The 544,538-nt window shown below is 38.2% G+C and overlaps 3 protein-coding genes and 2 long non-coding RNA genes across 10 annotated transcripts; 2 read left to right on the top strand and 3 right to left on the bottom strand.

Annotated features, from left to right (window-relative positions):
* Positions 1-20,903: 20,903 nt before the first annotated feature.
* Positions 20,904-314,956, top strand: COL24A1 (collagen type XXIV alpha 1 chain). Of its 6 annotated transcripts, none has more exons than XM_084874405.1 (61): positions 20,904-20,999; positions 21,441-21,570; positions 32,392-32,453; positions 50,753-52,095; positions 60,087-60,140; positions 62,742-62,795; positions 69,225-69,278; positions 73,520-73,573; positions 87,732-87,776; positions 92,101-92,154; positions 93,302-93,346; positions 99,669-99,722; positions 102,329-102,373; positions 112,680-112,733; positions 115,110-115,154; positions 121,198-121,251; positions 121,329-121,373; positions 121,615-121,668; positions 123,099-123,152; positions 127,957-128,010; positions 143,423-143,476; positions 151,294-151,347; positions 152,789-152,833; positions 157,862-157,915; positions 159,279-159,323; positions 177,499-177,552; positions 178,498-178,551; positions 179,891-179,944; positions 181,592-181,645; positions 185,951-186,004; positions 186,307-186,351; positions 186,470-186,514; positions 192,512-192,565; positions 198,875-198,928; positions 204,327-204,380; positions 205,072-205,125; positions 206,455-206,508; positions 207,023-207,130; positions 219,511-219,564; positions 221,327-221,434; positions 224,589-224,642; positions 225,184-225,237; positions 226,354-226,410; positions 237,695-237,748; positions 245,961-246,014; positions 246,127-246,180; positions 258,358-258,411; positions 259,528-259,635; positions 273,816-273,923; positions 275,829-275,936; positions 276,029-276,082; positions 276,649-276,711; positions 280,698-280,751; positions 286,544-286,579; positions 293,835-293,870; positions 293,974-294,000; positions 301,835-301,900; positions 302,518-302,686; positions 306,880-306,989; positions 309,770-309,985; positions 313,199-314,956. In XM_084874405.1, exons 2-61 carry the CDS (start codon positions 21,515-21,517, stop codon positions 313,343-313,345), a joined length of 5,115 nt encoding a protein of 1,704 aa, XP_084730531.1. In that variant the 5' UTR covers positions 20,904-20,999; positions 21,441-21,514; the 3' UTR covers positions 313,346-314,956. The 6 variants fall into 6 exon arrangements, with proteins under 6 accessions (XP_084730531.1, XP_084730530.1, XP_084730529.1 ...); XM_084874404.1 differs by having other exon boundaries at positions 20,908-21,003; XM_084874403.1 differs by lacking the exon at positions 20,904-20,999 and adding an exon at positions 21,128-21,241.
* LOC311617753 lies at positions 274,777-287,961 on the bottom strand. Its single transcript, XR_014794179.1, has 3 exons — positions 286,840-287,961; positions 275,961-276,119; positions 274,777-275,428 (listed from the first exon to the last, which is right to left on the bottom strand). It is a non-coding gene; the product is annotated as an uncharacterized lncRNA (long non-coding RNA).
* An 8,385-nt stretch (positions 314,957-323,341) lies between the features above and the next one.
* Positions 323,342-332,950, bottom strand: LOC311617756. Its single transcript, XR_014794182.1, has 3 exons — positions 332,882-332,950; positions 330,452-330,581; positions 323,342-323,385 (listed from the first exon to the last, which is right to left on the bottom strand). It is a non-coding gene; the product is annotated as an uncharacterized lncRNA (long non-coding RNA).
* Positions 332,951-333,085: 135 nt separating this feature from the next.
* On the top strand, positions 333,086-388,808 carry ZNHIT6 (zinc finger HIT-type containing 6). Its single transcript, XM_084874436.1, is given in 11 exon segments — positions 333,086-334,083; positions 335,190-335,255; positions 336,522-336,628; positions 336,714-336,799; positions 345,294-345,397; positions 362,690-362,758; positions 366,835-366,915; positions 368,645-368,722; positions 381,187-381,311; positions 387,885-387,914; positions 387,917-388,808. Coding segments are annotated over 11 exon segments (1,617 nt in total). The 5' UTR covers positions 333,086-333,268; the 3' UTR covers positions 387,973-388,808.
* Positions 388,809-441,808: 53,000 nt separating this feature from the next.
* CCN1 (cellular communication network factor 1) lies at positions 441,809-444,760 on the bottom strand. Its single transcript, XM_084874431.1, has 5 exons — positions 444,426-444,760; positions 443,927-444,137; positions 443,217-443,573; positions 442,891-443,102; positions 441,809-442,773 (listed from the first exon to the last, which is right to left on the bottom strand). Exons 1-5 carry the CDS (start codon positions 444,486-444,488, stop codon positions 442,471-442,473), a joined length of 1,146 nt encoding a protein of 381 aa, XP_084730557.1. The 5' UTR covers positions 444,489-444,760; the 3' UTR covers positions 441,809-442,470.
* Between the last annotated feature and the right edge of the window lie 99,778 nt (positions 444,761-544,538).

A 544,538-nucleotide genomic window follows, 5' to 3' on the forward strand; every position in this document is an offset into this window, starting at 1 on the left:
AATTCATCATGTTCCCATATTCATATTTAATAATCATAAATAAAACTATAACCATCCATAAGCAAACACAGGGAGCAGTTGTCTTTCGAAGTGCTGGCAAGTTCTTTTATTCATCTTTCTGGAACCAAAGTGTTTTGGCCACTATTCTGTGAGTCTTTCAGCAGGCATTATTTATAAGAACATCACAGTTATTATTTTGGCTTATTTTCCCTTAAATATTTGCAGCAGTTTTTGAGTGGGGTATGCCTAGCTTTTGACTTGGAAGTCTAAAGTAGCCTCATGTATTTCTTGTTAATAAATTCAATCAGTCCTGGAAACCTCAATTATTAAACAAGGAAAAAATCTCCCAGGAATTTGTTAATTCACGTTGTTTTCTGATGAAACAGTAGGGTTGTTTTTTTTTTTTGTTTGTTTGTTTGTTTTTTTTAGATATTAAAAAAATTATACTCTTAGCATGGAAACCAAATCCTCAGCAAGAAATGAATCCCTCCTGAGTCATCCAGACAAGTGGTTGGCTTGCTTCTGACAACAGTCCCAAAGGCTGGGCACTCACTTTCAACAAAAGGAACCATCACCACCCCGCACCCCCTACCCATTTTTGAACAACTCTAATTTTTATAATGTTTTTATTTTGAGCTGAAATTGTATCCCTGTTGATTTCACCTTCATAAATGTTCTTTCTTATTCTTCGGTAGGCCCATAAATTTTGGTGTTTCTTATAAATAAATGTAATTTTATTTCACCTACTGTTCTTGGGCAATCTGTGGTTTCAGGATCCACCTACGCAGTGATAAGTATATTTCAAGCCAAGCTCATACTGAGCTCCAGGTCACTATATTCAACCACCAACTAGATATATTCATTTGGGTGCCTCACAATAACTTATATTCAATTCATCTAAATCTTGTTTTACCTTTCTTTAGACTCCTGAATGAAAATAATAAGTATTGGCAATGATGTGGAGAAATTGGAACTCTTGTGCACTCCCTGTAAGGATGTAAATTGGTGTTGCCACTGTAGAAAACAATATGATGGCTCCTAAAAAAATTAAAAATGGAACTACCATATTATCCAGCAATCCTACTTCTGGGTATATGCTCAAAAGAATTGAAAGCAGAAACTCAAGCAGTTATTTGTACACCCATGTTTATAATGGCATTATTCTCAATAACCAAAAGGTTGAATCTACCCAAGTATCCATCAATGGATGAATGGAGAAACAAAATGTGGTATATACTGGTACATACAGTCAGTTAGCCTTAAAAAGGAAGGAAATTCTGACATATGCTACAACATTGATTAATCTTTAAAACATTATGCTAAGTGAAATAAACCAGTCATAAAAGGACAAATACTATATGATTTGACTTATATGAGGTACTTAAAATAAGTATATTCGTAGACATAGATAGTAAAACAATGGTTTCTAGTGGTTGATTGGAGAAGGAAATGTTAATGTTTAATGCTTACAGAATTCCAGCTTGGGAAGTTGAAGACAGTTCTGGATTGGATGGTGGTGATGGTTGTACAACAATGTGAATATACCTAAAGCCACTGCACACTTAAAAGTCAATTTTATATTAAATGTATTTCACTGCAACTTAAAAAAAATAAAATAAAGATCCTATAGAACCCAATTCCTGGCTATTTGTTCTTTTCTACTAATCCTTGCTCCGGCAACCCTGAATTACTTGTAGCTTCTCAAACATATTAGGCTCGCTCATGAATCAGTGCTTTCCAATCTGCTGCCTGATAATTTTATTTTCTTTATGGTAGTCACTGTTCAAATCTAGAGTGATTTGCCATCACCCTTGTTTGCCTGGAATTGAAGGGTTTTCCAGAATTTGGAACTTTCAGTAATCAGAGTAGGAAAGTCTGAGGCAAAGTGGAACAAGATGGTTGCCCCACTTAAATCACAACATTATATTATTTCCATATCCTTAATATCAGAACTTTATGATACCCTGGGAGACATTTTTTCAGGTTTATATCTATTTATTAATTAACATCCCTTGAGTAATGGCTTGTGTTATCATAAAACATATTTCTCTCTCTTCACCATTAGAATATCATAAAAATCTAGTCCAGTGTCTTGTTAAGATCATATACACTGTATTGAAATGTATTCCTGACCCTGACCAGGTAATTAAGTTGGTTAGAGCATCATCCCAATATGATAAGGTTGTGGGTTCGATCCCTAGTCAGGGCACATACAACAAAGCAGCCAATGAATGCATAAATAAGTGGAACAGCAAGTCTCTCTTTTCTCCCTCCCTCCCTTCCCTTCTCTATCTAAATCAATAAATTGGAAAAAAAAAGAGAATGTATTCCAACACTTTTGCCAACCTGTCCCCAAAGCAAATTAGATTAGTCTGTCAGATCTTGGTTTTTATGAACTTACACTAGCTTCACATAGTCACAGCTGTGTGTGTGTGTGTGTGTGTGTGTGTGTGTGTGTGTGTGTGAATAATTCTTTTAATTAACCCCTCTGGAACATTTCCTTGAATCAACATTGATTCACTTGTAAAGGAATAGAATACTTATCCTGGTACCTACATTGTTACAGATTTCCTAGATTTTAAAAAATATTGAAACCAATATAGGGAATGAAATATTTTCTTTTTTCTGACCATATTAGATTCAGAGGACAGTATTAAGCAGTTCCTGTGTTACTGAATATGTCTCTCATAGCACAGACATGGACTCTGCCTGCTAATACAGTACTTGGTGAACTGCCTGAGTTGGAAGCAAACAAGCTTTAGGATTCATAGGAATGTTTATGTCATATGTAAGCTAGCTATGTGAACACACATTCATTGGTAGGGATATAAATACAGGTCTTGATTAGTGGTAAATCATCAACATTAAAACTATAATTGCTACCATTTGGAGGGTTTGGAGGCAGATGTGTCTCAGTTTAAACCAATAGCTCTATTAATTGCAGCTTTTATTTTGTTTCCAAGTGAAAATAGGGATGTTTCTGGTTATCTTGGGCTTATACCATGCAGCTAGGGAAGAGCCTCTCCCCCACTCCCCCAGTGTGAAAGGATAGTTTGTTTCTTACCTGCAAGGTAAACTTCATAAGAGTTGCAACAACTCAACACCAAACAAGCAAACAATCCAACTACAAATGGCCAGAGGACCTCAACATGGCCAGAGGACTTCTCCTAAGAATACATACAAATCACCAACAGGTATATGAAAAGATGCTCAACTTCACTAGCTTTTAGGGAAATGCAAATGAGAACTACCTCACACTGATTAGAATGGCTATTCTCAACAAGTAATAACAAGTGTTGGAGAGGTTGTGGAAGAAAAGGAACTCTTATTCACTGCTGGCGGGAATGTAAACTGATTCACTATTGAAACAGTATGGCAGTTCCTCAAAAAATTAAGAATAGAGTTACCATACCAAACCCCTTTTCTGAGTATCTACCAGAAAAACTTGAGAAAACATTTATTTGCAAAGATACATGCACCGCTATGTTCATTGCAGCACTATTTCTGGTGGTCAAGGCATGGAAACCACCAAAATGTCTTTCAGTAGAGGACTAGATAAAGAAAATGTGATATATATATATATATATATATATATATATATATATATATATACACACACACACTAGAATACTACTCAGCCATTAGAAAAGATGAAATATTGCCTTTTATGATAACATGGATGGACCTTGAGAATATTATGCTAAGCAAAATAAGTCAGTCATAAAAAGCTAAGAACATAAGACTTCACTCATATATGGGATATAGAACTCAAACTCATGGACTCAGATACCAGTATGGTGGACCAGAGGGAAGGGAACGGCGGTGCAGTGTAAAGGGTAAAGGGGCCAAATATATGGTGATGGCAGATGATTGACTTTGGGTGGTGGGTACACAATATACAGATCATGGGTCACAGAAATGTACACTTGAGCCGGGACCGGTTTGGCTCAATGGATAGAGCATCGGCTTGGGGACTGAAAGGTCCCGGGTTCAATTCCGGTCAAGGGCATGTACCCTGGTTGCGGGCATATCCCCAGTATGGGGTGTGCAAGAGGCAGCTGATCGATGACTCTCTCTCATCGATGTTTCTAACTCTCTATCTCTCTCCCTTCCTCTCTACAAAATCAATAAAATATATTTAAAAAAAAGAAAAAAAAGAAATGTACACTTGAAACCTATATAATCTTATTAACCAATGTCACCTCAATACATTAAAAACATTTCAAAAGGTCAGTCTTTTCATTTCAAATAAGTTGGTAAGAAAAGAAAAAGTTATTATTAGTTTAGGGATGTCCATTTTAAAAGACAGAATATATATGATGTATGTATATCTATATCATCTTTCTTATCTATGGTTTTTATTTTGAAAATAAATTTTAAAATTAAAAAAAAATTAAATGAAAAAATATAAAGTTTAAATTACCAAAATGTTTTAAAATGATAAAAATGTAAAAATAATAATGTTACTACTATTATCACATCAGAAAGACCTGCATTCCTAATGTGACTGTTACTAATTGTCTCTGTGACTATAGTTTTGTCTTCCAATCTGTTTTATGATTTTATAAAATTGGGATTTTTATAGACTTCAAGAATAGTTAGTAAGCGAAATAAGCAATCAGAGAAAGACAAGAATCACATGATTTTACTCATATGTGGAATCTAATGAAAAAAGTAAACTAATGAACAAAATAGATCCAGAGATGTAGAAGCATGGAACAGACTGTTGAATCTCAGAGGGAAGCCAGGGGAGGGTGGTTGGGAAGAGATCAACCAAAGAACCTGTATGCATGTATGCATAACCCATGGACACAGACAATAGGGTGGTGAAGGCCTGGGGTGGGGGTGGGGGCGGGCTAGAAGAGGTCAATGGGGGTAAAAAGGAATATATGTAATACTTTCAACAATAAATAACTTTTTTAAAGGATGGTTGGGAAGCGGTGACATTTACTGAGCAAGTGCTATGTGTCAGACTGTTTGGCACCTCACATGGATTATTTCATTTACTCTTCATGTTCACAGCACCCCCATGAACATGAATAGCAGTATTATCTTTATTCTGCAAACAGGTAAACTGAAGCTGAGAGAGATTGAATAAGGTACCTGAGATCCCATGGCTTCTAGGTGGCAAAGCTAAGATTTGATCCATACTGAGCTAGGTCCACTCCATCTTATTGCATATAAAGGCCTACAGTTACAAACTATAGACCTACCTGTAGAAATGTAAGTACATGAAAAGATCATTGGTCCTCTCATCCAGAGTGTGAGGGAGTTTCACATTCCTGTGTACTTCCTAAAAAACCTATATGAGTTCACTGATTTCTTTTTTTTTTAAAATATATTTTATTGATTTTTTACAGAGAGGAAGAGAGAGGGATAGAGAGTTAGAAATGTCAATGAGAGAGAAACGTAACCAGCTGCCTCTTGCACACCCCCTACAGGGGATGTGCCCACAACCAATGTACATGCCCTTGACTGGAATCGAACCTGGGACCTTTCAGTCCGCAGAACGACGCTCTACCACTGAGCCAAACCGGTTTCGGCAGTTCACTGATTTCTTAAGCACCAGGGTTTGTAGAATCTTTCAGATTCTACATAACAAAGGAGATGTTTATATAATACTAGAGGCCCAATGCATGAAATTTGTTCAAGTGGCTAGGCCCTCACAGCCACTGTGGCCACCTTGGCCCTTGCAGCCCCTGCTTTGTCTGGAAGTTCATCCGGATTGTCCTTCAGCTATTCAGCCAACAGATCTAATTAGCATATTATGCTTTTATTATTATAGATTAAAATCACCACCCATTATTTACATAACTGTGCTCAGTAACACAATATATTTTAAAGAAGCATTTCACACAAAACATATCCATTCATGATATTCAGGTGCTACTTAACTTTCACATTATAAAAACAACCCTTGGTGCATTCTGATCTATAAATTTAAAAGTTCTTCCTTTTATAAAATGCTGATCCAAGAAGGAAAATTTATTTTAGCTACTGTTGCCCAGTGCTGTTTCTCTTGCATTTTATTCAAACCAAAGATTTTTAGGAAGAACATCCATCTTCCCTGAGAATTAGTCTGGTTCTCCTTGATGAAACACTAATTTTTTCCATTTCTTATATTTCCCAAATGTTTTCTGTCCACATTTAATATTGCTTTAAACAAAGTAATGCCATGTATTATACTTTTGGGCTGGCATTATAATAGAAATCTAAATACTTTTTCCCTTGAATATATATTCCAAAATATATTGATCTGATCCTAGGCTACAGACATATTGTTTAACACATTGGATATAGTAGTTATGAATGTGGGAAAATTATAAAAACTAACCTCTGAGAAGAAAACGATCAGTGATTACAGCGGGCAGAGACTATCCTAAGTCCTTAGTTTTGAGACAAGTTAGATATCAAAGTTTTCTCTAGCTCTTTTTTTTTTTTTTTTTTTTCATTTAAAAAATTCTAGACAACATTATGCTAAGCAAAATAAGCCAGTCAGCCGAAACCGGTTTGGCTCAGTGTTAGAGTGTCGGTCTGCGGACTGAAAGGTCTCAGGTTCGATTCCGGTCAGGGGCATGTACGTTGGTTGAGGGCACATTCCCTGTAGGGGGTGTGCAAGAGGCAGCTGGTCGGTGTTTCTCTCATCGACGTTTCTAGCTCTCTATCTCTCTCCCTTCCTCTCTGTAAAAAATCAATAAAAATATATTAAAAATTAAAAATAAAAAAATAAGCCAGTCAGAGAAAGGTAAGTACCACATGATCTCATTCATTTGTGGAATATAATGAACAACATAAACTGATGAACAAAAATAGAACCAGAGATATAGAAGCATTGAACAGACTGTACAACCTATGAGGGAAGCTGGGGGGTGAGGGGGTAAGAGATCTACCAAAGGACTTGTATGCATGCATATGAGCAAAACCAATGAACACAGATATATGGAGGGAAAAGGAAACTCATGTAATACTTTAAACAATAAAATTTTTTTTAAAAAAATTTATTCAGTATTAACACAAACTATTTCACTAATTTAAAGAACTTTTAGAAATGCTATAGAGTTTTTAGACATGTCTAAAATTTCTACTGAGGAGAGAAATGATTTGTATGTCATCCAACTAAATACTTTCATTCTAAATTACTTCCTAAATTAAAATGTGGAAATAAGAGCTAATTAGACTTAAGGAGCAGCAATGAAAAAAAAAAAAAAAAAGAATTGGTTCTTGAGTCTCATCTCTTTCTCTGTCTCTGTCTCCCTCTGCACACATACATACTCAAAAGGTGGCAGGGAAAGACTATTTACTTAATAATCTGTATGCAAACACTACACAAAATAAATTAGAAGGGGAAAATGATATGATTAATTCATAAGACTAGTGTAAGTTTTAGTGTTTGCTTGAACAAAATGGGAGACATGTAAATGTTAAAGTCTAAGAATTGTGTGTCAATAATTTTAGAAGGTACAATTGAGAGAGTAAATTTAGAAAATTTCATCTTAGAATTCTTGCCAATCTGAAGCCTTTGAGATCTTTGAATAAATAAAAGTGTGGCCAGGTTGGAACTCTTATTTTAGAGCACAAGAAGGTCAAATATAATTATTTGGATTCATTTTCCCTATTGGATGATAGCCAATGGAATCAAGTGTAGTTATACTGAGTCCTGCTATTAATCACACACTCTTTTTATTTTCAGGTCCGCTGGGAAACAACTGTGGCAGACAGATTGGGCTGGAACAGAGAGAATGAGAAATAGGAGTGCCCTTTCCAAGCAAAGACCCAGATAAGCCTCGAGAAGGAGTCATGGACAGACTGACCAGACAAATGTAGAAGTGTTTGAAGCTAAAAACCTAAGGATTTATTTAATGGGGAAAGAAATATAATACCCACCATAATCTTTGACAAGAGTCATTAAATAAATAGTAATTCTTCTTAGGCTTGAAAAAAATTGTTTCAGTTTAAACCTTCTTTTAAAATGTTTATTTAAATGTTAGAAGATGTGACTGGGGCAGGAATGGGAGTCAATGGATGAGAGTGGGGCATGCAGAGGCTTACAGGCACTAACAATGTCATATTTCTTATGTGGTACTGTTGCTTTATTATCCTTTAAATTTAACATACACACACTGCAATGAACACAGGAGTCATGTATTCTTTTGAATCAATGTTTCGTGTTTCTTCGAAGTGGAATTGCTGGGTCATAAGGCAGTTCATTTTTTTATTTTTTGAGGAACATCCATATTGTTTTCCACATGGCTGCATCAATCTGCACTCTCATCAACAGGGCATGAGGATTCCCTTTCCCTCAACATCCTCCAACACTCCTTTGTTGACTTACTGATAGCCATTCTGACAGGTGTGAGTTGATATCTCATTGTGATTTTAATTTGCATTGCTTTAATAATTAGAGACATTGAACATCTTTTCATATGTCTATTGGCCATCTCTTTGGAGAAGTGTCTGTTCAGGTCCTTTGCCAGATTATTTGTTTTTTAGTATTGAGTTATATAAGTTTTTAAAATAAATTTTGGATATTAAACCTCTTACCATATGTATCATTGGCAGATATATTCTCCCCTACAATGGGTTTTCTTTTCATTTTGTTGATAGCTTTTTTCTCCCCACAAAAAAACTTGTTAGTTTGATGTAGTCCCATTTGTTTATTTATTTATTTTTGCTTTCCTAACTGAGGCGATATATCAGAAAAAATACTGCTATGAGAAATGTCTGAGAGTTTACTGCCTATGCTCTCTATTTTTTTTTTTATGGTTTTGAGTCTTACAATACATTTAAGTCTTTAATCCATCTTGACTTAATTCTTGTGTATGATCAAAAAAGGTAATCTAATATTTTTTATCCAATTTTCTTCACATCATTTATTGAATAGACTACCTTTACCTCATTGTATGTTCTTGCCTCCTCTGTCAAATATTAATTTACCATAAAGACATGGGTTTATCTCTGGGCTTGCTATTCTGTTCCTTTAATCTATGTGTCTTTTTATCCCAGTACCATGCTGATTTGATTACTATGCACTTGTAGTATAGTGTAATATCAGGTAACATAATTCCTCCAACTTTGTTCTTCTTTCTGAAGATTGCTGTGGCTATTCAGAGTCTTTTGTGGTTCCATATATTTTTTGGACTATTTGTTCTAGTTCATTGCAGCATTATTTACAATAGCCAGGATTTGGAAGCAGCCCAAGTGCCCATCAATATAAGAGTGGATGAGCTGCCAAAGCCGGTTTGGCTCTGGATAGAGCGTCGGCCTGTGGACTGAAGGGTCCCAGGTTCGATTCTGGTCAAGGGCATGTACCTTGGTTGCAGGCACATCCCCAGTAGGGAGTGTGCAAGAGGCAGCTGGTTGATGTTTCTCTCTCAATGATATTTCTAACTCTCTGTCCCTCTCTCTTCCTCACTGTAAAAAAATCAATAAACTATATTTTTAAAAAAACAAAACACAGCAGGTGTTATTTAAAAAAAAAAAAAAGAGTGGATGAGTTGTGGTTCATTTATATAATCATTATATTATAATGGAATACTACACAGCCCTAAAAAGGGAAGGAAAGCTTACCATTCGCAAAAGCATGGATGGTCCTGGAGATTATTATATTAAGTAAAATAAGTCAAATACAAATACCACATAATTTCATTTATATGTGGAATGTAATGAACAAAATAGTCTGACAAAGTAAATAGACTCATAAACACAGAGGACAGACTGACAGCTTTTAGAAGGAAGGGAATATGGGCATCTGGGTGAAAAAGATGAAGGGATTAAGCAACAACAACAACAAACACACACACACACACACACACACACACACACACACACACACACACAAATCCTTATAAAGCACAGAGAACATCATGGTGATTACCAGGAAAAAAAAAAAAAAAAAAGGCAGGTGGGGGGGATGTAGAAGAGAGTAAAGAGGAGATAAATGGTGACAAGAGACTTGTCTTTGGATAGTGAGCACAATACAATTTACAGATGATGTATTATAGAGTGTACACCTGAAGCCTATATAACTTTATTAAACAACTAGAGGCCCAGTGCATGAAATTCATGCATGACATGGGAGGGGGGGAGGGGGTGTCCTTCAGCCCAGCCTGCACCCTTTCCAATCTGGGACCCCTTGAGGGATGTCCTACCACCCGTTTAGGCCTGGTCCCAGTGGGATCAGATATCCCTCTCACAATCAAGGGCTGCTGGCTCCCAACTACCCTCCCCTGCAGGCCTGATTCCCCCCAATTGCCCTTCCCTGCAGGCCTGGGTCCCCCCAACTGTCCTCCACTGCAGGCCTGGTACCCCCTAACTGCCCTGCTCTGCAGTCCTGGTTCCCCCCAACTGCCCTCCCTTGATGGCCTGGTCTCTCCCAACTGCCCTCCTCTGGAGGCCTGATCACCCCCAACTGCTCTCCCCTGCAGGCCTGGTCCCCTCCTAATGCCCTCCCTTGCTGGCCTGGTCTCCCCCAACTGCCCTCCTCTGATGGCATGGTAAACCCTTACTTCCCACAACTGCCCTCCCCTGCAGCCATCTTGTGGTGGCCATCTTGTGTCCACATAGGGGCAGCCATCTTTGACCACATGGGGGCGGCCATCTTGTGTCTTGGTGTGATGGTCAATTTGCATATTACTCTCTTAGATAGGATGTCACCCTAATAAATTCAATAAAAATTTTAAATAATTACATACACCCATGATGTACTCTCTTTCAATGATATATTTTTTATAAAAAATTTTAACATTAGGAGATGCCATTTAATGTGCCCCTCCATAATCTGTTAATATAATTAAAACTATTATTTAAAAATTATTCTATTTATATTCATAGGACAGTATCACATTTTAATTAAACCATACAGCATTAACCATTTAATGGACTAGAACTTTGTCTTATGAAAAATGAGGAAAATTGCCAGAGGAGATTCAGGAAGAATAAATCTGAGTAGAAACATCTACCTGTTATTCCCTTAAATGATACTATAATAAAAGTTCTATAAAGGAATTTGGGTGGGGATACACTTAAATATTTAGAAAAAAAAAATGTTTCTTCTCAAACCAGGCTCTCTCCTCTCTCCAACATGCTACCCATCTGGTCTTAGAAGCACATGGTTTGTAGCAATTATTATTTTTGTTCATTTATTGTTGACAATATTACAGATGTTCCCCATTCCTCCCTCCTTTGCTTCCCTTCACCCAGCCCCTGTCCCACCCCTGGCCTTCACAACACTATTGTGTGTTGTCTATGTCTATGGGCTATGCATATATGCATATATGTTCTTTGGTTAATCATCCACTCCCCATTCCCTCCCCAAGAAGTCCCTAACTTTCAAAGGCTAACTCCAAAGTACCAATTTTATTTTAACTTCATATGTACATTTACAAATTAGTGGGCTCTCTAGTAATGCTGTAGCTTTTGGAATTCATTCAGAAGGTGTGTAAAATGGAAAGGCTGACAGATTGTGAACTTGAGTGGTATGAATGGTGCTTCTGTAACATTTTACTGCATAGGCATGATGCCCAATGTAACAAACATCCTTGTGGCCATATATTTTTAAAAACTTCAACACACATACACATTTGAAGGGCAGATCAAAATAAAATAAATACTTAGTGAGATAATCTAATTAAATGTATATCCCTTTTATTTTATATTGTCTGGTATTTGAACTCAGGTTATACTAGTCCCTTGGCAATGACCATAAAACTGATTAAGGTTCCCTTCCAGAGAAAGGTGAGTTGCTTTCAACTTGATTAGTAGCTTCTGTTTTGTTCACTTCACATATGAACAATGCAAAGTCTGTGCTAAACAGTGACAATAGTGGACTATGACACAGGAGAATGAGGAACAGGTAAGTGGGCTAGCAGAGATAAGTAATTAATAGACAGTGGACTCTTCTTAGTTTTTGGTACTTCCAGGCTTTACTTGGTCAGGTAAGCTAGGCAATAGTAGGTGTAAAATGATAGAACTAGATCAACCCAAAATTCTTCTCAAAGGGAATGTAGTTGGGTGAGATTGGAATGGTGCATTCTTAGTGTTATACAAAATGTGGTCCCAATGAACCAAAAGTCAGAACGAACACTCCTCCAGCACATGTGGCTCAAAGCACCTCGGAGAACCTGTGCAACCACATGGATGAAAACACATGATGTCCCTCACTCCTGGACCAACATAGGAAGATCATTCTGTCTACTGTTTTAGATTTACATTTGAGTAAATTCATGAGACTGATAGTAAAGGACAAAACAAAGGAAGAGAGATACTAGCATGAACAGAGGGTAAGACAACAGTGGCAGCAAAGAAGAGCAGCAAAGCTGAGTAATAAGAGAAAATCCATACTGGATCAGAACTGAAAAAGTGTCTTAAATATCTACGGTAAGGATTTCCATTAGTTTTCCTAGTGAGGAACGATTGAGAGAATTTTATCATTTGTAAATTTGTGGCATATAAAGTTAGCTATGTGACAAGTGTATATGATTCTCTTCCCAAAGTGAATAGTAAGTCATTTTTATGAATGATGTTATCATCTTCTCAAAGTCCACAGTTAAAGATTGGCTTGAGGCCCCCACCTAGTTATTACAGCCAGAGCAAACATCCCTGATTATTTAAAAAAAAAAAAAAAAATTTGTCTTTGACTAAAATGCATCTGTTTTAAACCCCAAAGAAATCTTACCTTCCTGGACCCATATTTTAAAATGAATGAAGTTTAAGCATGTATCTGTCAAATGTTTCATCAGTTCCCAAGGAATCGTGGCCATTTGAGCTATTCCTACATAATAAAAGGCTAATATACAAATCGACTGAACAGTGGAATGACCAGCTGTTATGATGTGCACTGACCACCAGGCGGCAGACACTCAACACAGAAGCTGGGCTCTCCCACCTTCACAGCAGCACTAAGGATATCTAACTGCCAGAGCAGGCCTCAGTCTGACATCTCCCAAGGGCTTCCTGACTGTGAAAGGGCACATGCTGGGCTGAGGGACCCCTGCCCCTGCCCCCGAGTGCATGAATCTCATGCACTGGGCCTCTAGTGTAAAGCAACCTTTCAAGTTGTTCCAGTCTAATGGATAGAGAAGAAAATCATACTAAGTCCAAATTCCCCAAAGATGCTCTGTGTTCTTTCCAGCCTCATGCCTATATTGTTGCCATTCCAACTGCAGGTCCCTGACCTCAGGACAATGGCCTTTCATACCTCCATGCTATTGTCACCCTGAATTGGTTTGAACTTTCTCATCTACTTGAAAAATACCTACTTATTCTTTTTTTTTAATTAAATATATTTTATTGACTTTTTACAGAGAGGAAGAGAGAAGGATAGAGAGTTAGAAACATCGATAAGAGAGAATCACCGATCAGCTGCCTCTTGCACACCCCCTACTGGGTATGTGCCTGCAACCAAGGTACATGCCCTTGACCGGAAATGAACCTGGGACCTTCCAGTCCACAGACCGACGCTCTATCCACTGAGCCAAACCGGTTTTGGCTATCTACTCATTCTTAAAGATGAAAACTTTACATCTTTCCCACTCACTCTCAGTAGAAGTGTGTACTATCTCCTTTGTGCCCCAACTGTTCTATGTCACCAGTTGGCAATTCTTCCTTTTTCTATGAACTGTCCAGTTGGTTTTTCTTACTAGGTTCTATCCCTAGCAAGTTATAAGCTCCTTAGAAGTAGTAATTATAACATAGATATTCATAACCCCAGGTTTTAGAACATTGCCTGATATCTAGCAGGCACTCAACTCTTTGTTTAGTTGTTCATTTATGTAACACATATTTTAGCATGGAATTTAAACTAAGGCACAATTATTTTTCAAAATATTGCCTCTTTTGTTGCAAGAATCTTATTCTAAATTATGAAAAAGTTTCTTCCATTTCTACAGCTCAAAAAAGACTGTTACCATTAGTTTGTTTTCCTTTTTTTGAAAAAGTATTGGAGCTATAGTCACTTGGGAGTAATTGGAAAATATAAACTAGAATATCCCATGTTGAATTTTATAATGTTATTAGTAAAGTGAGAGGACCTTGGACTAAAAGTACTGACAGAGAACCATGAGTATGAGTTGAAGACCTTATGTGAGACCACAGGCCAGGCCAATAACCATACATGGTCAACTCTTATCTGACTTTTGATGATACTATTGCACCACTGGTTTCTATTAATTAGGTTCTCTGTTTAAATCTGTAACATGTTGTATGAGCATTCATGTCAGATATAAGAAATACCTGACATACATCGTTGGAAAATTGTAGTGGTGATTTCAGATGGAGAAAATAAACCTAATTATAAAAGAATGAAAGGTATAATGAGACATGAGAGAAGCAAGGTATTTTATTTGGCCATGTATTGTAATACTTCCAAATAGCAAATATTAGTCAAATAAATTCTAAAGGAAATGGGCATGCCATATCCTGCCTTACATTTGAAATTCAAAATTTTGATATTTCCCCCCCATTATACTTGTATTCTTACCTTAGCCTCCTCACTCCTAAGTAACCTAAATATGATTCCATAGATATTCAGGAAGATGTTGGCTAGTTTCTGTGCAACTTTTTCACCTAATTATGAGTTCTCTATTGTTCAAATTCCTTTGCACCTATCCTTTTCAAGAATAAAACAATAATCTTCCCCCTTATACTACATTAAATTGAAGAAAGTAATAGAGAGGGTGTCCCCCCCCCCAAAATGTATACACATTGTAACAATTGATAGTTCAATTTGAAAATGAAATGTTTTTATTTATTTATTTATTTTTTAAATTTTTATCTCAAATTCTTTCACTAAGCATTATTCTTTTTTTAAAAAAATATATTTTTATTGATTTTGTACAGAGAGGAAGGGAGAGAGATAGAGAGCTAGAAACATCGATGAGAGAGAGTCATCGATCAGCTGCCTCTTGCACACCCCCTACCGGGGATATGCCCACAACCAAGGTACATGCCCTTGACTGGAATCAGCTGACGCTCTATCCATTGAGCCAAACAGGTTTCAGCTGAAAATGAAATGTTTTTAAATAAACCCTGCTTTTATAATTATTCACAGTTGCGGGGGCCTGATGTGGTGGGGGCCAGACATGGCAGGGATCTCCCTTTTCCGCATCCTTCTCGGAAAGAGAGATGAACAAGTCCGTTCTAAGTGGAAGTGGCCAGGGATTGAGTTAGAAATAAAGAGAGAAGACACAGAGATAGATTTTAAGCTGGGAGCTGGGTGGGCCGCTATCTTGTCTGCTGGAGAGGCAGGAAGACAATGACAGCCCCTCCCAGTGCATTTATTTTATACCCCCAATACCAGGAAGTAACACCAACTTATTTGCATTCTTAAGTAGGCCCTAGCATGCCTGAATTTACATACCTAGTCCCGCCCCTGCCGATACCTCGGCTGATATGAAGGCCAACCTGACAACATGTCCACCATCTTGAGGAAACATGTTCCCAAGGCGTGGCTCTGCCTACACAGTGATGATCATTAAAGAAAATTGACCATGTGCCTTCCCAGGCGGCCCTCTACATCTCACCCTTTTCTACACAAAGTATGCGTATACATTTTTTGGGGGGGGACACTATATACAGTTAAGTAGAAAATTGGTCTTAGAAGAACTGAATACAAAAAACACTAAGTTCATTTCCAGATAGAGACTTGCAAATCGGTCAGTTTGTAATTTCGAACATAAGTTAAAGCCTCCTAGGAGACCATCCCAGTAGAGGGCCCCAGCTTGCTTTAACACGTCATGGAGGAAAAAATCACAGGGAGGTTTTTAAGACAAACGTGCAACATTACATTGAAAATGTAGTTTCCCCCATAGCATAACTATGCAAGTATGTATATATCTAACTACCTATCTGGTTTTCCTAGAATCTTGATCAATTTATGGATCCGCCTTTCTCTGGTTACATAAAATCATTTTAACCCATTTATTATATATTTTTTTATTCTTCCCTAGCATATTATCCATGTTAGTTATTCCAAACCATCTACACATTCCTCAGGAGACCAATCAACTATCTCTCTTGGTCTTAAAACTTTTATTAATTCTTTTTCTTACTCATATAAATAACACATTCTTATTGTAAAATATAAAAATGAAAAAGTAAAAAGGGATAAAAATTTAATTTATTATCACCAATTTCACTAGCCAGAAGTTATTTTTATGCTACTATTACTATTATGGTATGTTTCTCTTAAATCTTTATTCTATATATACATTAGTATATAATATGCACTGTACACACACACATATTGTATTGCATTATATTTTACTAGGGGCCCAGTGTACAAATTCATGCACCTTGAAAAGAATCATGTGCTGCAAGGCTGCAGTGGGTCCAGGGGTGGGACTTGGCCCATCCTCTGCACCCCCACCTGGCCCCTCCTGCCTCAGCCCCTGGTCCCCTATCTGCCAACAGCACTGCTCTCCCAGCTGCTGCTCCCAGGAACTGAAGGTGCAAGCCTTGCTTGCACCCTCTGACTGCAAGGAGCAATCGGGGTCAGTGCCAGCAGCAGGTGTGAGCGGGGCCAGCACTGTCAGCTGGTGTGAATGGTGAGTGCTGGGCCCTATCGCCCCTCAAAAGCGGGGGGATGTGGAGAAGCCCTCAGGGGCAATTGGGGCCAGCAGAGGCTGCTTGCACCCCCAGATGGAGCCACGCGATCAGGACTGGCACTGGGTGCTGGCAGCAGGTATGAGCAGTGGCTCTCGCGCCGGCTGTGGGTGCGATTGGCGGCTCTGGTGTCAGCAGCAGGTGTGAATGGAGCCTTCACGGGCAGCGGGTATGAAAGGTGGCTGACAGCCTCTATCTCCTCTTAGGACTTCTCCACCTCCCTCTGCTTCTGAGAGACGATCGGGGCCAATGTCTGCCACTCGCACCCGCTGCCGGTGCCGAGTGATTGGGCTGGTATTGGGCACCAGCAGCGGGTGCGAGCGGGGCCGGAGCCAGCAGCAGGTGTGAGCACTGGGCAGGACCGCAGCGTGCGGGAGCAAAAAATTTTCAGTAACTACTAGAGGCTCACCCTGATGACAGCGACTGGTGCCCCACCTTGGTCTGACGCCCCTGCTCCTCTGCTCCACTATCCTGCCACGGCCGACGCCCACCATATTCCATGCTCTATCGCCTACTGCCAATGTTCCTTATGCACATCATAGCAACCAGTTGTTTGGTTGTTCTACCATTTGGTCTATTTGCATATTATAGTTTTGTATAGAGAGATTGTATATAGTCTCTCATCCTGTTTTATTTCTTGAATTATTTAAAAAATGTTTCTGCATTAGGAAATATTCTTCAAAATATTACTTTTTTTCACAGTTGCATAACATTACACTATATGAATGTACCATAGTTTATTTAGAAATAGAATAATATTGTGATAATTTTATATATATATATATATATATATATATATATATATATATATATATATATATGTTTTCATGGGAGAATCTGATTATCTTGCTAGAATATATTATTAGAATCAAAATCACTGATCAAAAATTGTAGTATTTTTAAGGCTCTTAATCCATATTGACAAATTTCTTCTAGTTGTACCTAATTTACACTCCTCCAGCTAATATGAATACCAGCTTCACTCTACCCTGATCAACATTGGATGCTATACTTCTAAAAAAAATCTTCGTCGTTTGCATATATAGATGCATATATAGATGACATTGGTTATAGGTTTCAGGCATACAATTCTATGATGCATGATTTGTATATTGCATTGTGTGCACATTACCCAAAGTCAAATCATCTTCTGTCACCATATATTTGCCCCCCTTTACCCCCCTCCCTTCCTTCTGATAATCATACTATTGTCTGTGTTTATGAATTTCAGTTTTATATCCTACATATGAGTTAAATTATATGGTTCTTAGCTTTTTCTGACTTTCTTAGCACAATATTCTCAATGTAATATTCATGTTGTTGCAAATGGCAATTTATTCTTTTCTTATGGCTGAGTAGGATTCTATTATATGTGTGTACCACATGTTCTTTATCCAGACCTCTATGGAGGAATACTTTGGTTGACTCTATGTCTTGGCCACCATGAATAATGCTACATAAACATAGGAGTACATATATATTTGTGAATTAATGTCTGAGGTTTTAGTTTAGATACTTTAATTTCCTTAAAAGGGTACTATTTTAACTTGCATTTCTTGAATTGAGTTGGTTAAATATGTTTTGGGCCAATTTTATTTTTTCATATGTAAATTGCATATTCCCTTTGCCTATTTTTTATATTTCTATGTTTAGCTCTTTTCTTACTGATTTACAAGAAATATTCATCTATTGTAAATCTTGACATTCTATAAAAAATGACATTCAGTGTTTGAAAATATCCAGATCATGAAGTGACTAACTATCCTCATTTTCCTTAGGCTCAACTAAATCTCGACGTCTCCAGTTCATCTATCTTGATCAATTTGATCTATGATAATGTCCACCATCCTACAAAGACTACAGCATTTAAACTTTACTTTGTTTATTTTTTACTGAGTAAATACCTCCTCTCCCCCAAACAAAGATACCCTGTTTGAGGGTATGTATACCCTTTGGCATCTTCTGCATGATAAGGGTTCTATTAACCCTAGCACCTATTCTCTTCTCCTACTAAAGAACCTGAGGTACATTTAAAAATATTTTTTATTGATTTCAGAGATAAATAAAGAGGAAAATAGAGAATCATTGATCAGCTGCCTCCTGCACGCCCCCCACTGGAGATGGAGCCTCCAACCAAGGCATGTGACCTCCTGGTGTATAGGTCCACACTCAACCACTAACCCACAAGGGCTGAGCCTGAGATAATGACCCTATTTCACACAGAATTTAAATATTCAGACTCAACATTGTGAGTAGAAAAAAACAAATATTTTTAATCCTTAAGTGATGGGGAAATGTAGACAGAGATTAGATGAGTTACTTAAGATCTGCTTAATTTTTATTTATTCTCTACACCAAACCAAAAATTATCCACTCTTCTGTAGTTCACCAGTAGTCAAAAACAGAAAAACTGTAATTTAAGGCTATTTAAGAGTGATTATCTTCCCTTAGTCTTGGATTTCTAGGATTCCAGGAAGCTGTGGCTATTTGCTACAAAAATCGGTAATAGTGGGGGAGGGTGAGAGGGATTTTACAGTGGCTAGGCTTGGCTTGTACCACCTTAACTAAGAGATCAAAGCTAACATCACCAGTAATGAGACATATCAATATATGTATACCTGATATGATGCCCTGAGAAATGCTCAACGTCACTTCAGTGGTATTTATGCTTAAAAATACATACCTGAATCTAATCATGAGTATCTATCAGACAATCCAAATTGAGAGAGCTTCTACAAAATGACATCATAAAAGACACACACACACACAAAAAGCACACAAAAAACCCCCCACACAAACAAAACAAAAACCAGGAATTTCCACAGATCAGAGAAGACAGAAGAGACATGACCACTTTTAAATCTTTTTTGTTAATTAATTAGTTAACTAAATACAGTGTAGGATCCTGGATAGACCCTGGATCAGACAAAGGACATTTGGGCAAACTGACAAAATTTAAATAAGACCTTTAACTTAGTCAATAGTATTGTAGCAGTGCTAATTTTCCGTTTTTGTTAATTGTACTGTGTTTATTTATGCAAGTCAGGGGAAGGATATACAGAAATTTTCTGTACTTTTTTGGTAACTTCTACATAAATCTAAAATTATTTCAAAATACAAAGTTGAAAAATAGAGGAAAAGAAGGATGAATTAAATTCTATAAGTTGGAGAAAAAGTCCCCTATATTTTTCGTGGAGAAAAAGAAAAAGTCCCCAATTTCAAGAATCACGTCAATCATTTCCATTCACCACTATGGTCACTTTTAGCTTTATATGTGTGTAACATAGGACGCCGTTCAGCATGTGGAAGAGCCACTAGCTGTTGTTGGAGAAGTTATATTCCGTGGTACACAGCAGCCACTCACTAAACAGACATGCCAAGTGCTGACAAGGATGAGCAAGATAAATAGATCCTGGTCTCCTGGAGTTTCCAGTCTTATTAATAAGGAAGATAAAAATCAGAAATTATTAGGGTTTTTTTTTTTTTTTTTTTTTTTTTTTTTTTTTTTTTTTTTTTTTTGCAGAAATTGGAAGATGGGCTTCTCAGTGTGAAAAGGCTGTGAGAGAATGGGGACTTATGTCAAAAAGCGATTTGTTACAGAAATTGGCTGTGGTGTGTCAGTGTGCTGTTGATGTGTAAATGCAGATCATTAATCCCTGCTTAAGAGGTTGAAGGGCAGAGGCAGAAAGCTGGATCACAGGAGAGAAAAATCACTAGAAAGTAGTAAGGGGGCGTAGACTGAAAGGAAAGCCTGGAGAGGAGGAAAGACAGAAATGGAAACCGTTGCAGTCAGTTTATAATATGATATAGGCCACAGCATCATTGCAAAAAGAAAAGAAAAAAGCAAGAAAGTTGGAGAATTGTGAGCTAAGATTGATTTCAGGTGTGTGTGAAGAGGACAGGGAAAAAGATTGGGGATGGGAGGCACTTAGGAGGAAAACATCAAATTGGGGACTGCTGACCATGGGAATGGTACACGGACACTTCCACCCAGGGAGACTGATCACCTACAAGGTTCAGAAACGTCCAGGAGGAGGAAGGACAGCGTGGGAAGCGGAACCTGGGCGCTGTGCCTGCGCGGCCTCGTGCTCACCCTCACCGGGGCGCAGGGCTCAGGGGCGTGCGGACCCCGAGCCAGAGAGATGGGCGCGGAGGGGGGGGGGGGGTTACGGGGTGGAGGGTGTGTGTGTGTGTGTGTGTGTGTGTGTGTGTGTGTGTGCCTGTGCGTGTGCGTGTGCACTGTGTTTGGTGATGTCATTGCAACTCGGGGAGCGATGAAATTTAACACCGGCCGGATTCGCTTGGCTCCTCTTCTTCCCGGGGAAGCCGCCGGCGGCCGCAGTCAGAGCTGAGCGCCCGCAGTGGCCACCGGCCCCCTCGCACCCGCTCGGCTTTCCGAAGTGGGTGTGTGCGCTTGTCTGACAAATATTCAGGCGCGGGTTGTTTCCAAGGACTTCCCCGCCCCCCTTCATCCCCTTCCCTCCCCCTCCACCCCCCGCCCCCCATCCCTTCCTCCTCCCAGGCCCAAAGCAGAAGACTCCACTGGAGTCACAGTCGCCTTTGAACCGCCAGTGAACTTGAGGGGCTGCGCTCGCAGCTGAGCTGCCGCCGCCGCTGCCGGCGCCCCGCCGCCCGCCCGCCCGTGAGGTCCCCTCCTCGCCCGCCCTCCCGGGGAGCGCTCCCCCGGCTCCCTGGTTTCCCAGCCAGGGAGCTAGGAAGTCTGTCTGCCCTTTGGGTGCTGTTTCTCTCCCTCCCCATCTCCCCCCCCCCCTTTTTTTTTGTTGCTGATGCGGTTGGGAGCATCGTTTTCACGTGATTCTGTTCTCCTTTTCCACGGACAGTACCTGCGCCCTCAGCAGAGCGGAGCCGCCTTCTGTTTCCGTTAGCGCTTCGCTGCCCGGACAGATGCATACAAATGCATTTGGGAGCCCACAGGACAAGGCGTGGAAAGGTCTCCCACACGGCAAACGCGTGAGTAGCCCACCCGCGGGGCGGGGGTCAGAGCAGCCCCTCTCCCCACCCCCGGGGACTCTTGCTTTTTTGGCACTTTTTGACACAGTTGGGAGCCGCGAGCAGCCCTGGCATCTTCTTCCTCTGGACTCCCCAATTTGTACAACACCACGTTTGAGAGGAAGTTTCCTGCTGGCGGGGCTCTCCGATAGTTTATGCTTAGAAAAGATCCTGGGGCTCCGGAGGGAACGCTGGTTGGCCCGGGTCCCGACGCGGGCGGCAGCGGCTCCCGCAGCCCCGGAGCTGGGCTCGGACCCCGGCCCGCCCGCCCGCCCGCCCGCGCTCCGGGCCGCGGCGCGCGCCCTCCTTCCCTTCCCTCCCGAGGGGCCCTGGCGGAGCTCCTGCCTCCCCGCCGGGCTCCTCCGGGCTCCGGCCCGGGATTGCCCGGGCGTTCGCGGGGCCCTGGGCACCGTGCGCTCAGCCCGGAGAGGGGGGCACGGGCTTGGGGCAGGGCTGCGGGATGGGGAAGGAAGGGGGTGCTCGCAGAATGCTGGGCATCAGGGCACTGCTAAGCCCACGGGACTCAGGCAACTGCCTCTGGTCCAACACACGCGCTGCACATCTGGGGCCGGGGCTGGGGCTGCGCTGGGAGCACTGGCTTGTTTCAGGGGAAGGGGCTGGGCGCGGGGAGAGGGGGGACTGCTCCTCACCGGGGTTGTTCACGGGGACCCTCCTGTCTGCACCCCGCTTCCTCTTTGGGCGCCGTACCTGCTCCCCCCTCCTCACTGGGGAAAGGAGCGTTGATGGGGAGGAGGGTGCATGGCCCTGGACCCTCTGGAGGAGGTCAGGGTCAGTGGGTTGTGCAAGTTTGTTCTGGGCCCGTGGGCGGAAGGGACGAGGTGGCCGGTCTTCTCCGCCTCCAGGCTGCCCCAGAGGAGAGGAGGTGGGAGGAGGGCAGGGGGCGGGACGGACAGGGGCTCCCGGGGCGGGCGGAGGCGGGGTGCGGGGAGAGCCCGCCTTGTGGCAGTGTTTGTATGAACATGTGTTTGTATGAACATGTGCTCGCCAGCCGCGTGCGCCCGGCCCGGCGGGGGCGGCGCGCTCTGTCCTCTGACCCCGGCTTCCAGGCAGACAGGGATGCGCCTCCCCACGTGCGTGCGGCGAGGTGGAGACGCGCGTCCAAGGAGAGATGCGCTCTTCCAGTAGCTTTCCCAAAGAGGCTCACACAGGTCCCACCGGGTGCCCAGGCTTGTTTCCTGTCGCTTCTCTAGATAAAAACTCCTTTGCATAAATCCGCAGGGAAACCTAGGCCGGGTGCGGGGCGGGGAGGACTCAGCGGACCCTTTGGGATAGGTAGCATCTTCTGGCTGATTTGGAATCCGAATGAGGCTCAGACTCCTGCAGGTCCAGAACCCAGGAGCGGCTGGGTGAGGCCCTCCATCTAGAAGCTTCTCTGTCCATCCCTTGCTCTCCCTGCCAGCTCCCCCTCTCCCGAGGGCTTTCCCATGCCATTGAGCAAGGCCTAGCGGCTGACTAATATTCCCCTCGGTAGTGACCAACCTTGCGGATTAGAACAGATCTTCTGCTCCTTGGCCTCTCTGTCTTGTCTGGTTTACACTTCCCTTCCAGACGCTCCCAGAAAAGGCCCTGCATAAATTCTTGGGCAGTTTGGAGTTTGTAAATTGGGTCCAGATGATTGGGGGGAGGGAGGCAGAGTAACCAAGCAGAATGGATTACACCGAGAAACTTCTGAGGAAACATTAGACTATGTGGAAAGGGAAAAGGAACCCTTGTGGAGAGATGTTGGGGTGGGCCGCAGATCCTGGGTGCTGATCTCTCCTGCCTCCCAGAGGGTCTCTCTGCTAGGGTTCTTGCAGCCTCTTGGACATCCAGTTTGTTCCATTCCAGTTGCTGGTGGGGGTGTGCTGAACCAAATTAAGGGTACTCAAGGTTACATCAGATTGCAGCCCCTCACAGCTCCAACCACACACTGCAAGTGGGGGAAAACTATTACTGATTGAGATTGAAAATATCCAATTTTCATAAAGAATTTAGAGTTCTTCAGTTTGAAAACACATGCGCATGCCACACACACACACATCATACCAATAAACCCTACATGATGGAGACTTGGGAGAAGCAGCTACTAAGCTAATAATAATGTCAGGTCGCTGAATTAAACCTTAGAGTCCCGAATAAAATCCCTGATATTTTAAATATTCACCATCTTTTTGTGGTGATATTTTCCAAGAGAAGGAGCAGTATTTTGTTATTTATTTATTCATTTAAAATCTTTATTGTTTAAAGTATTACATACCGTGTTTCCCCGAAAATAAGACATCCTCCGAAAATAAGACCTAGCTCATAGAAAGATAAGACATCCCCTGAAAATAAGACCTAGCACAACTTTGGGAGAAAAAAATTAATATAAGACACTGTCTTATTTTCGGGGAAACAGGGTATGTCTCCTTTCCCCCCCCCCCCCATTAACGCTCTCCAGCCCATCTTCCCCCAACCCCCAGGTCTTCAACACTCTATTGTCTGTGTCCATGGGTTGTGTATATGCACACAAGGTGTTTGGTTGATTACCTTCCACCCACTTACCCTCCTCCACCTTCCCTCCGAGATTCCACACTCTGGTCCATGCTTCCCTATCTCTGGATCCACTCTGTTCAGTTCATCAGTTTATTTTGTTACTTAGATTTCACATATGAGTGAGATCATGTAATACTTGTCTTTGACTTACTTACCTTACTTAGCATGATACTCTCCAGGTCCCTCTATACTGTCTCAAAGGGTAAGAGACTTTTTTTTTTTTACTGCTGCATAGTATTCCATGGTATAAACGTAACTCGGCTTTTTTATCCACTCATTTACTGATGGGCATTTGGGCTGTTTCTAGATCTTAGCTATTGTCAATTGTGAGGGGCGTTATTTTAAAATCACTATTCTGATTAGTCATCCAAAAACACTGACAGTTTAAAACTGGATCCCTAAGGACATTTATGTCATGGTGTTGCTTTCAGATGGGTTACTTAATGTGAACTGTGGAATTAATAAAAAGGAAACTAAAACCAAAAGTCAGTGTTAGATACATGCATTTAACATATGATTGGAAGGTCTCCCAGGCAAGTATGATACTAAAGGGTTTCTATAACCAAAAGGAGGGTTGGATATAAAAATCTATTTCCTAGCTGGTATGAAATTCTGTTTTTTAAAATTTGCTTGGTTATGTTTGTATTCAAGTAAATGTTTCAAATTACAATTCCTCAGGAAGATGAATTGTAATTTATGGACAATGATTTTGAAAGTTGTTTAGACATCCTACTTGGTAGCCTGTGAAATTATAGGGAAAATATAAATTTTATTAATGAGAATTAGAATAGCCGGGCTAGTTTTCTTGCCGAGCTTTTAAACTATAACTTATTTTACAATTTGTAATTCTGAATGAGAAGACCATTTCATTTTCATTCTCATAAAAAGCTAATATTATTCCATTATTCACTCACTCATTTATTCAGCAAATGTTTACTGAGCTCCAGTTATGTGCCCAGCATGGTTCTAGGCAGAAGGGATAGAAACACAATTGCTACCCTCCCAACAAGCCCATTTTAGTATAGGAAACAGAAAATGAAACAACCAAGTTTAAGAAAATAAAATAAGGTTATATACAAGAGGACACCTAGCCGTCCCAGGTAGGTGGGAAGAATAGGGAGGGATAATACTGGAAGGAAAGGCTGACCAAAGGAAATTAAATCTGCACTGAGACCTAAGTGGAAAAGGCGTAGAACTTTCCAGACAGAGAACAGTAAGTGGCTCAAAGGTGAGATAGCACAGTGCTTTTGGGGGCCTGAAAGAAATGGAGTTGCTTAGAGCAGTGTTTCCCAACCTTCTCTCATGATGAGAATCACCTGGTGGAGTTGTTAAAACACAGATTCCTGAATCCCAACTAAGAAGTGCTAAACTAGAATTTTTGGGAACATATAGGTAAAATTGTATACTTAACTAGTGCTCTAAGACAGATTTTATATATAGAGCACTAAGTTAGGTATGCAATTTTACCTATATGTTCCCAAAAATTCTAGTTTAGCACTTCTTAGCGCTGGCTTAGAGCACACATTGAAGGGACCTGGATCTGGAGAGAAACAAAGAGGAAATGTAAAAGGCCTTTAAACCAGGTTACTTTCTTAGATAAGTAAATGGAAGTCAGGATGACCTGACTTCTTGATGTTGGGATCAGGGTGCAGGTGGAAGACGCCAGGGAAGTTATATATTGTACTTGTTGAAACTCAGTCTACCTGATACCAGTAGATTTATTGACTGGTGTAGTCATTCACTTAAAAATATTTATTTAATAGTAGTATATGCCCAGAATTTTGCTAGGTTAGGCAGCAATCAGTTTAACAATCTCTGTGGTATTATGAGGACAAACTAATTTCAATGTAGTTTCTTTTTTTTTTTTCCTTGCTACTTATTGGACTTTCTTATCACTTGAAGTTCTTAAGCATTTATCTCTCTGTTCCCATGAATTGCTTGCATGCTTGGAATTTAACCAAAACTTCTAGTATGCTACACACTGGATTAATTATACAAATTCCTATTCAGTTGAATTGATATTCCAAGAAATTTATTGTATATAAGTTACGGACACTTTATTCCTTGAATCATTCAACTGCATCCCCAACTGCTGGGATGAGAACTGTTTTTCAGTTATTTGGGGAACAGAGGACAGAAATTTACTATTTCTGGATCTTAGCAGCTAGTAAAGAACAAAATCTGTAAAGCTGTCATGAGTTAGAGACGTTTTTGGCTTGTAAGCCTAGTGTGGTGGAAATTGTTGAAATTATTGATGTACATCACATGTGTGTGTTTTTCAGATTAGTTCACCCTTTCCAGTTGGTTTAAATGAAAATCACCAACTCATAAAATAAAAGTTTCCTATTCATAGTGTTTCAAAAGTCATTCTGACCAGTATAAATCCAATCGATGTAGGAATGAGCATTAGTAGTCTGAAGATATATATCAAAATACCTGAGGGTCTCATGGGTACCCTAATCAAAAAGATGCCTGGTGTTCCCAAAGAAACTTAGACCCTTCCGATAAAGAGAAAGTTTAACAGCTCCAAGAATTGTTTAGGGAAGATGCCTCGGATGGCTATTAGTTCCTTAAATACTCTGATTTTGGTCTTTGGATATCTATTTCTGACTTGATCCCCTTTTAGGCCTCACCCCTCAAACATCTGGTTATGTTTTGACTGTGGCTTATCTCAAACTGAAAATGTGGCTAACGGACCAGACATACAGAGTATCTAATATTTTGTTAGATATCCTCAGATATTAACAACCTGGGTTATGATTTCTGAACCTTTATTGAATGTTTGTTACCATATTATTCTTTTAGACCTGGTTTGATTTTGTTAAATGTCGTGAGTATATGTACTCTGTTACTTTATATTAGTGACACATGCTCCAGAAATACAAAAAGTGAGCAAAACAGATGTGCTTTGACTATGTGAAAAAAAAAATTTAATACACTAATTAGGCTTTTTCTTAGAGTGATCTAAGCATATGGACAAATTAGAAAACTTAGTGCACTATTTTCATTTAGTTAAAAGAGTCTGACCAGAACTGTAGTAAGACCTTTCTATATTTGTGGTTAAATAACATGATTTTATGCATAATTTATATAACATCATGCTCTATAATTTTATATTTGTCCTCTAATGCCAGTATAATAATACACATGAATTTTAGGGTTTTATATTTAGGGTGTACAATATAAAATTTATATTATGACATTGAATCACAGAATATTGAAATGACCTGCCTAGGGTCACACAGTGAGTTACAAATAAAACCAGAATTAGTCTTTTCACTCCTAGTCTAGTGTTATTTTCTTAACCATGTTTTTAAAAGCTATATTTTTATTGCTTTTTAGAGAGAGAGGAAGGGAGAAGGTTAGAGAGATAGAAACATTGATTAGAGAGAAACATCATTGGTCAGCTGCCTCTTGCACACCTCCTACTGGGTATCTTGCACACCTCCTACCCAGGCATGTGCCCTGACCAGGAATCAAACCTGTTCATGGATTAACATTCAAGCACACTGGTCAAACTAACCATTTTTTCCCCCAAAAGCTTAATATAGTTATAAATTTACTGGTAATTTATTGAAATACTGCAGCATGGCTTAGCACTATATGTACAGGATAAGGAGAGTAGCATAGAGCAACTATGCTGCCCTTGACAAGTCTATCACTACCCTTAATGTGGAAATATTTTTAGTTTGTAAGTAAATGTAATATTATGGGGATCAGGTGTGCAAAACCAAACAAATAAACAAGGCCAGCCCAACTCGATATTTCCCAGAAAGCTTGAAACATTAGATATCCATTTTATGCAGTGATGGAGTGTGGCTCTTTATCACTGATTGTCAGTTAAGCTTGATATAGTCTATGTGTTCCCACTCAGAGATGAGAAAAACAGTTAACATGGAAAAAAAGAAAAGAAAAGAAAAAGAGGGCTTCCACTAACACTAGTTAACACTAGATAACACTATCATAGCAGATTTTTAAAAAAATTATATTTTCTTCTTTCTTTGTTTTCCCAAGAGTTAAAAAAGATTAGGTCTATAGGGAAAAAATGAACAACTCATTGAAGATGAAAATGGTACTCATTTCCTGTTTAAAAATATCTACTAAGTGTCATTGTCATGTAAGAAATGGATAAAAGGTGAAGACCTGTTACTTGCTCAGATATTTGCTTACAAATTATAAAAGGTACAATGCATATAGGCTATAATAAAATTACAATTAAAGCATCAAGAGTACAGAGACAGAGGAAAGAGCCAGTCCTCTTTAGGAATGATGGGAAATTTCTTGGAACAGGTGCTGTTTAAATTAGGCTTTGATGAAACCTAACATCTTGACAGGTGGAAGCTGAGAGGGCATTTCAGGCACTTACACAGTCTGTCCATGGAATAGAGAATAATGTAGGATGGCTGGAACTTTGGGGGTGTCAGGTGGAGTGGGATCTATATTGCTAAAACAAGAAAGTTGGAGCTGAATAAGGGCCTTGAACACCTGGTGAGTAATTTGACTTTTTCTGTTCTTTCTTATTTGGCTGTTAGTTTTGGGCATAATCAGAAAAAGATAGATAAAATCAGTCATTGATCCCCAAACTCTCCATTACTCACCAGTTTCAGTACAGAGATACACTTACCTAGGGTATGGCCAACTGATTCGTCATAATTCCCTAAAATCACTTGGTTAAGGGATGATGTGGATATGTGCATATTTTCCTGTCTCACTTCAGGAATGGAATTCTTAACGTGTGTAGAAAGAACTGTATTTTCTAGTTTTCTCCCCTAAGGTCATTTGGTAATTCCATGGGGTGGCTAAATTGCAAAGTGAATAATGCTGGTTGTTGTACTCTTCATTAGTTATATTTATTCTAACTGAAAAAATGCCTGTTGGGTTGTTAGGAAGGTCTAAGTGAGCTAGATTTCCTTGGGCAGGTGAGACGAGCTTCTTTTCACATTCCGTTTTCTACTAAAACAGCATAATTCTGATGTGCTCTCCTTTAGTGACTGTAATCCTGAGGCACTCATAATGTCACTGATATATATCTTGCCAGTTATTTGTTGAAAATATAAACTTGAAAGGAAAAGAGCTTCGTTATATACAAATACTAGATCGTATTGGAATCCATCCTAGAGAACCCAGAGAAATCATTTTAATCTCCGGCAGTGTACTCAATTTTATTTGTACATTAGAATCAGCTGGGAATTGTTTAAAAGACCCTGTACTATAGACAAATCAGAATCAGAATCACTTGGAGTGGAGGTAGGACTGGCAGGAACCAAGTATTAGGAGTTTTTAAAACTGTCCAGGTGGGTCTACTGTGCAGCCAAGATGAAAAAGATCCAAAACGTGTGGGCCTTGCATCACCCCTCCAGTGCCATCAAAGACAGAAGAGCGGTCCTCAGAGTGTGATCCCAGTTCAGGGCATCAGCACTGCTGGGAACTCATTGTTAATGCAAAGTGTTGAGCTGCACCCCAGACCTAGTGAGTCAGAAGATCTCGGGGTGGGGCCCAGCAATCTTTAGCCCGCCAGGTAATTCCCACGCACTCTGAAGTTTGAAAACCACCAATACAGAGCAGTAGAAAGGATTTTTTTTTTAATTAAAAATCTTATTTGTGTCATGATTTATAACATGATTTAAGCAAAATTACATTTAAGTATATTTAAAGTACAATGTAACTATAAATAGTAAATGGCCTAAGATGCTTTTCTTAGAGTTTGGAACACACACAATCTATATTAGAATTACTTAGTTGAAGATCACATTCTGAAGATCTTCTTCAAATTTATGAATCATCTCTGTGGCAAGGCCCAGAATCTGCATTTGTCATAAGAATCTCAAGTGGTTCTTTGGTAAACAGGCATTTGAAAAGCATTGTTCTAAACGGATGACACCCTGTCTGGGAATATTTTATAGGCTTCATTAAAATATTGTATATGGTTCACTTATTTGCCCATATGAGTTGAAATTTATAACCCTATCATTTAAAAATGGTGCTCTGAACTGAGTATAACTATAGAATGTGCATTTTTCATTTACTAAAAAATGATTAGTGCCATTTTAATATAAATGTTATTTCCTTTATATCAAGGAAAATAGTATAATTTTATATTATGGTCTCACTTTGTAAAAGATCAACTTTCTTAGATTAAGAGGCTCTTTTTACTATTGATAGTTGGTAAAGGTAAACAATTATTGTTGATAATAGACAATGTACCAATTACTACTAATATACCAGAAACTTAATAAAAATTAACTTTCAGAAGGCTCTGTAATCACTCCTTGCAGAATAGTATTTTACAGAAATGTAATTTGAGGAATTCCTGGGTTAGAATACAAAGCAGAATCAGGATCTATAATTGGCAAAATTGAAGTAATAAAATATTGTTGTCAGCATGCTCATTAATTTTTAAAATCATCTCTGTGATTTTTCACTTGGGAAGTAGATATAGCCAATTCTGAGGACTATTCAACAAAATGTGGTTATACTGAAAAAAAATCACAAAATATTTTTACTTAGTTAATCTATATAAATGAAGATTTTGATTTGCAGTGATTGGGTATTGTGCTCACAAATACTACTAATCAAAATGTTCATGTTGTTATCTATAGGCCATTGCTATTTTCAGAGGCAAAGAATCATGCATCTAGTACAAGTGATTTGAATATGATATTCAAATGGCTTTTATTATAAATTTCATTTGAAGAATAACTAGTTGCATCAATCTATGGTTAAGTGACTATAAGTTGTGCTTATTTTGTGTAAATTTCTATTACTTTGTATAAATTGCATGTATGGTAATTTAACTTAATGTAAAATAACTAGAGGCCTGGTGCATGAAATTTGTGCACCAGGGGTGTGTCCCTCAGCCCAGCCTGCACTCTCTACAATCCAGGACTGTTGGTTCCCAACTGCTTGCCTGCCTGTCTTCCTGATTGCCCCTAAGCACTTCTGCCTGTCAGCCTGATTACCCCCTAGCCACTTCTTTCCCAGACTTATTGATGCCAAAATGCTCTTGTGCCAGCCTGATTGCCCCTATCTGCCCTCCCCTGCAGGCCTGGTCACCCCTAACTGCCCTTCACTGCAAACTTGGTCCCCTTCAACTGCCCTCCCCTGCAGGCCAGCGTCCCCCCCAACTGCCCTTCCCTGCAGGCCTGGTCACCCCCAACTGCCATCCCTTGCAGGCCATCTTGTGTCCACATGGGGGCAGACACCTTGTGTGTTGGAGTGATGGTCAATTTGCACATTACTCTTTTATTAGATAGGATAGAGGCCTGGTGCACGGGTGGGGGCCTGCTGGTTTTCTCTGACGGGTGTCCTGAATCAGGATGGGGGTTCCCTTGGGGTGTGGGGCAGCCTGGGCAAGGACCCTGTGGTGGTTTGCAGGCTGGCCACATCCCCTGGTGACACAAGCAGAGGCCCTGGTATCTGGAATTTATTTATCTTCTATAATTGAAACTTTGTAGCCTTGAGAGGAGGCAGGGAAGGCCAGGACATGTGGAAAGCTTGGCTTCCTCCATTGCTAGGAAAACCTAAGCCTCCTGCTTGCTCAGTGGCTGCAGCCATCTTATTTGGGTTAATTTGCATACTTGCTCCTGATTGGCTTGTGGGTGTAGTGGAGGTATGGTCAATTTGCATATTATTCCTTTATTAGATAGGATATAACGATAATAATAATGTCACCTACACATTTATTGAGTGTATCCCATGTGCCAAGTACTATTTTCTGTGCTTATTTTCTGTGAAGTTTTCCAGTTAATCTTCAAAACACCTTCTGAGATAGATTTAATAGATTAAGAAACTGAGGCACAGAGCAATAAAAAGTGAATAATGTGCCCTAGCCAGTTTGGCTTAATGGATAGAGCATCAGACTGAGAACCAAAGGGCCCGGGGTTTGATTCGGTCAAGGGCACATACCTTGGTTGCAGGCTCCTCCCCAGCCTGGGCGCTGAGAAGGGCGTGTGCAGGATGCAACCAATCGATGTGTTTCTCTTTCATCAATGTTTCTCTTGTCTCCCTCTCTCTTTTCCACTCACCCTAAAAATTCAATGGAAAACTATGTCAGGTGAAGATTAACAACAACAACAAAAAAAAAAGTAAATAATGTTGGAACTTAAATCCAGAACCCTTGTCCCCAATTAATATGAATATTAAAATACTGTGTAATTAAATAATAGCTTAACTATTAATCTTGTACTATATAATTTATAGGTTGTAGAAAGTCCAACTAAGTTTTCCCAATTACTTTTCTTTTCTTAGGAAACTGCTTCCTTTTATCGTGCTATGTGTGGCAGGGGCTGCTGTTCATGCACAAGAACAAGGTAAGAAGGTCACTTTGATGCATATTTGCTTATAGAAAAATTCTGCTCTGAGCAAAAGCACATAAATTTAAAGTCATCATCACCTTAAATTCAACAGTAAATAATAAAAAATTCTACCCAGCACAGTGAGATTGTAAGGATGAAGAAACCAATGTTGGGAGGAAATATGACCTTTAAGAAATTTCTCAGATCTTCCATCTGTAAAATTGCTTACATTTTTAAGCAAACTCTCTATAAAAGGGAAGTTTTGTACAGTAAAACGGCTTTGCTTGTGACTTCATGGTAAGTGGGAGTTCTTGGGGGTGGCAAACTGTGCCTGAGTTACCTTTGCACTTCTTGAAATAACACAACCACATACTAAATGTTCCCTCTAGATTTACATCATTAAGAAACAAAATAAAATTTGCATACCAGTGGGCTTGGGATTTCATTTAATTCAAATGAAGAGGTTAGGAAAATAGTTCAATGTTTTGTTTTGTTTTTGTTTGCAAGCTAGTTGCTCTGGAAATATGGTGATAAGAGTTTCAGGAATCTGTACCCTCATTTATTCATTTATTAAACAACATTTTAAAAGTATCTTCCATTTGCCACATAAAATCCTAACTGCTAATATAATTGAAATATGAATAAGATAACATCTCTAGCCCAGTCAGTGTTGCTCAGTGGTTGAGTGCTGACTCATGACTCAAGAGGTCACCAGTTCGATTCCCATCAGGGCACATCCCCAGTAGGGAGCATACAGGAGACCATCAATCCATGTTCCTCTCCCATCGCTGTTTCTAGTTCTCTATCTCTCTTCCTCTTTCTCTAACAAATAATAAAAACATTCTTTTTTTAAAGAGCTAAAGCCAGAGAGAAAAACCCTGAAATTGTGTTGGATCTACAGGTAATATCACTATGCCCTCCCTCCACTTTTTTCTCTTCAGCCTTTTATCACCAGAGTGGCCAATTTATTCATTATGACAGAACTAACTCTTCAGTTCAATGAACCACTTGTGAATTTAGTCAATCAACCAAATAACTGTAAGAAAATGATAAGTAAACAAAGACAAATAAATGAAATACATGTAGGTAGAGAGAAGGCACAAAGGAAGGAGTGGTGCTCTATCTGACTGACCAAACTGAAAAGTAGATAAATACTCTGTCAAATAGTACATTGTTGAATTAAAGTGTCTTGAAAGGCATTTTGTAATTCTCTTTCATGGGGAAAAAGTATGAGCTGACATATCACATGTAATTTCATACAATATTATTCTTGACTGTCATTTCTGATACTTTAGTTTGCTTCAAGTAGTCATGAAGAGGAGAGAAACTATATCTCTTAATTTCTTATTATTACTATTATAGTTTCTGAAATTTATTATGTACCAGCCACTGTGGTAGCAGAATATATATTTTCTTCACCACTACCTCATTACAAGTTTTTTTTAATAGTTATGCCCATGATAGAACTTCTGAAACCAAGATTAGGGAGAATAAAAGTAACTATTCTAAGGGTTACAGGCTAATAATGGAAGAATTAAGATTTGAGATCAGGTATTTTGACTGTAATATCTACAAATTCTTTAAAAAGGAAATAGGGTAAGTATTATAGATAAAGAAACTGAGGCTGAAAGAAGGGTCTTGTCCAGACTCAGACAGTTAAGAGTGGAATCTATGTCCATCTCTGTCAATAACAACAACAACAAAATTTCACTATACAGCCCCTTGCATCACAATTGCCACCATCTGGTATTAAGAGTTTAATAATTTACAAAATGTATCATAATTAAAATATTAAAAATCCAGGCAAAGAAAGATATAAATACTAGTAAAGGTGAATATTTGTGAATAAAGTAAATGAAAGATACCTTTCAACCTTAGGGTTTTATTTGTCGAATACAATATGTACTCTTTCATTTCAGGGTGAACATCATAATTATTGGTTTTTTTTTAAATAACCATAAACTTTTATTGTGAGTTCTTAACAAGAAGAACATCTTTAAAAACTACTTTGACTTTAGAAAATTGGATACTTTTGAGCATAAAAAAGAAATGAAAATAATAGCATGCTATCAGAAATGTAGAAGTACTTTTTTTCCTAAAATAGATTTTTTTGTAAAGTTGACATCATACAAAAATATAACATTTACTCAGGAGATTAGAAAAACATTTGCAGAGAAGTTGTGGTTTTATAAATATCACAAATATTATTTGTAACCTTAATTTAATACTGCTGAATATGTCTATTTGAGCTAATGACAATCCCAAATTAGACTTCTCAGAAATAAATATATTTATACTTATGAGAATTTTTGAAACTTAAAAAAAGTGTCAAAGTAATACAAGTATGTTTTTATTTTTTTGTTAATCCTTACCCAAGGATATTTTTCCAATAAAGTTTAGAGAGAGTGGAAGTAGATAGATAGTGAAACATCAATGTGAAAGAGACACATAGATTGACTGCATTCCAGGGATGGAGTCTGCAACAGAGGTACGTGCCCTTGACCAGAATTGGACCCAGGATGCTTCCGTCTGTGGGCTGACTATCCGTTGAGCCAAACTGGTTAGGGCTACAAGTATATTTTTATAAGTCAAGTTTTATTACAAAACATAAAGCAACAAATAGTATCCCTTGATCTTACCCACTCCTTCAATCCTTTACCCAAACTCTCTTTTAGCACCTCTTAGCTTTAACCACCATATTTCTTAATAATATGTTTATATGTTATTTTGACTTCCTATTTATGATAGTGAAGTTTTAACATTTTTTATACTATCATATGCTTCCTTATTCCCACATCCTTTCTGTTTCAATATAGCTTTATCAAAGTTTTTTGTTAAATTAATAGTTATATTTTACTTTACTATGACCATGTATTTTTTTTTTACACTGAGCCATGCACATTCATATTTTCTTTCCTGCACAGTATTTTTTGTTTGTTTTGTGTTCTGTGTCACTATCACTAATACTTCTCAGCTACTTCAAAAGAATTCTAAAATTTCTTTGAAAAATACTTTCCAAACATACACCAAATACTCTAATCACTTTTATTTTTATTTTTTTACTTTGAGATAGTTCATCTGGAAGCTAAAATTCTCCGGTTCTACTATGGATTGATAGTCTCTACATTTCCTGTAGAGTTGATTTCTTTCATCTGTGTTCTAGTCAGTGTCTTGGAACTCAGATTTTTTTAAAAAGAAACTTTATTGTTGAAAGTATTACATATGTTCCCCTGTTTTTCCCCATTGACCCCTTCTTTTCTATTCCCCCAGGCCTTAGCACACTATTGTCTGTGTCCATGGTTTAGTCATATATGTATACAAGTTCTTTTGTTGGCTTCTTCCCATCCACCCACCCACCACCAGATTTTTCTTTTTCATCATCTGTTTTCTTATTTGAGTGGAGTGTAACACCCAATAGCATTCTGAAAATGTGTACTTAGGTGGTGCATTTTGTACCATTGTATTTCTGAGAATGTGTTTATTTCACCCATGTGCTTCAGGGTAGTTTGGTAGAGTATATAACTTTAGGCTGTAAATAGTTTTCTTCTCTCAGAATTTTAAAAACTTTCATCTGTTGTCTTTTGGCTTTTCATCTATTGAAATCTAATATTATATGAATTCTTGATTCTTTGTATATGAGCATTCTATTTTCCTCTTTAAACCCTTACCATGATCTATTTGTCCTTGATATTTTGAAATTATAATAATGTACCTTGGTACTGGTCTTTTTCAGTTTATTGTGCTGGGCACACAGTAGGTCCTTTCAATGTGGAAACATCTTTAATTTTCTTGTAATTTTCTCTTGTCAGTTCTTTATCTCTGACATTTAATTGTGCTTTCTGCAATTGGTCAGATATTGGATCTTGTGGATTGAGCTCCTTATTTTTAGCTTTTATCTTCCCATCTTTGTTTTTTATTCTATTATATATTATTTCCATGAATCACTATTGCAAACATTAAATTTTTTTTATTTCTGCTGTGTTTCAATTTTTAAGAGTGTTCTCACTTCAGTTGTTACCCCCCTTTAAAAAAAATAGGATCTTGTTCTTTTTTTGTTAACGCAATATCTACCCTGCAGATAAGAATAAATTTTTTTGAATTGTTCTTCTTCCTGTACTGTCTTTGTTTTTATTTTTTAATTTTTTATTGTTTGAAGGATTACAAATAGTAGTACATATGTTTCCTTCCCCCTTCCCCCTTGACCTCCCCCCGCGCATATGCTTTCATCTCCCCACCTCTACCCCTGTGTCTTGTATCCATTGGTTATGTTTCTATGCATGCATACAAGTCCTTTGGTTGATCTCTTACAGTGCCCCTTCCTCCCTCTGCCCCCAACCTCCCTTGCCTTCCCTGTCTTCATTTTTTACACATTTTAACTTTTATGTTGGAAATGTTCTTTATATCTCTGTTGTACCTGTGTTATCACTGAAAAGTAAGGTACTAGAAATATGCATGGAAACTCTGTTTACATGCATAGGTTTGTTAACTGCTGTATTTTACAAAGAGGGTGATGATGTAGGTCTTATCTGACCATCATGTTGTTGGACCTCAAATGTCTAGGGCTATACAGTTTCCTTAGAGACGAGTCCTTCAATATATTACTTGTAGAATATAATCATGGTTGCCACTGTTATTGAAATTAAGTGATATAAAGAGTGATATTTGGGGTTCTATGCCAAGCCAACTCAGCCAGTTTGAGTGAGCCTGAGAGGGGGTGTTGAAGGATTAAGAAAAGACAAGAGAATAATGTTGGGCCTGGGTGGAACGTTGTCCCCTCTGATGGAGAGCTTGCGACAGCAGCATAGCCTGTAAGCCGAATCTTTATTTTATAGCCAGATGCCATGAGGCAAAGTAAGGTCATCGTCAAGATGTTTACAACATTCTAGTGGGTTTTGAATCTACTCAATTACATGCACCTGATCAAGCTTAGTTTACTTGCTGCACCTTCCACAGCCTGTATCACTCAGCCAAGTGGGACCACAGGTTCGGATCATAGGCTCAAGCACAATTATAGCCAAAGGCTATGTATATATTAATAGATATACATAGCCTTTGGCTATAATTGTGCTGGTAGGGCTTTGCCCTCCAAGCTGGGACTTGCAAGTGGCTTTGCCATGAGAGGACTGAGCCCTCTCATTAGTCTGAGACTTGAACCTGATCAAACACTGTAGCAGCTCTCCACAAGGTCCAAAGAGGGCTGTCTCACCAGTTAGTACGTATAGATTTTACGCAAATCCCCTTATTCGAATTATGGTGCTTCTCTTCTATATTCTGCCATGATTGTTTTGGTGTTTCTACTTAAGGGTTCTGTTACGTTCTCAAAGCTTCTTATTTAGACTTTCAACCCTCCCTTCTTCCCTCATTTGAAGCCCCAATGCCTCTCTCCTGATACCAGTGATTTGGTGCCTTCAATTTTTGAGCCTTTTCAGGAATTTTCTATGTGAATTTTCCTGCCTGTCGTTAACACCCACCTCTGTAAGCCCTAGGGTTCAGTTTTTTTTGTTTTTTGTTTTTTTCCAGCTATGGTAACTACTTCATTTGCTTTTCATCTTTTAAAACTTTGTTGGTATCTCTTATCTGCTGTCGTCTCTTCTTACCCATTTACTTTGTCCATGTACTTTGAAACCACATTTCCTTGTTCTCATTTTAGTGAGATTTTTTAAGACTGAGCAACCGATAAACATGTTACTTGTCATGCTTTTAGTTATTCCTTTAAGTTTTAACACAGGTAAGAAAACCACTTTAACTATACTATTAATAAATATAAATTTTGTTTTTTGTTTTATAACCACATTTTAGATATAACTTAATGAATCGATGATTTTACTTCAAGAAAGAAATGAATTCTATAAAGCTGTTTCCTGAGCATTTGACAGATATAGATCCCTTTTCTTATCACATACAGTCTGCTTTCCTTAGCGCTCTGCCTCTGTTGGTGGGCTCACTGCCAGTGAGATTGGCATAGCTGCAGTGCCTCTACATGATAACTTACACCACGCGAGATGTGGAGCTCATTCTCAGCACACACAGCTCTCTCAGGTTCATGATCCCAAGGTATGAAAACCACATGTGTGGAAATCCTTATGTGCAGAAATCCTTATGTGTAGAATACTCGTCTCCAGAAGGGTATTTCCTGTGAAAATTAATTCAAAATGTGTTTATTGTTAACAGAGGAGCAGCTCATTCTAGCTGCAGTTACTCCAAGTATTTTCTGCCAAAACCCATCATGGACACTTAATTAAAAATTTCAAATGTAGGTTAAAGCTTCATTTCTCATTTTATAAATAGGTTTGCTTTTATGTCTTTAACCAGAATAGATGCTATTTACATTAATAATAATTGAGGGATGTGTGGGTGATCTGGCTGCGACATCTGTCACCCCATTGATCGCCAGATTTAATTTGGCTGATCTGGCTGGCTAGGTGGGTGTCCCCCTCTTCCCTCACTGATCCCTGTGTGTCCCTATCCCTCCCAAAGCTGCGTGCTCAGTGAAAGGGTCAACCTTCCCCCCAGAGGAGAGGACCTGTCTTTGGCCAAGGGTATACGAGCAGCCGCACGCCCCTACTAGAACCTCCAAACAAGCTCTCAAGAATAATTTAAAGTCACAATTTCCACTTTTTTACATAACCAGAGTGACAGCTGTCCTAAAGCACAGGTGCTCTGCAGCCCGAAGCCTAGGTTTGTGTCTAGGGTCCCATGCTTACTAGCTATGTGACCTTGAGCAAGAACCTAAAATATCCCGAGCTTCATTGACAGCAACTCTAAAATAAAGATAATCATAGTTGTTCAAATATGGTTGTTGTGTGTATCAAATGAAATAACACATGTAAAGTGCTCAGTGTATGCCTGTTACACGAGGAACATACAATAAATTTTAATAGAAAGAAAAAGAATACTTCAGATCCTTTCCCCCTCGATATACCCATAATACTGAAAAAAATAAAATAAAAGAGTTGGTTTTGAATAACATTCTTTAGTTTCTTAACTCAGTGAGCTAGCAGCCAGGAAGTCTTAATTCTGGCAATGACCAACTATTGAGATTTGACTACATAGAACAATAGAAAGTAGATTTGGGGCAATTATCTAAATAATTTAGTCAATTTGAATAAATGTACAAGGAAAAGAAAGTATATTGAAGCCTGTATAATCTTTATTGTTTACAACACTGGTAATTTTATTTTAAATAATCATTTTTTCTTCTTCTTTCTTTCTTTCCTACAAGCTAGAAAGAATATAACTTTTGGGGCTTTATTGACCTGAATATATGAAAATTTTTAACAAGGAGGATTAATTAATATTAAGTGCTATGTTATATTAATTTAGTTCTTTAATAGTAAGTTAACACTGTAATTTATTAAACTCTGCTAAGTGTTATTCTGTAATTTTATTTTAAACTGGGTAATTTTTTTTAAAAAAGTCTTTTAAATGATCAATTACTAAGAAATGTAAAAAAACCCCTCACATTTTTGAGGGGTAAACTTAATACTTTCCTTGTTTCTCCTACTTGCAATAAAATATTGCTGGTATTGACAGGTAAAATGGTTCTTTAGTTTTCTTACTTGTAAAGCAAATGTTACCATTGGTTCTTCTGTATCTATTTTCTTTTCTTTTTTCTTTTTTTTTTTTAATGTCCATCATTTTTTGAAAATATATTTTATTGATCCTTTACAGAGAGGAAGGGAGAGGGACACAGAGTTAGAAACATCAATGAGAGAGACATCAATCAGCTGCCTTCTGCACACCCCTTACCGGGGATGTGCCCACAACCAATGTACATGCCCTTGACCGGAATCGAACTTGGGACCTTTCAGTCCACAGGCTGACACTCTATCCACTGAGCCAATCTGGTCTCGGCTCTCCTGTATCTATTTCTTTAGCCATATGCTATCCTCTACTACAGAGTCAATTATATACCAACTGGATTTAGAGTAAAATACAAATACCTGAGTATGAGTCATAGTTTTATTATATGCTGAGACTTGATTTCTCCTTCTTCCCCCTCTCTCTTTCTTTTACCCATCCTCACTCACTTCCTTCTTCTCCCATTTTCTTTCTTTCTCTCCTTCTACCTCCCTCTCTACTTCCCTCTTTCCTTAATTCTAACTAGTGATAATAAATCAATGCTACTAACTATGCAAGTTTCAAATGAAAGACAAGCAAGGTTGGAAAGCATTAGCCTTGTGGGCTTAAAAGATTGGTTTTAATTGCACACTAAGAGGAACTATTTGCCATTAGAGTATAACAAAACAACAATGAACAAAAATTGCATTGAAGGCTTTCAGAGGAGGTAACACTTGAACTGAATCTTATGAGTAAAGTTGTCATGAAGGGATTTACTTAATGGGGCTCTGAAAGAACAAAATTTAAGTCACAGATAAGCATTGATATGGTAAGAAATTCAAGGAAAATCAGTATTAAGAGTGAAGAATGCATGGAGTGAAAAGATATATCATTAAAAAGTTCAGTATATAAGGGCTAGTGTAAATTAGGATGGGAGTCCCCAAGACCATGATTACTCCTTACACTAAATGCAAGTTTGAGGGTCCCCAAAAGCACCTTCAGGCTCAATAATTCTCTAGAACAGTGGCTGGCAGACTGCGGCTTTTGAGCCACATATGGCTCTTTGGCCCCTTGAGTGTGGCTCTTCCATAAAATACCACGTGCGGTACACACGTACAGTGAGATTGAAACTTCATGACCCATGCGTAGAAGTCAGTTTTTGGCTCTCAAAAGAAATTTCAGTCGTTGTACTGTTGATATTTGTCTCTGCTGACTAATGAGTTTGCTGACCACTGCTCTAGAAGGATTCATGGAACTCAGTGAAATCTGTTATACTCATAGTTATGGTTTATTACAGAAAAGGATACAGATTAAAATCAGCCCAAGGGATAAACCCCTGGGGCAGGTTCTGGGAAAGTCCCACATGTGGAGCTTCCAATTGTCCTCATCCAGGGAATCATGGCCAGTGCCAACTTTTCCAGCAAAACTATGTGACAGTATGCATGGAATATTGCCAACGGTGAAGCTCATCTGAGAACTCTTGTACAGAGTCTATTTTTGGTTAGTCCTCACCCAATGACATATTTTTATTAATTTTTAGAGAGAGGGGAGGGAGGGGAGAGAGACAGACACATACACACACACACACACACACACACACACACACACACAAAGAGAGAGAGAGAGAGAGAGAGAGAGAGAGAGAGAGAGAGAGAGAGAGAGAGAGAGAGAGAGAGAGAGAGGCATCAATGTGAGAGAAATATCTATCGGTTACTCCGGTACATGTGATGAACCCACAACCTTTTGGTGTGTGGGATGATGCTCCAGCCAGCTGAGCTACCCAGCCAGTGCTTGTCCAGCATCTTTGCTCAGGCTCTGTCATATAGACATGGTCAACTGCTCATGTAGCTGATCTCAGTCTCCAGTCCATCTGGAGGTTGAACTGATACCACATGACCCAAAGCCTTCACCATAAATTACATTGTTAGACAGTCTGGTATGGCCCAAGGCCCCCAGGTAAACCAAGATATTTATCAGGCAAGACATTCAAGGGCTTATAGATTCCTTCCCAGAAGCTGAGGGCCGAGACAGGACTGTTCTTTGGGCAAGTTTAAATTCTTTCTTAAACATGTGGCATGTGGGATGGGGTGGCATACAGGAAAGGGTGGAAAATAAGGGTTTGAAAAAGTGGAATCAGGAGGGCAGGGGAGATAATTAGGGCACATCTTTAATATTGTCAACAATAAATAAAATAAAATAAAAATTTTAAAGATGGGGGCCCTAATGATTCACTCACATTACAGTTTTGCAATAAGGCTACCAACTCACAGTTATAAGTGTTAACTTAAGAAGTTATAACTCCTTAATTGTGTTAATATGCTCACCCTCATAAACTATATCATAGGAACACACACAATTTCATGCAAAAATGCAAAAAATTATTTTAGAATGAAGTAATAATCTTTTAATCATGGAGTGAGAGTATAGAAAGTAGTAAAAATATTTTAAATATATATATATTGATGATTTCAGAGAGGAAGGGAAAGGGAGAGAGGTAGAAACATCAATGATGAGAGAGAATCAATGATCAGCTGCCTCCTGCATGCCCCACACTAGGGATCAAGCCCGCAACCTTGGGCATGTGCCCTGACCCGGAACCTTGACCTCCTGGTTCATAGATCTATGCTCAGATCAACCATTGAGCTGTAATGGCTGGAATAAAGTAAGACAAAGTGGAATAAAATGAAAAGAAATGAAATCAGAGAGGCGAGAAGGGAACTGATAACATAGGTTTCACACAGCATGTGAAGAGTTTGGGTTGTATTTTTAGTGTAATAGGAAGCCATTGGAGAATTTTGTTCAGGAGAGTGGCATGATATAATTTACACTGTGAAAAAATTACCCTGGCAGCTGGTGGGGTCATGGGCTCTTCACTGAGAGAGGCACTAAAGTTAAGAGCAACAGATTTTGGCGGAAAATATGTATATTGAGTTGGAAGTGCTTGTGGGACATCTAATATCCACTGAATAAATTAAATAGGCAATTGAATATGCAAGCCCAGAAAGGAGGTTTTGTGAGTCAGCATGTGTGGTTACTGAAACCATGGTTTGGATGAAGTCATTAGGCTTGGTGTTCACAGTAAAAGACCAAGGCACTATCTTGCTAACATCATGATTTATTCTACATATCCTGGTAAGAAGCAAATAGGTGAAGGAGATACAGTCAGTTCTGCTGTTAGTAAGGTGCATTCCTAAAATTGTGACACTAGAGATTGGTTCTGGAGGACCACCTCTACTCAAGTTCTGGCCATGGGAAAATTGTTTAAATTCTCTGTGACTTCGTTATCATAACTGTCCAATGGGGTTTATAATAATGCCTCCCTCCTAGGGTTTTTGAGAGAATTGTGTGGCTTAATACAGTAAAGTTCTGTGACTTGTGTTTGGTACATTGAAAGAATTTAATAAATGCTTCTATTATTCTTATTCTTTTAAAAATAATGCAAAACACTGAATAACATATCTCATTGATAATCAACCTAGTTTAAATGGCAACTGATTTCCTTAGTGTCACAAACTGGATTGATTTCATGGTTAGGGCTCTTCATGAAACAAGTAACTTATGATAGACAGCTAAGTATTTTCCTGCTATATTCATTGGTTAAAGTAAATATCTAACTTTAACATCAAATTTGCAATTTGGTGATATTCAGGGCCAGGCCTAAATTAATGTTAACGAGTTTGTTCTGAACAGAAGCCTTTCTTTTTCTTTTCTTTTTTTTCTTCTCCTGTGATCTCTACCCACTTTCATCTGTGCCTTCTATCCTTAAGAGTTCTCTACTTCTACTGTCTTTTCTATCAACATCTGCTCAAAGAATTTGCTAACCATATTCACACCAAGATATGAAAACTTAAAACTAGAATAATAATTAAATTTTACCTCCAGTACTAACTCTGATGGCTACCTAGAGAATCTTCCCCATTGTGAGATTTCTGTGGTTAAGGGGAGGCGGGGAGATGGTAACCCTGCTGTGGTTAATGAGGCTTGCCAAGGGAGATGTAAGGTGGTGTGGAGAATACAGTAGCTGTGAGGCAGCATGGTGGGGCCAAGATGGTAGACTTTGAAGTTGGACTGATTTGGCTCAAATCTATTTCTATTATTTATCAGCTGTGTGACCTTGACCAAGTTATTTAATCTCTCTGGGCCTCAGATTTTTTTAAATCAAGTATTAACTTGAAACCATGAGATATTATAATACCACTTCTGTTTATGAATATCACACACACACACACACACACACACACACACACACACGCACACACCCACAAAGGGGATGAAATGAAAAACCTGAAAACTCCATTTGCAGCAAAACCAGGGGACTGAGATAATATGCACACTCCCAAAATATGCTGAGAAAAGCAGATGATATTGACTGAAGTGAATAGCACAACGTCAGAAAGCATCAGCAAAACCAAACTTCCTAAAGGTGGGGAGCACGCCCTGAAGAACATAACCTTTATAAAGCCCTTCCACAAAACAGATGCTACAGGACCTGGGGAAGACAGAAGCTTCCCAGAAGGAAGTACAAGAAAGAAGCACAGATAATAGCTAAATGGCTCATGGCGACAGGTTTCAGAAAATGCAAAAAATCTGTCTTGAGGTGAAGGATTTACTCTGAAGTGTGTGTGTACCACTGGGAGTAGGTACAGGGGAAGGAGAGTTAGGAGTTGTGAGCAGGGCTCGCTGTAGAAATCCCCCTGGACTAGGCTTGGTTCAGAGAAGTAGGGCTGTATCTGGGAGCCATTTGAGAAGGAAACGGGTAATGCTGAAATGGAGCCTTTAGGTTTTGAGATTTGAAAGGCATGGCCCTTTGGCTTCTCTCCACAGCATCCTTGTTGGGCTATGCACTACTAAGTAACTACAAGCATGTGGCACAGAATAAACAGAAAGATACAACAAGGTATAATGTAGGTAAAAGCAGCAAAAATTAGAATGCGCACATAAAAATATCACCTCTAGGAAGGAAGATCAAAAAGCAAAATATAAGAACTCAGAAAAAGGAAGAGATGGCAAGGTATTAAAAAGGACATGAATTGTGAGCTTGTAGAACACAGAAAAGAAGTCATAGGGAAAAATACTTTTTATAAAGCAAGATAAAATTGGGAGGAGCACAAAGAGATTCTACATTGTAGGAAACAAAGTACAGATAGAAATGAGAAAATCAAACAAATGGGACTGGAGATTAAGAACATATTTTAAAGGATTACAGCTAAATTATAGATAAAGAAGACAGCATTAGAGATTCAACATAATCATAAGAAGAATTTTTGAAGAAAACCACAACTATAAAATGGAACAAATATTCAGATATAATACATGAAAACTTTACTGAAGTAAAAACCAAAACAAAGCACAATAAAACTTGAATCCTTACAACAAATGGGCATACTATGTTCCAGGAAACATTTATCCAGAATGGCGAAAATGAAACCATATCTTAATAAAATCACTGTATTTAAAAAAGATTAAGAAAAACTCTTTTGGGCATGCTGTTAAAAAAAAAAATCAAGTCAATTAAAAGGAGGAAAAAAAAAAAGTTGACTTCCAACTTTTTTATTCTAACATTCGACACCTGAGGATGTAGTATCATATCCACAAGATAGTCAGGGAAATAGCGAAATAGCATACCAGTAAAGAATTTTTATCTAATGAAACTTAAGGTATAAAGTTGCCAACAAACAATTCTAAAAAGTCAAATATTCAGGAAATATTCCCATAAGCTCTTCTTGAAGAAACTAATAGAGGATAAACTTCAGCAACGAAGAAATGACTAAGAAAAGGACTCCCAAGACTGCCTCTATTTATTAGAAGGCAACGTGGGAACAGAACAGAATATAAATGCCAGGTGGACTCAGTGTAGGAATGGTACAACTACCAAAAAATAGGAGAAGAGGGAAAAAAGGAAGGAGACTGTGTTTGCTGATTAGCTCAGATGTAATAGCTGGGAGTTAAATAATACTATCCAAAAATTACAAATCCAACAAAAATACTATAAGAATATTTAATAGTAAAAAGGTAAATGCTAAAAAATGTAATTCTATTGACTAATAGTAGATGGTGAGGGAAAGGGAAGAAAAGGAAACATTGTTTATAGGAAAGAAGAGATACGTACAAAAAGAGAGGGTTAGTGGCATTGTAAATTTGTTATTTTAAAGTTAACCCTTATAATAAAAATACAAAACTTTCTAAATCTCAAAAGAACTACCTACAATAACAAAGCAAAAGAAACAAGCACACAGTAAAAGACTTAAAAAATTAAAATGAGAAAACAAAGTAATATGACATTAAATAAATCATCACATCAATAAATGTAAATAGACTTAACTTTGACATTCAAATTAAGAATTTTAGATTGGATCACAGAATAAATCAAACTCTTTACTCTTTACCTAAAGCATAGTGTTTCAAAGTAGGTGAAAATAAAAATATGGACAAAGATATACCAGACAAATGCAAACAAAAAGAAAGTTGAGAAAAGGGGCTTTGTCTTACTACCAGATAAGAAATTATACTAAAAATATTGTAAACCACACATCAAAGTTATTTTATAATTCTAAAAGGTGCAATACCCAATGAATAAATGGTTATATTTTCATAATATTAATAAATGCATTAAGATTCTATATTCATCAATATTCATAAAGCTATGACCACATAAAATAAAAGGTGAGATAAGTGGTAAGGCACTATCTTTACCTCTTAGTACATGACAGATTTTAATTGTATAAAAATAAATAAGGATATACAGGATATAAATAATAAACAGGAATGTCCACCTAACTGATATTAAATTCTATACCCTGAAATACCTTTGTAAGTGCTTTTCAAACACCATTTATTATGCTGTTTCAAAAATAGAAAGTGCAGATTAGTTACTATTATCACAATGCTATTAAGTTAGAAAACAAACAAAAAAAACCCTTCTAACTGGAAGTTTTTATTTTTAATTAAATCATTTGGGCCAATGGGAAAATGCACCTAAAAGTTATATAGTGTCTAGAAAAAAAACTGAAATGAAAATACTATATATCAAAATCTTTAGGATACACCTAAAGCAATACTCAGAAAATTTGTAGTTTCAATGCCATAAATAAAGAATTAAGTACTCATCTTCAGAAATTAGAAAAAGGATAAAATAAACCCAAAGAAAATAGGCTAATTAATGAATATAAATTCATACATTAATTGATGTATAGAAAAAATATAGATATAATTATACTGGCTTAAGAACAAAGATAGCAAAATATCTAATGCTGGAAAATTATATAGGGACCATAGAAATAGGAAAACTAAAGGAATTATTAGGGAATATTACATGAAGAAAATCTGGGTAATATATTTGAAAGCCTAGAAGAAAGTGATTACTTCATAGAAAAATATAAATTTCTAAAATTAATTTAAGGTGCAGTTGAAAATTAGAATAAATCCATTAACATTAAATTGGGAAAGTGAGGAGCTATCAATGAAAATGCCAACTTAAGTTTGGTTTTATCTAACTTTTGAGGGGAAAAAAAAGATAATTGTAAAGATATTTAAACTTCTATGTCACAGAAAACAATTAAACTTTAATGTTGTAGTTTGATAAAGATAATATAATAAGAGTAAAACCACAGACCAGTCAGTCATAGCTCATAAATATTGATACAATGATTCTACTTAAGTTTTTCTTCAAGAATCATAGAAATGTACACATGAAAGCTATGAATCTCATTAGCCAATGTTATCCCAATAAATGTAATTAAAAATAAGTAAATAAATAAATAAATATAAAGAAGAAAGAGAATGGTAGCAAATATAACAACATATTAACATTTACTCTAGGTGCTACATATAGAGATTATCTATAATGATAAAAGTGTAATATGCAAATCTACCAAATGGCCAAGCAGTGGAGCGACCTTCTGGACTACTATGCTATGACACCCACTGGTGTCAGGCCAGTCAAGATGGGTGCGATGCAATTGGTCAGGGGGCCCCACCATCGCTCCACAGAGGGAGGCCCGGGCGACTGGCCAGCAGGGCAATCGATTGGGAGAAGCTCCGCGATGCCCCAAAGAGGGAGGCCCAGGCTACCTGGCAGTGCCACTGCGGCTTGTGGGCGGGGCCTACCTCTGTGGGGACGATTTATCACAGGGCTCCTGGACTGCAAGAGGATGCAGGTCAGGCTGAGTGACCCTCCCCTCCCCAAGTGCACGAATTTTGGCCTCTAGTATATAAATATTTTTGAATGTTTGAAATATTTCCCAATTTATTTAAAAAAGCATATCTCTATTACAAAAATACTCAAGTTGCTCAACAAAATATTTAGCAATATTAAAAAATATGTAAAGTTTTAAAATTATACTCTTTCCAGAAATATTTTCTTTTAATAGAATCAGAAATTTGAGGTAATAGGTAGCAGAGATTTTGTTAAATGCAAGGAGAGGTTTTCTTTGAGTAAGGAGCAACCCTTGATATCATACCACATAAGTATGACTCCTCCTTTGTGTAACAATAGCCTATCTGGCATCATTCACATACTGTCTGATTATATATACTTTAAGCACTATTATTTTTACAGTAGCAGTGTTTCCTCCAAAGTTTACTTCTCACATTGAGATACACATACCCTTTGAGGCAGGTCGCATTGGGCAAGAGTACCCAAAATCACAGACTAAGTATGGCATATGTTTCAGGAGAATACATTTTTCTTGAAGGTTGGGGATGGGACTAGTTGACTCTGATAATTTATGCTTTATGCTAAAATAAGCATAGCCATATTATGGAGTAAAATTAAAGTTTTTCATAAATATAATTATAAAAACATGAGAAGTCAAAGTTGTGTGTGTGTGTGTGTGTGTGTATTATGGGGCCTCTTTACAATATTGTCCCAAATCCCAGGAGAAGCATATAATTTTAAACTGCTGTTAGGAATATTTTGGTGGATAAGTTTGAGAAACACTCTCATTCAGTATCTTAGGTATTGATTTTTGTATTTTAAATACAAACATTTATAACTTTTAAAACTATTATTAGATTACAACTATTTTATAAATAAGTTTTAATTTAAAACACTTGTGTGTTTTGTAAAGCACTCTAATGAGAAAAACACTTTAATTGTATTGCTAGATTATGCAAGAGGGATATTCAGTAATTATTTAATTGTTGTAGATAGTTGGGCTTGGCTTGGCTGTGACATTTGCCATTATGTTTGCTGTTTGTAATAATCATAAATTATCAAATAGCTCCCAATTTCCTGTAAAAGAAAAACTAAGATGATGCACAAAGTTCCTGGATAATCTTTAAAGGCTTTTCTTTTTCCTTACTTAACATAGTTATGAATTATAATTATTTTACATTTCTTGGAGATGATTATATATGTACAAAGATACAGATGGCAGATTTATTGCCCAAAAAATAATAAAGATCATATGGCTGACAAAGCTGTTCTATATATTTAAAAAAGGACTAATTATGCTTTACAAATGGTATTTAATTTTTTAGGACTCTAGATATAAATATTACATGTAATTAGATTTCTGGTGGGGAAAATTCATTCATTCAGAAATTATAGAACTGTTTGCAAGGCAGGTATAGTAGATCTCCAATAATGAATCAGACATAATCTGTCTTACCAGAGTTTGTAATAAATAAGGAAAGGTAAGCAATATACAATTAGTAATATTATATAAAAGATAAATCATGAAAGGTAAGCAATATACAATTAGTAATATTATATAAAAGATAAATCATGAAAAATCCCTAATCACATAAAATCCATATTATAAAAAATATATATATATAATAAATATTGAAAAAGGGTCTACGGATTGTATGAAAATTACTATGGAGGACTGAGGAAAAAGTGGGAGAGAAACCTGGAGGGGAAAAGAAAGTATGGCAATCACAAGCAGTAGAAATTTAAGTTCACTTGGACTTAAAGTGAACTTTAAGTTCTAGGAGATATCAAGGTGACTGAATACTTTATGTGTAACATGCACTTAGGGAGAACTGTTATGTGACTTGTAAATTCTCAGGTGGTTAGAAGGGGAAATGGCTTGAAAAATTATAGTTCAAAGGACTTTGTGAATTTAATTTATTAACTGATTTTCAAATTACAAATTTCTTTTTGTATATTCCCATTTCTCTTTAATATGAAAGTCATCAAATTCTCTAAGTTCTAAATTAAAGAAATAAATGATATCTGGAAATATTTGAGCATGTATATTCATTGGTGTAACAAATAAGATTCCTAATTGATTGGAAAAATGAGAGAACACTTATGTATTGTATTAATTAAATTTCAGGTTTAGGGATATTGAGATATGTGTTTGTGTGTGTGCATGCATGTATTTTTCAAATTATATAGATTAAAGGCTAATATGCAAATAAAAGGCTAATATGCAAAGTGTCCTATCAGGAGTTCGACCAGGAATTCAATCACTCGCTATGACATATGCTGAACACCAGGTGGCAGCATAGAACAAAGGAAGGCCCCGGTTGGCAGCCAGAAGGCCCCAATTGGACCTGATTGCCGACCAAGCCTAGGGACCCTACCCATGCATGAATTTTATGTTCCGGGCCTCTAGTAAAATATAATGTTTCACTCACCCTCTTGTATCCTTCGTTACTGGGAAATTAGTTATGGATAGAGAATGCTTATTTTAGGGATTACTATTGATATAGACAAGGAAGATTTTCTCATACTCAAACATTTATATGAACACATAAATGCGTAAGAGTAAGATTCTTTCTCTTTTTCTGTCTTTAATTTCCAGGCATAGATATTCTTCATCAACTAGGCCTCGGAGGCAAAGATGTAAGACACTCATCATCAGTGACTGCTGCACCATCATCATCTACACCGCTACCTCAGGGGGTCCATTTAACAGAATCAGGTGTCATTTTAACAAATGATGCTTACATTGAGTCACCACTCAGGAAAATTTTACCAGTTCACTTAGAACAGCCACTTACAATATTAATTGGGCTACAGTCACATAAAGTAAACAATGCATTTCTCTTCAGCATTAGAAGTAAAAATAGACTGCAATTAGGAGTTCAGTTATTACCTAAGAAAATAGTGGTACACCTTGGAGGAAAGCAGTCTATATTTTTCAACTATAGTGTTCATGATGAGAGATGGCACTCATTTGCCATCACTATTAGAAACCAACTGGTCTCAATGTTCGTGGAGTGTGGAAAGAAATCTTTTAGCAGAGAGACTCTTTTGGAACTCCAAACATTTGATTCTAAGAGTGTGTTCACCTTAGGAAGTATGAACAATGATTCTGTCCATTTTGAAGGAATAGTATGTCAGTTGGATATTATTCCTACTGCAGAAGCATCTGCTAACTATTGCAGATATATGAAACAGCAGTGCCGTTCTGGGACAAGCCTTCTTCCTACAACTATTGTACCTGCTAAGATACCAGAAAATGCTCCCTTGCCTAAACCATTTGGTGAACATATACTGTCAGGAGAGACACTTACCAAAGGCAGAAAGACTCCAAATATTATCAGCAATGAATCTGCAATAGCATATAAACAACAAGAACACCAGACATCAACTTCTCTTCACCCAGGGAATGTCTCTGATGTGGATCTTGAGAGCCAGGGGATTCAGGACAAAGAAATAATCACAGAGGAACATCCTCAGACAAATCTAAGCCCATCAATGACCCATTATCTCCTCAGGGAGGCAAGAACAGATACCCAGGAGAAATTTAGTTCTCTCTCAAATGTGTCCAGCAATTTAACACAACATAATGATAGAGTCACTGGGCTGATTCTGTTTAAGAAGATGTCATCTATTCTTCCACATAAAAAACAAGATGCAGTTATTAATGGCAAGAAGGCTATCACAACAGATCTACAAACTAATGAACTCATGGAACTGCAACAGATTTTAAATACAACCTTGTATAGCGTGACAGATGAGCCATCTGTGGATAATCACCTTGATCTAAGGAAGGAAAGTGAAGTCGATCCTGATGCTACTTATCCCATTGAAAATAGCTATGGAACTGAGCTTTATGACTACTATTACTATGATGAGGATCTTAATACAATGTTCAAAATGGAGAGTCTGAGAGGGCCCAAAGGGGACACTGGACCTCCCGTAAGTTTTTGTTTTTTTTTAAATGTCTTAATGTACTAACTTACCATATGTTTCAAAAAGAGTTCTCTAGATTGAACAATATATAACAGATCAGAAATGTCTCCAAATGTAACTTGGCTATGGTGATTGGGTTTTTGGTTGCTATAATATATCCAACCAGAATACAACCCTGGCTCAAATATTGCACTTTTTTGTGTGTGGTTTTTATTGGCAGGCTGAAAAGGTTACTTAATTCTGGTAAAGTGGTGTAAGCTATATGTTTTTCTTGTTCAGTTGAAATTCAACCAGGAATTCAACTGCTAAATATAGACCAGCAACCTTTATTTAAAAACAAAACCAAACCATACGCTTAATGCATAGTCATGTTAGGAGAAGGATATAAAAGTTATAGTTGACCAAAGAAAAATATATCAATTTAAAAACCTTTTATAATAGCACAACAGTGCCAAATGAATTAAAACAAAGTGCAAAATTTGTTTTAAATAGATAAATTTGTAGTGAAACATTGACTGGGAAAAAGAAAACCCTTATCATTCTAAATGTAATATTTTAATTGCCATGAAGAGTAACACATTTCATTTAATTTTTAATGATATAGTCATTTTCTATTTCTCCTATATAATAAAAGGCTAATATGCAAATTGACCAAACGCAGAATGACCAGTCACTGTGACATGCACTGACCACCAGGGAGCAGATGCCAGGCTCATGGCTGGCAAGTGCAGCGGAGGTGGCAGGAGCCTCTCCTGCCTCCTCTGCAGCACAAAGAACCCTTCAGGGATATGTCTGGGGGGAACTGGCCTAAATCAGCAGTTGGACATCCCCGTGAGGGGTCCTTGACTGTGAGAGGGCACAGACCAGGCTAAGGGACCTCCACCCTTACCTCCAGTGCATGGAGGTCATGCAGCGGGCCTCTAGTGGATTAATAAAAGCTCCATCTACTTACGACAAAAAACAATTTGTCAGCCCATCAATCCATTCAATGGAAAATCCAGCCAAGTCACTTCATAATGTATAAACAAAACTATAAGATAATAGACTGATTTTTTGAGCTCTGAAATTCTTTTGTTGTGTAGGTACAATTACAGATGTACATTTGAAAAAAAATTTAAATAATTTGAAACTTATTTAAAGCTATTTATAATAACATTAGAAACATTGTTTTTGCTTTTCATATTTGTACCTTAAATAATCAACCTATATGTCTTAAGAAATTAATTTTTTAATTGTAAGAAGACCTCAAAGTATTTATTTGATGAGAATAAAGTTTATGTATTTGGTTTAGTTCCAGAAACCACAGAATGTAGAATGGGAGAGGATGATGCCAATTGCTTAGCTTATTTTTCCTCTGTGGTTATTACTTGAAGTGATTTGTTAGGTATTGAGCAACCCCTATTATAATGAATATTTAAAGGTTTTAAAATAAAATTGAAATAGTATATTATTATAGAGAAATAAACTCTTCTGAGCTATGACAATTACCAACATAATGGGAAGTTCATGTTAAGCAAATGGTTATGGAAACAATTCTTCAGAAAAAGTCAGTATGATGAGATGAACATTAATCTTTTCTATAAAACCCAAAATAAGTCATTTCAACATTGGTAATTGAAACAATAATACTCAACAGATATGTAGTCTCCACTATGGGCAAAGCAGGAACAGAGAGTATGCATAACATAGTCACTGCTCAAAAGGGACTTAGATTTTAATAATGGGTCTATAAGAAGTACATTCATAACTACATCTCATAGTAAAGTAAGATAAATGCCACTGAGAGATACAAACTAAATGTATGGGATACATACAGTCAAAGATAAGGAAAATATTTTTGAGAGTATCTCTATGAAAGTTCACTTAAGGCTGAGCTATTCAGGATAAGTTCTTGTGGACAAACTTAGTTATAAACTAGGCTTCGAAGAATAGATAGACTTTGGTAAGTGAAAGGGACTAGTATATTTTTATATAGGAAAAAAAGAGCTATCATTTATTGAGTTTTTATCTTGTGGCTGACACTTTGCATACCCTTTCCATTCATTATCTTATATTAAAATAACTTTGTAAAGTTGGTATTCTCATTTTTTTAGGTGAATAAACTAAAGTACCAAGCAGTTAATATACTTGCCCATCCCACATTATTAATAACTAGATGCCTGGTGCACAAAATCTGTAGAAGGGGGTGTGTCCCTTAGCCCGGCCTGTACCCTCTTCAATCTGGGACCCCTTGGGGGATGTCTGACTGCCGGTTTAACCCAATCTCGCAGGGATTGGGCCTAAATTGGCAGTTGGACATCCCTCTCACAATCCGGGACTATTGGCTTCTAACTGTTCACCTGCCTACCTGCCTGATCTCCCCCTAACTGCTCCCCTCCCAGCCTGATTGATGCCTAACTGTTCCCCTGCTGATATAATCACCCCCAACTGCCCTCCCCTGCCATGACCCGCCTCCTCTGCCAGGACCCACCCTCTCTGCGTGAGGTGACAGAGACACCTGGACCGGCCTCCTCCATGCTGTGGGACCCCCAGGCCTCACCACACAGAGTGGCCACCAGGCCCTGCCTCTACTGTGTGCATGGCCATCTTATGATGGCTATCTTGTGACGATGTGAGCGTGTGACACCACTAGGTTATAATTAGTATAGATTGATAGAGCCAGGTTTTCTGCCTCAAACCCTTTTATAATGCTAGGCTGAATAATGTTAGACAAATACAAGGCCCAACCTATATTTCAGGTTGTGGAGAGTTTTCATTGTCAAACTGATAATTCTAACTTCCTCTTCTCAATAGTGAATTTTGTAGGCTTCTAAGTAGACATTACTAGGAATTCAGTCTGATAGCAGTGTTTAGACAGAAAATTTCTGTTATCTTGATGTTACAAGACTAGAACATTAGGGTGATAGCAGTGAAAATGCAAAAGAAAGGTAGGATTTAAGTGATATTTTAAAGGAAAGTTCAACTTTGAGTATCCTATTCCAGCATAGTGTAGAAGACTAAAGGCAGATTTTAGAAAGCAAAGGATAGATTGAATGGTGGTAAAATGATGAACTTTGTAGGACTGTTCTACTGTTTCTCCACGTGGATGTTACTGTGAAGTCTGAGGGCAGCCTGATTTCCTACTCAGAGGTGACCATTTCTTCCTCTGTATCCCCATGTAGTTATTTACTTTTCTTTGAAGTTCAATAAGCCTATTAGGTCCTGTGTCAGTTTTTTCTGGTACACTTTGATGTGAAGATTATTTTTCTTTATAGTAGAAAAGTCTCCCCTTATGTTTTCAAGCATTTTCCTTTTGCATTTTTCTATGTTCTTCTACAGCAGTGTTTCCCAAAGTTTTGACATATGTGTACCCCTTCTATAATTTTTGTAATGCTGAGTACCCCTCGTACTCATGAGAATGTAGAATTAGGCGCAGCTAAGCACGGTGCAGTGCATATCCCCACCAAACTCCGGTGCAATACGTACCCCCACCAAACTCTTCCCATACCCCTGGGGGTATGCATTCCACACTTTGGGAAACACTGTTCTACAGTAAAACCACTATGCATATGTTGAGTGTCCTTTGTAATGGAAGTATTTATCTTCTCTATAATCATGTTTATCTGTTGCTTTCTTATTTCATTCTGTGTGGATTCAGTTATCCTGCATCCATATTTCTTTATTCTTTTTTTTTTTTTTTTCCAGTTCTTTTTCATCAGTTTTTATTGCCTCTGACATGGCTTTCATCTGTAACTAGAGGCCCGGTGCACGAATTTGTGCATGGGTGGAGTCCAGCCAGCCCCCCATGTTTGAGGCCAATCGGACTGGCCAGGGGGAGGGGAAGCCAGAGGTTGGCTGGCCAGCCCTGCCCCCCTGGTCAAACTCCTGGTTGAGGGGACAATTTGCATATTAGCCTTTTATTATATAGGATGGTCTCTTTTTATTCTTTCTTAAGCTCTTCTGGTTCACATTTCATTACCGTGGTTTTACTTTTATCTCTTGTAACTTTCCTTTAAGCTCTTCTTTTAGAGAAAATTGACATTTCTAAATTCTTTGAATCTCTAGTGAACTATATGCCTGAACCCTTTCTCTATTGCATAGAGCAATTCCTCCCATGAATGTTTTTCCTCCACTTTTAATTTATGTTTCTGTCCTCACACTTCCCCTCACCTTGATATCTATGCATAAGGCTTGTTCTGGGTTCTTCCTAGTTATTAGTCATTTTAAAAATGAAGATTACTGTATCTGAGCTGCTATTTGTTTTAGAATAGTATAGGTACATGTGAAAGGAAGTAATGTGGAATGGTGCACAAATTCAAATTTAAATGCCATCTTATATTTAGTTTGTCCTCTACCAGAAACACATCCTCCCTCATTTCATGTGCAATTTGTTGTGAATCTCTTTGTATCACAGGCTCTCTGGGGAGAAATGTGATGATTTCTGCTCTTGTCTTTTAGCTCCTAGAAACCTCCTGAGGTTAGGAGATTTGGTTGTAAATCATAAACATGACATGTTCTTCCAGTTAATTTGTACCTTCTTTACTTTTGGCTGTTTGGAACTGGGTCTTTACTGAGTTATGAATTATATATCTCCTGTGGGTTTCCCATTCCTTTAAAACTCATCATTGTAGTCAAAGGATTGTTGGAATGAACTTTTAGGACTGATATACTTTTAGACATCTGTAGCCTGCCCAAGATTTGAGGTCTAAGAAGGTTTTCTGCTTGTTTTATGTTTTTGGTCATCTCTCAACATCTTTTCTTACACCAATGTTTCTCAGTATTTGGAAGATAATCTTCATATTTTGTGGTTTGTGGTTGTGGTTCCTTTCTCATTTTATTGGAGATGATGTTTTCATCTTTTGATATTTTTTTTGTTGTTTTCAGTGGGTTTTGAGGGAGGGAGGAAGGGTAGTTTAAAAATCTTCTTTCTTTACATCTTTAATGTAAATTCTCTAGTGATTTTTTAAAACATAAACCAGATCATGTCATTTATCTGCCTTATCTCTTCAGTGGCTAAAAAATGAAGTACTTAGAATAAATCAAAGACTCTTTTTCATATCCTGGCTAGTGTGGCTCCAGTTGGTTGGGCATTGTCCTATGCACTGAAAGGTGGAAGGTGTGATTCGCGGTCAGGTCACATGCCTGGGTTTCAGGCAGCAGCTCTGGTCAGGGTGTGCAGGAGGCAGCTGATCAATGTTTCATTCACATTGATGTGATCTGGCCCCTGCTTACCTAAGCAACCTCATCTTTGTTCCATTTTTTCTTACTTTCACTATAGCTTTCTTTCAGTTTTTTAATAAGGCTATTTTTGTTGTTGTTGTTGTTTTGTTTTGCTTTAATTATATCTTTATTCATTTTATCTCTATATTGTAGAATATTATTTTATCCTATTCATCTTTTAGGTCTAACTTAATACTTCCTCAGAGAAACTTTCTCTGGTACCACAATATAAATTAGATGCATTATGTCAATCTCTCACTTGGTTGCTTTTTTTTCCCCCTTCTTCATAGCTATGTAAACTGTATAATTATGTGTTTATCTGTTAATATGACTTTTTATCTAGACTGTCAGCTCAGGAGCACTTGATGCTTACTAATGTTTATTGAGTGAATAAATGAATTTAAAAAGGAATTTGAGATGCAGAACAAGAAATTTTAGATGCAGAACTTCTAAGATTAATTGACCAGGCATTGCTATCTCTTGGAAGTATTGGTGTAGTGAATAAATTGCCTTACTGTAATATTACCCTAGTAATAATAATAATATTATAAGTATACTAAGTGCTTGCTATGCCTCATACATACTCTATAGTTTACTGGTTAACTACTATATATCAAACATAGTCACTGGTATTTTATATAAAAATATTTAATGCTCACAATAACCCTGATATGTAGTTTTTATTATCAATATTTTAAAGATGAGGAAACTAAGGTTAAGAAAGTGCAATGGACGTGTCCAAGGCCATTTAGCTAATAAATAATTGAGGCATAATTTGAATCTAGGTTGAATGATTGCAAAACCATTGCTCTTTTAATTGAATTATACTTTCTCTTAATAATCAGTAATCTGAAATATAAAGTGCTTTTTCTAATATGTAACTTTATTTATAGAAAATAATTTATTCTCCTCCAAAAAGTCATGCCATATAAAATTACTTTGCTTCTATGGCCTCTAGAAAGTGCCCATTTATAACTAGGTCTCAAAGATTTGGAAGTGAAAATTGTGAAGATAAGTTAAAATCTATTTTATCTAGTGCTTATTAAACAACTCAAGTATTTTAATCACAATATAAAATGTACTTTTACTCTCCAATATCTATTATTAAATTCTATGTCAACTGCCTTTACAATATGAATGAATTGCATTTACTTTTGTCACAAAGTAGTGTGATAAGGCAATAAACCAAAGTACAGTAAGATATTTGTTTTATTTTCCACTTCATTTTTCATTTCTTAATTCTTATTTTGGGGGATACCAATTCAAATCAACAGCTTTTAACTTCTGATTATAATAGTAGAACCAGAATTAATTTGAAAAGAATTTTAATTTTTAAAAAATGAATTTTTTTGGTGGGAGCTAGTCATCTAATAATAGCTCTTAAGACATTTGAATGGCTCAGGAAGGAGAATTTCCTCAGTTTGGAATTGACTATAAATAATACTTCTACCTCTACATTATGAATTGCATGAGAGACTTTTTTTCAAGTTAGGGTGTACGAAAAGAAAAAAAATTAAATTAAAGGAAAACAGACAGTTTAACATATATAAAGAGCATTAGAAAACTGAAAAGTGACTGTAATATCAATAAAGAAGCAAGTTTCAAAGAGAAAAATCTACATAAAAAGAGGAACATTAGGTCATGCTACTTGCTAATGTTAAAGGTAAAGCTAGTATTTTAGCATTGATATGTCTAATTTTAAAGCTCATACTATTTTTATTGCAATAATGAATGGTTATAAAACAAAAAATGTGTATGGTCCATAGACACCAAGAATAATGCCATTTCAGCAGAGTGCTCAGTAACAATGAAATGAATGAACAGATGAATATGTACTAACCACATCCAATTAACATTTATTCTTCCAAAATTGATTATTAAAGTAAGTAAAAAAGATGACTTAAGGCAGTGGTCGGCAAACTCATTAGTCAACAGAGCCAAATATCAATAGTACAATGATTGAAATTTCTTTTGAGAGCCAAATTTTTTTAACTTAAACTATATAGGTAGATACATTGTTATTAACTTAATTAGGATACTCCTAAATTGGCCTTTGCTAAAAACTCAAGAGGCCAAAGAGCCACATGTGGCTTGTGAGCCGCAGTTTGCCGGCCACTGACCTAAGGCATTATATGAGAAAACAAAGAAGTAATTTCCCATTTTATACATTTAATCACATTTAAAGAATCCAGAGCACTTAAAAATTCTATCAGTTTTTGCTTCCATACTTTGTTTCACAAACCATTTAACTCTATCAGTGACCTCCTGGTATGCTGTGCTTTGTGTAAGGCAGATTTATTGCCGAATAATCCTAGAAGTATCTCATTATAACAATTTAACACATTACACATGTCCTTAGTGTAAGTCTTTTAAAGGAACGTAAAATGGTCAGTGCTTTAATTTCTCATGGCAAGCTTCTTTTGAAACGTGTTTGGAAAAACCTGTCATTGTTGGTCTCCAAACCCCAGATTGAATTCCTCTTTCAGTAGTAAAAGTAAATTTAGGTAAAAAACTCACCCACAAAACTACTAGTTATGGTCCCTGTAAAAAAAACAAATACAGCGCCTGTAACCATAAGTCGTAGACTTCCTGATGCCATTTCTGGCCAGATTAAAGGGGACACTTGAGTTTCAACTCTCAGCCCTGCTGAGTAGGGTTGAGGGGGATTCATGTTACTTTGAAATCATCATCAGCTCGTAACTGGGGACTGAAAAAGAGCCCTAAGTTGAGATTGTTAATGGAACGTGTGAGAAAAGACGTATCTATTATGCCTAATGTCTTGGCCTTTGTGTTCCCAGGGTCCACCTGGTCCAGCAGGCATCCCAGGCCCCTCAGGAAAGAGAGGCCCGCGGGTGAGTAGATGGCTTCCAGTCCCCACATGCTGTTGGAATTAATAACTTTCCAGTACGTTTTTTCCTAGTATTGTACAGTATGTACTTCCCTTGGAAACCTGCCTGGGTCTTCAAACTTAGCCGTACCTTTGCCAACTGGAGAGATGCTTAGGAACACGTGTGGCTTGTTTATCTGAGTATAAACGCCCAGCCAAAGCACTTTCTGCGCACGTGCCCAAGAAAGGTGGTCACATTCGTAGATTAGTGGCTGTTCGGGTGCTACTTGCAAAGTTACTCTCAATTATAAAGCAATCTCACCTGTAGTTGACAGTCCAAGATGGAGCTCCCTTACTTTGAGAAATGAAGAGGAGTGGGCTGCCTTAAAATAGTGCATTCCTGGATTACATAGTGGAAAATACTGGAGCTATTGACTAGAAAAATCGCTGTCCTGAGGAAAAATGCGGCCTTAAGGATCAGCGGTGGTTTCTGACATTACACAGGTCCAACCAAAGATGCATTGCTCTGTTAGAATTAGTTTCTTTCAAACTGAAAAACAAATGTGGGCTTTTACTGACGGAAATTCTTCAAAGAGCAGAAAAAGAAGCATGTCTGTGTTACAAAGACAAATGCAAATGGCCGTATAGAATTCACTTTCTTTCTAGCCTGATTTTTATCCTAAACACAATGTTAAGAAAAATCACCCTAAATATTACATTAAGTTACCCACATTCACATCAAACTCTTGTCCGTATGAGGGGAGATGAAGGCTCACTGGGCTCCAGCGGTTACTTACTGTTTCTCTGCCCTCGATGACCTATCTCACTCCTCCCAGAATGACTTCTAAAACCTGCTTACTGTCTCCTGCCTGGAAACCATTCCGCCTTCCTCGTTTTCTGTCAGGAGAAGCTGGATTCGCTTCTGTGAGGGACCCAGAATTGTATCCTCTCTCCACTACGAAGACTGTTCCCCCACACCATGACCTTCAGTTTCTGAATTCCCATCTTCCTTATGTTACAGCACTTTCCTTCCCTAATTTCCATCTTTCCCCCCCATTTATTTGTCCAACCCTCTTCCTTTAAGGAGGGAACAGTATTTCTCTTCTCAAGGCTAACAATTACATTTGTGTTCCTAATTTTGTCTCCACTCAGTTATTTAACTTAAAACTTGTGACTGTACATTTCTTCTCTCCATAGGTTTTATTTCATTTGACAATGGCCAACAAATTCTCCTAGTTTTTAAAAATGCCAAACTTTCACTGATATTCATTTTTTCTAAAGTTATTGTCCTGGCTCCCTTTTGTGCTACTAAGCTTTGTGAAATAATAGTTCATATCCATTGCTTTTATGTCTACAACAACTCATTTGTTACTCCCCACAAATTTTTCTACCTACTTTATCAAAATTTATTTTTTTGCAGGTTATAAATGGCATGTGTCATGAAATCTAATCTTTTTTTTCTTTTAATGTCAGTCTTATACATATGACTTCAATATTTGCATTGCTGACAGAAATTCTTTAATGCTCTTTTTAATTCAGAATTGGAAAGACAGATAAATAAATATTTATTAACTATATATTATGTGCTAAGTAGAGATATGGCTGAAGAGCACAGGTGGATAGCAAACCCAAATGAATATGGGAGGCCTAGAGATCTGGAAGCCTTTGTGGAGCGAATCGTAGATCATCTTATTGGTTAAGTTTTCTCATTTCTAAGGGCGAGTAAAAATAACCTCCTTGTGGGGTTGTTGTAAGAATTAGAAATAAGAAATATAAAGTGTTAATACAATTACTTGTACATAGTACGTACTCAGTAAATAGAAGTAATTATTAAATTCAGACTAGCAAACATCTATTGGAAGGCTAATATGTGCTAAGTACTACATTGATAATATTTATTGATAGAACAGTCTCTTTTCAAATAATTCACAATCCTAGAACTAATCAGCACGCTTCATAAGGTAGTTAAAATGGGAATAAAATATTTAAGTAACAGATTGGTACAGTATAAGAAATGTTTCAAAGCAACATATAATTAATTGAAAATGAATTTTACATACAGCGGTTTCTATGGAAGTTAGTTGGAGAGAGAATCACTTCCTGCTGGTGTAGCCAGGATTTAAAAGTGAGGTGGGAGCTCAAAAGGATTTGGGTAGGTAGGTGTAGGGGGAAAGATTAAATGAAGTAACTCTTTAAGGCATATAAGGCATATGTAATAGCACAAGCAAAAACCTAGGTGCACAAAGAGTTAACATGTGTTGAGAGGAAAGTAATAAAACAATTGAACTTTGTTATTTTTAGGCTTCTTACTCTGCAGGGCTTTTAGAAATAGCTCTAAGCAATATGGCTGTAGATAGGGTAGGTACCTGAGGGAGATAAACACCTCAAGGCAATGTTCTGAAGCAAAAGATAGAAAGGACACTTCTGTAATTAGTGTAGCTCAGACAAAAATATTCAAGTTCTCAGAAAATATAACAGACTTTGTAAAAAAAAATGAAATATTCATTTTAATGAAATTATAGTTTGGAATATTATTTGAATGTTAGAATAAACACTGCCTGTTATTTATATCTGGTTTATATCTGGATTTATCCTAAGCATAATCTGACTCTCTTACTATTTTCAGGGCATACCAGGACCACATGGGAATCCTGGGTTGCCTGGATTACCAGGTCCAAAGGTGAGTGATTACTAGTGAGTATTACATGATTTTCTTGACATTTCAGATAGTCCTTAACTTTCAAAGACAATCTTGGGACAATGAGGATCTCTGTTATGTCCAGAGCATGATATTTGGTTCTTTAACAGGATTATCTTAGTTTAGCAGACAGCTAGATTCCTCCAAAGGCCCACTGCACTTGAACTCACCTGGTTAGTGATAAAGTCAGGAGTGGACCTGCTTTGACATTACGAAGTCTTTATTGTCAAAATATGATGGCAATATGTTGAAACCTTTGAAATATACAGATTTGGAGTTGAGTGATTTACCTTAAATCAAGGCCATTTTAATGTGGTAATAAATACTGAGGAAATAAAATATTATTCATGTCCCTGTTCCTTACTTCCCTAATATTTTCACTTGAAAAAAGATCTGTGAGGATACTTTGATAGGTGATTGAATTTTTATGAAAACAACTAACCTGAAAGCCTATCTATCACACTGTTATCTATCAGACTACTATCAGGATAGTAGTAGGAGCATAGAAAAAAGGGAATATTTCAGGCTGTTACCCTGAGAGGAAGTATGGGGATAGAGATCTAACTATATGTTATATATGTAAAATGTATATGTATATAAAATAAATCCCATAAAACATATGGGATTATGTAAACATTAGAGTCTTGGTTGCCAGTAACTTAATAAATTTCTTTTTAAGGCCATTAATAATTCCTCTGCTTAATAATGATCACACTCTGAAATGTACATGCAACCATAAAGAATAGAGGTTAAGAACATAGATTTTGGAGTCCAAGAAATCTGGGTTCAAGTTATAGCCTTCTTGGTTTGAATAATAGAAGCAAATCACTTGCTTGCCTTTTTAAAGCTTCACTTTCCTCTTCTATATATTGGAAAGCCTTGGCCAGTGAGGGTCATTTAGTTGGGAGTGTCCATGCACTGAAATGTTGCTGGTTCAATTCCCAGTCAGGCACATGCCCGGATTGTGGGCTCAATCTATTCTTTGTAAGGGGGGTTGGGGGGCGGGAGCATGCAGGAGGCAGCAGATCAATGTTTTGCTGTTACATCAATGTTTTTCTCTTCCTCTCAACTTTCTCTTTCTAAAAAATAAGTAAAAATATTAAGAATAAGTAAATAAAAATGGGGAAATCATAGTACACCCTCATAGGATGGAAGTGAAGGCAAATTAAATTAATGTGAGTAAAGCACTTACCATGACATTTTCATGCCATGAGTATAATGATTATTATTAATAAGTAATAAAATAGCATACAGCTAGGATAATTGAAATTCATATTTTCTAAAGCTTCTCATCATTGCTAATACTTTCTTTAGTTCAATAAAAATGCCTCAAAGAGGAAAAGACTCTTTTAACTCAAGCTGAAGATGTAGCAGCGGGAGGAAAGACAGATGACCTAAAGAATCCCTAAGTTTGCTTTGTAATGTGCGATTCCTGCGTCCTTCAAGCTTCTTGTGAGGAACTGAAAGATATTTAGTTAAAGTAGCTATAAAAGCCCAGCACATGCTTCTCCACAGGTCTGAAGTGCCCGGGACTTACAGTCCTGCCAACAGCCTACAGGAAGGAAGGCAGAAGTGGGCCAGGGCAATTTCCACATGGATTGTATAATTAGTTATTCAAAACAAATAATAAATATGGAGAATAGGGTAAGGAGGGATGAAAATATAGTGGAGAGTTTTTGATTTAATTGACTTCTTACAATGTGAATACATGTTTAGGAGATAGTATTTGAAAAGATAAAGAACTTTGTATTAAATAAAAATTTTGATTGTCCCAAGGTTAAAAATGGTGTATTTTTTAGTATTGATCAGTATGAATATGTGTTTTTGGTTAAATGATCTCATAAGATGAAAATTTGAATATCAGGATTTTTCTCTCCAATATTCTATCTAGTAGTAGTGTGGATATGATTTTGACTATAGTTATTCACTAATAAAATATTTTTATGAATCATATATGAGGAATTTTTAAAAATCTACTTTTGATTTTAAAGCAACTACTTAGACCTCTTGGAGACTTAATCTTATAAATCTGAATATTAAAATATTAAAAATAAATTCATATATAATAATTTTAAAACATGATAATTATGTCCAGAATAGTCCAAACAGCCCATGATTTGTTTTAACTATACATAACTGAACATTAGATTTGTGACAGGTGTTAAAAATTACCACTCTGTTTTAAAGGCATCAGATAAAGCTTGCAGTGTGTAGTTTTATAAAACCAATTTTCCTAGATATTTAACTTTCATTTTACACTAATCAGAATTATTGCAACAGTCAAGCTTTATACTTTATAATCCTCTTAGAATGTTTATACAAGGCAAGGAAAGAAAAGCAGATTACATGCTCTTGACAAGAAATTTTGACATATAGTCACAGGATTTGATTTTCCTTCAGGGAATAAAGGTTCCTTTTAAAAATAGGAGAATTTAGAATATATAGACAATTCCAGTTATTTTTCTTTTCTCGGTTATTGTTTAGCAAGAATAACATAGGTAGGATTATTGACCTTTAAGAAAATTGTATAAAAAGTCATCTTGCCACTCACACAAGGAATCATCTGTCCATTTCCAAAGGAGGTTACCTGAATCTGTAGAAAGAGCAAATTAAGGCAATTGCAAATCTGAAAAGGTTTAACTGAAAGGGGAAATGTGACACATTATGGAACCTTTTCACAAACATATTAGAATTAATGTGTTTTATTAAAATTGTTAGAATCAAAAGGTACCTCATCAGTTAAATAATATGAAGCACATAAAATACTTGGTAGAATGCTTGTGCATATACTTAAGAAAATAATTCTCTTTTCTTGGAGGAGCTACTTATTAAAGGGCTAGGCCAAAAGATATGCAACTTTTACTGAAAATACCACATTTACTACTTGTTAAATAACTCTTGTGGCTCTTATGAATGAAAATACATTAAGATAATATAGAAATATGCTGTATTGATTAAGCTATTTTAAAGATTATAAGGTATTTATCATGTCCCACTAAAGTAATATGGCTCAAACCCCAAACTATTTCCCTAATGTGGCCAGCTGCTGAAATTTATGTTCAATTCTTTCAGCCTTCTGGTTTTTGCTTTCTGCTGAGCTCTTTGGAATCTATCACATGTCAGGATCAGCCAAGAACTGAAGAGAGTTTATATCCAGGTTTGGGGGGAAACTGCCCTCCCTCTCTTCCTCTTTCTGTGCCTTCCTTCCTCTCTTCCCTCCCTCATTCCTTCCTTCGAATTTTCTCCTTCAATTTATGGTCATTCTGGGAGTCCCATACTCTGTCCTCTGACACCAATAGCCAAAAGATCTTTGGTTTTCTGCTTGAATTCTAGCCACTCTGTGAGCTAAAAAAAGATAGGAAGTGTTGGTTAGAGAGTATACTTATGGAGCTTGTGTGATTATCAGTAATGTTGAAGTTTAGAATATTCAGGTGATGCTACCTCAAGATCATGCTACTTAGTGTTTCCTTTATGGTACTCTCACAATTTAGCTCATCCATACTCTGAAATTTTTAGTTTGAAATTCTTTTCACTGAAACTTTGCAGCTTTATCAGAAATTCATTCAAGAGTTGTGTTGCCTGTTTTTCAAGATGGAAATAAAATTTATTTTAATGATTGTCTTTAGTTTTATTTTTAACATTAATATTTTATAATCTATAGAGAATTTGATCCTAAATGTTGCCAGCTAATTTAGTATGTACTACTACTACTACTACTACTACTACTACTACTAGATATTACTACTACTACTATTTTTACAGGGGATTAATCCAATTTCAGAAAGATTAAATGACCTTTCCAGTCTTTTCACTCCAAATCCCACTGCTCTTTTCATCATATAATCTGATAAATCTGTCCTAACATGCTAGTGAGTCTAATACCTTAGGGAGGTTCCCTACCTAGACAGAGGGACCTCTGGAGAGCCAATAACAACCCAAGGAGTTACTCTGATAATGAGGATTTTAGACTCTATAGCAGCTCGGTGGGATATGTGGGACTTTGGGATCCTCTGAGTTATAAAATGTGCAGACAACTTTCTTTTATTCACACTCAAAAGGATATATAGCTTTTATAGCAAAAGTCATGTGGTAGTAAGGAGAAGTCAGTACTGTAGGTCAAAGTCAGTTATGATTAATTAATTTATAAGCATTATATTTAATTCCAAGGAGGTCTTGAAAGCCAATCAAATGTGACTTAAAGTGTGTCTGGAGTTATAGAATTAATAGAAAATGAGGGACTATGTAAGTAAGTGATTTTGGAGCATTCTCCTTCAATGCAGAGAATATGCCCTACTTCTTTGACATTTTAGGTAAAGTTGGCATGTTCCATAATCTTTGCTGCATGCATTTTATACCAGGATTAACCCACAACCGGCCAGGTTCAAAGCTGACTTCATGCTGACTTGCAGTTCTGGTGCTAGAACACGAGTTAATTAAATACGCAAGCTTATTTGCTTGGTAATAAAAGAGATTTGACATGTAGCTCTCTAAATATGTTGCCCAGTCTACAAAGCTTATGAATAAGAGACAGTTCTCCCTTTAAATCTAATTTTGATTGCTTAATTACTTTTCCTACTCTTTTGTTGTTGTTTGTTAATCTTCATCCAAGAATATTTTCTCCCATTAGTTTTAGAGAGTGAAAAGGATGGGGGTTGGGGGTTGGGAGGGAGAGGCAGGAAAAAAAAAAATCGATGTGTGAAAAACACATCAGTTGGTTGCCTCCTACACTTGCCTGAAACCCAAGTATGAGCCCCTGACTGGGAAATGAACCCAGACTGATGCTCTAACCATTGAACTACACGGGTCAGGGCTTTCCCACTTTTTAAATTTTTAAAATGGAGGATGAAATGTCAAATTAGTGAAAGATATAAGAAATCTAAATGAAAATGATATTAAGAAAGTTGATACATGATAGAAAATTCAGATAGGACCTAAAAATAAGAATGTTTAACATGAGTTTTACTGGTATAAGTAAAAACATCAGCTACGAAGGATTTTATTATATTCAGATTTCTCAAGGGCTATTATTTCTTAAGTTCTTACCTCAAATCAGTTGGTTAGGTGTTATAATAGAAGCTTAAACTATGTTAAAATCAATAAGTAATATTTTTATTTACTAGACATTGTGATAATGAGAAAGAAAAGTGATCTGGTTTGCCAATAATTTTCCGAGCAATCTTAACCAATTCAATTAATCTTTCTGGATTTCATTGCTTCTTTATCTATAAAATTTGATTCATTAGATAAGCTCTTAATATCTCTAACACATTCTAAGTATATTATCTTTTTTCTCTTATGAAGAGCTGAGTTTTTAAATTCTGAGATATCACTAAAGCCATTTCTCATCTTCCATAATCTTGTAACCAGTCATCTGAAATTATAGCCTTAGAGGGGAAGTGGTGATGGCGATGAAAGGGAAGAGGTCAGCCTGGAAAATAACCTTTTCTTTAAAAATATTCTTCAACTCTAGAATATAGGCCTCTTTGCCAGTGAAGACTCATTTCTCATTTGTAAAGTGAAAAACACTTACTGTTGAATGTGAATGACTTTTCTTTTGGTTGTCCTTCTTTCATCAGTCAGTTCTAGTTCTATTGGAAAGCACCCCCGTGAAAGAAGACACGTCTATTTTCCTATTTTCCGTAGAGTTAAAGTAGCATTTAGAACTCTCTAGGAATGGAAAAGCATGATTAGTTGAGAATGGTAATAAAATCAGAATTTGAATTAGAAAGAATCTCTCAATTGTGGCCTCTTATTTTATGAGGTGTTTAATAGTTAGAAAATGAGGTACTTTGGTAAGTAATCATAAGAAAGATTAACATTGTACCAAGAACTTGGGTTGAAACGTAATGTCATAGTTTTCTTAAAACATAAAAGATAAAGATTACTGGAGTATAAAAAGTACCTATTTTTATAGCAGAATAAAAACGATTTTGGCAATTAGAGGTATTTTTGGTTTATTTTTTATTCTAAAAGTAATATATGTATATTGCAAGATTTTAGAAAATATTTAAACTTGAAATGATAGCTAAAAATTTTATGAATTATATAAGCAGGTTTTTTTTTTTTTACTGAAAGTAACTAGTGTATCAATGCTTAAATAGAAACTAAGCGCAATATGTCACAAAAATGGAAAATTTAATAGAACCTTTACATAGGTCCTTTGAAGAAAGATGATTCAATATTAGCATAACTTTAGTAAATAAATCAGCTATGTCTGGGAAATTTTGAGGAATCTTTTTCAACATTTAAGCATAAAGCTAAGAAAAATATACATTAAAAATATATAATTCATGCCCATCTCCCTTTAAAATAATTTAATACCATGTAATGTGTATAACTTCTGCTACAAATGAAGACATGTAATATATGTAATCTATACTTCACCAAGTGTTTCATAACTGTTTTATCTAGGGCCCCAAAGGAGATCCAGGATTTTCCCCAGGTCAGGCTACCTCTGGACAAAAGGTAATTATTTATTCCTGAAATAAAATCATGGTAATATATGTCAAGCATTTAAAAATTATCTCATCTTTTTTGAGACTTTACTTGTTATCAGACAGGGAAGATATTCTATGTACTAAAACCCTAATATGCAAATCAACTGGACAGCAGAATGACCTTTGGAATGATGGGTTGCTATGATGTGCACTGACCAGTCAGGAGCAGCTCCTGCATTGAGCATTTGCCCACGAGAGGGAGGCAATGGGCAGTGGCGATTGGGGGAGTGGAGCTGCCCCGAAGGTGGCACCAGGCTGCCAGCCAAGACGGGTGCCAGCAGGGACCACCACCCCCAATTGTCCCGCCTGCTGGTCACCCCGAAGATGGCCCTGATCGTCAGCCAGGCCTAGGGACCCTGTCCTACATATTGAGAACAGTCTCTTAGATTTAAAAATTAAAGCCTGGCAATACTACTCTAACACTGAAAAAACAGGATGATGCAGCGATGAAATGCATGGACTCTGGCTTGCACATTTTGTGATCAGCCCTGATTCTGACACTAACAAAGCCAATTACTTAACTTCTCTCTGCTTCAGTTTTTCCACCCAGAAGATGGGGGAAATGGCACTACTGCCTCAGAAGGACCATGTTATGTGCTACTTTTTAAAATCAGGGCAAAAAGATGTAGCTGCCCATACAACAGCAAGATGCCTTTCACCTGTATGAAAAGTATGGTCACTGGTGCATACAGCCTCCCAGATTGCGAGAGGGATGTCTGACTGCCGGGTTAGTAGGCCAGGCTGAAGGAACCCCCCTCCCTATGCATGAATTTCATGCACCGGGCCTCTAGATGCATTATAATAAAGGAAAAATATTTGATGAATTAAGTAAATATTATCATTAACCTCAATCTTACCATTACATTTTTTTTAGTATCTACAGTGAACTGCCATTGCACTACCAGCTAAATTAGGGATGAGTGGGGCAAAAAATTAGAACCAGTTATGATCCTAACCTCAAAAATTTTACTGTTTATATGCATGTACTTACTAATACATAAATTCCAGTGCCATTTCACAACTTTTTGTAGGATAGTTCTATATACTTTTATTTTAAATCTCACAGAAATTGTGCAGTAATCATAATTATCTTGTTTCCAGTTGAATTCAGAGAATTTATGCAATTAATCTCATGGATAATAAATGCAGAGTTAATGATATGTCTGAGTTATTTGACTTTTAGTCTAATATGCTTTTTATTTTATCACAATGCTCTCGAACACACACACATACACACACACACAAGTTTAGGTAAAAAGAAACTAATGTTTTAAAGTAAAGATAGCAATACATTTTTATTAGGAGGAGCTTACTGCTTTCAAATGCAGATAAATACACAATGAGTCTTAAGGAATACATCTGGAAGCTTTATTTAGACAAGCACTTGATGAATGTGATACAATTAAAGGATGTTGATGTTTATGTGGTATATATTCACAAACTTTTAAATCCCTGAATACTTTTGGTGGTTCCTGGTTGAAAGCTGATCTTTTACATGGCTTACAAAATCTTTTAAACTTAAAAAATATCACATCATATTAATGGACTTTACAGATATACTAGTACTAACAAGTAAAAGAAAAAACGATAATTTAAAATCTTAAGGACTTTCTTATCTCAGACGTTTCACTTCTGGTGTTTTGAGAAAATGAAAAACTACTGCTTACAACACCCCCAGAGTGATATGTTACATCAGCCCAAATGAATGGATACAGTGCCTTAGGGCAAACTTAGGTGCCCCTGGTGGCTGAAGTGGCACCTGAATTAAATTACATCAAGGGCCAATAGTAATGGAAGGGTGCTTCTTTATGGCAAAGAGTCCCTCCTTATGAAATATTATGAGTAAGATATGAGTAAAGCCACAACTATTGATATGACAGGTACCAGTGATATGTACTTTAAGATGACAAATTGCAGAGAAATAGATAGAATAGCTTAACCTCCTATCTTTTCTTTCTATGTATAAACAATGCTATCAAATATGATGATGTGTAAAGTTTGGAGAAGATTTTAATGACAGTTGAGCTGACTGCTGCTTAGGATATCTGGGCCAAATTGTTAAAACAATAAAACATTTCAAAGTGAAAAAAAAAATCTTAAGGACTTTATTGCTGTAATGGAACTGAGTTCACTGAATCTAAATACTTTAGAAAGGGAGTGGGAATTTAATTGATCCCTTAATTATTACAAGGAAAAAATATGCAGTCCAAGAAACAAAAATGCTATCTTTTAAAATATCTACATTTAATTTCTTACTGAAATTTCAGAAATGAAGAGTTCCACTCTGTTTTGGTCACTGCATTAAATAAAGTCCTCAAAGTAAGCATTTAGGTGGCTTCTCTGTACAAAATATACTGTGGTTCAGAATGTGTGCAGTATTTATATAGAATACAGACTGATTCAGCCTGAAAGTGGGGTCTTGGAAGTATGTCAGTCTTTCTTTCTTTCTTTCTTTCTTTCTTCTTATTCTTTTTTTTTTTTTTTTTTTTTTACTTTTTGAGTCACTTATATACTAATTGTGGATAATACTAAAAAGGAGAACTAAAATAAGATATAGAATTTAATAGCAAGTTACCATTGAGCTTTAAGTGAAATCCATCTTTGAAAACTAAGATATATTTCTAAAATGGTAAAATTTAAAAACAACTTCTTAGAAATTATATTTACATTAAATTGGGTTCAAGTCAGGATATTAGTAATATGCATACAATATGAATACAAATAAAATATAAATATTAAATCGGTGGGTGTATAGGGGCATTGGGAAATGAATTCTATTTAGCCGTTTTTACAATAAATATTTGCTAAATAATGAAACAATAAAAGCAAGGCAGCTAGACCTTCAGAATGTAATACCCACTAAAGAATATCTCTCATACTGCATAGATAAGTGTTTAAGTCCTTTTGGGATCTCATGGCAAGCAAAGATAACTTAAATAATGGTAATTTTTCCTTTTCCATAAGACATGTGAGATATTATTCTAATTTTTCAGATAGAAAAACTTTGAAGGGGAATCAAATAATCCACCCATGATTAGAGCCAGTAGAAGGAGATGAGCTCCGATTTCCTATAGCAGTTTTCTGTTTCCTCTACCACAGTAATAAATGTAAAATAAACCTGTATCATCCTAGAGCAAATGGAAGACATCTGAAATCATTGAGAAGGTGCATTAAAATGAATATTAGAACAAGTGGAAAAGCACTCCATTGCTAATAAGTAGAAACATCCTTTTCTGACTGCTTAAGTTGATGACATATTAAAATAGACAATGCACTAAAAACTAAACAGAGCATAAATAGTCACCAGGGGGTTTATTTGGATGATTACCTAAGTATTCTTTTTTCCTTCAAACACCATATATATGTAAATAAGTATATACAAACTTTTGCCAGTAAATTGCTGCAGTGGAAAAGGGAAAGTGAGGGAGGTAAGGAAAAAGTGCACCTGGAGAAAACAGGTATAATATTACCACTACCTCCCCCGCTCCATTCCTTTTTAACAGGCTTCTCCCCAACTCAGTCCCGCCCACTTCACCCCTGAAATCACTGAGAAGGTGCATTAAAATGAACCTTACTACCCCAAGATGGGCTGGCAGCCCTCATGGGAGCTGGGGGAGGAGGGAACCGAGGGGCCTAATTGGTGAAGTGTGGTCTGTTGGGCCAAACACAGGGCCCTCCTGGTCATTTTCCACTGTAGTTGCGCCTCAGTAGTGCCTTTGCAGGGAAGGCGTCCTTGCAGTTCCGCCAGGGGAAGTGCCCCTTTCCTGGGGAACTATAGAAAGGCAGCCCTGCTCTCCACAGGTACAAGGTTGCACCTGGGAGACCCCTCTGGCTATAGGTCCTTCCCAAAAGAGCAGGACAGATGCTACATCAAGTGCTTGTAGAATTTTAAAGTAAACTTTAGTTTTTAAAACACGGTAAACCTTGGAACAGTGGGAATTGCGGGGGTAAGTTCATTCCTAGAGAAAAAGGTGCAGGACCTCGGAGGTTGGGAAGCGCAGTCCAGGTTTTCAGCATTGGATGAAAAGCCCCGGGAGCTTCAGAAAAGCTGTCAAAAGTTCTCAGAAACAACGTGGAACTTGAGTCAGATTGTGAAGATCAGAAATGAATGCAGTTAGGATCCTGATACCCAAGATGAAATCCTGTCACAAGGGAATTCTAATTTTCAATCCTCTTCTAGGCCATTGAACCTCTGTGTTTTGTTCCTAGGGTGATCAAGGCTTGTCTGGATTAATGGGGTCCCCTGGTGTGCAAGGTGATAAGGTAAGATGCGGATTTACTTTGACAGAAGGTGTCCTGGCTCTAAGAGCTCTTCCTTTCCTGGGCCTCATTTGGTAGTTGAGCTTAAAGCCAATGTTTTAAATTTCTTTTCTCAGCAGTAGGAATTAGGATGCTGTCTTAATCTAGGAAAGTGGTGCCCACAAAAGCCAGGGTTGAATGAAAAGGAAAATAAAACACTTCGGTTAATGATGAGAATGTCACTGGTAGAATATGGAAGATGTTTTAAAATATATTAGGCAAGAACATACTTCTGAAAATTTTTTAAAAATATATTTTATTGATTTTTTACAGAGAAGAAGGGAGAGAGATAGAGAGCTAGAAACGTCGATGAGAGAGAAACATTGACCAGCTGCCTCTTGCACACCCCCCACCGGGGATGTGCCTGCAACCAATGTACATGCCCTTGACCGGAATCGAACCTGGGACCTTTCAGTCCGCAGATCGATGCTCTACTGCTGAGCCAAACCGGTTTCGGCACTTCTGAAATTTTGAAGTCACTTTTTAAGTTTCATATGTCCAAAGGAGTTACATTTGGTTATAGGTAATATACTTGGCTTTTTTTTTTTTTAAAAGGAGTTCTTATTTTACTAGGAAATAATAATCTGTGCCATGATATATATACAAACGTGAAGCCTGATGGGAAGGGTGGAAGTGAGAATTGGGGATGGCTACTATAGTACGGTAGTCACACCTATATGACTAAGCATTCTCTGAGGTTAAAAGAAAATCTGGCACAGCTATCCTAATTATTTCATAAAATATGTTGTGTACATTTTCTTGTATATATTCAACTTGTTCCTCTCAGTACATTGAGTTGTTGATTTTCTACAGGGGATAAGGAAGACATAACATTTCTTTCTAAACTATTAAGAGCCCCAGGATATTGGAGGGCAGTATTTGACATTATATGGATGTCTAAATACATATTATCATTAGCTGTGTTGGTGTTTTAGTGTGTCATATTTCTTCCCTCTTGAGAAATTTGTGTTGGAGGTTCAGGCTCTGGTTACTTGGCTCAAATTCCATCTGCTATTTTCTGGTTCCCGTAAACCTTGGGTAGGTTGCCTAACCTCTCTAAGCTTTAGTTGCCTCATCTTTAAGATTTGAAGATGATACTACCCACTTCATAGGGAGTTCTTAAGAACGTGGAATGAGATAATCCATACACTATACTGCCAGACAAATAGCAAGCCCTTAATAAATGTTAACCATCAGCTATTTATCTGGTTTGGGAAAGGATCCTGACCTTGTTTGTTTTTCTTCAAAACCCTTGCTAAGGGCTGAATTGTTAAATGATGAAAAAGGCTGTGATCTCATGGGTAGTTTTCCTTCCCTGACCACAGCACATAACAACACACCATTATTCTTATGGTCCTCAGACTAGTCTTCATCCTAGATGGTAATTAGAATCTGATAACTTTTTTGAGGTTGCTGGTTGCTCCCATGGAGACATGAAACTGCAGAGTGATCATTTCTGACAGAATTGGTCATGATATACAGTCATGAATTTGCTTGATTAATGCTGCTTAGCATACCTCCGACCACTAAGGATATCTCTGAGGAAATTGTACTGATGAAGGGCATTAAACAAAGAAAATCTCATAATACAGAAATTATCTTAATTATTCATTTGATATTAAGTATAGTTAGTTCACCCTAAATAATAACTTCATATGAGAGAAAAACAAACTAATTATTAGTTTCTCAGGTTAGATTATGCCTATAGCTAATGAAATTAGCAACCCAGAAGGAAAAATGCTAAGTAAAAGTTGTATGATTATTATATAGAGGAGGATATTTATAAAGAAAGTTTTAACAGACTAATGTTAACCACTAAAGCAGATTATCATTTGAAACTTGAAATTGTATTCACTTAAAGCAGAATATGTTAGCTTCCAAAGCCCTCCGCACATAATATATGGATCTTGTCCATCAGTATTTTAAAACATTATGAATATTTCTGTTTATTCTTTATAAATCTAGTAAAATGAAACAACATTAATTTAAACAAACTGGGGGGGGGGAGGATTGTGCATCTTTCACAGATGCCTTTTTCTGCAATATGATTTTTAAAACTGGGCTTTTATTGTTAACTCATAGAAATAGATCCTATAGAAATCAGGGACATTGCTATATTATCAATTATCAGTTGTAGCTGAATTTTCTCTAGGGAAGATTTAGTTGAAGGGACTTAGAAACTAAATTACTTCCTGGTAAATGAAACATCCATGGTTTACTATGATTTGAAAGTCATTCAGGACAGTGTTGAAATATTTGAGATGATTTTGTAGCTTTTTCTGAGAATGTTTTCTCCTTTTTCAGAGGGTCTATAGTGGAAACTATATACAGATTAAAACACACACACACACACACACACACACACACACACACACACGTATTGCCAGCAAAAGGACATAAGGATTCAATCTAAGACTAAGCTGATTTTCCACGCAAGCAGGCTTGGAACAAGTTTTATCACACTCTACGTGCATATCTTACTTTGATAGGAATGTACAATAGAAATACATTCAAAATGAGTTTGATAGACTCTTCCTATTCTTTATGTGAAAGGGGAAATGTTATTGGGTAGAATGTTTAGGTAAATTATTAGCTGTTTATGGAATTTACTAATTTTGATTCATTTTTGAACTACCGAGGTCATGCTCAGATTTACTTTCTGCAAACAGGATCTATACTAGTAGAACCTAGAATAACAGTTCATATTAACTATAACCTAGAGACTCCTATTCATTTGTCATTTCAGTTCTAACCTAAAATGGTAGGTGAATTCTATAGTCAAGATAAGAAGTTGAGTTATTCATGTTGTGAAATATCTCTGATAAGCCCAAGGGAGTTTAAGAGAATTGTTCAGAGTAACTTAGAGTTATGGAAAGATTCAGAGATAAAACTTACTGATACTGAATTCACTGTGCATTTAACTGTCCTATTCATATTATAAGAGATGGATAAGGTACTAAGGTTTTGATTAGTATAAAGTTTCTTACATCTTTTTATTTGTTAACTATTTTCTGAATTATTATAACTATGACTAATAATATTAATAGTTGCTATAAAATTTTGTGCAGTGTTCCCGTCTCTCTGCAGCTCTTTGAGATTGATGCTACGTTCAGTATATTATAAATAAGTGGAGTATAAGAGTTAAATAACTTATCTAAGGGCACACAATTATTAATTAATACAATTAAGACTCAGATCCAGGCCTATTTGACACATGGCTGTGCTGTTAATAACTCAGAGTACTGTTTCCTCATTAATTAATTAGTTTATTAAGCCAACTTTTGTTAGATGTGTATTTCAGTATTCTGACTGTCTCAAGAATGTATGCAAGAGGAAATAAAAATTTTTTTTTCATGAAAGCTAAGGGAAAAATATAGTTTTGGATGACAGATAATGATGACTTCATTATTCTTTTTCTCTGGAAAAGGAATAATTCTAATATAAACTATACTCAAGTAATATTTAAAATGACTGCAAGAAAGTTGTGTAGATAACACTAACAACTCTTGAAAACCATTGAGATAAAGAAAAGATTAATATGAAAACTGTTTTGAAAACTAGAATTAATATTGAGTCAAAAATAATAAAGCACGTAAATCAGCAGCAATATTTTCTTTCACTCTTCAATAGTTTTTTGGTTTGCTGCTTTCTTTTCCCTCTTTTATCTTTCTCTCCTGGACTTAAAAAAAAAAATCATTATTAACTTCTTTAACAAGCAATGTGCCTTCTCCAGATTGGCATGCTACATTGTCTCAATTTACCTACCTTCACATAACTCTTATTTTCCTGGGAACTGAAGGATGTTTCACTTCCCACTAAGTGTCTCAATTTGTGCCAAAAAGCAGATATGTTTGATCCAGAGTGTGTGTTGAATTGGATGGAAAACAAAAGTCAGAATTCTGAGTTGAGACTCCAGATGGATTTTAAATTGGTTTTTAATATAGCTGATCAGTTGCTATATTAATATTGAAAGTCTGCCATTTAAAAGTGTTAGAATATTAACAGTGCTTTCAGTTGGAGCAATTATTATTATTATTTTTTTTTGATCAGGGGATAAGCTAGATGGGAGAAGTTAAGCATATCTTAGCATGAAGGTATAACTCATAGAGCTGTTGTGAAATAATGCACACATTTTTAAAACATATTTTTATAAATAATGTATGGCAGTAATTTTCTGCATATCAAAAATACTGACTACTATGGTTTTAGTAATAATTATAAATACTGTGAATTCTTATTCTATTTTGGTGGAAATATTCAATTATTTTATAAAGTATTTCCACTACATAAGAAGTGCACCATCTACACCAGGGGTCTTCAAAGTACGGCCCGCGGGCCACATGCGGCCCGCAGAGGAGTCTGATCCTGCCCGCCAGGTTTTTTGGGCAGTGAGCGCAGCCGAGGTGTTACAGTAGGAATTAGTAGTTCATATAGTCCGGCCCTCCAGCTCTCTGAGGGACCGTGATCTGGCCCCCACTTTAAAAAGTTTGAGGACCCCTGATCTACACTAATAAAATAGTAAGATGCAAATTAACCATACCTTTGCTATGCCCACCAGCCAATTAGGAGTGAGTATGCAAATTAACCTAACAAATATGGCTGGTTAATTTGCATACATGGGCGCTGAGCCACAGGGGCAGGGCGGGAAGCTTGCATCATCACCATTGCAAAGACACAGAAGTTCCACACCACCCTGGCTGCTCTGGGCCTCTGGACAGCATGGGAAGGCAGAAAGGCGCTTCTGGCCTGAGCAAAGGCGGTGCCAGCAGCCAGGGGAAGAAAGGCCCGTTCTCCCACGAATCTTCCTGCATCGGTCCTCTAGTATCTTTATAAAGTTGAAAAGGAATCAAGTGGAATGCACTATGATTTATCAGTCACTCAAAAACTGTTCAGCTTTTCATAATCTGTCTAAAGCACATGTGTCAAACACAAGGCCCGCGGGCCAAATCCGGCCGGCCAGGCCTTGCAATGTGGCCCGCACCGCGCTGTCATCACTGCACTCCACTGTCAGTTTATGACATTGTCAGTTTATGACTGTTCAGTAAACCATTCGGCCCGCGATTTAGGCTGGATTTTAGATTTTGGCCCCTTCTCTGATTGAGTTCAACACCCCTAGTCTAAAGCAAGGACAGTATGAAGGAGCAACATTAGTAGTGAGTGTTGATGACAACAACAATAAAAGTATATCAGGATTAGAATAACATCGGTGTCTGTAGAGAGAAATAAGGAGAATACTATTTTTTCATAGTTAATTCTATAGATGGTCCTCTCACCTGCCCATTATCCCTGGGAAAATCTGCGGAGCCATGTTTCATTTGGGGCTGGTTCCCAGTCTAGTGCAGGACTGACAGGTTAACACAAATGCTGCTGCTGAGGGGCTAGGCTGTCACCACTGTGACCATCTTCTCTGCAAGCTGTCATTCCCACTAATGACAGGGGAAGCTGAGAACAAGGCAGCAGAGTACTGAACTCCCCACAGGCAAGCCGGCGGTTGCCAAAGTGGTGGGATTTGTGGGACTTTGAAAACTTCCCTGTGTCCAAAGATATTTCCTTTAGGCTGGCTCCTCTGATTGACATTCTAACATTAATGATAAATGCATTTGGCTAAAAGTCTCTTAGTTTCCAGAAGTTCTTTAACAATTTTCCATGTCCTCAGAAAATGTTGTCATCTGTCATGTAGCACCATTCTGAGGATTAGTTTATTATACTGTGTTTCTCTGTGAGCCCTAGCTGAAAAAGACAATAAAAGCTGATGGGACCAAAGTAAACACCGAGTACTACTGAAAGGAGGTTAGTGGGTCAGTAGGGTGAGGAGCTGGGGACATAGGTTTGCAACAGTCTGTTTTGTGCATGAGGGAAATATGTGCCAAGAGAGAGGGAGGTGTGTGAAATAGAGAGGTTTGTATTATATTCATTCTATGTCTCCTCAACCTCTGCAGTTATTTGGGATCATTCTTCTATTCCATTTTGTAAAAAATATAATAAAACTCCTTATTCTTATGAATTTAGGAAAGTAATTGCCTTGCTTCAAGCAGTGCTTGCATTACCATGGTTGATTTTTATTTCATTCTGAATTCTTGCTTAGAGTTTCTTTTTTCAGTCAGCTATGACCATCTTCTTACAATTTCTCAATGTTGCCATAGCTTTCCCTGGTTATTTTGGCCAAAACAATATGACAGGCCTTTCTCTGTATGCCTCAAGGCATTGCTTTAAGGAGTCCTGCAGTATAGGACAAACGTAACAGATACCTCATCTGTAAACTAACGTTATTACATTAAAGAAAAAGAAAATTTAATATTGGCTTTCAGACAGCAGTGCAGTAGCAGCAGTTTAAAGGACATATATGAATGATTTAAAAGTCCTGAAGTGCAGCCCTGGCCAGGTGTTCCACTTGGTTTGGAGGTCGTCCCATACACCAAAAGGTCGTGTGTTTGATTCCCAGGCAGGGAACATATATAGGTTGCAGGTTTTATCCCCAGTTGGGGTGCTTATGGGAGGCAACAGGTCTGTTTCTCCTTCACATCAATGTTTCTCTCTATCTGGCTGGCTGGCTGTCTATCTTTCTCTCTCTCTCTTCCACTTCTGTAAAATTGATAAACATCCTTGGGTGAGGATTTAGGAAAAGGCCTTAAATACAAGGGCTGTACTTTATTCACTGCGGTATCTCAGACTAGTATCTGGCATATAGCAAGCACCTATCAGTGAATGAATGAACATCGGTGTTTCAGGTTTAATTGACTGTGCCCTTTCACCTGGTCCTAGTGGTCATCATTTTTGTTTCCCTATATAAATATAATTGACAGAATTTTTAAATTTTGACAGAAGTTTTTAAAGGTCACAGAACAATTATAACTTTTCCTATTTTTAAGATTGCTTTGCATGGCTTCAGTTTGTATGATCAGTTTTATGGTTCTATACTGCCTTGCAAAGGAGGATGGCCTGCATGTAATGGTTTTATTTGTATCTTTTTTACTCCTAAATATTTCTGATTTTGATTCAATTGCATGTCCTCCCCTTTTTTGTCCTGTATACCCACCTATGGATAACATACTTGTTAAAATAAGTATTAAAATTAAAATCTCTATATTAAAATTAGATTCTAAGCCCCAAATAATATTGGCATTCTTGGTAAGGCAAATTTCTAAGAACAAAAATTGAGACAAATCTATAATTTATTACAATGGGTTTTTAATCTGTTCTAGAGCAGAATTTGTAAATTTTCCTATCAGCTTTTTTTCAATACATCTATTAGAAAAAAAATCTTATTTTATTATTTATGGGAAACTTTTTGTTATTCATCCTATGTTGGTATAGAAAACAGTAACTTCCTTCTTTCTATCTTTCCTTCTCTCTCTTTTAAAAAAAATAAATTTAAGAAAGAGAATCTGACTTATTTCTATTTAGATAAAACTCGTCATTTCAGGTGCTCTTATAGGCTACTGACCAGACTTTGTATTGGCCTCCCTTTGATCGAGTGCCTGTTAGGCTGAGGTGGAGTAGGAGAGAGCTCATGGAGAAAATATCATGACTGTTTGGTGCTGTTCCCTTACCGGAGTCTCTGGATGAGGAAGAATCCCTTCAAGGAATTGTGCATACAGAAGATAACATGATTAACAAGAGTAGTTCACTATTATAAAGTGCTTCTGGGAAAGGTTCAAGAAGAAATTATACCATCACTGCATTGTTTCACCATGGGCTAGGGAGAGAAGAAACGCTGGTCAAAAATCACATGGTAGCCAAAGAAAGAAAAGTATTTGGCTAGACTCATGAGTTCACAGAAATAAAACTAAGTAAGTGAATAAATAAAAACATTTAAGAAATAAAAGGAAAAGGAAATAGGCTTATAGCAGAGAGTTTGTCTACCTTTGTGCCTCTCACCTGGCTCCTCATTCCTCATCTTCCTGGCACTCTCCTAGGAGCTGTTAGCTCCCACCCTCCTAGACATGCTATCCCATCCCAGGGAGCCACCACCACTGATTGAGGACATGTCTCATTTCCTGTTACAAAAAAAGAAAACAGCTTAGCTTTGCGTATATTTTTACTAGTATTTGTAGAATCTTGCATAACATTTGGACAACTGAGAACAATATGTCTCATTTTGTAATTAGGCTGATGTTCAGTTATCTTAAAAAATGTACAAACTCAGAGCAAAATTCAGCTAAACATTGGGTATATTAGATGCCATTGTTAAGTGTGTAACTTCAATACTAGCATGATTCATGAAATATAACTCCTTTTGTTAATGGCAAACAGCACCAGATGTTAGACTGTGGTCCTTGAGTTTGGCTAAGAAAGATTCAGAGCCAAGAACTCAAATGTAACCAGAAGTTTATTTAGAAAGTCGCAGAGGTAGAAGAAGTGAGCCAGCTGGGCTGTGTGGACTCGGGAAACAAGTTACAGAGGCAAAAGAAGGAGAGAGAAAGGTAAAGAAAATAAGGCTGGGGGAAGGAACGGGGACATACTCCAGAGAGGACAGAAAGAAGGAGAAAAGGGAGTGGGGAAAGGTGTGGGCATGCTCAAGCACCCACATGGGATCCTTTGTCTTAAGGGGTTTTATCTGTTTTCCAAAGGCAGGGATTTTAGGGGAGATCTCAGGGGAGGATTTCAATAGAATATTCATCAATTTTCCAGGTGTGTCCTTCAGGGTGTGGTCAGTGCTAAGGTGGAAGGTCGTTAGTAATTGCATCTGGTCCTGAGGACAGCTACATTGCTTCATCTGGTTTTACTGCTTTTCTGGGCCTAGAGCGGAAAGTAACTGTGGCCTAAATGTTATCTCTAGTTTGACTAAAACCCTATCTCTGTGGTCAACAGATCTGAGCCTTTGTTCTTAAGATTATTTGATTCCAGCCAGAACTTCATTGTCCTGAGGGCTTATTGCTTAAGGAAGTGTTCATACAAGGGCTTGTTTGGGAGTTGTATGAGGTTCTTCTCCAGGTTCCCTTGTTCCTCCTCTAATGGGTTCTACTACATGATTAGCAACATGACTGGGGAGAGGTCAGGGGAGGATCTAAACCACAAGATAAGTGATATGAAAGGTCGGGGCGGGAAAGGGGGGGGGGGCGCTCTAAACTGAATGACCAGAAGTATACTCAGTTTTGTCAGTTGCTAGGCAACTGGGGCTTTCTGCCCTGGTTATTCTGTTCCTGGCCTATCCTTTCCCCCCCCCCCCCCAAGATCTTTGTATTTATTTATTTTTTACATATTTTATTGATTTTCCCCCCTCCCTCCCTCCCACACATCCCCTCCCTCCCCAGAGTTCCATGTCCATTGGTTGTACTTGTATGCATGTATACAAGTCCTTCAGTTGATCTATTATCTCCCCCAGATCCTCCTCCCCTCCCCGCTGAAATTTGACAATCTGCTTGTTGCTTTACTGTCTCTGTATCTATCTTTTGGTTCATCAGTTTATAATGATCTTTATTATCCACAAATGAGTGAGGTCATGTGGTGTTTCTCTTTCATTGATTGGCTTATTTCACTCAGCATGATGTTCTCCAATTCCATCCAGGTTGCTGCAAATGATGAGAATTCCTTCTTTTTTATGGCAGCATAGTATTCCATTGTGTAGATGTACCATAGTTTTTGGATCCAATCATCTGCTGATGGGCACCTAGGCTGTTTCCAAATTCTGGCTATTGTAGATTGTGCTGCTATGAACATAGGGGTGCATATATCCTTTCTGATTGGTGTTTCTAGTTTCTTGGGATATATTCCTAGGAGTGGGATTACTGGATCAAATGGGAGTTCCATTTTCAGTTTTTTGAGGAAATTCCACACTGTTCTCCACAGTGGTTGCACCAGTCTGCATTCCCACCAGCAGTGCACGAGGGTTCCTTTTTCTCCGCAACCTCGCCAACACTTGTCGTTTGTTGATTTGTTGATGTTGGCCATTCTGACAGGTGTGAGATGGTACCGCATTGTTGTTTTGATTTGCATCTCTGGATAATTAGTGACTTTGAGCATGTTTTCATGTGCCTTTTGGCCTTCCTTCTGTCTTCTTTTGAAAATATTCTATTTAGGTCCATTGCCCATTTCTTAATTGGATCATTCACCTTCCTTTTATTTAGTTGTATCAGCTGTCTGTAGATGTTGGAGATTAAACCTTTATCAGTGGTGTTATTTGCAAATATATTCTCCCACACCGTGGGCTTTCTTGTTGTTTTGTTGATGGTTTCTTTTGCTGTAAAAAAGCTTTTTATTGGGTCGGCAGCTAAGTAATTGCGGGTTTCACACATATATGGCTTCAGTTGAATTTTTAGGTTTGCAGACGTAGTAAAATGTAAAACACATTTTGTTATTTGATAGTTGGCTATTCAGCTGTTAATCAGTAAAAAAAGTTTTTTGACCTGTTTTGTAGTTTTCGTTTGGCGTTCGTTGAAAAATGGAAAATCAAAAGGAACATTTTCGTCATATTTTGCTTTTTTATTTCCGCAAAGGGAAAACGCATTGCAAGCTCATAAAAAGTTATGTGCTGTTTATGGTGACGAAGCCTTAAAAGAACGGCAGTGTCAAAATTGGTTTGCCAAATTTCGTTCTGGTGATTTTTCACTCAAAGATGAAAGACGCTCTGGTCGTCCAGTTGAAGTTGATGACGCCCTAATCAAAGCAATAATCAATTCGGACTGTCACAGTACAACACGTGAGATTGCAGAGAAGCTTCATGTATCACATACATGCATTGAAAATCACTTAAAACAACTTGGCTATGTTCAAAAACTCGATACATGGGTTCCCCACGAACTGAAAGAATCACAGTTAACGCAACGCATTAGCAGCTGCGATTTGCTAAAGAAACGTAATGAAAATGATCCATTTTTAAAACGACTGATAACTGGCGATGAAAAATGGGTTGTTTACAACAATATCAAGCGGAAAAGATCGTGGAGCAGGCCAGGTGAACCAACTCAAACAACATCAAAAGCTGATATTCATCAAAAGAAAGTTTTGTTATCAGTTTGGTGGGATTACAAAGAAATTGTCTACTTTGAACTCTTACCACCCAACCGAACGATCAATTCTGATGTCTACATTGAACAACTAACGAAATTAAACAATGCAGTTGAAGAAAAGCGGCCCGAATTGACAAATCGAAAAGGTGTTGTATTCCATCATGACAATGCAAGGCCACACACATCTTTGGTCACTCGGCAAAAATTAATGGAGCTTGGTTGGGATGTTTTGCCACATCCACCATATAGTCCTGACCTTGCACCATCTGATTACTTTTTGTTTCGATCTTTACAAAACTCCTTGAATGGTAAAAATTTCAATAATGATGATGATGTCAAATCGTACCTGATTCAGTTTTTTGCTAATAAAAACCAGAAGTTTTTTGAACGTGGGATTATGATGCTGCCTGAAAGATGGCAAAAGGTCATTGATCAAAATGGGCAATACATTACAGAATAAAGTTATTTAGTTCCATGAAAAAATTGTCTTTGATTTTCTTTTAAAAATCCGCAATTACTTAGTTGCCGACCCAATATTTTGATGTAGTCCCATTTGTTTATTTTCTCTTTAGCTTCCATTGCCCTAGGGGTAGTATCAGTGAAGAAGTTCTTTTGGCATACGTCTGAGATTTTGCTGTCCTGGCCTATCCTTTCGACTCTGCTCACATCTATCTAACTACCTACTGTATCACTTTTGCTAATTTGTCTTGGTGGTCCATAAGGTTTGAACATATTGATAAGAATGAGGACAGCCTGCATTCAGACAACTATAGCATATAAAGTGAATAGAAGGGCAGGTTACTTAATTATTTTTTAAAAATATATGTTTTTATTGATTTCAGAGAGAGGAAGGGAGAGAGAGAGAGAGAGAGAGAGAGAGAGAGAGAGAGAGAGAGAGAGAGAGAGAGAGAGAAGAGAGAGAGAGAGAGAGAGAGAGAGAGAAGCATAAATAATGAGAGAGAATCATTGACTGGCTGCCTCCTGCACACTCCCTACTGGGGATTGAGCCCACAACCCAGGTTTCTTTCTGATGCATGGACAGACACTCAACCAATTGAGCAACACCAGCCGGGCTCAATTCTTGATACATCTAACTAGCAAAACAACATGAATTCACCTTACCATCATGATTGGTCAAATCATTTAATTTCTCAGACTTCAGTTTTCTTATTTGTAGAAATGACAAAAACACTTACTTCATAGAATTGCTATAGAATTATGTGAGGCATTTGGAAGTAATTGGCACAACATCTGGCACATATTAGCTCAATGAAATTCCTTTAGATCTTCCTCCACACCCCGCCCCCTTTTTCCTTTCTCATTGCCACTTCTCTGACCTCTGTCTAATGGCCTAACCAAAGAAGTACTGAGCTCCCAGATGATAGGCCTTTTCCTTTGTCCTCTTCTTGATTCTCTTACTCCCTTGTTAAGAATATGCTTACATGTAACTTATAGATAACACAAAAGCCTTTGTCTTTAAATTTGTTTTCTTACTTTTTCCAGTCTTCTCTCTATTTTCCAAGAAACTTCTCTACTTAAACATTTTACTGTTAAGTTTAACATCTCAAAAGCTGCTTAAATAATTTCCTTATTTTTCAAATAGGCACTTCTTCTAATTTCCCCATTGCCTAACCAAAGCATAATTTCCTTCTCTAACCCATTAATTCAAGTTGATATGCCTTCAGTGATTAGTTCTGAATAACTCTTTTCATTCCATTACTTTATATCTGAAATGTGAAAAATTTATCTTCTGTTTGCTGTATATTAATTTGAAGTTTTTATACTTTTAAACTATAATTCATTTTAGGTTTTTGAGTTATAGTTTGCCTAAAATCTTAAGAGGTTTTAAAAAAAGAAATTTTATCCTGTTCTTTTATATACTTCAAAATCTGGGTGTAGGTTGATTCATTGATTGTTGACTAGAGCTATACAAACAAGCTCCAAAATATGTCTTTATTTCTTTCTTCCTGTTCTTTCTTTCTGCTTCCTTCATTTTGCTTACAGAAAAAAATCCTCCTAGAGGATAAAAGATATTTGTGGAGAGCGGCTACAGCGTTTGGACAGTTTCAAGCCTCAGAATAATAAGAGGGCATGGTCCTCTCGTGCACATGCAGGTCCCAGCTTGGAGGGCACAGCCCTCCCAGCACAATTATAGCCAAAGGATATGGTTCTAAGCTCAACCTTATGGTCTGAACCTATGGTCCCAGATGGCTGAGTGATGTAGGCTGTGGGAGGTGCAGCAAGTGTGCCAAAACAAAGCTTGATAGAGTTCTCAGGTGCATGTAATTAAATAGATTTGAAACTCACAAGATCATTGTAAACATCTTGACCACGCCCTTGCTTTGCCTCGTGGGATCTGACTATAAAATAAAGACTTGGCTTACAGGCTGTGTCACTGCCTCTCCATCCGAGAACAGTGTCCTACCTGGCCCCAGCTACATTCTCTTGTCTGTTTTCTTTAATCCTTCACCACCCCTCCTCAGGTTCTCCACTGGCTATGCTGGATGGGGTTCAGATATTATCTATTTTTTTTTTAATCTTTGGGTGTTAATGATAAAATTAATACTTAATATTGGTTCTATTATTTGGAATTTTTGCTACTAATTTCATTTTTTAATTGAGGTATAATTGACATATAACATTTGTTATTAATTTCACAAAACCCCTTTTGATGAACTTGTGAACAGGCTCTTTCATTTGTCTTAGCTCATTTATGGAGTGTTATGACAATGGAATTAGATAAACTGTGTGGATGTGGTCCAGTTTTTTTGATAATTACAAACAGATTATGTCTTAGGGCATTTTATTTTAGCATTAATGAACTAAAACCAACTTTTGAAAAGGTTTAGCAAAATGTAACAAATCCATTGCTGGATTCCAGCCTTTTATAAAAGATGCTTCTCTTTATTCTATAGTTTGCTATCACTTTAGTTGATAATGACAAATAATTCAAATAATACTCAAAGTTTTTAAGAATATTAATAAGAATTTATTTAATAAAAATGTAAAACATTAAAAAGATTAAAACTTTTAAGAAATAAATTAGTAAGTATTGCATTAATATTGATGAGGAATCTGTAAGTTGGGGTACAAGACAACCCAGAAACTGGGTTTAGTGATTTGGCTTATACAGGTTTTCTTTTCATAGCATGTTTTCAATTTTTCCCTTTCAGGGTCTCAAAGGACATCCAGGCCTCCCAGGACTCCGAGGTGAACAAGTGAGTACTTTGTTTATAAAATGGTATCTTTCCCAGAGAGAAAGACACCCACTAGGGAACTTCATTAAGAGATTTTCCCCCATTCCACCGGAACTGGTTTGGCTCAGTGGATAGAGCATCGGCCTGCGTACTGAGAGTTCCCGGGTTCGATTCTGGTCAAGGGCATGTGCATTAGTTGCAAAGAGAGAGAGTAAAAATATTTTAGTTTTGGAACTACAGTATCTAGTTTTTAATTATTCCTTCTCTCTCCCACCAGAAAATATTATGTCATTATGTCATTAAAACATATTCTATTTCTCATTTTCAATGCAGTGTGTATTAGCCCTGTATGAACAATGCAGTGACAAGGGTAGGAGATTAGAAATGAACTAGGGTGGCAGGTATGATTATTGGAAATTCAGCAGAGGGCCTCAGGAAGCCCTAACAGGAGCTCCAGAAAGAAATGTGATGGGGACTGTCACTTGAGAAAAAGATACAAATGAAAACATAAAGGCAACTTTCTATTTCATATGTGTTAAGTGGCACAGTATACAATCTTCAGTCCCTTAGGCACAATTTTTCAAGATTGCTAGTTACTATACATGGCAAGCAAAACATAACAGATGCAATTTCACTTTGCAAAAGATTAAACAATTACTGAAAATCATTTTAATTTTTATGGGTAAAAATCACAAGGTTGGAAGAAAATATGAAAGGGAAAAAATCCCTAAAATGCTGCTTTGGCAGAAATGTGAGGATTTCAATGAAGAAAACTGAATATTTCACAAGAAAATGAAAAATTGAACTTGTGTCAGTACTGGCTAGTTCTCTCATAGCTGCTTTATAACCTAGTACTGTTAGTGTGCATATTATTGTTCTATGAGTGTCATGCTTTTTAAGAATCTAACATCATTTGTAAAGGTTGAAAAATGTATTTTGGAGTCAGTTCTTACTTTCTATTTTAATTATTTTCAGAAAAAAGGAAAAATTTGATAATTGTGAGGAACAACTAAAATCATGTTGCATTTAAAAATGCTGCAGTCGTTAAGAAGAGCATAACTAATTTACTGGGAGACATTCATTTATGGAGAATTTGTAAATATCTATAAATTGGTCAGCAAACATTTGGAAAAGTATTTATATAATCTGTGCAAGCTCTAGTAATAAGAGCTGTCATTTATGGAGTTTTTATTAGTTGCCAAAATGTACTACTTGATAACTACAATCCGTAGTGGTATAGTGATTTATTGAATTTTTCCATATGTTAACTAATGTAATGCTCAGCATCACTAAGAATTATGGCAGTTACCTCCACTTTTAAATATATTCCAACACTTCATTCTGTTTTATCCACACGATCATCCTGTGACCTAGAGATGCACTGAGATGCAGGGAGGACCCATGGAAGCAGAGCTGGGACTTTCCATGGAGTCTGACTGACTCAGAGCATGTGCCTTAATGCTCAGAGCGAGAAGTGAGAGAAGTGGGATGGGGCAGGATTCTTATTCCTAATTACCCCCCTGAGGCTATAATATATTTTGTGCCTAAATTCCTCCATTCAATCTAAAGATTTAAGTGAGCCATTTAAAAAAAAAAAAAAAACCACACATTTTTTTTAGTGGAGAGTAAATTGAGTTGTAGTGTTCGTTTTGAGTTTCTTTTGAGCTCCTGTGGTTACCACAGTGATTTTAGGGTACGGTTGGCTTAGCATGTATTTATGCCATGTAAGACCAAGTTGAAGACTTACTTGTTTACTTTATTTGCTGCTATTCCAGTAAAGAGAAACTTAGCCATTGAGTGGAGTACTTTTTTATTTTATTTTTTTATTTCTCTGTACATCTGGAATGTGTTAGCTCTCTGCATATAGCTTTAACACGTTCTATAAAAATCCATTCACAATCAGATTTCACTTATGTCTTAAACAAAAAGATTGCTTTTAACTGGGGTCAGTTAACCTGATTAGGCTAGGAAAGGAATGAAAGAGATGGTGGGATGTTGGCATTAGTCACATAGTGAACTACAGAATAAAAACAGCATTTTTAACTTGTTTCATTCATTCCTATTGGCATACCTAAATACAAGGTTTTATGTGGGGCATAAACAAGCAGTTGTAAATAGACTGGAACAAATCTCTTAATTAGAGGGTTTTCCTTAGAGCACTATTGGAAGTTATTTGCACTTCAAACCTATACTAGAAACACTTTGTCTTATTTTTCTCATCTGTAAAATAGGATAATAATACTTACCCTTAAAGAGTTTGTGCAGATTAGGTAAATATATATATTACTTGAAATAGTTCCTGGCATGTGATAGGTGCTCAATAAATGTTATTATAGAAGTAAAATATCGTGCATTATATGTAATATTAATAAGGTAATATCTAGTACATAAATATGGTTTCTAAAATGAATAGGATATAATATTTTCACTTGTAAACATGAATTTTATTCTATAATTGTCAGAAGACCACTGTTCATTCACATTCTGTTAAATTGTCCATTGTCATATATATATACACATATATATATACACATATATATATATGTGTGTGTGTGTGTGTGTGTTTGTGTGTAATAAAACCCTAATATGCAAATCAACCAAACAGTGGAACGACCAGTTGCTATAATGCACACTGACCACAGGAGGCAGATGCTCAACACAGGACCTGCCCCCTGGTGTTCAGTGTGCTCCCACAAGGGGAGCGCCACTCAGCCAGAAGCTGAGCTAACGGATGGCGAGTGCAGTGGTGGTGGCGGGAATCTCTCCCACCTCCACTGCAGGCAGGCTATAAGGAGCGAGGCATGCCAGGCTGTGAGAGCCCCGTACTGTGAGAGCCTCAGACTGCAAGAGGAATGTCTGACTGCCCACTTAGGCCCAATCCCCTGGAGGTCATCCCCTGAGGGGTCCCAGACTGTGAGAGGGTGTAGGCCAGGCTGAGGGACCTCTCCCCTTTCCCCCATTGCATAAATTTTGTGCATCAGGTTTCTAATATATATATATATATGTTTATATGCATGTATTTATGCGTGTGTGTGTGTGTGTGTGTGTGTGTGTGTATGTTTATACACACACCAAAACTTGTATCTGGGTTCACATCCAGGTTCTGCTACTTACTGTGGCATCTTGGGTAAGTTTCACAGCTCCCCTGTATGCTAGTTTTTTCATATGTAGAATGGAAATAGTATCTCTAAAGTACTTGGTATGGTGATTGGCACATAAAAATGTGCTTGGTAAATGGTAATTGTTGGAGTAAGGGAAAGAAGGGAGAGAGGAGGGAGTGAAATGAAACAATAAAATTGAGAAATGGATTCTTAGAGAATTGGAAAGAAAGATATATTGGAAACCTACATGTCTAATAGAATGGTATGGCAAACCTTCCAACTATGATTTTCTATTCTTCGTATTTTCTTTGGTCTTTTCTTTCTCTAGAGTTTTCAAGCTTTAGGAGTTTTATAGTGTTTCTATACTTAAAATAGAGGTAACACTTCTATTTCAGGGCAAATGGGCAAAGAGCTAATGTATTTTATTATCTCTTTTACAAACAGCTAGCAATAAATGAATTTTACATGATAAATAAGATATCTATGAATTTTACCCTTGCTATCACCATATGAGCTAAAGGCAACTCAACACACATTCTTCTGGCATTTCCTTGTTTCAAGAATTATTTAGTAGCCATAAACTCTGAATAAACTGATGAATGAATGAATGAATGAATGAATGAATGAATGATGTGTAAGTGAAAGAAAATGAAAACAAGAATATGTTAACATTAGGAAAGTTGAAAAAGTTCGTGTTGAAGTTCACTGACCCATTGAGTCTTATGGGGCTTATGCTCAGAGAGTTAAGACGAGTTGCCTTTTCATTTTGTTGATGGTTTCTTTTGCTGTGCAAAAGCTTTTTAGTTAAATATGGTCCCATTTGTTTATTTTTTCCTTTGTTTCTTTTGTCCAAGGGATATATCAGCAAAAATATTGCTACGAGAGATGTCTGCAATTTTATTACCTATGACTGAGACAAGAAGGAATTCAATTAAAAAAGATAGTGGTTATTAAGAAATGTACCAACTCTTTCTCTATAATAAATGTCTTCTTTATTTATGTAGTGCTGGATTTTTCTATCCTTCACTTATTATTATTAGTTTTCAATGTCTCATTTAGGTTCCTAATCTAACAGTTTTATTTTTATTTAGCAATTTGGGCTCGTCTTTATTTCAAGCAGGTGATTTCAATCAGTATTTTTATGAGGAAAATTTTCTTTCCAAACTTGGGTATTATGAATGCATCAAGTTTATTTCCTTGGGCTTCTTTTGACTTTGTTGTACTTTATTTATTTTTCATTTCAGGGAATTCCAGGATTCACTGGTAATATTGGTTCACCTGGTTATCCTGGCAGGCAGGTGAGGTAACTATATTTATACTTTTCCTTTCTTGTTTGTCTTCATTAATATAGTGTATGTTCTGATTTTGAGAATTAATGTTCAAATGATAATTGGTTTATTTTTTTAATAATGAATTACTCAGAGCAAAATAATTTCAAAATTAAAACTGTAAAAATCCATCAAAAATTTTACTGCAGAAAGTATTTTTTAAAATGGGGTTGGGGTGTAAAGCTATTTGATGTGATAACTTTCAAAATTAAAATGCTCAAGGGTCTAATAAGATCTTAAAATAGCCCTGCTGCTGATTTTACAATACTGCCACTAACGAAAATGAAGTAATGGTAAGATTTTTGTATAATAAACATCATTTTTAAATTACACAGTTAAAAAACTTGGGATACTGTTGGCAGTGCTATATATGCCATTACCTAATACTTTAATCTGAACTAAATTTAATTTCTGTATATGATTTTGAAATGCATTCTAATCATTTTATACTTATTTCCCTCTAATTTCTTACTTCGTTACTTCATGTAGACTAATAGTAGAAATGAACTATTACCCTAGGTCTTCATGAATTGATTACTGGCTCTTGAAATTAATTATTCATTCATTAATTATACATTTATAATATATTTTTTATTATCAAGAATGAGAGAAATAAAACTGCCAAAATAATCCATTAGAAAATTTAATTTTTTTGGTTTTTAAAAGTACATGGAAGGCATTGCATTTAGAATCTTACCACTAAGTGATGATTTATGTACTATGAAAAATATAACTATACTGTAAATACTCAAATGTATAAACATTGAAGTTAAATATTTATTTATTTTTTAAAATTTTGGGAATATATTTTAGATAAGTTAATTACAAGTGTTTTAAAGAACATAGTTTTCCAATAAGAATAATTTAATTAAGAATATTTTTTATATCTGATGTGTTAATTTACTTTATTTATGCACCTAAAATATTTTTGCATATAGATTATGTACATTGCCTCTTTTGGTTCTGAAATTATAAAATTCTTGAACATATATAGTCTGCATTAAGCATACAGAGTTTGTGAAAATGACACCTCTTTATATGTCCTTCCTATTAATCTATTTATAAACAACTCTAAAAAGTACTGCAGTCTGATGATGATGTCTTTTATTCACACTAGGGTCTAGCTGGCCCTGAAGGTAATCTAGGTCCTAAAGGTGTACGAGTAAGTAACCATTTTCATCTTTGTTAATTATGCATGCATAATAGTAGAATGAAATATATAAAATACTTATCATTTTCACTCTTTTTAGGAACTTTGAATGTAATGCAAGTTTAGCCTAAAAAAGAATTATACTTGTTCAATAGATATTTTTTTCTATTAAGGCCACAGAAAGTAGTCTTATAGTAGTAGGTTTTATATCATGTTGATAATTCTTACCTCATTTACATCATTTTGCTAGCTCCTAGAAAAATACCTGGTGTGTTAGGATATGCTCTATAAACATTTGTATTATTATTTATATATAATCATCTATAGAGATAAGAAATGATACATAATGAAGAGACAAAGAGATTCATATTAGTTTAAGGCTGAGATAATATGACATAAAACAATCTGGAGTAGAGAAATATCTGCAAAGAAAGAAATAAACCTATATCAAGAACATATCCCTTGCTCTTCTAAACCATTAAAGGAGTTATTAACCACTTTTAATCATTAAGGAAGTAAAAAGGATTACTGTTATATGTTATGTAATAAACTATAAATTAACACCTAGATGGTTCTAGGAAATATTAGTAAAAGTATACTAAAATTTTGTTTTAAAATTTCTCCATTTTATAATCAGTTGTTTTCCAGAATCTATATCTGTTGCTTATATTATTTAAAATACTTTTGAAATAAATGCATGAAGTATTTAAACTTTTAAAATTCTTAAAACATTTTCAAATACTTTCATATGTATTTTCTTCTTTTATTTTGCTATCAATTATATAAAGTAGGAGAACAAGCATATTATCTCCATTTTATAATTTAGAAAATAGTAAGCTAAAGAATTAATGTGATTTGGCAAAGTCATAACTGGCCAGAACTAGAACCAAATCTTCTCACCTTAGCTACTCTCTCTGCATATTCAGTGCTATCTCTACAATTCCATAAATGAAATATATTGGGGGAAAGCCATGAATTTTTATTAGAAGCTATACTGAAAGTATATGTTGACTTGAATTCAGGAAATAAGAAAAGATTAAAGTTTAAGAACAGGGACTTCGGAGTTAGGTCTGCTTTCTTTCTTTCTTTGTTTTTTCCCCTTAAATTCTCATTCCCTAGATTTGTGACTTTAGATATAATTCATCCCTTCTGTTTTATTTGTTTAATCTTATTAAATGCTCATAATGAAACTTACCTTTCAGGTATTTACAAAAACTACCTGAGCTTAATATTCTTAAAGCACAGTACCTAGCACATAGCATGCGTTTCCTAAGCAGATTATTATATTACTAGAGGCCTGGTGCATGAAATTTATGCACTTGAGGAGGGTGTCCTTCAGCCCAGCCTGCCTCCTTCAATCTGGGACCCCCCAGGAGATGTCTGACTGCTGGTTTAGGCTTAATCCCAGTTGGACATCCCTCTCACAATCCAGGACTGCTGGCTCCTAACTACTCAACTGCCTGCCTGCCTGATTGCCCCTAACCTCTTCTACCTGCCAGCCTAATCACTCCCTAACCAATTCGCTGCCATCCTGATTGATGCCTAACTGCTCCCCTGCCAACTCAATTGTTCTCAACTGCCCTCTCATGCTGGCCCAGTCTCCCCTAACTGCCCTCCCCTGCTGACCTGATTACCCACAACTTCCCTCCCCTACTGGCCATTTTGTGGTGGCTATCTTATGACCACATGGGGTGTCCATCTTGTGTGAGGGCATGATGGTCATTTTGCATATTTCCTTTTTATTGTATAGGATTATTGAACTTCGGAGTTTCTCCTGTGCATGAGCTAATAACTCCAAGACATGTTATTTGGCATATGTGCTTCTCTCTAACTGAATTTTCTCATCTTGCTTCAGTGATTCCTATAACTCTTAATTCTTCTTCATGTCATCTTTGTATTGTATTATACATCCTTTTGCTGTTGCTCCCCCCACAAACACTTTTGTACTGAAAATTATTGTCTAGGTTATAACCATTTTTAAATTGCACTTTTAGGTTTGGGTGGCCAGCTTCAAAAAAGGATTTTGAAAAGAAGAATCCTATATAATAAAAGAGTAATATGCAAATTGACCATACCTCTGCTACACCCACAAGCCACACCCACCAGCCATGCCCACCAGCCAATCAGGAGCAAATATGCAAATAAACCCAACAAAGATGGCTGTGGCCATGGAGAGCAGGAAGGAAGCTTGGATTTCCCCAGCAATGGAGGAAGCCAAGCTTTCTGCCTGCTCTTGCCATCCTAGGCCTCCAATCAATGCTACAAAGTTTCAATGATGGAAGATAAATAAATTCCAACAAAAATGACAGCAGCCACAGAGCTGGAGAGAGCAGGAAGCTTGGTTGCCTCTGGAGATGGAGGAAGCAAAGCTTTCTGCCTGCCCTGGCCAGTCCAGGCTACAAAGTTTCAATGATAGAAGATAAATAAATCCCAACAAAAAATGGCTGCAACTGAAACCAGTTTGGCTCAGTGGATAGAGCGTTGGCCTGCAGATTGAAAGGTCCCAGGTTTGATTCCGGTCAAGGGTGTGTACCTTGGTTGCTGGCACATCCCCAGTAGGGGGTGTGCAAGAGGCAGCTGGTCGATGATTCTCTCTCATCGACGTTTCTAATTCTATCCCCCTCTCTTCCTCTCTGTAAAAAATCAATAAAAAATATATTTTAAAAAAATGGCTGCAGCCATGGAGTAAGCAGGAGGCTTCACTCCACTCAGGGCTACAAAGTTTCAATTGTAGAATATAAATAAATCCCAGATACCAGGGCTTCTGCTTGGGTTACCAGGGAGAATGCCCAGTCTGCAAACCACCATTGGCTCCTCCCCCAGGCCACCCTATGCCCCAAAAGAACCCCCACACTGATCCAGGACACCCTTCAGGGCAAACCAGCTGGCCCCCACCCATGTACCAGGCCTCTATCCTATCTAATAAAAGATTAATACGCAAATTGACCATCACTCCAACACAAGATAGCTGCCTTCACGAGTTCAAAGATGACTGCCCCCATGTGGACATAAGATGGCCACTACAAGATGGCCAGAAGTGGAAGATAGTTGGGGGGGACCAAGCCTGCAAGGGAGGGCAGTTAGGGGTGACCAGGCCTGCAGAGGATAGCAGGGGCAAACAGTCAGGGGAGCAGTTAGGCATCAGGCTGGCAGGGGAGTGGTTAGGTGGTGATCAGCCTGGCAGGCAGAAGTGGTTAGGGGCAATCAGGAAGGCAAGCAGGTGAGCAGTTGGGAGCCAGAGTCCTGGACTGTGAGAGGAATGTTTAAACGGGCAGTTGGACATCCCTCGAGAGGTCCCAGATTGGAGAGGGTGCAGGCTAGGCTGAGTGACACCCTCCTCTCCCCATGCATGAATTTCGTGCACTGGGCCTCTTGTACATATATAATCTTTTCTGATTGATTTAACTTTTAAAATGTTCTTTTGGGGTAGTAGGAGGAAACAGGAGAGCCATTTGTCTAGGTCTCCCATTCACAAATGGTCTCAAATTTAGATTTAAAAAAATATTGTTGAAATTACATACATCCCCTTTTTTCTCCCACTGACTCCTTCCAGCCCACCCCTACCCTATTGTCTGTGCCCATGGGTTATGCATATATGTATGCATACAAGTTCTTTGATCACTTCCTAACCACCCACCCTCCCTCACCTTCAAATGTAGATTTTTGACATTAAGACTAAATATATTGTAGTTAAAAAGACTGAAATAACAAAAACACACTGAGAAATTAAAGGGAATATCTTTTATTTAATTTGTGTCCTATTACTGGACTATGCCACATGTAATCCACTTTAAGTTAATATTTTTATAAATCGTGATAAATGATCTTCTGACTGGTACTATTATTTGATTACATTAATTGTTGTTAAGATGATTACTTTTTAAATGTCAGTATTTAAAGAAGACCATTATTTGTAACCTTCATTTGGCCTTTCTTTGAGTATAGTATGCTGGCTGCCTCATGGAATTAGACGTGTGTAGGGCCACTCCTGATGTTTTAATTACCCTGTTGGTGACCAAAATTACCTCCAACTGGATATACAATCTTCAGCTCCAAAAGCAAAAGCTTATGTGTTGTTATTTTTTTTGTTTTGTTACCGTATTTTTTGGACCATAAGACGCACCGGACCATAAGACGCACCAGTTTTTAGAGAAGGGAAATGAAGAAAAAAAGATTCTGAAACAAATAGTGTCCTAAAATATTTTATGTGCATTAAAACCCAACATCACAGTCATAAACACATGTAATCAACCCTGTAAAGTAAACAGCAGCATTTAGAACCATTTTAGAGCCGGGCAAGCACACAGAGACCACACAGAACCGGGCAAGTAAAAAAACTTTTTTTTTAAAGTATATGTGTAGGCTATATACTTCTGGGGTGGAAAAAGTGCGTCTTATGGTCCGAAAAATATGGTATTTGTTTCATTACACACTAAACTTTAGCTTAGTAATAGTGTTTTGAGAATGACTGTAAACACCTGTATGATTTCTTTGGTGGGTGTTCCTTACATTTTACAATTCTATTAGAATCAGTATAGCATTTATCAAAAAAACCTTTATGAAATTACTATGTAATTACTCATAACATTGTTTCTTTTAAAATCTTTAATGTAAAATATTGTGCTTGTACCCTAAACAGGCTATGTCGAGTAGAGGGCTGACTTTTCAGCTTCCGAGTTCTCAATGATTAGTTCATCAATATGTGTATACCAGTTAGGGTGTCTTTCTTTTATTTATAAGCAAAACTCCAGTTGAATACATTAAGGCAAAGTTAGTTGTTTTTAAACTTGAAACCATCTGTAGCTAATGATTCTGAACATACATGCAGCTTGTCATCATAATCCTAAATATTTAGAATTAGAAATAATTTCAGATGCTTTATTTTAAAACAAACCTTCCTCATTCTCTAGATCCTTGGCTTTCAAGGAAACAAATTTCTTATAAGGGTGTTCCTAATAAACTCTGAACTTCTTGAGGGTACTGATTCTCTTATTCATCTTTATAATCCCTGTTCCTCACACACGTGGCACTAAAATAATGTTTTGTAAACCAGTGAACCAGACTGATATTTCTTCAAATTTGACTGTTGAAAGAGCCTTCTAACAGATTTTCCTACAGTCCTTCTAACAGATATTCCTTCTAACAGATTTTCCTATGTTTTCTGTCTTAAAAGTATCTGTATGTTGTCAACAGATTAATATTTTGGAAAAACAACTTGCAATCAGGGAATTACCATAATTCTCCAAAGCCAGTTGCTCCCAGTTTAAAATATAGTCTAAAATTCTTAGCCTAAAATTTAAGGTTCTCCTTAATATGGTCTCTTAACTATTATACATTTTATCTATTAAATTGGTGAAACAAATTATTTGTCACAGGTGAGATACGTTAGGGTAAAGTATCTCTCATAATTATGTATATGTCCTCCTTGTTTCTCAGACCAATTGGAATCTTCCTGAGGGCACAGTGGGTCGTTGCCCTTATTCAAAGCGTCTTGCACTTAAAATTCTGTCAGTTATCATTTAAAAACATTCTCTGATCTTTATTATATCCCTGTTCATTGTAACTATTCTTGTTGGAATGTTCTTTCTCCCACCTCTTCTTATCAATATTTTACCTACTCTGTGGGCCTATCTCCAGTGCCTCTCGTTTGAAACCTTCTTTGAGTGTCCTGACCTCCTGCCACTTTACAATGAATCTCTTCCTCCCCTGTGCTTCTTTTTTTGGTACTTGTTATAGTTTTTTGATACCTCCATCTTGCTTAAATTTTAATTGAAAAAAAAAAAAAATATATATATATATAATGTATTTTCTGCCCTCTATAAAATTCAATGAAGAAAAGGATTTTGGTTGTGTTGTGTGTTTTTTAAATATATTTTTATTGATTTCAGAGAGAAAGTGAGAGGGAGAAAGAGACAAGCATCAATGATGACAGAGAATCATCAATAAACTGCCTCCTGCAAGCCCCCTACTGGGGATCGATCCCACAGCCTGAGCCCGAAACCTGGGCATGTGCCCTGATCGGGAATCAAACGCATAACCTCCTGGTTCATAGGTCAAAGCTCAGCCACTTACCCACACCAGCTAGTGGATTTGGTCTTGTTGATTTTTATTAGCTACCATGTCCTAAGTTATGTTCCCTACTTTTTTTTTTTTAATTAATGAAAAGATTGACCTATAACTTCTGGAAGAAAAGCAATAGGGTAAGGGAAACATTCATAGTGTTAAGCTGTATATTATAATTTCACATTGCTGTAAAGACATTCAAGGATCTCTAATTTGGAATTACAAGGTGAATGTCTAAATGAAATAATATAGATTGTTTGTTTACTTTCAGGGCTTCATTGGTTCTCCTGGGGAAGCAGGACAGCTGGGGCCTGAAGGAGAGAGAGTGAGTACGTTCTACATGACTTTTAGAGAGATGTGCACATGGTGATGTGCGGCACGGTCAGAGACTCCTCTGTCAGGCAGGTCATCCTTCTCAGTGGTACACATATGGTGATGTACAGCAGGGTCATGAACTCCTGTGTCAGGCACATCATCTTACTAAGTAAAGCAAGCCAGGTTTAAAACAAATCACCTACCAGAAATATAATTAGATTCTCTTAAATGTTACCAAATTTTGTTTTAGGAAAGTAAATGATACAAATATATATGGCTAACTATTTTGAAATCAGTTAAAAAAAAAAAAAAAACACCCACAAACTGAAATATTAAAATCCAATTATGAAAATTGTATTTTGTAATTCATTACTCTTTGATTCAAGTATAAACTCTTAGCAGGTCTTGTATTTCATAATGCAATAGGCAGCAAATAATTCAGGAAATATATTTTTTGTTGCTTAATAATGAAAGATAGCTAACCAAAAATGTAGGCACTTATAAATAAAGATAGAATATTTGCAAAATAATGTTATACTTTCAAAAATTAATCAGATATGTACAAAGGCCTAGTATTCCAACTTCATCTTATGTAGTTTTAAATGCCATAGCAGTACAGTGATTTCTATTTGCATACTTTCATTTACATTGTTAATATTAATTGAAAAAGTGAAATTAAATAATAGCATAACACAAGGTTTGAAAGCAAAGAAAGTCAAATTTTAAATATGACTTTCTTTGCTTTCAAACCTTGTGTTATGCTGATATTATTTAATTTTAATAATATTTAAAATTTAGCATTTAACTCTATTATTACAAGAATGCTATTGAAGCCAAAATTGTCCTTTCTGAAAACAAGTGAAAGTAAACCAGATCATTCTTTGCTAGATGAATTTTCAAATTTACAGTTTTTCAACTGAGTGAGTTAAATTGCATTTTCTTGTTATTACTTGTGAATGCCCTTCCAAAAAAGAAATATTCAAAATTTAAACGTGCTGTAAAGGCAATCAAAAAATGTTCATTAGTCTTTGGTGAGATGAGGTGAAGATTTACCTTTGGAAAACATACAGGCCATTTGTTTCACTTGTAAAAAAAAAACCTTCAGCATGATCCCAACTAAGCTACTCACCTGCCTTGTGATACAGCAGTCTTGTAGATGATGTTTCCAATCCATCATGCAAAGATCTGAGCTGCTCCTCATTGACCCAAAGAGGTATAAACAGTTCACATTGTTAATTACTCTGCTGCTCATGATACAATTCTTTCCTGACCTTTTGGCATGAACTTATTTATAGTAACTGATATAGTAAATCAAGCCAAAGTTATGTCATTGCAAAATATTACCATCTTAGATTTAAGGATCCCAGTGTTGACACTGACCTTCAATAGGCATACTGCCTGCAATCATATGCACTAGTTTTGACCAATCTATATGAAAATATTAAGACCCTTACAAATAATAAATATAAGTTCATTTTGTGATATTGTGCCTACCACTTCCTAATATCATTTGGCTACTTAAAATTCTGATTAAAACCATAAATGATGCAACTAATGAGGTTGCATCATTACTATGTTATAAAACATGTAAGTAGAGAAAAGCAGAAAAAAATAATGTGCTAATCACTCCTGAAAATAAATGGAAAGAAAAAGTCCTTTTTTGAATTTAATAATATATATAATAGTTATTTATGAAAAATATAGACTGAGTAATAATCTGGCCACTAAGTCTATATTAGAGTCCCAAAGCATGAATTTGTGCATGGATGCGGTTTAGCCAGCCTGACCAGGTGGAGGGGACATGGGCAATAGACTGGCCTGCCTGCTGGTTGAACTCCTGGTCAAGGGGACAATTTGCATATTAGCCTTTTATTATATAGGATATACACTGAGTGGCCAGATTATTGTGCGTTCAGAGATCATAATAATCTGGCCAATCAGTGTATATTTATTTATGAAAAATGCCAGTGAGACATGGAGACAGAGAGGAGGTACTTGGCCCTTAGGTGTGGAAAATAAGACCTCCCTGTTGTCTGGTTGTGCCAAGTTTGGTTGTGTGCCTACCTGTGGACAAATAACTCTCACCTGAGGAATGTCGGAATTCCATTTGGAAGTACAGATGGGATGGATTCCTGAAGGTGAAGAAAAGGGTCTGCTTCAGTTACATTAATACACTGAGTGGCCAGATTATTATGATCTCTGAATGCATAATAATCTGGCCACTCAGTGTATAGCCTATATAATAAAAGGCTAATATGCAAATTGTCCCCTTGACCAGTTCGACCAGCAGGCGGGTTGGCCAACTGCCCATGTCCCCTCCCCAACTGGCCAGGCTGGCCGGATCCCACCCATGCACAAATTCATGCACCTGGCCTTTTTTATGCGCACACACACACACACACACACACACACACACTGAGTGGCCAGATTATTATGCATTCAGAAATCATAATAATCTGGCCACTCAGTATATATTGAAGCTTTTCTGAATATCTCACCAATTTAAAGAACACTTTATTTCTCTCTTTGGCACATTTCATTAATGTTTTAGAAAAAGTATCTAGTTTAATAATTTATTCAACAAATATTTCTCCTATTTTATTTTTTATATTCTAGGGTGTTCCTGGGATTCGTGGAAAGAAGGGTCTTAAGGGAAGACAGGTAGTTGAATTCTTGTTTCCAGAGGTTCAGTTAGAGCAATATAATCTAATTACATGTATGTTTCTCACTTTTTTAAAATATGAATGTGGTTATTCTTGTCCACAATCCATGTCATTCAACCCAATTTAATTTTTGCTACTTTAACAATCTAGCAAATACTACTTGAGAATGTGAAGGAAAATTTAGATTAAAAGTAATTTAAAAATTAACACTTCTAACCATTTAATGTACCTTCTCCCCCATAACAAGGGGCTAAAATGTCACAGAAAAAAAGACTAACAATTTAAAACATTAATGATAACACTATTCACCCTCATGGTTTAGAGGTTTTTACAGGCCTGCTTCCAATGTTAACTGAGAAACTACTTTGTTACAGCTTGTTATATTTTCAGGTTAAAAAAAAAATCAATGAAAGTGAATTTTTCCAGATAATGTAATACTTCTGAGAGATGAGTGGACATTTTGACATCATCCAGTACCCTATTTAACCAATGTGGTTCAGGGGAACAGCCTCAGGTTATCCTGGCTGAGTCAGTACAGCTAATCCGCCACCTCCTTTTTACATGCGCTGTTTTTACTACTATTCAAAGATACTGACTAGGGTGAGACATTCTGTACTATACTGTCCTCTAGTCCAGTGTTTCCCAACCTTCTCTCATGATGAGAATCACCTGGTGGAGTTGTTAAAACACAGATTCCTGAATCCCAACTAAGAAGTGCTAAACTAGAATTTTTGGGAACATATAGGTAAAATTGCATACCTAACTTAGTGCTCTGTATATAACATCTGTGTTAGAGCACTAGTTAAGTATACAATTTTACCTATATGTTCCCAAAAATTCTAGTTTAGCACTTCTTAGTTGGGATTCAGGAATCTGTGTTTTAACAACTCCACCAGGTGATTCTCATCATGAGAGAAGGTTGGGAAACACTGCTCTAGTCTATGAGGAAGAAAACTGCTTTTCAGGATACGCTTCCTAAAATTTGGTGTATATAAATAAAATCTTGATGATAATGATAAAGGATTGCATATCTCACCAGAATGTTTAAATTGTTTTAAAGCATTTTATCCTTTAAGCATTGGCAATAGTTCTTAAAAGTAGATGTTAAAAGAATTGCCCAGAATCACATAGTTAAAATTGGTAAAGTCAAGAATTGAGCACAGCTCCTCTGAATATAAATCCAGGACCCTTTTCCTTATTCCCTAGGTATTTCTGCTGACTGTCTTCTACTCATTGCTTAGAAGAGCATTATATATTTTTCCTGTTTTTTTTAAGACAAAATATGATTAAAAACTTATTTTAAAATTTAACTTTAAAAGCTTTAATGTATTAAGATTTAACTTAGCAAACTGTCAAAGTATAAATAATAAACCAAACATTTTTTTCTTGCACTTACATTCAACTTTAAGACTGATCATGTAGCAACAACTGAACTGTTACCATTCCCATCATTGCCACTGATTGTTCTCAAGCACTGTGCTGTTTTGTATGGCATCTAATCTAATTACACTCTACTTTATTTCAAAATGTTAAAATGTAATTTATTTATGTTTAGCCCTCAAACACAAATACTTCTCCATTTATTATGTTAAATATTTAAATTAAATGTGCAAATGTAGGCTGTCTCAAAATTGAGAATAGTTAAGTTTATTTTTATTATTTTTGTGCTTAAATTTTTTTCTCTATTCTGTGCTTAAATTTTTTCCATTCTTCTCTTATCAAAGTATGCTGTCGTAGAACAAATTAAGTTATTTATGTCACTATATAAATTACTTCAAATGTTTAAAATATTACCTTACCTATTAGCAATTATATTTTAAACATACTTTAAGACAAATTAAGTAATCTGCAATGGTTAAATTTTAGGGATTGGTGAAAAAATATTTTCTCAGCTCTTTTGATATGTCAGTTCAGTAGCTCCCAACTTTACTAATGTCACTGGTTTTATATAAATAGTAATTTCATCTTGGCAATATATAGGTAGTATCTAGTTTGCTACTCCACTATGAACTATAAAATTATTTATGGAAATTTATAGATAACTTTTGGGTTTCTTGCACCAGGGGGAATTATAAAATTATCCAACACATGCTATTTATTTCAAAAGAGTAGTTAAAAAAAAAACTGGAAAATCAGTACTCGGTTCTTTGTTTGATTATACACTTCTTTTTATTACAAAATCTGTAAAATTTTACTGATTTAAAAAATGTATGCTTTTGTAATAGATTTAGATCCTTAGAAAAAATTATACTCACTATAGACTGATTCATTTGCTTCTCAGCATAACCATTATGGCTGGTCTCATTTTCAATTCTTATAAGTGTGTTTCTTGTATCACATGATCTCACACATCTAGAGGAAATATGAACAACATAAACTGATGAAAAAAAAAACAGACCCGGAGACAGGGAAGCATCAATCAGATTGTCAAACCACAGAGGGAAGGTAGGGGAGGGTGGGGGAAAAGGGGAGAGAGATCAACCAAAGGACTTGTATGTGTACATATAAGCTTAACCAATGGTCACGGACAAAAGGGGGGTGGGGGCATACGTGGGGAGGGGTTTGAGGTAGGAATAGAGGTATGAGGACAATTATGTGATACCATAATCAATTTTTAAAAAAGAAAACTTATTTGAAGAATACATGTATCCTATTTTTCCTAAATAGTGTTTATAATAGAAAATTTGTCTGATGCTATAATATATCATGTATACTATATATACTTTTTTTTGTCTTTGCCACAAAATGATTTGGCCATGTTTATGAGGAAATTGCTGTGCTTAGAGTAAGATACAGTTACAGCCGCAAGGAAATTATGCCAAGGCTGACCTCACAGACAATTCCAGAATATTAGCCTATGTGTAAGGCTCCCTTATGTCCTGTTCATTTTAAGTAAAATCATCTTCAGATAGCTTTGACATTATGTAAGGGCAAACATATGGGGTATTATGCATTCTGAGACACTTGTATTTGTCAGGTTAGGTGATTAAAATCCCAGGAGAAGAATGGTCTCATTGCTGTTTAAGTAACAGTAAAAACAAAATATCGTTTGATATGTCCATTCTCTCTGATGTGGAAAATATTAGTTATGTGGAATTCAAATGTGCCATTTTCTCTTGGTAATCTATTAAACCATGTGTACTATTTGTTGTTATCTGTAAAATAGACATTCCAGTACAGAAGCAGAATTAAGGATTCCAGGCCTCCATAAAAAATGGTGACAGAAATGCATATTGCAGTAACCTAGAAAGGTCGAAATACGAAAGTGCCTTTATCTAAGACACTTTTGGCTATACAGATGCCAAAGACTGTTACTTCCAGTTTTCTGCTATTTCAGAACTATTTTTAACTGTGGGCTGATGCTTGGTTAGGCTACTTCTGCTCTGTGGATCCTACATTATTTAATTTCTTTAGTATGAATTTGTGAAAAGATGCATTTTATTTTCAGCATTACTCCCCTTTAACCAAATTAGTCTTTTTTGTATTTCAAATGAGCTTGTTTCCTCAAATTTTAGGTAGCTAGAATTATTAGTCTTATGAACATAGAATATTATGATTCAATTTTAAGTAATTATTGTTACATAATTTATAGAATAACTGTAGCACTTTATAGATAACTTTTTAACACTTTACACTTAAACTTTTTAAAGTTGCTGAAATTAAGGCCAGAAACTGATAAAGTAGATTACTTCCCTTTTTGTATTATGTATAATATGGAACACTCTGACAGTCAACATAGTGAAGGTAATAGGCATAGAAAACTTCGAAGTCCAAGTTCAGGTTTTTCTAAATTTAATCAAGGTGAGCTTTTTTTTGGAATGCTGAGTTGATTTCTAACTTGTATACTAAAGATCTAAATTTGATATTAATACTTTATAAAACATTTAAATGTATACATATTGATATTATGTTATATATAACATAATCATAGAGGAGTGGTATTTAGATACTAAATACCAGTGGTATTTAGATAGTATTTAGATACTATCATATCTAATATGGTAGTAGAGTAAGTAGAGTATAGTTCAAGAGTAAGTAATATTATTAAGCTTAGGTTTTGAAAGATGTTGCTATAAATCATATATTTATATAGCTGGCCAAATGGTCACTTATTTCCCTGAGTAAACATTAAGCATGGAATTAAGTAGTTGTGAGCCAACTTCCTAGTAATGTCTGTTTTTTTTTAAATAAAATTATAGGTTCACAAGTAAGAGATATCTGCTCTTAGACACTATAAACATTAATATGAATGCTCTTGAAAATGGATACATTCTAAATAACATATTATTTTGGTTATTCAAGAGTTATTTATTATTTAGCCTCATACTGGTATTTTTAAATTTAATGTTTGTATTAAAAGTTGTTTCACATTAAATCTTACTTCCCAGAAAACTTTTCCCCCAAAATAAAACATTGTGTTTATTCAGTATTTAGGAATCGAGTTGATATTTGTAACAAAATTTGTTTTTGTTTTCAACAGGAAGACCAGGAAAACTGGCTTTGTTAGGAATTTGGTTTATTTTAGGATGAAAATAAGTATATAAAAATAATTATATTAGCAATTTTTTTTGTTCCTTGATCTTAGATTGTTGCTATTTGAGAATTTCTTTATAGCTTGTATTATAAGCTATTTATGATTTCAAGATCTTAATATAAAGTACTTACTAATCACTATAATTATGTTTAAAACCTCATGTAATCAATTGCATGTTAGTCAATAATGTGTACTCATGCTTTTGGATCTAAGATAATAGTTCTTATCCCTTTCTACATGCCCTACATTGGATCAAAATCTTTATGGTCAGTTAACACTAGAGGACAGCCAGAGGGTTCTAGATGCATTCATTCAGTAGAACCAGCCTTTGAAGATGAGGTAGCCCAGGACACTGCTAATTCATTCTTTTCACAGACACTGTCTGCTAAAAGAACTCAAATCCTTTCTCCAGAGATCTATCTAAATATGGTAGTAGACAACCTTTATTAGTCAGACCTCTTTTTATTTATTCTTTAATTTTCACCAGAGGACATGCTGCTTTTTTTTTTTTTTTTTTTTTTTTTTTTTTTTTTTTTTATTGAGTTTAGGAAGAGGCGAAGGGAGAGGGAGAGAGAAACATTAATGTGAGAGTGAAACATTCATCAGTTGCCATAAGTACTCCCGCTCCTGGGGATTGAACCTGAAACCTGGGTATGTGCCTTGACCAGGAATCGAACCCATGACCTTTCTGTGTATGGGATGATGCTCCAACACACAGCTGCACTGGCCAGGGCTGATCAGAACCTTTTGAACACCGTAGAACTACTATTCTATTTTATATGATTTATTGTCTTTATTTGAGAAGCTTCTTGGAACATATCCAATATGAGTCAGTTTCCTTAAAAGCATAAAACTATCTACTGATTTATAATAAAAAAGAAGAATGCTATTTTTAAAAAACAGGGGAAGAACAGAAAGAAGATTTGTATGTATGTGTTCACTTCAGATTTTATATATTTACATAATTCCCAGTAGCTTCCTTTCTAATTTTTAAACTTCATCCTGTAGTGCCACAGTCAAGGATATTTCTTTCAAAGAGCATTTTACAGGGCTCCCAGTTTGATTGAGTCATTACTCTCTCATTCTGTTGGCTATGCATATTTGTACGGTTCCATAGACCCAAAATATATGCCAGAACTGACTTGCCTGGATTGAATATAAACATGAAATTGGAAACTGGGACTTTTACTTCAAACAACTCTCAAACTGTTGTCAAAATATAGAGGTTTTAGTCATGGCTGGATTGGCTCAATGAATAGAGCATCGGCCTACAGACTGAAGAGTCCTGGGTTCGATTCTGGTCAAGGGAACATGCCTGGGTTACGGGTTCAATACCCAGTAGGGGATGTACAGGAGGCAGCTGATCAATGACTCTCATCATTAATGTTTGACTCTCTCCCTTCCCCTCTGAAATCAATTAATATATATTTAAAAATATAGAGAGAGGTATCTCCCCCACCCCCCTTTTCTCTCCCTGGAAGAAGGTGCGGGGGCTTGGGTAGAGATGGACAAAGAGGAGGAAAGTGGGGACATCTGTAATAGTGTCAACAATAAGAACAAAGTTAAAATAAATATTTTGTAACAAAAAATGTTTTTCAGACATGATAGGAATAGATTATTTTTAAGAATCATATTACACTTAAAGTTTTACAAAGAGAAAAAGTGTTTTCTTCCTATGAAAATCAAAATATCACAGCCTTACAAGAGTGGAAGCATTGTAACTCTCAGCTGTGTTCTAATTCTAGAAAGGAGTGTCTCCTCTTCTCTTCTTACACATCCTTCTGTTACAAGACTCTATTTAAAGGAAACTGTATTTTGGCTTCTAACTCCAGTGTTAGAATTTCAGGATATAAAATCCTTCTGTTAGACATCTGTTATTAGTTTCTATCTTTAGCTCAAGAGCATCTTAAATTTGTACTGCACAGTAGTATTTCAAATACATACATTTTTATGGAAACTTTGGAGATGGTGTTTTTTTGCCTAAGAAAAGGTTGTATTTAATTCCATCATAAAGTACTACTGTTGCTTGGGCATTAGGAAAACTCATTAATTTTTCAATGATTCTGTCTCTTTCATGAAAAATATATTTTCTGGATTCTGTTTTACTGGGTATAGTAACTATATTTGGCTAACTATAGCTTAACAAGAGCCCAAGACATTGAATTAAACATACTTTCAAGTTTGGGACAGGTACTGAGAAGAGGAACAATTAATGATGTACAGCTGGCATTTTGGGGGAAGGCTAAGCGGAGCTAGTTTTCATAGTTCTGCGAACAAGTGGAAATTCAGCCACACAGTTATTTTCAGGGCAGATACATTAAGAGAAAATGTGGAGAATCTTGTAGGTTATCAAAACCAGGAATGTGATCACCAGGGGGAAGATGATAAATGCAGGAGCTGCTGAGCTGCAGAGACTTGGCAACTGTGGTTCTCTGGTGATGTACCCAGAACCAGAGAGGAGGATGCCAGATTCCAGGGTGCATCACCTGAGAACCACCTTCTTGTAATCCAGGACCCCTCAGGGGATGTTGGAGCTGATTTGGCCCAATCCCCACAGGCCAGGCCTAGGGACCCCAGTTATCTTTATAAAATAACATTTTCTAATTGATCCAAGCAATGAGAATATATAAATAGTATTATGGATAGCACAGAAGCAATAATGCAACTCTGGCATGTCCATTAGAAGATATTACCTTTGTGAAATTGGCAAATTGGGCAAAAAGGTAAAAACTCGAACTTTCCTATGGAAGATACTCCTGAAAATGGCCATTGCATCTTAGTCGTGTGAAGATATTTCTAGGAGAGCAAAGTTTGATTTCAGTTAATGGCTATAGTTTTCCAGTAGATACATATGAGAGGAAACTTGGTATTTTATTTTGTAACACATTCTTTCAAGTGGAGAAAGAAATTTTATAAATTGCCTTTGTGTTCTAAATTCAAAGAACGTGTTTTGTCATTATTCCATATTTCACAATTAATCTTTAAGATCAACATGTAAGGAAGATAAAAATAATAAAACAAATGATCTCTAAAATAGGAAATTAAAAATGAAATGAAATGCTTAATGGGTAATAAAGTGAGAGGAGAAATAATACATAAAACTTTGAAAAGTAGATATTATTCAGTTCAACTAAATTGTTTCAGGGGCAAAGTCAATTTGAACTATGTATTTATTATACCAGAGGCCCAATGCACAAATTCATGCACAGGTGGGGTCTCTCAGCCTGGTGATTGGTGCCAATCTTGTGGGAGAGGGAGGGCTGGCCAGCTGGGGGCCCTCAGGAAGTTAGCTGGGCACAGGAGGTTGGCTGTGGGAGCACACTTACCACCAGGGGGAAGCTCCTGCATTGAATGTCTATTCATTGGTGGTCATTGCACATCATAGCAACTGGTTGACCAGTCGATTGGTTGTTCAGTCGTTTGGTTGCTTAGGCTTTTATATAGAGAGATTGTTGAACTACTGGAAGAACAAGAGGTTGAAATTAATATATAATTGTTTTTATGCTGGATCTAGAAAGTAAAGATTTTATGGTAAGTGGAGAACTAATCATAGTTCTCTCCCTTTTCCCTTCTCCCTCTCCTGGGTTTGGGGGTGGGGTGAGGGAGAAATCGGAGTTTTGTGTGAAGACGAACTGGAGAACAACTCTTCTTTCTAGATGAGGATGTGGGCTAATCAGTCCCAGATAGTGATACATCCTCTAGGCAGTCCTGAGTCCCCAAAGCTGTTTTTAGCAATCTGACTACTTGTTTAGATTGGTTGTTTCTTCATTTCTTAAGAAGACATTTCCTGAGATATAATCCATATATCACAAAACTCACCCTTTTAAAGTATACAGTTCAGTGGTTAGTAGTAGATTCAGAGAGTTGTGCAGCCATCACGTTAATTTTAGAACATTTCCATCACCTCAGAAAGAAGTCCTGCACTGATCTATTAGCACTCAGTACCCAATTCTCCACCACACCTCCAGCCCTAGACAACCAGTAATCTGCTTTCTATCCCTATGGATTTGCCTATTCTGGACATTTCACATTAATGAAATTATGCAATATGTCCCTCCTTCTTTATTATTTCACTGAGGTTTCTGGAAAACCTACTTACGATCTATCTAAAAAGTCAATCACCTCTTTTGTTTCAGATTTTATTGCAGTATTTTTCCTCTACTTTTTCCATTACCTGTACATTATAAATACTTTCAAATACCCATGTTAGCTCTTACTGAATAGAATGATGTGTTGCAGATTTGTGAACTTGTTGACAACAGAATTTGATTTCCAAGGACAGTGAAAATAAAATGCCTGCCTGAACTTTAACTGACTTTGAAGAGAGTATGGCTACAATATGTTTTACTGCAGAGATGGTTTTTGCATTATCCTCTGGTTAAAGAATAAGAGAAACTATTTCTAGTTAACTAAGCCTTAGAAATAGCATACACTTTCCATTGTTAAAACATCTTTTTATTGATTTTTTTTTTTATTGATTTCAGAGAGGAAGGGAGAGGGAGAGAGAGAGAGAAACATCAATGATGAGAGAGAACCATTGATTGGCTGCCTTATGCAATGCCCTACACTGGGAAATAAGCCCACAACCCTGGTATATGTCCTAACCTGGATTCAAACCGTGACCTCCTGATTTATAGGTTGATGCTCAACCACTGAGCCATGCCAGCTGGATTATTCCATCTTTTATACTTAGCCCATTCATGTTTTACTAGTGATCTAAGGACTTTTGCTAGTCTGTTAAACATATAATAATTAATACTGGGTTGCCTAAATAGATTGTAAGAATCTAAAAATTAGTTTATTTTTTGTTAGTCTTAGACATTTTAAAAAAATAAAAGTGTTTATAATAAGTCTTATAAATCATTTTGTAAAGTAGCCTTTTCAATCTAGTGGTAAATCCTTAGAGAAAAACTGTTGTATATAAAATAAGAGTAACTGATTTATATTATAGTGGAATTTGTAATGAGTAGAGTTTTAGTCTTATCAATAATTTCACAATGTAGATTCTCAGTAGGCATCTGGGAAGCTTAATTGTCAGGGGCACCACATTTTGTCTCTGCGGTATTTATGCGCATAATGCCTTTCCCCAGTGAAACTGCACTGCACTGGCTTTTTACTTGTTGCATTGCATCTTGTGTTGGGAGTTAAAGGAGTCAGTGAGGCAGAGCAGAAAGAGAGCAGGCTCTGCAGTCAGACCGACTCCACCCAGCTCTCAGTCTAGAGGCTGCAGGTGACTTCACCCCTCTGTGCTTTGATTTCCTCAGCTGCAAAGTGAAAATATTAGTACTCGTTGATTTAACCTGTTGTGAAGATGAAACGAAGTCATCTGTATCCAATAATGTGAATAAGGCCCTTAACACATGGCAAGTGTGCTCAGCACATGCTCAGTAATATTAGCCATTGTGTTCTCCGTGGTGTGGGTATAGGAACAGCATGAAATAGCGGTCTCTGTGCATTTTTCAGCTAGAAATCTTGGTTATGTTTCCTCTCATTCAATGATTCTTTGTGTAATAATGAACAAATTTCTACTTTCTCCAACATAGCTTTCTGTATATGGTTATGGGGCATGTGAAATAATATTTTTAGAATATGAGAATATTGTACTTAACCAAACCAATGAAGTGTTAGGCAAAACAAATACACATTTTTGTTGCACTTCCATAAGGATTAGAAACTAAATATCTGTAAGTAAATTCCTTATCAGAAAGCTAAATTGAATTCTTTATCTATTTGGGGTTTAACGACATTCCTTTCTCTTTCCCTGGGCCAGGGTTTTCCAGGTGACTTCGGAGAGAGAGGCCCCGCTGGTCCTGATGGTAGTCCTGTGAGTAAATCGTGATGGCCTAGCTTTGCAACCTAACAGCACTCAGACTGCACAGCAGCTGTGCTTTCCCTCCTCAGCACCACATTCATGAATAAGCACTTTTGGTCAGACGGTTTCGATACCACTGTGCACATTCCAATTTGTAATTTTACAACATGAGGAAATAAGGAAAAACTTTTAATGAATAAACTGTATCTTGAGAGATGATTGTTGAAATTATTTTGACCACATTAAATGTTATTGCTCAAGTAAAATATTTGAAATATACAATCACAATATTAACTTGTGTATGTATAAGAGAAAGGAGCCTTGCTAGTACATGAAGTTACAAACAAGCTACGAGTAAAATTTGTGCTTTTAGTGATTGCTCTTTTATACTCAAATGTGTCATTAATTAACCTTTTGAGTATTTTATAGAGAAGTCTTCTCTGAAACCCAGATTAGGGAATCACCATTCTAAAATGTGTTATCAAAGAATGATGATCAATTACTACTTTTTTGACACTAGGTAGAAATACTTTCACTTTTTACCCTCAAAAAGTATCCAATAACTATCTCCTAATTTATGCCATACACACATTTTTTTTTCCATAGAAGTTTAAGGTGAAATTAGAATCAACCATAAAATCATTAAAGCCTAAATGAGGTATAGTTTCAATATTTAGACAGATAAATTACTAACATTTATGCTTGAAATTAAGTATTTGAAAATATTTTTTTATTTCTTTTTATAAAGTATAGCTATATTAGCTTATTTAGTGAATTTAATTAAAAGTTTTACTTGTTATAATGGTGTCGTAAGTACAGTGTTTACTATCTTCCTTTTGTCCATGATTCTGGGGAGCTTCCCATTTCAAGCTAATATAGTAAACGTTATTTATTTATTTTTTTAATACCATTTATGTTCAATCATGCAGCACTTAATGACAGGGATGAGTTTTGATATATGCATCGTTAGGTGGTTTTGTCATTGTGTGAACATCATAGATGGCACTTACACAAACCTAAATGGTACGTGTACTACACACTGAGGCTATGTAGTGTACCACTGATGGTGTGTGCGGTTCGTTGTTACTGGAATGCCATTATGAGGTACATGACTCTATTTGCATAACTAGTGTGCAAGTGCACTAGTATAATATTAGTACACTAATATTTTTGTCAGTAAAATGTACATAAAGTTTGTTAGGGTTGGACTCCTACAATATTTAAAACTTTGCTTTTTGAAATCTGTTCTTTGTTTAAAATAAAATGCTTCTTGAGGAACAGTTGAGCCTTTAAAGATCTTTAAAATGCAAGAATAAACTGGATAGTCTCAGTTTATTAGTTTATAATTCTCTATAGTTTATACTGTACTGTTGTTTAAAAACAACCTGAATTCAGTCAAAGTTTTCCGTTGATGACCCGTTTTCCCCAATGAGCCCTTCCAGCCACCCTTCAACAATAAAGATAAATTTAAAAAATAATTTAAAAACCAAAACCCCAAAAAATAAAGTTCAACATCAATTTGTAGGTAAAAACAAAAAGTTGGAATCCAAAAAAATGAAGTATTCTTCTTGAACCTTGTACCATATAAATAATGTACCATTGCCATGGAGTGGATCAAAAATTATCATAAAGATTGAAATGTGTATTCAAAAGGCCATCACAAAGACCCATCACTAATCAACTGGAAACCTTACTGTGGAGAATTTAAAATCTCATTTGAATAATTTAACAATGTTGGTAATTTCTTGCATTTTTATAATGCTTTATGAAAAATTTCAAAATCTTTTGTATATATGACAATTTTAATTGTGATCTTTATACCAATGAGAACAAATATTCCTATTATATAATGAGAAAACTCATATCTAGAAAATTTAAATAATGTACTTCAAAAGAGTTGATAGTTTTTTCTTTTTAAATTAAATTAAATTTATTTTTTTTTCTTATTGATTAAGATATTACATATGTGTCCTTATCCCCCATTGTGCCCCCCACCCTGAGTTGATAGTATTTTAAATCATCTGAAAAGGATCTTTAACCTATAAACTGACCAATATATAGATTAGTTATATCTATAATGCTGATTACTAATGGGATTTATTTCCTTTATTAGATATATGGGAGACAAAGAGAAATCTATATCCTAGGCTGGTGGTAGTTTTGGCACCCAAAGGCATGGAGCCAGAGCACTTTTGAAGAAAATAAACTGCCATCAGAGATCTGTATTTCCTAGGAGGATGCATAAGAGTAGGGAAGTTTTCAAAGTTAGCTGCAGAAGTCAAAAATTGATATAATTTTTTTCCAATAAATTTTTGTCTTCATCTTTAGAAAATATGCTTAGTATTTTGGAATCTTATCTAACCAGTTATGCACATTTCTTTTACTTAGGGACTTGTAGGTAGCATTGGTCCTCCTGGATTTCCTGGGCTTAGAGTGAGTATCAAATATCATCCTTCTCATAAAATATTTTCTGTGTATTTATGTTTGTTATCTACCTTGTTAATGTGTGATTTTCTAATGTAAATTAGACCAATAGTATGAATAGAAATATTAATTATACTTTATAATAAGCTGAAATAAATTTCTACAGATATATGTGTACATATGTAGTTATGCCTGTCATTAAATGTTATTTAATCTAGAACCTGTCTCTTTAAAGCATAAGACATAGAACAGCCATTTCTTTCTTTTGACATAGTCTTTCTGATCATCTACTCTGGATAGATGCATATAGTTATGAGCAAAAAGACATGGTAACTGTAGACTTTATTTATGGAATAAAATTGAATAAATGCTTAGGAAAACTATCCTGAACAAAAGGTAGGAGCTGGACTTCACCAATGCCATTAAACATTTTAATATCAAATGTATTTATTATACTAAAAATATACAGAGTGGCCAGATTATTAGATTTTTGAACGCATAATTATCTGTGCATGAATTTGTGCATGGGTGGGGTCCAGCCAGCCTGGCCAGGGGGAGGGGACATGGGCAGTTGGCCAGCCTGCCTGCTGGTCAAACTCATGGCCGAGGGGACAATTTGCATATTAGCCTTTTATTATACAGGATATACACTGAGTGGCCTGATTATTATGCATTCAGAGATCATAATAATTTGGCCACTCAGTGTAAGTGGTATATTGTTTGTCCACTTAATCATGTTTTATATAGTGATTTTAACTCTGATTTTCATGGGGGTATCTGATGTATGCAAAGCACAGTTTAGTATAAGCTGATCTGTGGAGGCCAAAGCAATGTAATGCAGATATGTAGCTTTCTGGTAATTTTAGATTATTCATTAGACAACTATATATAAATATCTTCATAAATATATTTCTCACAGCCAAGCTAACGGTTAATGACAGAGATATGAATTGCAGATATTACATATATATATATATATATATATATATATATATATATATTAACATTCAATTGAGCTAAAAGCAAAACTGACATACTTTATGAAAACAAGGAGCATAATGAAAATAGAATCTTAAAAGTAATTGTTTATATCCATATAAACATAGGCCATGACCATGGGTAGATATAAGATTTTCCTTAAAAATCAATTTAGGACTTACTCTAACACATGAAGTAGATAATTAAGACTCTGGAGTTCTATGCCATAAATTATGTATATCTATGGTATTTTTACCTTAACTTTAACACTAGTCTTATGACTCCAATTTAATGGTTTTTCCCCCCACCTTCACTATTCCAAGGCAGAATAGTGAAGGTGGGGGGAATATCAGGAGTTCAGTTATTGGAACTATGGTAACAATCAACATAACAAGTTTGAACTTGCCATTTTGGATGGTGAGAGTATAGAATTGAGAGTCAAAGAACCTGAGAAAGTCTAAGACATTTAAACTGTTCTCTTTTATGATTCTAATATAGTATGAATAATAACAATAGCAGTAACAGCTCACTTTTATTTAATATTTTCTATGTGTAATCCCATGAAAAATGTGTTATATCATTTAATTCTTAGAACAACCTAAGACCACTTAGCTTATAAGCGTTGAGCCTGGATTTGAAGCCATGTGATCTACATCTAGAGTCCAAAATTTGCCCATGGTGCTGCACCAACTTCTTAAAACTTTCATTACCTTAAAATGTATACTACCTATCACACGCGATTTTATTAGGCTTCATGGGTTCTATGTCAAGGTGGAGCCCAAAGGACCTTTTTCTTTTCTTTTCTTTTCTCAGAACTTAGAATCAGGTTAAACCTGTAGGTGGTAGTCAGTGGCCTTATCAATAGGAGAGAAAAGGAGCAGTGGAAGGGAATTGGACTCCAAATACTGGTCATGCCTTTATTTAACCTGTTAGCATTATGTTAGTTAGCTCAAAAAATGCTGTTTGTACTCTTAAGATTAAGACCAAAATCCTTAGTGTGGCCAAAAATGTCTAGACTTTGTGTCTTGTCTGCATCTTGAGAACAGTCTGTGCACTAACAAAGCTGTTCATTCCCAATTGTCATGCAGCCTGCCCACTAGATGACCTTTACACGGATTTGTCTACCTGCAACCATCTACCTCTACTTTTCTTCCTAATGGTTAACTCATTCATTTTTCAGGTCCAGGACGGAGCAAAGTGTTTGACACATAATAGTGCTCAGTAATTTTCTGTTCTTTCTCTTTCTCCACTCACCCTTTGGTAAATTGGAGAGCTTCTACAGAAATTAAAATTGCTGATGACATTAACAATCCTATATAATAAAGAGCTAATATGCTAATTAGACTGAACAGCAGAACAACCGTCTGGACTACCTTCTGGACGAAGCCAGGACTGTGAGGGTCAGCCGAGGCAGGCGGGGCTGTGAGGGCCAAGCTCCTTGCATAAATTTTGTGCTCGGGGCCTCTGTCACCTTTATAATCCTCATCTCTTCTACATTGCTATAGATGGTGTTATGCACTTTGCAAAATACTTTCTCATACATATTTATAAACTACATAGAGAGGTATTACTACATCATTTTTATGTTTATTGCATTTTAAAATCAAAATAATATGAGCATCTACTATGTATCAAATGCTGAATAGATGCTAGGCCTAAACTTGAACAAATTAATATTCCTGCTTTTGGCAACAATTACAATCTAATGGCATAGCAATGAAAATGAGCAATATCATACAACATGATTGCTGCTATTATGGACTGAAATAAAGCCACTGAGAAAGGAGCAGTCTGTGCTAACTCAGAGATTCAAAGTTGCTTTCACAAAGGAGACAACTATTTAAGCTGTGTCTTAATTTTTTTTTTTTTCTTCTCAGAACTATATAAGATTGTGCATGAGTCGGGCCGAGTAGAAAAGGGCTTTTGGAAAGAAGAACGCTGTTTAAATGCACAGAGTGGGGAGGAATGGAATGTTTGGGAGATGGAAAGTAGAGTAACAGGATTGTAGGCCAGGAAGTATGGAGGGATGTGAGCAGAATGGAGGGAAGTGACATTTGAAAGGAAAAATTACAGAACTTTTGTATTTCACAGTAAATATTGATAGTTTATTGCTTGCCCAGAACAGTAGCCTCTGCTTTATGTCTCAGGTGTTCCCTCCCGGCAAGTATAGTTTCTGACAAGCGATGATACTGATTTTTCTAAATTATTTTTTTCCATGTAGCTGGTTGTCATTGTCATTTACTTTCTTAGTTAACTGCAGTGATTATCTTCTGTGAGTGTTGGTGGGTATGGTGGAAAAGCCCTATGTGGAACTTACAGTCTTCCCTGCAATGTGCTCACTCATATGAACTCTAATTGGCCAGTGGCTGCTCTTTTCATATAAAGAACCTAACCCTAGTGGGTCTCTCTATTCTTTTACTTAGCTTGACTGAAAATTTTCCTATTTATTTATCACTGTGTGGAGACTCTGTTGCTGTACCCCAGACACTCTTAGCTAAGCTCCCATGCATGGAATTATTTAGTCTGTCTACTTCATCTTCTCATGGAAGAGAAGGGTGGTAGGGAGGGAGTGCTGAAGGACCTTAGTTTATCTTTGTGGGACAGAAAACTGCTCTTAACTTATCATGGATATCATTCAGAAGACTGTCGTTTCTAAGGAGTAGGATTTTCTACAGAACTTGTGACATGCCAACAGAATATTTTGTTTCTTAGAAATTTCTATACCCATACCACTTTACTTTTTAATTTTCTATTTTACTAAGACCATTATAATGATTATGTTTTTTTATATTTTCCAAAACTTACTATTATTTTGTGATTTTTAGGCTCATTAAAAAATTAAATAAGATAGTATGCATACAACATTACATTTATATGAAGATGCCAGACTATTCAAAGGAATAAATTTATTGAAATAGAAGTTAAGAATATTATATTGTCTTAGAAAAAAAACAATAGGACAATAAAGTTATTTGTTTATAAGATATTTCTTTCCATACTTACACAAATCTAAACAGAGATGTTTATTGAATTTTTAATACTATCATAAGTTTTAAATCTGTGAACTTTGAATAAACTAGCCTCTGTACTTATAAGAATACTTTTTCCTATTGACAGAATTTGTCAATGGTGTGTTAATATTGTATATCTATTTATTAAATTGTAAAGTATTACTCTTTACCTCTCACATTTCTATACATTTCAAGATTAAAGATGTTGGAAATAATTTATCTTAGATATATTTTATAGATTTTAGGACTCCCCCAAAAGTAAAGATGTCATATTTTCTATTCTGAAATTTGTATTGCATAAATGTAGACTATTAGAAGTGCTCTATTATGTTGGGAGATAGAGTTCTAGAAATCACTGTTTTTAATTTTATTTTTAAAGTTGATTACTTCCTCTAGTTATCAGTCTATGCTTTATTTTAAAACTATTATGTTGAATCTTGGAGATAAAAAAAAAAAATGAGTAAAACACACTTCTTCTCTCCCAGAGTGCATAGATTAGGAAGACAAAAGAAAAAGTGTAGTGCAATACACTCAGTGATGTAGAAGAAGGGCATTCCAGTAGGAGTAACCATATGTTCAAAGGGTTGGAACATGTGATAAGAGAGAGCATTTCAGAGAAAGGGAAAGAGTCCATTGTGGCTAGAATGTGGGATTTGGAGGAGGGGGAAGTAAACGGGAAGCAGGGACAAATGGAAGGAGATGACACCTAAAGGGCTGATAGACCCTCGTGAAACGCAGGTGCACAGGCAATGGCCACAGGCACTCATGAGAGAAGCAGAGCTAAGAACCATAATAAGGAACAAAAAAAAGAAAAATACCACGAGAGACAAACAGAAAGAGTGAAGCAAAAGCAAAGACAGTGGGGCAATAAGCAAAAGGAGTCAGGGGGGAAAAATTAAAACATAGCAAAAGGCAGAGAGAAAAGAACAAAGTAGGAGGAAACCAAACAGGGACAAATGAGAGGCCAGGGTGGGGCAGTGGAGAGTGAGAAGCTGAGACAGGATAGTTAGGGTCCAGGATGCTATCCTAAGAAATGTGGATTATAACTAAAAGGGGCAACATTCTGCCAAAACCGGTTTGGCTCAGTGGATAGAACATCGGCCTGCACACTGAAGGGTCCCAGGTTCAATTCCGGTCAAGGGCATGTACCTTGGTTGTGGGCACATCCCCAGTAGGGGGTGTGCAGGAGGCAGCTGATCAATGTTTCTCTCTCATCGATATTTCAAACTCTCTATCTCTCTCTCTTCCTTTCTGTAAAAAATCAATAAAATATATTTTTTTAAATAATAATAAAAAATAAAAGGGGCAACATTTTCAGGATTGTCACAAATGCACCTTTAAAAATTTATTAACATTTTGAAATCATAAAAGAGAGGTTAAACCAACATCGTCTTTCAGGATGGATGATGATATGGTAGCAGGCACAGAGAGGTGGCAAAAATGAAGGCACAGAGACACAAAAATTATATGTGATCCCCAAACTGTCAACAGATGTCCATCATTTTATCAACTCTTATTTTCAAATACCCTTATTGTTGCTATTGTCCTTTGTCTTTTAAGATGCCATATTGAAGAAGTTTTTCTAACTCTCTTGCTTGCAAGAGATAATAGTGGTTGTTATGTTTTTAAGGAATCTTGCATTGGAGCATTAAACTAAGAACCTTGACATTGGTGACTATATCTTATTCATATTATTCTCACAAATGTTAAAAAATGGTAAATGAATGAGCTAAGCTCAGAAGAATAAAGATGTTATCTGGTTGGAAAAAATATTTCAAGCTGAATGTCATGGACATTAAGTATTATAGGAACTAAAGGAAGAGAAGGATCCTTGTGAATTAGACCACTCTGAGAAGGCTTCAGGAAATAGGATGGACTTTACTAAAGTTTGGAAGATAGATATAACTTTTAAATATGGAGAGAGCAAGAGGTTGTTGAAGAAGAGTGCACATGTGCTTAGTGAGATAAACTGTTCTCTCTTAATCAATTAATTGATTTTACCATGTTCACTTTCTTATCTTAGTGGCTATGTAATGATACCTTTCTTTGTTATTGCTTTTCAGGGCAGTGCTGGCCTAGTGGGGCCAATTGGACCTTCTGGAATTCCTGGCCCAAAGGTATGGTTCTATTTGCCTAATGGATATTCACCTTTCATGTCTCTATGATGTCACAAAATATCGCTTTCATTTTTTAGGGTCTTTCAGGGAATAAGGGCGTTCCTGGAATCAAAGGTGATAAGGTGATTTAAATATTTACATTATCATAGAGATAATTTCTTATCGCATGCCTTTTTTTTTTCTTTTGAGCCGACATAACTTATAAACTATTTCATTTTAATAAATGGGCTCACATCTGTACTATCAATTATATAATTTTTCTCAGGAGTAGGAACATTGAGAAATTATTTTTTGTGATTAATATTTGCTTTCTTATAATATTCCATGTTTGCAAACCTTGTCTCTGTGAAATGTGCTCTCCAGGGGGAACAAGGCATGGCAGGGGAGCCCGGAGAGCTGGGGTATCCTGGAGACAAGGTAAGTGGTTCTTCCCTTTAGTTTTAAGCCAGAGAGAAAGGACAGCTCTTTAAAAAGAGTGTTCATTATTTGAACCAGGTGTTTTTTTGTTAGGATATGGCATCGATCTGTTTTTACATGTCTTGTTTGCAACCGTTTGCTCACTTTTAGAATATTTGCATGAATTCTTTTTAGTAGTTTATAAACACAATCATGTGCTGCTTAATGACAGGGATACATTCTGAGAAATGCCTGTTGGCTGATTTCCAACCGAGGTAGGATAGCCTAGCGCTTCTAGGCTCCAAACCTGTACAGCATGTTACTCTCTAAAAACTCTAGGCCGGTGTAACACAGAGGCCAGTATTGGTGTATCTAAACATACCTAACACAGAAAAGGTACAGTGAAAATACAGTGTAAGAAATGGAGCACACCTGTGCTTACCATGGATGGAGCTTGCAGAACTGGAAGTTGCTCTGGTGAGGCAGTGAGTGAGTTCTGAGTGTCTGTGAAGGTTTGGACATTACTGTAAACTACAGGGCACTTTATAAACATTGTGCACTTAGACTGCACTAAATTTATTAAACAACATGAGATTAAATCAAGCAGAAGAGGAAATAATGCAATCAAAGAGATTCAGTAAACAAGATCTATGCAGCTGCTGGTGTAACATGTATACTGTTGTATAGCAAACCTATTTTTTTGTAAGTAGAAAGAGTTTACTTTAAAATAATGGTTTAATGTTTAGTATAGTAAATACTTAAACCAGTAATATAATCATTATCAAGTATAATGTATTGTACATAATTGTATGTATTATACTTTTATATGACTGGCGCACAGTAAGTGTGTTTACACCAGCGTCACCACAAATGTGAGCAATGCATTGTGCTACAATATCATGATGCCTATGACACCATTGGAGATAGGAATTTTTCAGCTTCATTATAATCTTACTAGAGGCCCAGTATATGAATTTCATGTACTCAGGGGGTTGAAGGGGGGTCCCCTCGGCCCAGCCTGAACCCTCTCTCAGTCCAGGAGCCTTGGGGAATGTCTGACTGCTGGCTTAGGGGAGCAGGCCTAAGCCGGCAGTCAGACACCCATAGCACTGCCTCAGAGGCAGGAGAGGCTCCTACCATGACCACTGCCATCTCCAGCAGGGAGCCTGGCTTCTGGCTGAGCGGCACTCTCCCTGTGGGAGCGCACAACCACCAGGGAGCAGCTCCTGTGTTGAGTGTCTGCCCTTTGGTGGTCAGTGTGTGTCATAGCGACTGGTTGTTTCGCTGTTCGATCAATTTGCATACTAGCCTTTTATTATATAGGATGGGACCACTGTGAATATATGTGATCTGTTGCTGACTGTAACGTCATTTTGGCACATGACAGGAGAGGCACATCTGCCTTTTGAGTATAATAGCTTTTCTCTCCCCACTACTATTCCTCCTTTCAGGGTACCACTGGTTTTCCAGGACCACCAGGCGTGAGAGGGAAGCCGGGACCTTCAGTAGGTTTGAACTTTGCTTTGCTCTTTCTGATTGAGGGAATGCACACCACGGCATGAGACTTGAAACTTGGTGGTGTTAGCAGAATATAAAAAGTGTATATAAGCCTACCAGGCTGGGATTTTCTCTCTTCAGTTTTAGCATATATAGCTAATCCCTCAAGTTTTCCATCCATATGTGTAGACTTTTGGGTCTCACCTTCTCCAGCCCCTCAGGCCAGAACCAAAATTCTGTGAGCCCTAAAGATTTTGATTGATTTACCATTAAATTAAACAATGGACTTTTAAGCCAGAAAGTATAAAGTACCTTAAATAATATTTTAATTTTTTCAAAATATCTATTTGATTAAGAAATATTCTGAACAAAAGATAACATGTTCATCCTAATAGGACTCAACTCTCTTTTGAGTCCAAATATTCTAATTCCTTGTTTTTTCCTCCCCACCCTTCTGTATCAATTAGTTGAGAAAAAAGAATACTTTATATTGTGGTTAACATGAAACCCAACAAAGGATAAAACTAAAATTACAATTATTTAAATGAAATGATTAAAACCTGAGTTAAAATCCCTGCATGTTAAAATCACAAAAATTATCATAGTTAACATTTACTGGGTGTTTACAAAGTACCAGGCACTAGTCTAAGAATTGTACCTCTAATTTAATCCTTACAACAATTATGTGAAGTTGGTACTATTATTATTCCTATTTTATAGTCTAGGTAAACAGAGGCACAGAGAGATAAATCACTTGCTCCAACTCCCACAGCTCCCACAGTTAGGTGGAAAACCTAGTTAATCACTTAAGTCAGAGCCCATGCTCCTAGCCGCTGTTATACTGCTTTAGGATTTGACATTTTGAGATTTAGTATTCTAATATTGACTACCACTCTTTGAAGGTGAAGATGATTGTAGATAGAAATAAATGGATGTAAAATTATAATTTACTAATACAACATTGTAATACATGCAAAAAAGAGTGTTGTTTTCCTAATTCAACATGTTTCCTCTAACTCCACTCTCCCTCACAGGATTATTTTTGCAACAAAAGAAGCAGCATTAAGTTACAGAGCTTTATATGCCACATTCTTTATGACTTATATCAGTGGCAGCATTTCATATACACCTCTCAGGTATTATTCAATCTAAAGAACAATATTTGGCATCTAATTGTCAAGTGACATGTTAGTGATGAGCTTTACTTTTACTAGCTCATCACCCTGGACCCAGGGTAAACCTGGTCAGCCATGTACCCAGCTTGTGCCCCAGAGTCCAATCTCAAACTCCAAAGTACATAAGAGCCATGAGCATGAGAACAGGTCATGAAGCTAATAATAATAATAATAATAATAATAATAGGTAGCTTCCATTTTTCAAGGGTAAGTCTAAGTCACGTAATCTGGCAAAATGACTTTTCATTTTGTATAATGTGAGGGTTTTCTAACTTTTGATAATAGTAAAAGGAAGTGGTATAGCACATTTCCTAAGGCAAATACTAAATAATCAGTGATACCAATATAGTTTTCTTATGCTTTACAATTAGGTACGTGGGAAAAATGAGTTAAGTATCTTGCATATATATTAAAAAAAAACACACTTTTTAATATTTTCTTACTCTTTGATTCAGTTTATATTGATAACACGTTTATGGGGATGGGGGAATCACTGATCTGAGAAGCAGACTTAGATTTTAGTCCCAGACCTTATACTGACCTTTCTGACCTTGGCATTTAACCACTGTGGAATCCAGTTTCTCGTCTAAAATGAGAGTCAGTCTATTTCATAGTTAAGGTTCCTTAAGTCTGTGACTCTTTGATATTTTCCAATCTTAGCAATAGTGCTTATTAATATTTCTCTAGGCCTAGGTAAAGAAAAGGCAAAGAGCCTATTTCACCTTTAACACATTGTCTTAAAACCCGTAAATTTTATTTTTTTTCCTGGAATAAGTCACTAGAAACTCTAACGTGATTCTTTTAGGGCAGTGATAACAGGGGGCATGAGATGGTGAGGCTCTGGTTGCTCATCTTATACTTTTCTGTACTATTCTAATAAAAAACTTTTTTAATGTCAGCAGGGATTACTTTGGTAGGTGATAATGGGCCATCTTTTTTTAAAATATATTTTATTGATTTTTTACAGAAAGGGAGAGGGATAGAGAGTTGGAAACATCAATGAGAGAGTATCATCGATCAGCTGCCTCTTGCACACCCCCTACTGGGGATGTGCCTGCAACCAGGGCACATGCCCTTGACCGGAATCGAACCTGGGACCTTTCAGTCCGCAGACCGACCCTCTATCCACTGAGCCAAACCAGTTCCAGCTAATGGACCATCTTTTGTTTTAGCAAATCTTTGAAAAATATATATCAATATTTCAGATTGAAGATAGGGTAGAGCCGAGACCAGTTTGGCTCAGTGGATAGAGCGTAGGCCTGCGGACTGAAGGGTCCCGGGTTTGATTCCGGTCAAGGGATGTACCTTAGTTACAGGCACATCCCCAGCAGGGGGTGTGCAGGAGGCAACTAATCGATGATGCTCTGTCATCGATGTTTCTAACTATCCCTCTCTCTTCCTCTCTGTGAAAAATCAATAAAATATATTTTTAAAAAAGAAGATAGGGTAGAGACTTATGATTTAATATTTGTAAAATAACATTGTCTTTAGACTCATACTTCAGCACTTGTTTGTATCTTATTAATATAAAAAATTATAGAGGTTTGACCTGGAAACTTTCGCTAGTTATGGAAGGAAAAGCACCTGTTTAATGAAAAATTGCATTCCCAGTATCAGCTATCATATTAGTAACAAACTATACAAGTTAGTGCTTACCCTCAATCATGTGTTTACTATTATAAAAAGAATGCCTTTTATATTTGTTGCTTTTGATTTTATGTTATCTAAGATTTTGCTGTCACTGATATTGTTTCCAAATGGATCTAAATTGTAACATGAAAGAATATTTTCAAGATTAAAAAAAAAGTCCTGTTTTGGAAGGTTTTTTTCATCCTGGAATAGGAGCACCTTTGCTCTGCAAATGCTTAAAAACTAGAGAAAACTACCACTTAGAAGGTGTTAAGAAATGTTCTTTCTTTGAAACAGATAAAAAATTATGTTATAGTATATATTATACGCTTTTTATTTTTAACTAGAAGTTGTCATTTATAGAGGTTTACTTAATCATTACTGAATTATCTAAAAGGGACTTGAAAATTCAGTTTTTATAAATGAGAATCGACATTCAATGAAACTTGTAGTTCAGGTATTTTAAAATGAAAAAAATGTATTTGAATAACAAATACAATTATTTCAGTATTTATGTTTTAAAATATCCGGTTGTCAGTCAACTTTTCTGAAAACAAAACCCTATGGTAGAATGCTATTTTTTCCCCCTCAAAAGCTTGTATATTTAGCATCTTTTTTGGATGTGGCCACTAGAGGGCCCCAGTGAGAACTCAGCTCCATCTCTAAGAAAGGTATTGTCATTTCAAGAATTTAAGACTCCTAGGTACTGATGATGATGGATTGTGAGTTTGTTTATTTAGGAGGACTTAACTGAACTTTGCCCACTATTTTATCATGTTTATCTATACTCCATCGCAGTAGTTGTATGGTGTACTGTTTGATATCCAGATACTGCAGCACTAGATGAGTGGATGTAGTACCGATGAAACACTGCTTTACTTCTGGGGCAGTGGATGAACCCATATTGCAATTGTATATAATCTGGGGCCTAGTTAAGTCCAATATAAACTCACGTACAAATTTAATATAACAAATATAATGAATTCTATAGTTTTTTCTTGTTTAAACGAAGATATCAGTCTGCTGGCCTCTCCCGTTCTGTGGTTTTGTCTCTTGAGAGCATTGCTACCCCTCTCTGGTTTCAGGCTTTATCCACATTTCTCTTTCCTCTGACCTTTCTCTCTAGCCCCCATTCCACATTGTGTATCTGAATGTCGGGAAATGACTTCAGAGCTAGTGAAACCAAATCCTCAAATCTTTACTTACAGGATCAAAATAATCTAGAGACTCTGTGCTTCATCCAGGAAAGTGGGGAGGATGTGAAGGGAACACTTGATACTCATAGACGTGGTTCGCATTTACCGAGTGTTTCTATGTGCCAGGCGCTGTGCTTAGCCCTTTACTATATTACCCCGTTTAAACCTCACAGTGACGGTGTAAGAATGTTAGTAATGCTATTATTATTATTATTATTATTATTATTATTATTATTATTCCTGTTTTATTGATGAGAAAATGGAGACTTGGAGAAATTTAGCAACAGACATTTAAATCCAGGTGGCTCTGGATTTCTTAATCAGGACCCTCCAGTGTCAAAGGAGAGAGAAGTTTTCAGAGACAGTTCTAGGACTGTGGTTATTTATGAAAGCAGTTCTTCATCTACATTTCCCTACACAGTTGAGCCAGAATTTATTGCCCTATCTCTGGGTAACATGCGCGCGCGCACACACACACGCACACGCACACACACACACACACACACTTTTTATTTGAATCCTTAAATCATTAAATTGTTTGTATGCCTAACACTAAAGAATAAATGTACATCACATCCAAACACATGTTATTTAAATACATTTTCTTCAGCCATGGTTACAAATTAAGTCTTTCTGAATAGTGGTTACCACTTTGTTTGACAGTATATTAGTGTTGTTTGCTGAAATGTCATTACAACTTTATGTGGCATAATATATTGAGTGCTGTCTGCTTACCATGTGTCTTTTCCCCTTTTATATTGTATTCATTAAATTAATGTTTATACTTTTATTTTCTCCCTATCCCATTTCAGGGCAAAGTAGGTGACCCAGGACCCCAAGGACCATCTGGCTCTCCAGGACCAGAGGTAAACTGTTGGTGGGAAGATGATAAACATGGGAAAAAATAGTAGATATTCAATTTGCTTGATAAAACATGTTTTTACATAATACGCTTTAGAAAGGTTCTCTTAAAGGTCACATCTTTGTAAATAGTCTGGATTAAATGTTTTCTTTTGTGTCAGGAGATATGTGACAGTTACCCCCTAAAAATAAAAAAAGAAGATATCATTAGCCACATTATAGTTCTGATTCTATTTGTTCTGCACTACTATTAATAACACATACTTAGGGCTTGTAATCAAATTTCAGGACATACTAGTAAACTGCACTGAATTTTTAATGAAAATGCTTCCAGTTTTGCTATATGCAGATCTAATTTGGATCCCATTGCTTAGAATACATACAAAGAAGTCTGTGGTACAGACATCAAATTTGCTGTGTATTCTTCGAAATTTTGACTTCGACTTAATGCTTGGCTTGATATTCAGTGGCTTCCCACCCCCACCTCCCCACCCCCAACAAGCCTACAACGTAGAACATAGGCTTCTGAGGTGAAACAGTTGAGTTTTTAAAAGTCACTTAATGAGTCAAAGAGATACAGACCCCAGGGAGCTAAGGCTCCTGAAGCTCACTCTAGTTCAGAAATATGTCAAAATATATATTCATACAGGTATTCCCCCAAAATGTATACACACTTTAATAGCTGGCAGCTCAATTTTGAAAATTAAATCTATTTAATTAATTCTATTTTAATAAACACTGCCTGTATTCAAAACAGGAGTATACATTTTTTGGGACAACCTATATACACATACTAGTAGAAACACACAGATCCAATTCCGAGTCATGGAGTCAGCAGTGTTTAAAAATTCAGAAATGAATTTTTGGCTTCAGAAAACATAACTCAGAGCAATAAAGTTCCCCCAGTGTCACAGCCAGGGGCATTGCTTCTAGGAACTCTGTGCGGGTGCTTTCTCACTCTCTGTATAAACCGTAAAATCTATTTACTCCACAGCTGTCTTTCAGGGTTGGCTGGTTTCTTCAAATGTCTCTTCTTACTTATTATCAAATTTAAAACACATTGTATATTGATAGTTCAAAAATCTAAAGAACTGCATTGTGTGCCTACTTTTATTAATAGGGTGATGCCAGGAGGTAAAACACAGCTTATATGGATGTCATCATCCTGGGAAGAAGGAAGTTGTTATGAATAATTAAAACAATTATTAGTAGGTCATTAAAACAGTAATTAAGAGACTAATATAAGTTCATATCTTTTAGGAGCCTGCATTTAAAAAATCATTTCTTATGCAAATCTTCCTGGAATGAACCGTCTTTACCTGTCTTCTCATACTGAGGATACGGGACCTAATATATCTTTTATTCTCTTTGAAGGCTGTTGTTATTCTCAACATGGGTTGTCCTGTTGTAACTTCATTTATAGATGGTATGCACACGAGGAAGGATGGTGTCACCTCCCTGCTCTTAGAATGGTTTTGAATCATTTTCTTTTTTTTATAAAGTTGGGTTAAAGGATACATGGGCCATGACTTTACTTGATACTCGGTCCTCCTGCAATGTTCCTTTTTCTCTGCTGCCTTTGAGACTCTATGACTTACAGTCACGATTCACAGCATTATTGCATTGTCTTTGCCCTCTGCACCTCTCATGCAAAGTCCTGAGCCCTGACTTAGCAAGTCTGTGACCATTTGTCCTCCTCACCTGTATTACATTTTCTCATGTGGCTGAAGACATAACCTATGCTTTATCAAGAATTGATGCAAGATTGTTTTGGGAAACAGGGCTTTGTCCAAAGATTGTAACTTCTTCTTGATCATAGGAATAAAATATGTAGGCAATCATATATTAGGCAACACTTTTTATCCAACATTAGGCTTTGAAGAGAATTGCAGGTCCAATAATTTAAATCAATATGTTTAATGTTATAGCAAGCAAGGAAAGTTTCTACTTGTACAGTATCTGAGTTTCCTCAGATAAAAGGTCTTAGATGTTTTGCTGAATTTAGACTGTATCCTGTAGGCAAAGATGAAATATTTTTAAGCAAGGGAAGGAAATGATAAGACTTGTGTGTTTGACTTATGTGTAACAAGAGCTAAGGTAAAAGGGGAGAGAGGGAGAGGATACAAGACTAAATGTTTTACTTGCTATACTTGCATATTTGTTTTTCAATATAAACTTTACTATAAATCTATCTAGTTTCACCAAAAAATATTGCTATTATAGTTATTAGGTTTGACTTATATTTATAAACTAGTGGCCCGATGCACGAATGAAGATATGTGCAAGAATGGGCCTTTGTTCCCCTGGCTGCCTTTGTTCTGGGCCTTTGTTTCCCTGGTTACCCTGGCACCACCTTCTGCCTTACCACACTGCCCAGAGGCCTGGAGTAGCTGGGGTGGTCACTATGGCTGCTGGATTTCAGAATATGGAAATTAACCATCCATTTTTTGTTGGGTTAATTTGCATGCTCATTCCTGATTGGCTGGTGGGTGTCATGAAGGTGTGGTCAATTAGCATGTTACTCTTTTATTCGGTAGATTAATTTAGGGAGCAGTGACATATTGAATCATCCTCTCCAAGAACAATGTATGTCTTTTATTTAAGTCTATTTTTGTATTTTTCAAGAATGTTTTAAAGTTTTCCTTATATGGGTTTCTGTACATTCCTTATTAAACTTGTTTCTATTTTATCTTTGTTGTTGCTGCTGTAAATGGGGTTTTCTCTATCATTCTATTTTCTAAGAGGTTTTGGTATAGTATATGAAGATTATTGATTTCTGAACATTATTTTTACATCCTGCTGCCTTAATGGTTTATTATCTTTGAGTTAGTTTTATTACTGATTTTCTAAAATTTTGTAGACATGCTTTTATGTAATTTTTCTAATAGAGATCATTTTAGTTCTTTCTCAATTCTCACACCTCTCATTTATTATCATGTCAAATGGCATTGTAGTACCTCAAGTACAGTGTAGAAGAACTAGAAGTAGTGTGCATTCTTGCCTTGCTCCTGATCTTACTGGAAATACTGTGTTTCATTATGAAGTAAATGCTGGAATTAAATGAAAACCTGCATATATTTTATCATGTTAAAAATATTCATCAATTCCTATTTCTTAGTGTTTCTAATAAGGGATGGTTGTTATACTTTGTCAAATTATATATACACATAGATGTCAAATAGTTGTTATGTTTTCAACATCTGGGATGGTAATCATACTTTTTTCTTTTAGATCTATTTATATAGAATATTATGGTAAAGGACTTTTTATTTTTATATCATGAATATTTCTTCATAAATTCTATATACTGATTATTTCTATATAATGAGTATTTTCTATTTCATTAAAAATTTTTACTTGATCATGATCTATTATTTTTTAATCTAATGCTAATTCTACTAATATTTTTATTCTACATCAATATTTATAAGTGATATTGACCTATACTTTTATTTTTTGTACTTATTGATTAGGTTTAGGTATCAGTGTTACATTTGTTTCGTCAAAATAATTAGGAAGCCTTCAGCTTTGACATAACTTATGAAACATTTGGACTATCTTATCTGTGGGGCTTTGGTGGAATTCCTCTGGGAAGCCATCTCAAATGGAAGCTTTTTAATAGGCAGTTCCCTGATAAATTTCTTCTGTGGAAATTAGCCTGTTTAAGCTTTCTATGCGGTTAAATGTTATTTCCCTAGATAATGATCTGTTTCATCTAAGCTGTCAAATTTACTTTCAGATAAACCTACAACATAGTCTCTTGTGATTTTTTAAAATTTAATGATTATTTCTCACGCTTCATTTAAAAATTAAAAATTGTTTTTTGAATACTTTTGCTTTTTCTTTTTTTCTTAATTAGGCTTAATTCAATTTTTCTGTATTGCTATTTTTCTCAAAAGAATTCTAAAAATGTTATCTACATGGCATCTTCTTTTATCTTTATTATTTCCTTGAGCTTCTTTTGGTTTATGTTGTTCTTTTTATTTAGAGTTGGAATTTAATTTATTTATTTTCATTCTTGAAATCAAGTGCTATGGCTTTCCCTCTGATCACTTTAAACATATACCCCGTTAAACAGACTGATAGCTGTGAGAAAAGATGGAGGTTGGGGAACTAGATGAAAAAAGGTGAAGAGATTAAGAAATAAACACACCATTTATATAACACATAGACATAGGCAACAGTGTGTTGTTAGCCAGAGGATAAGGGTTGGGGATAGATAGAGGTAGGCAAAGAGTAAAGAATGGAAAGAGACTTAGCTTGGGGTGGTGAGCACACAATGCAGTGTGCAGATGATGTTGTATGGAGTTGTCCACTTGAAACCTGTATAGTTTTATGAACCAATGTCACCCCAATAAATTCAATGAAAAATAAATACATAAAAATTTTTCTGGAGAAGAACCAAGATGGTGGCATAGATAAATACTGGAACTTGCTGGCTTGCACAACCACATCAAAACTACAACTAAAAGACAAAACAGATATCATCCAAAAATCACAGGAATTTGTACAACTAGAAGGAAAAAGAAAAGTACACTGAGCCTGTGGGGAGGTGAGGAGATGTGGAAGTGCAGAGGTATAGAGGCGCATATGGAAAAGGGCTGGCAACTGGGTGCACTGTTGTCTTTTTCAATTGGGAGGCAGATACAAGCTCCTGACTGCTCTGAACTCCAGTTCCAGGTGAGACTCTGGGGACCAGACTCATATGGGGAGAAACTGGACTGTCTGGCATTAGGCCAGAAAATGAGGGCAGCTTTCTCTCAGAGGTGTTTACAGTGATTGTTGTTCCTTCACGGTGCCACAAGGGGACATAGAGATCCGGGGACCTCTTTGGGGCAGGGCTGATGGTCAGCCATTGTTGTTTTCTCTACTCTGGTGATTCCCTGAGTCCCCGCCCCACCAAATTTATAACCCCACCCAAACTGTGCCCAGAGGCTTTTGCATATGAATGAACTGGCCTTTTGCAATCTAAAACCTAACAAACTGTAGCTGGGTCAGAGAGCCCCAGAGTCTCCAAAAGAAGGCCCAAGGCTCCACAGCAGGTTGCATTGCTTCACAGCTGGGCCTCATCTGGGCACCTCCAAAACCCAAACAAAGAGGAGGAACCTATAGATCTCTCTGTAGCTCCTGCTGGGTGGCCTCAGGCAGTGGCTTACTTTGCACCTCCTTGGAGATCCAAGAACCAGTGTACCCAGAGGTCAGAGTGAGACCATCTAGATTACAACTCTTCACATCCATAAGAGATACACTCGGGCCAGACTTAGTGAGTGCCAAAACCCCACTGAAGCAAGTCTTGCCCCATAAGGGTGTCTCCAGCACAGAATTTCTCCTATTGTAGACACAACTAATCCTCACAACCAATTGGCCTAGAGGTCAATTCCTCCCAGTGATATCAACAGCAATCAAAGCTTAACTACAAGACTGCGCACACAGCCCACAAATGGGTGCACCAAGAGTGTCCACCTTAGATAACTGGGGAGGCTGAGCCACTGGGCCCTATAGGACACCTAGCACACAAAGCCACTCTATCAATACAAGGAAGCAGCCAAAATGTGGAGACAAAGAAACAGGTCACAAATGAAAGAAATGGAGGAAAACAAATTACTGGATATAGAGTTCAAAACCATGGTTATAAGGTTACTCAAGAATCTTCTAGAAACCTCTGAGAAATTTAGTGAGACTCTCAAGGATATGAAAAAGGACAAACTAGAAATTATGCATACACTGACTGAAATAAAGAATAATATACAGAGATCCAACAGCAGACTAGAGGATTCCAAGAATCAAATCAAAGATTTGAAATATGAAGAAGCAAAAAACACCCAACCAGAAAAGAAAAAAGACTCCCAAAATATGAAGACAGTGAAAGGAGCCTCTGGGACAACTTCAAGCATACTAACATCCGAATTATGGAGATGTCAGAAGAAGAGAGAGAACACAATATTGAAAACCTATTTGAAGAAATAATGACAGAAAACTTCCCCCACCTGGTTAAACAAATAGATTTACAAGTCCAGGAAGCACAGAGAACCCCAAACAAAAGGAATCCAAAGAGGACCACATCATAATTAAAATGCCAAGGGCAAAAGACAAAGAGAGAATATTAAAAGCAGCAAGAGAAAAACAGTTACCTACAAGGGATTACCCATAAATCAGATTTTCAGCTGATTTCTCAATAGAAACCATGCAGTCCAGAAGAGAGTGGCAAAAAATATTCAAAGTGATGAATAGCAAGAACCTATAACCAAGATTACTCTACCCAGCAAATCTATCATTTAGAATTGAAGGTCAGATAAAGAGTTTCACAGAAAAGAAAAAAGCTAAAGGAGTTTATCACCACCAAACCAGTATTATATGAAATGCTGAAGTGTATTCTTTAAGAAGAGGAAGAAGAAGAAAAAAAATGTAAAGATAAAAGTTATAAACAATGAAGTGACAGCAAATACATATCTATCAACAAATGAATCTAAAAATCAAGTGAATAAAAAATCTGACAAACAATTAAACTGGTGAATATCATAGAATCAGGACATAGAAAGAAAGTGGACTGACTATTTTCAGGGTAAGGGGATGTAAGGGTGCAGGAAGAGACTGGACAAAAATTCTACCCCTATGGATGAGGACAGTGGGGGTGGGGGGTATTAAGGGCAGAGGGTAGGGTGGAGGGGAGCTATGGGGGGGGGGGAGAAGGAACAACTGTAATAATCTGAACAATAAAGATTTTTTTTAAATTTCCATACTGGTTCTTTCTTAATAAGAATATATGGAAAATGCCATACAGTAATCTTTTCTATGTCTTTAAGCATAGTAGTATCAGTTTTGAGCACTAACCCCATGATTTCTCCCAATGCTAACAGCAAACCATCTTTGAATGTGGTTGCAGGATAGTTAGAATGTTTGTTGATTCAACTGTTAACCTCCCTTTAATACAGAGATTATCAAATAGTTGAGTTTTGGATGATGTTCTTCATAAATGGGGCACGTTGTTTACTACAAAAATAAGCTGAAACCAGTAATCACAGAGATAACTGACGTAGCCAAGCAGTGGGTCCTCTTTTCCACCAGGGTGTTCTTCAGTAGAGACAAAACCAAAGTTCATTTAAAGAGTCTGCTCACATCAAGCAAAAGCATGTTTCTAAATGTCCACTTTAGCACCTTGATTGACTTAACTGAATAGGCCAGCCTGTGGACAACTACATGCTTAATAGGTTTCATTCACTTAAACCTATTATTTTTTGTTAACTTTTACCACTTAGGTTTGGTGGAGGAACTTGGTATTTTTATTTTATTTTTTTTAATATATTTTATTGATTTTTTACAGAGAGGAAGGGAGAGAGAGAGAGAGCTAGAAATGTCGATGAGAGAGAAATATCGACAAGCTGCCTCCTGCATCCTACCGGGGATGTGCCCCAACCAAAGTACATGCCCCTGACCGGTATCGAACCTGGGATCCTTCAGTCCGCAGACCGAAGCTCTACCACTGAGCCAAACCGGTTTCGGCGAACTTGGTATTTTTAGTTGTTATTCAAGAAGTGGTTATGAAAGAAAACACCTGATTAAGCCAGTCAATAAACATTTATTTCTTGAGTTCCTATTGTGTGCATAGCTATACCTATTAAACATGTATATTATATACAACAATATATTAAAGAAATTTGTAGTCTAGTTGGGGGAAATAAGATATATATATATATATATATATATATATATATATATATATATATATATATATATATAAAATGACAAAGGTATTATATGAGAGTTAAATGAGTCGTCAGATTTCAGTGTTAGTAGAGAAAGTAACATGAGGTAGAAGAATTAGGGAAAACTGAATGGAAAGGATGGGTCTTGAATTAGTTTGTTGATAAGTAAATGGCAGGAAAAGGGGAAGGCTTTTCAGGCAGGGTAAAGCACATGAGCAGAGCCTGAACATGTAGGTAATATGCATGTTGGGTTTACAGAATAGTGAATAAAATATAGTATCTGATATAGATTCCTAGAGTTGGTATGGAGTGACATATAAGGTTGTAAAACTAGGTTGTGCCAAATTGCATAAGACCTTTGATTCCAAGCTGTGTCCAAGGCAGAGTATTCAGAAGCTCAGTGGTCAGGCCTAGTATCATAATTCTTGTTTTGTCAAAAAGAGGTGGTGAGCATATTTTTGAAAATGCCCTCTTAGGTTACATCTTTGGCACCCAGTATCTACAATACATCGATCTTTCTTCCCATTTCTCCAGTTTTTAAAATGCGTCTGATAATATAGCATAGCCACCCACACACTTGAAAATGCATTCTCCTTATGCAAAGTAGGATAACCCAATGTACTAGTCAATTATTGCTAACAGCTTCAAGGCCAGCTTTTTGGGGTAAGGTGCATTTTTCTCTGTGAGTCCTAGATATAGGAATACATATCAACTAACCAGTATATAATTTTAGAAAGAAAACAACACAGCCACAAGATTCGTTCCATTTGGAAACAGAAAGTATGAGAAACAACATAGAGTGGCCCAGGTCTGTAGCATTTAGGACAGTAGGCAATTGATACATACCACTTTCTCAAAACAATATAAGTCAACTTTTAAAATCACCAAACTTACCACTGCCTGGCACAAACACACACACACTGAAAGGGGGACATTCTGAGATAGTCTCAGAATATACATTTTATGAAGCCAGGGAATGTTTTTGTTCTGTAGCCCATATGTTCAGTGCCGAGAACCATGCCTGTCACTGAGTAAGTCCATGTTGAATGAGTGGATTGATATGATTAATGAAGACACTCATTAGAATTTGAAATGAGACACATACAGAGACACCAAGTACCTAAAATGATACTTATCCAAAAGTAGGCCTCAAATCATAGTCATGCTATTACCCCCAAAACAATTTGAAATCTGAGCTTCGCTGATTTTTATCTGGGGACAAGTTCTCTAAGGATCTTCAAATGGTTACTAACTGTTGTCTACCAAAAAGCAAATGATTATCAAAAACATGCAATACCAATGACCTATTTGTTTTATAGTTTTTTTGAGGCATAATTTACAAATAACAAACCGCATACATTTATACAATTTGATAATTTTTTATATATGTATAACTTATGAAACAGCCGCCAAAATAAAAATAGTGAACACATTTGTCAAGCCACAAAGCTTCTTTGCAATCTTTCTTTTCAGGCCCTCATGTTCCTCCCTTCCCCAGTCTACTCCTGATCTGCTTTTCATCACTCTAGGTACAAACCTACATATCAAATAATGGTCAAAGTAGTTTATTTAAAAATTATAAATTTAATGTAATATTATGAAAATTTCCGTAAAATAACAGTGGACTTTGCAACTGCGTTGTAGGTTCTTTTAAGAGTGACTTCAAACAATATGTGAATACTATTTAAGCAAAGTCTTATTTAGCACAAGGAGTATATGCTTGCATCATAAGGAATTTTATTGTCTTCGCTGTTGTGGATTTTTCTCTGCTGAGTTTTTAGGATCCAACATATAAATGGAATTCAGCTGTACTATATGTTTTGCTCAAATCATTTGCAAAGATTTTCAAATATATTGTAATGGAAAAAATCTGTTTCTGATGGCTATTTAGATCTAAAACAGCAAAAGAGAATGAAAGGGAGCCAGATACCTAGATGAATTATTTATTTTGTATTTACTTTTTTAGAAGCTCGTTTTCTATTTTTGGTTTTCTCAGAAGATGGAACAGTTCCTTAATTTGCATTTGTGTGCTGCCTTGTGCTAAAGTTTAGTTTCTATAGTTTACTGGGAAAGTGAATTTATTACTTTCACTCTTCACATTTTTTTTGGCATTAACTTTTGGATGGGTTATTCTCACTCAGAAAAGGTAATTTAAATCTTTTTTTATTATTATTACTTTCCTACTGACTTTATTACTGAAATGGTATGTATTTCCACAAATGCTAAAGAACAGATTTTTATGATTATTTTTTTTTGGGGGGGATCTATGTTTCATACTGAATTCTCCTCTTATAGGTCCTTTCTCCCTCTGGGTGCATTCTTTGTTGTTTGCATATGTGAAATTTCAGTCCTATATATAGAAGCTATGATTGTTGGCATAGGCTTTTATTGTTATTGTTGTTGTTGTTGTTGTTTTGGGGTTTTTTTTTTGGCTTGGTTTCTCAGGGGGTAACTTTTGAAACTGGGTAATTGAAAATAAAATTATTCAATTTGTTTTTAATTTGGTCATCAATTCAGGCCATCAGATATTTATTCAATATGTTGAATGCCCAGCACCAGATGAGGCTTTATATAGCTTCTCCCTCTAGCAATTCATAATTTATTTGTTGTCCTATCTTAAATGATTTGTTAGTTTTATCTTTTCTTAATATGACTATTTTTCCAAAGGATATATTCATCTCTACTTTTTTTACACTTAAAAAACTACAAAGAAGATAAATTTAAGTCAAACCATATTGAATTCTTGTATATGTAAAGCAAAATGGGTATTAAAAAATCAATGAAAATTTAAGGATTTAAATGGCCTAAATTCCATTCTTAGCTATAATAACCAAACTTTTTAAAGCTGTCTTATAAAATATTAGAAATGTTTAAATTTCTCAAAATAAATAATCCAAAATCTGAACTTTACTCATTTACTCTGGGGGGAAATTCAATGAATTGAAATTGTTACAAACTCTTACCTACCAAAAACATATGATTATCTAAAATACCTGATACTAATTAACTTTCTTCACAGCTTTATTAAAGTATAATTGACATACTGAGGTAGTTATACTATAAAATAACTAGAGCCCCAGTGCATGGATTCATGCACCAGTGGAGTCTCCTGGCCTGGCCTGCACCATCTCGCAATCTGGGACACCTCAGGGGATGTTGGACTGCCAGTTTCACCCAGATCCCCACAGGCCAGCCTGAGGGAACCCACCAGCGCATGAATCTGTGCACTGGGCCTCTAGTATGCATCTAAGACATTTGGTTAATCTCTTTCCACCCTTCCTCCTCCCTCTTCTCTCTGAGATTCATCAGTCTGTTCTATGTTTCCATGCCTGTGCATTAAATGTTTGCCCCCTGGTAGTCAGTGCATGTCATAGCTCCCGGTTGAATGGCTGAATAGTTGAATGGTTGTTTAGGCCTTTATATATATAATATAAATATATAAATTGAATATATTTAAATTATGAAATTTTATAAATTTTCATGTATGTATAAAACATCACCAAGACCAAGTAGTGAATGTATCTGTCAAATCCAGCAGTGTCCTTGTTCACCTTTTGCAACTTCCCCCTTCTGTTTTTCCTGCCCCTCACCTTTTCAGACTACCACTGATCTACTTTAAGTCAGTATAGATTAATTTTCACTTTCCTAAAGTTTTTATGTAAGTAAAATTACATAATGTGTAATCCTTTATAATGTGAGTTCTTTTACTCAGCATAATGCATTTGAGACTCATCCAGGTCGCCGCAATTCATGTTGATTTCATTTTACTGATACGCTATTATTACTTTACACATTAGATTGCTTTGTGGATTGTTTATCCATTTGAACTATTTCCTTTTTCCAAAGGGTCTATAAATCTCAATAGAAAACAGAGCCTTTACTCCTGTTGCTAAGCACTAATGTGCTTAATATATGCCATAGAGCCGTGGTCGGCAAACTGCAGCTTGTGAGCCACATGCAGCTCTTTGGCCCCTTGAGTATGGCTCTCCCACAAAATACCACGGCTTGTGCGAGTCTATTTTGAAGAAGTGGCGTTAGAAGAAGTTTAAGTTTAAAAAATTTGTCTCTCAAAAGAAATTTCAGTCGTTGTACTGTTGAAATTTGATTCTGTGGACTAATGAGTTTGCTGACCACTGCCATAGAGCATTGTACACTTACTTTATTAGGGCATTCTAGCTTCCAAACTCCTGACTACTATACTGCCAGAATAATAATAATAATATTTTGATTTTTATAATGTCCCAGGAAACTAATGGAATCTGCTAGTGCCTTTGGTTCCCAGGTTTTGCTTTAAAAAATGCATGTGAATTAGTCTCCAGCCTTTAGCAATTAGAGAATAATAAAGCATTGTTTTTACTGAAGACAATGCTGAGTCACTGTTCCCTGTGCAGTAAACAGATGTGAAGAGTCCAAAAATAGAAGACACATTTTTACTTATTACTTTTCAAGCTTCCTTAGGTTTCTACTTCTTGATAAAAATCTATGATTAGAATATTTCTGTTAGGAAGGCACCAGATGCAGCATATAAAATCAGTATATAAAGATCATTTGTGTTTCCAAACACTATTAACAAACTATCAGAATGAAAAATTAAGAAAACAATCTTATATAATAAAAGGGTAATATGCAAATGGACCGAATGGCAAAACAACCAATCAAAACATAATATGCTAATGATATGCTAAGGCTTGTTCAGCTGCTCACTATGATATGCACTGACCACCAAGGGGTAGATGCTTTGACTGGTAGGCTAGCTTACTGCTGGGGTCGGGCCGATCAGGACTGAGTGAAATGGGCCAGACATGCCCTGGAGCCCTCCTGTGGTCCCTCCCCGGGCCTGATCATGCACCAATGGGGTCTCTCAGCCTGGTCTGTGCCCTCTTGAAATCCGGGGGATGTTGGAGAGCTGGTTTCAGGCTAATCCCACAGGCTGAAAAACAGTATGAAGTTTCCTCAAAAAATTAAAAATAGAACTCCCATTTGACCTAGTCATTCCACACTAGGGATGTATTTTTTCTTTATTGGCTGGAATTCATTTGCTTATCTACTATTTGATTAGTAATTGTATAATATATATAGGAAAGTTATATCATATATATAGGAAATGCTTGATTCTTTACTGTTGTTTACCAGTTTTCATAATAATGAGTTGGCTCCCTTTCCTCTTCTAAACATACACAGGTATTTTCTCTTGTTGTATCATTATGAAATTATGAATTTAAACATATCTGACATATTTTTATCCATTGCAATTCTTATTCTTATTGAAGTTCATATTGTTTCAGGTCTGGCCAATGGGATCCTCTCCAAGCTCTTAGAGTTCTTTTTTTAAAGTGTATTAATATATATTTTATTATTGATAGTATTGTATCTCCAGTTTCTGCCTCTTTTCCTTCCAGTCCTTCCAGCCCCTACTGAGCCCTCTCAGGTCTTCACCCCTTATTGCCCGTATCCATGGGCTATGCATATAAGTATATAAGTTCTTTCATTTATCCCCATCCTCACATTGAGGTATGTCAGTCTATTCCATGCCTCCCTACAGTTCTTTTAACAGGAGCTAGCGTTCTTGCTTTCTGATATGACAGGGTATGCCAGACTCATCAGAAGATTGGATAGAAATTACTAGTTTTTCCATGGGGATGCTCTGAATCTGATTGTAAACCATACCCAATTGCGGAAAGTAGCCACCAAGTATGTTGTCCCTTTTCAAAAAGAAACAAGTCAGTCATTCGACAACAACAACAAAAATCTTATTTTTAGCACTAGTTGTGGAGAATATGAATGTTAATACTACATAAAACTGCCTTCAAGGATTTTACAATCTGACAAGGAAAACAAAACAAGCCAAAACACTACATAAGTGACGTCATAGGACCTAGGATGGTATGGGAGTTCTTACAAGGGACCTACTAACTCAAGGTATGGGGGTCAAAGAAAGATTTACAAGTAAAATATTATTCAATCCTTTATTTAAAACATTAGTCTTCCAGCTGAAGAAAGAATGACTTAAGACAGAGAAGGCATAAGTGAACCTGATTTCCTTTAATTGGAAAAGCAGTCAGCAAGTCTCTATTAAACATATTCTATTCCAAAACTTTCAGAAATTTGATTTTGTGATCAGTCTTTCTGTTACCACTGCCTTTTTTTTTTTCCTGCCAGAAATGTTCCCTATATATATTTTCTACAGGGATCTGGGTTTTAAATTGGAGTCAAGGCATTTCTTCCTTAATTCAGCCTGGATGAGTCAGTATCCTTTCTTTCGATTTTTCTTTCCAAGAAGAAGGTTTCAGAATCAACTTTGCTATTCTCTTTTACTTGTGGAAGTTTTTATTACCAACATATTGATCCTTGCACTGGACTACCTTTTCTAGCCTACATTCACTGGACCCTCCTTTACTTTTAAAGATGCCAGTTCTTGAACTTCTCTGACTTTCTATTGCTTTGTCCATGTCCACAGGAAACACAGAAACAGCTTTATCTATAAAATTAATATAAGTAAAATTGCAACCCTTAGCTTATTATTATTGAAACTGGTCATGATGAACAACAATCTAATTCATTATTTCAGCAATAAGATTAATCTAATTAGTTTACAGTAACATTGTAGGCCCTTTCCCAGCACAGAGTTTATTTAACATTATAGTATATCTCTGTTTCTTAGGCTAACTATTTTAGTCTACTAAAGCATAATTTCCAGAAAGGAAAAATTATGATTCTCAGGCAAATATGAAGTAAACATGGGTGAGAAATTTTATTCAACTCATTAATTAACGATGGTACCAGTAAGAGGTTAAGATGAATTCAATGAGCATTTGAGGATATAAGTATTTAGAGACATACTAGAGGCCCAGTGCACAGATTCACACACCTGTGGAGTCCCTCATCCTTGCCTCAGCTCTCTCACATTCCAAGACCCCTCAGGGGATGTTGGAGAGCTGGTTTTGGCTCAATCTCAGCAGGCCAGGCCAAGGGACCCCCCCACCAGTGCACAAATCTGTGCACCAGGCCTCTAGTATGCATATAAGATCTTTGGTTAATCTCTTCCCTCCCTTTCTCCTCCCCTCTTCCCTCTGAGATTCATTAGTCTGTTCCATGCCTTTGTGTTGAGTGTCTGCCCCCTGGTGGTCATTGCGCATCATAGCTACTGACCAGTTGACCTGTTGGCCAATTGCTTAGGCTTTTACATAGTACATATAGATATGAGAATAAGAGAATAAGATAGTTGAGTTAGGTTTAACACTGATTAAAACCCTGTATATTAATCCATAATCTTTGGGGTTATTTTTTTTTCTTCAGACACTAGTTATTTATACCACTACCTAACAAAAATTTATCAGCTACCATGAAGTTAGTAAACAGTACATCTTTAGGTAGCTCTGAGTTTTATGTGGCATTGAAAGGACCTCTTACAGACCTTTTGCTTTTTTCCCAAGTTGTAGATGACTTTTTGAATAAGACTTCCACTCCCTTAGACTGCATTAGAGGTCTGAGAATTGTTTGTGAATGCCTGATATAGCAAGCTCTGTTTTAGTATACTTTGTAAGTTTAGTATTCCCAATGTTAACTGCCTAACAATTAACCGTTAGTATTGAGTTTTTGAGGACTACAAATTGTTCTAACTGGACATGAGAGAAAAGCAAAGGGAGTTTTTATATGCTTAATAGATTGAAAATAATCTGCTATGGAATAAACTTTTCATTTTTATGTTCCCTAGGGTTTTCCAGGTGATATTGGCATTCCTGGACAAAATGGCCCCGAAGGATCAAAGGTAAAAAAAGAAAAAAGTATGGTATCTATAGTTTTCTAATCTATACTTCAATGAATTGCTTAAAAAATACATTAGGAAATCAGAACATTTCTGGACATTTTTGAGCTGTCTCAGGGGAATTTAATAAACTATGTACATCTTGTTTCAAGATAATCAGGAAATAGTTTGCATGTCTGGTTCTTTTGGTGCCCTTTGTTGAGTTAGAGTATGTTATCCAATTTTTTTGGTTCAGGTCATTGAAAAACTCTTTTTCTGGTTTAGCCTAAATTTAAATTAGGATGGCAGTATTTGAAAAGCACATAAATCATTGAAAAAGTATTTTTTAAAGAGATGAAAAAGACACAACTAAAAAGCCATAGTATATAATAAATGGATGTAAGTGTTCTGATCGCTAAAACCCTTTAGTGCTCATAAAGTATCCACAGATTAAAATAAAAGAAAGCCTATGATGTGCTAGAATTGATATAGCATGAAATGTCTTTTTAAAAACACTAAGCATTTTAAACTTCCATTTCAGGCAAATATGAAGTAAACATGGATCAGAAATTTTATTTAACTTATTAATTAATGATGGTACCAGTAAGAGGTTTGATAATATATATATATATATATATAATTTTAATTTTAATTTTAATTTAAATGCCAAGCTTTGTCAAGCAGGCTGACATAGAATAAACATTATAATAAATAAAGTATTGAGACAATAAAGATATAGAATGATAAGAAAGCCTGAAGTTTGGAGAATTGTCAGGTTATGAAGTACAGCTGCTATAGAAGGTTATCAGTATGAGTGCAGAGGAAGTTATGGGAGATGAATCTAAAGGATATCAATATGGCTGTAGTAGTCCCTTGTTATCTGCAGTTTTGCTTTCTACAGTCTTATTTACCCATGGTCAGCTATGGTCTAAATTATTAAATGGAAAGTTACAGAAATAAGCACTTTATAAATTTAAATCGCATGATGTTCTCATTAGTGTGATGAAATCTCACGTGAATCATCCCATTGTGGTGATGGTCAAGCAGGCCATGCTGGGTGATGCCTGCAGGCTGCACTTCCCTGCTCCCAGGTCGCTGAGGCCCTGCTGGGTGCTGCCTGCGGCCATGCTTGCCTGCTCCCCAGTCACCATGCGATGGCCAAGTAGGCCATGCTGGAAGCTGCCTCTTCCCTGCTGTCAGTCTCCATGGAAGCGATGAGGTTAATTCGCATACTCATTCCTGATTGGCTGGTGGGCATCGTGGAGGTGTGGTCAATTTTCATCTTTCTTTTTTATTAGTGTAGATATGGATAATATGTAATATGTAATATTGTATGAGTATAGGGTTGGGGGACTTAGATTACTTTTTAAACAAGGTAGCACTTAATCAGACATGATGAATGAGCAGGAATTTGCAAACAGACAAGTAAGATGTATGGCATTCAGGGAAAGGACACTTGTGAGAAAACAGTTGCAATAAATATTTGGAACATATTTATACTAAAAGTTATTCATTGTTTATGTGAAACTCAGATTTCACTTGGCATCCTGTATTTTATCTGGCAACCCTATTGGCCATCTATAAACTTTCCCTATCTACAACAATGTTTGCCCTTTCTTTCTCTTTCCATGGAAGAATTCCTCTTTCTCCTGAATGTTCAGGATCTACATGTGTTTTGCATCAAACACTCTCTTGACTCCTGAATGACCTCATACCATCAATTACCACCTTTATTCTGATCTCTGACTCAAAATTTCCTCTCTTTGGCCTTAAAATTATTTTCACTGCCAATATTGCAGTTTAGGCCCTCTTTATTTTTCACCAGGATTAGTGTAGTAGCCTGCCAAGTGTTCCTTCTGCCTCTAGTCTGGCATTTCTTCAATGCTACTTCCAAGTTGCTGATGGAATAATGTTTGGAAAGTATAGATGTCATCATGTCACTCTTGTGCTTAAATCCTTCAGTAAACACAACTTCTTGTATTTCTTTGCTTTTTACACAAAGTTCCCTGTAGTAGAAAGAGTACACGATAAACTGATAACAAGTATAGTATAATAAATACATAAACCAGTAACATAGTTCTTTATTATAATTATTAAGTACTAGTGGCCTGGTGCACAAAATTCATGCACAGGGGGAGGGGCATTACCTCAGCCCAGACTGCACCCTCTCCAATTGTGGACACCTTGGGGGATGTCCAACTGCTGGTTTAGGTCCAACCCCACAGGCTGATGGACATCTCTCTTAATCTGGGACTGCTGGCTCCTAACTGCTCACCTGCCTGCCTGCCTGATTGCTCCTAATTGCCTCTGACTGCCTGCCTAATTGCCCTCCCCTGCTGGCCTGATCTCATCCCCAATTGCTCTCTCCTGGTGGCCTAATTGCCCCAAACTGCCCTCCCCTGCAGGCCTGATTGCCCATAACTACCTCTGCCCCCACCACCATGGCTTTGTCCAAAAGGAAGTTGGACATCCAGAAGATGGTCGGTAGACCTGGTCTAATTACCATATTATCCTTTTATTAGTATAGATAGATTATATAAGGTAGAATTTCTTAAATGGGAGGAAAGCCTTTTTCAGCAGGAGGAGATGCTCTTGGCAGACAAAAATACGTAATCCCTATATCTGGACTGATAGCCAGCCATATGCACTATACTGCCAAACCTATCATTAAAAAATTAAACTGCTTTCTTACATCTTATACCAAACAGCTGTTGCTCTTAAAACCCCTCCTCAGCCCAGACCTTAGGTTCTGCCTTTGCAGTTCACCCAGATTAGGTTCTGATTGGTTGGTTTTTATGCCAGTCAGAATAAAAAGCTCCACCTCCTAGACAGCCATTGGCTCCTCATAGTTGACCTAGATTTGGTTCTGATTGGTCAGTTTCTATGCCAATCAGTGTCTCCGGGCCTATCTCTGGGCCTGATTAGAGAGGTAGGGCTGATCAGTAGCCCCTGTGGAGGCCTGGAGAGAAAGAGAGGCACAGCTGCTGGCCAGGCCTGGAGAGAAGGAGAGGAAACAGCTGATCAACAGCTGCCCCAGAGGCTACAGATCAGACCCTGCTTCTCTTTCCAGGCCTGATCCTCAGCCCCCTCAGCAGTCGATGCTAGGTGGCCACACCTGCAGCAGCAGTAGTCAGTGCTGGTTCACCACGGCAACCCAGCACTGACTGCAGGACTGACTTTCGGTTGGTCGAGCCTTTGGTCATTTTGGATGTTATGGACCCTGGGTTTTTATATATTAGGATTATGTACTGTGCATAATTGTATGTGCTCTATCTTCATAGGGCCGGCAATGCAGCAGGTCTGTTTACACCAGCATCACCACAGATACACAAGTAACGTGTTGCACTCTGACTTCAGATGGCTGCGGCAGCATTAGGCCATAGGAATTTTTCAGTTCCAGTATAATTATATGGGACCACTTCCATATACATAGCTTATTATTGACCAAAACATTTTGTGGCACATGATATAGATTTATCATCACTCTTCTGAAGGCATTATTCCAGCTAAACTGTTTACTGTACTAAACCATGCCATGTTTCTCTAAATCTCACAGAGCTCTGCATGCTGTTCTTTCTTTTAAAATATATTTTATTGATTTTTTACAGAGAGGAAGGGAGAGCGATAGTGAGCTAGGAACATTGATGAGAGAGAAACATCGATCAGCTGCCTCCTGCACACCCCCTACTGCGATGTGCCTGCAACAAAGGTATATGCCCTTGACCAGAATCGAACCTGGGCCTTTCAGTATGGGGTGTACAGCAGGCTGATGCTCTATCCACTGAGTCAAACCAGCTTCAGCATGCTGTTCTTTTTGTCTGGATATTTTTCTACCTTCCTGTGCCCTACTTTATTAGCTAACACCTTCACATCACATACCACATTGTCCAGGGAGCTTTCCCTGTTCTTCCCAAATCTAATGAAGATAATCTTTCTCTGTATTCCTGAAAAAACAATCTATCAAGCACTTATCTTTATGTATATTATAACTGCTGGTTTGCTAATATATCTATATCAGACTGTAAGATTTTTGAGAGAAGAGACTAATTGATTTTATACATATCACAATTATCACAATATCTATAGCACATAATAGGAGCACAATAGATATTATCTGAATAGATTACTGAATATTAAAAGCTCAGGAGTAGGAGCTCTTTTGAAGGGGAAAAAGAAGTTTAATTCTAGGTATATTTAGTTTGCAGTACCTTTTTGACATCAATGCAGAAATTATCGCTAATAGTAAAAAAAGATGAAAAGTAGAAATAGTAGCATGAAGGGAAGCTAAGATAGAGATGTAGTATAGAGAAGGGAGTTGTGAATTTCTTATGTCTAGTGTTAGTCATTCATCTACTATATACTCAGGAACTTGAACTTGATACATATATAAACATGTTTATTTATTTATGAATTTTTATTAGCATTTATTGAGTTTATTTTATGTGTTAGTACAAATACTAAATGTAGATTATAAAGATTTTCAAACCATGGTCCATCTCCTGGATAAGGTTAAAATTTAGTGAGAATTTTTTTTTTTTAACCAGAAAATGTTGTAAGACTTGCTATATAAAGAGAAATGCTGTGGGAGCCCAGATAATTGAGCAAGAGAATCTGTCTTGGGAAATTGGAAATTACTTCAAGAGGAAGTGATAATTGAACTTAATGTTTTTAAGTCTGTATACCACAATAGGTGAAGTATTGATAGTGATCTTTGAAACTTCCTTCCCATCACTTCCTCTAGTCTTAGAACTGCAGAGCTTAAAAATGGGACAAAAGACCTTGAGAGCCAGATATTTTCATGAAACCCAATGATTGAATTTCCAATGAGTAATAATTATTTTGTGAATTAGTTTGTCTATCACCTCATCAGTACCAACAGCATTAGACTAATTTATACACATAACTGAATTTTAAAATACTATCTAGAAGATATAATTTTATTATCAAAAGAACCAGAATAGTTTAAAAGGAGAAAGATATAATTTTATGTTTTGTAGGTTGAGACAAAAATGCTTTTGTCTCTCTTCTTGGTCCTTACTTGTTTGCCTTGAAATTGTTTAGAAACAGAAAGGAACAACAAAGCCAAACACACTGACCCTGTTAGCATGAAGTGTTTCTTTAGTTGTGTACACTGTATCATGGAAGCATCCTTAAACTGACTTTATTTTTATGTACATGTATTGATTGGGAAGTAGGCTATAGAAAGTATTGTAGTCATCAAGAAAATAATGTCCTGTCCACTGTACTTGAAATACATGTTTGCCCTATTTACAAACAAATTTGGTTCTTCCCAGAGCAATTTGCTATCACTTTAAAGAAATCTTTTATTTTTTTCTTCATTTTCTGCCAGTTGACTAAAAGACTAAAACTATGATTAGAAACTTGTGTTAATTATGGTTCTATTAATTATGTGTGTGTTTGTGTGTGTGTGTGTGTGTGTGTGTGTGTGTGTGTAGACACAAAACATACTTCAGCAAACCTTCTTGTGAGGTGAGCTATCCAATTTGGAAATATGCTTTCAAGTATCCTATAACATTAGCAAAACCACATCCTTTTTTCTGCAAAAAGTGACTACCCAATAAATAGTCTGTTTTACAGTAAGTAGAGAAATTATTTGTTGCTACAATGGTTTGTATTGTTACTTTGGGTATGGAAATAAGGATGGTAAAAGGCTGTCATTGTCTATTACATAACATCTCTGATAAATTATTAGAGAAAACCAATTATTAGAGAAAACCTGCTGTGTGTAAGGGTATGTTACAGAATATATAGAAATAAATTTACATTGAATTATTAAAATATGTGTTTATCTGGATAGAAGTGCACTAATTTGGTAAAAGGAAATGCATAACTCTGGATATTTCCCTGAGATCACCTCAATCCAGCCTTAAAGTTAAACGGGCAGTTGGACATCCCTCGAGGGATACCAGAGTGGAGAGGGTGCAGGCTGGGCTGAGGGACATCCCCCCCCTGCCCCCGTGCATTAATTCCGTGCTCCTGGCCTCTACTATGTTAATAATAGGTTAAGGCTGCTCAACTGCTTGCTATGGCATGCACTGACCACCTGGGGGCAGACGCTCCAATCAGTAGGTTAGTTTGCTGCTGGGCCAACTGATCGGGACTGAGCTAGATGGGCTGGACTCGCCCTGTAGCCCTCCTATGGTCCCTCCTCTGATGGCCAACCTCCCGCATTCCTCCCCAGCCCTGATCATGCACCAGTGGAGTCCCTTGGCCAGGCCTGCACCCTCTCACAATCCACGACCCCTCAGGGAATGTCAGAGAGCTGGTTTGGGCCTGATTTCACAGGCCAGGCTGAGGGACCCCACTAGTGCACAAATTCATTCACTTGGCCTCTAGTTTTGAATAAAAGTGGTTAGAGTGAGCATCCTTGCTTTGTTCCTGATTTTTTCAAGAAAGCTTGCAGTTTTTCACTGTTGAGTATGATATGAACTGTGGACTTTTCATATTTGTCCTTTATTATGTTAAGGTAATTTCCTTCTATTTTTAGTTTGTTGAGGTTTTTATCATGAAAGATTATTACATTTTATCAAATGCATTCCTGCATGTTATTTTTGTTCTTTATTCTGTTAATATGGTATATCACATTGATTTTAATATGTTAAAAAATCCTCATACCCCAGCTATAAATCCCATTTAATTGTGATGTATGATCCTTTAATGTGTTATTGAATTAGTTTTGCTAGTTTTTTTGTTGCTTTTTTTTTTGGGGGGGGGGGGTGTTGAGGATTTTTGCTTCTATAATCATCAGAGCCACTGGTCTGTAATTTTTTTCTTTGCAGTGTCTTTATCTGGCTTTGGTATCAGGGTAATGCTAACTCCATAGAATAAGTTGTCTGTAAGAGTTTGAAAAGTATTTACATGAATTATTCTTTAAATGTGTAGAATTCTCCAGTGAAGTCATCTGGTCCCAGGCTTATTTTAGGGGGCGAGTGTGGGGAGTTGATTATTGATTCAATATCCTCAGTAATTATAGATCTGTTCAGATTTTGTATTTCTCTATGATTCAGTTTTGGTAGGTTGTGTGTTTCTAGGAATTTTATTTATTCCTTCTAGGTAATACCATTTGTTGTTATGTAATTGTTCATATTAGTCTCTTATGATTCTTTTTATTTCTGTGCATTAGTTCTAATATCCCCTCTGAATAAGAAAAATGTTGCCATGTTGAGAAAGATATATAGGGTATTTTCTAAAATAAGAAATTTTTTTTTAGCTATTTCAATCAATTTTTATTTACGAGTATTTGATTTTTAAAAACATGCATTTTGATTCTCAAAAGATTTTCTTTTAATTTTGAAATTTCTAATCTTGTTCAGATTGTTAGTTTATTTTGTAAATTGCCCTCTCCTTTTACCAGCTTGTATCATGAAGGGAGATTATTTGAAGAGCATTTAGTATATGAATGATTTATTCCAGACTCTGTTGGTCTCTTAACAAATTAAAACATTATATATCCCCTTTATCTGTTTTCAGATTTTGTAAATCCTTTATTATGTATTTATTGTACTATTATCATATTAACAGTAAGACTTATTGCTTTAAATTTAGAAATACTTTTTCTGAAAAAGGTGTCTCATTAAAGGGTAATACACTGGGCAGATGATTTGAACATTAACATACTGTTTAAAATAAGTTTATCCTATGTTTCATAACTTTTTGTATGCTCTGTAGTTTTCTGCTCATCTACCCACTCACCCCTTTTGATAACTTCCTACTGGGAAATGAATGATTCTAAATAGTATTGCCAATCTCCAGATTAATGCTGATTGAAAATATTAATTGAGCTAAAGTTCTCATTATGTGTGCTTATGTTGTTTTTATAGGGAGTCATTGGAACTAGAGGGCCTCCTGGACCTCCTGGCCTCAAAGGAACTCAGGTATGGAGGAAATATCCAATCAGCAATTTTTTGTTTAGTCTTTCCCCTTTTAACTTTTATGGGACATTGGTTTTTGCTTAAAGAAAACATTGCTTTAGTGTGGATAACTTTTGCTTTGAGGATTTCAAGATACCATTTTATATAATACTAGCAGTTATGGGATGGGATTTGGAATCATTCTGCAGTATTCATTAAGTGATTCATGTCAGTGGTCTCCATGGAACATCTGGAGAATCTGAACCTAGAATCTTACTCATACGTAGTAAGATTTATATTTACTATTTGTGTCCATTTTACATTTGTGACCCAAAAAATTATGTTTTTATTGAATTGTGAATCGAGCAGTGTTTTTTAACTAAATAAGAATATATAATTCTAGGAAGGTCTGTATATATTCTTCAGATATGGTAATATAAACTTTTGTTTGAAGGTGAAAAATCAGTATATTTAGAAAAGATGTCAATAAATGGAAAAATGGAATAAAAACTGTTATTACTTTTTTATTTTCTTAAAGAATAAGGTATAAAAATTTAGCTTTAGGAACTTCTTGGCCTGGCTAGTATGGCTCAGTCTGTTGGTGCATCATTCTATGCAAGGAAAGGTCTCGGGTTCGATTCTTGGTCAGGTTATATACCCAGGTTGTGGGTTTGATACCTGGTCGGAATGTATATGGAAGCTATCTGAATGATTCTCTCTCATATCAATATTTCTCTTGCTCCTCTTTCTCTCTCTCTAACATCAATAAAAAATATATCCTCGTGTGAAGATTAAAGAAAATTATTTTTTCTATGTTCCTCTATTCTCTATTCACCTCTATAGTTTTTATATGCACAGATTTTACATTTTATGAAATTATAACTAATTTGACCCTAAGAATATTGGACCTATAAACTATTCAAGAAGAAACTCTGGACATTAACCCCATTTGGGTATGATTCTATATATCTTTGTATCTCTATGGCTTAAGTCGGAAATAATCTCAAAAACATATTTGTTGAATGAATGAAGTGCCATGTACAAACATGTCCTGTACCAATAATTTTAAATATACAAATGCATATTGATTCTATCTATTAAAAACTTAATTGAGTTCCTCTCTGTATCATAGAGATATTGAGTCCAAAAAGGGAAAGGTAATCCTTAATTCATGGTCTTAGTGATTCCGAATCCTAATTTTGTGATACTCTAATCATTTTCACTGCTATTCACTCTCATTTTTCTATATGTAACTTATATAATCCACTAATTTAAAAATAATCCAACAGCACATGTCTCTTTTAGAGTAGAGGTGGGGTTGTCACAGAAAAAAATAAAATACAAAAAAAATCACAGAAATATTTTCATCATGCCTCAGAATGAGCTTCAGATTTCAAAATAAATAGAATAGGATTTGTATTTTTAATACTTATTTCAGGCCATGATATGTTCTGATTTTTTTAAGGGAGAAGAAGGACCAATGGGACCCATTGGAGAACTGGGGCCACGTGTAAGTATCATATAAATAATCCCCCCCCCCCCAAAAAAAATAAGGGGACATATGTAATACTTACAACAATAAAGATTTTTTTAAGTGCTCCTCTTAAAATAACTATTCTGTGACTGTTTTTCAATAGCACCAAATTTTATTATAGCAAAGGATAAAAATGAAAACAAACTATAGCCCAATAATTCTCCCAAATAAAATAGGCCTATAACTGGAATCTTCCATGGATATTTTAAGTGATATTATGCCTCTACATATTTATGTATTCCTTCAGTGGTCTTATGATCTTAGTAATTTATGTAAATTACTTATAAACTTTAGCTCCCTAACGTAATAGGGAGCTAAAAGCCTTAGCCAGTTTAATAATATTATCGGAATTTTTGTTTTCTAAATATGTATGTCAGTAAAATTATGGAATGTTAATAAGATATATTTTCTGCCAACTTTTTTTCAGGTAATGTGTGATAATATATGAATTACTTTTTTTCAAGTTTTGAAAATGAATTCTTTAAGAATCACTAAAGTTACATTATCATGATGTAATTAAGTTATGCACATCATACTTATTTTAAGGGGCATTATTAGACTCACACAAAATACATCTTATTCTTTTTTCTTAAGAACACCATTCAGGTTCTTAAAACATTTAAGGAGATAACAACCCGTTATTTTGCACACTTTCCTCACTGCACATATAAGTATATATACTGCCATTATTTCATTGGGGGAGAATTTTTTTTTTAATTTTTTTGGGTGATGTGAGTTATATAACAAAAACTCTATTGTTATTTGAGTCCAGTATAATTGAGCTTAAAATTTACTTCCCTAGAAAACAGGGGAACCATGTTCACCTCTTTTCTACCCAGTCTTAATACTTATTAGTATTGTTGCTACAATTGGTTGAAGATTAATTTAGGGCTAGTATTGCTCTCTAAGAATGTCACGTGACATCATCTCTAAGCCTAAAAACAACCCTGCAGGATATTGTCTGCATTTTTAGATGGGAAAATAAGATCTTAATATTATAATTTTAAAATTATTTATTGTTTAAAGTATTACAAGAGTCTCCTTTTTTCACCATTGACTTTTCCCCCACCACCCCCTGTCCCAAGCACATGCCCTCACCCTTCTACTGTCCATTGGTTTTGCTCATATGCATGCATACAAGTCCTCTGGTTGTTCTCCTACCCCCTCAGCTGTCTCACCCCCTGCCTTTCCTTATAGGTTGTACAGCCATATTCTTAAGCATAGCATGTTCAAGATAAATCTAATATGACAGAACTCACACAGGACCAGAAGTGATGATTCCAAGCCTAAAGTACTTGATTTTAAAAAGACTGTAAATCTGCTAATATCAGATTCCTGTGATTTGTAGATGTATAACTATTTCTTAATATATTGCAGTGCCTAATTATCGCATTATTACAGATGAAAGAAATATTATCAGTAAAGCCTTTTCCAGTAGTTTGAATAAAATATAGTATAATTTTTTGTAAATGTCATAGACAGAGCTAATAATTCATATTCTTAATGATATTTTTTTCTGTTGTATCTTCAAGTTTATTAGAAAGCAATTGATATTTAATAATAATAGTATGATTTTCTTATTCTTTATTCTATTTTGTGCTCGGTGAGAAACCACTAGAAATTTTCAAGCAAGGTAGAGGCAAAAATTAGAATAACCTAAGTCCTATGTATAATATTAATTAGCTAAAATCTTTAGATGTAGTCAAAGTGGAATGAGAGCCAGGGGGTTGTTTTGTTAGTTGTATTTTAAGAAAGAAAAATAAGAGAGTATTTGTTAATGAGTAAGAATAATAAAATCCAAATCTACAATGCCCAGTACCATGTCAGCAAACTGCTCATGACCCACATTTGGCTCTTTGACCCCTTGAGTATAGTTCTTCCACTAAATACCATGGCCTGGCTGAATCTATTTTGAAGAAGTGGCGTCAGAAGAAGTTTAAGTTTAAAAACTTTGACTTTCAAAAGAAATTTCAATTGTTTTACTGTTGATATTTGGCTCTGTTGACTAATGAGTTTGCTGACCATTGGCCTAATAGATATTATAATTTAGTGTTCTATTTAACTATTTAACAATCTCCCCCATATTGTTTCTACTCCTAGATTTGCATTTGTCACACACATTAGTTGAGACATAGTGATATCCTTAATCAAATCTTGTATAATCAGACCCTAACCAGTTTGGCTCAGTGGATAGAGCATCAGCCTGTGGACTGAAGGGCCCCAGGTTCAATTCTGTCAAAGGAATGTACCTTGGTTTTGGGCACATCCCCAGTTGCAGCTGATCGATGTTTCTCTCTCATTGATGCTTCTAACTCTATCCCTCTCCCTTCCTCTCTGTAAAAAAGTAGATAAAATATATATCTTTTTAAAATCTTGTATAATCAGGATCAGTTATTATATATTAGAAACACATACTATAGATTAATGCCCACAATATCTGGGATATTGACTTCCTCTCTTTCAGTGATCTTATCTTCTCTTTTAGCTACTAATTGCTATGGTCATATCCTTTACTCCATCATTACTAGTAACAGCAACCTCTCCTTATTTTCCATTTCAAATTTCTCACTGCCCAATCATCTGCTTTCTTTCAAGTACATTCTTTCTTGTAAACCACCCCAACATTACCTATAGGAACTTCAATCCAATAACCCTATTGCCATTCCATTATTCTTTATCTCTGCCCTGACTTCATAGCATTTCTCATCATGCTTAAAACATTATAATTATCCCTTTGGTTATATTCAGAATTCTCTTTCCATACTCATTTACTTTTGCTTATTTACATTATTATTTTACTAGAGGCCCAGTGCACAAATTCATGCACTGGTGGGGTCTGGCCTGCCCCTCCCCCCATCAGGGCTGATTGTGCAGAGCTGGCGTGGAGGAGGGGGAATGGGGTGGGGGGGAAAGTCATAGGGGACAGAGCTGGCCAGAGGGAGGAGCCTCAGGCAGTTGGCGGGCTGGCCCCGCCCGCTAGTAAAACTTCTGGTTGAACTCCCAGTTGAGGGGACGATTTGCATATTAGCTTTTTATTATATAGGATACTTTCTCTTTCCTCAACTTGATTTGTTTCTTTCTTGTTCTCATACTTGGCTCTTTATCTTGCATCCTAGTTCTCTGAGAAGATTGAACTAATTAGAAGAGTCCTTCCCCAAATGTCTACCATAGCTTCTATTCACTTCCCTGTATCTATGCCATTTTACTCTGCCTTCTCTTCTGTATTGTGGACCAATTTTCTACCAAAGGCCAAAACCTCCTCTTGCTTACTGCATACATTATCCTCTTGCTTATTGAAGAACATTGATCTAGCAATTCTCCCCCTCTCTCCTGCATTATAATTTTGTTCCTTCTAATGAATCAATCCTATCAGAATATAAATATGCCATTATTTCTTTCAGCTTAAAACCAAAAATAAAACTTGTATTGATTCCAGTTTTCCTTACAGGTGTTATCTTTCTCTACTTCCCTTTTCAGTAAAACTTCTCAGAAGTATTGCCTATATATGCTCTTTCCAATTTTTCTCCTCACCCTATCTACTAAGACCATTCTTGTCCCAAGTACTCCAAAACAAAAGATGATTTTATGGAGGTCATCATTGACCCCTTTGTTGCTGAATTCAGTGATCATTTCTTAATCTTCATATTCATATCAATACTTAGTCTTCAGAATTTTATTAGATCAGTATCTCCTTCCGGAAATACTTTCTTCACTTGCATGCTCTTCCTCCAGATGCCTTGGAAGAAATTTTGCATATTTGTCTAATTAATTCAAATTGTAAATTATGGAGTGTCCCAGGGCTTGGTTTGTGGATTGCTCCTTTCTATATATATTCAGATAAACTGGTCCAGTCTTATGGCTTTACATACTATCAAAATGCTGGTGATTTTCAAAATTGTATGTTTAGATCAGAACCTTCTGTCCCCTGAACTCTGGACTTGTGTTACTACCATGTGATCTCTCCACTTAGATGTTTAACAAGACTATCAAACTGATAGGTCCAAAACTGAGCTTCCAATTTGCCCTCCAAACCTGTTCTTGCAACGATCTCCCCATTTTATTAGGTCCCTTAGTCAGATTTATAAATCTTGAGTTCATTCTTGACTTTTCTATTTTTCTCACCTTTCTTACATGACCTGTCAACAATTCTTGGAAGATCTACCTTCAAAGTGTATACAGAATCTTGCCACTTCTCACAGCCTTATTCTCTGTTACCACCTGATCTGTGCCACTGTCATATCTCATTTGAATTATTATAGTAGACTCCTCTTTGAACTCCCCATTTCTCCTTTTGCATTAAATTGATCCTGTTAAAACTTAGATCATGGCACTTCTCTTTTCAAAGCTTGTCTAAGGCTTCCTGTCAGACTCAGAGTAAAAGCTAAAGTTCTTACTGAGACTACCAGGCCCTACATGAGCTTGTTTCCCAGCCACCATTCTCTTGTTTGACCTTATCTTCTTACTGATCTTCTCCATGGTTTTTCCAACACACTAGGCACATTCTTGCCTCAAGCTTTGCACATGCTTGTTTCCTCTGCTTGGGATGCTCTTCTCTCAGCTATCCACACAGTGTATCCCTTTCTTCAAATCTTTACTCAATGTCACCTTCTCAGTGAGGTCTTCTCTGGTAATTTTATTTTAAAAATTTAACAGAATCCCACAACAGTTTGTATCTCCCTCCCTTACTTAATTTTGTGTCCTTCACATTTACCACTACCTAATATACTATATATTTTACTTATTTTTTAAATTATGCATCCTCACTAAAATGTAAGCTCTATAAAGGCAGGTATGTTTAGTGCACTCCTCAATCCCCAGCCCCTAGAACTGTGCATGGCACATAGTAGACAGACATTATAGAGTGAAGAGGTGATGTATATGATAAAACACAATTATCAAATAATTTTATTTTATCTCATTGAATAGTCTGAATTTTATAAATCTTAGGAAACTTTAAAAAATGAGAATGATTAAAGTTATCTTTTTGTTGTCTTTCTCCTCTAGGGAAAACCAGGTCAAAAAGGATATATAGGTGAACCAGGACCAGAAGGCTTAAAGGTAAAGCAAATGACTTTATTACCAAATACAAAGTATAATTTTCAAAAAGGTAATATTGTAACTTTTCAAAAAGATAATATTATAACTTTTATAAAATGTACACATGTCAAAAGATTTTGTTCAATTCATTAATAAATGAGAAGACCAGTGATATGTTAAAACTGGTTCTAATAGCATTTGAGATATTATATATTATAATTACTACATCATTTTTCAATACACACCAGCCAATTACAAATTTTAAGCAGCTACATATTAATGGTTACAGTATTGTTCAATGCAGTTTAATCATTTACTACTCCACATTGTAATATAATTATTAAATTTTAGATAGCAATTGATTATTTGTTCTCCTAGTTCTATAAATAAAACATGTACTCCTCTCAGATTAACTACATGCAACACCCTGAACTTGATCTTCCACCTGTCATTAAACTATCTATGCCTTTGTTCATGCCATATCTCACCACCAAAAATGGCTCTTCACATCACCACTGTAAATATCACCTCTTCTTCAGGGCCCAACTCAAATGTAGTTTCATTATTTGAAATCATTAACGTTTGGATTTTCAGAGATATTGTGGTCATTACACAGTATTTTACCTAACATGCCAATAGGCTATGCTTCGGCACACCATAATTAGACACATGAATGTTTCTGTGGTAAACTGTCAAGATGTTCAGATTTATCAGAATAAATCGACACTATAATAAACAGCCTGACTCAGGTTAGGTAAAGGATTGCTGCCAAATAAATTCAGGTTAGGACACGCTTGTCACCAAGTAAGTTGTGAAAAACTGGGTTTTCAGAGCTTTGGGGACTGTGAATTATGGTTATAAACATAACATTACTTCTCCAGTGAAGTCAGCTCTAGCTCCACCAGCCCACAGCGTGCCTGCGCCTACGGTGTCCCTTGTTACTTACCTGTGGCATGTATTCTGTTTGCTGGAAGATACCTAATTTCCTGAAGCAAATAGAGCATTATTGTGGGCAAGGGCTTTATTTGTATTCGTTTTAACATTTTCCACAGGGCCTACCATCTGCCTTTTGCAGAGCATACCTTAATAAATATTTTATTTTTATTTTTTTTATTTGTAGAAGAGGTTAAAACTTGATTAAAAGTCCTTAATGAAAGAGTATAATTTAAGAAAATAGGTTATTACTACTTGAATGAAAATAGAGCCATGTTCCATAAAAAAGCTGTCTAGTGAATTGTCAACCTAGTTTTGAATAACTGAGATTTCTTTAGCCATTTTCTATGTTATAACTATATGATTTCATTAAAATGAAAACACAAGTAATATATTAATAGTCTTGTTTGAAAAATAGTCATTTTTACAACTTTATATTCTTTATTAACAGGGAGAAGTGGGAGATCAAGGAAACATTGGAAAGATTGGTGAAACAGTAAGTTTATTTTATGCTGATCCTACTTTTATATTTTAATTATCTATAAGCATTTTTGGGAATCACATTAGCTATGATCAGTACATACAAAATTCAGAATAAAAAATTCTTATCCACAACAAATTTAAACTCACTTGTGCTGTAACAAATAAAACCTACTATATAAGAGAAAAGTAAGGGAAAACACAGTGACTAACATTTTCATCCAAATATAAATGTTATTTATGTTCTCAGGAGCATTCTTGTGTCTAATAAGTGGTCTATAATTTTAGTTATGATCATATTTTCAACTAAATTTGACCTTAACATTTTTCATTATTAAAGAGTTACAAGTTATCAAACCATAAAAATAGTCTAGTAGTTTGAAGATACATTTCTTTATATTTGAAAGATAAGATGAACTAAAAGGTAATGTGATAGAATGCATATTAAAATTTATTTCCTCAACAAATTTTTTACCTTTAAAAATTTACATTACGGCCGAAACCAGTTTGGCTCAATGGATAGAGTGTCAGCTTGGGGACTGAAAGGTCTCAGGTTCGATTCCAGTCAAGGGCATGTACCTTGGTTGTGGGCATATCCCCAGTAGGGGGTGTGCAAGAGGCAGCTGATCGATGACTCTCTCTCATCGATGTTTCTAACTATCTCTCTCCCTTCTTCTCTGTACAAAATCAATAAAATATATTTAAATAAATAAATAAATAAATAAATAAAAATTTACATTACTGCAGAAGTAGGATTCATGTTGTATTAGAATCAGATATGGTACAAGTAATTCTATTTTATACAATGGATAAAGCCAGCTAAAATATTCTCTAACAAATGAACCTATATAACATTTATAAAGTACTATGTTAAATTAATGCAATTTTTAATTTATTTACATAGTGTGTTGGGTTGTCACAAAGCAAGTTATACCATTTAAATGAGTAAATTCAAGTCTTTATAACCTACCGTGTTTCCCTGAAAATAAGACATCCTCCAAAAATAAGACCTAGTGCATGGAAAGATAAAACATTCCCTGAAAATAAAACCTAGTGCAACTTTGGGAGAAAAAATTAATATAAGACACTGTCTTATTTTCGGGGAAACAGGGTATCTATGACTTAAACAAAAATAAAAATTTTTAATTTATTTTGTAAGCTTCAGTAATTTAATAATTATATTTTCTTGTCTTATTGTAAAACAACAATACATTTATGATATTCTTAGTTGTTGTCATTACTTATTAATAAAAATAAGGAGAAGATCCACTTACTCTTAAAAGATCATTGCCATACCAATGAATTCTGAATACCTGAATGTGAACTTTTTGTACTTGTTTTTACTTTGAAGGGAAATTTCAATGAAATATTTGTATCAATTGGATTTTTCAAGACTTCTCATCAATTATTATAACTCACATTTCTCCAAGTTGCTCAAAGAAATTAAATGTTGCCATTTCTGAATTGCATATATACATATATATATATATATATATATATATATATATATATATATATATATGTAAAAACTAGAGGCCTAGTGCACAGATTCATGCACCAGTGGGGTCCCTCAGCCTGGTCTGTGAGGATCAGGCTGAAACCAGCTCTCCAACATCCCCTGAGGGGTCCCGAATTGCAAGAGGGTACAGGCCAGGTCGAGAGATCCCATGGTGCATGATCAGGGCCAAGGAGGGACCGCAGTAGTGTTCCAGGGTATGTGTGGCCTTTGTCGCCAAGTCCCAATCAGGGCCGGTCGTGGCTGGCTGGCTGTCCAGGGAGGGTTGGCCAGCTGGGGAGGGACTGCAGGAGGGCTCCCAGGCATGTCCACCCCATCTTGCCCAGTACCCAGCAGCCAGACCCCAGCAGCAAGCTAAACTACTAGTTGGAGCATCTGCCCCCTGGTGGTCAGTGCACCTCATAGTGACTGTTTGAATGGTCAAATGAACAGCTGGACACTTAACATATAAGGCTTTTATTATCTAGGACTAGAATTAATAGCTAAAGTTAAAATACTAATAAAGAGAATCTTTTCTTAAAATTATAACTATCAAACTCCTGTGTTATTTACTTAATAGTATTGCTCTAGTTTCACATAGTGTAAGAAGCCATTGCCAGTACTATCCAAAGAGAAACTAGACTACACAGGCAGTGGATTTAAGTTATTGGAGGGAAATTAATATTTATTGATCATTTGCTATGTGCCAGACATAATGCCAAGTGATGGGCTGTATTATGGCAGTTCACTTAATTCTCAAACAATTTGAAAAGACACATTTTGTTATTCCCGTTTTTTTAAATGAGGAAACTGATGCACACTAAGTAACCTGTTTAAAGTTACATAGCTAATAGCCGAAACCAGTTTGGCTCAGTGGATAGAGCGTCGGTCTGCGGACTGAAAGGTCCTGGGTTCGATTCCGGTCAAGGGCATGTACCTTGGTTGCGGGCACATCCCCAGTAGGGGGTGTGCAAGAGGCAGCTGATCGATGATTGTCTCTCATCGATGTTTCTAACACTCTATCCCTCTCTCTTCCTCTCTGTGAAAAATCAATAAAATAAATAAATAAATAAACCAAGTTTTAGATGTTTAAAAAAGAAATAAATAAAAATAAATAAAGTTACATAGCTAATAAATTGCAGAATTGAGATATAAACCCAAAGCTCCAAACTCCAACTCCAAAACACTATATCATGCTGGGGATCCTCTTTTCCCCCACTGTCTTTATTGATGTATATTTGACAAATAAAATTGTAGGATATAGTGTAGGTGATGATTTTATACATGTATACATTGTGAAATGAGGCCCCCTCAAGTCAATTAAATATAGCTGGGGATGTTTTAATGTTATTTGAACAACCACTCTACCTAAAAGTTAAAGAGTGGTTTTAAGTATCATATAAATTATCAAACAAAAGGATCTTTCCAAGTTTGAGATCCCATCTTTCTCATTAAGGATGGGAGATAAAAACTTTTTATCTTAGCCACTTGAGTGGCTATTATGAGTTAATATATATAAAATGCCTAAAGAATATTTTTGGATCTGGTAAGTAACGACTTCAAAATCTTAGAAGCATAGTTCATATAATCCAGAATTCTGTTAAAACAAAATTCTCTAGATATATTGAAAGATTTGGTTGCACTTCATAACATCAATTTTATGATTTTGGGATATCTAAGTTTATTTGTAATCACATAGCTAGATTTAACTTTTCCCAGTCTTTCTGCACAGCCATTTAGTTGCCTTTAACTGGATCTTCCCAGTTTTATTTATTTTTTCTAAATTTATACAAATTATAAACAGTTTGCAGTAGAGTATGCCACATACAGCAATCCCATCTATTGTACATTTTATGGCTGTATACCTCTTAAATTAATTTACTATAGGTGAATAATTAATGTCTATAAGTAAGCCCTAAATAAATATTTGATTTCAAAAGATGCACCTTATCTCTTTTTCATTCTAGCATTCCTCTTCTTTTTTTCTTTTCTTTTTTTTTTTTTTTTTTTTTTAATAAAATGGAATTATCCCACTTTAACTGCTAGCCCGCTTTGTCTTTAATTTTCTAGGCTGTAAGTATTTGAAGAGCTGTAGAAGAGAAAATAATGTCCTTTTTCAGTATTGGTCAAAAGACCAGAGATAGGCCGAAGCAGGTTTGGCTCAGTGGTAGAGCGTCGGACTGCGGACTGAAAGGTCCCAGGTTCGATTCCGGTCAAGGGCATGTACCTTGGTTGCGGGCACATCCTCAGTAGGGGGTGTGCAAGAGGCAGCTGGTCGATGTTTCTTTCTCATCGACGTTTCTAGCTCTCTATCTCTCTCCCTTCCTCTCTGTAAAAAATCAATAAAATATATTTAAAAAAAAAAAAAAAAAGACCAGAGATAGGATTTGTTAATAGACATTATCAGAACAGTAAGAATTTTTTACACTTTTCAACACTCCAACAGACACTTTCATAGAGTAATTCAACATCTCATTATTATAAGGTTTAGATGACTTAAGTCATATATTTAGCCGATATTTATATTTAGGCACATTTAGTGAACATATGATCCCTGTCTTCATGAAACTTCCATGGTCTATTAGAAGTTTGACAAGAATTAAATAATCACATAAAGAAGTATATTATTATAAACTATGATACATTTTATAGGAGGAATGTTTAAAAAACAAGGGTGCCAAATTTGGTTCAGGATATGAAAGAAGACAATTTTAAGGAAATGACATAACAAGTTGCAATCCTAAAGAAGAGGGAAGGCTGGGGAGAAAGAACATTCCTGGCATGTCCAATATGACATACTTTCCACCTTTGCCACTTATCTTTTTTTTTTTTTTTAGAAGAACTACTTAATTCCCTTAAATATTTATTTTATCAACAGTAAATAGATGACAATAACTACCTTATAGAGTTTCTTCTGGGGATTAAATATGATAATTCATTTAAAGCACTTTAGTCTAGAGCCAGTCACATAGCAAAGCCTTCATAACTGTTAGCTGGAATGGTTGTGGTTGTGGTTGTTATATATAACTAGAGGCCCCTTGCGGGGAGGTGGAGCTCCCTCAGCCCAGCCTGCAACCTCTCACAATCTGGGACCCCTCAGAGGATGTCCGACTGTTGTTTTAAACTGGCAATCAAGTGTCTCTCGCAATCCGGGACTACTGGCTCCTAACTACTGGCTTACCTGCCTGCCTGATCGGCCCTAACCACTCTGCATGCCTGCCTGATAGTTTCTAACTACTTTCCTGCCTTCCTGATTGCTCCTATAACCACTCGCCTGCCTGCCTGATCGCCCCTAACCACTCACCTGCTGGATCATCCCTAACTGCCTCTGTCTCTGCCCCCACTGCCACAGCTTCCTCCAGAAGAATGTCTGGAATGATGTCCTGAAGGTCATTCGGCTATCTGATCTAATTAGCATATTATACTTTTATTGTTATAGATGGGCCTGAAGGGAAAGCATTTAGCTGTTTTGAGACTTAAAAAGAGCCAATGTGGATAGACTTTGATGAGCCAAGAAAAAAAGCAATGTGAAATGATATTAGTTAAGGAGGCAGGAGCCAAATCATTAAGGGTCATTTTTTTACTTTGGACTTGATCCTAAAGTAGGTAGGAAATATTCTAAGTAAGCCAATGACATGACTTAATTTGTGTTTTAAGGTCACTCTGGTTACAGTGGATTGGGGAGTTGGTCCATGGTTGCAAGGAGCAGAAGTAGAAGAGGGTAACCAGTTAGGATGCTATAGCATGAGAGAGAAAGATGATTTGGGCCAAGTTGATGGCAGTGGATGTAGGAGAAGTGGATATATTAGAGATATATTTGAGGTGATAATTTTGGAAGAATTATAATAAGTTTCCAGCATGTAATAGGACTTTGATAAATTTGGAAGAATTCTAGTAAGTTTCCAGCATGTAATAGGGCTTTGATAAACTACAGCTATTTATGATTTATCAGGAATATTATGGAAGCATAAAGAATTAATACACATGAATCTAAGGATAATTCCAATTCTAAGAAACTATAACTCTTTTCTGAGAATTTTAATGTTTCTAGTCTTCCTCTTGCCTGCTGATTTGTCTTCTTTGCTTTGGCTGCCCTCCAGTTTTATTATGTCTTTCTGGAATTGGAGCAAACAGAACTAGACTAAATATTTTAGAGTCAATGGCACCACAGCCTTCTCCATGAATTGGGTGATAACTTCTATTATGTTTTCTTTTTGTTGATACTCAAAGCCATGTAAGCTTTTCTCTCTAGCAGTCAACTAGGATGTCTTTGGAGAATGATCAGCAGTCACTTTCAGGATTCTTCTCTGGTATTTTAAATATAAAATATGGAATTTTTTTTTCATAGTTACCTTGATTGCATTACGTTCTAGTGCTACTTTTCTACCCACTTGATAAAATTCTTATGATTGTCTTATAGTCTGGCCACATTGATTTATCACTTAAAATATAACCCAGCTATTTGATTTTACTTCATTTATTCCTTAATTTATCAATTTAGCAAGATTTCATAAGCAATCTACTGTGTCCTCTCTGTTTTTCTGCCTGCCCTCTGGTGCACTATTGTTTAGTAAATGACTGATGAACAGAAAGGAGGAAGAAGAGGAAAGGCCATGGATAATCCTCAAAATCAGGTACTCCACTTCTCATGACAACACCTTTAAATTATAGAGCTTCTGATGGCTGATTCTAAGCTGGATTATAACCATTCAAGACCAAATAGAGGTGGAGTCAGAGGAGGAAATACCCCCCCCCCCAAAAAAAAATAATCTATTTGTTGGTAACTTATTATCTTTTTAAATCTTGAGACAGCCCTTATAAGAACATATTGCCATTCTATAAGTGAGAAAACAAATTTATAGCAATTATGTGATGTGTCCACATTCATATAGCTAGTGAGCAGTAATCTGGATTCCAGATTTGAATTTTCTGCTTCCAGTTCCAAAGTTCTTCTTTTTGTGGCAAGCAACCGCAAGTTTGTCCTGTCTTTGAATGCAACAAAGAAGTGCATCCTTGGAAGTCAATGGTTAGAAAGATTTGGGAAGAGGCAAATTAAAACTTTACTCTGTAATCTCTTAGGCAGAGCTGACCAGATATTGTGATTTCTTATAGCCAACTAAAGTGAAAGACACTGGGAAACTTATTTTTTTTCATTTATTTATTCTATAATTTAAAATATATATATTAAACATATTATTTGCTATAACTAAATAAAACTTGATTCTCAAGTGATATATCATTTACAAAATGAGTGAAGAATTATACACATAGTTTCACCAAAACATTAATTCTGTTATACAAATGCTCTAAGAAAAATAAATTAAAGTTGCTTTGATACCTACCATAGAGTTGATAAATTCTGGAATTCTTTGGCTAAAAACAAGTTATTCTTTTTATAGTCTTATGGGAATTCTCTTGTATGTAGCAAGTAGATTTTTCTCTGATTACTTTTAAGATTTGCCCCTTGTCTTTAACTTTTGACAGTTTAATTATAACATGCCTTATAATTGTGGTAGCAAATGGCAAGAGTTTTTATGGCTGAATAGTATTTCATTTTATACATATATACCACATTTCCTTTATTTGGTCATCCATTGATGGGCATTTAGGTTGTTTCCATATCTTAGCTATTGTAAATAGTGCTATAGTGAACAAAGGGATGCAAAAATCTTTTCAAATTAATGTTTTTGTTTTCTTTGGATAAATACCTATAAGTGAAATTGATAGATCATATGGTAGTTTTTTGTTGTTTTTTTTTTTGTTTGTTTTGTTTTGTTTTGTTTTGTTATTTGAGGAACCTTCATGCTTTTTTCTATAAAGACTGTACCAATTTACATTCCTACCAACAGTACACAAGGGTTGCCTTTTTTCCACATTCTTCCAACATATTTTATTTCTTCTCTTCATAATAGCCATTCTAACAGGTGTGAAGTGATATTTATTATGGTTTTGATTTGCATATTCCTGATGATTAGTGATTTTGAGCATCTTTTCATGTGCCTGTTGTCCATCTGTATGTTGTCTTTGGAAAAATGTTTCCTCATATCTTCTACCCATTTTTTAAAATAAAAGTGTCTGTTTTTGCTATTCAGTTGTATGAGGTTTCTATTTATTTTGGATAACAACCCCTTATCAGATATATGATTTGCAAATATTTTCTCTCATTCAGTAGGCTTTCTTTTCATTTTGTTGGTGATTTCTTTTGTTGCGCAGAAGCTTTCTAGTTTGAAGGAGTCCCACCTATATATTTTTTTGCTTTTGTTGCTTCTGCTTTTTGAGCCATGTTCAAAAATCATTGCCAAGACCAATGTCAAGTAATTAATATTTTAACAATATGAAAAAATGATGGAAGGGAAACAAAAGGAATAAATTATTTCAAAAATCTCAATTTACTAAGAAATACAATGGACTGGGAGAAAACATAATGGAATAAATTCTTACAGCATACTTTTTAAATTACATGCTTATGAATTTCATTATGTCAGAAATATCTCAGACAGCCATAGCATGCATTCCTGCAAAATACCATGAAAATTCTATGATGGTGAAAAGTGTTAAGATAGAAATTTTTATGTACCCCTAATAGAAATTAAATACTCCTAAGAATTATTTTTTTTAATATGAGAAAAATTTATAAGTAGCTATTAGTTTGGATTAGAACTTTTGTGTTTCAGGAAGCAGCATAGTTTAATGCCTTTTTAATGATATATCAGTCTGACATGCCCATTGAAGTTCAATCAGTTACATGGATTTTTTTTAAAAAGTAAGGCAATGATTTTGTTCCCGATGACAGGATTACTAGAGGTTCTTTATTGTAAAAGTATTAGTTCTTTTTTTCTAATTTCTGTCAATAGACTTGCTGACATGACATGCCCATCATGAAAACCAGTTCGATAATCACTTATTTTATTTTCATTGTTTCTATCATATCATAGATGAAACTGAGAGATTGTATACATTCTGAATAAGAGGATTTGGCTCATTTAGAATTCCCTTCTCGTTGCCACATATACTAACCTGCATTTCTTCTGCCTTATTGTGAACAGGGAGTTTTTTTGTTTGTTTCTTTGTTTTGTTTTTCTTTTTGTTGTTGTTGTTGTTGTTTTTGTTTCCTAATTATCTAGCACATGCTGAGATACGACACATGTGTCAAACACAAGGCCCGCGGGCCAAATCCAGCCCACCAGGCCTTGCAATGTGGCCCGCACCGCGCTGTCATCACTGCACTCCGCTGTCAGTTTATGACATTGTCAGTTTATGACTGTTCAGTAAACCATTCGGCCCGCGATTTAGGCTGGATTTTAGATTTTGGCCCCTTCTCTGATTGAGTTCGACACCCCTACGATAGAAATTCAGTAAAGTTTGGGGTCAAAATACCTGGCAACCAGATGGCAATTAGAGTCAGTTTAGTACCACGTATTTGTGGAGACTACTGTGTGCTGATCTAGTTACGATAGGCAAATCTAAACAATTCAGTGTCACGTAGTAGCAAGGACATGAATGTGACAGAATTGGTCCAGTCTCCAAGGTTTTTTCTTATCTACAAGGAAATGGGGACTCATAATTGTTGAATCATCTGTTGAAAAATAACAAGGCAGTTCTATTTCTATGTTTCCAAATTTCTCCTGGAGATAGTATTAACTCAGGTTCTCTAAGATCCTGTGCCAGAAGATCCCCAAGTTTATTCCCAGCTTTGATGACTCCTTAGAAAGACTCACAGGAATCAGCATATGGTCATACTCAAGACTAAGATTTATTACAGTGAAAGGATACAAAGCAAAGTCAGCAAAGGAAAAAGGCAAATGGCATGAAGTCTGGAAGAAACCAGCAGTTTTCCAGTCTTCTCGTAGTAGAATCACACAGCCATGAGTTAGGACTTGAAGTGTGGGATGTTTCTCAATGCCCATGCTTTTCACTGGGAGCTGGTCATATAGGCAGTCTCTACCTACTGCATACCAAAATTCCAGAACTAAAGCAGATGTTCAGCATTACCATATTGTTTGCATAGTTTAGATACTCAGCTAAGAAGCACTCTTATAAGTTCTAAAAATGGTAGAAGCCCTCCCAAAGTCCAAGTTCTCAGAAACCAGCAAAGAGCCATTGTAAGGACATCAATCTCTAGAGTCTGGAAGGCACAAAATGAAGCAAAGCATAGACCAATCACTTAGTGATGCAAAGCTATATAGGATAGAAATTAAGAACCAGCAGGAATAAGTGATGCAAGAGATCATAATGAAAAGAAAAATGTGACCCAGTGTGATGTTACCTACAAATAATATCTTCACCTTTTAGGAGAGCTTTCTGGGTTTCTCTGCCGCACGTTTTAAAGATGCTCTCCTACACTTGAGCTTTGAAAAATGTCATATGTATCAATTAAGTGCTCTTGCAAAGAACCATCATCCAACCAGTTGGCAGAGAAGTTCAGAAGCATTTGTTGTTGTCTAAAGAGAGAACAAAGACAGTCACTTGAAAACAATCTTCTTTCTCTCTAATCTCCCTTTTTCCTTCTTTATTTTTTCATAACTTATGCCAGCCCACATGTGGGTGTGGAACTACCCTGTTCCATGTCTCTGCCCCTCCTACAAGTCTTGATATGATTTCTTTATATTTTTAATTATAGGACCTCTGTTTAGCTAGGTTTCAGTTGGTTGTGAATAATGGTTCTTTTATAGTTTTGTTGTAATTTTGATGTGGTTGTGGGAGATATGAATATCATATTTACCTACTCTGCCATCTTGACCAGAAGTCCTAAAAGATTTCAAATACCTTTAACATATCAAAGTGCTTTTCCTTTTTCTTATGATTAAACTAGTGGCCCAGTGCATGAATTCATGCACATTGAAAGGAAATTAAATTGGATGGTGGCCGGTGGGGTGGGACTGGGTGAGATGGGCCAGACACACCCTGGAGCAAACCTCCTGTGGCCCCTCCCTGGCCAGCTACACATGGGGCAGAGCTGAGGCCCCAAGGGCATCTGGGGAGTGAGCGGGGTCCCTCTGGCAGGTGGGGTCCCTGGGCTTGGCCTGTGGGGATCAGGCCGAAACTGGCTCTTTGACATCTCCCAAGGGGTCCCAGAGTATGAGAGGGCACCCTACAAAGTTGCTGTCATACAGAGTGTGGAATGCAAACACAAATGTAAAGTAAACCAGATTCGGGCCAACAGTGCCCCAGCAACAATATAATCCATGGCCAAAGGTGGAATCATGTGGCCCCTGGAGGAATCAGGCTCCCTCCTCTCTGGTTCCAGGAGCAGCTCAACAGCTCCTGCATTGAGAGTCTTTCCCTAGGCGGTCACTGCACATCATACCTACCAGACGATCAGGCAGTTGGACAGTGGGACAGTCGCTTAGCCTTTTATATATAAAGATTATAGAATTTTAGAACTGGGAAGTATAAGAGGGGTTGTCTTATCTATTCTTCTTGCTTTTTAGAATTGGGAATATGGGGTCCAAACTGGTTTTATGACATGCTTCAGGACCAAAAATCCAAACTGAAGCTCATGTCTCTAGACTTGTACTCCACCAATACCATGCTGTTATTTTCCTCATTTTTAGGTACAGAGATTATTGTGGAAACCAGGGTTGATGCTAGACATCAGACAGTAGATTTTCTGATTCTAACTTTGTCTTTAGGTGGAGTCCACAAAATACTCAGAACTCTGAGTTCTGCACAAAATAAATACAGAACTCATTTAATGTTTCATTTATGAAAACTATGTGTTGTGATTATAAGCATATATTCTCCTCTGGGGATGATCCTGCCAGTGATTAGGAAGAGCTTGAAATTCAAATGTTTTGCAACACTATTGCTATAATAGGACATTCCTCTTATTTCTCATCCAACTTACTTAAAAAATAATAATAATAACCTAAGAAGTTCAACCAAAATAGGTGATAGCCCTGTACCAATATTCACTTCATCACCTTTGATTTATTGCCAAGAGATTCTTTTAAAAGAACAGAGTATGTGAACAACGTTGCCAGGCAATTTAGTGCAGGGAGAAGAGCACCAATTGCCTTTCTCGTCTCAAGCCTCTCATAATATAAGCATGAGTGAAAGCATCTGTGGAATAGACATTCCTTGCATATTCTTTTAATAACTGCCAGACCCTCCTGAGGTAAAACTTTATTCTGAACTCTGGTTTTATGACTACATGTATGGTCCAAGGGAATAAGAGTCAAATAGTTGTTAGGGAAATGTTAGAGACAAAAATCTCCATGTGGATACTGAGCAGACCATCCAGTTGTAGGAACCTCTGTATCCAACTGTCAGGTGTCTGAAGAACAGGAACTGTGATGCTCAAATAACCAATTGCCCTACCTAGAAGCTATGAAATAATTAAGTGCTTGCCTATATTCTCAATTTAACTGGTTATATAAAATATTCCGTGTTCTTTATTAATGCCTAGCATGTATTATATTCTCAAATAATGTTTGTTAACTAAAGAGTACATGAATTTATTTTATGGCACTTCTATACTTTTTTAAAAATGTTAGTGATACAAGCTTATTATATAATTGTCTTTTTCTTTTGTTAGTCACCATTGTTTACAGACAGTTTATCTTTAATTTTCAGAAACTCTAAATAAGGCTAATTTGGCATAGTTTTATTTTTAAAGACTTGGTAGATAGTACTGATAAGGAATAATCATTTTTATTTACTTATAATCCTGCCTCCTTCCATAAAAAAATAACCAGCAGAGCTACCCATAGCCTATTTTCAGTAAATTGTGATTTAGCATAATCTCTATGCTTCATTGTTTCCTCAGTTGGGTCATCTTAATTTCTTAGGCACTAGATATTGGTACAGTAAAATTTTCTACTTATAATATAAGCTCACCTCACTTAACCAAAGAGAAGTGGGCTTAATAATATTTTGTAAAGTCAAATATTCTGAAAAAATAAATTATAATAAGCTATAATTTTTTCTTACAAGGTGTCTTCTGTCTTTTGGTGAGCTCCAATAACTTCTATGCCCAAACCACCAAGAAAAGATTTATAGCTCAGTACAAAGGAAAGAGATGACTATCTCACTCCAGGTGCTATTTCAGAGTCTCCTCAGGTTGGATTTGGGATACATCCCAAATGCTATTTTCTTGTACTAGGGACCTGGGAGCCAATCCCCAGAAACCTCATATATGCAAGGAATAAATTCTTCCCTTTTAGAAAACAGGATAAAACATTCTGTTTATTCTAACAATGCTAATGCTCATTACCCAGGTTTTAAAAGTCGGTTTAGGGTGTGTACCTTAGTAACCACACTACCATGACAGTTATATCTTGTGTTCATCAAACATAAGAGAACAGTGAATACAGGTAGGAATTCCCCATGTTTTTCCACAACCTCAGGCTTCGGTTAAAAATGGAATCTGCCCTTGTTTACTAAATCACCTTAGTGATTTCCAATCTTTCCAACAATGAAGATAGTTTTCACAGACCAGCAAGTAGTAGTTGTGCTTTTGTGCAATTAGAATACTCTCAGCACCTCACTGACACTTTGCAGTAATTCCAGGGCCCTCAGTGGTTAGAGCGCCACAGTTAGGGATGAACTACAAGCACAGTTGGGGTATTGCAGAAGTAGGCTGCTGGGATGGCATTTTGCTACAGGGTATTATAGGAAGCAACACTTTTGAAAGGAGGACGAGGAAGTAGGATTGGGAGAAGTCAAACTAATACAGGCCCGCTAAATCTCAACAATCCCTATACGAAGCACTTAGTCTGTTATAATCCAGTGTGCTGGACTGAATGGCTGGGCTTTTATACTCTAATTCAAGTAGTCATTGTATATGGGCCACCCTGAGAAGAGCATGCACTTGATCAAGAAGCCCTCCAAAATGGAGGCAAACTTTGAAGCTGATGACATCTTGGGCAAGACATTCTCTTTTGAAGGAGTCTCTGGGTGGCCCATCTTGGTGTTCACCACACTTGACTCCTTGTGTCATTTGGACCCACTTCTCCATAACATATCAGGATGCTGCTCCTTTAAGGTTCTGGTGGATTTTCTTCCAGAGGAAGTTAGTAGTATAGGAGTTAGTGGTATAAATTATAGCACCTAATTCTGCAGTCGATTTTAGGAACCAAATGATATCAATCTTCTCGTTCTTTCCAATGATCAGAGTAAGTTTTTTCCTTTTTGCTGCTGGTGCTTGAATACATGGAACTTGAAGTGCTCAGGAGGCAGCCATAGAACTCTTACTGTGTCACCTGGTGAAATGTGTCCTCTTTGAGAACAGGGCCTACATCCTAAAGAGCTCACATTTTGTGGGAATGGAAAGTACGAGGTCTCCCACTGAGACCTTAGGAGTTACAGTAGGTAGGACTAATTCTGCTTCTACCCCTTGGTTCCAAAACCAATGAATATTTCCTACTGAAGATACAGTACATATAAATACCTTTAATTCAATGTACTTTTTCATCCTATGGAATGGTGCTCTGTCCTCATTTAGTATAACCTCCTCGTTGGCAGTTTATCTCCACTTTTCCAGTGCTCTGTTGGGTTGAAAGCTTCCTGTTGTCATGTGATCTATTAGGTCCCATAGACATAAGCCCTCTTCCACATTTCAATTGCTATAAAATGGGTTTTGTGGTCTGACACGTTTTGGAGATCCTGTACGTTAGATTGGATACTTTGTAAGCCCTCACATCCTGCTGATAATTAAAGCCCGAGTATGAGAAATATCCCATTCCCACAGTATATGTGATGTCTATTGGAATAAATCTTTGACCCTTCCAGAATGAACTTGCCCACAGTAGCTGGTCAGCCTTCTGAAAAATGGCAGCGTATTGTAGGCTCCATGTTGTTCTCTGCTGTTGGCAGTTTGGATATTCAGTGGCAGCAGTGATTAATTTGGCCTTGATAAACAGGAACCCAGGATGTCCAGGCACATAAACTTCCATCTCTCCATGCATGTCCCCTCTGTTTGTATGGCAATCCTCTAGCACTGAGGTGACTGTTGACCAAGACTTGCTGATGTCAACTTCCTATGTCATTCAATTTCTTTCCACGTACTTATCCATTATTGATCATTTCTGGTAGATGTTAATATTTGATAGAAAAATCTTTGCACTCTTTGTCTCACATGCCCATCCACATGTCTTTCTCAAACCTTGTCCCCAGTCTTACAATATTCTTCTTTTCATGGGCCTAACCGATCAGCAGATTCACTTACAAGTACCTATTAATCTGTATATGCTCTAATTTCAAGCCGCTGCTCCTTGCCACAAAGTGGATGATATGAAGCCAGGAACTCCGCCCCGTAGAAAGATGTCCCTTTGCCACTGTCTTTCTAGGCACCCGTGAGTGAGGTTATAGCCAGCCTCCATCTATTTTCAGTTTGTACCTATATGCTAGTGTCTTCATCAGCTCAGGCTGCTGTAATGCAATGCCACAGACTGGGTGGCTTCAATAACAAACATTTATTTCTTACATTTCTGGAGTCAGGAACTCCACAGTCCAGGTATAGTGACAAACTTATATCCAAACACACAGAAGCTACTGAAACTGTTGTTAGTGTCACCACCAACCTTCTACTTGCCAAATTCTATGACTGTCAATGCTGGTCCTTCTCAACCCTGCCCATACAACACTGATTTCTCTCTCCTTGGAACATTTTTCTCCCTTAACTTTCTTTGCACATTCCTCGTTCTCCTTCTGACTCTTCTATTTTCTTTCCTCTTTTATTTCTTGCCCCCAAAGAATCTTCATTAAGATTCTCTCATGTTCCTCATCTTTTATTGCTGTATATACTACATCATTATGATTTTTCTCTGGACTTATGAAGTAATAGTTCAAGATAGGCTATTAAGAATCACAACTGTCTCATGGCTAATTCTTCATCTTTTATTTAACAATGGCCTCTCCCTTGAGGTATAGTTTTTGTTGTAATATGATTGTCATAAGAGTCATTACACTTAACCTGGACTGCTTCTGACTACATTCCCATTTTCTGTTTTTCTCATCTCTACACAGTGAATACAGTCTTGTCATTCCTACTTTACTCAAACCTACAATAGTTTTTCTACAAAGACAAATTCTTTTTTTTAATTATATTTTATTGATTTTCCACAAAGAGGAAGGGAGAGGGATAGAGAGCTAGAAACGTTGATGAGAGAGAAACATCGACCAGCTGCCTCCTGCACACCCCCTACTAGGGATGTGCCCGCAACCAATGTACATGCCCTTGACCGGAATGGAACCTGGGACCTTTCAGTCTGCAGACCGATGCTCTAACCACTGAGCGAAACCGGTTTTGGCTACAAAGACAAATTCTTCTGTAAATATCACAAACACAAATTTCTCTCCTGACATTCAAAACTCTTTTTTTAAATATATTTTTTATTGATTTTTACAGAGAGGAAGGGAGAGAGATAGAGAGTTAGAAACATTGATGAGAGAGAGTCATCGATCAGCTGCCTCCTGCACGCCCCCCCACTGGGGATGTGCCCGCAACCCAGGTACATGCCCTTGACCGGAATCGAACCCGGGACCCTTCAGTCCGCAGGCCGACGCTCTATCCACTGAGCCAAATTGGTTTTGGCACATTCAAAACTCTTAATAGTATATCACCAATATATTTATGTCAGTCTATTTCTTGTACATATTTTGTATATTAAACAATCTGGATTTGTTTTATGTTTGCTAAGTGTTTTACCACTTGCTACCTCTCACCTTCTGTTCAAATCATTCCATTTTGAATATACTTCCAACATTTCATCTTGTCAACAGTAAGCCATACCTCAAATACTGCCTTCTCTATAAAGTCCTTTCTTATATTCTCAACAGAATATAATATCCCCTGCCTTTGCTTTATATAGCATTTTACTTTTTCTTCTCTTAACTTATATGAAATATGAATTTACCTTACTTAACTTATTAGATTATGAATTCCTTTGTATATTTACTCTTCTTTGCACCCAGGGTCTATGGATGGGCATATAAATATGTGTTTAATAAAACTTTCTTCATATTATTTTGCATTTATTGAACAAGTTGATTTGTGACCTAAACCAGAAATGGTTCTGTGCTTTTTATGCTAGCTAAGTGAGGTCTGCTTGGTGCTTTCCCCTATTTTATCTCTTTGTTGAAATGCTCACTGTGTTTATCTATTCTTCTCCTAAGTTTGTGATCATTTCTTTAAACTCTTTATCAGGTAAATTACTTATTTCAATTTCATTGAGTTTCTTTTCTAGAGTTTTATCTTCTTATTTCCTTTTTAAAAAAATTAAACCTTTATTGTTGAAAGTATTACATATGTCTCCTTTTCTCCCCATTTGAACATTTTCCTGTATTTCTACATTTTACTTGATTCTCTTTGTTTGTTTTTATGTATTAAGCTAAAGAGCTACCACTCCAGACTTGAAGGAGTGGCTGTGTGTAGGAGATACAATTATGGTTCAATCTTGCCTTAGCTCTCAGGTGTCTGCCAAACCCTCCTGATTATTGATCTCAGCACCCTGATTTAATCTTGATCAGTCCCAGTTGCTGAGAGTGTGCCAATATCTGTTCGTATTCCAGAGGGAGGGGCCTCAGTCAGCACATAGTTTCAAATTGATTGGAAGCCACTCTTAGGCAGCAGCCTTCAACATTTGCAAAAAGATGTGGTCCTATGAAACCACAGTGATAAATCCTGCTGGCCTCCAGACCGGTGATCTGGAGGTATCCCCTAGGCAACCGTTGCAAATATTGGACTTCCACATGAGGGTAGAAGCTCCTTTCTGGGTGGTATCAGTGAACTGTAGGAAGGCCAATCAAGAACACAAAGTTGGTGTCCCCTGGGCTATGTTTCCTGCAGCCAGCTCTATAGCCTCTGAATGTGTGGCAAACTTGAAACCTGCCCCTGATGCCAAAGCTCCAGGACTAGTAAACAGGCCTCGTCACAGGGAGACTGGGTGTGTTTCAGCCTGCTGTCTGTGCAGTGTCTTGGCATGGTAGCCTGTGAAGAATTGTCTCTCTGTTTGTCTGAGTCCCATGGGTGAAGGGGATCAAGAGGTACAAACTCCCCATTATAAAATAAATGTCAAGGGGGTGTTATGTACAACATGGTGACTATAGTCAATGATATTGCATTGCATAATTAAAAGAAGCTGAGTAAATGTTCTCATCACAAGAAAAATATTTTGTAACTTTGTATGATGATGGATAGTAACTAGACTTAGTTAATTTAATTTTTTAGTAATGGTCACAAACTTGGGAGAAGAATGGATAAACACATTTAGCACTTCAACAAAGAGATATAAAATAGAAGAAAGCACCAAGTAGATCCACATAGCTAGAATAAAACATAAAAAGCTGTGATAATTTTTCAATGTATACAAATATTGAATCATTACATTGTACACCTGAAACTAATATAATATTATATGTCAGTTATACATCAATTTAAAAATAAAAACTGAATACATCACTTTTTATAAAATTTACTGGATTATAAATCCCACAAAATCAGGGACTATGTTTTAAATTGAAACTCAGTGCCTTTCAGCAATGGCCTGTCACACAGACATTCATATAGATCTGTTTATTGACTCAACAGATTAATTAATTCTGATGTGAAGTCAAAGTCTAGACACCTATACTAGAGAGGATTTTACTCTAAGATAAATTTTAGAATTGGTTAGAATGGGAAATAATAATTTCAAATTATTTAAAACAAGATGCTATATGAGCAATGCAATATATGTATTTTTTTTTCTAAAAGGGAGCTGTTGGTTTACCTGGAGAAGTTGGAATGATTGGAAGCATTGGTGAAAAGGTAATTTATTTCATTATTTTGTTCAGTAGTGACACTATTAATCTATACTTAAAAGATAGTCATTCGTATGATATATTTAATGTTAATTAGATATCACTCATAATTTCAAACACATTACCTATACAGAATCTTTTAAATATTTTGAAATATAGCTACTAGCATATATAGGGTATATCCAAATGTGTGTGCACTTTGAATGATTATAAAGTCAGTGTTTATTAACATACAGTTCTTTTCAATTTTTAAAAGAATCTACAGAAATGAATAAGTTTCTTTGGTCAATCCTGTCTTTAAACCATTCTGCTCCAGGCACTGCTGATAATGTGAAGCAATGAAATCACAAACATCAAGAATCATTTCATTTGGTACCTGTGCATCCTCAATTCATTGACTGTTGCCAGTTTTGTACCATAAACTTTGTCTTATGTATCCCCATAAAAAGAGTCATTTGGCATTTTAGGATAAATTTTCTTTATTCAAAGCTTTGTCTGGCTTCACCCATTTTTTCAAAATCAGTTAAACCTAAAAAAGATTGAAAGTTGGGAGTTATCAGCTGTTAAAGTGTATTTACATTTGGGGGGACATCCTATAAGTTTCTTTTTTTTTAATCTTTATTGTTGAAAGTATTACAGAGGTTCCCCTTTTCTCCCATTAACCTTTTCCAGCCATCTCCAGTCCTCTCCTGAAGTAACCCCATTGTCTGTGTCCACAGGTTATACATAATACATACAAGTTCATTGGTTGATCTCTTCCTACCCACCATCCCCTGACTATGTTCTAAGTTTTATATTTTTGGTTGAAATGCAAAATTTAAAAAAAATTGGAAATTAGAATAATGTGTGCATGTAAGTTATGATTCAAATGGACAAGTTTTCTGTCTAGGAGTAGCTCAGTCATGACTAATTCACCTGCCTCAATGTTTCTCTTATCTCTTTGTGTTAAAAGGGAGAGCGTGGAAGTCCAGGTCCAGTAGGTCCCCAGGGAGAGAAGGGTGCTATGGTAAGAGTCAGTGATTTGAAAGATATGTTTCCAAAGAACGTAACAAAGTTGAGGCATTCCAGAGGTATAATTATTTTGAATGCAATTTAAGTAAGTGAAAAATGCTATTGTATAGTGAATTACCATTAGAATTTTCTTCTCCTTTAAACAGTTTACCTTTTAGAATGCTGTGTGAAAGGTAAAAATCTTTCAAATCAGATATTTTTAAATGTGAGAGAAACTAGAACAAATGATTATTATCGATACAAGAATCTTGCTTTTAGAAAATATATTGTAATAGCACATAATACTGTCTACAGTTTTATTTTACCTTAGTTATTCTTTAATGTTTTGACTTCTGTATTGTCAGAAAAGCAGTCTAGGGTTTGCTGTTGTTGTTGTTGTTTATAACTATCTACAGTTGTTGTCAGCTAGGAAATTTAACATACCCAAAGAGAAATCAAATTTAGGAATTATTGCCTCCTAAAACATTCCCTGAATCAGTATCAATAGCATAGGGTGTGGTCCTCCTAAAATTGGGTAGCCAGTATATTTCTACACCTAGGCACTCATTAATTATTAAATTCCATGACTTCTGAAAATTATGTGGTTTCATAATTTATATAACATAAACTTCAGAAGATAAATGAATATTCTCTTCTCAATAAGTTATAATATGTGATTCTGGATAGTCAATTATTTTCCAGGCAAAGAATTTCTAATAAAAGGATACAAAGCTTTTCTGTAATTACTAGAGGCCCAGTGCATGAAGATTCGTGCACTTGGAGGGCGTCCCTCAGCCCAGCTTGTACCCCCTCACAGTTCAGGACCCCTTGGGGGATGCCCACCTGCCAGCTTAGGTCTGCTCCCTGGAGGATTAGGCCTAAGCTGGCAGTCAGACATCTCTCTGGCAGTCCGGGAGCCCTCAGGGGATGTCCAATTAACAGCCGTTAGTCAGACATTCTTAGCGCTGTTGCAGAGGCAGGAGAAGCTCCTGCTGCTACCACTGCGCTGGTCAGCCATGAGCCAGCTTCTGGCTGAGCTGTGCTCCCACGTGGAAGTGTACTGACCACGCCTCCTGTATTGAGCATCTGCTCCCTGGTGGTCAGTGTAAGTCATAGCGACTGGTCGTTCCTGGTCATTCTGCCATTAGGATCAATTTGTATATTACTCTTTTATTTTAAAGGATTTTTTTTTTTCTATTGTCTATCTATGGAACATTTCCTGTAGCCTCTTATATCTAGGATAAGAGAGAAAGATCAGATTATTGCTTTTTATTATTACTTATAATTTACTGGTTTTTCTTTAATGAAAATAATTAGGAGAGTTTATGTCTTTTATATTTTTATTCAAATTATAGGGATATCCAGGTCCTCCTGGGGTCCCAGGACCCGTGGGTCCACCTGGCTTACCTGTAAGTACAGAGAAGATTTAATATCCCTTCTAGAATGTCTGTTTAAATTGAAACCCATCATTTTGGTTATGCTATGTTTTTATGCAAAATAAGTAATGTCTAAAACTGATGGAGGCTGCCTCTCTCCCCAATCAATGCAAAGCACGCTAGAATACGTCATGCTGTCTTGAATTTCCTCACCTCTACTTGTTACATAAGCTTCTGCCCGCTTCTAATAGTACAACCAGTTTCAATTATGCTGCCTAAAACTAAGAAGACATTTAAACTTTCTTTTGAATAACCACATGTAAGAAGATAGGATCAATAGTCAAGATTACAAGTGAGACCAATTGGATATGCAAATCACAAGCATAAGTTCCAACATTTTGTGGTTTGTTTGTTTGTTTGTTTTTTTTAGGAATTTGTAAGTATTTTCAACCAAACACAATTTATAGAGAATATACCTTTATTAAACAAAACTGGAGTTTTTCAAAATACTCTGCTTTTGTTTAGAGAAAGAAAATGACATCTTTTCTCTTAAGGGATAATGTTTGCTTATCAAAATGTAACAGTGTTTGTGAACTTAAATATGAGAGGTAAGCCTTTATGATCCCCTAAGCAAAATTATTCTTGTGAGAAATAGTTTATGCTATTTTGTGAAGATGCTTTTTTGTAGACAATCCCCATTTTACAGCATAGTGAAAGATATGGTGTTGATTATAAAATTAGGAATACTAATCTAGGGACACAGTTGCCAATCTTTTTACTAACATCAGATAATAAATAAATTTGAGATATTGTAGATGTTTACTGGTTTTATTTACCTAATGTTATATAGATAAATAAAATTCATTTTCTAATTAATCCTTTATTGAAGACTATAAGGCATAAAAATAATTCATTGTAATTGACTTAATGGCAACTTAATCTTCATTGTAGGCTAGTTTTGTGGCATGTTAATTGGAAACATTTTTGGGGGGGGCGGGTTTCATAGTAACAGAAAAAAAAACAAACTATCTTTGTGCTATGGGATTGTCATAAATGTCTAGAATAATGGGAAAGAAATCTTACAGTGATGGTCATTGCTTTTTTAAGGAACCAGGCACGTAGACTGGTGTCTTCCTCCACTACTGATTTCTGTATGTTCCTCCAGAAAACGACTCATGAATATTGAAAGCTCCCCATTCTTTGTACATAGTGTAAATGCCCAGAAATGAAACTACTCCAAATAGGAGGAACATCAAAAGCACAATATTGGGGAAGAAAAATATGGTACTTTTAAAAATAAAGCATATTTTTAAAGAGACTAATTAATTTTTACTAGTATATGTGTGTTTTGCTGTTTTCATTGACTTTTGAGAGAGGAGAGGAGAGGGAGAAAGAGATAGAAATATCAATGATAAGAGAGAATCATGGATCGGCTACCTACTGCATGCCCCACAATAGGGATTGAGCCCATAACCCAGGCATGTGCCCTGGCTGGGAATTGAACCATGACCTCCTGGTTCATGGGTCAACACTTAACCACTGAGCCACACCAGCCAGGCTAACCAATTTTATTTTAAGAATTCCCAAGGAAAAATTACATGTTTGAAGAAAGGGTATAACTACTATTCCGATAACATTCCTGTGAATCATATAACTGATTTTAAAATTTTCATCACGTAGGGTCATGTTGGGGCAAGAGGACCACCTGGGAGTCAAGGTCCTAAAGGACGAAGGGTAAGTTATCTAATGAGGGAAGTTACGTTCATCTCAAAAATTACTTCCTTATGATGTGTTCCACAAAAATAGCTTTACATATTCTAGATTGTGCTGAGACATTATTGGATTTCCCCCTTGTTTTCATTATATTATTACTACCTATATTTATTGAAGTAATTGCTCATAATCATTTGTATTTATAAAACCATGCATTTCTGCTGTGAATTCCACAAATTCATATAGAATTCTTCTTTCTTACTCCCAGCTTCCAGTTTCATTCTTTGAGGGGGCTATTAATGTGAAGATTTTTAAATAAATTCTTATTTTACTCACAAGAGGCTCACAGAGCAAGGAATAGTAGCATCATAACAAAATAAGTGCAATGGGAAATGGAATGAAGTCATATAGGATGAACAAGAGGTGATATGATCATCATGCAGAATTAAATGAAAAATCTTACTCTCTTCTTTTGAAACGTTAAATCTTATTTTGTTTTTGTTTTTTTAGTTTTTTTTAAGAAATAAGAACCCAATTTGCTGCATGCCTGGCACTTTTACATACACTGTATTATCTTAATACTCAAACCACCCTAACAAGGGGAAGCAGAATCTCAGATATTATATTTCAGACAAGGAAAGTGGGGCCCAGAGTTTCAACGTATGACTTTATACATGCACAGAGAAATGGTACAACTAGGATTCCAACCTTAATGTGTGTACCTCCAAAGCCTACGCCTATTCAATACCCCATAGAATATTAAGGAGTATTTTTCCCTTGATTAATTTGAAACTGTAGGCTTTAAGAATTTTTTTTTTCTCCCATGCTGTATCTTGATTTTATAGGTAGTGAAGAAAATACTTAAAATTTCTATGAGCGTGGTCTCCAACTGACAAAGGTTAAAAGCAAATCAAAAATTGTCCTTTCAGTTGGCACACGAGTGCTCAGTTTGAAAGAATGGTTATAATGTCATGTCCTGTGTTTTAGGTGAGAGCACATTTGTCTTTTATTCTTTCGTTGCTAAAAAACAATTTTCCTTAGTGGGTGATAGATTTACAGTCTATAAATAATCCTGATGGCCACATCTGTTTTTAGCCCAACTTAGATTTAAAATAATAAAATAAAAAATAACGGTAGATGATCTGGGCTCACAGAATGTCATTTGGTGGTCAGTATCCTGCCAGCATGCACTACTTGGTCAGGTCAAATATGTTTATTCAACTTAGTATTACTCATAGTGAGAAAGTTCAACCAATTTTGTGACACGTGAAATAAAGAAGAAAGATTCGTGCTTTGTGTTAATTAAGTAATTGAGTTCTTATTGATCATCCCATCAGAAACCATGTACCCAAGCAAGATCTGCTCCTGATCCACTTGTGCCTTCTCATAACCATATGGGACGTTGATTTGCACTGCGATTTTCTGACCACTGTATGATCTCTGGGTAGATTATTACTGTTTCCTGATTTGCCACATTGTCCTCAACTCTCACCTCTTCAAGGATCTATTTTCTTTCCACCTTCCAGATACATTTTCCTGATTCTTTCCCCAAATGGCTTCTCATCGTTATTTAAAGTTCAGCCAGTACGTTTTAAACAATGAGACTTTGTTTAGAACAAAAATGCATTCTTTACTGAAAAAATATTTCAGGCTATCAATGAACATTGGGAATACAAAAAAGTACAGACAACTCAAATATTTGAGGAAGAGTATATGGTAATATTAGGAACTTCCATTTTAACTGACACCTAGTATCTTTCTGCTTCTCCTCTCTCTCATCAGTCCTTTTCCACCATGGATATGATCTCAGCACCTTAAATTGTTCCTTCCCAGCCTAACTCACTTTCAAAAAATGAAAACCTGTGAAAATTTGGTTTAGGAATAGTTATTTAAGAGAAGTAAAGTAATTTTATATACCCAAAGTAATTAATATAACACAGTCATATCCCTCTACAGAAAATATAGATCAGCGGATTCTCTACTGAGTTAGTGGCTTACTTAGCCTTATGGGTTTCCAGCAATAAGCACAGCCTGAGCTGCTTGCTGTTCCTCATGTGTACATCTAACTCCTTGGGGCGGAGCTCATTCCCTGGTGTCTCACCAGTACACACTGTTGTGTCTAGCTGCCCTGACAAACACGCAGGGCAGTCAACCTCATCTCCTTTCTTGCCCATGGCTTGGGCCTTTGATCATGAGAGGACTTTAGATTTTGTACCCTTCCTCTAGATTCTAGAAGGATGAGGTAGAGGCATACAATGGAGTAATATTTTTATTCTGATTATGCTACTAAAGAATAAAGTGGGGAGTAAAGGTTGAAATAACTATTAGCAATATGTAATGCTTTAAGGTTTTCTATGAAAGATGTAAAATGTTTAGAACAATAAAAATTCTAATCTGTGGCTCTTCCACGGAAATGGGTACCATGTTGCAAAAGCAGCTGAAAAAGGATTGTTATGTATCGGTTTAATTATAAATTCCAATCCTTCACCTTTTAAGTCCCAGTCTTCACACAATTGTTTCTTAATATAGAAATAAAAAAAAATACTATATGTAATCAATAGCTCATCTAACCAAAGTACTTTTTTTAAAATTTGGGAGTATCTTTACTTCTGCCTCTGTATCCTTTCCTTATCCTATCTCTATCTAGAGTTCCTTCAAGAGCACTATCTCCCCTGTCAAAAATGATATCTTCATTCCCTTTATAAATATGTGAAAGTTCCTCACCCCTTGACTCCTTTTTGCCCTTAACATGCCTGTCTCTTACTATACTATAGTCATTTATATAATTTACTTATCATTCTCTGTGCTTCCTATGGAGAAACTTTCTTATAACTGTACTAAAGGCCAGGTGCACACCACCAGGGAGGGGTGTCCCTCAGCCTAGCCTGCACCCTCTCAAATCTGGGAACCCCCAAAGGATGTTCGACTGCCCTCTCACAATCCAGGACTGCTGGCTCCCAATAGCTAACCTGCCTGCCTTCCTGATTGTCCCTAACTGCTTCTGTCTGCCATCCTGATCACCACTAACCACTCCCCTACCATCATGATTGATGCCTAACTGCTCCCCTGCCAGCCTGTTTACCCCTAACTGTCCTCCCGTACAGGCCTGGTCACCCTTAACTGCCCTCCTCTGCAGGCCTGGTCCTCCCCAACTGTTCTTCCCTACAGACTTGATCTGGCCCCCAACTTCCCTCCCTTGCAGGCCTGGCCCCTCGTGAATGCCCTCTCCTGCTGGCCATCTTGTGGTGGCCATTTTGTGTCCACATGGGGGCAGCCATCTTTGAAAACATGGGGGCAGCCATATTGTGTGTTGGAGTAATGGTAAATTTGCATATTACTTTTTTATTAGATAAGATATCCCCATAACACTTCATGCAAAGCCTTGTCCACAGTAGGTATTCAGTAAATGGTTGGTAGAATTGGATTACTTCCCTTGAAAATGACTTTAAGATCATCCAAAGACAGTTATAATTTATACAGGGAGACATAATGTCATTTTATTAGTGAATAACTTTTGCACCTAATGCTTCTTCACAACTAATAACTAAATGAACAGTGTGTTGGTAACTTAGCTGAGAAGTTCTAAATTTACATGAATATTCCCAGCAGCATCTCCCCCCGTTTCTGTGCCCCTGCCATCTTCCAGTGACTATTGCCAAGGAAGTGCACAGCAAGTACAGTGCAATCAGCACTCATTTTTCTAATAAGTAGAAAAAGTGCTGTTCCAAAAATATAAGACCTAAGAAGACTATTTGGACAAACAAATCAGACACTTTCATTTAATTTTTTTAGAACGCTTTACTTTTTAAAAAATATTTATTATTGAAAATATTACATAAATACCCTCCACCTCATTGATCTTTTTCATCCCGCTCCTGCCCCCACCCTACACCCTCTTCATTCCGTTGTCTGTGTCCATGGATTATGCATACATAATCATTGGTTGAACTCTTTCTTCCCACCCTCCCCTGCCTTTAAATTAATTTTGAATTGTTTTTAGAATAAATCCTGAATGACTGCTGAGTAAATAATAGTATGAACAAAATACTCAAAAAACCATCCTATACTTTAGCTACCTCAACAACTGAATCCGTTATTTTTGTGCTCACCTGATTTACTATTTGATATTCAGTCTTGAAAACACTAGTTTGGTTCTCTCATGCAAATGGGTTTATACTTATACCCAGTTGCATTCTTTTATGTGGCTATGGCACAGAAACAAGCAGGAGTTCATCAACTAAAGAAGAACATCTTCTTTCGTAAGGGTACATAACAATAAAAATGGAACATTTCAGATTAACAAAAGGTCATTTTCCCCATTTCTAGGGACCAAGAGGAACAGATGGCCTCTCTGGGGAACAAGGTACACAGGGTGCCAAGGTAATCACTGAGCTTTCTTATTTCACACACAGTTGTTATTTGGAGTTGTTATATGTTCCAAATATTATTAGACAGATGTTCTAACTGTCTAAAAACTGAGGCATGTCCTTTAAAAAAAAGTATGGCTCTACATTTTCTCGTAGTCTAAATAAGAAACATACATAACTTTTTATCAGAAATGTAATATTTAATACTGAACCGTGTGCATGATGTCTGATATTTTTGTGAGTGAGTGTATGCTCCCATGTTTGACACCGCCATTTACAATCTTATTAACTCAGTTGGTATTGATACTTTCTTAGGGTGAAAAAGGAGATCAAGGGAAAAGAGGACCTTATGGTCTTACTGTAAGTAGTGCAGCATTTTACATGAAAGATAATCACTTAAAACCTTTCATTGTCCTTGGTGTATGGTTAATATTTAGAGAGGAAGCTACCTGATCCCATCATTTTCTTTCTTATGCAGGGTAAGACTGGAAACCCTGGAGAGAGAGGAGTTCAAGGGAAACCAGTAAGTGATTAAAAATAAGCAATGAACAATCTTGCCTACTTTACTCTCTGACACAACTGTTGTTTAATATTTAGTATGTTGGACGAACAATACAAGTTCTTTTCTTCAGTCATTAGATCAGTGTTTTAATTTGGGCAAATGGCTTATTTATTCTGAGCCTTTTTTATGCAGATCTATAAACTGGTGGTTGATTACTTTCATCCTAGTTGTGGTTAGTTTTTCTCTAAAATCCATTTCAAAATAAAATATAATGGAATATTAAGTATAATGGAATATTACATAAATATAATGGATATCAATAAAGCTGACATAACAGGAAACTTCCTTGAGGCTTCTTGCCTTTCATTTTATTTCAACTTGATTGTTATTTAGACCCTTTCACAGTGTGGAGATAGGTGTGTCATCAGGCTTTCCTATGGCAATGCTCTGAGAGTTTTTAATGTTATGTAATAGTAGATATTTCTTATAATAACAAATATTTTTTCCCTGAGAGGCAACAAGTTCTGTGATGATCATCATTAACTGAGGGGCAAAACTGCTTTTAAAGAAAGAAAATGGAGAGATACATATACACATATGTACACAGACATGCATATATATTACATATATATAATTTTGAGCATTTAAGCTTAAATGTACATGGGTATTTTTAATTACTTTCATTTGGAATCATAATTTTTAATTATGAAATTTTTATTTGTAATACATATGTGTATATAATTAAAGTTATAGAATTAGATAATATTTTAATAGCCTGCAATTGAAGAGTCAAAGAAGTATAAGAGAAAAATGTTTTAACTGCCATAGTAATTGTCACTGTCACCTTTACTTACTCCTCTTTGAACTCTGCTGCCCCCTGCCTATTGGTTTTCATAATAGCATTATATTTGACAGTGGACAAACCTAAAATATGAGATCTAAAAGAGAAAAGTGACTGTATCCAGGGAAAGAACTTTTCTGTGGCATTGTATTATTGGTTGGTGTAATCCCCAAAGTATATTCTTTGAATATTAATATTCCTCATGTGAGTTTTTATAAATTAATGTAAATGGTGTTTATATAGATTTTTTTATTTTTTTATTTTGCTAGGCTGTATACAAAGCTAATATGTTGTAATGAGTGGAGAACTTGGAGCTCATTAAGTTCATCAAGCCCATCATATATTTCTGGATAAATATAAAATTTTATATTTGATTTCCCCAATCGATATATATAAAAGCCTAAGCGACTGAATGACCAAATAACCAGTCAACTGGTTGCTATAGCTATAATGCACACTGACCACCAGGGGGTAGACGCTCAACACAGGAGCTGTGTTCTGGTGGTCAGTGCGCTCCCACAGCAGGAGTGCTGCTCAGCCAGAAGCCAGGCTCAGGGCTGGCGAGCACAGCTGCAGTAGCGCAGCCTCTCCAGCATCGGTGGCAGGGGCAGGCGCAGTGGGGCTGGGATGAGCAGGGCTGAGATGAGTGGGAACTGTGCCTAGACCTGGCTTGGGCTTCTCCCGGCATCCTGGTGCTTCCTGCATTGCTACATCCCTCGAGAGGTGTTGGATTGCTAGTTTTGGCCAGATCCCCCTGGGGATCATTCTGAAACCAGCAGTCCAACATCCCCTGAGGGGTCCTGGATTGTGAGAAGGCTCAGACCAGGCTGAGCGACCCCACTGGTGCATGAATTCATGCACCAGGACACTAGTCAAATATAAAATTCACTAGAGCCACTTTGTAACCATAGCTTATGACAAGCAAGTTTCATAGGTAACTAGAAGAGTAAATTACTTTAGTGGATGACATGGGTTGGATATTAAATCATGAGTTTGTATTAGTTGTTGAGGTTTACTTAGCTCTATACCTACACTGTCTCCTTCTTCTTGATTGAACTGAACTAGACTTTTGAGATCTTAAGAAAGCTGGTATCAATCCACCCAAGAAATCCAGACAGCTCCAAAGATTTATTTCTTTGATCCTGCACAGTAATCTCAGTGTCTCCAGTGCTATAAAATTAAAAGATGCAAAATAGATTGGAGGTCAGATTGACCTTTGTTCTAGTACTGCATGTTCCTGTTAGCTATATGTATAGTCTTGGTGAAATTGGTTAGCTCTCTGGATCATATTTTCCTCATCTGTAAAATAAAACAAAATGTCTAACTTGTCACAATTCTAAAACTAGATATTACATGAAAATTGGTAACACATTTAGTACTCTAATAGTCCAGATAACCAGGAGAAAGTAGATTTGTCTATGGACCAAAATTGTTTCCACACATAGATCTCTCTCAAGGGGAAACTTAAGAGGAAAGGCTACTATTCATTGAGTTATTAAAGTGATAAAACCTGAGTAACTGTTTTTAGTTTTATAAGTCTTGTACAAACTATAACAATTTGTACATTATTTTTATCTAGATATTTTTTTCAGTTAATGAGATTAGAGAATTAAATCAACTATGATTTTGTTTTTCTCTATTTCTCTCTTTAATTCTGTCAAATGTGAATAAAGTATTCACATTTATGATTATAATGTCTTCTTGGTCAACTGATCCATTTATCATTACAAAATGTTCCTCTATATAACTGGTAATACTTTTCATTCCTGGTCATAGTGTTTGTTTTGAAATCTATTTGATGTCTTTCCAACCTCCTTATGCGTGCTGTTTCTGGGCATATCTTTTCCATTCATTTACTTTCAAGCCATCTGTGTCTTGATATTTAAAGTGAGTGTCTTATATTTGGGTCTTGCTTTCTTATTCATTTGGATCATCTCTGTCTTGTAATTAGCATTTGGCCCATGTCCGTTTAATGTAATAATTGATATGGTCGCATTAAGGTCTACCATTTCATAGTTTTCCTTTGTAGTGGTGAGGTATTTTTGTTCAATACCTTCATTTGGTCTTAAATAATTTTGAGAACTCCATGTTAATTTAACTATTGGCTTTTTAGCTATACTTCTCATTGTTATTTTTAAGTGGTTATTTTATGTCAAAAGTGAGCAAACTTTTTCTGTGAAATGCCAGAAAATAAATATTTTAAGCATTGAGGGCTGTATGTTCTCTGTCACATCTACTCAGCTCTGCCATCATAGTGTAAAAGCAGCACAGATAGTATGCAAAAAAATTAATATGGCTTTAATTCAATAAAACTTTATTTGAAAAAACAGGTGATGGTCCAGGTTTTACTGTAGTTTGCCATCCCTTAGTTTAAGGATTACAGTATACATGTTAACTTTCCATAGTCTTCTTAGAGTTAATATAATACAATTGCTCCTCGACTTATCATACAATGGGATTATGGGTTATATTGTAAACTGAAAATACATCTAATCTACCAAACATGATAGCTTATCCTAGTGTACCTTAACCATGTTTGGAACATTTAGATCAGCCTACAGTTGGGCAAAATCATCTAACATGGTGAATACATAGAGCATTGGTTGCTTACCCTCATGATTGCATAGCTAAGAGCTGACAAAATGCTGCCTAGCATTACAAGAGGATATCAAGCCAAAACTGGTTTGGCTCAGCGGTAAAGCATCAGTCTGCAGACTGAAAGGTCCCAGGTTCGATTCCGGTCAAGGGCATGTACATTAGTTGCGGGCACATCCCCGGGAGGGGGTGTGAAAGTGACAGCTGATTGATGTCTCTCTCTTATCGACATTTCCAGCTCTCTCTCTCTCTCTTTCTCTCTCTCTCCCTTCCTCTCTGTAAAAAATCAATAAAATATATTTTTAATAAAAGAGGATATCAAACTGCATATTGCTAGCCAGGAAAAAGTTAAAAATTCAAAGTACTGAATGCATATCACTTTCACAACATTTTAAAGCCAAAAGTTGTAAGCTGATCTATTGTTAAGTTGGGGTCCACATATAATACTTAGCATAATTATAAGTAACTGAAAACATATATCTCATTTTCTAACATCCAGTATTTTGTGCTGTAATTATACATATATCCCATTTTGCAAAGTTAAACCCCATATTGTCAAGTTAAAATTTTGCTTTAATATAAATAAGTAAAATGTGTGTTTTAGAGATAGTAAGAGAAAGTAGTATTATTTTATTTATCCATGCATTTATTTTTTGTTTTCTTCATTCCTTTCATTAGGTCTGCATTTCTAAATGTTGTCATTTCTTTGTAGCCTATAGAACAGTGGTTCTCAATCTTTTTAATGTTTTAACCCTTTAATACAGTTCCTCATGTTGTGGTGACACCCAACCATAAAATTATTTTCATTGCTACTTCATAACTGTAATTCTGCTACTGTTAATGAATCCTAATGTAAATATCTGAATTTTCTGATGGTTTTAGGTGACCCTGATAGCGGTTCTCAGACTGTGGGTCAGAACCCACAGGTTGAGAATCGCTGCTGTAGAGCCTAAGACCATTGGAAAACACAGATATTAATTCTCTTAGTTTTGTTTATAAGAATGTCTTTATTTCACCTTCATTCTTTAAGGATATTTTCACATGATATAACATTCTGGGTTGGTAGTTTTCTTTTATTTGATTTTATTTAGCACAGAAAAAATAGATGTCATTTTTCTTTTGACCTCCATTATTTCTACTGAGAAGTCCACACATCTTTATCGTTATTCCCCTACAAATAATGTTAACATTTTTTTCTGGCTGCTTTCAAGATTTTCTCTTTATTTATTTTATTTTTAGCAATTTCAGTATGATGCCCCTATTAGGGGTGTCGAACTCAATCAGAGAAGGGGCCAAAATCTAAAATCCAGCCAAAATCGCGGGCCGAATGGTTTACTGAACAGTCATAAACTGACAATGTCATAAACTGACAGCGGAGTGCAGTGATGACAGCGCGGTGCGAGCCACATTGCAAGGCCTGGCGGGCTGGATTTGGCCTGCGGGCCTTGTGTTTGACACATGTTCCCTAGATGGTTGTTGTTTTTTGTGGGGATTTTTGTTTTGCATATAGTGAGCTTGAGGTTTGCTGAGCTTCTTATATGGATAAATTGGTGTTTTCACTAAATTGGAAATTTTTCAACTTTGTTTTTTCCCCCCCCAGATATTTTTTTTACCCTCTCTTCTCTCTTCTTTCCTTCTTAAATTCCAATTAAATATACATGTTAAACATTTGATGACATCCCTTAGGTCCCTGAGATTCTATACATTCATATTCCAACCTTTCTTTTTCTCATTTTCTTTTTTTAATTGGATAAGCCCAATCATTCTTTACTCACTTGTTAAGCTCATTGAGTGAAATTTTATTTATGATATTATAGTTTTAACTTTTATGTCAGATATTTAATTTCAGTTCTATAATTTCTTTTTTGAGATTTCCTATTTGTTTATTCTTCAAACATTTAAAGATAAATTTACCATTTAATCTATCATTTTCACTTCTAGGTATATATCTAAAAGTTTTGAAAGTAGAGACTCAAAATGATATCTGTACAACAGTGTTTATAGGAGCATTATTCACAGTAGCCAAAAGGTAGAAATCCCAAATGTTCACTGACACATAAATGAATATACAAAATGTAGTATATATATATTTTATGGAATGTCATTCAACCTTGAAAAGGAAGGAAATCTTAATACATGTTACAACATAGATAAGCCTTGAAGACATTGTGCTACATGAAATAAGGCAGACACAAAAGAACAAATATTGTATTCATTCCTTTATAAGGTAGTGAAATTCGGAGACTGAAACTAGAATGATGGTTGCCATAGGAGTAGAGGAGGGAGATAGGCAATTATTTAATGAGTATAAAGTTTCAGTTTGGAAAGACAGAATGGTTTAAGAGTAGATGGTGGTAATGGTAGCACAATAGTGTGGATGTACTTAAAGCCACAGAAATGTACATTTAAAAATTGTGAAAATGGTGAGTTTTATGGTATGTATATTTTATCACAAAAGGTAAAAAAAAGAATAGAAGTAGACAGAAAGTTAGGTGGGACAATTGTAAAAGAAAGCTGAGGTAAGGGAACTGTCTAAAACATTTTTAAAGCATCACTTTTCAGGTTCACCTTTGTTTGTTCAGGGATCACAAGGACCTCCTGGGAGTACTGGTGACAGGGGACTTGCAGGAGAACCAGTAAGTCTCTCTTTATACTTTTCAATAATACAAAACTTTGCATCATACTTAGAATAATGTAATTTAATTATTGAGTTTCCATGGAAAATGAATTGTGAAAAAGAAAGAACTTGCCACACCAAGTTTCTCACAATTTATTTTTTCTTGCCTATGAAGTCATTCTTCAGATATAATATGTTGTAACAAGCTTCTAAGACTTACAATACAATATAGTCTTACAATCTTCTGGGCTGATCTAATACATCAATTGACACAATGGTTTATAGGTGGCCTTTGCATAATTTTTAGCTAGTAGCAAGTGGGAAGTTCTAAAAGTCAAAAAGTTATTCTTATCAATTTTCTTTCCAGGTTTAATGTCTGGTATATTATACAATATCTACTTAATGCATGTTTGTTAAACTTGAACTGACCAAAGTTCATATCCCATTGATATAATCATTCAGCTAATATTATTAGATGGAATGAAGTAGAATGAGAATTTAGTCGTAATAAAGAACACATTTAAAAAAAATAAGTGTGTTAATAGAGCCAAGACAACAGCAGAGACAATATATTTGACCTTATGCAAGAAAAGATTTGTTATTATAGTCATACATGACTAAATGTCTTAACATCTTAAAATTGACATCCAGGTCATAGGGTTAGAGAGGCTGGTAAATAAAATATAAATCAATTGGTAATGGATAAAATAGGTTTTGTTTCATATATTTGAGCTGCCTGGCCAAGACATAGTACAGAAAAATACAGAAGTAAATTGATAAAATGAATGTCGCAGAAGAGATATTGAAACATGTTTATATTTTGAGAATAATAAAATAGAAGACAACTTTTCCATACTCAACACCTATTAGAGTTGTCTCTTTTTCTTAAACAAGATTCAAAGCTGGTTTATTCATTGCAATACAAGTATTTGGATTTGGATAGTTGATCATTCATTCATTCAATCAACAAATATTTGCTAAGAACCTGCACTTGGAGTATAATGGAAACCATGGAGTTTTCAGTCAATGATAGAATTTCACATTAATTAATAACAGAAATAAATGGATAATTTAAAAATGAGAAGAATGCTCTAAAGTATAGGAATTTAGTTCTAAGAGACACTAGCCTAACTGGGGGTAGAAAAAGCTTCCACAAGGAGGAGTTTTGAGCTGTGATCTCCCGGATGAATAGTACTTAGGCAAGCATGGGAAAATGTCATTCTAGAGAGAAGTCAAGCCTGGGGAGAAGCACTACATATTTAGTTAAAGATAAAAAAAAAAAAAGGCCAACATGGCTGTGGCACAGAGTCAGATAGAAAATAAGGGCATAATGTGGATAGAAAGGGAGGCAGGGGACAAAATGCGTGCAGCTTTATGAGCCATGTTCACAAGGATTTGTACTTTTATTCTACGAACAAAGGGATGCCACTGAAAGGATGGGACTAGTTTTATTGCTCAATTATTACTTTGTTAAAATAACACAAACCATAAGGTAGAGATCAAACTGTAATGGACCAAGGAGGGAAAAGAGTGGCTCTCTGTTGCAAGATAAGAGATGGTAGAACCCTTTAGATTAGCAGAGAAAAGTGCATAGGTATAAAAAAATTCAAAAGGAGATAAAATCAACAGAAGATAGATACTCTGTATGTGAAGTACAATTCCTAAATTTCTGGCTTGAAGAATTAATGAGAGAATTATATCATTTACTAAAACAGGAAATAACAGAAAGCTAGGTTTGAAAATTGCAGGATATAAGTGCAGTTTAGCTATGTTAGATTTGAGGTGTCTTTGACTAATCTGAAGTTAAAAATTAGATAAGGAACTCAGAGCAGAGGAATTTACTGAAGTTAAAAATAATGGAGTCATTGACCTAGAGAGAGAATATTGTAGTGAGAGAAGAAAAAGATCTGAACTTTAAAAAATAGTCAAATTTTAATAGATGTTCATAGAAGAGGAATGAACTGAAGAGCATACTGAAAGAGGTGAGAAGAAAATCAAACACATACCCAGTTCAGCTCTAATCAGAACCTATCTTAAAATCTTCCTGACAATCTTGGATTCCTTTAGAAGTATATAGGCTAAACTGTGAAGCTATACACAATGATAGCCCTCAGATCAGTCACTTCCTTTTGTAAATAAAGTTGTGTTGAAACACATCTATAACCGTTCACATATAAGTATGGCTCTTTTCTTACTACAACAGTAAAGTTGACATATGTGACAGCAGCCACAGGATCCACAAGCTTAAGATAATTTATTATCTGGCCCTTTAGGAAAAGGCTTGCTGATCTCTAATCTAGATTTCAATCACATTTGAAAAAGAACTCCAGTCAATACAAAACTGATGTATATAGTACTCGTAGATTTATACAGTGCACAACTGTATAAAATTACCTTCAATAAGAAGAAAAATATGATGAAAATTTCAAAAATTTGCTAAGTAACCTAGAAATTAACTTAGGTAGAAAAAAATATTATCTAAATAGAAGACTGAAAAATAAATGATGATTTTAAAAAAAAAATAAATAAAGCCATGGCTTTTGTGGCTCAGTTGGTTGAGGTTTCTTTCATCCACCTAAAGGTCACTGGTTCAATTCCTGGTCAGGGCACATTCATGGTTTCGGTCTTAATTCCCAGTAGACAGTCAATTAATGTTTCTCTCTCACATTGATGTTTTTTACTCTCTCCTTCTTCCTTCCTCTCTCTCTCTCAAAGCAATAAAGACATATTTAAATAAATAAATAAATAAATAAATAAATAAATAAATAAATAAATAAAGGATACTTTTAAATTAATGTATTATATTTAACCTAATTCTATTTCCTATTATAAATTGGTTATAGAGGTTTGGTCTAATTATTCCAATCATAAATATGAATGAGTAGGAAAAATAGCTCAATATTTTTAACCTGGCATAGAAGATAATGTTACTAGAATTTAAAAGAGATTAGTTAGAACAATTAAATTATGTGACACTGATCCAAATATAGACATACAGATATGTGGAACATAAAAATATATAAAATATTTTAATATTTTATGAGGACAATGTTACAGTAGTGAAGTACTGTGCTGAATGCTGAGGGGTTTATTAACACATGAAGAGTTCACAGTTATTAGAAATATAAGTAACACATTAAACAAATCATTTCCACATAATAGGATAAATACTAAAATAGAGGTTAGTTTACAGTTTTAAAATAGCACAAAGGAAGTTTTATACTTTTATTGGGATAACTATTAAAAGTTATCCCAATAAAAGTATTAGGATAATAGTTAGCCCAACATGCATTTCCCAGAAGACTTGGATAAGGAAATGGTACTTGGTTTGAATCTTGGATAAATGAGAGTTAGCCAAGAGAATATGACAAAAAAAATACTCTAGAGTGAATGGAATAGCATGAGGAAAGACTTGAGGGCATAGAACAACTTGATATATTCAAGGAAGCCTTAAGCAGTTACATTCACTACAACATAAAGTGAAAAATAGAAAGTGTCAATACTTGATTAAGAGGTGTATTTTTTAAAAATGAACTTATTGAGGTGACATTGGTTTGCAAAACCATACAGGTTCCAGGTTTACAACTCAATAAAACATCATCCTGATTCTCACCTCAAATTGTACATAAAAACAATGGCTTAGTCTAAAATAGTTTGGCTCAGTGGATAGAGCATTGGCCTGTGGACTGAAAGGTCCCAGGTTCGATTCCAGTCAAGGGCATGTACCTTGGTTGTGAGCACATCCCCAGTAGGGGATGTGCAAGAGGTGGCTGATTGATGATTTTCTCTCATCAATGTTTCTAACTCTCTATCCCTCTCTTTCGACTCTGTAAAAAATCAATAAAATATATTTTTTTAAAACCAAAGGCTTAAATAAATAAATATTTTTAAATCATAACTAATAAGAGTAGGTGAAAGAATTTTTAAATAGGGTAAATATTTAAATTTAAATATGATTTTAAAAGTAATAAAAGGCTGACAGCTTTATTTAATTATATACAAATTTAAAACTTTTCTCATCCTAATTTTTTTTAAAAATTCAAAGATTTAAGGAGATACATCAAAATATTAAGTGGTTCCAGTGGTTATTTTGGGCAATTTTTAATTTTGTGTATTTCCAAGTGTTCTATAGTGATAATGTTTGAGAGCAGGTGGGAGGTTATCCTTAATATATTTTTAAAATAAAATGACAAACTACAGAGTGCATGAAATTAGCAGTAAAATAGGAAAGATAAAAGTTAATGTCCTTAATACATAATGCCCCTAATATACAAATATTTTTAAGTGACTCCCAAAATATGTGGGCAAAGGGCATGATCAAGCAACAAATAGAATATAATGGATAGCTGATAAACAAATGGCAAAAATAATATTACACCAAACTAGTTAAATATACACACTTTTAAAGTACCAGGTTGTCCATCAAATTAACAAAGAATTTTAAAAATAGTCTGTGTTGGTATGCATTCAGATATAGGTTTTAATTTTTCTATGTTGCTTTTTTAATGTTAATTATTGCAACCTTTTTAGAAATTTACTTGACTTTTGACCAAATAATACTACATTTCAGATTGTGTTTTAAGGGGGAAAATGTTGACCATACATATAGACTTATGCACAAAGATGTTTCTCTGAGTGTGTTTATAATAGGATAGTAGTACATTTTGAGGCTAATCTATAAATTTTAAAATATTACTCACAATATTTAATAAGCCATAATTGAAAAATATCACTGACCTCTTAATACCTTCAATAGAGTACAATATAAGTGACATCAATATACCAATTGTATTTATAATCCTGTCATTCAAAAGTTTATCTCAGTCATTTGACAATATCACATGATGTTACAGAACTTAACTTTCACTTATCACTGGTCCAACATGCATATAATAAACCCACTAAAGCAACATTTTACAAAAAGAGGAATTAAAAACAGTATACATGTCTATAGTATTAAGAAAATGATTAATTTATGGTACTGTGGAATATTAAATGCAATACTGTTTAGCCTTTGAATACATTTGTTATGAAATATCTATAATAATAAAAGCATAATATGCTCATTAAGCCAGAGAGCCAAACAGTCTTCTAGACATCCTTCCAGACGACTGTCTGGACGAAGCCGGGGCTGCAAGGGCTGAGCCCCCTTGCACGAATTTTGTGCATTGAGCCGCTAGTTTAGAAGAATGTAATTCAGTGTTTACATTTAGAATAGAATATTAAGCATATAGCATAAGGTTGCAGAATTATTTATAAGTATGATATTTATGGTGTTTGACTTAATCTGGTTTTTTTAATACTTTACACACTTTTCAAATACTTTTAAATGAACATTACTGTAATGATTTAGAAAAATAGTTTAAGATAAACAATCATACCAGTTTTGCTCCCCATTATTACATTTTTAAAAGAAGTCATATGTTTACAAAATTGTGATGGAGTATAACATTATAGAAAACTTTAAGTCTCTTGTTATTTTCTCAATCTAAAAAACATTTTTGTCTTTCCAGAAAGATCAAAATTACTGTCTTTCCAGAAAGATCAAAAAGTGCAAGTAGCTCTTTTGCATGACTGGAGAAATACCATTATATTGTAGCTGTTAAATAAGTATGAATTTATCTAAAATAATTCTAGTCAGTTAAATGGCTTCCACACCTTAAGAAGATCCCTTAAATTGACCAATTTAATTTTTAAGTAGTAAGGTAATTAATACTTATTTCCTTAAAATTAAACTATTCAATATCACAGTGACCAAGACTTCCATAACAGTCCCATCATGCATTTTGCTGCACCTTAGTGATTATCCCATGTGAACATTGTTACATCCATTCATAGGAAACAGAAATACTCAACTGGACTCTACTGTGATAAAGTACGACAGCCTATTTTTATATCATTGGAGACCAAATATTTGCTTCTTCAAAAATGCTGCTTTTGTCACATATTTCCCCAGAATGTTAAGTAAATCTATAATCATCATGGTCATTAAATAAGATAACTTTTAAAACCCCTTAGCACAATATTTCTTAAGTATTGGGCATTTGATGAGTATTTATTGATGAATGAGTAAATTAGGGAATGAAAGAATAAATGGTACTAACTTTTCTTGTGAATCCAAGCATATCTTACTATTATTCACAAAAGAAACACATATGTATCAAAAGAGATATACTTTTAGTTTATACAGAAAGTAAAGTGAAACATTCATAAGTATATTGTGATATATTACATGTGATATCTTATAAATTCCATATTTAGATGCATATGCTAATTAAAATATAGAATAATATTTGATTCTCAGATTTTAAGTTTTATTTTAATACAGGGACCACGGGGACTGCAAGGTGATGCTGGACCTCCTGGAGAAATGGGTGCTGAGGTAATATTTTGTGGTTCTTTCTCGTTAGTTCATTGGCACTTAATACTTCCTGTAAGACTCCTCAAAGGTATAATTGATATATTAAATATATATTATGGAGAATAATTCTATAGTGTTTTATTTCATAGTCAGAAAGTAAAGCCTAAAATTCCATTAAAAGCAAATGACTGTGTTGTAGACTTAATCTTATATCCATAAACTTTTCCTCCTACCAGCTAATTTAAATGACAGAATAAAACTTCCCCTTAACCTATTGAGAATTAACTGATAACTTTCTTTTATATATATTTTTAATATATTTTATTGATTTTTTACAGAGAGGAAGAGAGAGGGACAGAGAGTTAAAAACATCGATGAGAGAGAATCATCGATCAGTTGCTTCCTACACACCTCCTACTGGGGATGTGCCCGCAACCAATGTACATGCCTTTGACAGGAATTGAACCTGGGACCCTTCAGTCTGCAGGCCGACGCTCTATCCACTGAGACAAACCAGTTTCGACTTAACTTGATAACTTTCTATGTTACATCTTCCTTATAGAAGAATATTGAAAATTGACCCCTGTTCAGCATATATTTTGGAATAATAAGCCCCAGTTGTTATGATTATATAATCTAATTACTATCTCTATGGTTTATTCAAATTAGCACTAAATAAGTTGTACATAAATTCTCTCCTTCCTTGGCTTCTTTAAAGCTGCTGTCTCCTGGTTCTGCTCTTTACCATCTGATGAGCCTTTCTTGGGTTTTATGTGAAGCTGTCCTTCTTCCTCAGTTTAGCAGTCATATTATCACAGTGACTTTATTGTTTTGTTTTCTTTTTTTTATTATTGAATAAGATATTACATATGGGTCCTTATCTCCCCTTTGCCCCAGCTTTCAGCTGGATAGCTCTAATGTATACCTCTGTCTTTAGCTCCACTTATTTATTTTCTGTTGTCTTTTACATATGTACCTAGATATCCCACATCCATCTCAAATTAAAATATCTAAACCAAAACCATTACTTTCCCACTATTCTATGTTCTGTTATTCCCATTTCACTGAAAGATAACCCTTTGGCCTATTAGTCTTCAACTGAGTCATCCTAAGCTTCTCTTCCTACCGTACTTCTTGCTCTCCAATTATCCATCTTTCCTCTTTGAGTAGGTCCTCCCATCCTCCCCTCTGCTATGTCTCAACTCTAACCTTTCCTTTTCATCACTATTGCCAGTACTCTGGTCCTCTGTTTTTATCCCATGTCTCAACCAATTCCCATCATTTCTTAGCTTGTTGCCTGCTTATCTTTGTCATATCATCTCTCTCCTTAAAATGTTTTAATGGTTCTCATAGCCTTAATAAAATGTTAATTTCTTAACATAATAAATAATATTCTATATTATTTAACCTCTGCAGACCTCTTCAACCACATCCCAATAAAACTTTTCTCTTCCTTTATGTGTTCAGTTCTCCTCCCCTATTTTTAATTCCTTGATTATGCCATGATTTTTGTTTTATATTACTAAGGATAAAAGGATGGCTGAGATATGGTCTCTGACTTCTTTAGAAGTTCATAATCTATTCTAAAACATAATCATACAAAAGATCATTATGTTACAATGCATTAAACCCAATGCTGGAGATATTCACAGGGCAATTTAAGTGCACTTAACCTCACCTGGGTAAAGAAAACAGAAGATATGTATGAGAGAGAGAGAGAGAGAGAAAGAGAGAGAGAGAGAGAGAGAGAGAGAGAGAGAGAGAGAGAGAGAGAGAGAGAGAGAGAGAGAGAAGGAGGTATGAGAGGAGTTTTAAGAAGTAAATATTAGCCCTATGAAAAGAAGAAATAAGAATAAGGGAATTCCAAGAAAGAGGATAACATGAGCAGAAACATGCAAATATGAGGCAGTGTGGCTTCACTGATACTTAAAGTCAAAGTAAGAAGTGATGATAGATGAAGTTAGGTCATGAAAAGATGAAAAGTCTTGTGTATTCTGTTAAAAAGCTTGAACTTCATATGTCATGGCCTATTATAATTGTAAGGTATAAGCAAAGTAGTGATAAAGTTAGATTTGAAATATAACTCAGCAGTTGCAAGGAGTATGTATTTGAGAAGACAAAAATGAAGACATGTAGACCTACTCAAAGGCTATTGCCTTCAACCAGGCAAAGAATGATGGCCGTCTGAACTAAAGTAGTAGGCATAGAAAATGAAAGGAGGGGATTGATTTGAGAAATGTTTGTTATGTAAATTGTGTAACCCTGAATATTTGTGGGATATGGAAAAGAGAAGTAAAAAATGATTCCCAGATTTCTAGGTTGTGCAACAGGATGGATGGTAATACTCTTTTCTGAGACCAAGGCTTAGGAAGCTTAAGATCAGAATCTGCCAGACTGCCCAAGCTAAATAGTTAATGAGTAGCAGAGACCGGCTTTAAATCCACATCTGACTCCAAAGCTAATTATGATAACCTACTCTAATCCACATCCTCTGAGCCTGAGGAAAGCTGAGAGAAGCCATACCTCATACTCTGAAGATGTTTTAACAGTAGGAGACAAGAATTCTGTTGTGATGAGGAGTAGAGGATGAGCAGATCAGTTGAGGAAAATACGCTGATTTAGGATAGTAGTTGAGGATAATGGAAGAGGGAAATGACAGGTTAAAGAACATATACACCTTATTAAAAGTCAAGGTGAAGCAGAAGACTGAATTTGCATTAGATCAATTATGATGAAGAAGATAACAGCCAATAATTCTGGAACACTGTCTATGTGATTAGGTCTATTTAAATGTGCTTTGTTGTTTTAATGAACAATTGCGTGCCCTATAAGGTAGATTCAGCTGTTACCCTCATTCTGCAAATGAGGAAACTAAGGCCTGAAATGATTAAGTATCTTGCACAGGAGCAAAGCTAGTAGTAGTGATAGAGCCTACATTTATTTTTTTAAATATATTTTATTGATTTTTTATAGAGAGGAAAGGAGAGGGAGAGTTAGAAACATCGATGAGAGAGAAACATCAATCAGCTGCCTCCTGCACACTCCCAACTGGGGATGTGCCCGCAACCAACGTACATGCCCTTGACCAGAATCAAACCTGGGACCCTTGAGTCTGCAGGCTGATGTTCTATCCTCGGTAGAGCTAACTCTACCTAGACCACATAACCAGCAGGCAGCAGGCTAACCCAAGGTCTGTTGGGTAAGGTGACAGAGCCACAGCAGCCTTTTCTCAGGCCACATCCAGCTCTGCTGCCCCAGCATCCACCCCTCCCTACACCCTATTCATTGAGCCAAACTGCTAGGGCTAGAGCCTACATTTAAATTTAGGTGATTTCTCTACACATACTATTCTCTTAGCCACTGTGCCTCTCAACATGTAATGATGCCACTCTGTACAAATGTGTAACTTTTTCCATCAGTATTTTACTGAGAATTTAAATTTAAAAGGGGATTTTAAGTGCTAATTCAAGATTGGTATTAAAATAGGTACCACAGATTTAACCATGCTGTCACAAAGGGTAAATTTTTTATTTCCTTTTACAGCAGAGTAGTATTTCATTGTGTAACTGTATCACAATCACTTTCTAATCCACTATGCTACATCAAATAAGCCAATCAGCAAAAGACAAGTACCATATGATTTCACTCATGATGGAATTTAATGAACAAACTGAACTACCAAGCAGAATAGAGACAGAGTCATAGAGAGCAGGCAGACAGCTGGGAGGTGGGAGGAGGTGTGGGAAAGGGATAGTGTAATAAAGAAAAGAAAATGAGAGAGAACTCATGGACATGGACAACAGTATGGTGATTGCAGGATAAAGTGGGATGGGTGGAGATGGAAGAGGGCATAGAGGGGATAAAAGGTGATGGGAAAAAATGAAATTAAATATATATATATATATATATATATATATATATATATATATATATATATATGATAAAAACAGGTATCACAGAGATCAGAATATCAGCTACTGGATTGAACCTAAGAAAGGAATAAAAGAAACCAAGAAGAGCTGACAGCCATGACCCGTTTGACTTAGCACATAGTGTGTCGGCCTGTGGACTTGAAGGGTCCCAGGTTTGACTCCAGTCAAGGGCATGTAGGTTGGTTGCGGGCACATCCCCAGTTGGGTGTGTACAGGAAGCAGCTGATCAAGGCAGAATATGCAAATTGGCCATCATGCCCAGACAAATATGGCAGCACCCACAGCCCATAAGGAGGAATTCACACAACAAAGGTGGTGGCAGCTGGGCCTGGACACTTGCGTTGTTGCCATAGCAAGAACGCAGGCATTCTATTTCACTCTAGCCGCTCTGGTTCTCTGGGCAGCATGCAAAGGCAGAAGGCGGCTCCAGGCCAGAGCAAAGGTGGAAGGTGGTGGCCAGAGGGAAGGCCCGGGTCCTGGGTGCCGGCAGCCAGCGGAAGGAAGGCCTATTCTTGCACAAATCTTCGTGCATCGGGCCTCTAGTCTTTTACAATATGAATAAATGTGTATCCTTTTTGTATGATGTATTTTATAAAACTGAATTTTTGTAGAGGAAGTGTATTCTAGAGGGCTTAACAGAAATGGGTGGTAAGGTTAAAAAGTGAAAACACACAGAAAATAGTATGAGAATAGAAAATTTTAAAAACAATGGGAGGTAATTTGTCTTTGACCAATGATTAAAGAATGAATGTAAAAATTAAAAGAAAGTGCCGAAACCGGTTTGGCTCAATGGATAGAGCGTCGGCCTGTGGACTGAAAGGTCCCAGGTTCGATTCTGGTCAAGGGCATGTACCTTGGTTGCGGGCACATCCCCAGTAGGGGGTGTGCAAGAGGCAGCTGATTGATGATTCTCTCTCATTGATGTTTCTGACTCTCTATCCCTCTCTCTTCCTCTCTGTAAAAATCAATAAAATATATCTTTTAAAAAAATTAAAAGAAACTGGTCTTAAAATATTTTATTTTAGCCTTGTCAGTGTGGCTTAGTGATTGAATATTGACCTATGGACCCGGAGATCATGGTTCGATTCCTAATCAGGGCATTTGCCCAGGTTGCAGGCTTGATCCCCAGTGTGGGGTGTATAGGAGGCAGATCCACACTGTGGGGCATTCAGGAGGCAGCCAATAAATGATTCTCCCTCATCATTAATGTTTCTCTCTCTCTCTCTCTCCTTCTCCCTTCCTCCCTGAAATTAATAAAAATATTTTTGAAAGGTTTTTTATTTTAGGTTATGTTATTTTGACATTTCACCTATTAAAAAGTCCCAGATATTATCTAATCTTATGCCATGAAGTTTATAAATGAGTATCAAAGACCCTCTCCTGGACACAGATATCTTACCCTTGAGCTAAAAGCTACTACCACTTTATGATATTGTTATTCCTTTGTAATTGGTTAAGGAATGATGTGTCTAATCATTCTCTTCTAGGGACTTTCAGGTATTGAGGGAGAGTCTGGTCTACAAGGAGAGCCAGGTGCAAAGGTAACCTTCCTAAAGGGTAAAAGTGGGCAGTGGAGGGTGGGTCTCTAAACTTTCACCATTGAATTCCCTATGTTGGTCACCTTTTGGCAAAACCACCTTGAAAGTAAGTGAAGGACAGCAGATAAATTTGGAAAGTATTTTTAAATGAGCCAGAAAACAAATTTAAATGAGCCAGAAAATTTGTATGTGTGTATATAGGTTAGATATATATACACACACATACACTGAGTGGCCATATTATTATGATCTCTGAATGCATAATAATCTAGCCACTCAATGTATATCCTATATAATAAAAGGCTAATATGCAAATTGTTCACTCAACCGAGAGTTTGACCAGCAGGCAGGCCGGCCAACTGCCCATGTTCCCTCCCCCTAGCCAGGCAGGCCGGACCCCAGCCATGCATGAATTCATGCACCGGGCCATGTATAGGTATGTGTGTATGTGTGTGTATATATATATATTGAGTGGCCAGATTATTATGCATTCAGAGATCATAATAAACTGGCCACTCAGTATTTAGGGAGGGATACAAATAATAAAACTAATGAGCAAAAATTTCAATAAATTTTTGGAGAAAAGGAAACAATAAGTTTGTTTTAGAACCACTATCTTCATGGTATGCCCCCATAATTATTAAACGTCAAGTTTCAATGGAAAAGAGCTTACTCTTTCCCTTTGTGTCTACAGGGAGATGTTGGACCGGTAGGCACTGCTGGAGTTACTGGGGAGCCAGGGCTGCGGGTAAGGATCTACTAGAAACCATCGTAGTGCACTGCCCAACTGTTTTAGAGACTCAAAATCTAGCCCAAAGACCTCAAAAATTGCATAATAAACTTTTCTGTTGTGTTTAGAAAATCTGAATGTATTTTGTAATTTCAAAGCTCCATGCCAGACTCTATTCATGTTGTGATTTAGTATCATTTAGAGTCCTAACCTCAGATGTCCTTTTCTCAGAATCAGGTGTACTTTGCAGAACCCTTGCCAGATGTCCCTGAGATTATCACTAATGTTAGCATTAAAAATAAATTCACAAGTACTAGTGATCAATTCTCAGTCTATTTCCTGACCTAACAAAATAGACAAAAGATTGAAATATAATTTATATTGAAAAAGAACTAATCATGTTAGCTCATTCAAGGAAATAATTGCAAATAGTTATAAATAGATAGCTTACACAAGTTATTCTGATAGAGACAGCCTTTAATTTGATCTGTGGCAAGTCCTTTCCTAAGATAACAGTGCCTACGTAATTCTGAGACATTAGTTTACTAAAAGCCAAAGTAGGGAGATCTATTTTGCATCCAGTTTCTTCTATATTTTTCCCTTTTTTTGCAGGAGGTGGGGCAGGCAGTGTGGCATCAGAGTAATACAAGTGTCAGTGGTGGGAGCAGTGGGACAACTGTGAAGATGGATTGATTAATTTACTTTCAAATAGTTCAGTTAGCAAGAGAGCCAGTGCTATCGGGTCTAGTAATAATTAATGTCGTTTTTAAACATTCAAATAGTTCAGTTAGCAAGAGAGCCAGTGCTATTATTTTATTGGTGTCACAAAGCATGGCTCTACCTGTCTATGAGTTCTGTTTCTATAAGACAGCTTCTTGGTGTATCAGGGTCTCACTGTTGCTTCTCGTCTGTAAAGGATAAAATACAGACACTAAAAAGTAAGGTACACTGAATTTAATGGGATTAAGTTTTATTAATCCATGTCACATTAGCATATCAAAGTACTATAATTTTATGAGCTGTGGTGTTTGCAGTTTTTAAACTCAAAAACTGAGGTGTGACTCTATAAATTTCCAAAGCTGCCAAATGGGTATTATTATCTAAAAGTTACTGATAGTCGGGTGCCATCTTGTAATTTGAATTCACAGCACTAGAACTCCTTAAATCATCTTTAGAGCTATTCTAGGAAAATGAAATCATGCTTCTTATACTGTCAAATATTCCTTATAAACAAAGTAGAAGTAGAAATAGATGCTGCTTTCTATAGGTAAAACAAAATAAAATAAGCAAAATAAAATGAAATGATTTAGCAAAATAATAAATTTTACTGTTTCTGCTACAAAATAGGGTGAGCCTGGAGCTCCTGGAGAAGAAGGTCTCCAAGGAAAAGATGGAGTAAAGGTAAATTGTACTTTTAACATTATGTATAAAGTAGATGTTTTTGTGAAATCTTTAAACTATTATACAGAGTGGGGCAAAAATAGGTTTACTGTTGTGAGTATGTGAAACTGAGTTTATTAATTGATTATTGTATTATTATTATTTTGTTGTTAATCCTTACCAGATATTTTTCTTATTGATTTTTAGAGAGAGGGGAGGGGAAGGAGAGAGAAGAAAGAGAGAGAGAGAAACATCAATGTGAGAGAGAGACATCAATTGACTGCCTCATGCAAGAGCAGGTATGTGCCCTTAACCAGGAATTAAACCCATGACTCTTCCATGCCTGGGCTGACACTCTACCCACTGAGCACCACCAGCCAGGGCTATTATATTATTTTCCATATGAACAACTATAAACCTACTTTTGTCTCACCCTTTATATAACTATTTTTGTATTCTAAACAAAAATCTGCTTATTATGTGGTATAATTATTTCACTACTTTCTCTTCCTTAAACATTTTTACTGGATTACAGGGGAGCCCAGGTGGAAGGGGACTGCCTGGAGAGGATGGAGAAAACGGAGAGACAGGCTTACCAGGGGCTGTGGGGCCCTTGGGTGGACCAGGTCTAATGGGCCCTCCGGTGAGTACTTCTGGATTCACTTTTAAATACTCATTGAACTCAGTCTCCTACTCACACACACACTTGCACACACACACTTTGTAAACCTCTTATATGGGCCCTGAGTAATTGGAGGTGAAGAATTGTGGCTTGAGAGAGTGACAAACCAGGGTGATTATCAACCTACCTAATATCCAAGGAAAAAAGACACTTTTCCGTGTGTCACAAGAGCCATTGAATTTTTTTTACAACTTTATTGAGATACAATTCACTTATATTATACCATACCATATTAAGTTTAAGGTGTACAACATAATGATTATATATATATATATATATATATATATATATATATATATATATATAGCTAAATGATTGCCATAATAAGGTTAGTTAACACAATTACCCCCATAGTTACCTTTCTGTGTGTGTGGTGGAAATTTTTAAGATTTTCTCTCTTAACAACTTTCAACTATACAACACGGTGTTGCTAAGTATAGTCATCAGGCTGTACATTAGATCCCCAGAATTTATCCATCTTATAACTGGAAGTTTGTGCCATCCATTTTCCCCACTCCCTGCCCCTGGCAACCACCAATCTACTCTGTTTCTCTGAGCTCAGTTTTTTTTTGTTTTTTTTTTTTAGATAACACCTGTACATGAGATTCTACAATATTTGTCTTCCTCTATCTGACTTATTTCATATAATATAATGTCTTCAAGGTCCATCCATGTTGTTGCAAATGGCAGAATTTTCTTCTTTTATAGCTGAACTAGGGGCCCAGTTCACGAATTCATGCACCTTGAAAAAAAATTGTGGGCTGAAAGGCTGTGGTGGGCACAAGGGCAGGTCTCAGACCATCCTCCACACCCTTCCTGCTTCCTTTCGAATTTGTATGCCTTTTACTTCTTTTTCATGCATGATTGCTCTGGCTATGGCTTCTTGTACTATATTGAATAGGAGTGGTGAGAGTCACCCTTATCTTGTTCCTAATTTTAGAGGGAAAGCTTTCAACTTTCTCCATTGAGTATGATGTTAACTGTGGATTTGTCATATATAACCTTTATTATATTTCTTCTGTGACCAATTTGTTAACAGTTTTTATCATGAAAGATTATTAAAATTTTGTCAAATGCTTTTTCAGCATTTGTTAATTATATGGTTTTTATCTTTAATTCTATGCACATGTTATATCACATTGGTTATTTGAAGATGTTGAATCATCCTTGCATCCTTGAAATAAATCCCACTTTATCATGGTATATGATCCTTTTAATGTAAAGTTGACCCTTGAGCCCTAACCGGTTTGGCTAAGTAGATAGAGCATCGGTCTGCAGACTGAAAGGTCCTAGTTTCAATTCCAATCAAGGGCATGTACCTTGGTTGTGGGCACATCCCCAGTAGGAGGTTTACTGGAGGCAGCTGATCAACGTTTCTCTCTCATTGATGTTTCTAACTCTCTATCCCTGTCTCTTTCTCTCTGTAAAAAAAAAAAAAAAATCAATTATATATATATATATATATATATATATATATATATATATATATATACACACACACACACACACACACACACATATATATGTATGTATATATATACATACATATATATGTATGTGTATATATACATATATATATGTATTTTATTCTCTAAAGTTGACTCCTGAACAATGTGGGAGTTAGGGGCCCTGGCCCCCCATGCAGTTCAAAATTCACATATAACTTTTTATTCCTCCTAAAATTAATTATAATTCCTCAGTATCCACAGGGTATTAGTTTGAGGACCCCCCACACATATTTGTGGGTACTCAACTACTTTATATAAGATGACATAGAACAATGCATAGTTGGCCCTCTACATCCATGGATTCAACCAACCATGGATCAAAAACAGTATTTTGGATCCATAGTTGGGAATCCACAGGTACAAAACCAGGGATACAGAGGGCCAATTGTATATTTTCTGGAGGGAAAAACAATTTATAAATGGACCCATGCAGTTCAGACCAATGTATTTCAAGAATCAACTGTATGGTTGAATTAGGTTTGCTAATATTTTGTTGAGGATTTTTGCATCTATTACCAGGGATACAGGCCACAATTTTTTTTTCTTGCGGTTTCTGTCTAGTTTTGTTATTAGGGTAGTGCTGGCCTCATAAAGTGAGCTTGGATATATTTCTTTCTCTTTGCAATTTTGAAAGATTTTAAGAAAGATTAGCATTAATGCTTGTTTAAATGTTTTATAGAATTCATCAGTGAAATCTTGTTTTTTCTTTTTGGGGAGATTTTTCATTACTGATTCAATCTCCATATACATTATTGGTCTATGCAGATTTTCTATTTCTGCATTGTTCAATCTTAGTTGGTAGTATAATTCCAGGAATTTATCCATCTTTTCTAGGTTGTCCAATTTATTAGGATCCTTTGTCTTTCTGTAGTATTATTTATAATGTCTCCTCTTTCATTTCTAACCTTGAGTTCTCTCTCTCTTTTCTTGGCAAGTCTTGCTGGAGGTTTGTCAATTTTGTTTAGCATTTCAAAAAACCAACTCTTAGTTTTGTTAATCTTTTCTGTTATTTTTCTATTCTCTATTTTACCTATTTCTGTTCTAATCTTTATAATTTCTTTCCTTCTGCTAACATTGGTCAAGATTGTTTTTGTTTTTTTGGGTTTTTTTTTTCTTTCTACTTCCTTGGGGTATACAGCTAGGTTATTTATCTTTCCCTTTTTATTTTTTTATGTATTTTATTTATTTATTTATTTATTTATTTATTTATTTTATTTTTTTTACAGAGAGGAAGGGAAAGGGAGAGTAAGAAACATTGATGAGCGAGAAACATTCATCAGCTGCCTCCTGCACACCTCCTACTGAGGATGTGCCTGCAAGCAAGGTACATGCCCTTGCCCAGAATCGAACCTAGGACCCTACAGTACACAGGCCAATGCTCTATCCACTGAGTCAAATGGGCTATGGCTATCTTTCCTTTTTTTAATATAGGCATTTATTCCTATGAACTCTCTGCTTAGAACTGCTTTTGTTGCATCTCATAAATTTTGGTATGTTGTGCTTCACTTTTGTTTCAAGATATTTTTAATTGCACTTTTGATTTTTTTTTTGATCCATTGGTTTGATTTCCTCTTTTCATCTATTGATTATTCAGGAATGTTTTTTAACTTCCAAGTATTTGTGAATTTTCCATCTTTCCTCCCATTGTTGATTTATGGTTTTGTACCACTGTGGTTATAAAAGATACTTAATATAATTTCTATCTTCCTAAATTTGTTGAGACATATTGTGACCCAAAATATGATCTATCCCTCAAAATGTTCTCTGTGGACTAGATAATGTGTATTCTACTGCTGCTGGGTGGAATATTCTGTACATGTCTATTAGGTTCATTTGGTCTATAGTGTTGTTCAAATTAACTGATCTTCAAATTCACTTATTGATTCTCTGTCTTGAAAATCTAGCCATTGTAGAAAGCGGTATTAAAATTTCCAACTATTGCCATGACTAGTTTGGCTCAGTGGATAGAGTGTCAGCCTGTGGACTGAAAGGTCCCAGGTTTGATTCCAGTCAAGAACATGCACCTTGATTGCGGGCATATCCCCAGTATGGGGTGTGCAGGAGGCAGCTGATTGATGTTTCTAACTCTCTATCCCTCTCTTTTCCTTTCTGTAAAAAAATCAATAAAATATATTTTATAAAATAAAAAATTTCCAACTATTAGTACATTGCTTTTTTTAATCCTTCTATTTCTATTAGTATCTTCTTTATATATTTAGTACCCTAATATTTGATTCATAAATACTTACAATTATTATATATTATTAATTAAAGGACCCCTTTATCATTATATCATGAATATCTTTGTCTCTTATGACTATTTTTATCTTAAAGTATATTTTTTCTGATATATGTAACTACCCCTGCTTTCTCTTGGTTACCATTTGCTTAAATATCATTTTCCATACCTTTACTCTAAGTCATTCTGTATCCTTAAAGGTTAAGTGAGTCACTTGTAGGCAGCATATTGTTGGATCTTGTTTTTTTAATCCATTCACTCATTCTTTGACTTTTGATTGGAGAATTTTTATCCATTTATAATTAAATTAATGATTGATAAGTTAGGGTTTTGTATTGTCATGTTACTGTTTTTTTTAACTATTTTGTAAGCCATTTCTTTCTTCCTTCCTCTCTTGCTGTCTTCCTCTGTGATTTTATGAATTTTTGTAGCAGTATGCCTTGAATCCTTTATCATTTTGTATATCTACTACACAGGTTTTTTTTTCTTTCTGACTCATAAAATACCTTATAATTATAACATCCTATGTTAAGCTGATAACTTCAATAGCATGAAGAAACTTTATTTCAGTCATTGTACTGTTCATCTCTCAGAATTTTGTTTTGTTTATTTTAATGATTTCTATTTCTTTTTTAAATTTCTCACTTTGTTTATGCATTGCTTTCTAATTTTATTTAGTTGTGTGTTCTTATAGTTCAATGAACTTTTTAAAGAGTCAGATAGTTCATAGATTTCCATTTTTTAGTATCAGTGATTAATTCAGGACTAATAAAGGAAGCTTTATTACTTTCCTTCGGTATTGTCACATTTACCTGATTCTTCGTGATCTTTGTATCCTGCATTGGTATCTGTGCATTTGAGTAAGCAGGTTCTTCTTCCAGACATCACCATTTTATTTGGGCAGGAAAGATCTTCACCAATCTGCTTAGCTTCCGGTACTAGATGGGTCATCTGGTAGCATTTGTGGACAGTCACAGTTTGCTATTGGCATCACTGGCTGGACTCCACTTCATGTGGAACCACAAGCATGGCTTCACAGTTGGACAGAACCACTAGCTATGCCCAAGTTTGGGAAGAGACATAGTCTGTGCTTCATGGTCAGTTAGGCCATTTTCTCTGCTCCTGTATTGGGCAAGATCACTTACCAGGCCTTCTAGTCAACTGGGGCCTGCAGCTGTATATTGATTGGGGCTGGAAACTATTCTATGCTCAATGGTTGGTTAGGTTTGGCAGGGTAACTGTCTTGGTTGGCTGGAGTCACTTGCTATGCTCTGAAATTGGACAGGGTCACTGGCTGTTTTTAGTAATTAGACAGGCTTGCAGGCTAAACTCTGCTGCTAGAAAGGGCTTTGGGCTGGGCTTCACAGCTGGGCAGTTCTGTAGCTTGGTCTCTGAGGCTACCAGTGGTCACTGTTCAGGTTCCCTGGTTACAAAAGGGTAGAGGCTATGCTCAGCTGCATGCTTGGCTCTCTTCCTACATAGGGCTGTAGTATCAACTCCACAGAAACCCAAGTTCTCTGGCCCTCATCCTGGTCTAGCAGAACAGGATTCTATACCCAGATTCTGGGAAGGGTTGCAAATATTCTTCCCTGCCCAAACAGGGGCCTATAATGGGCTCCACAGCAGGTACAACTCTTTAGGCTGGGGTCCCAAACTACCAAACAAGCTCTGTGACTAGACAGGATCACCAACGCAACTCTGCAGATGACCACACTCCCTAGGATCTCTGGTCCTGTGTTGCTACTAAAAGGAATACAGCCTACCAAGGTCTGAGTGCTAATTGCTGTAAGCCCCACTCCTCTTGGTCTCTAGGTGATCCCCAGTAGTCAAGAATCAGATTCTACCAGTGATCCTCATGAGGTAAGATCTGAATGAGCCACCCAGAAAGCATCCCGCAACACTGGTAGAGCTGACTGTCCACTTTGCCTTCCTTTTTCCCACTGGCAATAAATGTTAGGCCAAGGGGGCTACTCAGGGAAAGACAATGCAATCAAAGTGAAATCTCTCCTCTTACCCTTCTAATGTGATACTTCTCAGTCTCTGTGTTTCAGGAGGTTGCTTCAGGCTCACCTTCAAGTTCTGGGATTTTCACAATGGTGTCTTGTATGTGGGTAGCTGCTAATTGGCCTTCCAAGGGGGCTGGGGCTAAAGTCAGGAATGACTTGTGTCACTTTCCTGATAATATCACCTCAGCTATGGAACTTCTGACATAACCCTATGGAACTTCTGACATTTTAAAGGAATATTTTGTGCTGTCTCATAATTAGTTTGAATGAATATTTTTTTATTATTATTCATTGAACTGACTATAGAATAGTATCCTAGCTCTAGGATAAAATAAGAAATCTTGCAGGCATAATTTATCAATATCTGACCTTAAATTGTAATATGTATTACTTCAATAGAAATTCTAAATGTCATATTGAACAAATTCTTCTACCTCAGGTTAAATGGAAGATGTAAATAAATAATGACAAAGCTTCTCTTTCATGAAAATGCTTCATTTATGATATTCATTGCACTCTTTGGATAAGGCCTCTCTGATCATTTCTTGATTTACTTTACTGTTCTCTCTTCCTTGTCTCATATCTTTAAACATGGGTTCTCCCTAAGATTATTCACTTTTTACTTCTCTACGTATTGCCAGGTAGGGGTGATGCAGCATGACAGTTGGTGATGGGCAGAGCAGAGATGAAAAAGATGCTCAAAACAAGGCATGGAAAAATGATGAGCACAGATTTCATCTGCTTCATAATTTTTCCCAGGAATAATCCTGCCTGTACACATCTTTGGTGCCTTTTTTTAGTAACAACACATGTGTGTTTCTTTTTTATTCTTTTTGTTGTTCTCCTTGGAATTTTAAATGCCTTTCAGCTCATAAACTCAGTAAAAAATACCATGGCATATTTTTTCAAAAGAATTTTATGATCCAAGGAAATATTGCTTAATCAGACAGCCTGATGTTGGATTTATTTTTGTACTTTTAAAAACTTTTCCTTATGCAGCATCACAAAGATGCTACCTTAAATTCTTCAAAATTAAACGAGAAAGTGAGAAAAGGAAATTAAACTTTTTTAAGTAAAGATACTCTTCTTACTTTCTCTCCGATTGGGAAATGAGATCTGGTCTAGAAAAAATGAGGAGAGGAAAACATCATCAACAAATACCCAACTCCAAGATGTAGACTTCTTTGAATAGAAGAAAAAGATTGTGTATTTTATGCTTGAATTCTGTGCTAAAATGTGCAGTTGCCTAAATGCATAACTGAATATGAGAAAAGAGTTTGGAATCATCTGAGAAGAAACATCTGCCTAACTTATGGTCTATTGTCCATTTCTAAAAAATAGAAATAAAATCTATCTCTGTGATATCAAAGATCTAAACAGATGTGAAGCTATGGACTCCAAAATTGAATGTATAAAAGTGAAATGGCCTTGTTTTATTTCTTTAAGACAAAACTTGTTTGGACTTATTGAAGTGTGATGTTTAAGGTGGTAAAGATGTTAGGTGCAGGTGAAGAATAGTGAGGTATACATGACTCTTGTTTCTGAGATTGTTTCCTTGAAAAACCCCAAAAATAATCAGTTTGGAAATACGAGGTCAGTGTCATTAAGGAGTAAATGATAATATAAATATTTAAGTTCTGAAATATTCCTATGACTTTGGTCTTAGGCTTGTTTGTTTTGAATAGTTGTGCCATAAAATAACTCAGAAATACGTAGAAGGAACCCTACAATGGCCGCTATGTAAGAATCATTCAAACCCCTGCTCTCCCACTACAGAGCTGTACATTATTGGGTGAATCATTCCTTAGTTTCTCAGTTTATTCATTGCATATAAGAAAGGGATTAGAGATATGCAGAACCTCCCAAGATAATTGTGTCAGGGAGGGTGCTGACTGGACCCCTGTTCCTGCTATTCCTACTTGAGTCCTCAAAGATCCTGGAGTATATACTTAACATATTATTATAGCTTCTGTTTAGGCTTTCTCTGAAAGAAAAGTGTTCTATAGCTTTTAAAAAGCATTAGCTTAGCCAAAGCCGGTTTGGCTCAGTGGTAGAGCGTCGGTCTGCGGACTGAAAGGTCCCAGGTTCGATTCCGGTCAAGGGCATGTACACTGGTTGCGGGCACATCCCCGGTGGGGGGGGGGGGTGCAAGAGGCAGCTGGTCGATGTTTCTCTCTCATTGATGTTTCTAGCTCTCTATCTCTCTCCCTTCCTCTCTGTAAAAAATCAATAAAATATATTTTTTAAAGCATTAGCTTAGATGTTTCCAATTATTATTAGCCTTATAGACTAGAATTCTATTAAATATATTTGTTATTCATTAATTAAAAACATTTATGAATGCCTTATATGAATCAAGAACTTTGCTTCAATAAGCATTGTAAATACCAAGGGGAATAAGATTAGAAAGATCCTGATCTTGGATTTTCTAATATCATGGAGAAGTCTAACAACAGACAAGATCATTACAGGTTGTGGTAAATGATATGATAGAAATAAACAGGGTATTGAAAATGAATAACTGCTTAAAGGAAGGGAAACTGACTAATTAAAGGTAGAGAAGCCTATTTCCACTAGAACAATAAAAGAAATCTTCTTAGATAAGGGAAGATTAAGTTAAGACCTGAAAAATGAAAAGGAGCCATTCATGCAAAGAACTTTGGGAGATCCTTCAAGGTTGATGGAATAAAAATGACTAAGATATGGAGGTGAGGACAATCTAGCTATTTTTGTAAAACTAAAAGGAAGTTATTACAGCAGCAGCATAGTAAATACTGAAAAGTCGTTGAAGATGAGTTTGAAAAAATAGGTAAGAAGCAGATCATGAAGGACTTTTTAAACCATTGTAATAAGTTTGAATTTTATTCAAAGTGTAGTGGCATGCCATTGAAAGGTTCCAAGCAGAAGAGGAGTATAGTCTTCTAAGGGAATCACTCTATAACTTCTAAACTTTGTTTAATAATAGCTAGTGTTGTTGGCTATCTCAAGGGATAAAATAAGTTCCAGGAACTAAATAGAACAAAATAAATTTGAATTACAAAAGCTTGTTATGTACCAAGACAGTTTAATGAGGAAAGAATGGTCTTTTGAACAAATGGTGCTGCAAAACAACTGGATACTTGCATGCAAAAACATAATGTTGATCGCTTACTTACACTACACTCAAAAATTAATTCAAAATGGGTCACAGTGCAAAATGTAAGAGCTAAAACTGTAAATGTCTTGGAAGAAAACATAGTTATAAATCTTCATGACCTTGGGTTATGCTAAGTTTCCTTAGATAATACCAAAAGTACAAGTGACAAAATAAAAAATAGATATATTGTACTTCTGCAAAATCAATAGTCTTATACTTCAAAGGAAACCATCAAGACGGTGGAAAGACTCCCATGGAATGGGATAAAATACTTGCAAATCATATATAAAAAGAGACTTGTACCCAGAATATAAAAAGAACTCTTATAACTCTGTAATAAAAAGACAAATAACCTAATTAAAAAATGAGCAAAATATTTGAACAGCTATTTCTCCAAAGAAGATATACAGTTGGCTAGTAAGCACATGAAAAATGTTCAACACTATTCACTATGCAAATAAAACCACAATGAAATACCACTTTACATCCACTAGGATGGCTATCAAAAAGAAACATACAAAAGAAAATTAAAATAACAAGTGTTGATGAGGATATAAAGAAATTGGAAACCTCTTATATCACTGGTAAGATGTAAAATGGTGCAACCACTTTGTAAATCCATGTGGCAATTTCTCAAAATGTTAAACATGGAATTATAGTGTGCCCCAGAAATTCCACTCCTTGGTCTATACCCAAGAGAATTGAAAAGAGGGTTCAAATTAAAACTTATACAACCCAAATGACTATCAACGGAAGAATTAATCAATGTTTATTAATTAATTTTATCCATACAGTAGCTGATTAGCTACATATACAAAAGCCTAAGCGACTGGAATGCTAGAATGACCAGAACAACTGGTTGCTATGATGCACACTGTCCACCAGGTGTCAGACACTGAACATAGGAGCTGACCTCTGGTGGTCAGAGCACTCCCAAGCCAACTTCCTGCAGCCAGCCAACCCCCTGCGGTTCCTCTCTCCACGCCCCCCCCTCCCCGCTCATCCGGCAGGCCCTGGCCAGTAGCCAGCAGGAAGGTCTTGGCCAACCCTGTTCACCAGCCAGGCCTAGGGACCCCACCCATGCATGGATTTCATGCACCAGGTCTCTGGTTTGGCAATAAAAAGGAATGATATATTCATACATGCTGTAATACTGATGAACTTGAAAACATCATTCCTGGTGAAAGAAGCCAGTGATAAAAGACCACATATTACATGAAATGTCCCAAATAGGCAAACCCATAGAGACAGACAGTGGCTTAGTGGTTTCCTAGGGCTGGAGGTATGTGGAGGAAAAGGGAAGTGACTATTTATGGGTACTGGGCCTCTTTTGGGGGTGATAAAAATAATGTTCTAAAATTTATTTTGGTGATGGTTGCAGAACTTCTGAATATACAAAAAAAATCATTGAATTGTACACTTTAAATGGCCATAATATGGTACATGAATTATATTTCAATAAAGTAGTTAAAAATAGATGTTTTGAGTTATGTATGAGACAATACAGCTACTCACACAAAGTTTTAAATAATCAATAGGAAATCCCAACTCCATCCTCTATTTTATGATTTGACTGAACAGCAAGTCAACTATTCTTTCTCAATGTGACTTACATATAAAGCACTCATTTTTTAATTATTAAAAAAATCTATCAAAACAGGCACATTGTAGAAAACGTTGATATTTTTCCAGTCTGCTCTGCAAACTTCTGAATATACAAAATAGTTGTAGTCATGCTCACTTTTAAAAGGCAACATTTTGTAGCAAAATATTACTTATGTGTTTCAGAACAGGCACTAAAATGAATCAACGAATATCAGTGGAAGTTTAATAACCCCTCCAAAACAGAAAAGAAGAAAGAAAGAAAGAAAGAAAAAAAGAAAGAAAGAAAGAAAGGAAGGAAGGAAGGAAGGAAGGAAGGAAGGAAGGAAGGAAGGAAGGAAGGAAGGAAGGAAGGAAGGAAGAAAGAGAGAGAAAGAAAGAAAGAAAGAAAGAAAGAAAGAAAGAAAGAAAGAAAGAAAGAAAGAAAGAAAGAAAGAAAGAAAGAAAGAAAACACCTATCTTTAAAAGGGGGAAAAAGTGAACAAAAGAACCAGGGGAGATTTTTCTCTTAATCATAAGAGAAGGGGGGAAAAAAAATGCAGTATAAAATACAGACAACCTCTTTTCTCACCCATATGTGAAAAGATCTCCATAATTGAGCTCTTCAGTATGTTTGGTCATTTCTAAGATTTAAATGCATCATTTAATCTTAGTAACGCTTTGAACAATTAGTATTATACCCCTTTTATGTAATAGAAAACTGAGGCCTTTAGAAGTTAAATAATCTTCCTAGGGTAACAGAGCCAGAATATGAAACTGAAGCAGTCTAACTTTTAAAAGCTCACACCATTAACCTCTGTGACAGTTAATCAGCCTCATTTTAAAAGTTTGTATTAGACATAAAGAAGTCTCAGGTTAGTGCAACTATAATTTCAACCTCTGGATGCAGCTAGAACTACAGCAATAGGACTTAACCACTTTGGCGTCTAAATTGAGTGACTTGCTGAGACGAGAAGAGCATTTGTTCAGGAGCATAGAGCATGAGTCATTTCCTTAGGTATCTGTTTATTCGTTCAACAAATATTTATCAAGAGCCTACATAGCACAGTGGTAAACCACAATTTATTTCTTGTCTACATCGTTTTTGCAGTTTGCCACGCTGTGGGACACAAGTTTAAGATTTCCATTTTCATTTCCAACTGATGCAAGGAATACTGTGATGAACTATTACCCATTTTAGGAATTGCAACCTGGTTTACTGTGGATCTCATTGTTGACCTGCAAATGCTCATGACATCTAAAATATTTTATTTACTTTCTACTAAACCTAAGAGTTTATATTGAACTTGTAGTCTACTTTTGTCTAAACAAAGTAGAATGAAATGAAATGTTGTTTTAAACAGTTTAATATGACCACCTCCTTTCCCTCCATGTATTTCCCTCCCTTTTCATTTCACAGATCAAAGAAGTTCTCTTTAATCCTCTACTCCAGTGAAATGTCGAGTTCTCCTTGACCATGATTAGATATATTTTATAACCCTATACATTCAGTAAGATGTTGAACCTACATTACTTCATAGAGATGCTGAAATGATGCCTTTGGACTTACTTAAATTATATTCTTGCTCATCAAAATGTGTATGCTAAAATCAAGTAGTTTTCTTCCTCTAATAAATAAATAACTTTAATTTTTTTCTATCTTGGCCAGTCTGTATATGTGAATTTTACTCACTAGTAACAGCTGTGCCTCTAAGTCATCATGACCTCTTTTTAGATGATTAGACAAACATAATATTGTGGAAAAGTAACTCTCATCTTAATCTTCAATTTAATAATTATGTAATATAAGTATTTAAACATCCTATCAGTACTTTCTGTAACAATTTACTTTTTTTATATTGGATATTCAGGGACCTGAAGGAATTGTGGGAATTCCAGGACAAAGAGGTCATCCAGGAAAAAAGGTGAAATTTTTATATCATTTTATGCTGGTTTTCTTTCCCCTGATATGCTCAGAGCCCCAAAGAATGTAGTGATTTTATTTGCACGATATACAAAGTAATAAAGATATAAATTTACCATTAAAAAGGACATTTATATAAATTCGTACTTAATTCCTCTTACTAGGACTAATCACCTTAATTATATGAAGGCACATTTTCCACTTTGTAGTTTCTAGAAAGATATTTGCCTTTCCTTCTGGTTACCAAAAATTCTTTAGTAGACCATAAGCCAGAAATAAAAGAAAAGGAAAATAATATACCATTTGTGCTTTTTAGTAACAATTTCAATAAAATGTTTTGGAAAAAGAAATATGATTAGAATTATTTCTGGATTATTGTGTTTCTTTAATTGAAAAGGTTAATAATTGGTTTTATGTTTTCCGTGTACTAACTAAGATACACAAATGAAAAATGTTTTATTTGCTCCCTTCATATATTATTTTAAAATTTACATATTTTTTAAATTTTAGTATTTTAAAATTAAAAGTTGATCTCTATGTGGGATCAGTAATTTATTCAAGTATTGGTGAGACATGAAAATGATTTTTCCATTGTACTACATCAGTTCTATACTACATCACTGTACTAAAACTCATAATGTCTAATAATATTTCATTTTTTGCATGAACTTTTGGAAACAAGGGTTGTGTGATACTTCTAAACCTGAATACCTGTACTATAATTAACTTTAATCACACCATATTCTAGTTCTCAAATCTCAATTCTATCATTTCTGCTAATATACACCCAGTACATCTTTCTCATAATTTGGGAACAGTATAAGAGAAATAAAAGGTAAAGAAAAATGAATGAAGTGAATTTTAGTTGCCATTCTTTCTCATAAATAGTGAAGTCTCTTTTCAGCATACATAATTGTATGCCTAAAATCAACATTGGAAATGGGACAACGCAGGTTCTTAGAATAATCTGATCCCTTAGGAAAGCCTATAAATTATTATGAATACTAAAAAAGTTCCCGCTGACTAGATCACAGTTTAGTTTTTCTTTGTGTGTACTTGAATATCAATAATAGAACAGGGGGGTTCCCACATTCAGAAGATGAATTATATCTCTTAATGTTGTTTAAGAGCAGCTATGTTTTGGTGCTAGTGATTCATCAGTCAGCCTAATGGAAAACAGAAGATAACTGGGTTTTAGAAGGATGTAAAATGACATGAAAACGTTACTGATTTTTAAAGGCAAACTGCAAACCAGTGAGTGATGACCCTGAACACAGTGTGCAGAACTGCACACGAAAGCCTTTTTGCATTAAGCACATCTTCGTGGCACTGAAGTTCTCTGTAGAAACAGGCTTTCTCAGTAGGGCCTATATTTTCTCATGATTATAATCAATATATGCATGCATGCAGACATTCATACAGAAATGCATACACACACAAATTTCAAAATTTTTTAAAAAATGGTTATTTTTAACTCAGATCTCCTCTGCTTGTTTGGCCAAAATAATTTTATAAATTCTTTTTCCATTATATGAAGGCACATTTTAATTGTATTTTTAAGATAACCTATTTGGTGATGGCATGTTATGTGATTATCATCAGTGGTGGTGTGTAGTACTATTTAAGTTATAGCAAAGTTACTCTTCATAGCATTTCGCTTACAGAATATTATCTGGAGTCATTCAGGTAGATGACATAATTAATTATTCCAAGTCTAAATTTGTTTTTCCTTCCTTTTTTCCTCTTATTAATGACATCCACAGGGTGATAAAGGACAAATAGGGCCCACAGGAGAAGCTGGAAGCCGAGGCGCTCCTGGGCAGGCCGGGGAAAGGGGTCCTAAGGGTGCCAGAGGAACCAGAGGTGCTGTGGTGCGTATTTGCTTGGTTTCCAGAACGAAGTTCACTGTGGATGGAAAAGAAATGTATCCATGTCCTTAAAGCTTCATTCCTTGATTAATTTTACAGAAAAAGCAGTAGTTCCACTGAAAATAATCTACCTCCTTGGGATGTGGAGAATTGTAAGCATTCCACAGTACTTAAGTGGCTTAGTGGTTTCTGGACACGAAAAGGGAAAGGGGAAAAAACTTAAAATGGAAATAAAATATGAAATGAGGTTTAAAAATACCAGATTATAACTCTTAACCTAAGTAGGAAAGTTTATATGCCTTGCGCTTAAAATCAGGGTTTAACATCTGTATAAAACTCCGCTGCCGTGGCTGACAAATTACTTTGGAAATTAGGTTTACTCGAAAATGGGTTTTCTTTATATGCTTGGACTCCAGGTGCTTATCTAGAGATGATTTTTCTAACCACTGTGATAAATCTCCATAATGTCTAGTAATATTTCATCTTTTGCAAGAACTTTACATGATGTTGGAAACAAGGATAGTGTGATACTTCTGAACCTGTAATAGCAAATTTATGTTGCTAATGTGTTGGGGCCCGTTCAGAAGATCACAGCAGGAGAGATGCAAACTACTTAAGAGATTATCCAATTTAGTCTTTTCACTGTTTCATAAGCTTATTTACAAAAGGAATGTGTATTTCCTACTCTCCATTAAAGTGTCACACCAACGCCAGGCTTTTCTCCCAGGCCTGCTGGGGAACATTGCATGAGTCATCTGTTGGAGGACAGTGTGCCTCCTGCTCATTTTAAGTATTCCGTCCCTTACTGCCATCTAACTACTCCAGGTCTTTTTCCTTCCCTTTGTTTGAATTAGTAATATTTTTCTCTCTTTGAATTATGCATTCAAAAACATTAAATAATGTGACAACTTTTAATACACATAAGTTAATTTATCCAAAGAGTATTGCCTTTAATGTACTCTTCTACTTTAATTTTTCTCTATAAAAAATACTCACTTTTTAAATTTTGACACATCCCCAAACTACCTTCCCAAGAGGTTTCTACACATTTACACTTTTATCATCAATACTTCAGATGAATCCTTTTAATGTTTCAGAATTTGATAAATAAAATAGCGTATTTCATTTTTTTTCTATTTACATTTTCCTGAATGCTGCTCAGTAATTTGTATTTTTTTTTCTTGAAGTTGCCATCATATGCACTGTGCATGTTTTTCTGTTAGGTTGAAGTCTTTTTCCTGTTGATTTGTAATAACTCCTTATGTATTTTATATGTTGTATTTTATTAAATGTGCTACAAAATATGTTACAAATATAATCCCTTTCATGTATCTCTTAATATTGTTTAATTGTCATGTAGTCATATCTGTCAGTCTTTTTCTATATAGTTCTAGGTTTTATTTTATTTGTTAAAAATGCCTTCCTTCCCTAAAGTATAGAAAAATTTTCTTTCATATCTTTCTTATAATATTTTTAGCTTTATTTTTATCCTTAATTCTTCAAAGCATGCAGAGATTTTTTTACTATGAAAGTAATTGTAAAGGACTAATTTTTTTTTTTTTTTTTGGCTCAAATTGAGACAACCAATTATCTCAACACATTTAATAAACAAGCAGTCAATTTCCCACTTTTCTGAAATGGCTACCATTACCAAAAACTAAACTCTTAAATATCCTCTGGTCTGCTTTTCTTCTCTCTCTTTTCTTCTCTCAATCATTTGTTTATTTGGGGGTCAATACCACATTATTTAGCCAAAACCGGTTTGGCTCAGTGGAAAGAGCGTCAGCCTGTGGACTGAAAGGTCCCAGGTTTGATTCTGGTCAAGGGCATGTACCTTGGTTGTGGGCACATCCCCAGTAGGGGGTGTGCAAGAGGCAGCTGATGGATGTTTCTAATTCTCCCTCTCTGTAAAAACACAATAAAATATATTTTTTAAAAATACCACATTAAATTATTATGTTATTGCAGTATCTTTTGAGACAAATACTCCATAATTTGTTTTTTCTGAAAAGTTTGGCTCTTAACTACAATTTCCTCTTTCGTGTAAATGTTAGAATCAGATCAAGTTCCTTTAATATTTAATCTTTCAATAGAAAAACACCATATGTCTTTCCATTCATTACTCATATCTCCTTACATATTCTTCAATAAAGTTTTGTTTTCTTTATCTCTTTTCTTATACCTTTCTTGTTAGGTTATTGTTAGTTTCTTAAGGATTTTATTACATCTAATCCTTTTTCCATTATATCTTATCGGTGCTATGCAAGAACTCTACTTCTTTTTATATTATATTTTTATATTTTGACTTTATGTTCACTTTAATCAATTTAGGTGATTCTCATGGGTTCTTTAGGTAAATATTCATATCACCTCCTCTTATTTATTATTCTTTCTATTACATTGAACTTCTGGTTAGTATAATATTTGGCTAGTCATGTACCCATTCTATGCCTTAATTTACTCATCTGCTATTTACTTTGAGACTCAAATAGAAGAGTTGATGTGGAAACTTTTTGATATGATGAAAGCTAAGATTTTCAAATCATTGTTTTTTGCTTTTTTTTTTTTGGTTGTCTGAGTCATCTTTTCAGGAGTTTAAAGGCATTTACTAAATACCCTGTATTGTGTGTGGTTTACTCATCTGTAAAATATTAATAATGAGTATCATGGAGTGATTATTACACACAAGTGTTTAACCATTTCTATTTTAACAACTTTGACCAGAGCTAAAACTGTGGATCAAAGCATCTGAAACTACCACTGAGTACAGAGTTCCCCTGTTCCCATCGTGACAGCGTCAAAAACTAGCAGGCTTCATTCTCTAATATTCAGTGAAGCACGTCTACCAAAATTTGACAAATACAAACTACATTCCCAAGAACCTGCTGGAAACCTGCAGGTTTCTGACAATTGGAAGCATTTCTTTTAATATGATTAAGGATGTTTATGCCTGATGTAAACCAAAGAGATATTTTTTTTTGTGGGACTTTTGTGGCTCAGAAGAAAAATGAGGCAAAAGTTAGAGTGCGATGTTTTGTTTTCCCATTTCAGACTAGGTGGAATTTTGTGCCGTTAAGAAATCTAAATTTTAAATAATAGTGGTATAAGTTTAATGATTTAAACAATTATCTATTTTCTCTCTAATATTGTTTTTTAGGGACATTTAGGATTAATGGGACCTGATGGAGAACCAGGAATTCCAGGATATACAGTAAGCAATTCTAATCCTATATAATAAAAGGCTAATATGCAGTGGAATGACCAATTACTATGACATGCACTGACCCCCAGGGGGAAGATGCTCAATGTGCTCCCACAGGGGGAGTGCTGCTCAGCCAGAAGCTGGCTCGTGACTGGCGGCACAGTGGTGGTGAGGGGAGTGTCTCCCTCTAAGCTGGAAGGCAGACATCCCCCAAGGGGTCCCAGATTGCCAGAGGGCACAGGCCGGGCTGAGGGACCCTTCCTTCCCTTCTCCCCCACCCTGAGTGAATGTCATGCACTGGGCCCCTAGTTGAAAATAAGAAAGTATATATTTGCATAAAAACATTTACATAAAGATGTTATCCCAAGAATGCAAATTAAGATGAAATGTCCCTGCTAGACCTTTTAAACATATTAAGTCTCATCCCCTTATAGAGTGAATCCTATTTTTCTTTCAAAATAGTGCAATATCTAATAGATGGCCCTGGTGGTTTTAGGCAGAGCGTGCACAAATGTTACTGAGACTGTCTACTCCCTTGTCCTTTTGTTAGGGCCATAAAGGTCAACCAGGACTTTCTGGGTTGCCAGGACCTAAAGGAGAAAAGGTATGTGTGTGTGTGTGTGTGTGTGTAGATTTTTTTAATCCTAAAGTTAAACACTGAATTCATGTGTTTTTTTCTGAAAGTGTGTATGGCAACTGTTTCAAAAAATAAAAGAAGCTCTTTTCAATTTGGGAAGTATTGCAAATTCTAGAAAAAAAAACAAAGAACAATGGGTGAAAATTTTCAATAAATCATTAAAATGTCTTCCAAAGGTTGTTTCAAGATTGACGTGAAATAATATGCATATATTAAAGTATTTTGCAACCTGTAAAGTTTTGTAAAAGTAAAATTAAGTTGTTATTGAAAGAAATTGGGGGCACCCTGACCAGTTTGGCTCAGTGGACAGAGCGTTAGCCTGCGGACTGAAGGGTCCCAGGTTTGATTCCGTTCAAGGGCATGTACCTTGGTTGCAGGCACATCCCCAGTGGGAGGTGTGCAGGAGGCAGCTGATGGATGTTTCTAACTCTCTATCCCTCTCCCTTCCTCTCTGTTAAAAATCAATAAACTGTTAAAAAAAAAAAAAAAATAGAAGAAGAAGACTCTAGGTTAAATGACTAGCCATAGTACATTTATAGTAAAAATGTTTTGTGAGTTAAGAATAACTACAGCCAAAACCGGTTTGGCACAGTGGCAGAGTGTCAGTCTGCGGACTGAAAGGTCCCAGGTTCAATTCCGGTCAAGGGCATGTACCTTGGTTGTGGGCACATCCCCGGTAGGGGGTGTGCAAGAGTATGCTGGTCAATGTTACTCTCTCATCGACGTTTCTATCTATCTCTCTCCCTTCCTCTTTGTAAAAAATCAATAAAATATATTTATAAAAAAAAAGAATAACTACAACAGTACTCAGCTTGATTTGTAATATCAGTGGAAACCTAACACAGAAAAATCTTAAGCTGCTTTTTATGCAAATAAAGCAGATTGACACTTCCAAGGAGAACCTCATATGAATTACAACTGTGAATAAAATATCATATGCTAAGTTTTGTAGGTAAAACTTTTCTATTAAAAAAAGATAAAACCAGATTGTATATTTCATGATATATTAGAAAATAATAGGCTGTCTATTTTGCTGATTATTTTATTAACTTATTGTTTTGTAAATCATTATCTTCGTTATAGGGTTATCCAGGAGAAGATAGCACAGTCCTAGGACCGCCTGGGCCTCGAGGTGAACCAGTAGGTCTTTTTCTAAAATTTTGATGTTCAAGATAAAATGTAATTACTATAATAGATTCAAAACGTCAGTCACATCCTTTCAAAGAATTTTATTTTGTTACTTTTGTAACATGATTTTTATAGAAACAGCATTATCTGTAGCGACATAATCTAAATATGAAAGCTATTTATATGCAGGTCAAGGTCCTTTGTACAATATGTAAGTTTAATTCAGTGACTTTCTAAATCTAATTTCCAGCATTAAATGCACAATAACACCTTTTATAGAGATTATTTAAAAATGATATACTGTCGCGGAGCTTGAAGATGGCGACCGAACAGTCGGACCTGTTCTGACTCTGGTCCCAGAACAGATAAAAGTGGCATCTGAGTCGCTCAGGGAGGGTTTATTAGCAGCTGAGGGGCAGCCGAGGTCTCTAGCAAGCTAGGGAGCGATCCTCTGGACAGAATTTCCTGGCCACAGCGGCGGCGGCCGCAGCAGCGGCAGCGGCGGCGGCGGCGGCGGCGGCGCTGCGAGAAAGGAGTGGCTTCTCTGAGGCCGGGAAAGCCCACAGCGGAGAGGTCCATCCAGTAGCTGAGACGCCGGAATTGGCGCAGGCGTGTGGATTCAAAGGAGTTCTTCGGTCACCCACGGAAAGGTCAGAGTTTGCGGGGAAAGCCTGAGAGATCGCGATCCTGCGGCACGGCCAGCTTTGGTAGCCGGAGAGTTCCGGCCCCGCCTCCATGGAGCGCCCGCAAAGCTGAGCCCTAAGAAGGCTGCAGCGACATCTAGTGCTGGGTTTGGCATAAGCTTCCCCAGAAGCGGGAATTTTTGATTTTATTTAAAAAAAAAAAACAAAAAAAAAACGCCAGGGGACAGAGTGTTAAGAATCGCGGCTGTCCCGCCAAGGGCGGAACGTCTGGACACCTCAGCGCCTGATCCCCTTCACCCCCTAGCTTCGGAATACTAGGGAAGGCCTGCCTAGTTGGGCATATCCGGGGAATTGGCAGGGAGAAATTCCCTTTCGGGAAACAAGGGATCGGAGCCAGAAGAGATAGTCTGGGAGCCAGCTAGCACCCTGCCAGCTAGAGCCATAGAGAAAGAAGGCCAGAGCAACCAAAAAGACTGGGAGGTCAAACCAGAAACACTGACACCTAAGAGCTGAATTACAAACTGCCCTTCTTTTTTTTTTTTTTTTTTTTTTTTTTTTTTTTTTTTTTTTCTTTTCTTTTCTTTTCTTTTGTCTTTTAATTAATCAAAAATAAATGGACACAAATAACTAAGATATAGCCTACTTAAAATTAAGGATTACCTTACAAAACTGAGGTGCAGTGGAAAGCTGGGAACTGCAAGACTGTCTGGTCCGAGAATCAGAAGTGCCAAATACATTAACTGAGGAAGTAAGGGACTACTACTGGTCATTTTTATGCTAATTATACTATTCTTTATTTTATTTTCATTTTTTACATCTTTTATTTAATTTTCATTTTTCATATCTTTTACTTAAGAAACAATTTTTTTTCTTTTTTCCTTACTTGATTTTACCTTTTCAATTATTACATTTTTCAATCTCTATCATCACTATTACTACTGCTATTTTGCAATTATTTTAAAAAAATTTTATTTATTTTTTTTTCTCTCTCTCTAGTACCATTTTATTTTTTCTTTATTTTACATTAGGAGTAACCTTCATTCTATTTTAATCTCTACTATAACATCATTCAACCCTATCTCAACTCAACCTTTACACTATCACTCTCTTACTAAACTTTACCCTTTAGTCTACAGTTTATCCTATCCCTTTCCGGCTTTAGTTTTTCCTCTATTCTCTCTCTATACCCCCTGCTAAAGCTCTCACTATACTTATAGACCTAAGTTCAACCCCTGATCCAAGTGTATAAATACCAATCTCTGCACTATATTAACTAGTTAAAAAAAAAAAAAAAAAAAAAAAAAATCTGTTCTCCCCTCTATCCTTGTCGCATTGTATGTGTGAAGGTTGATTATTGTGAATTTTTATGCCTTTTAGTGAAATTGTTATGCTTATTCCTGTATTGTTATTGTTGCTTTGTATTTTTTTTTTAAATCCTCTGTTTTTGTTTGTTTTTTTTACTTCTGTATATCATAGCCTTACTTAATAATAGTGGATATAGTAGTTTGTATTAATCTCCAAATATTGTTCCTGGCATTGGCGGGGTCCAGAGGTTGTTCTTTGGCAATTTTCTCCACATATGTATAGTTTGTTTCACATTTCTCTTTTAGTTTGCTTCTTCTCTCTCTTTCTCTCTCTCTCTCTCTCTCTCTCTCTCTCCATCTTCTTTTTTTTTTCTCCCTGTTTTCCAACTTCATTTTGTCATTATTTTTTTTCCTCTTCTTCTTTTTCTATCTCTTTATCCCTCTTTTTTTTTTAATTTACTTAATTTTTTTTTTAATTTTAATTTTAATTTTTTTTAAAAAAAATTTTTCTTTATTTTATTTTTACCCCTATTCCTTCTCAACTATCCTCTAAGTTGCCTTTCTCTAGTGGTCACCTTTATTAGAGGTTATTAATATTGTAAATACATTCCTGTTAAGTGCCTCTTGTGTTGTACCTGGTAGTGTTGTATTTTGTACCTCAAAAATCAATGCAGGAGAAGGAATACCGCATAACCAGACTTCCTGAAAAGATGGGGAGACAAAAACATAGTCCGCACGTGAAAGAAAAGCAGGCATCACCAGAAAAGGAAGTAAACGAGTCAGAGGTAAGCAGCCTGCCAGAGCAAGAATTCAGAGTAATGATCATAGCATGGCTAAAAAGAATGGAAGAGAAATTTGACAATAGCCAAGAAGAAATGAGGAAGAACCATGAGGAAATGAAGAAGAGCCATGAGGAACTGAAGAAGAACCAAGAAGAAATGAAAAGTGACATCGCTACCATGAAGAACTCAATAGAAAGCATCAAGAGTAGACTAGATGAAGCAGAGGACAGCATCAGTGAGCTAGAAGATAAGATGGAAAAAAATACCCAAGTAGAGCAACTTCTAGAAAAAAAGATTAAAAAGCAGGAGGAGAGCCTACGGGAGCTTTGGGACATAACAAAACAAAATAATATTCGAATAATAGGGGTTCCGGAAGGAAAGGAAACTGAGGTAGACATGGAAAAAGTATTTCAAGAAATAATGACAGAAAACTTTCCTGAAATAGAAAAGAAAAAAACCACACAAATCCAAGATGCCCGCAGAGTCCCAAGCAAAATGAATCCCAGAAGACAGACTCCAAGGCACATTATAATTAAATTGGCAAACAACAATGACAAAGTAAGAATCTTAAAAGCAGCCAGAGAGAGACAGAAAGTTACATACAAAGGAACCCCCATCAGACTAGCAACTGATTTCTCAACAGAAACTTATCAGGCCAGAAGGGAATGGGACGAAATATACAAAGTCATGCAAAGGAAGGGTCTGAATCCAAGAATACTGTACCCAGCAAGGCTATCAATCAAAATTGGAGGGGAAATCAGGAGCTTCACAGACAAAAAAAGACTGAAGGAATTTATCTCCACCAAACCAGCAATGCAAGAAATGCTAAAGGGTCTACTGTAAAAATAAAGAAATAAGAAGTGAAGAAGGAACATGGGTATAGAATAAAAATGGCGTCAAATGAGTACCTATCAATAATAACCTTAAATGTAAATGGATTAAATGCTCCAATCAAAAGACATAGGGTAACAGATTGGATAAGAAAACAAGACCCATACATCTGTTGTCTACAAGAAACTCACCTCAGAAAAAGAGATGCACACAGACTGAGGGTGAAGGGATGGAAAAAAGTTTTCCAGGCAAATGGAAATGAAAAAAAAGCTGGGGTAGCAATACTTATATCTGACAAATTAGATCTCAGAGTGAAGGACATAACAAGAGATAATGATGGCCACTTCATAATAATAAAGGGAACAATCCAACAAGAAGAAATAACCCTGGTAAATATATATGCACCCAATACAGGAGCAACCAAATACATTAAAAAACTGCTGGAGGACATTAAGGGAGAGATTAATAGCAATACAATCATAGTAGGAGATTTTAATACCCCACTGTCACCCTTCGACAAATCATCTAAACAAAAAATCAGCAAAGAAATATCAATCCTAAATGACTCACTAGACCAGTTCGAATTAATTGACATCTTCAGGACACTCCACCCCAAAGCCACAGAATATACATTCTTCTCAAGTGCACATGGGACATTCTCAAAGATAGACCACATTTTGGGACATAGGCAAAGTCTCTTCAAATTCAAGAAGATAGAAATCATATCAAGTATCTTCTCAGACCACAATGGCATAAAACTGGAAATTAACTGCAATAAAAATAATCCAAAGAAATCAAACACATGGAGACTAAACAGCTTGCTATTAAACAAAGGCTGGGTTACCAGAGAAATCAAGGAAGAAATTAAAAGCATCCTGGAAACAAATGACAATGAAAACACAACAATCCAAAATCTATGGGACACAGCAAAAGCAGTTTTGAGAGGGAAGTTCATATCCTTACAAGCCTATTGCAAAAAACTAGAAAAAATAGTAACAGATGATCTAACTCTACAACTCAAAGAGTTAGAAAAGGAGCAACAAGAAAAGCCCAGTGTAAGCAGAAGGAAGGAAATAACAAAAATCAGAGCACAGATAAACGACATAGAGACCAAAAAAACAATACATAAGATCAACAAAACCAAGAGCTGGTTCTTTGAAAGAATAAACAAGATAGATGGACCTCTAGCCAGGCTAACCAAGAAACAAAGAGAGAGGACCCAAATAAACAAAATCAGAAATGAAAGAGGTGAAATAACAACAGACCCCACTGAAATACAACGGATTGTTACAAAATACTACGAACAACTCTATTCCAACAAACTGAACAACCTGGAGGAAATGGACATATTCCTAGAAAAATACAAACTTCCAAAACTCAATCAGGAAGAATCTAAAAATCTCAATAGACCAGTGACTTGGGAAGAAATTGAAACAGTCATCAAAAAGCTTCCAGCAAACAAAAGCCCAGGGCCAGATGGCTTCACAGGAGAGTTTTACCAAACATTCAAGGAAGAACTAAAACCTATCCTTCTCAGACTATTCCAAAAAATTCAAGAGGAAGGAACACTTCCAAACTCCTTCTATGAAGCCAGCATCACCCTAATACCAAAACCTGATAAAGACAACTCAATGAAAGAGAATTACAGACCAATATCCCTCATGAACATAGATGCCAAAATCCTCAACAAAATTCTAGCAAATCGGCTCCAGCAGAGCATCACAAAGATCATACACCATGACCAAGTAGGATTTATTCCAGGAATGCAAGGTTGGTACAATATCCGCAAATCAATAAACGTGATACATCACATAAACAAGTTGAAAGATAAAAATCATATAGTCATATCAATTGATGCAGAAAAAGCATTTGATAAAATCCAACACCCTTTCCTGGTAAAAACTCTTAACAAGGTGGGAGTACAAGGATCATACCTCAACGTAATAAAAGCTATATATGATAAACCCACAGCCAACATCATACTCAATGGGCAAAAACTAAAACCATTCCCTCTAAGAACAGGAACAAGACAGGGATGCCCACTATCGCCACTCCTCTTTGACATAGTACTGGAAGTACTAGCCATTGCAATTAGACAAGAGGAGGAAATAAAAGGCATCCAAATTGGAAAAGAAGAAGTAAAGTTATCCTTATTTGCAGACGACATGATATTGTATATAAAAAACCCAAAAGACTCCATTAAAAAACTAATTGGCTTAATAAATGAATTTGGCAATGTAGCAGGATACAAAATTAACACCAAGAAATCTATGGCATTTCTATACACCAACAGTGAGTTTATAGAAACAGAGACTAAAAAAGCAATTCCATTTACCATCGCACCAAAAAAATTAAGATACCTAGGAATAAACTTAACTAAGGAAGTAAAGGACCTATACGCGGAAAACTACACGACACTGAAAAAAGAAATAGAGGAAGATGTAAACAGATGGAAGAACATACCATGTTCATGGATTGGTAGAATCAACATCATCAAAATGTCCATACTTCCTAAAGCAATCTATAGGTTCAATGCACTCCCCATTAAAATACCAACGGCATATTTCACTGACCTAGAAAGAACTCTCCAAAAGTTCATTTGGAACAATAAAAGACCCCGAATAGCCACAGCAATCCTGAGAAAGAAGAGTAAAGTAGGAGGTATCTCAATACCAGACTTCAAACTGTATTACAAAGCCACTGTTCTCAAAACAGCCTGGTACTGGCACAAAAACAGACATATAGATCAATGGAATCGAATCGAGAACCCAGATATCAACCCAAATCACTATGCTCAATTAATATTTGACAAAGGAGGCACAAATATACAATGGAGTCAAGACAGTCTCTTCAATAAATGGTGTTGGGAAAATTGGACAGATACATGCAAAAGAATGAAACTAGGTCACCAACTTACACCATACACAAAAATAAACTCAAAATGGATACAGGACTTAAACATCAGACGGGAAACCATAAAAATACTAGAAGCAACCACAGGCAACAAAATCTCAGACGTATGCCAAAAGAACTTCTTCACTGATACTACCCCTAGCGCAATCGAAGCTAAAGAGAAAATAAACAAATGGGACTACATCAAAATAAAAAGCTTTTTTACAGCAAAAGATACCATCAACAAAACAACAAGAAAGCCCACTGTGTGGGAGAACATATTTGCAAATGTTACCACTGATAAAGGTTTAATCTCCAACATCTACAAACAGCTTATACAACTAAATAAAAGGAAGATGAATGATCCAATTAAAAAATGGGCAATGGACCTAAATAGAATATTTTCAAAAGAAGACAGAAGGAAGGCCAAAAGGCACATGAAAACATGCTCAAAGTCACTAATTATTCGAGAGATGCAAATCAAAACAACAATGCGGTACCATCTCACACCTGTCAGAATGGCCAACATCAACAAATCAACAAACGACAAGTGTTGGCGAGGTTGTGGAGAAAAAGGAACCCTCGTGCACTGCTGGTGGGAGTGCAGACTGGTGCAACCACTGTGGAGAACAGTGTGGAGTTTCCTCAAAAGACTGAAAATGGAACTCCCATTCGACCCAGTAATTCCACTTCTAGGAATATATCCCAAGAAACTAGAAACACCAATCAGAAAGGATATATGCACCCCTATGTTCATAGCAGCACAATCTACAATAGCCAGAATTTGGAAACAACCGAAGTGTCCGTCAGCAGATAATTGGATCCAAAAACTTTGGTACATCTACACAATGGAATACTATGCTGCCATAAAAAAGAAGGATTTCTCATCATTTGCAGCAAACTTGATGGAATTGGAGAACATCATGCTGAGTGAAACAAGCCAATCAATGAAAGAGAAACACCACATGACCTCACTCATTTGTGGATAATAAAGAACATTATAAACTGATGAACCATAAGATAGATATAGTGACAGTATATCAACAAGTAGACTGTCAAATTACAGCGGGGAGGGGAGGATGATCTGGGGGAGAAAATAGATCAACGAAGGACTTGTATACATGCATATAAGTGCAACCAATGGACACAAAACTTTGGGGAGGGAGGGGATGTGTGGGAGGGAGGGAGGGGGTCAAAAAATATCAATAAAATATATTTAAAAAAATAAAATAAAATAAAATAAAATAAAAAATAAAATAAAAATGATATACTGTAGACATTTTAGGGGAGATATTTAATCATCAAATTCAGATTTATTTCTGAAGTATTTTTAAAACCCCTTTTTATAGCTGTTTACACACAGCAAATGATTTAAAGATTCATTTACTGTTAGCCTGAGGGCCTGGAGGTGGGGGTGGAAGCAGGAGCTGGCTGGAAGAGATTAACCCTGGGGCAGGAAAAGAAAGACTTATGTAATACTTTCAACAATAAAGATTTAAAAAAAAAAAAAAAAAAAAAGACTCATCTAACCAGTTTTTAGAACGAATACTTTTTCAAGATCACTTATCTACAGTCTCCTAATTTAGCATTTTAAGGGCTGACTGTAACAATGTGTGTTTTTTTAAATAGCTTTTGTACTCATGCACTGCTGGTGGGAAGGCAGACTGGTGCAGCCACTGTGGGGAATAGCATGGAGTTTCCTCAAAAAGTTAAAAATGGAACTCCCATTTGACCCAGTAATCCCACTCCTCGGAATATATCCCAAGAAACCAGAAACACAAATCAGAAAGGGTATATGCACCCCTATGTTCATAGAAGCACAGTTTACAATAGCTAAGATTTGGGAACAGCCTAAGTGCCCATCAGCAGATGAGTGGATTGAAAAACTGTGGTACAATGGAATACTATACTGCTATAAAAAAAAAAAGGAACTTTTACCATTTGCAACAGCAGGGATGGAACTGGAGAGCATTATGCTAAGCAAAATAAGCCAGTCAGAGAAAGATAAATATCATATGATCTCACTCACACAGTGGGATATAATGATCAACACAAACTGAGGAACAAAAATAGGTCCAGAGAGAAGGCAGCACTAAATAAACAGTCCAACCTCAGAGAGAAGGCAAGGGGGAAAGGGTGGAGGTCAACCAAAGGTCTTATATGCACGCATATTAGCATAACGAATGGACACAGACATTGGGGAGGAGGGGGCTTGCCCTCAGGGATGGGAGTGTCTCAGGGGGAGGGGGGGTGTTCAATCCAGGGAAAAAGGAGACATATGTAATACTTTAAACCAGTGTTTTTCAACCTTTTTTGGGCAAAGGCACACTTGTTTCATGAAAAAAATCACGAGGCACACCACCATTAGAAAATGTTAAAAAATTTAACTCTGTGCCTATATTGACTATATATAAAGTAATTCTCTTGAATAGGAATCAAATAAACACAAAGAAAGTATTTTATAATTACTTTATTATGAAATATTAAGTAAACAAAATAGTGAAAAATTATAAAATTCTTGTCTTGTCTGCACCTACGGCACACCAGGCAACATCTCGCGGCACACTAGTGTGCCGCGGAACAGCCGTTGAAAAACGCTGCTTTAAACAAACAAACAAAAATAGCTATTGTAAAAAATTAAGTGAATAAATAAGAATACTTAAATTGACAGAAATAAATATAATTGGTTAAATTTTCCAATTTTCACATGATATTATATAGAATAAAAGAATCCTCAAGCCCTAGGTTGTTTGGCTCAGTGAATTGAGCATCGGCCTATGGATTTAAGGGTGCCAGATTTGATTCCGGTCAAGGGCACATGCCTAGGTTACAGGCTCCATCCCCAGTAGTATGCATACAGGAGGCAGCCAATCAATGATTCCCTTTCATCTTTGATGTTTCTATCTGTCTCTCCCTTCCATTCCTCTCTGAAATCAATAAAAATACTTGAGAGAGAGAGAGAGAGAGAGAGAGAGAGAGAGAGAGAGAGAGAGAGAGAGAATCCTCAAGCAGAAAGATCAGAATATGTAGTCACTCCAGGTATTTTGAACTGGATTTTTAGTGGATGTTGAAAGTTATACATTGTTATATAAATAGAAAGGAAAGATTCTAGAATTTTTCTGATTAAATCAAACCATTTCATAAGGCTAGAGACAGACTTATCTCTGAGAATATATAAGCCCTTCCTGGTTTGGCTCAGTGGATAGAGCATGGGACTGTGGACTGAAGGGTCCCAGGTTCGATTCCGGACAAGGGTACATGCCTGGTTTCCAGGCTTGATCCTTAGTAGGCGGCATGCAGAAGGCAGCCAATCAATGATTCTCTCTCATTATTGATGTTTCTATCTCCCTCTCCCTGCCTCTCTGAAATCAATAAAAATATATTTTTTTAAAAAAATTTAAAGAATATATAAGCTTCTTTATTAAAAGAGAAGGCTCTAATCCTCTGAGAGGGAAAAATATGGAAATAATGCAGCAATGGAAAAGTATGGGTAAATGGCTAAATGGCTAAATGGAGTAGTACTTCTTTTCTTCAGATTCAGCTTTGACCAGATCAAAGAATGTCACTGAAATTTAATGAATATAATAAAAGTTTAACATAACACTGGTGATTTTAACTAGTATACCTGGGACAGATGGGAAACTTAAACATGATTCTAAATAATTAAAGCAGAATCAGAAATCATGGGTTTTACATTCTGTCTATTATCTTTATTTTCCACAAAGGAATAAGTTAAAGTTTATCAACTAATTGTTCAGAATAAATTTTATGGTTTGCCCAATTGATTTCAATCTGCTTTTCTTTTCAGAAAGTAGATCCTAGTATGTGATAATTGATTTTTTCAAGTGTATTTTAAACTAGATCATTTGAACAGCTTATCATATCAAAAATTTTATATTAAAATGTTTAGAGAAGTTAGAAGTGTGAGCTTATTAGATTAGTTTTTACATTAAGGATTAAAATTAATAAGTGTAGTGTTTATTAAGTTAATTTGTGTCTTAAGATTTTTAAATTTCACAGATTAGAGAATAAATAATATAATTAATGATTAAGAGCTGTATAATAAGTGAAATTAAATGACTGAGTGGCCGAAACCGGTTTGGCTCAGTGGTAGAGCGTCGGTCTGCGGATTGAAAGGTCCCAGGTTCGATTCCGGTCAAGGGCATGTACATTGGTTGTGGGCACATCTCCAGTAGGGGGTGTGCAGGAGGCAGCTGGTTGATGTTTCTCATCGACATTTCTAGCTCTCTATCTCTCTCCCTTCCTCTCTGTAAAAAATCAAAAAAATATTTAAAAAATAAATAAATAAATAAATAAATAAATGACTGAGTGGTCCTGCTTAAATCTTTTTTAATCATCTTAAATTAAGTAAGAAAGCAAGTAATTTTGACACCATGTATAATATACTTAATTCATATGAATATTTATATTTTTCCATAGTCTAATACCATTTATATAAATTAAATACTATTTGGAGAATACTTTTTTATTTTTTTGTTGATTATATATATTGGGATGACTTTGGTTAATAAAAGTATATAGATTTCAGGTATACAATTCTATAATACATCATCTGTATATTATATTGTGTTTACCACCCAAAGTCAGATCTCCTTTCAACTTTTCTAAAAATTTATATTTGTTTATACTTCATTTTTAAAATATTTTTTTCTAGCAGAATCATGAGAATCTCTTTAAAAATTCAATGCTTATGATGGTCTTTGTGTCACTAAGATTCAATCCTTTGAAATTACTTAATGGAACTTAATAAATTTATTATACATTTGGTTACAAATGTTAGGATCCAGCTGGAAATTGATTGTTTTGCATGTGGTCTCTGTAGGGTCCAATGGGGGAACAAGGAGAGAGAGGAGAGCCTGGAGAAGAGGGATATAAGGTAACCTCTGCAAATCTCACACCTTGCTTCTAAATTTGAACAGGGTCCTCTGTTCAAATTTCAAATGAAAATAAGTGTCATTGAGATAATTAGCAATGTCATGTTTTATGTTTTTGTTTTGTTGTTTTTTTTTTTGATCCTAGAAGAAATCCAGCTCTTTGTGCTTTCTGTTCCTTCTTTCTAGGATCATCATCACCTCCTCCCATTGTTGCTTTCTTCTCATCTTTCAGATGTCAGCTGAAATCTTCCTTCCTGAGAGGCCTTCTCTAACTGCTCTTTCTATCCATCACTTTATATCATACTAGAGGCTTGTTGCACAATACTAGTGCAAGAATAGGCCTCCCTTCCCCTCATTTTGCTCCCACCTGGGAGCCTGCAAGTCCTCACTCCTGTAGCTCCTCTGCCGCCATCCCTCCCCTTCATAACAGGCGTCCCGCCCCTCCATGCCACTCTGTGCCTATATATGCAAATTAACCTGACAAAGATGACCTTTGTCAGGTTACTTTGCATTCTCATTCCTGATTGGCTGTGGGCATAGCAGAGGTATGATCAATTTACATGTTTGTCTATTATTAGGTAAGATAACTTGTTTATCCTTCATGACATTTAATGCTATCTATAATACCTTATTTTACATATTTGTGTGTGGGGGGGGAGGAGGGGGTATTGTCTATCTCCCACCACCAAAATTTAAGATCCATGAGTATAACACTGTCTTTTTCATTATTATATCTTCAATTTTTAGAACACAAAGTTCCTGGTATATAGTAGGAATTCAATAAAGAGTTGTCAGATTGATGGTTGAAAATCACAATGTTCTCAAGCCTTATCTCAATTCTTACCCTCAACCATTCTTAGAAGAACTTTATGTGACCGATTTAATCAGCCAAAATTAAATTAGAATTTATTCAGTGTCATTTTTTATAAGCAAAGTTGATTTGAGGATATTCTGTATTCTTGCTCTTTATCTTTTCCCTTTCAGTTTATAATGTCAGTTGCTAAATAGAATCTGCTAACTCTCTTTTTATACTTCCTGTCTTATTTCTTTGCTCTCAATGTTCTCTGCTTGCTCACAATACTATGTAATATTTACTTACATAAATCCTATCTATTTTTTATAATCCAGTTCAAATTCCCTCTTCCCTTGACCCACTGTAATAGAAATATTTCCCTCTTCTGTAATCCTAGAACATTTTGTTTATAGAAGTCATTCAACACAAAAAAATGTTACCATCTGCTGCAAAGTTTTTTGCTTACTACCTTTCACATGCAGGTATTTTAGCTTTCCGATTTTGAATATGGCTTCTTTTTTTCTGGTATAATGCCTTGTCCTAAGCCCATAAATAATAGTACATCATATGTACATAAACATAATTCATTTTGAATAATGAATGATGAGATATTCTATCCAACATACCCCTCTTTCATGAAAAATATGTGTGATCCTGTTTATGTCAACATAAGAAACATTCAAACCTGTAGAAGATTTCTGAGTTTATTTGAGCCAAACAGAGGACAATTGCCGTGAAGCAAAATCTCAACCAATTGAAAAGTTCCAGAGAATGGCAGTTTTGCACCTTATTTTAATCAAAAGAGGAAATGTAAGTGGGTTGTATGAAATCCATGGGTGATAGATTGTGGAGGCAGGAGCAAAGCAAGGGCAGGGGCCTCTGGGATGGGATAAAAAGTAAAATGATAGACATGTACTTCTTTTACATAGATAGGCACGGGATAGTTAGCAGTCACCAACTCAATAACCACGAGGGCATTTGTCACCTCAGTAGAGCAGAGCAAGTGGCTGTGCTTTGAGGGATCCGGTAAAAGGACATTATTTTGACATTCCATAGGTATTTTATTATAGTTGCAAAATGACAACAGACAGGCTTAGTTAAGGTGGACCTTTGTCAGGGAAGATTTCTAGCCTAGGACATGACTGCTCACCATACACTGCTTTTAGTTAAAAAGTTTTAACTTCAAACCATCCTTTGTGGTTACTTTCAGCCTCTGAGTTTGTGAGACTGCCACACAGGTGTCAGGTTTGGTATGTGGCCACTGTTGCTCCACCTCTGAAAGAAAGACTTAGCCAGATTGAATGGGTAGCTACTATGTAAATAACTATGATTAATGAGCTGACTTTTCTCAAGCCTGAACTCTGAAAGAACAACTTTTACTTCCTCAAACTCTCTTTGAAGCAAATGTTGAAAGTAGCTCTACATGTTTGTGAAATTGTTGTGATGACTGTCTTCTGTTTCCAATTTATATAACATCTGTATCTACAAGGGTTTCCTAATTCAATGAATCCAGTGGGTTTTCTTAAAATTAGCTTTTCTTTGGGTTGTGACCCCAACCCACTGCTTTCCAGCATAATTTGAGAAGGTTAAACTTCCTTAGCTTTTGCTGTGAGTTCTCACAACATTTTCAGGAAAAATCAGGTTCTTGCAATATCTTATTTTGGCCACTACCAACTACAAACCATTAGGTAGTTAAATCAGCATATTTACTGGCAAGCGGCAACCGGTTAACTATTCCGCTGGGAGAAGGAAAAGTCTCTTCACTGGCTGGCAGGAGAGAGAAGCCTGGCCCCATTCTGCTAGTCACATATCCTTCAGAAATACTTCATCAGAGGAAAACTTTTCCCAATTCACTTTGGAATCTGTTTCTCCTTTCTCATTCCAAAAATACTGCTGATGAAGTTTTCAATTGGGGATGTTTCATATACTGGTTTGAACCCCATCTTTCTTTCTGTGTTGTTCTATGCTGTAGTCTGTCTTATTCTGTCCTTAGGTTTTACAGATCATTTTACCATTTGCTGGTGGTTCTATTCTAAACATTTGTCTCATGCCAGACCACATTAATTTTATTGCTTAGAAATATCAAATTCATGAATATTCACACTTATTTTCCTGCCAAGTTTTCCCAAACACTAGTTTGATTCACTTAGAGGAATTATGCTTCACTTAGAGTTAGGTTATTCTGTTGTAGCTGCAGGTTATATTTTTTTTTAATGTTTGCTTTTCTTTTTTTCCTTCAGAGCAGTTTTGTTATTTTATTTTTTTATTAAAATTATTAGGATGACATTAGTGTACATGGTGTACAGTGCTGTGATACATGATCTGTGTGCCCACCATCCAAAGTCACATCATCTTCCATCACCATATATTTGGCCCCCTTTACCCCATACTAATCCCTCCCCTCCCTTTCCCTCTGGTAATCACTATACTGTTGTCTATGTCTATGAGTTTCAGTTTTATATCCCATACATGAGTGAAATCATAGGGTTCTGAGCTTTTTCTGACTTTTTTCACTTAGCATAATATTCTCAAAGTACATCCATGTTGTCACAACAGCAGTATTTCATCTTTTCTAATGGCTGTGTAGCATTCCAGAGTATACACACCACATCTTTTTTTAAATCAAATTGAAGGATACTTTGTTGCCTTCATGTCTTGGCCACTGTGAATAATGCTGCGATGAACATAGGGGTGCAAATAAATGTGTTTGAGGGATTGCTGGATTGCTGGATCCTATGGTAACTGTATTCTTAATGTTCTGAGGAGCTGCCATACTCTTCTCCATAGTGGCTGTTCCAGTTTACATACCCACCTGCAGTGACTGAGGGTTTCTTTTTCTCCACATTCTCTCGAACCCTTGTTATTATCTATCTTCTTGATAATAGGCATTCTAACAGGTAAGAAGTGGTATTTCATTATAGTTGTGAAGTTGAACTTTTTTTATATATCTACTGGCCATTTGTATGTCTTCTTGGGAGAGGTGTTTGTTCAGGTCCTCTGCCTATTTTTTAATTGAATTGTTTGTTTGGTGTTGTATGAGGTTTTTTTTTTTTTATATTTTGTATATTAACCCCTTGTCAGAACTGTTGTTTGCAAATATCATCTCACATTTGGTTGGTTGCCTTTTTGTTTTGTTGGCAGTTTCTTTTGCTTTGCAGAAGCTTTTTAGTTTGATATAGTCCCATTTATTTATTTTTGCCTTTACTTCCCTTGCCTTTGGGGTCAAATTCATAAACTCTTCCTATGAGTACGTATGTTTTCTTCTATTTAATTTATTGTTTCAGATTTTATATTTAGGTATTTCATCCATTTTGAATTAATGTTTGTACATGGGAGCAAACTGTAGTCTAGTTTCATTCTTTTGTGTGTAGCTTTCCAATTTTCCCAGCACCATTTCTTGAAAAGGCTTTCTTTTTTTCATCATGTGTTTTTGGCTCCTTTGTCAAAAATCATTTGCCCAGATACATGTGGTTTTATTTCTGGTGTATCAATTCTGTTCTATGTGCCTGTTCTTCTGCCACTATTATGCTGTTTTGAAATCATAGCTTTGTAGTATAATTTGAAGTCAGGTAGTATGATACCTCCAACTTCGTTCTTTTTCTCAGGATTGCATTGGCCATTCAGGCTCTTTTTTAGTTCCAAACAAATCTGATGATTTTTTGTTCTATTTCTTTAAAAAATGATATTGGTGTTTTGATGGGAATTGCATTAAAGTGTATAATCCTTTTGGTAATATGGCCATTTTAACTACGTTGATTCTTCCAATCCATGGACACAGACTATCTTTCCATCTCATTGTGTCTTTTCTGTCTCTTTTAATATAATGCTTTGTAATTTTCAGTATATAGGTCTTTTACATTCTTTGTTAAATTTATTCCTATGAATTTTATTCTTTTGTTGCATTGTAAAAGGAATTGTGTGTGTGTTTTCCACTTGTTTCCTGAAATTTCATTGTTAGTATATAGGAAAACAGTGGGTTTTGGTACACTGATTTTTGTATCCTGCAACTTTACTGTATTTGTTTATTATTTCTAATATTTTTGGTCGTGTCTTTAGGGTTTTCTAGATACAAAGTCATGTCATCTGCAAAGAGTGACACTTTTGTTTCTTTATTTCCAGTTTTGATGACTTTTATTTCTTTTTCTTGCCTGATAGATCTAGCTAGGACTTGCAGAACTATGTTTTAATAAGAGTAGTGAGAGCATGCATCTTGATTTTAGAGGAAAAGCTTTCAGTTTTTCACCATTGGATATGATATTGGCTGAGGATTTGTCATAGATGGCCTTAATTATATTGAGGTACTTTCCTTCTATATCCATTTTGTTTAGTGTTTTAATCATAAATGGATGTTGTATCTTATCAAATTTTTTGTATATTACATTGATGGATATACATATCTTGAACCATTTTTATGCCCCACTTGATCATGATGTATTATTTTTAATGTATTTTTGTGTTCTATTTGTTAGTATTTTTTAGGATTTTTTGCATCTATATTTTGCCACTTTGCCCTACTTTAGTTTAGGCTTTAAGTATTTTTTTACCCAAATTATTTTAATAGTTTCCTAGCTAGACTCCCTATCTCTAGTTGTAGCCATCTCAAATCCATTCTCCATTTAACATGTTCTGTCAGATCAATCTTCATTTATTCCCCTATGCTATTTCATCTGCCAGAATGTCATCCTTTTGCTTTATTACCTGGAACACTCATCCTTCAATATTCAGTTTTCCATCACTTCCTTTATAAAATCTTCTCCAAGCTCCCCTCAGCTATCCAATGGTTCCCACCTAATATCATCAGGCAAAATTCATCACTCCCCATAACTTTGTCTATAATAACTTTATAATAATGTTTACTTTAATATATTTAGTGTTCACCATTGTAGAAAAAATGATCTTTGTCAATATTTATTAGAACAGAAAAGACCAGAAGAATTACAGTGAAACTCCTAGAAGCAAGTTTGTTTTGGGTGAGACTTGTATCAAGACTTCTCAAAGCCAAGAGAGACAGTTGGCTGTTCTGTGTGCTCATTCTAAAAAGCTCTGTGTAAAAATACAGACAAGAGCAGTGGCAAAGCCATAATTGGCCATCATAATTTAAATGTTGGAGTTTGCACATATGCTCGCTCTCACTTCACTCTGTACTAATCACTTTTTACTAATCACTTCTCTCCTGAATCCTGTTTGGTAAGTAATCTATAATAGTCATATTTACTTGTACCAGACTCCCTCTTGATTGCCCTGATTCTGTTATTTGCTGACTCTGCTCAGGTTTTGCTGGTAAGGGTCATATGTTACAATGATTTTCTCTGTAGTTATAACCATCTGCTATAGAAAGCTTTCCAAAATAGCCTTTCTCTCTTGCCACTGTTTACACCCTTAAACAGGATTCAGTTCCTTTATCAGAAAGTTGAATCTTAAAATCATAAACATTTGCCTCACAGAATGCAAACAAGAAGGCTTCAATTGCTCTTTCTGTGAGAATAAATATTGTTTGCCTGTGTATGCAGTCATTTCTTCTCCTAGCCCAGAAAAGGGAGTTGAGCTTGCTGTCTTTCCTGTGGCATTTTTCTTTTTTCTGAATCAAAGACTAGGAAGAAAAATCTGAAGTGAAAAGGGAAGTAGGAAAGGGGATAGAAGAAATTATATGCATAATTCTTTATGCATAAATCTCACCTGAAATGGCCCTGGGTTATTGCTACTTTTTGTTTACATACTTGGAAAGGGCAATGTGGTAGGTCAGCATTCCTTCTTAGGAGAACTAGGATGATGACAGGTTACTGAAGGTCAGTCACTTGATGTTTATAGGCTCCCAGCTTTGAACCCAGTAAATCTATTCAAAAAGCTATGAACTTAGATTGTAAAAATGGTGACCCTCGCACACTTCCACAGTGAAAACAGGTTGAAAACAGAAATTTGTTCTCAAGCTCTTTATTCCTTTTATTATTTGCTATTTGGGTTTTCTGAGTCTACCATAACAAATTACCAAAGCTGAATGGCTTAAAACAACATAAATTTATTTTTTCATAGTACTGAAGATCTGAGGTTGGAAATCAAGATGTCAGCAGGGTCATGCTCCCTCCTGAAACTCTAGGATAGAATCCTTCCTGGTCTTTCCCTTTTTCTGGGTGGCTGACAATGTTCCTTGTGGTTACATCACTCCAGTTCTCCTCTGCCTTCACATAGTCCTCTTCTTTGTTGTTTCTCTCTCAATCTCTCTTTCTCTCACTCTTGCTCTCTCACTGTAGCCTATATAATAAAAGCCTAGTATGCTAAGTGTCCAATCATCTGGTGGTCTGTTCAACCAATCAAAGCATAATATGCTAATGATATGCTAAGGCTGCTCAACTGCTTGCTATAATGTGCACTGACCAGCAGGGGAAAGATAGTTGACTGGTCAGTATACCACTGACACAAAAGGATAGGTGCTCTGATTGGGCGGTTAGCTTGCTGCTGGGGTCTGGCCTATCAGGACTGAGAGAGAGAGGCCAAACATACCCTCGAGCCCTCCTGTGGTCTTTCTCTGTCTGGCCAACCTCTCACATCCCTCCCCACTTCCGATTGTGCACTAGTGGGGTCCCTCAGCCTGGCCTGTGCCCTCTCACAATCTGGGACCCCTTGAGGGAAGTCAGAGAGCCGATTTCAGGCCGATCCTGCAGGCCAGGCTGAGGGATCCCACTGGTGCAAATTCATGCACAAGGCCTCTAGTTTTTTTTATAAGGACACTTATCAATGGATTTAGGCCCATGTAGATAATCCAGAATACTCTCCTTTTCAGATCCTAATTTAACAGTATCTGCAAAAATCCTTTTTCTAAATGTGATCACATTCATGAGTTCTGGGGATTAGAACATAGACATCTTTTGGTGGGACACCATTCAACCCATTACACTCATCTCCATGAAAAAACAAAACAAAACAAAACAAAACAAAACTCTACACTCTTTCTCAATCACCATCCTACCTAGTGGCCATTATGTTCTACAGACCCAGCACATGATTGAAATTGTGTGAGGAGGAACCCTGTGGGGGGCTGGCACCCATGGCTGACTCACAGCAACTCCTGCATCCCCTGCCTGAGTCTGCTCCAGAGACACCCAAGCTGCCGCACTGGCTCGGGCAGGACCCCTTGTCTCTGTCTCCATCTCTGCTCTGGGCCTCACTTGCACACGCAACCTCCTCCTATCCAATCATGACTCATTAAGGCATCCCAGCCTAATTTGCATATTACCTCTTTTTAGATAGATAGATAGATAGATAGAAAGATAGATAGATAGATAGATAATATTAACAAGAGAGAATCATAATCTCTCTAATACTTAAATTTGAAAACATTTTGCTATAATTTAAAATGACACTAATGTATTCTCTAAGTCACATGTCTCTGTGTAATCTAATAACATGACCTTTTCTATTCCTAGGGTCATATGGGTATACCAGGACCAAGAGGTGCCACTGGACAGCAAGGGCCTCCAGTATGTTTTGAAAGAATTCTTTTAAATCTGGCATTTTAAAAATATAATAATGTTAGCATATCTTATTTAGTCTCTCCTTCATATGTGGTTTCTATTTTGGTTCCTGTTCAAGGGTGAGCCAGGTGACCAAGGTGAACAAGGTCTGAAAGGAGAGAGTGGATCTGAAGTAAGTTGAAGTTGTATAAGGCAATTTGAAATGTATTGTTGGCTTGAGAAAGCAGATGGGCAGAAGAGGCTGTTCATTGTAATTTAGATGATTATTCTTCCTTCCAGAGCAAGGATCACTGTCAGGTTCTAAACAGAGTATTTGTCAGTAATTGAATTGAAACATGACTTATTGATTAAGTTATGTGTTTTGACTGCCAATCAAATTTCCCTTTACCTGCTGCCTACTCTGGCTTTGTGAAAATTGCCTAAGATTGTCCCAAACTTACTGTCTGTCCTTGGGATTTCAAACAGAAATACAAGCCTTAAAGCCCACATTGCAGAGTGAAGACACATCAGTCACACCTATTTATTTTAGTAAGTTAGGGGAATCCTTGTGATACAGACTCACAATTGGTTTAAAATATTTTTTCCATAAGAGAAATCAATTATTTGTAGTCCAGCAAAGTAAAAATCTGTTGGCTCATTGAATTTAGCCGTCTCTTTCCCTGCACACTGATAGATGTTGCCTCAACCATATATAATAACTGGCTGTGTAATTTGTACCATCAGGTTATTATTGCCATGCTTTTCATGACATTCTGATTTTAGATTAAATTCTTAATAAAATGTACTTTATTTTAATAATAAATTAGGGAGAGTAGATTTTTTAAAAAGTAATGAATTTGAGACCCTGTTTCTCCTAATATTTGAAGCAGCCTTTATTCATACTTGTGTTTCCCCCCGGTGGGAGTAAGTAATTATGGGTTGAATCTGATATTACATAGGTGTTCCCTCACCTGGAAACCATTTTGAATAGTGTTGGCATCTACCTAGTAACTCCCAGTCATTTTCCTTAATAAATAATAACTAATAAATAATAAGTATCCCATTGAAGGCAACTCTTAACAACAAAAAAAAACAAAAACAAAACAAAAAAAAAGACATTTGTCTCAATCACTTAAAATTTTTAATACCCAAAATGGGAAAAGAGCCCAGCCGATGTGGGTCTGGCTCAATGGTTGAACATCAACCCATGAACCAGGAGGTCAGGGTTCAATTCCTGGTCAGGTCTCATGCCCGGTTGCTAGCTCCATCCCCAGTATGAGGCATGCACAAGGCAGCTAATTAATGATTCTCTCTCATCATAACTGATTCTCTCTCTCTCTCTCTCTCTCTCTCTCTCTCTCTCTCTCTCTCTCTCTCTTTCTCTTTTCCTCTCACTCTCCTTCTCCCTTCCTCTCTCTGAAATCAATAAAAACATATTTTTAAAACAGGGAAAAGTTGTGGAAAAATCTGTGAACCTAGAACTCTGCTACTGCTTTTGCTTGACTTCCTATATTTGCATTAAGTGCCTACGAATGCAACTGCTTTACCAAGGTTTGATTCTGAAATTGCTAATCTTTTACAATTAGTACTTTTATATTCTCAATGTTTTCTTTTTGACATATCTCAGGAAGAAGAAATTTTTTAATGTTTTTTAGTATCTGTTAAAATTATGCCAGTGAAAATCAAATATTCTTACTAGACAACTGCACCTCCAGCCTACGTGGTCAGCTCTTCCAGGGTATCAGAGCTGAAAGGTGCTAAGGAGCCATGGTTTAAATTCTATGAAATCCAGGGTAACTAGTTATTTCCTATTTTGGGTAATGTTTATATGCAGTGCAAGGTTGCATTAAAAGTTCTCTTAGAATTTAAAATAGTAATAGTTGTTACAAGAATAATCATTGACTCTATTATTTATTTAAGGACACCTTCATTGGCCAAGTGGATCCTATCCATTGCTGTCATCTTGTTTTTGCAAACCTTTAAATTTATGGGTTTGGGTGGGGGTTTTTTTAGATTAGAAAATGGCCTTTTTAATTCATGTGAACAAGCTGCTCATTTTCCAGATGAAGAAATTTAAATCCCAGAGAGATTATGAGTTGCCTAATATCACAGAACTAGTTACCAACAGAACCAACACTAGAAACTTTACTTCCTGACTTGTGTTATTATATAAAAGCCTCTATTACTTTAAAACCATTTATAAATTAAGTAAAATATGATACATTTTACTTAACTAATTCACTTATTTGGACTATCAGACATGAGACTGTGAACAACTATAAAGAAAAAGTTAGAGTAAGTCAAAATCAACTGCAGAACCCACTACATATTTTAAAAGACTTGTAATGCAAATGTAGTGAACTGTCTTATAATGGCTTTCAAAGACTTAAATTCAAGCCAAAATCTTATTTTTCTCATAAAACAAATTCCAGATTTCGTGGGTTGAAATTTCTTGGTTAAAAAAAGACAGATTTTAATTATTGCCAAACTCACTAAATTTATGTTGGCATTTTAAGCTACCCTCTAACTAGTTAGAACTAGACAAATATCAATATAACTGGTCAGCTTAATTTAAATAAAAACAAGTGAGGGTTTGGACTATATGGAACATTTAAAAATGTTTGTTAACCGAAGAATCGGACTACCTTCTCTAGTGGTCTATGAACTGGTGCAATCCCAATGAATAGAAAGCTATTGTAAATGGATCTAATTTCAAATAGATGATTGGGTTTTTCAAAGCTAGCCAGAAAATCAGAAAGCAACATTTTTCATGCACTCTTAAGACTACATATAAAATTCATTTGCCTTTCCTACCATAACAGAAAAGTCTATTGATTTATGATGTTCTTATATTTAAAAAGAATAATACAAGTAAGTTAAGTGAGAAAGTAACATAGAATACGTATAGCTTTATTATATTTGATTCCTGGGGATTGAAGAGTGACTTATTTTTCCTTTTAATGATACTAACTCAATTAATCATCTACTAACACCTTATATGACAACATATTTTTTTGTCTTTGACCCGATCTATAATTTCTTACTGAACAGACTACCTCTGTGTAGGATTAATGTTTAGTAATGGTTGGCTCTTAATTTAGTTGTAATTTCAACTTTGAGGTTTTTTTAAATGCACAATTTTTTTAATATATTTTATTGATTTTTAACAGGGAGGAAGGGAGAGAGATAGCTGGAAATGTCAATGAGAGAGAAACATCGACCAGCTGCCTCTTGCACACCCCCTCCCGGGGATGTGCCCGCAACCAATGTACATGCCCCTGACCGGAATCGAACCTGGGACCTTTCAGTCCTCAGGCCGACGCTCTATCCACTGAGCCAAACCGGTTCTGGCATAAATGCACAATTTATTTTAAAGTGCCAATGTTCTATAATTTATTGACCTTTGTGTATTTAAAACCATTTTAAGATTGCGGATTTTCTAGATGACTCTTCCTTTAGTTGTGGTGAGAATGATTATAATAAAGAAACCTTTCCTAAATTGAGCATATATAAAGAGTAGAAATTATGTCCTGTTATTTGTTAAACACTTGTGTTCAATGGAGATATTTTGCCACAATTGTCCTAGTACAAGTAGAAAAATACATTTAAAAAATAAGATTTTGTCTTACTTTAGTGTTATTCTATTGGAAGCTGCTTCTGTTTGCTCATCCAAGTCTGAATAACATTCTAGTTTTTATGGTGACAGACACATATATGTAGATTTTAGTACACAATATTTAACTCTTCTGAAATTATCCCCAACATAATGGTCATCCCAAAATGTAATCACTTTGTGATTATACCCTATTTCCCCAAAAATAAGACAGTGTCTTATATTAATTTTTGCTCCAAAGATGTGCTAGGTCTTATTTTCAGGGGATGTCTTATTTTTCCATGAAGAAGAATATGGTACACATTTATTATTAAATGAAAATAAAGGAAATTTATTACCTGTATACGGTACGGTAGTATAGTAGTTGTCAACACAAACCAGACAAACTGTGAATCCTACAGTATCAAGAATTTACTCATTTGTTCAATGACAATCATGTGATCATCTTTTGGAACATCATCATAACAATCCAATTCCTGAATTTCTTAGTGAATTTCTTGTGACTCCATTTCTTTCAGAATCAGTGGACCAAATCTCTCATGTTTAGCCTAGGGGGGCCTTATTTTGGGGGGGGGGGGGGGAGATGCCTTATATTTCACTCAGAAAAAAACCTGTAAGTAGGTCTTATTTTCGGAGGATGTCTTATTTTCGGGGAAACGTGGTATAAGAATCTCTTTGATTTATTTTATTTGAATGTTTGGAATAAAACACAAACATTTGTAGCATATCTGAACCTTATGCCACAAATTTTTGTATACTAAAAGTATTAACTTTATGTTCCTTATATTAGAACTTATCAATTGTCCTGAATGCCTATCCCACCTAGTGTTAAAAACTAATTGATAGAAATCTAGTGAGTTTGACAGCCTTTAACTCCATCCACTCAAATTTCCTGCATTTGATTTACAGTTTTCCCCACTCACTCTCTTGTCAAGATTGCAGGTACATTCTGGGTGGCGATGTTAAGGAAGAGGAATAGAAGGTGACCTTGATCTTCAGTCATCATCTGTTTACACTAGAATCCCGTGAAACTCACATCATCCTTTTGGCTCCCAGTTGCCATAGTCCTGCCATACTGGCATGTGCCTTGGCCCTCCTGGAAAACGTTCTTTGAGGCATGTTAGCACACATAGCTTTTTTCTTGTCTCAGGTGCAAAGTCTCCTTAGATGGGCTTCTAAGGAGCATATGCAAGTGTTCTTGGCCACACAAAAATAACATTCTGCTGCTCCCCATACCAAGCTGGGTGCTTGCAAGACTCAGACCCTCTAAAGCCCATTGGCCTGGACCTCTCACACAGAAATGTCTATTCTATTGCTTATGTAGACGCTCCATGAGGACATTCAGTGCACCTTATGCGAACTTTCAATGAGGACATTAATCTCTCTGGCCATCATCTCTGTGCCCAAATCCCCAAACTTATCAGGGATATTATTGTTTCTACCTACCATGAATCTTAAAGGGCAGAGTGGGATAAAGGGTTCTTCTTAGAGAAATACTTATCAGTATTTTTTTAAAAATATATTTTATTGATTTTGTACAGAGAGGAAGGGAGAGAGATAGAGAGTTAGAAACATCGATGAGAGAGAGTCATCGATCAGCTGCCTCTTGCACACCCCCTACTGGGGATATGCCCGCAACCAAGGTACATGCCCTTGACCGGAATCGAACCCAGGACCCTTCAGTCCCCAAGCCAACGTTCTATCCATTGAGCCAAACCGGTTTGGCATCTATCAGTATTTAACAGTCTTGCTACTCTTCTTATATTTTCCAAGTTGAAAATCTCATTTCCCCTTAGGTAGGAAAAAGTCCTCTGTTACATTAATATAATTCTTCTAAATCTATTCTTTATGGCATCAATTTGATGACTTAACTCCTTTATAACTTTGAATTTTAATACTCAAAGATAGATTTTTTTATATTTAAATATCAGGCTCTTGTATTTAAAAAATGTATTCCTTAAAAGCAGCAATTCAACAAGAGGATATAACTCTGGTAAACATATATGGCATCCAATACGGGAATACCCAAATACATAAAACAACATCTGGAAGATATTAAGGGATAGATCAATAGCAACACAACCATAGTAGGGGACTTTAATACCCCACTGACACCACTGGGCAAATTCTCTAAACAAAAAATCAGCAAAGAAACAGCAATCCTAATTGACACTTTAGATCAGATGGACTTAATTGACATCTTTAGAACATTTTACTCCAAAGCTAGAGAATATACATTTTTCTCAAATGCACACAGGACATCTTCAAAGATAGACCACATATTAGGACACAGACAAAGTCTCTTTAAATTCAAAAAGATAAAAATTATAACAAGCATCTTCTCAGATCATAATGGCATAAAACTAGAAATCAACTACAATAAAAACAATGAAAAAAATAAAACACTTGAAGACTAAATAGCATGCTATTAAATGATGGTCAGGTTACCAAAGAGAGCAAAGAAGAAATAAAAAAAGTATCCTGGAAACAAATGACAATGAAAGCACAACAATCCAAAATCTATAGCAGGGGTCCTCAAACTTTTTAAAGTGGGGGCCAGATCACGGTCCCTCAGAGAGCTGGAGGGCCGGACTATATGAACTACTAATTCCTACTGTAACACCTTGGCTGCGCTCACTGCCCAAAAAACCTGGCGGGCAGGATCAGACTCCCCTGGGGGCTGCATGTGGCCCACGGGCCGTAGTTTGAAGACCCCTGATCTATAGGGTATAATGAAAGCAGTCCTAAGAGGAAAATTCATAGTTCTACAGGACTACCTAAAATAAATAAATAAATAAATAAATAAATAAATAAATAAATAAATAAATTAGAAGAAAGAAAGAGAAAAAGTGGTAATAAATTATCTAACCTTGCAACTTAAAGAATTAGAAAGAGAGCAACAAGAAAAGCCCACAGTAACCAGAAGGAAGGAGATAATAAAGATCAGAGCAGAAATAAATGACATAAAGACCAAATAAAACAGTACAAATGATTAATGAAATCAAGAGCTGGTTCTTTGAAAGAACAAACAAGATTGATGAACCTCTAGCCAGGCTTACCAAGAAACAAAGAGAGAGGACCCAAATAAACAAAATCAGAAATGAAAAAGGTGAAGTAACAACTGATCCCACAGATATACAAAGGATTGTAAAAAAAAAAAAAAAAAAAAAAAGAAAGAAAAAAAAAGAAAAAAAAATGCTATGAAAAACTCTACTCCAACAAACTGGACACCCTCAAGGAAATGGACTCATTCCTGGAAAAATTCAAGCTTCCAAAACTCAGGAAGATTAAAAAGACCTGAATAGCCCAATAACTACTGATTGAAACAGTAATTAAAAAGCTCCCAGCAAACAAAAGCCCTGGACCAGATGGCTTCACAAGGGAGGTCTACCAAACATTCAAAGAAGAACTATCTTCCTCAGACTATTTCAAACAATTCAAGAGGAAGGCACAATCCCAAACTCTTTCTTTGAAGCCAGCATTACTCTAATCGCAAAACCAGATAAAGACATCACAAAGAAAGAGAATTACAGGCCAATATCCCTGATGACCATAGTTGCTAAAATCCTCAACAATATTCCAGAAAATTGGATTCAGCATTACATTAGAAAGATTATACACCATGACCAAGTGGGATTTATTCCAGGAATGTAAGGCTGGTTCAATATCTACAAATCAATAAACAAAATACATCACATAAACAAATTGAGAGACAAAAATTACATAGTCATGTCAATTGATGCAGAAAAGGCATTTAACAAAATTCAACACCCTTTTCTGATAAAAATGCTCAGCAAAGTGGGAATAAAGGGATCATACTTCAACATAATAAAAGCCTTATATGAAAAACCTACAGCCAACATCATACTCAATGAGCAAAAACTAAAACCATTTCCCCTAGGAACAGGAACAAGACAGAGAAGCTCACTCTCACCACTCCTGGTCAACATAGTCCTGGAAGTGCTACCCAGAGCAATCAGACAAGAAGAAGCAATAAAAGACATACAAATTTGAAAAGAAGAAGTAAAATTGTCATTATTCGCTGATGGCATGATACTGTACATAGAAAACCCTAAAGACTCCATCAAAAAATTATTAGACTTAATAAATGAATTTGGCAATGTAGCAAGATACAAAATTAATGCCAAGAAATCTATGGCATTTCTATATACCAATAATGAACTTACAGAAAGAGAGACTAAAAACAAATCCCATTTACCATTGTACTAAAAAAATTAAGATACCTAGGAATAAACTTAACTAAGGAGGTAGAAGACCTATGCATGGAAAACTACAAAAAAATAAATAAATAAATAAAATGAAAAAACTGAAAAAAGGCACAGAGGAAGACGTAAACAGATGGAAGAGCATACGATGTTCATGGATTGGTAGAATCAATATCATTAAAATGTCCATATTACCCAAAGCAATTTATAGATTCAATGCACTCCCCATTAAAATACCAACGGCATATTTCACAGACCTAGAATGAACTCTCCAAAAATTAATCTGGCATTAAAAAAGACTCTGAATAGCTGCAGTGATCCTGAGAAAGAAGAGAAACATAGGAGGAATCTCAATACCAGATATCAAGCTGTAATACAAAGCCATTGTTCTCAAAACAGCCTGGTACTGGCATAAGAACAGACATATAGACCAATGGAATAGAATAGAAAACCCAGAAATCAACCCAAATTACTATGCTCAATTAACATTTGACAAAGAGGCAAAAGCATACAATGGAGTCAAGACAGTCTCTTCAATAAATGGTGTTGGGGAAATTGGACAAATACATGCAAAAAAAAAAAAAAATGAAACTAGACCATCAGCTTACACCATACAAAAAAATAAACTCAAAATGGATAAAGGACTTAAATGTAAGATGGGAAACCATAAAAATCTTAGAGGAATCCACAGGCAGCAAAAACTCAGACATATGCTGAAGCAACAACTCCTAAAGCAACAGAAACTAAAGAGAGAAAAAAAAAATGGGACTACATCAAAATAAAAGCTTCTGCACAGCAGAAGAAACCATTAACAAAACAATAAGGAAGCCCACTATATGGGAGAACATATTTGCCAATGTTATCTCTGATAAAGGTTTAATCTCCAGCATTTATAGGGAACTCATACAACTTAACAAAAGGAAGATAAACAACCCAATCAAAAAATGGGCTATGGACCTAAATAGATACTTTTTGAAAGAGGACCTATAGAAGGCCAAGAGACATATGAAAATGTGATCAATCAAAGTCACTAGTCACTTGAGATATGCAAATCAAAATGACAATGAGATACCATCTCACACCTGTCAGAATGACTATCATCAACAAATCAACAAATGACAGGTGCTGGAGAGGATGGGGAGAAAAAGGAACCCTTCTTCACTGCTTATGGGAATGCAGACTGGTGCAGCCACTGTGGAAAACAGTATGAAGTTTCAAGCTCTCAATCTCTCTGAAATCCAGTTTCTGGGAAGAAGCTAGACTGCCATCGGGTAGGAAAGTGAGGGTGGCTTGCTTGCAGAGCTGTGCGCAAGAATAATTGTTTGCTGTGCTGGGCGCGAGATGCGGGGACGTGGACAGAGAGGCAGAGATGGCTAATGGGCAGTCATCACTGTTGGCCATGCCCCAGCCTAATGACACCCCGAGACTCTGCCTTGAGACTCCACCCCGCACAATCTACAAAAACACCCAAGTTCCAAGCAGTGGCTTTTGCCTATGAACAGCCTTCTCTATCGCGGTTTAACCTAGCAAACTTGCAACCTGGTGCAGACAGCTCCAAAGCTTCCAAGCTCCAAGCAGGGAGGAGAGGACTGTGGTTCTCACTGTAGCTCCTACAGGGTGGCCTCAGACAGTAGTTGAACTGTACCCCATTGGAGATCCAGAAACCAGTGTACCTAGTGGTCAATGTGAGACACCAGATTTCAACTCCTAAGTGAAACATTTAAGAGGCGGACTCAGTGAGCACCAAAGCCCCACTGAAACAAGGCCTGCACCATAAGTATGTCTGCTGTGCAGCAGTTCTTCCATTATAGACACAGCAGGTCCTCACAGCCAATTGACCTGGAGGTCAATTCCTCCCAGTGTACCAACAGCAATCAAGGCTTAACTAAACCAAGACTTTGCACTCAGCCCACAAAGGGATGTACCAAGAGCAACCACCTCAGGCAATTGGGGAAGCTGAGCTACTGGCCCCTATAAGTCACCAACCACACAAAGCCACTCCATCAACACAGGGAGGCAACCAAAATGCAGAGACACAGAAGCATGTCACAAATTGGAGAGATGGAGGAAAGTAAACTACTGGATGACACAGAGTCCAGAATCACATTTATGAGGTTACTCAAAAATCTTCTAAAAACCGCTGAGAAACTTGAAGAGACCTTCAAGGACCTTAATGAGAATACAAAAAAAAAAAAAAAAAAAAAAAATGGAAAAGGACCAGTTAGAAATTAAGCATACACTGTCTGAAATAAAGAATATATAGAAACTCAACTGTAGATCAACAGACCCTAAGAGTCAAACCAAAGATCTGGAATATAAGGAAACAAAAAACACCCAACCAGAGAAGCAGAAAGAAAGAAGAATCCAAAAGTGTGAAGATAGTGTAAGGAGCCTCTGGGATGACTTTAAGCGTACCAACATTCGGATTTTTGGGGTGCCAGAAGAAGAGAGAGCGCAGGATATTGAAGGCCTATTGAAAAAAATGACAGAAAACTTTCCCTACCTGGTGAAAGAAATAGACTTGAAAGTCCAGGAAGTGCACAGAACCCCAAACAAGAGGAATCCAAAGAGGAACACACCAAGACACATCATTAAAATGCCCAGGGCAAAAGACAAAGAGAGAATCTTGAAAGCAGCAAGAGAAAAACAGTTAGTTACCTACAAGGGAGTACCCATACGACTGTCAGCTGATTTCTCAACAGAAACTATGCAGGCCAGAAGGGAGTGGCAAGAAATATTCAAATGATGAACAGCAAGAACCTACAACCAAGATTACTCTACCCAGCAAAGCTATCATTCAGAATTGAAGGTCAGATAAAGAGCTTCACAGACAAGAAAAAGCTAAAGGAGTTCATCACCACCAAACCAGAATTAAATAAAATGCTGAAGCATATTCTTGAAGAAGAAGAAGAAGAAGAAGAAGAAGAAGAAGAAGAAGAAGAAGAAGAAGAAGAAGAAGGAGGAGGAGGAGGAGGAGAGGAGGAGGAGGAGGAGGAGGAGGAGGAGGAGGAGGTAAAGATAAAAATTATGAACAACAAAAGACATCAAATACATACCTAACAACAAGTGAATCTAAAAATCAAGGCAATAAAAATCTGAGGAACAGAATGGACTGGTGAATATAATAGAATCAGGGACATAGAAAGGGAGTGGACTGACAATTCTCAGGGGGAAGGAGGTCTGAGGGGTGCAGGAAGGGATTGGGCAAAAATCTTACACCTATGGATAAAGACAGTGGCAGGGGGTAAGGGCATGGGGTGGGGTGGGAAATCAGGTGGAGGGGAGTAATGGGGGAGGGGAGAGGAACACCTGTAATAATCTGAACAATAAATATTTATTATATAAAAAGATAACTGAAATCAGAATTTTTTCAATATTAAAAGTCTTTATTGTGTTCTGAAACATATGAGTTGTTGTCAGAAACTTCAACTAAACCTGGGTCACCAACTATCACATTTTTTTGTTTTCTTATCCTTACAGAAATTTCACATTAGTGACTTTTTAAGACAAGTAAAATAGTTTCAATGTTTGAAGTAGAACGCTTGATGAGTGTATTTCCCCATAATCAAATTCTAAAAATGTTAGACTTTTATCTCATATAAAATGCTCTTTTTCTCTGTGACTAGATATACTACTTCTTCTTAAAATGTTCAAGCTCATTTTCAGAAAATATAATCTTTTTTCTTATTTTCTTATTGTTATCAAATTGAATCTTTGGTATCATTTATCTTCAGATTTTAATAACGTCCCATTTTGGTAGAATCATCCTGTTTGTGAGAAGTTTTGACGACTTCTGAGAAATATTTGTGGTGATGGTCATGAGCTCTTTTTTTATTATTTATGAACTAGGTCACTCTATTCCACGTTTTTCTTTTAAAAATAATTTTAGGATATCATCAGAATAATGTCATAATTTGCAAGGGTAATGTTTCTAACTATCCTGGCAGACCAGTTGCTGCTGAATCAATTAGGATTTAAAACATCTCACACATGGAAAAACAAAGAGTTCTGTGAAAATAAATATCAGTTCTTTAATTCACAAGTATGTTCTCTATGCTTCTAGATAGCACATTGTAGGCTGATTGGGTCATGTCTGTTACTACACTGTCAGCGCTTGATGATCAGAGACTTTGCTTTGCATTCCCAGCACATAACAGAGTCCCTGGTGTAAAATGCTCAATAAATGTTTACTGCTGAATTAATTAAGTACTTAGCCACTTTCAGTCAAGAGCCCTGTCTGAAAGTTATTTGTTAAATAATCCATTCAGTTCCTTCTTAGATTTAAATTTTTAAACTATGAATTTGGAGCTAAATGAAAATTAAGGTGATCTGGTCAAATTCTCCCAGTTAAGGTTGAAGAAAATGACTCCCGGGTCATTTAAATGGCAGTCCCAGTGAAATATAGCTAGCTCGTAGCAGTGCTTGCTGTAGTGTAACATCCAGCTCTCATGTTTTTTGTTTTTTTTTTCTATGCCTTCAAGTTTAATTAAATTTATTGCAATCACTTAATAACTGTGATTTACATTTTTAGGGCCCTATAGGGAAAAAAGGAGCTCCTGGTGCTTCTGGAAAACCTGGGATTCCTGTAAGTAGCCAGCCTTTGGCATCTTTCTTGCTTTTCTTAATAGAATTGGCAACTTTAGCAAGCAGAAAAGTCTGGGGCTAGTTATAACAAGTATTGGATAAATCAGATTTTCTTCAAGAAAAAAATTAAGCCGCTGCAGGAACACAGAGGAAACAAAATATGGACCATTCACTCAAAACCAAGCTTGCTATTTATTATAAATGTAAGTCTCTGTAACTGAAGAATGCTATTTTTCAGTGCTACAGAGCCCTCTCTGTAGACTCATGCTACTCTCTGATGGTGAACCACTAAAAAACAAGGAAATTGGAATCATGACCAAGTGGTAACAAAGATCAGAGGTCATCAAGTATGAATAGAAAGACTTGAGCTGGGTTTTAATTAAAGCACTCAACCTCTTGTGTTCCTGGTAAAAGAACAGAAAGTCTTAGGGGTGGGAAAACAAAGTCTTTCATCACAGAACAAAAATTAATTTTATCTTAGCCACCAGTTCCCTCCTCTGACCAGGCAAATATGTGTTGACTAACTTATTAGCAAAGATTTTTCTGCTGGTCTTCCCCAGTCACCTGCTTTGGGTGTGACCTCTATTGGTTCAAAAAAGTGGAAAATAAACATAAATCATAACATGTAAGCGATTCGTACAGATAAAATCCAATTGCCCAAGAGGAGAAACAACTTGTTCAGATTCAGTCATATAATTACCTAATTCAAATTGGCAACAAAAAGAGCCATAATCTGTTCCTTTGGAAAATAATGTGATAGGAGGTTTTGTAAATGGTGAATGGCAGCCTCTATCCTAAGCGGACAGGTGTACAGAGCTGATCTTTACTTCACAGCTGGGGAAAGCCTGTGCTGTACAGTGAGAAATACCAGAGAATTACACTAAAACTGAAAAGGATTCACAGTATGTTGCTGATTAGCTTGGCATTTTTGTTTTGGGAACTTAAAGACAGTGGCCTGATCTTTTGAAACCAAATAGTAAGGCATCCAAGAAATAGGAAAATTTATCCTGGACAGGGTATTAAAAATGTAAACACTCCCCCCACCCATAAATATAATTTGTTATTAAATCACCATGTACAGTACCTCTCTATAATCCAAATCATTTTAATTATCAAGGGGTTTCCAGGCCTACCTGGTCCAAAGGGCCTGCAAGGATTCCAAGGAACAGATGGCCTCTCAGGAAACCCTGGGAAAGTGGGACAACCCGGAAAACAGGGCCTTCCTGTAAGTAGATTGAATATTTCTTTGCTTTTCATTCTTTATGTATAGTGTCTCCTGGCTAGACCATAGATATTTTGGCTTTCTAAGCTTTGACATTGGTTATAATTAAGCTTATCATTTCTTTAATACTTATTTTAGAATTGTGTTTATGATTTCCAGATAGTATCAATGAGTACATTTGCTTGAATATTTTATATTGAATAACACATTTTTTTCATTTATGCCATTTTACACATATAAAATCTTACAAATAAGGACCATAAAGAAGCAGTTTTAGGGGCTATCCAAACTGGCTATGTTTTGAGTTCATCAAAAACCATCTTTGGAACATTTAAGCCTTGGCAGTACCTCAAGGTAGGTTCTGCCAAAAATTATTTTTCCTTTACTTTTGTCAGTATTTTACTTGGAAAAAAAATGTGTGAATATTCTTTCTCTATATATCTGGTGATGCAATGACATATATTCTCTCTTATTTTTCTATAACTGTTCTATCTTATTTTATCAGAAATTTAAAAATCTATTTTATTTTCATTTAGCCATTTATCTTCTTTCCTTCCCTCATGTCATCATAATAAAAATATTTGTTGTTTTCATCTGAAGATATGTTTTTATTGATTTGAGACAGACACATGCAGAGAGAGAGAGAGAGAAAAGAGAGAGAGAGAGAGAGAGAGAGAGAGAGAGAGAGAGAGAGTGTTAGAGAGAGAGAAAGTAAGAGAGAAAGTGAGAGAGGAGATTGGTTGCTTTCTGTATGTGCCCCCAGGAGACATGGAACATGCAACCTAAGTATGTGTCTTGACCAGCAATCAAATCCTCAATCTTTTGGTTTCCGGGATGATGTGCCAACCAACTGAGCCACCCAGCCAGGACCATTAACCACATATTTTCAAGAACCAAGTAAAATTTACCTGTGTACATTTCTGTTATTTGTACATGTTTATCTGCTTTTCTCTTCTTAAATAATCAATTAATCTTAGTTATTTATCAAATGTAGCATAATGCTATACCTACACCCAAACCCAAATTAATAGTCTTAATTTTTAAACAATGAAATAATGAATCGTTTCATTGTTTAAAAAACAACAACTATGGAACTATGATGTAACCAACTTAATTTTATTTTAGAAATAAATATCTGCTAAGATTCTATTTGAAAAGGTGAATGTTATTAAAAAGAGTCTTAACATGGTTTCTGTTTATTTAGGGGCACTATGTCAGAACATCAAAACATCAACAGGTTAAACTCTAGAAAACTTTGACAGCCAGACTAATGTTCTTAATTAAACTAGTTATAGACTTCTAGAGGCCCGGTATACGAAATTCATCCACAGGGCGGGTCCCTCAGTCTGGCTAGCACGCTCTCACAATCTGGGACCCCTCAGGGGATGTTGGGCCTAAACCGGCAGTCAGACATCCCGCTCGCAATCCAGGATGTTGCATGCAACAGTGACCATACTTTTCATACAGGTGAAAGGCATCTTGCTGTTGTGTGGGCAGCTACATTTTTTTGCCCTAATTATAAAAAGTAGTACATAATGTGATCCTTCTGAGGCAGTAGTACCATTTTCCCCATCTTATAGGTGGAAAAACTGAAGCAGAGAGAAGTGATTGTGGGCACCTACACTTTTTTTTTGCCCTGATTATAAAAGTAGTATATAACATGATCCTTCTGAGGCAGTAGTACCATTTTCCCCATCTTATGGGTGGAAAAACTGAAGCAGAGAAAACTTAAGTAATTGGCTTTGTCACACAGTTATAAGTGTCAGAATCAGAGCTGACCACAAAATGTGCAAGCCAGAGTCCATGCATGTCATTGCTGCATCATCCTGTTTTCTCAGTGTTAGAGTAGCCTTGCCAGGTTTTAATTTTTAAATCTAAGAGACTGTTCCCAATATATAGGGTGGGGTCCCTAGGCCTAGCCAGCAATCAGGGCCGATCTGTGGGGCAACCGACAAGGGTAATTGGGGGGCCCCTGCTGGCACCCTACTTAGCTGGCAGCCTGGCACTGCCTGCTCACTGGCCCAGACCAGGGGCAGCTCCTGCATTGAATGTCTGCCCCCTGGTGGTCAATTTTCTTCATAAGTGACAGGTGGAACATTTGGTCAATTTGCATATAATGGTTTTTATATAAGATGTTATTAACATCGGTTGGGTTAGAAAGGGACTTTCACTTGATATCTCAGTCTTAAAAGGAGCTCAAGTCTAAAAAAGAATAAAGCACAGAACAAAATAATTAATACGTAAGTTTAGGAAGGTTACTAAGATGCAAGATGAACATACAAAACTAAATTGTATTTCTGTATACTGACAATATATACAAACAATCAGAAATTGACTTTTAAAGAGCAGTTTTTAAAATAGCTTTAAAATGACATAATCTGACCCACACACACAATGTGCAATCCTGTATATTGAAAATTATATAATATTGCTGACAGAAATTAAAGAAGACCTAAATAAGTGATATGTATTCCATGTTGATAAGTCAGAAGACTCAATACTATTAAGATGTCAATTGTCCTATATGTTGACAGTATCTTAAAACATTAATCATATAACTATCATATGACCCATCCATTTAACTCCTAGCCCAGAGAAATGAGAGCTTATGTCCACACAAAAACTCGTGCATGAATATTCATAGCAGCTTTCTTTGTAATCACCCCAAACTGGAAGCATCCCAAATGTCCATCAAAAGATGAATTGCTAAACATATTGTGATACACATGTATAAGTAAATGGTAGCCTGCAATGAAAAGAATGAGCTATTGATACATGCTACCACATAAATCAATCTCAATATAGATATACTAAGTTTTCTTTAAAGAGCAGACAAAAAGGGGCATATACTTTGTGAATCTACTGAGGCAAATTGTAGGAATTATAAACTCATCTGTAGTGACCAAAAGCAAATTAGTGTTTTCCTAGAGATGGGAGTGCATGTTGGAAGGCATGGGAAGGATGGCTTACAAAGGATAGGGAACACTTTGGGAGGTTGAATATGTTATCTTGATTATGATAATGATTTCACAGGTGTGTTCTTTTTAAATTGATTTGAGATAGAGAGAAACATCGATTTGTTGTTCCACTTATTTATGCATTCATTGGTTGTTGTTTTTTGTATGTGCCCTGATTAGGGGTCAAACTGGCAACTTTGGCACATCAGGATGATGCTCTAAGCAACTGAGTTAGGTCAGGGCCAGGGGTGGATTCGTTATGTCAATTATACCTTACATAATTTACAATTGTGTAAAGTGCTATTATATGAGGGAGGAGGCAAGGAGAGATGACACTGAATAATAAATAAGAGTTAGGAAATTAGGAATATTCATTGTGTTGGGGAGCAGGAAAGAAACATTATAGGTAGAGAAAACAGCATATACAAAGGAAGAACATTGTGTTTGAAGAGCCATAATAAGACCAATTAGGAGCTAAAGTTTAGTATGCAAATTATAGGAGAGTTTGATTCTGTTCAGGTATACAATGGACACATCATGGCGGATATTGAAGGTCATATTAAGGATATTGAACAAAGAATATTATTTAAAGACAGTAAGAACCCATTGAGGTTTAAGCTTAGAAGTGACATTATCCAATTTTACATTTTTAAAGGATTCCCTATGGCTCCAGTATGCCAAATGGGTTGGAAGGGAGAAAGGTTAGATGCAGAAGACAATAAGAAGACTGTTTATTGAAGTATTCCAGGCTACATATGTTCATGGCTTAGACTACACTTGTGAAGTGGAAATGGAAAGAAGTGGATAGATTTAGGTATTATTTAGGATGGAGTTTTAACAGGACTTGATTTTTTATTATAAGAGGTAAGGGGGGGAGGTGTCAAGGATAACTTCCATATTTTCAACTTTTGCAAGTTTCTAACTCTATGCACTGTAATACTTGTCACTAAAAAAGCCAAGATTGAAGGAAGCCCAAATCTTATGGGTAAGGTTATGATATCCAAATGGAGATAAGCTGGTAATTAAGTATTCTAGGCTAGAGCTCAGAGAGGAGGTCAAATATTAATTTAAGAGTCATCAACACAGAAAAATGCTCCAATCAGAGATCTGTAAGGATGTATGTGGAACACTCAATTGGAATTTTGAAGAGACTATTTAGAGAAATGTAGACAGGGTTAAGACTGCCAGTAAAGAATGTTTGGGGAGCTTAGAAACTATCAACAGTAGGAAGTAGTAATCAACCTTATACGTGAAAGGTTAAAGGGAATAAATAATGTCAAGTCAAGAGTCACGTGGAGTTATTGGAAAGGGGGCATCTCACAGGAGCCATAGTTGAAAGTAATCCAGCCACTGGCAGAATAGCAAAACTGGGAGGCAAAGGAAGAAATCAATATATTGATTTCTCATCCCACTTTCCCATATCCTAGTGGTATATCCCATTGGCCAACTCTAGGAATTCAAAGAACAAGAGAACCCAAGTGAGACAGTCCATGAAGGTCAGATTCCCAGAACAAATGGTGAGATAGAGAAGGGGCAGTAAGCAGATTAAGGGAGCAAATGAAAAAAACAAACCAACACAAATATAATGTAAACAATGGAAAGAAAGTCCAGACTCAAGCTGTGAGGAATTCTATCATTTAGAAGTCAGGTAAAGGAGGAAGAGGAGACTACAAGGGAAACTGAGATGGAGTGATCATAATAGATAGGAGAAAAAGAATGTAATGTCATGAAAACTTAAAAAACAATAGTTCAAAAAGAAGAAAGTATAATCAATTATATTTAACTATCCTGAGAGAATGTGTTGGACATTTTTTAAATACATTTCTGTTTCATTTTGACTAAGCATTTTAAGCCCATTTTTATGTTTAGAAGTTTTTATGTTTATACTTTTTTAGTATTGGTGGGAGACTAGCTTCTACTACAGATGTCAAAAATTTCTGCCCAACCAGGATGGCTCAGCAGTTAAGTGTTAACCAAGGAACCAAGATGTTACTGGTTTAATTCCAGAACACTGTCAGGGCACATGCCTGGGTTGTGGGCTCCAACTCCAATGGAAGGCAGCCAATCATTGATGTTTCTATGTATCTTTCCCTTTCCTTCTCTTTCCAGTCCCTCCTTGAAACAAGAATGTAGGACCTAAGTATAACCAATCAGTTCTATAAACCTAGGCCTTCATTTGGGGGAGTTGGTGACAGATTGAAGCAGTAACAATGGAGATTCTGCTATGTGGGCAATGGCAGTAACATTAGTAGCATTCAGTGCCCAGGGTTGGCGCACACTGCAGTGTCCAAATTCGGGCTGCCTCATCTCCCTTTAATTCTACCCATTTTTCTAACCTGCTTTTCCAGGTTTACCAGTGATTAAATGAGCTACTTGTTGTCTTTTCAGTAAATTTATGCTTAAATTCTATAGAGCTGGTTTCTGGTGTGTGCAAGGAAGAACCTTGAGTAATATCGAAAGCTAGTAAGATGAAATTATAACCATTGTGTTTTAGTATATGAAGGTCATTCATAACTTTAGCAAATAACCATTTGGTTGATGAGTGAGGGTAGAAACAGGATTGGGGTGTTTCAGGAGAGGCCAAGGAGAGAATCAAGATATTCAGAAAATTCAGAGGGAAAAATTGGCTCTGCAGGAGAAAGTAGAGCAATAACTAGAGAAAAAAAACTGAAATACCATGTTGAACATATTTTTAAATGAGAGAACTTCAGCCCTATTTAAATGCTAGAAGTATCTAGTGGAAATGGAGAAGCTGAAGATATTATCAAAGGAAAGAAGACTCTGAGTATGAATTGGTAAGACAACAAACCTGTATATTCTACCTCCATTTCTTAAGTTATTCTCCTTCTAGTTAGGGATTATTTTTAGAAATCATATTCTGAAACACATGTCCCTGTACATATGGCTAGTATAAAAAACTCTTCGAATTTTATGATGAAAGAAAATAGAATGAATTACAATTGAATAACTCTGATGGCCATGAAGTTGAATGTTGTCTGGTATTGCAATTAGTAAGCAATGATTTATCAGATCATAAATAATCTTTTTAGCTTGTTGTAAGAATTAGAGAAATTTTACATGCATTCTTAGGATAACAGGATGTCATTAAGTACTTAAGTATTTTATATTCATCAAAACAAAAACCAAGTAATTTTTTCTTGAGGAATTCTCCTTTTAATCCTGAAGTTTATTTTGGTATTGATGAATTTGGAAATACTTTCTACTGATGTCTCTGCTCCCTGTAGAATATTTGCTGTGAAAGTATAATGAGAATGTCTGTCCAATGAAATTAGGTAGCAATAGCTAAACTGGTCATTAGGGAATAAGATTTCTAAGATAATTACTATGTTGATAGAGAAACTACTTCAGAGAGTAATAGAGTTTCTAAATATTAGCAAATTCCCTGGAATATTTTCAATAATGGATAATAAAATCTCTCCATTGGTCTCCCCCCCCCCCCCCCCAATCATGGCGTTGTGGTGTCTTTTGGCTTACCTTTAAAGACGGCTGAATTTTTCCACTGAGAAAAATATTTATTCAGGGATTTCTAGCATTATGCAACTGCCTGATTTTCCTAAACAATGTTCTTTGGTTTTTTCATTTTGTTTTATTTTGTTGAGGGTTTTTGATGTTTTTAATGTGGCCAAGGAGTTAAAGAATTCCTGGCATATTCACTCTGCAGTTTCAATGTGGTTTTTTTTTCAAGGTCATGTGACTCACTGAAAGCCAGTGTTGGGGAGGTTCACAGTTGCCTGCGTGAATTTCCTTCTGTAGAAATGAGTTTTGAGACTAGTCAACTGAGCACATCTGTAGTAAATGAATCTACATGCTGTTTTCATTGAGCTGGACTTCTGTACAAGCACAGTGCCTCAATCATTTATGAAAAAGGAAAACAACTTTTCTCTGCAAAGATCATAAATCCATTTGTCATCAAAATGAAGACTTACAAGTCTTTTTTTTTTATTGCTACAACTAATAAAATTGGTTATTGGGAAGAAGGGAAAGAAACAAAATGAACAACTTGACTTAGGACAAATCAAGGCCTTTCAATCTAAAGACTTTGCAGTTTGTCAGGTGAATACAGGCTCAAGTGTTGTCTCAAACAAGATGCTTGTCCCAAAAGAACATTGAATGTTTTGAGTTTTCCACTTGTGGATAGTGTCCAGTATAAGAAGGAAACACGTACTTCATCAGCCCACTCTTAATCCAAGCCTTGAGTAGCAGGACCACCGTGGGAGCTTCTATTAGAAACACCAGCATCCCTGCCTCCCCTCTGGGCTGTGCCTTCTCTGGTGCATGAGCTAGTCACATTAAAGAAATTTCTGATTCTATGAAGATACATTTATTTCTTCTCAGTATTTTGAAGAAACATAAGTGCATTCAGCAAATCCTTTCAAGTCTTGATTACTAAGCAATTAATGATCAGTTATGCCTTATCCTGATTACTATTTTCTCCCTCTTCTACTGCTGCTCCTTTGGCTTATTTCCCACTCATTAGAACTCTTCTAGGACAGCCAAAGCTCAGTGTACTTGACTGCTTACTAGCAACAAAATGAAAGACTTGCTGAAGGATTAACTTTCCTACTTGAATCTTCAATGACTCGCAATAATCCTATCAAGTTCATACTCTTTGTGGAATGTTGTTCTTTCAAATCTGGTCTCTGTTTATATATTCAGTCTTACATTCTACCTTTCTCCTCACATGTGCTGTGCATTTCAGCAAACAGTTATTAAGTGCTTGTTATGTGTCAGGTGGTATTCTACTTGTTAAATATGCACGAAGTTACTTAATACTCACAAAAACTTCATGAAGTAGGAAAACCCATTATCTCCAGTTTACAGAAAAGGAAGCTTAGATTCAGAGATATAAATAGCTTGCCTAAGGTCACACAGACAACAAATAATAGAGCCAGTATTCAATATCAGGCCATCTAGATTCAGAGCATGTGTTCTTAACCACTATGCTAGACTCCAAGACTGTATGCTTCATCCCCTAAATTCTGTGAATTTCCCTCTCTTCCATGTTTTTGTTCATGCATTTTATTCCCTCTGCATGGAAAGCTCATCCATCTTGCCCTCTAACTTTAGGATGAACAACTTTTTGATCTTCCAGGACTAAATGGAACTACTACTTTCAGGTGCTCTCCCCTGACCCTGCACTCAGAGTTAAGCATGCATGCTCTGAACTTCCGCACACTCTATACACTGCTTCTGTCAGAGCCTGGATAATATGGTTTTTCTTTTTAATCTTCATGTATTTCTTCCCCCAAGAGATTGTACTAGTAAACTCCTGTAGAAGTGAGATTGTGTTTTCTCTGTATCTCTAGCACATAGCATAATGACAGATCCATAGAAGAAGCTCAAATATTTGAAGAATGAATGTTCTTTGCATAAGTATGATTTTGGAGACCTGAGTTTAAAATTAAGATGTGTTAGCTTCTTAACATCTTAAGTGTAATCCATAAAATGAGTATAAGATGTACTTTGTATGGTTTTTAGAATCAAATGAAAATATTGTTTGTGAAATGCTTAGTACACTGCAAAGACTTATTGAATCATCATCTTTTAATAATATTAAATATTGGTGGTTAAGCTAGCATTTATTAATTCAATAAATATTTATGTAGTACTTAATCTGAGCCAGGAGTTAGGAAACAGAGCAGTGAACAAAGAAGTGAATTCATGGAATATACATGGAACAGCAAGAAATTGCTGACATTTGACTATTTTTGACCCCCCCCCCCAAAAAATTACAATTCAATATGGATCAACCAAATAATTGGTTAGTAACCTATAAATAAAGAAATTAGTTAATTCTGAATTTCGGTAAGTGCTATGAATGAAATAAGTAGGGTTTTGATATGGGTGAACAGATTATGGAGGCCTTATTGAGAAGGTTATACTTCAGCTGAGGACTAAAGTTAGTCTAAGCCAGGTATATAAAAAATAAAGGAAGAACATACCATAGGAAGGAACTAAGATGAAAAAATCTGCAATCAGGAAGTTTGGCATAGTCACAGGATTACCAGAGGATCAAGTAAGATAGTATAGAGATATATTTGTTATGTTTGTAATAAAATATGGACATTTAATTTTTCATAGTGATGTGAGTCTGGACATGTCTAAGCTAAATATAGATAAAATGGCCTCTTTCAGTCCCTGTTAGTCCTGTGATTATGAGTTGAGACCCAGGTAAAAAAGATTTTATATGATATACTAATTTTGTCCAATATTATAGTGCCATTTGCACTCCGTTATGTAATACAATGTTGAAATGCCAGTATTCATTAAAGCTGAACAACAGTTCATTTATATACTCTTGGGAATGGACCTAAGTCATGCAGATCTGTCTTCTCAGCCTTAAGACTTGGCTCAACCCTGCTCTGAGTTCCATAGCTTTAATATGTTTAGAGAATCAAAATTAAAGTTACCTCCTAACTTTAGTACATAGCTCATTCATAAATCTTATTTCTAGCATTCAGCCATATTACTTATGATTAGCACTGTGGGAAAATGTATGAATGCTACATTATTTAAATATAATATAGCCTCCCATATAATCAACTAGTAATTACCATCCCACATATGTTAAACAGCCAATTCTTTCCTAAGATGGATATATTTAGTAAAACAAATAAAATGAGAAATTCCTACTTAAACAGAAGTGTTTTTAAAAGCTTGGAGTAAAGGAAGCAAAGTATTATTTTTATAACTCATTGGTTTGCTGGCTTAACAAAAAATACAGTATATATGTTGTCCAATAATGTAAAAGAAAACATCAGGGCATCATAGTTATTTTTATGTATTATAGAAAGTAAAATAATTTTTTAATTACTATATTCTTACACAGTAAATATATCAATATTATGCTTGGCAGTAGGGAAAGGAAAAAAACTTACCCTACTAATTTTAAGGGTAGTATTTTAAAGAAAAATATTACCTAATTTGAAATTCAATGTCATTTTAAATTTATCATTAAAAAATAAATGATAAATTAATTTTTGATGTTAATTTGCTAAAAAATCAATCAAATTAACATCAAATATTTATTATCTCACTCAACACAATTTTTAAGATAGTCTTCTTTTGCTAATGCTCTCAGCTATGGATTTCTATTGTTGCCTTTAATAAACCATTTTTTCTTACTTATTTCTTAATGTATTTGTTTCAGTCCTAATGAGATTAAGGCTGCTAAACCAAGGGGTCTGGAGAATAACAGAGACATTCTCTTTGCTATGTTTCACCATAATACACAAACCAGTCATCATTGTTCCAAAATCTGTGTCTGTAAACTTATGCACATAGCCCTATTTTCCTTCCCAGATCCTTCCAGAATGAAGGCAGATTTATACTTAAATTATTTCTTTCTTTCTCTACAGGGAAGTCAAAGTAAAAGGCAATTCTATCTTCTTCCCTTAACTGATATCAGATTAAATAAAACAATTCACTACATTGTCATTATAGTTTCAAACATATGGAAGACACTCAGTAAAAAGTAGCTCTTGTAGTTGATAGTACTGTTGTCATCACTGATGTTGTTGTTGATGCCAGTACTGATCCACGTGTGTGTTTCCTTGGAATCCAAGCCTTAAATAGCCATCAGTTTCAGTCTTATCAAAAATGGACACTTTTCTTCAGAGTTCAAAACTAACTTAAGGGTACACATGTACAACTTGTAGATAAATAAGTTATGGAGAGTTAATGCACAACTCAATAATTATAGTCAACAGAACTGTACTATGAACTTCAAACATGCACAAAAAATAAATAATGAATATGTAACATGATAAAGATATTAGCTAGAGCACTGTATTAATCATATTGCAAAATAAAAATGTATCAAACCAGCACATTATACATCTAAGTTGACACAATACTATATGTCAATTATCTATATATATAAAAGGTTAAGTGACTGACTATCGGTCCAACCAACGGACTAGCCGGTACATATGACGTGCACTGGCAATTTAAAGATAAACGTTGGCCGAAACCGGTTTGGCTCAGTGGTAAAGCGTAGGTCTGCGGACTGAAAGGTCCCGGGTTCGATTCCGGTCAAGGGCATGTACCTTGGTTGCGGGCACATCCCCAGTAGGGGGTATGCAAGAGGCAGCTGGTCGATGTTTCTCTCTCATCGACGTTTCTAGCTCTCTATCTCTTTCCCTTCCTCTCTGTAAAAAAATCAATAAAATATATTAAAAATAAACGTTGACTCAAGCATGCAAGATAGATATAAAGCTCTCACTGGTGCCATTCTAGACAGAGTAGGAATATTCCTACCTGAATCCATTTTCAGGCATGGTCAGTTACATGTTGCTTTCTCTCTAGTTCAAAGAGTGTGTGACATTAAAATTAAAGTTGTAAATACTTCGTCACAAGGAAAATTAGTCAAGCACTCTGAAAGTGTTTTTACTCTTAATGTGGTATACAGGGAGATATTAGAATAACTAATCCATTTGTCAGTTATTGTTTTTATCAATGTTGTTTTTATATCATGTTTTTGTTGTTTTTATATCATGTTTTTGTTGTATCATGTTGTTATTATTTATTTATTAGTCAATTTATATATTATTTTCACTTACATTTTACTCATTTTCTTTCATCTCTGACACTTCCATTATAAAGAAAGGGCGAATAAGCAATATTAAAATATATCTTCTAATTAATTTCCTTTCAATGTGCATAAATCTGTGCACTGGGCCACTAGTATCTTAATAAAACAAGAAACAATTTAAGCCAGTTTAACAATTTAATTAAAAATAATTAAATATATCTTTTACATATACATCTATAGATATATATTGACTTCAGAGAGAAAAGGAGAGGGAGAGAGAGATAGAAACATAAATAATGAGAGTGAATCATTGATTGGCTGCCTCCTGCACACCCCCTACTGGGGATCAAGCTCACAACCCAGGCATGTGCCCTTGATTAGAATAGTACCTGGGACTCTTTAGTCTGCAGGCCAACACTCTATCCACTGAGCCAAACCTGCTAGGGCTGGCTCATATCTGAGGATAATGAAAATCTCTGGCCATGAGACATCAAATACTCTTATCATTCTATTAACTTTTTTAAGACTGAGGTAAAATGTTGATTGGTTTCAGCATCTCTGAAAAAATTAATAATTGTGATTTTATATACTTTTTAAAATTTGCTCAGAATGACATACTCTTTGCTGATGGGTTTTAGTCAAATCATTTTTAAGACATTGGAAAGAATGCCTAGGGATTAACATCTGTTTCTCTTGAAAGCAAAATTACTCATCCATCTGTGTATCCATAATAAAAAATGTTTGTTCTCTACTTGTATGAAACATTGTTTGGAAATTTGTACGGAACACTCTGCTACTGTCCTCAAATTTCTCTCTAAGAAACCAACATGAACAGTAAAAAACTTGGAGCATATTCATCGTGTTGTATTAAATGCCTGATAGCACTGAAACTAGAATAAAGTTTCTAGTATACAGTCAATCCTAAAGTCCTTATTCTCAGCTAAAAATATCTATTGGCTTCAGGAATGTTCAACAGTATCTGAATATCCATTGTCTCTGTATCACCTGAAAAATACTTTTTTTTTCCTTGTTGGAGAATAATGGTCTCATAAATTACCTGAAAGTAAAATTAAAATGAGGTGAAGTGGGCTGTTTGAAGTATCCTAAAATCATCTAGCATAATCTGGGTATGGCAGAGCTTATGAGCAAATAATGCTTATTGTACTTAATAATAGCTCTAAAACACAAGAATAATGATGCTGGTAATTCACATGTGCTAAAGGGAAGTCATAAAGTGCTTCCTGTAAGAGAAAAAATGAGTACAGTACAAACAGTAAGATATACTGAGAAAGACCACATTTATGTAACTTTTATTATAGTATATTGTTATAATTTTATTATCAGTTATTGTTAGTCTCTTACTGTGCCTCATTTATACATTAAACTTCATTATAGGCATGTATGTATAGGGAAAACAGTATACATATAGACAGTTTAGTACTATCCATGTTTCAGGCATCTACTCAGGGTTTTGAAATGTCCCCTCTACTGTACAGCATCTATGGATTCATCAAGAGGCAAGAAAACCACTCAAAAGCTTTTTCTGTTTTTTTTTTACTTGACTATTGATGCCACTCTAATGTCCTCAACACTTTAACAACAGGTTTTACCAAAAGGCTAGCAATCTTAAACAAGTTTATTTTTGCTGCACAATCTAATCCAATCAAGAAGCAACTTTCCTTTCTGAGCTAACAAACAAACCATCCAAAAATGTATTTTAGTTGCAACTTTATTTTCATTTTTTTATGGAGAAATTCTGTTATGATAAGATATTTCATTTTAAATTTCCTAACTTTTCTGTCTCATTCCTGTGAGGTAGGATTATTGTGCCAAATGTTTGGTCTAATAATGTGGATATGTAGTATATTTTGTTATTGTTAATCCTCACTAGAGGTTTTTCCCCCACTCATTTTTTTATTTTTTATTGATTTCTTTTTTTATAATTTAAAATATTGCATATATCTCCTATTTTCCCCATCAGTCCCTCCCTGGCCACTCCCACTAACCCCCCAGGACAACTCCCCAATGCCCCAGTGTCTGTGTCCATTGGTTATGCTAATATGCATGCATGCAAGTCCCCATTGATTTTTAGAGACAGTGGAAGGGAAGGAGACGGGTGGGAGAGACAGAGAGAAAGAGAAACATCAATAAGAGAAACACACTGATTGGTTGCCTCCCACACTCACACCAACGGGGATCAAACTGGTAACCTGGGCATGTGCCCTGACTGGGAATTGAACCAGAGACCTTTTGTTGCTCAGGATGATGCTCAACCAACTGAGCCAGGGCAGAATATTCTTTTTAGGAGATATTAACCTTAAAAGCTATTAGATTTGTCATGTACACCAGAGTATAATACAAAAAGTTAGAACACAACAGACATACCTCACACATAAGCTACTTAAGTCGGAAGATACTGGTGGAATTTGTACTGCCTCCGTGTTTTCATTTCAAAAACCCAAGGCCATTACATTAATTAGAGGCTTTTTGGTGGGCCAAAACATCTTTTAAACATTTCACTTATTTGGGACAGAAGCCCAGGATGACTCCCAGACACTGAGAGTGTGTTAACAGCGGCATTTCACAAGACCAACCCCTCCTACATTTATGAAGCCTCTGGACAGGTTTTTTAGGAGCTGCCCCAATTTTCATTTCTTATCTGTGTTATTTAGGGCATCAGAGGCAGCCCAGGAAGAGCAGGACTGGCTGGGTCTCCAGGTCCTCGAGGAGCAAAGGGTTCACCAGGCCTGCCAGGAAGCCCAGGCGTTGTAGGCCCAAAGGTACGTTTAATGTTTTGTTCTGATGGATGAATAATATTGACCATCCTTACTGGCCCTGAGTCCATTGGCTACATTACAGGATGCTAAGAGTAATAGCTTTTAATAAAATTTGGTTAATAAAAAAATGTTAGGAAGACAGGAACGTGTGTGACCTTGACATGTCTATCTCCCATGATAACTGCAGTGCATGTAATTTGCCAAAACAACTCATTCATCCAGGACTGGAAATGCTTTTCAAAATGCTCTTGGGCCGAAACCGGTTTGGCTCAGTGGTAGAGCGTCGGTCTGCGGATTGAAAGGTCCCAGGTTCGATTCCGGTCAAGGGCATGTACGTTGGTTGCGGGCACATCCCCGATAGGGGGTGTGCAAGAGGCAGCTGGTCAATGTTTCTCTCTCATCGACGTTTCTGGCTCTCTATCTCTCTCCCTTTCTCTCTGTAAAAAATTAATAAAATATATTTTTAATAATAATAATAATAAAAATGCTCTTGGACTCATTTTGTTTGTTGTTTGTTTGTTTTCCCTGCCTATCATCCATCTTCTTCTCTAAAACATAAAAATCTTATGTACTTCCAGATACATACTTTCTCAGATATACTTTCTGTTTCTCTAAGTCTGGACCTAACCAACCAATTAATGAATATAGACTATAGATTACTTCTTAGAGTCAGAGTGACTGTCATTAAGTCATGTATTAACATTCACTGCATAGAGTATTGTCACATGCCAGTAGGTTTTCCAAACAAACTTCTCTTAGAAATATCTCAATGCAGAATTGACCAGGCAGCCAAGACTGGGAATTGAATCCAGTTTATTTCATAAAAGCCTATGATTAAGACATTGATGCCCTCATCATTTTTACCTCTCAATTTCATATTCACAATTCCACTTCTAAAGACTTTTTAAATATTCTGACCTATACCTATAAACTGAAAACGATGAGCCAGATGCTTACTGTTTACAACTGGACCCTGTGTTAATGATTATACCACAAATATTCCTTTCCACTATAACTCAATGCAGCTGAGCAAATGCTAAACATAGAAAAATATGAAAGACCCCTACCTCTTGTGTGTGTTTCTGTAGTAAATTGAACCCATATTTGTCAAGTTTCTGCCCTCTACCTTTGACTCAAGAGAGTGAATGATAATTTGTTAATCTTAAGGAATCTTTGGTCAAAGTCTACCAAGCATCATGTTTTCATTAATTTGTCTCTAATCTCCATCTGATTCCTAAATTTATTTTTAAGAATGGTATGAAAGCTATCACCACTCTCATTTCAAAAACAAAATAATTTTTTAAAGTGCTGACTTAAAATTAAAATAATTGTCATTAAATATGTCTTTAAAGTGAGCTTTGAGGGGGTAAAGAGGATTGATATCAAAGAAACTTTAGGAAACAGATAGTGGGCATTTCTTAATGATGGAATTTAAACAGTTATCTTGGCAAAAACCAGTGTTCACACTTCAGGAGACTTCTCCATTTCTGGGATCAGATAGCTGAAATCTATGTATGGTAAAGGACACACAGAAAAATAATAACAATTCAAATAAAATACAGGTTTGATCACATATAAACACCCCACCCACGTACACTATGCCCTCAGCATTCTCTCTGTAGCCCCACTATCCTCCTTGTTTTGTAGGAATCCCCTTCCCTCCTCTTTCCACACTTAAGGCTACAGTGTCTGGAATTCTCTTTCCCCACTGCTACATGTCTTGTTGATAATAATCAAATATTACTTATGTGGAAAATATTGGTGGGGAGACTGTTCATGCAGAATTTTATTTCCCCAGTGCCTTGTTCTATGCTATGCCTATGAATACGCCTGTATTTGAGTTTCATTTAAAATCTAATCTTTTTTTAGGTTTTAAAGTTAAGATCACTTTAATGTTCCTGTCCATAGGGTGAACAAGGGCTACCTGGTCAACCTGGAACTCAAGGTAAAAGGGGTCACCGAGGAGCCCAAGGTGATCAGGGACCATGTGGAGAGCCTGGCCTGAAAGGGCAGCCCGTATGTACCAACTCAGAAACTTACCATGTACTTATTCTACAGGCCAGAGCATGACTGCACAATAATCACTATCATCTCTATTTGTATTGCAGGGAGAACACGGTGTTCAAGGTTTGACAGGTTTCCAAGGATTCCCAGGCCCCAAAGTATGCTTGCATAATTTTCTGCTTGTCTTCTAGCTATCTAGAGAGAGAAAAAAAAAAGGTGTTGAAATGCCAATATTTAGTCTCTGATTTGAGCTTTTATTTTTTAATCTGCCAAATTTCAGTTAGTACATTGATATATTTGAGTTTTAAATATGCTAATTATAAAATGCATGCAACTATATATTTTCCCAGCAGTTTTATTGAATAATTTGCTTTTGTCCCTTCTTCATTTTTCCATTAACATTGTATTCTACTTATCTTATCATGCACCTATCTATCTGTCCATCTCTCTCTCCCTCTCTCAAATTAATCAAATGTGGATTGAGAGAGGGAGAGAGAGATGGACAGATAGATAGGTGCAGGGTAAGATAATAAAGTGCAGATCTGAGTTTAAAGTGCAGACCTGAGTACGATTCCTCCAAAACACTTCAGCATAGAATATCATTAACTATCACGTTCCACTTTTTAAAGGCAATTCTGAGTAGGTTGATACAAGATGATTTTATTTGTAAAATGTTTCTACAAAGCTAAAGCATGATTTTTTTTGTCTTTTATTGTATTTCTAGGGTCCTGAGGGAGATGTTGGTGTTGTTGGAATATCAGGCCCTAAAGGCCCTATTGGACAGAGAGTAAGTATAAAGTCATTCTGCCCAGACATTGTGATTCTTAGCTGATTATAGGAATTGGGATTAAGAACTCTAAAATTAATATACTCCAAACTAATGACTTAATAAAATGATTTTTAATATAGAAACTCACTAGAGCACATGCAGAGATTCTCAGCCTTTTTCAGTTCATATATTAGTTTGAGCAAAAGACTCCTGAGACCACCCACACTTAAAAAAAAATAATTATCAGAATTAAAGTGAATACTGGATAATGTATTTATTAACTCACACTAGGAACAAAAACATAAAGCAGTGTTATGTTATAAGCAGTAATACAAACAGAGACCACCCCCATGCACCACCTGGAGGGACTCGCCATGACCAGAGCTCCTCAGACCACACTTTGAAAAATATTTCCCAAAAACTAAGTTTTCCCAGCTCAAGGGTGGGTGTCCCCAGAGAGTGATGAGGAATTACTTAAAGAGTTGCAAAGATTGGGGTCTGAAAAAACTCAAATTAGCTGTTTAGTGCCTGGAATTGCAAACTGTAGAGGATATAAACAGGATAGATAAGTCACTAGTAGCTACTGGTTATTGGTTTGTTTGGGTTTGGGGTTTGTTTTTGTTTTTTACTTTTGGTTTTGTATTTTATTTTTATTAACCCATAGTCTCCTAATTGATGAGATGATATATAAAAACTGAAGAAGAAAAAATAAAAGCTATAAAACGCCAAACTGTGGTTTGACAGTAGGAGAATACCTGTATGACTTACAGTAGCTGCTTGGGCAAGGGTGGATAGAGTGAACAGAGAGAGGAAGAAGGAAAGTAATTTAGATACAGGAGAAAGGAATCTTGGGGAAGAACTTTACAATTGAAAACCACTGTCTTGTGCAGAATATTAAATGAAAAGTCAAATTTTTGAAATTCTGCACCTTTCTCCTAACTCTTACAGTAATTCTTTTCAGTAATACAAAGAGCCATGTTGTCATGAGAAATATTTATTTAAAAACCCTTCTCAACATTTCTTCAGGTGCAAATTTATTAGTTATTTTTATGATTTCTGAAGAACCATGAAAAGTTGGTGCTTTTATATAAAGTGCAATTCTTGATTATCCACAAGTGGGTTATATACGATAGGCTTCTCTATGACAAATATTGTTCTAAGTTCTTACATGTATTAAGTTCCCCACTAATTAAATCCCATTCATTCTAATTTTATTAAATTCTCAATAATTAACTTCTTTCTTGGTATTATCAAAGAGAAATTGGCTGCTTGCCTAGCATCTGTCCTAAGCAGAGTCTTACCAAGCACTAGGTGTCTGTAGGCCAGGGTCTGAGCCTATATTGCTTTGCAGCTCCAGAAATTTTATCAGCTCACCAATATTAAAGTTCTGGTAACTAGCTCACAGATGCTAATTTGTAAGTGTGGATGTTCACTTGGTAAGTCACTACAGAGTCAAGTGAAAAGTCTTGGTAAGTTAATATTTAGCCAAAGACTATTAGGAACTGATGTACAGTTGTGTCCCTTCTATTATTTAATCCTCATAAAAATCTTTTGAGAGATAATATTATCCCTATTTTACAGGTGGGAAAACTAAGTCTCTGAAACTAAGTCTGTGGCTCAAAGACTTTTATGTAGAAGAGCCAGAATTTGAATCCACAACTGATTTAAGCAAATGATATGTTAGAAGGTTTCTTATTAATTGCATAAGTAAGATGGCTATTAAGTGGCCTATTGCATAGTTCTTGCTTAATAATCAATAAATACTTGATAATTAAGTAAATTTAATTAATTAAATTAGGAAATATGGATTAATTGTTCACCATTTCAAATATGTATTTAGTAGTTAACTGGTACCAACCATAGCACCTCATGGACACATTTAAACAGTTTTTGGCTCTTTTGGACTACTTTTTATAGAGTCCCATATATATATATCGCCATTATTTTTTTTAATTTTTTTCAGAGAGGAAGAGAGAGGGAGAGAGAGATAGAAACATCAATGATGACAGAATCACTGATCAGCTGCCTCCTGCAGGCCCACCACCAAAGTATGTGCTCTGACTGAGAATCCAACCGCAACCCTCCTCTTCATAGGTCAATGCTCAATCACTGAACCATGTCAACTATCTCTCCATTCTTTTAACAAATCATTATTTCAGAGAATCAGATCACAGTCATATTTATTAGATGAAAGCTTTCTTTCTTTTTTCAGTGATAAGCCAATCTGAAGAATATATTTGATTAGGTTAGGAAATCAGCTCTCTTGATTTGGTTGTGGATTTTTGAGACTTGGGTATCATCTTTACAAATGATTACTTAAAGTCAATCTTTTTTTTTTGGGGGGGGGGGTTGTTCGTTTGTTTGTGTGTGTGTTTGTTTGTCAATCAAGGATATTTTTCCGTTGATTTTTAGAGAGAGTGAAAGGGAATGGCAGAGACAGAGAGAGGCATCAATTGGTTGCTTCCTACCAATTGGTTGCTTCCAAGGCTGGGGATGGAACCTGCAAACAAGTTATATGCCCTTGACTGGAATCCAACCCAGTATCCTTCAGTCCACAGGCCAACACTCTATGCACTGAACCAAAACCGGCCTATGCAACCATTTTGGTTTTTATTAAAATTTATTAAATGTACTGGGGCAACATTGGTTAATAAAATTGTGTAGGTTTTAAGTGCACAATTCTATAATACACCATCTATACATGGAATTGTGTGTTCACCACACAAGATCATTGTGTTAAGAGATTCCATTAGACTACTTTTAGAGTAATGGGTAATTTCTCATTCTAGACCAACTTAATACTAAAGCTATCTATTGATGGGTTGCATGGCATTATAAGTATCTCAATTGATAGTATTTTTTGTACCTTATCAACAGTTGGGAAGAGAAAGCCTGTTAGATACCTACATTTATGTATTGCAGTTCAAGTGTGATCCAGAAAGAATAAAATTTGCAGCTAGTGGAAGTTAAAGTGGATATTGGGGGAAAATAACTAAAATTAATAGTTTGCATTCACTAAGAAATGATAGGTTCTATACCTAGTTTGGGAGAAATAGAACAAAGATATGGCTTATTTGAGGTTATCATTATAATCAAATAAAAGCTTACAGTTTCAAAATCATTTGTCACATTTAATTCTCACAGTGGCTTTAGGAAGTAGGCATTCTTATTTCATACTTGAAGAAACTAAAGTTTAGTTTGTCACATATGATGCTCTCTGATTTTTTCTCTCAATTCCATGTTACGTGTCACTCAAACATCTGTTCCTTCATCATCTATAAAGTAATTTGTGCAAAAGTTTGTTATTATTCTATGTAGTCTTTTTATATAAACTAATTGCACTTTTATATAATGACACACATATGAAATGGCATTATTGAAGTTACAAACAAATAAAAATTATAATGATGATTAATCTGTTTTTTAAGAATTATACCAGTGTAACTCTCCTAATATGAAAGTATTATACTAGAGGCCTGGTGCATGAAAATCATGCACTCAGCGGGGAGAGGGTCTCTCAGCCCAGCCTATGCCCTCTGGCAGTCTGGGAGCCCTCGGGAGATGTCCAACTGATGGCTTATGCCCAGGCATAAGTCATTAGTCAGACATCCTTAATGCTACTGTGGAGGTGGGAAAGGCTCCTGCCACCACCACTGCACTCACCAGTTGTGAGCTTGGCTTCTGGCTGAGCAGTGCTCCCCCTGTGGGAGCGCACTGACCACCAGGGGGCAGCTCCTGCATTGAGCGTCTGCCCCCTGGTGGTCAGTGCACATCATAGCAACCAGTTGTTCCCCCATTTGATTGAATTTCATATTAGACTTTTATTATATAGGATGTAGAATTGTGTCACACACTACAAATAAAAATTACTGAGCTTTCTATTAATACTATAAGATTTTATAATAAAAACTGAAGTTATGCAGACATAGACTATTTTACCATTGCACAAGAAATTTTGTAAGGTTTTTCTGAATTATGCTTATGTTTTCTTTTTACTCCTACAGGGAAACACTGGCCCCCTTGGCAGAGAAGGTATAACTGGCCCAACAGGTAGAACTGTAAGTTTATCAAAACACAGGTCATGTTTTCACCTATTTCCCCTTTAATCTTATTTCTAAAGTAATCTACAAGGATCACCCTGGGTATTTAAGAAGCAAAGGGCAAAACAGATATACATTTTCATCTGAAAGGTGATCTCTGAGAACTTAGAAATCATTTATATAATGAAGAAGGTGCATTTAGTGAAGTATCCATTAAAGTGGGAATTGGGAAAGGAAAATAGAATAGGGTTGAGGAGGAGGGGTTGAGTATCATAAGCATAGTGGTGATCACCAAAGCAATAAAAAGAGCCAGTTCTTAAGGAAAGAGCATAACAAAAGAAGAGCAGACAGCTAACATGAAAGGTGCCCACCATAAAGTAAAGAATTGTTGGTAAGAATAAGAAAATCAGGAAAGTACAAGGTTAAGCTAGATGAGTTTCAAGAAGGTAGTTAACAGTGATCTTAGAGAATAAGTTGTGGTAGAAGATAGGTTACAGAGAGCAATGAAGAAGGAAGTAGATAAAAATATTTAATAACTAGAGGCCCAATGCATGAAATTCATGAAAAGGCCTGGCCCCTAGCCCCCACTCGCCCCCACCACTGCTGCAAATCTCTGCCATCTCTGCCCTGGCCCCTGCCCACTGTGGCTTTGTCTGAAAGGAAGGATGTCAGGAAGGATGTCGTGTCTAATTGGCAAATTATGCTTTTATTATTATAGACTAGGGGCTCAGGGCATGAATTTGTGCATCTTGAAAGGAACTGTGGGCTGCAGGGCTGCAGCCAGCCCTGGGGCGGGTCTCAGCCCATTTTCCGTGCCCCTGCCCAACCCCTCCCACCATGGTCCCCCACCCCCCACTCCCACTGCTGCCATTCCCATGCACTGACTGAACTGGCCCTGCTCAGATCTGCTGATGGTGCAGAGCACTGGGGCCAGCACCAGCAGCAGATGCGAGTGGGACCAACACCATCAGAGGATGCAAGCTGTTGCTGCTGCCCCAATCACCCCTCAGGAGCAGGGGGAGGTGGAGAAGCCCTCAGAGAAAACCAGGACCGGCTACCGCCTCTCGCACCTGCTGATAGTGCTAAGTGATCATGACTGGCACCAGGCACTGGCAGCAGGTGCAATCAGTGGCTCTGGTGCTGGCAGCGGGTGTGAGCAGGGCCAGCACTGGCAACAGATGCAAGCACCAGGCAGGACTGCAGCGTGAGGGAGCAAAAAATTTCTAGTAACCATTAGATGCTTGCCCCAATGACAGCGACCAGCGTCCTGCCTTGGTCTTGCACCCCCGCTCACCTGCTCCACCACCCCACTGGGGCTAATGCCCACCATGTTCCACACACGCCCCCCTCCCCACCCCACCCCCGCTCCCCGGTGGTCAGCACATGTCATAGCGACCAGTTGTTTAATTGTTCCAGTTGTTCTGGCATTCAGTCTATTTGCATATTAGCCTTTTATCATATAGAATAGCTTTTCTCAAATTCTTACAGCAAACTTTGGGAGTGAATATTATTTTTTCCATTTAAGACATAAGGAAATAGTTGAGGTTTATAATCCTTAGTTATTCAGGATGATGAAGCTAGGGAATTACATAGCTGACATTTCTTATTTCAAGATAGGTGCTCTTTCCACCCATTCAAGCTGTTTGGAGAGGAAACTGATAGTTAATGTATGCCAGTGCCTTATGAAATAAGATAAAAATAAGACAATATTGGGGAGATGGTCTTGAGAGAGATTTATAGTTCTAATAATGGTCTAAACATACAGAAGCAAGAGCACAGTAGAAATATGCAAATTGAGACTTGGAGAAGAAAGCTTCCCCTGCAGGGAATCAAAGTTTTCAAGTATTTGAAAGTGTTATAGAGATGCAGAGTTTTAAAATATAAAATGAGATGTTTACTTATAGTGTTAAGTATACTATTCTCTTCAGTAAATTTAAAGAAGAATTCACTGCCAAATTTACTGGATTTTTAATTTAAAAAATTCAATGTATAAGTTGACACTTCTCTAGACTTTCAGCATTTACCATTGAGAGCTCATAGTCTAAGAGGGAAAATTCTCATATTTCAGTGGGTGGTTTTTTCAGCAAACTTTGGAACACATACTGTTCTGATTATGGAAGGTTGGACTCTATCAAAAATATGAACTATTAATTGGTCAAGGAAAACATGATAAAGAAATGATGCAATTAAAATGCCTAACAGTGTTTTGGTTATAAATGGTTCCTTGGAGCCCTTAGAATATTCAGCATACTTGTCAATTTTTTTTCCTATATCCTATTTTTTCCATACTTAAAAGAAACTTTTAAGAAAAGTTTATTATGAAAGAATAAGCACTTAGGAATTGCCAAAACTTTGTGAAAGAAAATAGTGGTCGGGGTGAGAGACTTGCTTTTCTAAATGAGAAAACATTACGGTATTTTTAAAATCTGAGGGTCCTTCCTACCTCTGCAACTACCTCTGCAAAGTACAAATAAATACACAAATGCATCATGTAATAGGCTAGAGACCAGAATTAGGTCTCAGAATATATAGAGAAATTTAATTATAACAAAAATGGTATATCAGTTAGAATGATTTTGGCTTCAAGCAATAGGAACTCTGAATCAAACTGCTTTATTAATAAGGAAATTTGTGCCACATTGTGGAGAGCCCAGAGGTTGGAAGGAACTTCAGATTTGGTTAATTTAATGAGTCAATTATGTTATCCAAGAACAGACTGTTTCCATATCTCTACTCTATCATCCTCAAGGCTGGCTTCACAATTATATTTATAGCAAGATGGCTATCACTTCTGAGGAGCCAATTCCAGACATAATTATCCAAAGTGAAAAGTGATCTATAATCCTATTTTAGGAAACATATAACTTTTTTCAGAAGTCTCCCATTGTATTTTTCTTATGTCTATCAACCAGGATTCAACCACGTATGCACTCCTACACCAGAGTTATGGAAGGGAGATGGGTTTACTTTTAGTCCCACCACCATGTAAGAAATTCAAACTCTATGTTGCCCAATTTTTTTTTTAAATCCCAGATGAACTTTTAAATACTTTAATGTAAGAAAATTGAAACAATTGAATTCCTTAGAAAATTATCTAGAAAACTAGAGTATAGCTTAAGGGTTAGACAAACCTTTTATATAACATAGGAAACCTGAAAACTGTAAAAGAAATAATAATATGAGTAAACTCTGTTTCATGTACTCACAACTATAAAACTATTTTTGTCCATCTCTAAAAGTTGGGGAAAAGTAATTGCAAAGTATACAACATTTAATGGGCTAATGTATAAAGAGTTTTTAGAAACTGGTATAAAAACAGAAAACTCAATAGAAAAACAAAGAACAAATTCAAAAGATCAATAATTATTTGAAAAGATACTATGTAACTATTAGTTAGGAAAATGCAAACTAATGTAATAATGAGATAGTATATCCAACCTCTCAGAAAGGGATATAGGAAGAAGAGTACTCTCATTTATCACTGGTAGAAATGTAAATTGCAGCCTTTAAGAAAAGACATAGCAGGGACGGGTTTGCCTCAGTGGATAGAGCGTAGGCCTGCGGACTGAAAGGTCCCGGGTTCTATTCTGGGCAAGGGCACATACCTTGGTTGCAGGCACATCCCCAGTAGGGGGTGTGAAGAGGCAGCTGATCGATGATTCTCTCTCATCGATGTTTCTAACTCTATCCCTCTCTCTTCCTCTCTGTGAAAAATCAATAAAATATATATTTTTTTAAAAAAAGAAAAGATATAGATAGATGATAGATAGATAGATAGATAGATAGATAGATGCCTTTTGACCAAGCAGTTCCACTTAATGTAATTTGTCCCATAAGAATAAAAAACACTTAATACACTAAGGAAATTTTTTTAAGATTTTTTTTCATAGCATAGTTTATATAGGCAAAAAAGATTGAAATAACATAAATGTTCATCTGTAAAAGAATGGCTGAATATCTTGTGTTTTAACCATTTTATGAAATACTAGAGGCCCTGTGCATGAAATTTGTGCACTCAGAGGGGGGTCTCTCAACCTGGCCTGTGCTCTCTCCCAGTATGGGAGCCCTCGGGGGATGTCTAACTGCCAGCTTAGGCCCACTCCCTGGAGTTGGACATACTCAGCGCTGCCACGGAGGTGGGAGAGGCTCCCATCACTGCCACTGCACTTGCCAGCCATGAGCCTGGCTTCTGGCTGAACAGTGCTCTCCCTGTGGGAGCACACTGACCAACAGGGGGCAGCTCCTGCGTTAAGCATCTGCCCCCTGGTAGTCAGTGCTCATCATAGTGACTGGTTGTTCCACCATTTGTTGGTTTGCATATTAGCCTTTTATTATATAGGATAATGCAAATATTTAACAAATTAGTTGTATCTAGTTTGGCTGACTTGCAATTATTTTATGATGTATTATAAGTATGAAAAATTGGATGCATAGAAGAGTATATAATATGACATTAACATTATAAACCCTGACCAATCATTCCATATACTAGTATATGTAAACATATTTGTCAATATTTTATTAGAATAATTTATAATGAGATATGCACCAACTTGTTCAAACTGGGTTGGAGGTGGTGGAGGGTGTAAAAAAATATGTAAACATATCTTAAAATCAATTTTTAAAAGTTTTAAATGGGTTAAAGATAGCATAGCAAATACAAAAGAAGTAATACGAATGGTGAATAAATGAGGTAGTATCTTTGCTTGCAAGATGAACGAAGAATGACAGAACATGCACATTTCAAAAGCAGTACACACTCTCACTTATTGCAGGTGTTCCTGCAATTTCAAACAATCTGTCAGAGCAATTTCTATTAGAATTTTCTTAAGTATTAGGATACTTATCACAGTATTCATTATTATGACAAAAGTTAGAAAAAATCTAATGTGAAATTCAATAAAATATTATCATAATTTATATTAAAATTATAACCCATAAGAATGTGTATGGAAGAACATTCATATTATATTGTAAAAGGATAAATCCAGGTTATAGAAAAGATGAATAGTATGACCTCATTTTTACTAAAAAAATTGTATATATAATTTCCACAAGGTTGAACACAAAAAGATTAACAGTTTAAAAAGCAGTAGATCCACCCAATAGCATTCTCTTCAAATGCAATGGAGCCGTTACCAAAATAGATCATATTTGGGGCCATAAAACAATTTTTATTAAACTTACAAACACTGAAATCAAATAAAGTGTGTTCTCTGACCATAATGGAACTAAACTAAAAAATCTATAAACTAGAAAGATACTAGGAAAATCTTCAAACACTTGTAAATTAAATGGCACACTTGTAAATAATGCATGGATTGAAGAGGAATTTTGAAATAAAATTAGAAAGTATTTTAAACTGAATGTAAATGTATATAACACATCATTGGGAATCATCTCAGAAGGAAGAATAGAATGAAAAGAGGAGAGCAGAGGAAAACTCCCAAGGTTTTCAAGGCCTGAGGAAAACAGAAAGATTTAACCTATAATTTCCTTTCTAAATTGTTGTGATAGACTGTCAAATTGAATAAATATTTGAGTAAATATGTCGCCGTTATCCCTGTCTTTCTTTAAGATGGAGCTAGGGATTGCAAAACAGACAGCAAGATAAACCAATAGATTGTTTTTATTTTCGTCTCACTCTTCTTATTCTTAGGAAAAGAAAACTAGCATTTATATAAATATATAAACAAGTCATGCTAGATTAAAAACAAAAACAAATTGTTATGTTTCTGTAAACAACCTCAACTACATTTGGTAAATAACTATCAATAACACTAAAGTCACTTTTTTTTTTTTTCTTTTAGGGACCCAGAGGTGACAAAGGCTTTAGAGGTGAAACTGTAAGTTTGACTGAATCTGTGGTGATAGAATCACTTGTCCTTAGGCTATAAACTATATCAAAGCAAGGACCTAGTTCGGTGTGTTCATTATTATGTATCTGATTCTTGTGGGATAAAAGTAAAATGATAATTTTCAGGAAGTAGAACTAACATGTGGTGTATACTAATAGTAGTGAAACCTAGTAAACCTTAAACTTATTTACGAACCTGCCTGTCACCCCCTTCCCCGATGCCTGTGTGGAATGGCATATTTGACTTACCAGGCGTCAGGAGGAGGATAGCCTTCCTCACAGGTGCTGCCTGAGCACGGCCAGGTCACTTTGGGTATCCACTCAGCCGCTGAGATGTCTGCAACACAGAAGCGAGTCTTTAGTTGTTTATTTCAGCCCATTGGAAACCATGGTGATCGGTTAAGCAAAAAGATTCACAGCCCTTTGGGGACCTAAATGGCAGTATTTCCTACTTTTCCAGAATGTCAATTCTTCTGAGTTAAAGAAGATATTCTGTAAAGGGGCCACTTTACCAACAGATATGAATGAATTTTTAAAGCAGCAGCCATAGTGAAATGAAGGGGATTGAATCCAAGAACAGAAGGCACATAGAATAAACTTAAAGGTAGCAGTAAAGTCTTGATTAAAGGATAGTCAGATTACATAGTGACAGTTGAGATTCTTGTTTTTCACCCGGGGGTATGCTTGGTTTGCAGAATAATAAAGTCACGGTGATATTAATTAGCAAAAGAATGGAAATAATGTGATTTCAGATAGCCCAAAAACCCCCAAACAGTGTTAAAATAGATGTGCTTAATTTGCAGAAATTTCTCACATGTTCTCAGCAGACTTACTAGAACAGGGAGCTAGGATGTATGTAACACAGTGAAGCCACATCCCCCAGCAGGGGAGGGGAGGGACAGGGAAAAGGTGGGAGGCTTGGAATTAGCCCATTTTCCAAACCCATCTGTCTCCAGCTGCCTCCCTGACCTACCCTCTCAGACTGTAATATAAGCTTCCATCAGGACTAGGAAACCTCAAGTACCTATTTCACAACTATTTCATGTGAGAGAAAACAATGTAGTGGCTCCAGTGGATTACAAACCAAATGGATTATGCCTGCCTGTAGTCTGAGGTTGCACTGAAAGAAATACGGCCATGGCCATGGGGGAACACGGACAAAATTAAAGTGCCTTCAGAGGAAGGCTCTCTTAGATTGGTTGTGTATCGGACACTCATGTCCTAAAAAAAAAAAAAAAAAAAAAAAAAAAAAAAAAAAAAAAAAAAAAACAGTTGAAATATCTGGGATATTTATTCTTTGCTACACTGCAGCTTGGTCATCCCTCTCATTCTCTTTGTTCTATCTTTACCTTCTGGTTTTTGCACTTGCTTTTTCTCATCCATATGATTTATTCCTGTGATTCCTATATATCTTTATTTTTTTATTTTTTATTTTACACAGAGAGGAATTGAGAGGGACAGAGAGTTAGAAACATCGATGAGAGAGAAACATCGACCAGCTGCCTCTTGCACACCCACTACTGGGGATGTGCCCGCAACCAAGATACATGCCCTTGACAGGAATCGAACCCGGGACCTTTCAGTCTGCAGGCCGACGCTCTATCCACTGAGCCAAACCGGTCCCGGCTTCCTATGTATCTTGAGGTTTCAATTTAAAGATAACTCGCTCAGGGTGGACTTGCTGATGCTTTAGCCTCACCCCACTGCCACCTGTGGACAAGATACTCAGGACTAAGTACAGTGCCTGGCGACTGTTCTTTCATTCCTTACTTATATGTCCCCTTATCAGAGATGCTTTTCCGGACTAGTGTATGCCAAATAGCAATCCTCCCACCTGCCTGAGATTACCTATTTTTCTTTAACCTGTTTTCTTACCACCTGACATGCTGCCCATTCATTAGTTTTTTTTGTTTTCTTTTGCTTATTATATCTCCCCTCACTAAAATGTAAGCACCATGACCCATACATTTTATTTGTTTGTTTTATATTATGTTCCCAACACCTAAAGCAGTGTCTGTCTTACAGTGAGTGTTCAATAAATATTTAATGAATTATTAGTAAAAGAATTAGAGAAGGCTTGGGTGTTGGGACATGATTGTTGTCTTTAGATATTTGAAAGGTTGTCTTGAGAAAGAAGGAATATATGTGAGTAGCTCTAGAAAAGACAATTTAAATGGCTTATTTATTGAGTTGGATTTTCAGAGTCTGTGCTTTGCTCCCTGGAAGATGGTGAGTGTTGTGATGCCACATAATTTCTAGTCAATCATAGTACCTGACACATAATTATTACAAAGTAGGTACTTATTGACTAAACATATGGAGTGCTAGCCTGATTTCAATATTATAATGACCTGTGTAATATAATAATGAATCTCACAAGATCATTTTGTGAGATAGGATCTGTCAGTAGAAGCCTACTGACTGTCTCTTTGGGTTACAGGATTGGTATTCCCGCACTGAGTAAGAATTAGAACATACCTACTTTCAGCTGTAAGAGTCTGTGCTTCTACATAAAAGTAAAAGAAAAAAAGCCCCTCATGAAAGAATGAACAAAAGTGTAGAACATAAATAACAGTTCTTTAAAGTAGAAGTTAATGCTTGTGAGCTCTAATTACTATTCTGAATCCATCTACTTCCCTCATTCTTCATCCATGGCACACTAGTTTCCCCCAGACTCCAGTCCTCTTTTTCATTTCTTCTACTTTTCCCCCACTAAAACCCTTTTCCTGCTTAGCATGTAGAGTAATATCGTAAAAATATGTCGGATTATATCACTCCCCTCGTTAAAGCCTCCCGATACCTCCTCACTTAGTCTACAAGACCCTACAGAAATTAACCCTGTTTACTTCTCTGATGAATGTCTTTCTATTCTTTGGAACATGCCTTCCTTTCACCTAGAAAATTATTTCACCTCCTCTTCAAATGACTCATATTTATCTCATTATTCAGCTCTCTGCTCAAATATCATCTTAGAGAAGCCTCTCATGACTACCCTGTCTTGTTATTCATGCTCATTCTATTTCACAATTTCCCATTTTGTTTTTCTCGTGGCTAGCACTAATTGAAATTATTTATTTTATGTCTCCTGTGCTAGAATTTAAACTTCATGAGAACAGGGAACTTTGTCTGATCTACTGGTTACATATCCTGAACAGAACCCCCCATTTCATAGGCACTATTTGAGAAGTGAACTGATTAATAAATGCATACTATTCCCTAAAAATTAAAAAGTTAACAGCTATTTCCAATTTAAGCTAGTGGAGTAGTATTTCCTGAATTATTATAGTATACTTATTAGTCTTTTGCTCTGTGGGTTACCATAGCACTCTTCATAATTAAGGTACAAACTTCCAGTGCCCAAGGAGGAGGGAAAAGGGCGAGTTAGTGGAACCCAGTGGGTAGAGACTGGGGGTGTTGTTAAAAATCCCATAATGCAAGCTTCTCAACTTATAAAAGAGGAAAGGAAAGCTCTGTTCAGCTACGCCAGCTTAAAGAATATGAAGCTAAATCATGATTGTATTTACATAAATACTCTGGTTTAAGGACATGCACTTATCATTATTTTCAAAGACTAATGATAGAATATGTTATTTTTAGAGGACCATCAGTAAATTCTGGAATTAAATCAAGAGAAATTCTATTTTCAAAGGTAGTGCTTTCACTGTAGCCAAAAGCACCATAACTATTCACCTTAATTTGGTTACCTTTAGGAAATTAACATAGACAATTGAGTTTTATTATAAACTGCTTTATATAGTAACTAGAGAGAGTGAATTACTTTTCCTTAATGGTGTGTTAGTAAGAGAAATTAAAAAAACTAATAAACGTTATATCGTTGGAATAACATTTTGTTTTACTTGGGCAATTGCCCTGTTCTGTGCAGATTGGGGTTGTCCTGCCCTGTCTTGTTTGAAGTATTTTGTTTGAGCATATTTGTGGTGATATGACTTATTCTGGGAAACAAGCTGAAATGAACTCAATAAAATCAGCAGCATAAGTAATTATTTCTTTCTGTGATAAATTTCTCTTTCAAAGTCACAAAGAAGATATATATTTTGTGAGATTTTTGCAAATGTCAGAAATATGCTAAGGGGGATGAAATGTCAACTTTATTTTTACCATGTTGATCCAGAATGGAGAAACACACACAGCCAAACTCTGAGCCTCTATACACTGAGTGGCCAGATTGAACGCATAATAATCTGGCTACTCAAAATATATATATATATATATATATATATATATATATATATATATATATATGTGTGTGTGTGTGTGTGTGTGTGTGTGTGTGTGTGTGTGTGTGTGTATGTATATGTATATGTATATGTATATGTATATGTATATGTATATGTATATGTATATGTATATATTTTGAGGACCAGTGCATGAATTCGTGCATAGGTGAGGTGCAGCCAGGGGAGGTGACATGGGCGGTTGGCCGGCCTGCCTGCTGGTTAAACTCCTGGTTGAGGGGACACTTTGCATACTAGCCTTTTATTATATAGGATATACACTGAGTGGCCATATTATTATGCATTCAGAGATCATAATAATCTGGCCACTCAGTGTATATTTAAAAGGCTATCTTCAAAACAGCCCTCTGTAATTTATCATGCAGCTTCTGAGGTACATGTTTTATACATTCTCTACTTTAAGTTATAATCATATATTCTGCAAACAAAGACATGCCCAGCAGGCATGGTGTTTGAGTACTCTACTCTTTTCAAGTTACTATGTATTGTTTTTTCTAGTCATAATATATTTAAAATTAACAGCTTTGGCAATAAAAGATGCTTAATACAACATCATTGTATTCAATTAAATTCAGCAGAAGATAAATTTTGATTTTTTATATTTTAAACATAATCTAAATTTGACCCAATATAGTCTTAACATTCAGTTGACCATAAAGCAAAGCAAATTTTGAGTGGACTTTAATTTTTTTTTATTTTATTGGTTAATACTGATATATAAATTTCAGGTATACAGCATTATACTTCAATATCTGTATATTCTATTGCATGCTAAAAAGACTAATTTCCATCTGTTATTCTATCTATGATATCATATATCTATGTTATCATATATCTTTGGACCAACCCCTTTTCCCCTTTTTTCCCTTCTCCCAACCCTCTTCCTCTCTGGTAACCTCCTTTCTATTGTGATTATTATTGTTTTATCTTGGAAAATTTCAACTAACTTTTCACATTTTACTATACATACTTTAACTATTCTAATTTCTAAATTAATATAGATAATTTTTATATTATTCATTCTTTGATTCAATAACAACTTTTAAACACCTACTGTGTATTAGGCACTATTCTTATTTCAGAAAGAGAAAAGATGACTAACTCACTTTCAAGGCTCCCTGGGGACACTCCAATGTGTTATGTATTATGGAATGCAGAAGTGGTTAGTTGAGCAAGAGGGAGATGGCATGGGATTGGCAAGTGGGTATAGAGTTTTAAAGAATAATTGGAAGAAGAATGGGAGTTAAAGAGCTAGAAAAGGTAAGAAGGAACATTTCTAGAGAGGAAATAGTATATGCAAAAGAATACATATATGAAAGATCTTGGAAGATTTATAGATATATAAGTAGTTGGTTATAGATGGAGTGTTGGATATGTTGGGGGCAGGGGCGGGGAGGGAGAAGCACAGGTGCACATTAATAATCTTGTATCCAATTTACTTAAATTTTAATCCTAGCCCTCCCTTATTTGTGGTTACTTAACCACTATCTTTTCTTGATTATAAAATGGGAATATAGCACACAACTTGGCATATAGTGTGCTATCCATAAATAAGCAGCACACAATTTGGCATTTAGTGAGTTCCCAATAAATGGTGGCTATCACAATTCAGAATTCTATCATCTAAACTAGGGGTGTCGAACTCAATCAGAGAAGGAGCCAAAATCTAAAATCCAGCCTAAATCGCGGGCCGAATGGTTTACTGAACAGTCATAAACTGACAATGTCATAAACTGACAGCGGAGTGCAGTGATGACAGCGCGGTGCGGGCCACATTGCAAGGCCTGGCGGGCTGGATTTGGCCCGCGGGCCTTGTGTTTGACACATGTGATCTAAACAATAAAGAGCCATTGAATAATTTCAACCAAGTAATTACACTATTAGATTTCCATCTTATGAGTAGAATATAATTAGCATAGTATAATAAATTCAGTCAAGGAATCAGATCAGTCCAGGCAAAACATGATGGCTTAGTCAGCTAAAGCTCCTTTAACAAATTGCCATCAGCTGGAAGGGTTAAACAACAAACCTTTATTTCTCACAGTTTGGAAGGCTGGGAAGGCCGAAATCAAGCTGCTGACAGATTTCAAGTCTGATGAGGGTTCTCTTCCTGGTTTTCAGGTCACCCTCTTGCTATATCCTTACATGGTGGAGAGAGATCATCTCTCGTGTCTCTTCTTAAAAGACCACTACCATTAATTAATTTTCCTTAATGATGTGTTAGCAAGAGCAATAAAAAAAGAACTAATAAATGTTATATTGTTGGAAGGCTCCACATGACCTTTGCACAGCCCCACCTCCAAATACTGTCACGTTGGAGATTAGGGCTTCATATATGAATTTGAGGAAAACATTCAGTTCACAGAACATGATTAGCACTGAACTAAGATAGTTGCTGTGAGGAGGGAGAAGCAGTATTTTGGAGAGATTTGGAGGTGAAATCAATATAGTTGGTAACCAACTTATAGGTGGATGTTGAAGGAAAGAGATATATCTAAGAACACTGAAATTTTCATCTTTGACAATTAGATGAATGTTAGATAGAAATAACAGGGAAAACATACTTAATATTAAGATTTTAAGTGATATATTTATGATATATTTATGATGGTTTATTAATGTGAATAGGTTCAGTTTCTAGTATAAGTAATACATGAAAATAAATATCTGGTTTGTTCATGAATGTGAGTCATAACTCAATACAAGAGCATATAACTTCAAATACTATAACTTTGTATCTTAAGACTTACCTCACACAAAAAGGCAATGTTAGAGGTTGACTATTCATTGTCTTGATTATATCAAACCAAAAGCATAATCTATAATAATAGAAGCATAATATATTAATTAGACCAGACAACCATCTGGATGAAGCCCAGGTCGCAGGTGCCAGAGGGAAGCTGGGGAAAAGAAAGCCTACTCTTGCATGAATTTCATGAATCAGGCCTCTAGTTTATACATGTTGTGTTTTGTCTCCATTTCTTCTAGGGTCCCCAAGGACCAAGAGGTCAACCAGGACCTCCTGTGAGTTTATTTATATTTATATCTGTGTATCATCGATGCTTATATGCTTGCCTGACTTGAGATATCTACTGAATAATTTTTTTTTTAATTTGTTATGTCATAGGGTCCACCTGGAGCTCCAGGCCCAAGAGTAAGTTTCCTTGGTTTTGTTTATTTTTTCTTGGTGAATTATTAACTTTCTAAAGCTTTTATTAACTCCCTCCATGCCCCTCTTACCTGCATCTGTTCTTTTTGCTAATCTGATATAGAACCTTCCCAGCTATAATAACATCATGTCCGAGCCTCAGATTTCTTGTCTCTAAAATAGAAAAGGTTTTAAATAAGAAAGAAAGCACTCAGCACAGTGCCTGACATAAAGATTGGTCAAAAAATACTAACTCCCTCCATTTCTTCCTACATGTATTCCATAGCTCTCCTTTTTTAAGTCTTTCTTTCTTTTTTTTTTTTTTTTTTTTTTTTTTTTTTTTTTTTTTTTTTTTTTTCACCAACCAGAATTATTCACTTATTAAGCTTTATATGAATCTCAGTTGCTGGTGGCTGTATAACCCCTCAGACTTCTTATGTGTTTGCTTGTTACCTATTACAACCTAAATACTTGCTACCCTTATCTTTGAGACAATGCTTCTGTTGCCTCATTATCAGGTGTTATTTCCTGGTTTCTAATGTTCCCAGCCTTGTTTTCCCTTATACTTTGTATCCATTTTGTCTTCCTGCCATCTATAAGGGATCTCTTTCTATCCCCAACTTCACCCACACCCCACCCCTACAGCATCCTGGTCAAATGCGATGATCCTTGGTTATATTTCCTGCATAAATGAGACCCACTGTTGGCTACAAACAGTGGCCAGTCCCATACCTTCCATGCCTTATTTATTTTCACGTGCTTCTCTAGTGTCATTTGGATCTGTGGCAGTCCAAGTTGGTTGATCATTATGGCCTACTCACAGGAGGTCAGGAACTCTTCATTCCTCTCAGCTTTTCTTTTTTTTTTTCTTTTTTTAATATATTTTATTGAATATTTTATTAATTTTTGTACAGAGAGGAAGGGAGAGAGATAGAGAGTTAGAAACATCAGTGAGAGAGAGTCATCGATCAGCTGCCTCTTGCACACCCCCTACTGGGGATATGCCCGCAACCAAGGTACATGCCCTTGACCGGAATCGAACCCGAGGCCCTTCAGTCCCCAAGCCGAGGCTCTATCCATTGAGCCAAACCGGTCCCGGCTCCTCTCAGCTTTTCATCGAGATAGGGAATAACTTTCAAGAAAAGTGCCATAAGAAAGACTGTTTCCTTGGAAACGGGAGGTTCATTTCTCTATGATTTTTAAAAATCACTCCCCCTTTCTGTCCATTTGATTAATGAAACCTTCCCTGGCATGAATATCAATGCAGATGTATTTCTTTAAATCTTCAAATTACTGTCAACTTTTCTGTTCTTCCTTTCACCCTGGTTCAATATAAAAGAAAAAAAATCAGCATTATCCACTAGTAAGAATAAATATTGTGTTGCAAAACTTTTCAGTTAAATATATGTTTGTTTGTGTGAATCTTGTCATGATATAAAAATGTATTTCTTACCATGGGTCAAGATAAGAAAAGTTTAACAATTTCTAATCTCATTCCCTTTTAAAAATGAAGTAAGTTACTCAAATTACTAAACTAGAATAGCGAGAGGGAAGTGTTGCAGGAAAAGGGACATAAATTGATGGTGCTTTTGAATTATCAGGTTGATGACTGAATCTCAGAGCACATGGTAAGATACTTAAAAAGTAACAAAGAAATAAACAAGAAGTCAAACTTAACCAAAAGTGATTGGTGGGATAAAGGGAAGAATAAGATGGGTATAAATGTCTGTGTTTGACGTGGGGAAAACAGTAATCATTTAAATCACTAAATGAGATAAGGAATTTTCAACTCAGTTATTCTAATTAATGGGTCAACTGGGCAACCTAGATTGTTGACTTGAGCGGTTACAGCTGTTGGTACCATCCTGGTCCCCAAGAATAAGCTATTACTTCAACCTTGAGAAGTGTGTGACCTGAAATTAGTTCCTATTCTATCAGTGTTTGCATCATCGAGTGATCTTAAGATGCCTTGAAAATAACACTTCTCAAAACACTGGGGTGCCCTGACCAAAGCCACGTTTCATTCAAATAAATTGTGAAAGAAATGTGACAATTATACTCCCCCAAGTTATAATGAAGCTTTCTAATCTCCCTGTTAGTCTCCCCAATCTGATAACTCATTCTCTGTATTCTATTTTATGTCACATCTCTATAAACAGTAAGTGATGTTCATGTAAGAATATGTTCTAACTAGAATACATGGAGGGAGCTACTTCTTTGGGATTTCCTCACTGTACCTAATAAAAGTTTTATAACCAGATGTGTGCTCTTAAATGTTGTTGAATGACTTCCAAAGCAAAATAGTCTCTCTGGGCCTGCCTTCCCTAAAGGCTGCTCTTGAGAAAAAATTAACAGTCAACATATTAAATGCCTACTATGTGCCAGGAAAGAAGCTTTGTGAATACATTAGAAATTACATGATTATAGATATTGCCAACACAATTCATGAGTGGCCAAGTGTTATGATCTTTTTTCTTTTCAATGGCTATTGAAAAAAGTTGACTTTTTTTTTTTTTTTTGAGTTGACATTTGCACTGATGGTGATTAAAATTTCTGGTACCTTAGCATAAATGCAGCACCAAACTGTATACTACTGAACTATTATACTAAAGGTCATTGTGTTTTTATTGCCACACACTCACAAAGTGAAACATGATCATTTCACTTCAAAATGTACAATTTATTCATCCATTCAGGCTTCTTTTAATGGGTATCTACGGTGGTTCCAATCTTTTCCTGATACAAACAGCACAAATGTGTTATTCATATACATATCAGTTCACAGAATATCTATAGGACCAGTTTCCAGAAGTGAGCTGGTTAGGTGTAAGGGATAATGAACATATTTATTTACTTATTACTTTAATGGTGGTAAAATATACATAACACAAAAGTTACCATTTTAACAATTTTAAGGGTACAGTTTAATGGTATTAAGTATATTCACATTGTTGTGCAACCATGCCTAGAATTTTTTTCTTCTTCCAGACTGAAACTATATTCAGTAAATAAAATCATTCTCCATTCCTCCCTTTCCCTAGCCCCTGGCAACCACCGTTCTACTGTCTATCTTTATTAATTTGGCTACTCTCGGTACCTCATAGAAGGGAAGTCATATAGTATGTGTCCTTTTTAGAAATAAGACTGGCTTATTTTACTAAGCATATGTCTTCAGGGTTCATCCACATTATAGCATGTGTCATTGTGTGTATGTACCACATTTTGTTTGTCTAGATTAGGGGTGTCGAGCTCAATCAGAGAAGGGGCCAAAATCTAAAATCCAGCCTAAATCGAGGGCCAAATGGTTTACTGAACAGTCATAAACTGACAATGTCATAAACTGACAGCGGAGTGCAGTGATGACAGCGCGGTGCGGGCCACATTGCAAGGCCTGGTGGGCTGGATTTGGCCCGTGGGCCTTGTGTTTGACACATGTGGCTCTAGATGGACAGTTGGATTGCTTTCATATTTTTTGCTGAACATAGGTGTCCAAACATCTGTTAAGACTCCCTGCTTTCAGTGCATTTCAGCATATTGGAATTGCTGGATCATGTAGTAATTCCATGCTTAACCTTTTGCACAACTGCTATACTGCGCCATTTCACTTTCTCACCAGCAATGCATGGGGTTCTAAATTCTCCAAATCTTGAGAATACCTGTTATAGTCTATTTGGTTTTATAATAGCTATTCTAATGGGTGTGAAGTGATACCTAACTCTGTTTTTAATTTGCATTTCCCTAGTGATCAGTGATTTTTTTTCTCATCTTTTTGTGTGCTTATTGGCTTAAATATCTCCTTTGAGGTATTCTCTATTCAAATATCTTCTTTGGAAAAGTTGGCTTCTATATCTTCTTTAGAAAAATGTTTTTGCCCCTGTTTTATTATTGGGTTGCTCATTTTTGTTTTGTTGTTTTTGTTGGGTCTCGGGAAATCTTTAGGTATTCTGAATATTATTTTCTTATCAGATATGTAATTTGCAAATATCTTTTTCCGTTCCATGGGCTGCCTTTTCACTCTGTTGATAGTGTCCTTTGCACAGTAGTCTTTAATTTTTATGTAGGCCGGTTTATCTCCTTTTTCTTTCGTTGCCTTATTTTTTGTGTCATATCCAAAAAAATCATTGTTAAATTCAATGTCATGAAGCTTTTTTCCTATACTTACTTCTAAGAGTTTTATGGTTTCAGCTCTTATATTTAACTCTTTAATCCATTTTGAGTAAGTTTTTGTATCTGATGTAAGGTAAGGTATGACTTCATTTTTCTGCATGTGTATATCAAATTTTCTCAGCAATATTTGTTGGAGAGATTCTACTTTCCTTACTGAATGGTCTTAGCACCCTTGTAAAACATATATTTGACTATATATGAGGATTTATTTCTGGACTCAGTTTTATTCCATTGGTCTATATCTCTATCTTTATACCAGTATCACACTGCTTTGATTAAGTTTTAGTAGCTTTGTAGTAAGTTTTTAAATTGAAGTGTGATATCTCCAACTTTGTTCTTCTTTTCAAGATTGTTATGGCTATTTGGAATTTACACTGTCTTTTAGATTTACCCATATAGTTACCTTTACCAGTGCTCTTTATTTTTTCATGTGAATTCAATTTTATGCCTTGTATCCTTTAATTTCAGCCTAAAAGACTTCTATATTATTTTTCAGGAAAGTCTTGCTCACTAGTACAGCCTCAGTATTTGTTTATCTGAAAATGTCTTAATGTTTCCTTATTTGTGAAGAATAGTTTTACTGGATATAAAATTTTTGGTTGACAGTCCTTTTCTTTCAGCACTCTGAAAATGTAATCCCACTGCCTTCTCATCTTTATTTGTTTGATTAAAAAATAAGATGCTAATATTATTGAGGATCTTTTGGATATGATAAGTTGCTCCTCTCTTTCTGCTTTCAAGTATCTCTCTGTATTTTTAGCTTTTAACACTCTGATTATGATGTGTCTATGGGAGGTCATTGAGCTTCTTGGATCTTTTGATAAATGTTTCTCATAAAATTTGGAATATTTTAAGTCACTATTCTTTAAATATTTTCCTGCCACTTTTTCTCTCTTTGCCTCTTCTGAAAATTTAATTATGCATATGTTTGTATGTGTTCATTTGTCCTATAGGTCTCTGAGTCTCTTCACATTCTTCACGCTTTTTCATTATACTCCTCTGATTCAATAAGCCTATCTCTAACTTGACTGATTCTTTTTTCTGTCTACCTACTTAAATCTATTGATGAGCCTCTCTGGTAAAAAAAAAAAAAAAAAAAAAAAAAAAAAAAAAAAATGTTTAATCTTCACATAAGAATATTTTTTATTGAATTTTAGAGAGAGTGGGTGGAATGGGGAGAGATAGGGAGAGAGAAACATCTGTGACAGATGTCTTTTGCATCTGCCCAGACCTAGAACTTTAGTAAGGGCTGTAAACAACTTCTACTTTTTCATTAAAAGTAAAAGGTAATTACTTTTCATTAAAAAATAGTTTGAACTGGAGATTGAGCCTGCAATCAAGGTATGTGCCCTTGTCCGGAATCGAACCTGAACCCTTTGGTCTGCAAGCTGAGGCTCTATCCACTGAGCCAAACTATCTAGGGCCCTCTAGTAAATTTTCATTTCAGTTATTGTACATTTCAACTACAGAATTTGATTCTTTAATCTTCATCTCTCTATTGATATTGAAACTACTACTTGTCAAGTTTTGATATAGTATCAAAGAAAAATATCCATGCCAGCTGGCATGGCTCAGTGGTTGAGTGTCGACCTATAAACCAGGAGGTCACAGTTCAATTCCTGGTCAGGGCTCATGCCCGTGTTGCAGGCTGGATCTCCAGTGTGGTTGATGCTTCTATCTCTTCCTCTCCCTTCCTTTCTGAAATCAATAAAAATATGTTTTTTAAAATCACTTAAAAAAAATACCAAAATTATCTAAAAAGGCACTAAAATAATCCTTCTTCCAACCGTGTATCTCTATAAAGCCAGCTTTGTTCATATAATTCAAATAAAATAATATGTAACATTAAATACAGAAGCAAATAAGAGAATCCTCTATCTCCTATTAACCCAAACAGTTAAAAGATGTACAAAATGTAAAACAATACCACGCCTATCACTATTTTGGTTTGAAAAGCTGTAATTGCTTTTCATTAAAAAATAGTTTGTATTTACATATAGTGGATTTTTTTGTTTTGAAAAAATCCACTATATTAATTTGTTTTTTGTATTAATACAAATTATTTTAAATTTTGTTTTAATTTCTACTATGGTAAATATCAAAAGTTATAACTCAGATAAATGGAAGTTGTTTACAGCCCTTACTAATACTTAAAAAGTGCAGGAGGATCCTAAGTGTGAAGGTCTTAGAACTGCTATACTAGGTTTTGTAAGATTAAGGTCCTAATTACAGACCAACTGGGAAATATGAAGGTAGCTATTGTTTATTACCAAATTCAGCTGTCCATGTTTAGTGCCACTATTTTTGTGTGACTCATCTCCAAAACCTGCCCATTCCCATAGACATGGTGATCCAAACTATTTAATCTGCACAGAACTTCTTAGGCTAACCCTTTATGCTCCTGGAATAGGCCATGCTTCTCTCTCTCATGGTCTTTGTGCAAGGTTGTTACTTCTGCCTACAAAATCTTCCCAGCTTCTTCCAATAATCATATTGATTCTTCATATCTCAGCTCAGAAGTCACAACATCAAGGAAGCCTTCCCTAGTTTCTCCTTCCCAAACCTCTTCTCTGCTCCAGAATTGATTCAGACTCCCTAGTTTCTCTGATAGATCCATGTTCTTTTCTTTCATGGCACGTATCACAATTGGCAATTATGTACTTTGGAGGTGATGTGGTTAATGCCTTTTCCCCTCTTTGAACTTCTGCTCCACGGGAGCAATGTTCTTTTTTGCTCACCATTTTATCCTCAATTTGTATCACAGTGTTTGGCAGTATATGTATACAGAATGATTCAATTATTTTCCAATATGAAAACCACATGTTGCGGCAAGGAATAGTGCATTTTATTGATTGTCCCATCATTTTAAATAGTTTTTCAAATTAGCAACCATGAGCTATGAAAGATCTGTTGAAAACAATTTCTATGATATGGACCTCCAAGTAAAAAGATATGTTAGCAGTACAATCATTCTGAAAGAAATTAGATTGCTTGATTGGCTCCTACAGATGCCATTTCTCAGAACTTTCTCTCAACTCATGCTTTTCAGCTTCCAACCTTTTTAAAAACGAAAACACAAGAAATATTTTCACTAATGGTTTTGCTGAGTCTTTCTCTAAAAATATCTCTTATTAAATGCAGGAGGAGATTGAATTTATATTGTATTATTTCTTTGGGGACTAATGGTACATTTTCCAACTTTAGAAATTGTTTTTAAGACCGCAGAAGTATCAGATTAAACTAATGTGACTACCTCAACACAGTAGTATTCATTCTATTTTCCTTCCAAGAATGGAACTTAAAAATTACTACAGTTATTTATTCTTCACTTTACAATTTATTAACTGAGGGGGTCATATTTCATTCTTCTTCCTCTTGAGTAATTTTGTGTGTGTTTTCATGCAGCAGAGACAAATAGTTTTTCATTGGAAAGCTCTAGCATTTGGCCTTTTTTAATTAGGAGACTGTTGAAATTTGGATGAAGGCAGCATATTGTCCTTCCAGATAGCCAGGTAATATTTGCAAAATCTGTCTAACCATAGAGGTACAAACCCCTTTCAGATACCAAGTCTAGTATACTTTTAACAGCAGTGCTTTCAGGATTTACAGCCTTCGCTTTAGAGCACTCGGTGTTGATCTTATTGCTGATCTAAAATAGTTTTGTTTTACACAGAAACAAATGGATATCAATGCTGCTATTCAAGCCTTGTTTGAATCACATACTGCCCTACAGATGGAGGTAATATATCTAGCTTTATTTACATTGGCAGTCTCAGTATACAAATTAAACAGAAATTTTTTGGAGGCCAGAATGTGGGTTTATCTCAAATATTATATTTAAAACAGATTTAAAATAATGGAGCCATTTTAAGGACAAAGTAAGTGATTTTAATAAATAGAAATATATACATAAAATTTTAAGGGATACATTTAAAATAAAAATGTAATATCATTAAAGGATTTTTATAAGGAATGTGGTACTATTGAAGAAAAATAACAAAATGAAGTTGTCACTTCTTAACATGAAACCTATCATCACTACTTATTTTTCTTATTTAAACTCTATTCAATGTATAATTTAAATAAAAAAAACATTATGTAGTAGGCATAGTAATTGTTAGATTAATGCCAGCTTAAACACTAGACTTCTGAGTATAAATTTAATCTCTATTTAGGATCAAAATTAATAAAGCATACACAAATGCCTATATTTAAATATAAGCCATTTCTTACATCCTGCTCCCAAAACTTTGCACACAATAGGAATACATTTTTCTTCTGTTTATCATTAGTTACCTATTGTTAATGGTTAATCTATGTGTTTTTGCTAACATCATTTTTATGATGATTTGGCAGAGCTACCAGAATACTGAAATGACTTTAATTGACTACAGTGCAGAGATATTCAAAACCCTGAACTACCTTAGCAATTTACTGCACAGCATCAAGAATCCTCTTGGCAGTCGCGATAACCCAGCACGAATATGCAAAGATTTGCTTAACTGTGAACACAAAGTATCAGATGGTAAGTTCTTGGTTTCCTCAAACTCAGATGTGCGATTTCATTTAATCATTTCAGTCAGTGTATTTGAGATTTGCTGTGTGTTCATTCCAAATATTAATTATTTTGATAAAACCCTGGCAGAAGGCATTTTTAATGTCATCAAGAACCAAATACTCTTTGAGGAAGACTTGCTTCAGAGTATCCTTTTCTGAGGGCTCACCTTGCAAATGTTTTCTACTACACATCCTATTGATCCCTAACTTCTCCCACTCTTCCTATATCACTTGCTTACACTTTGTTCTTAGAATGTGTCACATTCATGTTAAAATTAAAATGGGAAGGGGGGACTTTTGGGTTGACAGGAGCCCCTATCAGGACCCCCAAAGTTGGCAACATAAAGAAATATATCATAGAACTCCCTCCACCTCCTAAAATTAAAGTGTTTACACGAAATGCAATTTACATGCCTCATTTCATAATTGGTGACTACAAAAGCTAAGTGGTTTGTTATTTTTCAAATTTTCTTATTTCTACACAGGTAACCCCTATATCCATTAACTAGATGTGCAAAATAAATTTAAAGTAGAATCAGCAAGGAAACATTTTTTGTTTGTTTTTTGTTTGTTTTTTTGTTTGTTTGTTTGGGGAGAGGGGGCAAATTATAACCATTCTTTTTTACAGAGAGGAAGGGAGAAAGATAGTTAGAAACATCAATCAGCTGCTTCCTGCACACCCCCCTACTGGGGATGTGCCTGCAACCAAGGTACATGCCCTCGATCGGATTCAAACCTGGGACCCTTCAGTCCCCAGGCTGACGCTCTATCCACTGAGTCAAACCAGTCAGGGCTATAACCATTCTTACTGATTTTTTTTTTTCAAGGAAAAGTTTTAGTGAGTGGAGTCGTCATCATTATTTGATGATAATAAGGGGAAATGCTGTCTGCTACAATATGTTATTTAATTTTAATTTTTATTGCTCAGCCATAGAGTCAATATTAGTAGTTATCAGTTTTTACTAAAAACTCTAGTACAAACATAATGACACAGAAGCTGATTTGGGGGGAAAAACTAAATTATATCATTCTGTAGGGTGAATAGTAGTCCATATTTTATTTATTTTAATTTTATATATACATATCACATAAACAAATGCAATTTTTTGTCAAAAAGAAAATCTACTTCCATTCTAAAAATACAATGAAAATATTAATTTTATATCCTATCTAATAAAAGAGTAATATGCAAATTGACTTTACCCCCTTTACCCCCATAAGCCATGCCCACCAGCCAATCAGGAGTGAGTATGAAAATTAACCCAACCAAGATGGCTGCAGCCACAGAGAGACAGGAGGCTTGGGTTTCCCCAGCAATGGAGGAAGCCAAGCTTCCCCTGGACTCCACTCAAGGCTACAAAGTTTCTATTATTGAAGATAAATAAATCCCAACAAAAATGGCCCAGCCATGGAGCTAGAGAGAACAGGAGGTTTGGGTTTCCTCTGGCCATGGAGGAAGCCAAGCTTCCTGGCCTGCCTTGGTCTCCGCTCAAGGGTACAAAGTTTCAATTATAGAAGATACATAAATCCCAGATACCAGGGCCTCTGCTTGGGTCATCAGGGGGCATGGCCAACCTGCAAACCACCACAGGCCTGTCGCCCAGGTCATCCCATGCTCCAAGGGAACCACCACCCTGATCCTGGACACCCTTCAGGGCAAACCAGCTGGTCCCCACCCATGCACCAGGCCTCTTTCCTATATAATAAAAGAGTAATATGCAGATTGACATCACTCCAACACACAATATGGCTGCCCCATGTGGTCAAAGATGGCTGCCCTCATGTGGACACAAGATGGCCACCACAAAATGGCCAGCAAGGAAGGGCAGTTGGGGGTGACCAGGCCTGCAGAGGAGGGCAGTTAAGGGCAATCAGGCTGGCAGGGGAGTAGTTAGGCATCAATTAAGCTGGCAGGGGCATGGATGGGGGTGATCAGGCTGGCAGGCAGAAATGGTTAGGGGCAATCAGGAAGGCAGGCAGGCAAAGCAGTTGGGAGCCAGCAGTCCTGGATTGTGAGAGGGATGTCCAACTGCCCATTTAGACCTGATCCTACCAGGGCAGTCAGAAATCCCTTGAGGGATCCCAGATTAGAGAGGATGCAGGCTGGGCTGAGGGACACCCTTCCCCCCCAAACACCCCCAACCCCCGATATATGAATTTCGTGCACTGGGCCTCTAGTATATTAATAAAATGTTTAACTTATACATATATTTTATACCCTAGATTAGTGTAAAAACTAAAATAATGTTTATATTTATAGCTATCCATAATAATTCTAAATTAGATTATTTCCCTTCATTGAGGGCATAAAAATGCAATTCTATAGAATAAAGATATCATAAGACATATAGGTCAGTGAAATCTAATTCAAGTTCTGCCTTCCTTGTTGGAGAAATAGTTAATTTATGTGTATTGCAAGATATAAGACAGGTCTTTATGCCCAAAAATACTTTTATCACTAGGAGGTGGTAAGTGCTATAGAGAAACACAACACACCAGTTAAGAGGAATATGATAGAAAGTGGAATGGGGGTGAAGTTAGATAAGAAATCTCTGAGAAAGTGACATTTGAGCAATATCAAGAGGAGGTATGAGAGCAAGTTCCAAAAAATCTGGCTAAGCAGTATTCCACTACATATATAGGGTGGAGAAAAAGTAGCTTTACAGATATGAGTATGGGAAAAACAAAGTTTATTCTTATATTATTATTTACTAGAGGCCTGTTGCATAAAATTTGTGCACTGGGGAGGGAGGGGGTGTCCCTCAGTCCAGCCTGCACCCTCTCCAATCTGGGACCCCAGAGGATGTCCAACTGCTGGTTTCATCCTGATCCCTCTCGCAATCCAGCACCACTGGTTCCTAATCACTCACCTAGCTGCCTGCCTGCCTGATCGCCCCTAACCGCTCTCCCCTGCCTGCCTGATTGCCACTAACTGCCCTCCCCTGCTGGCCTGATCACTCGTAACTGCTGCTAGCCTGATTGCCCCGAAACACCTCTGCCTCAGCCCTGGCCTCTGTGGCTTTGTCTGGTAGTATGTCTGGAAAGATGTCCAGAAGATATCCAGTCTAATTAGCATTTTACCTTTTATTAGTATAGATTGTATTATTTTCCATACAAACATTTCCCTGCCCTATTTGTACCACATCATCTTTATCTAATCATCTATCAAAGACATTTTGGTTATTCCCATGTCTTATCAAGCCAAGATTTTGAAGAAGATAGAGGAGTGAGCACAATAGTTAGAGCTACTTTTGTCCTGGATGTGTTTAAAACTGAACAGTATCTTTGATGGCTTCATAAGGCTAGGGTCAAAAGTAAGAATCTGTGGTCCACCTAAGGTAGGACTTAGGCTTTCAAAGGACCCCATTCTAGGAAGAAAAGGGGAATTCATACAAATTATAGCCTAGCTTTACCTCATTCAAGAATATCTGTCATTGCATTTGGAATAAGATGCAGTTTCAATACGCTAAGCCTGTTATTCTGGAATTAATATACTAGCTCAATACTTTTTCAGCCTTAGTGTTTTCTATAGGCTAACTGTAGGCCCCATTTGATTCTCCTGGTCCTTCAGTGGAGACAGTCTTACACTGGCTGTAGGGATTTTAGTTTTTCCCACTTACAAATCTGATGAAAAGCACAAAAATGATAATCATTTTATTGTACATTTTGCTTTCTGAAAATAAAAATAAAGCTTTATTGTTTTCTTTTTATTATAATAAAAATATATTTTACCTCAGGGAGATTGCCATAGTTTCTTCTATTATTTAAAAGAACATATTCATTTTAAAAAATATAGAACAGAATATGCATATATCACATTAAGTCCAATTTTTCTATCAATTATGTAACTTTAGACAATTCACTTTAAGGTGTTCAGCACATCTTATCTGTAAAATGAAGCAATAAATTCAGCCACTTTATCATTTTTGTAAAAATTATGAAATGCCTGTCCTTAGATTGATAAGTATGTGAAAATATATTTTCAGTATTAATTTTATATAATGCTTACACCTTCCCATTTATTCACTAAGTATAAGTATTTCTATAATCTAAGTTACTTTACAGGTAAGACAGAATATATATTTAAAGTATGATAATTTGTAGAAATGTTTCAATATTTTCATATATTAAATGTCTTTATGGTTTATAATAAATTAATAGGAAAATATTGGATTGATCCAAATCTCGGATGCCCTTCAGATGCCATTGAGGTTTTCTGCAATTTCAGTGCCGGTGGTCAGACATGTTTATCTCCTGTTTCTGTGTCAAAGGTATGTATTGAATTTTAGAATACATGTAGTAATTGCTCAAAATTAGTGAACAATAATTTTAAAAATTCTGTCACTTTAAATAATAGCAAATTTTATGAATGGAAGCAACATACTGTTCTCTACCATATGTAAGAAAGAAATGTTTTGTTTTTGAAAAATAATCCTAGTTAATCTTGACATTTTGATTGTGTATTTTTATGATTGGTTTCTCTTGACTTACTCTACTTATTATGCTTTTAAAAAAAAATTAACGTGAACCATATGTTTTTATATAGGCACATACATTAGAAAATCCCTAAGCAGCTGCAGGGGTTGTAACCAATAATCAGTTCCCTTAAATTTTACTGAAAATTATATTATCACTAGAGGCCCAGTGCACAAATTCGATTTAGAGCTGGGGTCCCTAGGCCTGGCTGGGTGGGATCAGAGCCTATCAAGGCCATTTCACCCAGTCCCTATTGGGGCAATTAGGGACAGCAGGTCAGGAAGGAAGGACTGTGGGAGGTGGCTGCCCAGTGGGGAGGGGCTGATTGGGGCCAGCAGGCCATGGATAGGGACTGTGGGAGGTTGCCCCCACTCCACGAGAGGTTGGCTGTAGAAGCGCACTGACCACCAGGGGGCAGCTCCTGTGTTGTGCATCTGCCCCTCAGGTAGTGTGTGTCATAGTGACTGGTTGACCGGTTGTTCAGTCCTTCAGTCGTAATAGTCACTTAGGCATATATATATATATATATATATATATATATATATATATATATATATATATATATATATATTGCATAAAATTTTACTGGAAATTATGTTACCAATAAAAGAGAAATTTTTCCGTAAAACTTGCCTTTTTTGTGTGATTGAGCACAATATAACCTCCCATAAACATCCATTGACTATTATTTAAAACTTCTTTTAAGTATAATTCTATAAATCAAATGTTTAGAATGAATGAAAGTTAGCTTAGTGTCAGGCTGGGTGTTATAAAAAGCATTTATAAAACCTAAAGCTTAGTTCTACCTATAAGATGTTGAAGAAATCAAAATTGCATTTCTTTTTCTGGTTAAACAACCTTAGTATTACCAAGAACTTATTTCTCATTGACCAAGAACAGATACATGTACCTATTTGTGTTGTAACCATGAGTTTAAAAGCAGCAACTAAAATATACAGTCTGTTAGTCTCTCCAACTATTTATTGTTAGACTGCTCTCTCATCTTAAAATACCCACCTTCATTAACAAGGGTGTTTCACCAGTTCATCTCAATAGGCATTTACCACTATTAAGCCCAAAGCAGAGGAAGGAAGTATTCTTCCGTTTTTAGGAAATTTGTATATCTCTAATGAAGAGTGGCATGAATGATAGTCCTGATTCCCAAATACTCACATTATCATCTTCACTTTGAAGAAAGGGATGCCGGTGTATGCAAAGGAGATAGGAGCAGTGTATTTATTTCTGGAAGACTGAATCGGTTCTCCCATCTCTCTTATCCATAAGCTCAAGCAAGGAAAGATTGGGAAGGTGGTGGAAAGCAAAGTAGACTTAGAATTATCGACTTGGGTTCTAGTCTCTAGCCTGCTACTAATCTGGGAAATGATACTGTGAGCCACTAGACACTGTTCTAGGTCAATGGCACTTGGCACCTCAGATCCTCATAACAATCCTGCCACGTCCATTTTATACCCAGCTTAATTAACATGGAGACTAAGGCTTAGAAAGTTTAAATATTTTATAGGTTTTGATTCTCATTTGTTAAATGAAGGCATTTGAACTATTTAGACTCTAATGTTTCTTATGATGAACCTTTCGTGTTTTCATCCTATGTCCTTACTTTGTCTTTCTTTCCCTGCGGCTTTACTTTTTATGTTGTTGTTTTATTTTTTCCTTCTCTGTTACCTCCTAACTGATATTTTTCTAATTTTATGTTTGGAATTTAATATAAATTCCTCAGTAGGAACCATTTCTATTCACTTATGTTATAATCACATCTCTACATGAATAGTGCTAAAATAATAGTAGTAATGGTATTATGTCTAAAGCTTTAAAAAAATATACTTTTTGCCTAACCTTTGAAAATATACAATCAGACACTTGCTCCAGTTTTGCCCTCTATTACTCACTTTTTTAGTTAATGCATGCTCATGCATTCATTAAATAAATATTTATTGATGACTCACTGTCATCAATAAATAATGACTGGAACTGCATTAGAGCTGGCAACACAAAGAATATAGGGCTCTCAGTTAAAGTTACTCAACCAAGCTATCATTACAACTTGTAGCTTATCTTTAGAAACTTTTTAAAAAATAGACAGAATTTATTGTTTTATGAAAAAATTAGTAAAGCATTAATCAACAACAAATTACAAATGCATTTTAGATAGCATTATGAAATCTGTCTTCATTTCTTTTTTTTGTCTTGTCTGATAGCTTAGTGGTCTGCTGAAGCCAGTTGAGACTGGCTCTGGAGAGTCTAGTTAGCATCTCTTCCTAACTTCCTATTCACTGATGCCATCCTGATAGCCTGAAATCAGCCATCCTGGGAGATTTCACACCATGGAAATCAGACAGTGCTACAGATCAGGAATTCCTACCCACCTACCTCTAATCCCCACCCCTGCAAGAACCAGTGGTTAAGCATTTACCAGCACACCCCTGACTGGCATTTAAATGCCAAGAAAAGTAGCTTTCTCAAGGCTATGTTTCAAGGACTTTTCTCAAGTTTCCCCAAACGATACATTTCTCAATTGCCACATCTTATAACATGCATATTGTTTTCATGACATTAGTTGGAGTTTGGAGTTGGAAAAGTCCAGATGAATTTTCTTCATTTACTGAGCTCAGAAGCCACCCAAATCATCACCATTCACTGTCTAAACACTACAGTGTGGACAAGTGCTCAGACAAGTGGCTCAGGATTGCCTATTGGTTTCAAGGGATGGAATGGCCAGATTTTTGAAGAAAACACTCTACTTGAACCTAAAGTGCTTTCAGATGACTGCAAGGTAAGGGAATGGCACTTTTAGACTTGTTCAATATAACTAAATTGAAATTGATAAAACTATAAAATTAAAATAATGAGAATAAGACTTTAATTACAAACTGCTGATACAGAAGGGTAGCAGGTGTTAATGTTCTGATTTATAATCACCCTGTATTTTTCAAAATCAGTCATTTGCTTATGTCAAGTCTTGTCAACTTTAGTCACATCCATTAGTTGTCCATAGATTTTATATGCAAAATAGGTGTTAATATATAAATTTAACTTCTAATTTTTATTTCCTGTATGAGATAATTATATCTCAGATAGATAGAGATAGAAGATGAAGTAGATGATAGATAGATGATAGAGCATATAGATAAATAGATTTCTTTTATATATTTCACCACTGTGCTTCTATATCTCATTACTTCATGACAAAACAGGTTATAGAGGCAAGGCAGTTTTGCTTAATTTTTTCAGTCTTTATACCAGATATCAAACATGGGCATAACTGCAGATTGACTAGCCCTACCAATCAATATTTGAATTATAGCCCTTTTTACTAAAAAGAAATAATGAATGTTATGAAAATTCTATAATTTTAAAATATATTGTTATAGGTCAGATATTGGCAAACTACAGTCCATAGACCAAATCTAGTCCACCATTTATTTTTTGTAAATATTAGAATGCAGTCATATTCCTTTGTTTATTTATTACCTATTAGAGGCCCAGTGCATGGTTTGTGCACTAGTGGATCCCTCAGCCTCGCCTGCACCCTCTCGCAATACAGGATCCCTTGGGGGATATTGGATAGCCAGTTTCAGCCCGATTCCTGCAGGCCCAATCCAGACAGGAGGGAGCCTGATCTTGTGCATTGAGCGTCTGTCCCCTGGTGGTCAGGGCTCATCATAGCAACTGATCAACCAATCATTTGGTCATTCGGTTGCTTAGGCTTTTACAATTATATATATATGAGAGAGAGAGAGAGAGAGAGAGAGAGAGAGAGAGAGAGAGAGAGAGAGAGAGAGAGAGAGAGAGAGAGAGAGAGAGAGAGAGAGACCTGTTGTCATACTACAATAGCAGAATTGAGTAAATGCAACAGAACCTACAACATTTATTACTTAGCCCTTTACAAAAGAGTTTGCCGACTCCAATTACAGGGAATAGAGTTGTCTGCTTTACATACATATTACTAACAACTTTAAGTGTTCTGTATTGTGTACTGTGAAGCCCATAATTTGATACCTGTGACAATTTCCAGGGAACACTACATTTTCATAACATTTCCAGATAAGTAGTGCATGAGTATTTGAAAAATCATAGACAGTCAGAAGCATATGTCTCATTGTGTATAAGTGAAGAGATCTATTTTACCAACAAATTCATTTAACTTTTACAATTTTGTCCAGAAACCTCCAGGGACTCACTACTATTCCTGAGTCACAATCTAAACTTATCAGCTCTTTATTCAGCACTTAGAACAGTCAGTCCCAACTTACATTTCTAGCTTGGGCTTTCACTCACTGTCTACCCTAAACTATGACCAAACTGATCTATTCTTCTCCTCCACCTCCTCCTTTTCCTTCTTCTTCTTCATCATCATGATGATCATCATATCAACAATTCCTACTTATTGGTGGCTTATTATATGGCAGGTACCATGTATCACATACATTATTTTATTTAATAATAATAGCTTCATGAATAAATTATTAGTCTCATTTTATAGCTAAGAAAGCAAAGGCAGAGATCATACAGTTAATGCCACACTGTACTGGTAGGGATTTTTAATTGAAATCTCTTTTAGTCTTCACAATCCTGAGAGATAGTTTTTTATCATTTCCATTTTATATGTGAAAGAAGTGGTGAGACCTGGCTTTCTATTAATATCTCTTCCAGGACAAAATCTGTGCAGTTAACCCCATGTTAGGATTACTTTTACATCTACCTTCTACCTTTCCAGTTGTTTTAATTGTTGTTTTGTTTTGTTTTTCTCTTGACATTTCCTATCTCTGAATGTCCTCCTCTATCTCTCTAACCAGGTGGAAATTTTAGGCATATAAAAAGGCCCATCTTAAATTCTGAATTCATGAAGCTTTCCCTGACTACTCCAGTTGGAAATGAGGAGTTTAGTTCTCACTGTACATTATTTTTATTGCACTTACTATGTATTGTCTTGTATTATGGCTATTTGTTTATGTTTTTCCTCTTACCACCTAGAAGCCAGACTAATTTATTCATCTTTATATTTCTCAAGCACTATAAGAAAATAGAGAACCACATCTTATTCAACTGTGAAAATATACTTAGTGTTCAATAAATATTGCTTAAAAGATTTAGAAGTTAAATCTGTCGATATCTTACATACCAAACTCTAATTCTAGGTATTATATCTAGCATATATGACTTTAGTAATTTACCTTCTGTGAGTTTCAATTGCCTTAAGTTAAATCATCTCTAAAGTTTATGCAAATTTTAAAATTTATACCATGATAATTTGGTGAATAAGTAAGTAAATAAACTCCTGAATAAAAAGCTTCACTGAACTAGTCAATTGTGTTTCTCTAATTTGTTTTATTGAATCTTAATCATAGACTATTTAATGACAATTTCTGTTCAATAATAGAATTTATCAGAAACCAAAGAGCATACTGTAATAAGAAAAACAGAAAGTCCTAGAAGGAAGAGAGGAAAGAAACTATATAAATAGTAACCACAGACTGGGGGAGTAGAGAGCAGAAACCTAAAAGATAATTTAACAGAATTATAATTTACTCCTAACTAAAAAAAAATTGGTTATTTTCTGCCTAAAGTTCAAAAGGGTTGAGATGACTCATTTCTTTTCATTCAAGAAAAATGCCCATCCTAAAGAATTAGTCCCAAATTAAGGAACACAGACAAGGTGGATATTAATTATATTAGAAATAGTACAGCCTTCTATTTTATATCTGGCTTAATGATTCACAAACAACAGAAGCAGAAGGCTAACCTTAGCCTCTAAGACTGGAAAATCAGCATACACAATGTAATTTAGAGAAAGGAATAAGTCCATGTTTTCAATTATTCATAGTAACTGTACTGTTTATTGAGCACTTTGTGCCAGGCATTGTTCTACACACTTTCTATTTATTATCTCTAATCCTTAAAATAAACCTACATTGTCTATGAAAAATGTCTGCTTGAGAATGGCTTCTAAAGAAACATATAAAAGCATTTTGTTCTTATTTTACAGATTCAAGATGGCAGCTGGCATAAGGCAAAATTCCTTTTTCACACCCAGGACCCTAATCAACTTCCAGTAATTGAAGTACAAAAACTTCCTCATCTCAAAGCTGAACGAAAGTACTACATTGAAAGCAGTGCTGTGTGCTTTCTCTAATGTCTCTGAATTAGTTCTGAATTCATGCTGTTGCCCAGGTAATTGCTGCAAAGGGGGAAATATAGACAGAAAGATACTATCATTATGAAATGCATGAAATAAAGCATTGGCTAAATAGTAAAGAATCTCAGGAAGAAAAGATTTTCTCCTAAAAAGGAGAAAAGTCATTCTTTAAAGGACTATTGATAAAGTATTTAATTCTTTTAAAAATTATATTGATCTGAACTTTCTTAGAGAATTCCCTAGAACTGAAGATTTATAAATATGGAATTCTTCAGGGCATCCTGTATTTTTTGACTGAGAGCAAAGTACCCATTAGACAGCTGGAGGTGCAGAGCACTGCGGAGCAATACTGGCTAATGTTCCCAAATGTGCAATGCTTCTGTCTAAATTATAAACCACAGTGTAATATGTCTTATTTTCCCAAATACTAAGCTGTATTCAGGTCCCCAATGGGCATATACATCTTAGCCGGTGGTACACTACCTCTTACGTGTTCCTTTTTTGTGTTGCTTGGTGCTCTTTCTAAAACAAGGTGCTGTGGCTTTCGTAGACAAGTTTATTTCTATGTCTTTGTCATTCTTTAAGAGTATATGTACTGGTTACATCAAGATTTGTTTTGGTTGTTAGTACTTATTTTAATTTCTTTGATCACCTACCTAACAACAAGGAAAACATTATTTATGTGAAGTCTTTGTTCTATTTTAAAATTCTCTTTGTGGATAGGAATCAAAGCCAGTACATTGTAACCTGTGCTTATCACAAGAGAATTGGGAGGTTTCTTTTGTTCTTGTTTTATTTCTTAGTTGTAAAAAATTATTATAGGCCAGCTACATCCAGTAGTAGGTTTGGGTTAGATTTTGGGGGTTGTGATATACTATTTTTAAAAACCCATGATCATCTGGAATGATACTTTATGTATATATATTTTGTAAAGTTTTAATTCAGCAAATCTTTTGCAATTGCTGCTGTTTTAAATTATAAAAACTTTATATTTCTGCTTTATAGAAACTATATATTTTGTAGTATTCAATGATTTTCTTTTACTGTTCTTAAGTTTAATGTGTTGGGACCTAAAAGAATTTAACTTACTAGTCTTTAAAGCAACATCCAGGAAAAAGAAACATAGTCTTTTGCCATTTAAAATAGACTCAGCCAATTTAAACTTTCCTTGTTGGCAGAGAAATGTTAGTTCAGTATTAAAAGAAAAATATTATACCTTTGGTATATAGAAAAGCTTGTACATATGTTATAAGCATACCTTTAGTCACAGCAAACCACAATTACCTATCTATAATAAAAATGTGCTTAAATCTTTTTTGGTGATATTTGTTTGTCTTCTTTTGTTGTTATATCCTTGTATTATGTATGATAGCACCTCTGGCATAGCCCTTCTCTACAATATATGTTTACATTTTTAGAAAGTATGTGCTACAGCCCAGCCGGCATGGCTCAGTGGTTGAGCGTCGACCTATGAACCAGGAGGTCACAGTTCGATTCCTGGTCAGGGGACATGCCCAGGTTGCAGGCTTGATCCTCAGTGTGGACCATGCAGGAGGCAGCCATCAATGATTATTTCTAATCATTGATGTTTCTATCTCTCTCTCTCCTTCTCCCTTCCTTTCTGAAATCAATAAAATTATGTTTTTTATAAAACGTATCTGTTATATATCTGTAAAAAAATTAATAGGGCCTAGTTCCTATTTGTACAAAATGGGGTTATGGCACTGAAATAGACTCATATATGGTCAATTGATTTTCAACAAAGGTACAAATGCCGTTTAATGAGAAAATAACATGTTTTTTAAACAAATGTTCCTGGGGAAACAGATTCCTACAAGCAAAAGATTGAAATGAATCCTAACCTTAAATCATATTCAAAAATAACTCAAAATGGATCAAAGTCCTAAGTCTAAGAGCTAAAACTATAAAAGTCTTAGAAGAAGACATAGGGAAAAGGCTTCATGACATTGATTTGTCAATGACTTCTTAGAGATAACATCCAAAGCACAGTCAACAACAACATGAAAAGGGTAAAGCCTCACTCATTCAAAGGACATCAAAGGACACTATCAAGAGAGTGAAAGGACATCCCACACAGATGGGAGAAAATATTGTCAACTCATATATCTGATAAGGGATTAACATATATAATATAGAAGGAACTCATACAACTCATAAAAACAAAACAATTTAAAAATGGGCAAAGAACTTGATATTTCTATAAAGTATTTATATAAAAGGCCATCAAATGAAAAGATGCTCAATTTCATTAGTCATTAGGAAAATGCAAATGAAAACCATAGTGGCATACTACTTTATACACATGAGGATAGCTGTTATCAAAAAAAAAAAAAAAAAAAAAAAGAATAAAAATTACAACTGTTGGTAAAGATGTGGAGAAATTGGAACCTTGTACCTTGCTGGTAGGAATATAAAATGGTTCATGCATTGGAGAAAATAATTTGGCAGTTTGTCCAAATTTAAACATACAATTACCATATGATCCAGAAATTCTACTTCATTTATATATACCCAAAGGAATTTAAAAAGAAAAAAGTACTCAGATATTTGTATACCTGTGTTTAAAGAAGTTATTACTCAGAATAGCCAAAAGGTGAAAACAACCCAAATGTGCACCAAGAGATGAAGTGATAAACAGATGTGGTGTGTACATACAATGGAGCATTGTATGGAACATTGATGTAACTTGAAAACATGTTAAGTAAGCCATACAAAAAAGGACAAATTTTGAATAATTTCACATATTTGAAGTGCCATGGGTAAATACTTTAGAGACAGAAAATACAATAGAGTCAATAAGAGGCTGGATGAGGTGAGATTAGGGAATTATTTTTAAATTGGAGGCACAAAATTTGTGCACGGGGGGAGAGGGGGGTTCTTCTTAGCCCAGTCTGTACCCTCTCCAATCCAGGACCCCTCAGGGGATGTCTGACTGCCAGTTTAGGCCCAGGGATTGGGCCTCCCTCTCACAATCCGGGACCACTGGCTCCTAATTGCTCGCCTGCTTGCCTGATTGCCCCTAACTGCCTCTGCCTGCCTGCCTGGTCACCCCTAACTGCCCTACCTATTGCCTGGTCACCCCTTATTGCCCCCCCACCACTGTCTGGTTGCCCCCAACTGTCTCCTGCCAGCCTGGTCACCCCCAACTTCCCCCCTCTGCTGGCCTGGTCATCCCTAAGTGCCCCCCCTACCAGCCTGGTCACCACTCACTGCCCCCCCCCCACCAGCCTGTCACCTCCAATTGCCCCCCTGCCAGCCTGGTCATCCACAACTTCCTCCCCCTCCTCCCCCACTGGCCTGGTTATCCCACACAGCCTGCTGTACAGTCATTTGGTCCTCCCTCACTAACCCCCCTGCCAGCCTTGATGCCCCATGCAGCCTGCTATTTGGTTGTCTGTCCAGTTGTTTCTATCATGACGGTCTCTGGCTTTTTATATGTTAGGATGACTACAGTTTCTGTTTGGGCTGATGACAAAGTTCTGGAGATGGATGGTAATGATGGTTTCGCAACAATAAGAATGTACTTTCTGCCAAAACCGGTTTGGCTCACTAGTAGAGCGTTGGTCTGCAGACTGAAAGGTCCCGGGTTCAATTCCGGTCAAGGGCATGTACATTGGTTGCAGGCACATCCCCAGTAGGGGGTGTGCAAGAGGCAGCTGATCAATGACATCCCCTGATGTCATATAACAAAGTCACTGTTCTCAAAACTGCCTGGTACCGGCACAAGAACAGACATATAAGCCAATGGAACAGAACAGAGAAACCAGAAATTGACTCAAGCAATTATGCACGATTAATATTTGACAAAAGAGGCAAGAGCATACAATGGAGTCAAGACTTTTTTAGTCTCTTCAATAAATGGTGTTGTGAAAATTGGACAGATACATGCAAAAAAAAAAAAAAATGAAACTAGACCACCAACTTACACCATACACAAAAATAAACTCAAAATAGATAGGCGAGAAACCATAAAAATCTTAGACGAATTCATAGGCAGCAAAATATGAGACATGTCTTGTACCAATGTCTTTATCAATACATCTCCTAGGACAATAGAAACGAAGGAGAAAATAAACAAATGAGACTAGATCAAAATAAAAGGCTTCTGCACAACAAAAGAAACCATCAACAAAACAACAAGAAAGCTCGCTGCGTGGGAGAACACATTTGCCAGTGTTCCATCTGATACGGGTTTAATCTCCAAATTTTATAAGGAACTTACAACTTAACAAAAGGAAGATAAATAATCCAACTAAAAAATGGGCCAAGGACCTAAATAGACACTTTTCAAAAGTGGACATACAGGAAACCAAGAGACATATGAAAACATGCTCAAAGTCACTAATCATCTGAGAGATGAAAACCAAAACAACAGTGAGGTACCATAGAGATAGAGTAGAGATAGATATTATAGAGATTTTATAATATAATATATAATTATTATTATACATAATGTATATTTATATAGATTAATAATATATTTATACATTATATGGAGATTTATTGTGACAAATGTACTCACATGAAATGGAAATTAAGGAGTCCCATAATCTGCTGTCTGCAAGCTGGCAACTCAGGAAAGCCCATGTTGTAATTCAGTTAAGTCCAAAAGCCTGAGAACCAGGGGGGCCAGTCATTTCAAAGCCAGCCAAGAGTCACAGAAGCTGAGATATTCTAACTCAAACAGCTAGACAAACAGCAAAAAGAGGCAAATTACTCTGCCTTTTGTTCTTTTCAGTCCTTCAATGGGTTGAATGATGCCCACCACATGGGGGAGGACAGTTTTCCTGAATTCACTGATTCAAATGCTAGTCTCATCCAGAAACACCCAGAAATACTTTTTAATCTGGGGACCCTCTGGCCAGTAAAAATTGACACAAAATTAACCATCCCATGCACTAGCATAAAACAGATACGTGGATCAATGGAACAGAATAGTCCAGAAATAACCCCCCATGTATATGGTCAATTAATATGTGACAAAGGAGGCAAGAATATACAATGGGGTAAAGACAGTCTCTTCATTAATGGTCTTGAGAAAACTGGACATATACATGCTAAAAAAATTAAACTAGACCATCTTCTTACACCATACACAAGAATAAACTTAAAATGGATTACAGACTTAAATGTAAGATCCAAAACCATAAAACTCCTAGAAGAAAATATACTATTTGACATTTAATACATTTTTATATATTTCCTTGGGCAAGGGAAACAACAGAAAAAATAAATAAATAAATGAGATTACATTAAACTGAAAGTTTTTGCACAGCTAAAGAAACTACCAACAAAATGAAAAGACAACCTACTAAATGGAAGAAAATATTCACCAATGATAAATCTAAAATACATAAAGAACTCATATAAACCAGCACCATAAAAAAAGAGAGAGAGGGAACAATTCCATTTTTAAAATGTGCAGAGGACCTGAATACTTTTTTCTCTAAACAGAACGTACAGATTGCCAATAGGCATATGAAAAAATGCTCAATGTCTCTAATCACCAGGGAAATGCAAATTAAAACCACAATGAAGTATTATCACACACTTGTCAGAATGGCTGTTATCAATAAATCAACAAACAAAAAGTCTTGGTGAGAATGTGGAATAGAAGGAACCCTCATAATTGTTTGTGGAAATGCAGATTGGTGCAGCCACTATGGAAAATAGTATAGAGATTCCTCAAAAATTAAAAATAGAACTACCTTATGATCCAGAAATTCCACTTCTGTGTATATAAAGAAATTCAAAACACTAATTTGAAAAGATATGTTCATTTCTATATTAATTGCAGTATTATTTACAATAGCCAGGATATGGAAACAACATAATTGCCCGTTAATAAACAACTGCATAAAAAAGTAGTGGTACTATATATAGTGGAATATTACTTGGCCATGAAAAATAATGAAATCTTGCCATCTGCAACAACATGGACAAATCTGGAGGGTATATCCTATGTGAAATAAGTCAGACAGCAAAAGACAAATACCATATGATTTCACTTATGTGTAAAATCTAAAAAAATAAGCAAACAGGAGCAGACTTATAGATACAGAGAACAAACATTGTTGTCAAATGGAAGGGGGTTTGGAGAAGTGGGTGAAAAAGGTGAAAGGGATTAAGAAGTACAGATTGGTAGTTACAAAATAGTTATAGGTATGTGAAGTATAGCATAGGGAATATAGTTAATTATATTGTAGCTAGAATCCCCATGCACAAAATTCATGCAAGAGGCAGCTGTCTCTATCCTTCCTCACAGCCGCAGGCAGCTGCCTGGATCCCTCCAGGCAGTTGGACATCCCTCTCACAATCCAGGTCTACTGGCTTCCAACTCCTCGCCTGCCTGCCTTCCTGATTACCCCTAACTGCTTCTGCCTGACAGCCTGATCACCCCTAAACTCTTCCCTGCCAGCCTGATTAGTGCCTAACTGCTCCCCTGCCAGCCTTTTTGCCCTTAACTGTGCTCCCCTGCAGGCCTGGTCCCTCCCAACATCTCTTCCCTGCAGGCCTGAGTACCCCCCGCCCCCCGCCCCAACTGCTCTTCTCTGCAGGCCCAGTCACCCCCAACTTCCCTCCTCTGCAGGCCTGGTCCCTCCCAACTGCCCTCCCCTGATGACCATCTTGTGGTGGCCATTTTGTGTCCACATGAGGGCAGCCATCTTGTGTACTGGAGTGATGGTCAATCTGCATATTACTCTTTTATTAGATAGGATAGAGGCCTGGTGCATGGGTGGTACCCAGCTGGTTTGCCTTGAAGGGTGTCCCGGATCGGGGTGGGGTTCCATTGGGGTGTGGGGTGGCCTGGCCGAGGGGCCTGTGGTGGTTTGCAGGCTGGCAATGTCCTCTGGTGACCCAAGTGGAGGCCCTGGGATCTGGGATTTATTTATCTTCTACAATTAAAACTTTGTGGCCTGGAGTGGAGCCAAGCCGCCTGCTTGCTTCCTGGCAGCAGCCATTTCTGTTGGGATTTATGTATCTTCTATAATTGAAACTTTGTAGCTGGGAGTGGAGGCCAAGGCAGGCCAGGGCTTCAGAAGCTTGGCTTCCTCCAACACCAGGGGCAACTCTAGCCTCCTGCTCTTTCCAATTTCATGGCTGCCACCATTTCTGTTTGGATTTATTTATCTTCTATCATTGAAACTTTGTAGCCTTGAGTGGAGGTCTAGGCCAGCAAGGGCAAGCAGAAAGCTTGGCTTCCTCCATTTCCAGAGCCTCTCTCCTGTGCTGTGGCTGTAGCCATCTTGATTGGGTTTATTTGCATATTTTCTCCTGATTGGTTTGTGGGCATGCCTTATGGATGTGGCTTGTGGGTATAGCAGAGTGATGGTTAATTTGCATATTACTCTTTTATTAGATAGGATATAAATCATATACCAAGTTCCAAACTAGGCCCTAGGGAGCCAAAGATGTATCAGATTTGACTGTAACCCAACCTGGAGGATATAACATCTGGCCTTGGTCCTTGATAGGTGAATCAGAGTTACCCAGAAAAAGAAAGTTGTCCTTATTCATTCATTCTCTTTCAACAAATAATTATTATGTGTGAGGCACTGTCCTTGGTGCTAGAAACACAGAAAGAAACAAGATTGAGTTTTTACCTTCTTGAAGCTTGAATAATGTGAAAGACATTAAACATGTGATTAGAAATGTAATGAGTATCTTTTTTTAAATTATATTTTTACTAGAGTCCCAGTGCATAAAATGTGTGCACTTTGGGGGTCCCTCAGCCCAACCTGTGCCCTTTCACAGTCCAGGAGTCCTCAGGCGATGTCTAACAGCTTAGATCCACAGGTAGTGGGCCTAAGCCATCAGTTCCCTCCTTACTTCCCTTCCCCTATTCCCTACCCATCCACCCAGGTCTTCATTACTCTATTGTCCATGTCCATGGCTATGCATAGCCTATAGAAAAAAAAGGGTAATATGCAAATGGACTAAACAGCAGAATGACCAGTCATTATGACTCACACTGACCAGCAGGGGGCAGACACTCAATGCAGAAGCTTCTGGCCAACCTCTTGGTCCCTTCCCCCCAGTCAGCAGGCTCCAACTGCCCAATGGCAAACAGAGACCCAGGGATAGGTGGTGGAGGGGGCAGGGCTGTCTGCCGGCAGCCAGGGAAGATGGCACTGATCTCAGGCCAGGCCTAGGGACTGTACCTGGGCAAAAAATTTCGTGCACCAGGCCTCTAGATTTTTTTATATTTATCCAGATTTTATACTTGTTAGAAGAATGTTTGATATGACCAATTTCATCTTAGCTAGACACAGAAGTTTCCTTATCTATAAAAAGGGAGGAACATTCCTTCCTTTATTTATTTTGACAGTTGCTGTAGAGTTTACGATATTAAGCTCTAATTTATCACGATCCATTTGGAGCTAATACTGAGCTATTTGAAATAAAATATGGGTGAGGTGATTGCTAGAGGAAAGGGGTAGAGGGAGAAGGGGATCCTAATATATGGTGACAGGAGAAGATTTGATTTTGAATGGTGGGCACGTGGTGCAATATACAGATCTTGTAACATAGAAACCCACATCTGAAAACTATATGTTCATGTTGACCAATGTCACCCCAATCAATGTAATAAATATGGGAACACTGTGACAATATATTTCCTTTTAATTCCTTCATTCCTTGAGATAGTATTGTCATATATGGTACATCTGCATGTATAATTAATCCAACAATATAGAATTATAACTTTTTCCTTAAATATTTACTTTTTAATTATAAAAGTAAAATTAAATATATTTCTGTCATTCCCCTTCATCTGAAGAATTTCCTTTATCATTCTTATAATGTGGGATGGCTGGTGATTCTCTTTTTTGTCTTTATTTCTCCTTTATTTTTGAAAAATACTTTCTTTGGATATAGAATTCTTGGTTGCATTTTTCCCCAGCAGTTTGGATAAGTAAATCTAATGTCTCTGGCCTCTATTGTTTGTGATGAGAAGTTAAGCATCATTCATGTTGGTGTTTCCTATATGTAATTCTCTACAAAATGCATAGTTATTTATATTTATACTACTTGTGGTTTTTTGAGTTCAGGTCTAAAAGGTTCTATATCATCACAGTGTAACAATTTTTTCCTATAATTTCTTGTTATATAAATTCTAATTTAGTAACAATATGAATACCCAAAACAAACAAACAAACAAATATACACACACAGAGATAATATCTTTCAGTTCACAATTTAAACTGTAAAAACATTTTCCTATTGGTGAAATAATTTAGCACATTACACTAAAGCTTAAAAGGTAAAGCTAATTAATTTTAATTATTTTAAGTTTACCTAAATTACCCTTTCTGCAGAGGCAGAGCTACTGTGAGGCAAATAAATTTAAACCTTGGCCTTGAAAATGTCTTCACATGGACATATGTTTGTAAAGTTTGCAAAAGTGCAATATTTTAAAATTTTTTTTTAGTAATTTTTGATTCATAAAAAAAGATCCTAAATTGTATGAGCCTCTGGTCTCGCAAACCCTAGATCCATACCTGCTTTTTACCTGGAATGAAACATAAATGTAGTTCTTTCTGTAAGAAGCAAAAACTGTCTTGTTTTTTCCTTGCTTGTTTATGACTTCACAATAAACAAAGAGGGAATGCACTGGTGGCACAGGTGTGACCTGAGCAGTCGGAGCACAGTATTTGGCAGCAGACACTTTGGCAGCCCTCATTTTGTGGCCCACACATATGAGTTTGGCCTTTCCACACAAGACTAGCAGTTTTTCATAGTTCAAAAATAAGTGTAAGCTAAGGCTTTAATGCAGAGGGCTCTGCCCTATTAAAGCATAACTTTCACCATGACCTACATAGTAGTTGGCTCTGACATTGGGTGTGATGAAGTTATCACCTCAGCCTGGGTACACAATTATGCAATCTGTGTGCTTTGAATTCAGAGTACTGGTATAATTCAAAGCCAACTTAGGAAAAAATGGCACCTCTATGGAGTAGACCAACTGGTGGGAAATCTGAGCAATCATCTTGGCTGTACCTTGCAGTGGAATTCTAGAACAGCACACAGGTACAAAAAAATGATCTCAGTAACAATCCATTACACATAATTTAATTTTACTAAGTAACTAGTTCAGGACAAATTTAAAGTTGAAATTCAAGAAAACCTCTCAGTTCTCAAAGTAAACACTGAAACCCAGTTTCATAAAAAGAACATTCTTCATGAAGGGATAAAGATCTTCCTGAACTATTAGAAAATAAAAACATTACTTAAACATTATTGATATTACATTCTCTGTTTCTCAGTTGAACATCTGTATAACAAGTTGAACCATTTAACTACCAATGCAAATGCAAACATACTATATAAAATATTCACAATTCAAATAACTTTTAAATTGTTCTCAAATATTTCCTACATAATTCAATATAAAACAAAAATTAATGTATATTTTTCTTTCAATCTTCCTACAATGAAAATATTTTTTAATTTTTTTATGACACAATTAATAGACACCAAAAGGTTTTGGTTTAATAGTTGGAATTTGTTTAGTTTGGTTTCATTACTAAGTATTCTGGCTAGTCACACTTACTGAATTCAGGCTTTGGGTATTAAAAAGGTAATAAATATTTTTAGAATTTAAAATAAATTTTTTTTCCTGAAATCTTTTTAGAAATCTATTTCATGTAGTTCTCTGCAACAAATAGTGTAGGCTTTCTTTTTCTAGGTCCTGGATATGTCTGTTGGATCAATTATGATTGAACTTCTAAATTATGTTTTATGTGTTTGATCCAAATCATGCTATGCCAATAATAGGTTCAGTCAATTATTTAGAAACAGTTACTTGTGTTGTAGTAATAGGCCCATGCAAGTCATGGTATGTCATGCTCTCCTGCTAAAGAATAATCATACCCAGAACCAACCTGTGGTTTATACTCTTACCACTTACTTCTGTATCCCAACCTTGGAACCCAACCTCAGGAAATAATTCTGGCTCTGATCACCGATAGAATGAAGAAATGCAAGCTTCTCTGAAAGGCTTATAAGGCCTCGGTGACCTGGCCTCTGATTACCTGTGTGTCTTCTTTCTCTCCCTCTATTCTCATCAGAGTCAATGCTCTCCAGCCATTCCTATTCAACATACATTATCCAATCATCTGAATGTTATTACACTTTTTTTCAGTCATCTGTCTGGTGTCCTTCCTTGTCCTCCTGTCCAATTCTTACTCATTCTTCAAGTTAACCCCTTGGGAAAACTTTCTCCACAAAGGAATGTATGCTGCTTCCTCTTTAGATCACACAACATATTCTGCACTTTCTTCAAGGTGTTGTTATTGCTCTTCACATGTTTGTCTCCCTTTATTAAACTCTGGCGTCCCTGAAGGCACAGTATAGATTTTAATGTTTACAATTACACAGAATAGCACAGTGCGTGATGCACATAAGTGTTCAAGTCCTTCAGGTCTTCATGTTTCATTGCATGTTGTAAACTAGACACTGTATTCTGAGTTGAGAATTCAAATTGAGCAAAACAGGCAAGGTCCCTGTGCTCAAAGAGCTTACTATCTAGGAGAGAAACTGATGTTAATTGAATGGTAATACCCATCTATAATTATAAAAGCCTAAGCAACCATTACAACTGGTCAACTGAATTACCAGTCACTATGATGCTCACTGACCACCACAGGGCAGACACTTAATGCAGGAGCTTTTCCCTGGTGGTCAGTGAGCTTCCCCAGCCAAGCTCCCACAACTGGCCAACTTCCTGTGGTCCCTCACCACCTGCCGGCTGGCCCCAATCAGCCCCAATTGGAACTGGGCAAGATGGCCCTGATCCACCCCAAATGCCAGCCAGGCTGAGGGACCCCACCCATGCATGAATTCGTGCACCGGGCCTCTAGTGAATATATAATTACAATTAGAAATAGGTACTCTGAAACACACACACACACACACACACACACCTCTGACCTAAGCTAGAGCATGGCGGAGGAGTGGCTAAGGAATAAGTAATGCTTGCCTAGGGAAGTAATGCTTACTTGATATCTGAAGGATGACTAATTAGAGATGAGGCTGAAGAGGAGATATGGACCAGAATATGAGGAATCTTTGCAAGATCATAATAAAGATTTAATTCTTTTCTCTAAGAGCTGCAAATAGGTGTTGAAGGGTTTTGAGAACTTGACTGACATTATCAGACGTAATTTGCAAAGATGCTCAGACTGAACTTTGGATTATGAATTGAAGACACAAATATTTATTGACTGAATTAACAAAGTAAGTAAACTGACACACTTATCTAATTTTTTAAATTATGACCTGGCCAGTATGCCTCAGTTTCATGTTGTCCCATACATGAAAAGGTGGCAGGTTCAATTCCAGTTAGGGCAAGCATGTCAAACTCAAAGGCTAACATGGGCCAAATAAACAAGGTTTAAGTTTATGTGAGCTGCAAAAAAAACAACAACAAAAAACATCCAAAAGCTTTGATTTTCATAGAAACATAGATTTGTTTTGATAGACCTGCTGAATACAAAGGGCTGAAATAAATGAGTAATCATTAACATAAAATTATAGAACATTTTAATAAAAATTAATACTTTTTCTTGAACATTAACTTACCAGACACTGAATAACTGCCCAAATTAATAAGCGAAATGCAAATAAACCTATTTTTCTTGTTCTCTGAAAGAGAAATATTTCCTATTGTGCACACCAAACAAGTCCATCCAAGACTAATGATGTGGCAAGTGGTTGCTGAAATATTCGCTCCTAGTATTAGTGGAGAGAAATGGTGTGCCTGAGCATAAGGTGTGTATGGGAAATGAATGTAACATGATTACAGTAATCAATCATTAGCAAACATTGTAGTCCGTTATTAAAAACTAGAGGCCCGGTGCATGACATTCATGCACTGGGAGAGAGTGGTCCCTCAGCCTGTCCTGTGCCTTCTCGCAGTCCAGGACCTCTTGGGGGATGTCGGACTGCTGGGGCCAGTAGGCCTAGGCTGGCAGACTGACATCCCCCCAGGGGTCCTTAGTGCTGCTGAGGAGGCAGGAGAGGCTCTCACCACTGCCACTGCACTCGCCAGTTGTGAGCTCGGCTTCTAGCTGAGCGTCACTCCCCCTGTGGGAGTACACTGACCACCAGGGGGCAGGTTCTGCATTGAGCGGCTGCCCCTGCTGGTCAGTGTGCTTCATAGTGACCAATCATTCCACTGTTCGGTTGATTTGCACATTAGGGTTTTATTATATAGGATTAGATATTACAGGATATTATAAAAATTAAGTTACAAAATTATTATTAAAATGTGTTCTTACATACTGTTATATTGTCTGGACCACAAAAATATTTGCTGTGGACCACATGCAGCCTGTAGACTGCGAGTTTGACATGCTTGAGTTAGGGCATATACCCAGATTGTGGGTTTTATCTCTGGTTGGAACGAGTACAAGAGGCAATCTATGGATGTTTCCTTCTCACATTGATGCTTCTTTCTCCCTTCCTTGTTCTCTAAAAAAAAATTAAGTATAGTTGATGTAAAACATTACATCACTTTCAGGTGTACAAAAATAGTGATTTTACATTTTTATATACTTTATGATGTGATCATCATTGAGTCTAGTAACTATTATCGTACAAAATTATTATAATACTAGAGATCCGGTGCACAAAATTCATGCAGGGGTAGGTCTTCCTTCCCTTAGCTTCTGGCACCAGCTTCCCTCAGCTACCCACCCGGAACCCGGGCTTCCCACTGGGTGCTAGCATCCGGCTCCACCCCCTCCTGCACCTTCCTTGGCCTGGCACTGCCTGCATCCACTGCCACCTCCTGCCCCATTCCCCAGCGGGCAATCAGGGCCTGCTGGCCAGAGGGAGGAGACCAGGAAGTTGGCCAGCAAACCCAATCAGGTGATCAGGGTGATTAGTGAGAGTCATAGTGCCCAGTCATTCTGGTCATTCCACCATTCAGACGATTTGCATATTAGGGTTTTATATATATATATATGACTATATTCCCTGTGCCCTATATTACATCCCTGTTACTTATTAAATTTTTAAAATATATTTTTATTTATTTCAGAGAGAGGAAGAGAGAGGGTGAGATAGAAACATCAATGAGAGGGAATTATTGATCAGCTACCTCCTGCACACCTGCTACTGGAGATTGAGCCCGTAACTCCAGTATGTGCCCTTGACTAGAATTAAACCTGGGACCTTTCAGTCTGCAGGCCAATGCTCTATTCCCTGAGCCAAACAATCTAGGGCACTTATTGATTTTATTACTGGAAGTTTATACCTTTTATTTCTCTTCACCTTTTTCACATCCCCTTACTTTTTCCCTTTTTCACAACCATCAGTTTGTTATCTGTCTTTATAAGTCCTGCTTTGTCTTATTTTTGTTTTGTTTTTTTGATTCCACATATAAGTGAAATAATACAGTATTTGTCTTTTTCTAACTTATTTTACTTAGCATAATACCCTCTAGATATATCTAAGTTTTCACAAGTGGCAAGATTTCATTCTTTTTTAATTGCTGAATAATGTTCCATTATTTGTGTGTGTGTGTCTTCTTTATCCATTCATTTATTCATGGACACCTAAGTTGTGTCTATATCTTTGCTAGTATAAATAATGCTACAATGAACATAGAAGAGCACACATCTTTTTGAATTAGTGTTTTTGTTTGCTTTGGATAAATGACCAGAAGTGGAATTGCTGGGTCATGTGCTGGTTCTATTTTTCATTTTTTTTAAGGAACCTCCCACCTGTTTTTCATAGTGGCAGCACCAATTTACAATCCAACCAACAGTGAATGAAGGAGGTTCCTTACTTTTCTACATCCTTGCCAACACTTGTTGACTTTTTGATAATAGCCATTCTGACAGGTACAAGATAATATCTCATTGTGGTTTTGATTTGCATTTTCCTGCAAATCAAATAATGAATAGTGATGTTGAACATCTTTTCATATGTCTGTTGGCCATCAGTATGTCTTCTTTGGAAAATACCTATTCAGGTCCTCTGTTCATTTTTAATCAGATTGTTTGGTTTGGGAGTGTGTGTTTTTCTTTGGTCCTGAGTTGGAGTTTTTTTATACATATACTAGAGGCTCAGTGCATAAAATTTGTGCAAGGTGCTCAGCCCTCACAGCGGCAGCAGCTTGCCTTGGCCCTTGCAACTCCAGCTTTGTCCAGAAGGTCATCTGGAAAGTTGTTTGGCTGTCCAGTCTAATTAGCATATTATACTCCTATTATTATAGATTTTTATTGATTTTTACAGAGACAGAAAGGGAGGGGGAGAGAGAGATAGGAACATCAATGAGAGAGGAACATCATCAATTGGCTGCCTCCTGCATGGCCCCTACTGGGAATCAAGCCTCCAAACCAGGTATGTGCCCTGACTGGAAATTGAACTGGCAACCTCTTGGATCCTAGGTTGATGCTCAACCTCTGAGCCACAACAACCAGGCATCTTTATATATTTTGGATATTAACTCCTTATCAGACACATAATTTGCAAATATCAGCTTGTTCTCTTTTTGTTTTGTTGATAGTTTCCTTCACTGGACAAAAACTCTTCAGTTTGATGTAGTCTTATTTGTTTATTTTTTCTTTTGTTGCCTTGCCTCAGGAGACAAAGTCTAAGATCAATGTCAGGTTGTTTACTGCCTATGTTTTCTTCTAGGAGTTTTATTGTTTCAGGTCTTACATTTAAAGTCTTTAATTCTTTTTTGTTTTATTTTTGTGTATGATGTAAGAAACCAGTTCATTTTCATAGTTTTGCATGCATCTCTACAGTGTTGCTAGCACCATTTGTTGAAGAGACTGTCTTTACCCTATTATAACATGCTTCCCTTGTCTTAGGCTACCTGATCACATAGGTATGGGCTTATTTCTGGGCTTTCTATTCTGTTCTATTAATCTATGTATCTGTTGTTGTGCTAGTATAATACCATTTTGATTACTATAGCTTTGTAAAATAGTTTAAAATCAGAGTGCTTATTCTTGAGTATTCAGTTTATGTTAACCCCATCTAGTTGAAATTTGAATTTTAATAACATTTCCTAATGTAGCACTGTCCAATAGAAATGTGAACCAGATGTATAACTTAAAAGGTAAATAAAAATAATTGAAATTAATTTTAATAATATATCAAAACCTAATAAATCTAAAGCTAGAGGCACGTTGCATAAAGATTCATGCAAGAATAGGCCTTCCTTCCCCTAGCTTTGCTACCAGCCGCCTGGGGGGCCTGGAAGTCCTCACTCCTGGCAGGAGCACCACTCCTGTAGCTCCCTCCACCCCCACTCTTGCTCTCCCCCTCATAGCAGGTGTCCTGCTCTGCCCTGCCACTCCATGCCTGCATATGCAAATTAAACTGCCATCTTTATTGGGTTAATTTGTATACTCACTCCTGATTGGTTGATGGGAGTTACGGAGGTACAGTCAATTTGTATATTTCTCTTTTATTAGTGTAGATCCTATCATTTCAATATGTAATCAATATAAAAATGTTATTAATGAGAATTTTATATTCTTTGTACTATCTTTATAATCCAGTGTGCATTTTACACTTATGGCATGTCTCAATTTGGATGACCACATGTCAAGGGCTCAATAGCCACTGTGACTAGTGGCTGTCACATTGGACAGTGCAGTACTGGTTCCTGAACCTGAGTGTACATAAGAAGTAGACACAGAGCTTTAGCCAGTTTGGCTCAGTAGATAGAGCGTCAGCCTGGAGACTGAAGGGTCCTGGGTTTAATTCCAGTCAAGAGCATGTACCTTGGTTGCTGGCACATCCCCAGTGGGGAGTGTGCAGGAGGCAGCTGATCAATGCTTCTCTCTCATCGATGTTTCTAACTCTCTATTCCTCTCCCTTCCTCTCTGTAAAAAAAAAATTAATAAAAAAAAATATTTTTTAAAAAGAAGTACACACAGAGATACTTGTTAAAAATATTTCCCAGCAGGAAAGCAGTACGGAGTTACCTGAAAAAAATTAAATATAGAATGCCTTAAAACCCAGCAATTCCATTTTGGGGAATATACCCAAATAAACCTGAAACACTAATTCAAAATAATATATGTGTCCTATGTTCACTGCAGCATTATTTACAACTAGAGGCTCGAAGCACAAAATTGGTGCAAAAGTAGGTCTTTCTTCCCCCAACTGCTGGCATCAGCTTCCCTCTGGCACCTGGGACCCAGGCTTCCCTCACAGCTCTGGCTTCATCGGGAAGGTCGTCCTGGAAGGATGTCTGGTCTAATTAGCATATTATGCTTTTATTATTATAGAAAGCCAAGTTATGAAAGCAGCCTAAATGGCCATCAGTAGTCAAGTGGATAAAAAAGGCATGGTACATTTACACAACGGAATACTACTCAGCCATAAAAAAATCAAAAAAACAAAACTTACCTTTTGTGACACCTGGGAAGTATTATGCTAAGTGAACTAAAGAAATAAATCAGAGAAAGACAAGTACCATATTACCTCATTTATATGCAGAATCTAACCGACAAAATAGAGTAACAAACAAAATAAAAACAGACTCATAGATACAGAGACCAGGCTGAAGATAGTTAGAGGGCTAGGTGAAAAAGGTGAAATGATTAAACAAAGAAATAAACTCATAGAAATAGAGGGGAAGTAAAAATTTTAAAAATTAAAAAGAAAATAATTCCCAGCAGCTCTCTCTATTCTGGTTCAATACCTCTAGGAGAAGCCCAGAAATCTGTTTTTGACCAAGTATAACAGGTGATGCTGATGCAAGGGTCCATGGACAAGCATATGGAAATTACTACACTTCCTCAAATTGTGAATATAGTGAAGCCTTTTGCATCCTGGGAATACATGAACAATGTTATGGAAGCATTTAAGAAATGTATTACATTTCTATTTTCTAAAATTTCACTATGGAGAATCCCATTCTCAACTAATAACACTATTGTTTCCTGGAGTCCCCATGTCTAATCCTGAAGATGTTACGTAAGTGAGAAGGAGATGATGGTTCTTGAAGCCTAACTCAGAAGTTCTGAGAAACCCCTAGGAAATGAAAGGGAGTTGGGTCTCATTGTGGTGGCTTTCCTGGAGTCATAGATGGACACTGTTGGAGGTAAGGGGTAGAATAGTAGATATCTCTGATTGTGCCCTTTCTATCCACATTACCCTGGATGGATCACAGACCACCCCAACTCAAGATGGGCATAGAAAACAGCAGGACCCGCCCAGCACCTGCCCGAGGAGGAAGGGTAACATCAATAAAGCTCATAGCTGTGAATACAGGTTAGTTTGGAACAACTCTTTTATTCTCTTTCTTCCATCCTGGGGTCTAGCTACAGAAAACAGTAGTAGCTCTTAGGAAAGGGATGACAAATGCAGAAGGTAACCTGAATGGCATGTTCTCCTCATGGAAGGGCAGATTGGGACAAGCGGAGCCCAGATTGCAACACCAAAGATTTTCTACCTTAAAGCTCATCCACTCTCCTCTTTACTTCCCCTCTCAAACAAACAAACAAAAATCACTTGGGCTTTGATGCTCCCCTTTCAAGTATGAGTTAGTATGAATTATATCTAAAGTTGCTGATATTCCCGAATAAATATGAGATCACAGGGGAAAATATTACAGCATCTAAGGAGTATAATTTCATAAAGAACTGTTAGAACACTGGACAATTTGTACTAGAGGAGCAGAATTTATGGACAAAAAAAGTGATGCATTTTAAACGAGTAAAATAAATACCTACAAAAATATAAGGGAGAGCCGAAACCGGTTTGGCTCAATGGATAGAGCGTCGGCTTGGGGACTAAAGGGTCCCGGGTTCGATTCCGGTCAAGGGCATGTACCTTGGTGGGGGGCATATCCCCAGTAGGGGGTGTGCAAGAGGCAGCTGATCGATGACTCTCTCTCATCAATGTTTCTAACTCTCTATCTCTCTCCCTTCCTATCTGTACAAAATCAATAAAATATATTTTTAAAATATATATATATCAAAATATATATATATATATATAAGGGAGAATATTGTAAAGCAATAATAAGATGAAGATACTGATTATGAAAAAATAAATCAACTGAAATGAATTTAGTGGATGGGTTGACTATTACCATCAAATAACATATTAGTAAGGTAGAAATTAGGGAAATCTCCCAGGAAATATCTGGAAACAATAAAGAGGTGGGGAAAATAAAATTAAGAGATATGCAGAGAATATCTGCTAACAAAACCTAACAGCACCATTATTTGGGCTATGAAGAAGGATTGATAGAAGAAAAGTTACTCCTTCTGTTCTACGGGAAACCTGTCTGGATGACCAGTAGAAGAGCCACCATATATTGAGTTTGTTTCAGTCCAGGCTAGCTTCTTTTCAAGAGCGATTCCATTTGATTCTCACTGTAACACTAAGAGGTTTGTAATACCATCACCTCCAGGGCATGAGTGAAGAAACTGAAGCCTGTTGAGGCGTAAACATTTTTATTCCATTTCCATACAAGGTCAGATTTCATCTTTCAGACAGATCGGGTGGGTCTTCCCTTCCCAAGATTACCTTTAGGCTTCCCTCCCGGCTTCCCTCCCGACCCCGGAGCTGTCATCAGGCGCGGAGGGCGGGGCGGGAGGCGGCCCAAGAGGGGGACAAGCTGGGCAAAGCCCGCCCTGAAGGCGGGACCACGGCGGGGCGGGGCCTCACGCCCATGCTCTCATTGGATCTGGGCGGACTTCCGGAGAGCCGTAAAGACCTTTCCCAGTCGTGAAGTGGCGTCGCGCAGACGCGTTGCTTTACGACGCTCGGAGGACCACACCGGGTCGGCGTTCACGGCCTGGGACTCCCAGCACGTGGGCCTGTGAGGTTCTCCCCGCTGGTAACTCACACCTCCCGGCGGGGGCCAGCCCCGTGGAGGACAGGGTGGCAGCGGAGGCCCAGGGTCGCGCGCTGATGGATTTTGCCGCTGACAATGAAGCCACGTCGGGGGGCGGCCTCCGGCGCGGGGCTGAGGGGGCGCGGCTGCCGCTCGAGGCCGGCGGTGGAGCGGCGGCGAAGGGGCTGACAGGAGCGGAGCAAACCGCGGGTGGAGAAGGGACTGCGCCGGGGGCGGAGGGGGAAACCCGGGCGTTTCCAGCGGCTGTGAAGCTAGAGAACACGGACTGGCCGGAGATGGAAGGAGGTATGCTGGAGGGCCGGCCGATAAAGCAGGAGGCGGAGGACGGGCCTGAGGTGAAGGAGGAGAAGCCGGACCCCGTGGAGGTGAAGCTGGAGGTGAAGCAGGAGGCGGAGGGCGGTTGGGCGGTAAAGGAAGAGAAGGTGGAGGAGGATGGGCCGGAGATCAAGGAGGAGAAGGTGGAGGATGGGCCAGAGATAAAGGAGGAGAAGATGGAGATTGGGCTAGAGATCAAGGAGGAGAAGGTGAAGGATGGGCCAGAGATCAAGGAGGAGAAGGTGAAGGATGGGCCAGAGATCAAGGAGGAGAAGGTGGAGGATGGGCCAGAGATCAAGGAGGAGAAAGTGAAGGTGAAGGAGGAGGTGATGGACTGGCCGGACGTGAAGGAAGAGAGGAAAGACCACTTGGAGATAAAACAGGAGGAAGAAATGGTGTTGTTCACCCAGAACATAAAGGAAGAAGTGATGGATGAAGCGTGTGTAAAAGAAGAAAAGTGTTTCCCGAAGGAAGAAATACTGGAGGACACCAAGGTGAAAGAAGAGCTCCCGATCAATTGCCCCGTGGGCTCGAAGCGGAAACTGGCCATGACAAGGTAGGGCTCCGAGAAGGCCATTGGGGGGATGAGGCCGTGGAGGCCTCTGCTGTCTGGTTTGATGGAAACTGCACAGCCAGCAGGTGCAGGAAATGAAGCACAAGTTGGGTCCCTGGAACCTGGGTGGTGGGAGCGGGGAGCGAGGAATTGGGGCTGTGGAGGGTTTTGTCAGATAACAGATTCAATGAAAATATGTGAGGTTGATAGTGTCCCGTTAGCAAGTCAGAAGGTGAAAATTCTGGGGACCAGAAAATCCTTGGACCAGATTCTGGCTTGACTTGATGTGCCTTTGACTCAGTATTTATTTATTTGAGGGAGGATAGAGGTGAGGAAAAGGTTAATAAAACTAATGAGGACACAGTGGGTTAAGTTAAAATCATACAAAAATGCACTTAAAATCATCCAGTTGTTTAGTTTTCTAAGAATGCTATGACTATTCGTTATTTTTATTTGTTTTTCCAGTTGTATGTGATCATGTGACATAGGAAACAGAGGGATCAGGTTCTGGGGACTTTCACTAGCTAGAACACAATAGGTCCTAGACTAGCGGGTGAAGACACATACATATAGCAGACCTAGATTATCCTGATGCCTATTCCAGGTTGCGTTTGTAGTTGAGGAAAAAGGTTCAACTGCTATTCTCTGAATTTGACTGAGTCTTACAAAGTTTTACTGGTGTGTGAGCCTGTAAATATATCTAAATATAATTCATGGATTGAACTTCTGGATATAGCACACACACAGTCATTAAGAGATTGCCAGGAATTACAAGTTAAAAATGTCATTGAATAATCCCTTTCTCTGATGATAGTAGTAAAAGAAGTCAAAAGTGAGATGATTTTTTAAACAAATCTAATACATATTTTCTTGAGTTACATATTGCTAATAACATTGTAAATGTAGTAGTAGTCATTGGAGACGGTTTCCTAGAAGAGAATTTTCTAACAATGTTTGGCAAGCTAGTGAGCATTTTGTCAGGTGCTTGCATATATTTTATTCACTGTATCTGCAAATTGATTGTGATGAGTAATTGATTCATTAAAATTTTATAAACAAATAAGTAGAATTAATAACGGATAATTTATGTTTCACGTGGGTTTTTACAGATGTGAAACTTGTGGTACAGAAGAAGCCAAGTACAGATGTCCACGTTGTATGCGGCATTCTTGCAGGTATCCTAATATATATAAAGAGCTGGGTGGTGTCATGACCAAACGGGCAACCAGTCACCATGAAGTGCATGGACCACCTCTCTGTCCCCCCTCTCCTCCAGCCCCCGAGCTGTTCACCATGAGGAGGAACGAGGGACTGTTGAGCAGGGGTGGCGTGCTGCTTTGTGGGGTGGCCAAGGGGTTAGCAGAGCAGTTACCCAGGCAGCAGTGAGTTTTGCGAAGCAGGCGCAGGGCTAGGGAGTTTCCTGGAGCAGTTGCGGGGTCAGGGGAGCCTCTCGGAGCAGTGGTGGGCGCGGGGGTCTCGGAGCATCCAGCGGTGAGCTTCGAGGGGCGGCAGCAAGCTTCACAGAGCAGTCGAGGGGCAGGGGGAGCCTTGGGAACAGTCGAGGGGCTGCGAGATCGTGGAGCTTCCCGGGGCAGGGAGCTTCATGTACCATGGCAGGGCGGCAGAGGCCATGTGACAGAGGCCAGGCTAGGCCTAGGGTCCCTAACCACACACAATTTTGTGCACGCTGAGCCTCTAGTATACTAGAGGCCCGATGCACGAAAATTCGTGGAAAAGTAGCCTTCCTTCCCCCGGCTGCTGCCACCGGCTTCCCTCTGGGGCCCGGGCTTCCCTCCTCCAGCCACCAGCAGGCACCCAGGACCTGGGCTTCCCTTTCAGACCTGGCTTTGTCAAGAAGGTCATCCGGAAGGATGTCTGGTCTAATTAGCATATTACACTTTTATTATTGTACCGTGTATCCCCGAAAATAAGACATCTTCCGAAAATAAAACCTACTTACAGGTTTCCTTCTGAGTGAAATATAAGGCGCCCCCCCCTAGGCTAAACATGAGAGGTTTGGTCCACTGATTCTGAAAGAAATGGAGTCACAAGAAATTCACCAGGAAATTCAGGAATTGGATTGTTATGATGATGTTCCAGAAGATCATGACATGATTGTCATTGAATAAATGAGTAAATTCTTGATACTGTAGGATTCACAGTTTGTCTGGTTTGTGTTGACAACTACTGTACTACCGTACCGTATACAGGTAATAAATTTCCTTTATTTTCATTTAACAATAAATGTGTACCGTATTCTTCTTCATGGAAAAATAAGACATCCCCTGAAAATAAGACCTAGTGCATCTTTGGGAGCAAAAATTTATATAAGACACTGTCTTATTTTCAGGGAAACAGGGTAGATAATTTCCTACCTTATTATCTCTATCTGTACCATTGTTACCTCAAAAATATAAAAGTGACTCTTCTTTTCTTTTCAGTTTGCCCTGTGTAAAGAAACACAAAGCAGAACTGACATGTAATGGAGTTCGAGATAAAACTGCCTATGTTTCATTACAACAGTTTACTGAAATGGATCTCCTAAGTGGTAAGCCATCTTATGCAGAGCAGATTGGTGCTTCCTGGCCATTGCTGTATGTTGTGTGTTTATTTTTCTGTTTTGAAATTTTTAGATTATCGATTTTTGGAAGATGTGGCAAGAACAGCAGACCATATTTCCAGAGATGCTTTATTGAAAAGATCATTAAGCAATAAACATGTAAGTATTTTTTCTAACCTTTTCCAGTTAGAATTCCTTTTAATTAATTAGATTCATTTTTTTTTCACTCAACAAAATGTTTTAGGTGGCCACTACGGTCTGAAGTCTATTCCAGTTACTAGGATACACCACTGACCAAAACAAAGGCCTTCACCTCATGGAACCTGTCTTGTAAGGGGAGAAACAGAAGTTGCGTAGAAATAAGTATTTGATTTCAAGTGGAATTAGTGCATTTGGAAAATAAAGAAGGCACAGGAGGTTAAAGAAAATGAGAATACTGTTTGTTGGGAAGAGGTTGTGAGGGTACTGTTTTTGATACAGGGGTCAGGAGAAGCTGCTTTGAGAGATGACATTTAAGCAGTGATCTGAATGATGAGAAAGAGGCAGTCTTGTGAACATTTGGAGGAAAACTATACCAGGTAGAGACAAAAGTAAAGACAGTTGGGAACGAGGCTGGTGTGTTTGAAGAATTGAAATAGGGCAAGGCGACTAAAGTGTAGTTGAGGACATTAATCTTTGGTTCTAGTTTATTCTAAGTGAAACTAAAAGACATAGGAAGGTTCTGAGAGTATGCTTTTAGAAAGATCACTCTTTCTGCTGTCTGGAAAATGGACTTTAGCTGGTAAGAGTGGGAGATTGGAAGCAGCGAGACCAGTTTAAAGGCAGTTGCTTGAGGTACAGATGATAATGCTATTAGAATTATTAAGAAGCAGATTATGGATTTAAAGGAATAGCTAACAGGACAAGCTATTTCAATACACATAATTTTCATTTCATCTCTCTCTTTTTTTTTTTTAATCCTCATCTGAGCATGTGTTTATGGATTTTAGATAGAGGAAGGAAGAGAGAGAAAATGAGAAACATCGATTTGTTGCCTTTCATGCATGCCCCATTTGAGGACCGAACCCAAAACCTAGGTATGTGTGTCCTAGGGAATCCACCCTAAGACCTGTTGGTGTATGAGATGATGCTCTAACCAGCTGAGTGCACCAGCCAGAGCTCATCCTTTTTCATTCACTGAGCACTATTCAAAATTAAAGCTTACATGTTTGAAATATTTTGCAGCAGCTATTGTTCCAGAAATTCTTTAATAATATTAAATCATGTCATGGAATTATGTCCATTTTTTTCAGACACTATTTTAAGATTGAAGTTGTAGAATTTTAATACCTTTAAACACGCTTTTTTGTTTGTTTGTTTTTTATTTTATTGATTTTTTTACAGAGAGGAAGGGGTAGGGATAGAGAGCTAGAAACATCGATGAGAGAGAAACATCAACCAGTTGCTTCCTGCACGTCCCTTACTAGGGATGTGCCCGCAACCAATGTACATGCCCTTGCCCGGAATCAAACCTGGGACCTTTCAGTACACAGACTGACGCTCTATCCACTGAGCCATACCGGTTTCGGCCTTTTAAACACGTTTTATTGGTGTTTTTAGTACAGAAATGATATGACATGTATCTGAAAGAAAGATTATCGTGCATCATCTTTTTTCCTTAAGCTTAATTAGAATTCTACTTAAAAGATAAATTGCTCTTTAATTTTTTCTTTTTATTGTGAAGTATGGCATGCACATAAAAAAAAAGCATAAAAGAAATACACTGTCTAATGAATAATTATAAAGTTAACATCCATCTAATGACCATTCAAGTCTAAAATTAGAGCATCACCTGCTTCTCAAAAGTTCCCTGCTCCCCCTTGTGCCCTTCTCTAATCCATTGTTATTTCTGAATAATTTTCTAGTTTAAAACTGTGCCACAATTTATCCATTCTTCTCTTGGTAGACTTTGAGTTTTCTGTAATAACAAGAGAAAAAAATTAGAAACAATGCTACTATGAACCATTTGTTTATGAATTGTAGTTTGCGTGCGCACATGTTTTTCTGGGGTTTATATCTGGGAGTGGAATTGCTTTGTTGTGGAGTGTACATATCTTCAGTTTGACTAGGTGTTACCAAAACATTTTCTAAAGTGGTTATACCAGTTCCCAGTAGAGCGTAAATGGCACCTATTGTCACATCCTGTCCAATATTTGATGTGGTCAAAGTTTTAAAATTTTTGTTGCCCAGCCGATGTGGCTAAGTGGTTGAGTATCATCCTATGACAGGAGATTAGAGTTTGATTCTAGTGAGAAACACATACCTGGGTTGCGAGCTCGATCCTCAGTTTGGGGTGTGCAGAAAGCAGCCAATCAATGATTCTCATCATTGATGTTTCTATCTCTCCCTCTCTCTTCCTTTCCAAAGTCAATAAAAATACATTTTTTTAAAAAAAAAACTTGTCCATTAGATGGCTGCATAATTTTATTGTGGTTTTTAATTTGCAGTTCTCTTGATTCCTAATGAGATTGAACACCTTTCAAATATTTTATTGGCCATTTGGATTTTCTCTTTTGTGGAATGCCTGTTTAAGACTTTTGCTCATCTTTTCATTGGTTAGCTTTCTTCTTACTGGTTTTTAGGAATTCTTTGTATTTCTTGGATGCTGGTTGTTGGTTGTCTGTGCTGTAAATATCTTATTCCATACTTTGCTTTTTGTTTTTTTTTTCTCACTCTATAGTGTCTTGTGGTAAATAAATGTTCTTGATGTTAATATAGTCAAATTTATCATGTTTTGTTCATAGTTTTATGTGTTTATAAAAAAATCCTTACCTACCTGGAAGTTATAAAGTTCTCTCATAGTTATTTTCTAAAAGCTTTTAGTGTTGCCTCTCACATTTATAGCTGTAAACTACCTGGAATTAATTTTTGTGTAACATGGCAAGTGGAGATCCCATTTAATTTTCCATATGAATAATCCACTCTTACTAGCACCATTTATTTTATTTTATTTTATTTATTTATTTTTTTTATTAGCACCATTTATTGAAAAGTTCATCTTTTCATTATTGCTCTGCAAGACCATATTTGTCATATATCAAGCATCCATATATGTTTGGGTCAGTTTCTGGCTATTCCACTATCTACACCAGTTATTGTAGCAGTGGTTTTTGTTGTTGTAATTTTTTGTTTATTTGTTTTTATTGAAACCTATCTAATGGAGCAAGTCCTCCCTCTTTGTTCATTTTCGAGAGTATGGCTATATGCTTTGTAATTCTCTATAAATTGGAAAAATCAGCCTGTTGGTTCTACAGTTCTTCCTGCCCCAACCTGAGCATTTTTTGATTGGGGTTCCATTTATTTCATAGTAAAATAACTTGAGTGATGAGACATCTTTTTAGCATTGAATCTTTAAATCCTTGGTTGTGTTGTATCTCTGCATTTATTTGTGTCTTCTTTAATATCTCTCTAATTTTCTCAGTGGGGTCGTGCACATTTCTTACTAAATTTATTTCTGGGCACAATTTTTTCATGCTAATTTAAATAGCATTTTAATTTTATTATCTCTTTGCTGGTATTTATGAATGATTTTTTGTTATTGTTTATTTTATAATGAGCAGCCATATTATAATCTATTCCAGTATCTTATCTATAAATTATTTAGGTTTTTTTTTCTGTAAATAATTCATCACAATTTCTTCCTATCCTTAATATTTTGATCTCTGTCTCTCTCACTCTCCCTCCCTTCTCTCTCTCCCTCACTCTCCTTTTCTCTCTGTCCCCCTCTCTCCTTATTGAAAAAGCTAGGACTTCCAATTCAAAGTCAGATACTAGTGATGACAGAATATATTTTTGTTGCAAGTCCCAATTTTACCCTTGGCTTGATAGAAGGAATTTGCTAGAAGGATTCACAGAACTCGGCATACATTTGTACTCATGGCTATATTATTACAATGAAAGGGTACAGAGTAAAATTAGCAAAATGAAAAAGCATGTGGGGTAAAGTCTGGAGTAATTCAAATACAAGTTTCCAAGAATCCTCTGCCTTTGGAATCACACAGTACAGTTAATTCCTTTGGCAGTGAGCTGTGATAACATATGTGAAGTGTTGTCTACCAGGGAACACCATTAGAGACTCACTGTGTAAGGCTTTTATTGGGAACTGATTGCACAAGCACCCTCTGCCAGCTTGTACCAAATCCCAGACTCCCAGAAGGAATGCAAATAATCTACATTGTTCATACAAACAATTTCGGCACAGCAAACCATTTTTATCATTTGAAAAGTTTTATATCAGTTTAGGGAACCATCTATTGTATAATATAATAATAAAATTGTAATAAGCAAATCGACTGAACAGAAGAACTACCATCCAGACGAACTTCTAGGCGACTATGCTATGACACATGACGTTAGAACACCCCTCGCACCTGGCAATCAGCAGTTTGTTCTCTGTTTCTATAAGTTTGTTTCTGGGTTTTTTTGTTTGTTTATTTGTTTTGTTTTTCAGATTACACACATATTTGAAATCATATGGTATTTGTCTTTCTTGAACATATTTAACTTAGCAGAATAACCACTAGGTCCACCCATGTTGTCACAAAAGGCAAGAGTTTGTTCTTTTAGGGCTGAGTAATATTTCATTTTATATGTGCACCTCAGCTTCTTTACCAGTTCTCAATTGATGGACACTTAGATTGCTTTCATATCTTGGTTATTATAAATGTTTCAGTGAATATAGGGATGTATTTGTCTTTTCAAGTTAGTGTTTTGGCTTTCTTTGGTTAATACCCAGAAGTTGAATTGCTGGGCCCTTCCTGATCTCTTGTTATATACAGCCTTTGTTTTAAACTCTGTTTTGTCTGATAGAACTATTGTTCCCCCAAATTTTTTTCCTTTGTTTCCATTTGCATGAAATAATACTTTCCATTTCTTTACTTTCAGTTTTTGTGATTTTTTTTTTAATCTGAAGTAGGTCTCTGTAGGCAGCATATGTATGGGTCTTTTTTTCTTACCATTTAGCCATCTCATGTCTTTTGATTGAAGCATGTAACCATTTATATTTAAAGTTAATTATTGATAGGTATATATATTACCATCATCTTATTACTCATTTTTTTAAATCTTTTTTTTCTTAAAGAAGTCGCTTTAAAATTTGTTTTGTTGTATGATTTCAGGGTGATGAACTCATTGAGCTTTTTTTTTTTAACCTGGGAAGCTCTTTTTTTGTTTGTTTGTTTGTTTTTAATCTTTATTGTTCATATTATTACAAATGTTCCTCATTTTTTTTTCTCCCTCCATTGCTCCCCTCCATCAGGTTCCCACCCAACCCTCTGCCCTTTCCCCACCCCCCATTGTCCTCATCCATAGGTACACAGTTTGTGTTCAGTCTCTTCCCACACTCCCCACTCCTCTTTTCCCCAAGAATCATCAGTTCACTCCCCTTCATACCTCTGATTCTATTATATTCACCAGTTTATATTGTTCATCAGATTTTTTAATTCTCTTGGTTTTTAGATTCACTTGTTGATAGTTACATATTTGTTCATAATTTTTATATTTATTTTCTTCCTCTTCCTAAAGAACCCCCTTCAGCAATTCATATAATTCTGGTTTGGCAGTGATATAATTCTGGTTTAGCTTTTTTTTTTATTTTTTTATTTGTGAAGCTCTTTATCTGGCCTTCGATTCTGAGTGATAGCTTTGCTGGGTATAGTATTTTTGGCTGTAGGTTCTTGTTATTCATCACCTTGAATATTTCTTGCCATTCCCGTCTGGCCTGCATGGTTTCTGTTGAGAAATCAGCTGACAATCATATGGGTGCTCCTTTTTAGGTAACTACCTATTTCTCTCTTGCTGCTTTTAATATTCTCTCTTTGTCTTTTGCTCTTGGAATTTTAATTATGATGTGTCTTGGTCTGGTCCTCTTTGGATTCCTTTTGTTTGGGGTTCTGTGCACTTCCTGGCCTTGTAGGTCTAATTCTTTCAACAGGTGGGGGAAGTTTTCTGTCATTATTTCTTTCAGTATGTTTTCGGTATCTTGCTCTCTCTCTTCTTCTGGGACCCCCATAATTCTGATGTTGGTTCGCTTGAAGTTGTCCCAGAGGTTTCTTACATTATCTTCAACTTTCTGGATTCTCTTGTCTTCTTGCTTCTGCAGAGGAGTATCTTCTGGCTCTTTATTTTCCAAATCTTTGACTTCATTCTTGTGATCTTCCATTCTGTTTATAGGACTCTGTATAATATTTTTTATTTCAGACAATGTATTCGTTATTTCTTGTTGATCACTTATTATTTCTTGTTGATTCCTTATTTCTTGTTGATCCTTTATTATTTCTAGTTGATCCCTTTTCATATCCTCATAGGTCTCGTTTATTTTATCAGCCTTTTCTAGGAGATTCTTGAAAAACCTTATAAGCGTGGTTTTGAACTCTATATCCAGTTGCTTTTTGTCCTCCATTTCTTTCATTTGTGATCTGTTTCTTTGTCTCGGCATTTTCACAGCTTCCCTGAGTTGGTAGCCTTAAAAGTCTCTGTGTTCAGCTTGGATGGGGGGGAGTTTCAGGGTGGAGCCTACAGCCTTGGCTTCCGTCAGCCACGCCCTATGAGGCTCCTGAGTCTCAGTGTTCCTCAGGGTCCTTCAGTACTCATTGCAAGCACCTCTGAGAGTAAGGTGCCCTTGAGTTTCGCGTGCTACTAAACAGTCTAGGCTCTCCCCAAATGAGCCGGAACTGGGGTTCAGTTCAGTTGGAAGTGGGGTTCAGAGCAGTCTGGAGTTTTTGTCTCCTTCCCGCTAGGGCAATCCAGCGGCACAGTCAACTGCCCGTTCTCTACGTGCAATGTGCGCGCCTCTGGGGGCTCTGCCTTTCTCCGCTCCCCTGGGTTTCTGCCTTACAGCCCAGGCTCCCTCTGTATGAGCCTGGGTTACCAGGGTCTGGCCTAGAACTGGGGTTCAATGCAGTCAGAACTGTGGCTCAGCACAGACCGGAGCTTTTGTCTCCTTCCCGCTAGGGCAATTTAGCAGCAGAGTCAGCGGTCCATCCTCTGCGCGCAATGTGCGCACCTCCGGGGGCTCTGCCTTTCTCCGCTCCCCTGGGTTTCCGCCTTACAGCCCAGGCTCCCTCTGTAGGAGCCTGGGTCCCCAGGGTCTGGTCTAGAACTGGGGTTCACTGCTGTCGGATGTGGGGTTCAGCACAGTCCGGAACTTTTATCTCCTTCCCGCTAGGGAACGCCAGCCAGGCACTCAGCCTCCCCCTTCTCTCTGGCTCTGTCCTCTCCATGTGCAACGTGTCTCCGTACCTTAGGCTTTTACAGCTCCTCTGATTTTCCTTCTGGTTTTCTTTCTCCTTCTCATTGTAGAATTTCCAGTCAGTCGACTTTCCTGTAGTTCTGGGTAATGTCCATTTTGTATTTTAGTTGTATTTTATTGAAATTGTTGTGTGAGGCTGCAGTTAGGTGTTACCTATGCCGCCATCTTGGATTCTCCTCTGGGAAGCTCTTTATCTCTTTCCATTTTAAATCATTACCTTGCTGGGTAGAGTAATATTGGTTGTAAATCCTTGCTTTTAATTACTTTTAATATTTTGTGCCAATGTCTTTTGGCCTGTAAAGTTTCTATTGAGAAAATCAGCTGAAAATTTTATGGGAGCTCCCTTTTAGATAACTAATTGCTTTTCTCTTGCTGCCTTTAAGATTTTTTTGTCTTTAGCCTTTGGGATTTTAATTATGATATTTCTTGGTGTGGGCTTCTTTGATTTTGTTTTGGTTGGGACTGTCTGCACTTCCTGGACTTATATGTCTATTTTCTTTTTCAAGATAGGGAAGTTTTCATCCATTATTTCATCTGATAGATTTTTAATCCCTTGCTCTCTCTTTTCCTTTTGGTACATCTTTGATGTGAATGTCATTACCTTTGATGGTATCCCAGAGGTCTGTTAAACTATCCTCATTAAAACAAATTTTTTTGTGTACCTATTGAGTGTTTTCCACTGCCTTGTTTACCAAATCACTTCATCTAATCAGGTGAGGATTAACAACAGCAACAACAAATAAATAAAAGAGAAAGAACTATATAGGTAACTACACCTATAATGTCTTTCTTTTTTTTTTTATTTTCCTTTTTTTCTTTCTTTTTTTAATCCTTCTCTTGGCTTATAGAGTGTACGGGTAAAAGCACAGGCTCTGGAATTACACAGACCTGGGTTTGAATATAGGCTCTCTCAGAAATAGTTGTATACCCCTAGCCGGTTTGATTCTGTGGATAGAGTGTCAGCTTTTGGACCAAAGGGTCCCGGGTTTGATTCCAATCAAGGGCACATACTATGGTTGCAGGCTCATGGATGTGTTTCTCTTACATCTGCTATTTCTCTCTGTCTTTCCCTCACTCTTCCACTCTAAAAAATCAATGGAAAAATGTTCTTGGGTAAGAATTAATAAAATAAGATTTTTTTTAAGTTGTATAATGTTGGTATCTTATGAATTTTCACTGCTAAAATGGGGGTAATGGTAGTACCTGTCTCATAGTATTGTGAGTATAAACAACAGTGTTGCTTAGCACAGTTGGTAAAATATAAGCATTCAATACATCTTAACTATTATATTTTGAACATTATTTTATTCACTTGTGAAATTTAAGGAATTTTAAAATTAATTTGTCTGTATTTGTTGTTGTTAGATGTGCTTTATGAAAAATCGTGCCCGAAGGCAAGGTATTAACTTAAAACTTCTACCCAATGGTTTTACCAAGAGGAAAGAAAATTCAACATTTTTCGATAAGAAGTAAGTTCCTAACGTCTTCCTTAGTCTATCCGGTGTTCTGATTTTATCAGGAACATTTTTTAAGTTTTAGTTTGACACAGAGGTACCAGTAGTGTGGTCTGTGAGCTGTTTGTTATTAGTCTATGAAAAGATGACTATAGAAATGGAAAATAAACATTTAGAAGATAAAACTTAAGATTTCTTTTGAGAGCCAGTGAGGGGAAAGAAAAAGACTTGGGAAACTTTTACTCTGCAGTGAATGTGAGTACAGGTAATACAACAGAGTTTAGTTTGCTGCTTTCTGAAAGAGCTAGAGATCAAAAAAGCTCCAACAGTACAGAGTACTGTAAGGATTTCAGAACATTGTAAGTAGCCCACTAAATTATTGAGTAATGCCTTTCAAAAGTCAAGATTCTGGATTTAGAGTAAAACAAACAACAATGGAATCCCTTCTTCTTTAGTCTCTTAGTATATGTAAGAACTTGTACAAATTACTTCCTATTTCTAGGCCTCATCTGTAAGATGTGGAGGTTGTACTAAGTAAAATCTAAGATTCCTTCCAATTTTACTACTTCATAAATTGAAAAGACAGATCATCAGATTATTATTTAAACCTTCTACCTTTTCAACATGTTTTATTATAAGAAGGTGATGTTATCCACTTTTTTTTTTTTGTATGTTTCAAGTCATAAATATTTGTAAAGGTGGTTTTCCTTTTTCCTGGTTGGCTTCCAGAAGTAAAGTAATGCCTTCATTTATTAAATGTGAGATGATTCCTTTGTACATTTTGAAACTAAAATATCTGGAAATTGACATAATATGTTTGAAATTTAAGGTGACTGGTTTGTGCCTTAACAAAAATAAAGGCACACACTTTTTATTTTTCTCCAATTAGTCTTTTTCCTTTTAAAAATATAATATAGACTGCTTTTCTTGTTAATGTAAATCTGCCTCATTATTTTTAAGTTGTCTGTTCCAGCTATGACTACTGTATAATAATTTAATTATTCCCATATTCATGCACATTTAGCTTATTTCTAGTTTTTAATTGTTACAAATAATGTAATAAATATCATTGAATAGATTATTTTGGGTGCTTATGTGACTTTATCTGTAGGATTAGTTCCTAGAAAACAGAATTAATGGGTCAGAGACTACATGGGTTTAAACTTTTTCGAGAAACTTATTTTTGAGAAACTTTATTTTCCCTAAAAAAGTACCACTTTGTACCTTCATCAGAAATCTTAGTTATACTGCACTTTAATTGAATATTTAAACTTTTTTGGTCTGATCATTAGAGAGGCTGATCTTTTAAATTTTTATTTCTTTTCAGATGTGCCTATTTATATCTCTTCTAGCTCTGTTACATACATTTGAACATTTTCATCAGTCAGTTTATCCTTTAATTTTACCTTCCATTTTTGATACATGTTAAAAATTGTTTAAAAAATCTGTAAAACACAGAGATAATAAAATTGGAGTGGTTAAGAGCAAAAACTAGACCAATCTGCCTGAGTTCAAATTTCCTCTCATCAGCCTTTCCTAGCTATGTGGTCTTACTTTGTGCCTCAGTTTCCTCATCTATAAACTGGGGCTAGTAATAAATTAGGGTTAAACCAGTTTTCATTTCTATTGGTAATACTACATGAAAATATCTGTTTAAATATCTCACTGAATATCCTGCAAGCATAAAAAAGTTATCTCTTTTTTAAAACACTTTTACCACCCTGGCCAGTTTGGCTCAGTGGTTGAAGCGCTGGTCCATAGAACCAAGTTTGCTTGTTGGATCCCCAGCCTGGTTGGGGTGTGTGTGGGAAGGCAACCAATCAGTGTTTCTCTCTCTCTCTCTCTCTCTCTCTCTCTCTCTCTCTCTCTCTCTCTCTCCCTCCCTCCCTCTGTTTTTCTCTCCCTCTCTCCCTTCCTTTTTCTTCCCTCCCACACTCTCTCTTAAAAATCAATGAGAAAAATATCCTCAAGTGAGTATTAAAAACAAATTTTTTTTTTTACCCATTTTAAAGGTGAAAATATTTTGTTTTAATTTTATTTCATTTAATTGCTAGTGAGATATGGAATATTTGCTCACAAGTTTCAGAGTGATATCTAAAAATTTAATTGTAACATTAGACTTTAATGCAGTCTGCTGAGTTAAGATGATCTATCATTTGTAAAATCATTTTGGGAATCAGTTCAGTGCGGGAAAAATTTTTAATCTATGTAACATAATTTTTCCCTTTGTTAATTGTTAAATGACCTGTTATATTTTTAAATGAAAACGGTTTTTCTACTAACTGAATTTTAAAATGTCTGACTTAAGATGTTGGATGAATAATAAAAAGTATTAACAGGAGTTCCCAGCTTAAAGAATATTTATTACTCATTAATCATCTTGGTAATCTCTTTAATCTCAATATTATGTTCATTCTTGTTCAGCATTTTCATCAGTGATATAAATCTTGGCACTGTTGATGTTTTGAGCCAGAGAATTCTTTATTGTGGGCTATCTTCTGCATTTTGGTATGTTTAGCAGTATCCCTGGCCTCTACCCTCTAAATGTTGGTAGCAAAAACACACAAACATACACACACACATACATGCTTTGTTGTGACATCAAAAAATGTCTCCAGACATTGCCAGGTGTCCCCTGAGGTGGAGGCAGAGAAGAGGGGCAATATCACCCTTGTTTGAGAAGCACTGATTTAGATGACTATAGAAGACATATTTACTGAACTTAAAGCATGGCAAAATCAGCATTATAGAAAATTTTGGTTGCTAAAAGGTAGAATGTAAGTAACAAGATAAATAATGAAAGTCATGTATTTTAAGAGTAGAGGGGGAAAAAGCCCACTTAGAAGTACTTTCTTTGGGATACTGTGTTTTCTCAGCCATTTATATGAAAATGACCAAAGTTATAGATGATGAGAGTGTGACTAGTTGAAAGGAGTGATGAAGCAACTACTAACTTTTTTAAAATAATTCTTTTCACCTCTGTTCTCTCCTGTGTTTTGAAGAAACGCATTTTCAACTTTCAAAAGTGGTTAAGGCTTTGACTCATATAAACCTCTATTTAAATATTGCCTCTACCATTTGGTGCACTGAGGTGATTTTGTGTAAAATCAAATTTACTGAGGATTGAATAAAATAATACTGTAGTACCTGTCCCTTAGTAAATAATATACAGTGCCAATTAAAGGTCTATATTTCCTTACCTGAAATCCTGGGGATATAGTTTACTATATTATTTCCTATATAATAAAAACCTCCGTGGTGTCATGCCCTCGTGCGATGTCCTCACATGACGTTCTCATGCACCGTTAGCACAAGATGGCCGCCACAAGATGGCTGGCAGGGGAAGGCAGTTGTGGGCGACCAGGCTGGCAGGGGAGGGCAGTTGGGGGCGAGATCAGGCCAATAGGGGAGGGGCAATTGGGGGAATATTCACTCCTAGGAGGTCTGTGACAGCATTGCATAATCAGACAATACTGTTTCTGAAGTGACACCTGAAACGGTTCACATTATAATGGGTAAATAATGACTATAAATGGACTCAGCCAGGTTTTACTGCACAAGGAGTTAAGAAAAAACTTTGAGCTGGGTTAGTGTGGTTCATGGGTGAGTGTTAACCCAGGAACCAGGAGGTTACCAGTTTGATTCCTGGTTAGGGCAGGTGCCCAGATTGTAGGCTCAATCGTGGTGGGGCATGTAGGAGGCAGCCTATCAATGATGTTCCTCTCTCATTGATGTTTCTATCTCTATTCCTTTCCCTTCCTCTCTCTGTAGAAATCAATTAAAAATGATTTAGGGAGGGAAGGAGGGAGGGAGGGAGGGATAAAGAGAGAAAGAAAAAGAGGGAGAGAGGGAGGGAGGGTAGGAAGAAAAAAAGATAAAGAGAAGAAGGGGAAAAAACCCAGTGAGATTGGGGGATTATGGAATCGTTGATTTCAGATTTTGATACTACTACAAGATTATTATTATTACTCCCTAGGTATTAACTTGGTCCTTAGTTTGTTTCAGCAGCTTGAACTGTAATATAGTAAAAAACTCATATTTTACTTATTTAAAATAAAATATTCAAATAATAACTTTTGAGCAATCTGGGTGAAGATTTCTTTGGGTAGCTTTCTATAAAGTTTGAAATTATTTCAAAAGAACAGTGGTTTTAAAAATATTTAAATACCCCTATATTAAGTGTTACTAATGTGTCATTATGACTTATTACCTCTGTAGAACTGTCAACAAGTTATGTAGCAGCAAGCACAATAGGTACCTTAGTAACATAGTTTCATTCTAACTTGGGTGTTTAGGACCAGTATCACTCTGAATTTCCTAAAGTCACGTGAAAAATTATGTGACGTGAATTTAAAAAAAAAATAACTGTAATTTTCATTTTCTAGTCAAAGTGGGATGTAACACTCATCAGTCTGGGAGGTAAAAAATGTATTTAATAGCAATGAATTTTAGAAAACTTATGAATTTGTAGGAGCATCAGAATGGATAACTTTCACAAACAACAAAAAGTTAAGGGATAATTGAGCCTAGCTTGGTAGCTCAAAATTTACATAAAATTAAAAAAAATATATATGGCAAAAAAGACCATAATAATCTCAAAAGACTAACTGAACAAAAAAAAAAAAAAGGAAATCTTTAACATATGTGACAAAAAAACCCTTATGCATTAATAAGAAAAAAGCATATATCCTATCAATATAGGGCTATAACCCCAAAAAGATGTTTTATTTATTTGCTTTTAAGATCTTTGTCTTTGAAGTTTTGTAGTTTCACTATGATATGTGTCTTCATGTGATTTCTTTTTTATCTTCCTTGGGATTTGTATGGTAGTTCTGGAAAATTCAAATGAATTGTCTTAATCTCTTATTTATTTGTCTTTGCTACATTCTTGGTAATTTATTCAGCTATATTATCCAAGTTATATTCTCTCCTCATCTGTGTCTAATTAACCTAGTCTTTAGCCCATGTTGTTTGTTTCAGTTGTGTTTTTTATTTCTAGAAGTTCTGTTTCTTTCCCAAATCTATTTGGTCTTTTAGATAGAATCTTATTCTCAATGACCCTCAGTAATGGCTACAAGCACCTCTGAGAGAAAGCCGCCCTCGAGTTTCGCCCCCTGCCAGACAGTCCAGTTTCTCCCCTAATGAATCTGAATTCCCAGAATCTCACCTGAAATTGGAGTTCAGCGCAGTCGAGAGCTTCTATCTTCTTCCCGCTAGAGAAAGCCAGCAGCACACTCAGCAGTCCTCTTCGTGCAGCTCTTCCTTTCATGGCTCTCCTGAGTTTCCATGCGCTCCTCTCTTTTTCTGACAGTCTAGACTCCCCCCGTATGAGTCTGGGTCCCCAGGGTCTCGCCCAGAACTGGGATTCAGTGCATGCGGAGGAAGCTTCCATCTCCCTAGCACTAGAGAAACTCAGCTGCCCACCCTCTCTGTGCGCACGTCTCCGTACCTCAGTCTTTTGCAGGTCCTCTGAGTCTCCGTGTGCCCCATTCTTTCCTACTAGTTGTAGAATTTCCACTCTGAGAGCTAGCTTTCCTAGCTCTGGCTGTTGTCTATTCTGTCTTTTAGTTGTAGTTTTAAAATTGTTGTGCAAGGCAGCAGTTTAGGTGTTCACTTATGCCACCATCTTGGTCTCATGTTTCTATAGATTCTTGATTATAATGGATTGTTTCATTGTGTTGGTTTTTTGTTTTTTTTCTAAAATGTAATTATGAACTCAAGTGTATATAGAAGGTAGTATGCATTTGCTTATGTCAGATACTCTGTGATACCAACATAGGACCCTCTTTAATTTCTGATTCTGAAGTTTCTCAGACTGTACTATTAGTAATAAACTGAACCTCAAACCCATTTGAGAAAGCTATAATTAGGCATTCTCAATTGAAACCGTTCTCCCTACCCCATCTGCCTTATTTTGTCCCTAGAGTCCAAGCTGGGGTGGACAAGTTTCCTTGTTGTCTCCCTTTGCTAGTGGGCAGTGTGTTTTTCACTGAATTAATTCTGTGATCTCAGTTTGAGTCATGCTGACCCACCTCTTTCCCACTAATGACCTTACCTTTGTACTGGGGCCAGTGCTTATTTTTAACAATTAAGGCAGGATAGTAGAGAAGGTAATTTGAAAACCTTCCCAATAGCATATAGTAAGAAACCTTGGAGAGAAATAGAACAAACATAGTGAGTTCATCATAAAGTAAGAAAAATCTTAGGGCCAAAAGGAAGCAGGAACTGAAAATCATAATGGAATGCTTAGATACACATGGTCTGGAGGCCTTGCCAGTCTGGATAATCAAGAAGCGTGTGTTTCAACTGTTACTGGGTAACATGAGGCAAGACCCTGGACCACATAAACTGGAGACTCCTAACCACTCCCATGCCAGCCTGATTGATGTCTAATTGCTCCCTGTCAGCCTGTTTGCCCCCAACTTCCCTCCTCTGTTGGCCTGGTCACCCCTAACTGCCCTTCCCTGCAGGGTTCATGGCCTCCAACTGCCCTCCCTTGCAGACCTGGTCCCTCTCGACTGCCCTTTCTTGCAGGACTGGTGCCTCCCAACTGCTGGCCATCTTGTGGTGGCCATCTTGTGTTCACATAGGGGCAGGATCTTTGACCACATGGGGGCAGCCATCTTGTGTGTTGGAGTGATGGTCAATCTGCGTATTACTCTTTTATTAGATAGGATAGAGGCCTGGTGCATGGGTGGGGGCCAGCTGATTTGCCCTGAAGGGTATCCCGGATCAATGTGTGGGTTCCCTGGGCAAGGGGCCTATAGTGGTTTGCAGGTCAGCCATGCCCCCCAGCAACCCAAGCTGAGGCCCTGGTATCTGGAATTTATTTACCTTCTACAATTGAAACTTTGTATTCTGGAGCAGAGCCAAGCCTCCTGCTGGCTCCGTGGCTGACGCCATTTCTGTTTGGATTTGTTTACCTTCTATAATTGAAACTTTGTATCCTTGAGTAGAGGCGTAGGCCAGCCAGGGCAGGTTGTAAGCTTGGCTTTCTCCGTTGCTGGGGACAACCCTAGCCTGTTCTCCAGCTCCCTGGCTGCCCCCATTTTTCTTGAGCTTTATCTTCTATAATTGAAACTTTGTATCCTTGAGTGGAGGCCTAGACAGGCCAGGGTGTGTGGAAAGCTTGGCTTCCTCTATTGCCAGGGAAATCCAAGCCTCTCAACTGCTCTCTGTGGCTGCAGCCATCTTGGTTGGGGTTAATTTGCATACTTGCTCTGATTGGCTGGTGGGCGTAGTGGAGTGATGGTTAATTTGTATATTACTCTTATTAGGTAGGATTGAAAAAAAATGAAACAGCTGTAAATGTACTAATGTGGATTAACTGCTAGAAATATTAAGTGAAATAAGATAGATGCAGGACTATGTTCATTATATGCTACATTGTGTGAAAATAAAGTTGTTTGTTTTTTTTTTAGATATGTGCTTATATTATAAACTGGTAACAGTGAATATCTTAAGGGAAGGAAACTGAATAGAGATGGACAAGGATGAGTATTAGGTGCCCTTTTGTATCTTTTTGAATATTTAGACTAGGTGCATATAAAGGATATTTTAAGAATAAGAAAATGAATTTTAAAAAATAATAATTTAGCCCAGCCGCTGTGGGTCAGTGGTTGAGTGTCGACCTATGAACCAGGAGGTCATGGTTTGATTCCCGATCAAGCACATGTCCAAGTTGCAGGCTCAATTCTAAGAAGGGGGCATGCAGGAGGCAGCCAATCAATGATTTCTGTCATCATTGATGTTTCTCTCTCTCCCTCTCCCTTTGACTCTGAAATCAATAAAACATATTAAAAATAAATTGAATAGAATAATAATTTAAAGAGACATTGATAACTGTGGGCAGGACCATTATACATTCTGACTGGTAAATATAGTCTTTGATAAGTACTCTGATACTATATGAAATTCCATATGTTACCCATGGCTGTCCCTCTTTTAATTGTTTTTAGTGTTTTGCTACAGGAAGCCATGGGTATCAAACTTGGAAACTGTATGATTGTGCTTGGATAACATGTCTCATTTTTTTTTTTTTTTACATAAGTTCCTATATCTCACTGGCTTTAAAGATCTGAACAGTTGGCAGTGAGGTGGAGAATGTACTTCAACTTTTCAATTGGAAAAAAGAATTGCACTGAGATGCTTCCCCAGTAATATCTTTAGCATAACTCCTAGTTTGGACTCCTGTGGGCTAACCACCCATTCCCCAACAATGGACCCAACTTTTAACTCAAATCCCCACTTTGTCTCCAACTCCCCTCAGTTCTAGGAGTCCAGTCCTCCTTACCAATCATTTAGCACTGTTAGCTTATAACTGAGATTTTAGCTTCCTTTTGGCCCAGGGATCTTTAGTTTTCTGTGTATGGATCTCTCTTAGATTTACATATTAAGATAGTAAAATGTGCCCATTATTAAACAAATGTGTGAATTAATATTTGAGCTCCAGTTCTGTTTTAGAAGCTAACCACTAGATGTCTCTCTTGTAAAGAAATAACCTATTATGGATTTTAAAAATTAGTTTTTGTTCTTTGGTAAAATTACAACATTCTAGTTATATTGAGTTTATATATATACCCATCTACCTCTGGAAGAGGCAGTAGGACTTTTTTCCTGAACAATTGTTTGGTAATATAGTGCTTTTTTTTTTTTTGCATGGTATCTTATAAGTTATATAGTTTTGTACTTTTCTGCAAACTGACTAGAAAGGAGAGAGCAACAGAAAATGAAATGATGGGTTTAGTAGTTGTGGTCATGAGAGGGAACAGTGGATTTTGCAATGATCTGTGGAAGATTACATAATAGGTGCTTAGTACAAACTTGGTAACTGATTGAAAATGTTTAGCTCTTCTGTTTCTCTGCCATAACAGCTTTGATAGAATTTGATGGAATAATTTCAGAGCGTCTGCAGAGACTTATAAAAACAGTGTGAAAGAATAGAAATCTAATGATTCCCCAATTATGCATTTCCTCACTGAGGCCATGTAGACATATAGGAAGTTCCTATGATGTAGTTTCATAGAGAATGTGCCTTTCCACAACAGCAGTTAACCAGTATTCATGGAAATGGAAAACAAACTTTCTGGATCATCTTGCAGTTCCAAACTGGTTCACTTAAGGGAGTCCTTCCCTAGTCAACCAAGCCTGCTCCTTCATGATGTGCCTCTGGAATATGTTCCTTTCTTTACCTTCTATATTTTCCCATCAAGCCCAGCTTGTCTCTCCCTGGACCATTGAGGAATTCTAAGTACTCTCCCTACCGTCAGCAGCTCTTCACCTCAGTCACACTTATCCACTGCTGCCAGGTAGGGCGATGGTCATCTGCTCAGAACCCTTTAATGCTTCTGCGCCCACAGAAGTCATTAGCACAGAGATACCTCACTGACCATGGGCAGAATTGTCAGTAGGTGAAATTTATCATCTCATCTCCTGGCCTTGGGTTATCTGAAGCTTTCAGGTGTTGTACCCCATTGCCTGGCCTAAAATTAACTACCATTTCTTATCCCTGACCCCACTTGAAATTGCTAACTTTCAGAAAGTTGGAAATATAATGTTTCAAGTGTTTCTCATTAAGCAAAATAACATAACTCATCCTTGGTATATTTGCTTTTTTAAAGAGGAATGATAATATACTAGTTAATTATTGAATGTTAATTTTGTATTAAACATGACAAAATGTAATCTTTATGTGTAAGGAGTTTTCTTGGCAAGTTAATTCTCTGTACCTGTTGCCATTTTTGTAAGAGGGGGACAGTAATAGTGCCAGTTTTCAATCTAAAATGCCTGTCATAATTTCAAAATGCAGATAAACCTGTACTGATCAAGAGAATTACTAATTCCTTGAGCAAAGGGTAGAGCTTAGACATCCTTATTTTTAAAAAGCACTAGATGAGGATATGCATTTGTGAGGACAGAGGCTATCTGGGAAATCTCTGTATTTTCCTTTTGATTTTGCTGTGACTCTAAAAGTGGTCTAAAAAATTGTCTTTAATTTTTAAAAAAAAAAAATACCAGGTGGATTTGCTGTTTACCTCTACCTGAAAACCACTTATGTGCCAGGAAGTCACTGTCCTTTTTCTCAAGTAGGTCATTCAGTGGAAGACAAGTCAAGTCAGCAAACACACGTCGTGTAGCCACTGCTCTGACATAGTAAATCCTCCGAGGAGTACTCCTGGAGTGCTGTGGGTAGGGAATGGGGCTGGGCCTTTTGGGACCTTATATGCCGTGCCAGAGAGTTTAGCTACAGCTATACTCTGATTAGAAAAGTTTCCTGTTCTATGAGGATCCATAATAAATATGGATCTTCATAGTCCCCACCTAATTCCCTAATGGATTCAACTAAATGTACCCAGGCTGGTCACTATTCTTAATCCTAGGATGTCTTCCCCTTTGCTATTTCTTAGCCATTTGTGAAAGTAGCTCATCTTCTCCATTATTTCTCCTTTGCCAGAATTCCTGTAGTACATACTTTTTCCACAGTTAATATGAAACAGATGCCAGCATTTAGTGCTGGTATTCAGATTTTGGTATGCATATATCTGCTCTCCCTTCTGCATTCTAGTGTTTCTTAGTAGGGACTCTACTGGCATTTTCAACAGGACAGTTTTTTGTTGTGTGGGATTTTCCCATGCAGTCCAGGAAGATTAGCATTTCTGGTCCCTGCCCACTAAATGTCTAAAGTATTCCCCAGTGTTGGAACAGTCAAAACTACCCAGCCATTTCTAAATGCCCCCACATCCCAGATTGGTACCACTTCCAGTTGAGAACTGCTTTGCTTTGTTAACTGCTCAAGTATTTATTAGTTATTTGAAGCAAAATGTTCTTTTTTATTTTGATCATCCCCTACTACATCCATTTTCTTAATATACAGTCTACTAAAGCCAATACCACATACTTAACTTGTTTCCTGTTATTATTATCTAGTGGTGAAACTAATTTTTAAAAAGCAAAATGTAGCCGGGACCGGTTTGGCTCAATGGATAGAGTGTCGGCTTGGGGACTGAAGGGTCCCAGGTTCGATTCCGGTCAAGGGCATGTACCTTGGTTGCGGGCACATCCCCAGTAGGGAGTGTGCAAGAGGCAGCTGATCAATGACTCTCTCTCATCGATGTTTCTAACTATCTCTCTCCCTTCCTCTCTGTATAAAATCAATAAAATATATTTTTAAAAATAAATTAAAAATTAAAAAGCAAAATATAATATATAACTGGAATTTTTCAAAGTATTTTTATAATGATGTGAGACATAAAATTTTGGTTTTGATTCTCCTCAATTGCAGTAATTTTAATCTATGCTAAATAACTACACAGATCATTTGTATTCAGTCTTCCAAAAAAAGTTATTATGGTACCAGCTCTAAGAAAATAGATGGATTATTTTATGGGGACTAGTTTTTTGTGTTTTTTTTAAACTTCAAATTTTGATCTTGAAATACATTAAAAAAGATAAAATGCCTGTGAGTAAAGGGTTAGATAATTTTGTATGCTTTTTTGTATGTTTTTTTTTTTTTTTTCTTGAAGGTTTCAAAATTTGGTAGATTTTCTTTCTGCTTTAAATTAAAATATATTGTGGTTAGAGTGTTGGCCCCTGCACCGAAGGGTCTTGGGTTCAATTCCTGGTCAAGGGCATATACCTGGTTTTCAGATTTGATCCCCGGCCCCACAGTAGGGAGGTGGGGAGGGGGTGAGGGAGGCAACCAATCAGTGTGTGTGTGTGTGTGTGTGTGTGTGTGTGTGTGTGTCTCTCTCCTCCCCCTCCTCCCCTCCCACTCTGTCATTCATACATAGGATTTTACAGTTTATACACATTTTTTCTTGAAATTCCTTCATGTGTTATTTGCTGCTTCCAAGTTTTATAATAGTTGGCAATTTACACATTAGTCTATCTTCTTTTTCTGTTGCTTAGAAATGAAAGATGAAATCTAGAAAGAACAACAACACTTTAATATTTTGTATCAGGATGCTTTCTGTTGCATAAATTAAATACCTAATTCAGACTGGTTGAGCTATAAAAAGTGTGTATTATTGGCTCTTATAATTGAACGTCCAGAAGTAGGATGGACTTCAGGTTTAATAGATATTGCCACTCAAGTATATTATCAGGGACCTAGTTTATTGCTGATTCTCCATAGTCTCCTCTGTGCTGTCAGCTGTATCCTTATGGTTATAGGATGCTCGCAGTAACAGTTTGGATTACAGTAAATATCCAAGAGTTCTTCTCTCCCAGCATACTAAACAAGAAACCTAAAATTCTTTTTTATTAGACCACCTAGGCCATCTGCCCAATCCTGAGCTATTTTCTCCAGGAGAATATCCACCAGTAAGTGGATATCCCTGGAGATGGGTGTGGGTCCATTTATCAAAGTATAGTGATGGATTAGGAAGGAGGATGGTGGTATGGGATTGCTAGTATAACTATAACTCTTTAAGAGGATTTTAAAGTATTAAGACAAATTTTTAAAATAAAATATAATTGAAATACTTTTGAATTAATACAGAAAAATACATGGTTTGTTGTTGAATTTTCAAATCTGGTAAGTTCCTAATAGTAGAGTAGATTATACTGTCACTTTTAAGCTGAATAATGACCTTGGAGGAGTGGCTTTCTTCTCTCTAAAACCAAGTACGTATAAATAACATTTATTTTCCTTATATAAGATATGTATCATCTAAGTGTTCCTCAACCTTTTTTTTTTCATTATTGCCTCCCAAAGGGCCTTTTTAGATATTTACCCTCTAATTATCCTGCATGGTATTTTGTTACCACAAATATACTGTGTATTTGTTAATGTACAGTGGCCCTTTGGGAGAACACAAACCATTATAATATCTAGGATTATTTTTACCCTCCCAGGAACCAATTTGCTATCCCCGTTGAGAATGCATAATGTGTGTGTGTTTTGATATTTGAGGAGGAAGAGAAAAAGCTTGCTATCCATGAATGCTTACTTCAGTTTCATGGGACTCAGTGTTTCTGTTACTTTGTCAGGTTGTCCAGAAGGCAACATTAGATTTAATAACTGGCCACAATTACTTCACCAGTAATTGTCAAACTCTAAACATATGCCTTGGAGTACAGTATTATTTTTTTAATTGATTGGGATTACATTCGTTAATAAAATCATATAGGTTTAAATTACATTATAATTAAACCTATATAATTTACAATTCTATAATACATCATCTGTATTGTGTTCACTAACCCAAGTCATGTTTCTTTCCATCACTATTTATTCCCCTTTATCCAATCCTGCCTCCCTCATCCATTTCCCTGTTCTAATAACCATAATATTGTCTATGAGGTTTGAGGATTTTTGTGGTGTTTTTTTCCTTAGTTCCTTCACTTTTTTCACCCATTCCCTTCAGTATTTTTAATATTGAGAATATTGGTAAATATTGCAGGAACACAATGACATTATTATAGTGGCAGTCATTTTGCCAAATTTAGAATAGTTCTAATGCATTAGGAGTAATAGTAAATGTTTAAACTTCTGTCTCTGTGGTTCTCAAGCAGTGATGATTTTGCCTTCCAGAGGACATTTGCAATATTTGGGAGCATTTTTATGTGTCACAGCTGGGAGAGTGAGTATTGACAGTGTCATCTCATAGGTGGAGACCTGGGATGCTGCTAAACATCATGTGTACTGCCTACCTCCAAAAGAGGAATGATCTGGTTCAAAATGTCAGCCCTGCTGAGGTTGAAAAACCCTGCTCTATTCTAATGATTCTGCTTTTTGGAATCTGTCTTTACAAAATAATGCAAAATACAGAAAACAATTTCACATATGCCCAAAGATACTGAAGCATTAAACTTAATTTTTTTTTTTTTTTTTTTACAAAGTATTTTCTTTTAGAAGACATTATTCATAGTTTGGGATTTTCGTTATGTATATATTTTTTATATATTATAGTATATAATAATGAAATATGGGAAACGAACTTAATTTTGTGAGATTTAGGAAGAGATTGGATTGGCCATTACAGATTATGTCAGTTTTAGGAACACCAAAGAATTGGAAACTAGTTTAGAGATAATTAACTTGCTCATTTTAGGAATTCCTATGTAACACTCTTTAACCTCTCTTTGCCCATTCCTTCACTTAAATCTTTTACTCTGAATTACTGCCCTCCTCCCCAAAACATGCACACACACACTGGGTTCTGAATTACTGCTCTTAAATGCCTCTTATATTACACCATAGACTAAAAAAATAACATTTAGTTCCGTATACCAGTTGAGGTAAATGATAGTCTGATCCCTGGGGATATTCTTTTATTTTTTTCTTAACTATGATTTAATTTGAAAAAACAAGTGGTAATAAATTGGAAGTAGTCATAATGTCTATCAGTAGAGAATGGATAGATTTCACATTCTTCACACAATGGGATACTTTACAAACAGTTAAAATTAATGAACTAATGTATATTTTTCATAAATAAACCTCTAAATCCATTATATAAATGAAAACAAGGCATGGGATATTTAGAGTATGATAACATTAAAATAAATGTTAATGTCACACAAAATAGTATACTATTTACAGATAGATATAGATATAAAACCAAATATGGTAAGAATACACACCCAACCTCAAGATAGTTACCTCTGATGATAAGAAGGAAATTGGATTAAAGAACAGTACAAAGAATCATCAACCATATCAATAACCTGTAGTCATAATTTAGCAATCCTAATATATAAAGAGCCAGGGTTTGTAACGTCCAAAACAATCGAACAGATGACCAAATGCCAGGCTGTGTGCGCAGCAGGCTCAGCTGGGCAGGGACTGGCAAGCGGGCTGAACTGCTGACCTCTCGTTCCCTCCTGGGTCACATGTGCTGTGGCAACGCAGCACTGATTACCCCCGCCACGGGTGCTGTGGTGACCCAACACTCACTGCCACTGCCACTGCCACGGGCACCGCAGCAACTCAGCACTGACGGCCGCTTCCAAGGCTGGTGCAATGGAATTGGTTAGGGGGCCCCATCATCGCCCCGAGATCACCCCGCAGAGGGAGGCCCAGGCCACTGGCCGGGAGGCTCCGGGATCACCCCAAAGAGGGAGGCCCAAACTACCCAGCTGGCAGTAGTGGGCAGGGCCTTCCTTTATGGGATGATCAGTCACAAGGCTCCTGAACTGCGAGAGGGCGCAGGCCAGGCAGATGGACCTTTCCCCCCCAGCCCCCAGTGCATGAATTTCGTGCACTGGGCCTCTAGTCTATATATATAAAAGCCTAAGTGACCATTATGACCAGTCGCCATGATGTGCACTGACCACCATGGGACAGACGCTCAATGCAGGAGCTGCCCCTGTGGTCAGTGTGCTCCCACAGCCAACCTCCCGTGATCCTTCTCCATGGCCGGCCCTGAGTGGGACTGGGCCAGACCGCCCCAGTTAGCCCTGATCACAGGCCAGGCCGAGGGGCCGCACCCATACACTTAATTCGTGCACCAGGTCTCTAGTGTAGATATAATTACACAGTAATGACTGACTTCCTTGTAACCACAAGTAGTTAACTACAGCAAACAAAATTATTTCCAAGGTTTGTTCTCTTGTTTTTGGAATGTTGAGTACTTTCTAAAGGTATTTAGGACCTACTGAATGTTAAAGTAAATGGTTCTTGAAATTACTCAAGCAATACTTGTGGTGATTATGATTTATAATTCCATAAGATGACAAGTTCAGAATTTCCCCCCTGTAACTTAACATGGAAAAACAAATATGTTTAGAAAGGAACTCTTATACATTAAGATTAAAATATCAGTTTATTTCTTACAATGAGAGAAATGTGATAACTTTCAGTGACTTGATGGTGATATTGTTCTATGTCAGTTTCACAGGTAACAAACATTGCAAGGTATTTTCTTTGGGAAGAATTATTTATTTGAAACCAGTAACTGCTGTATCTGCATTCAGAATTTATAGTGTGTTTTTTTTCCTTTGAGATATTAGACATTTGGCCTTTAAATTAGTAAAGGGTGCTATACAACCTCGTTCTATCAAAAATAATATTAAACAAGATTGATTGTTATATGATAAATGGCACTATCGACATAAGCATAATCAAGCATATTTTTTTCTAGTTAGTGCCAAAATCTGTCCTTTTATTAAAGAAAACTTCCATAAACAGATCTCTGATAAATTATCCTAGTAGAAGGATTTTTACTTGATTTTATAGTCATTTTCTTTTGAAAACGTTTGACTAATCATGGGTGGAGAACCTCAAGCCTGCGGGCTATATAAGGCCCACAAAATCATTTGGTCTGGCTCTGGTAAAGCATTAGGGGTGAGTTAATTAAGTGTTTAACCAATTATAGCAGCCTCATTTTTAAGCTGATAAACTTGTATGGCCTATGAATGATGTTATAAATATCTAAATGGTCCTTGGCAAAAAAAAAAAAAAAAGTTCCCCACCCCTGAACTAAATCATATAAATTTTTGATGGGAGATACTCTACTAACTTGTATTAAACAAAAATTATTTTAGATTTGGGGGCCATGTGGCTAAGGCATAGATTGTAGAAGATGCTGACCATTGCTTTGGCATGCTGCTGGCAAGTGGGTTGTTAGAAATTTCTTCTAAGCAAGGAAAGAATGTGTAAAACCATCATGTAGTGAAAATACTTAAATTTCTGTGATAGATTAAAGTTTTGAACAGCGTTAAATATTTTTTTAAAGGAATGGTGTCTAGTGTCACCAAATTTAGATATGTTAAATAGAACATACCGTCATTTTTCTAAAGTCAGACATTTAGTTATTACCGTCCATTTTGTATCAAAGTTTAGACTTGAAAGCACAGGAATTCTAGCCTAGAGTGCATTCTGCTTAGCAACCGACTTGTCTGCTGTTTTGCTACTGAATGCACATACTCATGGCTCATAAGTGTATCTGCAGCCAGCTGGTCTCAACCAGACAATACTTCATTCACCTAATTTCCAGACTAGTCAGGCAGAGACATCAGCTCATTGTATTTAGCCATGAGGAAATTTTATTTGTAAACTTTAAGTAGTAGCACACTGATCTCAAATGCCCCTGAATTAGGAGAAATTGCCTTTTAATTTGGGAATATGAAGTCCTTGGAATTTAGAACTGATTCACTTCATTTTCCTTAAAAACTCTTGAAAGTATATTGCTTGAAAAACATAGCCTCTAAAAATCCTAGAAAAAAGTAATAACTCTTAGCAGAAAATACACATTAAAAACTAAGAATACTTTTATAACTATTCTCTGAAAACAAATTTAAGAAGTTTGATTTGTGTTCATTTATTGACTATCTTGAGCCTCATATGATTATTTTCTCTCTTAGAAAACAACAGTTTTGTTGGCATGTGAAGCTCCAGTTTCCTCAGAGTCAAGCTGTGTACATAGAAAAAAGGTATAGTATCACCACTATCTATTAAGAATTTGTTAACTTAAATGTGATGTTAATAAATGTGTGTTAGTGGTAGGAATGGATAGCTAAGTTGTGGTGTATTGATACAATGAAATGCAAACATCAGCAGGGATTACTATTTTGTGCAGCAAATACATTATTTTAGAAATGTACATATGTATACTCATAATTGGAAATAAGTTACATAGGTAGTTTTTATCTTTTTTCCATATTATGAACATTTTCAAGTATCATTTAAAAGTTTTAATGCTTGTATACAATTTGATTTTTGGGTTATGAAAACTTTAAAAAAGTTGCTTTTTAGTTAATATATTTAGCATATATCTAAATATAATAGACTAGAGGCTCAGTGTACAAAGATCCATGCAAGAATTGGCTTTTCTTCCCCTGGCTACTGGCACTGGCTTCCCTCCAACACCCGGGACCCGGACCTCACTCTGGCCGCTGCCTTCGCTCTGGCCCTGCCACCCTCCTGTAGCTCCCTCTGCTCCCTGCATCCCCCTCATAGCAGGCATCCGACCAGCCCCGGGTGCTCTGCACCTGCGCGTGTGCACTACCCTGAGGCCTGGAGCAGCCAAGGCAGGATGGAACACAAGTGTCCCTGCTCAGCCGCTGCCATCTTTTTTTTTTTTTTTTTTTTTTTTTTTTTAAATATATTTTATTGATTTTTTACAGAGAGGAAGGGAGAGACATAGAGAGCTAGAAACATCGATGAGAGAGAAACATCGACCAGCTGCCTCCTGCACACCCCCCACCGGGGATGTGTCCACAACCACAGTACATGCCCTTGACCGGAATCGAACCCGGGACCTTCCAGTCCGAGGACCGACGCTCTATCTACTGAGCCAAACCGGTTTCGGCCGCTGCCGTCTTTGTTGCGGGGTGACAGTCAATTTGTATATTCCATTGTTATTAGATAGAATAGTGCCCCTTCTTGTCATTGTCATAGATTTTAGTTGAAAAACTTTATTTGAAGGTGCATACCAAACAAGAGACAGTGAAAAGACTTAACATTTTCAGATAGAGCTATTTATCATAATCCTAACTAATAAAAGAGCAATATGCAAATTAACCATCACTCCTCAAGCCACGCCCAAGCCATGCCCACCAGCCAATCAGAGTGAGTATGCAAATTAACCCCAACCAAGATGGCTGCAGCCACAGAAAGCAGTTGAGAGGCTTGGGTTTCAATAGAGGAAGCCAAGCTTTCCATACATCCTGGCCAGCCTAGGCCTCCGCTCAAGGCTACAAAGTTTCAATTATAGAAGATATATAAAACCAAACAGAAATGGTGGCAGCCAGAGTGAGCAGGGGGTTTGGCTCCTCTCCAAGCTACAAAGTTTCAATTGTAAAAGGTAAATAAATTCCAGATATCAGGGCCTCTCCTTGGGTCGCCAGGGGGCATGGCTGACCTGCAAACCACACAGACCACTCGCCCAGGCTGCCCGACTCCCCAAGGGAACCCCCACCCTGATCTGGGACACCCTTCAGGGCAAACCAGCTGGCCCCCACCCATGCACTAGGCCTCTATCCTAAAAAAAGATTAATATGTAGATTAACTATCACTCCAACACACAAGATGGCTGCCCCCATGTGGACACAAAATGGCAGCAGGGGAGGGCAGTTAAGGGTGGCCAGGCTGGCAGAGGAGGGAAGTTTGAGGCAAACAGTCTGGCAGGGAGCTGTTAGACATCAATCAGGCTGGCATGGGAGTGGTTAGGGGGTGATCAGGCTGACAGGCAGAAGTGGTTAGGGGCAATCAGGAAGGCAGGCAGGCGAGCAGTTGGGAGTCAGCAGTCCTGGATTGTGAGAGGGATGTCGAACTGCCCCTCTTGGTGGGATCTGGTCTAAATGGGCAGTTTAACATCCCTCGACGGGTCCCAGATTGGAGAGGGTGCAGGCTGGGCTGAGGGACACCCCCCATCCCATGCACAAATTTCCTGCACCGGGCCTCTAGTAGTATATAAAAATGCCAGATGCCTGGTGCACAAAATTTGTGCAAGGGAGGGGGGGGGTCCCTCAGCCCAACCTGCACACTCTCCAATCTGGGAGCCCTTAGAGGATGTCCGGGACCTCTGGCTTCTAACTGCTCACCTGTCTGCCTCCCTGATCCCCCTAACTGCCCTCCCCTGTTGTCCTGGTTACCCCTATTGACTTTTTTTTTTTAATCTTATCCCCTTCACACACAATTGTATTTGACTTTCTTATTGGCTTCTCCCTCTCGCTCCATTTTTCTCTCCTTTATGTAACACTTTTTCCTACTGACTCATCATTTATAAACTTTTCTTTCCTCCTCATTTCATACTTCTGTTCCATCGTCCTTCCCATCTTTCTCCTACTTTCCCTCCCTTCCTCCCTCCCCACATTCCTTCTTTCCTTTATCTTTACCCCTGCCCTGCCTCCCCTTTTCCTTCCTTCCTATTTTAATATTTTTCTTCACTTCCTCTGTAGGACCTGCTTTGCTCCCTCCCCCATTTCCTCCTTCTTCCCATTCTCCTTTAAGCTCTACTGGCTCCCATTTAAAACCTTTCTTCTCTCCCTCTTTCTCTCTCATCCTACTTTTCCCATATACTCTACTTACTTCCACTGTTTTAATTTCTATTACCTGCTTAATTATTCACTATCCTTTATCTTTTTTCTTTTCTGACTCCTATTTTTAAAATCTCTCCCCAAGTACACAACTGTACTTGATTTTCACATTATAGCTCCTACAGTTCACTCATACATCCTCTTTCTTTCTTTAACTCTGCTCTCTACTGACTTCTTTATAAAGTCCTTCCCTCCCCGCTTGTTAAAGCTTCCGTTCAGGGGAGCATTAACCCCCAGCCCAGGGTTCAGTCCCGGCCAGGTGTTTGCCATTCCTCTTCCCCAGCCTCCTGCTCCCATTCCCTGCCCGGGACACATGGCCCAGCGAAGGTGGCTGAGGCCGGACAGCCCGCAGCAGCAGTGCCTCCACAGAAGGCCTCAGACCGTCCACCACTCCGCCCCGGACCCGTGGGCACCTCCCTGCCAACAGCCCACACCAGGGGCCACTGCCCTCCTCCTGTGTCGGGTGGGGCAGGAGCAGTTTAACATCCCTCGGGTGGGGCAGGAGCAGTTTAACATTTTAAATGTTGGGTGCACCTTCTTCCCCCCACCCCTTGCAGTCACTATCCCCTCCCGAGTGGAGCCCTGCATTTCCTCCCCTTTTCCATTCCTGTGTCTTTTTCTTGTTCCCTTTCTGTATTTCTGTTTCTCCTCTTGGCCTGTCTGCATGCATGCCTGCCTTCCTCTCCCTCTCCTTTCTTATCCCCTCTTAGCATATCCTATCCTACCCTGGGCCTTGCAGCTGCCTGAGCAAGGGCAGGGACGCAGCCTGCTTATCCAATCGTGACGTGCTGCTGTGACAAATACTTTTCATGTTTCTCTATTATTAGTATAGACGTGTAAATGGTTGAGGAAAATTACGTATTTGCCATTTTATGCATTTTACATTTTAAATGTTGCCTTGCAACTTTTAGTTACTAAGTTCAAAATAGTGCCTTAGTTTTTTTTTTCTCTACAGCTTTATAGTTAGAACAATACATATAGAAAAGTTGGGAAACCTAAAATGCTTTGTTTCCAGGGAAAGCAGTATCAAATTTTTAACCTGGTCTTAATGGTTTATAATGAATAAATTTGAACATGCACTGAAAATAGCATCACCTGAAACCTTTTTTCAGGTTTTTTATTTCTACAACTTTCAAATATATTTCATCCTGACTTCTTTCTTTTCATCTTTGAGCATAGGTTTGTGTTAAAAGAGGCTTCATATTTTTGTGATTAATTTATAGGGATCAAAATAATGTTTTTTAAGACTTTGTTAAGTGTGTCCAAGAAATCTTTTAAAGCTATTTTTAAAATGTAAGTAGTTTAATGCTTAACAAGCCATTATATTTTGCCAAGAGTAAAATAAATGGTCTATGTTCAATTATTTAAACAAAAACACTATAAGATTTAGTAATTCTAAATTAACACCTTTAGTAGAAAACTATAAATAATAAGTTTTGGGGTTCTTTTTCTTTTCTTTTGTTTCAAAGAGTACCGGATAATAAAACTATTAATGAAATCTTAGCAACTTACATTGACCCAGAAAAGTCTGATCCTGTAATTCGTCAAAGGTATGTTTTTAAAATCTTTTCACTTTCTGAATTATTTAAAAATGTCGAGATATTTGTTATGTGCATATTTAATATGGGAAGTCATGACTTTATTAGAATGTGATGTGTCAGTGCCATTTACTTTCTGCTCCATTTCCTTGGTTTTTACTCAAGGCTTTTTCAGTCAGAGATGCTGCTTTTTGGATAAGTATAACAGTAGCCCATACTTACTCTACTGTTTTCCTGGCTCTTTGAAGCAGATAATGATAAATGTATTAATTTATTTAATTCTCACAATAACCCATTAAGGTTATTGTGAGAATTAAATATTTTAATTATTAATTATTGTGGTATTACATAGCCATTTCACAGAAGGGGAAACTGAACCATAAAGAGGTTAAATGACTTCATGTAGCCAATAAGCACAGGGAAACTGGGATTCAAACCCAGGCAGTCAGGAGTCAGTGTCTACAATCTTAACCCTTAAGCCAAAATGCCTTTCAGGTGGAACCCAATACTGAAAATTAGGAGTTTCCCAGTAACTGTTAAAGACAGGAAATCCTATTTTAGCCAAGTCTTCATAAAACTAAGTAAGATACACTCTGTCTCCTGTCCAAAAATACAGCATGGACAAAAATAATTAACATAGCATAGTGGAAAGAATCAGTAATGAAGGTCTGGTTAGAATAATTAGCTCAATTCCTTATTAGCTATATGATCAGGCGTAAGTTACTTCACTTGTGGGCCTTGTTTTTTTCCCATTATAAGAGATGGATGATAATCTACTAGATAGGATTCTTATGAAGCTTAAAAAACAGCATATGTAAGTTCCTACTACAAGGCTTAGCCCATAGTCGGCAGTGCTTTAAAAAGGGAACTATTATTAGAATGCTTGTTATTAGTCTTCCTAGGCAAGAACCCAGTTGACTTTCTTTTCACCAGATGGTACCTACTTGGATATGAATGTTTGGTTTTGCTCCAGAGTAACTTGGTGTTTAAAATTTGTACTGAGTGGATTCTGAAATGTCTGATTCAGTTTTAGTTAAATCTCATCATACACTTTTGATGAAAGGTAGAGCCCAAGACTGAATCAGATCCATGTCACATATCAAACTGTGTTGGGACATGTATAATAGTTGAATTTTATTCTAATTATTGAGAATCCAGTTGTTGTTATTGTTCATATAACACAAAATACCTGCCACTTAATTGCATACATTAAAAAAGTTAAATAGCAAGATTAATTACTTAAATAGTTATTTTTAATTTAAGTTTTTAATTATACAGAAAGGAAAAAAAGTAATTTTATTGTTGTTAATCCTCACCTCAGGATATTTTTCAATTGATTTTTTTTTTCCCTATTCAGAGAGAGTGGAAGGTAAAGGGAGTGTGGGGAGGAGGGTGAGAGAGAGAGAGAGAAATAAAAATTCGATAGGTTGACTTCCGCACACACTTCACCTCAACTAGGACTGGGATTCAAACCTGCAACTTAGGTAATGTGTCCCTGACCTAGAATCTAACCCACAACCCTTTGGTGCGTGGACCAACTCTAACTACTGAGCATCACCATCCAGCGTGAGAAAGGTACTTTTTAAAAATTCAGATCCTTGGTTAGAAAATGCATTTAGCCTTTTTTCTATGCTTGTATAGATATATTTTAAGAATTGTTAGCTGTTCATAAGTGTTCTTCCATGATACTAGTTTAAAATATATTAAAAATTGCCCTTTTAATGTGATATTTTTATTTCAGATTGAAAGCTTACATTCGCTCTCAGACTGGGGTCCAAATTTTAATGAAGGTCGAAAATATGCAACAAAATTTAGTAAGGTAAAATTGCTTCCTCCACTTAATTATTTTATAATTCTGCAATAAAGTAGCTAATTGTTATACTAATTATATGGCTATTAATAAACCCTAGGCTTTAAAAATGGCTTTAAAATTAAAATTTTAAAATAATCTCCCTTAATAAGATAGATTTGGTTGAAAAATCACCCCGGTTGGAATATTTTAAAATAACATCATTTTATTTCTAAGTTGCATTTTAACTTATTTCAAGAAATAATCTCTTTAACAGAGTTCCAGTTCCATCTCCAGTGTGCAAATTGTTTTTGGAAATGCAGGAATTCTTGTGACCAGCTGATTACTGCATACATTGCAGTGGAAAGAACACTGCATAGAAATGTGAAGAGAGATAGGTTCTAACAAACTGAATGATTTGGTGAAGTTCTCAACATCACTGGGCTCTGTTCCTTCTTAAATAGAATGAAGCACACTACACTATATGATCTCCGAGGGTCCCTGCAATCTGCTTAAGTGCCAGCTATGTGTTGGCTACTGAATTGCAAAACACTGGTCATTTAAGACTCCTAGTGCTTTTCCCCCATTTTCATTGTTTAATTAACAAAACTGCTAAATACAATTCAGACTAGGTATGATTGGCCTTGTCTACAATTTGATTTGCTGGTATGGCTTAGCGGTTTGAGAGTTCAAGTAGTGAAAGCAGAGCTATATGTAAATCCTAACTCTGCTTGCTGCCAATTATGTTAGTAAGTAAGTTATAATATAACCTCACTTGCCTTAGTTTTCCCATGTGTAACATAGGGATGATAATAATAATTATAAGATTGTCATGAGGGACTAAAGTAATTCATTTAGCACATAGTAAGTGTATGCTTTTACTAATATAACTACTACTATTAACTACTACAGGTAAATGGATTCTTACAAAAGGCCTACCTATAACATTATAAGACATTATATCTAAGAATGCAGTTCATACTTTAACTCTGCTATTTCCCCTAAAATATTTGGAGCCTCAGATAAGACTGTAGAAAGTTCTGTGCCTTCTGCAAAGATAGTTATCCATGCTAGCCAAAATCAATTATTTCTGAAACATAATTAATCAAACATAATTAATGAGAAATATTGATTAAAAGGTGCATATTTTCCGTTTTGTTTGGTAAACTCCTAAAGTGGATTCCATATAAATCATGTCTAAACAAAATTATTTGTATTTCTCCCTTAGAATTTACGTCTGGTCAATCATTAGTTAATTTTTTTCATTTTTTATTGTCTGTGTTTCCTCTTCCAAATTTGGTTCCTTTCTTAATATGCACCATATTTTGTCTAAGTAGTTCATGTAAATGTTATTCTTTTTTCATACTTTGGTGCATACTTGATGAATATATTGTGTCTTCAGTCTCATAAGCCTCTAAGAGAACTCTTACCTGAGGGGTTTTGTTAAAAGTGAAATGACTTTTTTGGATAGTTGTCGCATCTCAAATTCTCTAGGCCATGGAAATAGCATGTTTTCCAGTCTTTGCCTGACAACCTGGTAGTTGTTCCTGTCCTAAATGTAAGATACTATTTTAAAGTTTATAGTATAGTACAGACTGTTTGGGCCCATATAGCATTCATTTTTAACTTGGAAATATGTATTGTAAATTCTTGAAAAGGCAAAGGGGATGGAGATTTTATTTATTTATTTTATTTTTTTAAAATATATTTTATTGATTTTGTACAGAGAGGAAGGGAGAGAGATAGAGAGTTAGAAACATCGATGAAAGAGAATCATCGATCAGCTGCCTCTTGCACACCCCCTACTGGAGATATGCCCGCAACCAAGGTACATGCCCTTGACCGGAATCCAACCCGGGACCCTTCAGTCCCCAAGCCGACGCTCTATCCATTGAGCCAAACCAGTCTCGGCGGGGATGGAGATTTTAGCTTGTCCTAGCAGACCAGGGTTTTCTAGGAATGTGACAAAAATGCATGACATAATCCAGGGGGAAGTGGTTGGGAAAACCATTTCATGCAGTTGCATAGAAAGAAGTCAGGATACATAGATACCAGAACACAGGAGAATGCCAGTAGATTGGTATCGTTTATTTTAACAGAGTCAAAGAGGGTAAACCTGAACCCCCCAAAAAGGACACTGAAATGAAGGTCAAATGACCTAATTCTAGGCACTCAACTTCTCTACTTCATTTTCCTTGGGTCTTTTGTTTTCCTTATCTTATAATCTTCTTTCTTTAGGAACCCAGGGTGGGGGGACCAAAGTTGGGCTTTGGGTTAATCTTTATCCCCAAAAAGGAAGAAATAATAGGTTAATAAAGTAAAAGGTGGGTCATGTTAACTAGAAAACTTTTCATCAGATTTTTCCATTTGAATTGTTTACTTGGACTCATTGCTGCCCAACAAAGAAGAGGCAGCAGTTATTGTATATAACCTATGTCCAGAAATTGGGGATTTAAAAATTTCATTTTTTTAAATTTATTTTTTAATCCTCACCCAAGGATATTTTTCCATTGATTTTTAGAGAGAGGGAAAGATAAAGAGAAATATTGATGTGAGAAAAACACATTGATTGGTTGCCTCCTCCACACGTCTGACCACCTGAGACGGGAGGACCCCACAACCAAGGTCCGTGCCCTTGGCTGGAATCAAACTTGGGACCCTCCAGTCCTCAGATCCACGCTGTGTCCACTGAGCCAAACCAGTGAGGGCCCACCTCATTTAACTTGGAGTAGTGGTGGTATCACTTTAAGGCAGTTATGTCAGAAACTCCTATTGAGGTAGCTTTTGTCCTCATATGGACCTACATTTCCGGTTAAGTCAGCTTCAAGATAAAATTATCCTAATTTCTACAAAAACTTCTCAGTATTTTAAGTGTTTTCTAATCCTATATAATAAAATCCTAATATGCAAATTGACCGAACAGTGGAATGACTGGTTGCTATAGCAGGGGTCAGACGCTCAGCGAGGTGAACGCCTCTTAGCCAGAAGCCAGGGTCACAGTTGGCAAGCCCAGCGGTGGTGTGGGGGGCCTCTCCCACCTCTGCGGCAGCGCTAGATAACCCTTGGGGGATGTCAGCCATTTCCCTAGGGGTACCGGACTGCAAGCGGGCCCAGGCTGGGCTGAGGAACCTCCTCTCTCCCCTCCCCCCAGTGCATGAATGTCATGCACCGGGTCTCTAGTCATGAATAATGAAGTTAGGTATTATGGGAATACACTTAGAAATATTTTCTTTTTTAAGTAACTATTTTTAAAACCATAGTATTTACAGTACTATGGGTTACGTTAGAGATTCATTCCTATAATAATACAGCACAACACAGTTTTCACTGTAAGTCAGAACCCACCTACATAGGCACCTATGTCACTCACATGGAGCACATACACAGCAGTAATGAAGTGAAACGGTAAAAAAAAATTTAAAAGAAAGATAACAATTCCTGACCTTTACTTGTGGTAAATAAATAATAAAAAACATAAAGTACATATGTACATCAGTGGGTGGCACCAGGCCACTAGCCAAGGCGGGTGCCAGCAGGGGCCCTCCAGTTTCCCTGCCCACCAGTCCTCCCACAGATGGCCCTCATTGCTAGCTAAGCCTAGGGACCTCATTCAATATATTGGGAATAGTCTCTTAGATTTAAAAATTAAAACCTGGCAAGGCTACTCTAACGGAAAAAAAAAACCAGGATGATGCAGCAATGACATGCATGGACTCTGGCTTGCACATTTTATGGTCAGCTCTGATTCTGACACTTAAAACAGTGTGACAAAGCCAATTACTTAACATCTCTCTGCTTCAGTTTTTCCATTCATAAGATGGGGAAAATGGTACTACTGCCTCAGAAGGATCGTGTTATGTACTACTTTTTATAATCAGGGCAAAAAAAATTTAGCTGCCCATACAACAGCCAGATGCCTTTCACCTGTATGAAAAGTATGGTCACTGGTGCATGCAGCATTCCGGATTGCTAGAGGGATGTCCAACTGCCGGTTTAGGCCCGACATCCTCCAAGGGGTCCTGGATTGCGAGAGGGTGCAGGCCAGGCTGAGGGACTCCCTGCCCTTACACACACACACACACACACACACATTTTGTGCACTGGGCCTCTAGTATATTCATAGGGTAGACTAGGATGAGCATTTACATTTGACTGTATACTTAAAGGAAAAGTACATTCTGTTATACTGTTAAAGGAAAGTACATTCAAGAGAACATCTGAGTAAGGTTATTATAGGTTATAAAATGTTAGGTTTCTAATTTAAGATAAGCATGCTAAATAAGAAGGATTTTATTACTTCCTGAAAAATGCTTAGAGGGCAAAAATAAGTAGTTGTCTTGTGGCTGTCTGACCTTAAATGATTTAGTGTTCTGGTAACTTCAGAGTAAAGTCTTTTACCAAATGCTTGATGTTGCCAATTCCTACTGGTTGTGTTTTTCATTTTTTGAGGGTTTATAACAATTGTCTCATGTTATACCTGATCAGTTAGAGCAATCTTAAATGTTTTCCAGGATTTAGCTGTACCATACACAACTTATAATTTTTAGATTTAGATGTTCATGAATACATGTTTAACCCTACAAAATTTGTTGTTGGTCTATTTGGGACTTTTCTTAACAGTAAACACAGAATTTGAATTTGTGTCTTTTTATAAAAGCTAATATGGCTTCTTAAGTAAAATCTTTTATTCATTCAGCAAACAGTGAAGATCTACTATGGTGCAGGTACTATTCTAGACATTAGGGTGATATCAGTAAGAAAATCACTCCTGCCTGTGGGTCTCACATTCCCAGGGGAGGAGAGTTTACATAAGGTGCTTGTGTTAGCAAGGCCACACTTGCTCTTTTGCCACATCATTTCTTACCAGCTTTCTATTCTCAGAACGTAAATAAATGGTTTGAAGCAGAAAAGCCTAGATCTTTTATCTTTATTAGGAAGTGTCACTTTCAAAATATAATTAGGTCCCTCAGAGAATCTTTTGCTTAAAAGTTAGTCAAATAGTTCATGAGTTAACTACATCCTAGAATATTATTTTAGAGTTAGCAAGAACTACTCTATTTTTTTATTTATTTATTTTTTGTCTTTAGGTGAGAACATTCAAACTCTGAGAAGTTAAGTATCTTACTCAGGATCACTCATGGAGATGCAGAGTTGGGACTATAAAGCAGATCTTCTGAGTTCCTTTATTCAACTGTTGGGTTATTTGTCACTCAACACATATTTACTGAAATCTATCACTTATCAAACACTGGAAATACAATGGTAAAGGACTAGGTATTCACTAGAGGTGAAAAGATGAGGTTTTCTAGGAAGCAAGTATATACAAGGTGGGGAAAACTAGGTTTACAGTTGTAAGTACATGAAACAGTTTATTCTTGCATTTCTATTTATTAATTAGTGTATTATTTCCCATACAAACAACAGTATTTTTGCTCCCTTGCCCTGTACACAAGTAGTCAGGAATAAGCTAGATGTTTATAAGACAGAGCAGACAGTGGATATAGGAATATACATAGAATTCATAATTTTGGCATTTATAATAAACTACAGTGAGATGTCTGGGGAGGAGGTTGACATTTTTTTACTAAAATGAAATATCTGAATCACCTAGAAATTTCAAGCAATTATGTCATTTCATATGAAGAGTATCCTCCTATATAATAAAGAGGTAATATGCAAATTGATCATCACACCCTCACAAGATGGCTGCATATGACCAAGCTGGCAGGGGTGTTAGTGAGGGACAACCAGATGACTGAACAAGCAGGCTGCAGACCAGGCTGGCAGCGGGGGGGGGCATGAGGGGCGACCAGGCTGGCAGGGGGGGCATGAGGGGCAACCGGGCCAGCAGTTGTGGGCAACCAGCCAGCAGGGGTGGTGGAGGGGACAGTTTGGGTTGACCAGACTGGTTGGGGGCCAGTTAGGGGTGACCAGGCCAGCAAGGGGGGCCAGTGAGGGGTGACTAGGCCAGTGGAGGGTGGGGGGGGGAGTTGGCAGTGACCAGGCTGGCAGGGGGGGACAGGGGTGACCGGGCCAGCAGAGGTGGGCAATTAGCAACCAGGCCGGCAGGGAGGGGGCAGTTGGGGGTGACCTTGACAGTAGTGGGGCAGTTAGCAACAATTAGACCGGCACACAGGCAGTGAGGGGCGATCAGGCCAGCATGGGGGTTAGTTAGGGGTGACCAGGCAGGCAGGCAGACAGATGAACAATTGGGAGCTAGCGGTCCAGGATTGTGAGAGAGATGTCCCAGATTGGAGAGGTTGCAGGCTGGGCTGAGGGGACATCTACCATCCCCCTCCCCCTGTGCACAAATTTCATACACCAGGCCTCTAGGCCTATATAATAAAAGACTAATATGCAAATCTACCAAATGGCAGAACAACTGGTCACTATGATGCACACTGACCTCCAGGGGGCAGGTGTTTAATGCAGGAGCTGCCCCTTGGTGGTCAGTGCACTCCCACAGGGGGAGCGCCGCTCAGTCAAAAATCCTGAGCTGGGCTCACAGATGGTGAGTGCAGTGGTGGTGGCCTGAGCTGCCGCCCCCACAGCAGCACTAAGGATGTACAGGCTGGGCTGAGGGACCCCCCCTGGAGCACAAGAATTTCATGCACTGGAACTCTAGTGTGTGTGTGTGTGTGTGTGTGTGTGTGTGTGTGTGAGAGAGAGAGAGAGAGAGAGAGAGAGAGAGAGAGAGAGAGAGAGAGAGAGAGAGAGAATATAATTACAAGTTATTAAGCAACGTAAGTAGAGTGGATAAATTAACTGAAGGATAGATCCAAAGCGATGTGATGGTCAAATCTTTAGCAGGTTATAAATCTACAGTTTACTTAGTGATGCTCTTGTTTCAAATATATATTTCATTTACTGGTTAAGGAAATTATGTGAAATATAAAGTGAAAGTTTTCTCAAAATTTGGGAAATAAATTTTAACTCTCAACATGATGTTAAATTCTCAAGCTTACAGCCACTGAAACTTAAATTGTGCTTGCATCTGTCCTGCAAATACTCACCCAGCTATACCAACTAGCTGAGCTTTCTCCCTAGAACTAGGTTTATAATTCTTAGTATAAAATTGATTCAAGCAGAATCCCGCACATGAAACCCATTCCATCATTAGACATGTCCTCTCTGAGATGACACAAATATTTAGTACCCCCTCTACATATTTCTTTCATGTGCATGGACATTCTCTAGGTTGATTCATTCTAATGGTTTCTATCATCAAATGGTCCCTTACTGAATTCCCTTCTGCCAGAATTAGCTATACTTTTAAAACCAAATAACAAGAAACTGGGTTATATTAAATAGCTGAAGATTCAACTTTTTAGATTTGGAATTCGTTAGTTGCACTTTTAACCCAGAACCCTATATTGAGAAATAAATGTGACTATGAAGAATATAGGCTAAGTGCTACCTTTGGCAGATACATATCCAAAACTTGTAGAATTTTAGAGCTGGAGGGATTTTGGTGTTCACCTCATCAGTGATCTTATTTTATGGTGGAAAATAATATGTAACCTTGATACTGCTAGTACATTGTTAAAGTTGTAGAATATTCAGATTTAGTTCGAGTATATTTTAGGGGATACAAGAGGTTGGTGATCAGATGGAAAATAAAGTGGCTGTGACTCATTTTTTTTTTCTTTTAATTCTCTGTCTCCTTTTGAGTTATGAGAAGTTTTTTAAAAACCCCTAATTTGCTAATAAAGTGCAGAGAACTTCAGGAACGTGGCCCATTTCTTTGAAAGTTAGTAGCAGAGCCAAGATAAAAGCATACCCTTAAATATCGAGACAACTTTTATTTATATAACGTCAATCACCGTAACACCTGTTTAGCCTACTGAACCATGCTGCCCTTCAAATGCCCCTGCGAAGCCGCCCAGAGTAGGGTCAGCCAGCAAGCCTGTGAGGGAAAGCAAGTGAAATAACAAGAGGAAATGTCTGAGAGTCCCAAAGGGTAAAAGAAAAGACAAATGTTGGTATCTTAATTCTTCCAGACCTAAGTAGTTTGTCTTATTGTAGCAGAGCCATTCTACTAATGGGAACACCAGAGTTTTTGAAGAATTAAAAAAAGATACAGCTGTCTCTTAGGATTCACTGACTTAATGGCTGGCAAAGAAAAGCTAAAGTCTAAATGTTCTAGGCATTGCCAAGTTGCACTGTACAATTTGCCTCAAGATAATGGAAACAAACATTCAAAGTGCTTTTTACTCTCTTGGAAGTAAACATGATAGGAAGCATGCAACAGACTGAAGAGTGGGAGAGGAAAATGGGGTTGGGGGGGGGGGGGGAGGAGAAATTGACCAAAGAACTTATCATAGATGCGTAACTCATGGACATAGACAATAGTGCGCGGTGAAGGCCTGGGGAAGGGGCAGGATTGGGCAGGAGAGGGTCAATAGAGGGAAGGTATCTGAAATACTTTCAAAGGTACAGGTGATTTTTTAAAAAATAATAATGGTTTCAAGGTTGTACTAAAAGTTGCAAGGCTATGTTTAAAATGTAAAATGCATAAAATGGCAGATATGTATTTTAATGCTTATGTAATAAGTGGCATTCTTTGTTACTAAAGAAGTTCAATGACTTTGCCCTAAGCTAAAGTTTCTATAAGAATGTGTTGTTAAGTAAATACGAATGTAAAACAGTGTTCATGGCATAAGTCAGTGATTTTCAACTTTTTCATCTCATGCATGGTACACATGAACTAAATACTAAAATTCTGCAGCACGCCAAAAAAATACGTTATTTTTTGCCAACCTGACAATTAAATGTAGGCATAATTTTGATTCATTCATACTAGACAACTGTTGTGTTGACTATTGTTTTTTTATTGAATATATTTGGAAGACATTGGTTAATAAAATTACATGAGTTTCAGGGATACAATTATACAGTATGTCATATTGTATATTGTATTGTGTGTTCACCACCCAAAGTCACATTTCCTTCCATCACCATTTTTCCCCCTTTTACTTTCTTCTACCTCTCCTCACCCCCTTTTCCTTCTGGTAATCACCATACTGTCATTTTTTTTTATTTGACAGTATAAGGGAAAAGTGGTAATGCCCCTGACTAAATAGGTATTGCTTTAGTAGACTAAGAATAACCACTAGTAGCAAAAAAATCAAAGAAACTCAGAATTTCAGCTAAAAGATTATCTAGTACAGTCTGACCTCTTTAATTAACAGACCGGAAAGCTGAGGCCTACAAGCTTACTGACAGCCAATAGCAATATTACCATGATTAGAAGTTTGCAACATTTTAGAGTTAACATTTAATAAAATTCATTGGTTCTAATCAAAAAAACTCACAACAGCCAAAACCGGTTTATCTCAGTGGATAGAGCATCGGCCTGTGGACTGAATGGTCCCAGGTTCAATTCCTGTCAGGGGCATGTACCTTGGTTGCGGGCACATCCATAGTGATGGCTGGGCAGGGAACAGCTGGTCGGTGTTTCTCTCTATCGATGTTTCTAACTCTTCCTCACCCTTCCTCTCTGTGAAGAATCAATAAAATATATTTTTAAAAAACAAACATACACACAACATACCAGACTTCCATTGCATTTGAATAAAATATTTTAGAAATCATTCATTATAAATTCTCATAAATATTTGCATCCTAAATGCTTTCTGCAGTGCCTGGTTGACACATAAAATAGGCACCAAGTTTTGTTTTTGTTTTTAATGAGCAATGTAATCATTATAGCTTTAAGGTTGAAGTAATATTTAGATTATTACATGGTAATTATTACATGGTAATTTTTAAGTATTTAAAGGTTCCTATGCTGGGAACTATTTGATATCATATCTAGCAATAATATTAGGCTCTGATTACCATGTGGCTTTTGAAGAAATCTTTTTTTAAATTTTAATTGCTCCAGCTTTGGAAATCTATAGAACTCTACTGAAGAGTTAATATTTTGAAAATAAATAAAATAAGAGAGTGGTATGCACAGAAAATTATTTACCAAAAATTGAAATAAGTGGAAAACCTTCCCTTATTTGGGAAATGTCTTTTAATAGAAGCCTGATGATTCCGTTAAAATGCACAGAAGATAAGTTACTGTAAGTGTTTATAGGACAGTGTTTGAAAAGTTTCTATTTTCTCTTAAGAAAAATGTAGTTATATCCATTTTGTATTTTATTTTATAAGTTCATGTTATACTTTGAAGTCTAATTCAATCTCATTTTCTTTTCTTTTGTATAATTACTGCTAACTTTTTTTAAAAATGCTACATATTTCAAAGGGAAATAATGTTTAAAAGATGTGAAACATTTAATCCTTGAATGCTGGAACCACTTTTAAACTATCATAAGCACATCTGTAATACATTACACAGGGAAAAGAATGTATGTGTTCTGTGGCCTATGGGCACTAGGGTGGCTGGTTTAGGAAAACTGAGTATTTTGCCTTTTGAGTTTTAACAACAACAAAAAAATTTCTGATTCTAAAATGAAGAACTTAATCTCAGGGGTGAGGTTTGTGGTCAGGCAAACGTTAAGTCAAGTTTTGATTTTACATTTGTTCTCTCATGTGTCATCTACTTCTTAAAAAGAAATCAGTTTTTTACAGTGGGCTTGCCTTTGCATTCTACTTTGTTAAGTACTTTTGTTTTCCCTCATTTGATAACTATGACATGGGACAAACTTAGAAAAAAGAAATCACTATACCAGGAGTCTCAGTCAGCTGCAGGTTATGAAGTAAATAATGTGTTACTAATTAAGAATTAGCAAGGTTTGCCAAAACCGGTTTGGCTCAGTGGATAGAGTGTCGGCCTGCGGACTGAAAGGTCCCGGGTTCGATTCCGGTCAAGGGCATGTACCTTGGTTGCGGGCACATCCCCGGTGGGGGGTGTGCAGGAGGCAGCTGGTCAATGTTTCTCTCTCATCGATGTTTCTAACTCTCTATTCCTCTCAATTCCTCTCTGTGTAAAATCAATAAAATATATATTAACAAAAAATAGCAAGGTTTGTGAAGGATTTACTCTTAAAACAAAACTTCAGCAGATTTAAGTGTATCCCAGTGATAACTGCACACTAGATCACTTGTATTCCATTATGCTTTTTGGGGTGGGAGGGGAAAGGTGGATACTGGGTATCCACCCAGCTGTCAGGCTGGGCATCCCATGGGATGTGTGTTGTGTACGTGAATATTATCTGTCATTGGTGGAGCTGGGGAAGAAAAGTTAGACAACTTCTGTGCTGCTTTGGTGGACATGTTCTCTACTATTTCTTCTTTGACGTGACCTGATATTCACATGCCAGCTGAAATCCCACCCCTTTTGCTCCTATTCCAGAAAGCAGGCAGGGTAGCATGTTAGGGGAATACATCTATAATCAACTCACATTTCTTTAAGTAATGGCATGAGAATTTCATATCATAAGAAATATGAGCATCAAATAACCTGTGATACATTTGACAGCTATGTCATACATGTCCCATGGCTAATAAACTCCATATTTCTTAAATTTTGTGTTTTTGTCTCGTTCAGAAAACTAAATCTGATTTTTAAATTTTTTTAAATAAAGGAAGGTCATATTTAATTGTATGGCAATATAATTTCTAGAAGCTATCATTGGAATGAACTTGGAAAAAAAAAATCTTTATTGTTTAAAGTATTACATGAGTCTCCTCCCCGCTTCCCTGCCACCCCCTCCTCCCAGCACAAACCTTCACCCCCCTGCTGTCAGTGTCTATTGGTTATGCTCATGCATGCATGCATACAAGTCCTTTGGTTGATCTCTTAACCTCTCACCCCCCATCTTCCCTCATAGGTTGTACAGTTTGTTCATGCTTCTATGTCTCTGGTTCTATTTGTTCATCAGTTTATGTTGTTCATTATATTCCACAAATGAGTGAGATCATGTGATATTTATCTTTCTCTGACTGGCTTATTTCGCTTAGCATAATGCTCTAATTCCATCCATGCTGTTGCAAATGCTAAGATTTCCTTCTTTTACAGCAATGTAGAATTCCAGTGTGTAGATGTAACACAGTTTCCTAATCCACTTTACAAAAGTATTTTGTAGACAGTTATTTACTTATATATATTAATAGAATTTATCATAGAAGGCTGTTTCTTTTTCCTTTAAGGCTCAAACTAAGTTGTTTTTTTGTTTGTTTATTTGTTTGTTTGTTTGTTTTTTAGTAGGGTTAGATAGTCATTGTTTTATCCAAGCTAATTTTATGATACATAATATGAAGATATTATGTTAAGTTAGTCTTTATTCCTTACTTGATATAAAAATTAATGACTTATTCTAGAATTTTCCTAATGTCTATTTATTTTATATGCTTTTGATTTAGCTTTAGAACCTTCATAATAGCTCTTTTGCCTGTTTTTTATTTAATATTAAATGTACTATATTATAAGAAAATAGCTACTGGGTTAACGTTAATTTTTTTTAATGTAAGGAACTCTGATATATTTTTTTATGAATAATTTTTAATATTGAGAGCATTTTCTTGTTTTGCTTTTTTATTATAAGATATTATGAACTGGATCCTCACAAGAGTCTCCTTGACAATTTGAGGAACAAAGTGATCATTGAATACCCAACATTACATGTGGTATTAAAAGAATCCAGTAAAGACATGAACATTCTTCACGAAGGTAAGTATCAATTTGTTCTTGTAATGTTCAGAATAACTAGTGAAACTGAAGCAATAGGGCTATCTGTATTACCTTACATGTGTGTTTTCCCCGTAGGTTTATATAGGATTGCTCTATAGCTGCAGTTACTACTGTAAGTGATGAATGAGTTGCTCCTTCTGTCTGGTTTGAGAGAATGTAAGCTATCAATTTAAAATGTCTGAACCAGCTTAAATGCCTGGCTATAAAAGGATGCGATGAGTTCTACGTGTTTTTGTCTTCTTTAAAGCTGATGGTCTAGAAGTAACAGTTTGTCATGATCAGAAAAATTTACTTCCTAATTAAAACTTTTTTTTTTTTTTTAGAAATTCCTAAAATGAGGAATGCAAAATCATTTTTAATATCCCACCATATAGAAAGAGAAGTGTTGCAAAGAACATTAGTTTCAAATTTGGGCTGCATTTAGAAAATGTGCCATCAGAGTCAAGTGCAATTGTCTTGACCCTTTATCTCCTTTTATTTTATTTTTATTTTTTAAATAAAATATTTTTATTGATTTCGGAGAAGAAAAGAGAGATAGAAACATCAGTGATGAGAGAGAATAATTGTTCTGGCTGTCTCCTGCACACCCCACAATGGGGATGGAGCCCACACCCGGAGCATATACCCTGACCGGGAATCTCACTGTGACCTCCTGATTCATAGGTTGATGCTCAAACACTGAGCCATGCCAGCTGGGCTCCTTTTATTTTTGAACCCACTGTTTTTTGTTTTCTTTAATTTTGTTTCCTTGGCATATGAGTAATTTTTTTTTTTTTTTTTTTTTTTTTTTTTAAGAAGATACTTTTTCTTTTCCGTCTTTGGTGAGTAGTGGAGTTGGGAGAAGTATTCAAACTGGAAGTGGTATATACAAAAGTTTAGTGTATAAAATGACATCCATATTTGCAAGTAATGATTAAAGTAAGCTAATTATGTTTCTGAGTACAGATTAGAAAGGATGAATAAAATCCTGAAATTCCTTTTAAAAAGGGAGAGGGGTTACTTACCTTAACTCAAAACCATTAGATACCTTTTCGGTTAAGAATTATAGGTCCAGGCCAGGTTTCACTGTAAGAAACTCCAGGTTACCGTAAAGTCCTTGGATTGGCTTGAACTCTGTTGTTTAAGATAATGTTACCTTATTGACTGTAACAGGAAGTAACCTTTACTATAAGGTCTTCTCTGGAAGTGTGTGTGTGTGTGTGTGTGTGTGTGTGTGTGTGATATATATATATATATATATATATATATATATATATAATGGCTTTTATTCTTGGGAAAGTTAATGGGGGGGAGCAAGCGGGGGGGGGGGGGGGGGGGATTTCCCAAGTGGCAAAATTTTGTCAGTTCCACAATTTGAAACTCGATTTTTAATTAGCAAATTTGAAGTTTCTAATAATCAATTATGGATTTCTAAATCTTAAGGTTAATTCTTTTTTTATATATTTTACAGTTTGAAAATAGCTGTGTGATTTTTTTCCGCAAATTAAATTAGAAATTTTACTTTTAAATGACCAGTTTTACTTTTTTTTTTTTTTTGAAGTTGTATAAAACCTTGCTTTTTCCTTAATATAATTCACATAGCTCTCTCTCTCTCTAAATGTTGGTTTCAGGGAAAGTTGTTTAGTAATGTGGGTTACTAGCCAGGGCAAACATTGTCTGTGTAAATAAACATGCACACACAGCACCTCTTTTACCTTGTTTAGGAATGCACATTGAAGTAAGGCTTCCTGTAATGAAGCAAAAAGAAAAGCTACATTTATAGTGCACTTGGAGCCTTCTTAAGAAACATTTGCTCCTTTTTGGTAGGTGTTTGATGTTTGACTTATCTACAGGAAGCAGAGTGACTCGTGCTTTCGGTATAGAGGATAGTTCAGAGCTGTTCTAGCAAAGAACTAAGGAGGATCCGACAGGATTTGAAGGACCATACCAGTGTTGTCATATCATAAGTACACATACTTTAAAAAACAATGCCAGGTCTTCCTGTACCTGCATTTCTTTGTATAAGCACTTCAAGGTGTCTGGTTGTTGTTGTTTTTGTATCTTCTTAAACCATTGGATATTCTTCAGGGTGGTCCCTTAATCCAGAAGAAGGGTTATATAAGAATAGGGCATTTTCTTTGGAAAGCCTTGAAATTCTTTCTCTCTCCAAAGCCAAAAACTTGAATTTTTAATCTTTGGTTCATAGCACAAGGTGTCTCTCTTCTAGTTTTGGTAAAATGTGTTTCTGGGCTTGGATTCAGTAGTTTTCACAGTTGATGGTTGTTATAATGTTTGTTATTGTAAATTGCTTTAATTTACTTTATCCAAAGTTTCCCTGTATTGATGAGCAAAAGGGCAAGTTTTGTTGGTTTGTTTGCTTTTTGCTTTTTAAGGAATGAAAAAAGTTGACTGTAAAAGTTTTAGCAGTTAAGGTAGCCCACTAGATTGGAGATGTAGAGTGCTAATCACCCATCTCGGTTCAATCCAGTATGAAGTGATCAGAATAGTGTTACTTGCTTCACAGGTCTTTGTTTGCCAAAATTAACTGGTAGATCAAATGACTTGACGAAAGCATGCTGCATTTCAGTCAAAGGAAAAAGAATGGAGCTCTATTAAAAGAAAACAACCGGGCAACTTCAGTAAGCAAGGAAAGGGGGAAAGTTCTAAAATTGCAATGCCAAATAGTACAAAGCCCATTAATTTAAAAATACCAGCAGAATATATTTCTCTGTTATTCTAAGATAACTCAAAATTAGAAAATGCCTCTGCCTTAGAGAAGGAATCCAACCCAAAATTGATTACTTGAATTAGTGAAAATACCTGGCACAGCAGCTGCCCATACATCAGTCTGTTGTCATGCCAATGAATCCTTTCATCCATTCTCCTTCTCTCTCCTCCCCTTATCCCTCCTTTTCCTTCTTCCTCTTCCTTTCTCTTTCAGAGTGTGTGTGAGCTAATGCGTAGATCTCAGGAACACAGATGTAAACTTTACAGTTCAATAGGTGCTAAGTAGAGTTTGCATTAAGTGCAGAGAAAGCCAGAAGAGACAACAACTTGTAATATGGAGACACCTGAAAGACTCTGCTAGAGTTTATAAAATTCCACAAGGATGGGGGCATATTTTGGATGGAAGCTACTTCAAGGCCTTACTCATAAACACCAGTTTGGTTGCTGGTACAATCTTAAATCTAGGTACTATTGGCATACCTCAAAGAACTTGACAACTGGAATATGTGGCTAGATCCAGGTTTATGATTCTAGCACCAGCTCTTATTAGCTTTGGGCCCTTGAGCATTTACTCTCCATCTCTGAGCTCTATTTTTCTTATTAACACAGTGGAGATAAATGGCTATAAGCCTCAAGCAAAATCATCTCTATTTTAACCTTAATTGTTTTTTTATATATTATTTCCTTTTAGCTTCACCATACAATGAAGTTAGAGCAGTCACTCTGGATCCCATTTTGCAGATCAAAACAAAACAAAACACAGAAACCTAATTATAAGAGAGATGCAAATTAAAATCACTTTACACCTGCCAAAATGGCTGTCATCAATAAATCAACAAACAACAAGGACTGGCAAGGATCTGGAGAAAAGGGAACCCTTGTGCACTGCTGGTGGGAATGCAGGCTGGTACAGCCACTGTAGAAAACAGCATGGAGTTTCCTCAAAAAAAAATTAAAAATGAAAATTACCTTTGACCTAGTATTCTCACTTCTGGGAATATATCCTAAGAAATCTAAAATAATATATGCATCCCTATGTTCATTGTAGCATTATTTACAATAGCCAAGATTTGGAATTAGCCCAAGTGTCCATCAGTAGATGAATGGATAAAAGTATTGTGGTACATTCACACAATAGAATAGTACTCACCTGTAAAAAAAAAAAAAAAAAAAAAAAAAAAAAAAAAAAAAATTTTAAGAAAGAAAGAAAGAAAGAAAAGGAAAGGAAATCTTACCTTTTGCAACAGTATGGATAACCTGGAGAATATTATGCTTAGTGAAATAAGCCATTCAGAAAAAGACAAATACCCTATGTTTAGTGAAATAAGCCAGTCAGGAAAAGACAAATACCAGATTATATATATCATCTAATAAACAAAATAAACTGACAAACAAAATAGAAACAGAGGCATGGAACAGACTGACAGATGTCAAAGGGAAGGGGGTTGGGAACTGGATGAAAGAAAGTGAAGGGATTACCAGAAAACATATACATAACACATAGACACAGATAACAGTGTGGTGATAGCCAGAGGGAGAGGGGTGGGAGGGTAGGTGGAGGTGGGCAAAGGGCTGGGTAATGTGGATGGAATGAGACCTGCTTGGGGCTATGGGTGCACGATGCAATGTGCAGATGATGTTTTATTGGGTTGTGCACTTGAAACCTGTATGGTTTTGTCAATCAGTGCCACCCCAATAAGTTCAGTCCTAATATATAAAACCCCAGGGTCCGTAACATCCCAAACGACTAAAGGCTCGACCAACTGGAAGTCAGTGCTGGGTCGCAACCCCTCACTGACTGCTGAGGGGGCTGCAGATCAGGCCCAAAGAGAAGCCTGGAGAGAGAAGCAGGGTCTGACTGTAGCCTCTGTGGCAGCTGTTGATCAGCCCTTGCCTCTCTCTTTCTCTCGGGGCCTGGCCAGCAGCCAAACTCCTTTTCCTCCTGGGCCTCTGCTGGGCTGCTGATCAGCCCTGTCTCTCTGATCAGGCCCGTTGATAGGCCTGGAGACACTGACTGGCATAGAAACCAACCAATCAGAACCAAATCTGGGTGAAGGGCAAGGAGCCAATGGCTGCCTAGAAGGCAGAGCTTTTAATGCTGACTGGCATAGAAACTGACCAGTCAGAACCTAATCTGGGCGAACTGCAAAGGTAGAACCTAAGGTGGGGGCTAAGGAGGGGTTTTAAGGGCAACAGCTGTTTGGTACAAGGTGTAAGAAAGTGGTTCAGTTTTTTAATGACCAGTTTGGCACATAGTGCATATTGCTAGCTATCAGTCCAGATATTAGTAATCCTCTTATATAATCTATACTATTTTTTTTTAATCAATAGTAGGGATCCTGTTTGTTCCCTTAAGTATTTTTATTTACTTATTTATTTATTTATTTATTTTTAATATATTTTTTATTGATTTTGTACAGAGAGGAAGGGAGAGAGATAGAGAGTTAGAAACATCGATGAGAGAGTCATCGATCAGCTGCCTCTTGCACACCCCCTACTGGGGATATGCCCGCAACCAAGGTGCATGCCCTTGACCGGAATCGAACCCAGGACTTTTCAGTCCCCAAGATGACTCTCTATCCATTGAGCCAAACTGGTTTCGGCTAATCTATACTACTATATTAATAGGGTTATATGCTAATTAGACCAGGTCAACTGGCCATCTTCCAGATGTCCAACTTCCTTCCGGACAAAGCCATGGTGGTGGGGGTCAAGGCAGAGGACATTGGGGGTGATCAGGATGGCACATTCCCAGTAGGAGGTGTGCAGGAGGCAGCTGATCAATGTTTCTAACTCAATCCCTCTCCCTCTCTGTAAAAAACAAACAAACAATAAAATATATTTAAAAAAAAAAAGAAAACAGATAAAATTGGATATTGGTGATACCCATTTTTAGTTTGTATTTGGAATAAGTTTTAGACCTCAGTTGGGGTAAGATGAGGGTGGCAGGGGAGGACAGTTAGGGGCAATCAGGCAGACAGAGGCCATTAGGGGCGATCAGGCAGGCAGGCAGGTGAGCGGTTAGGAGCCAGCAGTCGCAGATTGCAAGAGAGATGTCTGACCGCCAGTGGGACAAAGGGTCTCCAATTGGAGAGGGTGCAGGCTGGGCTGAGGGAACCTCCACCCCCGTGCACAAAAATCATTCACCAGGCCACTAGTAAAAAATAAATAAAATTCTGAGTCTTCAAAAACAAAACTGGAAAATTTGCATTTATATTGATACTGCAAATGTGCTACACCAAGGGGATAGATATAGGGAGGAAAGGTGCTCCTATATCCTTATGTTTAGTAAGTGATCATAGACTTGCTTGCTCTAGTCGAGGCAGCTCCTTTAAAGGAACTCCATTTCTGCTCTGAGTCTTCTTTCTTGTGAAAGGAAGAACATGGCAATTAGCTAGTCTTCTGTCAGCCCACATTCACTCAACATATACTGCCCCTCAATTTTAAGTTTAAAAAATATGGAAAAATTTATTCCAAACCACACTTGGCTAGCCTATGTGATAATCGCAATCTATTCAGTGGTATGACTGTGGTATCCTAAACCACACTGTGAAGTGACCATTCCCAAGTCTTCCACACAGTCAGGAAGGATGTTACCTCACAAAATATAATTGCCACTTTTAGACATCATTTCTCTATTTACTGTGGCCAGAATTGTATATCCCTGCTGCCTGGGACATGACATGGTTTGTCTACCCCTGTGAACAGTGCTATTGGTATGCATCAGAAAGGAGAAGAGAAAAGGAAAAAACAGAACAGGCTAAATAGAAACAGCATAAATATTTGACTGTATGTTTGTTTGTTTGTTTGTTTGTTTATTTGTTTATTTATTTATTTATTTTTCAGTGAAAAGTGAATCTACCAAGAACATTGGCAATGAAAATTGAGCACTTCTGGAGGAAGGAAATCCCAGGTTGCAGAGGACAGTGATTGACTAATTACTGTTGGGGTGTATTGTCAATGGATTTGTGCGATTTTTTGTTTTTCTGAAAAGTAAACAATCTAAATTTTTTTTTTTTAAAGATGTGTTTTCTAGCCTCTTGAATTGACTTACGAGCCCTTATTCCTATTAACAACCCTTCTTTTGCACCTGGTTTGCATCGTGCTTATTTTAATTAGATCCTGGCTTTTAGAATGTTCAGTTATATACGAAAACATTTTCTGATTTGATACAAGGCTATACTCAAGGATCACCTGTGCCATCCACAAAGGTGTCAAAAGACCGTGTGACATACCAGCGAACCACCAGTTGCCCATTCTTACCTTTGGTATTTATGTAACTTACCCTCTTGAGATAAATGAATGGGTCTTTTATACTTGGTAGCACCCAGTAGTATGTCCTATATAAAGGCTGAATAAATACATTTAGCTTCTACTTCTTATATTCAGTCAGAAAATTAGCAACTCCACATCATTGTTTGAACCATCAATGCTCACAAATTTGGCAGCACTTGTTCTCACAGTGAGCTGTGTCTTATGAATTCTGTGCCTTTTATCTCATTTTCATTCCACTCTTGTCATTGCCCTTTATGGGTGTGATGACCAGTTTTAGGCTGTGTTTTGAAACATCCAGTAATAACTGAAGGAAAAACACTTGGAACTCTTTAGTGCTGTTGAAATGTATATGTGTATGTATGATATACCTAGCTTAATTTATACCTTATGGCAGCTCTGTGTACATTATGATCTCACATAATGAAATTAAATGTTCCTAGTTTTATTGGAATTCATACAGTTATGAAATTGCAGCATGACTATAAAAGAGTAAAAGATTATTACAACTGTGTTGCATCTGTGTACTTAATGGTTAAGAAAAAAAAAAGCTAGCCCTAACCAGTTTGGCTCAGTGGATAGAGCGTTGGCCTACAGACTGAAGGGTCCCAGGTTCGATTCCGGTCAAGGGCATGTACCTTGGCTGTGGGCACATTCCCAGTAGGAGGTGTGCAGGAGGCAGCTGATCAATGTTTCTTACTCTATCCCTCTCCCTCTCTGTAAAAAACAAACAAACAATAAAATATATTTTTTAAAAAGAAAACAGATAAAATTGGATATTGGTGATACCAATTTTTAGTTTGTATTTGGAATAAGTTTTAGACCAAATGGAAACCAAAAGCATTAATTAAAGAGATTTGAAAAGATTAGAAATATGAAAAAATATATAATGAGGTGAGCCTAGAAGAAACTTGTAGAACACAAATATATAAAACTTGTGGTAGAAATTGTGAAAGAGAATCCAAAGATAGTAATGCCACGATGACCAGTTGGTATAAAATTGTGGAAATGGGATTTATAGGAAATAAGTTATTGCAATCTGAAATACAAATACTTTCTAAAGCAACTTCAGGAATCTTCTCCCTCATTCAGTAAAAAATTTCTTTAGAATTATGTCATTCACAATACTGCTGGGGAAACAATTAAATGGCATTTCAAAGGATTCATATTTAATCTAAAAGGGAAATGTGTCTTCTTGAAACAGGCAAGAAATAGAATGAATTGAATCAAAAGTATGAATAGATGAATAGAATTGTTTTTGGGAAAAGTGGGGTGAGGTGCATAAATGAACATGTGATTTGAATATCAGGGTGGAGAGGAATTTCCTGACAATGAAATCTGTTATGATGTAGTCTCATTTCCAAGAGAAGTGCTGAGTTTCATCTCTTTTAGAATTTAAACTGAAAACTGGACAAAAACCAAAGAATTTATCCTGTGTTTTCCCCCTGCCCAGAAGGCAAAAGAAAGGGGGGAAATCTGCATGATGTAATAATGCATGTTTGCCATTTCTATAGAATTGTACTAACCTTTTCAATTATATACTATGCCTTAGGAAAGAATTTAACTAGCACAGTTCCCTTAAATGAACTATCAGCTCATGTGAGTAATATGCACTTTTATTCCCATAGGATTTACAATAAACATGTGTTTTAGTGAATAACCATGTCAACTCTTTGGAAGGGGTGAAAGTGGAATAATTGAGGGCCCTAGAAGTTTGTAGTATTTACACACAATTTCTTTTTTTAGAGTCCCTCTCCATTTTGAATTCTTAACAAATTCTGATGCATAAACAAAATTCCCTGACCCATGTTAAGTGCAACATCCTGCGTTTTGTTCATGACTCACATTTGAATGGGAGTAAAGCTCCACCTGGCCTTCCTTATTTTTTAAACAATGATTTCAAAGGGACGGTAGGCCTTTCATAATTGCTAATTATTATATATGGGATTATTAGCCATAAATTACTGTAAACAAATCTTGCACCTGATCATATTATAAATATAAATTAAAGAGAATTACTATCACTTAACTCTTTAACTTAAATATAGTTTAAATTTAACTATGTAATTTAAATATCAAGATATTTAAGAATACAAAGTGTAGTTGAGCCAATTTGTTTCCCTGTAGCAAGTGGTGGGATTTAGGCTTCATGATGTAGAGTAAATCATTAAACACATAACTGTAATGCCAAAAATTTCCTTTATATATTTTGTTTAATTTGGTTGACATATACAAGATACCTAGTTTGCTTTTATTTAATCATACACCACTGCATTAAACTGTGTTGAATTTATTCTCAGGTAGATATTGTGCACTTTTGATTATTAACCAATTGTTCCTCAGAAATTCAGTTCAAACTAGTGTCAGCCTGAAGGGCAATCAGTTTATTCTAATCTAGAGGCCTGGTACATGAAAATTCATGCGCTGGAGGGGGGGTTCCTCAGCCCAGCCTGCCCCCCTCACAGTCCAGGAACCAGTAGGAGCAGGAGGCGACCCAGCGATCAGGGGAAGGTGACTCCCTATCACACCTCTGCTGCTACCACTGCTGGCAGCGCAAGCCTCAGCAGGCCCTGGTTACCTGAGCCTCGGGCAGCCATAGCAGCTGGGCAGCTGCCATACGAGGTTTGTCTTGCCTCGGGCCAGCCCTGGGGGGCTGAGGGGCTGAAGGGACTGGGGAACTCCTAAGGCAGGCGCCTGGCAAGGCTGAGTCCACCTGGGGATGGGCCCAGCCTTGCCAATGGGGGTGGGGCCGGCCGGGCCTGGATCTTGTGTGATTTTGAGGTGCACACAGGTGGGGACTTGACTCTGGGTCCCGAGGCATGCCCCAGACTCTGACATGAGACGGGTTTTCATACACATTTTACTAATTTTCTTTCATCTCTCACACTTCTATTATAGAGAAAGGGCAAATAGCAATATTAAAATATTTCCTCTAATGAATTCCTTTTTAATGTGCATGAATTTTGTGCACTGGGCCACTAGTAGGATAATAGTAATAGCTGAAAACTCAGAGCTTAGCATAAGCTAGACACCACTCTAGGCATATTATATCTGTTAATCGTTAAATCCTTACGATCCTGTGAGGTGGGCATTGCTATGTTTAATGGAATTCAAAATGTCATTAATTAAAAATGTGCCATTTAATGTAACACTAAGAAAGAAAATGCTGCCAATTAAATTATAATAATGCTTTTTTTTTAACTTTGACACATTTACTGCTGTTTACTAAAGACATTCATCTCAGCTATTTCTCCCATCGTGACCATATGTTAATGTTTCATTTGAGTCAAGAAAAGAATATGTAGCAGAAGGGATGTTATTTTAACATGTACAGTAAAATGGACGAAAATTAAGTTTGCCTACGTTGTAGCAAGTTAAATTTGTGTGTATTGATATAAATCATATAAGTAAGAACTAATAGTTTTTGGGAAACCAAGATGGCGGTATAAGTCATATACCTGTACATGCTGCCTCTCACAACCACACCAAAACTACAACTAAAAGACAAAACGACTATCACCCAGAACCATAGGAAAGCTGGCAGAGTAGAAGTTCTACAACTAGAAGTAAAGAAACTCATTGATACTGTGTAGGAGGTGCAGAGGCTCGGGAAAGTAGAGGTATGGAAGCGTGCACAAACCAGACTGGTGAATGAGTGCACTGTTTTTTCCAATTGGAAGGGCCAATTGTGATACAAGCTCCCAACTCCTCTGAACCCAAACTTATACGGGGAGAAACTGAACTGTGGCATCATGTCAGAAAGTGAGGGTGGCTTTCTCACAGAGGTGCCTGCAGGAATCATTGTTTACTGAGCTGGGGCATAGGATGTGGGACACAGAACGCAGAGATGACAGCCATCCATCTGTCATGCCCTGTTTGCCATGCCCTAGTGATTCCCTGAGAGCCCGCCCCACCCAATTTACAAACCCGCCTAAGCTGTGCACAGCAGCTTTTGCATATGAATGGCCTGCCCTCTCACAGCTTAATCTAACAAATTGCAGCTGGGTCAGACCTTTCTTTCCAAAACTTTCAAACCCCAAGCAAAGAGGAGAAATCTGCAGATCTCCCTATAGCTCCTGCTGGGTGGCCTCAGATAGTAGCTGACTTGCTCCTCCTTGGAGATCCAGGAACCAATGTACCTAGAGGTCAGTGTGAGACGATGCCAGATTTCAACTCCTCACATACATAAGTGACACACTTAAGAGGCAGACTCAGTGACCACCAAAGCCCCACTGAAGCAAGACCTGACCGATAAGGGTGTCTCCAGCACAGCAGTTCTTCCATTATAGACACACCTGATCCTCACAGCCAATTGGTCTGAGGGTCAATTCCTCCCAGTGTACCAATAGCAATCAAAGCTTAACTACAACAAGACTGTGCATCCAGCCCACACAGGGGTGCACCAAGAGTGTCCACCTCAGGTGATTGGGAAGGCTGAGCCACTGGGCCCTATAGGTCACCTACCACACAAAGTCACTCCATCAACATAGGGAAGCAGCCAAAATGCAGAGACAAAGAAACATCATGAATGAAAGAAATGGAGGAAGCAAACTACTGGATATAGAGTTCAAAACTATAGTTATAAGGTTACTCAAGAATCTTCTAGAAACCTCTGAGGAACTTAGTGAAACCTTTAAGGATCTTAATGAGAATGCCAAAAAAAAAAAAAAAAAAAATGGAAAAGGACCAGTCAGAAATTAAGCATTCCTGGATTTATACGTCTATTTCCTTTACCAGGTAGGGAAAGTTTTCTATTATTTCTTTTAATAAGTTTTCAATATCTTGCTCTCTCTTTTCTTCTGGCACCTCCGCAATTTGGAAGTTGGTATGCTTAAAGTTGTCTCAGAGGCTCCTTACACTATCTTCATATTTTTTGTATTTTTTCTTTTTTTCTCATTGTTTCCTCATATTTCAAGTCTTTAGTTTGATTCTTGGGGTCCTTTGGTCTACTGCTGAATATCAAGTGAATCTAAAATTCAAGTCAATAAAAAACCTGATGAACAGAATAAACTGGTGAATATAATAGAATTGGGCATAGAAAGGGAATGGACTGACAATTCTCAGCGGGAAGGGGACATGAGGGGTGCAGGAAGAGACTGAACAAAAATCTTACACCTATGGATGAGGACAGTGGAGGGTGAGGGGGTAAGAGCATGGGGTGGGATGGGAACCTGGTGGAGGGGAGCTATTGGGCGGGGGGGGGGGGGGGGGGGGGGGAGGAGAGGGACAACTGTAATAATCCTGACTTGAGATGTTAAAATATGAAGAAAAAAAAAGTATAGAATTAATGTGATGTAGTATAGAGACATTTTTATCATTTTGTTTATCCAATATAATAAAGAGCTAATATGCATACACACATCCACATGCTGTCACACCAAAACAGTTCAGACACTCAACACTGGGGAGAGAGGAATGAGGACCAGCCAGGCACAGATGAGCTTGTGGAGAAGAATGGAGACCAGCCAGGCAAAATGAGCTTGAAGAGAGGAATGGTGACCAGCCAGGCTGCATCCTTAGAGAGGGACAAGCCACCCACCCTGTGGTCCTGGGCACCTGCTACTGTGGCCCAGGCAAAGCCGCCTGACTAGGATCCCCCATGGGTGTCTGTGACTGGTCAGAGGAGGGAATCCTGGGTCCTAGATGTGGGGCGGGGCAGAGGGGCAGGCAAGCAGGGGAGCAGTTAGGGGCAATCAGGCCAGCAGGGGAGCAGTTAGGGACAATCAGGCCAGTAGGGGAGCAGTTAGGAGTGATAAGGCAGGCAGATGAGTGGTTAGGATTGCAAGAGGCAGTTGGACATCCCCCAAGGGGTCCCGGATTGGAAAGGGTGCAGGCTGGGCTAAGGGACCCCCCTCCTCATGCACAAATTTTGTGCACTGGGCCTCTAGTATAAAAAGAAAAACATAAGTTGAAATTAACTGAGTAAGGCATTCCTAATGCTTCAATCTGACATTTGTGACTGAGACCTCATGATGCAGCGATTCTTGGTGAATTGCTCCACCACTGTTGCCATGATTTCCATTAAAGTTATGCAACTTTTGTTGCTGGTGGTAAGAAGGGCTTCTATCCACAATCAGGACAATGATTCATGCACTGAAATCTTGACGGCCTGCAGTTGTCCATTCATGCCTCCTAAAGCAACAACCAAGTCTCCTGGTGCACAAACAGGGACAACTCCATCAAAACTGTGGCCTGGTCAAAGCTGTTTGAGACTAAAGATTTCAGAGATGCTAGAATTAAGTACAGTACTATCACCCCCACTTTACATGAACAAGAAACTGAGCCCCAAGCAGATTGGTCACATGGGAAGTAAAGAGTTGAGCCAGGATTCAAATCAAGGCAAGTTGGGCTTCAGAGGGCAGCCCTGAGTGGGCTCAGCCATCCTTAAGTCATTCTCCATTTCATGATGATTTGGAGTGAATACTCTAGTTTACTGCCACTTAAAAATGGAAAAAAAAACGAAAGTGGTTTGGTTCCGTGGATAGAGTGTCGGCTTATGGACTGAAGGGTCACAGGTTCGATTCCCGTCAAGGGCATGTACCTTGGTTGCGGGCACATCCCCAGTAGGAGGTGTGCAGGAGGCAGCTGATCAATGTTTCTAACTCTATCCCTCTCCCTTCCTCTCTGTAAAAAAAAAAAAAAAAAAAAAAAAAAAAAAAAAATCAATAAAATATATATATTTTTCAAATGGAGAAAAAAAGTATTTTAATAAGCTACTTTATCAACTTATTTTTTGAAAAGGTAGGCCAGTTTCTTCACACTGTGAAACTGCTTTTCTTGGAGGCTTTTCTCTTCGATGCTGGGCTGCAGGCTGTGTTTCTCTTAGCATGTTTAGTTTCTTTTATTCATGTCACATACTTTGCTGGTTTGAGCATAAAAAGTAATTATTTCAGTTCATTTAAAACCAGGTACTAGTGCTGAAGCCATTTTCTTTCCTTTGGATTTGAGGATGTCAGTATCAAGACTATGTCCGTGTCTATTACGAACTAGGCACTGCGGAGTTCAGCTCCGCGCACAGCAGTTGCAGCAGACTTCAGGGTGTAGCTATGCGGGGCTACATCGATGAAGGGGCTCACGTGTACAGGACAAAAGGTTACAGAGGCAACTGCTAATGATTGTCGCACTGACTCGATCTTGAGCTGCAGGAGGAACATGTGCGTGCCTCGCTGGGAGCTCCATCTGAAAGCTTTTGGGCCTTGCCTCTGGCTTGGGGGTCAGGACAACCAAACGAGACGTACGATTTCAGGACCTGTTGGAATTCTGGGGAACAGCTTCAGAAAAGTGGAGGCCCGAACATATAAATAAACGAAAGGCCTTGTGAACAGTGGAATGTGAGTCTTAATCTTTAATTTCATGGGATTAAAGCAAGTGTTCCTGCTCTGCACTATATAACCAAGAAGTAAACTAAGCCACGTGATTTTTTACAAGGGAAATGCCCTATCTTGCTCAGGTAGGTAATGCAGGGACTATCAAATAGTGGTTTCACTTCCTGTATTTCAGAAAAACTTCCCTTCTCCCATGTTTCTGCTAAGCACTTGAAATTATTTTTACTGTGGGAAGAGATTGTCACCCACCCCCTCTTGGTATCATGATTTCTTTTGGCTCTTCGAACAGTGGGTTCTAGTTCAAGTCCATGAATCTGGTGCAGAGACAGTCCCTAGAGCCCAACAACTTCTTATTTTTCCTAGAGCCCTGTGGTCCTGCTCTTCTTGACTGCTGCTCTGTGTTCCTAAAGAAAAACAGTGGAGTCTGATCTCTGTGTTTTGAAGTTTCAGTGGTTGGTTAACCAGATGCTGTGATGCTGTGCTTTAGGGCCCCGGCCAGCGCAGAAGAGACAGCAACTTTTTCCATGTTCCTGACAGATCGGGAGGTGTTTTTTCAGTCTCGGCTTCAGATCTCTCCCTGGAAAGGTTTGTCAGTTGTTCGGCCAACATTCTTGGCCTCTGCAGCTAGTGCAGCTAAGAAGCCTGTAAATAGTTTCTGCCGCATTTGGACCCTCACAAACAAAACTTCTAAGTATTGGAAATGGAAAGCTGGAGGTGGCGAGGAAAGCCAAGCGAGAGCGGGCAGCCAGTCTTCCAGGTGAAGAATTAATGGGACTCCGTAAGAAGGAAGCTACTGTTTGTGGCTGACCTGTGTGTGGACAGTCGACGGGAGAACGTGATCCAGATGTTCTTTCCTCCCTTTCCGAAGTGGCAAGGAGAGCGGGGTGAGGTTTGACTTGATTTTTTTCCCCTGAGTCTAAGCAATCACATTCTTCTGTCCCTAACCAAACGTGTGTGCCCCTTAGGAGTGAGAAGGAAAGCAAGGTATTTCTCAGCTCTTTTAGCACACCGAAAGTACCTTATTTGAAATTCTGTAACTTAGCTCACCCAACAGTACTTTATGATCTATAATCTCCTAGAGTCCTACTTAGTATTTCTCCAAAGAGTAGTAATGTATCTGTAAAGCTAAGGCCAAGTAATGGTGCCAAGATGCTATATTACAGGGGATGGTAAAAATCTGTTGTTTGAGATGCAGTATGCATCTACCTGTTTTTTTGTAACCCTACCTTGAGCCCCCTTGGAAAGCTACCAGCTCCCCCCGGTTCTCAGCTGTCTGGATTGGATGGGATTAAGCTCAACCCAGCTTCTGAGTGGGACCTCGTCAATATAAACAGATCAGAGCGCCCCACTCCTGTGAGCGATTGCATGCATGGTTCAGACTATGCGGGTGGCCTAAACTGGAGCAATCTAAGGGAGCCACAGGACAGACAGGGCGCAGACTCTGCCCTGCCATAAAGAGGCATTCTAGAAGAATGTTTGACCAAATATCTGGGTATCCTGTAGCCCAGTCATGTTGATGCATAAAATTAACCATCACAACCAGAAACACATAGATGGGGGTCAACTAGAGTCATGAGAGATTTACATCACAGATAAACACCGCAACACTGACAGATGGTTGCCCAACCCCTAAATCAGTCCTCAGGGCCCGACAAGCAGTGGCTGCTAGATTCCACATGTAGAGCTGTTCCATCCTCTGAAGGCTCTTGGAAATAATGGACGAGGGAGATCCTACTGAAGAGTGAAACTGAGTCAGCCTCAGACCTTCACTCCACTGTGAAATGAGAAAGTTTGCCATTTCGCTCCAAAAGGCTTGTATTATGTGTGAGGACTGATGGCCATTGGATATTTTACTTTCTCCCCTTTACAATTTGGAATTCTTTTTGCCAATTCTTGTTTTGTCTCTCGTATTAGAGGTAGGATGTGGCTAACCTTATTTACCCACAGATCACTGAACCATGAAGAGTCACTTGACATGATTTGCACATTGACATGAAATATTGGATTTGGATCTCTCTTTAGTAGCTGGATGAGATCTCATATTACCTCCCTTAGGTGGGTGGGGGGAATGTAACCGGTATGTGTGGAAGCTGTGGGTTGATGTTAGGCAGCCAACATATGGATTGTCACATAACTTAGTCCTCCTAACTCATTCTCCACATGTCCCTTGAGAGCCACTTGCCCTCATTCTCAACTGTATGGTTTGGTTGGGATTGATGCCTCCTCTCCTAACCACCCTCTCAGCCACAGTAACTGGTGAAGGAATGGGCATGTACTAGTAAATCCATACCAGATGCTCCAGATTTTTCCCGGGAAGGCTGGAGCTCCATCTCCATCCCCCATTGGGCTAACCTATGTGGAGATGTGAGCTTTGGAACTGCTGTAACCATGCTGGGTGCCACAAGGGGGGCCAGCCTGAAAATCAACTTAGAAGCAGAGCTGAAACTTGGATCCTAGTAGCAACTCATTGCCTTCATTTTCCAGTCATTCTGGAGAGCTCCCCCCTCATGTGCCACAACAACAATCACAGTTTCCCAAGTGATACAGGGAGTCTGGGACATTTAAATAAGTCCCTCCTTTTAGTGGTCATCCTTTTTTCCAAACTGGTCTCCCCTATGTATGATTGAAATCTGCAGAGCCACGGAATTTTAGGATCTTAGAACCAAAGGACCATAAAGATCAACTAGTCCTTGGCCTTTCAAGGGGCCTTAGGGTAAACAAGGTGATTTTAAGGTCACTCATGAATATCTTCTAATTTTAATAAATTATAATGAATCCTAGTAAAATACAACTACAATAGCATTTTCACATCAAACTTGTGACTTCACAGGTTTTATGTAATGCTTTTACTTAAGGGGAAATTGATGTTTTGACAGATTAATAGCTCTTTTAGGGATTGCCCAAGTGATAAATGAAGGTTGAATCCTATAACTGGAAAGGATCCTAGAGATTATGAAGTCACTTCCCATGTCAGAATTCCCTCCAAAGCACCTCTTACAAGTGGTTATCCAGCCTCTGTTTGAACTCCTCCAAGAATGGAAAGCTTATCGCCATTTGAGGCAACACAATCCATTCTGGCAGTTCTGATGGTTAGAAAAGTCTCCCCCATACTAAACCAAATCAGCCCTTGGAATTTCTTTACATTTGGTTCCAGTTCTTCCCTCTGAAGCCACTTCCCCCTTCAATTGTTTCAAGTTACTCTGCCCACCCCCCTCCACTTCTCCCTCAGCACACACACACAAACACTACGTCTCTTCACGGACTGTGATTTTTAATCACTCCAGCATTTTCTCATTTTTTTTTTAAATTTAATATTCAATTGCTTTGGTTGCTATTAAAGCTGTGTGTCTAGAACATGACTTCCTATATGTACAGTGTAGACTAAACTAAAGGAGCTATCCCACCCTTCATCCTGAACCTTAATGTTTTTATTAAGGCAGCCTGCAATCACCATATCCTGTGCTTGACCATTGAGTGACAGCATCCATCTTTTTGGGGGTTTTTTTAACATCATTCTGTAGTCAGCTGGCTGACTAATTGAACCTAATTGAAGTTCACAATCTGTAATTTATTCTTAACTCCTTTTTCATCCATCATTTCAATCTGTTGGGATTTTTTTTTTTTTTTTAGTCTTGATTCTATCAGCCAACTTATTATATCCAGGAGGCTGCCCTTGTCAAAAGTAATTTTAAGATACATAAAAATGTAGTGAATGAAGAAAATAATAAATTATGGAACCCAGAATCCAGTAGATTGATGTAGATTGAAAGTGTTAATATATCAATGAGAGATTAAGAGATATTTAGGAGATTGTTCAACTTTTTTAAAAATATATTTTATTGATTTTTTTTACAGAGAGAAGGAGAGAGGGATAGAGAGCTAGAAAAGTCAATGAGAGAGAAACATCGACCAGCTGCCTCCTGCACCCCCCCCCCAATCCCCCCTCCAGGGATGTGCCCTCAACCAATGTACATGCCCTTGGACCAGAATCAAACTCGGGACCTTTCAGTCCGCAGATCGACGCTCTACCACTGAGCCAAACCGGTTTCAGCTGTTCAACTTTTTTTTAACACAATGTCCTAACCTTGCCTATCTGATGTTCCTGCTGGGCAACATCAGAGATAGAACATTTAGTTATACTAGTTAAATCTCTAAAGCAGCATGACATTTCTTCCTGCTGCAGAAATAAACCTGGAACCAATCCAATGTAGTGATTGAAGGAACTGGTTTATGGATTAAATAGAACTGAGTTCAAATTCTGACTCTATGCTTTACCAGCTGAATATCCTCTTGTAAGCTATTTTGCCTCTCTAAGCCTCAATTAACCAAAGAAACAATATGGTAGCTGTGTCAGGCTTATAAGAATTACATACAGCAGGTCCTCGAATGACGCTTCATTCAGTGTCATTTCGCTATGTTGATGAGATGCTGTTCGAACCTGAGTCTTAGTTGTATCAATTAGCCTGTGGTAAAATTGGTTCTATTATATGGCTTTCTACTTAAAGTCCAGAGCCTGTCAAGGACATTTAGTGAGGACTTACTGTAGAAAGCATCAGGCACGAGGTAAGCACTCAATAGTCTGTGTCTATGATTGTTTCTAATTCTGTTGATGCCCCCACAAAATAATTAGCAAAGAGGAAAATAAAAATTAGCCCATGAAGATGGGAGCTGTGACCTTGAATAGTTTGGTTTAGCCCGTTTCTGTCCTGAAGTACTTCAATCAGGATACTGTTAATTTGCTGTGGAAAATCCCTAACCAATTTGGAAGGAGCAGAGTTCAGAGAGGTTCAGAGCCCAGCTTTGATGAAGGAGCCAGCAGCAACCAGATGGAGATGTTTCCTTCACCGATCGCTAAATGCATTTATCCAGCTCGCTCTGAGTGTCACCTCAAGGGGTGTCAGAACCCTTCTAGACTTTCCAAAGGGGCTGTAAGAGACCAAAGGGCTTAGGCGTGAAGAGACAGAAAAGGAGCAGCAGATGGGTTGTTTCTCTCCCAGGGTATCTCTCCCTTGCCCCCCCCCCCCCCCCTACTCTCCCCCGGGGTTTGCCATCCCATCCGAGCACAGTTGAATGTTAGGAGTTGCTGGGTGCATGTGTCTGGGCAGGCATGAGCTTCTAAGGATTGTGCTTTTAAGCACTGACTGGGCTTGCCAGAGTTGGGTGAGAGTGGCCTCACCTGAGCTGAGGATTATTGTCAGGCAGGAGGGCTTTAAAATTTTAAATCCCAGTTTTTTAATGTGCAGAAAACACCTGGCTTTCTACTCGATGAAGGAGATAGCTTCAATTGGCTTCCTTTTTCTTGAAGAGTTTTAGATCTAGTGCTTTTTGTGTTTTTTCTCTCTTCATCATCCAAAGTGTAACTAATGCCTAGCTGTCCATCCATGGGCCCTGCTGATATGACTCGAAAAGGCTCTGAGGGTTATGCCTTCTGATGACCTATGATTTACACCAACACCCCCCTCACTGCCATTCTAATAACATTCATTACAGAAACAGGCGTACTAACAGACTTTCTTACTTGGAGGTTTTTGCGGGGTATTTAAATAGTCATTCATCTCTAGATATTCAGAGAGGGTGTGTGTGTGTGTGTGTGTGTGTGTGTGTGTGTGTGTGTGTGTTGTCCTTGGCCACCTTGGTTGTTGTGGTTTTCTTTTTATTTCCATCTGTACAAGGTCACATTCAGAGCTCTTCCTCCCTGAGGGGAGCTTGCACATTCGTCAGTCACTTAATCTGCCTCCCATTTCCTTCAGTTGGAATCACACAGCCCTTCCTGAGGTATTACCATTTTTCCATTTCTTCTTTGCTCCCTCCTTTTCTTTTAATAACTCCGGGAGACAGGGAGGCACCTTGTAAAGTTAATTTCCTCCGAAGCTTTCAAAGCACAGGCATCTCTCAGCCCAGACACCACCACCCCTCTCCACCCCTCAGCGACGACTCACACCCCTCCTCGAAGCCTTAGTCACTATGGGCTGTGCCCGCCGCCCAGGACTCTCCATGCCCAGCTCTGTCTCAGGGGCACAGTGAATTGCTCTGTCTAGTGGTTCTTCAGTTTGGGCGCGGCAACCCTATTTGGGAAGGCTCTCTCCACCTACTCACCTTCCTCCCCTTTTTTGCTTCCTAACTGTGCTCCCCCTCCCCTGTCGCTGCTCTCTGCTTCCCTCTGGTACTTTCAGGACTCAGGCAGGAGCTGGCCGCCTGCCTGTCCCAGGGATGGCATTTCCTCTTCAAAGGCCTGTGGCCGCAGCCACCCAGCTCCACCGAGCACACAAGTCTTTGGAATGGCTGTGGCTTTGCCGCCTGCTTCCTTGGAAGGCCGGGGCAGTTTTTAAACACCCCTTTGGTTTCACGGGGTGAAGCTCTGCTCAGTCCCGTGTTATTTATTCGAACACGATCTGTGGCTTTTGAATGTTTGCTTTTGAATGTTTGTGTTAATGGACTAAGCTGAAAGCAGTTCCCCTCACCGGAGAGAGGGCCCGGCACAGCTGGGGGCCAGGCTGCCCAGCTCAGGCGAAAGCTGTCCCAAGAGGAACAAGTCTCCAGCCAAGGAAGTCTGGAGGCTTCGAGAGGAATTCACGGAGGCCTCGTGGGCAGCAGCGGTCAGGGCTAGGATCACAGACTGGGCCACAAAGCTCAAGCAATTTCTTTGATTAATAGGGAGGGCTGGACCCGAGACACCTCGGTTTTTGCAAATAACGTTTTTTGAAATAGTGCATATGTTTACCAAGAAACTCTGTAGTTTTCAGCAGCTTGAGTGTTTGATCTGGTTGCCCACATTCCCAGCCTTTTGAGGGACCCCTGGCTTGGTTGATCTTTGAATCATTTGTCTGCAGGTGACCTGTCGTCTGAAAGCGTGGCAGATGCTAGCCCAGCCTATTAATGTGCTTCCTATGCCTGACCTTTCTCTTCCTTCTTCCTGGTGCCCACGGGCACTTCAAATGGAAACAGATACGAAGATCCAAAAGAATTACTCAGCGCAGTCTTTCCATTGCCAATGATGGATAGCCGAGCACTGCTATGAGGAAGGGAGGCAGGAGAGGGGCTAGTGAGGTCAGAAAGGACTATGGAGAGGGAATGGGATCCTCCAATCTGCCATGAGGACCAATGTAGAAGGGACTCCATCAGGGCGGGGCTATCTTCAAGGATAGACCCCACCATCTCACCACCATCAACATACAGCTTGTGTAGCCCTGGGCCCAATGGCCCTGGAAACCTATAAGCCCTTGAACCCTAGGTGAGAGATTCAACTGGACAATTTGTGTGAAGATATGGACATGAGGAAGAATACCTCTCTCTCCAAAATAGATGGACCTGAACAGAACTAGTTGGAAATCTTTCTATGAGTTGGCCAAAATGATTTATCCACCCAAGTTATTAACCTCTTAAATGAAGGGGCTGGCTATTGTTGAAGACTAGAACACTACAGCAGAGAAGAATTCCTGTGGAGCTCCACAGAAGATGGAAGTTACAGTTCCTGAGGCCAAATATTCCAGGGTTTCCTCATTTAAAATATTAGTTCAGCCGAAACCGGTTTGGCTCAGCGGTAGAGCGTCAGTCTGCGGACTGAAAGGTCCCAGGTTCAATTCCGGTCAAGGGCATGTACATTGGTTGTGGGCACATCCCCGGTGGGGGGTGTGCAAGAGGCAGCTGGTCGATGTTTCTCTCTCATCGACGTTTCTAGCTCTCTTCTCTCTTCCTTCCTCTCTGTAAAAAATCAATAAAATATATTTAAAAACAAATAAAATATTAGTTCAATGTTGGTGACCCTCTCTGTTCAATCTTTAGCCTCTCCTTGAGGAGCGTCTTTTAACTCCTTGGCTTAGTGACCACTGATAACTTCACATTCGGAATCTCCTCCTGAGCTTCAGACCTGATACTTAATGGCCTACTTGACACGAGACTCATGCATGTACTCAGTGTGACCCACAGCTAATTCAGTCTTTTCTCCCCCTGTCCCTAAAGCAGCTCCCGGGTTGCCTGTGGTTGTCACTGTTCATCCATTGGCTCCTGCCAGGAGTATCAGTTATCTTTGTTTTTTTTCCTTTCCTGTAACACGCCCACCACTTGATCTTTTCTATTCTACTTCCTAACTCTCTTTATTCTGTTCACATCTCTTTATTTATTTGCCACTGAAAATAGTCCAGGCTACCATCTTTTCTCATCTAGCTACTTCACTGGTCCTCTGACTGGTCTCTTGGCCTCTATTCTTATCCTCTTGCAGTCCATACCCTACACACCAATTAGAGTAATGTGTCTGAAATAAAATCCAGTCCTTTTATTGCCACCCCAAATCCTTTGAGTAGCTTTCTATTGCTTTTCAGATAAAATCCAAAGTTCAAATTCAAACCTTGTTTACTCCTTCCAGCCGTTTCTATCACTAGGACAGAGACCTGGTCTTTCCATTTTACTGCTATTCCCTAAGCACCTAGAACAATGTCTAGCACAAGGCTACTCTCTATAAAGTGGTAGCATGGGTTAGTGAATAAATAAATGAACACACAGAGTCTCTCTGCATTTGAGAATAAGGAGAAGAGTGAAGGCCAATATGAAAACTTCTCAGGGTAATTGCTCTTAATCTAAGACTTAATATGTTTTAATCTTAATATATATATATATATATATATATATATATATATATATATATATATATATTGATTTCAGAGAGGAAAAGAGAGGGAAAGAGAGATAGAAACATTGATGATGATGAGAGAACTATTGATTGGCTGCTTCCTGCATGCTCCCCACTTGTGAGTGAGCCCCCAACCTCGATATGTGCCCTGACTGGGAATCAAGCCATAGGTTCATGCTCCACCACTGAGCCACACAGGCCAGGCTAAGACTTAAATATTTAGGTCCCAGGGTTGGAATTCTAAAAAGTATTTGAGCACAAAATACAGACAATGTGATGGTTTCCATTTTTCTGACCCCTGGGCTACTGTTCTGGATGTGAGCAGCATGCTATCTATCAAGTTGTCTGTGGGAACTGGACAGGTTTGCAAGGTGAAGAGAAGAAATGGCAATTAGAAAGTTTAATGTAGAGCAGCAATTTTCAATCTTTTCTACCTCCCGACACAAATAAACTAATTATAAAATTTCTGCAGCACACCAAAAAATACACTTTTTGCCAATTTGAACAACAACAAAAAAAATAGATATAGAAGACATTTTGATTCATTCACACTGGACAGCTATTATTGTGTTGGCTGTTGTCATTTATTTTTTATTTGACAATCTAAGTGAAAAGAGGTCGGTACCCCTGACTAAATAGTCAGGTATTGCATGCTTTAAAAATTCTTCTGGCACACTGGTTGAAAATTGCTGATGTAGAAAATAGTCTTGTTTTGAGCTGACTAGCATCCATTTCACTCCCTAACAATACCCTAACTTCCTTTTGAGGAAGAATCTCCTTCCTGTTAGAGTAATTCTGTTGGGAATACAATCAAGAGCCTGTCTTCCCTAGAAGCCCAGTTAAGCCAATAAGGATCTTTCTCCCTAGAATTAGACTCGAGCACAGAAACCAAGAAAGTTAAAACGTTTGCTGTGTGGAGTGACCTCAGCCATACTACGCCTGCTGTGATATTAATTATGACTGCCTTTCCTAACATGAAGTGTGTAACTTTCAAATGTGGATCTTCTTAGGGATCAGCTTCGTCTTACATGGTAGCCATAGTAAAAGAAAAGACTAAATATAATGGTCAGTCTTACTACTGATTGGGTAAAGACAAATTAAAATAAGTACACTGCTTTTGCTAATCAGTTCTGCCAAAATTTGAAAATTGGCAATATCCAAGGTACTCTTTCATCTTACTGAGTGCAAAAAGCAAGTTACAAAATAGTGAGAATATAAATTTCATTAAAAAAAAATAAAGCTATATACCTAGTTTACAAAGGTAGGATTTATAGATATAGATATATAGATATAAAAATATAGATGTAGAAATGTAGATATCTACATCTATATCTATATATATGGAACTATATCTGAATGTGCATAGCAGAGATCCACAGGTATTCATACTGAACAATTATTGGTGACTATTCTTGATTAATGGGGAAGAGCAATAGAATGGGAAAAGAATAAAAAAGAAATGAAAGATTGATTTTATATTTTATGTACGTTAGTATTGTTTTAATTCTTATTGCCTTTGTATTACTTTTATTTAAAATATATTTTATTGATTTTTTACAGAGAGGAAGGGAGAGAGATAGAGAGCTAGAAACGTCGTCGATGAGAGAGAAACATCGACCAGCTGCCTCTTGCACACCCCCTACTGGGGATGTGCCCGCAATCAATGTACATGCTCTTGACCGGAATCGAACCTGGGACCTTTCAGTCCGAAGACCGATGCTCTACCACTGAGCCAAACCGGCTTCGGCATGAATTACTTTTATAATTAAAAAAAAAAAAGAGTTACTTTTGTAATTAAACACACACACACACACACACACACACACAGAAAGCAGGAATAAAACCTACTAAAATGTATCCAAATACTCAGAAAGCAGGCAAAGTAACCTTTCAGGAGGTCAGAGGTGGGTTTTTTTAAAAAATATATATATTTTATTGATTTTTTACAGAGAGGAAGGGCGAGAGATAGAGAGCTAGAAATGTCAATGACAGAGTAACATCGACCAGCTGCCTCTTGCACACCCCCTACCGGGGATGTGCCCGCAACCAATGTACAGGCCCTTGACCGGAATCGAACCCGGGACCTTTCAGTCCGCAGACCGACGCTCTACCACTGAGCCAAACCGGTTTCGGCTCAGAGGTGGTTTTAACCCATTTGTCTGGAGAAGAGTCTGGGCGATCCCAGAGGGTGGGGTCTGAGAGGCCGCCATGCCCAGGGCACAGCCATGCTTTGTGAGAGGTGCACCTAGGCCGGCCAAACCGGCTCCTCCTGGAAGTCTTTCCCCGCCAGGTGAAAGTCAACCTGTACAGGAGCTGGAATTGTGCCTTCAATTATTTTTATTGGCTCTGCCCTTCTTACCTGAATGCCTCCTCCTTGTGTTCATGAACCTTTCGTTTGGCATCCTGTTAAGGCCAAAGCAGGATTCCCATCTATCTAATGAACTTAATGATTCTGACGTGAGTGTCTAACAGACAGTGATTAGAACCTCTTTGGTTCATTGAGGTGTCATAATACTACGAGGTGTCTGCTTTTCGTGCTGCCTTGTTTGGGCAGAGAGTTTATTGATTTGTTTGTTTTCTACTACATTCCAAAATATGTTGTGTGTGAAATACACGGTTTTTCAAAAATCAGAAAATGGGGATAAGAGAAAAAAATAAGAATATAAAAACGAAATTACGCCAACAGTGAGGTTGTCATACAAGCTGCATACTACGAACACACATACATACATATGTGTGTGTGCATGTATACAGCTGAGAGAAAAAGTATCCTACTATATAGTCTCATGGACTTGCTGCATCCTGACTAATTTCAGTCAATTCACAGTCCTTTTTCTGGGCAGCCATAGTTCCTATCTTTTATAGGAACTACCTCGAGTCATTGGGTCCCCTTGAATTGTTGCTTGCCCCTTTTCCCTAAGCCATTAGCCTGGGAAAGAACACTACGTTGTTCAAGTTATTCTTGATTATTTTGAAACTTCCTAAAGCTCCTATCATCTGGTTCCAAGTTTAACCAGAGTCACTTTGGACATGATTTTGTTTCCACAATGATGTATGTCAGTAACCACAGAATGAGCTTCTTATATTTTTATATCAATATGATACCCTTTGTTTATTTGTTCCTCAGAGGTTTCACTTTCACTTATGTAATGGGTTCAGGCATTTTTTGGTCATTACCTCATGCTGGGATCTCCTTTTTCTTTGTACCGCCTGATGCGTCAGATTCTTGACTCTCTACTCCCTTGGAGCTTTTGGATACAAGCTGGTGGGCAGGAGTGGGTGGGAGCCAGATTACACAACTTTTGTTCACCCCGTTGTTCAAGCCAAACACTGAGGAATCAGGCTTGATCCCCCCTTTCCCTTGCCTTCCTCTTTTATATTTACTTCAAATACCCTGTTTCTACTTCCAGAATATATCTAAATCCATCTACTTTCTCCATATTGAAGGCCATCATCCTAGTCCACGCAGCTGTCACCTTTTGTCTGGATAACTGATGTCACTAGCTAAGCTCCTGCTTCCATTCTGGTCCCCACTGCAATCCATTTCCACACAGTAGCCAGGGTGACAGAGCACACGCACCTGTGCTTAACACACTCCAGTGACTTCCTGCTGCTCCTAGGAAAAAAAGAAAGTCCCATCGCTCCAGCCTGCCTGTCAGACCACATCACATACCACTGTCCATGTCACTCACTGAGATTCCGGTGCAATGCCTTCTTTCTTTTCCTCAAAAAATGCCACGTTATTTCTCACTCAGGGCCTATTTCTTTTGCTTGGAATGTTTTCGCTTGGCTTCTTATCACTGCAGTCTCGGTTCTTCAGTGAATTCCTATTTCCAATATGCCCATCAAATAACCCTTTTATTTCCTTTATAACACTTCTCACAATCTAGAAGTATCTTGAGTATAGATTTGTGCATTTGTTTATTATTTGTCATCTTCATTCAGAATAACAGCTTGATAAAGACAAAAGTGGTTTTGTTTATAAATATCTCTACTGAATATTTTTTTAAAATAAATAGGTATATGAAATAATGGACAAGCAAAAGCAAAAGCACATGGGTCAATTCAACTCAGAAACACTTACTGGACATCTTCTATGTACTAGGTACTTGCCAGGTGCTTCAGATTTCAAGTATTAAACAAGTTCCTACCTCTTGCCCTTAATTCCGAAGACATTCTAAACATTTTCTCTAAATATTGCTTTTTTTTTCACATTCTGTTTTCATCTTCCTGACCCCTTTAACATCTAATGTTTCTCATTTCTTTTTTTGCTGTGTCATGAGTAATTTATTCAGATTCATCTTCCAGTATCCTAATTCTCTCTTATCTATATCTACTCTGCTTTTATTCATCCACTGTATTTCTAATTTTAATAGTTATATATTTTTTATTTCCATAAGTAGCATCTGGTTCTTTCTTAATTCTTCCTAGTCAGTTTAGGTTTATTTATTTGTGGGGGGTTTCTTCATGTTTTTATTTCCCCTTTTTTATTTTTTAAATATCTAAACAAGCTATATTTGGCATATAATAATTGCTATATAGTGTCTTGCTGGGGCTGACCAGCAAACCCTGAACGGCAGATGAAAGATTACTCTGACACAGGTTTGCTATGAAAGAGAGGGCTGAGGGACTGCCTGGCTAAAGGAACAGCCTCGTTCACCTGCCTCTTCAGGATTTTATTGTAGCAGCAGTTTGAGATAAAAGTTTATCTTTTAGATACTATCAGTAGGGTAAGTATTCTTGGGAGGACACATATGTCTACAGTGTCCTTTAAGCAAGGACACCTAAAGAATAAGCATAAAGATTCCAGTAAACACCTGGGGGCTCAAACTTGTTTGGAAAAGTCAAGAGAAGGCCTTCCACCTAAGGCAAGTTTCCCCTAAGGGCCCCCAACCTTTTGGAGATTCCTCCTTATAGACTTTCCAACCAAGTCTCCTGTGCTCCCCACAGTGTCTAATTCTGGTCATTGTGGTTTGTACTGACTTTCACTCATGGTAACTTGTTTCCTAGTATGGCTTGTCATTTTAAACTGTGATCTCATGTTTAGTGGGGCCATATCAATTAGACTTCTGTAGGGCATCGGTATCTGTCCCTCCAGAGAAGATCTGCTTCTGCCAGGTGATTTGTGATGCTACGAGCCTGGGACTAATTTTAATTAATTTTCAGCTGAAGTTTCCCAGATCATGTAGGTAGTATAAATTCAAATCCTGAACCTGTGTCAGGGGAAGTCTGTGATTTTAACATCTTAGAAGCTGAGGACAAGACAGACAAGTTTTCTCACATTTCTTTATTACAGATAAGCAGGGTTGTTGTTTTTTCTAGTCTACCCTCTCACTTAGTATTACTTTGTGAGTCTCACCTCCATGCAGAATTCTCAGTTTCAACTCCATCTTTTGAGGACACTAATAATTGTTTCTGTTCTCCCTAAAACCAAGCCTCAAAGTCATGAAGATAGACAGACTTCCCAAAGCAGCAAAACTTCAGTGGCAGTTTGCCACTTTGAATTCCAGTCCTCCTATGTGTGTGTCCATGAGGATTGCCCTAATTTATATGGGAATTTAACTCTGCATTTGAAAGTATACTTGTTATACTTTATCTAGAATATCCATATGTTCTTTCTTTTTTAACAAATATATTTTTATTGATTTCAGATAGGAAGGGAGAGATAGAAATATCCATGATGAGAGGGAATCGTTGATTGGCTGCCTCCTGCATGCCCCCTACTGGGAATCGAGCCGGAAACCTGAGCATGTGTCCTGATGGGAATCGAACCTGGGATCCTTCAGTATGCAGGCTGACCTCTATCTACTGAGCCAAACCAGCTAGGGTTGTTCTGTCTTTCTTAGAGCTAGAAACACAATATTTCCTGCCTTCCATGAGCTTCTGATTAGCTATGGGAGACAGAAACAACCACTCATCCAACCTTCAACATTTATTGGTTTTTCTGTGTAAGACCTAATGATAGCCAGGTACACATAAAAATGTCTGAGAGGCATGCCCTCGGTGATGTGAGGGTGCAGAGGTAAAAGATACCATTTCTAGTGGGGGAATAACACCTTACTTTTATCTCATGCTTCTCTGGACCAGGCACTACGGCAAGCACTTCACATGCATTGCCCCTGTATCCTAAAAACAAAGCATAAGATTGGTACTATTCTTAGAGTTTTGATTTTATAACTGAGACACAGAAAATTTGAGCAATTTTCCTAGTCATACAGAAAGTTATTGGCAGTCCCTAGATACAAATTCAAGCAGTCTGAGTCCTGACCCAAACCTTTTAGTTATGCTATACTGTGCTCGAACAGACAGTGATTGTGAAAGGGCATTCCATCCACACATTGAATGGCTCAGTGTTCTCACTGGTACCTGTGTGCTGATAATAGTACATCACACATAACACTTCACAAATGCTTACTTTCTTCCTCTTTTAAACTTGTCCATATATTCTATTAAGGATGGGGACATACTATATATGAAGACAGACTCACCCCCATCGAACTCAGTATTGAGTAGTGATTAATCCCTTGACTGCTTCATTCATTGAATTAATACATTACTTAGTAGCTTAGTTTTGTATTGTATTTTAGCTCTCAAAGCACCTTTAGATCTATCAACTCAGTTTAACAGCACATCAATTCTTGGGAGAGAGATAACCTCTCTTAGAGGGCTGATCTCTGGCTTTAATGGATGGCCGGAATGTGGATTTAACTAAGGCGGGAATAACTTTGTCTAGGGAGGAGGGTGAGTTTAAACTATGTGCAACAGGATGAGAAAGAACCAGAGAAGATTCCTTCTGACTGTGGGGCTCTAGGCAGCCTCAGGAAGGAGGTGGTGGCAGGAGGCCAGGCTTCTATTCCTGAATGGTCTCATTAGTTCCAACTCTGTCATCAGCCATCTGTGAGAGCTTGGATAAGGTAATCCATCTCTCTGAGTCTTCGCAGCCCCATCATCCAGCCATTGCTCAACCCTTGGACCTGGGTTTCCCTTCCAGGTCATCTATCGCACTTTATCATCCGTGTTCCTCATTAGACTGTGAGCTCCCTGAGAGCAGAGACTCCATACTCACGTATAACTCCAGCACCTCGCACATGTCCAACACGTAGGAGGTAATCACATATCGAGTGATCAAACAGCTAATGAATTGGGTACAAAGAAGAAAGAAGAGAGGAGAAACAAGGCCGGTGTCATAGATGGAGGTCTAAGATACCGAGAGGAAGCACACAGGAACCAATGAGAACACTGAGCCGGAGAGATGGGCCTGCCATAGGGGGCGCTCGGTGAGCTGGGGACAGTCATGTCTGGTTAGAAAGCACTTTAAGAGTCAGGGGGTTTCCACAGGGAGCTTGAATCATAGCCTGTCCTATCCATTTGTTACCCCAACTTACTTCAGGGGTAGCACCAACATAAACTTCAGCCTTGGCCTTGCCCAAAGAGCCACAAATTTCAGGTAGCTGAGAAAGCCGGATAGGTAGGGTGTGTGTTAGTGAGGTTTTACACCACCAAGGTATGACGCACTTTGTGAGCAGGGCCCTAAGCAGCTTTCATTTGCAAAAGAAGCCTCCTTCTCTCTCTCTCTCTCTCTCTCTCTCTCTCTCTCTCTCTCTCTCTCTCTCTCTCTCTCTCTCTCTCTCTCTCTCCTTTTTTTTTCTTCAAAGTCCTAGGTCAGTTTTCCAGCATCTGTACTGGCTTGAACATCTTACAGTGTTTCCCAAAGTGTGGTACGCGTACCCCCAGGGGTACGGGAAGAGTTTGGTGGGGGTACGCGTTGCACCGGGGTTTGGTGGGGATATGCACTGCACCGTGCTTAGCTGCGCCTAATTCTACGTTCTCATGAGTAAGAGGGGTACTCAGCGTTACGAAAATTATAGAAGGGGTACACATATGTCAAAAGTTTGGGAAACACTGAATTCTACATGAATTCTGGGCTCGCCTCTGGGGGCAGTGTGTCCTTCCTCCTCAACCTGTAGCTTCCTTTTCCTTGTCCCTCGCCCAGCTGAACTTCCACAGACCGAGAAGGCACAGGCTGCTGGGAAACAGCCCTTTCTTTTGTCTGGAGCTTAACAATACGGGGTTAGATTTGGCCCAAGGACCAGTACGATTAGGTCAGCAAATCACCCCGAAACTTATAGAAACAAGATGTGCTCACCCACCCTCACAAAGGGATGCCCTGGTTCTTCCCACTTGGCCGGATGACCTGTATTAAAACTTCCATTTCCTGGAGGGAGGGTGGGAGGGCCTTTGGAACCAACAGGATGGGTAGTTAGGTCCCCGTGGGGAAGCCAGCTACCACCTGTAGCTCATCTCGCGTCTGAAGCATCTCCTCACCCAACTATGAAAATGACCTAATTGCGCACAGACAACAGCAATTGTAAGGGGGAAATAATATAGTAACGCAAATATTCAAACCAAATTGGAAGAGCAAAGCAAGCAGGAGCCAGAAAACATTAGGTCATTCAAATTGCAACCTGGCCAAGGCAGCATCTGGGCGTGCATCCTCCATCCAGCCTTTGTGCACATACCACCCCCGACGCTTCTTTGCATTCGTAGACTCATGGCCCGGCATTTGCACAAAACCCTTTGTGTAGCTCCCTTCTGAGGAACAAGGTTTCTCACAGTGTCCCTTCAGCGGGGTCAGAGAATCCCCCCGTGGAATGCTTTCATGGGCTTCCAGCTCAAAACGTTCCTCCTCTCTCTGACGGGCGGTGGGGGAGGCGTGATGTCCCTTTGGCCCGCGTCGATGTCTTAATTGTGCGATCAGGGCAAGCTATGCTCGTTTTCCTTCCTCACTGGGTCATTTCCACTTCAGTTCTGAAAATAAAAAACAATTGGTTTAAAAAAAAAAAAAAAAAAAAAAAAAAGAGCCTTCCTGACTGAACCTTGGATCCCCTTTGAATTTGGACAAGAAATGCGGGCTGTTCCCACTCCTCTTCCCTTTCATTTCCTAAAGCTGGTTCAAGGTCACCTGAGAGTCAGGAATAACATGTGCTCTCCTGGTGCGACCTCATGAGAGTGTCCCCCTGGAATGGCCCCTACCACCTTCTATGGGGAAATCAGGGGTGAGCAGGCTCTGAGTCTGAAGCCCTGGGCCGAACCAGCTCTGCCGTTGAAAGATCTTGGACAGGATAGACTGCCTCTTAAAAGCTTTGGATCTCTCAGGCATTGAACAAGAATAATAGTATTGCCCAGCCAGTGTGGCTCAGTGGTTGTGCCGATCTGTGAACCAGGAGGTCATGGTTTGATTCCTGCCCCTGTTGCAGGCTCAATCCCCAGGAGGCAGCTGATCCAATAATTCTCATCATTAATGCTTTTATCTCTCCCCTCTCTCTCCCTTCCTCTCTGAAATCAATAAAAAATATTTTTTGGCCGAAACTGGTTTGGCTCAGTGGGTAGAGCGTCAGCCTGCGGACTGAAGAGTCCCAGGTTCGATTCCTGTCAAGAGCATGTACCTTGGTTGCAGCCACATCCCCAGTGAGGGGTGTGCAAGAGGCAGCTGATCGATGATTTTCTCCCATCAATGTTTCTAGCTCTCTATCCCTCTCTCTTCCTCTCTGCAAAAAATCAATATATATATATATATATAATTTTGGGTTTGTGAGGATGAAATGTTATAAAGAGCTTCTCAGAGCACCTGGCACCTGGTAAGTTTCCAGAAATGGTAGGATTTCTTCCTCCCGTCGGCTGCCCCTCACCTCAGCACAAGTCCAAGGTGCTACCTTTCTCCAGGTGCTACCTCACAGTGTCTCTGGTTCATGAACCTGAAACACGGAGAACGACATTCACCGCGTGAGTCCTCCCAGCTAGTGAGTGAGGGGCCTCCCCCTAAAGAACCGGAGCGAATCCACGCTCAACCCCGGAGCCTGGGTGCCTGAGAATGTCTCCATTTCCGTGGTGTCTCCTTTCCTGGGAGGTAGAAAGCCTTCCAACGCTGGGGCTCCAGGAGGAAGGAGAGTCAGAGGGGAGGAGCAGGGGTTGCAGCCAAAGGCGCCTTTACCTGCCTCACTTCCCACAGCCCCTCTGCGGAGGCCCGGCTCCTGGGGGTGTCCCCACTCGGACCCAGGAGCTGCGGGAGGGAATCACATCTCAGGGCCAGGAGGAGAGCAATAGGAGCCAAAGAATTAGAGTGAAAAAAAAAAAAAAAAAAGGAGAGTCCTGGTTTTAAATCCCTCCCCAGCCTGTCAACCAGGGCAAATAGCTCTCCTCCCCAAAGCTGGAGGCTGTCATTGTGAAAGGTGACTCCTTAGGAGCGATACCGCCCGGAGGGTCCCGTGGGACGCGGCGCGCCCCGCGGTGGGTGCGGAGGCGGCGAGGTGCTGGCGGGGACGGAACATCGCAGCCTCCTCCCCCCACAGCCACAGGCGGTCGGTTCGGCCGGCCTCCCCGCGGGGCCAGATGGACCTCGCTGAGCCACCCTCTGGGTTCCACCAGGCCAGGGACACAGACAGCCCCATCTCTGCGAGGGTCCAGCGCCGCCCGGCGCTGAGAGGTCCCGGGCTCATCCCTCCCCGAGCTGGGGCCGGCTTAGTCACCAGTGTTGCAACCCCGTTTCTGTTTCTAAAAAAAAAAAAAAAAACGATTGCCCTGCAAAGAAAAGAGGACACCAGAAGAGATTCAAAGAAGAGAACCCAAGTTGATGTTTGTGTTTGTTGCCATGGGACCAGGTTCAACTGTATACAGATGTAGTTGGGTTTCTTTTCTTTTTTTTTTTTTTCTTCTTTTTTTAATTAAAAAAACTTTCAAGTTGTGTACTGCAATAGACAAAGATTACGCCATGTTTGTGTTGCAATGTTGCTATGGAAGTGCATATGGTTTTATTTGGTGGAAATTTGCAGAGAAATCGAAGGAAGTCTTACGTATGAATGACAAACAAACATGAGAAGCTTTGGAAAACAAGCTCCCGCCCCCAACAAATATTGGAATTGAGAAGGCTCTTGACTGTGCCTTACCATCTGGACCCACAGGAGTCATGGGTGCCACTTCACCTGCCTGGGCCCTACGCCAGGAGGCAGGGGATCGGAGCCAGAGCCAAGGATGTAACCAGTATGCCGCTGGCTGCCTGACCTTTGCTTTCCAATCTCTGAAACAGGGAGCTATTGCCCGCGTTGTGCGCTGCTATTGCTGAGAGGAAACAGTATAACATGCCATGAGTCCCGTTCCTAGCAAGTGCTCAATAACGTGGTAGCCATTCTTATGGAGTGGTGTTAGTAGTCCCAGTTATTGCTCCAAGAGTGTGGTGGCATTCACCAAACTATCTTTGGGGCCTTAAGCCCCAGGTACTTTCAGGTGTTGGTTTTGTGGACAGTTATCATCAAACTGGATGGTCATTGAAAAACAGACTTCAGCCGAAACCAGTTTGGCTCAGTGGATAGAGCGTCGGCCTTTGGTCTGAAAGGTCCCAGGTTCGATTCCGGTCAAGGGCATGCACCTTGGTTGCGGGCACATCCCCAGTAGGGGGTGTGCAAGAGGCAGCTGATCAACGTTTCTCTCTCATCGATGTTTCTAACTCTATCCTTCTCTCTTCTTCTCTGTAAAAAATCAATAAAATATATTTTTAAAAAAAAGAAAAAAAGAAAGAAAGAAAGAAAGAAAGAAAGAAAGAAAGAAAGAAAGAAAGAAAGAAAAAAAGAAAGAAAGAAAGAAAAACAGACTGCAGATGTCAAAGGAAATGAAGAGGCCGCATTGCAGCAAGTTGGTGACACTCACGGGGGAGGGGGGGGGGGAGGGGAGCATGATGGCCTCTCGGCCTCTGGCTCTGATCCCAGGAACAGTGGTCTAGCCCCTCAAAGCTCCAGCCCCTCTGAGAAGACAGAGGACCCATCTCCAACATCCTTACACCTACTCCCCACTCTGAATGCACACTTTTGAAGGGCTGGATAGTTATCATCATAACATTTTAAAATCTTCAAAAAAAAAAAAAATCTTCCTATAAGTCTTCGAGTAAATTCCCGTGGACTGAAATCTTCCAGGGACGTAGAACTCCGTATACACTTTCTGTGTGGCTTGCACTTTGAAAGATTCACAGACCGGGTGGAATGCCGTCTGGCCCAGCCTCACCCCAGCTCCCCTCTCCAAGACACACAGTAGAGGTTGGCAAACCACACTGAGAACTTGTGCCAACTTTAATCAAGTTCCTGGATATTTCTGGGCCTCTGCTTTCTGATCTGGAAAACGAAGGTGCTGGATTAGGTGATTCCTGAGATCCTTCTAGACCTATGTATGTCATTCATCTATTCTGAATAGAATACAAGAGGTCTCTTTCAGCACTCTAGACTGTTGATGTTCTAACCTACATTAGGAAACAATGAGAAGTCTGTATCCTCTCTCAAACTGGCATTCTAGTTTTTCTTAGCCCCTTGAAGGGCCCTCAGAAATTTAAATATACCCGTTCCCTTATGGTTTTCATGGGCATGCCTCTCTTCCTTGCCCCAAACAGGGACTCTCAATTGGGCAAATGGCACTTTCCCCTGCCAGGGCTGACTGAATGGACCTTTGTCTTTGCATCTGCTTGTTCAACACCTTCATTAGGACTCATGTCACTTTTTAAAAACGAATAAAATTGTGAAAAGGGGGAGGGGGACCTAACCAACTTTGTTTTTAAACTACAAACCCATAGAACATTGTCATCATTCTGTGTATAATTCAATTGAAGTTTTTTTTCTATCTATCTGGCAAAATTAAGGGACAAATATTTACTCACTTATTCCATGTTCACTCATTCAGTTTACATAACAGAATGGCCAAGGTGTGTGTTTAGACAGAATATGTGTGTGAATCTCTTTTTATACGTGTTTCTTCTCTAGGACCCTAAACTTGAAAAAAAAAAAAAAAATGTCTGCCGAGAATGGTTAATGGTACCAGTCACCTCATTGGTGTAATAGATATTGCCTCGCACTTTAAGGACATTAGCATATTTAGCTGGCTAATGAGGTCTGTGTGTCTAACAATAGGATTACTAATGACTTTCAAAGGCCATCATTTTTTCCCCTTCTTTCTGCCCTCTTTCCCCTCTCATCCCCCCCAACTATTTTGATCTTGGGTTATACATAGACTGAGGCGTGGGAATGAAGGTCAGCTCATCATGGCTCTGCTCCCAGCTGTGCCGTGAACCAGCTGTGTGACCTTAGACAATCCTCTTATCCTTTCTGGACCTCGGTTTCCTCATCTGGACCATCCCTAAGATAACCTTCTGATTAACGGTCAAGAATCCTGCAATCCTCGAGCAGCCTGCAGAGGTTATCTGCTGCCAGCTACTGTTGACTCCTGGAATTTCTTTTCACAGAGGACCGATTCTCAGACACCTGCCCCAGCTCTGAAATTCCTTGACCCTTGCCCTCGATGCCGTTCTCCCAGAAATCAAGGCTGAAGCTTTTGCGCAGACTGAGATTCTGATACCCCAGAGTCAGTAAGAACCTCCTTCCATCTCAAGACTAATTCAAGAATGATAACCCTCCCAAGGGCACACAGGTCATATTTCCTGTGTGTTTGCTCTGTCACCTGATGTTTGCTTAGCTTCTGTTCAGTCACTGAGGATTAACATTCCTTTTTTTTTCTTTTTTCTTTTTTGCCCTCTTCAGATTCCAGCCAGTTGAGCTTGGAGGCCCCTATGAAAACCTTCCCTATGCCATTCCTCCTCTCCATTCTTTTCTCCATAAATAGAGAAGAGGTCTTCTGGGGTTCATGCAATGAAACCTTCCAGGGCAAGGCTCGTGTGGGGAGAGGGAATGCAATGTGCCAAAGCAAGAAGCGCAGTATTGTTCTGGCAAAACAGTCTGCCAAAGGGCAGGGTGCATCCTTTGCCTCCCCCTCTCCTGCTGGGCCCAGGGCAGGCCACATGTGGTGCGCGGGGAAAGGCCCTTCTGACTGGGTGAACCACAAGAATGCAGTCCTGTGTGCTGCCTCCCGAACCAATCAGGGCAGGGATGATTGGTTCCACTCGGCTGTGTAGATTGGTTCTACTGCTTCACTGCTCATACTGGAAATAGATGCTCCTGTCAGACTAGGGATGAGAGTGAGGTTGGGGACTGGTTTGACAGTTTGGGAAACACAAGTTGGACAGTGTGTCCAGCTTTGCCTTGTTTGTGCCTTGTTCCTGCCCTGTGTATTATGATTCCTTTCCCCCACTGGCACTTGGTCCTGAGTCTTAGGGCACAAGAGAGCACACAGATGGAACACATTAGCTACATCTCTTTTCTTAGACCCTTTGCTGATATTAGCTAAAGCTGCTTCGCTCTTTATTTAGAAAGAGTTTTGACTCTGCTTTCAAAGTAACATTTGCAAACCAGTGCTTTGTCATGATTCCTTGTGTTTAGGGAATTAGAGTTGAGTTCTTGGCTGAGTGGATGACGCCTCAAGAAGCATGTCTTGCCCCACTGGGGTGGCTCAGCGGTTGAGCGTCAACCTATGAACCGGATATCATGGTTCAATTCCTGGTCAGGGCACATGGCCCCGTTGTAGGCTCAATACCCAGTGTGAGGTGTGTAGGAGGCAGCTGATCAATGATTCTCTCTCATCAATGATGTTTCTTTCTCTCTCTCCCTCTCCCTTGCTCTCTGAAACCAATAAAAGTGTTTGTGTGTGTGTGTGTGTGTGTGTGTGTGTGTGTGTGTGTGTTTAAAGGAGTATGTCTTACTGTGGCTACAAAGATGCTGACCAGAAGGAAGGCTGCCCTCTCCTCACTCCAATAGGACTTTCTACACAAATCTCCACAGAGGCTTTTCGTCATTAGCTACAGGTGAATGTTGGCTCTCTGCCAACTCTTTAAGGCATTTACAAAGCTTTTTAGAGAAGCCCAAGAGCTGTGAGGGTGAGGCTGAGAGGACATACATACCAAACCTCAAGCAAGCAGGGGAAGTCCCAGCAGCAGCAACAAGGGACTTGACTTCTTCAAAGGTACCATTAAGCGTCAGCTGAAATTTGGTGTCATGGATGAATCTCACCAGCATAATGGTGAATGAAATTAGCCAGGCGTTCAAGTATGAAAAGTATGTTCTTTTTATAAAGCTACACAAACCTGCCAAACTAATCTAGTGTGTTAAGAAGTCAGGAGTGTGTTTACCTTTGGTGAGGGGGTGGGGTGGGAAGGAGCACAGGGGAGACTTTTGGGCAACTGGTAATGTTCCATTTCTTGATCAGAGTCCTGGTAAAATGGGTGTGTGTTCAGTCTGTGAAAGTTCAACTAGCTGTGCACTTATGTTATATGCACTTGTTTGTTTGTTTTTGTGTGTGTGTGTGTGTGTGTGTTTTTAATACATTTTATTAATTTTTTTTTACAGAGAGAAAGGAAGAGGGATAGAGAGTCAGAAATATCGATGAGAGAGAAACATCGATCAGCTTCCTCCTGCACTCCCACCATTGAGTATGTGCCCACAATCAAGGTACATGCCTTTGGCCCAATTGAACCTGGGACCCTTGAGTCTGCAGGCTGATGCTCTACCCACCAAGCCAAACTAGTTAGGGCAGTTGTTGGCAAACTCTTTAGTCAACAAAGTGGCAAACTGAGAGCCACTGGGTTAGGGCTAAATGCACTTGTCTTTATTGTATTACTAGAGGCCCAGTGCATGAAAATTTATGCACTGAGGGGCGGTCCTTCAGCCTGGCCTGCCCCCCTCTCATAGTCCTGGAGCCCTCAGGGGTGGGAGGTGACCTGGCGATCAGGGGAAGGCAATGCCGTCATCACACTCTGCTACTGCCACTGCCAGCAGCGCAAGCCTCGGCCGGCTCTGTTTACCTGAGCCTCAGGTGGCCCTGGGTGGCTGTGCAGCTGCCATCCAAGACTTGCCTGTGCCTCGAGCCAGCCCTGGGTGGCTGGGAGGCAGGCCTGCAGGGCTGAGAGGACTGGGCACCGCCACTTGTGGCTGTGGGCACCACCACCTTTGAGGGTATGGCAATCAATTAGCATATTTCCTCCTTATTAGACAGGATATTGCAATAAAAAATAACTTACTGAGAGGCAGTTCAATGGACAGTGACATGGAACATTATCCAAGGTGTATACAACAGTTAAGTGGGAGATGCAGAAACAAGACAGCACATAGATTATACTGTTATTTGTATTAAAATAATGCATAAGCTTATAAGTGCATATGCAGAGAACATCTTTGTAAGAATATTGGAAGAGTTTTTGCCTCTGGGGTGCCTGCAAACAGAGATAGGAGAACATGCTCTTTATGTCTTTTTGTGCCTTTTGAATTATGTATCATGCGATTGAATATTTTATTCAATAAAATTATTCATTAAAATGTTAATTAAAGAAGACAATATGCTCAGTGAAATAAGCCAACAAAGGACAATTAGTGTATGATTCCACTTATGTTAGGTACCTAGAATAGTCAATTCATAGAGACAGAAAACAGAACGGTGGTTGCCAGTGGCTCAGAGGAGGAAGGGATTGGGTGTTTTTGCCTAATGGGGGCAGAGTTTCAATTTGGGAAGGTAAAGTTCTGGAGATGACTATTGGTGGTGGTTGCATGACAATGTGAATGTACTTAAAGCCACTAAACTGTATACTTAAAAATGGTTAAAATAGTAAACTTTATGAATTTTATATTATCTATATTTTGCCACAAGTAAAAAAAAATTAATATATTAATTGAAGCTAAACAGTCCTCTTTTTTTTTTTTAATATATTTTATTGATTTTTGTACAGAGAGGAAGGGAGAGAGATAGAGAGTTAGAAACATCGATGAGAGAGAGTCATTGATCAGCTGTCTCTTCCACATCCCCTACTGGGGATATGCCCGCAACCAAGGTACATGCTCTTGACTGGAATTGAACCCAGGACCCTTCAGTCCCCAAGCCGATGCTCTATTCATTGAGCCAAACCAGTCCCAGCTAAACAGTCCTTTTTAGATGAGGTAAATTTACATGTGCAGGCTCTGTCATTTGCAAGCTGTGTGACCTTAGGTGGTTACTTAACCTCCCTGTGTCTCCATTTCTTTGTTTCCTGTCTATAAAGTGGGGTAGTACTAATCAAATGAAAGAATACATGTAAAGAGCTTAGAATAGTCCTTGATATGTCAGTGCTTAAGAAACGTTAACTTTTATCATTTTTACATGTTGTGATTTAGAAAAGCAAATTGTAGAATTCCACATGTAATCTAATCCAATTTATATATATATATATATATATATATATATATATATATATATATATATATTTTTTTTTTTTTTCAGTGATTTTTTACAGAGAGAAAGAGAGTGGGATAAGAGAGTTAGAAACATCAATGAGAGAGAAACATCAATCAGCTGCCTCCTGCACACCCCCTACTGGGTATGTGCCTGCAACCAAGGTACATGCCCTTGACTGGAATCGAACCTGGGACCTTTCAGTCCACAGGCCGACGCTCTATCCACTGAGCCAAACCGGTTTTGGCCCATTTATATTTTGTGGAAAGAATCTATATGTGTGTGTGCACCTCATGTACTCACCCGTGTATCCATCCCACATTTATCCAATACCTTCTCTGTGCTGTACATTGTGCGAAGGGCTGGGTGAGCATGCAGCGTGGGGTACAGAACGGTGGTAACCATGGGATCCCTGTTTACACAGAACGTCACAGAGGAGATGACAATTCTGAGCAGACAGTAGCAGGACCCTGAAGGTTCCAGCCATACGAAGACAAAAAGAGCTTTCCTGACCCAGGAACTGGAATGCCGAGAGAGCCTGAGTTTGAAGGTTTCCTGTGGGTGAGTAAGGGGCAAAGTAGTGTGAGAAGAGGTTGGAATGTACACGGAAAAATCTGGAAAGATGGGAAGAAACTGTTAAGCATAGGTTCTGCTGGGGAGTGGGACTCAGGGAGGAGTGGGGAAGAGGGTGTGGAGTAGAGAAAAGGAATTTTACTTTTCACCTCTTTCCCTTCTCCACCATTTAGAGTAAAAGTATTGGCCATAAGCACGTATTTTGCTATTGGGTGAGGGAGGGACTAGTTAATAAAAAATTGAGGAATTTTAATGATTAATAGTAAGGAATCTAATAACTGTTCCTTCTTTTAAGAATCACCTTGTCTCAACTCTCCAGTCCCTCTTCGTGAAGCAAGAGAGTGGTAAATTTATATCTGCTCGTTGGTCTGAAAATAGGACAGACATTGCCTTCCTCTCCTATCTATTCAATCATCTTTCTTTTCGAGCCAGTAATACTTGTTTTCAATTCCCTTCAGTGAAACCCTTAAATCATCTCTTCCACTAGGACTATTTTTACTTTTTTTGTTAAGGGCCTTTCAAATTCATGCAGGATTCTTACTCTGTGGTCACTGTAATGACAGATGCACCCAGTGGCAGGTGCTGGGCCCTTCCAATTAGAGTAGGGAGGAGAGAAGGAAGGGATAGGGACTGAGGGGCTGAGGGAGAAGGAGGAAAGAAAGCAACTTGCTAGTAAAATGAATCTCAGAGGCTCCATGGGGTTGTGTGCTTCCCCTTCTGTCTCCACTAGGGTGCCAAGTGCCTTGTCTAAGCTGGACAGGAGAGTGAGAATTCCCCGCAGAATGTTCTGAAAGGCAGAGAGAGGTTCACCCTGTCCACGCAGAATTACAGCGGCGGCAAGACCGCTTAGACCCAAACCTTGGCATCCAGACAGCTGTGGTGTGTGCTAGGACAGATCTGAAAGCCAGCTACGAGGCCATGTGGATGGGCGTTTTGATCTGAAGTTTCCTGGCAGTTCCAATCCTCCCTCTGAAGCATCTGAGGTCAGAAAGGAGGAAGTCGGGGCCTCTGATCTGTTCATTTCACGGCTCCCTAGGCAGCTGGAGAAACAAGGTGAATAACACCAGTGTGGAGCCTTGCAGCGGCCACTTGTAGGCCCAGCCCTCGCTCCAGCTGTCTCCTCCGTGTTTATTCCCTGGATATTTTGATGCCTTCTTCCAACCTGGAAGAAGTACTTCAGTTGCAACTTTACCATTAGCCTCTGGTCCTCAGACACTCGGGTGTCTTCTCTCCCAGGCCTCATCACTGCCCTTCTCAGGGTGTGCATGCCATGGCCAAGGCCCTCCTGCCCCGACAGCTCCTCGCTCTGCAGGGGACCCTGTCCTTCAGGCTGAACCACACAGCGCTATTCCCAGACGACTTCCTCTCATCTATCACTTTGTGTTTAGAAACTTCACTCTCTGCCAACTGTGAGCTATAACATTGATGATAAACTAGTATTTATTGGATGCTTATTACGTGTCAGTTCGTCTTCTAGGTACTTTACGGGGATTCACTCCCTTCATCCACGTCACAACCCTCTGAAGTAGGTGTGGCTATTGTCCCTGCTTACAGATGAGAGAACCGAAGCCCAGGGGTCTCTGCTCTCAGAACAAACCAGCCTTGCTCTGTGGTTTAGACCCCTGCCAAAGGCGCGAGCTCCTCTGCTCTCGGTGAATAATCTCTCCTTGTTCTCCTTAACTCTTCATCTACTTTCACATCCTGAGCAAAAAAAAAAAAAATGTGTCCCCGGATTCCTCCTGCCAGCGCCATCTGTGAAGCATGTGGGCCGATGTTTGAATAAGAATGACTAAAGAGGAAAGCGGCTTTATGAACTTCAGACTGTGAACTCAGGGAAGAGAGTGAGTCAGGCCTCCACATTCCTGAAATGCCTTCAGGAGGCTCGGTGACCTCAGACAATGAGAGCCCCAGGCAGAGCTCTCTGGCGTCCCTGGGAGGCCCCCCACAAGGAAGAAGGTGAGGGCAGGCGCTCATCACCGGTTTCTGTGTGTGCTGTGTGGGGGTAGGAGACCTCCAGCCAGAATAGCTCGTCCTCCAAGGCTCAGCTGACACACGTCTCCTCGGACCGCTCCAGGTCTGGCTCTGCAGGACTTGCACATGCTGCTCTCACTCCCAAACCCCTGGCCCCGAGAGAAAAGTGCTCTCCACATGTTCTGCCCATTACTGCTCCTCGTTATACCTTCTGAGGCTGGTAGCAGCTCCTAGGTCGAGGAGAAAGTCCTGTCCTGGGAGGTGGGAGATGTGGGTTCTCCTGCCGTGCAACCTCCCACACCTCACATTCCTTGTGAATTAAAAGGATTTGTTTTTATCTGGTTCTCCCACAGGTGGTGACCTTCGAAGTACAGGGACGTTCAACCCTGAACACCATTCTCAGTGAGATTACTTAACATCTTTATTAAATAAGTTTAAAGAATCGTGGGCAAATCTTTCTCCCTGGCTTCTACCTCTATCCAGCCCTGTCATCACCAAGTGTAACGCTATGGTTGGTATGGTGTACAACCACTCATAAAGGGCCAGTGCCCATCCACTAAGTTTTGACTTCTCGTGTGTGACCTCTCATGTGTGCCTTGCAAGGTCGGAGGAACCGGAGGCTGCCTGAGCCTGAGTTTCGGCACCTCAGGTGAGTCACGGAGAACTCATGATGTCGCCTCAGGAATCCTTCCCAGACTCTTGCGCAGGGAAGGAGTGAAAGGTGGTTGTACTTGGGCCCATTTTGTGAATAGAAACACTGGGAGAGCAGAATCACAGGCAAGAGAATTCTTTCAGATCTGCACCACTTTCCAAAAGGAACAATAAGTGAAGGATGGCATGAAGACACAGAACTAATTAAGCTGTGAGTTGTTGTTCTAAAGGCCAGCATTTAGATCCTCCAGTCCCCTGACTTCGTGGGGCAAGTGCCTTCAACTATCCGCCCAACACAGTAATTAAAACTACTGGATTGGCAGCAGCACCAATGCTAAGCAAAGCTCTGCCCTGGAGTCGGGAGGTATGCCCTAAAGTCTTGTCCCATCTCTGGCAATAATGAAGTTGGTGCCTCACTGGTTTGGCTCAGTGGATAGTGTCGGCCTGTGAACTGAAGAGTCCCAGGTTCTATTCCAGTCAAGGACATATACCTTGGTTGCAGGCACATCCCTAGTAGGGGGTGTGCAGGAGGCAGCTGATCAATGTTTCTCTCTCATCGATGTTTCTAACTCTATCCCTCTCCCTTCCTCTCTGTAAAAAAAACAAAACAAAACAAAACAAAACAAAAAACAATAAAATATATTTAAAAAAACAATGAAGTTGGTGGCCTTGGCCATGTCAAGGAAACTTTCATGTCACCTCACTTGTGACCTGAAGACGCTGGACTGGTGAAAAGGTTAGGTGAGGTTCAATACTCCTGCCCACTTCTCCTGCTCACCTACACAAATGTTTCTCCGGTGACCAATCTGGCAGTCGCTTAAGCTTCATGTAACAGGGCTGTCACCCAGTAGTTTCACCCTCCAAGAGAGAAAAAGCTTGGAGGGTGGGTTAATGCAGGTCCATGTGGCACATATTCAATAGGCAAATGGGATTTTTAGTCCCTAATGAGTCTAACATCTGTTTTCAGGTTAGACAGGAGAGGCCCTCTTCCCCACCTCAATCTTGCCTCCATTCTGACCCACTGGCCCTGGCCCCACCCGCCCTGCTCGGTGGTGGCCTTCCCTCCTGGCTGACCAGCGGCAGCTGCCTGAGGAAGCCCAGTGCTGCCATCCTGAGCTGCCCCGGTTCACCTTGCTGCACCTGCCAGGTGCCTTCTGCAGCCTCCCAGGTAGTTAATGATCTCCCCCTGGGCAGAAGAGCTCTTTAATGATTTACCAGAGTAGATAAAGAAAAAAGCATAGTTCTCTACTTGGAGGCCAATTAGGCCGGCAATTCAGACATTATGGATGGAGTTAAGATTGGCTTCAAGTTCAAACCAAGCTGTTTTGTGTACGAACCCTGCCTTATAGCTGTGTGTATAAAGCCTTATCAGAACCTCCATTCAGATATTTAAACATCCCAGCCCGACTGTATGATCAGCACTTTAGGGCTCCTTCGTGACTCGGGGACTTGGCTGTATTGAACAAAGGATACCAAAATACCCGAGGACAAAATGAGATTTCACCGTTTAAGGGACCCTAGAGAAAGAAAAGTTATTTTGCTTTTTCTGACCTCTTGGGTTCTTTATTAGAGTCTGAAAAACATTTTTTTGTTGTTGTTGTTACTACAGGAAATTGTGTATTTCTTTGAGTCAAAAGTTCAGTCTCTGAGAGATGTGTGGTGCAGCGACTTTAAAAAAAAATGCTTTGGGGTTAGAGACCTAGGTTGCAATCTTGCGCTCAACGAATTGGGTTCTCTGAATCTTACTTTTCTCATCTTTAAAATGGGCACAATAGTTCTGTCCTTGGGATTTTATTTATTTACTTATTTTTGGATAGTCATGCTAGTAAATAGGTAAGGAAAACCCAGCACACCGTAGACAATAAATGATGCATTGCCTTCAGCATCATCAGGCTTGCTCTTGTCTAGAAAAACTTGAATTTCATATAGACATGAGGGAAAAAGTACTCCCTCTCAAAAGTATAACACTAAAGTTTAATAAGGATAAACAGGGTAGGCCTAGTAACATTGGTGGCTCCCAATGAACTACACCTCCCACATTGACTCCGGGTTTGATCAGGTAACTTGCTTTGACCCATGAGACATTCGAGTGAAGCACTCAGAGATTCCCTAGGTGCTTGCACATTGGGGATTGTCCTCTTGGCACACTCTCTCCTAAAAACCAGCTTTTTGTCTGTAAAAAAAGCTCAGGCCAGACCACGGAATGACGGGGAGCCACAAGAAGCCACCAGGATCAGGCCATCTTGTGCACATTCCAGCCCCAGTCAAGCTCCTAGCTGAGTCTACCAACAAAACTGAGACAAATAATAAATCCTTGTTGTTTTAAGCCACCAAATTCTGGAAGCGTGTGTTTGTTGACAAATGCCACATCCTAAATTTACATTAAGGAAAGCAAACAGTACAAGTAGAAGTGACGGATTATCCTTATAGAAGTTCATATGAAATAGACCATCAGATTTTAGTGAATTATAAGTACCAACATACTGCTAAGGAACTAAATGCAAGCTTAGCCTGCTTTTATTGAACAGATGAACTCGTTGATAGACCATATAGCTACTAATTGCCTGCTGGTTATAGGCTTTGTGCTGGGGGTGTGGGGGACTGGGGATACCAAGAAATTTAAGACCCATTTCTCCTGTACTCTGTAGCCCCTTGGATTCTGAAATTTAACTTTGCATGTGCGTTGAGGTCTGACAGTTCAGTAAGGAAGGTGAATAGGTAACAAAAGTCCACTTAGGTTCCTTAAGAATGCTGATAGACTTGCTGGATTTGGCAATCAGGGAACATCTAGAAAACTCTGTTAACCCACCATTATCCATTTTTTGAGTGACGTTAACAAACTTAAGTGTATCTGGAAGCAAGCAACAGGGAAATGAAGGCCTGGAGACCAGATCCTGTGAGGAATAATTGTACCCATTATAAACGTATACCCTAGGGGTCGGGTGGAAGAGGGGGAGAAGGCTGCGAGTGCAGATGGGGATGGAGCACAAAAAATTCAGAACTTGCCGAAACCGGTTTGGCTCCGTGGTAGAGCATCGGTCTCTGCGGACTGAAAGGACCCAGGTTCGATTTCGGTCAAAGCCATGTACATTGGTTGCGGGCACATCCCTGGTAGGGAGTGTGCAAGAGGCAGCTGGTCGATGTCTCTCTCTCATCGACCTTTCTGGCTCTCTATCTCTCTCCCTCTCTGTAAAAAAATCAATAAGATATATATATTTTTTAAAAATTCAGAACTTAAATATGAGAGGACTAAATTCATTCTGAGTGCCAGAAGAAGAATCAGCAAGTTACTGAAAGTCCTAGGGAGATGGCTTTCAAGTTAATATTCAGAAGAATGGCTAACACTTCTGGTGCATGAACTTCGGTAAGGAGCATCTCTGTCCTCGAGAAAGGCCTAGGCTGCCCCTTGCCAAGCAGATGGGGAAGGGGTCCTGGCAGTAGGTGGAGCCAGGAGCCCGTAAGCCTCTCCCACGATTCATCCCGGAGTTCAGTCTTTCTCATCCTGCCAGGATAATGTTACGAAGTAAAACAGATGACACTCGCCTGCCAATAGTGAGCAAAGGCATTGATGACAGGAGCCTGAGCCCAGAGATTAGGGATATGGGAATCCAAGCCTCAGAGACACATAGCTGTTGCCTCGGACGCCTCTCACCACCTTGCAGGGGTCATGAGAATGTGTACTTCCCAGGGATTAGTTAGCACGCTCTGGGAGCAGATGCAGGGGAGCGGGCCAGGCAAGTCAGAGCCTGCAGATTCCACAAGCATGTGACAGTTTAGGAAGATTGAGGGAAGGGGACAAAGCCAGGATAAGGAAGCCATCCAGCATTTCTGATTGGGTATTACAGCCCTATTCCAGAATCATCATCAGGGAACATGCTTCTCTCACTCTTTAGCTGGCAAAACTATAGGGGAGAGGGTCTTATCAGGGGCGTGGGCCCCATTTTTTGCTAGTGGGTCTGCAGCGCCAATAGCACCAGGTTCATAGGTCTATAGGAAACAGGAGATGTGGGAGGTCAAGTTTAGGATTCCCTGGAGACAATGCAAATTGTGGGCCCAGAACCTTACTGTTGGGGTTCTGGGTGGGAATAAAGGGAGGAACTGCAGATTGCCCCTTACCCACAATTCCTGGGCTCCTATGCTTTTGCACCCCTGTTCCTTTGCACATGCTGTTTCTCTGTCACATCTTCTAATAAGATCCAACTTCCAGATTCTGCCCCATCTCAAACCCTCCCCAATCTCTCAGGTAGAGGCAGCTTCAGACCTGCATTGCCTCATTCAGCACAGCTTACTGTGGCTAGACTATGAGGCTGGAGGCTGAGTCTTGTTCACCTCTTTATCACCCAAAAGAGGTGGCCCAGAACCCAGGATGTCCCTTATGCTCAAGTGCACATAGTCAAACATATGAGTGCCCTCCTCTCCCTTCACACACATGTGGCGTGCTCACCTGTGCTCCGCTTCGTGCAGGGTGCATACCTGCACTATCGCTGTGGCCCATCTCTCTAAATGGAATGCAACCCTTGTCAGAAAGAACTGCATTCTAAAGTAAACCAGACAAAGGAAAGTGTCGTTTCCATTTTCTCCTTCCAGGGCAAGGAAACCCTGGCACCTGGGGATGGGGGTTTAGTCTAACCGGGGCCTGAGCAGACCAGAAACCCTCAAGGGAGGGAGGCCCGCCATGGCATAAACCCTTCAGGCCACTGACCCAGCACAAAGACTGCACTGTGGGGAAACTCGATCTAAGGGTGTGCCTCGCTCTACGGGAACGCGATACACAAAAAATCCAAAGTCATAAAATAGATAAATCTGGGGTGGTTATTGACTTTACAAGAGAGCTCGCCAGCAGGTTCCTCTAAATAGCCAGCTCCCACAGTCCACTTAAACTGTGATTTTATTTTCAGGAGTTTGATATTACACACCGGTTTTCAGGAGAAACATAAATAGGTCCCCGGGGAGCCTGGCATCGCAGTGTGTCTGGCCCACAGCTCGCTGACCAGCCCTTAAGGTGAGTGGGCCCCGAGCTGCTGTGCTGGAGGCGCTGGGGGCTGGTCAGGAGCTCTCTCCACGTCTGCGCGCTGCATCTGGCTTTTCCAATGTCATCTGGGCCAGAAAGACCCAGGCCCCACCAGCCTCTGAGTGAGTAGGTTATTGATTTCTCAGCGCCCTTTCCTCTAAGGGGAACTTAGGATTTGTAGCAACGACTCGTGCATGCATTCATTCACTCAAGTGTGCTTACTCGGTACTTCCTCTGTTCGTGACATCGCACTAAGCACAGCAAAGTAGAGAAGACTGTAAGGTGTGCGCCTGTCCTCTAGGATCTTACAGTCTGGTTAGAGAGACAAGCCCCTCGATGCCACTGATGATAGAAGGCACATTTTTTTTTTTTTACCCTTTAACAGCTCAGAAATCAGAATGCCTCTTACTGTATATGGTATGACGTGGTGTGACTGGCTGGGTCTTTCTTAGTGGTAAGTACAATGATTGGGGTATCTTATGACTGGCAGTGTCTTAGATGAAACACGGTATATGAAAGTGCTAAATAATGATTTAATGCTTCAGGACTCAAAGTGCAATTCAATGACTGAAGGATAAAATTGGGCCCTGTGTGAATGCACCTCATGGATTTCTCTTTGCAGAGAACATGGGTGATAGGTTTGAAATAATGTCCCTTTCCCGCAGTTCTCTAGGGATGCCGGGCTGGAATCCTCACCCTTCCTCCATTCCAGGAGTGGGAAATGGTAATGGCCCAGCCCTGATCCCCATCCATGCAAGTCAGCAGCAACAGGCCTGCGTGGCAGCCCTTCGGGAGTGAGGAAGTTGGTGTCGATTCTCTGACTCCTAGATGGAAAGTCCTTAGTCATTTGTACCTTCCAGGAGCCAGGCCTGTTTCTGACATGAAACAAACAGGAATATAAATGTGTGAGCGCACGCGTGTGTGTGTGTGTGTGTGTGTGTGTGTGTGTAGTAGTAGTAGTAGTAGTAGTCGTCATCGTCATAGTAGCAGAAAGACATAATTCTATGTACAGATGTGTGACAAATGAATGAGTTTCTGTTATTGAGGCGATCAATGTGGTTGCTAATCTTGACTTCTGGGCCAAAATTCAGAACAATTTCTTATAATCTGTCTAATGTTATAGGGGATTTCTTGTCTTTCTTTTTTTTGGCTTTACCATCCCTCACCCCCAAAAGCAGTGGTTTCTGTAGCTGGCACTGAACTGTTGCCATGTTCTCTTTATTTAAAGGGCTGTGTTCCCACAGCAGGCCCAGAGACCTGATCTCTAACTTGTGAAAGCACAAGGAGAAGGTACATCTTCGAGGCAGATGACAGAGTGACAGTGGTGGTTAAATAAGTTCTTAGGAGCCTATGTGGACTTGGAATGGTTAAGAACAAGTGCATTGGCATAATAACATAATCCAAATCCTTTAACTCAGTTATTTATTGACTAGAGGCCCATTGCAGGAAGATTTATACAATAGTCCTTCTTTCTCCTGGCTGTTGGCATCAGTTTTCATCTGGCACCCAGGACCCAGGCCTTTGCTCCAGCCACAGCAGAAAAGCCAAGCCTCTTCAGTCTTCATTCTTTGCTCTGTGCCTGTGTATGCAAATTAACCCTCCATATTTATTGGGTTAATTTGCGTACTCACTCCTGATTGGCTGGTGGCCCTCATGGAGGTATGGTCAATTTGCATATTTCTCTTTTTTTAGTGTAGATGTAACACATAAAGATGGAATTGCTTTCTAATTCATGGCCATACCAAATGTAAACACACTTAGCTGTTTAGTTACACCTTTCTTTGATTCATTTTGATTGTGAGTGCAATTATGACAGTTCTTCTGTGTCTGAAGGAAAGGATGCGGTTTAAGGCACCAGCATGGAGCTGCCCCTGTGGCCTTTTGTTGACATGTCACATTGCCGCAGGCTTTACCGTCCTTGCCAAGAGAGCTACATGCAGCTGGTGGTGAGCCTGAGCCTTATTCTAGAAGGAACGGGAAACCATGAAGGGACTGGCCTCCTTGGAGAATCTGACTTGGGGCACAAACACAGGAGTGTTGGGTGACAGTAACCAGGACACACTGGCTCTTTGCCTTTGCTGCTGAGTCCAAGTAGTTCTTGGGGCTGTCTCAGGTGACCCCCTGTGAGTCAGGCCTGGGCTGGGTCCTGTCAGCCTGAGGTCAGCCTGTCATATTGAGGCCATCATGTGGGAGAAGCAGACTGTGTTGTCTCCTGGCAGGATGGTGCAGTGGCTGCACTCCACCGTTCCTCGCTCATATCTCTGGTGCCCAGGCTGATTCACTGTGCAGGCTAGTGGCTCTTACTGCCGTGACAATGGGGGATTTCCAACGGTAACTCCCTTGCAAGGGACAAGCCTTCCTCATCACCAGGGCTTGTCTCCTACAGGCCCCTGCTGAGGGCTACTTTCCCTCTTATCAACCATAAAAACCAAGATGCAAAAAGACTGTTACTACCCAGGTCTTGTCTGAGTCTATAAGTGTGCTGACTTTGATAGTATTCCCATGCTTCCAAGGCTTTAATGTTTTCCAGTTTTGGAGGTTCATCCTTCTATTCATCCTTCAAGACCCAGTTCAGGTGTTTTGTCATCTGGGAAGCTTTCTCTGATTACCTTTCATGCTCTCATGTTTCTTGATCCTCTGACCGAAGTTCTTATATATATTACAGTCTCCTCTGGATGTGGCATCCTTGAGGCCAGGGACCATGTCTCATTATTTCCTTGTTTTTTGCCCAAGTCTGGCTGGCCTGTGGCCTGTCAAGGGCTATATACTCAGTAAATGTAAGGTAAATATTAAAAATATTCTATTCCTGCCAACTATTTGTTTGTTGGTTCACTCATTCACATCTAAAAGTACTTCTCCTTTGGAAGTGGTTATCGCTATGTTATTTATAAATGCCCAGGGCCTCAAAGAGGGCCAAGTGTAAAACCACCAGTTAGGATGATTTTAGCTCTAAGTAACAGCTGACTTAACAGAAATAGTTTTAAAGGATAGGCGGTGTATTTTCACACCACGCAGGAGGTCTGGGTGTCAGGTAGGCCAGTGTGGGTGATCCAGCAGCTCAGGGGTCTCTTCGGGACCAGGGCCTTCCCACCTTCCTGACCTGCCATCTTCATGTGCCAGTGAAGCCTGGCTCCTGGGCTCAGAAGCAGGTCCTTCCCTCCTCTCTTAGTGTCAAGGAAACCCTTTCCTAGAAGCTCCTGCTCCCCCCAGAACATTTACCCTTCACGGTCCTTGATCAGGATTAAGTCACAACCTTAACCCTGATAAGGAAATGAGCCCAGCCTGGTGGCTGAAGCCAGTCCTGGTCCTGAAGTGTAGTCCCTGGAGTTAGGGCAGAGTGGGGGATTTTCTTTCCTGAACACATGGGAGACAAGACTGGGGCTCTGCTAGCAAGGAGTCAAGGAAATGAGGGGCTCACTCTTAGATGGGCATCCAGTAGTGTCTGTCACGCCAAGTATTTAAATAAATTATGGCATATCACTAACAGAATGAAAGTCTGCAAAAACATTAGAGTGACTGAGGAAGAGCTACATGTATCAACATTTATTGATTTTCAAAAGTATTTTTTTACTTAAAAATTTGTAAGTAAATCTCTATGTATAGTTTAATCGTTTTTGTTTATACAATAACAATAATAATAATAAATGCCAGGTTAAGCACACCCCAAAATCTATAAGAATAATGTGCACTATGCATTTAAGAGTGGCTGTGTGTATGTACTCACATGTGTGTGAAGAGGAGGGTTTACTAGGAACCTTCATTTTTTACATTCCACATTTCTCATATTATTGAATTTGTGTAAGTATGCTTTCCTTTTGTTAAGACAAAAACAAACATTAAAGAGAACACTTTAAATGGCCCAGTATCATTTTAAATGCAAGAAGTCAATTAAAGACCTGGACTCCTTTCTAAGAACAAACTAGCTTGAGATATAGGAAGGATCTTCCTGAAAGTTTTGCTTATGAGCCCAGAATTTAAACTCCTTCCATGAATGAGAAACAGTTGTTTTTTAGGTAGTAGGTCTCCTTAAAAAAATACCTATTTTTTTTAAAGGAAAGTTTATTTATTTTTTTAGAGAAAAAGGAAGAGAAGGAGAGAGAGAAACATCAATGTGAGTGGGCAACAGGGATCCAGTGCCTTCTGCACACCCCCTATCAGGATCTAGCCCACAACCTCCTGGTGCCCTGGAGGAAGCCCAACCATCTGAGCCACATCTGCCAGGGCAAGAAGATCCTAATTCTGACCATTGTCTGTTTGCTAGAGAAGGACATCGTCCTGGCTCTGGGATGCTGACTCACCTATAGGAAATCCATTGTTGAAAATCTTCCCAGGAGCCACATTGACACTAAGAACCAGTCAAAACCTCCCTGAAACTCCACTGCTTTCCTTTGGCTCAAATGCCTCTGTCAGATAAGCTCAGAGAACAACTCCTCTGAGGCCCACCTTCTGCTCTGCCGCTGTAACTGTAATTACATAGGCAAGTCCTCCATCTCTACGGAGTTCACTGAACGCCTCGGAAAAGTGAGTGTGATTTCTGACAGCAGTTGAAGGAAGGACTTTGAGTCATTAAAAAAAAAAAATTCTAGAGCAAACCCTTGGCTATCTGTAGCAATTCCCCCTAGAAAAGCTCTTTGGTTACTATAAAAATAGATGGTTAAATTCAGCACAGGTTCAGGATGCAGTATATATATCTTTGATCAACTTGTCCAGGGCCTGTTGGAAAATGTGACGTGGCATTATAAATGGAACAGGTATACCTCACCAAAATACACAGACTAAACTCGTAGGAGGAAGCTGGATGTGCTTATAGTTCCAGGACAATTGGAAACGAATGAAGTGGTCCCTATTCTTTCCTGGTTTTATAATGTGGCGTTTCCAAGCTTAAAATTGTTTTTCTAAGCACTGTTGTAGCAAAAATGGTGCTCTAGGCAGTGCCTTTTTGTTGGGGAGCACAGGAGACTTGGTTGGAAAGTTTGTGAGGAGGACATTCTGAGGAAAGGGAAGTGTGTGGAAGGCCGCCTGCCCTGTTTATCGGAATTCCGACTTATGGGAGACTTGGGGAGTGTCAAAGGGGTGCCCCTAATTATTCCTTGACCTTCCCAAACAAGTCTGTGCACAGGCAGACCCCTGGGGCGGGGTTACTGGAATCCTTATGCTTAATCCTGGATGCCCTTGCCCAGAGGACAATGGAAACACACATGTCCTCCCAAGATTACTCACCCTCCTGTGATAGTATCTAAAGATAAAAACTCCAGTAAAAGCCTAACAAGGCAGGCAATGGAGGCTGCCTGGCTCCTTCAGCCAGGCCATCCCATCCCTTAGCCCCTCTTTCACAGTGAAACTGTCAGAGTACTCTGTTCATCCATCGCTCAGGGGCTGCTGATCAGCCCTAGCACCTTTTAAGGGAGAGACTGGATTTTTAAAGATCACCTTTTCCTGCCTTTCCATTCTCCCAACCACATGCACCTGTGAGCGTGTACACACACACACACACACACACACACGCACACACATCTCTCCTCCACAGGTCTATGCTGGTGAGCTGCAGGACACCCACCCTAAGGGAGGAAGCTGCAGCTCCACCCTACCATGGAGCAGCTGCCATGGAGAAACCATGTCTCACTGCTTTCAGAGCTATGAAATTTTCAAAAAATTACACAAAATTGGACTTTTTTAATCTTCCAGTTTTAAAATATTGGTCACAAGTTCCAGTTTTTATAAACCCTGTGCAGGCTGAACAAAACATGTCTGTGTATTGGTCGGATCCCACCTGAGCCACCTGCTTGGGACCGCTGCCCTGGGACAATGCAGAACAGACTTACTGCCATTTGTTCACGAAGGTCTGAAGATGGTGGAAGATAGCTGTCAAACTCCTCTTGAGCTTTTCTTAGTTGGTACTCACTCATTGACAAGACTCTTCAAGGAGTTTAAAATCTGGTGGAAACAGTTGAACAGCCAGTCCTAGTGTCGTGGTGTCATTGCCACCGTGAGGATTTGCATGAGGGGCCAGAGGAAGGGCACTGTTGACCTGTCTTGGGGTGTGTGCAAGCACTGGACTGTGTCCTGCCATATCCCTGTGGATTTGGCAAAGGTCTTTCTCTAGAGCTTTTATAAGGATGTGCCTCTACTACCCAGCCATGCAGCCATCCCTACTGGATGCCACTGGTTTTGTATGGAGCTTGGGGTCAGTGTTCAGGAGCCTTCTTGATGTTCCCCATAAATCTGCTCAATGCAGAATAAATACCGGAGTCCTTCCCCACACATACACAAGCACGATAACAGATCTGGGAAAATCTTAGTTTGAACTAGCAAGGCTTTTGTTTTTCTCTGACTCGGCTCAAATTCATTCTATTTTAGAATAGACATAGGTTTCTTGCCCAGAAAAGATCTACCATACAGATACTCTGATGGTTAATTTTATTGTGTCAATTTGGCTAAGCTATGGCACCATTTGTTTGGTTAAAAAAAAAAATAGTATTGAGATGTTGCTGTGTTGATATTTAAAGATGTGATTAACATTTAAATCAGTAGACTCTGAGTAAAGCAGGTTACCCTCCATATTATGGTTGGGCCTCATCCAATCAGTTGAAGACCTTAAGGGGAAAAAATGAGATTTCCTGAAGTAGAAGGAATCTGGCCTCAAGACCGCACCATAGAACCTTACCTAAGTTTCCAGCCGCAAAGCATAACCTGCAAATTTAACTCTTACCTGAATTTCCAGCCTGTTGGCTTGCCCTAAGGATTTTTGGACTTGCCCATCCTCACAATCACATGAGCCAATTCCTTAAAATAAATATATTTTTTAATTTTATACATAATCTGTTGGTTCTATTTCCCTAGAGAACCCTAATACAGGTGCCCTTTTCATGATACTTCTGAACCCAAAGCAAAAATACAAACTGTTTAAAATATGAATAGCCTCTAAGTTCTAAACCCAGGCGGTGCAGGTATCTTTGATTTCTCTTTATGGCTGAGACAAGGAAGGTCTCACTAATTGTAGAAAATTTTAACTTCAGCACCAAGGCTTTTGAATAGTTTCCAACCTGCTTATCTTCCCAAACAGAACTGAGATAACTCCCACAGGAAGAACTTTCTGATCTTAGCCTCAGGCTGTTCGTAAAGTCTCTTCTGTGCCTTATTATACTTACTACCGCATATTTGGGCTATGTGGTACCAACCACTATTTCTCCCTTATATAGTAACAGGTGTGTGTTTTTGTTGTTGATGTTGTTAATTCTCTCCCAAGGACATTTTTTCCATTGATTCTTTTTTATTTATTTATTTATTTTTTTGTAAAGAGAGTAGAAGGAAGTGTGAAATACAGAGAGAGAGAGAGAGAGAGAGAGAGAGAAACATTAATGTGAGGGAGACACGTGATTGGTTGCCTCCTGCACATGCCACAACCAGGGCAGGGGATTGAGCCTGCAACTACTGAGGTATGTGCCCTTGCCTGGAATATAATCCTCGACCCTTCAGATGCTCTAACCACTGAGGTAAACAGGCTAAGTCAGGATCTCTGTTTTTGTGTTCAGTACATGGCAACCCAGGATAAAACCTACATTTCCCAGCCTCCTTTGCAGCAAAGTGAGTCCATGTGCCATGAGGTGAACCAGGGAAAGGGGACCATGCATGATGAACAATAAGATAGCAGGTTTGGTCCATGAATCCTTGGGGCACCACAGTAGCCCAGCTCTGCCTACCTGGGTTTTCACATGAGAGAGAAACAAAATTCTCTGTAACTTAAGCATTGCTATTTGAGTTATCCATTACTTGCAGATGAACCTAACCTTAACTAACTTTGCTTACATGTACATTTCCCTCAACACCACAAAGTAAAGGAATTATGCTTTATCAACTACTGCATAGCACCGTGCCTGAAATATAATGGTGTCCATAGTGTTTAGTGAATAGATGTATGAATGAAAGAATGAATGAAGAGCTAACAAACTAGAGGAAAACCCCAGGGGGCTTTGTGCCAATGAGGGAGTGTGTGTGTGTCTTCTAGTTTAGTTTCAGTTAAGGCAACATAAATTCTATATCAATGAGCATTTAGTTTATCCAGGCAGTGTCGAGTGATGCTTTTATACTGGTGAAAAAGCAGACAAAACTTTCTGCTTTTATAGAGGTTACTAGAGACGCAGTGCACAAAATTCATGCAGGGGGAGGGGTGTCCCTCAGCCCAACCTGACCCCTCTCCAATCTGGGATCCCTCTCACAATCTAAGACTGCTAACTTCCAACTGCTCACCTGCCTGCCTTCCTGATTTCCCCTAATCACTTCTGCCTGCCAGTCTGATCACCCCCTAACCACTCCCCTGCCAATCTGATTGATGCATAACTGCTCCCCTGCCAGCCTGTTTGCCCCCAACTTCCCTTCTCTGCCAGCCTGATCACCCCTAACTGCCCTCCCCTGAAGGCTTGATTGCCCCCAACTGCTCTCCCTTGCAGACCTGATCCCTCTCAACTGCTTTCCCTTGCAGGCCTGGTCCCTCTCAACTGCCCTTCCTTGCTGGCCATCTTGTGGCAGCCATCTTGTGTGTTGGAGTGGTGGTCAATTTGCATATTATGCTTTTATTAAATAGGATTATAGATGGACAGGCATAAATGAACAAGAAACCATCAGGTAGAGCTAAATGCCATGCTGTAAATAAAACTGCTTAATGTAATGAACTACTTCAGATGGGGTGGTGAAGGAGGGTCACTGAGAGGGTAGCAGTTATGCTGAGACCTGCCTGATAAGAAGTTTAGATGAAATAGGAGGACCCTGGGGGCAGAGCAGCAGCTAGTGCAAAGTCCCTAAGGAGTGATTCACTTGGCTTATTTCAAAGAGGAAAGGGCAAGTGAGAGTATAGAGAGTGAGGGTGAGGGGTAAGAAGCAGGGAGAGTTCAGGACCTGTGTGCCAAGCAAGGAGCTGAATGTTTGTGTGTGTGTGTGTGTGTGTGTGTGTGTGTGTTTTGTTTTTGTTTTTTAAATATATTTTATTGATTTTTTACAGAGAGGAAGAGAGAGGGATAGAGAGTTAGAAACGTCAATGAGAAAGAATCATCGATCAGCTGCCTCCTGCACACCCCCCACTGGGGATGTGCCCACAACCAAGTACATGCCCTTGACCGGAATCAAACCAGGGACCTTTCAGTCTGCAGGCTGACGCTCTACCCACTGAGCCAAACCAGTATCAGCAGGAGCTGAATTTATTCCAAAAGCAATGGAAGCCACAGAGCCTTTAAGCTCTGATGGGCATGTTCAGATTTACATTTGTAAAGGCTCACTCTGGCTCCTGTAAGGACAGGAGCTATCAGGGCTGTACAGGGAGATGAACGTATGGACCTACTGCCTGTGAGGTCCAGGGATTGCCACCATTGTCCTATAACTAGGGGTGAGTTAGAAAGTAAAGGGGGCTACCGACATTACATTTTCAGAGGCTTCATAGAGATGAGTTCTTTTGCCCACAGAAAGGCCTGAGCAGTTTCACTTCATACATTCAATTGCTTACGGAGATGAAGTTTTCAAGGTGTGGGAATCAATGCATCATAGAGAGTATATGAAAAAATAAGGCTTTGAGTGGCAAAAATGCTGGGGGCTATTGTTCCATTTTAAAACAGGGGAGAATGAGATGACCCAGAAAGTTGCCCAGAGTCACCCAGTGAATTAATGGCAGAGATAGTGGGAAAAGACGTGTCTTTGGATTCCAATCTGGGATTCTTTCCACTGCATCACCTGCCCCTCTGAGCCGAACACGGCTTTGTTCTGTACTGTGGCCCTCCTGCACCCTTGCTCAGCTGACTTTCAAATACTGCCAGATGGCAGGAAAAGAGGTTGTGAACACATCAAGTCTGGTCTCTCTATTGGAAAAATAACTGAAATATGCTTTGCTAATTTTGACCCAGTAACACCTCTTTGTGGAGTAGACAGCACACGCATTTATGTGAGAATCTTCATGGTTTGACTACTTACCATACTTCTAAACGTCCAATTGAATATTTCTTAAAATCCACTGAATTCCTAAGACTCTGAGGTCATTTTTAAACTATTATAGAGATGAGTTCTTACATCTTTATCCAAAAAAAAAAAACATACCCAACAACAACAAAAAAACAACACCAAATCAACAAACAAACAAACAAAACACACAAACAGAAACCCACAGGATCTTTTGGATTGGAAAATGAGAACAACACACCATCTTCGCTGTGTGCGGAGGGGTGTTACAATGAATGTTTATATGTGTAACTGCCATTGCATATGCAGATGCACAGGTTTTTATTTTGTTTTCTCAATATTTGCAGGAGGTAGAGCTCCATGCTGGACCTAGATAAAAGTTGTATGTTCTAAATCACATAATTTCATTCTCAACTACTTTGATTTTCTCCACTTTTTTCTATAGCCAAATAAAATAGACATAATTTGCATCATTCACCTTTTCTTTTAAATTAATTGAGCAATCCTATCTAAATGGAATCGGTGGTTATGCATTCCTCTTCGTGTGTTCATTACAATAAGATTAACGGCCCACCGATCCAGTTTTCCCGTGTTAGATTTTGTTTCACATTTGAGCTTATTTGGACAGATATCACCTCCTTACACACTTAATAGATCCATAATTTATCATTCCTTGATCTCTGTGTATGAAGTACTTTGCTAGGCACTAGTGTTGGAGGAAAATAACTTAGGATTGGCGCCTGAGAATCTGTAAATCTTACCTATGAATTCAGATGTCTGTTCAACACGACTGCACCTCAAAAACCTCACACCTTTATTATGTTTCACATATTATATTGCACTGACAAGTTTAACTGCATCCAAGACTGAACCAGGTGGTGTTTAAATTCCCAAATACCTTACATTTGAATGCCTCAGGCAAGAAACACTGGCTACACATAGGCACAGATTATATTTCTGGCAAGAGAGACATTGTCAAAATCAGAAGAGGGAAGGCCTTTGCCCATAAATTTTACCAACACATTTATGCTAACCTTTATGCATTTCAGTAAGGCTTTAAAAACCAATGCTTAGGCATTGCTTTTCTGTAGGTCTTCATTGAAGCATCAAAATTAAACTATTTTGAAAAAATCACCATTGTAGGACCCCAGGAACTGTCCTCCACCTCCCCTTTTAAAGCACTTTCTCTTATTGCCTAAAAATTCAAGTACTCTCTTAACCAAGTGCAGACTGAAATATTTCACTGTGGATTTGAACAGGAGCCAAGAGGGTCGATGAAAGGAAAACTTCTCTCTATAAAAGGTTTATTGTCAGCGCTTTCTCAAGATGCAGGTTCTTCTAAAACAGGCTACCAACATTTTCACAAACATTGACACAGCATTCTCAGCCTCTCCTAGACCTATGATTCAGGCCCTTTTCTTTTAGGAAAGCTCTACATCTAGCCTTTGACCTTCTGGATAGCCAACTCTACCTGCTTCTGCCTCCATCAATATAATGTATATTATATAAAGGAAAGGGGGATGGGGTATCTTGGTCCTCATGCTAGTGGAAAAGTACTTGAAATTCCTCGCATTCCTTTGCATTTAGCAGCATGTTTACCTAATCACCAGTTTATTAGGATTAGCACAAGTCATTGCTTCGGGCTTATTCAATGAAAACAAACTGACTCCTATAGACTCAAAGGTTCCCCCGCCCCTCTGATCCCAACCGAAGGTGGATTTTTAAGTAGTTTTTGAAACAATATTGGTAAAATATGAAGTTATAAACAAGCCATCTTTTATAAGACATTATCTAACCATATTTAACCTTATCCAAATGAAGACATGTGCAAGCTTTCATTAAAGTTTCTCTCTCCTGAAGTGACATGCACAATAACCTGGTGATTAAAATGATAAATTACTATATCCATCTCACAATGACTGGGTGAGGGGGACCCCTGGGCTTTGATTTCTTATAAAAACAATGCATTATTATTTAAATCACAAACTTGGCTTTGGATTCTTCCTTGTGCTTCTTACCATACCTGGTGTTCAATACATGTTGTTTGTTTTTTTAATGCAGATTATTTTAAATGCAACCATCTTTCTCACTGAAGATATAAAAGCAGTCATTGTTTTATGTATGTAGATCATTTCCCTGTTCTATCCCAAGCACCTAACACAGATCCTGGCACAAAGCAGACGCTCAATAAATCCTGTTTGAATGATTGAATGGATAATCTAGATTGCTTCCAATGACTGTGGCCAACCTCTCAAAATATGGAATGCCATACACGCAGATATTAGGTAAATATTTCTTTATTAAATGATTAATTCCATAAATAAATTCTTTTCACTGAATATAAAATTAAAATCATTTACAAATTATTCCAGTATTACATTTCCCCACCCTCCCCGGAAGCTACATTTTTGATAAATAAAAACATTCAGTTTTAAAAACACCTGATTTCTGTTTGCAGTTTAGAGTGCAGATAGCTGCCTCTCACGGACACTCACAGAGTGTCCCCTTCGGGAAGGAACGAAACCCCTCCCTCCCGGTTACTTCTGTCAGAGGATGAAGGCTTTCCCTGTCCCACTAATCTCACTATCTTACAATTGCAGAACCGAAAGGAAAAATAAGCCTAGAGCAAAAAAAAATACGCTTACCAAATAATTTACAAACAGAAAACAGAACGTCATCAACACCATAAGCTCCAAAATGAAGCAGTAACGTGTGCTCCAATATTATGAAGCAAAGTATTCTCCAATGGCAGCCGCATCAGAGTCCATCTGCACCAGCACACCTGGCCGTTTCAAAACACCGTAATACTACTCACGTGTGAGCAATGCATCCCTTCTACAATGAGTCCCTTCACCCCCACCGCCCCCACCCAGGTCTCCGCGATTCCGGCACTCTTCTCCCCGTCCGTCCTGTCCACCCTGGTGCTGGACACCCGGGTGGCGTCTAGTCCCTGAATTTGTGGATGTCATTGAACAGCCGGTAGAAGGGAAACGAGGCCTCACTAGCATGCGGGCAGTTGTAGTTGCACTTGCAGGACTGGATCATCATGACGTTCTTGGAGAACATCTCCCCGTCCTCACAGCGGAAGCGCATCTTCACCGTCCGGGTCTGCAGGGGCGTGCAGCAGCGGCCGTCCACGCAGGAGCCGCAGTACTTGGGCCGGTATTTCTTCACACTCGAACATCCGGCATAAGTAAACTTGACCGGCTCTGGGGATTTCTTGGTCTTGCTGCATTTCTTGCCCTTCTGTAAGAAAGACGAGAGAAGGAACGTTAGGGGCAAGGGTTCTCTTTCCTGGAAGGCAGGCCCCCATCTCACCCAGCTAGCTGCCCAGCAACAGGTACCCGCCAGGCAGAAACTTACTTTCAGGCTGCTGTACAGGGGCTGTCCACAAGGCCGCACCTCACAGATCCGGGTTTCTTTCACCAGGCGGCATTCAGGGTTGTCATTGGTAACGCGTGTGGAGATACCAGTTCCGCAGGTCTTGGAGCACTGGGACCATGAAGTTGTTTGGACGATACACTTCTGGCCGTGCAGAGAAGGGTTGAACAGGATGCGAGGGCCCTGTCCAAAGGCTAGAGAGGCAAACAAGAGGGAAGACTTTCTCAGAGGCGTGCTGACAACAAACAGATCCAAGTCCTCATTTCTATAAAGCTTCACCAGGCCTTAGGGGCTCCGTTTTCACTTACCAGGGAGCCGCTTCGGGAAGCCGCCTTTTCCAAACGCGATTAACTCGTTTTTTCTTGTTAACTCCACCTCCGAGGCATCGAATGTGGGCCCCTTGCCCAGGAGGTCGTCCCTGTCCTCCATGGGGTCCTTGGCACCGTCCTCATCACAGATCCACTCCTCACAGCACTGCCCGTTCACTTTGACCAGCCGGGGGTTGGGACAGCCCAGGTTGGGGAGAGAAAGTTCTTGGGGGCACAGAGGAATGCAGCCCACGGCGCCGTCGATACATGTGCACTGGTGTTTACAGTTGGGCTGGAAACTCTCCCCGTTCTGGTAGATCCTGGAGTTGTATTCACAGGGTCTGCCCTCCGACTGAGCTGCAAAGAGCACCAGGAGAGAAAGGGAGAAGAGGATCAAGTTAAGATTCCGCACCACGGCCGCCTGAAACTCATACATATTTCTGCTGCTAAATTCAATTTATGGTAAAGTTCCCTGCAAGCTCCCCCGAGACTGCAGCCCAGAACAATAAGTTAGTCAGGAATCACTTTTCCGTATGCGCTTTTCGCTGGGCCCAGACACACTGAATTGCATTCCAGACTGCTGAAATCATGTGCCTTTCTGCCAAGCTACCAACAACAAAGCATCACCATACATGGTCTCAAAATTACTAAACTCCTGGACTACGGGGACTATTATTTTTTTTAAAGGGGCCAAACCACAAGCCTCTTACCTCTGCAGATCCCCTTCAGAGCGGTGGGGCTGGCGCCGAAGTTGCATTCCAGCCCCTTGGTGTGGTCGCAGGGCTGCGTCTTGCTGCAGTCCTCGTTGAGCTGCTTGGCGCAGACCTTACAGCAGCCACAGCCGTCCCGGACCAGCCCGACTCCCGGGGCGCACTTGGGCGCCTCCAGGGGGCAGTCGCAGGCGGCGGGGCAGGAGAGCGCCTGGCGGGGGGAGAAGAAGACTCGCGTGAGGCTCGGCGCAGTGAGCAGGAGGGGCGCCCAGGGGAAGGGACGGGGATGGGGGGGGGGGGTCCCTCCGATCGGGGCACCCCGGGCAGGGCTGCGTCGGCCAGGAGGCCCCAGACACCTCTTTAAAGGGGGAACGTAAAGAAAGAGGCTCCCGAAAGGTCCCCGAACTCTTTAGTTTACTTTTTTCCGTGCCGTGGGCAACGTGGGGAGAGGACGCGGGGCTGTGGAAGCGGATGGGGCAGCGAAGGCAGAAGAACTCACCAGCCGGGCGAGCTGGAGGAGGGTGACGGCGGCGACGAGCGTCCTGGCCGTGCGGGGGCTCATGGTGGCGCGCAGGGGTCCCGGCGAGCGAGCTCGGAAGCAAAGACGCGGGCACTCCGGGCGCAGCAGACGGACGGACGGACGGCGGCGGCGGCTGGGCCGGGCGATCGGTGCGGCAGGCCGGGCGGCACGGAGAGGAGGGCCGGGCGGCGAGGGGCTGCGGAGGTCCTTCTGCCGAGGAGGTCCTTCTGCCGAGGTCCGGGCCGGGGAGCAGCGGAGGGCCGGGGATGATGCTCCGGGTGGCTCCCGCTCGCGGTCTGCCCCGGCGCGCAGAGCCCGCCCTTTATACGGGCCGGCGGCGGCGCCGCGTGCTGCAGTGACGTCGGCCCTGTCTGTGCCTCCAGAATTCTCAAACATCTCAGGAATGCGCGCTGGCGCGGGCCGCTGCCAAGCGCCTCCCCTGGCCCCGTTGCACCTTTTTTTTTTTTTTTTTTTGGTCCGGGACCCAAGCAAACAATCTTCCGTTTTTCCACCCGTTTTTCCACTTTAAATAACGACGTGTCTATAGGGGAGGGATCTTTTTGGCGTGATGGTGGTGGACAGATGGGGGGTGGTAGGGGTTGGAGGGGGGGGGGGGGGGAGAAAAGAGTTCAGAACTTTGTCTGGACCGGGAGGGTAGGAGGACCTGAGAGGGAGGAACAAAAGTCGTTTTGTTTGGTGATGCCGAGCTGACCGGGCAGCCCTGGAAACCCTCACCCGGGAGGCGGTGAGCTGTTTGCTTGTTTACAGCGAAGGTGAAGTCAAGTTATCTGCGGAGAGAGGCAAAGGGGAAGGGGGAGGGGGGTGTATCTCTGAGCCAGGCAACCACTTGTGGACTTGGTAGCATGCTCGGGTCAAGCCCCAGAGCTTCGGCATGGTGTTTATTAGCAACGTGAAGTGCATTGCAAATTAATCCCCGCAGTGTCATTTATGAATGAGAGGGTGGGGGTGGGGTGGGAATCCACTGCTCTCTCCCACGCCTGGCGATTTTCCAAGCAGAGGTCTTCCCTCTTCCGCGCCCCCTCTCCCCCGTCCTGCCCTCCCTTTTTCGGTCTGTCGTCCTTGTTTGTTTTTGGAGGTTCCCACTACTTCAGTTCCAGCCCGCTGCCTGGGGTTGCAGTCTGAGAGGAAGTGAAGGCTGGGAGTTCTCCGGGAGGCTGGAGCACACTTCCTCGCGGATGCGGGAGCCTGGGCAGGCGCTGCCAGCCTCCCTCCCTCCGCGGAGCAGCCAGCCAAGCAGAGGGGACCGCCGTGGAGTGCTTTACACTGAGATCAACACCTGTGTATGCTGGAAAGGCCAAATCGGATTCCACTACCATGGGGCCCAGTGGATCCCTGGAAAAAGCAGACCCCTGAAAGCCGAAAGTCGTGCGGGATTTTTAAATTTCCTTTCCTTGGAACCACTTAGAAACCTCCGGTCGCAAGAGAATTGCAGTGTTTTCCTCTCACAGAGAAATAAGAGTTTAGGGTGGGATACTCTGTCATTAAAATGTTAGCAGATTTAAAGACCCTACTTACCTGCAACGCGCTTGGCAGAAGCAACTATTTACAGCATCGTTAGTGGGATGGATAAACTTTCCCTCAAAGTTCCTAAAATATCTTCTTTGTGCAATTTTAATAAAAACATGTACAAGAGATTATGCCAGTCTCCCTTGTATATGTGCTTTAGGAGAGGTGCCCGTCTATTTGCTCGTTTGTCCTCTTTAATTTTAATGGAATTGGACAGTCTTGCTGAAGAAGGCCTTTTTTTCCCCTCAGTGCTGACTGTTCTGTGACTGAACCGCACATGGGAAGCGATTGCAATGAAAACAATCTCCAGTGAGGAGAACTACCAGGGAGGAGTTAAGTTTCATTCATTCAGAAGTGCCTTCTCAGAAGGCTCAGAGGCTTTTGCTGGGGGAAGCCGGATCTCTGAGGCTTTATTGGAGGGGTGTGTCTCTTCGCGACAATAGATGGTTATGCAAATTCAGTGAGGAACGTCTGGGCCCTACGTTCTACCCAAGGTCCATCCATCAATTATTGTTTAGGAAAGTGGTTTTTCCTGTGTTAGAGTTTTATTGCTGTTTTCTTCTTAATGAAGTGCCTGGGACCAGAGTGAGCAGGGGCGGTGCAGGGTGAGGGACGTGGGTGGAAAGAGAATGGACGCAGAGGAGTGTCCCTGGCTTCTGTTGTGGTGTCTTTTTCTATTTGACTTCATGGTTGTAAGTATTTCCAGATGGTGAATCAGACACCAGACGTAACAATATTTCCATATTTGGGTATAGCAGTAGCCTGCGTTTTTAACATTTTTCTGCCTGTTATCCAACCACAAAGCATTCTTGACAGCTTCAGATGTTGTTAAATATAGACTTAACTTCTGTTCCCAGAGCAGGAAATTCTTTGGAATCCCTTGTTTTCCACGCAATCCGTCTGTCATGGTTTAAAATAAAATTTCAGCGGATGATCCAACTGGCCTGGGCATATACCTTGTTCCTGTATGGAAGTGGGGGTGGGGGCCGGGCAAAGAGGAGGCTCGGTCTGCTGCTTTGCAGCGAGTGGCTTTGCACTCAAACACACATCGTTCCAGGGATTCCTTTAAAAATCAAGTTTTCTAACAAGGGTGTGTGTGTGTGTTTGTTTCCTCTTTAACTGGGGGATTCGGAGGAGGATTTTCAACCACAGGAGAAACCTAGCTCACCTTACATACAGTCCGCCGCCTGCCTGTGTTAAGCAGGGCCTGTGCTGTGGGAGGGGGCTTGGGGAGCGGTAGCAAACAGGGCCGGGACCCCAGGAACCTAGGTGCCCAGCCTTCCCATAGGTATCCCGGTGCGTCGGCTGGTAAACCAGTGCGGCAGGCGAGCGGAACAGCAGGTCCTCTTGTCCAGCTCAGGGACCATCCGGGAGCCCCAGACGTGTGGTCGCCTTCTCGTCTCCTCTGCAGAGCAGTTCGCTCTCACCGAATGGAGGGGACGTGTGCTACTGTGTCTGAGTACGTAGGTGCTGCTTCTGCGCTGATGCTGCCTGGCTCTTTTGCTCCGTGTCCTCCGCCCCTCCCTGTAGGGGTGCCCGGCGAGGGAATGAGGGGCCGCCTTGTCTCCCTGGGCTGCAGGGCGCGGAGAAGGAGCTGCTTGTCCTCCGCAGCCCCTGGCTTGGAGCTGAGCGCTGGGGGCGCCGCTCACCCCGGCTGCCCGGGAGTTTTAGGTCATCCCAGAGAAGGGTTCACTGTCTGGCGGCGACTGAGAAGGATCATCACCTTAAACCTGGTGCCCCCGGCGTCCTAGCCCTGAACCAATAGTTTCCAAACGTATGCATCTGAGAAGAATCAATCCCCTGGAGAGGGGAGTGATGGGTTGATTGCCGGGCCCCATCCCAGGATTTCTTACTAGTTGCCTTCCTAACGGGTCCCTAGGTCCTGGCGCGGCGGCGGGTGGGAGCCACACACCGAGAACCACAGCCCGGGACGGCCGGGTGCCCGGGACTCCCGCGCCCCCAGCCTCGCCGCAGCGCCTCAGACGGCTTAGGGTGCCGCCAAAGACCACTTGAAGGGGCCGCCCCGCGCCTCCCTTTTTCTCTCCGCAGCCCTCCCACCCCGCACCCCGCCCGGCGGAGGGAGCTGCCCGGCGGGCGCGCGGGGAGAGCGCCAGGACCGAGCCCGGCGCGCCTGCCGCTGGCTCCCGCCGCCCCCTGCCGGCGGCCCGGGCGGAGGTTCCGGCGGCCGCGGGGCCCATATTTGGAGAAAGTCTTTCCAGGCTCCGTCATCCTCCTCCGGGGGGCGGCGGCCGTCCTAGGGGCCGGCCCACAGCCGCGGGGCGCCGCGTTCCTCCACGGAGCCGGCGCCCAGGCCTCGGGCCGGTGTGCAGAGCCGGGGCGCCCCCCTCTCCCCATCCTCCCAGCCCCCCGGCGCTCAGCTCCTGCCCGCTCCTCCGCCAGGGCCCGGGCCGCCCGCGCTGCGTGGGAGGCTGGCGCGGAGAGAGCCTCGGCCCGATGGTGTCACTTTTCCCGTCCGCCCCGCTGCTGACTCGTCCTCCCAGCGGGGCAGCAAGTCGCCGCACGGTGCCAGAGGCCGGGGTACGCCCAGGCTCAGGGGCAGGGGTGTGTGTGTGTGTGTGTGTGTGTGTGTGTGTGTGTGTGTGCCCGTCCGTCCGAGGGCGGCTTGGCTCAGACCTGGAGGATTCCCTCCCCCCCCCCCCCCCCACACACACACCCATCTCCCATTACCCCATCCCCTCTCCACCCCGGAGAACTGGCACTTGGAATTGCCTCTGGGGAGAAGTTCCTAAGGCTCTGGTCCCATTCTGGTCCCAGAAGGGAGAGGCGCTGGAGCTGGCTCTAGCTTTCTCTTGGTCTCCCCTACCTTCCTCTGTGCATACTGCCTCCCCTAACCCTGAGTAAGTTCCTTTGGGAAGCGTGGGGGGCGGGAGACCTCTAGATAGGAAGCCCTAGCTCTGCCACCGCACTGGTCCTTTATTATTATTATTATTATTATTATTATTATTTTAAAATATATTTTATTGATTTTTTTACAGGGAGAAAGGGAGAGGGATAACAAGTTAGAAGCATCAATCAGCTGCCTCATGCACACCTCCCACCAGGGATGTGCTCACAACCAAGGCACATGCCCTTGACCAGAATCGAACCTGGGACCTTTCAACCTTTCAGTCTGCAGGCCGACGCTCTATCCACTGAACCAAACCGGCTAGGGTTGCACGGTCTTTGTAGCCTTCTGCAAGCTGCTCATCCGCTCCAGACCTTGTATCCTTCATCTGTAAATTGGGAAAGGAGACAGCAGGGAGTAAAACTGGAGCAGCCCCTTTAGGGCTACATCTCATGCCATCCTCTCCTCATGACAGAAGCAAACACTGATATGGCTCACTCTATGTCAGACACTGGAATGCCCATTTTTATATTTAATTCTCCAATGCCCTGTGGAGGCAGTTCCTCCTGTCCATCAATATCTCTTACTATTGTAATTGAAGAAATGTAGGTAGGTAACTAGCCAAAAGGCACTCACCTAGCAGGTAGCAGATCTGAACCAAGGCATCTTGGTTCCAGTGGGCCTTGCACTTAGCCACTGTGCATACTGCCTCCCCATCTCTTGCTTCAGACATCCAGGCCTGTCCCGTCTACTGGAACTTTTACCTTATAACATACCCAGATACTCCAGGATAAATGCATCAGATAGAAAAGTAGTTGATACATTAACTGAAGCTGTGCTAACCTCTGAGACTTGCCTAAGAGACTGGGCTTTGGAGGAGGAGGAGAGAGAGAGGAATGGTAGGGGTGTCGAACTCAATCAGAGAAGGGGCCAAAATCTAAAATCCAGCCTAAATCGCGGGCCGAATGGTTTACTGAACAGTCATAAACTGACAATGTCATAAACTGACAGCGGAGTGTAGTGATGACAGCACGGTGCGGGCCACATTGCAAAGCCTGGCGGGCTGGATTTGGCCCGCGGGCCTTGTGTTTGACACATGTGTTTTGTAACAGAAAAGGTCTTCACGCAAATAAGTTTACATAGCGGACTTTTTGGCACCTTGGCAGTCTGATAGGGAAGATATCAGATCGTTGAGGTCCTTCTGACATTTCACAAGCCGCACTGATCTGGTAGTCCGTACAAGGCCTGTTGAGAACTGCGTTTGCCACTGAGATAAGGTTTTCTGTGTCAACTGATGGTCATCAGTCTGAGTGTGCCTTGTGGGTTGGACACATGCTTTGAACCTGTTTTTTTCTTCCAACTCTGAGTACAATTACAAAGGTATCTGAGGACACGTCATTTTCCCTCTCTGAAGCCCAGATATATCGAGTTCACTCTGTGTCATCGCACTGGGTAAGCACTGGTGACATAAAAAATGGAACTTTAACATTGACCTTCCCCTTGAAGACTCTACAGTCTGCTGCTAAAAGTAGATACAATGTTTACAATAACTAAGATTTGGAAACAGCCGAGGTGCCCATCAGAAAACTATGGTACATCTACACAATGGAATACTACGCTGCCATAAAGAAGAAGGAATTCTTACCATTTTCAGCAACCTGCATGAAATTGGAGAACATTATGCTAAGTGAAATAAGCCAATCAATGAAAGAAAAACACCACATAATCTCACTCATTTATGGTTAACAAAGATCATTATAAACTGTTGAACAAAAATATAGATACAGAGATAGTAAAGCATAAACAGAATGTCAAATTACAGCAGGAAGATTAGGGATAGGTGGGGAAGGTAAGAGACCAACAGAAGGATGTGTATGCATGCATATAAGCATAACCAATGGACGCAAAACTCTAGGGGGGAGGGTATGTATAGGAATGAGGGAGGGGGGAGGGCAATGGTAAGATATGTACACATATAATACCTTAATAACATTTTTTTTAAAGTAGATACAACATGCTGTGTGTTCACTTCTCTGCCTGGGAGTGAGGGTGTAACTCATCTGTTGGAGAGAATGAGTGAGACTCTGATCCAGGGAAGGGCAGGTGAGACAGAAGAACAGAACCTCTGCCCCGAGTGGTGAGGGTGGCTGGGTCATAGGATCACTTGTGGGAACTGGCAGGGGCAGTTCGCTGGGACCTTCTGCAAATGGCTTGGCCTGTCCTAGCATTGGGACTCTGCCTGCAGGCAGTGGTGAGCAGGGTGAGGTTTTGCCTCCGTGTCTTTATCTGTGAGATAATGGGGTTGCCCGAGCTCAGGGGACAGGCACCGAAGGCCTCCCAGGGATCAGCCGTGTAACAAAATGCCATTTCAAGGATTAGTGCCAGTTAACACTTGGCTACAGCCTTGGGGAACCATGGAAATAATGGGGACCAACTCTGGGGAGCTGAGTGGTTGGTAGATGAAAATGTTTGCTTATTTTTTTTCACTTTTAAGATATACCAGAGATCTGGGTTTTTATGTGAAGTCTTTCGATTTTTAAACTATTGGCAATTGATTAAAACTGCTAACATGCCATCAAAGTTCATGATAAGAAAAGGAAAGAAGGCAAGGTTGGGTGCCTTCCAGTTGTGATCTCCACACTGAATGTCTCCAAGAGTTGTCCTGCTCGTAGCCACTCATGAAATATCAGGGAATAGCATTTTATTGTCAGGTTTCATTTAATTGGCTAGACTTCCATTTGTCTTAAAAACAGGGCTGCCACTTAACTCAGTTGTAAGAGTTTATAATTTATCAACAAAATTGGAATAAGCATCTTTATTTTTTACTCCCCAGACACCATGCAGCCTCCCTTTTTCTTTTCCTCCTGAGTTTATGTTGTAAGCAGCTGGCATTGTCTTGGCAGCGTGATAGGAAACATTTTTTTTTTTTTTTTTTTTAGGGCATTCGTATCCAATAGGAACTATATCTGTTTATTTCCTCCACCTGGCATCTGTCCACAGGAAGCCAGGCATTGCTAACCCCTTTACCTTGTAGAACTTCTTGTTTTGTGATAACGCATAAACATTTCATTGGAATGGACCGGAAGGCACCTCTCCCACTCCACCCTGCAATCCATCTTCTAGACATGATTGAGCAATATGAAACATATTAATTATAAGTCACTATCAAATGGGTTGGCATGAGACTCAAGGGATTAAGAATTAACCTCCAACTCCTGTGCTTTATTTCCAAAGATACCTGCCTCTTCGTTCCCCTCTTAAAACCACACAATCCATACTCAGCATTTAGAGAGGATCTGATTTGGGCACGGTACATGAGCACTCAGATCCTGCAGAGAGATTGAAGCCAATTATTCGTGCCAACATTTTCAGGTTTGAGGATTCAGTGTAAAGAAAGATTCTGGTAATTGGGCTGATTATGTGAAATAAGACATAAGACAGGTTTAATGCTTAACAGGATGTTTGACACATAGTAAGTGTTTAATAAATTACATTTATCTTACTGCTAAGCACTGCCAGTTATCATAGCATGATCTAGCCTTATTTTCTAGATGATATTCTATATTCTTTAAACTAGATGAGTTCTAGTTATAAAATCATTTGACAAATGGCATATAGATTATGTGATTTAAAAGATCCATCCAGCCTGGCCGGTGTGGCTCAGTTGCTTGGAGCTTCGTCCCTTACACCAAAGAATGGCTGGTTTGATTCCCAGTCAGAGCATATATATACCCAGTTAGCGGGTTCCATCCCTGGATGGGGTGCATGTGGGAGTCAACTGATCAAAGTCTCTCTTTGTCTCTCTCTAAAATAATAATTTAAAAAATTTAGAAGATTCATCCAGACCAGCTTTCTGGCTTGCCAAGGGCCCTACTGACCATATAAGAAAGTACTCAGATGACCTTGAGTCATAGAATCTCAACTTTGCCTATAGGCAGTGGTGAGCCTTGAGAGATTTTTTCTTTGTTTCCATATCTAAAAGATAATCAGGTTGTCCCAGTTCAGGGTCACACACTCACAGGCCCCAGGGTATAAATTACCATGCCTGGGGATTAACACCAGCTGACATGTGACTTCGGCATTGGGGCGCTATGGGGATAGTTTTAGATATTGGGTCGGCAGCTAAGTAATTGCAGGTTTCACACATATATGGCTTCAGTTGAATTTTTAGGTTTGCAGACGTAGTACAAATGTAAAACACATTTTGTTATTTGATAGTTGGCTATTCAGCTGTTAATCAGTAAAAAAAGTTTTTTGATCTGTTTTGTAGTTTTCGTTTGGCTTTCGTTGAAAAATGGAAAATCAAAAGGAACATTTTCGTCATATTTTGCTTTTTTATTTCCGCAAAGGGAAAAACACATCGCAAGCTCATAAAAAGTTATGTGCTGTTTATGGTGACGAAGCCTTAAAAGAACGGCAGTGTCAAAATTGGTTTGCCAAATTTCGTTCTGGTGATTTTTCACTCAAAGATGAAAAACGTTCTGGTCGTCCAGTTGAAGTTGATGACGCCCTAATCAAAGCAATAATCAATTCTGACTGTCACAGTACAACACGTGAGATTGCAGAGAAGCTTCATGTATCACATACATGCATTGAAAATCACTTAAAACAACTTGGCTATGTTCAAAAACTCGATACATGGGTTCCTCACGAACTGAAAGAATCACAGTTAATGCAACGCATTAGCAGCTGCGATTTGCTAAAGAAACGTAATGAAAATGATCCATTTTTAAAACGACTGATAACTGGCGATGAAAAATGGGTTGTTTACAACAATATCAAGTGGAAAAGATCGTGGAGCAGGCCAGGTGAACCAACTGAAACAACATCAAAAGCTGATATTCATCAAAAGAAGGTTTTGTTATCAGTTTGGTGGGATTACAAAGGAATTGTCTACTTTGAACTCTTACCACCCAACCGAACGATCAATTCTGATGTCTACATTGAACAACTAACGAAATTAAACAATGCAGTTGAAGAAAAGCGGCCCGAATTGACAAATCGAAAAGGTGTTGTATTCCATCATGACAATGCAAGGCCACACACATCTTTGGTCACTCGGCAAAAATTAATGGAGCTTGGTTGGGATGTTTTGCCACATCCACCATATAGTCCTGACCTTGCACCATCTGATTACTTTTTGTTTCGATCTTTACAAAACTCCTTGAATGGTAAAAATTTCAATAATGATGATGATGTCAAATCGTACCTGATTCAGTTTTTTGCTAATAAAAACCAGAAGTTTTTTGAACGTGGGATTATGATGCTGCCTGAAAGATGGCAAAAGGTCATTGATCAAAATGGGCAATACATTACAGAATAAAGTTATTTAGTTCCAAGAAAAAATTGTCTTTGATTTTCTTTAAAAAATCCGCAATTACTTAGTTGCCGACCCAATAGTTTTTTTTCTATGGGGCCTGGGTATTGCCTACCAAAGACTGGGCAGTTAGTGTGTATCTATATAGATGAGTTAGTGATCTCATCTCATGTTTATAAACAACCTTGTAGGGTGAGTATTTTGTCCTAATTTAAGTAATGGGGCTTAGCTGGAATCAGTAGCAGGTGCAAGGGCACAGAGCACTTAGGGTAGAATAGAGTGTCTGTTCCAAAGGCTGGTCTTTGGACAGAGAACACGGCATTTGGCCCCCAGGAAATCTGTCTTTCAGCTTAAAAACTTGCCCTCAACTTCACTTTCCCTTACCAACAGACTATGGATGTCACTTAAATAACTTTCCAAATGTGTCTTGAGCTTATTTGTATTTTTAGTATTAATTACGCACCCCAATTTCTTCAAAAGAGTCTGGTCATGAATGAGTTAAACAACAAAAGCCGGTTTCTTACTAGGGACTCTTGCCTGAGCTTGCTCCTATTTCCTCTGAATGAAAAGAGATGTGTCAGAACAGAGGAGGAACTCAGAGATTGAGAGATGCTTCTATTGTAACTTAGTCATTGCCATTGATTTTGTTTCCGAAGGCAGTTGGAGCTGCCACTTCCCTGACCTGTGGTCACCCTCACATTGTTACTACCAATTTGTACTTTTTAAGTAACATTTTAAGAATATTTTTTTTTTTTATTGATTTTAGAGAGGAAGGGAGAGGGAGAGAGAGAAACATGATAAGAGAGAATCATTGATCGGCTGCTTCCTGCATGCCCCTTACTGGGGATTGAGCCTGAAACCCAGCATACGCCCTTGACTGGAATTGAACCCAGGACTCTTCAGCCGACAGGCCAACGATCTATCCACTGAGCCAAACCAGCTAGGGCTTAATATATTTTTCAACTTAGGAAATAAGGATACAGAGAAGTTAAGCAACTTTTCCAAGATTAGATAGAATGTGACCAAACAAGGATTCTCACCCAGGACTGACTCCAAACCTCATGCCCTTTGCGTATATCTACTGTTCTGTCTCCCTTAGTTTCCACTCCTTTTATGAGTGCTTGTTCTTTTTCTACTTTCTTTTATTGTTACCACCTTGCCTATATAGAGCCAGCCCTTTAGCTTTTCCTTAGCTTTCAGATCCATTGACATTGAGTCTTAGAGCCACTGGTGAGTCTAACTTCTAAAAGGAGATGCAAATTAAAGTGAATGGGATCATTAGCATCATGTTGACTACCTCCTCATCATCATTATAATCAAAGAACAGGCATGGGGATAATCAGCCTGCACGTACATTTATTTGTTTCTTTGAATGACTTAGGTATATGTGATTTCTGTTTTCTAGGGACAAATGACAGGTTCTCTGGGCTTTCTGCACTTTCTAGGTCCTTGCTATTGTGCATCTAGAAGCCCTTGAGTCTCAGTTCACAAATGTAACTATAAAGGGCCTACTTTCATGGCAGGAACAACCTGCAAATACTATTTGAAGGACTTATAACCCTAAAAGCTGGGGCCAGAGAAGGAGGTAGGGGATGAGGATGGAGTGGGAGCAAACTCAGAGAAGACTTGTGAAGGGACAAAAAGTGGGAATTGAGACAATTTCCAGTTGAAGTCACCTCTCCTCTTAAAAGACACGGACTATCCAGGTTTTGATCCTTTGTGTATAGGCCTCTCTTTTGGAACACAATTAGGTGACAGTGCCTAGGAACTAAGAAGTACTCCAAGTTCTGAGTCATTTCATTCTACTTTCTTCCAGAACACCGTGGGAAAAAGATGGGCAGACTAGTTTAGGTAAAACTCGGTCCCACCCTCACTGAAGGCTAGGAACAAATCCATTTTTGAAATGTTTTTTAAATATAATTGGACTGAGAAAATATGTAACAAGCCTCTATTTTCTGTTTTCAACTTACCGGAAGCCTTGTTTTGTATTAAGTCTCCAGGCTATCAAATTGGGTGTGGTCCATAACCTTTTAGATTTCAAAGGGGTTCATACTTGCTTTTAAAGCACATTCATTAAATAATGGCGCCATGTTAGGGTTTGAGGATACAAAGATGACTAAAATGTGGTCCCTGACTTTGAGGATAGCACAATTTAGAGGGGTTAGCGCATGTGTAAATAACATGTGTGTAAATACTGTAAAATAAGACACTTCATGAAGGTACAGCGTGAACAAACTGTTGCAGGACCCTTCACTGAACAGGGCCCCATACTAGGGGTGAGGTCTTATTGCACTAGACAGTGTTTCTCTGGGATTTGCCAATGCATCCTCTGAAAAGCTTGGAAGAATAAACTGGTTTCCTCTGCTTGGATTTAACTGACTATGATTAGGACATCAGCATAAGTCTTGAGGGCTCTCTAACAACCTCTCATTAATAAGGGGTTGGATGTTTTGGTTTTGATTGCCTTTCTACTTCCCTTTGGTAAGTAATCCAGGCTTCCTGATGTTTATAGCTTTTTGGATAAGTGTCTATCTTCAGGTGTTCTAATGATAACTAATGGATATAGGAATTATATTCTCAGCCTTATCAGAAATGGTACAATGAATCTCAACATTTTTGTTATACTAGAGGCCTGGTGCATGAATGCGTGCATGAGTGGGGTCCCTTGGCCTGGCTAGCAATTGGGACTGATGGGGGCTGGCTGGCCTGGGAGGGACTGTGGGAGGTTGGCTGGCTGGGGAGGGACCGCAGGATGGCTCCAACGCATGTCTAGCCCATCTTGCCCAGTCCTGATCAGCTAGACCCCAGCAGCAAGCTAACCTACTGGTTGGAGCATCTGCCCCCAGGTGGTCAGTGTGCATCATAACAACTGGTCGAGTGGTCAACTAAATGGTCCACCGATCAGTTGGATACTTAGCATATTAGGCATATCCTACCTAAAAAAAAAAGAGTAATATGCAAATTAACCATCACTCCACTCAAGCCATGCCCACCAGCCACGCCCACCAGCCAATCAGAGTGAGTATGCAAATTAACCCCAACCAAGATGGCTGCAGCCACAGAGAGCAGTTGAGACTCTTGGGTTTCTCCGGCAACAGAAGCCAAGCCCTAGCTGGCCTAGGCCTCCATTCAAGGATACAAAGTTTCAATTATAGAAGATTTAAAAAAAAAAAAAAAAATGGTGGCAGCCACAGAGCTGGAAAGAGCAGGCTAGGGTTGTCCCCGGCAATGGAGGAAGCAAAGCTTTCCATCTGCCCTGGCTGCTCAGGCCTCCACTCAAGGCTACAAAGTTCAATTATAGAAGATACATGAACCCCAACAGAAATGGCAGCAGCCAGAGTGAGCAGGGGGCTTGGCTCCTCCACTCCAGGTACAAAGTTTCAATTGTAGAAGGTAAATAAATTCCAGATACCAGGGCCTCTGCTTGAGTCGCGGGGGGGTGTGGCCAGCCTGCAAACCACCACAGGCCCTTTGCTCAGGCCGCCCCATGCCCCAAGGGAACCCCCACCCTGATCAGGGTCGCCCTTCAGGGCAAACCATCCGACCCCCACCCATGCACCAGGCCTCTATCCTATCTAATAAAAGAGTTATTTTCAGATTGACCATCACTCCAACACACAAGATAGCTGACCCCATGTGGTCAAAGATCCTGCCCCATATGGACACAATATGGCCACCACAAGATGGCCAACAGAGGAGGGCCGTTGGGAGGGACCAGGCCTGCAAGGGAGGGCAGTTGTGGGTGATCAACCATGTAGGGGAAGGCACTTAGGGGTGACTAGGTCGGCAGAGGAGGGAAGTTGGGGGCAAACAGGCTGGCAGAGGAGCAGTTAGGCATCAATCAGGCTGGGTCACAGGAGTGGTTAGGGGGTGATCAGGCTGGCAGGCAGAAGCAGTTAGGGGCAATCAGGAAGGCAGGCAGGCAAGCAGTTGGGAGCCAGAAGTCCTGGATTGTGAGAGGGATATCTGACTGCCTGTTTAGACCCAATCATGGCGGGATCGGGTCAAAACAGGCAGTTTAACATCCCTCAAAGGGGTCCCAGATTGGGGAGAGTGCAGGCTGGGCTGAGGGACATCCCCCATCCCATGCACGAATTTCGTGCACAAGGCCTCTAAATAAATAAATATATATATATATATATATATATATATATATATATATATATATACTGTCCAGTGTATACATTTAAAACTACACACACACACACACACACGTAGTTTTAAGGTAAGCCCCCAGTTATTAGAAACCTTTTTCCTAGGCAGTGAGCCACAATGGAAGTGGACAAGAAGAGAGAGCATATTGGGTAGGAAGGCTATACTGCAGGATCCCAGTATACTTGGTGGTGTTTGATTCCATTCTTGCCTGTAGTGTGCCATCTGGCTTTATTTCCTTTCTTCTGTTTACTGTGAGCTTAGTTTTCTTTTATTTGTCTAGTTTCTTAACATGGAAGCTGAGGTCACTGATTAAAAATTTTTGTTTCTTCTATTATAAACATTTAGTGCTACAGATTTCCCTCTAATCCTGCTTCAGCAGCATCCCACAAATGTTGATATGTTGTGCATTTATTTTTATTCAGATCAAAAGATTGTCTAATTTCTTTCTGACTCTTAGTTTATTTAGAAGTGTGTTATTTAATATCCAAATATTTGGATATTTTCCAGGCATCGTTCTGTTATTGTGGACAGAAAATAAACTATGTATGACTTGACTTTTTAAAAATTTTATTGAGACTTGTCTTATGGTCCAAATATGGACCATCTTGAAAATAATGTCTATGCTTTTGTGGGTGGAGGGTTCTGTAAAGGTCAGTTATGTTAACTTGTATGATAGTTTTCTTCAGGTGTTCTAAATGCCCACATTTTTTATTTTTAAAATTCTTTTGTCTACCTATTTTTTTTTTAATTAGGAGAGAAATATTGAGATCTCCTACAATTATGGATTGGTCTACTTCTCTTTTTAGCTCTGTCAGTTTTTGCTTGGTGTATTTACACTTCTCTTATTAGGTGCATAAACATCTAGGATCCTCTTAATAAATTAACTCGTCTGTGATCAATAATTTTATATGTCAACTTGACTGACAGGTGAGGTGTCCAAATATTTGGTGGAACATTATTTTGGGTGTGTCTGTGAGGGTGTTTGTGGATGATTTAACATTTGCATTAGTAGACTGAACAAAGCAGATTGCCTCTCCAACGTGGCTGGGCTTCATCCAGTTAGTTGAAGACGTAAATTAAACAAAAAGTCTAAGTAAGAGGGAATTCCTCTTGCTGAGTGCCTTCCAGCAAGGACATCATATTTCTCCTGCCTTTGGACTTGAACTGAAACATCTGCTCTTCCTGGGTCTTGAGTCTGCCAGTCTGTGCACTGGAACTACATCAGCTCCCCTGAGGCTCCTGCTTGCCAACTGCAGACCTTGGGACTTGTTAGCCTCCATTCTTACATGAGCCAGTTCCTTATAATGAAACTCTTTACTAGTATATCCTTATATATCCCACTGGTTCTGTTTCTCAGGAGAACTTCAAAATACCCTCTTTATCTCTAGTAATATTCTTTGCTTTGAAATCTACTCCCAACTTCAACTTTCTTTTGATCTAGTGTTAGATGCTATGTTTTTGTTTTGTTTTTTTTTTGTTTTTTAATTCTTTTACTTTTAATCTGTGTGTCTTTAAAGTTAGGTTTGTTTTTTTTTGTTTGTTTTAGTTTTGCTTTTTTATCCAATTGATATTATCTGCCTTGTAATTGAAGTGTTTAGACCAATTGCATTTTGTGTGATTATTGATATAGTTAGGATTAATCTATCATCTCTCTGTTTTCTATTTGTCTTATTTTTTCTTCATTCCTCTTTTCCCTTTTCCTTCCTTTTTAAAAAATATATTGTTATTGATTTCAGAGAGGAAAGAAGAGGGAGAGAGAGATAGAAACATTAATGATGAGAGAGAATTATTGATTGGCTGCTTCCTGCACACCCCCTACTGGGGACTAAGCCCCAACCTGGGCATGTGCCCTGACTGGGAATTGCCATGACCTCTTGGTTCATAGGTTGATGCTAAATCACTGAACCACACTGCCCAAGCTGTTTCATTTTATAAACTTTTATTTTGAAATAATATAGACTTACAGAAAGTTGCAAAAAAATTAGTACATGGGCCCCAGAAACCTTTATCCCAGCATCTTATAACTATAGTACTATACCAAAACTGTGAAACGGACATGAGTTAACTAGATATTCAGTTTTTACCAATTGTTTTGTGTACTAATATGTGTATTTCACCTTCATATTTGAAAATTATTATTACTGGGTATTGATGTCACTTTAAAGATGTTGTTACACTGCTTTGGCTTGTGTTGTTTCTAATGAAAAGTCTGCTGACATTCTTTGTTTTTCCTTGAATAAGGATCTTCTCTGTGGCTGTTTTTAAGAATTTTGTCTTTATCACCACTGTTAAGCAATTTCATTCTGATGTGCCTTGGTGTGGTTTTCTTCATTTTCTTTGTTCTTTGGATTATTGGATGTGTGGGTTTAGAATTTGCATCGAATCTGAGGGGGAAAAAATTCAGCCATTATCTCTTCAAATATTTTTTGGTCTCACCACCTCTCTTTTCTATACTTTGGAGACTCCAATTACATGTGCATGAGGTTACTTGAAGTTTTAACCAGTTCACTGGATTGTTCATTTTACTTTTAGTTTCTAGACACTTTGGCTTCCCCAAACACCTAGCTCTGTCTGGCCAACTCAGGGAGACTTCTGGACTCTGTCTGGGTCCCTCTCACCTGTGCTGTAGTCTGAATATTTTTTTTTTCAATAAGTTGGAGTAATTGTAGGTCTCCTCTCTTTTATTTCCCCACTCTAAGCAATCCCTGTCTTAAGTTGTTTCATATACTTGAGCATATTTGATTAGTTGTTTCAAATAGGAAGGAAAATATGGTGACTGTCTCTCCATTTGGGCTGAAAATGAAAGTCCTGCAATTGGAATTTTGCTAAAGAAACTTTATTGGTTCCTGAGGGCTGCTGTAACAAAGAACCACAAACTGGGTGGCTCAGAACAACATACATTTATTCTCTTACAGTTCTAGAGGCAGAAGTCCAACATAAAGGTGTCAGCAGGGCCATGTCACCTCCAAAGACTCTAGGGGAGAATTTTTTCTTACCTTTTCCAGGAGGCTGGCTGTACCCATCAGTGTTTTTTGGCTTGTAGATGCATCATGTCAATGTCTGCTTCTGTCTTCACATGCTCTGCTACCCCGTGTCTCTGTCCAAATTTCCTGTTCTTAAAAAGGCACCATCCATTGGATTACAGTCCACCCCAATCCTGTTTTATCTCATTTTTTTTCTTTCTTTTCTTAACTTGATTCCATGCATGTTATTTTAGGCTGCTGCAACAGAATATCATAAACTGGATGGCTTAAAAAACAAACATTTAGCCCAGCCAGAGTGATTCAGGTGGTTGAGCATCATCCTGTGCACCAAAAGGTTGGCCAGTTCAATTAACTGGCACATACCTGGGTTGCAGATTTGATCTCTGGTTAGGGCATGTGTGGAAGGCAACTAATAGATGTTTATCTCAAAACATGTCCTCGGTTGAGGATTTGAAAAAAAAACAAACCAACATTTATTTCACTTAGTTCTGGAAACTAAGACCAAGGTGCCAGCAGACTCAGTGTCTGGTGAGAGCACACTTCCTGGTTTACAGATGACCCAAGGACACAGTGAAGAGAGCAGAAAAGTGATCATCTCTCTCATGTCTTCTTTTCTTTTTTAAAAAAGTATGTTTTTATTAATTTCAGAGAGAGAGGAAAGGAGAGGGAGAAAGAGATAGAAACATCAGTGAGAGAGAAACATGGATCTGCTGTCTCCTGCCTGCCCCCCACTGGGGATTGAGCCTGAAACCCAGGCATGTGCCCTGACCAGGAATGGAAACGGTGACTTCCTGGTGCATAGACATTGCTCAACCACATACTGGCTGGGCTCATGTCTCTTCTTATATGGGCACTAATCCCATTGATGAGGGCTCCACCTCATGACCTAATTACCTCCCAAAGGTTCCACTTTCAAATATCATCACATTGGCAATTTAGGCTTCTACATATGAACATAAATATTCAGTCCCTAGCAATCTGCCAAATAGGGTCACATTCACAGATAGGAAGGGTTAGTATTCCAATATATCTTTTTTGTGGGGGTGGGGGTGAGCACAATTCAACCCATAACAGAAACTTCTATTCATCTTGATTAAAAAGTACTTTAAATAGAACAAAGGTGATCTTCATAGTAAACTGTTAAAATACTCTGCCTTGCCCAGCCGACGTGGCTCAGTGGTTGGTGTATCAACCTATGAGTCAGGAGGTCACAGTTCGATTTCCAGTCAGAGCACATGCTCAGGTTGCAGGCTTGATCCCCATTGGGAGCATGCAGGAGGAAGCTGATCAATGATTCTCTCTCATTATTGCTGTTTCTCTCCTCCCTTTCTCTCTGAAATCAATAAAAATACTCTGCCTCATTAGCTTATCTTTAAATATCAAGTGTTTATGACAGTTATAATTTCTAAATCAACTGTTTATCTTTCCTTAAATATGTTTGCGAATACAATGAAATTATTGCTTTAACACTTCTCATATGTGCTGTGTTGTTGTTGTTTTTCTTTAAGTAAAGCCATGTATATATTTTTTGCCTTCTGTTTTACCATGGATGAGTGGTATAACTAGGGATTAGAAGCGGTTAAAAATAGAAATTGTAGTAATCAGCTGCTATAATGCTATCTTAAAAGTAGCTTCTTGCCTGAGGGTTAAAATGTGTAGTCAATTAAATCTTCATCATTTGAAGGGATTAGAAGGAACTCAGACAAATAGGCTGATCCTTGATTTCATTTACAAATTCTTTTTAAAAGAAAGCCAGAAAGGGATCACTCACCTAACACCGATTTTCATGAAGCATTGTCAGAATTATAACAGGGTCATAAAAGCCTACATTCTAGACTGACTTTGGTTAGGGTGTAATAAGTGTGTAATCATGCGTGCAGATCCACAGGCTTTTTGTAATGGAAATGAATCTTGAGATCTCCATCATCATACTCAATATGTTGTACTATTTTGATGGCCTGTTTATGTGACTTTCTCCCCTATGACAATCTTGAGAGAACAAATATCTTTTTTTTTTTTAAATAAATTTTTATTGTTCATATTATTACAAGTGTTCCTTTCCCCCCCCCCTTCCCACCCCACCCTCTGCCCTTTCCCCACTCCCCATTGTCCTCATCCATAGGTGCACAGTTTATGTTCAGTCTCTTCCCACATTCCCCTCTTCCCTTTTCCCCAAGAATCATCAGTTCACTCCCCTTCCATACCTCTGATTCTATTATATTCAACAGTTAATATTGTTCATCAGATTTTTTTTTTTAATTTCCTTGGTTTTTAGATTCACTTGTTGATAGTTACGTATTTGTTGTTCATAATTTTTATCTTTATTTACTTTCTCTTCTGAAAGAACCCCCTTCAGCAATTCATATAATTCTGGTTTGGTGGTGATGAACTCCTTTAGCTTTTTTTTATTAGTGAAGCTCTTTATCTGACCTTCGATTCTGAGTGATAGCTTTGCTGGGTAGAGTATTTTTGGCTGAAGGTTCTTGCTATTCATCACCTTGAATATTTCTTGCCATTCCCGTCTGGCCTGCATGGTTTCTGTTGAGAAATCAGCTGACAATCGTATAGGTGCTCCTTTATAGGTAACCACCTGCTTAGCTCTTGCTGCTTTTAATATTCTCTCTTTGTCCTTTGCTCTTGGAATCTTAATTATGATTTGTCTTGGTGTGGTCCTCTTTGGATTCCTCTTATTTGGAGTTCTGTGTGCTTCCTGGACTTGTAAGTCCAATTCTTTCCCCAGGTGGGGGAAGTTTTCTGTCACTATTTCTTTCAGTATGTTTTCGATATCTTGCTCTCTCTCATCTTCTGGGACCCCCATGATTCTGATGTTGGATCGTTTGAAGTTGTCCCAGAGGTTTCTTACATTATCTTCAATTTTCTGGATTCTCTTGCCTTCTAGCTTCTGCAGAGGAGTGTCTTCTGGCTCTTTATGTTCCAAATCTTTGACTTGATTCTTGCGATCTTCTATTCTGTTTTTAGGACTCTGTAGAATATTTTTTATTTCAGACAATGTATTCTTTATTTCTTGTTGATCCCTTAGCATTTCTTGTTGATCCCTTTTCATATCCTCATAGGTCTCATTTATTTTATCGGCCTTTTCTAGGAGTCTCTTGAAAAACCCTATAAGTGTGGTTTTGAACTCTATATCCAGTCTCTTTTTGTCCTCCATTTCTTTCGTTTGTGATCTATTTGGTTTAGGCATTTTCGCAGGCAGCTTTCCTGATGGGGGCGGAGTTTCAGGGTGGAGCCTACAGCCTTGGCTTCCCTCAGCCCCGCCCTATGCGACTCCTGAGACTCAGGGTCCTTCAGTACTTGTTGCAAGCGCCTCTGAGAGAAAGGTGCCCTCGATTTTCGCCTGCTACCAAACAGTGTAAGCTCTCCCGCAATGGGCCCGAAACTGGGGTTCAGTTCAGTTGGAAGTGGAGTTGGAGGTGGCGTTCAGAGCAGTCTGGAGCCTGTCTCCTTCCCGCCAGGGCAGTCCTACGGCACAGCCGGCCGGCCCTTCTCTGCGCGCTGTGTGCGCGCCTCTGGGACCTCCTTTCGCTGCTTCCCTGAGTACCGCCTTACAGCCCAGCTCCCTCTGGATGAGCCTGGGTCCCCGGGGTCTGGCCTAGAACGGGGGTTCAGAGCAGTTGGGGGCCCAGCACAGTCCGAGTGTTTATCTCCTTCCCGCTAGGGAACGCCAGCCAGGCACTCGGCCTCCCTCCTCTCCGGCTCCGTCCTCTCCACGCGCGCGCCGCGTGTCTCCGTACCTTGGGCTTTTACAGCTCCTCCGCGCTTCCTTCTGGTTTTCTCCTTGCTTCTCGTTGTAGAATTTCCAGTCAGTTGACTTTCCTGTAGTTCTGGGTAATGTCCATTTTATATTTTAGTTGTATTTTATTGAAATTGTTGCGTGCGGCTGCGGCTAGGTGCCTACCCGAGCAGCCATCTTGGATTCTCCGAGAACAAATATCTTGATGCTTACTTAGTATAATGAAATATGTAGGTACTCAGATCTGTGCAGAGATGACTGTAGGAAATGAGGAAGGACCGAATGAATGAATGAATGAATGAATGAATGAAGGGCTGGAGAAGTGCTTTTCTAGCTTTAACAGCATCTATGCCGCCAAAAAGCTAGTCAGTGATAGGGAAGAAATGAAACTTGTTCTCCAGTAGTTTTCTTTACAACATATATATTTATTATCTCTTTGGATCTTAGTTCTCTATCTATATTTTACTAGTTTTAGTGAATATTAATACATAGTACTTACTAACTTCTGGATATTTTTCTAAGTGCTTTTAATATAGTAAGCCATTTGATCCTTTTCACATTTCTCTAGGGTAGGCACTGTTATCTACATTATAGAAAACTAAACACAGAGATGTTAAGTAATCTGCTGTGGTAAATGGTAAAGCTGAGATTTGAACCCCAGCAGTTAGGTACTAGAGTCTATACATGATACATTTCCTGAAATAGAGTCACATTACCTATTTGTTAAAGTTGTGTGAGGAAAAGTAAACTGATATTTAATAATATACAATAGCATAATATAGATTTTATTGCACAAAAAGCATCTAGTCTTTAAAAATCTCAGTTGACATTATGTTTAAGATGCTCATTAGTTTGGTTATTCTTTATTGAAAGATATAATTCAAATACAGATAAATGAGGGTTGGCAAGATATTACAGTGAAAATGTTGCACTTTTCAGGAAAAAAAATTTAAGCAAATTTCTTTTACTTTTTTTCTTCTTATTATAATAATCAGCTTTGGGTATTTCTTTGTTCCTAAGATCTATTTTTAGAATAAAATCTTGTTCTCTAAGTAAAAAAAAAAAAAAGATATAGGACCAATAGAAAAACTAACTTAAGGTTTATAAACTAATATTACTGAAAGGTAAATTAAAAATATTCTTTGCGTAGCACAGAAATCCATATGCATTAAGTTCTTATTTTTATATAAATATCATAAAACATGGTTTATTTGTTAATAAACATTTATCTGTTGTTAATGAGATTATGAGTGATTTTTATATTCTCATTATCTTCTCTTTAGTATAACTTTTATTCTAAAAACTACCTTAAAATTTGTGGTATCTGATGAATGAGTTTATTGAAAAGAAAGGGCTCTACTCAGAACATGGAAACACTAGCGGGCAAGAAAATCTACAGACATAGAAACCATATACCCCAAACAAACTATAACTGGAGTTAATTTTTCAGGCTCTGTATTCATCAGGGATCCTCTGAGCAGAGGATTTGTTGAGCTGTGCGGGCCATCAAAAGGAATGCTTTGATAGCACCTTCCACATAATTGGAAATTTATAAAAATTGCATAATTGATCAAACTATGTCCATAGAAGGGAAGCAACTATCTGTCTTAGATTGGTTTTATTTGTTTGAACTGTGCATTTTCCTTGGCTCACATTTTATTGTCTTAAATTTATCTTTATTATTGAAAGTATTAAAGATGCTCGCCCTCCCCACCCCCCACCCTCCACCTCATTGGCTCCCGTTTTATGCATTAACTCTTAATGTATTAGCCTGCTAGGTGTGCCATAACAAAAGATCACAAATCAGGCGGCTTACACAGCAGAAATTTATTTTCTCATAATTCAGGAGGCTAGAAGTCTAACATCAATGTGTTGGCAGGGTTTGCTTCTTCTGAAGCCTCTCCTTGGCTTGCAGATGGCCTTCTTCTTATATCTTCCCTCTGTGTGTCTCTATGTCCAAATTTCTTCTTCTAAGAAGAACACCAGACATGTTAGATTAGGGCCCACTCTAATGACTTAATTACATCTTTAAAGATCTTATCTCTAAATACAGTCACATTGTGAAGTATTGGGGTGAGGACTCCAATATTGACTATTGAGGGGACACAATTCAGTTTGTAATACTGAATAAGTTTAGTTCATTTCAAACTCCTCATGGATGTAGCAGAAGCAGAAAAATCATTTTTTTTTTTTTACACAAGCATAACTCTAGATTCAAAAGTGGATGATGTTGAATTCTGGGTCTCTCATTTAAAAAATGTTTGACCCAGGACAAGATATTTTGCCTCTCTATACTTCAGTATCCTCAGCTCTCAAATGGGGACAATATAAGCATGTATCCCATAGGTTCATTGCAAGCATTCAATGTCTTGATGCAGATCTTGTGAGCATTGCTTGTCACAGAGCCACACACTAAGAGCTCTGTAAAGTTTAGCTGTTATTGTTATATCAAATCATCTCCTTAATGCAGCTATTTATTTAACACCGTACTGGACAGAGAAGATATAATGGTGAACACAAAAGATAGTATCTGCCTCTCAATGAGGATGGATTCCTCCATAAATTTATGTGCAGTTTTTACTTATTTTGAGGAAACTTTTGTTCTCCTCTTAAGAGTTTTCAGTAGAAATATTTTTCTAAGAAATATGAAATAGTCAAAGCATGCTTGATTTCTCTTTCCTTCCCTTGTTGTGGGCACTGATCCTTATGTATTTATAGATTTATGGAAAGGTAAAGGCTGAAAAGAAAATCTGAAGTGACAAATCCTATATAGTCCTTTACTATCTTCTATTTACTCCTTAAACAACACACACACACACACACACACACACACACACACACTATTAACTGATTAACTGTGCTGGACACATTTTCTAAATCTACATGCCATGATTCTGCAGCTAGATAATGCTGCTGTCTGGTGAGGTGGTGGTATCTACTACATTAAGCAGTCCTTCTAGAATGCTTTGATGACTAAAAATATGGATGATGTGTTTGTACACCAGCTCTCTCACCCTCCTTTGGGAACATGTGCTTTGGGTACTTTTTCAAGCAAGGACTTGTGCTCATACATTAATTCTAGCTGTAGTAATACTTTGGGGAAAGAATATGATCCCAAAATAACCATCAGAAGTGTGTCATGAAAGGTCATGGCAATGGGGCAGAGGATGTTGGGCAGGAGAGTTCTATAAATAGGGAGCAAGAGATCAAAGGACCAGCAGTGGCAAGGGACCTTTTTTGGAGGAGAAGGCAACATTCCCCAGCCTGCTGGTGCCTTCTGCTTGACCTCCCACTCACACCCTACTTATAGAGAGGCAGGGGGTGGGAGGTTGGTGAGTGCAGTTTTCTGTCCTTAGGTGCTGACTGCCTTTAAGTAATTTTGGTGAAAAAATGTATTTATATGATGCTTCAAATCATGTCAAAATAAACAACATTATGGAGAATTATACCTAATTGCCACATTCCTAATATTGCAAGAAGTCTAAACAGTTCTGAGCAAGAATATATAATGTCATCTTCCTTCTGGATTAGATCTTTAGGTTTAAAAGCTAAAGTTGATTTTTCATTGTCTTCCTACATTGTGCCTTATGATTAAGTGTTTGCAAGCCTGAGTTTTAGGTGCACACACTAGAAATTGGGTTGACAGGTTCATTCACCTCAGGTTCCATCAGCCACTTGGGTGTTCTGTGGGATGGGGGATTGGTATATGTGCTGCCCAGTGCTCTCCTCCTGGAAATAAAGCTTTGACAGTAATAAGGTGGGTAGATTAAGTGATGTTGAAAACACAGGCCTCTTGAATGAGTTTTAACAGATTATTGTAGTGTGTGTATGTGTGTGTGTGTGTGGTTTTGTTTTCTAATTTCACAAGCTAGAGGGTTAGAAAATCTGGGATGATTTGCATCTCTCTAAGGGTCAATTTGTTCAACAGTAAAATAAGCTTATTGACACTTGTCTTTGAGACAATAAATGTGTAGAAATATTTGCAAACTATACAGTGCTGTGCAAATGTTCCTTTCAAATCACATGGTTGTCAGAATCCACCTTTCCCTATTCAAAGAATCTTCTTTTCATTCATTCCCAAACTATTGACTTCACTACAACCATGAAGCATTCAGAGATGAATCACACCTGCCCTCAAGGAACTTCACGTACCAGGAGGCAGATAAACCCCTGAAAAAAATGCACTGCTTGTTTTTTTAAAATTTAGTTTCACATGACTGCATAAGTGAGCATAATATCACATTCAAAAAGGGATTTAGACAGCATGTCAATAATAATTGAAAAATAAAAAAAAACTTTAAAAAGTGATTTGGCAGTATTCCTCTTAAATATTTAAATAATAACATATGTGTTAATTAACATGAATTAGTCTGTTAATAGACTAATTAACACGTATGCAATTATCAATAATATTAAGAAATGCATGTGAAAGGAAAGGTGTCTTAATTCAAGACAGGCCATTAGAGTAACTAATGATGATTGACAGTGCCCTAATCCCAGCACTTGTTGAGTGATCAGTCTTCATTAAGATCCCCAAACCAAAACTGAGCTGAAAACAATTGATTCTGTCTGGCCCTAAAGCCAATTTCTCCGTTTGTTTTGACTCAAGTCTTTCTTAGCCAGAATCCCTGAGTGAGAGCCTCTTTGTTTAGCATTTTAGTTGCAGTACAGTTAACAGACCTCTGACTATTCCCAAAACAGAGATGAAGTTGAAATTTCTCCAGGAGATTGGAAATCCTAATATTTATGTGAGGAAATAAATGCAGTTATAATCCTGAAAATTATATAATTTGTGGCCAATTTAATGAAAATATGATATTTGGCAAATAAAATTTCCAGCCACTTGAAAATCAAGAAATCTTACCCATGTAAAATTCTAGCTAACAGCACATTTTTCAGTCAGAATTATGGCTTCAAAAAGTATTCCTTGAATAAAAATATTAAAAGTCTCCTGAAAATATAGCACATGATTTTGATTTCTTTTTCACAGTTCCCTTTTAAGAATAAGTTGGAGGACCTGCATATTGAGTCTTGATCAGCCTCTCCTTTAGGCATTAGTAGGGTTAAATTAGCATGAGAGATCTTACATGTGATCCTGAGAAAAAAGAAGCTATTGAGAATTCAGAAAAAGAAGAATGTTCATTTAATTCTCAGAATAATGGTTGAAAAATAATAGGGGGAATCTGTACGTGCTAACACTTAGCTAATGAGTGCCACAGAATGAAGGGAAGAGAAATGTCAAATACTGTGCGAGCAACAAGTATAACCTTCAGTGAAGATGTTCATGGTAGGTACAGAGGCTGGGCAACCTTATGAGGTCAAGACTCCCAACCAGAATTTTCAAGAAATCCCTCCTCAGGGAGTTCAGCTGGCTGGGCCCAACTTTCCAGCCTACAGGCACTCAGACTTAAAATGCCTCAGAAGAAGGAGGGTCCAAATCTGTATCACAGACCTAATTACAGGCTCACTATGGCAACCCATGCTGCCTCCGTATCCCATGGCCTCTCAGTAAACGGTACTACCAGTATTGCTGCTGCTGGTCCCTAGATTCAGTCTATTCATACAACAGATATTTATTGTATGTCTGCCAGGTACAAAGAATCTCTTTATGCCTCTGACCTCCGATTTATGTTTCTATGAAGTTCAGTGAGCTTCTGAAGGCTCTGATGGGAGACACTGTGGTGTCTGCAGCACTGCAGTCTCAGGGTGGCTAGACAGCTTACACGGAGGCTGAGCAGGCATCCGAAGAAAACCAGGAGGAAGACACATAGCTTTTGCAGAACCAGCCTCAGAAGTCATGCAGCATTATCTCTGCAGCATTCTGTTGGTTACAAGTGAGTTATAAGGCCATCCCAGATTCAAGGGGAGGGAAATAGGCTCCATTTCTCCATGGGAGGCCACACTGAAGAAGAGCTTGGGGAATATTCTGTTGCAGCCATCTTTGGAAAATATTATCTTCCATTTTGGCTTCTAATCATGTCTCAATAATTTGCTACTCAACTGCTTCTGCATACCTGATTCCTGTCCAGGAGTCAGTTACTGTGCCTACTCAGAAGCCAACCTTCTTCTCTCCCTTTTTTCCCATCTCCCTATCAAAATCCCTCTCAAAAATGAACAAACAAAAAAAACAACTTTCCAACACCACCTAAAACACAAGGCAGAGTAAATAGGTACTTAGTTGAAATCAGCAAGATGATATGGGTAAAAGAGGAAAGAATAATCATGATGAGAAGAATTAAAGGAAGCCTTATTGAAGAGATGGCCAATTTTCTGGATTTTGATGGACAAGTAGAATCTTGACCAGTTCGAGAATAGGGGAGAAAGGCATATCCTAATTTCAGGTTCACACTCTGAGGCCACTGGGAAGCCAGGTTTTAAAACTTTTAGGAAGACTCTAGCAGCAGAGAAAAAGATGCATTGGAGAGCTGAGATTTGGGGGGGGGGGGGGGAGAGATAGGGTATGGAGGGGGATAATTTGGTATCCTTTTGAGAAAGAGGCTTTCTTTCTCCCCTGATCTCTAGGTGAAACAGGACCAGTGGCTCTTTCTCTAGAGATGATGGCTTAGACTGGTAGGGCTCAATCACTAGTCTTGGACCTTCATCAGCAAAAATTTGTCCAGATATGTTTGGATTGGGTACCTGGTGAAACTATCCCCGTGGGATTCCATTTCCCACCCCCCATCCCAGTGAATCTATGCCTCAGCAGTATTGGAAACCCACCCCAAACCCTTGCCCTAGCTAACAAGGTCTAGTCTTTCTACTGTTTCTTCCATTATTCCCTCAAGCTCTTTGCTGCAACCATTTCCTGGTATGGCAGGCCCTATCTAATTGGCGCCTCTTTGCATATGATCTCTTTGCCTAAAGAGTTCTTTCTATCAGCCTCTTCTCCACCAAACAAGTTCAGAGTCATCAGTTATTACCCGACTGAAATGTCACCTCTGTGGAGCATGATGCAGTAGGCTGCTATCTTCTGGTATCCCATGATGTTCTGTCTTCTACTGTAACTTCTGTCCCATTATTGCGACATGTGCATTTCATGTTTATTTAGTGGATTAGATTGAGCCCCCTGTAGGAACAGACCATGTTTTATCATCTTCGTATCACTAGTGTCTCTCATAGGTGTTGATGGTCAATAAATGTTACATGAAGGAAAGAAAATAGGAACTTCATTTGACTCTTGTTAACATAAATGTTGATCTGTACTTCTGATGTAGAAATCCGGACATTGAATGAACAAGGCATTGGTGCCAATCTATGCAAAACAGTGGTGTTTAAGTCTGCTCTACAGGAGCTATGTTTCTGTTGACATAAGGGTACTAAAGCAATCTGGAAAATCAATCAGATCCCAGCATAATAGAGTTCTAGTACAAAGCCAGTTTATTTTATTTTATTTTTTAATATATATTTTATTGATTTTTTACAGAGAGGAAGAGAGGATAGAGGGTTAGAAACATCAATGAGAGAGAATGCTCGATCAGCTGCCTCCTGCACATACCCTACTGGGGATGTGCCCGCAACCAAGGTTGATCGGAATCAAACCTGGGACCTTTCAGTCCACAGGCTGAGCCAAACCGTTTTGGGCAGACCCAGTTTATTTTGAACAGTTTCCCAGACGTCTCAGATGGACACGTCAGTCATACCCAGGAATTATTGTAACTGGCAGGTTCTTGCCTAGTCCCAGAGCTGCAGAACGGCCTTGTGTAGTTGACTGGATTCCTCAGTAACATTCTCTCCTGCTGAAAGGCTGACGTTCACGAGTGGTTTAGGTCATTGTCAACTTCTGTGGTCTTTCTTTAAGACTTAAGGTCACACGTTCATAAAATTGTGGAGAACTCAGCTTACACATATACTAAGCCCTAAAGAATGTTCTGTGGGCAGAGCTCCGCTTACTCGGGAGGACTTTGTTGGCACAGCGTTTCAGGGCCTGGGTACATGGGATGTTTTCCCTTTGACCACGATCTGCTTTATATAACCAAGGCAGTGCTGGTGTGGTGGTAGTGGTGTTCTCGCTATGGTTAGTACAGACAGACAAATGCTGCCTGTGCTTGCTGAAGCTGCAGATGAATGTACATGTGCTAGCTCATGGAGAACCAGTAAACTGGACTCCTCCCTCCCCCACTCCCTTGGGGTGTTTGCTGGGCTTATTAAACAAGAGTCTGTAAAGGTGTGACATTTTGCATCCTTCTGAGTGAAACGTTGCTATTTAATTTTATTCATTACTTAGCACCCACCCTGCCTCTCGGCACTGAATTGCTGTTTCGGATATTTTCACCTCTGTGGTGACACATACGTGAAAAGGGTCATTTTAGAGCTTATCGATGATGACGAGCAGTTCATCCCAATACCAAATAATTCTCCCCTCTAATTGTCCTTTAAAGAGGAAGCTCCCCTCTCCCACCCAAGCATCCTTAAGGACTTGAAGCAAAGGAGCTGTGAGGTGGGGGAAGGGCGAGTGGACTTTGGACGGTCACAGCTGGCTGATGCCCTAATGTGGCCACTTACTCAAGTGACCGGAACCTCTCTGGACCTCAGCTTTCTTGGGATCAATCCCTCATCACAGATTTGATGTATATGAAATGATGTTGCCATTAGAAGGCACTCTGTAAAGATTAGTTTATTGCCTTCCCTGACAGGTCAGTAGGGCTGGGGAGGGAAGACATAAGAAGCAGAAACTTCAAAGTAAAGAGGTAGGAAAGTATCAATTGGGTATATCTAAAATTAGAATATGGAGTAGGATACAAATCATGGTCATTTAACTTACAGTTTCCCAGAAACATGTCTGTTATACCAGGCAGTGCCAATTTTGTGAATCTGCAGCTACATCTATAATCACTTTTTTTTTTTAAGGGCCCCTTGATTCTATAGCTTCTCTAGCATCGTAAATGTTTCTATTGTAGAAAGTAAAGGTCTATGAGTTCCAGTGAGTGAACTCCCAGCCCAAGTGTCAGTGATGTAAAACTTGTCTAGAATTACAAAATATTACTCCAAAGAGGCAAAAATAAGTTCATGCTGCTGAAATTTCATCCATACGGTTAAATGGAAAGTAAGAGATTTAGCTCTTAGGTAGATTATTCCTGAATATTTTCAGAATATCTTCTATTAAAGCTTGATCAAAGGCACTTTGTTCTCCTAAGTCCTTTCTTCATCTTTGATTCCTGAAGCTTTTAAAACTTTACTAAGTAAAAAATTTGAAGTATAAAGAGAACACCATGGATATGTGGCTAGCTATTCTAGAGACAAACTTCCAGGAAATAGGAGAAAAGGAAACTGCGCTTGATGATGGCAGCAGAGGCCAAACACCTCCCATCTTCATGATCCAAATGGAACACGAGGTCTAGACAGCGGCGTAGTTTCCAGACCAGCAGCATTAGCAGCACCTGGAAGCTTGTTAGCTATAGAGGGTCTCGAGCTCATTCTAGATCTACTTCAGGAGAAACTCTGGGGTGGCCTCAGCAATTCTTGTTTTAGCAAGCCCTCCAGGTAATTCTAAGGATGGTCAAGTTTGAGAACTGTTAGTCTAGAATAGAGTTTGAAAAATAGAAAAACATAACCTTCAGAATGCCATTGTTATAAAAAATTTATTCCATGCTTAAAGAGAAATAAAATAAATTTAACAGTCTCTATAATCCTTAGATAAATAGAGCTTTAGACTAAAGAGCTTTAGACTAAAGAGCCAATACCACTATAGAATGACGGTTTTGGGGACTTTGGACGGTCATTTTTCAAAAGGTCATTTTTCAAAGCCTATTACATTAATATGGAGCGTTTTAACTGCCAAAGTTAGGTTATAACCTACCAATGTTCTGTGGAACTAGATCCATGAAATACCTATCTACAAAAGGGGTTTGGTGCCCAAAATGAAAACTTGTTGTTGTTGTTATTGTTGTTGAGAATTGCTACAAAAAGAGAACATGTTTAACTTTGTGTAAACCAGTGCTCTGCAGAACTTCTCAGAGCTTGCAATGTGTGAAAGTATAATTATGAATTTCCAAAATTGGATGCTCTCTTGTTTGAAGTGACTTTTTTAGTTTATGGATTCCCTTAAACTTGTTTGACTATGGAAATCTTTTCCTGTGGAGTGTCCCTTGGGACCAGGATTCTGCAGAATCTACACTGAGTGGTCAGATTATTATGATCTCTGAACACATAATAACCTGGCCACTCAGTATATGTATCAGAGGCCTGGTGCATTAATTCATGCATGGGTGGGGTCCGGGCAGCCTGGCCAAGGGGAAGGGGACGTGAGCAGTTGGCCTGTCTGCCTGCTGGTAGAACTCCTGGTCGAGGGGACAATTTGCATATTAGCCTTTTATTATATAGGATATACACTGAGTGGCAAGATTATTACGAGTTCAGAGATCATAATAACTTGGCTCTCAGTGTACTTGGGAAATGCTGATCTGAAGTATAGAATGCTAGAATTCCTGGCTCGGAGCATTTCCTAGATATCAACCAGTTAAGTCCATTAGTTCTGAGCACCTAACTTGCTGAAAGTTACAGATATAATTATTGTGGAGCCATTTTCCATCTCCTGTTTATGCTGTTACTACCCTTGCAGATATGAAAATCTTTTTATTTATTATTATTATTTATTTTTAAAATATTTTTTATTGATTTCAGAGAGGAAGGGAGAGGGAGAGATAGACATATCAATGATGAGAGAGAATCATTGATCAGCTGCCTCCTGCACATCCCCCTATTGGGGACTGAGCCCGCAACCTGGGCGTGTGCCCTTGTCCGGAAGCAAATCCGGTACCCTTCAGTCCACAGACCGATGCTCAATCTACTGAGCCCAACTGGTTAGGGTTATGAGAATCTTTTTTAAACATCAAATTTTATGGTTATTCACCTACCTGTGGATGGAATTAGTAAAATGTTTTACACTTCTCAGTTTGAAAAGTGGCCTAATACAACAGGCTTTGGAGTCAGATTCCAGCTTCATTGTTTAAAACCCCAAAGTGACTTATTTAAACTCTACAAACCCCAGTTTCCTGTAAAATGGGGATAACAATTGTATTTGCCTTCTGAGCGCTAAAAATAGGTAAACAAAATAATTTCTATTACGTAGCACTGTGCTTGCCACACTGTAAATGTTTAATATATGTCACTGTTTTATTGAGCATATAGAAAATTACATAGTGGACAAAAGTTACAAACAAAGCCACAGTGCTCTCAAAGAATTTGTATTTTATTAGATCAAATTAAACTGCACATGCGTTTGGGAGGGAAAATATCATATGTAGGTAGAAGACATTATTTATTCAGTGTTTGATGTGCAAATCAATTTGCAGATCCTTTTCAGTAACCTCAACATTTGGGGTTTAAGGACTACAGGTTAGGGTTTACCCATTTTTTGTCTAAAAATAGACTGTCTATTTTTATTGCCCAAAGAGTGTGGCTCAGTGGTTGAGCATCAACCTATGAACCAGGAGGTCACAATTGGATTCCTAATTAGAGCACGTGCCCAGGTTACAGCTCGATCCCCAGGAGCAGCCGGTTAATGATTCTGATCATTGATGTTTATCTCTCCCTCTCTGAAATCAATAAAAACATATACTTTTTAAATGTTACTGTGAGGAAGTTACTGACCAACTGTTCAGGTCTGCAGAAGATTAAATCAGAGGAAATGGTCTCCAATATGCCCAAAGAGACACATAAAAAATTAACTGCAAAGTGAACAGGAACAAAAAAGGCTGAATGAAGGCTTGCTTCACATGTAAGTGTTTTTAAAGATAGACAACCAATTTTTAAAAATATATTTTTATTGATTTCATCGAGGAGGATAGAGGGAGAGAGAGAGAGAAACGTCAATGATGAGAGGGAATCTGCCTCGTACAGTCCGTGTGTTCCCCCCGGCCCCGCTCCCTGCAACTGGGAATCAAAACCGTAACCTAGGGATGTAACCGGGAACTGAACTGTCACTTCCTAGTTCATAGGTTGACACATAACCACTTAGTAACACCAGCCAGAGCCTCACAGTAACATTTTATTTAGAGTAAAATGTCTTCCTAAAGAAAGGCGGCTCGCCGAAACCGGTTTGAGTGGATAGAGCGTCGGCCTGTGGACTGGAAGGTCTCGGGTTCGATTCCGGTCAAGGGCATGTACCTTGGTTATGGGCACATCCCCAGTGGGGGGTGTGCAGGAGGCAGCTGGTCGATGTTTCTCTCTCATCGACGTTTCTAGCTCTCTATCCCTCTCCCTTCCTCTCTGTAAAAAATCAATAAAATATATTTAAAAAACAAACAAACAAATAAAAAAAAACAACAAAAAATGGCTCTATCAACACTGTAATATGCCCAGCATTTGAGTAAACAGCTTTGTACAGATTAAAAAAAACAAACAAAAAAAAACACATTTGAAACCTCTGTCATTTCAAGGGACTTATGCCATAGTTGAAGGAACAAATTTATCATTTGAGAGCATCCAACTGCTATACTGATGGTACTGGTTAAAAATGCAGCTGATGTTCAGAAAAGGATGAAATAAAACTCCATGTAGGAGGAAACATGTTTAGGAATCAGGACTTAAATTCTAATCCAGGCTTTGAAACTCACTGTACCGCAGGCTAGATTTTAACTTCTCTAGATCTTAGCTTTCTTATCCGTAAAGTGAACAATATGACTAGGCTCTGCCTGTCCCCCCTGATGGTGGGAGACCTTTATCCCCAACATGCATTTCCACATGGACTGCTCACACAGCCCTCTGATATGGCTCCAGTTTTCAGATGAGAACACTGAGACTCAACAAGGTTATGGAACCACATAGCTAGTAAGTTGTTCTAGTCCTCCCACCTGGGTTTCCCCTACTCTGGCCTCTTCTCTCTCTCGTTTTAAAAAATATGTTTTTGTTTATTTATTTATTTATTTATTTTAGAGAGAGGAAGAGAAAAACATCTTTGAGAGAGAGAAACTTCTATCGGCTGCCTCCTGCATGCCCCCTACTGATCAAGCCCACAACCTGGGCATGTGCCCTGACCAGGAATCCAACCAGCAACCTCTCAGTGTACGGATGACACTCAACCAGCTGAGCCACACCGTCCAGGGCTGGCCTCTTTTCTCTTAATCACAAAGCCAAGTTTCTCTTTTGAGGGGATGGGAAAGGTTCAAGCTGGACTTTCTGAGGTGGGTGAGGGCAGAGATTGAATTGCACTGTGGGTCTAACTCAGTCCCCAGAGTACCCGATAATTTATAGTTCAACTCCCTCCCTGAGTCCCAGAAAGCCTATAATATGAGGTTATTTCTGTCTCCAAACGCCAGCATTATTATGGAGATCATCTGAACAGGACGTTAGTTTGCTGCTTATTCATTAACCTTTTCTTTTTAAAGCATTTCTTTTCTTTTCTTAATTCTTGGGTCATTTTTAAGTTGCCTTTTTCCTAGGTCTCCTTAATTTTCCAAATAAAACTCTGCCTATTATCATATAAGCAGAAAGACCGTTTTCTCCCCTCCTTTTCCAATTCATTGGCCTGTAAGTCATCACCAGTATAACACCATGGTTAGACTTTTCATGAAAGGATGACTACATTGACTTGCGTTTGCTTCTACCCCACTAAGTTCAGAACTCCTCTCTGTGCCTGACTCTCTCTTGCTGATCAGTGCTGTTTGCCTTCTGTCCTTGTGTGGTCTGCTGGAGTCTGGCCGTTTAGAGGAGGAAGAGCCAATCATTGTAATCCTGGAGGCTTACTGAATGCTCCCTTCGTTTCAGGTTCTTTTCTAGGTGTGTAATGTTTAATTTTCACAAGCACCACAAAAGTTAGAAATTACTAGTGTTCCCATATCACTAACAAGGAAATTGAGACTAAACCAAGCTATTCAAAGTTGCTTTTAAAAAACATCATATAGCAGAGACAAGAGTCAAATTTGGAGAGTTTGGCACCAAAACCTAAGCCTATACTTTTGCCTCCTCCAAAGGAAAAAAGTGGTGAATATGTGGGAGGATCAGCCTCTCCTTCCCCTTCCCCCCTTTTCTATCCGCTCTCCCTCTTCTTCCTTCCCCCCTCCTCTTTCTCCTCCTCCTCACCATCATCTTTTCCAGGTTGAGCTGATTTAGATGGAGTTTATTTGAGTAGTGTAGGAAGGTTAATTATTTAGGCTAGGAGAAAATTAGCAAGAAGAGAAGAAAATTAAGAAAGGGAACATTCTGGATTTATATTTATATCTCATATATACCTCTTTCCCGAATGGAGAGTTGTTTCCTGAGCAATTTTCTTAGTGAAAGAGGGTATTCACAGCTGGGAAAAGCACGCCCCACTGCTGGCAGGACTTGACCGCTGCCACAGCTAGTAGCGAGACTTGGAGAAATTAAGAGCTTACAGTCATTTCTAACAAGTTTTAATAATTGACAGAATAAAAATGGATCCTTATCTTTTAAAAAGCTTTAGAAAATTACTCCCTCTATCTTACAGCCTCTGCTGTGTCTTCCTGTCATGATAAAATCATGTGTCTGGTATCTTCTTTGCCCCTGCTAATAGCAAGGCTTTAAATTATTAAAGGAGACGGAATGTGAAGGCTTCTTCTCTCCACCCTGCTTTGAGCGTTGGCTGACTTTCTGAGGTTCCCTCTCTCAGCCTTGGAGGTGTCATGTTTTCTGTTGGGAGTGTCATCCTAGCTTTGCTTCAAGCTTAGGAACATGAAGGGCAGGAGTGTAGGCTGCTGAATGGAGCAGAGGAATGTTTGAGTGGCAGGGGAAGGGGGCTGTTGACTCTACTTAAAATACTTTTTTTTTTTTTTTTTTTTTGCAAATATCTCATATAGTGTAGGCTTTGCAGTTCCCCAGGCTCTTCTCCGACCACCCTCCAACTTTTAAATAAATGTGTAGAACTATCGTGTGTTGCAGAGGAAGCTAGAAAATGAACTCCACTGTTCCCATCTCCACAGGCATCTGTGCGGTGGGACAGGGTGAATGGGTCCTTTGGGAATTCTAGGGGAATCCTCCAGAGCCGAATTCCTCCACCAGGGCATACTTCCATCAGCTGTGTCAATAGTGTGGCCACATGTGGAAGCCACAGGCAGTTTCCTGATAGTCAGCTGCTGTGTCCAGGTAGTTAAAAGGACTCGTGTTCCATCCACCCTGAGGTTTTCAGGGAGTGAGTGGAGTCTTGTCATCCCTGGTGAGGGGGTGGGTGGTAGAAATTTTCTCTCCACTTTATTCAGTGGGAGGGAAGCACTCGATGAGGATAGACAGGGCTAGCAGATAAAACCACGGGTGTCTGAGTGAAGAAGAAAACTGTGACTGCAAACTAGAGACAGACTTGGGCACTCACTGGCAGATGTTCCTCTCAGCTCAAGAAAGTCCTGGGCATGGTGCTCCGAGGCTGTTTATTTAGCAGTTCTTTAGAATGTGAACTTGAATGCAATTCATGTATCTAGTTCCTTTTCCCTACAACATCTGAAAGAAAGCAGCAACCCTGAAGGCTTTCTGTCCATCAAGCCGGGCCGCCTGTGTGTGCCTGAGCCTCTGTTGGGTGTCGGTTTGCAGCTGCATTAACCTCAGCTGTTCCCCATGTAGAAATCTGGATGCTCGCCCTGGCTCTAAGGCTGTTTTACTTTTCTTATGCTTATTTTGCAGTCTTCATCCCTCTGACATCCAGTTTGTTTGCTTAGCTTAAAATGAACAAGCGTGGATACAAACAGCTAAGTACAAGCAGTTCTCTATGTACATCTGTACTTAATGCATTACTGAAAATATGAACAAATCTACAAGACTGAAATATTAGATTTACCTGTTCTTAATAGCAGAGAACTAAAATGCTGTAAAATCCCTGTATACATCTTATTTCTTAGAAGTAGTCTTTAATTACATGTTTCTAGCATTAATTCTTTCCCTTCATCATTAAACACATGGTATGCTGGCGGAAGTCCAACCATCATCCAATTGATGCAAAGATTTCTCTGATTTTGGCTTGGCCACAGTTTTCCATCTTCATCTTATTTGAGTTGTTTATGAGACTTTACCCTTCTTATCAATAGTATCGGTATTTATTTTTCCATTTTAAGCCCCATTTGCGTATATAGATAAAACCCAACAAACATTCAGATAATTAACTAAGTATTCTTGAACAAAGATAGCACCAAGCTGTCCAAAAAGAACAATTGTGCCCACCAATTGTCCAGTTTCACCAGGACCAATTTAAATGCTATGCTGCTTCTTTCTTCAGAGTTCTCTCAACCTTCCTAAACCATTATAAGAATGACCAGATATCAAGATTGCATGCTGTTATGGGAATGTTTTCTTTTCTTTTTTAATTATATTTTTATTTATTTCAGAGAGGGAGAGGGAGAGAGAGAGAGAAACATCAACGATGAGAGAGAATCATTGATTGGCTGCATTCTGCACACTCCACACTAGGGATTGAGCCCACAACCTGGGCATGCGCCCTGACTGAGAATTGAACCATTACCTCCTGGTTCATAGGTCGACGCTCAGCCACTGAGCCACGGTGGCTGGGCTGAGCATCTTTTCTTGCAGTGATTAACTTCTTGGCATTGGTCAAAAGTCCCAAACCACAGAAATTGGGGGAAGACAGGTGCAAATGTGGCTGAGGGTTTTCTGTGTGCATTATGAACAAGTGTGCCTCATATCGTCTGGGAGAAGCCTGTCACCCAGATCTCTGAGGACCCTTCACATATTGTAGTTGCTGTTTTCTTCAAAACAATAGAATGTTTGAACTGTTGCTGTTGTTGTTTTTAAGGCTCAATGCGTTAGATATGTATATAGATAGTTGTGATTAAAAATTTAATCAAGAGAAGAAATGGAAAACAATGGGAGGTCTGAATCATTCTTTGTCTTTTTTTTTTTTTTTTTTTTTTTAACCACATTTTACTGGCTCCTTGTGAGGATAATCTGGTGGTATATTATATTGGCCTTCATCTACATTTTAATACCATCCTATATAATAAAGAGCTTATATGCTAATTAGATAGGTTGGCAGAGCGAACTTCTGGAACGACCAGGGGGCCGGAGCTGGGGCTGTGAGGCACGAATTTTGTGCATTGGGCCTCTAGTGTAAAAATAAATCTGAGAAGCAGTATGGTAGAATCAAAGCAGTATAGCAAAGACTTTGAAAAAAGATAGTTTGAATCTCAACTCTACCACTTTCTAGCTGTATGAATTATTTAATCTTGCTGAGTCTCAGTATCCTCATTTTAAAAAAGGGGGGAATAATTATGCCCATTTCTCAAGGTTATATAAAGATTAAGCATATATTTCATAAATTTTTATAAAATCACCCAGTGTTAGTCAACCAACCTAGATTTGTTTCAATGATTTCTTGTTGTGGTCTGAAAACTTGTAATTTCCCATTTCCTCTTTAACAATTATAGGCCAAATAGCCATGGTGGAAAGGGCCTGGACGGTGGCTGGAGGCATGTGTATGCAAGTATACTTGTGATTAGACTAGATGGGCCTGAGTACTGGTGCCATCACTTTCTCACTGTCTGTATGCTTTTCACAAATCAGTGTGTTGGCTGAGGGTATGGATAGACAGAGGGTTCTTTCCTTTACGGGGAAACTATTAATCTAGTTATTGGATCCCCACATCTGGATTTATGATGTTGGAAGAATTTCAGAAATTGAGACCTGAGGTGACATAAACTGCCTGTTTTCTAGTGACAGGAATTCCAAGCTAGATAGGCAAAAATAGGGGAAGGTGGAGAGGGGATTTGAGAAGGCAGATACTTCTGATTTCCTCAGAATCTATGCAGTAATGGGCTGAGGAAACATATTTTAAAATCACATAGATTCTTGCAGGTCCAAGTATAAGCCTTTAGGATTATTCACTCTTGATGTCTTTTCTTTTCTTTAAATAAATCTTTATTGTTGATATTATTACAGTTGTCCCTCTTCCCCACCCCCCCATAGCTCCCCTCCACCAGGTTCCCATCCCACCCCATGCTCTTACTCCCTCACCCTCCACTGTCCTCATCCATAGGTGTAAGATTTTTGTCCAATCTCTTTCTGCAACCCTCACACCTCTTTTCCCCCCAAAAATTGTCAGTCCACTCCCATTCTATGCCCCTGATTCTATTATATTCACCTGTTTATTATGTTCATCAGATTTTTTATTCACTTGATTTTTAGATTCACTTGTTGATGGATATGTATTTGTTGTTCATAATTTTTATCTTAGAGAATACGCTTCAGCATTTCATATAATACTGGTTTGGTGGTGATGAACTCATTTAGCTTTTTCTTGTCTGTGAAGCTCTTTATCTGACCTTCAATTCTAAATGATAGTTTTGCTGGGTAGAGTAATCTTGGATGTAGGTTCTTACTATTCATCACTTTGAATATTTCTTGCCATTCCCTTCTGGCCTGCATAGTGTCTGTTGAGAAATCAGCTGACAGTCATATGGGTACTCCTTTGTAGGTAACTAATTGCTTTTCTCTAGCCACTTTTAAGATTCTCTCTTTGTCTTTTGCCCTTGGCATTTTAATTACGACCAGAGGCTCGCTGCACGAAATTCATGCACGGGGCTGAAGGGGGGTGTCCCTCAGCCCAGCCTGCACCCTCTCCAATCTGGGACCCTCGATGGATGTCCGACTGCCCATTTAGACCTGATCCCAGTGGGATCCTCCCAACTGCTCGCCTGCCTGCCTTCCTGATTGCCCCTAACTGCTTCTGCCTGCCAGCCTGATCACCCCCTAACCACTCCCATGCAAACATGATTGATGTCTAACTGCTCCCCTTCCAGCCTATTTGCCCCCAACTTCTCTCCTCTGCCAGCCTGGTCACCCCTAACTGCACTCCCCTACATGGTTGATCACCCACAACTGCCCTCCCTTGCAGGCCTGGTCCCTCTCAACTGCCCTCCTTTGCTTGCCTGATCACCCACAACTACCCTCCCTTGCAGGCCTGGTGCCTTCCATCTTGTGGTGGTCATCTTGTGTCCACATGGGGAAGCCATCTTTGACCACATGTGGACAGCTATTGTGTGTTGGAGTGATGGTCAATCTGCATATTACTCTTTTATTAGATAGGGTAGAGGCCTGGTGCACGGGTGAGGGCCAGCTGTTCTGCCCTGAATGGTGCCCCGGATCAGGGTGAGGGTTCCCTTGGAGCATGGGGTGGCCTTAGCGAGGGGCCTGTGGTGGTTTGAAGGCCAGCTATGCCCCTTGGCAACCCAAAAGGAGGCCCTGGTATCTGGAATTTCTTGCCTTCTACAATTGAAACTTCGTAGCCTGGAGTTGAGCCAAGCCTTCTGCTCACTCCATGGCTGGGAGCCATTTCTATTTGGATTTGTTTACCTTCTATAATTGAAGCTTTGTAGCCTTGAGTGGAGGCCTAGGCCAGCAAGGGCAGGTGGAAAGCTTGGCTTCCTCTGTTGCCTGAGAAACCCACGCCTTCCTCCTGCTCTCTGTGGCTGTAGCCATCTTGGTTGGGCTTATTTGCATACTTGCTCTGATTGGCTGGTGGGTGTGACTGGTGGGTATAGTGGAGTGATGGTCAATTTGCATATTATTCTTTTATTAGGTTGGATTTATTCTTTTATTAGGTAGGATGTATCTTGGTGTGGTCCTCTTTAGATTCCTCTTGTTTGGGGTACTCTGCACTTCCCGGTCTTGTAAGTCTATTTCTTTCACCAGATAAGGGAAGTTTTCTGTCATTATTTCTTCAAATATATTTTAAATATCTTGCTCTCTCTCTTCTTCTGTCATCCCCATAATTCAGATGTTGGTACGCTTGAAGTTGTCCCAGAGGATTCTTAAACTATCTTCATATTTTCATAATCTTTTTGCTTTTCTTGTTGGGTGTTTTTTGCTTCTTTGTATTTCAAATCTTTGACTTGGTTCTAGGGATCCTCTAGACTGCTGTTGAATCTCTGTATATTATTTCTGTCAGTGTATGCTTAATTTCTAATTGGTCTTTTTTCATATCCTTGAGGGTCTCACTGAATTTCTTGGAGGTTTCTAGGAGATTCTTGAGTAACCTTATAACCATGATTTTGAACTCTATATCCAGTATTTTTCTTTCATTCATTTCTTTCATTTGTGACTTGTTTCTTTGTCTTCGCATTTTGGCTGCTTCCCTGTGTTTGTTTCTATGTACTGGGTAGCTGCTAAGTCTCCTTGAGTTGATAGAGTGGCCTTGTATGGTAGGTGTCCTATAGGGCCCAGTGGCTCAACCTCCCTAATCACCTAAGGTGAACGCTCTTAGTGCACCTCTGTGTGGGCTCTGTGCACAGTCTTGTAGTTAAGCCATGATTGCTGTTGGTATCACTGGGAGGAATTGACCTCCAGGCCAATTGGTTGTGATGACCAGCTGTGTCTACACTGGAAGATCTGTTGTGCAGGAGACACCCTTTATGGGGCATGACTTGCTTCAGTAGGGCTTTGGTGCTCACTAAGTCTGCCCCTTGAGTGTGTTTCTTATGAATGTGAAGAGTTGTAATCTGGTATGGTCTCACTCTGACTACTAGGTACACTAACTCTTGGATCTCCAAGGAGGTATAAGGTCAGCCACTGTCTGGGGCCACCCTTCAGGAGCTACAGAGACATATCTAGATTCCTCCTCTTTGTATGGGGTTTAGAATTACCCAGATAAGGCTCAGCTGTGAAGCAAGGCTGCTGCTGCTGCCAGGCCTTGGGCCTTCTTTTGGAAGCTCTGGGGCTCTCTGACTCAGCTGCAGTTTGACAGCTTTTAGGTGAAAGGACAAGCCATTCATATGCAAAAGTTGATGTGCACAACTTGGGTGGGGCTGTAAATTGGGTGGGGCAGGATCTCTGGGAATCACCAGGGCGGAGCAAACAGCAATGCTGACAGTCAGCCCTGAACCCAAGAAGCCCCTGGTTCTCTGTGTCCCACACCCCCATGCAGGAACAATGATCACTGCGAGCACCTCTGAGAGAAAGCCACCATTGCATTCTTGTCCCATGCCAGACAGTCTAGTTTCTCCCGCTATGTGCCCGGGTCCCCCAGAGTCTCTCCCGGAACTGGATTTCAGAGCAATTTGGAGTTTTTATCTCCCTCCCAATTAAAAGAGCAGCACACCCAGGTGCCTCCACACCTCTTACCAGTCTCAATGTGCTTTCTTCACATCTCTAGCTGTGAAACTTCCACTCAGCCAGCTTTCCCGCGGTTCTGGGTGATAGTTGTTCTGCCCTTTAGCTGTGGTTTTGATGTTGTGAGAGGCAGCAAATGTAGGTGATTACCTATGCTGCCATCTCGGTTCTCCTCCCACTCTTGGTGTCTTTTCAAAGGTCAGGACATAACAGCAGTTTGTCAGATGCTTATGTGAATGGTGTCATACCTAAAATCACCAGTTTCTCAAATGACCTCCCATAGAATTATGGACAATAATTAGGCCATGGAATAAGGAGATCTGGATTCAAACCCCACCTCTGCCATGGTTTAGGAAAAAGGATTCATTAACAATTCTGAACCTCTGTTGATCCAATCATAAATTAAGTATATTAATACTTACATCAAAGAATTGTTTTAACAACTAAATGAGAAAAACAAAACAAAACATGTTTGTTTGTTTTTTAAATATATTTTAATGATTTTTTTTTCGGAGAGGAAGGGAGAGATATAGAAAATTAGAAACATCTGTGAGAGAGTCATCAATCAGCTGCCTCTTGCACGCCCCCCACTGGGGATGTGCCCGTACATGCCCTTGACTGGAATCGAATCTGGGACCCTTCACTCCACAGGCTGACGCTCTTTCCATTAAACCAAACTGGTTTTGGCCAAAACATGTTTTTAAATGTTTGCAAGCTCTACCACCAAAATGAAGAGTTTCAGTAGTAGATCACAGGATTTTCTGTATTTTATATAACATAAATAAACAAATGAACAAACAAAAACCTATACACATTTCCTAATGTCTGAGACTCTAATAATGAGGAATACAAATAAAGGACTGTGAGATACTTTTCTTTTTTAATGGAACACTTTCCTATGAAATATTTGAGCAAGGGCCAAGGCCGAGGCATGGTTAGGTTTCCTGCAACAACTTCCCCTCCAGGCAATGGCAAGAACAAAATGACAAAAAGTTTCCACTGGAACACACAGGGCATTTCTTCTATTTGTTGCTTAGGAGGTTTTTATAGATGGAAGGTTTCATTTAGTCTGAGTTCTAAAGAGTATCTTTTACCAAAAGTTGTAATCTAAAAGAAATTAAAAAAAAAAAAGTACCACTTAGAAAAAGTGCAGCTGCGTAGGCCCATCAAGTTGTGACTTGATTGTGGCAGGAGAATTAACTTTTCCTGAAGTACTACCCCTCCGTTCTTGGCAGAGTAGTAGCAAAATGCTTGGGGCCATCAGTCTTCGTTTGGTTTTCATGAATGAGAGGAAAACCACTAACTGTGTTCTCAGTAGTCATCCAATTGATACATATCATTTAAATGTCTATTAGATGCAAGAAGTTGCTAGGCTTTACAATGAAGACAGGAGAAAGGCATTGGGATAGTTGTGCAAACATGCATGAGTTACAATCTGGATCACAAAGAAATGTACACACTAGTGGAGAGATCAAGTATACATAAGCCTCTTATAATATAACAAGCAGTAGTTTCATCTGAGAGTGCACGGTGTATGGTGGTTCAGAGGAATAAGAGCTCCTTTTCATTTGGCAATCAGGAAAGTTAATGATGAGCGGATGTTAGAGTCAGGCATTGAAGCATAGCTGTCTTTGAACACGTGGAATAAGAAGTAGTGCATATTTCTGGCATAGGAAAAATCAAGGCCGAGGCACAGGAAAGGACAAAAGGAACATGACAAGAAGAGAAGGAAATAAGATTAAAAGTTGAACCTCAGGCCAAAGGAAAAGGTAATGTAGTATACTGGAAAGAGCATTTACTCGGTATAAAATGGGTTGATGTTTTATTTTCTTGAAAAGAGTCACTCCCCACCGCCCTCATTTTAATGTTTCTGAAATAAAGAAAAATCTTACAGTTAAGGTGTATATTTAGTTTCATCTGTATTGCCTAAAAAGAGATTTTGAATTATTGGTATATCCAAGATTGGTGGAAATAGTTTAAAATATCATAATTAAACTTATCTATTTCATACACAAACACCCACTTTATAAGCTTTTCGGAGAAAGAAGTAAAATAACAGATGTCCAGCACGGGTCACATAGTATGCTCAAAAAGCTTACTATTTTTATAGAGTTGAACTAAGTTTGATAGTCAATGGAGAAGTCCAGGAGGATTTTAAAAAGAGAACATAATGAATCAAATTATGACATCAAAATCGCCTGCCAATTTCAAGAATCATTTTAGAGACAGACCTATCTGGGATACTGAAGGGTGGAGCAACAGTAGGTTTACAGTTGTTTGTATGGAAAATAATAGAATAATCCTATATAATAAAAGCCTAATATGCAAATTGGCTGAACAGCAGAACAACCGGTTGCTATGATGTGCACTGACCACCAGGGGACAGATATTCAATGCAGGAGCTGCCCCCTGGTGGTCAGTGCACTCCCACAGGAGAAGTGCTGTTCAGTCAGAAGCTGGGCTTCTAGCTAGCGAGCGCCCCAGTGATGGTGAGAGCCTTTCCCACCTTCGCTGCAGGCTGATCAGTAAGGAATGAGGGGTCCCAGACTGCGAGAGGGCGCAGGCCAGGCTGAAGGACAACCCTCCTTCCCAGTGCATGAATCTCGTCACCAGGCCTCCAGTTAATAAATAATAATCCTTGAATAAACTCTGTTTTGAGTACTCACAACTGTAAACCTACTTTTGCCTCACCCTGTGCTACACTGTAAGGAAGGGCTACTTTGGGGGACAACCAGTAAAAATGAATATGACCTGTGCCTAGCCTTGGAAATGTTATTAACAGGACTTGCTAACTAATGGGATTCAGCAAAGGGAGACTTAGATATGACTGAGAGGATTAACAGAAATCGCTATCAGATAGGATATTGTGATTTATAAGAAAAGTATATATTTGTTCATTCAGGCCACAGGTTCCCAAACCCATGGAATTTTCTAAGCATTGAGAATGTTGTAGGTGTCCCTTCTTATGTTAATGGGGAGCTTTTTGGGCCTCATCTAAGAATGGGGGCTGATTACCAGGAGAACCAATCATGTGATTAGAGAGTTGGAAGTTTCAATCCATTTCTGACCTCCTGGGAGGGGAAAGGGCCCAGAGGTTGAATCAATCACTGGGGGCCAATGATTTAATCAACCATGCCTAGGAAACGAGGCCTCCATAAACACCCATGAGGATAGGGTTCAGAGAGCCTCCAGGTTGGTGAGTACATGGAGGTCTGGGGAGAATGGTGCACCAGAAGAGGGCATAGGAGTCCTGCCCCTTCTCCACCTCACACTCTGCATCTCTTCCATCTGGATGTTCCTGAACTATATCCTTTTATAATAAACTGGTAACCTAGTAAGTAAAATGTTTTTCTGAGTTCTGTGAGCTGCTCTAGCTAATTAATCTAACCCAAGGAGGAGGTTGTAGGAAGCATAGCCGGCTGGTAGAAGCATAAGTAATAAGTTGGCTTGTGACTGGCATCTGAAGGGAGTGGAGATGGGGCCAGTTTTGTAGGGCTGAAGCCTTAACCTGTAGAATCTGGTGGTAACTCTGGTAGATTATGACATAACTGAGTTGAATTGTAGGACACCAGCTGGTGTCCTGAGAATTGCTTGGTGGCGTAGGGAACCTCCTACACCCACGATGGAATTGGTGATCAGGAACTTATTACAGGAGAGGCAGCAGCTATGGAAGTAACATTGATATGTTTGATTTGGGACATAATAAATCCAATTCCAGATGGAGATGGCAGGGAGGCATTTAAAAATCTGTAATTTCATTTTAGAAAAGAAATGGTGCTAAAGATGTAATTTTAGACTCCTTTTCACTTAGGTGATCGTTGAAACCAGAGAAGATTTCTAAACAAAGGTAATGTAGAGGGAAAATAGAAGAGAATTACCTGGTGTACTGGCTAATAATGTAGGTTTTGTAATCAAAGAAAACACTGTAACATCAAGAGAAACATCAAAAGTGCTTTATTCAAAGTAATGTCCATCACTACCTACACATTTCCCCCATCTTTCAGGTAATTTGTGGATACTGTCCCAATAGAACTTTTCTTGTTTTGAGGCAAACCATTCAGAGACCCAATTTTCTACTTCTTCGTACGTTTTGAAGTGCTGCTCAGAAAGTGAGTGTGCCATCGATAGGAACAAGTGCTAATCTAAAGGAGTAAGGTCTGGTGAATACGGTGGGTGGGTTAATACTTCCCAGGCAAGATCTTTTAATGTGTCTTTAACTGGTTTTGAAATGCGTAATGGTTCATTGTCATGAAGCAAAATTACTTTGCTGTGTCTTCTGGCCCATTCTGGTCATTTTATGATCAAATTGATTATTTGTTGCCGGTAGTGATCAGTATTAATGGTTTCACCTGGTTTTAGAAGCTCATAATTCACCACACCTAACTGATCCCACCAAATGCAGAGCATTGTCTTCTTTCCCAAGTGATTTGGCCTTGCAGTCAATGATGCAGTTGACCTGGATCAACCCATGATTTTGTGCATTTGGGATTCTCAAAATATCAATAAATCCATTTTTCATCAACAGTCACAATTCGATGCAAAAAAGACTCTTTTATGCTGTTGAAGCAACATTTTACTTATGACTTTTCGGTTTTCCATTTGTCTTTCATTCAGTTGATGTGGCACCCATTTTCCTTCCTTTAAAAATCTTTCCCATTGCTTGTAAATGATTGGGAATTGTTTGGTGAGCAACGTTTAATCTTTCTGCAAGTTGTTTTTGAGTTTGACTTGCATCTTCATCCAATAATGCTTCAAACTTTTTTCGGTTGACCTGGACGTTCTTTGTTTTTCACATCAAAATCATCACTTTTAAAGCATTTAAACCAGCGTTCACAAGTATCTTGAGATGGAGCATGTTCACCATAAGCTTCCTGAAGTATACAATAACTTTCAGCAGCACTTTTCTTCATAATAAAGTAATGAATTAAAACTTCCCTCAAATGCTCTTTTTTTGGCACGAAATTTGACATTTTTAAGTGTAAAAAATATCTATGATGTTAACACTTTCATAGATATTTTTGAAGTTTTGAAACTTGCTATCAATACAACAAAATAGCATACATATCAAATCACATATATATAAACATATGTATAACTCCATCTATTAAAAAAAATTGCATTATTAACCGGTACACCTGCCAATAATGCAAACTCTAGAGAAAAACAACATGTACACAATTTATTGAAAAAAAAAAAAAAAAAACAGAGAGAGAATATGAGTTTGGAGAACTAGATAATGACTATCATTCTGAATCCAAAGAGAAAGAAAAGCTAGTATAATTGATCCCACAGGCACAAATGGACAAATTGGAATGAACACCTATGTACCTTTCTTTTATTTGAGATTAAAAAAAAAAGACATGTAATTGTTTCAGGTGTACACCATAATGATTCACTATTTGCATACATAGTGTACAGCATGGAGATCTAGTTAATACGACTGTATTGTATATTTAAAAGTTTCTTAAAAATAGATGTTAAAAGACCTATTAAAAGATATCACAAGAGATACCTTTTCCTTTGCACACATGAGTTGTCCTTGAATATCTCTTGGCCTTCAGCTGCCATCTTTTTGCTGCTCTCACTTTTTCCTTTTCCAGCAATTTCTGAACCCTATAATTTGACCTGCCTTTCTGTGGTTGCTTTAGTAACTTTAAGTGTTTTGTTTTGCTTTGTTTTGTTTTCTCTCCTGCCTGTTTGCTTATGGGAAAATGCAGAGCAGACTGTCTGAGGCAGCCCCTTAAAGTAATAGAACACGTGCTTAGAAATGTCTGAGAAAGAAGTGAACCAAGCCCCGCTGGGCAAATCATTGGGGCAGGCCTCGGTGTTCCCCTTTTATGGCAACCCAACACTAATAAAAATATCACATGGGTTAGGATCTCAGCACAGACTTTCCCTGATTCACCTTAAAATTTCCCGGAAAAGGCGCTCTTGCCTCTCAGCTCTTCCCAATGTGTTGATGTTTCTATTTCCATGTTGTTTTATACAGTAATTGGTTCTTTCTTTACCTTGCAATTCAAGGTCCTTTAAATGAGCTCAGATCCACTGGATTTTGAAAATGTTATTGTGTGACTTATGTTGAATCCATTACATACTTGCAGACAGTGGTAGTCTCGTATTTGTCATAATCACATTTTCATGCAATAATGTATTATACATCAAGAGCCTGTTGGCAGTGCAGCTAGTTCTAGTGTGGGAAACTTGTAGGCATGGATGATCTCGGGTTTTGATTTTCCTGCTAATGGAGATTGTGATGTCTACATTCAGTGTAGCACCAAATACCTGACTCCGTTACTGTGTCAGTTTTAAGTGCAAAGCAGAATTGGCTTTACCAAAAAGAAAGAAAGCACACTTTTTAAAAAAATGTTCTTTTGATTGTGTTTGTTTCTATTTTTAATAATGGGCTTGATAACTTTTTTAAAAATGCCCCTGGTAACTAAACCAAGTTAAGACTTTTGAATGAAAGCAGTTGAAAGATGCCAGAGCCTTGCCCTGGCTGATGTGGTCCCTCAGTGGTTAGACACTGCAGGATCTCAGGTTTGATTCTCAGTCAAGGGCAGGTACCTAGGTTGCAGGTTCCATCCGGGTCCCATACTGGAGTGAGTGGGAGGCAACCAATTGACGTGTCTCTCTGACATCTATCTCTGTCTCTGTGTACTCTCTCATAAAAAAAAAAAAAATCAATGAAAAAATATCGTCAGGTGAGGATTAACAACAACAACAAAAATTTAAAAAAAGAAAAAGAAAAGAAAGATGCCATGGCCCAAATGATTATAAGTTATTAAGTCTGGATCAAGATTTGGGCATCCTATTTTTAAAAAGCTTCCCTAATTTTCTAATGCACACCAAAGTTTGAGGACTGCTGTTTTTCAGAAATAAGTTGTAGAATAAGTTACAAAAACTGAGCGTAAGTAAGGAACTTTAAAACATTTCAAATTAACTAGATATACTGTAATTTGCAATTACTTGTAGCCTATGGGTACGTACTAGAATAATTGAGCAAAGCCTTTAAAAGATGGACTAGACTTTCTGAAAACTTGTGGAAGAATGGAGAACTTTCAGTATTACATCTGAAAATTTCTTTTGAAGGGATAGAGGGAGATCCAGGCAACCGCAGGCTATGTGCTTAATTTCCATTGCTGAAAAAAATACACAGCCCTGGGAATATCCTCCGAAGGTTGATTTGGTAAGTGAGCAACTGTTCTTTAACCCTACTTAGAGCAAGAGGAAATGGGCTGAAACTAGAGCATGAGGGATTTAGGTTAGAATGTAAGCGTTTTATGACTGGGAGGAATATTGGAACAACTTCCTAAGAAACATTGTGCAACCTCTTTCTCTGGAGGTCTTTAAAAATAGGGCAGATTTTCATGTCTGGTTTAGATCTGGTGTTGCTCAAAGGTGAAGAAAAGCCAAGGTGCTTTACTTTATGCCTCGTGTGTATTTTGAAGACCTTTTAAAGTCTATTTCCTCGTTTTAAACATTGGAAATCAAGGATTCATGCTGTAATATGGCATCGTTAATTCTAAAATGTTCTTTCAGCTTAAGTGAGTTTTGCTTTGCAAAACAATATGTGTATATTGTTTTGCCTTAAAACTTTCATCTCCTTTCCATGGACAAGGGATTGTTCCCTGCATCCCACCCTACCTCCTTGTTCCTCGTGCTTTGGTACACCATGTTTTTGGTCACATGTGTACACAACAAAGTTCAAGTAAGTAGTCACAGGAACATTTTCCAGCAGGATTTGGCAAATCAAGTGCATGCTACATAATGTATAATAATTATACACCGAGAAAAGAGGCAGAGGGCCCAGAAGCTCTTGGCAGCTGTGCTGTCTGGTTAGAAGAGGAAGCAAGTTACAGAGTTTGGACATTCAGTTCTAAGACATTATTCCTGAGTCAACAGGATTTTAATTATGTATGTGGCCTAGAAGAGATGTTTACGCAAGAAGAACATATTGTTGTCGAATGTGTTTGCGATTTTGTTCATGGTTCAGATTGGAAAGAAGCCGAAACTAATTTCTGAAGGTACATAACTGAACGGAAGGAATAATAGAATAAGTGGCAGAAAATAACCAATATCCCAGGCTTTCTCTCCTCACTCCCTCACTCAACACAATTTTTTTTCTTTTAAAGTTATCTTTTTTCATATATATATATATATATATATATATATATATATATATATATATATCCCCTCCTCTTACAGGACATTTGTACATTTTAAATCACACTATTTAAACAGAAATATGTGTTAAATATTATTTCATTTTTTTGTATCTTTTTCTCCTGTCATGATGCTGAGGTCACTTAAGGTCACAGGTTTGTGTTTATAAGTTTATGTGCACATTTGTGTTTATAAGTTTATGTGCACATTTTAGTTTTGGGAAAAGTTTAAATTACTGCACTGAACTGAGATGCTGTGTGAGGAATAGAAAGATAATTATGAATTATGTTTTCTGGATACATTAGAGGGGATAGAGGGGCCTGCAGAAGGCAAAGAATTTAGCTTTTTAGAAAGTAAGCTTTTCTTTCTGTGACTCCATTCATCGATTAATTCACTGATTCATAGACTCATTCATTCAATATTTCCTAAACACCTACATAGTGCCATTTCTATTACTGAGGTGTCAGCAGTAGATCTATAATTATCCTGTTTTGTTTCAACTTACCTTTTAACTTACCACTGTTTAATTTACCTTCTCCATACCCATTCATTGGTGCTGTAATGATAATGACATATTCTGCCTTTAATAGCTAACATTTATTGAGCACTTACCAGAAATTGTCCTACGGGCTTTTTACAAATTATATTACTTAATTTTCACAGCAAGCAACCTGGTGAGGTAGGTCTTATTAACCACCTTATTTAAATAGAAAGGAAAAGAGTACAGGAGGATAGGTATCTCACATAGGTCACATACCTAATGAGTGAACCCAGGCTGAGGGATGCTGAGCCTTTTTCTTAACCCCATGCTATACTGCCTCCCATGATTATTTATTCTATGGTGTGTGTGTTTTACTTAGAGACTTTCTTTAGACACAATTTCTCAAGGTTATCTCTATGCCTCATTAAATCATCACTTTTATATCCTGTTTTCATTTCCTACCTCCTTGAAAAAATCCATCTGTGGTTTTTAAGAAAAACAGTAAAACTGCTTGAGTTTCCAGTTATTTTAGATTTCTTAATACTTTTTAAATGCAGTCTTAATTCTCTCTTAAAGCTTTATAAAGTAACCAAACCAATGTGGCACAGTTGTAAAGATCAATGTAAAATACATTATTTTAGAGTATAAAGTGACTTTTTCCTCTAATGACTTTATAGAGACAAACAGTCCTTTTTTTGGACTGGTTTGAGTCACTAAAAATACAAAAAGCCATATGAGGTTCTTTGGTGAAGGGAAGGAAAGTTCAGAATGTACCTAAGTCTGTACAGTATTGGTTTTCCCCAACTTAGCAAAAGGTTGCAGAACAGTCTTTGGGAAACTTAGAAATGACAACTATGATTTTATAAGCATGAGGACTCGAGTCATGTTTCTTTAATGCCATATTATTCAGTTATGTCTTCCAAAAAAGCTTCCTTTTAAGATGAGCCAGATCTGCCAAACCAACATATCATCTTGGAGCAATTAAAGGTTTTAGGGTTTCCCCATCTGGACTCTTATTTCCAGTTGACAGATTTTGACGGTTCCCCAAGGGTAACTATTTGGTAGATGTCATGTACCTTTTAATGTAGGGCTTGCAAAAAGCAAATGATCACTTTGTTGGAACCTGGGGGCTCATACTTGACTTTGCTTCGTGCACCCCAGAGTTAGCATTTAAAATGGCTGGAGACATTTAAAACCCAGGTTCTCCCCTTCAGATCTTGGCTCCTCTGCTTGCTAGATAGCTGAATGATCTGGGAACGTGACTTAAACGTCCTTGTGTTTTGCTTCTATAGAATGGGAATAACTATCTCATAAAGCTGTTGTGATATAATATCATCTATGGAAAGCACATAGCAGAGTGCCTGGCCTATAATAAACACCCAATAAGTGGTAGGTTTTATGGGTCCCGACAGTGGTGAAACTGAAGGTGACATGTTGAATTTAGTTCTTTTATACGACCTTCCTAGAATTATTTGATAATTCACAATGTAATTTGTGGCTTCAGGGCCCTTAGGGACTTCAGGGGTTTTTTAGTATTTTTAGTTCCTCAAAACATAAAATATTATTTTTCTCTATATGAACATTGGCGTTAAAAGTCACTTTATATTCTAAAATCATTTATTTTACATTAACCTTTATAAATGTGCTGTATTGATTTGGTCACATTATATGGCTTTTGGAGAGAATCAAGAGTACAAATGGAATGGGGGGAAATTACACATAAAGTACATGTGTAATACTTTAAATAATAAAGAATTTAAATAAAAAATGGTACAAATGGGCAGTTTTTGCCTTCTAGTTTTTACAATGGGGGGTGGGGGGAGCTTGGTTAGTAAGACATGCTAATGGAGACTACAGGGTCTCTAGGAGGCAGGGAGAGCATAGTGGTAGAGAGCATGGACTCAATTGGTAGAGGCTAGAAGTGTATGGATTTAGGGGAGGGAGTTGGGCTCACGGTTAACTTCTTCAGGCAGTGTCCCCAGTTGTAAAATGGGGATGGTAATAGTACCATTAGTGGTTTATTATGAGATAAATAAGCTAAAACTTGGGGTCTGACTTATAAGTACAATATAAATGTAACTCTTATTGATGTGGTAAAGGGAGCATAGGATCCCAGCTGTGGATTTGGGGCCACAAAACATGACATCTCTGAGGCACTAAAGATTGTCTATAAAGTAGGGGCAAAATACCTAATTCCCAATGCATCGTGAGCAATGTAATGTATAGTAGAGATATTGAAAATATAAAGCATGGTATAGTGCGAAAAGTACATGGCAGATATACAATAAATGGCAGGTATTATTATTATTATTATTATTATTATTATTATGCTAAGTCTCTATTAATATTACTCACTAAAATACCAAATGCTGGGTTGATGGCATTATGAAACATGCACAAACAATATAAAATTAGTAGAAAGCAACTTATGTATCAACATGTGGAGGATCCAGAGCTTCCGCCTTTTTCCCATTGTTGAGAAACAGTGAGGAGAATTGAATGGACCTCTCTTGGGGAGATCCTTGCACTGGGTCTTGTATAGAGTAGAGTATGTAGTGGATTGAGGTCTAAGGAGTCAGGGATTGTAAGAGGCCTGGGTCATGGCACAGAATTGTCCTGTTAGTCCGACGCTGTTAACTGACAGTAGGCATCTAGAAGCCTTCAAACAAGGCTTCAGTAATCAAATACATTTGGAATGACCTGGATTAAACATGGTTAAAGAAGGTGTAGTGACTTTCCATGGTTAAGTGGCTTTCTTTATTATAGAACCATTTGGATTCTTTGAAATGTTAATGTGATACTTTCATACCAATTTGGAAATTTTAGGAAAGGAATATTGTTTGCAGCATTCCCTAAATCAATCATTTTCTTCTTCTCCTCATAAAATGTCTTATGGACCTGGAGTGCCTTAGAATGCACTTTGGAAGAACTGACGTAGGGCACTGGTGCATCCTTCTTCCACTTCAGCCCTTAGCTCTCCCAAAAGGCTGCTCACGGCCTGCTAATGCCAGTCGGGCTTCCTTATTATCAGCTTTGACTTGTTTCTAGCAATGAGGCAGCACGTTGGAACCATTAATAGACTGAACTATATGGCATTGCTGATATTGGACTGGCTCAACCTTCTAACATGACAGTTTCATATGGTTCAGCCTGATAGGACAGTGAATGCAAATGCCATTCGTGTCCACATGGCTCAGGTGCTTCTTCCTGACCATACCTGAAGGAGGGCAATTCATGTGTAGTGACTGGATTCTCCCACTTTGTATCTTCATTGAACAAACATTTATGGAAGCTAATTACATGCCTCGGACAAGGCTGCCCATAGCCATTTACCTGCAAAACATCTCCTCCCTTCCTCTCATTTTAGCAATGAAATACTTGCTGCAAGAGTTTGCAGGAAGATAAGGCAAAAAAAAATAAAAATAAATAAAAGACATCTGAATTGTTCTTTCAGACTCTGGGTGCCACCACCGCTACTGTTTCTGGATCTTCCACCAGCCGGGTCAGCAGTTCCCGCCCTCTCAGAGACACCCAGGCAGCTCCCACGGAGCTGGGGCCACATGGTGGCTGGAGACCCCCTGGAAGTGAGCTCCCTGCTGGCTTTTTTGGGGGGTAAGTGGTGCAGGGAACTTCCCAGGACAGCACTTGGCACTTACTTCATACTCAGCCAGGTATATGGAGAAGGCTGAGTCCTCAAGGGTGCTATAAGTTAGAGTGAGTAATTCATTTAAAATTCATTCACTCACCTATACTTTCCCTTAGCACATAATCATGAAGTGTCCCCAAATGTGCCCACTTCACTGTGGTAATTTGGGGATGCAACAGTGGACAAGATAGATACCTGACTGCCTGCCCCGTGCTGTTTAGGGTCTAGGGAGGAAGGCAGAAGTCAGTAGGCATTTAGGTTGGTGAGCACCATGGTATGAGTCAGGGTAGGATGTGCCTGTGTGAAGAAAGCCAGGTGAAGATGGGGCACAGAAGGACATACTGAGGATTGTGTAGTCAAGTGTCCTCTCTGGGTGGGAAAGAAGCGTGGACAGTGTTTCCACCCCACCTGCCAAAGGAAGGGTGCAGTCCAGTAAGGTGACTCTCAAAGGGTCATTCTTATCAGAAGGGTCTATCTTGCCAAAACCGGTATGGCTCAGAGGATAGAGCGTCGGCCTGCAGACTCAAGGGTCCCAGGTTCGATTCCGGTCAAGGGCATGTACCTTGGTTGCGGGCACATCTCCAGTAGGGGGTGTGCAAGAGGCAGCTGATCGATGATTCTCTCTTATTGATGTTTCTAACTCTCTATCCCTCTCTCTTCCTCTCTGTAAAAAAATCAATAAAATATAGAAGAAGAAGAAAAAAAAGAGTCTATCTTGCTGTCCAGAGAATCACATTGTGGTATTTGGCATTTTCAAACACCTCTCAACACCAGCTCTGTAGGCAGCATCAAGAAAAAGTGCAAGGAGGGCCCATTTTAATTTACTCAAAATGCAAAAACCTAAAAGTACAAAGCAGATATGTTGAGGTGGAATATACTGTCTACTTCAAAATTAGTCTCCTTCGCATGTTTAGCTTACTGGGTTCTGACCAACCATCAAATTTACAAGAAGAAGACCTCTGTGTTAGGGAGTCATTCATACCATAGGATGATGCTCCATTTGCACAGATGGAGTCACCAAAAAGTTTCTTTAATAATGACCCTGTTTTTGGTTTTTTTTGGTAATTAATGTCTGATCTTACCTTCAAACATTAAATTTATAGATCACTTCTAAGGAACCAAGTGCCCAGCGCATGATTCTGCCTTTATCCTCGTGCTGCATACAGCCCTTTATATAATTCTACAGTGAGCTAGAAGTCTATTATAAGACCCAGACTTTTTCTCTTCATTTTGTATTCTAATCAGCATTATTATCTTTTCTTTAAAAAAATTGAGGTGGAGGGTGAGAAACCTAAAAAAAAAGGAGGTAGCTTAATTTTTAAATTTGAAAGGTGGTAGAAAATGTTATTTAAAAAGAAGAAAGGGGTTGTTACATGACTATTCTCATTTTTAAAATGTTAATATTCTCCAGAGTATGATAACATAACAATAATGATCATAATTTAGTTTTGGAAAAGATACAGGTCCTTTATTAGCACTCATTTATTTCTTTGAATAATTCAAATGGGTAGCAATATTATAACTTTATTTTTAAATAGGATTATGAAATTCTTTCAAGTGCCAGGTAGAATAGTATTTCTCAAACTCCAGGTCAAGAACCATTAGTGAGTAGGAAATTATTATGATTGATATTTTATACAAATGAAGAAATAGAATAGAAAAGCCCAGAGTATATCATACTTTGTAAGGGTAGGTTTTATTTTATTAAATTTTATTTTGTGTGTATATATATATATATATATATTCACATATACTCATATATGTATGTAAGTAGCATATAAACATATGCATGTGAGTGTACGGAATAAAAAATTTAAATTTTTAAAATGTATTTCTTACTGTGAAATACAGAGAAAAATTTGCAAAATCTTAAGATGGAGAATATTCAAAATAAAAGGTAAAAAAATAAATTGACCACATCACTCTACATACTAAATATGATTTTAAATACTAAATATTCTTATTAAAGCAATGTCTATAGCCTTAACAAATTTACAGTTACAATAAACAAAAGAGGCATTCAGGCAAAATGTATTCATATATGTGTATGTACATGGGCACACAGACACCTACCTATAAATAGAATGTTAAAAAAAAAAAGCCTTTTAAATATATTTAAAGCCTTTAAAATATAAGTAGAAGTAGAATTTCCTGATTCTATGAATAACGGTTGTTAATAATGTAATATCAAAGGTGCAGTTATGCTGATATTTTAACAGTGCTCACTCATTCATATACTAAATGAAAAAAATTGTAGGTAGTTGCTACTTTTTTAGTTCGAAGCCTATTTAACACCAACCCTCTCATTAGTCTGGGACCATAGTAGATGGTCTGTGTGATGCAGCTGGAATCACAGAGAAGTCCCAGATTGCATTTAATGGTGAAGAACCATCTTATCCCTCGTCTTAATGGTTTTGGTCCCCTGAGCGCTCTCTGATCTGAACTGGTCTTGCTGAACTTTGTAATGCTCATCATGGTATAGGCTTCCTGGGAACTCTCAGGATTAAACACATTCCAGACATTCCTCAACACAGCCTTCCTCAAAAGGTTGGTTTCTTAGGCTCTTGCAGGAGCACTGCCCGCTCGGCTCAGAGACCACTGCACACGCCCTTCATTAGCAGCCCGGCCAGACAGGCCGCTGCCTCTGCTCTGAGACTGGCTCCGCTCCGCCGGAGACCATCGGACTCGCTCGTGGAGGGTAAATGAGGACACTGGGATTTTTGGTAAAGAAGAATCAATCAGTGGGGCTGAGTTTCCAGCAGCACAGCAAAGCCACACAGAGATTGTATATCTTGGTGTGATGTGTGTTTTCTTTGGAAAGAGGCATTTAAATGAAGTTTCCTATAGCAAAGTCTTGTCCCCGCCCCCCAGAGTCCAGGAGTCTCAAGTTAACTTTTAACGAATTCAAGAACTAGAAATTCTACACTGGAGCTCTTATTTGCTGCCTTTCTTACAAAAATAATTACAGGACACACCGTTTCCCTCTTTTCCCCTATTAATATTTCTGCTTCTGCTTCTTCCCTCCCTCCCTCTTTCTCTCCTCCCTTTGCTTCTTGTACACTTCATTAAAGTTCTCTGTTCTCTTCTTAGAGCAAGACCAATTGCTATCACACAGGTGGCAGGTTTTCAAGAAGGAGAAGACAAAAGCCATAAATCTTCTTTCCCTCCTGACTGGGTGCCTTCGCATTCTTTCCAGCTCATGGGTGATTCACTGACAGCCTCGGGGGTATTATTTGCCCAGAATTCTCCTGACCCCTCTTCCTTTCTCAGCCCCTCCTCTTGGTTCCATATTCCGTGATAAATACAGCCAAACCCACGTGCGACGGTCTTACACACAATTCTCACCACATGAAACGAGGTCTTGACCAAGGGCGTGATAACGCACCTGGATCTGGGAGATGAGATGGTAGAGTCTGTCCTCAGGCCCTATTTCTTCCCGGTGACCCATGAGATCCTGAACAAGTCAGAAGTGTTCTATATTCAGCATGTGATTGCCAATGAAATGTGACTCAGAGTTCAGGGATGCCTCAGAAGGAGGAGATGATTAAGAAGCTGAGGGATCATGTCACATCCCAAATGTACAATAGGTAGCTGGAGGGAACACTATTTGCTCCAGGGATAGGCAGGTAAGCATTGTTCTCGCCTCATCTCTCCCTCCAGGAAGCTGCGGGGGCGGGGGAAGGGGAGCACGCACAGAAAATGTTGCTAATGTGAGAGTAAGGTGCACAGCACTTTTTCCTACGTCATGTACAGGACACTTCCCTGTCCCTGTCCCTGTCCCTTGTTGCCATATTTGTTAGTCACTTTTCTAGTTCATTTAACCAGAAGACCTTCTGGCGTTGGCATCTGTGGCAGAATTTTCAGGTGCCAGCTCCGAAACAGAGAAACCCACCTAGTCGAGTCCTGTAAGATGTCATTCCCTAAAAATATCCCCGGTGGGTTATTGGGAGCAGGAAGTGAAGCAGAGATAGCCAGTTCACACTGACTGCTAAAAGAGTCACTATGGAGTGTTTACAAGGATCCCACAGATGACTAAAATTAGTTTATTCTGCACAGCGTTATCCACTGCTGACTCAAGATGGTGATTACAGGCAGTGTTAAGCTGTGAGCTCACCAGGAAGCTCATTCCCTAAAGTTATTCTCTGGCAGGGAAAGACCCTTAGTTCACATCGGCAGATGGAAGAGGGGCTATAAATAGCAACTTGTTATGCCATCGCTCAGAGGCTGTGTTTTCTGCTTGTCTCTAGCTCTCCATTTCTTGCAGATATAACGGCCTCCTGATCAGCCTACTGTTCTCAGTGCTCTAGAGTGGGGTATGTGTGTGTGTGTGTGTGTGTGTGTGTGTGTGTGTGTGTATCATACTTTTCATCATGCCATACAATAATTAGGACACATAGAAGCTAAGTGATCCAGTAAGGGTCATCTAGCAACTCACTGACACACAAAACTGAGTTTTTGATCCCACAATTTTCATTTTTAAACATACCGAGCCTTTGCTGTTTCTCCCATAAGGCAAAAATGCAGGGCCTAGGAGGTTACCTAAGGGTAGATGGTCAGCTAATTAGAAACATGTCCAGATAGGGGTAGGCAAAGTGGAATATATAGACACCTGTGCTTTTGAGGTGGTTTCTCTGTTATGAAAAAAAAAAAAAAAAAAAAAAGGTTTTCCATGTATTAAAGGGCAAGTTTATCAGGATAAAGCCATATTTACACTCTACTAAAAGTTATTGTTTTGGTTGATTCACTTGAGTGGTCAATTCAATAAAGAAAAAAAGTCATACCAATCAACTTTTTAACTAAATTGGCTAATTAATCAGAAAAAGGGATCCTAGCATTTCTGTATCGGCCCCATAACCCGTGGCTGATTTTATATTCCTTTTCATACAGATTTTCTACAACATTCATTTCAGGACACAAATCGATATCCTTTCATGTGTGCAGGGTCATTTTGATTCTAAATCGTTTGATTTCTCTGTAGGTGCCCGTTCTCTGCCACTGATAGCTTTGCCCCATCTGTTTGATCCATTTTCTGGTTTAGTAAGTACTGGGATTATTTCTTTAGTGACAAGGGCTTAAACTATGCATCACTGGTTTTCTATTTTTGAAGCCCTGAAATTTTCCTTATTGGGACACTGAGTGCTTCAATTCTAATTAGGCTTTCCTGCTTACTCATATTTGGCTTTGCTTTATCAATAAATTACACAACCAATAATTGGGAACAGGATGCCGGAGTGTGCTGCAATCGTGTTCCCTGTGGCGTGCGGAAAAGCAGGAGCACGCAGGAGAAATGGAATGGGAAACCTTGGGACACGTGAGATGACTATCAGCCTCGATAGTGTAATGGGAAGTTGTTAATTTTTAAGCAACAGCTGGACTCTTAACTCAGGTTGGTAGTAGTTCTGTTTTGTTGTCAGGTGAATTTTTTAGCAGAAAGTATCCCATTGTATTGGAATTTTTTAATTGATTTCAGAGAGGAAGGGAGAGGTATAGAGAGATAGAAACATCAATGATGAGAAAGAATCATTGATCTGCTGCCTCCTGCACACCCCCCACTGGAGATCAAGCCTGCAACCCAGAAATGTGCCCTGGCCAGAATCGAACCTGGGACCCTTCAGTGTGCAGGCAACGCTGCATCCACTAAGCAAAACAGGCCAGGGCTGTATTGGATATTTTGTTTAAAATAACCTTTGTACCAAGAAATAGATTTAGAAAAAGCCATTGGTCCCATTAGGTTGTAAAATCAGGTTAGAACATTTTGCTCCAGAAGTCTTCTAAGATTGTGTGTGTGTGTGTGTGTGTGTGTGTGTGTGTGTAAAATGTTTTCTATTTATTTTAAAATACTCTTAAAATGTTTTTATTGGTTTGAGAGAGAGAGGAAGGGAGAGGGAGAGAGAAACATCAATGTGAGAATTATTGATTGGCTGCTTCCCACATGCACCCCAACCAGAAACCAAATCTGCAACCTGGGTATGTTCCTCAATTGGGAATCAAACTGCAACCTTTCAGTGCACAGAATGATGCTCCACCAACTGAGCCACAGCAGCCAGGGCTAGATACTGCCTTAATGCCCCCACCTCAATGAAGCTTTTTCAATCACGCCAGCTCAGAACTATGTCTCCATCTTCTCAACTCCCCTAGCAATTGGAGGCCATCAGGGTGAGGCACTGAGTACAGAACGTGGTACAAAGAAAACACTCAGCAAGTGTTCGCTATTATTGCCCCTGCCTCTCTGTAGCATGTGTCACCTTCTGCTGGAGGGTCTAGGGCATCATTTTATCCTCACTAGTGACTTGCACTTCCTGGGGACTTGCTAAACCTGTATTGAATGAATAATAAATTTTCAGTCCTACTCAGATATCTTTGTACCCTCAGGCCCAACATTCAGTAGACACCCAATAAAGGTGTGGATAATGAACATTTGATGAATGGATATGAACAAAATTTTCCGTTGTAACTCTTTTGAAAATCCACCGAAGTTCAGCCTTCGCATTCACGGAGTTAACTTTCTTAATCACCTGTTAGTGCCAAAGATATAATTAAACAACAAAACGTTACTCCTGAGCCCAGTTCCTAGCAAGGGTGTGCTGTGTATACTTATGTAGCTAGCTTCATCGGAACATTCTACATGTGCAGTAAAATAAGAATGGTTAACATTTATTGCTCATTTGCTTTGTGCCTGGCTCTGTTCTGGGCTCATTATATACACTTACTTCTTCCTGCAGTCTGTTCTAAAGAGGAGACACTGTGGCACAATGAGGTTCAATCCCTCACCCCAGGTAAGGCTCTGGCCAGTTCCTGAACTGCAGGCAGCCAGAGTGATGCGGGAGGTGGAGATGAGTTATGGTTTGATGGCACATCTCTCCCTGCCTCATGCAAAACGCTGAAAGGAAAGGAAATGCCCAGCCCAACTAAGATGCTGACGCCATGTAGTTTAATGTGTCTCTTAAACATACTTGGCCTCTTAGCTTTTCTCTTTATCACAGGTGTCCTTGGTGGAGAGGGAAGGAGGGCTGGAGGATATGCTGCTTGGCCTCTGAGCACAGAAATGTTTTACTTATCCATATGTTTGTGAATATTTACTCCATCAATAAGCATCGTCCTGCCTCGTCTACTCCCGTTTCCCCCCACACATATTCTGATACTCTGATCTCTCCCAGCTCTTTCCTCAGCTTTGCATTTTGTGCTTCCCCACCCTCCTTCAGGGCTCTCCAGGTCATTGAAAATGCAGCTTAGATAGTACTTCTCCTGGCAGCCTTCCCTGACTATCCCAGACCGGTGTCAGATCTCTGCCATATGCCCTGTGTATCCTTCTATCATTGTCAGCGTTGGTTTAGTTGTCTCTGCTGTTAAACTGTGAGCCATCAAGGATTGGTACACTGGTATCCTGAGAGCCCAGAACAATTCTGAACACATAGAAGTTTGTTTTTTTGTGTGTTTTTTTTTCTTTTCATAAATATCGGTTGAATGAACAAGTAAATGTATAAAATATTTCATTGCGTGCCCATTCTACACTAAAAGTATTACATAAACCAACTACAGGGACCATGCTTCTCCACATTTAGATGACAAAGATGGGCTCGGAGGACACAGTCAAGAACAACAGGTTAAAGATGTTTTCTCTTTGTCCCTACATATCAGAGAAAAAATATCCCACTGCTATTCAGCCCAAGACCATAGGAGTAAATAATTTTCAATACGGAAAAAAGAAAGTAAGCCTGGAGAACTTGTGGCTGGAAAAAAATGTTTTAAACAGCATTTTATTCCCCCCCCCGCCCCCCCGTGGGCTTGTTATGTAAATTATGTGTGAAACAATTATGTGATAGAGAGAGTCAGTGTAATTACTTGTTATCAAAAGTTTGGTTAACCACGCCTCTCTTAATCCCACGTACAGTAGTTTAGGACAGAATAAAATTCTGCCCTTTAGGCAGGATTAGCTTTTAGAGTTTCCTGTTTCTGTAGTTAAAATGTTTTCAGCCCAATATTTGTACTTTTCCGTTTAAAATAAATGCAACTGAGTGTGTGTGGAGGGAAATATAAACAGCAGGGAATTTTCATGATTCAACTCACCATCCTTATTGGTATGCGGTCGCTTTTTATGGATGCTAATTTTCTTTAATTACTCATCTGTAATTAGTTACAGAATCATAGAAAAGATTGCTACACCACTCTCTCTTCTAATGAATCTGGTATCCTCTCTGTGCCAATAATCAAGGTCTTTACTTTTATAAAGGAAAATAATTTCCTTTAGCGTTTACTCTCAAAATGCAGACTTCATGGGGCTGCATCTTATGACGTAATTAGGGAGAAAGGTTTTCCCCTGCTGCCACAGGTAGCAGGGGACATGGGGAAATGTTGATCTAATCAGATGGGCAATCTTTGTACCGTATATCAGTGGTAGCACCAATATATCAGTGGTAGCACCAATGTATTCATTCAGCATCCGTTAGTGTTCAGTGTGTGCCTAGAATGTACCAGAAGCTGCTATTTACTGGCACTGTAAAAAGAACCAAGACATGGGCTCTGTCCTTGAGGAGCTTTCTTACAATAGAGTGGGAGACGGTAGTATAAACAATTGCATGCAAGCGATTCAGAAGTCCATCCAAAGTGCAGCGAGTCCGTGGGAGAATAACGTGTGCTTTTGGGGGAAGTCAGGAGTATGGATTCACTGTGGAGACAGCATCTGAGCTGAGACGTTTGCCAGGCAGCAGAGCCAGGGACTGAGCCATGGGGAAGGCATTCTAGGCGCAGGCTGAGGAAAGCACGTCATTGGAATTTTGGGCCTTTATTATCAGTAACACATGGCTTATGACCCACCTAACAACTCACAGAGACTCAGCAGCATGAGGCAACCCCGCTGTGAGGCCCGCTGCGGTAGGCTTTAAGCACAGCAGGGATCTGTTCAGATTGAAGGGGTTGGGGAGAAAGGGAGGGAAAGAGGGAGGAGGGAGGAAGGAGGTAAAGAGAAAAAAGTGGAAGAGGGAGAGAGAGAGAGAGAGAGAGAGAGAGAGAGAGAGAGAGAGAGAGAGAGAGAGAGAGAGAGAGAGAGAAAGAGAGAGAGAGGTCACTCTGATGGTCAGTATGGTGGGGAGACCATGGGGAAGCTGCCTCAGTGATTGGGCAAAATGACACGGACCAGACCTGGAACAGAGGTGGGACTCAGCATGTGAGCAGTGATGAACGGGCAGAGGCAGCAGAACCTGGCGACTGACTAGGCCACACATACGGCACCCTCCATGCTATCAGCCACAAATCTGGACTGACACAAATTTCCCATTAGTGGTCATGGCCACTGCCAATCCCCCCAACAACAATTAGGTTGAGCCTTCAAATTAATTTGAAGACAGACAGGTGAATTTAGCCCAACCTTAGAATATTTTGATGGCATTAAATGGAGTATTTTCAAAGTAGATTGTCCTGGGGGGGAGGGGGGGAGATATTTGTCTGTGTTAATCTAATAAATTATATTTAACCCTAGAGAGGCCATTCTAACACTTCCAACAGAAAATGAACTGAGGCTCACTCATGGTTCTTCATTAATATTTCCCTTTTTTCTTTCAAAGCAACTCTTAAATGCCTACTTTATGCTTTATATTTTAACTGTGGCTTTGGGGCTAGCAGATACAAAGGGAAGAAGGGGACTGTCATAGTCAATGTAAGTCTGTGATGCCAGATCTATTTTCCTGGTAGCCTAAATTTTCTATTTGATTGTATATCAACATTTTCCTATACTTATGTCCATGTAAACACCTAAAGCTGTTTTCATAGCTTCTTAGGACTTCAAGAAGGAAATTAGTTCCAACCACTTCAGCCTACTATTGTCCCCTGCATTCTGCTAATGAGATAGATCTCTTGTTTGTGCCTCAGCAAAGTCCCTTTTCCTATCTGAACTGTGCCCTCTTAGAACTCCATGTACCTCTTCTCCTTCAGAATGTGGCTCAAAACTAATCTTGTCTGAGAAACTTAATCACTATTCCAGTTGCTCCTTTGTTTCTTGACAAAGTTTAAAGAACTTATTAAATGTGCATACATGTTTCTGTTGGTCTTCTAAAACATTTTCATGTATATATTTTGGGCAATTTCAAACAGAATCTTCCTTAACCTAGATTCACTGTTTAATAGGTGGGTGACCTTCACTGATGAATAGAAAGTAGAAATACATTTTTTGTCTGTCTGTTCTAATTTCATGTTTAACTTTAAAATTTTAGAATTATAGCCGAAACCGGTTTGGCTCAGTGGTAGAGCATCGGTCTGTGGACTGAAGGGTCCCGGGTTCAATTCCGGTCAAGGGCATGTACCTTGGTTGCGGGCACATCCCCGGAAGGGGGTATGCAGGAGACAGCTGGTCGATGTTTCTCTCTCATCAACGTTTCTAGCTCTCTATCTCTCTCTTCCTTCCTCTCTGTAAAATATCAATAAAATATATTTAAAAAAAATAAAATAAAATTTTAGAATTATATTTTTTTCTGAAATCTAAAATACATGTGCCATCAGGATATCATCCTTTGATGTTAACTATAAATTCTCAGTACAGTTCTTTAAAAAATGGTTTTTAATTTTTAAAAAATCTTTTATATGCCCAGAAAAGTAGAGAATGTAACAAATCAGGATTTTAAGAGACAAATATCTGTTTCAGATACTTTACTTTTGTTAGAAAGAAATAAAATATTACAGATATAGTTAATATCCTTTTTATACCCCTCTTTGGGATTATTTCTACCATCTTAGAATTTTTTATTTGACAACATTTTCAATGCTTTTTTTTCTTTCTGGTCATTTTATGAATAATAATTTCTTTATCTCCTTTTTGTTTCCACACTGATTTGGACAATAAACATTAGTTATCTTCCTAATGTGATTACCACTTTAAATTTAAAAATACACAATATTTTTAAAAATTCTAAGGTTCAATCTCAATCTTCTGGTATTTATCCAAACATTTTTCCCTATGCAAATACAAATACGTATTTTTCCCCTTTTCATTCATTAAAAAATTGTTATACTATACACACTCTTGTACAGCTCACTTTCCTCAAATATATCTTTTGAATATCTCTGTCAGTAATGTGGTCCCATCCACATTTTTTATGCCTACATAGCAATGATGCTATCTAACATTGCAGAGTGATTACTGTGTGCCAAGAGCTTATCTCATCTATTTTTTACAAGAACCACATGTGGGAAAAAAGCCCCATTTTGGAGATGAGGAACTTGAAGCTTAGAGAGGTGTGGTAAGTTAATATTGGAAAATTTCCTAGAAGTGTAGTTATTTGGTTGAAGGATAATCACATTAAACATTTTTATAAATACTGCTAAATTGTCTTGTAAAATGTTCCCAATGAAGCTTTTAGACAAGAACTAAAACCAGCAGGAAAAGAATAAACAAAATGTGTGGCTGGGTCTGGCTCATTGGTGACCATTTCATCAAAACAAAGAACTGAAGTGACCACGTAACTGAAAGTGCCTTTTTCTTTCATTTCAATGGGAGAAACTGTTCCAGAACAGTCCCTCTGGCTCTGTCTTCTCTATGGCTTTGTGGATAAGTTCAGTCTGTGCTTTTACTTTGGGGCCTTACTTCTTATCCTTTGAGGCAATAAAGACTGACAAAAATAAATAGCCTTTTTAGTATCCCTTGTACTACACATGCATTCTAAAATGCTCTATTCCTTCAACTGAAGCTAAAGTTTCCCAGGTGCACAATTAGATACTTTAAAATACTAATAGCATTTCATTAATTTTGAATGATAGGCTTTCCAGCCCTAGAACCCAACTCTTGGCAGAAATCCATGATTTAAAAAAAAAAAAAAAAAAAAAAATTAGCATAAGCTCAATTGCATGGGCTCTGGGAATACCTGGCATTTTATTGGAGTCGCGGAAGCAGGCCCATCAGGATTTAATGACCAGTTCCCCTTGTGACTATACATCAGAACAGACCTCTTCACATTAAGGGATCCCAGGCTCTGAAAGACAAGGAGTCTTTTTTGCTGGAAATAACGTTCACTTTCTTTGGGCATCTTAACTCTATCTTTTATCTGGAGAAGTGGTCTCTTTCACTCCTGGAGCACACCAATGCTTTTGCTGAGCTCGTAGATCTGATAGTATACTTTCTCTTTTCCCAGGCTCGTTCTTTTGTTTCTCTTACTCTACTGCTTTAGAGATTTTGGTTTGTTCCTGAGACTGTTTTTCCATCTTTAGAGTTGTAAAATCTTTTTTTCAATTATTATACTTGGTTTTCCTTGCTCTTGTGCTCCACTGCTAGGTCCTGGAATGTTGTAATAAACATTCTCTTAGCATGAAACGGAGATGATGTTTATTTGTTTGCTTTATTTATTTATTTATTTATTTATTTATTTTTGCTTCATTTTACCTAGGAAATCAGAATGGAAAATTTGAATTCTGACCAATTTTAGGGTAGTATAATGAATAATAAATAACACCTTTTTCTTATTGAATATTTATGATGTTCATGGCGGTTTTTTATGTGTGTTTTTTTTTTTTTTTGGTGGGTTTTTGTTTTGTTTTGTTTTTTTCAAATAAATGCTTTAACTTAAAGTTCTCAGGACCATTCTGTGAATTAGGTGCTATTTTTATCCCCGTTCCACTGCTGAGATGATCAAGGCTTTAAGAAATTAGACAACCCTTTTAAGGCTAGGTAGTAGTAAATGATAAAACTGTGATTCAAATACAGGCTTGTTTTACCCAGTCTGTACTCTTAACCACTATACCAGAATGTTCTTTGGCATTTTCAGTCGTTGGTAAGCAATACTTCCAAGAATATTTTAAAACAGAAAAAAAATTAAACCCTGAGCTAGTTAGTTGTGGCGAAGTAGAAAGAACACTGGATAAGAGTCAAAAGAGGGAGCTCTCGCTGTGTCCTTAGCTAGCTGAGCAAGTCCCCAAGTCCCCGGGCAAGTCGGTTCACCAGCCCCACCCGTGGCCTTTGATTTTCTCATCTGTAAAAGTGCCAATCTCCAGCATCCTTAAAAAAACTTGATTTCCTCTTCTTTACTTTTTCCTATGCTAAGATAGATGAAACCTGCCACTCCCATATCATTTGTGACAGTTAAGGCTGGTATCAGATGAGTCAGTTGGCACGGGGCTACTTGTCCTGAAAGAAAAAGGGAAGAGCAATGATTAAAATGCCAACCCCATGGCAGAAAGCAAGCTAAGCATAATGACTCAAGTTCAAAGCCTAGAAAATCTTGGCGGAAACGGAGTGGATATGTTCTTCTGCCTCTAATTTTCTCTGTGTATATTCATCATTGACCATAGAAATGTGGATAGATGTGTGGCTCATCATTTAATCATCATCTCAAACTTGCTCAAGCCACTGTGAAGTAACAATGCTATTGAACTGTCTTTGCCCAGTCATAAATGAGACCTAGCTATTGAGAAGACTTGTTAACTTTCTCAAGCATGTATCTTCTTATCACACAGCTTCTTAAAAATTCCCATGTGTTATGGGATGAATTGTGTCCTCCCAAAATTTGTATATTAAAGTCCTAACCTGTAGTACCCAGGATATGGCTGTATTTGGAGATAGGGCCTTTAAAAAGGCAATTAAGGTAAAATGAGGTCATATTGGTGGGCCCTAATTTAGTCTGACTAGTGTCTTTATTAAAAAAAGAGGATTTGCACTGACCAATGTGGCCCAGTTGTTGGAGCGCTGTCCCATACACCAAAAGGTGGTGGGTTTGATTTTAGGTCAGGGCACATGCCCAGGTTTCAGGTTCAGTCTCCAGTCAAGGTGCACCCAAGAGGCAAACAAATGATGTTTCTCTTTCACATCAATCTCTCCCTTCCTCCATCTTTCTCCCTTCCTTCCTCTTTTCCCCTCTCTAAGATCAATTGATCAAATGGAAAAAAAGAGAGAGATTAGGACACAAAAACACAGATTGAGGGACACCATGTGAGGACACAAGAAGAAGGTGGTGAACATTAGCAAGCCAAGGAGAGAGGCCTCAGAAGAAAACCAATCTTTTAACACCTTGATCTTGGACTGCTAGTCTCCAGAACTGTGAGAAAATAAATTTCTGTGCTTAAGGTACCCAATCTGTGGCAGTTTATTCTAGCGGCCCTAGCAAATTACTCTACCATGTTTTAAATCCAGGGTTGATTTATTTGTTTGTTTGTTTGTTTGTTTTTATTGATTTCAGAGGGAAAGGGAGAGAAATAGAGAGATAGAAACATCAATAATGAGAGAGAATCATTGGTTGGCTGCCTCCTGCACTTCCCCTAATGGGGAGGATCGAGCCCACAACCCAGGGTTGTGCCCTTGGCTGGAATCAAACTTGGGACACTTTAGTCTGCAAGCGAACAATCTATCCACTGAGCCAAACTGGCTTGGGATCCAGGATTGTTTTAAGGGTTCTTCTTTACTTCCCAAAAGATCTTCACCTTCATTTTTTTTTTCTTTCCTTCTTTGTTTGAGCTAGATATTCTTGCCCTAATAAGTTATACTCAGGTTTGAAGCTGCATTCACTTATTGGGGTAAAGTGATTTCCTTATTGGTGTTTGTAGGATACCCAATATTAGATGAATATTAATTGGTACTTAATATAAGTATAGAAATGTAAGCTTCTTTATAGAAATCTTAGGTTCTCATGCTAGGAACTTAGGAAGTCATTCTTGATATTTTCTTTTCCTTGCCAACATCCAACTCATTACTCATTTCTGTTCTTTCTTCCTTTAAAACATCTAATATTAAAATATATGTAATATTAAACTATAATATAAAAATTGAATTGTAAGTATTTATATGGACTCCTGAATAGAAGTACATGCAAGTGTGTCTCTATCTATCTATCTACCCATCCTTCTTAGCCGTATTTACTGAAAGAACATAGTTTACTGAAGAACATAGTTTACTGAAAGAACACAGTTTACTGAAAGAACCTTGAAGCCAATTTTTGGTTTCACTTATCATTACTTACTAAAAATAGCAATGATCTTTGGAGAAATAGCTGACTCTAGTTGTTGGGAAGGAAAACTATGGGGTGAATTTAGGATATCTTATTGTGCCAGAAACTAAGGAAGGGTTCGGTGATTTATGGGGACATGTTAGAAACACCCAGGAACTACTTTGAAAAGACTCCCATTAGACACATTTGGACAATTTGAAGATGACTATAATTATTGTAAACATTGAATACATAAAGATCTGTGAGTCCATAGTGATACCCCAAAAAGTGAAGGGAAGGATAAAAAATGCATTTGCTTCATTGGAGGTGACTATTCAATAAATCTTTACTCTGAAATTGGTAATAAAAAGAAATAACTAAACATTTACCTAGCCTTTCTAGGAGGGAGTGTATATCATCCTAGTTGGTGAGGGAAAATTCATCTTTGGAAAAGAATGCCAAAGAAGGAGTGGTAGTGCTTAAAAGTCACTATTTCGTAACCCCCAATGAAATGATTGATTCAGGCAAGGATTATCAATGGGGCAAGAGTATTTCACAATTGGATATTCACACAGTGACAAAGCATCAGCATGCAGGTTATTACTAATTGCAAAGGGCAACAAAGGAGCAATCTGGCAGTTACCACTCTGACCAAGTGATTGATCTTAGCATCAAATATGTGGTTCTTGCATTGTGTTCCTTCCGATGTGATGCAGATAGGATTTACAGTATTGTTTCGGAGCTATTCTTGCTAAAAACAATACACACACAAACAAATTTAACCTGAATCTAATTAAGTCTTTAGACCTAACTTCAAAAATACAGGAATTACAGGGACTCAAAGAACAAACAAATTATAAGAAAACCTACAGAGGTATTTCAGATGTGAAGTGTTCTTTTGGATTTTTCCAAGGGTCATTATCAGCAACAGAAAAAGAGTAAGGGAACTGTTTTAGCTTAAAAGGGACTGTAGAGATAGAACAACCAAATGCAATATCTGAACCTTTATTGGGCCTTGGCTTGATAAAAACAGCTAAAAAAAATCTTTGGGGGATAAAGAATTTAAATGTGAGTTTGTATATTAAATGCTATGATATTATATTAAACTAACATTAATTTTCTGAGATGTGATAAGACATTGTGGTGTTCTAGAAGAAAATTCTTTTTTCTTTTTTTTATGAGATGGGTATTTAGGTGTGAATAGTCATGCATTCTACCACCTCTGAAATACACACACACATACAGCTTCTAATAATGTAATCATGGAATGTCATTTCCATTTGAAATCTTCCAATGCTTTCCACTGTGTTTAAAAATAAATCGAAGCTCTTTGCCCTAGCTTTGTAAGGAGCTTTGTAAGGTCAGGCTGGTCTCTCTGACATCATTTTGTGTCATTCACTTCCTAAATTATTATATTCTTATTAGAGGCCCAGTGCACAAAAATTCATGCATTGGGGGGTCCCTCAGCCTGGCCTGTACCCGGTCACAGGCAGTCTGGAGCCCTATGGGGATGTCTGACTGATGGCTTAGGCCTGCAACCCCAAGCCTAAACCACAGTCTGACCTCCCTCTGTGGGAGGCGAACGGCAGTGGGCTAATGGGGGTGGGGAGATGATACCAACTGGCAAGTGGCTGGCCCTGTCCCCCGGTCACCCCTCTGCTACCACTGGTCACCACTGCCTCCCCCCCCCCATGCCAGCCCCTACCTCTGCCCACTGGCATCCACCTTGGCTGGCCTGGCACCACCCACTTGCTGGCCCCACACTCTGCAAACCAGTCATTCTGCCGTTCAGCCAATTTGCATAGACCCCACACGCTCTTCCAGGAAGTCACTACTTGCCAGAGTCACCAAGGAACACGGAAGGCTGATGGGCCTTGGGCATTGGCAGGGCTGACACTAAGCACCTTGTCTGTTGAGATAGAGGTGTCTCAAGGCAATTTCCTAACCTAATGATCCTTTTACTGTTTACCAAACTTTACTTTTGATATGCCTGTATGCATTGCTAAAGGGAAAAATGTGTATTCAAGTAAATAAAAGGTGGACCAGGCCAGAAGTAGGTGTGTCTCTTCAAGAAAGACTCCACCTAGCCCCTAATGCCTTCTAAATTCATATTTCTTGTATAGTATTTTCATTTGTGCATCAGCCCCTCCTTCAGATCCTGAACCCTGCCACAAAAGTCGAGGTACGCTCTCCCATGTGAAATAAAGGGACAGGGACATGGAATTTCAGCATTTGAGCATGTGTGTAATCTCAGCCTAAGTTACTGGTTTTGTTGTCATTTGAGCTTTGTTTATCTTTCAGTGTTATTTTCAAGAATTAAACATACTTAGAGATATTAGGTTAGCAAAACAAGGACTTTATAATAGTTCTTATAAATGTGTTTAAGGATTTTTTTTAAATAGCAAACACAGAGAGTAAATGTAGGAAGTTTCCCCTGATGGCTCAAATACTGACTTAAAATTTTCTTAAAGACAATTGACTATTTAAAGCAAAAATAGTAACTTACTTTGGGGCTTTTAACATTTGTAGGAATATGATGTATGAAACAATAGTGCAAGAGCAAGTTGCCACAGGAAGTATACTTTTTAAATACTACACATGTAGTGATGTAATATTAAATCATAGTAGACTGCTCTTTTTAAAAAAATATATTTTATTGATTTTTTTTTACAGAGAGGAGGAGAGAGGGATAGAGAGTTAGAAACGTCGATGAGAGAGAAACATCGACCAGCTGCCTCTTGCACACCCCCTACCAGGGATGTGCCCGCAACCAAGGTACATGCCCTTGACCGGAATCGAACCTGGGACCTTTCAGTCTGCAGACCGACGCTCTACCACTGAGCCAAACCGGTTTCGGCTAGACTGCTCTTAAGAATGCATGTTGCAATTCTTAGATCAGCCATTAGAAAGTAAAACAAAAAGGCATCATTTTTAAGCTAATAGAGGAGATAGAATGGAATACTTAAAATTTCTCAGCAAATCCAAAAAAGAAGGAAAGAAAGAAGAAACAAAGTAACAAAAAAACAGGTGGGAGAAAACAAATAGAAATATGTTAGATATAAATTCAACAAGAATAAGTGTACTAAATGTAATTGGACTAAATACTCCAATTAAAATGCAGAGACTATAAAACTGAACAAAAAGATAAACACCAACGCTATACAGTTTATAAGAGAGATAGATGCTTTAATTATAAAGTATAAGTATAAAGACCCAATAGGTTAGAAGCAAAAGGGGATAAAGGATATATCTCTGTTCCACTGCTCTATTTGTTTATCCTTTTACCATTACCACAATGACTTTACTATTGTGGTTGAATTTAATAAATTCATTGATCTTCAGGTGATTCATATGTACATTTAATTTGAGATGCAGTGAAAATATAGCCCTTTTGAGGTGATTATCAGTGATAAAAGGAATAATTTATTAAGTATGTACCAATGAGGGAGGATATGAAGCATTAATGTCTAACAAAAATGCAGCTCTATAATTAAGAGGAAAAAAGTAACTTCTATTTACCCACATATTACCACTCCCAGAGCTCTTCAATTTTCAAGACCACTCTCCTTTGGACTGAGTTTCCATATGATATCACTTCCTTCAGCCTAAAGAATGTCCATCAACATCTCTTTTAGTACTGGTCTATTGTTGACAAATTCTCTTGGCTTTTGCTTATTTGGCAATCTCTCTCTCTCTCTCTCTCTCTCTCTCTCTCTCTCTCTCTCTCTCTTTCTCTCTCTCTCTCTCCCTCCCTCTTTCCCTTTTTCTCTCTCCTTTATTTTACTTTCCTTCATTTTTGAAGGACATTTTTACTATGCTTTTAATTCTAGGTTAATAGGTTTTATTTCTTTCAGCACTTTAGACATGTTATTCCATTGTCTTCTGGCTTGTTGAGAAGTCAGTATTATTATTCTGCTATATCTTGAGCAGAATAAGTCTTTTTTTTTTTTGTGGTTACTATTAAGATGATTCTCATTGATTCTTGGTTTTCAGAAATTGGACTATGAGGTGCTTGCTTTGTTTTTTAAATGTGGCATGTGAAGTGCTTTACAACCTCTAACTGTTGGGTTGGGTAAAGCAATCAGTGAAGTCACAACTGCTGTGCCAATGGCTAGTCCTCAGAATCTCTTAAAAATTCATACTAGAAAAAGAGGAGAACAGGATGCTTAGAAAGGAGGGCAAATAGTGGCAAGGGGATGGGGAAAATGAAATTACTTTAAACCTGTGTTTTAAAATCTCATTAAGCTTCACTTTTGATGAAGTATAATTTGAAAAGATATATTTATTTTTAGAAAGCAATTTTAGGGGAAAATTATATTTGAATTGTCAGTAATTCTAGTTCTAGCTCTAAAAAGTAAAATGTAAGTACTAAAGAAAGAGTTTTTACTTGAAATGTGTCATTGATGATCTTTTAAAAATAATATTTGCTATGAGAGATTTTGTTTTTGTAATATTAAGGTTTTTTGTTTGTTTGTTTGTCCTTTATAATAAAAGCCTAATATGCAAATAGACCCAACGGTGAAATGACCAGTTGCTATGATGCACACTGACCACCAGGGGGACAGATGCTCAATGCAGGAGCTGCCTCCATCCCACAGGCCCCAGGCCAGCCAAGGCGGATGCCAGTGAACCCTCTCTCCTCCTCCCCACCAGCTGTCCCACAGAGGGAGGCAACCAGCAGCAGTGGGGGGTGAGGCTGGCAAGCGAGTGGCACCAGGCCGGCCAAGGTGGGTGCCAGTGGGAGCCCCCTGATCACCTCACCGTTACCCTACAGATTGGCACTGATCTCCAGCCACGCCTAGGGGACCCTACCCATGCACAAATTTCATGCACCAGGCCTCTAGTTTTTGCATAAAAAACTGATCTTGTCTTGACTTTGCAAGTGACATATTTGGGTTAAAATTGCTTTCAACGATATACCATATACTTCCTAATTATCTAAATGTTTGCGATTTATCTCCATTAAACTATATGTTTATCTCCATTAAACTATATGTTTATACTTTAAATCTGTCATTTGGGGGGACAGTCTCACATTTTATAAGAATAGGAAGGTTTGATAAGGCTTCTCAATAATGGAAATGCAAACGTTGCTAACATTTGACCCATGCTCCATGAAGAAAAGAAAGTTGGGGCCATTTCAACATTCAGTACCCTTTCTTAGCATAGAATGATAGAGTATTGGTGTCGAAAGGATTGCTTTTATTTTTTTTAAATATATTTTATTGATTTTTTACAGAGAGAAAGAGAGAGGGACAGGAAGTCAGAAACATCGATGAGAGAGAAACATCGATCAGCTGCCCCCTGCACAACCCCCACTGGGGATGTACCCGCAACCAAGACACATGCCCTTGACGGGAATCGAACTCAGGACCCTTCAGTCCACAAGCCGATGCTCTATCCACTGAGCCAAACCAGTTTCGGTGGAAAGGATTGCTTTTTAAAAATATACTCAAAGTGTTACTATGTACCATAGTCCTTCATCTTTGGAAATTTTGCAGCTTTTGGGGCCACTGGCTTTGTGTCACATACCAGCAGATAGCCCAGCTCATCAGCTGTGGATATTTTTTGCGTGCTTAGTGTTGTCATAACTATTTCTCTACCTCATGGACTGTATGACACCTTTCATTTTAAAAAGCCCTTTGTGTTTGTGATTACTGTGCACTTAAGTTATTGGGTCTGTGGTTGGCCTTCCAGCTGTCCACCAGCATGAGGTCATAGGAAAGTGGCCACAGTTATCAGTGTCACCCTGCTATTCTGCTAGGTTAAATCGAAAAAACTGGTAGTACCCAAAGAAAACTTCTGGTATAAAAATTATTTTTGTCTGTTTTGAATTAATGAAGCAGAAACATAAGCTATGAGTAATGTTTATACATGGCCTTGGATTTTCTTCTGCGAGGACTGTCCTCAATGTCAGCAGCCATAAGAAGATACCATGGTCCTATTAGTTTTGTAATATTAATGTTTATACAGGTTGATGGCAGGAAGACACACTGGGTTTTGTTCCTTATTATTGGTTGATGACAATCCTGCGAGGGATTATGATAAACCATTTGAAATTGCTATTTGTGTTGGCAGTTTTATATGGCTCCAGGAGACAAGATGTACTTTAATTAGTTCTCTCTACATCGCTGTGAGCCTGCCACAGATATTTATAAGATAAATACATGTAATTTAAGAATTGGAATTTGAAAGGCAAGATCCGTTTGTTCTCATTCTTGCTTTGTTTTTACTCTTTATTATTGCTCCTTTACTCTGATGGAAATGGCGACTCTATAATCAGGTCATCTGACATTTGCCATTCTGTAGCCTCTTCGATAAGCAAAATATTACTTAACTTACTTGTGTGTTAAAATCATCTTTAGATCCTTCTAACAATAATTTAAGCTTGCAGCTGTTCCTTTGTGAATTATGATGAGTCCTTTTGTCTAGAACACATGTGTCAAACACAAGGCCCGCGGGCCAAATCCAGCCCGCCAGGCCTTGCAATGTGGCCCGCACCGCGCTGTCATCACTGCACTCCGCTGTCAGTTTATGACATTGTCAGTTTATGACTGTTCAGTAAACCATTCAGCCCGCGATTTAGGCTGGATTTTAGATTTTGGCCCCTTCTCTGATTGAGTTCGACACCCCTAGTCTAGAAAGAAGATAATTCCATCATAGGGATATATTAGAAGTATTGACATGCCTTCCCCCCCCCCCTTTTCTATATTTCTCCCGTAGCAATTTCATCTGTATAGAAAAAAAGAACTCTGGTAGCTTTCAGTAGAAAATGCTTTAAAAACAAGCGACAGCTATTTTGAGGGACGACAGTCTAAAATTATATGCAGGTAAGTTAAATGTCATCCCTTGGAAAAGCAAGCATTTGATTTAATCGTGTTGATCAAAAATGCATTTGCATTCAAGTGTTTTTAATATGTCAGTCCACCTGGGTGGATTTAAATTATATTGACAGAAAACATCAATTTCCTCACATTTTCAAATATTAAGTGGGTTTTAGAACCTGGTCTACAGCATGGTTGTTTTTGAAGAAGAAGAAGAAGAAAAAGTAATTCAGCCAAGGCTGCTCTTGCTTTCCCTTTATTCTCTGAGCCAGAAGCAATTACTTTTCATTCCAGGATTAAGCAGCTGTAACATTGCCGCTCGCCACCGAGGCTCCCGGTTTCAGCATGTCTCCTTGGTCCCCAGCCAGCCTGGGTGTTCAGGTGGCAGCTGTGCCTGGGAGTGCCTCTCCAGCCCGCATTCCTTGGCCATGAATTTTGCAGCCCTGTTTATCTGATGAAGACCTCCCCATGGTGAGTTGCTCATGACACTGTCACACACACAGACTTTAATGAATGAGATGGAAAGGTACTGTGTATTTTTCCTCCTGGAATGCCAACCAGTCCTGACTTACCAACCACCCCTTCACTGTGGCTGATCGTCACGAAAACCTGGGACTGAGATCCATAAAACCTGTTCTACATAAGCCAAATTCCAATAGGAAGCCTAGGAGTCCTCGCTGTGAGGCTGCCACCCAAGCCTGGTCAGAGAATTTTCAGCAATTGTATTTGTTCCAACACTGACTCTTATTTCTCTGCACTAATTATTTACTTCAATGTATACTTCTCCCCCCCCCCACCCCCACCTTTATTTCTTAATTTCAGAGAGAGTGGAAGGGATGGAGAAAGACAGAGAGAAACATTGATGTGAGAGAGACACATTGATTGGTTGCCTCCTGTGCACGCACCCGGGGATCGAGCCAGCAATGGAGGTACATGACGTTGATCAGAATTGAACCTGGGACCCTTCAGTCCACAGGCCGATGCTCTATTCACTGAGCCAGACTGGCTAGGGCTTAATGTATCCTTTTAATCTACAAGTGCTATCACCAGCATCAGCACCCGGAGAGAGCTCTCTTCCTTCTCTTGAAACCCATGACTTTGCTGGGGTAGCTTAGCTTTAAAGCACTCTTTTTCACTATTTTGTGTGTCTTCATTTTGCTTTGTCAAACCAGTCTCTAAATTCCTTGAGAGAAGAGACCCTGAGAACTGGTGTCACTTTTTACACACAAATAGAAAAAAATTTGGACAGAGAGACCTTTGTTGCTCTTAGTAACCGAGACAATTTGCCTTAACATGTTTAGAAGACTCTAGATTATCTGCTGTAATATATCACTGCTCTCCTTTCCCCTGCCTGCCCTCTGCTGGAACTGCTAACGAGCAAAGAGATGGTCGAAACAGAACATCGTGGGGGAACATAGGAACACAAGGGGCTTGTCTTACTGAACAGCTGGTTGAGTCACTGTGGTTTCTGAGTCCCTGGCATGGATGGTAGAAGGTCCTCGTTATGTGCCTTGGGTAACTAGCAGCCTCTTCACAAGACCCCTTATTCCCTCAACCGTGCATGGGGATGTGAGTCTGCCTACTGACACGAGAGACCAAATGACCTGGTGCGCCCTCCCCTTTCTCTGGGCTGGTTTCATCCCCAGAACCATCTGATAGATGGAGGCTGGCTGAGCTCGGCAGGGAGTGCCCCTTCCCAAACACAAATGCCCTCTCCCTGTTCACCAGCCTCTCCAGCCTTCATCACCCTCATAGATAACGGGCATTTACAAGGATCTGGCAAGGCTGCCGGTTTGGTAATGCAAAGCGGGAGATAAGTTTGAAACTTTAGAGCAGTTTCCAATTTCCAAGGGCAGCAGGATGTGACAGCTGCTGAGGCAGCCCATTTGCCCTTGGAGAGAAGCATGAGTGTCTGATCGCCAGGTGACCTCTCCCTGCTGCTGGCTCAGAGGTGCTGTGGCAGCCCCTGGTCAGGTGGCTGGATGTGATAAAAAAAAAAAAAAAAAAAAAAAAAAAAAAAGAGGAGGAAAACGTGTTTTGCCTTTTTTATTATTATTAAAAAAGGGCACTCTCTGGGAGGCAGAATCCATTAGCTGAATCCATTTCACTATCTATGGTTAATTATTTTAGGCAGCTTTAATGTACTTTTATTATGCAGCCTTTAAGAGATGTTCTGGTAGCTGTCCACCCCATAAATACTAGAACTACTTTATTTGTAGAATACGCTTTTTGGGGAGGATGAATCTGAATTATTAGCTAGATATGAACTTGTACACATCCCGGTCCAGGAAAATGCAAAAATGCTTCCTCATAGTTTGGACACTATTCAATACATTTGAAAGTGGGGTGGGGGGTGGCTGCTCAAATGTGACACCCTACATTTTAAGTCGGTGGATAAGTCAGTCTGGTTGTCTCTGAAAACATAATTTTGAAAATGAGTTTTACCATACTACGGACAGAATAATTGATTTCCTCTTTTCATTATGTAAGTTAAATACTATACTTTGAATTACTAGAAATAATAGTACTGTTAGCCAACAAACCTTTCTTATAAAATGCATATAGTAAATTTTAATTTATTATATGCATTAGCATTTACTCATGCCTAAGATTTCATCAATCAATTTCCCATTTGAAAAAGACATCTTGGGGAAAGAGAGTGGAGAAAGGCTGACTTCCAAAAGCAATGTTGTGAAAGGCAGCAAGTCTAGCATTCTGGGCACCTGCTTAACTAAATTATAGTCAATAACTATTTGGCTCCAAGTATGAACCCACAATTTTTTACATTTCTACCTTATGAACAGATCTCTTGGAATGTCAGAGTTTTAAAGGGAAAATATTTAAATTTCACCATTTAAGAGGTGTGCTATATTTGTTCGAAATGACAGCTATCTCTGATATTATTTTTAAACTAGAGGCCCTGTGCACAAAATTTATGCACTGGGGGTGGAGGGGTCTCTCATCTCAGCCTGTATCCTCTCCAATCTAGGACCCCTCAAGAGATGTTTGACAGGCAGTCATACATCCTTCTCACAATCCAGGTCTGCTGGCTCCCAACTGCTCACCTGCCTGCCTTCCTGATTGCCCCTAACTGCTTCTGCCTGCCAGCCTGATTGCCCTTAACTGCCCTCCCCTTCAGGCCTGCCCCCCCTCCCCCAATGGCTCTCCCCTGAAGGCCTGGGCCCTTCCAAATGCCCTTCCCTGCAGGCCGGGTCCCCCCTAACTTCCCTCCTCTGCTGGCTTGGTCAACCCTAACTGCCCTCCCTTGCAGGCCTGGTTCCTCCCAACTGCCCTCTCCTGCTGGCAATTCTGTGGTGGCCATCTTGTGTCCACATGGGAGCAGGATCTTTGACCACATGGGAGCAGGCATCTTGTGTGTTGGAATGATGGTTAATCTGCACATTACTCTTTTATTACATAGGATAGAGGCCTGGTGCATGGGTGGGGGCCAGCTGGTTTGCCCTGAAGGGTGTCCTAGAACAGGGTGGGGGTTCCCTTGGGTTGTGGGGCAGCCTGGGCAAGGGGCCTGTGGTAGTTTGCAGGCCAGCCACACCCCCAGGCAACCCAAGTGGAGGCCCTGGTATCTGGGGTTTATTTACCTTCTACAATTGAAACTTTGTAGCCTGGAGCAGAGCCAAGTCTTCTGCTTGCTCTGAGGCAGCAGCCATTTCTATTGAAATTTATTTATCTTCTATAATTAACACTTTGTAAGCCTTAAGTGGAGGCCTGGGCCAGCCAGGGTGTGTGAAAAGCTTGGCTTCCTCCATCACCTGGGAAACCCAAGCCTCCTTCCTGCTCTCTGTGACCACAGCCATCTTGGTTGGGTTAATTTGCGTACTCACCTCCTGATTGGCTTGTAGGCATGGGTTGTGGTTGTAGCAGAGTGATGATTAATTTGCATATTACTCTTTTATTAGATAGGATACTTATTTTGCTACCTAGACAGACTTCTAACTACTCTTTGATTTCAATTTTGTTTATAGTAGTATATTTCAATAGTTGGCTATAGATTGAGTATTATTACTTCATGATGATTTTATTAGTTAGCTGGTTTTGAAAGATATTTTCAAATAAAAGTTACTTCAAATTAGAAGCTCTAAGAATCACTACCCCCAAATAAGTGTTCATTTTAAATCATTTATTTTTTTCATTCATGCAACAAAATTGTATTTAACACACATCAGGACTGACTTGTGTCAGGCTCCAAGCACCTGATATAAGTGGTCCTGAGGATGTCTGGATTCTGCCCCAGGAGCACTTCTAAGGCTCTCACTCTCTATCTCGGACTAGTGTTTCTGGTTCTTGTGGCAGATGGCTTTCTCCATGCCATGAGGAACATGGCTCCTCATGATCTTGTTCTTCCATCTCATCCTAGCAGCAATTCTACCATGATGAATTGACTATTTGGCTATCTCTCTTTGGCTCCAGTCAGAGTTACTTGCATTGGATCAATTTAAGTCACATACTTCTCCCCAAACCAATCACCAAGCCAAGAAGACGGGGTAATATGAATGATAGGCTCAAACAAGACCACATGTCCACCCTCGTCATTAGAATTTTTTTTAGTGTGTGTGTGTTATGGAGGGAGGTGAATTGAGTAAACAAAGATAATAACTTTTATTTTCCTTTATTTTCTATGAGATGTAATAAAGAAATTAATATTTTCATAGTAGAGTTAGTTTTAAAGTGGCAAAAGACTAGAATCTCAAGTATTGGTTAAAGCACCACCAGGTCCACAAGGACATGTCATGTGGACTTTTCAGCCAAGAAGAGAAGCCTGTCACACTTTCATCTCCCAGCATGTTAGCTCCTAGAGCACAAACCTAAATTTACTTCTTAATATGCATACCTTTTAACAGGAAAAGTTATAAACACTTGGGTACTATTCCAGAAAAAGCAGAACTCTTGACAGAGGATGGCTGGAGGCTGGACCACAGACTGACATCCCTGTTTGAAAAATGGCAGGATGTTTTGTCCTGTGGGGATGCATTATTTTAACAGCTTGCTCAATGCTTTTCCTTCCTGTAGAGTGGGCTGGGGATGGGAGCTCATAACAGCCATAGAAATTGAATTATAAAGTAAATGAACTTCTCTTAAATTCTTTGCTGGGGTCATTTGCTCTTGACTCCAGTACATCAGTGTTCGCTCACCATTATATCAGTGGGAGAACTGTTGTATTAGAGATCTGGAGAATTTGTGACAGAGTCAGTGTTTCTACTTTTTTGCCAACATCATCCTTTCCCCACTCGTTTCACAATTCTTCTGCCAGTTGGGCCCTCAATTCAAGATTACCTTGATTACTTTCAGGTCATAAATATTTCTAGACTATTTTCTTTTTTTACCTCAAAATGTTCATGTCTTTACAAAGTGTTTTCCCCCATATTTCCAGTACCCACCTATACCATAGTTATTGCAATATTATTAACTATAGGCCCTATGTTGTTCTTCACATCTCTATGGCTATTTTGTAAAGTATATGATTGTCTAGCCACTCTACTGTACACCTGAAACTAATACAAAATAATTTTGAATGTAAACTCTGATTAAAAAGAAAAAAATTAAGTTTGTCTTTTCACTGAGTTATTTTTTTCTTCTTTTTGGCTCTTTTCCAGCTTGCTAATGAAAAGTGTGGAGATGGTGAGCCAGGAAGATTGCTCTCATTGGAACCCAAATGCTAGCACCCTGATCTTGGATATCCAGTCTCCTGAACTATGAAAAAATAAAGTTCTGTTGTTTAAGGCGCCCAATCTATGGGATTTTGTTATGATAGCCAGAGCTGTCTGATACAGTCTCTCAGTTTTAGGCAGGGAGAGAAAAAAAAAGTGTCAAAATAGTGTACTCTTAGGATTAAATAGAGAGAAAATAATCTATACTTGTACTGGCTTGTATATATTTAAAATCTTGGGAAGTAAATGAGAAACTAATGATGTTGGTTACCTATTTTGGGGGCATAGGAACTTGGCAGATTGAAGACAGAAGTTGAACCCTGGCCAGTGTCAATCAGTGGTTAGAGCCTTGGTCTGCTCACTGAAGGATTACGGGTTCAATTCCCAGTCAAGGACACGGACCTGAGTGGTAGAAGGCAAACAATCAATGTATCTCTCTCAAATCTATGTTTCTTTCTCTATTTGTCTGTCTGTCTCTCTCCCCCTTCCTCCATCTTTCCCTCCCTCTCTCTCACTCTCTCTAAAAATATCAATGGGAAAAATTTCTTTGGGTGAGGATTAACAAACAAACAAAAAGAAATGGAAAAGTGGTATTGTTGTACATCTTCTTATACTTTTAAAAATAATTATTATTATTGAAAGTATTACATATGTCCCTGTTTTTCCCCCCATTGATCCCCTCTATCCCACCTCTGCCCCCCTCCCCTGGTCCTCACTACCCCATTGTCTATGTTCATGTGCCATGCAAATATCCATACAAGTTCCTTGGTTGATTACCTCCTACCCTCCCCTTCCTTCCTCCGAGATTCCACACTCTCTGTCTCTAGATTCACTCTGTTCATCAGTTTATTTTGTTAATAGATTCCATAGATGAGTGAGATCGTGTGATACTTGTCTTGCTCTGACTGACTTATTTCACTTAGCATGATACTCTCCAGGTCCCTCCATGCTGTCTCAAAGGGTAAGAGATTCTTCTTTTTTACTGCTGTAAAAAGTATTCCATGGTATAAATGTATCTTCTTATACTATTTGTGGTTGTTATACCTCACCCAAGGATATTTTTCCATTGATATTTAGAGAGAGTGGAAGGGTGTGGGAGGGACAGAGAGAGACACATCAATTGGTTGTCTCCCACACATGCCTGACCCGGTCCAGGAATTGAGCCTGCAATTTAGGTACGTACCCTTGACTGGAATTGAACCTGGGACCCTTCAGTCCTTGGGCTGACACTCTATCCACTGAACAAAACTGGCTAGGACTTCTTATACCTTTGATGCTTGAACTATGTGAATGTGCTACCACTTCAATAAATAATAATAACAAAAAATATTATAAAACAAGATTATATTGAAATAAATGATGATATTGAAAGAAGACTTCAGATTAATGGAATAATTATAGCTCTAGTTGTCATTTGATGCAGGCACAATTTGAAGAAGATGAAGGAATATGAGTAGTGTACTAAATTGCTTTCTCAGTCAGTTCTTTAATCATCCCCATGACAGTGTAGACAGTTCTTATTGTCTGTTGGCTTTTCTTTGGGTCTGCATTGGTTACTGCTATCAGAATATGCACTTGATTGAAAAAATAATGGCCACGGGTTTGCAGGTACTTTCAGCAATGCTAACACAGTCTCTGAGAGTAAAGCCTTCTCCTTCAATCTTCCTCAGTTGGTGGTCCTATTTTCAAGGACAGCAGCTGCTGAGAAAAAGACTTAATTCTTCATTTGAAAGAGTTCCATGCTTCTTCTGTGGGCATAAAGGTAACTTTTTAAACAACTTATTTTGGCAAATTGAGCATCCAGTTGTTTTAGGAGCATTATTCTACCTCAGGTTGTTCTTTAAATAAATTTCTGATTATCCTATTTCTGTTTAACATCTATCAAAAATTTCTTTTCCGGCCGAAACCTGTTTGGCTCAATGGATAGAGCATCGGCTTGGGGACTGAAGGGACCCGGGTTCGATTCTGGTCAAGGGCATGTACCTTGGTTGCAGGCATATCCCCAGTAGGGGGTGTGCAAGAGGCAGCTGATCGATGACTCTCTTTCATCGATGTTTCTATCTCTCTATCTCTCTCCCTTCCTCTCTGTACAAAATCAATAAAATATATATATATTTTTAAAAATTTCTTTTCCCTTGGCCATCTGGCCTCTGCCTAACTCGCTACTCCCATCTACTCACTGTGAGCAGTTTTGCCATGACTCCAAAGTACCTTTTGTTCTGCCCCAGACCTTCTTACATGCCATTTCCATTGCCTGGATCACCTTTCTACTTGTTTCTTCTGATGAAGCTCCCCTAAATGGAAGTGAATGTTTTCACCCCTCAAATTCAAGAAGTTTGGGGGCCATAGCATATTCATTTTGCATCCCCAATGTTAGCTTCCAGTAGGCACTTGATGGTTGAATGAATGAATAAATATACAGTCTGGCTGATACGTTAATGACAAAAATATCATAGTACCCCATAAGAAAACCCTAACAGATGGTTATAGAAAATGCTTCATAGGAGGATTCTTAGTCTCTGAGTTGTGTGTTATTTAGCCCCTCATTGACTTGAAGATCTGAATTCTGTCAGGAGCCTTTTGATTCTTTGGAAAGCTTTCTATTTTGTAGGGGTGTGTGTGTGTGTGTGTGAGTGTGTGTGTGTGTGTGTGTGTGTGTGTGTGTGTGTGTGGTTTGAAAACTCTGCTGGACATTCTCATCCTAAAGCATCTCTTTGAGGATCTCCTCTGTTTAAAAGCATTTTATTCCTTACATTTCCAAACATAGAGGATGGCCCTCAATTTGATAGATTTTCATCCCTATTTCCAGAAAATCACATTTTGTATGCTTTGTGGTAAAGGTACATATCTATAGAAATCACCCTGGGGAAGTGAGCCTTTGGCTAGAACCTCAGATCCACATCTGCTTGCCAGAGAGCAAGAGTGACAGCAGGGTCATCGGTTCCACTTTGTAGATAGATCTCTTTCTCACGTGTCTTTCTCAAGCATGTTCTTTTAAATGGTATGCAATTTGCAGTGGGATGGGGGGGATCACTACAATTTTCTAGCTGAAAGAATTCACTTTCCAAATGAAAAGGGCTAATTTTGGAGGGTTTCAGCTGTGTCAAGAAACAGATTTTTGCATTAGGCCCATTATCTTTCATTAATTCAGTTTATCCTGAACAAAGTAGATAAAATAAATGTTTCAACACCAGCTATTTAGACATGCTTATAAGTATGGCCTCAAAATAATGTGTTTTCTGAGTTCATTTACTTCAATTGTTCGACTGATGCTGTTGAAATGTGTCCATTAATATGTCTAATATCTAAGTACTCATTTTCTACAGTATCTTGAAATCTAATGTACAGCCTGATGACGGTAGTTAAAAATATTGTATTACATACTAGAAATTTGCTAAGAGAAGAGTTTAGGCATTCTCACCACAAAAAATAAATGGTAAATGTGTTATGAGATGGATATGCTCATTAGCTTGATTGTGGTAATCATTTTACCATGTATATGGATATCAAAACATAATGCTTTACTCATTAAGCAGATGCAATTGTCATTAAAAACAACAACAGTACACCAAGATTTGCAACAGGTTGAATGTGGAAGGTGATATGAGAATCCAGCTGTCCTCCACTTTGCAAAAAAAAAATATAAAACAATACCACTAGGTATTGTTTTTGGAAGTTTTATGAAAAGTAAATTTTTCATTAAAATGTATTATTTGTATTCACTTTAATGAGCATTGTCACAAGCTTGAGTTCAATATACATTTGAACACAACCCTGACACTTTTCTCAATATACATTGCACATTTGCTCTTAGTAACATGCGGACAAAGGCAAAACTTAAAGCCAACAGAATTTGCTGGACCTTAGTTCTGATGCCATTTCTTTCAAGGTTTAGAGATTAAAATAATAGGGGTCCTGAAATATTTCTCCCACCCCAGAGCTTTGATTATTTTGCAGTTGCCAAATCTGCACCATTTCCAGAGTTGCCCTCCTACAGAAGAGTGTCTTAATTAAATAATTAATTAAGCCCTTTTTAAAAACCAGCAGTTCCCTGCGGGTTGCTTCTATAATTGCCACTTCATTCATCAACTAAAGGTCTACCAAAGCTGTCTTGTTTCTCAATGTAATGATTTCCTTATTTAATTCATGAAGTTGTTTATAGCTTATGTGTCTCTGTTTGGTGTCATTCTCTGTTGAAAATTGTAAGGTCCCGAAGACAAGACCCAAGTATCTTTAATTTTTTTTCCTATGGAGCCTACATAGCATTATATAATATTAAACAGGGAATAATTATTTTTAGAATGATGATGCTAAAGACAGGAATCTATAGTAGGCTGATCAAATGTGAATTTAACATGGAAAAATGTATTGAAGTTCTGCTTGTGTTGTTCATAGCACACAGAAGCCTTTATCAGCTGCTAAGAAAGAGTTTAGTATTATGTGAAAACGGTAAAAATGTTCAAAATAGCCAATTCTCAATGACTCATAAGGTGCACGTATGTGTCCCTTAAGTTGCTTACCTGTTTTTCCCTAGGACCATGTTTCTGCTTGGCCAGAGGTGAAAGGCATATAGGAAGTCAAATCAACCAATGTTCTAAATACTAATAGTTCTGGTAGTAAGGTTATTCAAAAAGAAGCTGGCAATGATTGCTAAACCATTTTGAGGGATTATAAATATTGATGATCAATTTGCATTAACAAGTCAACATTCATTGAATGCATGGTTTGTAAAACCATCGAGAAATTTTTTTTTTTTTTTTTGTGTGTGTGTGTGTGTGTGTGTGTGTGTGTGTGTGTGTCAAGAGCTCAGTATGGTATGCCTGACTTTATTTCGTGGAGAAAATCAAATAGTTCATCTTGATGGACTAGCAGAACTTGGAGGAGGCGGCCTTAAAGACAAAGCAGTTTTCCTAGAACTGAAGAATTTACCTTTTGTTCTAGTCCTCCCTTCTTTCAGCCTTGTCAGCAGGAAACCTCTCAAAGTTTATTTCAAATGAATTATCCTGAGCATATTACCCACCTCCCCCGACTCCAAAAATAAGACACAAAAATACTTATCTGTCACTTCATGGAAATTGCTACTGGTCCTCCATGGTATAGTATTAGCTCAGACATTGCACACAATTCATTGTATCCAACAGAAGTTGAAAAAAACCCCCACATATATGTAATATACAGTATAAATATACAAAATGTCTCCTAAACTGGCTATGTATCAATAAACTGAGCAGTATTACAGCTGAGATCTGAAACCACAGCTTTGGTCACTAAGCTGCCAGTGCTCTCCCATGAGAGATTTGAAAATGTTTGACTTAGAGACAGCCCTTAAAAAATACTGAGTTAAATAAATGGTGATGGGAGGAGACTTGACTTGGGATGATGACTACATAGTACAGTACACAGATGATTATTACAGAATTGTATACCTAAAACTTATGTAACTTTTTAAAATATATTTTATTGATTTCAGAGAGGAAGGGAGAGGAAGAGAGAGAATCATTGATTGGCTGACTCTTGTACATCCCACATAGGTTATCTAGCCCACAACACAGGCATGTGCCCTTGACTGGAATTGAACCAAAGATCCTTCAGTCTGTAGGCCGATGCTCTATCCCCTGAGCCAAACTGGCCAGGGCAAAACCTATATAATTTTATTAACCAACTAGAGGCCCAATACACGAAATTCTGCAAGAGTAGCCTTCCTTTCCCCTTCCTTTCCCCAGCTGCCAGCACTGGCTTCCCTCTGGCCCCGGAACCCAGGCTTCCCTCCAGCCACCAGCAGGCACCCGGGACCTGGGCTTCCGTTAGGCTGCTGGCAGGGGCCCAGGACCCAGGCTTCCCTCCAGCCACCAGCAGGCACCCGGGACCTGGGCTTCCCTTAGGCTGCTGGCAGGCGCCCAGGACCCAGGCTTCCCTTGGTCTGGAAGGTTGACTTGGGAGGATATGCAATCTAATTATCATATTATGCTTTTATTATTATAGATGTCACCCCAATAAGTTCAATAAAATTTTTAAAAGTTCTGAGATATACGTTTTGCCAATTATATTAATATTTTTTTCTTCTAAGTCCCACATATTTTTGACATTTTAAAAATATATTTGTAAAGTATGTGTATGATAACGTCTATTTCTCTTTTAAAACAACTCCAGACCCCTTAAGTACTCATGTTTTTAAGACAAAATTGGAGCATTTTTACTGCTGGAGTGTGTATCTATGATCAAACACGATCACACACTCTAACATGAATCAACAGCAGTTTTATGACTCCTACATCCAGAGCAAGTATTAGGCCTGATGACCCAGAGCTGAGAAATATGTAAGAAACATCACCTTGCACAGGCTCTGGTACCAAGTCCCCACATTTCTTATCCAGGTGAACAATTCTTTATATGTAATTCAGAAATCCAAAGGGCTCTGGATGCAAGACTTTCAGTAACAAATTTGGCCTAACCTGATGAGAAGCTTCTTAGTCCTGATTCTCACTAAATGGGAATCAATATAGTATTGGATATGAGGTGCTGCCCCAGACCCACTGGGAAGGGGGATGGTGTTGTATAAATACATATACTCACCTTATTACCTTTTTGAAATCCCAAAAGTCTTAAGTTTTGAAACATATATGGCACCAAAGGGTTCAGATAGGCAACTGTGAACTGTACTTTTCCTTATAATACTAAAGACCTTTACAAAATTATTGGGAGCAATAGCACATTAAATCTCCCATCACCTACACTGGGTAGTTAGTGGTTCCCATAACACCTTGTACAAACTATAACACATACTAATAGTTTGTTTTCAAATTAATATCATCTGGACTAGATTGACAACTCTTCCAGAGAAAAATTGTCTTTAGAAATTATGTTTATTTTCTGGTTAAAACCCAAGTATATGCTCCTTGGGGGGAAAAATTGGGGGGAAAAAAACAATTTGGAAAGTATATAAAAACTAGAAGAAAATAAAAATCACATACATTTCCATTTTTCAAAGATAAACAAAGTTGCTATTATGTTTTGTTATCTTTTTCCTGTGCACAATTTTAAAATTCAACTGGTATCATAAATACTAAAGCCATTATTGTCATTTTCCCCCAGTTTTATTGATATTATGGATATAGTAGCCTGTATACATTTAAGATACACAGCATAATGATGATATACAGTACATACATATTGTGAAATGATTGCCACAATAAGTTTAGCTAATATCCATAATGGATGGAAGCACGATTTTCAAAAGCTTTCTTTTTAGTGGCTTCAGAGAATCCTGCAGGTATGCATGTACCATGATTTATTTAACTACTCCCTTGTAGGGCTTCCTAGTTGTTCCCAATTTATTAGATAGAGAAACTGTTTCTTAAGCAGGTTATTAGCCACAGTGCCAAGCCTACTTAGTCACTCAATTAAAAAGTGTTGAACTGATTAAAGTAATTGTCATCAACTAGGGTTCTAGTACAAATCAGTTTACTAGGTTTAATTAGTCGCTTAGGAGGAATCTGAGAGAATGAACTCCAGAGCAGTACATCTTGTTATGGGCGGGAGCAGGTTAAGCCCAGACTGGTAGGGGCTATGCAGGGATGGGAATTGCTAACAGTTGAGGGTTGGGAGGGGGAGCATTGAAGAACTTCTGAGATGAATTTTGACCGTATCACAGTTTGATTTACTGATGGAAATGTTGAACTGTCTGCAATGGTTTCGATGCTCCCACTCCTCTGAAGAAGTAGCTATTTTGTCACGTGGTCTGTTTTCTCTTTTCGCTGTTTGCAGTTGTTTCTACGAGAGCAGACATGTGCTCTTTGAATTTAATTGAATGACTGCTTTAGAGCAAGGTGACAAAGAAATATTACCTTCTTAGATTCCAGCCTGTGTTAAGATGAGTATTCTCATTTCTGGGAATTCCCAAATCAGATCTACATGAACTCTTCCAGGAAATACGATTAGGCCAACCCACAGGACGCTCCCCAAGCAGATGAAGCACCATTTTCACCCTCAAGGGATTAAGACAAGACTCAGCAAACTGAACCAGCAATATTTAATTGTCTGGCATTTTGCTGATACTAATACTGCCTGTTTTGATTTGTGCCCAAACCTTCCCTACTTTTACACTGTATGAATATTGTCATAATAATAATAAAAAAAATAGTGGCGTAAACACTTTTCATGGTAATAGTAATATTCAGCTAATTTAATTTAAGTTTTAAATTTCCTTCTGATGTTATTTTATAAGAGAAACATGAGGGAGGGAGGGAAAATAATATCAGGGTTTTTTTTTTACTACTTTAAGTTTTTTAGTGACTATCTCTTACGCTATTGCAAACCATGAATCTTTTTTATTTATTTGAATATATTTTTATTGATTTCAGAGAGAGGAAGGAAGAGGGAGAGAAACATCAACGATTATGATGATGAAAGAGAATCATTGAATGGCTGCCTCTTGCACACCCCCTCCTGGGGATCAAGCCCACAACCCAGGCATGTGCCCTGAGAGGGAATAGAAGTGTGACCTCCTTGTTCAGAGGTTGATGCTCAACCACTGAGCCATGAATCTTTTAAAAGTAAAATGCAAATTAAAGTAAAACAAAAATTATGTTTAAGCTTTCAAAAGGCAATGGAAATATAATTCCTTTTACAGGGTGTATTACTTTTACCACATTCCTTGGACTAAATATTATAAAGTAATATAAATTATATAGACTACAATATTATAGAGTGGTATAAGGTCCTGAGGACTATTCCCTAAAATGTTAACAGCCCCTTCTTCATCAGTTGACATCCATCAGTCTTTCCTGAAAATGCCCAGCTTTTTCCCCAGGTCCCCGCCTTATCAATCAATGACAATTTCTGATGAGGATCACGATGTTGCAATGAAGCAGGCAATATTGCAAAGCTCATGAAATATTAACTAAGTCACAAAAGTAAAGATACAACTGAAAAGATAATCTCTAATTTTAATTAAGATGTCAGAAAGAGTTCTTGGCACAAAGCAAATTAAAGTTGAAACTTCTTTCATTTCTTCTTAAAGATGCATTGTATGGTCTTTTGTGGGAACTCATGGGTTTTCCATAAAAGTGAAATTCTGATTTCTCTATATAGTAGCCCCACTTTATATGTGGTGGATACGTTCTAAGACCCCCAGTGGATGCATGAAATTGTGGATAATACTGTTTTTTCCTAAACAATATACCTATGAAAAAGTTTAATTTACAAATTAGGCACAGGAAGAGATTAGCAGCAACAATAATTCAATTAAACAATTATAACATATACTGAAATGAAAATTATGTGAATGTGGTCTCTCTCTGATAACTGATCTGAAAATCAGGACCGTTATTAAGTGACTAATGGGTGAGTAGCTTCTATACAGTGTGGTTACGCTGGGCAAAGGGACAATTCACTTCTGGGGCAGGACATAACTGGTACAAAATTTCACACACAGAACAGCTCACAACCTAAAACTCATGACATTTTTTTATTTCTGTAATTTCCATTTAATTTGGGGGGGGGGCTGGTGTTGACTTCTGGTAACTAAAACTGTGGAAAGTGAAATCATGGATAGGTGGGAGGGCCTACTTTATACTCCTTGTGTGCTCTTTCTCCCTAAAATAATGTATCTATCACGGCATTCCCACAGGAAAAAAATTGTTTTCCAAGTCAATCTTCTTCCTTTTTTCTTTCTATATTTAAAAAAAAAAAAAGTCTTTCTTTAAAAACCTTTAAATTTTTTTTCACATTTGAGTTGGCAGATGGCATAGTTAATTAATTTTCCAATGATAATTAATATATTAAATTTATAACTTAAGAACTGAATAGAAAACTGTAGTCCATATATTAATAGGGTATAAAAGCATAAAATTTCCTAGACAAGTAAATTATAGATCATCTGTGCAGTGTTTTACATTAATGCATATACTGATTTGCTGAGGTGTCTAAATGAATTCTGGAAAATTTAGTAAGTAGCTACTTATGTGATCTATATGAACACAAATTACCATTTTCCTCTAGCTGTCACATAAAAGTTAAAATATATGTGATGGAGATAGAAGTGTGAATCACATATCATCTTTAAAGAGTTAGATAATCTTGGCATGAGTTAGTCTTGATTTACCTTTAAACTACACTTTTATCTGTAGCACCACCAGAATCTGTTATATTTGCTGTAGATAATGTTTTCTTAGGGTGATTTATCTGAGTCTAGATGACTCTCACATAAGGCAGCTTTAGGTTTGTAGGGGTAGCCCTTCTAGTTGTAAAAAGCCATGGAAGGGGCCGGAGGGCATGTTTATCATTCGCAAACTGCCCATCAGTTAGGGAGGCCCCCTTGGTGGAGCCCTGAGGGCTCTGACTCTCAGTTTCCTCACTTTCAAAGCAAGGTTCACAATATCAACCACTTTCCAGCTGCAGCACATTATTTTTCTTTTATTTTCTCATACACATTAAGCTCCCTCTCACCTTTTGCCTCTGCTCACATATTTCCTTGGTTTGGAATGTCCTCTCCAATTTTAGTTAATACCTAACTTGGTTTAGTTAAGACCATCCTCTAAGTCTCAGCTCAAAAGTCACCTCCTCAGGAAGCCTTCCTTGATCTACCAAATATATGGAATTTCTGTTACTAAATATGCACAGGGTATCCCAGTTTTTTTTCCTTTACAGCACTTAGTTATAAGTATTTAATTACATGATTATTTGTTTTATATCTCTTTTCCCCTAGACAGTATTAAAGAGTCTCTCACTAATCACTAAATAGGGCCAGTTGTATAAATAAGTCTATATGAATGGGCCCTGATTTTAACTCAGAGAAGGTTAGCAAAACCTCAGAAATGTAAGGTAAATTTTCTGAAAGGGTTATTGAACTACCATCCTGGAATAACAATAACAGAACCTGGAGAGTGAGTGTGTGGCTACTTAATGATGGGCACTCCTTTCATCATGAGGTGTCTGTTTCTTCTCTCTTTGAGTCTGGACAGGCCTGTGGCTGCCTTTACCAACCCAGGACGGCAGCAGAGATGCCAAGCTGGTTCTGTGTGCAGCCCTTACATGTGCTGGCAGCTTCCACATCTCATCTCTGGGAAGCCAACCACCAGACTACTCCGAGACCACCATGTCACGAGAAGTTCAAGCCACATGCAGTGGCCCTGGAGGAAGAGACTCATGTGGAGAGAGATAGAGGCTAAGGAACATTGAAGCACAAGACATGTGAGTAAAGAAGTCATCTTGGGAGTGAATCCCCCATCCAGCTGCTTCAACCAATTTCTCATGGATTAGGGAAAACCCTCTAGACCAGTGGTTCTCAATCTTTCTAATGCCATGACCCTTTAATACAGTTCCTCATGTTGTGGTGACCCACAACCATAAAATTCTTTTTGTTGCTACTTCATAACTGTAATTTTGCTACTGTTATGATTGTAATGTAAATGTCTGTGTTTTCTGATGGTATTAGACTCTATAGCAGTGGTTCTTAACCTGTGGGGTCACCACAAGAGGGACTGTATTAAAGGGTCACGGCATTAGAAAGGTTGAGAACCAAGACAAGCCCTCCCCAAATTCCTGATCCACAAATCATCGGCAAAATAAAATGACTGGTTTAAGCCACCAGGTTTTTGGGCAGTTTGTCATGCAACAATACATAACTAGAACAAAGAGTGAGAAAAGTAAATTCATAATGAGGAAAATAATGTTATCATTATCACAGAAGCCAGAAATATTTGTTGAGTGCTTATTTGATTCATATGTTATAAAGCTTTGGGTGGATCATCTCATTCAGCTTTGTAACACACTACAGGCCCAGTGCATGGATTTATGCACTGGTGGGGTCCCTCAGCCTGGCCTGTGCTGGCTCACAATCCGGGACCCCTCAGAGGATGTCAGACTGCTGATTTCGGCCCAATCCCTGCAGGCCAGGCGAAGGGACTCCACCAGTACATGAATCCGTGCACTGAGCCTCTAGTATGCATATAAGATTTTTGGTTAATTTCTTCCCGTCCTCCCCCACTTCCATCCCTCTGAGATTTATCAATCTGTTCCATGTTTCCATGCCTGTGCATTGAGTGTCTTCCCCCTGGTGGTCAGTGCATGTCATAGCTACTGGTCAAATGGTAGAGTGGTCGCTTAGACTTTTATGTATACAGATAAGATAGGTGTCATTTTTATTTCACAAATGAAGAAAATCAAAGCTCTGTGTATAAAACTGACTAACCAGGATTGTGCAGGAGTAAGTGTTAGAGCCAGGATTTGAACAAAAGCCTATCTAACTACTGACTATCATCACTATTGGAAAGGATAGGGAAATTATGTTTCATTTGTTGTTTATTTTATTTTATCCTCTTCATATCCATCTAAGATTGGGATCACTATTCCCATTTTAGATACGAAGGTCTGAAGCTCAGAAAGGTTAAGAAAATTGTGTGTGGTCACACAGCTGTGACAGAGCTAGGACTCAAACCCAGACTATGAACTCTCTACTACCCCAGGACAATTAACAGGCATTTGGAGCAAAAGAATCGTAGGCTCTTGGAGATGGAAGGGGGCATGGTACAATCCTCTTCTTTTGTAAGAAGTGAAACCCATTCTTATGAAGGTGGGATGATGAAAGTACGGAGAGGTGAATGCCATCCATTGCTTTAAGCCATTCTCTGAATTCCTGGATTGAGGATTTAGCAATAAAATGTGTCTGTCTGCTCCTCAGACTAGTAAATAATACAGCGCTGTGTGATGAGGATAAACAGAGATACAGCCTGTCCTCCCAAGGTCAAGGATCATGCTGGAGGCTGGAGAAGGCTTCTTGGAAGGAGTGACAGCATCACTGAGTCTTACAGGAGGATTAGGCGTTACTTAAAGGAAGATTAGGGATGGGTCAACCACATTCAAGTCTATAGGACAGCATGTGCAAAGAATGGGGAAGTGGCCAGAATGAGGACGGGAAAGGGATTCTTGTGAGCCATGGTAAGACATTTGGACTTCATTCTGAGGGTACTGAGAAGCCACTGGAGGATTTAACAAGAAAGTGACATGGTCATATTTGCAGTTTAGGAAAACCGCTCTGGATAGGAGGGCTGTTGCAATAATCCAGGAGACTACTAATTATATTCCAGACGAGGTGGTGACAGAGCGGGTGAAGAGACATGGAGGGATTTGAGTCATTTTAAGCAGATTAACCTGTCAGAACATGATGAGTGATTTAATGTGGAGGCAAAGGGGAAGGTGAAATTAAGGACAACACTTAGATTACTGGCTTGAGCAATTCTCTGTGTGAATAGAAGAGAGAATGGCAGGGGAGAAGGAGCAATTCTGGGCACAGCACAGTGAATGTAGTTTTGCACATGTTGACTTTGAAGTTCCTGTGGTACAGACAAGCAGGGATGTCCTCCAGGCTGTTCTGAAACTCAGCAAAGAGCACGGGGCCAGAAATGAAGATTTGGGCTTTGTGAGGATGGACGTGATATTTTAAGTCATGGGCTCAGATAGGCTCACCCACAAGAGGGAGCATGCAATGCTGGAGGAAGGGACAGTGAAGCCAGGGAACTCTAGGAAACACCAACATTTAAAAGAAATAAATTGGGAAGCAGGGGAGAACAATGCCACTGACGCAAAAGAGGAAAGCAGGAGGGAGGATGCCTGGAGCATGTGTGTCTAATGCAATGTCAAAACCACTGTGGGCTGATACCACAGAAACAAACATGAAAATCCCCCGGTATTGCAAAACTGACATTTCATTGTTTCTCATAAGGAAATGAAGTAACTTAATTTCATAAGGAAAATTAAGGGGGCTAATCAGAGCTCTGGAATGTGTGCTTTGTGTGTGTGTGTGTGTTTGTGTGTTGTGTATGTGTATGTGCGCGCACACGCGTGCACGTGCTCACATATATATATATATATATATATATATATATATATATATATATATATATTTCAACTGTAAATAATTTTTTTCTTTTATTCATTTAGACTATTTAAAATCTGAAAGGGCTCTTCTCTTCATCCATTTCTTCACCCACAAACATACATTTTGGTAAGAAAAAATTTGTTAAAAACACTTGTGGAAAGATAATGTTGCAAAAAGCTCTGAGAAATTGAAAAAAAGAGAGAATTATATAAAAGTTTAGGGCACCATGGCCAGGTGGCTCAGTTGGTTGGAGCATCGTCCTGTACACCAAAGATTGTGGGTTCGATCCCCAATTGGAAAATGTAAGGGAGGCCATCAATCAATGTTTCTCTCTCACATTGATGTTTCTCTCCCCCTCTTCCTCTCTTTTATTTAATAAATAAATAAAAACATGTTCAGGTGAGGATTTTAACAGTTTAGGTACACACTAACCTCTGCATGGCATCATAATCCATCACAAACTTGTCATTCAAACTCCATACATTTTTACAGTTCTTTGTACTTTCCAATATACTTTGATGATCTCGTTAGCCCCTAATGTGGTTGTAATGAAATTAATGACTCTGGAATCAATGGATTATTACTCTGCTAAGAGAAAGTAATAAGCAGCATAAGAGAAGAAACAGAAAGTGTCACAGTAATTCTGAAAAGAGAAATGTTGCTTGTTTGGGAGAGAGTGGGAAGAGAAGGCTGAGCTCTGAAGAGCTACGAACATTACTGAGTGCGTATAGTGTGCCCATTACTGAGGCAGGCACTTTATCTCATTTGAAGAGTGTGAGCATATTTTAAGTGAATGAAATGGGCATTTTACACAGGGGCAGATGGAATCGATGGTATTCATCAGAGGGCCTGGCACTAAACTTACAACGGCTATTAATATTAGTGGTTATCATTAATCAAATGCTTCCTGGTGCCGGGGCAATGGAAAGACCTTTTGTACATGCTGTCACATTTCAGCCTCAACACAACTCAGAAAGCAAGGTATTGGAACTCCCCTTTACACATAAATTCAAGTGACCCAAGTAAGGCTCCTGATAAAAACAAATTGCATACTCAGCTAAGAATTACTTACTTAAAAAAAAAAATGTTGCTTTTGCCCTAGCTGCTTTGGCTCAGTGGATAGAGTGTCAGCCTGAGGACTGACTGAAGGGTCCCGGGTTCAGTTCTGGTCAAGAGTACATGCTTGGGTTGTGGCTTGATCCCCAGAGTACATCCCTGGGTTGGGGGGCCTGCAGGAGGCAGCTGATCAAGGATTCTCTCTCATCATTGATGTTTCTCTCTCCCTCTCTCTTTCCTCTCTGAAATCAATAAAAACAGAGAGAGGTAACGGAGAGGAGGAGAGAGATTGATGAGAGAAAGAGATATCAATGGGCTGCCTCATTCACGCCCCCTCCTGAGGATTGAGCCCACAACCTGGGCATGTTCCCTGACTGGAAATCTAACCAGCAACCTCTTGGTGCATGGAACAAAGCTCAATCCACTGCATCACACTGGGCGGGCTCAGCTCAGGATTTAGAAGAGAATATTTAATAAAGGATATACTTTTAGAGGTACAGACAGGATAAAGCAAACCAACGAGGGATGTGGGGGCACCCAGGGACTAGCAAAAACGGGAAGCCATTACCACTTCTAGATGTAGACAATTCAAAGGACATCATCAAACAGTTCAAGCTGAGGTGTAGAAAATTGGCCACTTCTTTACCGAGAATAAAAGCCAGGAATTCTAGATTTACTGCTTTCAACAATATCTTTACATCAAACATGACGGCTGTTATGTCAGATCCATCTATCACTTCTGCAGCTACTCATCAACATTCAGAATGCCAACATTTGCAATGCCAGGAAACATTTTGAGAAGCTGGTGAGAGTGGATGGTTCTCCTCCCCCCCCCCCCCCCCGCCCACACACACACACATAGTCTCCTTATGCACTAAATATTGCCAAATGCTCTTTCTGAAAATGTTGAGTTGCCTTTTTTTTTTTTTGCATCTTTTAAAAATATTCATAATGCCGTGTACTTAAAAGTGGACTTTGAAATATGTGCTACTTATTCCCATGTAGGTAGTCCTGTAACTAACCAAATAGGGGTTAGTTACGAAAACTGTAGCTATAGAAGGATGCAGCTGTTGCTAGAACCATAAAAAAGCAGGAAGGGAGTGAGGGGAATTAATATGTTGACTTCTCTCACCTCTAGCCCTCCAATCTCTTGCAAGCGTCTCCCGTTGGCCAAAGCCAACAATAATGGGATCTCAGGTGAAACAGTCCATGAAGGTCAGTCCTCCAGGGCTTAGAACAAGACAGGAAATGGAGGAGCATGGGTCTGGGGCACACCAACTTTACACAACTAGAATGCAGAAAGGCCAGGAGTCAAAGTCAGGTACATGATGCCTTAGTCACTGCTTTTATGTATTCCTCTACCATACATATTGCAGGTAGTTGGTAATTATTTGTTTAATGAATACATTTTCAGGTGAAAATTGAAGAAACTGAGGTTAGGAGTTTATATATCTTAACTTTAGGAACCAGAGCCCTAGCTATCCTGAAACCAACCACCTCCTTGTCTATAACCCAATGCTTGCTCATTTGATCAAACATCACTCACTCCTTGGATGTAATGGGTTTCTGTCACAGTAAAGGTTTTTGTGTCAAATTTAATGATTCTCATGTGGGAACACTTAGAACTTAGTGTCATATTACAGACTTATAGTGCTTATTGATCCAGTACCTCTAGCCCTTGGGATGGACGAGGACACCCTTGAGTCCTCATTCTCCTTCAGGATTCCCACCCCAAACACCCATCACCAATAAAAGTAAATCTTGTATTCACTAGAAATTGAATAAGAAACGAATAAGGCAAGAATGTTTCTTAAAACCTTAAATAATTGTTATCTAAAATTGACTTTCAATGTAGGTACCAGCAATGTTTCCAAGGAAAAAGAAAAACTGCCTCTCTATCAATCAGTGTTCAGCCAGGAAAACAGAAACATCTCTAGGTATTTCAAATAGAGGGAATTAAACAAGGAATTAGTCACAAAGGTCTTGAAATGTGTAGAAGAGCAGACGGAACAAGTTGACCCTATGCCCCACATTCTCATTCACAAATGGGTTCAGTAAACATGGATTGAATCTATTATAAAATTTAGGAAGAGCACAGGTTCTGTTGGAAAGCATTAGCATACCTGTATGACTCTGATAATTCAGTAGGTGTGGATATGTAGTTTGGCCTTTGGTAGAAAATCATGTTCAAAGCCTTCTGTTCAAACCTGTCAAGGGATAATAACACCTATTAGGTGCTAGGGACTATTAACACCTATTAGGTGCTAGGGACTATTTCTCTGCATTTTAAGTTATTGATTTAACATTTATGATAACTCAATGATAATGGTACATTGTTTCCCATTTTACGGATGAGATGAGATTGAGTCAAAGAGCTATTATGTGACCCGTCTAAGATAATACAATATGCTCAAGTGATGAAAGTTTAGCTCACCTACCTACCTTTATTTCCCCATTGTATTGTGGGGAGGAAGCCAGCTATTCCCCCAACCTGTTTCATCTCTGGGTCCACAGTAGCTATGTTTTCCAGACCTTCACTGTGGTTATTATAGCTATGTCACCAAGTTCCAGAGAGGAATGTAAGCAAGGTGATGTGCATCACTTCCTGGCCTGCCCCATTGAGTCTTTCACATGATACTATATGTTCTTTCTGCTTGAGGAAAATGAGCATGGTGAGCGTGGTGCCAAATTTTGAAGAGCTGGAGCCACAAAATGGAAGAAGGCTAGAACCCTGAATGTTGCTTGGAGAAGAGTGAGACAACAATCAGGGACATGTGTGTTAGACTTTAAGTGAACAAGAGATACTCTTCTATCAACTTTGTGCCATTATATGTGTTGATGTTGTTTTGTTATAGCAGCTAGAGTTACCTTAAATGACACATATGTGAATTGAACTGATTCTCACTATTGTTCCTGGGTTTAGTACATATTTTTCATTAAAATTCTCAATTATTTACATCCTAAAAATTATTCAATGCATAAATAAAGTCCAGTTGCCTTCAAGCAGTTCTATTCCATTCCCATCAGCCACAGTGATATCTCTTTTCCTCAACTTCCTGTAGCTTTTACTTGCCTCTGCCTCTTATCATATCATAGCTCCAATTTTGGATGTCTTGTTTTTCCAGTGAGATTGTGAGCTCATCAAGGTCAAGGATCATGTTTTTATGCTTCTTGTCTGACTCTGAAGTGCATAACATGGTGTTAATGTTTTGGGAATTTTCAATAAATATTTGTTGGAAAAATGAGTTTGTAAATACATTAGGCTCAATAAAATCCATTTTCCTAAAAACAGACCTTCATTGTTCAGGAAGGAAAGCATATACACTATAATTTACTGCAGTGGGTGTTTTTATTATTCTCTTCACTAATATACACATTCTAACACTTTCTGACAACTGCTTAGAGGAGACAGAAGGCATACTTATCAAATTTCAGATGACACAAAATGAGAGGCAATAAATAATGCACGAGATGGCAGAATCAAAACTAGACAAGCTGGAGTGAAGCAGGTAACATTTAATAGGGGTGAGTATGAATTTAGACTTTAAAACCCAGCAACCCAATTTATATATGGTTAATATCAATTTTTAGGGGAAAATGTTCAGGTTTTAATGTTTCAGCTTGGTTGCAAAGCTGAAATGAGCCCAAAGTTGCATACAAGTCTCTGTTCATAGTGAGGTCGATGACTGGGCTCAGGATACTGGGTGTCAGCCAAAGCATTCAAGCATTAACAAGTCAAGCATGAATTAAGGTTGCTCTGTAGAGGCAAACTGGAGGCGGATGGAGCTTTATTTTAATTTTGAGTAAAGGGGTAAACAAGTGTCCATATTTTTATCTGGGCAAGCTCAGCACACGGGTCAACTTTTACCTGTAGCATTAGTCGGAACGCACTGTCCGATGATAC

Source organism: Pipistrellus hanaki (genome assembly GCF_964339955.1).
Source record: "Pipistrellus hanaki genome assembly, chromosome: 2".
Classification (NCBI taxonomy): domain Eukaryota; kingdom Metazoa; phylum Chordata; class Mammalia; order Chiroptera; family Vespertilionidae; genus Pipistrellus; species Pipistrellus hanaki.

What these genes read in the sequence shown, in the direction of transcription:
- COL24A1 (XM_084874405.1), top strand. Translation starts at nt 21,515, where the DNA reads ATGCATTTGGGAGCCCACAGGACAAGGCGTGGAAAGGTCTCCCACACG. An exon ending in CTGGTCCTGATGGTAGTCCT is followed by an intron (nt 112,734 to 115,109) that starts GTGAGTAAATCG and finishes TCTTTTACTTAG; the next exon opens with GGACTTGTAGGTAGCATTGG. An exon ending in AAGGCCCTATTGGACAGAGA is followed by an intron (nt 276,712 to 280,697) that starts GTAAGTATAAAG and finishes TTACTCCTACAG; the next exon opens with GGAAACACTGGCCCCCTTGG.
- CCN1 (XM_084874431.1), bottom strand. Translation starts at nt 444,488, where the DNA reads ATGAGCCCCCGCACGGCCAGGACGCTCGTCGCCGCCGTCACCCTCCTC. An exon ending in TCTGAAGGGGATCTGCAGAG is followed by an intron (nt 443,574 to 443,926) that starts GTAAGAGGCTTG and finishes TGCTCTTTGCAG; the next exon opens with CTCAGTCGGAGGGCAGACCC. An exon ending in CCCTGTACAGCAGCCTGAAA is followed by an intron (nt 442,774 to 442,890) that starts GTAAGTTTCTGC and finishes TCTTTCTTACAG; the next exon opens with AAGGGCAAGAAATGCAGCAA.